At 38.8% G+C, this 485,911-nt stretch overlaps 5 protein-coding genes, 2 long non-coding RNA genes and 1 pseudogene across 14 annotated transcripts; 5 read left to right on the top strand and 3 right to left on the bottom strand.

Annotated features, from left to right (window-relative positions):
• The first annotated feature begins 44,039 nt into the window (after window positions 1-44,039).
• Window positions 44,040-246,172, top strand: SCN8A (sodium voltage-gated channel alpha subunit 8). Of its 6 annotated transcripts, XR_012476117.1 has the most exons (27): window positions 44,046-44,144; window positions 104,631-104,964; window positions 143,679-143,798; window positions 146,529-146,617; window positions 147,173-147,301; window positions 149,311-149,402; window positions 160,781-161,002; window positions 163,711-163,774; window positions 167,787-167,928; window positions 170,958-171,164; window positions 171,829-172,116; window positions 178,919-179,284; window positions 189,446-189,581; window positions 197,919-198,157; window positions 201,460-201,633; window positions 204,420-204,776; window positions 207,221-207,688; window positions 208,248-208,365; window positions 209,608-209,762; window positions 217,830-218,003; window positions 230,743-231,027; window positions 232,591-232,644; window positions 233,264-233,401; window positions 234,816-234,920; window positions 237,053-237,323; window positions 238,984-240,926; window positions 242,143-242,565. XR_012476117.1 is itself a non-coding variant. In XM_074225893.1 (26 exons), the coding sequence occupies exons 2-26, from the start codon at window positions 104,689-104,691 to the stop codon at window positions 242,721-242,723; spliced, it is 4,821 nt and encodes a 1,606-aa protein (XP_074081994.1). In that variant the 5' UTR covers window positions 44,040-44,144; window positions 104,631-104,688; the 3' UTR covers window positions 242,724-246,172. The 6 variants fall into 6 exon arrangements, 5 of the variants coding, with proteins under 5 accessions (XP_074081994.1, XP_074081995.1, XP_074081992.1 ...); XM_074225893.1 differs by lacking the exons at window positions 238,984-240,926; window positions 242,143-242,565 and adding an exon at window positions 242,572-246,172 and having other exon boundaries at window positions 44,040-44,144; XM_074225894.1 differs by lacking the exon at window positions 238,984-240,926 and having other exon boundaries at window positions 44,040-44,144.
• LOC141514801 (uncharacterized) lies at window positions 241,680-245,256 on the bottom strand. The gene is made up of 3 exons (XR_012476119.1): window positions 245,183-245,256; window positions 243,837-243,916; window positions 241,680-243,711 (listed from the first exon to the last, which is right to left on the bottom strand). It is a non-coding gene; the product is annotated as an uncharacterized LOC141514801 (long non-coding RNA).
• Window positions 246,173-246,783: 611 nt separating the features above from the next.
• On the bottom strand, window positions 246,784-248,284 carry TMDD1 (transmembrane and death domain 1). The gene is made up of 2 exons (XM_074225897.1): window positions 247,679-248,284; window positions 246,784-247,624 (listed from the first exon to the last, which is right to left on the bottom strand). Exons 1-2 carry the CDS (start codon window positions 248,258-248,260, stop codon window positions 247,310-247,312), a joined length of 897 nt encoding a protein of 298 aa, XP_074081998.1. The 5' UTR covers window positions 248,261-248,284; the 3' UTR covers window positions 246,784-247,309.
• Window positions 247,069-255,884, top strand: LOC141514800 (uncharacterized). Its single transcript, XR_012476118.1, has 3 exons — window positions 247,069-247,534; window positions 250,507-250,672; window positions 255,562-255,884. It is a non-coding gene; the product is annotated as an uncharacterized LOC141514800 (long non-coding RNA).
• A 112-nt stretch (window positions 255,885-255,996) lies between these two features.
• FIGNL2 (fidgetin like 2) lies at window positions 255,997-310,951 on the bottom strand. The gene is made up of 2 exons (XM_074225896.1): window positions 310,878-310,951; window positions 255,997-258,151 (listed from the first exon to the last, which is right to left on the bottom strand). The coding sequence occupies exon 2, from the start codon at window positions 258,138-258,140 to the stop codon at window positions 256,107-256,109; it is 2,034 nt and encodes a 677-aa protein (XP_074081997.1). The 5' UTR covers window positions 258,141-258,151; window positions 310,878-310,951; the 3' UTR covers window positions 255,997-256,106.
• On the top strand, window positions 304,155-304,513 carry LOC141512191 (small ribosomal subunit protein eS17-like; annotated as a pseudogene).
• Window positions 310,952-368,419: 57,468 nt separating the features above from the next.
• Window positions 368,420-374,672, top strand: ANKRD33 (ankyrin repeat domain 33). The gene is made up of 4 exons (XM_074221031.1): window positions 368,420-368,515; window positions 368,998-369,127; window positions 372,243-372,383; window positions 373,978-374,672. Exons 2-4 carry the CDS (start codon window positions 369,007-369,009, stop codon window positions 374,670-374,672), a joined length of 957 nt encoding a protein of 318 aa, XP_074077132.1. The 5' UTR covers window positions 368,420-368,515; window positions 368,998-369,006.
• Window positions 374,673-393,110: 18,438 nt separating this feature from the next.
• ACVRL1 (activin A receptor like type 1) lies at window positions 393,111-420,697 on the top strand. 3 transcript variants are annotated; one of them, XM_074225888.1, is made up of 10 exons: window positions 393,111-393,525; window positions 402,913-402,979; window positions 405,249-405,506; window positions 405,939-406,150; window positions 406,481-406,580; window positions 407,208-407,354; window positions 407,966-408,241; window positions 408,970-409,167; window positions 415,867-415,997; window positions 417,547-420,697. In XM_074225888.1, the coding sequence occupies exons 2-10, from the start codon at window positions 402,937-402,939 to the stop codon at window positions 417,679-417,681; spliced, it is 1,500 nt and encodes a 499-aa protein (XP_074081989.1). In that variant the 5' UTR covers window positions 393,111-393,525; window positions 402,913-402,936; the 3' UTR covers window positions 417,682-420,697. The 3 variants fall into 3 exon arrangements, with proteins under 3 accessions (XP_074081989.1, XP_074081990.1, XP_074081991.1); XM_074225889.1 differs by lacking the exon at window positions 393,111-393,525 and adding an exon at window positions 397,384-397,402; XM_074225890.1 differs by lacking the exon at window positions 393,111-393,525 and adding an exon at window positions 402,669-402,820.
• Window positions 420,698-485,911: the final 65,214 nt, after the last annotated feature.

Raw genomic sequence — 485,911 nt, 5'->3', positions numbered from 1 at the left:
AGAATTTTCTATGACTCAGATAGAATGATTTAAAAACACTTCTTCCTTTAAAAGGGGGACAGGAAGGAGACGGTAGGAGGTAGAGGATTGAATGGGGTAAATCTAATTACATTAAGAGGTACAAACGACCTATGGTAATAGAGGGGAAGAAAGGAGGAGATGAGAAACACCTGAATCTTTCTCTCATCAGACTTGGCTTAAAGTTAACTTACACACACTCAGTTAACTTAAAAAACCATCTTACCTTTCAAGTATTAAAAGGGGGAAAAGGGGAGGGGGGGAGGACAGAGATAGGGAGAGGGAGAAAAAGGGGAACTAACAGAAAGAAGGGAAGGGAAAAGGGAAAAAAAAGGAAAGGGGAAAAAGGGGAGGGGGAAAGAAAGGGGAGGGGGTGAATATATGAGGGCAAATACATTGAAGGGGGTGGTATTCAGAAGAAAAATATTGGGAAATATGGATAAAGGGGGAAAAAAGAGGAAAAATACAAACAGAGGGAAGATAACATGGAGGGCAATAAAGAGTTAGCAATTATAACTTTGAATGTGAATGAAATGAAATCTCCCTTGAAACATAAGTGAATAGCGGAGTGGATTAAAAACCAGAATCATACAATATGCTGCTTATAAGAAACTCATTTGAAGCAGAGAGAGATACATGTAATAAAGGTAAAAGGTTGGAGAAAATATATTTTGCTTCAGCTGAAGTGAAAAAAGCAGTGGTAGCAATCCTTATCTCAGACAAAACAGCTGAAAAAAATAGATAGCATTAAAAGAGATAAGGAAGGAAACTATACCCTCCTCAAGGGTACCACAGACAATAAAGTGATTTCAATACTGAATATGTATGCACCCAATGGGATAGCATCCAAATTCCTAGAGGAGAAGTTGAAAGAACTACAGGAAGACATAGACAGCAAAACTCTACTAGTGGGAGACCTCAACCTCCCGCTCTCAGGTCTAGATAAATCGAATCATAAAATAAACAAGAAGGAAGTTAAGGAGCTAAATAGATTATTAGAAAAACTAGATATGGTAGACTTATGGAGGAAATTGAATGGGGATAGAAAGGAATATATCCAAATGGATACAGGATTTAGACATAAAAAAAAATACTATAAGCAAGCTAGAAGATCAAAGACTAGTTTACCTGTCAGATCTATGGAAAGGGAAGCAGTTTATAACTACGGAAGAGATGGAGAAGATCACTAAAAACAAACTAGATGATTTTGATTACATTAAATTAAAAAGCTTTTGTACAAACAAAACCACTGTAACCAAGATCAAAAGAAATGTAGTAAACTGGGAAACAATCTTTACAACTAGCATTTCTGACAAAGGACTCATTTCTAAAATATACAAAGAACTGAGTCAAATTTAAAAAAAAGCCATTCCCCAATTGACAAATGGTCAAAGGATATGCAAAGGCAATTTACAGATGAGGAGATCAAAGTGATCCATAGTCATATGAAAAATTGCTCTAAATAATTACTTATTAGAGAAATGCAAATTAAAGTATCTCTGAGGTACCACCTCATACCTCTTGGACTAGCCAGTATGACCAGAAAGGACAATGATCACTATTGGAAGGACTGTGGGAAATCTGGGACACTAATACATTGTTGGTGGAGGTGTGAACCCATCCAACCTTTCTGGAGAACAATTTGGAACTATGCCCAAAGGGCAACAAAAATGTGCATACCCTTTGATCCAGAAATACGACTACTGGGTCTATACCCTGAAGAGATGATGAAAAAAGGGTAAAAGCATCACTTGTACAAAAATATTCATAGCAGCCTTGTTTGTGGTGGCAAAGAATTGGAAATCAAGTAAATGTCCTTCAATTGGGGAATGGCTTAGCAAACTGTGGTATATGTATGTCATGGAACACTATTATTCTATTAGAAACCAAGAGGGATGGGAATTCAGGGAAGCCTGGAGGGAAGTAAGATTAGGGGAAAAATTGTAAAAATTGTAAAATAAAATCTTAAAAAAAGATAGTGGAGCACTCTGCAGAAATATGAAAGTTTGGAGGGGGTGCAGGTTTAAGGGGGATGATGATGGATTCCATTTTGGAAATGCTGAATTTGAGTTAACAGTAGGACATACTGGAGGAGATGGCTAAAGTTGGAGATGTGGCACTGGAAATAAGAAGTCATCCTATCTCCTTCCTCCCTTATACTGCCAGGTTCCTAGGGGGAAAAAAATATCACATTTACTGCCTCCACTTGCTGTTTACTTCTTGTTTTTAGGTTTTTTTTGCTAGGCAGTGGTGTTAAGTGGTTTGCCCAAGGCCACAAAGCTAGGTAATTATTAAGTGTCTGAGACCGGATTTGAACCCAGGTACTCCTGACTCCAGGGCTGGTGCTTTATCCACTGTGCCACCTAGCTGCCCCTAATTTATTTCTTAATAATTTAAAATTTGCCTTTGGTTCCCATCATTAGACTAAAAGTACTCTCATCAAGATTGTCAGCATCTAAATTATATGATTTTTTTCTTAGACTGTCTTCTTTTTGAACTACTGTGGTTATTTTTTTTATTTTTAAAGATTTTATTTATTCTGAGTTTTACAATTTTTCCCCTAATCTTACTTCCCTCCCCCCAAACCCCCACAGAAGGCAATTTGCCAGTCTTACATTGTTTCCATGGTATGCATTGATCCAAATTAAATGTGATGAGAGAGAAATCATATCCTTAAGGAAGAAACATAGTAAAATAGATGACAAGATCAGACAATAAGATATCAGGTTTTTTTCCTAAATTAAATGTAATAGTCCTTGGTCTTTGTTCAAACTCCACAGTTCTTTCCCTGGATACAGATGGTATTCTCCATTGAAGACAGCCCCAAATTGTCCCTGATTGTTGCACTGATGGAATGAGCAAGTCCATCAAGGTTGATCATCGCCCCCTTGTTGCTGTTAGGGTGTACAATGTTTTTCTGGTTCTATTCATCTCATTCAGCATCAGTTCATGCAAATCCTTCCAGGCTTCCCTGAATTCCCATCCCTCCTGGTTTCTAATAGAACAGAATAGTGTTCCATGACATACATATACCACAGTTTGCTAAGCCATTACCCAATTAAAGGACATTTACTTGATTTCCAATTCTTTGTCACCACCAACAAGGCTGCTATGAATATTTTTGTACAAGTGATGCTTTTACCCTTTTTTCATCATCTCTTCAGGGTATAGACCCAGTAGTGGTATTTCTGGATCAAAGGGTATGCATATTTTTGTTGCCCTTTGGGTATAGTTCCAAATTGTTCTCCAGAAAGGCTGGATGGGTTCACAGCTCCACCAACAATGTATTAGTGTCCTAGATTTCCCACAATCCTTCCAACAGTGATGATTGTCCTTTCTGGTCATATTGGCCAGTCCAAGAGGTATGAGGTGGTACCTCAGAGATACTTTAATTTGCATTTCTATATTAAGTAATGATTTAGAGCAATTTTTCATATGACTATGGATTACTTTGATCTTCTTATCTGCAAATTGCCTTTGCATATCCTTTGACCATTTGTCAATTGGGGAATGGCTTTTTTTTAATTTGACTCAGTTCTCTGTATATTTTAGAAATGTGTCCTTTGTCAGAAATGCTAGTTGTAAAGATTGTTTCCTCAGTTTACTACATTTCTTTTGATCTTGGTTACAGTGGCTTTGTTTGTGCAAAAGCTTTTTAATTTAATGTAATCAAAATCATCTAGTTTGTTTTTAGTGATGTTCTCTATCTCTTCCTTAGTCATAACCTGCTTCCCTTTCCATAGATCTGACAGGCAAACTAGTCCTTGATCTTCTAGTTTGCTTATAATATTGTTTTTTATATCTAAATCCTGTTTCCATTTTGATGTTATCTTGGTATAGGGTATGAGGTGTTGGTCTAATCTAAGTTTCTTCTATACTAACTTCCAATTTTTCCCATCTGTTTTTATTGGTGAGTTTTTATCCCAATAACTGGACTCTTTGGGTTTATCAAACATCAGATTACTATAATCATTTCCTGCCAACTCTTTTGTACCTAGTCTATTCAACTGATCTACCACTCTATTTCTTAACCAATACCAGACAGTTTTGATGACTGATGCTTTATGATAGAATTTTAGATCTGGTAGTGGGTTATTTTTTTTAACAATGTTAAAAAATATATTCCTCCTGGATATTCTCTATTCCATTTACTTTCCTGAGTGTTCTTATCTAGTTATACTACAAATGAGATAATATTTTTAAGCATTTAGCATACTGGTTAATAAGACTTAAGTATAAATGAATATTTCTTTCCCCTTCACCTTTCCAACCTTTCTGACTACTCCTCAGTCTCCTTTCTTGCTTTTCTAAATGCATCTCCTATTTCTTTATAGGGTATTTCCCACGGTTTTGTCCTCAGCCCTTTAGTTTTCCTCTTACTTAGCTCTCATGGGTTCAGGTGTCATCTCTAAGTAGATGACTTCCAAATCTACATATCTAATACTAATCTCTTTCCAGAACTCTACTCATATCTTATCATCTGGCTCTTAGCTGTCCTATAGATATTTCAAACTCAAGGTTTACAACAGGACGCATTATTCCCTTTCCCCCTCCCCCCCAAAAATATCCCTAACCGAGTAATTTTCCTGATTTCTCTATTTCTTTTTAGGCAGCCACCTTAACCCTCTCTTTTTAGTCACCTTGAGGTACTGGGATATACAAGTTGTCTCTAGAAGGGATTCAGACTCAGACTATCTCAAGTGAAAGCATTTATTTTGGGGATCATGCTACTTATGAGTGGGCTGACCTCCCCAAAGAGAGACTGGCACTCAACTAAGGAGGGAGTAACTTTTTAAGGAGTCTAGGTCCAGGAAAATGAAGTGATCAGAGACATGGAAATAAGGAGTGTTAGCTCAGAGACATTCTGTATGAGAGGGCTTATCTTGGCAGAAAAACTTGTTGATAGGGGGAGCTTAGCAGGAAGTCATTATCTTGTTGATAGGGGGCTTATCCTGTTTCTTGGAGATCTACGTATATGCTGAGTTATTGCCAGGACACAAAGTCTTTCACTGAAGTGGGTTGCCTCATCACTTCCATATCTAATCAGTTGACAAGAATTGACCTCTACATTTCATAGCCTTCCTTTTTTTTTTCACTTATATAACCACTTTTGTAGTTCAGAACCTTATCAAGTCTTCCCTAAATCATTACCATAACCACCTAAATGGTCTCCCTACTTAGTTTCTCTCTTCTCCAGTCAGTCCTCCTGACTCTTCCTAAGGAATAGACATTACCCTCTTACTCAAAAATCACTCTTCCGTTTGCTTACAGGATAAAATATAAACTCCTTAGTATGGCAGTTAAGGCCCCCATTAGTCCAATTCCTTCCTAACTTTCCAGTTTTCCATTATATTCTTCATTAATAATTTTATCTTTCAACAAATTAAACCATCATCCATTCTCCACCTTAACCCTCTCTCTTCCTTCCTTCATGTATTCAGTTCATGCCAAGAAGGTATTCTCTCATCTCTCCATGTCAGATACACTTTCTGCTTTCTGTCCTCCTCAATGTCCTCCAAAAATTCTTTCCTGATCTTTCCAGAATCTCTCTCTCTCTAATTTTCCTTATATTGTGTCACATGTTGTACCTCCCCACTGCAGTATAAATTCTTTGAAATCAGGGATTGCCTTATTTTTATCTTTGTACTGAAGGGCTAGCCAGTATCTGAAACGCACAGCATATGCTTAATATAGGATTTGTTGAATTTAATTGAACAAATAGATTTCATTTAATTGAATATATAGTCCTTCGTAATTGAGCCCATGGGGGTAGATTGTATAGAAGAAACTATACAGAGGAGAAAGATCCTAGAATCAAGTCTTGGGGAGGAACATATTAGAGGGAGTAGGAAGTAAACAATGAACCAGCAAAAGAGTCTGAGAAGGACAAATCAAAAGGTGGAAGACGAATCTGAAAAAGAAGAGTGTAATGAAACCAAAGGAGAGAATATACAGAATGGGTATCATCAAAATCTGAAAAGACCAAGGAGGAGAAGAAGAACCAGGAACAATTAAGAAATGATTGGTCACCTTTTTTTTTTTAGGTTTTTGCAGGGCAAATGGGGTTAAGTGGCTTGCCCAAGGCCACACAGCTAGGTAATTATTAAGTGTCTGAACCCAGGTACTCCTGACTCCAAGGCCGGTGCTTTATCCACTACGCCACCTAGCTGCCCCTGATTGGTCACCTTTGAGGGAGCAGTTTCTGTATAATGGTGGAGTCAGCTGCCAAATTAAAAAGGAATGAAGAATGAGTGAGGTGGAGGAAGTGAAGGCAGCAGAATATAGGTTACTCTTTCTAAAGGTAAAGTACGGAAAGTGAGGAGGAATATAAGGAAATAACTAGAAAGGGTAGCAGGGTCAAGTAAGTTTATCAGGCATGAATTTTTGGGCAAGTGGCCTCTCTACTTCCTTCTCTTGATATCTTCAGCAGCATAATGTTGAAAATTACTGGGGGTTTTTTTGTCTTTCCCAGCCTTCTTCTTTTCCTGAATTAATAGGAGTACTTTACAAAAATGTGCTAAAGAAGGAGTTTTGCTTTGCTCCCTCAAGCACAAATGAACTTTTCTCAATCTGACTAATTTTTAACTATTTTCCTTCCCAATTCAAGGGTATTTGCTGACTCTCTGTGTCATCATCAGCCCTGGGGCCCTGAGTCAGTCAAAAAGGATTTTTGAGAGTGAAGAAACTGACAGGGATAAATCCAAAGGAAGCAAACTCCAGGGTAGTTCTAATAGTTTCTTAACCCAAATACCCCAAGGGTAGATGACAGATCTGTGTATTTAGGGCAAACCACATGTACCTTCCAAGATCATTATGAGGACCAAATTAAATCATTTCTATTGTGGAAAGAGTATTGGACTTGGGGTCTGAAGTCCTAAATTTGAATCCTAGTTTTGCCACTGATTAGCCTTGTGACCTTTTGCTAACCACTTTAATCTCTGTGATGACAAAGAATGCTGCATTTGGAGTTAGAAGACTTTATAGCTTGTTACCTCTGTGATCCTGGGCAAGTCATTATCTCCTCTGACCCTCTGAGCCAGCTATAAAATGAAGACCTTGGAACAGATGATCCCTAGAATCCCATATAGTTTTAGATCCTGTGATTCCCCTCTTGGCAACAAGATGAAAGTCTAGAGTCACAGAATCAGTCATGCATTCTCAAATATGTAAAAAATAGGTCGAATTATTCTGCTTTACTAAACATCTCTTCTAGGGAGGTGAATGAGTTAGTGAGTTATAGACATCCTAAAAAGCATCAATGCATAAAATGAAAAAAGACACATAGAATACAAATGGAATAATTTTACTATATCCTTGATAAATGTAATACTTATTTTATTAGAAGGCACTTTTCATGTTTCTGATGAAGAAATCAACAATTTGGGGCAGCTAGGTAGAGTACCAGCCTTGGAGTCAGGAGGACCTGAGTTCAAATCTAAATTCGGACATATAATAATTTCCTAGCTGTGTGACCTTGGGCAAGTCACTTAACCCCACTGCCTTGCAAAAACTTAAAAAAAAGAAATCAGCAATTTATAGGCATATAAAATGCTCTAAATCATTATTGATTAGAGAAATGCAAATTAAAATAACCTTAAGATATCATTTTACACCTATCAGACTGACTAATATGAAAAAAGAAGAGAGTGACAGATGTCGGAAGGGATGTGGAAAAATTGGGACACTATTGTTATTGAAATTATGAACTGATCCAACCTTCTTGGAGAGCAATATGAAATTATGCCCAAAGAATTATACCATTTGACCAATAATACCACTATTTGGACTATTTTCAAAGATAATTAGGGAAAAAAAAGAAAAGAATCTATGTTCTGAAATGTTTGTAGCAACTGTCTTTGGGGTGGCAAAGAACTAGAAATTGCAGGGATGTCAATCAATTAAGGAATGAACAAACAAGTTGTGGCATATGATTGTGACAGAATAAGAAATGATGAGCTCAGTGATTTTAGAAAACATGGAAAGACTTGCATGAAATAATGAAGAGTAAAATGAGCATAACCAAGAGAATGTTGTATATGGTAACAGCAATAGTGTTTTAAGAATGACTTTGAGGGCATAAGTTATTTTGATTACTATAACTATCCAAATTAATTATAAAGGACATAGGAAAAAAGTAATGGTAGCCATCTTTAGGGTGAAGGGGGTATGGTAGGAAGAGAAGGAAAAAAGAAATATATATGATAATTTTGTCATCCATTTGAAAGGAATAGTAAGTTGATCATAGTAGATTTGCAATTTAATGTGCAATTATCTTTTTATAGTTATACATTATGAAAATGTTTTATTCCATAAATCAAAAATAAAATAAAAAATGTTTGTTTCTCTAACACTATCCCTTTCATATTTTTAACAGTGTGATAATATTCCATTTTAATCATATTCCACAATTTGTTCAGATATTCTCTAAATGATAGACACCCTCTTAGTTTTAAGGGGATTTTTTGGGTCTTTGCAAGGATAAGTGTTAAGGGTTAAGTGACTTACCCAAGGTCACACAATTAGGTAATTATTAAGTGTCTGAGGTCAGATTTGAACTTAGGTCCTCCTGACTCTAGGGCTATTGTTCTATCCACTGTACCACCTAGCTGCCCCTAAGGTTTTTTTTACTATAATAAAAAGAGTTGCTACAAATATTTTTATACTTAAGAACTTTTTTCCTTTCTCTTAGGCCGTTTTTGGGGTATAGATATAATAATGACATCATTGGATCAAAATACCTATAAAGTTAGGGGATAGAGTGCAGGCTTAGCAGTCAAGAAGATCTCCTGGGCAAATCATTAAACTTCTATTTGCCTCATTTTTCACAACTTTAAAATGAGGGTAATAATAGCATCAACTTTGCAATCATCAGCTTTGCAAGACTGTTGTAATAATCAAATGAGATAATAATTGTAAAGTTCTTAGGACATTAAAACTGTGCATAATGGGCACTATATAAATTTTAGCTTTTATTATTACTATGTTTAGTAAATTTATGCACAAATTACTTTCCAGAATGACTGTACCAATTCACAGATCTACCAACAATGTATTAATGTTCCTCTTTTCCCATATCCCCTCTAATTAAACACTCACAACCCCTACCAAGCATTTTCCCTTTTTTGTCTGATAGATGTAAGGTAAGTGCTTTGGAGTATTTAAAAAATATTGTTGTGGATAGTTTGGATTTCTGCCACTGAAAATTTCCTGTTCATGTTCTTTCACTGTGACTCTTATTCTTATAAATTTGCCTGTGTCCCAGGCCATTATCAAAGAAAATTGCTACAATTATTTCTCCCCTGTTAACTCTCTGTCTTCTAAATTTTCCTTTTTTCATGATCACTCTGGGATATAGACCTAGCAGTGGTATTGTTGGATCAAAGTGTATACACAATTTTATTGACCTTTGGGCATAGTTCCAGATTGCTCTCCAGAATGGTTGAACCAGTTCACAACTCCACCAACAATAGTGCATTAATGTCCCAGTTTTCCCATATCCCCTCCAACATTTTTTTTGTCATATTAGTCAATTTGATGGATGTGAGCTGGCATCTCAGAATTGTTTTAAATTTTCATTTCTTTAATCAATAGTGATTTCGACTTTTTTCATATGACTTTGGTTCGTTTTGATTTCTTTGCCAGAAAACTTCAGGGTCATAAACTTTGACCATTTATCAACTGGAGAATGACAACCATCTAATAAATTTGACTCAGTTCTCTGTTCAGAATTAAGACTATTATCAGAAATATTTGCTGCAAAATTCTTCCCCTAGTTTTCCTTCTAATTTTGGTTGCATTGGTTTTGTTTATGCAAAAAATTTTAATCTTATATAATAAAAATTTACATTTCATAATATTCTCTATATCTTATTTGGATAAATTCTTCCCTTTATAAATTTGGCAGCTAAATTATTATTTCATATTCTCTTAATTTGCTTATGGTATCATCCTTTATGCATAAATCATGTACGCATTTTGACCTTATATTAGTGTAAGGTGTGAGATGTTGGTCTATACCTAGTTTCTACTATACTGTTTTCCATTTTCCCCAGCAGTTTTTGTCATATATTTTTATCCTCAAAGCTTGGATTTATCAAACACTAAATTGTGATGGTCATTTACTATAATATTATTGTGTACCTAATCTATTCCATTGATCTATCATTTTTTTAGCCAGTTCCAGATTATTATTGATAATTATCACTTTATAATACTATCTGGTATGACAAAGTCACCTTCTCTCACATTTTCATTAATTCCCTCAATATTCTTGACATCTTATTCTTCTAGATGAATTTTGCTATTTTTTCTAGCTCTATTAAATAATTTTTGGCAGTTTGGTATGGCACTAAATAAGTAAATTAAATTAGGTAGAAGTAGCATTTTTTTTTATTATATTGGCTCAGCCTACCCAAGAGCAATTATCATTTTTTTTTAGATCGGAGTTTATTTGCATGAAAAGTGTTTTGTAATTGTGTTCAATATATTTCCTGGGTTCATCTTACACCATCCTTTCCCAACACTCACCAGAGTCACCCGTTGCTACCATGAGAGGCTTAAAATGTTTCCTTCCTATCTGATCTCATAACACATTATCCTTCTCTTTGTGCTTCTCATATTCTACTTGTAACTATTTCTGCATGTATTAGGTGGTACATTGGAAAGAACATTGGGTTCAGATTAAAGAAATCTGAATCTGCTACTTATGATCTGTGTAACCTGGTACAATATACAATCCTTTAGAGGCATCATTTGTCTGTAAAATTAAGGGATTAGACCTCTAAAGTTGTTTCCAGATTAAAATTTATGGTCTTGGGGGGACAGCTAGTGCAGTGGCTAGAACACTGACCCTGGAGTCAGGAGGACCTGAGTTCAAATCTAGCCTCAGACATTTAATAATTACACAGATGTGTGACCTTAAGTCACTTAACCCCTTTGCCTTGCAAAAATAAGGACCCTGTCTTATTTATTTTTGCAACCCCAAAAATACATTACATAAAGCATTGCACAATGTAGCTACTCACAAGTTTGTTGAAAGAATGAATAAGAAATGTGGTATAGGTGGAATAATGAGACCCCCCCAGGGGTAAATTGCATTTCACACAATCATTCTGTGCCAAGGAACCTAAATTGAAAGGAAAATTCATCACACTAACTATCCTGGCTAGTGGAAAGAAGGGATCATAAAATGGAAAATATAGGAACCCACATAAATAGACTTGGCACCTGGGTCAACCTTCTATCTCGAACTGACTTGGCACATTGCTGCTGTACCTGTAAACTGATAGATTTAATGTAGCTTTAATATCATCTACAACTCAAATTAGGAACCTACAAGCCAAAGACAATTGTCCCAGTCTGTTAAAGTTTCCAAATTGACTGGGATAGGTTGGCTGACTCACATGGGTGTGGTTGAGTCTGGAACCCTGCATCAAAGAATTCTAAATCACCAGGTTACACAACCCCCTAATCTCAGAGTGAATTAGAGGTGGAAGATGGGGTTAATAGAAACATTTTGGAATTAGAGTTTTCTATGGCATTAGATCTGTAGTTAGGGTCTTCTAATTTGACAGGATAAAGAAGGGCAATTGGAAAAAGAAACCCTGAGATGGCAGAGGCTTTACTATCATCTTCATGTTCAGAAATTATCCCAATTCTAGGAGCCTGGATAGGAATCTTGACTCTGTCAGCTATTTAATGCCTGCATGACCTTGGGCAGGTCACTCCTTGAGGTTTCTTTACCTCTAAAATGAGGGGCATTAGGCTTAAAAACCATCATAGTGTGATCTGTGGGATAGTGTTCCCCACAACCCCCCTCCCACCAGTCAAAGTAGGTAAGTCTGGATCATTTATATTTTCATTTGCTGACAACTTTGTCTGAAGAATAACATATACTGAAATGTTTGTTGAATTGAGATGATTTGAATTGGAGTGGAGAGTATTTAGGAATTATGTGAGATGAAGTTGGAAAGATTCTAAAAGGTTCTAAAGGTCCTTCAGTTCAGGGTATAGGTATCCATGTTGTTGTTCATTCTTTGATTCTAAGAGGACCAATGACATTGACTTGTCAATGAATTGGCAAGGAGTTATATTTTCTTTAAGATCAAAATTTATCATAGCAATTAGTCTGAGTTCAATAGTTTTTTAGTAATGATTTCATCTGCATTTCACAGGATCATAGAATGAGAACTGGAAAGGACCTCAAAGGTCTCACCTCTTCATTTCACAAATGAGTAAATGAATTCAAGAGAAGTTAAGTGACTTCAAAGGTCATACAAATAGTAAATAGAATTTGAACCTAGGTCCTTTGACATCAAATCCATTACCCTCTTCTCTGTGCCCATTTTATAGTTGAAGCAATTGAGGCCCAAAGAGTTTAAGTGACTTGTCCAGAATCACATAGATAGTGAGTATCTGTGACAGGATTTGAACTCTGGTCCTTCAGATTCCATGTCCAGGGGTTCTTAACCTTTTTAGTGCCATATACCCTTCTGGTAGTCTGGTGAAGCCTGCAGATCCCTTCTCAGAAAATTTTTAAATGCATAAAAATAAAATACATAAAATGACAAAGGAAACATTATTTTTATATATTTATAGTAATTAATATAAAATATTATATAGAATGTTATATATTTATAGTGATCAAAACATTTTAAATAACAAAGTTGACAGACTCCATGCTAAGTACCCATACTGCCTCTTGAAGTCATGTTGATGTCCTTATAGAACTATATACACTAGATTTTCCTAGGCTAGAGTATATGGGAAATTATTGGGGCAGAGAGTAAGATTGTGAGCCAGGTACTTCACTGCTTGGGAAAGGATCCATATGAGTTGAAGGCTAGTAGATAACTGCCCCAAGGACCTGAGTAGGGTGAGATAATCTGTACAAAGAAAATCTCAGATGAGGAGAGGTGCTGAGTGTTGGTGAGAAAGGGAGGGATCTAGAAGCAACCATGAGGAACCACTTTTATTACTCCTAGGTACAGTTAGGAAGGGGTATGGAACCCTACTACTAGAGTTAAGAAGACCCAAGTTCAAATATGACCTTGGAAATTTCCTAGCTAGTGTGGACCTGATCAAGTCTGAGCAAGTCATTTAACCTCAGTCTACTTCAGTTTTCTCACACTGACAGTCATTTCAGTTGTGTCCAACTCTTCATGATGACATTTGGAATTTTCTTGTTGAAGATATTGGTTTGCTATTTCCTTCTCCAACTCTTTTTATTTCTTGACTCCAGGTCCAGTATCCACTGTGCCACCTATTTGCCCAACTGTAAAGTGCAGAAATATAATAGAACCTATCTTACAGAGTTGTAGGATTCAATGAGATATTTGTAAAATGCTTAGAATACTACTTGGCAATAGCAGGCATCTTAATTTCCCTTCCCTTCCCTTCTGGATAGTATCAATTTAAATTTTAAAATAATGAAGAGATTTTGGTCATCATTTAGTTCAACTTCTCACCAAAAATAGGAATCCTCTTCAAAGCCTCTTGAAAAATGGTTATCTAGTCTGGTTATCTTGCCATTGGATGGAACTGATTCTGATTGAATAAAATCTATACTATCAACATTCATGGTGATCACCTGTGAGTCAGGATCAGGGAGATACAGCTTTCTGCTCTCTGAGAACCACAAGGAGTTTGGTAAATCCCTAGTTCTTTAGACTCATTGGAGTGAGGTTATTCTTACGAAACAAGGTGAGTATGGGATTCACTTATCATGAATCCTACCTTAGTAGCACCACCTAGTGGTGGAACATTTTTGTTGTCATTAAGTCTTTTTTTTTGGTGGGGGTGGGGGTTCTACTCCATCGTTAAGTAAATTCAACCGCATCATTCCACGTCTGTCACATCTGGCATCCAACACCATGTTCCTCCTCTGCTCCAATCTCCCACCAGGAGGAATGAGAAGAATGTTTATTATCAGTTATCTGTTCTCAATCTTTGATTTTAACGTGGAATTCATTAGACCTTTGTGCTGTTGCCTTTTTTTAAAAAATAGTAATCATTGTATATACATTATCTCCTGGTTCTGCTTTCTTTATTCTGAATCAGCTTATATGTCTTCCTGTATTTTCATGAGTTCCTCACAGAAATAATTCTTATGGGTGAAATAATATTCCATTACCACAGTTTGTTCAACCATTCTCCAACAGATGGCCACCCACTTTCTTTTCATGAGTTATTTTTTTGATCAAAAAGAGTGCTGTTATGAATATTATATATTGGACCTTTCTTTTTATCTCCCATCCTCCACTCTCCCCTTCTTCCAATTCATCCTTTCCATTGCTGCCAGACTTATTTCCATTATACACATCTGATTTTTGTCATTCTTATGCTCAAAAGTCTTCAGTGACTACCCCACTCTCTACCAAATAAAGATGACAGGCAGACACTTAAGGTCCTTTAGGATCTAGCATCAGTCTATTTTTTCCAGTCTTTATTTCACATATCTCTCCTTCAAGTATTCTACAGGCCAATTCATATCAATTCTGAACAGCAAAAGTCTAATAGTCTATTATTCGGATGGCCCTAGGGATGCAAAAATTAAATAGGAAGTGAGTTCCTGCATTCAAGAAGCATATACTCTATGGAGCAGCTAAATGACACAACCTTGGATTCAGGAAGACTTGAGTTCAAATTTGACCTCAGGCATTTGTTACTTACTAGCTATGTGACCTTGGACAAGTCACTTAACCTCATAACCTTGCAAAAAACTAAAGAAAAAGAACTTTATATTCTATTATAAGAGATATAAAACAATATTCAATAGGAATTTCTTTTACTTCATTCTGAGACAAAACTCTTATGTTGCTATACTAGTTAGCACTCTCTTTATCCTATGGGCAAAAGGGAACAAATTAGAATACACATCATCCCCTGTATGAGGAGTTCTTAACCTGGTGTCTGTAAACTCATCTTTAAATACTCACTCACATGCGCACGTGCTCACACACACACACACACACACACACACCACTGGACTGTTTTTCATTGTTATTAGTTTCCTTTAAAATCTTATATATTTTGTTGTATTTATTACAAATGTTATAACCTATATCAGATTGCTTGCTGACTCAGGGAAGGGGAAAAGGAGGGAGGAAAATAATTTAGAACTTAAAATTGTTTTAAAAAATGAATGTTATGGCACAGCCTCCCTTTGGAAAGCCAGCCCACTCTTGGGGAGCATGATTTCCACAAATATACTCTCATTCCCCTATACCCTTCCTTATTGATGTTTATCCTTCATTTCTAAAGAAGATTATTAAAGGAAGTGATGTCATGATAAACACATGAATTGGATTTGAGTGAGTGGTCTGTTGTGCCACTAACCTCACTTTCTCCTCCAGAGTCATCTAGGTTCAGTGGCCAGATATGAATCAGGACAATTGGAGATGGTCCTAGATGTGAGGCAAACAAGGTTAAGTGACTTGCCCAAGGTCACACAGCTAGTAAGCAGCAAGTGTTTGAGGTCGGATTTGAACTCAGGGTTCTTCTGGCTTTAGGGACAGTGCTCTATTCACTGTACCACCTAGCTTCCCTACCCTTCCTTACTGTTTATACCCTGAAAATGGCTTCTCTCTCTCTCTCTCTCTCTCTCTCTCTCTCTCTCTCTCTCTCTCTCTCTCCCTTATCTTCTACTAACCACAGCAATATGCAAATAAACTTTCTTGACTCTAAAAAATGAATGTTAAAAATTGGTTTTGCATGTAATTGGGGGAAAATGAAATAGAATTAAAAATCTTATGTATTTATTTTATTGGTTGCACATGTATAATCTCTATCAGATTGCTTATTGTATCAGGTAGAGGGGAATTTGGAACATGAATTTTTAAAAAATGTTAAAAATTGCTTTAACAAATAATTGGGGGAAAATAGAATAGCACTAAAAATCTTATGTATTTTATTTTATGCATTTAAAAATATGATTCTGAGAAAATGTTCATAGGCTTCACCAAACATTGCCAAAGTAGTCCTTCCTCCCAGTCAATGGTGACTTCTTCCCTTCCTTGGGCAAGAGATTTTGCTTTCCTGGTTCTCAGTTTCCTCATCTGCAAAATAAAAGGGTCAGATTAGAAGACCTCTGAGGTCCCTTCTATCTCTAGGTCCAAGATCCTGATTTTATAGAGTGCTTGGTTTGCATTGTGCTTATACATATATGAATCAAATTTCCCTACCAGACGAGCATAGAGTATGTCTCATTTAAATATTGTATCTCCTTCAGCGCAAAACTAACACAAGACTCCAGTAGGCACATATTAAATTGGATTGAATTAAATTGACCTCATGTAGTTTTTTTTCCCCATATATTGGAGCACTATCAGTAACAATGTAACTCTACAAGCCTGGCTCAGGCCTGGGGATTGATTTCTAGATGGTCACTTTTTTGTTCTCCCTTCCCCAGTTACTCCAGGAGAATCTCCTAATATACTCAGGGTTTGCATCATATCTCATTTCCCAAAATGTATGTAAAAAGAGTTAGCTTCCAAACAAGCTCTTCTAACTATAAGACAGCTAGGTGGCACAATGGATGGAGTGGAATCAGGAAGACTTACTTAGGTAAGTTCAAATTCAGTCTTAGATACTTACTAGTTGTGTGATCCTGGGAAAGTCCACTTGATATCTGGTTACCTCAGTTTCCTCAACTGTTAAATGAGGATAACAATAATACCTATCTCACAGGTTTGAATGAGATATTTATAAAGCACTTAGCAGAGTGCCTACACATAATAGCCCTTAATAAATGTTTTTTCCTTCCTTCCCTCCTTCCCCCTTCCTTCCCTTTTCCCCTTCTTACCTCATCCCTTCCCATCTTCCTTCCTTTTCTTCTTTCCCTCCCTCCCTCCTTTCTTCTTTCCCTCCTTTATTCCTTCCTTCCCTCCCTCCTTCTTCCTTCCTTTTTCTTTTCCTCCTTCCTTCCTTCCTTCATGAGATCTGAACTCTTTGATTTAACAGTATGATTGATTAGGGAAACTAGGTAGAGCAGTTAATAAGTAGGCTTAGAATCAGGAAGACACATCTTCCTGAGTTCAAATCCAGCCTCAGACACTAGCTGTGTTACCCTGGGCAAGTAACTTAACCCTGTTTTTACCTCAGTTTCCTCCTCTGGAAAATGAGCTGGAGAAGGAAATGGCAACTCACTCCAGTATTTTTGCCAAGAAAATTCCAAATGTGGTCATGAAGAATTGAATAAAACTGAAAAACCACCAAACAATAGCATGATTGGACAGCTAAACAAGCTAACCATGTTTTTGAGGGCTTTTGGTAGCTAAAGGAATCTCAGCAGTTCCACAGTACAGTAGTGGAGTTCTTTCAGTTGATGAGTTCCAAAGCTGGAGCCAGAAATGGAAGGAAAATGAAACCCTTGAGAAGTAATACTTTGGGGTTAGAGAGGGAAAGGGAGAGAAGGGAAAAATTCTGCCCTCCCACAGACCTTCATTTCAGCAGAGAGACTGAACCAATAAGAGACAGTGCATCTATCTGAAAGCAGAGAAACATATTAATGACAGAAGGATTCCAAGGAGGGGAACAGTTTCAGAACTCATGACCCCTCATGACAGAGAGTAGAGGGAAGGAGGGAAAATCATCCTCCAGAAAGAAGTTTAGGTTCTCATATTATAGGTGTCTTGCTTAGACACATCTGATTGGTGCCTCATCTTTCTTACTTTCAACATAAAAGTTTTCACATAAGGAATATTCCAGAACAGTTTATTGACTTCTGTGACAAACATATTAGCACAATTAGGTGGCACAGAGGATAGGGTACTGGCCTGAAATTAGGAAGATCCAAGTTGACAAAATGGTCTTGGCAATAGAGAATTTGTCCAGATTGAAATGCTGTGTCCAGAAGAGAGCAAGTCCAGGAAACCCAATTGTGTGACCTGCCCAGCAGAGGCCAGAGGTGAGGATACCAAAAGAAGAAAAAGGATTCTGGGGTCCTGAAATACTAACAGTGCCCTGGTAATATATCTGTGGGGGTTCATGATCTATGAGTGCAAGTATGGTGCAGCACAGTTTACTCTACTATATAAAATATTCATTGAATAAAATTAATCTCTTCCTGAATACTGGTCACTGACCATTGTCATTAAAAAGTCAATAGTAGCAATGTTATCCCAGGAATGGTAGATCCAACATCACCCAATACTACCTCCTCTCTCATTTCTGATGGACATTCCTCTCTCCCATCCTCCCTCTGCTTTTGGCTGTTCTCAATCATTAATAAAGATTTTCCTCCAATTTTTCTCTTATTTCTACTTACATAGTCTCCAGACTGGAATTCAAAGTTATATCATCTAGCTCTGACTTCTGTGAAATCCTCCTATTTTCCTCCCTGCTTCTAATCTCTTTCTTCTCTAACCCATCCTCTGCCTAGCTGCCAAAATAATCTTTCTAAGGTCAAGTCTGACCATATCACTTTTCCACTCAAAAACCTTCATTGACTCCCCAGGTACTTTAATATAAAATATAACTCCTTAGGCAGGCATTGAAAACCTTTCATAGACTGGCTCCCATCTATCTTTTTATTCATTTTGTATTCCAGCCAAACTGAAATACCAGTTGTTCTCTAAACCCAATATTTATATCTCTTCTGCCTTCATAAACTGTCCCCCATGCCTTCATTTTTCACTTTTGCCTCACATCTCTTAAAATCTTTTTGTCTTCCTTTTATGCATAGACTTTGAGAAAACTTCTCTAATTGCCCCAATTATTAGTACTCCCTCCCTTCTCAATTTTCTTTTTTATTCTACTTATTTTATACAAGTTGTGCTTCTCTCCTGGCCCAGCAGAATACAGATTCATTGGGTACAGGAAGTATTTAATTTTTATTTCTGTATAGGCACATATAAATATTAATAATTGGTTTTGAATTGTTTTAGATGAGAAAATGTCATGGGAAGAAGAATATTTGTCTTAGAGCAAGAAAAAGAGATCAACAAAGACTGTGGACCCAGAAGACTAAAGCTTTTATACTCCCTCCTTCACTCCTTAAAGACAATACTATATCTCTCCTTCTCTCTCATTTCTGATGGATATCCCTCTCTCCCATTCTCCCTCTGTAAGCAATGATGCTTCTTTCCTCCCCACCCCTCAAGATTGAATAATAATTCCAGTACTAGTTTCTCTCCCACAAGTGTGGGAGTGAGTCCTTCTGAAGCTCCTCTGGTGGAAAAGAAAAGTTATAGAACCCTAATTCTATTAGTCAGATGAGTTGATCCCCTAGAATCCCTCTCAGTTCTTAGATTCCTTCCCCTAAACCTTCTGAAGCAATTAATTCTTTGTCCTTGTCAACTGAATTTGTATTCATTATGTCTTGTATTATTTTCACATTGTGTATTATGTAGTCAATTTGAGGGGACATTTGAATACCACTTACCTCCTTAATGTTCCTTGCTCTGAAAGCCAAAATTGCTAATTACCACTTTAATAGGATAGATTATTTGGGAGGGCTAGAGCTTCAGGGTTAGTATTCTATCCACTGGAGCTATAAAAACCAAAATGAAAGCAGTACCTTTCCTCAAGGGGCTTATTATCAACTTGTGGGCTAATATCCTTCCCTTTCTCTCTCTGTTGCTATTTGTGAGTCTCTCCTCTTATCTTCTTACAGTGTTCAATCAGATTCCTGACAACTCCTTCTCTCTCTAATAATCTGTAACCCTCCCAAATAATCTATGCTATTAGAGTGGTAATTGGCAACTTTGACTTCCAGAGAAAGCAGCATTAACTAGGGTAAGTGGCACCCAAATGACCCTCAAATTGATAGCATAATACATATATGACAATAAGGCAAGATGAAATGAATATAAATTCAATTGATAAGGAGGGAGAGGAGGAAGAAGAAGGAGAAGGAGAAAAAGAAAGAAGAGGAAGAAGAAGGAGGAGGAGAAAAGAAAGGAGGAGGAGAAGAAGAAGGAGAAGAAGAAAAAAGAAAGGAGAAGGAAGGAGGAGGAAGGAGGAGAAGAAGAAGGAGGAAGAGGAGGAGGAGGAAAGGAGGAAGAAGAAGAAGAGGAGGAAGGAGAAGGAGGAGGAGGAGGAGGAGAAGAAGAAGAAGAAGAAGAAGAAGAAGAAGAAGAAGAAGAAGAAGAAGAGAAGAAGAAGAAAGAACTTGAGAATGGGTTCTGATAGAGAACTCTTCCCCCCCCCCCACCTACCCAGTAATTTATAAGAAAAAGGCTTTATCTCTTTCCCTTTTTAGTTCAACTTCTTTTAGGAAACATCCAGTTCTTGGGCTTCCAACCAGGTGAAAGGGGGTAAGGCAAAGTTTATTTCTCCCAAATACACACCCCAAACACAATGGAGGTTTCAGTTTGGCTACATGCAGTGTTAATCAGCATGAGCCTTCCTAGATGATTGCAAATTCTTGACTGCCTTCTCCTACCTTTGTTTATCCTCCTCAGAGATGATATGTGGCCAGCAAACACTGATACTGAGGGGTGGGTGCTGGAGGTGGCAATTCATGAATGTAATAGTTCCTGAGTAGAATCAGTGCTAACTGTACAGCAGGAAAGGATTCTTGCAAGTATAGTTTCTCAGAAGTTGACTGCTAACCAACAGGATTCTTGGGTTAAGGAAACTTAAATATCATACCTGGCCAAAAGATGAGGACCTGAACTGCATGAATAGTGAAGGTCTGAGATGAAAATGGAATGTCTGACCAAAAGTCCCAGAGTCCCAGGATACTATTTTGATGATGACGAATTATTTTTTGTGCTTTAAATACTTATTGATACATGCCCAAAGTCTATTGTGTTTTAAGCCTTTCTTCTATAGCAGAAGAAATAAATTGCTATCTGATAACTATTTTGTATAGAATTATCTTTTCTTGCAGTGATTATATTAATCCCTTTTGGGGAAACTAGAGACAGGAGTCATATCTAATCTTTGTTTGAGATGAAGAGCATAATAAATCAGGAAAATAATAAAAATATGACTCTCTTCTTTAGGGTTAGACCCAAGCCCTACTCATGATAAATCCAGAGCAGGAGCCTCTTATGAAAGGGAACCCCTCAGTCCTGACTTGAATTGCTTCAAAATGTATATAGGTCATGAGAAGTCTGTAGATTACTATATGTCTTATTGTCTCTTTCAATTTTCCCTTCTAAGATCTCCTACTTATATTTTCTTTTTATGAGACATTACACGGGAAATTTCTAGGGTCAGTACAAGTCATCTATGTGTGCTCCAAGATCACTGGCTCATATGGTTTCACTGGACTCCTTATAATAATCATAAATTAATTTAGTTTAATTCAACAAATATTTAATAAGTTCCTACCATGTACCAAGCACTATGTGAGGCAACAGAAATACAAGAACCAAAAACCCCCAACAAAGTTGTCTCTTCCTTCTAGAAACTTATATTTTACTAGAGAAAAAGAATATACCCATGGATAAGTAATACAACATGTTATACAAAAAAGAGACAAAGTAATATGGAGGAAGGGATGACCATTGGTGAGGGGCAATAAGGAAAGACCTCTTAAATAGAGACTATCACTTGAGTTGAACCTTGAAAGAAGAAAGTGATTTCAAGAGGGAGAGGTCAAGAGGAGAGCATTCCAGGTGGGTGCAAAAGCATAGAGATGAAATGTCCTGGAGTAGAAATCATAAGAAGATCAATTTGGCTGGAACATAGCATGTGTGAAAGTGACTAACATAAAATAAGACAGAAAAGACAGGTTGGAGTGTGATTATAAAAGACTTTAAATGCCAGATAGAAAAATTTCTATTTTATCCTAGAGACAATCGGGAGTCACTAAAGTTTCTTGAATAGGGGAAGGGGAATAACATAGTTAGATCTGTGCTCCTGGAACATTGATTTGGCATTGGTCCAAGACTGGATTGAACAGAGGAAAAACCAGCTAAGAGGCTCCATCTGTAGTCCGTGTGAGAGGTGTTGAGGGATGGCCAAGTGAGTGGAGAGAAGGGCATAGGTGCAAGATAGATGGGCACAGTAGAATTAGAACATAGCTTTGTCTTCCTACATTCATATACCTCCCTCTCTTCACATCTTATTCTTAACCTGCTATCAATTTTCCTTTAGAAAACTTAATTGTTAATAGATCTCCTTAGAGAGTCCCTTCGTACTGGTAGAAGAATGATTTGTTATAGAATTGTTGGGGGAAAATCAGATAAAATAGAGCTTGTGAAAGTACTTTATTATATAAATGCTATATATATTTGTACCAAACTGTGCTATTTTTGTTGTTGTTGTTATAGCCATCACAGCTAATATGCTTTTAACCTGTCCTTATGTTTTTGGATAGTGAGTGGAATATTCCCAATAAAACCATTTCAGGGTTAATATTACTAGTGAAGCCCTTTCAGGGTTAAGAAATATTAAAATAAAGAACAAGCTATTATTCTTAAACTATTTCTAGAAGAAAGTCCCTTGTATTTCAAACAGGCGGCTCACTCTCCTAATTTTTGATAAGATTATATTTGCTGACTAAAATAGATAGTATACTTTTCCCATGAGAAAAACCTTAAAATTCCAAAAAAAACTCATAAGCATCTTGTTTGATGATAAGACTATTTTTGCTGACTAGGAGGATAGTAGTAGACCTTGCATACTCAGACATTACTTCAGTTAGATAGACATAGAAAGTCATTAAAAGTCTTTTTGATATTCTCACCATTTGGATGGGGAGGTAATATTTTATGAAAACCTTTCATTCTTTTCTTTGTTGCTGGGGTAGATTTTCATGAGTAGAATATGACTCTGAAGATTAACCAATGAGTCAACAGAGATAGAGGCTAAGGAGAAGGAGGGGATCATGTTGGGTCATATAATCTTGCTTGACTGTCAGTTGGGGGCAGCATATTGATCTTCACTACCTTTGTGAGAATTGGAGTGTGCCCTTCTCGAGAGAAAAGCCAAAATAGCTTTTTTTTTTCTTTTTTTCTCAGAGGAGTCTCTCAACAAGTTTTTTTTTTTTAGTTTCTTATAAGGCAGTGGGGTTAAGTGACTTGCTCAAGGTCACACAGCTAGGTAATTATTATGTGTCTGAGACTGGATTTGAACTCAGGTCCTCCTGATTCCAGAGCTGGTGCTGTATCCACTGAATCACCTAGCTGCTCTTTCAATATTTTTATTCTTTTTTAGTTTTTATTTTTATTTTTTTAGGTTTTTGCAAGGCAATGGGGTTAAGTGGCTTGCCCAAGGCCACACAACTAGGTAATTATTAAGTGTCGACGTCAGGTTTGAACTCAGGTACTCCTGACTCCAGGGCCAGTGTTCTATTCACTACGCCACCTAGCTGCCCCTCCCTTCAATATTTTTAAAGAGGATTTTTATCCTACACAGTAGGGTGAAGATAGAAATGATCCTGGGACAAGTAGCAATCTTACTATTATTCTTTTGTGTTTAATTTTCTACAAATTCTTGCACAAGTGGTTATGGTTACTGCTTTTTTGTAGTTGAATTATTGTATTTATATTAGGTTAGGGACTTTTGTTTAAAGGGCAAGATGAGGGATCATTGAGGGATCTAGCAGTTCCGCTTATACTCCAGAAATGATGTAAGAAGGGCACCAGATCAAATAATGAATAAACAATCCTAAGTAAAACATCATCCAGTTCCCCCTTTTACCAAGTCAAGGTAGCATTTTCTCTAAAATTTATAGTCCTAGAGAATTGCCTAGAAACCCGAGAAGTTAAGGGATTTTCCCAGAGTAACAGAAAACATGTTTCATCTACAGAACTTAAAATTTATGATTTGCTTATTTTGAGACCAGCTCTTTAGCCACAATGCCATAATGTCTCTGCCTTGAAGTGCATAAAAGACAATTAGAAACCATTAATAGTGGGAGAGGGCTATCTCATCAGGGAAGCCAATATCAACTCAGGTGAATATGCTAGAAACCCATAGATGTTCTGGGAGGACAGAAATCTGTAGCAGAGCCCTAGGTGGAGAAACCTGGGGGAGGATGAAAATCTGTAGTAATTCCCTGACCAGGGAAAGAAATAGGAAGGAAATTCAGAGAAGCAAAACAAGGAATGCCTTGGTGGTGGTGGGGGAACCCCCAGGGGATCCCTGTCTTGGATATCTAAAGATGACAGGAAGACAACAGTGGCACTCTGATCTGGGATTTCAGATATTTAACCAGGGACACTGATTCCTGCAAGCAGTGAATAAGGACACATCAGGTAAATAGAATTCAATGGAGTGGAGTGGAGAAAGAAAAGAAAATACTTGTCATCTTAAAACACTTTCTGACTACTCTTTCAAGAGTGTGGGAGGGAATGGAGCCTGCTTCTTTAGCAAAAAGTTTCAAATTAGGAACTGAGGCTGGATATATGATTAAACAGAAGGCACCAAAAATTTTGGATCAAGAAATGCAGGTGGTAGAGTCAAAAGATAGAGTAAGTCCACATTAAGTACAAGCAAACTTCGTAAAAATGAATAACTAAGGTATAAAGACTTAGAAGGAATGAGATCAATGATAAGAAATTAAATAAAGTTCTGGAGGAAAAATGGAAAAAGAACAAATAGCTCAGAGCAGCAGGTGGAAAACTTTACCCTAGTTGCAAATTTCCTGAAAATTAAAATAAAACTCAATGAATCCATGAGAAAATAGCATATATTAAAAGAAATCCAAAAAATTCAAATTATAGAAAAAATCTATTATCAAAAACAACTAACTCAGAAAAATGAATCAAGGGATATGTTAACAATTATTTTAATCCCTTAAACCAATGACTAAACTAAACTATATTTCAAGAAATCTTTGATGAAAACTTCCCAGATCTATTACAATAGAGTGCAAAGTGAAAACAGAAAGTATATACTGATCATCATCTGAATGATATCCTTTTAAAAATATCTCCTGACTATCACTGTCAAAATCTAGAGTTTCTGAATCAAAGAAAAATATTACAAGCAGAGAGAAACAAAGAATACGAATACAGGTGATAAAAAAAAACAGAGTAAGAATTATGCAAGACTTGACAACTCTGATGCTAAAAAAGAGAAAGTCTTGGAATATGAAATTTTGTCTATTAATACATTAAATTCAATGAAGAAACAGGAGAATATAGAAAAGAGGAATATGAAAAGGTTGAAGAGGAATAGTAGAGTTGAGGATTGAATAAACATGTAAACAAGCAAAAACAAACCAACTGTGGATGGTGGGCCAGAGTAGGTGGGAGTGGGTGGGGGGAGAAGCTTAAAAGGAAAGAAAGTATAAGATCAGGGTTTGGATGAAGGGGAAAGGGTATAGCCAATGGAAGCAAATTGGTTCAATTTCAGGTTATTAGTATTGATCATTTTCTTTCACAATTTTCTTCTTCTCTGTAAAGATAGGGACTAGATTGAGTTGGGAGGACGGGGGAAAAGAGGAAAATGTTTAGAGGATATGATGGAGGGAAATGCACAGTTAAATATCACTATTGTGAGCATGAATGATATTAATTTAGCATTGAAATGGAGTAGGAGAGCAGAATGGATTAAAAAGTAAGATTCAAGAACATCTTGCTTAAAAGAAACACTGTTGAAACAAAGATTCACATGGAGTCAAAATGAGGTAAATTAGGATTTAACTTGATTGAGAAAAACTCAAACAAGTAATGGTAACAAGACAATGAGATACAGTGAACCTACATAATCCCTAAAGGCATCAAAGATAATGGAATAAAATCCATCTTCAATATATGTGCTTCAAATAACAGCATCTAAATTCTAAAAGAAAAAAATGAGTTATAAAAAGAGACAGGAAATTTATAAATATTAGGTGAAAGCTTCAGTGTAACCCTTTCAAAATAAGACAAACAGCCAAAAAAAAGCAAAGAAGTTAAAGATCTAAATAGAGTTTTAGAAAAGTTAGATGTGCTAGCTCTCTGGTGATTAATAAATGGGAATAAAAAGGAATACACATATTTTCAGCTATGCATGTCACCTTTCTGCAAAATGACCAAGTATTAGGTATCAAACTTTTAAGCAGATACATAAAAGCAGAAATATTACACATAATATTCAATAACAAAAAATAATTATAATAAAATAGTTATAAAAACAAAAACAATTATAATTAACAAAAACAAAAAACAAACTTTAAAATAGAATAAAGACCCAGCAAGTCAAATATCAAATTTTAGAAACAATAGATAATTTCATCAAAGAAAATGACAACAATAAGATAACATTCAAAACTTTTTATATTCAACAAAGGAGACATTAGGGGAAGATTATATAATTAATTAATTAAAATTGAATTACTAACATTAATTAATATAATATAATTAATTAAAATACTATATTATTTTTCAAGAAAAGAATGGAAGAATGCATGGTCATGCAGCTAAAAATTTGTTTTAAGGTAAGAAAAATTAATCTCTTGCCAACTAAACTCAAAAATTAGAAATTATGGAAAATCAAAGAAGAAATTAGTAAAATTATATACATACAAACTCTTTTTAAATTGGCAAAGAAGCTAGGAGCTTTTTTTGGTTTGTTTTGAGGTTTTTGCAAGGCAAATGGGGTTAAGTGGCTTGCCCAAGGCCACACAGCTAGGTAATTATTAAGTGTCTGAGACCGGATTTGAACCCAGGTACTCCTGACTCCAGGACCGGTGCTTTATCCACTATGCCACCTAGCGGCCCACTAGAGCTTTTTTTTTTTAAAAAAAAGAAAGCTTTATAAAGAAGATACAGTTTCAGCTAATATGATTTTTTTAAAGGAGTGATAAACAAATTAGCAGTATATAAATGAATAAAGGAGAATTCACAGAAAATGAAGAAGGAATAAAGAAAATTATTAGAATTGATTCATGGAATTTTTTTATATAAAATGTGATTATATAATGTTATATAATGAAATGAATGTGCATTTTCAAAAGTCAAAATTCCCAGAGTAAAAGTGCATAGAAAAGAAAATCTGAATAACTCAATCTTAGAAAAAGAAATTATACAGTCCATAAAGGAACTGTCAAAGGGGAGGAAAAAAAAACTCCTTATGATAAGTTATTTTTTTTAGGGTTTTTTTTTGTGCAAGGCAATGGAGTTAAGTGGCTTGCCCAAGGCCACATGGCTAGGTAATTATTAAGTGTCTGAGACCAGATTTGAACTCAGGTAATCCTGACTCCAGGGCTGGTGCTCTATCCACTGTGCCACCTAGCCATCCAATAAGAGGTATTTATAAGTGAATAGCAGCAAACATTCAAAGGACAACTAATTTTAATATTACATAATCTTTTGACAAAAATAGAAAAAGAACAGATCTTAGCAAATTCTTTCTATGAATCAAATATGGTCTTGATACCTAAATCAGGAGAACAAAAAAGCAGAGAAAGAAAACCTATAGACTAATAGTCTTAATGAATATCAAAATGAAATGTTGAATAAAATGTTATTAAGGAGGCTTCAATAACATTGTTACCAGATTATATACTATGAAAAGGTTGGATTTTTACCAGGAGCTTGTAGTAAATTAGAAATTAGAAAAAAAATCTAAGCATAATAGATCATATTCATAAATAACAATAAAATCATATGATTCTTCTAATTGATGCATGAAAGAATTTTGACAAAATGCAATCCCCATTTCTGTTTCAAATGTTAAAAATAATAATAATAATGTCAGCCTTTCTTTAGTAAAATAAATATGATATATCTAAAGCTAAGAGCTAGTATTAGATTCAACAGAGAAACAATCAATATAGACCTTGTCAATAACATCAGGAATAGAACAAAGATATTCATTAATATAGCTATATAGTCTTCTATATTTTTATCAACAAAGTCATATGTTTGATATTGCAAACTGTAACAATGAAAGAAAAAAAGAAATTGAGAGAATAAGTATAGGCAAAAAGAAAACAAAATGATCACTTTGAGCAGCAGATATGTTGGTTTACTTAGAAAATACTAGGCATTAAATTTAAAGTAGTTGAAATAATTAGCAACTTCATTTAAGTAAGAGAATTAAAATACACACATAAAATTCATCACTTTCTATATATTATCAATAAAACCAATCAGGAAAAGATAGAGAAATTCCATTCAATATAATCCATTATATTTATAGTATAAAATATAGTATAAAATATTTATCCTATATTTGTCCACCTACCAAGGCACAAATAGGAATTATATGAATAAAAATACAGAACACTATAGAAATGAAGTCAGACCTAAATAATTGTAGAGATTAATTGCTCATAGTTTGGCCATGCCAATATAATAAAATAGATAATACTTCTTAGATTAATTTTTTATTCAATTCCATAACAACAAAATTATGATTATTTTATAGACCTAAAAATTAGATATCCTTATCAACCTTATTTCATGCTATTATCCATCACAAACTATATATATTCTAACCACAGTGGTCTTCTGATTTTACACTGGACTCAACTTTCCATCTCTTCTTACTCATGTTATATCCCTCTTCTAGAAGAAGGACCAGCTATGTGAATAGAAGAATAGAAGGAGCTGCTCCACTGCTGGTCAGTTGGGCAGTAATACAATTTGTGTTCTCTCTCTCTCTCTCTCTCTCTCTCTCTCTCTTCCCCTCGCCCTCTAGGGAATGTAAATTTGGATAGCTGAAGCATAGCAAGCTATCTAGGAGTTTAGAAGTCTCAAATCTTTCTGGCTTTCATTTATTGGACAACAAGAAATCCCAGGACAAGCCCTATTTAGTCATTAGGTTCTGACTGACTCACAGTGAATGCAAATAGAAATTGTTTTTATTTTGGCTGGAAACTTCACAAATTAATTTTTTGAAACTAGATTAAAGAGGCTACTTTCTTCATTTCTTTCTAGCCTTAATTAATAAATGATTGCTTCAGTCAAGCCAAAATGTGTGTTCAAGACCTTGATCTCTCAATGCATTCAGGGACATCATCCATATCTGGCCACTGGACCAAGATAGTTTTGGAGAAGAAAGTGAGGTTAGACTATTGACTTTGCCCACCCTCTCTCACTTAAATCCAATTCACTTGCATGTCTCCATCTCCTCCCTGATGTCATGGTTCTCTTTGAGAACAAAGGACAAGCAACAAATGTGCTATTGTAGTTTGTCCACCATGCCTGAAATGTGCTTCTTCTATACTTATACCTTTCACAATCCTTAACTTCCTTCAGGCTTTAGCTTAGGTGTCATCTCTTCTGTTAAACCTCATCTGTATACATTTTGAATTTTCCTCAGTATAGTGTATGTTCTTCAAATATGAGGTCCATTTTTTTATCTCTTGTTGATAAGAATTAGTTTTTATTAGTTCTTGTGCCTGCTGTTGGTAAGAATTCACTCAGTGTTTTGTTGAATTGTTTTGTAAACCTTAGAGAATTATCTGAGTATGAATTATTCTTCTTATGCAATAACTTATAAATAAAAATTTCTTAGATTTTTTTTTTAGTCAAGAGCTTCCATCTTGCCAAACTCATATTTTTATTTCTCTTTAACAGGAATTCAATAAAGTAAATCCACTTTTATTTTTTCCTCCTACCCATCTTTCTCCAGCTCTAATTCTATACTGATTTTTTACCTTCCTGCCACTACCTACACCAGTTTCACCTGGAAGGTGAATCCATTTCTTTCCACTGTGATCTATCCAAAAATCAAGCTCAAAATTCAATTATAGGAAGTCGAGTATTTTTCTAATTCGCTCCATTGGAATCAGTCTATCTTTATTGTACTTACTGTTTACATTTTTATGAGTGTAACCCAAGCTCCAAAGCCAATTGATGTGGTTCTCTCTCTTCATTGGTAGTGACTGATTTTTCAAGCCAACAAGAAAGGCAGGGAAGAATTGGCAAGAGGGAGAGAGAAAAGATTCAGTTTCTTCAGTCTTTTTGGGTTTTCAGTATTTTTAAGATTCATCTTTTAATTTCCACCTTTGAGAGAAAAAAGTAACCAATGCCAATCCCTCTTCAAGCCACTGAAGAAAAAAAGTCTGGAAAGCAAACAACATATAGAACTTTGACCACGTCCTTATTTTCAGCTTGCTATACTAGAGACTTCAAGGAATTTCCCTTTGAATAAGTTTTGGAAATTTTCCCCTTGATTGAACTTAATTATCTTGCTACCAATTTATGTGTTCATTATAAAACTGGTATTTGGGGGAAGGGTGTCAGGTTATGGATATTAAGTTCCTTTTCCTAGTTAAGAAATAGTAATAAGGAGTATCCTTTTAATGTAAGTATCTTCACCCTACCCTTTCTCTAAGTGAGATTTTAATTCTTGCCAGGGTAAGAAGCAGGAGATTGGGGTCAGATTCTCTTCTTACACATACTTTAACAAATATACTTATTTATCTAAGAAGAAAGCAAAATAGAAATCAGAAAAAGTATATGCATATTTTGTAAATATATATATATATATATATATATATATATATATATGATTATATACTAGATAATACAGACTGAAGGAGCTCTCTAGAGTAGGGCAGTTCAACCAAGAAAAAGATTACCAGATCTCAATCAAAAGGAAATTTAAAAACTCTATAGGCAGTGAAGTCAACAAGTTTATGTAACTTGAGCTTCAGAGTCTATTGAGATGGTATTATCTTCCCATTGGTGGAGATTATTTTCCTATTGTTGACTGGAAGGTGAGGAGAGAAGTCAAATAATAATGTATGTGGATTATGGATGCCCAGTGAATAAAATGTGAGAAACATCTTCAGCATCATACATACTGCCAGAACTTAGTACAATCTCTGGCTCATACTGGTGCTTAATAAATGCTTGCTGACTTTGCTGCATATAGAGTTTTTTAAATGGGAAAAGAGAACAGGAAGAATCAAAGTGATAAAAATTTTCCACCTGGAAAATGTTGATTCACAATAAAACAAAGTGACTTAAATCTGTTTTTCTTTTTTCCTTTAAAGGAAAGACATTTAATAAACATTTACAGAAATTTAAATCAGAAGATTAAAAAATGGTTCACATACTGTTTCATTAAGAAGTTATAGGTAAATTTGGATGAGCAAAAATTTTATTACCTATCTTAATAAAACATAACACAGAAATTGTTATAATGCTATTATAGGGAAAGTGTATATGTGCATGTGGATAGTAGAACAAAATACTTACTATACAATACTTTGTGAAAGGAGAAATTATAGAAACAGTACATTACTTCAAAGATAATGATAATACTACTATTGCATATCAAAATCTATAAGCTATAAGCAAAGCACTATTCTGAAACAAACTGATTCCATGGAATAAATATATTAATAAGAAATAAGAAAGAAACCTAATGAGTTGTGTCAACATTAAAAAAAAAAGTAATAAGGCAACAAAAACACAAAATACAAAATAATCAATAGAAGCGCTGGAACTTATAAAATTGAAAAAGATCAATCAAAATTACATTCAAAGAGTTTCTCTTTTAAAATACCAACAAATATGAGCAATTAACCAAATAAATGAATTAGCAAATACCTAAAATTAAAAAGAAATGAGAACTAATGAATGAAAATTACATCAATATCAGACAATATTATACAGGGTCCTTTCATAAAACATTAGATAACAACATCAACCACAACAAAAAAGAACATAAAAACTCATGGCTCTTTAATCTAATTAATATAGATAGACCAACCAATAATTCATCCTCGATAATTGTGTTGCATTTATTTTTGACACAGAGTTGTGATTTTATTGGGATAGGGATCTTCTAGTGAAGAAGCTAATCTAAAGGAATTCTTTTTTTTAGGTTCTTTTTTTTTTTCAAGGTAAATGGGGTTAAGTGGCTTTCCCCAGGCCACACAGCTAGGTAATTAAGTGTCTGAGGACAGATTTGAACTCAGGTATTCCTGACTCCAGGGCCTGTGCTTTATTCACTGTGCCACCTAGCTGCCCCATTAAAGGAATTCTTAAAGGAACTTGACAAGAAGTATATATTCTGAAAAATTGCTCTAAATCATTACTTATTAGAGAAATGCAAATTAAAGTTTCTCTAAGGACCACCTCACATCTCTCAGACTGGCCAATATGACCAGGAAGGACAATGATCATTGTTGGAAGGGTTGTGCGAAATCTGGGACACCATTACATTGTTGGTGGAGCTGTGAACTCATCCAACCTTTGTAAAACTCAAAATAAATAAAATCTTTAAGTACAAAAAACAAGAATTATATTCTGAGTTGTAAGGAGGTACTCCATTGATTGACAAGAACTGAAGATCCTGCCTACTGATTCAAAAGGAATCCATTAAACATAAATATCATTTCTATATCTTATTTTCTATTATGAAATCTGTTTTTCTTGAAGGAAAGTAAATTCTGAGGAAACAATGACATTTGAAAGTGATGTGAAGATTGAATAAATTATCTTTGAGTAGAATGATTTAAAAAGAAAGTGGGGAAAATCAACCAAAGTAGATTGTTGTTTTATTTTCAGGCAGCGGGAATGAGAGGTTGGGAAACACATAAAATCTTAATTTGTAACCCTTCTGGTAGAGGGTTATTCCACTTCTCTTTAATATCTCTATTGAAGGGGAGCTTGCTATCTCAAGTGGAAGTATATTCATTGTCAAAACATTATTTGTTAAAATCTCTTATGTTAAGAGAAAATATTCTTCCTTTTAAATTCCATTTGTAATTTTGTTTCTCTTTTCATTCATTTTTTCAATGGTGGGGGAGTGATGAGAGGTAGAGTTTAGTAATAGAGTAGCCCCAAAAGGAATTAAAAAGGGAGTCTTTTGAATAAAAAAAATACAAAAGACCAGAAAGAATAGTAAACAAGTAGTATCATTTTTAAAGTACATTTAAAAAAGAAAAGTAAGTTGTACAAAACAGAGATTCCTAGTTTTGTATGTACAACCTTATTTATCTATTCCATTATTTATTTGGAAGTGTTGATTTTATTCAGAATATTGAAAAATGGGGGAAAAAAAGCTCTAACTGTACTTCTGCTTTCTGGAGCAATACAAACTTAGTTTTCCTCTTTTCCTTAATATGACAACTCCTCAAATATTTGATAATCTGAAAGTACACAGAATAGTACTCATACTTTAGTGTTTTGAAGGATGTATAAATTCAACTCTGGATTTAGGGGCAGAGAGATGTGGGAAATGGCAGCAAATCATTCTGAACCTAAAACTAGAAAGACAATGCAAATTGTGCTCCAATACTTGCTGTTGCTGTAGGCAAGTTATTTAACATCTCTGAGTCATGGTTTCCTCATCTATAAATTAGTGGGGTGGTGATTTTTGTTACTATCTCACTTGTTGGTTATGTGGATCAAATAAGATTCATTTCAACAAATTACTTCAGTAGTGAGCCAGACACTCCTTAGCTGGGGGTCACAGGGACTGGCTAACTGTATCAATCGTTGCCTTGTACCTGCCCTCTCAATTTGTCTTTGCTTGATTGTTCTAGGGTTGCCTAACTTTTTAATAAGTGAAAAATTGCTGATTTGACTGTCTATAGAGAGCAGGAAGAATCAAAATGATAAAATTTTCCAACTGAAAAATGTTGACATCACAATTTTTTTTTAAAAAGTGATTGAAATCTGTTTCTCTCAAAGAGAAGTAAATTCTGAGGAAACAATGATATTTGTAAGATATATGAAGATTGAACAAATTATCTTTGAATAGAATGATTTAAAAAAGGAGAGGGGCGAATCAGCCAAAGTAAGAAAGGCGATGGTTTCCCAATTCTTCACTTCCACCCCCACCTTGTATTCACAAGAAACGTTTCTATTTTTGGTTCTTGTCAAAGAAATTTTTTTCTTCCCAGCAAGGGGGATAAGAGTGGGAAGAGGAAGTAAAATGAGGTATCCAGAGTACAAACATGAATCAGGTTTGGAAAAGGCAGTTTATTCCCACATAGAAAAGGGAACACCAAGCAATAAAGAATCATAGGATACTTAAAACTGAGTCTAATAACTTGATAGTACTAATACAATTTGTTGAACAGCTAATATTGAAACCTCATTGGGACATTTGCAGAAAATTATTTGAGAGCTACTAATTAACTATTTTTTATTTCATCTCCATTAAGTACAGCCAGATCAATGCCAAATGGATTCTAACTTTCTAGTGTGCTTCTTTCTCTTTCCCCACCCTCTTGCTTCTGCTACTGTTGCTATTCTTAGGTAGCTGAGGAAACAGCTCAGGTGCCCTAGAAGGTAGTTTTTATTGAATTTCACAAGGCCTGGTACCAAATGAAAGAAGGCAAAAATGGGGAATGATTCTATCTCAGGCACAAGGAAAGGGAAATAAGTTAGGTGACACAAAGGATAGAGTATTGGGTCTAGAGTTAGGAAGACTCATCCTTATGAGTTCAAATCCTGTCTTACACACTTACTACCTGAATGGCCCTGGGCAAGTCACTTAACCCTGTTCGTCTTAGTTCTGTAAAATGAGCTGGAGAAGGAAATGGCAAGCAACTGCAGTATCTTTTCAAAGAAAACTCCAAAACGGGGTCATAGAGAGTTGGACATAGTTAGAATGTCAGAACCACAACAAAATGTGGTAGACATTGTGCTAAATGCTTTATAAATATTTTCTCATTTGATCTGACAGATAGTATCATAATCCCTTTTATACTTGAAAAAAGTAAAACAATCAGAGACCTAATGACTTTCCCAGGGTCACATAACTAGTAATATTTGAATATTTAAACTCAAGTCTTCCTGATTCCAGGTTGTGCTCCATTCACTGAGCCACCTAGCTACCTCTAGCTTATTTAGGCTTATCTAGGAGGCTCTGAACTCATTGCAAACTCTAGACAGCTCAGATAGTTATTCTTATATTTTAAGCTTATCAGGAAGAAGAAACCTGAGGAGGAGATGATCATTTCCTTGTATATCCATGAATTTCTGGCAGAGTATCCAAAATTTAAGCTTTGTAATGAAATGTTTTTCAATTATTAAACATTTGTTTTCCTCCCTTCCCACCTTATTCCCAACCCCAATTATGCACATTTATGTCCATTTCCAAACATATGATTTTCATTCTGTATATTTAGTGGGTAGTAGTAGAAAGCATTCTTCAAGTTCCAGCATGGTTGATCATGGCATTTATCAGTGCTTTCAAGACTTTAAAAAAATTTCCTTTTTCTAATGTTGGCCTAGTATAAATGGTTCCCCTGGTTCTTTAGCTATTAATTAAAAAACTTTTTGTTACCCCACAACATGAATCCCTGAACCATCATTGATGTCAAGAAGCAGATCCCAGAAATTTCTGCTTATTATGAATTGTGTAAGGGAAGGAACCCTTCATCACGCATTCAAGGAAACAGGCACACCTCAGGTTTCTTTATGTTTCCCATGGCAGTTTCTGCAACTAAGCATGTCTTAAAGGAGTTAGGATAAGGGGTTGCTATATTTGTAAAAGAGATCATTATTTGTTCAAATCTGTTATACCCTGGCCCTGTACAACCCTATATAATGATTTCAAAGTAATGGACCAATTAGTGACTCTAAGAACATGAACCTTGAAAGAGTTGAATTGTTCTCTATTTGCTAAACTTGCACAGAAACATCCTTCCCACCTCCAGCAAATGATAAAGGAGTATCTATTTGAAATAGAAAAGCATATATGTTATCTTCAACATTGACTAAGCAGATGATTCCAGTAACAACACAAAGAATATTTATGGATTTTTAATAATGAATATTGGAAAAAAGTGTCACAGAATCCTAGCATCTCAGTGTTGGAAGTGACTTTAGTGCTCATCTTACCTGAAGTTTGATTCTCTTCTATAACAAGTTATTTAATATCTAACTGCCTGCTTTAACACAGATTCAAAGAATTCTACAAGTGAAAGGGATCTTAGGGGTGATTTAGTCCACTATGCTCATTTTAGAGATGAGGAGACATTTTTCTGTAATGGGTGGGGATTGACCAATGAGGGTCCTTTTTTCTTTTTTTCTTTTAGGTTTTTGCAAGGCAAAAGGGGTTAAGTGGCTTGCCCAAGGCCACACAGCTAGGTAATTATTTTTTTTTAGGTTTTTTTTTTTTTGCAAGGCAAACGGGGTTAAGTGGCTTGCCCAAGGCCACACAGCTAGGTAATTATTAAGTGTCTGACACTGGATTTGAACCCAGGTACTCCTGACTCCAAGGCCGGTGCTTTATCCACTATGCCACCTAGCCGCCCCAATTTTTTAGCTAGGTAATTATTAAGTGTGTGAGACTGGATTTGAACCCAGATACTCCTGACTCCAGGGCCCGTGCTTTAGCCACTACACCACCTAGCTGCCCCAGGGTCCTTTCTTTTGAGCATGATCTAAACACTATCTGGTTTCAATCTAACAGGTGAAGGTTTAATGATCCTACATCTGACCATGAGTGACTAAGAGGCTAGAGTGGTATGGAAGTAGCAAGGAATCTGTTTGTCTGAGGAGCTGGAGGAGCTAATGACTCAGGATGAACCAGAACTGATTTCATATAACTAAGGATTTTTATATCTCCTTTTGCCCTTTTCCATTAATTATTATGAGCTGCTGAATAAGACCTGCCATGAATGTATGGTACCTTTGATACTATTGTGTTTTTTTCTTTCCTGATCTTAGGTGACTGCATATCCAGCGATAGAAAACACCAGATTACAATTATCTGGACTTTGAAAGGTCAAAAGAGCCATCAGTGGTTCCCCAAGAAAGTGAAGGCAATAACAGAATTCATCAGAGGCAATAAGAGTAGCTGACAACAGAGAATGCATCTGAGTACAGAGGCAGTTTTAGGGATCTCCCAGAGACAAATGCTGGTTGTGAATTCTAGAAAGACAGCTATTCCTAGAGTCCACAGAAAGTTAAGCCTAAATTCATGAGTAATCCACAAAGAGAGAAAAAGTTTCCTTAGTTCAAGTGTTCAGAAGTAATTCTTGCTATTGTGTGTTCTCAAAATATGTTTAAATTGAATTTGATCTTCTCAGGGACTTGTATGTGTATTTCAGAATAAAGGACTCTCCTCCCCAGATTGAGGAAATAATTTTGTAGCTTCTTTTCTTGCTCTACCTTCTCAGTTCTTATCTTTTTTGTAAAAGCTAATCAATACCAGCTTATTGATATAGGGGAGCATACCAGATGGGGGCTCTTAAGCATAATACCAGAAACCCAAAGCTCTCAGAAATACCTCTAGGATGCTCAGAGGAAAGGTGGTTAACCACTTTTTGGGGTGGGAATTGGAAGGGTAAGCCCAGAAAGGATACTACATTCATTTTACAGAGAAGTTAGTTAAATAACTTGCCCACAGTACATGCTTAGTTAATAATGAAATTGGAATTAAGGCACAAATCTTCTGATTCTAAGGTAAAGCCTTTTTTCAACTTAAGCATATCGTGTCTCCAATACATAATGATACAAAACTATTGAGACCAGTTTTATGGTAGATTCTTGAGTCATTATTCATGATTTTTGAAAGATCGTGAAGAAAAAAGAGGTGCCACAGAATTGGAGAAGGGTGAATATCTGATATTTTATTTTGTTTTATTTTAAATGAGGATTAATTCAATAAAAATAGCTGACATATTTTAGGAAGAACACTGAAAATGTGAAGAATATCCAAAAGAGGATGACTATCCCATACCATATTATACCATAATAAAGATTGGTTGAAGGAACTGGGATGTGTAGGCTAGAGAAGAGAAGACAAGGGTTGGGGGCATGATAGCTATATTTAGATATTTGAGGAACTTTCCTTTGGACAAAAGATTAGAGTTAATATGTTTGGTCCTAGATGGAAGAGGTAGGAGCAAAGAATGGAAACTTCAGAGAGGTAGACTTCTTTTTAAAAAAAAATTTTTAGGGGCATCTAGGTGATGCAATGGATAGAGCACCGGCCCTGGAGTCAGGAGTAACTGAGTTCAAATCCGGCCTCAGACACTTAATAATTACCTAGCTGTGTGACCTTGGGCAAGCCATTTAACCCTATTGCCTTGCAAACACTAAAAAAAATTATATTTTATATATATTATATGTTAAGATAATTTTCAACATTCATTTTTATAAAGTTTTCTCTCTCCTATCTTTACCTCCCCCCATCCTAGGATAGCAAGTAATCTGATATAGATTATCCATATATAATTGTGTTATACACTTTTCTTCATTAGCCAAGCTGTGAAAGAAGAATAGAAGGAAAAGGGAAAAATCACATGAAAGGTACAACAAACAAGACATTTTAAAAAGTGGAAATAGTATGCTTTGATCTGTATTCAGATTTCACAGTTCTATCTCTGGATGTGTATGGCATTTTCCATACTAAGTCTCTTAGAATTGTCTTTGATCACTGTATTACTGAGAAGAGCTAAGTGTATTGTAGTTGATAATTGTACAATGTTGCTATTAAAGTTTATAATGTCCTTCTGATTATGCAAGTCTTTCCAGGTTTTTCTGAAATCTTCCTGCTCATCATTTCTTAGAGAAATTATTAAGAGCCCCCATCTGGTATGCTCCCCTATATCAATAAGTTGGTATTGATTAGCTTTTACAAAAAGATATGAACTGAGAAGGTAGAGCAAGAAAAGAAGCTACATGATTGCATTCATTTACCTCAACTTGTTCAGTTATTCCCCAATTGATAGGTATTCCCTCAATTTTCAGTTCTTTGCCACCACTAAAAAACTACTTGTTTTTTGTTTGCTTTTACATATGGGTCTTTCCACTTTTTTGTAATCTCTTTGGGAAACAAACCAAGTAGTAGTATAATTGCATCTAAGAGTATGCAGTTTTATTGTCCTTTAGGTAATAGCAGTTCCAAAGTACTCTCCAGAATGGTTAGAGCAATTCATGGCTTCATCAACAGTGCAATAGTATCCCACAAATCCCCTCCAACATTGACCATTTCCCTTTTCTATCATATTAGCTAATCTTATAGGTGTGAAGTGGTACCTCAGAGTTGTTTTAATTTGTATTTCTCTAATTAATAGTGACAGAGCATTTTTTTTCATATGACTATAGACAGCTTTAATTTCTTCATCTGAGAACTCATATCCTTTGATCATGTATCAGTTGGGAGATGACTTGTATTCTAAAAAATTTGGCTCAATTCTTTATTAGAAACACTTGCTGTAAAAATTATTTCCCAGCTTTCTGCTTTCCTTCAAATCTTGTTTGTATTGATTTTATTTGTGCAATACCTTTTTAATTTAATGTAGTCAAAATTGTCCCTTTTGCATTTCATAATGCTCTCTATCTCTTGCTTGGTTATAATTTCTTCCTCTCCATAGATCTGGCAGGTAGTATCACCATTTATGTCTAAATCCTGTACCCATTTGGACCTTATCTTGGTATAGGCTGTGAGATGTTGGTCTGTGCCTAGTTTCTGCCATTCTATTTTCCACTTTTCACAGAAGTTTTTGTCAAATAATAAATTCTTATCGTAGAAACTGTAGTATTTGGAGTTGATTATTATAATTACTTACTACTGTGTCTTGTGAATCAAACCTATTCCACTAATCTACTACTCTTTCATAGCTAGTACCAAATAGTTTTGATAACTTCTGCTTTATAATAGAGTTTTAGATATGGTATAGTTAGACACCTTCCTTTACAATTTTTTTCATTTAATTCCCTTGATATTCTTCATCTTTTGTTCTAGATAAATGTTGCTATTATTTTTTAACTCTAGAAAATAATATTTCAGTAATTTGATTGATATATACTTAATATATAGAATAATTTAGGTAGAATTGTCATTTTTATTATATTAGCTCAATTTGATAGATAAGCAACTGATATTTTTCCAGTTGTTTAGATCTGACTTGATTTGTGTGATGAGTGTTTTGTAATTGCAGTCATGTAATTCCTAGGTTTGACTTGGCAGATAGAGTCACAAATATTTTATATTCTCTAGAGTTATTTTGAATGGAATTTTTCTATCTCCTTGCTTCTGGGTTTTGTTGGTAATATATAGAATGCTGTTGATTTTATTTTATATTGTCCAACTTTGATAAAAATTAATTGTTTCAAGTAGTTTTTTAGTTGATTCTCTAGGATTCTTTAAATATACCATCACATCATCAGGAGGTAGACTTTTTAAGGGAAAAAACCTACAATTAGTTTTGGAAAGTAGAATAGGTAGTCTCAGAAAGTTATTGGGTCCCCTTTTAAAGATAATCACTCAAAATTGAAGGGATTTTGTTTGAGTAAGGGTTAGATGAAATGATCTTTGAGGTCCCTTTCAACTTTGATGTTCTGTGATTCCATAATAATATATGGTGCTGTTTTGATCAAATTATAATTTCATGTACAAAAATATTTTTGCTTTCAGTATAAATTTTTATTAATAACAATCTTTTTAGAGAAAGCAATGTGATTCAATAGCCTTCATCATTTTCCAAAAAAAAAATCTCTGTGCTCTGGAAGTTAGAGTGGATTTACAAATAATAATTATTTGTTAGTAACTTATTATTTAGTCAATTACATTAGTGTGGCTAGCCAAGTGAGGTGAATTAATTCTTAGATATTTTATATTGAAATATATACAGTCCCATAAATAATAGGTCCTAACAGTGAATACTTAAGAGTTATTCAAAAGGAATTATTTCTCTTCACTACTTACAAGGCAAAAAGCACCAAGCAAGTCTTCTTTTTCACCCAGCAGAAAGTTTTCATAATAAATAAATAAATTTCTTTCCCTCCATGATTCTGCTTAAACGATAGTATCACCTTTTATTTTCCTGTTCATGTTTAGCCATTTTTTGTTGTGTTTTGCATGAATGTGAGGTCAAGAAGATCAGTTTGACTGGTCTGTAAAACACCAGAAAGTAAAACAGATTGGGACCAGGTTGAAAGAGATTTAAATATCAAAGAACCTGAAATCTGAGCCTAGATTCAATAGGGAGATCCTGGAATTAGAGAGGGTAGGGGGAGTAGGTGATCTGACCTATATTTAAGAAAATCAGTTGGTAGTTGAAGGAGCAATGAATTGGAGTGGCGAAACTTGAGACAGGAAGACCATTTGGGAGGTGATTGTAGCAGTAGGGGCCAGAAATGCTGAATTAGATAGGTGGTTATATAAATGGAAAAATGAGAGATATGGTGTGGGGGGTAGAAAAAAATGATGGGGAAAGGCATAATGATGGGTAACTGCTTGCATCTGTGAGGTGCTGGAGAGTGAGGAATACAAGACAGCAATTAGATTAGGAACCTGCTAGGGGGTTGAGCTAGAGGGATGATGATGACCTTCACAGACATATGGAAGTTCAAAATTAGGTGGGTTTATAGTGAGAGTTTAATGAGATCTGTGTTGCAGACCCGCAACCCATCCATGGCAGCTCATTTTATGAGATTCATTCTGCAACTTCCAAAATGAAAATTAGGGAGAGGTTTATTACTTAGTCGCTAAGCCCATAGAATAGCACTTGTCATAGTTGTCATATCTTGCCATTGTTGCCAAAGCTTGCCAAAAGATAAAAGGGAAGAGACAAAGAGAATGACTAGGAGGCAGTGAGGTAGGATAGGATTTTCCCAAAGGTACCTGCACAACGGCTGCTACCAGAGGCACTAAGGTACTAAACTGAAGGGCCATTCTCTAGATAGTATCAACCTTGTTCGAGGATGGGAAGGTTTAGGGTGCTCTGTTGTCCTAGGAGTGATTGGGTTGGAAACTAGCCCCTAGACTAGCTTTTGAAGGAGTGTGGTATGCAATTTATCGATGCAATTCATCTTATGACACTCCCATTGGTTAATAGCATACTTTCTTGGGATCATGCCTTGGTCCTCCATTTATGAGAGGACTGAAACATACGGTTCTGGGAAGATAAGAAATTGGTCTTGTCTACCTTTATGCCAGGGGTTTTTTGTCCACTTGTCAAAATTTTATCTCCTCTTTAATCTGGAATTTTATTCTTTGACTTTCCAAATGTTCGGGACCACAGGGGAACTTGGCATTATGTGGCGTTTTGGTACCATTATGGAACATTTTGGTCAGTCATTTGACTTGAGAGAAGGATTCTCTTTGAGAACGAAGGATGAACAACATAACTTTTAAATAAGTCTACTAATAGAATGTAAATTTCTTGATGGCACTTGGGATTGCTTCGTTTATATTTCCACACATTTGGCTTCTAGCAAGGTGGGTGATTACTAGGTAAAAGTGCAATGAATCAACGAAAACTTTTATTTGAACTTATTCCTTGTCCGGCACTGTGCTAATAAACCCTTGAGGATACAAATACAAAGATGAGATAGTCAGTTCCTGCCCTTAAAAAGTTTATGTTCTAATTAAGACTACACTTTCTGCGTAGTGCAGAGGGCCGGGATTACACTGTCTACAAGGAGAAAAATAGCAAGGGTTTTCCTAGGTCCAGCACTTCCGCCAGGCAATGGAAATATGGAGTTAACTGTGGATGATTTCCTTAGTTGGCTCCTAACATATGCTTGTTGAAATGAATGAATGATTTAAAAGGGAAAAGAAAAAAAAATACCGCTCTTTTACTCCTTCCCCACTTAAATCAGGACGGTAAAGTTGAATATACCTCCCCTGGAAGGATGAGGTCTCTGAGTCTCCTGAGTACCATTTGATTATTCAACTTTAAATTATCCAGGTCTTGAACCCAAAACAAAACAAAACACGCTCTCAAACCCGTAGGTTTGAGTGTTGGGTGGGGCGCTGGGAATGGAGAAGAAAAAGGTTTCTGGGGGTTTTGGGGGTATTATGTGGAGTTTCCTAACCCAGATAGCTGCGAACCAGTGTATTCTGGGGTAGGGGATGGGGAGGGGAGAGAGAAAAGTTTTTTGGTTCAGGTTGGATAACTGAGAGCGAGTGAGGGGTCAGCGCGGAAAGAAAGTTTTTGTATTCTCTGGAGTTGCCTAAACTGGATAACCAAGAGCGAGTAGGTGTGTTGGGGGTGGGGGTGGAGAAGGAAAGTCTTGGTTTATGTGGGGTTCATGCCCGGATAACTGAAAGCGACTGTGCGTGTATGTGGGAATAGGGGTGGGAAGGATAGTTTGTAGATTTTCCTGCTTTGACAACCTAGAGTGAGTGTGTGGGGGATGGAGTGGGGAAGAGGAAAATTTGTGGATTCTGTGGGTTCCTGCCCAGATAACCAGGAGAGAGATTGTCTGGTGGGATCCGGCCTGGGTGGGCCTTCAGGTGGGAGGGGAGGGGAGGTGGGGAGACCGCAGGCGTGTGTCTCTCGTGCTCATTCTCTGGTTCTCTTTCTCCATGTCTCTATCAGTCTCTGTCTTTCCGACCCTAATTCTCTGTCTCCCCTCTGTCTCTGCTTCTATCTGACTATCCGTATGTCTCTCCCTTTCGGTCTCTAGCCGTCGTTTTTGTCTGACTCTCTCACCGTCTTTCTCTTGTCTCTGTCTCCCACCGTTTCCCTCCTTTGTCTCTTGTCTCAGCGTTTACCTTCATCTCTTTACCTTCATCTCTCTTTCACGGTCTCTTTGATTTTGTCTTTCATTGTCTCTCCTTGTCTTTTCTTCAATCTCTGTCTTCTCTATCTCTGTCTCTGTCTCTCCCAGTCTCTATCGCTTCTCTGTCTCCTCTCCGTTTCTCATTGTCTCTTCCTGACTCTGTCTCTGTCTCGTCTGTCTGTCTCTACCTCTGTCTCCCTTACTATTCTGTCTCTGGCTCCTCTGTCTCTCTCCCTGTCTCTCATTCTGTCTCCCCCCCCCCCCCCGCCCCCCGGCTCGCCATCTGTCCCTTATCTCTCATCGTCTCTCTCTTCTCTGTCTCTCCCTATCTCTATCATCTCTTCTGTCTCTCAGTGTCGCTAATGGTCTCTCTCTGTGTGTCTCTGTCTCTGTCTTTGTCTCGCTCTCTCTGTCTCTTTCTCTCTCTGTCTCTCTGCCTGTCTCTGTCTCTTTGTCTCTCTCTGCCTGTCTCTGTCTCTCTCTCTCCCTCTGTCTCTGTCTCTGTGTCTCTCTCTGCCTGTCTCTGTCTCTCTGTCTCTCTTTCTCTGTCTCTCTGTCTCTGTCTCTGTCTCTCTCTGTCTCTGTCTCTCTGTCTGTCTCCGTCTCTGTCTCCCCCGTGCCCCCCAGCCCGCGCTCGCTCCCGTGGGGGGGGGGGCGGTGCCGCGCGCGGCGGCCCGAGTCATCAATTATGCAAGGGCTCGGGCGGCGGCGCGGGGAGCGGCGCGGGGGGCGGGCGCGCGGAGCGCTCCAAGATGGCGCTCACCGCAGTCCCGCCCGCCGCAGCCTCGGCTCCTCCGCAGTCCGGCCGCGCCTCCCGGGCCCCGCGCTAGGGCCGCCGCAGCCTCCCTCGCAGCCGTGGCCGTAAGTGTCCCCTCGCCGGGCCCCGGGCGCCCCCCGCGCCCCCGCGCCCCCGGCCCGGCCGCCCCGTCTGGGGCTTTGCCGCAGAGTGCGCGGAGAGGCTCCGGGCCGGGCCGCCGCCGCCCCCTGCGGGGCTGCCCCGGGGGCCCCGGGACCCCCCCCCCCGCCGCCCTCCATCCCGGGGAGCCCCGGGGGCGGGCGCGGGGCTCGGGGCCCTTCGGGGCAGCCCCCTCCCGGGTGGCCCGCGCCAGCCTCCCCCCCCTCCCCTCCCGGCCCGGGGCCCCTTCTGTCCCCCTCCCCTCCCCCCGGGGCCCAGGCTCTCTCGAGGCCGGGGAGCCGGGACGGGCCTTCGGAGCCCGCCTTCCCCCGCCCGCGGGGCCCGGGCGCCCGCATCGGGGCGCACCTCAGCTCAGCGTGCCCCCGCCCGATGCAGCGCCGGCCCCGGCCCCGCCGGCCCCGGCCTCGCTGGCCCCGCCGTCCCCGGCCCCGGCCCCGCTGGCCCCGTCGGCCCGGTCCGGCTGGCCCCGCCGGCCTCGGCCCCACCGGCCCCGCCGTCCCCGCCGGCCCCGGCCCCGCCATCCTCGCCGGCCCCGGCCCCGCTGGCCCCGCCGGCCCCGCCGGCCCCGGCCCCGGCCCCGGCCCCGCCGCTGCAGCGCCGCGCGCTGTCCGGGCTCTGGGCCCTCCCCGGGGGCTTCTCCGCGCCTCCCTCCTGCACCCTTCCTCCCCGCCCCCCACTCCCGGGACTGCAAGGCCTCCGCATTCCCCCTGGAGCTCGGCCTCATCCCTCCGGCCCCGGCGCAGCCACCAGTGGAGACCTGGCGCCGAACTTTGTGGGGGCTAAGGCGAGGCTGCCAGACCCCTCCAGATGGCCTCCACTTCCAGATGGCAAGGGCATTGACGTTCAGCTTGATCCGGAGAATCCTCTCCTCCTGTCCCCATCCGGCTACCCCACCCAGCACCACCCACCTTTGGTGGTCTCTCCTCCCTCCCTCCGTCCCCTTAGCTCGCACTTGGTGGGAAGCGGGCTGGGGACACCGCACGAGCCGCGGGAGGCTCTACGGCTTGGGGCCGGTCCCCGTACAATGTGTCATCAGTTTTGTGGGGAAGGGAGGAACTTTGCAATTGTACCCGACAGATTCGGATGTGGGGAGCTGGTAGTAAGCTGCGGATTTTGTCTTAAAGTGGGAAACCGCTGCCCATCCCAGGGTGGACATCAGGAGAATCCGAGGTGGAAATGGGAAGTAGGCTTAAGGATTAAGGTCAGAAGAGAGTCCTTTTCATAAATGTTTTCTGAAATTTCAATGTTGAGGAGGTCCCCTGGAGAGGGAGCTTCAGAGGTCTTTGAGCTTCCCAAGGTAGGTTTCGGGTGTGGTGGATTTTCCAACATTTATTTAAGTACTGTACCCTAAGTATCGGCAGAAAGGGAGGATTTCTTTCCACCTCACCCTCTTAAAAAAAATTTGATGTGTAATGCAAGTGGTTGGGATGATTTGACTTCCTGGTGGGATTCCTAAAGGCAGAGAGAGGCTCAGGGAAGTGGAGCTTAGAATGCTGAGAGCTTTGTACAGTAGCACATTGTCTGTAACCTGGTTCTGGAAACACTGCAGCATTTTTTTCATGGGAACTCATGACCCATAAGGCCTGCACTTCTCGCTGAAAGAGGATTTGATTGCTAGGGGGATGGTTTGGTGTCCAGCAAGCATTTTCTGTCCTAGAAATCAAGGCTATCCTTGGAGAGGGCCTGTCCTCTGGATCTCTGATTCAGGGTATGTGCATAGAAAACTCTTTCTTAAGAGGGCCCTCTCTCTTTCTTAAGAGGGGTGGTGAAGAGGATTGGGAAGCAGACCTATGGGTTTTTGTGCAAAGACACAATGCCTGACAGACAAGTCGGTTTTTTTTTTAATTTCTGGCATGTGATCCCCAAGGTTGTTTGTTTTTTGTTTTTTGTTTTTTTTGCTGACTCTAAACAAAATTTTTGGGAGATTTTATTTTGTGATCGTAAATAGATTTAGGACCTTGAGAAGTCATAGGGTCCAATTTCCTCATTTTCACATGAGGAGATGAGTACAGAAAGGTTAAGTGGATCACATAGCTAGTTAAATGTGTGAAATCAGATTTGAACCGTGGTCTCCCCCATCTAGTATCTTATCTGTTTTGCCACAAAACCTCCTTAAGAAAGGATCATATGATCCTTGCTCTACATCTGGAAGGAACATCAGAAGCTATGTAGTTTAATCTTCTCATTTTAGAGTTGAAGTAATTGAGGTCCAGGAGGACCAGTGACTTGCCCAAGGTCATACAGGTTCTGTGTAAGTGGCAAGATTTGAACTCTTTTAATTCCAGTCAGAGTGCTTTTTATGGCCAAAGTTTTTATTCTGCTTGTTAATGCAGAATAAAGTGAAACATATTTCATCTATTCATTTTCATTCAAACATCTGCATTTTCCTACCTTTTGATACCTTGTGGGGATAATTAGACATTTTTCTTAGTGACCCAGTCTGGGACCTCAGTTCTCCAGATTTGATAGGGTTAATGCTATGGTGCTGAAAGGGACAGTTCCCTCAGAGCATAGAATGAATGAACTGAACTGTTGGAGAAAATGGTTTAGGCTTTTCTTTTCCTTTTCTTTTTTCATTTAGGTGACTTCTTTGTGGATGTTTGAGTAGTGCTTTGTTATTCTTTGAAGTTTAAAGATCATTAGACTTCTAATACCTTACTTTATTATTCCTGTGTTGTGTTTCATTTTGGTCAGCCCTCTTGGAAACAATGTTTACAAACCATTACACAGCCAGGTGGAAATTATATCGTGACATTATGCTGACTGAATAATTTCAATATGTTTTATCATTTAAAATGACTAGCAGCTCTTACATTATGAAAATTAGGTATCTGTCTACCCAGTACTGGGTATTGGGAAGTTGGTAAAGTGAACTAAACCAGAAGAGACTCAGTTGATTGATTAGAACCGTGAACCAAGAAAGGTAAAGCAGAAGTACAACAGTGATCATACCATTAATAAAACTGTCAAGAAATTTATTTTAGAATTGTAGAAACTTCGAGTGAAAACTTTGGGGGGGGCTCTGTTTTTACATTTGTAAAACTGAAGAGGTTAGATTAAAAGACCTCTAATTTTCCTTCCATCTCTGATTTATTGTCCAATATCCCAAATCATTTATAAAAATCCAACCTCACTCACTACAGGAATATCTTTTATATTATTTTTCATTACTTCTAATGGTGAAGACTTACTTGCTCACTACTTAAAAAGTTTCATTTCCACATAGCTTGAATATTTTAAAAAAGCATATGAGGATGAACTTGTAACTTATGCAAGCCTACAAAATGACATTTAACGATATATGGGTTGGGGCTATATTGATGAAAATATCCAGAAATTACCAAGTCATCCCTTACTATTCTTATGCTACTTTTTGTGAAAAGGCTGAAAAATCTTTGTTTTATAGGAATTGTAAAAAGCAATGCCTGCTTGAGAGGAGCACAAGAATAGAACCATTCCCAGTTGAAGCAAGAAAAACATTCAATGTCCTCTTTAACGTGTTAATATTATGTAACAAGTGCTGGAAGGCAAGTGCATGGATTAGTGAATAATTTCTATAGCAGTAAGTAATTCATAAATATTTTTTAAATTGAATTGTACCTGGTAAGGGAAATAAACCTACACTTTATAGAACATATTCAAAAGGTACAGAGTTTATCTAGATCAAGACATCATAGGAGAGATGGAAAGAAAGAAGAGTGACTTTTTATTAACCCCCTTTTTGAAAGATACATACAGATATAGAAATATATGTGTATGTATATTTATGGAATTGCTTTATTACAGATTAAACCTTTTTTTTTTAGATTTTGCAAGGCAATGGGGTTAAGTGGCTTGCCCAAGGCCACATGGCTAGGTAATTATTAAGTGTTTGAGGTAGGATTTGAACCCAGGTACTCCTGACTCCAAGGACAGATTAAATCTTGATAGTATTGGATGTTTTTATAGTATTGAATTCCAGGGTCAGGAAAGTCTCTTGTTTTAAATTTAATAATTTATCAAATGGAGTAAAGAAATCTTTCTTTTATCAGTTAATGAATAAGCATTTATTGAGCACCTATTATGTGAATTGCCCTACAAGTACTTTAGAAAATTTCTAATTCAAGAATTAATTTGGAAGATACTAAGATCATTCTATGTCCAGTTTCCTAGATCTTCTAATCGGTTTCATTCAATTTGATATTATCCTTAACAGGTGATATTTATTTAAATATTTATATAGTGGTAACTTAGCACCCCAAGAATGACATTTGTGGAAGAAGCAAATGCTTACTTCAGAGAAACAATAAGAGAGTGATATTCTCCAAATAAGTCCTTATAGTCATTCATTTGAGATAAAGAATACAAGCTAAACATAGAACCAGGAAATTTGAGAATGAGAGAGTATAGAGTACTTGCCACAAGTCAGTAAAATGATATTTTAGAAATATATTTTTTAAAAACCCTTGATTTAATAATACCATTAGTCACTTGGGGTCTTAATTTTTGAGTTTTCTTTCCCCTCCTCTTATACTGTCTTCCATTGCAGCTCAGCTATTTGAAATTTCTCTTTCCTTTTCTCTTCCTAGTCTTTCCTTTCTTTCCATAATAAGCTACTCAGATATATTTTCTACATGAGGTTAGAGAGAGACAATCTAGAAATACAGTGTAGAGGGTCAGTAGATTAGGTAGACTAGAGTGTTAAGGGTATCTTACATGTATCATTAGAAATAAGAAGGGGATCTAGTTGGAAAATTATTCTAGCTTGCTTTGTGTGCATGCTTTATATGGGTATGAATAATTATCTGAATTTTGTACATAAAGACACACACACACACACACACACACACACACATATATATATATATATATATATATATATATATATATATATATATATATATACTTAGTGAAATTTTGTAGACTAAAAAATAAGGAATTAGACTTAATTTTCTGTTGTAGTATATAATATTAATAGTCCAGATAACCTGATGAATATTGCTGGTTAAAAAGGGAAGGTTTTATTAAATCATTCTTTTACTGATCAATGTCAAGCTTTAGGGCCAATCTAATTACCAAGTAATCCCTTGGGGGATTCTTATTCCCCCAAAAAACATCACAGGAGAACAGTTTACCCACTGGCACTCATCAACTGGCAGGCAGGATCTGGAGGCTGTGGAGTAGTAAGTACCAAAGAATAAGGTTCACCTTAATAATTACTTGAGATAAAAGTCAGTGTTCAAAATCTGAATTGTAGTGAAAATCTATAAATACCCCAGGTTACTCTTGGATTCACCAGAATTCTTGGTATGTTTTTTTGTGTATTCTTTTAACTTTACTGTTAGAGGGGGTCTGCACAAGTGGTTAGATAACCATCTGCATGTGGCAAAGGTGTCTTAGGTGTTGAAAGTTTTGTGAATAATTTTGATCTAATCCAAAATAATTATTCTAGTTTGTTAACAGATATTTTCATGTGAAGGTGGCATTCAAGTAAGTTATAGGGTTAGATGGTAGAGGATAAAAGAAGAAGAAGGTTTTTTTAAAGGAGGGAAGTTTAAAGTTTGAGGAGGTTAAAAGGAAAAGCAGTAGTAACAAACCAGAAGGAGACAGTGGAAAAGGAATAGATTTGTTTTCCTCTCCTAGTCAGGACTGACCTCAGGTCTCTTCCATTTTAGTTTCTACCTGTACCACTTGAAATTTGTTCCTGGGATAATTAGTACATCCAAGTGTTCATGCATGACCTTGCCATAAATACAGTAGAGTGGACTATCCTTTATGACAGTCCTTTCACACACGAAGAGCTGTAAGCAGTGCAGGACCTAGTGGGAATTTGATTTCAGTTAGAAAGATTTCAGATCATCAGATCTATGTTCAGATTCTGATTCTACCACTTACTACTTTTGTGACCTTGAGTGAGTTTCTAAATCTTTCTGGACCTCAGCTTTCTGATTTGTAAAATGAAGGGACAGAATTAGATAACCTAAGGTGCTTTCTAGCTCCAAATTTACGATATACTTAAAATTCTGAGTCTATTTTCTTCTTTTTAAAAATCTGGATAATAATAGTACCCACCTCATAGCACTGTTATAGGGATCAAATGAGATCATGCAAATAAAGTGCTTTGCCAACATTTAAATGGCATATAGATGTAAATTGTTATTGTTGTGATTGTGTGAAATGTAGCCAAAACAATTTTAGGATGAGTATAAGAATCAGGGCAGGGTAGGAGTAGAATGATCAAGTACCATTGACCAATTACTATATAGTGATGTGTTGAATTGAATTGAATAGGATGTCATCACTGCAGGGAGGTTGAGTAGTGGAAGCGTCTTTGAGAGTTATAGGCTGGGGGAAAAAGAAATAATGGGCTATAGAAGGGCCACAAATGGATGAGCCTAAGTCTTTTGCCAGTTAAACTTACATGACAGGTTTCACTCAAAATTCTGCCCAGCCAGTTACTTCTAGCTAAATGACACCAGAGGTCAGGAACTCATTATCTAACTTATGATTTCTTTTTGCATTTTTACCTTATCTTTTTATTCCTCTCTGACATTATCAGATAATTAACATTTTTATTAGAAAGTGAATGGAAGTGAAATAATGAAATTAAAATTATTAATTTTAGTTTTTATAAGAACTTATTAACTAAGGGAAGTACTTCAATCACTGTATCATCTCAAATGATATATCATTTGTATTTCATTTTTAACTGACTAAATTTCACCTTGGTATCATCTTTCCCTCCTCACTCTTGTCCACCCATATAACCAACCATTTGCCAAGCCCTGTTGTTCCTACTTTTACAATATATTCCTTGGTCTCCCTCTCTCTTCTCATGCTACTCCTATTTCCTCACCAGGTAAGGCCTTCATTAATTCTCACCTGTACTGCTCAATGACTTTTTAATTGGCTTCCCCTACCTCAAGTCTCTTTTCATTCCATTCTCTTCTCCAATCTCTTCACTGCCAAAGTGATTTGCCTACAACATAATTCTGACCATTTCCTCATCCCTACCCCACCCTAACCTTTTTGGTAAATTAATATAATTCAGTTACACTTTTTTGCCTACAGTGTTAAATATAAAGTCTTCTATTTGATGAAGTTCTTCATAACCTGTCTTCTTCTTACCCTTCCAATCTTCTTATACTTTGCCCCCCCCCCAAAACTCTATGAACCTGCCTATTGTCCTCCTTGATGGTCCTTAAACATACTATTTCATCTCCTATTGTTTGCCTTTTTTCTGTCTTATAGATGAAGAAATCAAGTTTAGGAAAAGATTAAGGAATTGTTTTTAAGATCCCACAATTAATGGGTGGGACCCAGAATTCTAATTCAGGTCATCAGACTCAGCCTAACCCATGATGCTGCCTATTGGAAAGGACTGCTCAGAGTTGGAGCTCTGTCAGAGCATTGGTATCTAAAAACTGGGATGCAAGCACTTTAATGAACAAATTCCATATAAGCAATAAGCACTTAATTTTGAAAGTATGATACAACTGACTTCTTGTTTCAGGAGGAATTTGTCCTCAATTAATGCAACACTTTAGTGCTCCTTTGTTAGGAAGCTGAATTAAAACAAACCTTTAAAATGAAAACTGATTGATTCCTTGTTGTTTTAGAGGGAAGGAGAGCATATTGCAAGTGAGATTAATACAGTTTTCCCAAAAGACATAATATCCAGAAATCTCATTTTCCCTAGAACTTTGAATTGGAGCAGAGAGGTTTTAGTGATGAGGAAAGGAATGAAAATTATCTTTTAGGAAAGCTTTTTCTTCCTTATTTTATATGTACTGTTTAAGAAAATAAAAATTGAGTCTTTGAGGCTAGAGTTGTGGAAGTATACAGAAAGAACTGTGTATTTTCCTTTGATCTAAGGTGAACATTCTTTTAGGGCTGCATTTTTTTTTTCCCTTTTTACCCCCAGTGTGTAGCAGAGTACCCAACATATCACAGATGTTTAATAAGTTCTTATTGAGTAATCTTCCAGAAAGATTCTTGAAGGAGGTGAGATTAATGTAAATTTTGAAGGTTGGGGATGGCATTACTCTGGCTGATGGGACATTGTGCTAAAACTAGGGGAAAATTGTAAAAAGGCTTAGTTGGAGGATATTGGAGACAAAAGGAACTAAAAGCAGAAATGGGCATAGAGGAAGTGTGAAACAGGAAAGGAAGCACTGAGTAGGAGGGAAGAGAAGGAAAGGGAATAAACATTTAAATTCTACCAATGTACTGTTTTTTGTTTTTAAAAATATTATTTTACTTGATACTCACAACCCTGGGAGGTAAGAGCTATTATTATATAAAATGGGGATACCCATTTTACAGTTGAGGAAACTGAGACAGCGGTTAAGGAACTTCCCCAAGGTAATACAACTTCCAAGTATCTGAGGCTGGATTTCCACTCAGGTCTTCCTGTCTCTAGCCTCAACAGTATATTAATTCAACACTAGCTGCCTCTTAGTAGGGGACTGGGCTTAGATTTAAGAGGTCAGTGTGGAGTACATGAAAATTAGGATGACCCTGAGATTAGTTCTTGATTTACTATTCATCAGTTATGGAACTTTACTTTCTCTGATTCTATTTTTCTTCATTTGTAAAATGGCTAATAATGATATCTGTGAGGCACCCTGGTAGTTCTGGTTATGGGGACAGGAAGACCAGATTTAAAGTAGTGTCTCAGACACCCAGAGCTGGGTGACCCCAGATAAGTCATTTGACCTTTTTAATCCTCAGTTTCCTCATCTGTAAAATAGGTATAATAATAGTACCTACCACAGAGGATTCTTTTGAGGATCAAATAAGATAATATGTAAAGTGCTTTTGAAATTCTAAAATACTATATAAGTACTATTATCAATATTATTATTATTTTCTTTGTCTAATTATATCTGAAAAGTATTTTATAAACTGGAAAAAGCCTTATATAAATGTAGGATGATAGGGATAAGGCTTCTGTCTGTGATTTATTTCATTTGCATCTCCTCTGCTCAGTCTTGCCCACATTGTCAGGGTGCATTAAAGTTGGTATTTGAACCCCAATCCTTCTAGTTATGAGACAGCTCTCCATCAACTATCATGCTGCCACTGCAAAGAAAATATAAAGTAGTATTTTCTTTATTTTTGATATATTTTAATCTCCTTTACTAGTTTTTTGAGAGCAAGTCCTATCTCTCTTATCTTTGTGTTTCCTTTAAAGCTAGGCACACTTAATAGGTATTGAATAAATAAATGTGAGATGAATGGACAGGAAAATGATGAGCTTCATGCAGTTTTTGTAGTCAAAAGACTTTTTCCCCCAGAAGTCTTATGAAACTCAAGGGACTAGAATTCAAGTTCCACGTAGCAAATTTAAAAAATACCCTCCGAAGTCACAAATTGTAAGATTTAGCGCCAGCACCTTAGAGAACATATTAGAGGTCATTGGAAGCAATAAAGTTAAAAGATCACTCATGGAGTCATAGGACTTGGATTCAAATCCTACCTCTGACATTCCTTGTGTGATGGTGGACAAGTTGCTTAATTTTCCTGGGGTTCCCCTGGCCCTTTCATCTATAAAATGAGAGACCTAGACAAGAAAAGTTTCTTCTCTTTCACTATGATCCTCTTATCTATTTTCTCTGGGATATTCTACAAGGGAGAAAAATGGAGACCCAAAGAGGGTGAAGTCACACAGATTCCATTTCTACAGAGCTGAGATTCAAACTTCATATAGATGTCTTGAGAGCCACATTCAACCCTTTTTCACTTCCCCTTTATACATCTCCCCCCAACTTCCCAACTCAAACCCCCTACTCCCACCCTGTCTTAAAAACTTCTTGTTTCTTTTGGTTAATGATTAGCCTTAGGTTCTTAGGATGTTGCAGCTTGCATTCCATTGCTTTTTGGAATATATTACTTCATCTTACTCTACAAATTTCTCATAAATTTTTTTGCATTAAAATATGCTTATTCAAATTTCCCTTGATATTTGAAGATCTTTCTCCTGACCTTTTGCAAAATTTGTAATTTGTCACTAACATTGTTCAGTTTAACCACTATGTGTCTTAGAGTTTGAAGCACAGGTTTTGGTTTGTTTGTTTTCTGGAGTCTTTGTAGTCTATGGAGTCTTTCAAAAGCGTTTTATTGCTTGTATCCAGAAATTCCTGACAATTTATTGCATTATAATGCTCAGGTTTTCTGATATGACATATGTTCTTCTGGGAAACTGATCTTTATGTTAAATCCTTGCATCCTGTCTTTGGCTTCTGTAGAATTCGTGTGCTTTTTTGGTTTTTCCTACTAAATTTATTATTTTTGTTTTCTGAATCTGTTTGTCTCTTGATTCTTTTTTTAAGTTAAAAAAGTTTTATTGATGCCTTTTGTTTTTATATCACAAAGATTTCCAGATATGCCAACCCTTTCTTCTTCCCACCTCTTTGCTTATCTCAAAGAAAAACAATTAAGCAGAACCAAAGGACACAGCAACCACATTTGACAACTATGCAAGATTTGGCATCTTAAACCCCCATCTCACTATTGTGCATTTCCATTTTGTACAACTTGATTTGGAGGGTTGAATTTCAGATTTAGCACAGTAGTTTCAACTTTGCCCTGCGTGTTTGATTTCTCTTCTGAACTTTCTTTTGGTTTCTTCTGTTTCTGATACATTAAGCTCTTTTCTTCCTCCTTTTAAAAATCACTATCACTATCCCTTCCCAGCCCCATTTCTCAAAAGCCTTTCCCTATAATAAATAAGCATAGTAATATAATTCAGCACTCTTGTCTATCACCTCTCTTCCAAGAAATGAGAATCATCAGTTTTCTAGAGCTGGGTTTGGGTATTGTGTTTATCATAGCTTTCACAATTGTTTTCCTTTCATTGATATTGTTAAATCAATTGCTTTTTTGGTTCTGCTTACTTTATTCTTTATGTGTGTGTGTGTGTGTGTGTGTGTGTGTGTGTGTATACACAATCTTTTTAGGTTTGTCTTATTGCATGAATCCCTTTTATAATTTTGCAAGACAGTATAATATTCCACAGTGTTCATTTATGATAATTTATTTAACCATTGCCCAATTGAGTGGTCCCTATTTTATTCTAGTTATTTGTTCCAATAAAAAGTGCTACTATAATATATTGGGGACAGTTTGATTTTTATTCACTTTATTTTATTTGTGAAAGCATTTTTGCTTAATAATAATAATAATAATAATACTGGATAAAAGGTTTAATGACTTTTGGGGTGTATTCAAATGTTAGTTCCATATTGATTTCCAAAATGATTAGACAACTTTAACAGTATATTAGTGTCCCTGCCATCTTATAATCCCAACAGTTGTCATTTTTCTTTTTTTTTATCTTTGCTACTCTAATGGTTATGGGGTAGAACCTCAGTTATTTTAATTTTCATTTCCATTGTCATTGGTGATTTGGAATTTCTAAAAAAGATCTGACTATTGATAGCTTGATAACTTTCCTTTCCTTTTTCTTTTTTTGGTGAGGCAATGGGGTTAAGTGACTTGTCCAAGGTCATGTAGCTCATTGGTATCAAGTGTTTGAGGCTACAATTGAAATCAAGTCCTCCTGATTGCAGGGCCCTCATTTACTGCACTTCCTACCTGCCCCTTACCTTCCTTTTTTTTAAGAACTGCCTGATCTTGGCCTTCCTTCTCTACTCCTCACCCCTTCTCTATGACTTTTGGTAAATTTGAAATCTAACTCTATAAAGTAATCCTTTGTTACTTTGGTTGTTATGGCTAAAAACTAAAATGTCCAATAATTGAGGAATGACTAAATAAATTTTGGTATATGAATGGAATGTCAGAAGAACTGGAGAAATAAATAATTTCAAAAAAAGACATGGAAAGATTTAAATTGTACATAGTGAAGTGATCAGAAGAATAATTTAAACTATAGCATTAATATTATAAAAATTAATAATTTTGAGGACTTTTATTAATTGATGACGAACAAAATAAGTGAAACCAAGAGAACAACTTATACAATAACACAAGCATAGGGGCGGCTAGGTGGCACAGTGGATAGAGTACTGGCCCTGGAGTCAGGAGAACCTGAGTTCAAATCTGGCTTCAGACACTTAATAATTACCTAGCTGTGTGGCCTTGGGCAAGCCACTTAACCCCATTTGCCTTACAAAAAAACCCAAAATAAAACAATAACACAAGCATTGTAAAACAACTTTGAAAGGTGTACAGAGATTATTCCTGATTCCGTATGATAAAACATATTATCTATTAAAGAGATAGGACAGATTTAGAATATAGAATAGGGTATATATACACACATACATATACATATATGTATATATTTATTTGTATGCAGTTGTTGAAGGAATTTGTCTTGCTTCACTACAAATAATTGCTACAATACAATTGCTTTTCTTTTTTGTTCAGTGAAGTAGATGTGGGAAGAAGAGAAAATAGTTGGAGTTTTTTTAATAGAGAGTGAATCTGGCTATAGAAGTGAAATGTTGCATAAACTTTCAGATGAACTCACTATATTATATTTTACCTAACTGTTTTTCCATGTTGTAACAGCCTTTTCATGAAATGGAAGTAATATGTAAATGCTTATAGTGTAATATAAAAAACAGCATATCAACAAAACTTGAAAAAAAAGACTCTTGCCTATTCCTGTATATTGACATTTTGTCTGTTGGGGAATAGCTTATGCTTATGTATTTTTATCAGTTCCCTCTATTAGATATTAAACTTCCATCAGAGAAATTTGCTGTATATATATATATTATATATATATATATATATATAATATATACATATACATATATATATATATTACCAATTGACTGGCTCCCTTTGTATTGAATTGAATGAATGAATGAAATTTATTAAGCATTATTATGTACAAAAAGCACTGTGCTCAAAATTGGGGATGCAAATAGAAAAGTCAGTCTACTCACTAAGAGCTCACCTTCTAAAGAGGGAGAAAATTCTCATTTCAGTGGCCTAGTTTTTTGATTTTTATTGTTCACATCAAGTGTAGTGTGTTTGTTGAAAAAATAGTATGTGAAAAATATTTAAAATTCCATATACTACTTTCAAAACTTCCCTGCTTGTCTGTTTCTTTCTGAATTTCCTTGTACTCCAGTCTGTATATTTTCACTTAAATGCTTTAATGAGCTTTTCTTTCTTCACTTTTTTTTGGGGGGGCAGTGGGGTAGCAATATTAGCATTGAGCTTAATTACTTCTTTTCTTTTCTTTTTTCCCAATTACATGCAAAAAATAGTTTCATCATTCATCCTTTTGCAAATTTTTGAGTTCCACATTTTTCCACCATCCTCCCTTCCCTCCCCCCTTCCCATGATAGCAAGCTGATATAGGTTGTGCATATTCAATCATGTTTAACATATTTCCATATTAGTCATTTTGTGAAAGAAGAATTAGAACTAAGAGGGAAAAATCATGGAACTCTACAATTTCTAACAGTGTCACTATTTATAAGAAGGACCTGAGAAAGAGCTCTGAGATGCACAACCCCTAGAAAGTACTGGGAAGAAACTGCTGGCAGCTAGCAGAGAATTCTGTTCCCTGTTCATCATGAATATTGAGTAACCATTCCATCTTGATCCCCGTGTCTTCTTTGAGATCTTTGAGTGGCCTAACTCACACTCAGCCACCTTTGCTTAACTACTTCCTTTCTCATTTGTCTTCTTTGGTATTTGATGCTGACTTATTAGAATTGGTAGAAATTTCTTTTTAAAACATGATTTTATTGTCAGTGAAATTCTTTTGCTAAGAAAATGCAGTGCAGGAAATACTGTTTTATTACTTACTTTTGAGCTTGGCTGCTTCTGCCATTGGTGGTCAGGCACAGGTAAGTTAAGCCCTTCCTGCTGTTAGAGTACCTTTAAGTACCTGCCCTTAGGGCTCCTTTGTTTTACTTCTGGAACCCTTCATAGTCGCTCCTTTAACCTCATTTTCCAGTTTTATTGGATCTTCCTTTCTCTCCTGTACTCTGTGACCCAGACAAGCTGGCTCTTTTTCTGTTTCTCACAAGGACACTCTATCTCCTAACTCCATGACTTTGCACCTACTGTCCTGCCAGTCTAGAATGAACTGCACCTTCAGCTATGCCCTATAAGAATCCTTTTCTTCCTTCAGGACACAGGATACATGAAACCTTTCTGTATTCCTCACTGCTACTGAGTCCTTCCTTTTAAATACCTTTTTTAAAAAACTATTTGTATTTTTCCCTTTATATCTATTCTATATATTCTTAATTAGATCTTTGTTGCTTTTTTGTAAGTCAGTTCCTGGTAGATAGAAATTGTTTCATTTATTTTATTTGGATCCCCATTGTATTTGGATCTGAATTCCACATTGTTATTGTATATAAACTTGTATTTCCCATTGTTCCTCATGAAAGATATAATCAAGTTATAATTAATTGTATCAGACTTTAATACATCATTGCCCTATTTGGGCTTTTTTGGTTGGTTTGTGGGTCTTCTTAGAGGCTTAAAATAGACCTAGACTACAGCTTCCTTCCACATTCCCACCCTCTACAATTGACACAGCACTTTAAAGTTTGCAGGCACATTTGATCCTCACAATGATCTTGGGAGGCAAGAACTACAGATATCATTCCAAAATACAGTTGAAGAAACTGAGGTTCTGATTCATATTTGAACACAAGTCTTTCAGAATCCAGTTCATCATTCTCCTCTTAGTTGGCTACCACTCACACTGTACTGCCTAGATTCAGAAATCAAACAGACTCAAGAGATTATTCAAAATCTCCTTTCCCAAGTTAGGTATAATTTATTAACAGGACAGTAGTTTGGACTCTTAGTTCCAGTTTCTTTGGTTAGTTAATATCTTCTGTTTAGAGAGATTGCTTTAGATTTAGATTAAAGTGTTAATATAGTCAAAGTAAGTTGGATCCTAGGAAGTATAAAGTATACTCATTTATTTCCATAATATCTGTGTAGGAATTAATTCTCTTCTACTCTTCCACTACAGTTATTTTTTTTAAGCAAGTTTTTATTATGAACCTAATTTAACTCAATGGGGCAGCTAACAGCGGATAGAGCACCAGACCTGGAGTCAGGAAGCCTCATCTTCCTCACATACGTAGTTGTGTGAACCTGAGCAAGTCACTTAACCCTCATTACCTTAATTTCCTCATTTGTAAAATTGTCTGGAGAAGGAAATGACAAACCACTCCAGTATCTTTGCTAAGAAAACCCCAAATGGGGTTATGGATGAAGCAGATGAAATAACAACAGTTAGCATAAAACAAGATAAATATTTCCATATACAAGGAAAACAGAAAAGGGAAATTGCATTGAGAGTGATGTTCCACTTTGCATACCTTGCTTCTTCCTTCATAACAAATAAGTTATTGTCAGAGCTTCTTCACTAGCTTATGTTTCCTTCCAAGTATTCTGTTGTTATCTTCTGTTTCTAAAGAAAGTTTAAAGAATTAAGTGGAATTCTGCTTTTATTTTTCTCTTTGTTATCCCTCTGATTAGCTTCCCTCTTTCCTCTCCCCTCCTTATGTATACTCTAACAAATCAGATTTCCACATTGATCTTGTCCAAAAATATATTTTATTTCTGCACCTTGAGTTCATCTGTGTTCATGGCATGTTTCATCACTGATCCTCAGAGACTAAGTTGGTCATTGCATTGAATAAAACTCTTAAGATTTTTTTTGTTTATTTTTCTTTCCAATATTATTGTTATATAAATTTTTCTGACTTTACTTTGTATCAGTTCATGTGGGGGTTTTTAGATTTGTCTGAATTGCTCCATTGGTCATTGCTTAAGGCATAATACATTACATCCATGCACCATAATTTGTTCAGTCATTCCCTAATTGAAGGGTTCTCAGTTAATTTCCAGTTCTTTGCTACCTCAAAAAAGAACTATTATAAGCATGAGACATTTTCCTTTGATTGCATTGAGATGTAGAACTAGTAGGGAGAGCTCTGTATATCAAAGGATATGCACAGTCTTTTTGGGTCTTTTTTCAAATTACTTTCCAGAAAGACTAGACCAGTTCACAGCAATATTAGAAGTATATTAGTATTCCTGCTTTTTGGAAGTCCTTCCAACAATAGTTATTTTCCTTTGTTGTCATCGTTGTCACTCTTTTGGGTGTGAAGTGAAACAATTGTTTAGAATTGTTTTAAATTGCTTTTCTTTAATTATTAATTAATTGAAGCTTAAAATTTTTTTAATTTAATTTTTTTTAGTGTAATTGCTGGCTATGTACTTCATATCCCATGACAATTTATTGTGTAATGGCTCTAAGATGTTTGAATCAATTTCCAATATATCTTGTATATCAGAACTTTTTAAGAGAAATATGTTGTAATTCTTTTTCCCTCAGTACTTCTAAATTTTAACTGATTTTGTGCAGAAACATTTTAGATCTTCCATATATAATATAATCATATCCAAGTCTTCTCAATATATTCTTTCTAAGATCCCTGCATAATGATAGAGTTATTCATATAAGAATATTAACAATTTAATTTTGTTTAGTCTCTTATGATGTCATACTCATGTTTACCTTTTTTCCCCCCTTTTCTACCATGCTCTGAAATTCTTGTTTTTTCTTTTTTTCTTTTTTTGCAAGGCATTGGGGTTAAGTGGCTTGCCCTAGGCCACACAACTAAGTCTGTAAGGTTGGATTTGAACTCAGGTACTCCTGGCTCCAGGGCCTGTGCTCTATCCACTGCACCACCTAGCTGCCCCATGCTCTGCAATTCTTAAAAGTCCTCTATTTCATTAAAGGTCTATTTCCCCTCCACTACCTCCTTCTTTCCCCCCCCCATAGAATTATACTCAGTTTTATTAGGTGAGTTATTCTTGATTTTAATCCCAAATCTTTTGTCTTCTGGAATATCATATTCTCTTTTTCTTTATAGTTGTGACTGCTGTATTTTTTGTGATCCCAATTAGTTCGATATTATTTAAATTTTTTTCTTGCTACTTGCAGTATTTATTTCTTAGCTCTGGATTTGGGTAATAATATTTCTGAAAATTTTCATTTTAGAGTTTCTTTTAGAAAGAAACTTGTAAATTCTTTCAGTGTTTTTCTTTGCCCTGTGGCTCTAAAATATTTGACCAGCTCTTCTTTATAATATCTTGAAATATGATGCCTGGGTTCTTTTTTTGTGACTTTCAGACAGTTCAATGATTCTTTTTTTTTTAGGCCTTTGCAAGGCCAATGGGGGTTAAGTGGCTTGCCCAAAGCCATACAGCTAGGTAATTATTATTAAGTGTCTGAAACCAGATTTGAACCCAGGTACTCCTGACTCCAGGGCCAGTACTTTATCCACTACACCACCCAGCCCCCCACTGTGTCACCTAGCTGCCCCCAGTTCAGTGATTTTTAAATTATCTCTCTTTAATCTATTTTTCAGGTCAGTTGTTTTTCCAATGAGATAGTTTACATTTTCCTTGGAAAGACTTAACATGACCTGATGCTGAGTGAAGTGAGCAGAACCAGGACAACACTGTACACATTAAGAGAAACATTGTGTGATAATCAACTATGACAGACTTAACTCTTCTCAGCAATTCAATGAGCAAAGATAATTCTATATGACTTGTGATGGAGATTGCCATCCACATCCAGAGAAAACATTATTTAGTCTCAATGCAGACCAAAGTATGCTATTTTTACTTTTAAAAATAGTTTCTTCTTTTCTCATTTTTTGACTTTATCTTATTATTTTTTGATGCTTCATGGTTTAACCAACTCTAATTTTCAAGGAATTATTTTCTTCAGTGAATATCTCTTTTTTTTAACCATGCTATTAATTCTTTTCATTACTTTTTTTTTTTTTTGGCAAAGCTCTACTTTCTTTTCCCATTATTTCCTTTACCATTTTCATTTAGTTTTTAAAGTTCTGGAGTTCTTTTAAGCCTCCCCCCCCCCCCCCCCCCCAGGAATCCTTTGTTGGATTTGTGTCCAATCTGCATTTTTTCTTTGAAATTTTGCTTAGAGATGTTTTCAAGTCACTTTTTCTGAACTTTTAGCTTCTCTCTCACCAAAATAGCTTTTTGTGGTTGAGTTCTTTTTTGTTTGTTCATTCTTCTAACCTTTTTTATTTTGGAATTTATGTTAGTGCTAGGTTCTGCATGTTTTGGGTCAGCTGGAGTCCTCTTTCTTTTTTTCCTGCAGCTTTCACAGCTTAGGCAGACCTGTAAGCTTCTCAAGCCTCCACTGTGCTGTGATTTGGGGGAGGTCTTGTTCATTGTCCTCTTGGTCTGAGCTCTACAAGTTCTGTTGACTTGTGTGTGGTTTCAGTTTACTTGGTCTAGACTCATTTACTGTTAACCTTCTGGTATGTTATACTGTATTTTTTCAGAGCAGCCACTCTCCTTCCATCTGGGTCCCTTGCAGGCTAAAGGTTAGAACCAAGTCACTTCTCTGCCAGGATGCAGAGCTTCTAGCAGTTATTCATTGCACTTTATTTAAGAAGGCTCCATACTCATTCTCAGCTATTGCTCTCTGGCCTGGATCTGCAACTAGAAACTGGGAAATAGATGACAGATCTGCCAGATGGCCCTCATTGCTGCACCCTGTGCTGGTGCAGTTTCTCACAGTATCTCCTTCCACCCTTGGTACTTCCTGCCCTGATACTGTGTCTTAATCTCCTTTCAGTCTCTGGGTGCCGGAATGCTCCCTGCCTTTTGTCCTAGTGTCAAGAACCTTCTCTCCTTCCCTGAGCTGCCCTGGACTGTAAAAATGATTTACTGGGTCTTTTCTTTTTTTAGCTTTCCTGATCAGAAATTTGTTTGGCATTCTAGGTTGTGGAGAAGGTGTGCTGGGTTATTTTATACTTTTTGTAAATAGCCACCCATTCATTGTAAATATCCATTCATTTAGAGTTTCAGCTTTGTTGTATAATTAGGCTGTCATTTCTGATTAGGTTCTTTATTTTTTTTTTTTTTGCTGTGAATTCTGTCATTTGATTTTTTTTTTTACTTTTAAATCATATTTTTAATGGTTTGCATAGTTTAATAGTTGGTTTTATTTATCAATATAATGGTTACTTGTTTTCAATTTTTCTATCTCTGATTTTTCCTCAGTTTTATAGGTTTTTGCTTTAAATGAACTTGGTTATGTTTTTCTATCTTTCTTTTGTTTAGTTGCATTCCCAGTTCATTGATTTTTACTTTAATTTTTGGAAGGAAATATTTAGATGGATATAAATTTCTTCCTTGGATGTTTTGGCTTACATACCCAAAATTTTGGGAAGTTTTCTCATAATTTTCTTTGATGAAATTGTCTTCTTTAATTTGTTCTTTGACCTACCAGTTCTTTAGTATTAAATTATTTAGTCACTTTTAAACTTTGAAACCATTTTCACAGACCCATTATGGATTATAATTTTTATGGTCAGTAATAGGGTTATTTAATATTTTTTTGTTCTGCATTTTTTTTATTTTTGGTTTTTAGTTTTTGCAAGTTAAGTGATTTACTCAAGATCAGTCAGCTAGGCCAGAGTTGAACTCAAATCCTCCAGACTCCAGGGCAGGTGCTGTATATACTGCACCACCTAGCTGCCCTCTGTATTTGTTTATGAGAATTTTTTGCTTTATATATAGTCAGTTTTTATAACTGCCATGTACTACAAAGAAATATGTTTAATTCTTTCGGTTCCCATTTAATAACCATAAATATGTATATAACTTTTATAAAGTTCTACTCAGAGCCTTAACTTCTTTCTCACATATTTTTATTAGATTTATCTAGTCTGAATTGAAGTCCCCCACTATTATAGTTTTACCATAAAATTCTCCCCATAAATCATTTCCTTGCCATTTAGCTCATGTATATTAAGTATTGATATTAATTCATTCTCTTTTGTGATTTTTTTAAGTCTATTTTTTATCTTTTGTGCTTTTAAGCATGGCATAATTTTCCTGTTTATTTTTAACTATTTTTCCTATTGCTTTTTCTAAGATCATAATAGCTATTCTTGCTTTTTTTTGAGATTGCTTAAAGCAGAATAAATTTTGCTCAATCCCTTTATTTTAATATGTGTGAAATTTTTTCTTTCAAGTTTGTTTCTTGTTAACAATATATTGTTGGATTTTTCTTTCTAATTTATTTTATTCTCTTCATTTTGTGGATATATTCCTGTCATATTCGTGGTTATAGTGCTTAATTGTATATTTGTCTCTCTTATGCTCTAAAACTTTTTCCATTCTTATTTTTCTGTTCTTCATCCCCTCTAAGCCTTCTCTCCTACTTTTGTACATATGGAGTTCGAGAAAGAGAAAGAATCTGGCCAACACTAGTAACCCAAAGTTGAAGTGGTTTGTTTCTATTCTTTCAGCTAATTTTCTTCACCAAAGTCAGATCCTGATCTCTAGTTTTTATGCCATCTTTCTCTCTTTTGAATCCTTTTATGTTCTTCCTTCCAGACTTTCTGTATATAAAAGACCAGAAAATAAATGTGAAATTATTGATCTACTAGATATAACTTTCATTTTTGTGTCTGTTAAATTAAATGTTATATCAGCATTGTCTTGCTTGTCTATCTCCATCTGAACTTTGTTCGGTGTTTTTAAAAAAATACTTCATTGGTGTTCTTTACTTTACTTTTTGGCATTATTATCATTACCCTTCCCTTGATTCCACATAGCCTTTATACCCCTCCCTCTTTTCTAATTAAAAGCTTCCCTTGTGACAACAGCATAATCAAGCAAAACAAATTTCTGTATTAATGTATATGTCTGAAAATGTTTGGCTTATTTTGTACCACTCCCATGATATAATTAGACATTCTGCATTATCAGTCATTTGGAGTCATTATATGGATGAATTCCTGAAGTCTGTAGATTGTTTACCTTTACAGTTGTAGGGATTGTGTAAAATATTTTTTGCTGTTTGTTGTTCATCTTATTTAGTATTATTTCCTTCAAATATAATGTATCATAATTTGGCCATTACACTCTTGTTGAACACTTTGTTAAATTTTTTAATACAAGAAAAGAGTGGTTCCATAAATATTTTTATACAAATTAGTCCTTTTTATCACCTAATATCTTTTGTGTGTATGCCTTGTAGCACCACTGGATAAATTTTCAACATTACTTTCCAAAATGATTTGACTACTTCTCTCACTTGACCAATAGCATATTAGTGTGCCTGTCCTTCACAGCTCTTACAATAATTGTTATTTTTTTCCATTTTTGCTGATCAGGTAGATGTATCAGGGCCAAGAAATTTTTATTTCTTTAATGTTTTCCATTATATTTGGTCTTTATAAGTTCTTTATGAACTATATGAACCTATAAATATTATAAACATATATATGTGTATTTGCATATATGTGTGTAAAATTTTGCTTCTAAGATTAAGTGCATTCTTGATCTCAGGAAAGTAATAAATTAATGTTGTTTATATTGAATATATGCATATCTACATACTTATATTAAACTATATAAGCAAGTAAAGCTTTTAATCTCTTCTTAGTACCTTCATATTGTAAGTTTTCTAGCATTTATTAAACTTTACCCATGTGCTAGGTACTGAGGATACAAAGAAAGGCCAAAATTGTTCCCTGTTCTCAGACTAATGGTGTGTTAGTAGTTTATTTTCTTTTTGTCCTCCCCCCACCCCAAATCTAGGTTACCCATACCTAAACATAACATGTCCTGTGTATGACTCCACTTAAAACACCCTGATGAAACCTCTGGTTCTTCAATTAATACTATAACCCAAGGCTGTTTTCCTGATGAATGTTATATAATTGGTAAGCTAGCTGTCCTTGTCTCTTCCTTTTTACTTTTACTTGTAAAACCCATCTAACCATTTTTGCTAGTCTAACCATATTTATTCTGCTTACTCTAGTCATCATTGCCTAGCAGTTCTTTTTTTTAAGAAAGATTTTATTTTGAGTTTTACAGTTTTTCCCCCATTCTTGCTCCCCCCCTCACCCCTCACAGAAGACATTCTGTTAGTCTTTACATTGGTTCTGTGTTATACATTTATCTCAGTTGAATGTGATGACAGAGAAATCATATCCTTAAGGAAGAAAAATAAAGTATGAGATAGCAAAATTATATAATAAGATAACAGTTTTTTTTGTTTTGCTGATTTGAAGGTAATAGTCTTTGGTCTTTGTTCAAAGTCTATAATTCTTTCCCTGGATACAGATGGTATTCTCCATTGCAGATATCCCAATATTGTCTCTGATCTTTGCATTGGTGGAATGAGCAAGTCCATCAAGGTTGATCATTACCCCCAGGTTGCTGTTAGGGTGTACAGTGTTTCTCTGGTTCTGCTTATCTTGCTCAGCATCAATTCATGCAAATCCTTCCAGGCTTCCCTGAATTCCCATCCCTCCTGGTTTCTAATAGAACAATAGTGTTCCATGGCATACGTATACCATAGTTTGTTTAAACCATTCCCCAACTGAAGGACATTCACTTAATTTCCAATTTTTTGCCACCACAAACAGTTGCCTAGCAGTTCTAACCTAAGTCTCACTCCTTGCCCAATAAACCCATAGAAAGTTATCTCTTAAGTCACAGGATATAAAATAAACCCTCATAAATCCTCAACATTTCTATATATGACTAGCAAGATACAACAGAAAGAACTAGAAAGAGAAATCCCAGAGTAACTTCAGACAATATAAAATACTTGGGAGCCTACCTGCCAAGGCAGACTCAGAAACTTTTTGAAACCAATTACAAAACACTTCTCACACAAATAAAATCAGATTTAAATAACTGGTCAAATATCGACTACTCATGGATAGGCCAAGCTAATATAATAAAAATGATAATTCTACCTAAATTAAACTACTTCTTTAGTGCCCTACCAATCAAAATTCCAAAAAATTACTTTAATTAGTAAGAAAAAATTGTAACTAAATTCGTATGGAGAAATAAAAAGGCAAGAATTTCCAGGGATTTAATGAAAAAAGTGCAAAAGAAGATGTCTTAGCCCTGCCAGATCTAAAGCATCAGTCATCAAAACTGTCTGGTACTGGCTAAGAAATAGAGTGGTGGATCAGTGGAATAGACTAAATACAATAGCAGGAAATGTTTATAATAATCTGCTGTTTGATAAACCCAAAGAGTCCAGCTTTGGGGATAAAAACTCTCTTCGATAACAGCTGTTGGGAGGGGTGGCTAGGTGGTGCAGTGAATAGAGCACTGGCCCTGGAGTCAGGAGTACCTGAGTTCAAATCCGGTCTCAGACATTTAATAATTATCTGTGTGGCTTTCGGCAAGCCACTCAACCCCATTGCCTTGCAAAAACTAAAAAAAAAAAAAAAGTTGGGAAAATTGGAAGTTAGTATGGCAGAAATTTGGATTAGACCATCACCTCACATTCTATACCAAGATAAGATCAAAATCGATACAGGATTTAGACATAAAAAACAATATTATAAGCAAACTAGAAGATCAAGGACTAGTTTATCTGTCAGATCTATGGAAAGGGATGCAGTTTATGATGACCAAGGAAGAGATGGAAAACATCATTAAAAACAGGGCGGCTAGGTGGTACAGTGGATAAAGCACCGCCCCTGGAGTCAGGAGTACCTGGGTTCAAATCCAGTCTCAGACACTCAATAATTACCTAGCTGTGTGGTCTTGGGCAAGCCACTTAACCCCATTTGCCTTGCAAAAAAAAAAAAAAACCTAAAAAAAAATAAAAAAACTAGATAATTTTGATTGCATTAAATTAAAAAAAAACTTTTGCACAGACTAAACCACTTTAAACAAGATCAAAAGAAATGTAGTAAATTGGGAAACAATTTTTACAACTAGTATTTCTGACAAAGGACTTATTTCTAAAATATACAGAGAAATAAGTCAAATTTTTTTTTTAAAAAACAAGCCATTCTCCAATTGCATATCAAGGGATGTGCGAAGGCAATTTACAAAGCTATCCCTAGTCATATGAAAAATTGCTCTAAATCACTACTTATTAAAGAAATGCAAATTAAAGCTTCTCTGAGGTACTACCTCACACCTCTCAGACTGGCCAGTATGACCAGAAAGGACAATGTTCAATGTTGGACGGGTTGTGAGAAATCTGGGACACTAATACATTGTTGGTGGAACTGTGAATTCATCCAATCTTTCTGGAGAGCACTTTGGAATTAAGCCCAAAGGGCAATAAAAATGTGCATGCCTTTTGATCCAGCAATACCATTACTGGATCTATACCCTGAAGAGATTGTGAAAAAGAGTAGAAAATTTGTACAAAATTATTCATAGGAACTCCGTTTGTGGTGGCAAAGAATTGGAAATTGAATGAATGTCCATCAATTGGGGAATGGCTTAACAAACTGTGGTATATGTATGTGATAGAACACTAATGTTCTATTAGAAACCAGGAGGAATAGGAATTTAGAGAAGCCTGGAAGGATTTGCATGAACCTATGCTGAGCAAGATGAGCAGAACCAGAAGAACATTGTACACTCTATCAGCAACATGAGGTTGATAATCAACCTTAATGGACTTGCTCATTCTATCAGTCCAACAATCAGGCACAATTTTGAGGTATCTGCGATGGAGAATACCATCTGTATCCAGGGAAAGAATTGTGGAGTTTGAACAAAGACCAAAGACTATTATCTTTAATTTAAAAAAAAAGTTATCTTATTTTCTCTTAATACTTTATTTTTTCCCCTTAAGATCAATGTATTATCATGGAAATAATATAAAGACTAACAGACTGCCTTCTGTGGGTGGTGGGGGGAGGGAAGCAAGATTAGGGGAAAAATTGTAAAATTCAAAATAAATAGATAAATTAAATTAAAAGGGGGAAAAAAAGTATCTCTATAGGCCCAGATAGATGGGACCATAGTTATGGGACCTTGAGTAATTCAGGGAATATTCCACTCTCATTTTCTTATTTTCATTTTAGTAGCTCAAAGATCCCAAAGTGTACATCTATAAGCATTGAATCATAGGTACTAGATAATACTCTTTGAAACCCTTACCCCTCACTTTGAGGGAGCATCTCTCACACATGTCAGAGATGGATCTTTGTCTATGCAGAAAGGGAAAGTAGGATGCTAATTTTTGCTGTGCCATATAATCATACCAATCTAGATGAAGTCCCAAAATCTACAAGCTTTTTTAAAAAATGTAATTAATTTATTTTCCAATTACATGCAAAGGTCACTTTCAAAATTCATCCTTTTTACAAGCTTTTGATTTCCACGTTTTCTACCACCTTCCCTTCCCTCTCCCCGCCTCCACATGGCACAGAACAATCTGATATACAGGCTTTACAAATTGTATTTAATATATTTCCATATTAGTCATTCAACAAGATTTTATTAAGTCCTTATTTTAACCAATAAAAAGCATAATCTCCACCCTCAAGTAACTCATATTTTAAAGGTAAAGACAAAATGGCAGTGCCAATGTACATACAAAATACTCTTTAAGTGACTAGTGTCCTTTTTTTAAAAAAGATAGCATGTTAAATTTTTTTTCAACACTCATTTTTGTAAAATTTTTGCATTCCAAAATTTTCTCCCTCCCTCTCTTTCCTCTCCCCTCCCTTAGACTGCAAACAATCGGATATAGATTATCTGTACAGTCATGTTAACCATTATTGGTTGTGGTTAGAAGAATCAGAACAAAAGGGAAAAAACCATGAGAAAGAAAAAAGCAAAAATAAATAAAAAAAAAGTGAAAATTGTATAATTTGATCTGCAGACTATAGTTCTCTCTCTCTCTCTCTTTTTTTAGGTCTTGTTGCAAGGCAGTGGGGTTGAGTGGCTTGCCCAAGGCCACCCAGCAAAGTAATTATTAAGTGTCTGAGGCCGGATTTGAACTCAAGTACTCCTGACTCCAGGGCTGGTGCTCTATCCACTGCGCCACCTAGCCGCCCCTTATAGTTCTTTCTCTTGAGGTGAATGGCATTTTCCTGCAAAAGTCTTTTGGAATTTGAAAGATCTAAGTCTATTATAGTTAATCAAGTGTCTAGTATTTTCAAAGGGAAGTAACTAGCATAGGATACAAGATGTGAAAGGATTAGAGTTGTATTTGAATGAAGCCAGGAGCCAGAGTAAGGGGGAGTAATGGAAGGACCATTCCAGATCTGAGGAGAGTCAGGGAAGAGACTCAGAGTCAAGAGATGTAGTTTTGAAGAGATGTGAAGTTCTCATAGTAAAGTATGTGGAAGGGAGTAAAGAATGATAAGATAAAAAGGAGGTGGTGAAAGGCTTTGCATACTAAAGAGGGTGGGGTAGTGTATAGAACAGAGCCTGGAGTCAGAAAGACCCAAGAGTTCAAATCCAGTCAAATCAGTATTTTATCAGATAATAACTGATAGTAAATATCATATCAGATACTTACTAGCTGTGTGTCTCTGTTTTCCTCAGTTTTCTTCATCTGTAAAATGAACTGGAAAAGAAAATGGAAAGCCACTCTAGGATCTTTGCCAAGAAAATTCCAAATTGAATCCTGAAGAGTTTGATCTATCTGAAATGACTGAAAAACACATTTGATTCTGGGGCTAACAGGGAGCCACTGGAGTGGTTTATTGAGTAGGGAGAAACATGGTCAGCCCTGTCTTTTATCATTTCAACCTCTGGATGTAGAATGAATTGGAGTAGGGAGAGATTTGCGATGGGGAGACCACTTAGAAGTCTAGTGCAATAGTCCAGTTACTAGAGTGATGGCTGTGAGAGTGGTGAAAAACTCCTTTCTATGACAGGCATTATGGAGGAAGAAACAACACTTTAAAACAGGTTGGGTTTGTGTGATAAGTGTTGAGACACTAAGTGGCAGTGAAATGCTGAGGATGATGCTAAGGTTACCAGCCTGAATGATGACAGGATGATGGAGCCCTTGGCAGTAATAGGGAGGTTGAAAAGAATGTGGAGGAAGAGTTCTGTTTTGGATCTATCCGATTTAAGACTGACTCCTTTTTGAATATCAGCCTAGCTAAGAACAAAGAGTTTTCTTTCCAGTAGTTTGTAATTTGTTGATGAATTCTTTGGCTTTGACAACCCCCTAAACCAAAGAAATAAACAAATTAGCTCTTAATTCTGTATGGTCCCATGGCAGTGGCAGAATTGTGGACAAATCTGGAAGCAGAGACGCTACTTTTTAGACTATCTGCAATCATTAGCATTTCATGGGACATTTGCTCACTTTGCACTGGAGTGCTTATGTTAAATATTTTTAAAATGTTATTGATAGCTTTTGTTTTTACATCATTTTCAATGCCTAAAATGTCCTTCCCCATTATCCATCCAGAAACTCATCTTACTGCTATTTTGAGTCATCTTTTTTCCTTAAGAAAAGGAAGAGAAAAATAGTTTTGCAAAACTGATCAGCATGTCAATTTAGTATTGATAATATCTGCAGTATTGCATTCTTATAACCTCTCACCTTTGTGGAGAAGGGTGGGAAGTATGATTCTCAACTCTTCTCCAAAGTCAAACATGGTCATTATAATTGCCTAACATTTGTTTCAATTTTCTGTTCTTTTTTCATTTGCAGCCTTTTAGACATTGTATATTTATTTTGTTTCCCTGATCTGCATTATTTTATTCCATATAAATTCATTTGTCTTCCCATGCTTCTCCAAATTTTTCATATTTGTCATTGCTTATGGTTCAGTAATTCATTATAGTCACGTTCTTCAGTTTTTGTCATTTTCTAGTTGGTGGACATCTACTTTGTATTTATGTTTTGTTTTTGCTTTTTTGCTATCACAAAATGCTGAAATAAATATGTTGGTGTATATGAGTCTTTGTTGTTGTTGTTGTTGATTTTGATGTACTTGCTTAGCAGTGCAATCAAAGGATAGAGATATTTTAGTCACTTTTCTTTGTATGATTTCAAATGACTTTCCAGAATTGTTCAACCAATTTATAGCTCTACCAGCAGGGTATTTGTATGCTTACTTTCCTGTAACTCTTCCAGATTGACTTTCTTTTTTTGATATTTTCGCCAGTTTGCTGGTGTGAAGTATTTTGATTTAAATTTCTTTTATTTTTAGGGATAAGGAGAAGTCTTTCATATAGTTGCAGAACCTGGAGCACTTTATTTGGAGAACAGATAGTTCATATTCTTTGATTATCTACTAGAGAATGGCTTTTGATCTAAGATATTTATTAGGTTCTTATTTAGCTTGAATATCACATCCTTATCCACAATATTATATTTATTGTGAAGATTTCTTCCCAGTTGATATTTTCCTTTCTTAGTTTAGGTGCATAGATTTTGTTTGGGCAAAATCTTTTTTTGATTTCATGTTATCAAAATAATTTATTTTATCTTTCTCCGATTACCAAAATTCTTATTTGATTAAGAACTCACTTCTAAGCTTTGGTTTTGAAAGTTACCTTTTGTTTTTAATTTGGCCTTTAATTTTCACTTCAGGCCATTTTGAGTTTTTTTTTTAATAGTATATGGGTGTAAGATTTTCTAAATTTAATTTCTATCAAAGTGTTTTCTGCTTTTCTAAGCCTGTCTAGAATGGAGTCCCCCCCCACCACTTAATTGGTGATTTTGATACAAATGTAAGAATAGAGAAAGATAGCAAAAGATATGTCAAAAACTTGGTTTAGGAAAAGGAAACACTGGCAGACTGGCAGGAGACTTAAAAAAGTTATTATATTTATATTGTAATAAAAAACATTCTTAGCTAATGGGATGGAAAAAAACTAGGTGCAGACCTTAGAGTGATGATTCCTGGTCTAAACTACACAGAAATCATGTGCCTGTATATCATGAATTCTTCAGAGTTGAGAGGCCCTGGACTTGGTAAGCACCAGATAACTTAATTAAAAATGTAAATGGTTATATTTTATTTGAACAGATGGGAAACAACTAGTTACCATGTGAGTCATTTTTGAGTCAGCTGTCTATGTGCATCAGAACTGCTGGCTTATTAAAGGAAAGAAAAAGTCAATATCAAAGCAAGAAAAAAATGAAAATGTGAGAATAATAATATGCAGTGGAGGCAATTTCATTCTGATTTTATTTTTAAAAGTCTAAATTCTAAAAAAATAGGAAATGAATTTAAAAATTAGATATCAACACAAACCATTTTAAACCTCTATTTAATTAGTTAATTAATTTTTATTGACAAACTTTTTTTTCTCCCATCCACCTTTTCCCCCCTCTTAATAAAAAGAAAACCCTTCTGACAAATATTTATAAATAAGAAAAGCAAATTCTCTCTCTTTTCCAAAGATGTTTGTGTCATTCTACATCTTAAGTCCCATCGCTTTTCTGTCAGGAGGCAGGTAGTATTGCTATATTATTAGTACTCAAGAATAATGTAGTTCTTGTATATTTATCAAGGTCTTACATGTTTCAAAGTTATTTTTCTTTTCAACATTGTTGCTATTCATAAAATCCTCCCCAGGATTTCAGAAACTGTCCCTTTTATTATTTCTTGTTTCTTTGCAATAATATTCAGTTACATTCATATACTATCATTTGTTCAGCTAATTCTTCAAGTGGTGGCTGCCCACTTGACTTTCACTTCTCTGACAATGCAAATAGAAATGATATAATTTTTTCAAATATATTCTCTACTTTTTTTTTAATTTCTAAGGAATGTAAGCCTAGTGACTTTTTGGATCTTGTTCCAAATTGCTTTTCAGAATGGCTGACCAGTTCATAGCTTGACTAAACACACATTAATGTTCCCATTTTCTTTCAGTCCCTCCAACATTATCATCTTTGAATAGTAGACTTCCTTAAGAAGTTTAACTGATATCAATCACTACAAGAACACCAAAAGAACATAGAAGCTAGGTAACATTTAATTTCCTTGACAATAAAAAGAGAGAGAGAGACAGAGACAGAGACAGAGACAGAGACAGACAGACAGAGAGAGAGAGACAGAGACAGAGACAGAGACAGAGACAGAGACAGAGAAATGGCAGCTAAAAGCAACACCTACTTTAGAACAGAAACTTGTATGTGAGTTCTTGTAGCAGAAAATGGTTGACTCTGCTTTCAGAAACAATGGAAGGAAAATTAAATTTCCTGAAAATTGAATAAGAAATCTAAATAAGCAAAGTTATCTGAAAGCATTTAAAGGTTGAAATTTTGAGAGACATGATAAATAGATTTAGAATGGGAAAATGCCTAAGATCACACAGCTAATAAGTGTCAAGTGTTTGAGGCTGGATTTGAATTCAGGTCATCCTGACTCCAGGACTGACGCTCTATTCTTTGCACTACCTAGATGATCCTCTCTATCAGTTATAATAGCATTATTCCATTTGAACTCAGTGCCACATCACTGGAATGCTATATGAGGAAATAGAAATGACTGCAGAAAACATAGGTGAGAAGAGATTGCCTAGTCTAAGGATACATTAATCTATGCTGGACGCAACAAATATTGAGGGATTGATTCTCAAAGGATCAGTTTCCAAGATTTCAGCAAGAAGGGAAAAATTCTCTAGTCTTATTTTCCTCCCTGAAAAAAATTAATAACCATCAACTATCCACTTTACATGCCAACATAATTTTTATGAGAATTATCTACATGTGTATTGAGGCTATCTCTGAAGAAAACATGAGAAAGGAAGAGGCATGCTTTTGAAAATTGAAAATTACATTCAATAGCATTCAATTGCATTTAACTTTTATGGTTACTGCAAGTTAAAGAAAGGTATATAGAATACTTAGACATATCATGCTTCTATTTCTTGTCTATCAAAAATGTATTTGATTTGAAATAGTAAAACCCTTCCATAAATGTTTTCCTCCATCATGGTAGCTCCTGTACATCTGTCAAGATTTCTTGAAAGATAGGGTCGGCTAGGTGGCGTAGTGGATAAAGCACCAGCCCAGGAATCAGGAGTACCTGGGTTCAAATCCGGTCTCAGACACTTAAGAATTACCTAGCTGTGTGGCCTTGGGCAAGCCACTTAACCCCAATTGCCTTACAAAAAAAAAAGATTTCTTGAAAGGTGATAGAGATAACTTTGTTCAATGATCTTCTAATTATTACTCTTTTTTTTGTTTTTTTTTGCTAGGCAGTGGGATTAAGTGACTTGCCCAAGGTCACACAGCTAGGCAATTCTTAAGTGTCTGAGGCTGGATTTGAACTCAGGTCCTTCTGACTCCAGGGCCAGTGCTCTATCTACTGTGCCACCTAGCTGCCCATAATTATTACTCTTAAGTGATGTCTACCAAAGAAATTTGCCATCATTAGAGAGGATGTCCAGTACAAAGTTTGAATGGAACAGAGATTCCCCCAGAATGATTGGTTCTTTCAGTTTGTGTCTTTCTTTTTTTGTAAATAGTGTTTTACTTTTTCAATTACATGTAATAAAGTTTTCAACATTCATTATTAATAATATTTGAGGGACTGCTATTGCTCTTGACAATGCATCATTGATATCAATGGAGAATGAAGATTTTTAATTACACCCCCACCCCCTGGATCATCATGATTGGTTCTCCTCTTCTGGTCATCTTCCTCCCTTCTCCCCCCACCCCCCACAATATAGCAAGTAATCTGATATAGATCATAAATGCACAATCATGTTAAACACATTTCTTTCTTTTTTTTTTTAGGTTTTTGCAAGGCAAATGGGGTTAAGTGGCTTGCCCAAGGCCACACAGCTAGGTAATTATTAAGTGTCTGAGACCAGATTTGAACCCAGGTACTACTGACTCCAGGGCCGCTGCTGTATCCACTGCGCCACCTAGCTGCCCCTAAACACATTTATTAATTAGTCATGTTGTAAAAGAAGAATCAGAACAAAAGAGAAAAACTGGGAGAAAAAAAAAGTGAAAATAGTATGCTTTGGTTTGCATTTAGATTTCATAGTTCTTTCTCTATATATAGATGGCATTTTCCATCACAAGTCTTTTAGAATTGTCTTTGATCACTGTGTTTCTGAGGAGAACTAAGTCTATCATTAGTCCATGCCTTTGAACAACATTGTGTTCATCCTGCCTGGTCCTAGACTGTTGCAGTTTCCTAAATGACATCCATATTCACTCCAGAGAATTTGATATAATTATCTATGGGGCAAAAATCAAAGGTATAACTAGTGCCTGTTTTCTGAGCCATGATATATAGTTGGATGGAAAGTTCAGAGAGTTAGTACATTAATTCATATATGTTGTACAGGTACTGCACATAGATGATGTGCTGGGTTCAGGACTGAACAGGGAGAAAAGAGGGGCCTTATATGCCATTGGGAAATAGTGCAATACTTTTAAATCCCAATGTTCTCACTGAAACAAAGGCCCATTTTCAATATTAATATTCTTTTAGTGATATATATATATATATATATGTATAAAACTGCAATTTACAGAATACTACCATTTTTTGGAGAAATGAAGTTGAAGATTTCCTAAAGGACAATGGAAAAGTTCAGATTATCAGTCTGAATTCTGCAAGGCTGGAAGTGTAAGGGTTGTATCAGAGTGATGACCAGAACAGGAGGGCTTATGTTTTTGGTTTGTTTTTTTTTTTTTGGTCCTTCATTTTCCAAAATCATGACATCATGGAGGTGGTGCCATGACAAGCCCATGAATTGGATTTGAGTGAAGGGGTGCTGTGCTAAGTCACCAGTCTCACTTTCTCCTCTAGAACCATCTGAGTTCAGTGAACAGATATGAATCAGGACAACTGGAGATGGCTCTGGATGCAAGGCAGTCTGGATTAAGTGACTTGCCTAAGGTTACATAGCTAATAAGTATTTGAGGCTGGATTCAACCTCCTGTCCTCCTGACTCCAAGATCAGTACTCTATCTACTGCACCATCTAGATTCCTGCCAATCATGGTGATATTGGGTGGATGAACAGTCTTCATTCTCTATGACATGATGCAATGTCAATAACAGTAGAGGAAGCCCCTCAAGCATGTTTAGGAGAACCTCTGTGGAGGATTTATGGGAAGACAAAAATTAGCCAAAATAAGGAACCATGAATGGGGTAGGATTCTATTTCTTTAGAGAGAGTAACCTCAGTGAGAGGACAAACTCATTGGATTTGTGAAGTATTCATTGTGGGTTCAGCAGTAAAATAGTCCTTGAGGAATGTGTCCTTGAGGAATTTACAGCTTTGTTGGGAAGACAAGATGTAAAAGGGATACTGTGGGAGCTTCACGAGCCTAAGTTATCTGCAGAATTATAACTGGTCATAGCAACTGTGTCTTTGCCCCTAAATCTCTCAATGTTAGAAGATGTTGACAGTGCTTAGGGTTTTTTAGTAGTTTGTTAGCTCATTAGAGAGAATGACAAGTTGAAATGAGAAGCTACACTGTATTAATTTTTTTTAGTTTTTGCAAGGCAGTGGGGTTAAGTGACTTACCCAAGGTCACACAGCTAGGCAATTATTAAGTGTCTTAGGCCTGATTTGAATTCAGCTTCTCCTGACTCCAGGACCAGTGCTCTATCCACTGCACCACCTAGCCACCCTGGCCTTTGTTCTTGAAGAGGACCAAAATGATATCACTATGTTGGAGTTAAGTTTATCATTTGTCTGACTCTGGTTGATCAGACTAATATGTGCTCAGAAGACTCCCCCACTCGTTGGGCATTTGAACATTTGGGGTGGATTCTCTAAATGTGTGCATTTCACATTTCTTTTGAACTCTTCAAGTTTGCCTTGCTCTTATTAAATAGCACCCTCTCTGATGAGAGGCATGCCATCCATGCAGGGTGGTTCTGTGCCAGGGTCTCCTATGTCATACAAACAAACCCATAGTTCTTAAGAGAGACTTTGAGAGTGTCCTTGTATTGTTTTTTCTGACCACTATATAAGTGTTTGCCTTGTCTGGATTCTTTGTAAAATAGTCTTTTGTCATTTGAACAATGTGGCCAGCCATCAAAGTTACATGCTCTGCAATAGAATTTGAGTGTTTGGCAGTTTAGTTCAAGAACTTGGAGAGTGGAACCCTGGACTCGGAGTCAGGAATCCTGAGATTTCTCAATTTACTATTTATTAGTTGTATGACTATAGATAAATCATTTCATCTCTTTTAATATGTTTCTCCTATTAAGTGTGAATAACAATGATAATAATCCACTTTCTTTAACTTATAAATCTATTGAAGGAAAGTTTTGTAAACCTTTTAATTCCTATGTAAGATTGACATTATTATGTCAAGCCAGGAAAATTACTTTCACATTTAGAATTCTATTTGATCAAAATCTCCTTCTTTGTCAACTTTAACATTGAAGACACTGAATTGTAAAGAAATCATGCAACAGTTATCCACTTCCTTGTTTCCTATACCCACTCCCTGCTTGCTCTTTGGACATAATTGTGGATTTAGAAGAACTGAGATTAGATCCTGGCAAAGACAAAGTGATTAATATTTAATGATTTTTAGGAGAAAAAAAATGGAGCCTAACACTGATGTAGATATTTTAGCTAACAGTTTTGCCCTTCTTATCACTAATCTAGAACTGGTCAGGAGAAGCCCAATAAAGAAGATGTAGCTTTGGATAGGAAAGGAGGCAGGAGCCATGTGCTGGCTTTGTCACTAATGTGACATTTGGGGCTATTCATTTCCCTTTTTTGGGCCTGATTTTTTTCTTTATATGTAAAATAAGGATAATAATACCTGCTCTACTTACTTTAAAGAGTTGTTGTATCAAATGATGATGAATGTGAGAGTGCTTTCAAAGAGCCTTATAGCAGAGGTGTCAAAGCCACTGCCCACAAAACTCCCCAGTGCAGCCGAAATTAGATTACAACATAATAGGGAAATGATTAATGAAATAAATAAAATATAATGCAACATAGGAAATTATAATTTGTGGCTTTTGAACTCGATTTGCAGCCTCTGGGGATCCTTCAGTCAGCCAGTCAATAAACATTTATTAAGTGCCTATTATGAATGTTGCACTGATGAAAGTTTCTACCCAAAAGGAGCCTACAGTCTAATGGAGAAGACAACAAACCAAAGGGATCTGTAAGGGGAAGTCACCCAAGGTCATGCTAGAGTGTCCCAGAGTAGTTCGAACAGATGAGAAATGAGATGTTCTGAACTGATTCACCTCCTTAAATGGTGTTTGGAGTTCACAGCTCCTCCTTCCAAACTGAGGGATGGAGGATGTCAGAGTTGATGCCATCTTGCACAGGATCTGTTTTTATTTGACTTGGGCGCCACTGCCCTAGAATGCCTTAGATGGAGCTGAGCAGAATTGAAAATTTTCTTTGATCTCCCCTTTCTCTGAACTGCTTTAGCATTAGAATCTGCAAAGCAACTTGGTACTTAACAAATTTTGTCTAATACCTTTTAGGTAGATAGACGTATACATATATTGAAAGAGAAAGAGGAGTAAAACCACATTTATTATACACTTATCATGTACTCACTAAGCACTGGAATATATATATGTATACATATATATATATATAATGTTCAAAATACATGTTCAAATGAAGTTCCATGCCTGTTCTTAATGGACCTTACATTCTAAAATGGGAGGGAAGACAACACTGGAAGGGGAGCTGGAATATATGTCTAGAAAGGAGGACTAAGAAGGAAACATAAGAAGAGTATACAAACATGGTGGAACAGTTGGGGGAATAAGAAGATGAGCTTCATTCTTATTTGAACCAGACAAAGGAGAATTGAACACACATAGTCACCCATGTAAAAATACATCAAACTCAGCAGGGCAATAAATGGAGAGAGGAAGGGGACAGTAAAGAAGGGATTAAAAGGAAAGAAGCAAAAAAGAAAATTTACATAATGGGAGAACAATTTATATGATAAAGAAAACAAAATCTTAAAATTTCTAATAAAGTCATCACTAATTCCCATCTCTAGAAGACCTATGACGTAGCATGTTACCTATTTCCTAATAAAGAAGTGATCGATATAAGTGCATGAAGATGCATGAAAAAATTTTTTTGACATGGCCACTGTGTGAAATTGCTTTGCTTATGTTAATTTGTGACGAGGATTTTTGGATTAGAATGGATTAGAAGGAGAGAAAGTTATTAGTAGTTATCCCTCAGAAAAGAAAATGATTAAAACATTTTTAAATGCACAGAAGGCAACAAAAAAGTTCAAAAGAAATCAAAGATAAACAGAATAACTATATAAACTTTTCTAAAAATCAAGCAATATGAAATGGAGAATCATGGTATATATACAGCCCTTTTTTACATTGACTAAGTAGTAATTTTATTTGTTGAAAAAAGATTTTAAAAATGAAAAAATATATTTTAACTTTTAATAATTCCACTCCCATTCATCATGAAATGAAAATAATCATGGGTCTTTGAGCACTATACTAGAAGAATGTAACATCTGTCAGCTTTTGCCCAATTTGGAAGGCCTTAAACTTTGATCCCAGTAATGAGTTCATCTCTATTGTTCATGAATCAGCATCGCTAATCTAATCAGAGAGATTTATCACTCAGAGACTGGCCTTCAAATGATAGAATGCTTTTGGCTCCAGAACTCTTGAAGACTACCAGGTTTCAAGCCTTTAGTCAAGATGACCTGTTTTGCTAAAAATCTGGATTCTTGTAAATATGAAAATAATCAATACTTTACATGAATGTAAAGTAGAATCTGTATATATAGCCAAACATGGTATCTTGGAGGGTCTGCATGTTTGAAAGTTAAGACTCATTCTCATAAAGCCTTTTGCACATAAAGGCCCTACGACTAGGCTGATGATGTTTGTCCTCCATTCTTGAAGAAGTCCATGACATCAGGGGAGGTGATGCCCAGAGAAGCACATGAATTGAATTTGAGGGGGGAGGAGAGGCTGTGCTAATAACTAGTCTCACTCCTCCAGAGCCATCTGGGTCCAGTGGCCAGATATGGATCAGAATGGCTGAAGATGACCCTGGATGTGGGACAATCAGGATTAAGTGACTTGGCCAAGGTCACACAGCTAGGAAATATCAAGGATCTGAGGCCCAATTTGTATTCAGGTCCTCCTGACTCCAAGGCCAGTGCTGTGCCACTAAGCTGATGATTTTACCTTTAGGTAAATTCCATGTCAGAATTCTTAGTAATTTTTGTGGCAGGGATCAGCCTCTTTTTTAAAAGAATATATCACTTTTTAAGGTAATGAGCTCCAATTTATATTAAACAATGGTCAAAAGCTTTGAACGTTTCTCAAAAGAATAATTGCATACTATTAGTAATCATATAAAAGCATTATCCAAATCACTAATAATAAAAAATACAAATAAAAACAACTTTGAAATTATCTTTCATATCCAGCAAATTGGAAAAGATAACAACACATGGAAATAAATCAACAATGAGAGTGGTGGTAGAAAGATAGATACACTAATACACTGTTGGTGGATCAGGGAATTGGTCTGGAAAACAATTTGTAATTTGCTAAGAAAATGATTAAAATAGCCATATTCTCTGACTGAGATATCCCACATCTAAAATGTCAGTAATAAAAAAAAGACCCTTACCTGTTCCAAAATATTTATTTTTCTATTGTAACAGTTTAGAATTGGAAATAAAGCAGATACGAACTATTAGGGAACAAGTATTGGTACAGTAATGAAATATTACTGTACAGGAAGAAGTGATGACTATAGAGAAGCATGGGGAAATACAAAGTGATACAAAGTAAGTAAGCAGAGCCAAGAAAACAATATACTCAGTGATTTCAACAGTGTAAATAGAAAGAACCACAGTAAGGAAACAATTGAAACTGAATTCCAGTAAAATTTACTGACTCAGCCCAGAAAAGAGTTTTTAGAAGGTTACCATTCCCCTTCTTGCAGGGCCATGGAACACTGAATAGAATGTCAGACTTTTTTGATGTGTTGATTAGTTTTGCTGAACTGTATTTCTCCCCTGACATCACCTCCTGCCTCCTGGACACCTCAGACTATATGTCCCTCAGACATTTCAACCTCACCATGTCTCATTATCTTTCTCTCTAAACCCTTTTGTCTAATGAACTTCTTTTAATATTGATGGGACTTAACTTCTCTTACATCCTCCTGTTATCAGAACTTGAAACCCTCCTGTTATCAGAACTTGAAACTTTATGTCACCCTCATTGTATTCATGTCACTTATCCAGTTATTGCAAAGTCTTATCAGTTCTATCTTTACAACATTTCTGGTATACATTTTCTTTTCTCCTCCAGCACTGCTACAGACCCTCATCACCTCCTGCCTGGACCAACTGGCCTGTTCATTTCTGCTTTTCCCATTTTCTTGTACTTTATTCTTCTTTGTAACCCAGTAGCAGTGGTTTACTTGCTGTTCCATACACAAGACTCGTGTATTTTTTCTTTTGTCTTTAGTATTTTATTTTTCCCCAGTTACATGAAAAAACAATTTTTAGCATTCATTTTTAAAACTTTACATTACAGATTCCTTCCCTTCCTCACTTTTCACTCCATCCTCTTTAAGAAGTCTTTCAATACAAGTTATACATGTATATTCAAGCAAAACATTTTCATTATATTCATGTAAAAGAAAATAGATAAAATAAAAACATCAAGAAAAACAAAGTAAAAAAGTATATTTCAATCTGTATTCAGACACCATCAGTTCTTTGGGGATGCATAGCATTTTTCATCATTAAGTTCTTCAGAGTTGTCTTGGATCATTGTATTGCTGATCATTTTATAACATTGCTATTACTTTATATATAGTATGTTTCACTTTGCATCAGTTCATGTTAGCCTTTCCAGGTTTTTCTGAGAGCATCCTGCTTATCATTTCCCTTAGCAGAACAGAATTTCAACACAATTAGATATGATAAATTGTTCATACATTCCCCAACTGATGGGCATCCCCTCAATTTTCAACTCCTCACCAACAAGAAAAGAATTGCTATTTTTTTGAGCATATGGGTCCTTTTTCTTTTTTTTCAAATCTCTTTTGGAATACATACCTAGTAGTGGTATTGCTAGGTCAAAGGATCTGCAAACACATGCATTTTCAGTAACTGTCCCCCAGTCCTGGATTGCCTTTCCTTTTCACCTTTGCTTCCTTTAAGTGTTAGCTAACATTCCCCTATCTCAAAAAAAAAAAGCCTTTCCAGATCTTTCTTAATGCTTTCCATGGAATTTTATCTTCAATTTTATCCCCTGTGTATTTTGTTTGTGCATAGCTGTTTGTGTATTGTCTCTCCCATTAGATTGAAGAACAGGGACTATTTTCACTGTAGTTTTGTAGCCACAGGGCCTGGTCAGTGCTTGGCTGCCCATACATAGTAAGTATAATAAGTGATTACTAACAGACCAATTTTGTCTTTTTGGTGAATTGGGGGCACGTATACATATTTGAAGATGTCTGCACACACAATAAATGTTATATTTACATAGATATAGACAACTCTATTGCATGTCATGTCTCCACGGACGGAATATAAATGTCTCTGTGTCCTCGGGGTCAAGCAGACAGGAGTCAATTATATTATTATTGATTGGTTGAAAGAGGCCTTAACTTCTTGTCAGGGATTTTGAGACTCTTACTCAGAAGGCTCTTGATTTCTTATGGGTGATTTTTTCTTGATTATTTTCAGGGCACTATTACTTTAAATTCCTGTTTTTGTTTGTTTGTTTGTTTGCAAGTTTAAGTCATTCCCTCAGGGAAAAGGCATCTCTTTGGCCCTTCCTGTTTGAGTTGTGCCATCTGTCACAGGGGTCATTGTAGAGAAGCTGACACCTTCCCTGCTGAGAGCAGGTGGTCAAAACTGATCAATGCTGACAGGGTCAGATTAGGATAGCTTCCCAGAACACCCCAAAGTAATGCTTCCAGGTATGTAATTTTGCTGGACTGATAAGAACTATTACTTTTGAGGGACTTTTTCCACTTCAAAACAAAAAAGTAACTCTGATTTTTTTTTATTCAATTTAGGTAACCTAGTCACTTAAACTTCTTCATGAGAATTCCTATGTGTGCACCTCTGTTGTCGACTTTGGTTCATCCTAATTTAGCATCCCCAATACCTGAAGTAGCTGTTTACATAGGAAACTAAGATCAACCACTCAAAGTAGATTTTGACTACACACTGTAGTTAGCACCTCAGTATTTCATCTGGTAGATGGTTCTAACTGCTCTGGGTCTGGGTCTTAACTCAGAGTAAAGTGATTATGGAGTGCTGAGTCACCTCCCCAGTTTCATTCATTGATCATGTGCTTTTGCATAAGTTTTTTGGGTTTTTTTTTTTTAAGATGGGAGAGAATGACTGTTTTCAAATGTTTCTTCTAGAGATAGCATGGTTGAGAATTGAGTTGAGAGACAGGATGTAGGGGTTCTATTCTGGGACCAGCTCTGCACCTTCAACAAATTCCATTTTTTCTCTAGACCCTGAGATCAATCCATGTAGCTAAGTGGCACAGAGGATAGAGTGCCAGCCTGGAGTCAGGAAGACTTATTTCCTGTCTCAGTTTCCTTGTCTGTCAAATGAGTTGGAGAAGGTTATGGTAAAGACTCCAGTATTTTTGCCAAGAAAATTTCAAATGGGGTCATGAAGAGTTGGACATGACTGAAAAACTACTGAACAACCACAAAAAGATCAATCCCAAATGGGAAATGAAAAGAATTCAGCATTTATCAGACAGACAAGAACAGAACATATTATCATTATTAAAGGTTTTCATAATTGATGTGATAAAGACTCCAGGCTCCTTCAAAAAGAGACTCAGTAATTGAGTTTTCTGGCTGCTTCTTGCTTGGATGACTTTCTGTTGCCTTGGGCTGCAATCAGAAAAGTTTCTTTGGAGGACTCACCCATCCTCTGTGATTATAGCTCAGGTCTAGTCAACTGTGTAAAGTATATCACTGCAGCTCAAGAAAATCTTAGGGAACAGCTCTGATCCCAAAATACTCTGTGCAAAGTGCTATGAAAAGCATCATGGATGATACAAACGCAAAGGAAACAATTCCTTCTCTTAAGGAGCCCTCATGGGGAGAGAGATGAAGCACACATGATATAACAGAAAGCAGAATGGGATCAATAGAAGAAAGGTTAAAGGTCTATAAGAAATGAAAAATGGAGAGAGCGCTTGGCTGTACTAATCAAAGGAAGGCTTCAGAGAAAGTGACATTTGAGCTATGCCTTAAAGGATATTCACATACCCAAAGAGACACACACACACACACACACACACACACACACACACACACACACACACACACACACACAGAGACGTTTGGAGGTATCTATATGTATTTATACACATATTTGCTAGTGTAAGGAATTCCTAATGAGAAAATGAATTCTTTCAATTCAGATTGGTTTTTGTTTTGCAACCTGTGGTTTTAAGGGATTGTTCTGGCCCACTGAGAAGTTAAATGACTTGACCAGGGTCACACAGTCAATGTGTCAGAATTGGGACTTGAAGTCAGATCTTCCTGACTCAGAGGTCAGCTTTCTATTCATTATGGCATGGCTGTCCCTCTAGGCAAATATTTAGACATATTTAAGAAATAATAAATAATATAGTAATATGTAAAGGAAAAAGGAAGATAAGGCTAGAACAGTAGGTTAGAACCAAGGTAGGACTCTAAGGAGCTAAAGAAATTAAGATTTTTAATCGATAGGCAATAAAGGCATCATTCTCTTCCTCCTTCCCTCCTTCTACCTCTCCTTTCTCCCTTCCTCCCTCCCTTCCTTCCTCCTTTCCTTCCTCCTCCCTCCCTCCCTATATATACCCATCTTGGACCTTGTTTCTCTGATGATTTCACAACCAGTAAGGGAATGTACTATGAAATCTGCCCACCAGGTGACACTCGACTATAGCCACTGACCAAGACTGGCTCCCCCAAGGTCATTCCATGCTTCACCTAGACCTGGACTGTCCAACCTTACTTTTAAAGGTTTTATTGAAACAATAGATAATATATTTTTATTTACCATTCTAGCATTGAGAGCTTTTCGGTAGCTTGGCTTCATTTTCTAAAGCATTTAATAATCCAGAGGAGGGCTGCATAAAATTGCCCTTTGGCTGCATTTGGACAGCCCTGATCTAGACCCTTCCAAACTATTCAAAATTCAGTTTGGTGGGAAAATGAAATGAGAACTATGTGATTCTGACCCTGTGCCTTGCCTGGGAAATTTTCTTCAATGCAATTGACTGTGTAACCTAAGGGGCAGCTAGTGGATACAGTGGATAGAATGCTGGCCTTGGAGTCAGAAAGACTTATCCCCTGACCCCCCATGACCTCAGACACTTACTAACTGTGTGACCCTGGCAGAATCACTTAATTCTATTTGCCTCAGTTTCCTTTTCTGTAAAATGATCTAGAGAATGAAATGACAAAGCACTCTGCCAAGTAAACCCCAAACTTGGTCATGAAAAATTAGACACAACTAATCAAACAAAAAGTATCTATAACAGACAAGCCACATTAGGCCCACATAATACCTCATTGCACCAAGAAAACAAAGAATCTTGTTAGTAGTAACCCTATGGAACACTTTGCCTCCAGCTGATCTTCCTCATCACCCTCTCCATGCCCAGGGAAGCTGGGCATGGGAGTGCTGTATTGCCCAATATCAGAAAGTTGTGGTATAACAGGTATAACAATACAAAAAACAAGCTAAGAGAATGGAGACCAAAAAAGTCAGCCTTTAATGCCCCCTTTGAAAGGACTGAGTCGGGGATCTTTTTTTTTTTTTTAGGTTTTTTTGCAAGGCAAATGGGGTTAAGTGGCTTGCCCAAGGCCACATAGCTAGGTAATTATTAAGTGTCTGAGGCTGGATTTGAACTCAGGTATTCCTGACTCCAGGTGCTCTATCCACTGTGCCACCTAGCTGCCCCTTGAGTCGGGGATCTTAATGATCTGATCTTTGTTTATTGATTGATTGATTGGTGCCAGATCTTTTCTGTTTACATTGTGTTTCTTGATGGAAAGAAGTGACAAGAAATAGGCAGGGACTATCCAGGCTCCAGAGTAGCTGATGACACGGATCATCTAAAGTCACTAAGAATCCATTGTCCTCTTGCTTACAGCATGTCCAGGTGGCAGGGTCACACATCAGTGATGTGGTGGCCCAGTAGGTAGAATGTGGAGTTGGAGGAAGGAAGACTGACATACCTCCTGGCAGGGTGATCCTGGGCAAGCCATTTTAATTTCTGTTTGGATCAGTTTCCTCATTTGTAAAATGAAGGGATTGGACTTGAGGCTTCTAACATTGCTTCTAACTCTAAAACTAGGACTCCATGATTCTATATTCACCATGTACAATCTTCTGCTTAGGGTAATTCAGCCCACCAGTCAGAACCTCATAATTCTTGGCCCCTTTAGAGGCCTTGACTGAGGGATTTTCCCCTTTTCTCTTTGGGAGCTGAATAGATGGTTCTACCTCTCTTGTATCCCCAAAGTTAGATACTCATTAGTCCTCCAAACCCTCATTGGGAAGTTGTCCATTGACCACTTAGTATTGTACAATAATCAAAAGAATCTGTGTTCCTGCCTACCTTACCTCCAAGGTATGCCAGTGCCTGCTGCCTCTTAGGTCAGTTTTGCTCATTTTTCCCACCTGCCTTTGCCAGGCCCTGGATCCTGCCAGGGAGTGGTGTGTTGGCATTGCTGGTGATTGAATACTGCTCCTTTATACTCTGTAGATGCTACCACTGTCCCTTCTGGTATGGTGCTATCAATGTTGGGGCCTGGACCCTCTCTGAGGGGCTGCCACTGCACTCAAGGCCAGAGCCCTAACAAGGGCCACTGTTGCGCCCCCATCCTTCCTTCCCCTCCATGGAGGCAAGAACTTGCTGCGGACATAGCTGCTGCCCCCTGATGTGGGGATGCCCCTGCCCTGCAAGTCAGAGAGAGAGAGAGAGAGAGAGAGAGAGAGAGAGACAGAGAGACAGAGAGACAGAGAAGTAGAAGCCTCTAGGAAAGGTTTGGTGTGACTTCATCTGGTGGGTCTGAAAATCATTTTTATTTTTAAAAGAAATGTATGCAAATTCTGCAAATAGCAGTTGATAACATTTCTTCATGTTTCATATAGACATAGAGTACATTCTTATCCATTTCTATTTGCTCAGTGCCCATTGACAGTTTGCTCTCTAGTCCTCCTAGGGCAAGAAGGGCACTTTGGATTTGTGGCCTGTACTGGCCAGAGCACTGCCATATTTCTGAGGCCCCTTGGCTTCCCCTTGCCTCTGCCTCCCTCTTCCCAGACTTCCAGGAGCCCCTTCTGATTCACTCATATCAGGGATGCTGAATGTCGTGGGCCAGGACTGACTCAAGTCCATCTGGTCTTTCAGGTTTGAGATTGGAACAAAATGTGACACTTCAGATATCTCCCAGTTGACAAACAGAAGTTTGCTTAGCTCTAGTAGGAAACCAATAGTCAACAGAGTCAATGGTGATTTGATTGGATGGAACCTGGATTCTTCCTCTCTTTCTGGATGACCTTGTTGGTCTGCCAGCCAGGAACTTCAGGAGGTGCTTCTTCTGATTCCTTGGTCCTTGGACCTTGGGACTTAGGTCATTAGAAAACTCCTTCAAACCTGTGCCTTTTTCTCTTGAACCCGATTGCATCTCTAATTTGAATTAAGGATTACTAAAGAAAGACCAGCCTGCTCTTCTTGACCCGCCTACATTTTCCTGCCTCCCCCATGGCTTTCTGATCTTTTTTAAGCTGTTGGACTTCCAGGAGAGGGATGGAGCAACCCATATTTGTGTACAGAACTTCAAGTTAAATAGAAAGAACTGTGTTTAAATTGCCTGGAAGTCACTGCCCAAGTTTCAAAGAATTGTTGTTTCTTGGTATCTTCGGTTTTGGTGCTTGTACTTCAAACACATTTGGAATAAGGAGACCACAGACCTTTTTTTGTGTTTTCTTTTCTACCACTCCTATTCTGTATTTAGTGGGGGGAAAAAAGGGAAGGAAATGGTAACACATTTGTATACCACTTACTGTTGGTATTGTGCTAAGAGGTTTTTATAAATACTATCTTATTTGTTCCTAATAGCAGGCATGGAAGATAGAGGTACTATTATCAATCTCCATTTTACAGTTGAGAAAATTGAGGGAGATGGGTGAAGTGACTTGGCCAGGGTCACAGAGCTACCTCTTTTATTGGAAGAACTAGGGAAAATACTGATTCCTGGTTCTGGTTTCTCATTCAGATTTCAAGGATCTAATTTGGGGATATCTTGTCATTGCGTTAAGTTAATCAACAGCCAATAAAACAAATGCAGCTAAAAGTCTTTCAGATTTTATATCCATCTATATGTATAAATAGATATATAAAACTATTAACAGTGAGAACATAAACTACCTTTTATATTTTGCTAGATATAATGGTGGTATAAGAGTACTAGAAGATCTGGTTTCTTATTAATTGTATAACCTTAAGGAAGTTAATTTCTGAGTTTCTATGCAAATCCTCAACCTTATATATTAAGTCTTAGATTGATTTAAAGGAATTTCTACACACTTACCTAAAACTGGGTATATTTCACTGATGATCAGTAGATGGTTTAAATTAAATTCAGCACATGTTTTAAAAGTGTATAGAGCACTGTCGGTCAGGCCTCAAACACTCACTAGCTATCTAGACAAGTTGTTTAACCCTGTTTGCCTTTGTTTCTTCATTTGTAAAATGAGCTGGAGAAGCAACTGGCAAACCATTCCAGCATATTTGCCATGGAAATCCCAAGTGGGATCAGGAAGAGTCTGAGATGACAAAAGTAGCCAGATGGTAACACTGTTGCTAGGGGGGAAATATGAAGTTTAGATAAGACATGGCTCCTACCTTCATTCAACTTAGTCTACTCAAGGGAATGACATTTCAGAAATATCTCCATTATAAAGTAACACACAACTGCATAAGAGAGTTAAGTTCTCTGTGAGTTCTAAGTAAGTTCTGTGAGTTCTAAGAATAATATTCACTCATTGCTGAGGAATAGATGTCAACTTGAGGCAATTAGGTGAATCAGTGAATAGAGCCCTAGGCCCTGAGGTAGAAAGACTTGAGTTCAAATATGGGCAAATCACTTAACCTCTTTTTGCCTTAATCCACCGGAGAAGGAAATGGCACATTACTGTAGTATCTTTGCTAGGGAAATCCCATGGACCATATTGCAGCAATATGAAGAATTGGACACTACTGAACACCAACACATGTCAACATGTGGCAAGGAATTGAGTTGAGAACATTCAAAATATAGGGAACCACAGAAGCAAAAGATTGGAGGCAAGAAAACATGGAGCTGCAATTGAGGAAGATTAATAGTCAATTTTAGTTGGAACATAGGTAGATAACATGGGTAGATAAGGCTAGTAAATAGATTGAATAGAGCCAGAATACGTATACCCTTGACTGCTAGAGTAAGAAGTTTGAACTCTCTCGCAAGCCCTACCACTACTCAGAGACAGCTGGCATGTCTTCCCAAAGTCATCTTAACAATAAGCATCCTTGGCTTCTTCAACTGATCCTTGTACAACACAATCTCCAGCTTTCTTCCCATCCTGGACACACTCTAGCCTATCAGTATCCTTCTTGATAGGGAGTATTCAGAACTGATGACAACAATTCACATGTGGTCTGACAAGGACAGATTATTACAGCATGACTAAAACCCTCTCTTGTTCTAGATACTATACATCTGTCACTATTTTTTAATTGATATTTTATTTTTCCAATTACATGTTATGAAAGTTTTCAGCATTCATCCACATGCATATGCATATGCATATTTTTAAGTTACATAATTTCCTTCCACCCTCCCTTCCCACCCCCTTTCCCTTAGCAGTGAACAGTTAGGTGAACTGTACATACATATTTGTGTTTAACATGTTTACAGATTAGGCATTTTTGGTATGAGGAATTAGGATTAAGGAAAAAGAAAGAAAAACCATGAGATAGGAAAGAAATACATAAGAGAAATTTTTTAAAAAGTGAATGTGTTGTTCATTCAGATTCTGCACATCTGTCACTATTGCCTAAAATTACATGGTTTTTTAAGACTGTCACCACATAAGGGCAGCTAGGTTATGGGACAGCAGTGTATAGAGCAACGACCCAGGAGTCAGGAGGACCCGAGTTCAAATCCGGTCTCAGATACTTAATAATCACTTAGCCGTGTGACCTTGGGCAAATCACTTAACCCCGTTGCCTTAAATAAAATTTTTTTTAAAAAGACTGCTATTGCCCATCACTAAGCTTGAATTTACATTATATATCTTAAATTTTATCTTATTAGATTTGGCCTAACCTGGAGAGGTCTTTTGGATTCTGATTCTGTCATCCAACACATGTTAATCAGACACTTCAAGTTTGTATAATGTGTAGATCTGATATGCATGTTTTTACTTAAATTATGGGGCTTTTTTTTTGCAAGGCAACGGGGTTAAGTGGCTTGCCCAAGGCCACACGGCTAGGGAATTATTAAGTATCTGAGGCAGGATTTGAACTCGGGTACTCCTGACTCCAGGGCCAGTGCTCTATCCACTACACCACCTAACTGCCTCTTTTACCTAAATTATGGATAAAAAATATTGAATTAAAACAGGACCAGTTTATGAAAACTTATGATACTCCACTAAAGACTTCCATTTAAGTTGACACCCATCCTTTAAAATTTCCATTCTTTCAGTCATTCAGACACTTTTCCATCTCCCTCTCTTTGTCCTTAAGTATATTAAAGACTTTGTCAGTGTCATGATGAAAGTCAGTTGTCTTACGTCTGTTGATGTGTTGTCTTAATCTATTAGTTTGTTAACTAACTCTTCTGTTAATCTTGGATTACTGAACAACAGTCATCACAGATAGCAATAATATATTAATAGTTAGCATTTATATAGCATCTACATGCTAGCTAGTGTGTCAAAAAAGGAAATGAGTTTGGCTGTATATGACAGTTTTTTGATGAACTCATGCTGGTTCTTCCTGGTTATTGCTTCTTTTTGTACAAATTTACACTATTTCAGACTTCTACTCTACTGATGTAGATCACAGCCACTCTGTAATTTAGTAGATGATCTTTGCAAACTTCTATGAATGAAAAAAATTTATCACCAAATAGGCATCCTGGTGATGAGCTGTTCCACTAAGAGACATAGAGTCTCTTATGAAGTGGGTCCATATCCTAAACTATCCTCTTAATAATGCCTTCTGAAATGCTGATAGAATTCATTCCATCTCAGCAGCCTTTAGGATGAAGAGTCTTATCTTCTCTATTTTTCAGAAGATCATCCAACAATTATATACTGGTTCTTTTAGAATCCTGAGATATAGTTGGTACAAACCTGGTGACTTGAACTCATTGAGAATCTCTCAATCTTCCAACTCCTCATTTATTTTGAGTTTCATTGTCTTTGACAGAGGAAAAAAAAAACCAAAATGGGACTTTTAAACCTCTGCTTTTTCTCTGCCACTTTGGGGATGATGTTATTCTTTTTTACTTTGATCTTCCCTCCAACCCCAACTTGACTATAAAAGGCCTTTTTCTTTCTCTTGGAACTCATTGATAGCTCCAGCTTATTCTGGAAATTTAGCACTCCTGATTTAGGCTCATGCCATCCTTTTATGTTACTCCTCTACCACCTGTCCTTGCTTCTGCCTTCTCTATCAAACTTCTTAAAACTCTCCATTGGTTAATGAGTTCTCTGTGTATACACAAGATCATTAGCCATTTTTAGATGACTTCCCCTTTTCTTCTTGATGTAAATAGTTTGTTTTTGTGTTGATGAGATTTCATTTTGAGGAAATTCCCATCCCACTTGAATTCCTTTGGAGAATTTTTGTCAATATGAGTCAATGTCTTTTAACTCCTTGAAATCTAATTTTTCAAAAATTAGGGTGCACGCCTGGTTCCCCTTTTGTTAATGAATTCTAAGATGAAATAGTAATAGATGCTTGTCATTTACAACTAAGCAACCAGTTTTTCCTTGCTAGTACAGGTCTAGATTAGCAGTCCCCTTTGCCACTTCTTCAGTATTTTTTTTTTCTACCCTTAAGTCCTGTGATGACAGAGAGTGAGCTTTAGTTCTGCTTCAAGCTTTGGGGGAAAAGGAAATTGAACCTGATGTCAGTGGCTCTCCTGGTAGATAAGGTTCTGAGGGCAAGAGTTTTGTTATCTGAGTCTTCCATCCTTGGATGAGCCCTCAAGGTGAGATATTTGCTTCCTTGCCCTGCTGGGTGCTGGGCTGGGTCCAGGACAGCTTGATCCTGTGTCAGCTCAATAGTCCTTCCTGTGAGACAGGACAGAGCAGGCAGAATAGTAGATTCAAGGGCATTAGTTTGGTGGGAAAAGAGGTAGCTAGAGAAACCCCTGTGATCTGTAGCGATGTGACTCTGGTCAACCTGCCGATAATCTGTCCGGTCATTCTTCTGAGCCTCACAGTCTTCTGCTAGGTAGCCTTCTGCAAGAGCCCTTGGGTTTCAGTGGGAGCAATGCTTCAAAGGAGGTATGTGGAGATTGCCTTTATGTTCTCATATAAACAGAAAAGTAAATCTTGGATTATTGAGCAGCAGTCATCATGAACAGCAATAATATATTACTAGCTAGTATTTACATAACACCAACAAAAAAATACACTTTACAGATATCTCATTTGATCCTCACAACAACTTTGGGAGATGGGTGCTACTTTATCCTCATTTTGCAGTTGAGGAAACTGAGACAAACAGGATTAAGTGACTTGCCCAAGGTTACAGGCCCAGCGCTCCATCTACTGCACCACCTAGTTGCCATATGCAGTAGAATGATTGTGTGGTTCCACCTCCCAGATCCTTACAATGCAATATTTTATGACTTTGAAACAAAGAGGGGAAAACAGATGTTGGAGACAATCTGAGACTGGGAGCTGGTATTGTTAAAGGGTTGGGAATAAAGGGAGGGCTGAGGCTGATGCAAAGAAAGCTTAGGAATCACATCCTCTAGATGGAGAGATAAGGGTGAAGGAAGAAACAACAGACCCAGGCAATGTCTACTTGCATGCCAAAATGAAAGTCACAGGCAACAAACTTCATAGGAATACGTAAATAGGAGAGATGCATGTGGGCTGACGTTGTCATGGAATCTGTGGAGGCCGTGGGACTGGAGCCAAAGCCCGGGGGATGGCAAGATCTAGAGGAGGCAAGGGAATTCCAGTCCAGTGGGACCCTGGACAAAGGCCGGATGACTGAAATGATGATGCCATGTTCAGAATACTGGCATGATGCACCAGAGGATTCATCTGGGGGCAGTCCTGGGATACAAGTTGAGTAGTCAGATGAGGTCAGGAGGAACTTTACATGAAAGATAGTAGGAGCAGGGCAGTGATAGCATTTAAATAAATAATGATATTTAGGATGAATTAAAGTCAGGCAAGAGATTAGAACTGGAAGCCCTTCTGCAAAATCATGCAGGCGAGTTTGGAGTGGACTCTCAACTAATAAGCCTTTGTAGACTTACAAATGCCATTTCATTCATTCATCCATCCATCCATTCATTCATTCATTTATTCATGTCTTACCTTTAACTGTGAAGGCCATGAAGAATCTCTCCTGGGTTCCATCAGTCAATCAACAAGCATTTGTAAGTGCTTACTATGTCAGGGTCTGGAATAAGTGCTGGCTTCTGTTCTTTCTTTTCACTTTTTGTTTTATTGATGCCATCACATTCATTTCTGAATATATCCACCACCACTTTCTCTTGTAACAAAATTAGAAAATACGAAAAGTTCCACAAACCCAGCTTGATGCACCTACCTCTTTTGACAGCACTTGTAATATTCTTTTTGCTCTCTGTACCATCTTTCTTGATGATTTTATTAGTTCTCTTGGGTTCAGTTCCCTTCTATACAGAACACACACACACAGACACTCAGACACACACAGACACATGCATACACACACACCCTAGTCTGTCTTCTGAGATTCACACATTCTAAACAGATATCCCTTGCACATCTCAAAACAGAACACTAGACATACCTGATTATCTTTCCACTCACAACTACTCCTTTCCTTAACTTCCCTGTTTCTTATAAAGGGGATTGTCATCTTTTGACTCAGTCACAGTCATCCTCAGCTCTTTACTGCTACTCACCCTATATGTTTATTCAACATTGATTGTTGATTCTATGACCATATCATCACTCTTTCTTTATTTCCACAATCACCACCCTAAATGAGTATCTTATTGACTTTTTTTCCTAGAATATTATTATTATAGTCTCCTAATTGCTCTCTTCCCTCTCCAAAGTGCCCTCCACAAAGTTACTAAATTAGGCTTTGGAGGTATAGTTCCAAATTGATTTCCAGAATGGTTGGACAGCTTCATGATTTTATCAGCAATGCTTGAGTGTATCTGTCCTCTCATCTCTCTTCCAACAATCATCATTTCAACACTTTTATCTTTGCCAATCTGACGCTGTGTGGTAGAATATTAGATTATTTTGATTTGCTTTTTCTTTAAGGTGATCTAGAGCACCTTTTTCACACTTGTTGATTGATTGCTTTCATTCTTGTGAGAACTGTCTATTCATATCCATTTAGTTATTGGGTAATGAAATGCATTTTTATATATATTAGTATCAAATCCCTGTATATCTTGGATATCAGACATCAAAGAAACTTTTTACCAAGGATTTTTTTTCCCCTAATTCATTTTTCTCTTCCATTTCAAAAAGCACTGGGTTTTTTGGTTTGTTTTTTTGCTTTTGGGGGTTTTTGTGAAAAAGCTTTTCAATTTAATGTCATCAGAATTGTCCATTTTGTCTCCTGTGATCCTCTCTGATGCCTTGTTTTATCTTCTAGTGATTGTGAAATTTATCTCAATATCTAGTCATGTAATTTGTTTATGCTGTGGCCTTTTATATACGAGACGTAGTCCACCATTTGCAGCCTAGTAGTATGAAATGTTGGACTAAACCTAATTTCTCCCTAATTTTGTTGAATAATAAGTCCTTACCCCAGCAGGTGGAGTTATTGTATTTATCAAATGTTATGCTCCTATATTTGATTGCTTCTGGATTTTGTACTTCTAAACGATTAGACAGAGGGACTTTTTTATTTTTAATAGTGTTGATTATTGCCTCGTAGTATTATTTGAAATATGAGATCCATAGACCTCCTTTATTCTCACTCATTCTTTCCTTTGTGATTCTTGACCCTTTGATCCTTTAGATAATTCTAACATTTGTAGTTTGATAAAAAGGCATTGATTTAATTTGGTAGTATTGTCATTTGCACTATATTGACAAGGTCTCCCACTTGTCCTAGGATTAAATACCAACTCCTCTGGTTCACATTTAAGACCCATCCCAAGCTGATTCCAGTATACCATCAGGCTTGTTATATGCCCTCTTTCTTTAGGCCAAGTTGGCCTACTTGCTGCCCCCCATTCACTGTCTTTGGACCTTTGGGCTGAAATGCTTTTCTTCCTTCTCTCTGCCTCTTGGCTCTCCTAGTTCCATTCAGGGCTCACCTCAAATATTTTAGCTTACAAAAAGTCTTATGGCCAGTTGTTTAGGGCCTTTCTTTCCCAAATAGAGATTTATTTTTACTTTTTTTCTATCTTATATTTAATCATCTATGTTGTATTGGGGTTTCCCCCTCAGAATAATATCAATTTCTTGATGGTAGAGAATGTAATAAATGCTAAATACATTCTTATTGAATTACCTGAAAGCTGTGGCATTTGGTTAAAGAATATTGATTGAATAAACATTTTTTTTAGGTTTTTGCAAGGCAAATGGGCTTAAGTGGCTTGCCTAAGGCCACACAGCTAGGTAATTATTAAGTGTCTGAGACCGGATTTGAACCCAGGTACTCCTGACTCCAAGGCCGGTGCTTTATTCACTACACCACCTAGCTGCCCCTTGTATAAACATTTTTAATGCCTACTTTGTGAAAGCACTCTGCCTTGCTTTGGGTAGTCAGAAAAACAATACCAAAAGAGTCACACAAAATGTCAACCAAAAATTATGACTTCAAAATGTCTTGTGTTAGAGAAATGGGTAAAGGCATGAAAGGATTTTGGTAGTGCTTGCTGATAAAAAAAAAAATGTTTGGGAGCAGCTAGCTACTGCAGTGGATAGGGCACCGGTCCTGGAGTCAAGAGGACCTGAGTTCAAATCCAGTATCAGATACTTAATAATTATCTAGCTGTGTGACCTTGGGCAAATCACTTACCCCCCCCAAAAAAAAAAGTTTGGATTTAGAACAATCAGAATTAATACAATCTGTACCTAAAACACAAAATACAGAATCTCCTCCTCCCCCACCCCACTCCCAACAGGGAATATGTGTGGAGAAGAGATAATTCTGTTTGATGGGAGAGTACTCTATGTGAAAGGTAGTTATATGAAATAAAGATGGAAAGGGAGGATGGTTCAAATTGTGTAAGAGATTGAATATTGTTATGTATTGATTAGGGAATTTGAACCTTGGTTTTTAATACAGTAAGAAGAGTTTTGCATGGGTGAGTGTTGAGCACAACCAGATCTGCATATAGGTAAAATTAATCAGCTAATGGGATGGATAAAGTACCGATTGGAGTGGAGAGCCTGAAGATGACAAGATGACTTAGGAGGTTTTGTGAAACTCTGTGATCACAAGTGGCCAGTCTGAATCCGAAATGTGACTCATCCTTCAGGCATAATGCTGAGAGTACACGCTCAGTGGCTCTGAGCATCCCTCTCCTCTGACATAGGTTGACAGATGGTTTCCTTAGATTGGGAGTCACAAGCCTGGAGTCAAGTTCAGATTTATCCATTTATTGACTTTGTGTCCTTGCTCAGTTTGTTGAATTTCTCTTCACTTCTGTTTCCTTGTAATGTCAAATAAGTGATAATATTTGCACCACCTACCACATAGGGGTGCTTAAATGAGATAATAAATAAATGAATGTGTGTAAAGGTCTTAGTGGGGAAGCATCATGGTATAGTGGAGAGTAATGGGCCTGGAATCAGGAAGACTTGAGTTCAACTCTAGCTGCAGACACTTACTAGCTATGTGACCCTGAAGAAGTCACTTAACCATGTTTGCCTCATATCTATATGCCTTATATCTATGCCTTATCTATAAAATTATCATTAATAAGCAGCTATCTCCCAAAATAGTTATGAAGATAAAATGAGTTAAAAGATCTATAAAGATCTGAAAAACTTTAAAATTCCTGCATAAATTCTACCTTTCATTATTATTGTGGCAGTGGTGGTGGTTATCATGTACAAAGAAGCTCTAAAGCATAGTGGAGAAGGAACAGGCCTCAGAGTCAAGAAGACCTAGGTTCAGCTCCTACCCCCCAGTATTGGTATTGTCCATCCTTTGTTTTGGAAGAGGACCAGTGACATCCCAGGCGGTGTCTGGACTTGGGGGTGAATCAGATTGAAGCGAGACAGAGTTACAGAGTCTCTTTCTGAATCCTTGAAGTCTTACTCTTCTCTGATGGTATACTCCATGCATTTATAGGCTCCATTTATTTCCCATATCTGGAATTGACTCAAGAAATCAGAAAATATCAAAGTTCAAAGGGACCTTGGAGGCAAGGTCTGAAAGTTTTAAAAGCTTTTAGTAGAACTTCTGATCATATATGTGCTTAATAAATGCTTATTCCTTTCCTTATAAAGAAGAGCCCCTTTGCATTATCCCTGACTAGTAGGCACCCAGACTTTACCTGGAGGTTTCCCACATCTGTTACATGCTGGCTGGGTGACCTTGGACAGATCACAGTTTCTCAATGCTCTAGGCAATTCTCTAAGACTGGACCTGCAGAAAAGAATATGCCAACCAAATTAGAAGTCTTCTTCCTCCCAACCCAGGAGTTCCTTATTTAAATGAAATCACAAGTTCAGTCTGTGTACATATTGCATCTCTGATGGAATTATAAACTCCTTGAAGGCAAGGAATGTGTTAATTTTGTCTTTGTATCCAAACTGGCTCATAGTAGGCATTGAATAGATTGGGGTTGGTTATTTGGTTGATAGCAAGTGGTATTGATAGAGTATAAGAAGATTACCCTTTGGATAATCTCCTTAGAATATGATTAAAATATGACCAGGTTTATTTGAGCTCCTAATATATTTTTAGTATTTCTTTCCCAATTCTTTAATCACTTATGACTCTCAAATCTTTTGAAGAGAGGATGCCATAAACTAAGGACATCAGAATGAGCTCCTGGTGCAAGAAACTCAGCTCCGTAGACATACTTCATAATATCAGACTTAAAACAAAACAAAAAGATTCCCCCAAATTCCCCCAAACAAATGGAAACTCGCTACAAAAGCTCATAAGAGCACTAAGGCTCCTTTCTGTCAGTAAAATCTTCATTCATTCTTTCATTCGGACATTCATTTATCACATATCTAATCAGAATGTTCTCTAGGAAGAGCATTGTACTAAGGGCTAGAGGAGAGACAAAGATTAAGTGACACATAACTCCTTTTAAGGATATAATAGCCCAGGATGGGGTTATAATACAGAAACAACTAGAATATATCCCTAAGTAAGAGAGGTGCAAAGTCCATCAAGAAATCTAAGATGGAGGTGCCTAGGTGGTGCAGTGGATAGAGCACTGGCTCTGTGATCAGGAGGACCTGAGTTCAAATCCAGCCTCAGACACTTGATAATGATCTAGTTGTATGACCTTGGGCAAGTCACTTAATCCCATTTGCAACAACAAAAAGAAATCTAAGATGACTGTGCAGTCTGGGGAAGTTACTCAATTCCTGTGTACTGCAGTTTCCCCATCTTTAAAATTAAGAAGTTGATCTAGATCTATATCTAGGCCTATCCTAGCTATGTCTGAGAAAATCATTACTATTTGGGTTTGTATATATATTGGAGAGTTGGGGATCAAGGATGGCTTCATGGAGAAGGTGACATTTGATTTGAGCTTTTGAAGGATAGAATTTTATTAGGCAGAGTGGGGGAAAGGGAAATCCTCAGACTGTAATTTTAGTAGGGTTTTTTTCAGTATTTTATTTAACTTAATATTCTTGTTCATTGAATTTAATTTTGGAGAAATTGAATATTGTTTTTCCCCAGGATCATAGAGCTCAAACTAGAAGGAATCCCAGAGGTCTTTTTGTTTTGCAGATTAGAAGGCAGAGACCCAGGGAGATCAGGATGTGATCTCAGGTCCTGTCTTTCCAAGTTTTGTTCTTTCTTCTGTAGCATTTTTGATCTCAGACATTTATTTGTTTGTTTATTTTAGGTTTTTGCTAGGCACTGGGGTTAAGTGACTTGGCCAAGGCCACACAGCTAGGTCATTATTAAGTGTCTGAGGCCGGATTTGAACTCAGGTACTCCTGACTCCAGGGCCGGTGCTCTATCCACTAGGCCACCTAGCCGCCCCATCAGACATTTATTTTTGTAAGTAATTTAGAATCATTATGTATCCCGAATCACACACTTGATTTTTAAATGTTTAGAAATTAATGCTCCAAAATAGATTCTTTTTATGATGCTTTTTAGATGGGGATTTTGGCTTATCCATTCCTTGTCTCTTTGCCCTCTGTTCTCTTTAAGTTCTTGTTGGAGTCACTGCTAGTTACCTACCTGTGTGACCTTGGACAAATCACTTTCCTTCTCCAATGTCTCAGATTTCTCATCTGTAAATTGATTCAATTGACTTGTGTTCTAAGTTGATAAAGGTATCAGGGCATAGCAACTTGTCACTTTAAGTGTGGTGAGGTGATTGGCTCATTTAGATTCATACCCTTATATAATAATGGGAAAAACTGACATTTTTCTCAGACAGAAAACTTAGTTATGAAAGCAACTGATTCTTATTCCTTTATTACTTAAACCATTTTATGTCCTAAGGAGTTAATTTTCTTCTTTGAAGCTGGAACTTTGAAAGAGTAAAAATACAGAATTGAAAATGAATCAACTGTGGGTCAGTCTTGGATAAATTAAATGACTAGGTGAACTATAAAGTCTTCTCCATGCTGTCTATATACTATATGGAGTGTCTTTGGGGAGAATGGAATCCCAGGGAAAATTGGTGGCTTGCTCACAGTTCTACAAAGCTGGCTATCTTCCACTTTCTGGAATTTTAAATGTGCCTGCAGAGTTTAGACTGGACAGAGGTTACTTGCTGGAAACTTTTGTCCTTTCTACTTAATTCCCAGCAAAGAGTTAGTTGATTACAGAAATTAACAAATAGATCTGCGATTTCATTGGCAGAAGAAGCTTCCCTTCACCAAGACAAGTTAGCCTATTTTCTACAATTTAGAAATCTTGGAGAGCTGCCTTAGAAGTTATGTGACTTGGCAAGGGCCACCTAGCCAGTATGTTTCAGAGATAGGTCTTGAACCCAGATTTTCCTGGCTTCTAAGCCAGTTCTCTATTCACTAAAGCTGTGCTGCCTCTCAAAAAAGAAACTGTAATTCAAGAGACTGTAATTCAAGATACCTAATGATGTTGGTGATTTTTCTTTTTTCCTTTTATACACATACTTTATTGAAAATTTCTGTTAAAAAGTTCTTTTTTCTTTTACTTTTCCCCTCTTATTTGCACCTCAGAAAGTTCATTCATTCCCTACCATTTGACTTTGATGAAACTATGTGTGTTGGCCTGATGAATGTTAAATGGTTGGCAGATAGTGTCTAGATTGCATAGCCCACTCTGGGATACTTTCTTTATGAAATGCACAGAGAAGTGAGTAAGTGATTTGGAAGGGAACTGAAGTTCTTCAATCAGAATTTTCTTATTCTCTTTAGTGAGTAGTTAAGATTTCATCAAGCCCTACTCATTTCTAGCCAGCTCTCTGATTGTCCTGTGACTTAAAAGGGGAAAAGGGGGAGAGAAGGAAAAGAAAGGAATAGCATTTCTATGGCATTTGGTCCAAGTGCTTTTCTTTGTTTTATTTTTAAACAGTACCTCATTTAATCCTCACACAATCCTGAGAGGTCAGGGCTATTAGTGTTTTCATTTTACAAATGAGGAAACTGAACAAACAGATTAAATAACTTACTCAAGGTTATATAGCTAGTAATTGACTGGGGTGGATTTGAACTTAGAGCTTTGTCAACCCAGGCCCAGAGTTCTATCTCCTGGGCCACAAGCTATCTCAAAAAGAGAAAGTTTTATTGATGACCTTTGTCTCTAGATTATAAGAATTTCATTTTTATCCCACAGATGGAACAAAAGAAAAATAGCTTAGCAGATCTGATATAGTGATAAAATAATCTTTGATAACCTGTGCAATATTTTGTTCTTGTTGTCCCCTGCCTCTCTGCCATGAAGAAAGAGATATATCTCATTTTCTATTCTCTAGTTCCTTCATTGTTTTTCAGTTATGTGGAATTTAACCTCTTTTTAAAGTGATCTTTACATTTACATTATTGTAGTCATTTTGCTTTTTGTCTTTTTGGTTGTGATTTTTTCACTCTGTTCATGGAAATCTTCTTATATTTTTCCAAATCTTTCCTGATCTTCACTAAATCTAAATCCCTCATAATCTTATTGCACAGTAATATTTCATTAGATGGATATAACAGCATTCTTTTAGCCTTTCCTCAATCAATTTTTTTATTGAATTTTACAATTTTTCCTCAATCTTACTTCCCTCTCCCCACCTCCTTCAGAAGGAAGTCTGATAGTCTTTACATTGTTTTCATGCTATACATTGATCAAAATTGAATGTGTTGAGAGAAAAAACATATCCTAAAGGGAAAAGTAAAATATAAGAGAGAGCAAAATTATAATAAATTATAAATAAAATAATAAGATAACTTTTTAAAAAATAAAGGTAATAGTCTTTGGTCTTTGTTTAAACTCCACAATTCTTACAATTCTTTCTTTGGATACAGATGGTATTCTCCATCTCAGATATTGGCCCTGATTGTTGCACTGATGAAATGAGCAAGTCCATTAAGATTGATCATCACTTCCTTGTTGCTGTTAGGATGTACAATGTTCTGGTTCTGCTCATCTTGCCCAGCATCAGTTCATACATATCCTTTCAGGTGTCTCTGAATTCCCATCCCTTCTGGTTTCTAATAGAACAATAGAGTTCCATAATATACATATACCACAATTTGTTCAGCTGTTCCTCAATTGATGGACATTCACTCAATTTCCAATTCTTTGCCACCACAAACAGGGCTCTTATGAATAGTTTTGTACAAGTGATGTTTTTACCCTTTTTCATGATCTCTTCAGTAGAAGTATTGCTGGATCAAAGGGTATGCACATTTTTATTGCCCTTTAGGCATAATTCCAGATTGCTGTCCAGAAAGATTGGATCAGTTCACAGCTCCACCAACAATGCATTAGTGTCCTAGATTTCCTACATCCCTTCCAGCATTGATCATTGTCCTTTCTAGTCATAATCAATTCTTAAGCCCTTTGCTACTGCAAAGAGTGCTGTGCTTTTTGTCTATAATGTGATCATTTATAATTTGCAGTTATTATGAAAATTGTTCATAGCCTTTGACCTTTTACCTACTGCACATGGACTTTTGGTGTTGGTATTATTTACCTTGATTTTTTTCCTTAATCTATCATACACATATGATATGTGTATCATATGATACACAGGTATCATAGTTCTACACATTGCTATTAAAAGCTTTGAAGGATGGATCAAGTTCCATAGATTAGAAGGAAAGTTTCAGTCATCATGTATGTTGAATCAAATACAAGTTTATCATACATTCCTTCCATCTTTTTTGATACGTATGTATATATATATATATTATATATATATATATATATATATATATATATCATGTATAGGCATAGGTATAGGTATAGGTATAGGTATAGGTATAGGTATAGGTATAGGTATAGGTATAGGTATAGGTATAGGTATATGTGCAGAACATCCACTTGCCAAAGGACAGGAATGTAGGAATTTCTAGCTATCCATCTTAGATAAATTTTACAGTAGTTATATTCCAAAAGATCAAATTTCCTCTTGTTCTTTTTTGTTTGCCACTTGTTAAGAAAACAGAAAATAATGACACATCTTCATCATATGGATAGCTGGGGACCATGTCAAGGGTGGTAGCTGACCCAACATTTTATAACCAATACATGTAGAGTTTCAGAAATAAGACCCAAAGGTAGTATAGTGATATTGTCCCCACTGTGGTTTCAATATCTCATGCATTGGAATAAGAAATTAAATGGGAATTTGGGGGGGGGGGACGTTTTGCAGAAGTTGCAGATGACATGAAGACCAGTAGATGACACAAAAAATGTTGAGAAACTCAGAAATGTATAAATAATATATATGGTATTGTATTAGGTACTATTTACACCCCATAAAAGAAAAAGAAAAAATTCAGACTTCTTCACTGATATGAAGGGAGAACCAAAAAATTTTCCAGATTGTTGTCCAGCCCCTCCATGTGAAAGGAATAACTGTAGTTCCAGCATTATTAGGGGTTAACAATTAAAGTGTAAGTTAACATTTAAAAGCTTTGAATCATAAGCTATTCCCATAATCTTCCAGAAGTTAATGGAAGAAAAAATAAGTAATGTCACCAGGACTTAAGATACTACTTTCAGGTTGCAAAGGGTGTGGATGTAAATTGAGAATAAGATGGTTTTGTTTGGCCTCTTTTCAATTCAATGATTGATTAATGCTGTCTCTGTTCCTGTTTCTTTCTAGAGTTGATCTGTCCTGAATGCAATATAACTAACGAACAAAGCTGCTGCAGGATGAGAAGATGGCAGCTCGGCTGCTTGCACCACCAGGCCCTGATAGTTTCAAGCCTTTTACCCCTGAGTCCCTGGCGAACATTGAGAAGAGAATTGCTGAGGATAAGATCAAGAAGCCACCAAAGCAGGAAGGTAGCCACCGGGATGATGATGAGGACAGCAAGCCCAAGCCAAACAGTGACTTGGAGGCAGGAAAGAGCTTGCCTTTCATCTATGGGGATATCCCACAAGGCCTTGTTGCTGTGCCGCTGGAGGACTTTGACCCATACTATTTGACACAGAAAGTGAGTTGGAGGAAGGAAAACCTTGGATACCCATTTCTGGGTTGGTGGCAGGACAGACAGGTGTATGGGAATGGGAATAGGAAGGCATCTTAATCTCTTTGCCACAGGTTGGAAAAGATGGGAAAATATTTTCTTTCTCTATTTCTTTCTCTGTTTCTCTTGTGTATGATAGAGGCTTGGCAGACACCAAGAAAGAGATTGGCATCATGATTTCATCAAGAATAGCTCATGCCAAACCTTATTTTCTTTTTGATAAGATTACTGAACTAGAAGATAAGAGAAATTAAAGTTTATCAATGTTTTAGCAAAGTTTTTGTTATAATATGTCACATTGTTCTTGTGGAGAAAGACAACCTGTGGACTAGATGATAGATATAATTAGATGAATTTAGAATGAATTTAGAATTTTAATCAGCTAAACTGTAATGGTTGTTATGGTAATTGTCATCAGGATGGAAGGTCTTCAATAGAGGACCCCAAGGATCTGGGTTTGCTTGATATATTAAGTAACACCTCTCTACCATTTAATTTTTTTTTTTTATCAATGACTTGGATAAAGAAATAGATGGCACACATCAAATTTTCAGATGACAAGGTTGGGAGAGACAGGTAGGAGCATTGAGTTGTCTTAGTTAAATGAATTTCAATGGGGATGAATGTAAAGTCTCATTCTTGTGTTTAAGAAATCAGTTTCATAAATATAAGTGAGGGGAGATATGGCTCTCAAAAGTTTTAATAGACACCAGAAAGGAAGGTAAAGTCGAATTGTTTTAAATACCCTATAAAAGCTCCCCATATAAAGGATCTCTGTAGTAAAATGTTGTACTGCATTGGGAAGCATAGCTTTCAGAAATAGCGAGGTGCTAGTCTTACTGTATTCTGCCTTCATCACATCTAGTTAGAAAATTGTCTTTAGTTCTGATTACCACAGTGTAGTTCAAATCAATAATGAATATACCATAGTATATTGACCACATGGAAAATATACAAAGGAAGGCAATCTAGATGATCAAAACCCTTGAGTCCATGTTATAAGAATTAATTTAAGGAAGAAGGCATGATTAGCCTTTAGAAGAGAGGGCTCTGAATGTGAAAACTGGCTCAGGTATTTGAAAGGCTGACCTTTGGAAAAAGCATTTGAATTGTTCTCTTTGGATGTAGAGTGCAGAACCAGGAAAGACATGGTTTTAGATTTGAGGTGACAGGCATCCTAATAATTTGAACTGTCTAGAAGAGGACAAGCTGCCCCATAGGCAGTGGACTCACCCTCCTTGTCAGACTTCAAATAGGGATGGCATTTCTAATTTTCAGGAAGTCAATGAGATCCCTTCCAACTCCTAGATTCTTTGATTCTCACTTTCTAAAAACTTAATTTTGAATTTGTGTTATGATTATGGAAGATGCCTCTGAGCTTTCCTTCTGTGCTGTTGGATAAAGGTCATGGGACAGAAAGTTCCATGACAATAAATGTGAAGATTTTCAGTTTGATAACTTTGATTAGGTTGCTCTTTCTGTCTGTCATTTATTTAGAAGATCTGTCTTTCTCATTTACTTTGTCTTTGTCTCTGGCTCTCTCTCCTCTCTTTCTCATTTCCTCCCTCTTTTTCTTCTCTTCTCCTTTCTCCTCTCCTCTCCTCTCTCCTCCCCTCCCTTCCTCTCTCTATCTCTGTTTTCTTCTTTCTCTCTGTCTCTCTCTGTCTCTCTCTCTGTCTCTCTCTGTCTCTCTGTCTCTCTCTCTGTCTCTCTCTGTCTCTCTCTGTCTCCCCCCCCCCCCCCCACCTCCAATCCTCTTTTTCAGTTTCCAGGGGTTAAAAAGTCCTTATTCAGGTAAGCATGACCAGTTGTTTGAGTTTTTAAGACAAGGATGAGTAGAGTGATGCATCCTAATTTTTGAATGATGGTCTTCTAAATGGTTGTAATAACACCTGCCTCCCAAGGTTGTTGTGAATATCAAATAAGACAATATTTGTAAACAATGCTTAGGACAGTGTCTGGAATACAATAGGTGCTTTATAAATGTCAGGTCTATAAAACCCTTGCTCATTCATGGAAAAATATATTAAAATATTAACAGCAGGTTTCCTTTGTGAACACTGGTTTTTCAACTCTCCTAACTGCTGATTGCAGTTTTTGACACCTTAGCAGTGTGTCTGGCTGTGTAGATTGTTTAACGATACCTGAAACTTTGACCAGTTTCACTTGTCGACTGGGGGAGATCAGATGCTGGTAGAGTTGTGTTTTGGAGTGAGCTTTGTATGAAAGAATGTTTGGCTTCTACCTTCTGCCTTGTCATTCCAGTGAAAAATGCACTCCAAAGTAATGAACCCATTGTACATTCAAGACTTGGATTTTTCACTAGTTTTTTTTGTTTTGTTTTGCTTTGTTGTTGTTGTTGTTATGTTAAAAGAAATCTCTAATCTTTCTAAAATTTTAACTTCAGATTTTTATTGATCATGTGTTTCATGTCTTTCTAGCCAGGACTCCCTTTCAGTCTGTTATCTGTCTAGGAAACCAGGGAAATTATCACACCAGTCAAAGACTCCTGAGGTTTGCCAGGCCTGAGCTCTTCCCAACAGAGCCTCATCCTTCTCTTTTTCCCCTACCCTCCTAAATCTGCAGTCTCGGCTGGCTACTTGGTTGTGTGATTCTTTCAATCCAAGTTTTCCAGACTTAGTAGAATCCTTTTGTTTTCTATATTAGTCATCTTAAACTTACTTCTTCCTAGTATTGGTCTTATTTTTTTCTGTTTTATACATAATGAATATAAGTCCTCTTTAAGGTACATGGAACTTTCTGGAACATTTTTGTTCTTGGTCCCTTCAGGCTGGTGGGAGAGGGAAGAGTGGAGCTCTCTTGCACCTAGTTTCCTAAGACTTTAAAATGACCATCTTTAAGCTTGATTTTCTTGCCCCCCCACTTCCTTTTAATGATATGTCTCAAAATTTATCAGTGTATAGGCATTTCCTTCAACCTTGACTTCCACCTTGCCTTCTGATAGATTTTTTAATCTATTTGAGATTGAAGATCAGTTCCCTCCTTATCCCCAGCTTTTCTCTACCCTCTCTTGGCTAAGTGATGCCTTCTAAAAAAATGCTTTCTGGGGTGGCTAGGTGGCGCAGTGGATAGAGCACCGGCCTTGGAGTCAGGAGTACCTGGGTTCAAATCTGACCTCAGACACTTAATAGTTACTTAGCCGTGTGGCCTTGGGCAAGTCACTTAACCCCACTGCCTTGAAAAATCAAACAAACAAACAAACAAATAAATAAATAAATAAGAAATGCTTTCTAATCAACTGTGTTTTTTCTGGGGATTGATTGGATCTGCCACTTCAGATCAAAGAAAGTAACACTAAAAGTAACACTAAAATTCTATGGAATTAAAAGCTAATAATAACAGCTAATATTGACATAGTGCTTTAGGATTTGCAAAGCACTTTACAAATAATATTTCGTTTTATCTTCTTCACAACAACCTTGGAAGATGGCACTGTTGTTATCCCCATTTTACAGATGAGAAAATTGAGGCATCAAGAGATTATGTGACTTGTCTGGATTTCACACAGCTAGTAAATATCTGAAGATAAATTTTATGCAGTACTAGTATCTATTTCCTTTCTATCACAAAGCTATTGCCAGACAGAAGTGTGATATGCAAATAGTCCAAATTCCAAACAGATAAAATGGAGAGCAGTTTTATAATTCATATTATCATTAGATTTAATCCAAAGTTCCTTAAGTAAAGAACTTCTCCAGTACATTTAATTTATTTTTGTTCATAACTTTTCACTCTGTTTTGTCTTTATGTGGTTTATTATAGTGTGGTGTCTCTTTATGTCTGAGTAGCAGTCAAGTCCTGGAAACCCTCCAAAGTTGGGAGACTTCAAGCACAGTACTGCAAGTGGACTATATGTCTGTTATTCAAAGGCCAGCCTTAGTTAAGTCAGTAGAAACTCATCGCTGGATTGACTGTTAGGTGATCCATTTTCCAGCTATATCAACTCATTAAGACTAATTATTAAAGTGTCGAAAGGTTACCATCATAGTTGAGAGGAATAGGTACACATATCATAACTCTTTGAAGTATTGGAGTGTTGTTTGACAATAATTTAATTTGCAACAGGGGTTCTCAACCCATGGTCCATGGATCACCAAAGAGTCTATGGATAACTTTCAGAGGGCTATTAAAATTAGCTGGGATGGGAAAGCCATTTTTATTTTTCACTAAATGTTTTTCACTTCCTTTGTAATCTTCTGTGCATTTAAAACATTATTTTGAAATGGGGTCCTTAGACTGCCAGTGGGGTCCATTATACTCAAAAGTTGAAGAATGCTTAATTTTTGAAGGGGAAGAAACTTTTAATTACCTAAAATGAAGGATACTTGTGAATATTTATACGCATGATTAATATATAGAATGTATACATTTTTATGTGTGTATTTTTTATAAACAGTACATCATTATTATACAGACAACTCATTTCACCTGTCCCTTTCTTGGTCTCCTTTTCTTCTCTCCTCATTTTTTCTCCATTAGTTTTTATTTCTTTTAAAGCTTGTCAGGAGAATGGTCAGTGTTTTTGGTTTCTATTCCTGACTTCTGTGTGGGTCATTACTTTTTTTCTTTGAAAAAAGAAAATGGAAGAAAGGTTTTGGGCATAGCCTGAGAATATGATTGCTAGGAGAACAGCATTTAGGTTCTTGGCTGAAACATGGGCTCCCCATCAGAGCTATGTAATAACCTTGGAGCCTGGAATCAAGAATTTAGAATTGGAAGGGTTAGTAGAAGTTATCTAGCCCAATCCCCTATTTTGCAGATAAAGAAACTGGAGCCTGGAGAGTTTAAATAACTTTCTCACGTTCACATAGTAAAAAGGTTTTTATTAGGTAAAGTAAAAATATACTTGTATATAGATGTATATATATATGGATATCCACAATTTCCTCTCTTCTTTTCTTCACCCCCATTCATCCCTTTTTTCCTGCTTCCCAACCCAAGTCTTCTGACTCCAAATCTAGTACTCTTTTATACTATTCTAATCAGTCTGAATTTTACATAAAGTATGATAAAACCTAACACCTTTCTACACATAATCAACATAGACTAGTCATAAGATTTTTCTTCCCTAGATGCAAAACCTGGGACTTCCCATCTTCCTCTTCAACATTAAACAGTTTCTTGAGATGAAATTCAATTTGATCTCAAAATATGTCAGTTTTCTGCCACCTGGAAATTTAATTTTGAATAATTGATTTATTTAAGAATGAAAAGAAATAAATCTTTACAAGAACCTTGTTGGTAGTGTTGATTATAGATTGAAAAAGAATTTGAAGGGGCTAGGTGGCGCATTGGGTAGAGCACCGGCCCTGGAGTCAGGAGTACCTGGGTTCAAATCCGGTCTCAGACACTTAATAATTACCTAGCTGTGTGGCCTTGGGCAAACCACTTAACCCCATTTGCCTCGCAAAAACCTAAAAAAAAAAAAAAAAATAATTTGGTTTGATGAATTTTCTCAGCATTGAATTGACCAATTCATTGCATAGGTAGACAACACTTTAATGTTTATTGATGCTAAAGGCAGAAAAGAATTCTCTATCTAGACCTTACTCCAGTTTGATGGAAATCACTTACTACTTTTATGTGCACAGGTTATTCTTCTCTAAAGGGTGATTACATTTCTCTTGCCAGTAAAAAAGTTTAAAAAGTGCCCTATGTAGAGCTTTTTGGCTGAGAGGTTGAAGAAAATGACATATTTTCATGGTTCAGCAGTTAATGTAACTTACTTTTGATGAATATAGTATCTATTTCTTTTTTTTTTGAGTTTTTTGCTAGGCAATGGGGTTAAGTGGCTTGCCCAAGGCCACACAGCTAGGTAATTATTAAGTGTCTGAGACCGGATTTGAACCCAGGTACTCCTGACTCCAGGGCCGGTGCTCTATCCACTGTGCCACCTAGCCATCCCCTATAGTATCTATTTCAACAACCCAAGACTCATCATTATAAATGAGATACAGGTTGCAAGCCATCTTTCTTGATTTGGTGAGAGAGTGCTAAGGTTATCCTGTAGAACCCTTCCCCTTGCTTTTGTGTTGACTTTCTAAATTTATAAAGAACTTGAAATGTATTTCAAAAAGAAAAAGTTCTAGTTTCTTATAAAAAAATATTCCAATGACTTTTCTGAACATAATGACCTTGCAGAATCTATTATTACACGATCTACAACAGTTGTATGTAAGAAACACAGGTTGCAAATGGAGAGCCTGCATAAATTAATGGGATTTGGACTGTTGAAAAGGGAGTTTTACTTCCCATGGTTTGCCCAATAAACCTAGAAAGAGGGTTTTTATTTTAAAAAAAAGAAACCATTATGCTTTTCAGCAGTGATTTCTTTTAAAAAAATTAATTTAGAAGCAGCTAGATATTGTAGTGGATAAAGCCCTGACCCTGTAGTCAGGAGGATTTGAGTTCAAATATGGCCTCAGACACTTAATAATTACCTAGCTGTGTGATCTTGGGCAAGTCATTTAATCACTGCCTTGCCAAAAAAATTAATTTGAAGGAAAATTATAAGAAGAAAAAAATTAGGAAAAATACCTACTGAAAATCCTTATTTTTATATTCCATTGATCCTGAGGCTTTCCAAGGCTTTGTCAATGGGGTACAAGCTCTAAGAAAACCTACCAAACTAGAAGGACTTTGAGTACAGGCTTAGTGACAATCTCTTGTCTGAGGATATATTAAGCTCATGGCTGGCTATTAAGATGATGAGCTTTTTACCAATCATTTAAGTTATAGAGAGATTGTAATATGTGTTGCTGGAGGGAATATCCCTACTAGGGAAATTATAGATTCTCGAAGCCAGATAACCTTCTGCAAATCTTTCTCAGACCACCTGGCACCCCACCCTTCCTCCTTTCCCTCCTCAAGTGCCTTGTCTCTAGGATTATTTCCCATTTTACTCCATATATATCCTGCTTATCCTTAGTTGTTTGCATTTTGTTTCCCCCATTAAAATGTGAACTCTTGAGACCAGTTAATATATTTTTTTGCCTTTCTTTGTATCTCCGGATTGCTTTTTTTAAAAAAAATCTGGGGCAGCTAGGTGGCACAGTGGATAGAGGCCGGCCCTGGAGTCAGGAGTACCTAAGTTCAAATCCAGCCTCAGACACTTAATAATTACCTAGCTGTGTGGCCTTGGGCAAACCATTTAACTCCCATTGCCTTGCAAAAAAAAAATCTTAAGTGCCAAAATATCTATATCTATATCTATATCTATATCTATATCTATATCTATATCTATATCTATATCTATATCTATATCTATATCTATATATATATTTGAAAGCTTCAAGATTTGAATTTCCTCTAAAATCAGATGTTTATTTGGAAAAATTTTTCCCATTCCCCCTACTAAATCTTCCCAATTAGAATTTTGTATCTTATGAGGATCAAAAAGATAATACATATGAAATGCCTTTCAAGTATTAATTTTTAAACATTGGCTATTATTAGAATGATGATCTGAACAATTGATTCTAGAATTAGAAGACCTGGGTTCTAGTTGCAATTCCATTGGAAATTTACTTATGAATTAGTAATAGCAAATTGGGAAAGTTAATTTCCAAAATATCTATTTTCCCCCTCTATAAAGGGGAAATAATAACACATGTTCTACCTATCATGTCATATGGTTTAATATGTGACAGTTCTCCAAAAAATATAAAGTACTATACACATGTAAGATGGTGCAATGATTATTTATTAATAGGGGATAAGCTACATTGTTATTTCTCTCCTCTGCTCCCTTTTGGCCCAGAATTGCCCATTATGGAATTGGTAAAAAAAAAAAAACAAAAAACCAATGTGTGTGACTTCTCTGCTAATTTTTACTTACTGATAGAGATGAGAGTACTGCTAGACCTAGATAATTATTGTTCAATGTTACTAGCTTATTTCTGAGATCTTGCTTTTTTCCAACTCGATTTTTTTTCTGTTTTTGTTTGATATGTGTCTATCCATGTCAAGTGCATTTTGGATTTTGATTGCTGATTCTCTCAGTCTGTTTCCTTGTCTGTAAATTGAGAGGCTGGAATAGATGACCTCTAAAGTCTCTTCCAACTCTAAATTTATGATCCTATGATCCTTGAAAACTTTGTTTTTCTCTGAAATCTTGATTCATTTTCCTTGACTGTTCTTGCTATATAACCTTTGCATCTGAGTCCACAGTAAAAAAGAGATAGTTATTGGGAATGGAATGCATTCCTTTTTGGTTTATGTTGTGTGAAATGTGATTTATCCGACCAACAATTATAAGACAAAGCATCAGGGGAAATAGAAAGATAAATAAGTTTTGTCACTTCTCTCCCCCCCCCTTTCTCCAACCCAAGGAATAAATGAAGGATATCAGTTTAGCTGGGAAGATATGCCAAATTGTAGGAAGTAAAGCACTTCACTAAGAAATGAATACTTAAGAATGGATGTTGGATAAATATTCTTTCCATTGTTTGACAGTGAAAGGAATAGGGAATGGATGGAATCCTTATTTTAGGATGGGAAGAACAGAGCATGTTTATAGATGGAGAAGAAGAAACTAATACAGAGGTTGAGATTAAAGACTGGAGAGGAAGATGGAAGTAATTAATGATAGAACAAGGTTGGCGAAGAGTTAGGGAAGATAAGATTTAAGAGCAAAATGAAATGGTTTGCTAGAAAGGAGAAGAGACCCATTTCTTCCTCTGAGATTAAAAGAGAGATGATAGATGATGATTGAAAAGACAGAGAAATTTTGAAGTAAGGAGGGCAAATAAGGACACATATCCACAGACCTACAGCAGTGTAAATTAGAAAGTGAAGGCTCCTGATGAGTGAGGAAAGTACACTTGGAGGTAGGGCTTGTATATGGATCCAGGGAATACTATGGGAAATATAACAGGACTATATAAGAGATTGATGAAAAGTTCGAGTTAATGCAGTGAAGATCCAATTGAATCTGATAGCATGAATTTTTAGGGAATGCAATCAACAGATTTTCTCAATGTTCTCCCAGTACTTGAATGTGTTCTCTTTCTTTTTCTTTTCAGTGATTCTTCTGTCACTTACTTTCTGTCTTTCTAAAGCTAGGCTGTATATGGTTTGAGTTTGCCATCCTAAAATTTCATATTGATGCAATATGATTCCTCATTCCTCCTCTGACATGTACATATGAAACTTAATTCCAAGTGAATTGGAGACCTGGGCACCTTCATTTGGACACTGGAGACCCAAGCAGCCTTGGTATTTGATAGTCTGGGTTTTTTTGACCCACTGACTTTTTTTTCTCATTTTTTCCCTCAATTTCATGTTAAGACAATTTTTAGCATTCAATTTTCTACCTCTCTTCCTAAAATGAGAGTCAATTTTATACAGATTATTTATGTGCTAGCATGTAAAATATATTTCCATACTTAGTCATGTTTTTGAAAGAAGAAACAGATCAAAAGAGGGGAAAAATTCTGCCAAAAAAATTCAGTGAAAAAAAGTGTGCTTCCATCTATAGTCAGAGTCCATCAATTCTTTTTTTTTTTTTTTGCAAGGCAGTGGGGTTAAGTGGCTTGCCCAAGGCCACACAGCTAGGTAATTATTAAGTGTCTGAGACCGGATTTGAACCCAGGTACTCCTGACTCCAAGGCCGGTGCTTTATCCACTACGCCACCTAGCCGCCCCCCATCAATTCTTTAAGTGGAAGTGGATATGTGTTTCCTTATGAGTATTCACCTCTGATTTTCTTGCTACTTAGATACATATGTAGGAAAGAGTTTCAAGTAAGAATTAGCATTTAATTACTTAAGAAATGCAAATTTTCCAAAGGTAGATGCTATTATTATTGTATATTATTACCTTGCCTACTTTCAAAAGAATTTGCTATTAATTTCATAACTGATAAGATGAACTTAATATGAGATCAGATGAAACTGAATACTATAGAAAGCAACTGAACAGAGACCATCTAAGGAATGCAAGTAGATATTACCTGAGATGAACTGATTACTACATTAGAGCACTAAATTTGGTTAAAGGTCTGTGAGCCAAGGCAAAAAGGGAAACAATTTTCTTTCCAAAGGAAGATGTAAGAATTTCTGTAACTAAATTTAAGCAAGAATATATTGTATTATCATTCCATAAAGAACACTAGGTGAAATCTTTATGGTTTTGCTAAAAACTAAAAATGACCTTCAAATAGAAGGTTTTTCTATTGCTCATAACATAAAGGCTTGCATGTATAACTTACAAATAAAAAATCAGTAAAGGAATTTAAGGATCCAACTTAGAAATCATGGACTCAATAGTTTGTTTATTGGACTGAATCTATGAAATTACCATATTTTAAAGTCTTTGACCTTGAATAACAGAAGACTCATGATTGCCTAGAGACAGACTTTGCAGTTTAAAGTAAGTCAGACATTTTAGATGCCAGAAGACATAAAAGGGAAAAGTGAAATCAGTGCTATATTGATTGAAGAAATTTGAGCTTGAAAAAATTTAGGACAGGTATCAACAGTTACTCTCCCCAAATGACTGATTATGCTATAGAGATGAACTGTGATTCTCAGAGGTTATGCAGGTTAGAGACCAAACTGGAAAAGCTTTGCATATGGGTCCAGGGGAACTTGCAAGTCTTTCTATGGACTAGCCTAGCTAAATACAAAAGGGCTCATTACTAGGTTGACTGCAAGGAGATGGATGTTTTTGACTATAATAACTCACAAAAACCACATATTTAAGTTGTAGAAATTTGCAGTCTTCCCTGGTGGGCAGATTCGTGCCAAGAAATTAAGGATCCTTGAAAGACTGGAGAATTATTACCAACTTTGATATGACCTCTGAGAAATTTTAAGAACTGTCTCTTGATGACATTGTGGGCTGAGTTAGCTGTAACACACACCTCTAAGTAGCTGAAAAAATTGGCCTTTTGGATGAGGTTATTTGATCATTTAGATGAGGGTGAATGCTTACCAAATACAAAAACTGTAATTTTAGTATAATTAAAGTTGAGTAGTTTTTTTTTTGTTGACAAGTAACCAAGGTCCAATTGCTTCTTAAGATTTTACCTAACAAAGGACAATAAGACCATGCCATCAGCATAAAAAATCATGCCTTTTTTTGTTTGTCCTTTGCTGCATCATGAATCTAATTCACCTAATAGCTCTACCAAGTTGTTTATTTCCCTCCATGTATCTGCATTTCAGCCAAATTGCTCTATTTGCTATTCCTTGTATGAGACATTCCATCTCTTGTCCCAACCCTCAAACTGGCTGTCCCCCACATTTAGAAAGCTTTCCCTCTCCTCCCTACCCATTAAAATCCAAGGTTTCCTTCAAAACCCTTTTTGTTTCTTCAGGACTTGACTCAAGCATCCCCTTCTGAGAAGATTTTTCTGGCACTTCCAGCTACATTTACTCCATATTGTTTATATAAGTTATTGTCTCTCTCATTAGACTGTGATGTGAGCTCCATGAGAGCAGAGACTGTTTTTGTTTTAATTGCGTTTTCATCATTTGACAATAGCATTTAACACATAGGAAATGCTTAATAAATATTCCTTGACATAGATTTGATTAATGTATAGACGGTTAAGTGGTGCAGTGGATAAGTTCAAATTTGACCTCAAACAAATGTGTATAATAAGGGCACTCAGGGGGTGGCTAGGGAGCACCAGACCTGGAGTCAGGAGGACCTGAGTTCAAATCCAGTCTCAGATACATAATAATTGCCTAGCTCCATGATCTTGGGCAAATCACTTAATCCCATTGCCTTAAATAAATAAAAAAAATAAGAGCACTCAGCTGACAGAATTGTTGGGAATTTCAAATGAAATAATATTTGGAAAGTGCTTGGACATGACACCTGGCTTATATTAAAGGGTTACATAAATGCTTATTCCCTTCCTCCTTCCCTCAACTTGATTGATCAATTGACTATTTAAAGAATAATTAAGAAAGAAATACTAAGATCCTGAGATTCTTATTGCCTCTGTCAGGAGACCGCAGTAAGCTTCTGTTTTTAGCTATAAGCCCCGAAAAAGCCTATATCCCAGGAGGTATATTGAGGTGCTGCAGACATTCAGATGTTTCTTGCCTAATGAAGCAAACATGAATGTTGAAGCAGTAAACGTGGCAAATTGTCTCAAGTTGTCCTTAATAGCTTTCTTGATGAGCTAGATCAAAGTATACCTGTAACCAGGAATGGAATAATTATACCTGAATCTTGTTCGCACTTCACGTAAGACAATATTTTAGGAGATTCATTCCTGTAATTTTTTAAGACTAAAGCTGGTATAGAGTTGGAAGAAATACTTGGCAGGCTAATTGGTCTGTAATTTGGAGGCAATAAAGGATTTCCCTTTAGAAGCTGGAGTAGAATATATGATGTGCTTGTCCTGAGGGAACTACATCTGTAACATTAATTAGGATAAATAGTTTGGCATTGTCACTCAGGATAATTTCTGAATAAATTTTTTTCAGTATTATTTGAATCACCAAAAATGTGTTAATTACCTATATTATATGATAGATATTGTGGATGCAAAGATGGTGAAAACTGATTTAAGTGTTGTATTAAAGACATTTATAAATCCTGTAGAAGAGAGATACATGTATGTATCATTGTTGAATATGATTGAGTAAATAGAAATTACTGTGATGTAAGAAAGGGGATGATTTGTTTTGAGATTCGAGAAGGGGGATGATCTTTTTTAATGGGAGAGTCACAATTTCTAGAGGAGTGGTGCCTAAGCTATTCCTTGGAGGAAGAAATCTAGAGGGAGTGTTTTCAGTATGAGGACTAATGGTTGCACATGTACATAGATGGGAAAAAGTGATTAAGGTCACGGAATGATGATTAGTTTAGCTTAGCTGGAATGTAGTGGGAAGATAAGGAATAGTATGAAATAGACTTGGAAAGATACAATGAAGCCAGATTTTAGAAAATATTCTAAGGAATTGATGTTGTTCAAGAAACTTTAGGGATCTTTTGAAGAATTTTGAACTGGGCAACAATTTTGTGAGACCTGTGTATTAGTAAGACTATTTGGCAGCTCTGTTGGATTGCATATGGAAGGACTGGTATCTGGGAGATCAATTTGAAATCTTTTAGGTTTTTGCAAGGCAATGAGGTTAAGTGGCTTGCCCAGGGTCACACAGCTAGGTAATTATTAAGTGTCTGAGGCCAGATTTGAACTCAGTTATTCCTGACTCCAGGGCCAGTGCTCTATACACTGTGCCACTTAGTCACCCCTTGAAATCTGTTTTAATAGGTGAGAGGTGAAGAGGACCTAAACCAGTGAATTGGAAGTATGATTGGATGGACTTGAAAAATATGGGAAATACAAGTGATAAGATTGGGCAACTGTTGGAATATAAAGGTTGAGAAAAAAAAGACTAGTCAGAGATATCTCATGATTTCAAGATGGGTGACTGGGAGATTGATGGCACTATTAATAGAAATAAAAACTCTGGGAAAAGGAGACAACTTTGGGAACACAATCAGTTAAGTTTTGGAAATGTTGAGCTTGAGATATCCTCAAATTGTCTAGGTTTAGATATACAGCAGGCATTTGTAAATGGTGTGACTAAGAACTTGGAGGTTAGCAGAAAATACATGAATTTGGAGAGTCCAAAAGGTATGCATGGTAACATATAGTGGGAAGAAGGAGGAGGAAAAACCAATGACCAAAAAAGTGACCAAGAAGGAACACAGAAGTAGGAAGAAAATGTGAAAAGATCCAGGAAAGTGTCAAGAAGGATATGCAGCCATGTCAAAGGTTGCAGCAAGGTTAAGAAAGACAAGGAATGAGAAAGCATAAATCTCTTAAGTGGTCATTCATAACTTGGGAGAGCATCATTTCAGTGATGGGGCAGAAAGTTTGGAGGAGGCTGAGGAGGGAGTGGGTGATGAGGACTTCCAATAAGTATAGACTACTCATTCTAGAAGTCTAACAGTGAATGGTAGGAAAGAGGATGATCTATTTTTTGGTGGGAAAGGTAACGGTGTGAAAAAGAAAGCTTTTTTTGAAAATTAGAATAGTTCAGTTTATAAATTAGTTCAAGGTTTGCCAAAAAAAAAAAAGAAATGTTCCAATGCATCAGTGAAGACCTTATTAATGGTCAGCAAACTTTCTAGGAGATTCACTTAGCTTGACTTTGGGATTTTCTCCATCAGTACTTCTGGATTTGTGAATTAGAAGTAAAAAAGTGAATGGTGGAAGAATCCAAGGTCAATGAGAGATGGAAAGATGGAGCAGACCATTACATAAAAGCATAGCACATGGAAACTAGAGGAAAGATGGGACAGAAACATTTTTTGCTTGATATAATTCAATTTTATTTTATTTTTTTTTTTTTGGTTTGGAGAGGTTTTTTTTTTTTTGGAAGGCAGTGGGGTTAAGTGACTTGCCCACTTAATGGTTATACAGCTAGGTAATTTTTTTTAAGTGTCTGAGATCAGATTTGAACTCAGGTCTTCCTGACTTCAGGGCTGGTGCTCTATCCACTGCAGTACCTAGCTGCCCTTATTTTATTTTTGATTCCAAATTCTCTCCCTTCCCTCTCCAATTCCTCTACCCATTGAAAAGTTAAAAAAAAACAAAGTCCATTACAAGTATATATAGTCCTATAAAACAGATTCTTACATTAGTCATGTCAAAGAAAGAAAAGGAAGAAATGAAAGGAGGAAAGAAGGCAGAAAGAAAAAAGGAAAGTAAATATGCTTTTTTGATCTTCACTTTGATTCCATCACTTCTCCATCTGTAGATAGTATATTTCATTTTGAGGAATTTGGAATTGTGGTCATTGTATTGATTAGAGTTACTAAATATTTCCAAGTTGATTATTTTTACAATATTGCTATTACTATATGAATTGTTCTCTAAGTTTACTTACTTTAAACACTTTTCCCATTTCATATGTCTTCCATTCTTCTTTCTTATAAAAGCAGGTTTTTATAGCAAAAAGAATGCTGTATCTGAGTCAGAGGACTTGGGCTAAAATTATGCTTCTGCTACTTACTATGTGAACTTGGAAAGTTGTTTAACCTCTCTGAGTCTCAAGTATCTTCATCTGAAAGGGTTGGATGATCCATAAGGTCTCTCAATTTATGACCTTCTGAAATGGTTAACAATAGCCAATTATAAGGGAGTGAAGTGAAGCCATTCAGTGAATCACATATTTTAGAGTAGATATGATAATAGAACTCCAGCTATGGAATTTCTGGCACTGTACCAAATCAAAAGTGTTGCCAGATTATTTAGATGGGTGAGATGACTTTTCCATTCATTATTAGAAAATGGTGGCTTTATCATTCCCCTTACAAAAGCACTTCCCAGAACAGTAGTGTTCACATACCTGCCCCTACTGTCTCTTATAGCTGAATTGAGAGTCTCCTATGGGAATTGATCTTAATTCAGTTTTTTAATAGGGGATTTTTTGTATTTGTCCTCTACTTTTATGTTTCATCTTGGCTTGTATAGAGCCCTGTGTTCTCTAAAATTATGCTATCACACAAGTTTTGATAGGTCCAACCTGCAAATCTGAAAAGGCTTCAAATACATATCCAGCATTAAAAGACTTGCCCAGTTAAAATTCAGAGAAGTTTATTACTAGATGTCGAGATCCCAATTGATGGGTAACTTTATTTGATTTTCATCTGTGGTGATAGCTTAATTTTGGTAGATATTTTTATTCATTCATTTATCTATTTTTTAAAATTTTTCTGATAGCCCTTTTCAAAATAAGATACAAGATAATTACTAAATGACTGGTTTTAATCTATTTACAATTGTTATATAAGTTAGTGGGGGAAATTTCTCCCAAAAGATAAAATAGTACTATCAAATCCTCAAAACTTGAAAAGTTAAGTTTTAAATTGTATTCTACTTAATCCCTAAAATCTCATCATTCCAATATGTATATTTACAAGCTTAGCTTCAAAACAAATTTAAAAAGAAGTGGTGGGGTGGATAGGTGGTGCAATGAATAGAGCACTGGCCTTGGAGTCAGGAGTACCTGAGTTTAAATCTGGCCTCAGACACTTAATAATTACCTAGTTGTGTGGCCTTGGGCAAGCCACTTAACCCCATTGCCTTGCAAAAAACCTAAAAATAAAAAATAAAAAAAAAGGAAATGGTAAATTTTTACAGGATAATGAAAGCTCCTTAGAAGGTACAGATATTGTCCTTGAATCTCCCTAAGCACTTAACATTGCCTTCATTAAATTAGTATTTAATAAATGTTTGTTAAATTATCCAGATTTGTATTGGAGGTAAGCAAGGAGGACTAATATAGTCAATAATGTGGATTCTTAATTAGAAAAGGATATATGATTCCTCATGGACTATCCCAGAGACTTCATTTAACATTATAAGGTTGTGATAATGAGTTTGACCAAGTAATTTTCTCTTTAGTTCAAGTGGTTATTCTAGTAAAAAGAGCCCATGGAGAATTTTCCCAATCTAGATTTCTTATAAATGAATCCTCAGCAGAACCCATGCCAACTCTAGTGTTTAAATCTCCTAGAATTAGACTGGTTATCAAATAACAGTGAGAAGGGTTTCATATTGATTCTAGACATTTGAGAGATTGGTATATAAAAATAAAGGGGAAATGCAAGTAAACATAAAGTAAGAAATGCCAAATTGGTTTTAGGGAGCTTAATCAAAATTGGGAGAAAATGATTCTTAAAATATGAACTTTATCTCAGAGGCTAATCCCCTGGTGTTGCCTGAAACAAGTGACTATTTCATCTTTGACATTATCAATGATATTTTTCAAGGTAACTAAGTGGAAAAAAAGTATCTTGGTACATGAAGGAATTCATTCTCTAATAGCTAAGTCCCTTGTAGAAAGAAATGTTCCATCTATAATCAATCACTTTTGCTTCTCTATTCTATCACATTTCATGAAAAGATATATAATCACTAATATATGATTCAGGCCCTCTTCAAAGTTGTTGATCATAGTTGATCATTTTTGCTTGAATACCCCCAATAAATATCCCCTTTCCTTAAAAAAATATTTAAGCAAAACTGTCTAATGTACCAACTTTGATGGACAGCTCAGATCATAACATTTTAACATTTGGAAGACTGTAGAATTCTATTATACTTTAGAAAACTAAGATCCATAGAGATTCAAACATTTGTTCAAGCTCACACATCTAGTACATCCATTTGTTTTTTGGTACTTGGAATTACATGATACATATTGCTAATATGATTGGAATTCTGTTGGGCCAATTCCTCCTTAACCCTTTATGTACTTCCTATCCTATTCTGTTAGGAGGAGGAGAATGACTCTAAAATTGTACTCTTTTGTATAGATTGATTAGAGTATATGACTGGTGAGAATAACATTAGATGAGAGTCATCTTGTTGAAGACAAGAGTCTCATCCCACAACTAAGAAGATTTTAGATGTAGGAACAGAGTTAATGGTGGGTGGCAAAAGTGACTTTGGGTTAGGATACTCTAACAGGGTAAGATTTCTGATTGGATGAGTACTTAGGAGAGAAAAGAAGAAAGGAAACAAGGATTTAAGAAAGCAGGCACTGTGCTAAATACTTTAAAAACATTATCTCATTTGATCCTCACAACAGCCCTGGGAAGTATAATTCCCATTTTACTGTTGAGGAAACTGTCAGTGGTTGTGTGACTTATTCAGGGTCCCATAGCTAGGGAAGTCTGTGAAAAGTTTTGAACTCAGGTCTTCCTGACTCTAGGCCAGCACTCTACCCATTGCACTACTTTGTGGCTCTGAGTGACTAGGTTGAGGAAGGTTAGATAAGTTCTATAAGTTGAGCATTGTGTTTGGAAGTATCTTATCCTAACCCAAGATCCTTTCCTTCTCATTCTCAGAGGTATGTTCAGAGGAATTGGACACAAACATTTACATGAGGAGAGGGATTGTCTTGTTTGATCCCTACTGTACATATCACAGTGACTTACACAGAATGGTTGAATGAGATGAATATTGATTAAGAGAATTTCTTCAATTGGTTTCTGGTACTCATGAAGCTTATTGAAGTTCAAAGATTAGCTGCACTTACCCTCGGAACTTGGAGATTTAATAGTTCTCTCCTTGTTATCATATCCATGAGTCTGTTCAGGGGTCAATGAGCTAGTTCCATGGAATGAAAGCTTCCTCACATCAGGAGAATGTATGCAAGCTGACTTCTCCTTTGAGAGGAATGGGAGTGTTCCAGATAGTAAGAGAATCCTTTTTAAAGCCCTGATATGATAGGAGAGATTGTTTTGTCCAGACTTCTAAAAGAAACCTATATTCCTAATGATTTAAGCAATGATCACTTTCTAATGTGTCTCCTTCTTTTAGAGATTCATGACCTTCTAGTTTCTAGCTAAAAATAGATGGGAGAGAGATTACACTAACTTTCCAACTGCTTCCTTTCATGGTCCTCAGTCTGTCCTGTTGGAAGGACTGAAAGATTGTAAAAAGATTATATGAATCAGATGGGCGCTAACATGATAAGGGTATTGGATATGATAGATATGATAAAGCATCACTATTTCTGTAGATGAAGAATTTTGAGATTTTGCTTATGTTTTCTATGGAAGGCAATTCTAGAAGAACAACAATTTCAGACTTCTCATATACTCCCCGTTCTAGTCTATCCTGCACACAACTCCATAGTTATTTTTCCTAATGTGCAGGTCTGACCATATCACTCATTTATTCAAGAAATTTCAAAAGGAAAAGAACTTATATATACACAAATATTTATAGCAGCTCTTTTTGTGGTGATCAGAATTGGAAATGGAAGGGACAGCTAGGTGGCGCAGTGGGTAGAGCACCAGACCTGGAGTCAGGAGGACCTGAGTTCAAATTTAGCCTCAGACACTTAAAAATTACCTAGCTGTGTGACCTTGGGCAAGCCACTTAACCCCATTGTCTTGCAAAAACTAAAACAAAACAAAACAAAAAAAAGAATTGGAAATGGAAGAACTGACCATCAGTTGGGGAATGACTGAATAAGTTGTGGTTTCTGATTGTGACTATAAGAAATAATGAAGGGAATGGTTTCAGAAAACACTGGAAAGACTTCTATGAACTCATGCAAAGTGAAGTGAACAGAACCAAGAGACCCTTGTACATAGTAACAGCAGTATTGATGATGAAGATCAACTATGAAAGACTTAGCAACTCTGATCAGTACAGTGATTGAAGATAATACAAAGGACTCATGAGGAAAAATGCTATTCACCTCCATGAAATCTGAGTGCAGATTGAAGCATAATTTTTTCACTTTTTTTCTTGCTTTTCTTTTTTCAACATGACTAATATGAAAGTATGTTTTTCATGATTTTACATGTATAATTTTTATCACATTGCTTCCTTCTCAGTGGATAGGGCAAAGACAGAAGAAAGGGGGAGAATTTGGAACTCAAAAGAAATTTTAAAGTAAATTTCAAAAATATAAATTGGAGGACCCACTTGAAAAAAATGAGAATTTCAGGAAACTCAGTAGAGGATCATGAGGGGAAAGATGAAAAGTATTCATTTTGCTGCCATATCCTGTTAAGGATAATTTGAAGAAGGAGTTGTTGTTTGACCATGCCAATAGGAATTTGTTTTCTTCATAAATTTACTTTGAAAGCGGTAATCATCATAAGTCAATACTGAACGTAAAACAAGTATATCAGGTGTAACAGTAAAATTAATGAATATTTAGATGTCTGTATAGGATTGTAGATCTAAGGAAAGGAGTTTTGCTGCCCTTAAGAAATTTTAAAATTTAGTTCAGGTAACAAGGAAGATCAAAACACCCATAGAAGAAGATAGCAAAGTCAAAGCTGCAACTTCCAAAGCCTCCAAGAAAAATATGATTTAGTTTCAGGACATGGAAAAAATTAAAAAAGAATTTTGAAAATCAAGTAAAAAAAGTAGAAGAAAAATTGGGAGGAGAACTGAGAGTAATGTAAGAAATCATTAAAAAAGAGTCAATAGCTTGGTAAAGGAGACACAAAAAATAGTAAAGAAAACAACACCTTAAAAATAGACTGGGTCAAATGGTAAAAGAGGAATAAAAAGTCATTGGGGAGAGGATTGCCTTGCTAAGTCAAGTTAGCCAAATGGAAAACAAGGTACAAATATTCACTGAAGAAAAAAAACTTAAAAAAATAGAATTGGTCAAATGGAAAAGGAGGTACAAAAGTTCACTGAAGAAAATAAATTGCTTTAAAATCAGAATTGAACAAATGGAAGCTAATGACTTTATGAGAAATCAAGAAATAATGAAACAAAACCAAAAGTATAGAAAATTAGAAGATGGTGTGAAATATCTCATTGGAAAAACAACTGGTCTGGAAAGTAGATCTATGAGAGATTATTTAAAAATTATTGGACTGCCTGAAATCCATAATCAAAAAAGGGCCTAAACATCATCTTTCAAAACATTATCAAGGAGAACTTTCCTGATATTCTAAAATTAGAGGGTAAAGTAGAAATAGAAAGAATCCACTGCTTACTTCCTGAAAGAAATCTCAAAATGAAAACTCCCAGGAATATTATAGCCAAATTCCAGGAGAGAATATTGCAAGCAACCAGAAAGAAACATTTCAATTATGATGTAACCATATTTAGGAAAATACGAGATTTAGCAGCTTCTACATTAAAAGATCAGAGGGCATGGAATATAATATTCTTGAGGGCAAAGCAGCTATGATTACAATCAGTAATCACCATCAATAAAACTGAGTGTAATACTTTGGGGGGGGGAATAGACATTCAATGAAATAGAGGACTTTCAAGCATTTTTGAAGAAAAGATCAGAGCTAGACAGAAAAATTGACTTTCAAATACAAGACTCAGGTAGAGATAAAAGGAAAAGAAAATAAAAAGACTTAATAAGGTTAAAAACCTTTTCCATTATTAGGACAGATGGGAGGAGTATGTATAGACAGAGGACACAGTTGTGAATTGAATATGTAGAGATAATATCTAAAAAAATAAAATTAAGGAATAATAAAGGATAAAAGGAAAGGGAGAAGTAGAATGAGGGAAACAAAAGAGACAAGAAAAAACTTATGGTGAATGAAGGAAAGTACATTTAGCAATAATAACTGAAAAAACTTTTTAAAGCAATTTTCTCTGATAAAGGCCTCATTTCTTTTTATTTTTTTAAGTTTTATTTATTTAAGGCAATGGGCTTTTTAAGTGATTTGCCCAAGGTCACACAGCTAGGCAATTATTAAGTGTCTGAAGCTGGATTTGAATTTAGGTCCTCCTGATTCCAGGGCCAGTACTTTATCCACTGCGCCAACTAGTGACCCCCAAAGGCCTCATATAGAGAACTAAGTCAAACTTATAAAAATAAGAACAGTTCTCCAAATCAAAAATGATCAAAAGATATGAACAGATTTCAGATGTAATCAAGATTAACTATAAAAATATAAAAATACTTTAAATAACTATTGATTGGAGAAATGCAAATTAAAGTAATTCTGGAATGCTACCTCATACCTGTTAGATTGATTGATCAGACAGAAAAGAAAAATGACATGTTGGAGGGGGTATGGGAAAAATTAGACATTAATGCATTGTTGGTAGAGTTGTGACCTGATTCAACTATTCCTCAGAGCAATTTAGAACTATGTTCAAAAGGCTATAAAAACTATACCATTTGATCTAGCAGTATCAGTTCTAGGGGCAGGCTCATCAGTTGGGAATAACGGAATAAAGATGCTTTGTGATTGTGATAGAATGTAAATGTGCAGAATTGCTCTCAGAAAAACCTGGAAAGACTTATATGAGCTAATGAAAAGTGAAATGTTCTGTGTACAAAGTAACAGCAATAAAAAAAAATGATCATCTGGGAATGACTTAGCTATTCTTGGCAATGATCCAAGACAATTCTGAAGGACTTATGATGAAAAATGCTATCTATCCTCAGAGAAATAACTGATGATGTCTGAATACAGATTGAAGCATACTTTTTTTAACCTTATTTTTTGAGGAATTTTTTGGTCTATGTTTTCTTTCACAACATGACTAATATGGAAATATATTTTGCATAACTTGCACGTGTATAATCTATATCAAATTACTTGCCTTCTCAGTGAAGGGGGTGGAGAGGGAGGAAGGGAAATAATTTGGAACTCAAAATTTTAAAAATGAAAATTGTAAATTTTTTTTGCATGTAATTGGAGAAAAAGAAAATATTAAATCAATTTTAAAAAAAGAACAAGGTATGTCAGGCTGACCTCATTTCCTTGGGGGGGTTGTTTGTTTTTTGTGGGGCAATGGAGTTAAGTCCTTCACCCAAGGCTATACTTGTAGTAAGTATCTAGTGTCTGAGGTTGGATTTGAATGCAAGTCCTCTTGACTCCAGAGTAGGGTGCTCTTATTCACTACATCACCTAGCTGCCCCAATTCATTTTCATTTTTGACAGGATTACTGAATTAACAGATGAGGGGAATGCTTCGGATATCATTTATCTAGATTTAAACTTGATAAAGTATCTCATCCTCTTCCTGTGAAGATGGAGAGATGTGGTCTAGATTATAAGTTTAAGCTCTGTGTTGGTAGGTAGTGGCTCACAAAATTACTGGATGTGGCTTGAACAAGATTGAAATGCAACTGGGAAATGTTTAACAAGAAAAATGAAAATACAATGCAATGGATAATTTTTCCAAATCAGTCAACCAGCTGGGGACAGTTTCTGTTTGAGTTTAACATCCCCAGTCTAGATTATGGATTGTGGATTCAGAACTTGGTGAATCATGGACCTTAAAGAGCTGTTGTTAAAGAAGTATCTATATAACAGGAAGGTACCAGTGTAGTGTCCTAGGGATCTGTGTTTAACTCTGTATTGTTTTACATTTTTTGCCAGTGCTTTAATAAAGACCTAATAGATGGAATGCTCATTAGATTTGCAAATGACACATAGCTGGGAGGGATATCAAAAGCATATGACGGTCTCTATCCAAGAGATCTAGACAAATATAGAACATTTCACTAGAAAGACTCCTATAGGGATAAATATAAAGTTTTTTTTTTACTTGGGTACAAAATATAACATAGGAAAGATATGATTAGACCACAGTTGTTCTGAAGAAGATCTTGGAAGTTTTGGTAGATTGCAACACTTATTGTTGCTAACACACCTGCTAATATGATTTGACAGCCAAGAAAGAGCTACTATGGTATTTTTTCTTAATTTTTATTTCATTTTTTCCAAATTAATATAAAGATAGTTATCAGCCTTCTTTTTTTTTTTTGGTAAGATCTTGAGTTCCACATTTTTCTCCCTCTTTTTCCCCCTCCCCCTCCCCATGTAATCTGATATAGGCTATATAAGTAAGTAAGTGTTAAACTTATTTCCTTATTAGTCAAGTTGTGAAAGAGGAACCAAACAAAAAGGGGAAAAATGAGAAAGAAAAAGCATACAATAAATTTGAAAAATGTGAAAAAAGTATGCTTTGTCCAACGTTTAGGCTCCATAGTTCTTTCTCTGGATGTAGATGACATTTTCCATCAGAAGTCTTTTGGAGGGGGGAGGTGACTCGGTGGCGCAGTGGATAGAGCACCGGCCCTATAGTCAGGAGTACCTGAGTTCAAATCTGGCCTCAGACACTTAATAATTACCTGTGTGATCTTGGGCAAGCCACTTAACCCCATTGCCTTGCAAAAAAAAATATTTTGGAATTGTCTTTGATCACTGTATTGTCGAGAGTAGTCAAGTTTATCAGAGTTGAACTTCACACAATGTTCCTGTTATTGTGTACAATGGTCTGGTTCTGCTCACTTTACCCAGTATCATGTTAAGTCTTTCCAGGTTTTTCTGAAATTCACCTAGAGCTAGGCAAATGATCTTAGGCCACAATTAGAAAGTAGAGTTTTAAGGAATGGAAGGTGATAAGCTCATTATATACTGTCCTTTAAGAAGAACATTGATATATTGGAGCATGTCCTGACAAAGGCAACCAAGATGGCGATGGGCTTTCATTCCCGGAGAATTGGTATGCACAGATGCTAAGTAGTGTAGGTGAAAGTTTGTCAGTTCATTGGAATTGGCAGCAAAGTTTTCATATAGGAAGTAGACTTTATGTATCTTTGTGTTGGTAGCTTGGGCAAAGCACAGGCAGGCCTTCAACTAGATACCCCCATTCTTGGTGCACTGTCATTCTGGGCTTATTCCTACCTTTTTTTTTTTTTTAGGTTTTTTTTTAGGTTTTTGCAAGGCAAATGGGGTTAAGTGGCTTGCCCAAGGCCACACAGCTAGGTAATTATTAAGTGTCTGAGACAAGATTTGAACCCAGGTACTCCTGACTCCAGGGCCAGTGCTTTATCCACTACGCCACCTAGCCTCCCCATGTTTGTTTGTTTTTTGCAAGGCAGTGGGAGTAAGTGACTTGCCCAGGGTTACACAGCTAGGTATTTATTGTCTGAAGCCGGATTTGAACTCAGGTCCTCTTGACTCTAGGTCCAGTGCTCTATCCACTGTGCCACCTAGCTGCCTCAGTTTAATCCTGTCTTAAAATTTTTCAGAGTATAAGTGTAGGAAGATCCAAACACAAACATAATATCTAGTGGCTTTCATAAAAGATGGCAAAGTTTAGAGCTAGAGGAGTAAAGGGTGGGAACCTGGTAAAGCTGAAAAGAGAAGAAATTTTCTGTGATGACTGCACCACATTCTGAAGAAACCATCTGGGCTGCTTGCAGAGTGACAGGTGAAGGATGCTAGGAAGGCCAAAGCAAATTGATGAGGAACTTCCAAGAGTTTGAACTGTATGAGAAACATTGGAGAATCATTTAAAAAAATGAGGATGGCTCATCTAGCAGGATAATTGAAAGTCAAATACAGAGGGAAATGGGATAAAAACAGGAAGGCTTTTTCGGTAAATTGAGGGAACAATAACAAGACAAGGTAGAGGGATATAATGGTGGTGAAAGGTGACTCCACTTCAAATGACTTTGCAAAAGTAGGGTAATCCAGCCCAGGAAACTGTCCTGTTCTGTGATTTCATTAGGGATTAGGGAGCTGTTAAGGAAGAAAATTACTCAACTAATTCATCTAGGTATAGAACTTTTCTGCAATATACCATTTTAAGAGCACTGTCTGGTACATTGGAACATGTATAAAAGGACTTGTCCAGGATCAAACAGCCATTGTGAGTCAGAAATAGGACTTGGGTCCAACTCCCAGACTGGATCTCTATCTAGGAGGCCATGCTAGTTGTCATCAAATTATGTTGATTTTTTTTTTTAAAAACAATATTGGGGCGGCTAGGTGGCGTAGTGGATAAAGCACTGGCCCTGGAGTCAGGAGTACCTGGGTTCAAATCTGGTCTCAGACACTTAATAATTACCTAGCTGTGTGGCCTTGGGCAAGCCACTTAACCCCATTTGCCTTGCAAAAACAAAAAACCTAAAAAAAACAAAAACAAAAAAACCAATATTATAATGGGTTTCTAGGCTCCTGTAATCCTACTTGACTTTAAATTTATGCAGTTTCTCTATCCTCTTCTTTTTGCCCCAACCTAACTACTGAAGTGATTGACATTCCAACTATCCCTATGAAACTTTTAAGAGGTAAGAAAAAATATTATTAGTGAGATATTAAGCAATAACTGTATATCTTCTCACAAGCCTATAGTCTTTTGGGAAGTATCATGATGGACATATTTTCAACTTGTCATGATCAATGTGAATTTTGATCCTTTCCCCTTGTTCTTGTAGGCAGATCATCTAACTTGGCAATAACAGTAGATGTAGAGTATTCTTTGAACTATTCATATCATTGATGGCAGTATTAAATTAATTGGTATTTAATCTTTTAGAATTCTATTTCATATGACCCTCGAGTCATGTTGATAATAATACTTTTACTACAGATCAATTTTTGCATTGGACTTGGACTTGTGAGAACTCTTGGATATAATTGAGGAAATACCTTTTATAAAGAAGACTTTTTGTTGATATATATTCGAGCAGTTGGTGAGGGGGTGGGCAGAAAAAGAGATTGGCAAAGTAGTATTACAAATATGGAGACTTTGCAGAGCTGACAATTGCCTCTTTAGTTTATTCTCCTTATTAATTTCTCCAACTGAAATATATAAATCCTTCCACTTTTATTTTTCTCTGACTTCAAGTATGGGTGTCCTTTGTTCCAGATTTCTATAGATTTGAATCAAGTACTCAAAAGTTATGGGCTCATAAATTATCAAATTGAAGTGAACCCAGGAAAAAAGTCTCTCATTTTCCTTTCATATTCTGCTCTGGTTGACTTTTTCTCTCAAGGTATCTAATATCAAAACGTTAGGTTAGAACTAAATTAGAACTAATTTCTGTATCTACTTGCCATTAAATCTGATGGGGCTTTTCAACCTGACTAGTGCTTTTGAGCAATCCACCAGGCCCACAAGATTACTTTTTCAAGTGATAGAATTATTTTTGGCAAGATATCTCTACCCAGTGATGGCCTTGGGCCAGTGGCAGGCTTCCAGTTAGAGAATTGATTTGGCTACCCAAAGTAGTCAGTTTAGTTTTTACATTAGACTCTTGCTTTATTATTCAGTGGAATTTTTAACAATGCAGTTATTTAGTTATGTCCTAATAGCTGGCCATTTACCAAGAAGTGAATGACCAATTGATTCGGGTAGTTAGGCAAGGAGCATCCCTTATTATCCCTGCTGTTTTACAGCATTTGGCCAGAAGGTTCCTTTCTCCAAATGCCCCCCCTCAAGAATCAGTCTGCAGATCCAATATTGGCCTTCTTCCCTGGCAAGCTGGTTTTTCAGAGTGAGGAGGCCTGTGATAATCAGATCTACTCTTCAGATATGGAGAATCATTTCTCTAATATACTTGGAGAAAGGCAATAGTTTCATTGATTACAGTAGGAAGTAGAAGGTTCTTATTGATAATGAGACAGTAAGCATTAAAACTACCCACTTTCTTGTATTACCCACCTTTTTAGAGATATCATGATGGTATAGGCAGCAATGAGACAGAACTAATCTGGAGGAGACTTTTATCAATGCCTTACTCAAATCCTCTCCACTAATTCTACCCCACTCCCAACAAACACAACCTAGTCTTTTCCCTAATTGTAGACATAACTTCTTCCCTTGTGTTAATAGTAGGGTTGCTTTCTACTGTGTACTCCAAATCTGATACCAGTAATTAGAAATGAAAATCTCAGGCTTTTTCAGAAAATTCATTTTATACTGGCACAACAAATTTATTAATACTGCGTGCAATAACTTAAGTGATATTCCACAGTTCTATAATGGGCCCTGTGCTCAAACATATTCAATGGTGGTTGTTAATAAACTGATATTTTCCCTTGGGCACCAAGCCATCATCTTATTTTAATTTCCCTTTTAGCTCATTTACATCACAAAGATGTAATTTAAATCAGATTAGGTAAAATATTGTGCTTTAGAAATATTCTCACAGGGGGTGGCTAGGTGGTGCAGTGGATAGAGCACCAGCCTTGGAGTCAGGAGTACCTGGGTTCAAATCCAACCTCAGACACTTAATAATTACCTAGCCATGTGGCCTTGGGCAAGCCACTTAACCCCATTGCCTTGAAAAATCTAAAAAAAAAGAAAAAAGAAAAAAAAGAAATATTCTCACAGGAATCAAAAGCTTGATACTCCTACAATTCCTACAACCATCTGGGCTCTGACTGATCTGATATCAGAGCCCTATGCTGAGTTCCAAAGAGTAATTTTCCCCCCCCCCAGATCTATCTCAGAAGTTTCAAAGTGATTTTTGTGGGGAAGGGTGGAGGTCTCAATTTATAATCTCATTGGTATAGGGAACATTTGGTGAGGGAATCGCCTCTACCACTCTCTTAGAGAGTTCCCTGGGGCACTGTAAAAATTAAGTGACTTGCCCAGGGTCAAATTGTCAATATGTGTCAGAGATGGGACTTGATTTCATGTCTTTCTGACTCCAAGGTGGGCTTGTTTTCCATTATGGCATGATGCCTCTTGACAGTGATTTTATTAGTTAATCAAGCATGGGAACATACACACACACACACACACACACACACACACACACACACACACACACAATGCTTGTTCCTTACTACACTGAAAGTAGATAATAAGGGACAGCTAGGTGGCACAGTGGATAGAGCACTGGCCCTGGAGTCAGGAGTACCTGAGTTCAAATTCAACCTCAGACACTTAATAATTACCTAGCTATATGGCCTTGGGCAAGCCACTTAACCCTGTTTGCCTTGCAAAAAAAAAAACACCTTAAAAAAAAGTAGATAATAAAAGGTAGAACTAAAAATCCTAGATTTGATTGAGTTCAGTTTGTAATCAGAATACATGAATTCAACTTTTACTGGGTGAGTGAACTTGAAGAAGCTACTTAATCTTTGGGAGTCTCAGTTCTTTCATCTGTAAGATGGAAATAGTACTACTTGTACTATCTTCTTCCTCTACAAAAATCCCACTTTGATACCTCATTGTGGTTTGGAGGTAATTAGGTTCTTACAAGTTATGCCCATGCATAGTCTTTGAGTTAGGGCAAGCATAATACCTGGTAACTGACAACTGATACCTGACCTCCCTAAGTTAAATAGGATTCATTACCAGAAGGTTGACTATCGGATGAATGAACCAACAAGTGGGGGAGTTTGAGAGAAGAAAAAATCTGGGCCTAGTCTGGTATGAATCCTGTGTTTTGGAATATCAGAATTCAAAGGGGGAAGAGGAAAGGTAAGTATGATGCAATGGAGTAAAATGCTTCCTATTAAATTAACCCAGAAGCAATAGGAAATGTTTGAGATGAAATTCTGAAGACATAAATAATTCCAGCAAGAATGAAAAATAAGATTTGACTAAAGAGACTTATTTGGGTGTACAAGGAATTCACTAATCAGCTTAGATTTTTGAAGTAAATGTAGAGAAGCTGAAAGCAAATATGGGTAATAAGAGATGAATATTGAGAGCAGGGCAGAGTCCTGTTAAAATATGGGAAGAAGTTTATGTTCAAAGAAGAAATAGAAAATTTCAAAAATGGATAATTTTATCTGTTAAATTAAAAGACTTTCATTTAAATAAAGCTGATGCAACAAGATTAGAAGGATTATATAAATATGGGAAATTATTTTCACAACTAGTGTTTCTGATAAAGGATTCATTTCTAAATTATATAGAGAACTAAATAAGGTAGTTTTCAGATGAAGAAATAAAAACTATATACATAGAAAAATGTTCCAAATCATTATTGATTAGCAAAATTCAAATTGAAACAACTCACACCTATCAGATTGGCTAAAATGTTAAAAAAAAAAAAAAGAAAAATGATCACTGTTGGAGATGATTTGGAAAAACTAGAAAGCTAATGCACTGTTGGTGGAGTTGTGAACTGATCCAATCATTCTAGAGAGCCATTTGTAACAATGCCCAAAGGACAGTAAAACTGTACGTCCTTTTTGATCCAGCAATATCATTACTAGGTTTATATCCCAAAGAGATCATAAAAGGGGGGAGAGGGAAGACACATGTACAAAAATATTTATAGTAGTTCTTTTTGTAGTGACAAAGAATTGGAAATTGAGGTGATTCCTATCATTTGGGGAATGGCTGAACAAGCTATGCTATATGAATGTTATAAAGTGCTATTGTTCTCTAAGAAAGTATGAGAAACCTGTCTTAGAAAAGTTTGGAAGGACTTGCATGAACTGATGTTAAGTGAAGTGAGCCGAACCTAGAGAACATTGTATATACTGACAGCAACATTGTGAGATGATCAATTATGATAGAAGCAATTCCTCTCAATAGCTCAGTGATCAGGGACAATCCCAGAAAACTTGTTAAGGAAAATGATATCCATATCGGGGGGGGGACCTATGGATTCTGAATGCAGAGCAAAGTACACTATGTTCACTTAAAAATATGAATAAATTTATAAATAAATAGATAAAATAGTACCCAAAGGCTAAAGTTTAGAGTCAACTAAGCCTGCTAAGTGGAACTAAAAACAAGGGTGTTTTGTTTGTTTCTCTAGGTATATTGGGAGGAAAAGGAAACTCAGTGAAATTCTGGGAAAAAAAAGTTCTGTGTCTATACCCACAGTTAGACACCTTAGAGAAGAATACAAAGAAGGAAGAAGAGTCATTCAGAAATTGGTAGGAACCCACAGACAACAAAAAAGAGTAGTTGGTTGTTTTTATTTTTTTTGGTATATTGTGAGTAAAAGAAGAATAAAGAATCTCCCCTTTTCTTGGAGTGGATAGAAAGATGAAAACCAACAAGAGAGAAAGCAGGAATTACTTTAGTTCTTTCTCTTTTCTCTGTAAAAGAGACTGGAGCTTCATACTGAAAATGATATAACAGAACGTGATTAACAAAGAGTCGATGCTCAGAAATGTAAGGTGAGAGCTTCTTTTGGCCGTTGATAAATTCATGTCACTTGACCTAGATGAATTTCATTTTCTGTTCCTGAAAGAAATGGCAGGTGTGATTTCTGGGACACTGTCTGTGATATGTGAAAGATCTTGGGAAATGGGAGGAGTAGCACCATTTTGGAGAAGGGCAAACAATTTTCAAGGAAGGGAAGAGAAGAGAGTCTGCAAACTATGGGCCAGTTAGTTTTCCTACGGTTTCTGGGAGAATTCAAGAATGAAACATTAAAGTTGGTATACATCTAGAAAGGGAAGGGATGATTACAAAGTGCCAACAAGGCTTCATTAAGAGCAAGGTATGCCAAATTAAAACTTCATTTCCTTTTTTGATACAATTACCAAACTAGCAGATGGGGGAGTATGGAAATGCTATGAATATAATTTACCTTGATTTAAATTTGATAAAATATCTCATCATCTTCCTGTGGAGAAGATGGAGATAAGTGTTATTAGATTATAACAACTTTGTAGTTGCTAAAGTTATAAATTTTTAGTTTGTATCAATTTGGCAGGAGTTCGCCAGTGAAGTACCCCAGAGACCTGTGCTTGAAGATATTCTATTTAAATTTTTTGTCAGTAAATTTTGTTTAATAAAAGTATAGATGGTACTCTCATTGGATTTGCAGTTAACACAAAGCTATTTAGCTAATGCATTGGATGACTTTCAGGATCCAAAAAGATCTGGACAAACTAGAGCATGGGAAGAGTAAGATGAAATCCATAGGCATGAATGGGAAATCTTTTACTTGATGCAGAACAATCAACTTCATAAGAATAACATGGAAGTGGTTATCTGGACATTTGTGAAGCAGTAGTCTCAGTGAAAGTTAGCAATGCTGTGTGATCAATTTAAAAACTCATGTAATCTCTTGGACTACAGGAAGAGGGATATTAAGCTTCCAAGAGGACATGAAATTTGCCAGGGGGAATGGATGGAACTCGTAAGGAATCAGGTTTAGACTTAATATCAAGAAAAAGTTGCCCAACAATTTCAACTGTCTAAAATTGTAATAGGTTGCCTTGACATACTATGGATTCCCCTTCCTTAGAGTCTAACAAAGACTGGATGATTACTTGATGGACATGTCATTGTGGGGATTCCTTTTTTTGGTTGTTTTAAACTAGATGGCCACTCAGGTTCATTTCCAATTCTCAAATTCTGTGGGTCTATGAATTTTAGGGCTATGTAGGATTTTTATTTTTAGAGTGTTAGTGCTAGAAAAGCCTTCTACTCAAGCTCTCATTTCTTCTTTTTTTAAAGAGATTGTTGCAAACCTATTTAATTTTTAACATTGCCTAGATTCCTCATCTCAATTCTCCTTCTCAGAGATCCAATTCTTTTAGTATAATTTTTTTAAAAAAAGGAAAATAGAGGGGCGGCTAGGTGGTGCAGTGGATAGAGCACTGGCCTTGGAGTCAGGAGTACCTGAGTTCAAATCCGGCCTCAGACACTTAATAATTACCTAGCCATGTGGCCTTCGGCAAGCCATTTAACCCCATTGCCTTGCAAAAACTAAAAAAAAAAAAGAGGAAAATAGGAAGAATGTTTAAAAAAACTACAAGATCAATACAAATTTCAAAAATTTGGTATTTATACACATTGCTCCACATTGTAGAAATGCCTTCTTATTTCTTTGAGGCCAGAATTATTCTTTTTTTTATTTTATGGTGGTTGTTCTTTCCATTTACATTGTTGTAGTCATTTTTGTATTGTTTTCCAGGCTCTGCTCTCTTCACTCAACTTCACTTCACAGGTATAGCTTTCTATGCTTTTCTGTATTCATCATGTTTGTTGTTTCAGCACAATAATATTCCATTGCATTCCTACACCATAATTTGTTTATCCATTCCCTGGTCAATGGATACCCATTTTATTTCCAGTTCTTTGCTACCCCAAAACGAGCTGCTGTAAATATTTTAGCCTATAAGAAGCCTTTCTTTTTTAAGTGACTTCTTTAGGGTGATGCCTCATTTTATAGATGATGATTTTGAGATCCAAATAGATTAGGTCACTTATTGAAGATCACAGAGCTAATCAGTGACAGATTGGCAAATATTTGCCCCATTTAAGGAAAGTAGAGCATTTTCTTTTTTTAATTAATTTTTATTAAAGATATTATTTGAGTTTCACAATTTCCCCCCAATCTTACTTCCCTCCCCCCACTCCCTCATGGAAAGCAATCTGTCAGTCTTTACTTTGTTTCCATGTTGTACCTTAATCCAAATTGGGTGTGATGAGAGAGAAATCATATCCTTAGAGATAAGACAATAGATATCTGTTTTTCTAAATTGCATGGGATAGTCCTTGAACTTTGTTCAAACTCCACAGCTCCTTATCTGGATACAGATGGCACTCTCCTTTGCAGACAGCCCAAAATTGCTCCCGATTGTTGCACTGATGGAATGAGCGCGTCCTTCAAGGTTAAACATCGCCCCCATGTTGCTGTTAGGGTGTACAGTGTTTTTCTGGTTCGGCTCATCTCACTCAGCATCAGTTCATGCAAATCCCTCCAGGCTTCCCTGAAATCTCATCCCTCCTGATTTCTAATAGAACAATAGTGTTCTATGACATACATATACCACAGTTTGCTAAGCCATTCCCCAATCGAAGGACATTTACTTGCTTTCCAATTCTTTGCCACCACAAACAGGGCTGCTATAAATATTTTTGTACAAGTAATGTTTTTACCCTTTTTCATCATCTCTTCAGAATATAGACCCAATAGTGGTATTGCTGAGTCAAAGGGTATGCACATTTTTGTTGCCCTTTGGGCATAGTTCCAAATAGCTCTCCAGAAGGGTTGGATGAGTTCACAGCTCCACCAACAGTGTAATAGTGTCCCAGATTTCCCACATCCCTTCCAACAATGATCATTATCCTTTCTGGTCATACTGGCCAATCTGAGAGGTGTGAGGTGGTACCTCAGAGAAGCTTTAATTTGCATTTCTCTAATAATTAATGATTTAGAGCGTTTTTCCATATAGCTATGAATTGCTTTGATCTCCTCATCTGTAAATTGCCTTTGCATATCCTTTGACCATTTGTCAATTGGGGAATGGCTTTTTGTTTTTAAAAAAATGACTCAGTTCTCTGTATATTTTAGAAATGAGTCTTTTGTCAGAATCATTAGTTGTAAAGATTGTTTCCCAATTTACTACATTTCTTTTGATCTTGGTTACAGTGGTTTTATCTATGCAAAAGCTTTTTAATGTAATTTAAATCATCTAATTGGTTTTTGGTGATGTTCTCCAACTCTTCCTTAGTCATAAACTGCTCCCCTTTCCATAGATCTGACAGGTAAACTAATCCTTGATCTTCTGATTTGCTTATAGTATTTTTTATTATGTCTAAGTCCTGTAACCATTTGGATCTTATCTTGGTAAAGGGTGTTAGGTGTTGGTCTAATCTAAGTTTCTTCCATACTAACTTCCAATTATCCCAGCAGTTTTTATCAAAGAGGGAGTTTTTATCCCAATGGCTGGATTCTTTGGGTTTATCAAACAGCAGATTACTATAATCATCTCCTGCTTTTACACCTAGTCTATTCCACTGGTCCACCACTCTATTTCTTAGCCAATACCAAACAGTTTTGATGACTGATGCTTTATAATATAATTTTAGATCAGGTAGGGCTAAGCTACCTTCTTTTGCACTTTTTTTTTTGATTAAGCTCCTGGCAATTCTTGACTTTTTATTTCTCCGTATGAATTTACTTACAATTTTTTCTAACTCATTAAAGTAATTATTTGGAATTTTAATTGGTAGGGCACTAAACAGATAGTTTAGTTTTGGTAGAATCGTCATTTTTATTATATTAGCTCTACCTGTCCATGAGCAGTTGATATTTTCCCAGTTATTTAAATCTGATTTAATTTGTGTGAGAAGTGTTTTATAATTATTTTCAAAAAGATTCTGAGTCTGTCTTGGCAAATAGACTCTCAAGTATTTTATATTGTCTGAGGTTACTTTAAATGGGATTTCTCTTTCTAGCTCTTCCTGCTGTTTCTTGCTAGACATATATAGAAAAATTGAGGATTTATGAGGGTTTATTTTATAACCTGCAACTTTGCTAAAATTGCTAATTGTTTCCAGTAGTTTTTTGGATGATTTCTTGGGATTTTCTGGGTAGACCATCATGTCATCTGCAAAGAGTGAGAGTTTTGTCTCTTCCTTCCCAATTCTAATTTCTTCAATTTCTTTTTCTTCTCTAATTGCTGATGCTAACATTTCTAATACAATATTGAATAGTAGCATCCTTGTTTTACCCCTGATCTGCCTCTAGCCTCTCCCCATTGAATATAATGCTTGTTGATGCTTTCAGATAGATATTGCTAATTATTTTAAGGCATAGTCCATTTATTCCTACACTCTCTAGTGTTTTTAATAGGAATGGATGCTGTATTTTGTCAAAAGCTTTTTCAGCATCTATTGATATGATAGTATGATTTCTGATGGGTTTGTTGTTGATATAATTGAATATACTAACAGTTTTCCTAATATTGAACCAACCCTGCATTCCTGGAATAAATCCTACTTGATCATAATGTATTATCCTAGTGATAACTTGTAATCATTTTGCTAAGATTTTATTTAGGATTTTTGCATCTATATTCATTAGGGAAATAGGTCTATAATTTTCTTTCTCTGTTTTAACTCTTCCTGGTTTAGGTAACCACACCATATTGGTTTCGTAGAAAGAGTTAGGCAGAGTTCCGTCTTTCCCTGTTTTTCCAAAGAGTTTATATAGAATTGGAACCAATTGTTCCTTAAATGTTTGGTAGAATTCACTTGTGAATCCATCAGGTCCTGGAGATTTTTTTTAGGGAGTTCAATGAGTGCTTGTTGAATTTCTTTTTATGAGATAGGGTTGTTTAGGTATTTAATCTCTTCTTCATTTAACCTGGGCAACTTATATTTTTGTAAATATTCATCCATTTCACTTAGATTATTAAATTTATTGGCATAGAGTTGGGCAAAATAATTTCAAATTGAAAGTAGAGTATTTTCACAAACTTAAGGAACTTTTCTTACCAATATAATAATTGTATTATTATGCCTCATTTTAGGGGGGGGGTTTGGTTTTTTAGGATTTTGTAAGGCAAATGGGGTTAAGTGGCTTGCCCAAGGCCACACAGCTAGGTAATTATTAAGTGTCTGAGACCGGATTTGAACTCAGGTACTCGTGACTCCAGGGCCGGTGTTCTATCCACTGCACCACCTAGCTGCCCCTATTTTATGTTTTCTTTATAAGTTCTGTATAAATTAAGTTTATATAATTGACTTCATTTTACTTAAGATAGCTAACAAATTAGTAGAATTTTGTGGGAGTTCTTTTTGTAAAATAGAATAGCAGACTTGGGCTTGAACTGACTTGACTGTGCCTTTCTTCTGTTTTGATAAATAAGTTTTGGACAATATTATTTTAGAATTACTTTCCACCCTGACCCTATTGGTGCTGCAAAGAAATTCCAGGTCTGAGGTTTGAATTTCTTGTTTTATTGCCTTGAATGAGTTGAGGTTTTTTTTTTCTTTTTTCCCCCTAATGTGTTCCTTCAGTAAAATGAATAAAGAATATTGAGATGTAAAACTTAAAATCTAGTATGAAAAGTAAGTTTATATAATCAAAGTCTGAGCAGCCCAGATGGCAGGGGGCCTGAATTCTGTACAGATGAGGAAAATGAGATATGTCTCTAATAGTTGTGTGACCTTGGACAAGTCAGTGATTCAGTAAACATTTATTAAGTTCTTACTATATACTAGGCATCGTACTAAGCACTCGGGATATAATTATGAAGACAGTTCTTGCCCACAAGTCTAACAGGGGAAGACAACACAGAATAAAAAAAAATTGAAAATGGATGCTGGAGGAGGGATATCATGAGGAAGCCAAAGGAACACAGCCAGGTAGGGAATAAATAGGGTTTCTTACCCTTTCTGAATTCCAGTAAAATGGACTCATCAATAAGATAAAAGTGTGGAACTAAGAATGATGCCTAAAATTCCTTCCTGCCCTGGGAGTCTGAGTCTGGTAATTCCAGCTTCATCCATGCTGCACAGTAATGTCATGAGGAGAGTGAGGACTTAATAAAAATATCTGGAAGCTCCTCAGAGAGAGTTGCTATAGAAACACAAGGGGGAGTAGAATTGCTTTAAAGAGAGGATCTCGGGGAAAGTCCTGTTCTCATTGTTGTTTGAGCAGCTTCATAGCCGCTTTGGACATATGTGGATTCCAGGACAGCCATAGAGCTGACATTAACATGTAGACACATGTTATTAAGTGTCTGAGACCGGATTTGAACTCAGGTACTCCTGACTCCTCTTTCTCTGCTTCCTATCAAGACTTTAAGCTAGATATGCATTTACATATGTGTGTGCATATATATATATATATATGTATGTATGTATATATGTGAAGATGCAGAGAGAGAGGAGAAAAGAGAGAAAACAAACTGAATTCAAATCATACTACCTATATGATCTTGGACAGATTAACATTTTTGTGTTTCATTTTCCTCATCTGTAAAATGAAGTTAAAATAAACTATCTCTGGTTTTTCTTGCAGCTCTAAATCTTATGATCCAATAATTTTTTTTTCTGTAGCATACACTAGGATGGGAAATGCACTGTGGTATCTCCTGGCATTTGAAAACTTACAACAAAAATGTCCAATCCACTTGTACTGGAAGAAAGAATTTTACCAGGAAGCTGACTGTCTAGTAATGGTGGTTATTCTCTTTCTGAGTGAGAATGACATAGATCTGTCAAATTTCTATGGGAAATATGAAAGGAACACACACATCAAGAAATAGCTAATGTCTATTTATTGAATGCCTAGCTATATGCTTGATGCTTATGCTAGTCACTGTGGAATGAAGATATGAAAGAATATAGTGTGTCCCAAAAGCTTTAATAGCTTAAAACAGCACTAAGACTTTTGGGACATAAAATAGGGCACGAGATGGAAAATAAAAGGTAGCAGACAATCAAGAAGGCATTTCCACCATAGGGAGTAGGATCAATTGACAAGCATTTATTAAATGCCTAATATGTGAAATGGGAGCAATGTTAGCACCTACCTAATGGGGCTATTATAAGGATAAAATGAGATATTTGTAAAACACTTACTGTACCTGGTGTGTGTGTGTGTGTGTGTGTGTGTGTGTGTGTGTGTGTGTGTGTGTATTATAGTAGGTGCTTAATATAATAAATACTTATTTCCTCCTTCTTTCCTTCCTTTCCCCTCTTTCCTTCTTCATTTCTTCCTTTCTTCCCTTTATTCCACCCTTCCTTACTTCTTTCCTTCCTTCTCTGAGGCATTATACCAAGAGAAAAATGAAGCAATTCTGAACCCCAGGGAACTTAAATTCTCTCAAGAGAGATATAAAAATAACTATATAGTATAAACAAAGGCATAAAAGCAGGAATTATAGCATAGAAGATAATATGGAGACTGATTTGACTGGTGATGATGGTTCATGGGGCTAGATAAGACTGAAGACAGACTATGACTTTACATAAGCAAAGACTTCCTAATCATAGTGTTCTCAACAAGTAAAAAAGGTTACTGATTGGTAATGGTTCTCTCTTACTAGAGGTCTTCAAGCAAAATTTGAGTGGTCACTTTTGGGTGATATAAAGAAGAGCCTATCACACATATTGGTTGAATTATTTGGTCTCTGAAGAATGTTCTAACTCTGGGAATCCATGAAAACCAGACAGAAAAGTTTTCATTTAATATACCAGAACAGGGTTTTTTAACTATTTTGTGATGAATTCTACAGTACTCTGGTTTGTTTTATATACTCATAATGGAAAGAAATACTACATTTTAGTTAGAGGTTAGTGAAAATAATTTTTTTTCCATCCAAGTTGACATACAGGTTAAGAACCCTTTCCATGATAATTCATGATAATTCTCATCAAATGGTGCATTGCAAACAGAACTCTGGAAACAGAGCACTTTGCCAAATAAACTTTTGTTTTGTGTTCCAAGAAGACAAAGAGTTTGTTTTAGCCTGGTTCACAGGATTTATAGTTATCTTAAAAGAAAGAAATTTACCCTATAAATTGACAGAACTATTTGGCACAATATTAGAGGGAGGTTGGTATGGCAGGGTGAAGGAAAGAGGAGGAGAAGGGGCAAATGATTGTCAAATAAGACATTCTTGCCAAAGTAAGCCAGTTGAAGGGAGAAAATTGTTTTTGCTGAATCTGTATTTAGAATGGTATTATGACTTTCATGTTTATGCTTTGAGCCAATAATAATATTTTAATAATATTTCTTTCTTCTCTTTCTTCACAGACCTTTGTAGTACTAAACAGAGGGAAAACACTCTTCCGATTTAGTGCCACACCTGCCTTGTACATTTTAAGTCCTTTTAACCTGTTGAGGAGAATAGCTATTAAAATTTTGATACATTCATATCCTTTTCTGCAAATATTAAAACTGGGCAGTAATTACACTCTCACTTTAGGCCTCCCTTGATTTTCTCTTTTCTTAAAGACTGAATTTAGAGGATTTAACTTTCTGGAGAATGTGCATCCTTTGGGGCATGTGCTTGCTGTGCTTTGAACTTAAATAAATGTATAATGTCATTTGTCTCAGAAACCTTTCAAATGGGGAAAACATTTCTTATTTATCTTAAATTATTAATAAAGAAAGATCAAATACAAATATGAAAACCTAAGTAAAAAAAATAGAAACATTACATAGTTACTTTATACTTTTATTGTCATTATCACTGGCAGCAGTTTAACTAAGACTGACAAATTTGTCTAGGGTTTCCCATCAGGTACTCAGAAGATACTAATCTTGTCTCCAACAAGATGGGATGAGAGAATTAGTGACTGCTTAGTCCATTAAAACCAGAAGTTGAGGGGCAGCTAGGTGGCATAGTGGATGGAACAATGGCCTTGGAGTCAGGAGTACCTGAGTTCAAATCCGCCCTCAGACACTTAATTACCTAGCTGTGTGGCCTTGGGCAAGTCACTTAACCCCATTGCCTTGAAAAATCTAAAAAAAATAAAAATAAAATATTTGGGCGGCTAGGTGGTGCAGTGGATAAAGCACCAGCCCTGGAGTCAGGAGTACCTGGATTCAAATCTGGTCTCAGACACTTAATAATTACCTAGCTGTGTGGCCTTGGGTAAGCCACTTAACCCCATCTGCCTTGTAAAAACCTAAAAAAAAAAAACCAGAAGTTGCTGGATTTCTTTCTTTTAATAATTTTTTGGGAGATAAGCTGTAGAAATAATAAAATAGGCCGGCTAGGTGGCATAGTGGATAAAGTACCGGCCCTGGAGTCAGGAGTACCTGGGTTCAAATCCAGTCTCAGACACTTAATAATTACCTAGGCTGTGTGGCCTTGGGCAAGCCACTTAACCCCGTTTGCTTTGCAAAAAAAAAAAAAAAACCTAAAAAAAGAAATAATAAAATAATCAGTCTTTAGATTGATATTGAGGGTAGGTGACATAGTAGACAGAGTGCTAGGCCTGATGTCAGGAAAACTCATCTTTATTAGTTCAAATGTAACCTCAGATACTTACTAGTTGTGTGACCCTGGTCAAGTAACTTAATTCTGTTTGCCTCAGTTTCCTCCTCTGTAAAATGAGATAGAGAAGGAAATGGTGAGCCACTTCATTATCTTTGCCAAGAAAATCTCAAATAGAGTTAAAGAGTCAGACATAAACTGAATATCACAACACAAAAACAACTGAATATCACAACACAAAAGCAAAAACGGAGAGATAAGCCCTAGGAAAGTTTATGCTGGGAGAAAGAATTCATCATATTCTCCCTCACTAGCTGCAGAAGCAGCAAAGTGTAAGATTTTCTTTCATCTCTGGTTCCAAATAGCATTTTCATAGGATCTGGTAGATAGAGTTGGGAGGGCAATCCTAAAGGTCATCCAGACCAACCTCCTCATTTTTTGTTATGCCTTCTGGGAGAAGTAGGTTGAAAATGCATTTGATATTTTTTAGGGAAAAAAAAAATAGAGAAAGCCATTAACAGGAAAAAAAATCAGCTTGTACAAAATGGGAAATATCCATTTTCTCTGCCTGCTAAAACAACAGCTTGAATACCCTTGGCAACAATCTTGTTACTTTAAACCTGAGTTTAAATCAGAGAGAATTCAACGACAGTGTCTTTTCCTGCTAGTCTTGGGCCAGAAAAGAATAAGATGGGTTAATGTGACAACTGAAGTTATTTAATACTCCTGTGTGGCCCTGGGTGCTTCTAAAATCATCAGTATTCCTCAGTCTTAAAAGTTTCCTAATGAGGGCAGCTAGGTGGCGTAATGAATAGAGCACTGGCCCAGGAGTCAGGAGGACCTGAGTTCAAATGCAACCTCAGCAGCTAATAATTACCTAGCTGAGGGACCTTGGGTAAATCACTTAACTCAATTGCCTTAAATAAATAAAATTTTTAAAAACGTTTACTAATGTTGCAGATATTATAGGGCTTTAGCAGGTATTTCCCTACTAGGGAGCTAGAGGGATCCTTGGCACTGCTTCTTCTTCAGGCACCATTCAACCCTTCAAGACCTTAGAACTGTGCTATTTACTCACACTAAAAGTTCTTCATGTGAAGTATATTGGCAGGAAAAAAAAATATAAACAATTACCCATGCTCAGCTTCCCAAATAACCACTTACTCTGGGTGAACAACTCATTGTCAGTGGATAGTGAAGAATACAGATTTCCTTAGCCTTTGAATCTGAATACTTTCAGTAGGAAGGGCAGATTGATGAGCTGGCCCATTTTAGTAATGATTTGTCATTCAGTCTTGGAAAGCAGTTTGAATTATTGCAATATAAGGCAGTTAGTGAATTTTTTTCTTACTTTTCTAAAGTTCCCACCCAGTGTGGGGTAAAGGGCCCAAGAAAGTGGTAATTCCACTAAAAGGAAGCAAGATGACTTAAGGTCCGCTCTAAAGAAGGGAATGGCATCCCATCCCTATTTCAAACCCTGATTAGGTGTGGAATGAATTTATGATGTGATTTTCATTCCTTTGTGATCTGTAATTATACTGCCTTAGTCAAGCTACTGAGGGTTGATAGAAGCCTCTTGAATGATTTGATGTCATGATGTGTTATGGGAGTGTGTGTGAACATGGCCACTTTTATGTATTCTCCCTTGACTGCTTTCTACAGTATTTAGCATGATCATTATGTGCACTATTTTGACCAACTGTGTATTCATGACTTTTAGTAACCCTCCAGACTGGTCGAAGAATGTGGAGTAAGTAACTAATTTCTTTATTTGTCACCTATCTCAGTTTCTCCTTCAAGGACAAGAAATAACTTATCTCTTTATTGATGATTAGTAAGATATTTGCACAATGTTCTAAGTTCCTTAAAGGAAAAAAACTAAAAGGAAATAAAATCTAGCAAACTTCACTCCGACCTCCAATCATGTCCTTACCTGTGACCTGCTAGCCTCCTTTGTTTTTACCACCCATTATACTGGGTCTCCCCCAATATTCCTTCCTATAATTAGATGCCCATTTCCTTCCCCTCCCCACCCTAAAGTTCAAAGAAGCCTTGGTGTCTGCTGCCTCTGCTAGATTCAAAGAGCATGAAGGCTCTTCCTTGCATATCTCCAGCTCTTGGTTCAAACATTTCATTGTACTCTCAGAGTTCTCCTTTTGGCCTGTTATTACTCTTTTATCCTCCCCTTCATCCTTTGGGGGTCAGAGGGATTAAGATAGAACAATGTTAACTGAAATGGCCAATTATGGTTTTTTCTGTCTGTTTAAGTAAACAAATATCCTCAATTCACTTGTTTCTGTGACAGGTATACGTTCACGGGGATTTATACATTTGAATCACTTGTGAAAATTATTGCCAGAGGTTTCTGCATAGACGGCTTTACATTTTTACGGGATCCATGGAACTGGTTAGATTTCAGTGTCATTATGATGGCGTAAGTTTTTGTTTATTTTGTTGTTCTAGGAATGATTGTACCTCTTGTGCATGATTATGTTGGGTTGGGGTGTGTGTATGTATGTTGTGGATGTATTGGTTGTGGATGTATGCATATGCAGTAGCTCTGCCCAAATGAACATGGAACCTGGTCTGAATACTCCCGAATTCTTGACAGATCAAAGGAGACTCCTCACTGCCTCCCCACTCATTTTCTTTTCCTTCCTTCCTGACCTTGGTGAAGACCCAAAGTTTACATCAGTGGTGTTGGGGAGGAGGGTAGAGGGACCTGGAAAGGGGGAGTGAGGCTGAATTTCCTGAATCTGTTTTGATATATATGTTTCCAGGAAGCCTGGGAGGAGATGCTGGGGATTTTTAAAGAGGCAAGATCTTAACCCACAAATCTCAAAGCAATCACATCCTGAAGGAGGAATTTTGTTGCTGTTGTTGCCTACAGAATGAAGGAGATTAATTATTTTAGCCATGATTTAGAGTCTTAGAAGATTTCATGTTCAAGATCAATGCTGCTCCTTATTCCCGTATTACTGATGCACTTAGTGATTGTGTTACTTTATCACTGAAAATTCATTTCCTTGAAAAACTGAACTGACAGTAGAAGATATCTAATGAATTTTATTTTTTCTTTCCAGCTGTTAATTTTCCTGGGATGTTTATTGGGAGGGAGGTGGGAAAGAAGGGTGGCATATAAGGGGCATTGAGTTTTTTACTCTTGTGGGTAGATTAGTTATCTTCCCCTGCGGTGACATGAGAAAAGCAAGTGATGAATGAGGTTCATTGAACAGAGGGTTACAGAGGGCTGTTTCTGTTGTATTGAGATTACTAATGTATTTCCACTGTTGAAAATGTACATTGGTTTTTATTTCTTATTGATATCTTTACCCTCATTTTCAGCAATGCAAATTAGCCATGCTGTCATTTCCTAACAGATGGACAATGTGTGTTGAGGAAACTGGTGGTGCAGCACTGGGTCTGGAATCAGGAAGACCTGAATTCAAATTTTAGATTATGTGTGACCCTAGACAAGTCACACTGCCTCAGTATCCCCATCCATAAAATGAGGATATTAATCACTCCTGCCTCAAAGTTATTGTGAGAATCAAATGAGAATAGTTGTAAAACATTTTGCTAACCTTAAAGTGCTCTACAAATACTAAAGCTAAAATAAAAATTTTTAGATAAAGCCCAGCTGAGTGACCAAATGAGCATGTACCCTTCTACCATGATTGGGGTTTTCCTGTACATTGCTTTCATTTGTCTGTGGGCACATCCCCAGTCCCTGTGCAAAGGGTTTGCAAACATGCAGATGGGTTTACTGTTATCCACTCTGGAACTTATATTTTAGACCTGTTTTGGCAGGTCTTGCCAACTTGAATTTTGCCACCCTTTTGCTATGGTTGTTCACAAGAGATCCAGCCCCTTCTTCCTACCATCTCCCTTTTAAATTCATTTTAGAAAGAAAAGAGCAGAAAACAAAATAATTCTGATCAAGAAAATCACAGGGCTGTTGCCAGGAGAATGCTCCAGTAATTTAGCTGTTTCTGTTCCTCCAAAGTTCCAAAATTATTTCTGGACTTTTCCTTTCCTGGTCATTTCTTTTCTGATATGCCTTAACTTATATTTACATTTTAAACTCTTTCTTTTCCAAGAATGCCACAGATAAAACCCTAGTGTCAGTCCCTCTTTCTCCCTGCTCCCAATTCCTAACCCAGTGGTACCATTACAAGTCAGCTCTGGTTTGATTCTGCAGGTATATAACAGAATTTGTAAACCTAGGCAGTGTTTCAGCTTTGCACTTTTTCAGGGTACTGAGGGCTTTGAAAACTTATTTTAGTAGTCCCAAGTAAGGTGGCCTGGGGTTGGTGTTAGGTGTTGGGTTAGGGCCCTGCTGTGACATTCTGTATTTTTTGTTTTGTTGTGCTTGTTGTTTTGTTTTTTATTTTGGTGTGTGTATTTGTCATTTGTCTTTGTGTGTGACCTCCCTTACTGCAGATATGTGACAGAATTTGTGGACCTGGGCAATGTCTCAGCGCTGAGAACATTCAGGGTTCTCCGAGCTTTGAAAACTATCTCTGTAATTCCAGGTGAGAATATTTAAACATAAACTTTTTTTTCTTTTTGTTGGTCCCATTTTTTCCTTCTTCTCCATTTTCCTATCTGCTGCATCCTGAGATGGCACCTGCACATTTGATAGAATGCTTGGCAATATGCATGACTGCCAGGAGAAGGTCTCTGACTTGGCTTTCTCTGTATATCTTAGGTGTCATTCTCTCACTTTACTTGCCAGCCTTGCAGCCATTGCACCATCCAGGCTGATTGGGGAGGGCCAAGGGGGTGTTGCCAGGGTGCCCTTATAAATATTTTTACTGCTATACATGATTTTTTTTAATAAAAAAGCATGCACTTGAGAAGCCCTTAGATCTTAGAATATTTACAAAATTGCTTTAAATCTAACCCTTCTCTGGGAATAAGATATTTTCTTCCTATCCTTGTGGAATTAGATTATTTTAACATTAACCATCATTCTATCGCTCACAACTGATGGGTTTCCAGTGGCTTTGCTTATTGATTATTGCTTTGATTGTTGCCTTTGCTCATTGACTATTCACATGATCATATGTTATTATTATTATTATATTAATAGAATTGTTGAATCAAAGAGATTAACAAAGATTATCTGGTTTAGTTGACAAATTTTAGAACCTTGGAGTTGGTGAAGATGTTTAACCATGCTACCTTAATTTTAATAATCCTTACACTTTTCATTCATTTTAATATTGCTCATTTCACTGAAATAAGAGATATGGTTGATAGTCATAACCATACGTGTTTAGGGTTCACTTACAAAAAAATTCCCTTAAAAAAGGTAAAAAACGTAATATAAAAAACTCAAGGTAAGTTTTAGTAGATTCACTTCAGTACAAATGGAAAGAGAGCTAGAAGAAAGATAGGGTGAGTTTGAAGGATAGTACAAAGATAGAATGAGCAAAGACTGCTGAGGAAAAGATGGAATCCACTGGGGGTATAAGGGGAATAGAGCAGTCAGAGAAAATTCCATCAACAATTTTACCTCATTTCTTTTATATTTACTGTCTCAAGACAGTTTTGTACCTTAATTAAGCCATAAAGATGGGGAAATGAGGTAGAATTTATATTTTTTCTATTATTCTGATTCAATGAAAAAGATTTTATAATTTGGGGTGGGGGCATTGTGTAAAAGACATTCTGGATATGCCAAGTTGGGTCAGTTTTAGTTGTAGTCAGCAATTCTTTTAGAAGAACTTCAATATTAGTTGTGTTATCTATACCTGTTCAAGAAGCAGGTTGGTAAGCAGCATAGAATAGTCAAGTGCCCTGCTTGGGTTGACTTTTACCTGGGAAACCCGCTTATCATTTTCCTTTCAGTACTTTCATAGAAGATCAAACTGCACTGGAAATGGGGCAACAGAGCTGGTAGTTGTAGTGGAGGATGGTGGTGATTAGAATCTGATTAAGTCACCTGTGCCTTTTGGGACCTGATTATTTTTAGTTAAAATTGGTAGCATGAAATGGCCTATCAAGTGAAGGTGGCTGGTAGACTCTCAATGAAGGGTCTCTTACTAAGTCATTAGAAATTTGCCTGTTGTGGCAACAAGCTTGAACATTTGAGATTTAATCATCACTTTAAATTCATTTCAAATCAATCCTATGTAGACCCATCTCACCACAGCCAGATGCTTGCCTTTTAACTATTGAGTTATTCTTTATGTTAATGATACAGTGGATAGAACATTGGTCCTGGAGTCAGGAAGACTTGAATTCAAATCTAGTTTAAGACATTTATTAACTGTGTTGGACCCTAAGCAAGTCACTTATTCTCCGTTTGCTTCAATTTCCTCAATTATAAGATGGGAATAAAAATAGCACCTACCTCTGGTTTCTTCTTGTTTTTATGATCTGAAGCTTTCTTTTCTAGAACAAAACCAGAAAACTACATTTGCATGGTTAACCCAGATGGGAAGATTACAGAAACACCTTTGATACCCTTATTTTGATTCCTATGTAGTTTACCTATGTAGTTAAATTTTATTTACCTATGTAGTTAAATTTTATTTTTTTTATTGTGAACTCAACCAATAAGCACACATTTTTATATGAACCATGAAATAGCATTGTATAATATGATTGGGATTCATAGTATGAAATGTTACATTTACTTTTTTATTAAAAAAAAAACCATAGGGGCAGCTAGGTGGCGCAGTCAATAAAACACTGGCCCTGGAGTCTAGTCTCAGACACTTAATAATTACCTAGCTGTGTGGCCTTGGGCAAGCCACTTAACCCCATTTACCTTGCAAAAAAAAAAAACCTAAAAAAAATCTATACACAGTTGGGGCAGTTAGGTGGCATAGTGGAGAGAGACTGGCCCTGGAAGCAGGAGGATCTGAATTCAAATCCAGCCTTAGACATTTGACACTAACTTTGTGACCTTGGGCAAATCGCTTAACCCCATTGCCTTGCCAAAAAAAACAGAATAAGAGAATTTAAAAGAAATACATACATACACACACACACAAAACACACACAGTTTCACAATTACACAATTGCTTTATTTATGTCACTTCTGCAAACAAGAAAACCTTTTGGGGGGTTCATTAAAATATTTTACTGATGCTACATAATTGACTTTTGGCCACATAATTTTGAGTTTTATATCTTTCTTTGACCTTCAGTTGTGAAAGCCTTTGACAGTTGCCACTTCATCCTTAGTACTTTTTAACAATATAGGAAGGACTAGAATGATTATTCACATTTTTTGAATTCCAGAGACTTGTAACATCAGATTAGAGAAAGCCAGGGCACTTATTGTTTGTTTCCATCCATATGGAAACATTATCCCTCCCTGGTCATATTTCTAATTTTTCCATCTTAATTCATCCCACAGGATGGGACCCTCCTCTTCCTGTTGGGCTATATTGCTCATCTCCTTTATCTGGATAGAGCACAGTTATTAGTTGACCTGTTAGGAAATTTAAGTCCTTTTGACTTCAGCTTCACAACTGGCTCCACTGGAGAATTATTGCCTCAAGGACAGAACCTTTCACTTCTTGAATTACTTCAGATAGACTCCTGCTTTAACCTAGTTCTCTTCTGTTCATGACCCTTCACCAGAGCTGTCACAACGTATGTGGAAGGCCAGAGTCATGACAATACAATTGGAAAACTTACAAGGACCTGACAGGAATCCCCAAATCTCAGCTTCTTTATTATAGCATCCTTCTTTCTGAGACCCAGAGCATTCAATTCATCTTGAAATAGTTTGGGTTCTAATAATCACAACCGTTTTGCTTATGAAAGGTCCTCTGTTAGAGGGTTGGCTAGTCTCATGCCATTGTTTGAAGGAACTTTACTTCAATGCCTTATTCCAACTTAGTTACCAACAACTACATTTTAACCTTTTGTGTTTGCTAATTTGAAATCTGGGTATATAGAAGAAAGATACCATTCATTGTTTATCTCTGGTAGTAAGGAAGATTTGAGAGCAAAGGTTAGAAACTCAATGTTCACAAAGAGAAGATTTTTCCTGAAATTTTTGTAGTAAAAAATCTAGTGAAGGGGCAGCTAAGGTGGCGCAGTGGATAAAGCACTGGCCCTGGAGTCAGGAGTACCTAGGTTCAAATCCGGCCTCAGACACTTAATAATTACCTAGCTGTGTGGCCTTGGGCAAGGGACTTAACTCCATTTGCCTTGCAAAAACCTAAAAAAAAAAAACAAAAAAAAAAACCTAGTGAAACCTGACTCCTTCAGTTAAATATTAAAATATTCTTGACAGAAACATCACCAACTTGCTCATTGGATTAAAATTGCTTTGTCATTCTGATAAAAGATGAATTTGTTCAGCATAGATGAGATAGATGAGTTTTCTTGTATTAAATTTGATTATCCAGGAGATGTATTTCCACTTATTCCGTGGGCCTGGCCATTGTTTATTTGCCTGAAATGACTAATCATCCCTGAGTGGGGGAGAGAAGGAGAAATAGGTATGTTTTGGGTTGCAGAGGATGTTGGCAGGACTCTGGGCTTCCTTCCTTTCATCCCTGCTTTCCTCTGTGGCAGGTGATCCTTTCTTGATCACCACCAAATGTGACATGAGCTGCTCCTACCCAATCACATCTCTCTGCTTGCCTGGTGTTTGCGTTTTAAAACTAAGTGCTTACTGTCCAATTTGTGTGACAGGCAGACTTTTCTTGCATACTCTGCTGTGTGGGTGTTGTTGGAAGGAGCATTCTGGTGTATTTAGGGCAGTTACTTCTCAGACAGTATCTTGGTTCTGTATAGCATTTTGTATCATACATCATGAGAAAAAATAAAAGATTTTCTTTATGTATCCAAAACAATGACGTTCTAAATGAAGTCTTTGATTAAATTTATGAAACAGTCATTTTTTCCTATGAGCAAAGTTATAGAGATTCAAAAACAACATAGTCCCTGTCCTCATGAAGCTTATAGTCTAATTGAGAGGTGAGGCAAGTGCTCTTGTAGTCAAGGTAAGTAGCTGATATGAGGTGGAACATGGTAAAGGTAAGGAGCAAGCCAGACAGAATGCAGCAGTAGCAGATGAGGCTGATGAGATGACTTTAAGATTAGAGATCAGGAGACGTGTCATGAAGGACATGGAGCCTGAGATAGAGTTGGAAGTAGAAGAGATACTTTAGCAACCAGAACTCTTAACACCAGGGAAAACTGAAAAATTTATAGAGGCAGGGCAGGACAAAGCAAGATCAAGGAATAACTAACTGAGTCCAGTTTGGCTGAATTTAGAAAATGGATGGTATGGCTTGTGAAATAAGGTTTCAAAGCCAGATTGGCCCTTTGATGCCAAGCTGAAGTTTTTGTAATTTATTCTGGAGTTGACAGGCACTACTGGAGATTTTTTGAGCAAGGGAATGACTTAGTGAGACCTGTGTATCAGGAACATTATTTTGGCAGCTCTGAAAAAAGGAAGGATTAGAGACAGAGAAACTTGAAGCAGTGAATTCAGTTCAGATGCTATTAACATCCATGCAAGAGATAATGAAACCCTGGATTGGTGCGATAGCAACATGAATAAAGAGGACAAAACATAAAGATATAGGAACATTCTGCTTTGTAGAATCTAGAGCAGTTGATTGAATAGTCATTTGTTTATTCATTCTGTGAGGACTGATTCTCCAGGTTCATTCTAGGTGCTGGGGATTCAGTAGTAGAAAGGAAACAATCCCTGCCTTCAGGGAGTTATCTTTCTCCTGGAAGGAAATCTTGATTAGAGAATACAAAATATTTACAAAGTAGTTGAGGCCTGGAAGAGGCCTTCCAACCCCCAGAGTGATTGGGAAGGGCTTCATATAGGAAATGATTGTAGAGCTGCACCTTAAAGGAGGCAAGAGATTCTAAGAGACAAAGCTGAAGAAGAGCGAGTCCTTTCCAAGGATGGGAAACAACCCATGCAAAGATAAGAGAAGTAAGAGATGGGACATGTGGGGAATAAGTAACCTAGGTTGACTGGAATGTAGACTAGAGTCAAAGTGTAATCAGTTTTAAATCCCAGAGAAGATGGTAGCCCAGGGGCAGCAGTATAACATGTTTGGGCCTGGGCTTTAGGAATGGTCATTAGGCAACTCTGGAGTATGGATAGTTAGAGTATAGTTTGAAGCTGTTGCAATATCCTGAATGAAGGGATGAGTTTCTGAAACAGGGCAGTAACCATGGAAGTAGAGAGAAGGGGAAAAATGTGTCATGAGGTTCAGAGAGAGGAACAAGAGGATTTGGCAGTTGATTAGGCTTCTTGATGGGGTAAATGAATGTTAAGTCAAGAATGATGGAAGTTTCTAACTCAAATAATTAAAAGGATGATGGTGCCTTTAAAAGAAATAGGGAAATTAAGAAGAGTGGATAAGATACTTGGTTCAGTTTGGGATGTGTTAAATTTTGAAATGTATAATAGGTGGTGGGTCATGCAAGATTAGAATTGAGGAAAGAGACATTAATTCTGAGAGTCTTCTCCCCAAAAAAGGGGGTGAATCAATGGAAGGTTCTTTCTGAGATGTCTTCCAGCTCTGACATCCTATTAATTTGATTCCAGAGGGTTATTTCCTCAGATTAAGCACAAATTCTAATCCATTCCTAAACAAGCGTCTCTTCTGCAACACCTGAAAAGCGTTCATCCAGCCTTGACTTGAAGACAATCTGTGATGCACAATTCCCACCTGGGGCAGCATATTTCATCCCTGAAAAGTTCCTTTTGTTAAGAAATTTTCCCCTTCACTGAGCTGAAATCTGCCCCATAGCAATTTCTGCCCCTTCTGGTTTTGTCTTCTAAGTCAAAGCAAAATAAATCCACTCCCTCTTTCAAATGACAGTCCCTCAAATTCTCTGGCAGAAATTATGGTAACCCTCAAGTCTTCTTTTCTCCCATTTTAGCTTTCCTATTTCCTTAACTGATCTTGGTGTGATAAAGAGTCAAGGTTTCCAAGGTTTGAGTCTGATGTTTCCAGACTGTTTATTGAAATGAGGAAATAAGGAATATAAGACATTGGACAGAGTTGGAGAAAAAGATGAATTCAGTTTGAGTCCTATTGGATTTGCATAAAAATGATCCCTGAAATCACTGGAGTAGATAAAATCAAAGGAAAGATTTAGAGAGGGAAGCCAAGTGCTAAACTTTAAGGAGGATAGAGAATGGGAACAGTCATTCTTAAATTGTGGGAACAAATGATGAACCAGCAAAAGAGACTGAGTAGGATTGGTCAGAGTAGGAGGGAAAACCTCCAGTAAAAAACCATGTTGGTAACTCTGGAACTAACAGCACTGGAGGGTAGTCTATGGATCAATAGAAAAACAACATGTTACAGTGACCTTTCTTGAATAAATAAGAATTGAATTTGTGATTATCAGCAGATAACTGTAAAGACCATGGTCATGATGGACTATTTTGTCTTTAAAATTTCTGTGTTATTTTCATTTTAAATTATTTGAAAGCTAAAATCACTCTTACCCCAGTGATCATTTCAGGTTCAGAAGAGAACATGATGAGTGTTCATCACATTTTCATCTTTTGGTCCATTATGACAGATATCTAGTCACTGAAAGGAAATTAAATCAGTTGAAACCATTATCTTTTAGGTTTCATTCATAGTTGAGCATGATCCTAATAATGTAAGTTTTAGAATTTTCTGAAATCCCAAAAAGATTCTGCCCAAAGACATTCTAGTTCTCTTTTTTCTAGTATAGTTTTAGAAAAATAGTAGTGGAGTTAATCAAAGTATGACATTTCTTTTCCCAGAGTAATTGGTATTCAATATACTTTTCCTTGGTACTATACTGTTTTATTAATACTAATAAATAGCTCATAAGAGTCACAAGATAGAGGTATCTTGAAAGATCATCTGTTAGCATTATCTTCATAAAAAGCTCTAGGGTTAAAGACTTGTTGGTTTCCTTTGGCAGCTTATTCCAGTGTTCTGTTTTGTTTTGTTTTTTATCACCACACTGAAAGTTGAGATGAGTCGTTCCCTTTGGCTTTTGTTCACTGAATAGCCAGATAACTTTAGTATCTAGAACTGAATTAATGACCCAGTTCAAACCTGTCTTAGCCCAGCCTACTGGAATGAAGTCTTTCCTGTTCTTCAGGATCATCTCATAAAGGAGCTTCCACCATTTCAGTATTCATTCTCTTAATAACTGCTACCTTCCCATCTGTAGCAAGAGACCATATGTCATGCCTTAGGGCTCAGATACCTTTATAGGTCAGATAGTTTAGCCCCCCGTCTTCAAACAGAACCTCCCAAATTAAGGAGAATCTCTTGTATTTGATGGCTTCCACCCACTGTGTCCCATACCTTCCTTTATAGACTTTTAATCTTTCTCAATCCCTCATGCTGAAGTTTCAGTAAATCCCAGTTCTTTCTTTGGTGAAGATGAAGAAAAGATATCATAGATTCAAATAGTTCCTTTGATTAACTTTGTCTTCTTTATATATTTCCTCTTTTAAAATTGTGGACTCTTGAAGGCAAAGATTATTTTCTTTGTTTTCCTAGGGCATAGCATAATGTGTAGCACATAGTAGGTACTTAATAAATGGTTATTGATGGGTTAACTTATATTGAATAATCCCAATGTCCTTTGATCTAGAGTCAGAGGGCTTAATGCTTTCTTATGTGACTTTAAATTGCACTCCAATTTTCCTCACATTTTACTTAAATGTGTCTCTCTAGTCTGAACCCATGAATCTGAAAGGGATTCTGGGTTCCTAACGAAGCACTTGTTATTCCTTCTGTTGGTATTTTCTAAATCAAGTTTAACAACTTTTTTCTCTTGAGAAGTGATTTTTATTTTTTTTAATTTATTTATTTGTCATGATAGGTTCAGGAAAAGGGCAGTTGACCCCTCTCCTGCTGGCAGATTCAGTGACTTCTGTGGAAATAGGGAAATATGTTGTGGACTTCTCTACCCCCTACCAAGAACCAGGAGTGGCATTTACATGGCTGCCCCTGGAGCAATGTTGGAGGTCATCATCCTCCTTTCACCCTCATAGGACACTGGATTGTTAGTCATTTGATCAAGGGATTACTAAAATTCACTAAATGAGTAAAGATTTATTAACTGCCTCTTGATGTACAATACACTGTGATAAACACTGGGGAAGACACAAGTATAACTGAGACACAGTCTACCATCTTCAAGCTTTCTTGGGATAAGTAGGGTGAGGGTTAGGGGTTACATAACTTAAGGGAGTTTTCAAACTTTTCTCACCCTAAAACTCCTGATGCCAGGATTTGGAACCAGACAGAATAATTACAACCAATTCCTTATAGTTGTATAATATTTAAAATTGTTTTGATGTATTTTTGCATCTGTTATCTCATTTGATCCCAGAAACAACCCTCTGAAGCCCCTTTTTGTTTCTATTTTGCAGTTAAATTAACTGTCTCAATAAGGTTAAGTTAATTTACCAAAGTCACGTAACTAATTAGTAACAGAACTGAGATTAGACTGCTGTTATTTCTCCCAGCACAGTCCATAGAAAAGAAGTCAGACTGTAGGAGTCATAATGAAATGGTTTATTTTTTAGATCTCTAGGCAAGTCCCTGATAACTCTCTTTTCGCTTTCCTTACTCCTTTGATGACTTGACAACTGCTTAGTTTAAACTAAGCAATGCTCCAGAGGAAAGTATTTGCGATTGGATTTTTCTAGGGAGACATTTTCTAGTTTGTACCTTATTATTTATGGGAGAACAATGGAGCTTTCTCATAAATAACAAAAGTTTCTGTGTGCCCCAACATTTCCACAGTACTAGAATATAGGGCTAATCTGCCCTTCAGAATCATGTCTGTGTACAACATAGCCCTTTAGAGCACTGGATTATCTGAGGTCCTTCTCCTCTCAAATCTAACAGTGGGCCCAAATGTAAGAAAGTTGAAAACTTATATTTTGCTAAATAAGCATGTATTTAAACACTTGTTAACTTCTAAGAACTGGGAATCAAAGAAATACAAAAACACATTCCCTGTCCCCAAGGCGATCACATTCTAATAAGGGAGACTACTTATATACAGCTATATCCATTTAAATTGATCTAGTGTAAATGGTAGCAGTGTCAGAGAGTTGGGATGAAGGAGCAATGAAGGAGGGAGACTACAAAAGGTCTCTTATAAAAGATGAGACTTGAACTAGACCAGACAGATGAAGGAGAACATTCCCAACAAGGAGGGCAGCCAGTACAAAGACATGGAGACAGGAATGAGGAGAAGGCCAGTTGGGGCAACTAGGTGGCACAGTGGATAGAGCACTGGTCCTGGAGTCAAATTTGGACCTGAGTTCAAATCAGACTTCAAACACACACTTAAAAATTACTTTACTGTGTGATCTTGGGCATGACACTTAATCCCTTTGCTTTACAAAGATTAAAAAAAGAAGGCCAGTGTCATGGAATCACATTGTCTTTGAAGGAAAATAAGTATAAGAAAAATGGAAAGGTAGGAAAGGCTCAAGTTGTGAAAGATGTTCTTTAAAAAGCCAAATGGAGGGGGTGGCTAGGTGGCTCAGTGTATAGAGCACCGGCCCTGGAGTCAGGAGTACCTGAGTTCAAATCCAGCCTCAGACACTTAATAATTACCTGTGTGGCCTTGGGCAAGCCACTTAACTCCGTTGCCTTGCAAAAACCTTAAAAAAAAAAACCACCCCAAAGCAAAACCAAATGGAGACCTTAATCTTTTATCCAGAATTTACTAGGGAGCTACTGGAGTTTTGGGGGAGATAAGCAGCTGGCATAGCACACCTGTGCTTCAGGAAGATGACTTTGGTAGATGGGGTAGAGACAGTAAGGAAAAGCAAACAGAAAACTGTTGCAGTTATTATAGAAGTAAGGTAATGAGAGTCTTCCTGAGTGGAGGGAAAGAGGGGATGTATGTAGAGAATGCTGAATTAACAAGACTCAGACATAGTTTGGTTGTTTGAAGTGGATACAAATGAGGAATGAAAAATCACATTGAGATTGTAAGTCTGGGAGGATGGTGATGCCCTTGATACTAATCATTTGGGATGATGGAGAATTGGGGTAAAATATAATAAATTTAGTTTGGGTCTTAACAGTACAGGCTCTTTTGCTGAGTCTTCATATCCAGGTCTAGATGTTTTCCCAAGAAGTTGATAATGCAACTCTAGTCTAGGAGAGAGGTTAGGACTGGAGAAGCAGAGCTAGAATCATTCATAGATAAGATAATTGAACCGTAAGGGGGAAAATAGGAAAAGAACCTCTCTAATAAGTCTAATAAGGCTACCATAGCTCTAGAACTGGAAAGGACATCAGAGGCCATCTAGTCTTATCCCTTCATTTTATAGATGGAGAAACTGAAGGGCTGGGAAAATGAAAATGAAAGCTTAACATTCTCACCTCTCATGGATGAGATCTAAATACCAAATCCTTTGACTCAGAGCAAGTATTCTTTACTAGAAAGATTAAGGGTGGCCATGGCTATGACACCTCTCATATTGGACCCCAACTAGGTTGGAGAGAGAGGGAATGTTTCATTTCTGCCTCTCTCTTTATATTTGGATTTACCTTTGATATAAGCATTGATCAGAGAAAAGAGATGGAGAAGGAAATGACCAATGACTCCAGTATGTTTGCCAAGAAAACCTCGAAATGGGGTAGGACACAACTGAAAAGACTGAAGAGCAATAGAGGGAAAAAAATGTTGTTCATAATTGACATTGTACAAAAATTTTCAATATTGTTGAGTTTGAAATAAAACATCCTCTCTTGCTTATATTCCTGGGTTTGATAGTGATGCCATATTTTGAAGCATTAAAAACTCTTGTCTCCATTAATGCTATACAAAATGAGGGTAGACAAAGACTCAATACAGGAGAAGACTGAAAGGGAGGTAGGGAGGCTGGGACGGCCAGACAGTAAGTCTAATTCTGACTGTTCTCTCTCCTCAGGTCTGAAGACCATTGTAGGAGCCCTCATCCAGTCAGTCAAGAAGCTGTCTGATGTGATGATCTTAACAGTATTCTGCCTAAGTGTCTTTGCCTTGATTGGACTACAGTTGTTCATGGGCAACCTGCGGAATAAGTGTGTTGTGTGGCCCATCAATTTTAATGAGAGTTTTCTTGAAAATGGCACCAAAGGTTTTGACTGGGAAGAGTATATCAACAATAAGAGTAGGTATTCCCCTCTTTGTAGGAAGGAGACAGTCTTTTCCTGGCTTACATAAATCAGAAAATCTATACTGGACTTGGAGTATGAATGATCTAAGAAGGGAGCACCAGACTACAACAGTGTAAATTATTTTAAAAAATAGAAAGAAGTAAAATTTTAAAACCAATAAATCACATACGTGATTCCTCATAGCAAAGAAGCAGGAGACAACTGAGACAGAATTGTATGTATGTATGTATATATATTCAGCTGTATTTTCTATCAGGTGTTTTCACTTAATTGTTTACTTTGTGAAAAAGAGGATTCAATCTGAAGAGGTTGTATTTTTATATTTTTATATTGTATTTATATTGTATTTTTATTTTTATATAAAGACCAAAAGCATCAATAAAATGTTTTGTTTTGCTCTTAATTAGCAAGCACCAGAGGATAGCCTTGATAAGCTATAGGAATACCTATTCAGTAGTCTATTCATGACTATGGACCTGGAAATGTGATCCAGAACTGACCTGGAAAGGTGATCCAACTCATCTTCTTAAGAACCAAACAGTACTCAAACTATACCAGGTTTTTTTCCCCTTTGGTTTTCCCCCCAATTTAAAATATTCAAAGAATGAGGCCTTTCATTTTTCCTTGAAGAATAAGACTTTTTTCTTTAAACTCTAAACACACACACACACACACACACACACACACACACACGCCATCTATGGCAATTAATCCATTTTCTACCCATCTCCCTGGAGTGCTAGGAAGTTTTTTTTTTGGCAAGGCAGTGGGATTAAGTGACTTGCCCAAGGTCACACAGCTAAGTAATCCAGTCCAAGGTCGAATTTAAACTCAGGTCCTCCTGACTCCTGGACCAGTGCTCTATCCACTACACCACCTAGCTGCCCTGGGAAAATTTTTATAAAGAGTTTTTATGAGGGGTGGCTAGGTGGCGCAGTGAATAGAGCACTGGCCCTGGAGTCAGGAGTACCTGGGTTCAAATCCAACCTCAGACACTTAATAATTACCTAGCCGTGTGGCCTTGGGCAAGCCACTTAATCCCATTGCCTTGAAAAAAAAATCTAAAAATAAAAAGAGTTTTTATGAACTTTAAAGAACTATTTAAATGTAAGTTACTATTTTTAGAATCACAGGATTATGTTATAGGTGTTACAGATTTTATTAGCAAGGGGTCTTCAATGACCACAGAGCAAGGTAGGTGCCTTATTATGCAACAGCTAAGGAAAGAATGTGCCTTAGGAACAATCATGCTTTGAGAATGTTTTCCCAGAGAGGAGAGCTTCATAGCTCCTCCCTGAAAGGGTGGCCACTTAAGACAGACTTTCATTCAGAAAGAATTCATGTAAGAAAATTAATTAATCACACTTCTAACTCGACTTTAGACTGAAAATGCTATTTGATCATGTTAATAGTAGGACAGTACTATTGATAATTGTTTGATGTGCTGTATTCAAGAGAACTGAGAAAGCAGATTTATAAATAAAGGAAAAAGTGGGTGGAGGCAGTTGAGTAGCACAGTGAATAGAGCAGCAGGCCTGTAGTTGGTTTCAAATCTAGCCTTGCACACTTGCTGTTGTTCAAGCTTGAGCAAGACACTTATCCTCTGTTTGCTTCAGTTTCCTCATTAGTATCCTGAAGATAATAGTAGCAAGTACCTCCCAGAGCTGTTATGAAAATCAGATAAGATCATGATTATAATTCACTTCGAACAATGATTGTCACCAGTAGGTGTGTTTCCTTGTTTCCTTGTCCCCATCTTTTTGGAAGCCTAGTTAGAGTGGCATATACATAAAAAAAGTGATAGGAAGGAGACCCAAAGGAAACATTAGGAAACGAATGTCTCCTCTTCCAGAACAAGATACTGCTGTGGTTAGTAATTATAGGAGATACCTGGTACTAGAACAATGAAGAGGAAGTAGGTAATAAAGACGGAGAGACAGAAAATAATTGAATTCAGAAATATGTTTGTGGTTCGCTGTAACTGTGACCTAGATTAGGAATATTGATGGGAGGAGGGTACTGGTGATAAGAATTTACACATGTATATATATATATATATATATATGTGTGTGTGTGTGTGCATACATGTGCATGTATGTGTATGCACACACATAAATTTCAACATTCCCAAATAGAGCCCTACTGTATCAGATAATATGAATGAGGGTTCCAAGAGAAAATGTCAATTCTAGAGATATTCCTCATTCTAAAAGGATATTGTGTTAAATTATTGATCAAGATATATTTACAGAAATTCTTATCTGTCACAGTTTTTCCTATATGAAAAATAGACTTGTTTTTCTATATTGTTAAAAAAATTTCTCTAACCTCTCTTTATTCTGAATATATTGCGTATTTCCCTAAGTACCATGAACTGTCTTTTACATAGTATGTCAATATATTTCAGAACCCAAAGTTTGTTGTGCTTTGAGAAATGCTTTGTGATATCGAGAATCTTCACACAAAGACTAATAAGTGCATATCATAAGCAGGAAACTCCAAGAAGAAAATGATTATTTCATTGTTATCAGGAAAGAGTTAAACTTACATGCACTGAAAATGTTTGGGGCAAATTTTTTTTTTTTGCTTATTTAATACAAAATACTTATTTAGCTAAATATATTTTACTTAACTATTTAACTAATTAAACTATATTTAACCAAATATATCTAATGCATTTCTGTCTTTTCAAATTTTTTAGCAAATTTTTACACCATACCTGGCATGCTAGATCCTTTACTTTGTGGGAACAGTTCTGATGCTGGGTAAGTAACCCATTTGATTATTTTCTTAAAATAATCTGTTTCAGATTTGGTTGAAGATGAATAGTATCTTCACATGCTCTTTCTTTTGTGTTGCATAAGAAAATAAAAAGAACAAACCATTAGTCTCTAAATTGGAAGTCTCTGACTGGTCCTTATGTTCTACCATTTATGTTTTACCCTTTACTTACTCCTATGAGTTCATTTCCTCATTTGTAAGGTACTAAACCCTGCTCAAAGAATCAGATGAATTATAAAAGTGTTTTGTAAATTGTAAAGAACTAAACAAATGTAACTATTTAATATTTGTCCTCTTGAAATAGATTCTAGTCCCACTGTGAGGCATAATCCTTGTATGTTGGCAACTCTGAATTGTTGAAGGCTGTGCTAGCAGAGTATTTTAAGCACTGTGAGCTCCACCATGCCAGCAAAGCTTTGGGAATGGTCCTAGCATCAGGTCATCTCTGCTTGTGGAGCTACTCTATATGTATGTATAGATTAGCCATTTTGTGATGAATTTATTGGTCATGGCAGCCCATGAAAGGGGCAGCTAAATGGCTCAATGGATACAGTGGAGTCAGGAAGACCTGAATTCAAATCCAATTTCAGATACTTAACTAGGTGTGTGACCCTGGTGAATTACTTAACCCTTTTTGCCTTAGTTCCTCATCAGCAAATGAATTGAATAAGGAAATGATCACTCATTCCTATAGCTTTGCCAAGAAAACTACAAATGGGGTCACAAAGAATGGGACATGACTGAAGTGACTTAACAACTACAACAACAAAACCCATGAAATAGAGAAAAATAAAAAGTGGCCTGGTTTTTCTAGAGCATCAAATAAGACAGTAGGCAGAATTGGATTTATTGTGCATTCAAAAGGAAACCCAATTATTTCCTCCAACATTTGCAGTTTTGGGGTTTTTTTTGGTATTTAACACTAGATTACCATGAAAATAATTGCAGGTTATGTACTAATATCAATTGCAAAAGATAAGAAAATCTAGAAATTCAATTAAAAATGTGATGAGACCCTTCGATTCAAACCAGCATATATTTTAATGCTCTAAATTCTTTGCAAAGATAGAGGTAGGGAAGGATGGTGAAAAAATGTTTCAAGAATGAAAAATGAGAGATTTAACAACAGCAATAATTTTGTTCAGTGATCCTCTACTTATTAATATTAGCAAGATATAAAATGAGGAGATAGAGGCTCATCTAAGAATTTCTTCCTGGTTATAGAAGAGGTCCAGGACTAAGACCACATCTAAGAGGGATGCTGATGAATAGGGAACTCCCCTGGATGCTCCCCAGAGCTTAGCATAGTACCTGGACGATCATTAAGCATTTAATAAATGTTTGTTATCTGACTGATTATGAACATTGTATTGATTGTATCAGGCTTCAGAGATTAATAATAATAATATTAGATTAATATTTTGGCACAAGTCATCACATATTTCTCAAGTGCCTTTTATGGTCAAGGTCCTTGGACTAGGCCCTGGGAATTCAAGGAGAAAAAGGGAAAAGAATACATTCTCAGAGGTAGAGAAACAACTTATGTTTGGGTAAGTTAATATAAATAAAAACAAAATAGTCTGGACTGATGGAGGATAGCACTACCAACTGGGAGATTAATCAGCCAGCAAGTATTTATTATTTGCTTCCTATGTCCTGGCACTGTGCAAGGTACTTGAGATACAAAAATAAAAATGAAACAGTTCCTACCCTCAAGGAACTTATATTTGTCAGTATGTACACATGTGTAAAAGGCAAGCTCATTTCAAGGGGCTAGGTACTGGGGGATCAGTTAAGATCCCATGTCAGAGGTAATGCTTGAACTGATCTTTGAAGGAAACTAGGAATCCTAAGAAGCAGAAGTGAGAAGGGGGTGCATTCCAGGCAGGTATAGCCTATGTAGAGCCATGGGGATTGGACATGGTAGGTCATTCTGTGGGTGATCATAGAGCACAAAACAGGGAGGTAATGTGAAATATGTATGGAAGAATATGTTGAAACCATGTTGTTAATGTTTTAAATGCTAAGCAAGGAATTTAGTGTTTGACAGTAAATAAACAAACCTTGCAGTTTATTGAGGAGAATGAGGTAGTTAGACATATTTTAGGTGCATTGCTTTGGTAGCTGCTTGAAAAATGACATAGAAAGGGGAGAGACTAAAGATGAGGAGATGAATTAGAAGGTTTTGCAGTTGTTGGGGGAGGAGATAATGATGATTTGAACTAGAGTGATGGTTGTGTGATTAGAGAAAAGGAGAGGATGAGAAATATGGTGTGATAGTAATATAGATAAGACTTGGCTTTTTCTTTCTTTTTTTTTTTTTGCAAGGCAAATGGGGTTAAGTGGCTTGCCCAAGGCCACACAACTAGGTAATTATTAAGTGTCTGAGGCTGGATTTGAACTCATGTACTCCTGACTCCAGGGCCGGTGCTCTATCCACTGCACCACCTAGCCGCCCCAGACCCATCTTTTTAGCAGTGATAGTATTCCTCTGATGTTCTATGACTGTAGGTCATAGAATACTGTAGTCTCTGAAGAATTAAAATTGAGTGGATAAGATGGTGAAAAAGTGTGTAATAGATATGTGTAGGCTACAGAATATGACAAACAAGGAATTATGTAAAAAAGGGGTAAAAAAGTTAGTCATAGAAAATTTTATACCAGAAAAAATGAGGAACCAGTCACATGTGGAGAGTGAAAGATAAATAATGACTGAAGGACAGCATACATAATATCCACTGAAATATATCCAAATTAAAATAATTCTAGGAAAGCTCCTAGCACATTGGAGGGACCCTCTGTGATTGTTTTGAGAGAAGATAAGTACAAGAAACCCAAAGGATGATCATTCATGCATGGGCTTTCATATTCATCATTGGAAAGCTATCTGCCCAAATCCATTGCCATTAGATTTTAGACATCAGAAATGGAAAAATTATTTATTGGTTACTTCTGGTGTTTCTCCATTTTAAGCTTATATTAACAAATTTCAGTAACAGAATAATGTGTGAGTCCAGAATATGTGATTCGTGCCTTTCTTTTGTAGTCATGAGATTCTTTGTCTTTCTTAATGTGATTGATAGCAAAGAGATGGAATAAATCGCTGATTTTTCTGGAGGCTTAAAACCAAGGGAGAAACTAATATTTATAGAGGTTATTCAGAATTTACCTAAGATATATTTCTCTAGAAATCGACATTGTTAGATGACCAGCAACAAAGAGACTCCCTCTTCACACCTGCATTGCAGTAGATCTTAGAGGATCTGTCATCAAATCCTGGGGCAATGTAAATGACTGATCTGAGGCTATTAACATTTCAAGCATCCCACTGCTACAGTGAATCTTAAAGAGATAAAAGGTTATTAATAAGAATCTCTCTTCATTTTTCCTTGGTTTTTGACTCTAGCTTGCGTAATAAACAAGGATTGAAATTAGTCAAATTTCTCATTGATCTGAAGGCTGATCTAGTGAGAACTGAACCAGTGAATAACTGCTATTATGTTTTCTGCTCTTCTGAGATTTTATGCTTCTTGGTCTGAAAATATGTAAAGATCATAAGAGTATCCCCTGCACTTCAGATTACACAGCAAGTAGTCATCTGGTCTTTGTCTGAAGACCTCCAAAAAGGAGGGAGCTAACATTTGTGATTCCCAAACATCATTCCTACTTCCATCTTTTGGAGTCAATAGAAAGCCCTTGATACTTGAAGCAAGCTATCATTTCCTCCATCTCCTTCATGTTTTCTCTTCTCCAAACTAAATATGCACAATTCTTTCCATTTTCCCTCATATTTCCCTCACCATTCTGGTTGCCCTGTCCTGGGCATTCTCCAGTTTACTGATGACCTTCCCAAATCAGTTCCCAGAACTGAGTACAATTCTTCATGTGTGCTTTGAGTGGTCTTTAGTTGAATGTATTGCAAAGGGAGCATGATAATTTTTTTAACTGAATTTAATCCATCAAGTTGAAAATTTCAATCCTTTCCTATTTTTTCAGGCAATGTCCTGAAGGATACCTGTGTATGAAAGCAGGAAGGAATCCAAACTATGGCTATACCAGCTTTGATACTTTCAGCTGGGCCTTTTTGGCATTATTTCGCCTTATGACCCAGGACTATTGGGAAAACCTGTATCAGTTGGTGAGTAATATCAGTTTCTTTGATGAGAGGGTCCATATGGCAGCATGTTGGGTTGAGGCAAAGAGACATGCTCTGTGAGAGTGTGATGACAAACTCCAGGCAGGGTGAGAGGATTACATTTTCTAACCTATATGGCCTATGATGGTTTATCAAATTCAATCAGAGTTCTCTAGTTTTCACCTATTTCTTGTGAACAAGTACTGACTAAACAGTTATTATGTGCCAAATTCTGGGTATATGATATGAGCAAAAAAAAAAAAAATAGCCTCTGCCTTCAAGGCTTCTGTCCTAATAGGAGGTGGCAACACATAAAAGAGAGTTGAAAAGGGGAAGCTCCCATCCAGGGCCATGGTGAGAAAGTTCAGAGTCAGAAGCTCTTCTGGGGGGGGGGTCTATCCCCCAAATGGGGGCTCTATGAGGGAACTCACCAAAGGGAGGAGAAGGCCAGTTTCAGAATAACTAAGGGTGGCTCCAGAACAGAAAGGCAGCTGAATCAGTAGAGTCAGAAGTCCAACTGGTCAGGGAAGGAAGCCTGTCCAGACTGACCTGTCTCTAACACATGGCCAGAGAAGGAAGGGTTTCTCTCCCATTTCAACAATTTCCTTTAACCCAGGAGTCAGTTATTCTTCTCTTCTTCCTCAGGCTTTTGTGTTTGGGACTCTTGATTAATTGAAAAATGTATTGAGCATCACCATTACTAGGAAAATACCAGGCTAGGCAATGATGGAGATTTTTTTTTAAAAATATAATAAATATAGTATAACAAAGTATAATACATAGTTCATGCTCTAAAGCAGGGTTGTCTAAAATGCGGCCATAGGGCGATTTTATGCAGCCCCTTCACTAAATGCTTTAGTAAAGGGAGCTGAACTTCAGTAGAGCTCTCACTAAAATGGCAAATCAAAATGGCAAATCAAAATATATTGTCTTATTGTTTCAATAAAAACTTAAAAGTAAGGTTGGACAGCCCTGATCTAAAGGGTCTTCAGTTTGGTTACATTCAGTACTTTGGAGTCTATTTGGAAATATTCAATTTGTTGTTGAAAAAAAAAAGATAAATTTGTATTCCCTGGAACCTAGAACCTTATCACTTAGATTAGGGGCAGGACACATCCAGCCCGGTGAGGTTGGCACTGCCATGACAACCACAGCGTGACTCAAAATTTAATAAATTTAGGGGCTTTTTAGGGGTGAATTAATTAAATGTTTGACTAAATAAAGCAGGCAAATGATGTTATAAATATCCAAATGGTCCTTGTCAGACAAAAAGTTCCCCACCCATGACTTAGATGATCTCTCTGTAAAACTGGGAATGCTGGAGTCCTATGATGCTATGATTTTGTGTGACTTGGGCTGCTTTGGTTACTGTGGGAGGAGAAAGAAAAGCACCCCTCAGGAGAGAGGGGGTGCTTCTGCAATTGAAAATTCCAGATCAGCTCGAATGCATTTCTGATTTGTACCCAGGCAAGATGAGTTAGACATCCTGAGTGGGAGCAACTAAAAGAATTCCCCGGGATTTAACAGAGTATCCTAGGTAGCATGGGAAGACGTTTAATATTTGTGGTGATAAAGTGTAGACAAGAAAGAACACAATACCAGGGCATGGTCTACTCATTCCCTGTTGAGTAAAAAGGAAGAAGACCTGAACCCCCTCCTACTCTCCATGTTATTCATTGTGCCCCTCTCTCATGACCTGCTGCATGGTAGAAAGTAAGGTCACAGGTCAACTCTGATGGATCAAAGTTGGAGCTAGGAGGGTCTGCAATGGAGATCTAGGGCAAAATGAGAGATCATTTTACAGGTAAGGAAAATATTCACACTTCCTTCCCTGCTGGACTTACTTTTTTATTATCTTCTCTTCCCCAGCAGCTTTGTGCTCTAATGAGTGAATGTTCTGCCCCTTCTTTCCACCTCCATTTTCTGTTTTCTCACCCTATTAGAGTCTAAGTAAGTCACTCCTCAGAAGAGCAGGGCCTTAGGGCAAAGATGCCTAGAGTAGACAGATTACATCCAAATTATGAATGCATGACAGCTCTTTATACCTTCCTGCATCTTGGATTTTTTTTCATCCCATTTTTTTTCTTTATTTGTTTGAAATGCATAATATTAGAGCCTTTTAATTGGCTACTGCCCAAACTCTGACTTGGCCATAGAAAAGGATCATTAAACAAGCAGGCATTTATTAAGTTCTTATTATGTGGAGGGGTGGGGGGTGGCTAGGTAGTGCAGTGAATAAAGCACTGGACTCAGGAATACCTGAGTTCAAATTCAGTCTCAGACACTTAATAATTGCCTAGCTGTGTGACCTTGGACAAGTCACTCAAAAGCCCCATTGCCTTAAATAAATTTAAAAAAAAATTTTTTTAAGTTATCATGTTCCAGGAAAATAGTGCTGGGTATACAAAAACAAACACATAACAGCCCTTGCCCTCAAGGAGATTATTTTTCAACAAGAAAGAGAGGATGTACATGCATGATACAGAGCAGATGTAGTGTTTGATGGGAAAGCAGTTGATCATAGAATCACAGATTGAGGATCACAAAGGGCCCCCAAGACTTTTAAGTCCAATCCTCTCATTTAATAGATGAGGAATCTGAGACAAAAACATGTTTAATGACTTCCCTGATGTCCCAAAGGCAGGAATTTGAACCCATGACTTCTACTGTCAAATCTAGTGGGGGGGTTTTCTTGTATTGGCCTAGGAAAGTGAAATCAATTTCTGAGGAGCTTTTGTTTTGTTTTGCTTTAAGTTGAGAATTTCCCCCAGGAATAGCTTGGTTCTGATGATATTTTCATAGCATTTTAATTGATGAAATTTTTGCTTTTAAATGATGACTGGTAAACAAATGACTTTGTGTCTTAGATTTACGTATTACACTTGATTAGGAGCCATTTGGGGAAGTAAAATCTATTTCTGAGCTTTAAAAAAAATTTAAGAATTTCCCCAGGAATTGTTTGGTACTGAAAATGTTTCTCTAGTGCGTTCATTTGATACACATGACTCAGAAAATGACATTTGTCTTTGCAGACCTTACGAGCAGCAGGAAAAACCTACATGATCTTCTTTGTCCTGGTTATCTTTGTGGGTTCCTTTTATTTGGTCAATCTTATCTTGGCTGTGGTAGCCATGGCCTATGAAGAGCAGAACCAGGCGACTTTGGAGGAGGCAGAGCAAAAGGAGGCAGAGTTCAAGGCAATGCTGGAACAATTAAAAAAACAACAGGAGGAAGCCCAGGTTGGTAATGAGCCTCTGACAACAGCACATAATTGAAGATGGAGTCTCCCCGGTATAATGCATTTGGACACAAAATTGTCTATTTGCTTAAGTCAGCAGAATGATGGAAATAACTGAACCACAAATGGCTCGCCAACTTACTTTATTTTTATTAATAGCAGATTGCTTCTTATTAGAATCTATTAGTGGCTGGAGACAAAAAAGAACAAATATCCAAAGGGATTGTTTCGTGTTTTCACAATCCCTCCTTTTTTTAGATGAGCATAACCCAAGGTAATTGTTGTCTATCTTCCCTTGAAATATAACTTAACACTCATTATTAGAACTTTTCAGGAAGTTTCCTGCTGTGCTGAGAAGGCAATTGAGCTATTTACTGAGGATGCATATATGAGCATACAACCCAAAATCATTGACTTTTAAGGTCCTGTTCACATGTCCTTAGAAATAATTGCCCAAGATGCAAAGTAAACTGAAGGATTTTAACTGTGAGGCCATGATGTCATTTCCCCTGTCCAAAAGATTTGTTTTCCTTTCTTTTCTATCACTTCCTTTTTTTGCTTAAAATCTTTGGTAAAGCAGTTTCTCTAAAATTGTAGGTTCTATCTTTTGTTGCCACTACTGGCTTACCCCTGATTTGATTCAGCCCCTGTGATTATTCCCCCAGGCTGCCGCAATGGCCACTTCAGCTGGAACTGTCTCAGAAGATGCTATAGAAGAAGAAGGTGGAGGGAGGGGGTCTCGGAGCTCATCTGAAATTTCCAAACTCAGTTCAAAGAGTGCCAAAGAGAGACGTAACAGGAGGAAGAAGAGGAAGCAGAAGGAGCTCTCTGAAGGAGAAGAAAAAGGAGACAGTGAGAAGGTGTTTAAATCAGAGTCAGAAGATGGCATGAGGAGGAAGGCCTTTCGTCTACCAGACAACAGGATAGGGAGGAAATTTTCTATCATGAACCAGGTAGTGTACTTCTTTGCATGGGCCAAGAATGACCTTCTATGATTTACAGGCTCCCTGTTGGCCCCCAACTGCTAAGTCCTTCTATTCTTTCCCTTTTGCCTACATGTCCTCCAGCCTCATGCCTGAGTCCTTAGGGTTGCCATACTTCTGTTCTCCAAACCTATCCCTAAAAAGTACCTTAAAATTAGAGATAGATTGAAATGAAGTCAGTTTAAAAGAGAATGTATGTTAAATACTTATTCATGTTAAGGAGTGTCTCAGCAGATCAAGACAGGCCAGATGATCTAGACCTTTGCTTCTGGGTCCAGAATACTTTGTGTTGGGCTGGAGAGGGGGTAATGATCGTTGGATCATTTTATTTAAAGTGAAGTCAGTATCCGTAGAAGTCGGGCAGATATACCAGGTACAGTTAAAGTACCTCTTAGCAGATTGAACTAAGCCTCCATATTAGGAATACAACATACTGGTTAAGAAAGCATTCAATGATTTGCATGAACTGATGCTGAGCAAGATGAGCAGAACCAGAAAGACAGTGTACACTCTAACAGCAACAGGGGGGTGATGATCAACCTTGATGAACTTGCTCATTCCATCAGTGCAACAATCAGGGACAATTTGGGGCTGTCTGCAATGGAGAATACCATCTGTATCCAGAGAAAGAACCTGAGGAGTTTGAACTAAGTCCAAGGACTATAACCTTTAATTTAGAGGGAAAAAAACTGATATCTTATTGTCTGATCTTGCTATCTCTTTTACTTCATGTTTCTTCCTTAAGGATATGATTTCTGTCTCATCACATTCAGTCTGGATCAATGTATACCATGGTAACAATACAAAGACTGGATAATTGCCTTCTTTGGGGGGTGGGGGAGATCTGGGGATGGATAGCATTTTTCATCATAAGTCCTTCAAAATTGTCTTGGATCCTTGCATTATAGCTATGTCATTCACAGATGATCATCTTACAGTATTGCTGTTACTTCTACTTTGTATGAGCTCATACAAGTTTTTCCAGATTTTTCTGAGATCTTGCTCACCATTTCTTACAGCACAATAGCATTCTATCATAATCACATATCACAATTTGTTCAGTCATTCCCCAGTTGATGAACATTCCCTTAATTTCCAGTTCTTTGCTTCCAGAAAAGAGCTGTTATAAATATTTTTTGTACATCTAGGTTCTTTTCTTTTTTGTTTTTTTAATCTCTTTTGGGGAAAAAAAAAATCTAGTAGTGGCATTGCTTGGTCAAAGAGTGTGCAAAATTTTATTTCCCTTTGGGCACAGTTCCCAATTGCTCAGAATCAGTTGAATCAGTTCACAACTCCACCAACAATGCATTCCTGTCTCATTTTCCCTACATCCCCTCCAACATTTGTCATTATCCTTTTCTGATGTTAGGTAGTTAGGTATTGTTTTAATTTGCATATTTTCAATCAGTAGTGAGAGTTTTTTTCCATATTGTTATGGATAGCTTTGATTACTTCATCTGAAAACTCCTCATATTTTTTGATCATTTATGAATTGGAGAAAGCTTTTATTTTTATAGTTTGATTCAGTTCTTTATTTAATTTTTTTCCAATTTGAGGTATAGTTTTCAACATTGATTTTTTGTAAGATTTTGAATTCTGCATTTTTCTGCCTCCCTTCCCCCCCCATGGTAAGAAATAATTTGATATAGATTATATATGTACAGTCATCTTTAATACATTTCCCCGGGGGCAGCTAGGTGGCACAGTGGATAAAGCACCAGCCCTGTCAGGAGGACCTAAGTTCAAATCCAGCCTTAGACTTAATAATTGCCTGGCTGTGTGACCTTGGGCAAGTCACTCCTAACCAACCGCATTGCCTTAAACAAACAAACAAACAAATAAATGAATGAATGAATGAAATACATTTCCACATTAGTCATGTTGTGATAGAAGAATCAGAACAAAAAGGGGGAAAAAACCATGAGAAAAAAACATAAAACCAATTTTAAAAAGTAAAAGTAGTATGCTTGGGTCTTCATTCAGACTCTGTAATTTTTTCTCTGGATATAGATGGTATTTTCCAACCCAAGTTTTTTAGAATTGTCTTTGTTCACTGTATTACTGAGAAGAGTCTATCATAGTTGATCATCACATAGTGTTGCTGTTAATGTGTATAATGTTGTCCTGATTCTGTTCTCTTCTCTAAGCATTAGTTCATGTAAATCTTTCCAGGATTTTCTGAAATCCACCTGCACATGACTTCTTACAGAACAATAGTACTCCCATCACATTCATATATCACAATTTGTTCAACTATTCTCCAATTGATAGGCATCCCCTCAATCTCCAATTCTTTGCTACCACAAAAAAACCCTCAGTTCTTGATATGTTTGAGAAATGAGGTCTTTATAAGAGAAATTTGCTTCAAAATTTTTTTACAATATTGCTAACTGCATTTCACTCCATCCTATTTCTCTCCCTATTTATTCTCTCTCTCTCTCTCTCTCTCTCTCTCTCTCTCTCTCTCTCTCTCTCTCTCTCTCCTTGTCCTTCCTCAAAAGTGCTTCGTTAGTCACTTTTGTTATTGTGTACTAGCTAAGGAACTGATTTTCAGAAACATTCTCAGGATTGATAAAGGCCCATTGAGACTATAAGTTTTATGTGACTGTTCTTTATTTCTTCTTTCTTTCTGTAGATAGAACCATTTTGGAGACTACATTCTAGGAAAGAGGGAGAGGAGAAGGTTTTCTCCTTTTCTCTTTTTCAAATTATTTGTATGCTTGTGAAATAATATTCTATGATTTCCTATTTTCATTGTCAATAGATGATCATACTATCAGATCATACTTTCAGACTCCAAATTCTAAAGCATTAGATTTGCCCCAAATTTCCCAGGAGATAATTCCTGTCTTCTCTAAGTCAGAATTAATGCCAACTGACTCTTGTTATAAACTAGATATGACCAAATATAGAGAATAGGAACAAGTCTTATAAGTCATTAACCAAGTTTATTTGAATGTGACTTTTTTTTGATAATTGCAGACATGTACTGTTATTCTAACCACATCAAGTAAAAGTTGGAAGGGGCCTGAACAATCATCTAGTCCAACCCATACACTAAAAACCTACCCAATATCCATTCCTTATTTAAAGACCTGTAAGAGAGGGAGCCTGCCACCTCTTTGGGAAGCCCTAATTGGTACCAAGCTTTGCTTGACATCAGAAAGGCATCATTGTGCCTTTCTAACTGCCACCTGCTCCTCCCAGTTCTGCCCCTAGAGCCATATACTAAATACACCTGATCACTCTTCAAATACTTTAAAGATGCCTACTTACCTCTTCTTCTTGCCCAATTCCTTCAACTCATTAGCCTGTGATTAACCCCCAAATTCTCCATAGAACCTGAGTTGGAAGGTACTTTGAAAGCTTTCTGGTCTGATACATATCTGAGCAGAAATCCTCTTCATTGATGATCAGCACTTCCTGGGAATGTGCTCCCAAGCGTCACTGAGTCAAACACTCACTGCCCAATCCAAATTAAAATGTTATTTGGAAATATTTAACAAAATAGAAAGACTTTAGAAATATGTGGTTTTCAAAATCAAAATGTTACTGTCAGGATCCTTATGTATGTTTGACATACCTGCTCTAGTGGATGGAGGATCACTTGTCCTTGGAGTCCTGGCATTCAAGTTTTGCCAACACCAGCCATATCACTATGAATAAATCTCATACTGACCAGTCTTAGGATGGCAAATTACAGACAAATTACCATTGTTCTTCTCTGGAGGGAGTTTTGACTCTGAAACTATCCTAAACTGATAGAATTCTCCCTTTTCTCAGCACTTCCTGGGAATGTGTAACTTTTTTGGTAACTTTTTTGTCCTTATCTTGACCTTATTTCGGTCAATCAGAAAATGGAAAGGTAGATTAGGAGAGAAACTTCCAGCCTTCTTGCTACCTTCTGCTCAGCTTGATAATGCAGTGGATAGAGCACTGGCCTTGGAGTCAGGAGGCTAGGAGTTCGAATTCAACTTCAGGCACTGCTGTATGACCTGGGGCAAGTCACTTAACCCAGATTGCCTCGCATCCAGGGTTACCTCCAATCATCCCGATTCAGATCTGGCCATTGGAACCAGTTGGCTCTGGAGGAGAAAGTGAGGCTGATGACTTAGCACAGCATCCCTTCACTCAAATCCATTTCATGTGCTTGTCATGATGTCATCTTCTTGATGTTGTGGTCTTCTTCAAGAATGAAAGACAAACATTATTACATCAGATAACTGTTCTTCTTAATATCACCTCCGGATAATTGCTTGGTGCTTCTCAGAACACATACTCATCTCTCTTAAGTCTAATGGCCTTCCCTAAGCCCATGACATCTTTTTCTTGTTACAAACTGTTTTAGAGTTTGGGTGTCAGGGTGTATTATAACTTTGATCAAATATTAGGGTTTTGATCCCTTTTTTGGTCAGGAGTCATCTCTTAACTTACTTTTGTCTTCTTTTTTTCTGTTTTTTGTGAATTCCCTCATTGAGGGATCAATGAGTATGATCAAAACATTGTTATAATTAAGAGAGCCATCTTTGGATCATTTAATGGGAACCTTGGTGCTGTGAATTTATAGGGGTATCTCTAGCTTTTTGCTGCCAAAGCACTTGTGATTTGTGTGTGTGTGTATGTGTGTGTGTGTGTGTGTATGCAGAAAGATGCCCCCTAGCTCACAAAATTAAATTGGTCTTTTGACTGCATGAAAACCTTCACCATCTCTTGATTTTCTTCCATAAAAAATTGTAGATTCTTAAAGCAAAAAACTGCCTGAAATAACTTACTTTTGAAGCCCAATAAGGATATTTTTCCCTATGCTAGGACCTGTGTTTTCTTATGGTTTCTTTGAACTATCCTGGAGAGGCAACAAAGACAAATGGTCATTTCTTCTTCTGTTTTAATAATACTCAATTCTAATATTAGGCTTCTTAAAATTCCAAGCAGCATGTTTCAAAAGACTGTCAAATGACACTACCCTGAACTCTTCTAAGATGAAACACTTACTAATTTTAAATAAGAAATAAAGCTTCAGATTGAACAACCAGACGTGATTGCTTAATCCATTTTTGAATTGAACCATAGTCTCTGCCTAGCTCATGACCATCGTGGCTTATTTAGAGGAAAATTGAAAAGTACTACATATAGTGTAAGCTGCTATTTTTATCATAGATGTTATGCTCTCCCGAACTCTGAATGGACCTGAAGGGAGGCACCAATTTTTACCATGTCAGTTCCCCAGGGTAAAATAAGCAATCACTTTTCTTCAGCTTGGATTTCTTATAGCTTATTTTATATCTTAACATCCATATTTCTAAGTCCTGATTAGAACTTATATCATGCCAGATTAAATAAGTCACTAGCTTCCCTTGCCAGATTCTTTAGGATCAAGAATTGTCTGTTGTGGAACAATAATTTATCTTTAGCCTTGCCTATCCTATAAAATATATGAATAAAGGCAGTTAATATTTAATTATTTAAAATCAGTGAAAAGGAACATTAGTATAATGGAAAATCATGGGTAACTACCTCACCATAGTCATAATATTCAGAGAAAAGAAACTTTCCATGAGAAACTGGTCAGTAGTCCCAACCCAGCTTGTGAGTATAGAATACTCCTAAGGTTTTATGCTATATAATTGTCGGCATGCACAAATCAGAAGTTGACAATATATGGTCAGTTTTATGGTAAACAATTACTTCTATTTATTTATTTATCTGTCTATTCATTCATTCATTTATTGATTGATTGATTGATTGATTAGGTTTTTGCAAGGCAAATGGTGTTAAATGGCTTGCCCAAGGCCACACAGCTAGGTAATTATTAAGTGTCTGAGGCTGGATTTGAACTCAAGTACTCCTGACTCCAGGGCCAGTGCTCTATCCACTGTGCCACCTAGATGCCCCTAAACAATTACTTTTACAAAAAAGCTATCTATAATTTTGTGGTTTCTTTGTGACTCCTACTGATTTAAGTGATTAACTCATTTTAGGTCACTATAAACAGCTTAGAAAGACCTAGGTCTAGAAAGAGTAACAAAGAATTATAAATATAGAAAACACTCCAGAGAAAATGGATTAGTTTAGTAGTCAAGAGAACTGGGTAAAAATACAGTAAGAAAGAATACAAACTTTGGACATTTTTGAAGGTTCAGGAATTGACAATATTATGGGAATAGGACCAGAAGGTTGGATTATAAATAAGGCTGATTCTTATCAGTGGAGCTCCAGATTGTTCAGTGACTTCTCTGTCATATTCATTATGACACAAGATATTTATTAATGTCTCCTCTGAAGGGGGTGTCACTAACTCACAAAGACAACTGCCTCCTCCCTTACTTTATAATCTTAAGACAGATATATACTGACATGGAATGTGGGGAGAACACATAAAGGGAACAAAATAAAGACATCCAATCAGTATATGAAGAAACTAAATTATTTACTTCTTGAATCAAAGAGAGGTTCATTAAGGGGTCTAGGGGCAAGCACAAGTACCTAATAAGAGATAACTGGCAACAGTGATGGGAATTTACCATAGGGGATAGTAGAGTCATAGCTGCAAGAGGCCTAAGGGGTCATCTTTTCCAAAATCCTCATTTCATATGAGAAAACTGAAGACCAGGGAAGCTAATTAACTTGTGATGGGTCCCATCAATAGCATGGGGGAGGACCTCCCACTGGCCCGAGATGTGTGTGAGACACCCACCTGGTTCTGCTTTGGGCTTTGACACAGGAGGTCTTTGTGCCCCTTCCCTCACTCTCCTTCTCTCTTTGGTTCCCACAGTCACTGCTCAGCATTCCGGGTTCCCCATTCCTTTCTCGCCACAACAGCAAGAGCAGCATCTTCAGTTTTAAGACGCCTGGCAGGTTCCGAGATCCTGGTTCTGAGAATGAATTTGCAGATGATGAGCACAGCACCGTGGAGGAAAGTGAAGGCCGCCGAGACTCGCTCTTCATCCCTATTCGGGCCCACGAGCGGCGCAGCAGCTATAGCGGCTACAGTGGCTACAGCCAGGGCAGCCGTTCTTCTCGCATCTTTCCCAGTTTGCGACGCAGTGTGAAACGTAACAGCACAGTCGACTGCAATGGAGTGGTGTCCCTCATCGGGGGGCCCGGGCCCACCATGGGTCCGGGGCGTCTTCTGCCTGAGGTGAAAATAGATAAGGCAGCTACTGATAACAGTGTAAGGAAGTAAATGGATAGATCCAGGCTAGGCATGGCAGCCTCTCCTTTCTTCCCCCTTATTTTCTAGGCGTTCTTTCCTGGCTGACCTTGATGTCTTTCTTTTTCTGAGTACTTCTGTCTTAAAATATTTCTCTATGTTCTCCTTTCTCTGCCTTCATCTCTAATTTTTCCCTTTCCATCTTCTGCTTCTTTAACTTATTTCCCCCTGTTTTTCATCTCATCTTCCCTCTTATTCAATACTATCTCTCTGTATCTTGGTATTCTCTTTTACCCAACTCTCCTATCCCTACCTTCACTTCTGTTTTTGTTTTTCCTCTCTCTGTCTCTCTGTCTCTCTTTTTTCTCTCTGCCTCTCTCTTTCTCTCTCCATCTACCTCTTCTCTCTCCTTTTCCTTCTCCCCCTTCTCTCCCCCTCTTTCTTCTCTCTCTCTATCTCTATCTCCTCTCTCCTTTTCCCTTTCCTCCTTCTCTCTTCTCTTCTTTCTCTTCTTTTCTCTCTCTCTCTCTCTCTCTCTCTCTCTCTCTCTCTCTCTCACACACACTTGTTTCCCCCCCACCCTGTTTGTGTGCCTGTCACCTTTTAGCTCCCTCACCTGCTTTGACTGAATGCCTCTGACCCAGCTCTGATGGATGCTCTGATTGGAATGAGATTGGGTTTGTCACACCAATGACAGAATCTGAGCCAATTGAAAACTATTCTTGCCTTCTCTTCCTGAATTAATTGTTTTGGTCCTCTTAGGAAAACAGCTTGGAATTTAAAATTTCTCTTATCTAAAAACCTTCTTTTGTTACTACTTCATTCATTTTTACCAATTCTTAAGTCTTCTTCACAAGAATGAGATAAGATTTTACTCAAGGATGATTTTCATAGGGAAGGCAGAAGAGAAAAAAAACAAAAATAGAACGATCTACATTAAACATTAAAGGGTTTGAAAGAGAAAAGACCCCAGAGAAGGGAAAAATGAGAAGTTAGGGCAAGAGCTCATGATATATGGAGGAAGAAGGAAAGGAAAGCAGAAGATGAAGTATAATGGATGCCAATTACTACAAAAAGTTATATGCACTTGTGTGAAATCATCCATGACTTGAGATTTAGCATATTTGTTAAGAAGTAAGGGTACTAGCTTCCAGTTTTGTGAAAATGATCTTTTCTGTCTGGTTTTTTCAATTCCAAGCTGTTTGATTTCTTCTTTTTTTTATTTTAAATTCTTGGCACCTAATTAGTTCTAGTTCCTCCTACCTCTTGCTTCCTGACTCTCCTCACTCCTCCCTCAGTTGGTATTAAATTCCTTCAAATAGCATGTTAGCATACTTTGTTCTAATAGCTTAGTTTCTTCTAACATGGCATGGAGACACATCTCCTCTAATTAGCATGATGCATGTGTATAGGGCAACTCAACTAATATGGTTGGTTTGGTATAAAGGACAGAATTTTTATTTTAAGTGATATTGAGTATAGTTTGCAATAGGTTGGGACTCTGACTTCTCTCAGCCCTCTTTTTTTTCCTTACAAAATATAACTACTGATGTAGAAGGTTGTTGTTTTGTATGTTGACCTTGAGAAATAAATTAGATATTGCTTCAAATGCCCAGGATCTCAGAGAAAATTATCAGTTGGTTTAAAAGAAAAATACTCTTGATTGTTTTTTCAGTTCCATTTTTGTTTGGTTTTCATGAATTCTATGACTGTAGCTCAACTTTGATTTCCCAGATAAATGGGAGCAAGTTCAGGAGTTGATAATGAAGAAGAACAGGTGCTTTCAAAATTAGAAATTTCCCACATTGGGAGGAGGTGGCAGAAAAGGAATCAAGTTGAATTTTGGTGGCCAGTAGCCAGGTTAGATTTAATAACTTTCTTCTAAAAAAGAAGAGGCTAGAAAAGAAAATGGTCTCTGTTCTAAGAAGGTACTTAAATCTCTGCTTGAAGGCATAGGAGCAGGTTTCAAAGCAACATGTGCAAGGTGTGATGTGGGCATGAAATTGGGGAGTCAGTTTAGCAGACTTCTATGAAGTGTAAGTCCTGAGAGAGAGCAGGATGGGTATAGTTTTCAAGCTTTGGGTCAAGCCATTTGGCATGTTCTCTTTGTTGAATTTATGACAGTGATGTCAGCAGTCATAGGGTGTCCATTCAAATCAGAGTCAAATTCAGAACTAAACAGATCAGGACAAGGCTGCCATCTCCAAGTGCTTCCAACCCAGGTGAAAACTATTTTAGGTTAGATGTGAAAAGTTTACCTTGCAGTGAGAATAATCAAATACTAGATCTGGTCCTCTAAGGAAGTAATTAAAGATCAGAAAAACAAAATAACCATAACTTGTATGGATGAGGTATTTCTGTGTATGTGTGTGGGTGAAGGTTGGGGCTTGTACCAGATTTCATCTGGTATACTGTTTGACTAGACTTAAACATGTAGCTTCAGACCTTTTGCTATTCTTGCAACCAAAGTTTGCCATTCCTTTTCTTGACTGCATAGAATATGCTCAAAATTATATACTAGAAGTTCTCAAAGCTGAATCAGAGATTACTTGTAATCCTCAAGTTGGTCTTATGTTTTATTAATCTTTTATAATATTGTAAGAATCATATATCTCTATGACAACTGTAGTTTTTGTTTCTGGCATAAAGTAAGAATTATATTAATAAAAAGATTCCACTTCTTTGATGTTTCATTCAAAGCCATGTCATGCTTTCTATTAATTTAGATAGCAAAATCAATGAGGTTACCATCCTGAGATGGGTGGAAAAGTAGCTTTTGGGAATTGATAATATTGAGAAACTGGGAGGTTGGAGTGTAGCAGATGTGATGGAAAGAAAAACTGAGCTGAGTACTGAATTCTTAAGAAAGAGATAAAATATATCTTGGGGGTTAATATATAACTTAAAGTAGATTTTTGATTTGAGTAAATAAATTTGAATAGAGTGAACCTCAAAGGAAGAGTCATTGCTGAGTACTAGTGACAGTGGGGAGCAAGGAATATTCCTATTCCTTCAGGACTAGGTTGATTTTGGAGAGAGGAGACCATAAGAGAAAGAGTAGCCAGGTCTCTGTGAATAGGTAGAAGGAGATAAGGAAGAGGACTAAAGTGGAGAGAATTCCAAGGGACACAAGCAGCATAGAAGTGGGACATGAGAGGAGTGGGGGATGAGAGAATGAGAAATGGATCTTGGGGAAGGATTTGACTTATATTTAGGCAGCTAGCTTTCAGAGACTGAAAGAGAAAACGTTAATGCATTAGTTATAATAAGTAGTCTTGTGGGTCTGGATAGCAGGAAAGTAGATATGTTTTATGGTTGTGTTTTTGGAGGGGGTGGGGGAAGGTTCAATTTCCTTATGTGTCCCATTGCTACTGCATTTCCTGAGCTCATTCCATTTGTTGAATTATACTAGATGGTAGGAAGAAGCTTCTAAGATTAAAATGTTGCTTGGGGTAATTTGTCACATAGTTCAATCCTATACAGACAATTGACTATTAATTATAATAGTCCTGATTCTTATAGGTAACTAGGGATAGTATCTATTCTGAACTGATATATGAATAAGTTGACAGAGATGTTGTCAAACCTCATCTTACCCGAGTCTGGACCAGTAAAGACTCCCTTTTTCAAGGAATCACATGGGCAAAGCTGTCTCCTAGTGCTTTTTAGATCTGCTTTGCATGAAAAGAACCTAGGCTTATCTAATTTTGGTGACCTACTGCAGGCTTTTTTCTATAACCATTCATTATCCAGATAGAATAGACCCCCTTTCTAGTTTCTCAGAAACATAGTTTATTAAATGATTAAAACAATTTATCTTTTTTTTAAATAGCTACTTTTTGAAAAGCCATTTATGTAGTTAACTCCCAATTCTGAGGTAATAGAATTTAAAGGAATATAGATGATTAAAATCCATGGAAAATTTTTAAAACTTCACTCTGATAGTTTCACTGTTCTTTCTCACCAAACCTCTAAGGAGAAGTATTAAGGATAAAAATACTCTTCTTCAAATAGTATCCTTTCAGCTCCCTTGCCTTTTCTGCAGTGAGTTGCTAATTAAGTGGGTGGTGACTAAAAGGTAAACAGTTGTGAACCCTAAAATTGTAAGAACCTTAAAAATATAGGATTAAAATAACAACAACAAAAGATAGATTAGACATGAAGTTTTATTCTCTGGAGTTTACTGTCAAAACCTATTGGTGGGGGGGCTAGACACAGTGGATAAAGCACTGCCCCTGGAGTCAAGAGTACCTAAATTCAAATCTTGCCTCAGACACTCAATAATTACCTAGCCATGTGGCCTTGGGCAAGCCACTTAACCCCATTTTCCTTGCAAAAACTTAAAAAAAAAACCTATTGGTAATGGAGACCATCTAAGATGTTTACCCAGAAATGGAAAAGAAATTGGATTCTTATACAGTAACAAAGAATAGAGAAAATAATTAACATCCTTAGTGGCCTAACCATGGAAATTGCACAATATCTCTATTTGAAACTGATCTACAAAGATTATCAATCATTATCTGAACTCTGGCTGTCTCTTCCTGGAAGAATGGTCTCCTTTCATCCAGCTCATTGTCCTCCTAGGTTTGTGATTAACATAGGGGGAGACTTTTGGAGTCTTAATTTTTAACTAGAGAGCAACATTATGAAGCCAAACATTTTCTAAACAAAATTAATCTTCTAACACAATAGTTATGAGAAATTTTAAAGAGAAGGGAACTAATCCTTCTGTATTTATGAATAATTTGTGAGGTGGGTTTATTTGGTGGATTAAAAGATACAATTTACTTTTTTGGATGGAAGGACAGTCCACTGCCCTGAGATCATGGATGGACCTATAATCAGTGCCATGTCACTCAGATAAATAAGTTACTAACTGATCCTTATCTTTACAGTAACAGGTTCATCTCAGGTGAAACCTGAAGAACTCAATAGATTCAGAGATCTGGATTGGTAGTTGGGTGATCTATACATTATACCAATATAAGATTGTTTTAGTTCTCTCTTCCAGTCATCTGCAGAGGGTATAATAGGTTTCTTTTCTGTCTATTTCTTGGCATCAGACAAATGACTCAGATTCCATTGGCTGGGTAAATAAGGGTAGGAAGATATAATTTTGTGATTCTGTTGGTATTTTTCCCTTTTTCATAAAAAATTAGATTCATTGATTCCTGGATAAAGATAAATGTGGTCATTTAGAGTATAGGATAATTTATTCTTCAGACCTGTCCTAGTTAATTCTTGTCACCTAACCTGTCACTAAAGAGGCTTCCTCTTTATTTTTTAATTATTCTGTGTGATTGATTCAATCACACTTTTCAAATTCACACAATGTGAAACCATGAGGGCTTTTATTCCTTATGTTTCTGAATTTCAAGTTTTCCTGGCTTAATTGCCCCATTCGTGATTCTTGCCTTGCCTATCTTCACCTTAGAAGTAATAAACTATGACTTGACTACAAGTATCCTGTTGAGGGGAGAGGAAGATAGATAGATGGATGGAAGTGGATGAACATCTCAATGAACATAAATTTATTTAATACATACTGTCTAATACAAAAATGAGACAACCCCTACTCTTCAAGGAACTTATATTCTTACAGAGGAGACAAAGTACATATATACTGGTATAAACAAAATACTGATATAAGTAGAAAGTAGATATAAAGGAAACTTGAGTCAAAAGGGACAGGGGAGGAAAATGAGAGAGAAGACCTAACAAACTAGAAAATCAGAAAAGGTCTCATTTAGAAGGCCATGCTTGAACTGAGTTTTGAGGGAAACTAGTGATTCGAAGAGACAGAAGTGAAAGGGAAGAGCCCTCCAGGCATGCAAATGTATGAAAATGAGAGATGCAGATATGTAAGGAACAATATTGTGGAATCACTGGGTTCCAGGAAAATAGAGGACTATATATTTGGTCCTATAAGTAACAGGTAACACTGGAGTTTATTAAATAGGAGGATAATTTTAGAAATTCATTTTGGGGGCTTTGTAAAGGATGATTTGGAGAGAGAGAGAGAGAGAGAGAGAGAGAGAGAGAGGAATATCAAGTACGAGACTCTTGCAGCTGTCCAGGCAAGAGACAATGAGGACCTGAACTAGAGTGGGATGAATGGGAAAGATGCCAGAGATGTTGTAGCGATAGAAATAACATGAGTTGGCAATTGTTTGAATTTGTGGAGTAAGTAAAAATGAGACATCCAGAATAACACACTGAGATTATAAGCTTGGATCATGAAAATGATGGTGGTAACCTAAAAAGAAATAGGAGAATTTAGAAGAATATGTTTGGGTGTAAAGATGAGTTTTATTTCAAGCAAATTTTATTTGAAATGTCTAAATAGACAGTTGGAGACATATGACTGGAGCTCAGGACTGCATACATAGACTTGAATATTTTCTTCATAGAGGTCATAGAATTGAGAACGTGAATGGAGAAAAAGAGAGAAGTCAGACCTTGGAGGAAACCAGAGTTAGAGGGCATGGCCTAGGTAGTGATCCAGCAAAATAAAGTGAGAAAGAACATTCAGATAGCTAGGATGAGAACCAGTAGAAGTGATTTCATGAAAATTGGAGAAAAGATCCAGGCAAGGAGGATGTACAGCACTGTCAAATGCTGTGAAAAGGTTGTGAAGGATGAGGATTGAGAAGAGACTCTTAGAATTGGCAGTGAAGAGAACAGTGGCAGTAAAGAATTTGGAAAGAATAGTTTCAGTTGAGTGATGAAAACAGAAAACAGATTTCAGAGTGTTGAGAAGAAAGAATGATCAAGTGGGAATAGAGGCAAAAAAGAGAAGATAGCTTTTTTATGGAGATATGGAGAAGAGATATATAGGATGATATACATATAGATGATACATGTAGATATATAAAATGGTAACTATTAAATATGGGAAGGCCTAGTGATGATTTTTTAAGGTTGAAAAGAGACTTGATCATGTTTGTAAACAGCAGAGAAAGAAGAACTAGATAAAGGAAATTAAAAATTAGATAGGGACATTGGTACTGGGAACCAACCTGGAGAAGAGAAGAGAAGGAATCAAGGTACATGTAGAAGGTCATGAGGAGTAATGGGTTAGCAAGGAAAAAGTCACCTCTGCATCAGAGACTGGAGAAAAGGATGAGATCATTAGTAATGATGCCAAGGAGTTGATCAGTTCTTGTGAAAGGTCTGTATCTGTGGTTCATTGGTTGACTTCTGATACCTTTTATGAGATGTTATATTATACATATCAACTCTGAAGTTAAAAAAAAACAGGATGATAGATTCTGATTTACCTATTTCAGTTTGAAATCTAAATTTATTTCAAAAATAATAAGCTGAGTTTCTTCAGGGAGAGCTACTAAAATTTGGAGAACACAAATGTTTGCCATCTGCAGAACATCTTAGGAAATAAAGAGAAAACCCAGATGGTATAATAGATAGAGAGCTGGCCCAGAAAATCTGAATTCAAGTTTGATTTCTGATACAATCTGGCTATCTAAACCTGGGCAAGTAAGTCACTTAATTCTCTGTGCACTAAGCAACTCTTAAAAACTATGGGTTTCATAGAAAATGCCAACTTGCATTAGGAAAAGGAGTTCCTAATCAGAGAGTTCCCTCTAATCATAAGAACACAAGTCCAGGCCCCATCCCTGATGCTCAGGAAATAGGTCTGACAGCTTTTTATGTTTCAGGAAAACTTGCCATTTGGTATTGAGAAAATAGGAACAGGTTACTTGAAATACTACTTTTCTAGTTTTTCTCTTCTTAAAAGTCCTTTAGTAAAATCACTGAAGAATTTGAGTTCCCAGTGATTTCATTTTCTTTCTCTTTAATTTCACTTAGAAGGAGTACAGTTGCTGAGTATGGTGTAATACATGCCTGTGTATTGTAACCACCAGTTTGCAATCTTAAGCTGGGGGATTCTGAACTGCCAAAGTGAAATTCAGCATTATTTTGGGGAGCCCCTCAGAGGAAAAGGACCAGCAAGTTATAAAGAAGGACAAAATAGCTCAGGTCAAAAATGGAGCAAGTTAAATCTCCCATGCCAATTATTATAGATCTCCTGGTACTTGAGGATTAACATTGTGAACATGAATTACTGTCAATAATAGATATCTAGAAGTAACACTTTGGTAATCAGAGTTTGTTACTTTTTTTTGGCCATTTCAAATTGACTGCTATAGGGGCGGCTAGGTGGCGTAGTGGATAAAGCACTGGCCTTGGAGTCAGGAGTACCTGGGTTCAAATCCGGTCTCAGACACTTAATAATTACCTAGCTGTGTGGCCTTGGGCAAGCCACTTAACCCCATCTGCCTTGCAAAAAAAAATGACTGCTATTAAAAAGAAAGGGAAGGAAGAAGAGGCTAGTCATCAAGTTGCCCCAATTTCTATGGCACTGGAAATCTTGTGCTTCAGAACAGGTGCTTGGAATTGCTTGGAATAAAGGAGGCTTTTTTCAGGGAAATTCACTTGATAGTTATCTTTGATACTTATATGTTCCTAAGTTTATAAATATTTGAACATTAATATAGCCTGAGTTCCAAAACCAATCATTTTCCTTCATTGGAGCATATATTTAGACCAGAAAAGATCTGAGATCCTTTAGTATAATTTTATACACATGAAAGTTGAGCCTCAGAAAAATGAAGTCATCTGCCCAAAGTCACATGGGTAATAAATGACAAATCTAACATCTGCTAAAAAAAAAATCTTCCTATTGACCTCGAAACAGTAAGTCTAATGGATATGCTTACAAGAAAGATATTTTGCTTCTACATAGCTTTTATTTCCTTTCCACACAGTAAAGGCCAGTTTGACTCTACTCAGAAATATGCACCTCCAGCCCTTTACAAACATTTACCTTCTCTGTACTTTGGATGGTACTTGTTAAAGATTCTCATACTTTGCTGGACATAAGCTACAAGACCAGAAAATGTGTTATTTGACTTTTTGAACTGCCCAGGGAAGGTTTGGATACTAAAATGTCAGGGATGTAGAGAGATCACTTTCATGGAAGGTTGAGGTGCATATTTAGTCTTTTCTATCCATGACTATACTCATACTGACCACAGGATGAGCGTGGAACATGTGCTCCTGGAGAATGGATTAATGACAAATTTCTGAGAATTTTTAATTTTCTTAGTATTTGATCATTAAGCAGCTTCTTTAACATGGTTTGGATTTGGCAACAATCTCCAGAACTTTTTCTTTTCTTCTCCTAGCCACAGGGGGAAAGTAAGATAAGTGTTGCAACCTTTATTAAAAACTAGACTATTTTTTAAAATGTGTTTATTTTGTCCATCTTTCCTTATATTCCAGATTAAAGTAAATCTTAGATGAACTGACTTGATTGTAATAGTTATAGCTGGGCAGGCCTTGTTGACCAAAAATTTCCCCTTAGTTCTAGTTTTTTCATACTTAATGAAGTGAAACCAGTGATATTTGGTAAGATCAAGGGCTGAGATGGAAGCTAAGAAAAATTTGCATGATGTAAGAATTTGACATAAATCCAAGGTTAATTCATTTTGAACCAAAAATATTGAGATTGAGAAAAGGAAAGTTCATGGCATCCCTTCTGCTTGGGACTAGCCCATAGGTTAAACTAAACTGATACAGGGGCAGCAAGGTGGGCAGTGGGTAGAACAACAGTCCTGGAGTCAGGAGTACCTGAGTTCAAATCCAGCCTCGGACAATTAATAATTGCCTAGCTGTGTGACCTTTGGCAAATCACTTAACCCCATTGCCTTGCAAAAAAAAAACAAAAAAAAACCAAAACTTACTTTAAACTGGTGCAAAGTCTGATGTGATGACTCTCAAAGAAGCTAGATTGATTTACCTTCTTTCTTCCCAGAAGTTTTATTCACTATACTGTGGTGTCTGGGTAACCCATGTCCATGGGGTAGCCAGATTCCTGTCTTCATCCAAAGATAAAACAAATTTCCTAGGGACCGCCTAAACTAACTTAGTCTCCTTGATCTAAAGACTAGTGAAGACCCATTGTCAATAGAGTTAGCTCATGAAGCATATAGAGTTCTACAAACAGATTAGGAGATGAAATGAAAGGTGTAGACCCAAACTAACACTTTGGAATATCCAGCTAATGAGGCCTGCCCTCAGCATTTCAAAGATCCCACTCACCTTAACCTGATCATTTTGCAGGCAACAACTGAGGTGGAAATTAAGAAGAAAGGCCCTGGATCCCTCTTAGTCTCTATGAACCAACTGAATGCTTCATATGGACGGAAGGACAGAGTCAACAGTATCATGAGTGTTGTTACAAATACACTGGTGGAAGGTAGGTACTTTGTGATTGAAATCCAGATAGTTTTGGTAAGCACACGTGTGTATGTGTGTGTGTGTGTGTGTGTGTGTGTGTGTGTGTGTGTGTGTTGTGTATGTGTATGTGTGGAGGGAGAAGTGTTCCCCTTCATAGTATGAGTCTTAGAATTTAAGAGTTGAAATTATATATTTGGGGAGACCAAGCTAAATTCATTCCTGAGTTCCTTTAGTCATTTAGTGACTCAGCCTTCCCTGATTTGAGACCATCCATAGCCACTGACCCAGAGGGGAGGAACTGCACAGTGCATGGGTGGGGGATGTATACAAGGTTCTCATGATCATTCCCACTGCCTAGCACTTCCTAGTTACCTTGATTGATCACACATTTGCATTGTGCCTAGGGGGTTTACAAAGTGAAGCCTGCAGGTACAGATGAGGGAGCTGAAGCTCCTGAAGGCTGTGACTTACCCACTATCATCCTGCTTATTAATCATTGTCAGAGGTGGGATTTGATGCCAGGCTCAATTCTCTTCTCCTTTGCACCATCTTTCTTATGAATAAGTTAGAAAAGAGGACTAAGAGTTTGGAGGAACAGAAAGATTCAGAGCAAAGAGAATTGATGAAAGATAGACAGATGGCATCCTTCCCACTCTCCTTTTCTTCTGACTATTTATGGCCATTAGGATTTCCCATTCAGAATATACTTGAGGGGCAGTTTGGTGGCACAGTGGGTAGAGCATCAGCCCTAGAGGTGGGAGGACCTGAGTTCAAATGTGATCTCAGACACTTACTATCTATGGGACCCTGGGCAAATTATTTTACCCAATTTCCTCAAAAAAAAATGTGCTTTAATTGTATCTAAAATGGTCTCTGTTGAATTTCCCCCCCCCCAAAAAAAAGCAAGAACTCTGCTATCAGTCTAAGAATATCATGTATTAGGGAGGAAAAGCAGGGGAGGCTCCTGTGTGACGTTACCTGATTTACAAAGTGGGGCTTAGGGATTTATGCTTATGATGTAATCAGTCTTCCAGTCATATTTTTGTAAAGAATTATGAATGTAGCTTTAATACTGTTAAAATCTTGTTAATTATAGAGGGCTGCTTGCTCCTAAGATGTAAACTGACCTCTGCTAATTGTATTCTGTTTTTTTGTATTGTCTCCCTTTTCCCCTCCACTTGGCCTCAGGATGGGAAGGACCAGTTATGACACTGGGGTGACCAGAAATAACATGTTGAATTTAGATGTCACACTCCTTGGGATAGGAAGGGACCTGTACATAGCCTGCCATTGGAAGGCCATGAACATAGCCTGGCCCAAAGTGTAAGACCACTCCTCTTGCCCATCTTACCACAGAAGGGTATTTAAACAGGAAACACAGAGCCTTCTGCTCTCTTTTCCCCCTTTTTCTTCTTCCTTCTTTGACTCTAACAGATGGATTTTTCTCATGCTCTTTCTTAGGGCCATGTGGAACACCATGGGCTCCCCCCTTACCATGTGGCCAAACTAAGCCAAGATTCATGGCTCTCTGCCTTTCTCTCTCTCTCTCTCTCTCTCTCTCTCTCTCTCTCTCTCTCTCTCTCTCTCTCTCTCTCTCTCTCTCTCTTTTTCTCACACACTTTCACTCAAACTTCACCTAGTCTGTTCTTAAAATGCTTACTGCTTTTCTAAGAGTTTTAATCTGTATATTTGTAATATTTTGCCATAATAAAATCTTGAACAGTTTTAAATTCCCAGAGAGCATGTAAATTCCTTTGCCTTTCAGTGACCTTAAATCTTCTGTCTTCAATCTCTAAATCTTTAATAATCAGCAACAAGGCTACTTCCTTAGCCTTGTTTTTTCTTTTCTTTCTTTCTATTTCTTTATACATTTTTAAAAATGCTTTGGTTAAAGACATACCTACCCTGCTTAAAGACATTCCAATAAGTTAGAATGGTGGATTAAATCTTAATGTGACACAATTTAAGAGTGATCACTGGAATTTCTCGTACTTAGATTCAGAAAATGAGTTGATTAGATTAGAGGGGGCCTCTGCCAAAGGGGACTTGCATCCACCTGAGATCTTGAGCCTCAGGAAGCCAGGAGCCTTACAAGGTCTTCACTTCCAGGCCCTTAGAGATCAAGAACCGGGGTTTGCTCCATACTCAAACACTCATCTGCTCTTTGTATGTCTGTGACTCAGAGCTACCATCTGCTGAGGAGAGCATTGTTTCCCACTCACCTCCCCTCTTCACTCTGCCTTCATCAGTCTACCCATGTACTCAGTCATCTGCTGACCAGGGGCTTCCTCTCCAGCCGGACAGTCCATTTCCATTAACTGCCTCCATGCCTATCATCCTTTCCCTCCTCAGCTCCAATCCCTGGCTTCCCTTTAGGCTGCCAGTTCAAAGCCTTTCTTCTGCAAGAGGAAGCTTTTCCCAGATCTTCAGTCTGCTGTCTTCCCTCTGTGGTTTATCCTGTATACATCATGCTTATATATTGTTGTTTGCATGTTTATCTCCCTTATTGAACTGGGAGCATCTTGAGAACTGTTACTGTTTTTTTGCCTTTCATAGTTCCTGTCACCTGGCAAATATTTGTTTCCTTATTACTTTCATATTAGCAAACATCAACCTTTGTCTACTCACATGACCCCCTCCCTAAATCTTCATCATATCTTCCTTGGAAGAAAAGTCTCCTGATTGGTCTTCCTACTTTAGTTTTTTCCCTCACTCACTTATCCTCCATGCAGCCTAAATCACTTTTCTAAGGACTTGACTAATCTTTTCAAAAAACCTCCTAGAGGACTAGTTTAAAATGCAAACTCATACCTGAGGAAAATAGAAGAGATGGACAAAGTGTTGGGCCTAGAATTAAATGGGAGAAAAACTTAACCAGGTTTACAAAGATTTTGCCAAACTTTACCAGAAATTTAGGTCATTTTAAGTTCAAGAATTTGAAGAACTCTTTTATTAATGGTGTCAAACTTCTAAATTCCTTCTCTAATTATTGATTATAATGAGATTTTTGAAGGATTGAGTTAAGTAATTAATCGTCATTTATTCCCTTCAAATTGTTCAATTTTGTTCTTGGTAAAACAATGGAGAACTTTTTCCCTTCAAATATCAAATTTTCTCATTTCTCTTACAAAATAAATAAATAAACAAACAAATAAGTGAATGAATGAATGAATAAAGTGAAAACTCATTTGTTTGGCATTTAAAGCCCTTCACAGTCTGGCTTCAGTTTAACTTCCTTCTTTTCTCTCATTATTCTCCTCCTTATACATTATTCCTCTCAGCCAAACTGTAGTATTACTCAAACTTTGCATTCCATCTTAGAAAGTACTTTACTCTCTACCTATAATGTACCTGTAAAGTATCTCTACTTCTAAGAATCCTAATTTCCTTCAAGACTGGGCTTGGGTATCATTTCCATGATCCATTATTTCTCTGATCTGACCCTCCACACAGAGACACATGGACAACAGAAACACACACACACACACACACACACACACACACACACACACACCCTTTTCTGATTCTTTATGCCCTCTCTCCTTAAAAATTACTCTCTATTTTACAAAATGAAAAGGAAGAAATTGATGAAAAAGGGGGCAGAATAGGAGGTTGAAAATTTTCTTATTGCTGATGTTTTATTAGCGTATCCAGAGATAGACTGCAGTAGCTGATGTTGCTATCCTTTGTCTGAGTGGGACCTTCCTAAACCGTGGCCCTGAATGAATTGGTCAACTAATGACTATAGCCAAGGCTCTCCTTCCCTGTAGGTTTAGAGGCTGCGTCTGCCTCTGAAAATATCCAAGGCAAAGTGAGAGAATCATCTCCTTTATACATCTGCTTGCCCATTTCCTCCAAGCCAAATTCTTAGCCAACCCAAGCATATGGGGGCGAGTGACTGTTTGCAAGGTTGTGAATCATTTAATAAACCTCCCAACTCTGAAATCTCTCCCAAGTCACAGAATCCAAATGCTCTTATTGTGACAAAAGCAAGGAAACTATCCTGGGCTGCAAAAATCTCCATTCCCAATGAACATGGATAAGGGAGCTAGAGGATACCCTCTGGAATCCCCTTTATATTTCTTTATGAAAAGGGAATGCCTACTTCATGCTGAAAGGGCCAGATCCAAACTTACCATGCACTATTGCAACTCTGAAATGAAAAGTCACCACTTCAGTCTCCAATCTCCACATGCCAGCAAACATCAGACATTTAGAGATTTAAAAAAAAAAAAAGGAATGGACCCAGATTCCAAATATGTACTATACGAATTTATGGAAATAAGAACTTTTTTTCCCCTTTCTTTTTTGGGAAGAAAACTATATTTACCTTGGGAAGGGATGAGTTCTAAGGAAAGGAAGCCAAAGCAAAGTTGTTGTTTTTTTTTTTTAACAGACTTCCTTCCCCACGCAAACTCCCACATGGTGCTCACTATGGCCCTAAAAATCTGTCGAACCAAGGCAACCATTTTCCTAGCAACTAGCAGCCAATCAGAAATCCCAGTCAAAACTACTTCACTTAAAATAAAGCTATTACCATGGGTACCTCATGGTCAGAATAAAGAAAGGTTGACTTGGTTTGTTCTTGGTAAAACAATGGAGAACTTTTCCCCCTCAAATATCAAATTCTCTCATCTGCCCTGGGAAGAAGAAAGCCTATAAATTCATTCCTATAGAAATAGCATCCACGGGCGGCTAGGTGGCACAGTGGATAGAGCACTGGCCCTGGAGTCAGGAGTACCTAAGTTCAAATCCAGGCTCAGACACTTAATAATTACCTAGCTGTGTGGCCTTGGGCAAACCACTTAACCCCATTGCCTTGAAAAAAACTAAAAATTTTAATTTAATTTAATTTAAAAAAAAAGAAAAAATAGCATCCAGCTTTCAAAACTTTACTTTCTAGAGAAAACTGTCAAGTGTTTAGATCAATGTATTCAATGGCTAACTCAGTAGATTAAGGTCTAAGAAAAAGACAAAAGAAGAGGAAGAATTATTAACAATGTCTGGCAGTGGTTTGGCATTTTTAGTTTTCATAGAGCTTTCACATCAAGATTCTTCCCCGCTTCTATAGAATTTTGAAAGTGAGGATAAAGGATTAGTAGGAAAGGTACCTTAAAATTCCTTCTATCCAGTTTCCACCAATACAGAACCCTGTTCAAAATATCCCTGACAAAGGGTTATCCAGCCTTTCTCTGCCTGCACAATTCCGTTCATAGGAAGCTTGCTGCTCTTCAAAGCAGTTTGTTCAAGTCATTGGATAGTTCTGTTAAATGTTCTCCCTTATATGGAGGTAAAATCTGCATCATAGTAACTCCTACACATACTGCTAATTCTTCCCACAAAAGTCACATGGAACTTCTGTTCCTTTTATGTGTGACAACTCTTCAACCATTTTAAGACAGTCATCATGTCCTTCCCCTGCCTACACCAATTCTTCTCCAGGCTAAATATCCCCAGTTCTTTCTGCCATTTCTTATATGACGTGACCTCCAGATTTAGGAGCATAGGATTTTGAACTGGAGGAACTTAGAGATCATAATCTACTCCCTTCATTTCAACAGGCAAGGACACTCATCTATGAGTCCAAAGAGGAAGTTGGCCAAGTCAGAAATAATAAATAGCATTTAACAATTCGTGTGTAAATGTTGTTTTCAGGTTTGTAAAGCTCTTTACATATATTATCTCATTGGGTGGTCACAACAACCTTGTGAAGTACATGCTTTTATTATCATCTCCATTTTTATAGATGAGAAAACTGGGCTGAGGGAGGTTAAGTGAGGGTCACTTAGCTAGTAAGTGACTGAGGATTAGAACTCGGTTCTTCTTGTCTCCAAGTTCAGCATGCTCTGCATCACCCTTCTACTACAACTGTGTTGCCTTTTTGATCACTCTTTCTTTGACATGTTTATACACACCAGTGTTCCTCTTAAACTGGAATTCCAGAGCAGGCTTAGTTCTGGTATAGCACAGAGTAAAAAATAGAGTGAGTGTGGTTTGGTTTGGTTTTGTTTCTTGATGGGAGCATCATTCTGTCTAACACACTCTATAGTCACATTTGCTTTGAGGTGGTTGACATTTTTGCTTTTGTTTTTGTTTTTTAGCAACCATATCGCCCTGAGCTTGTGATCAATTAAAATTTCAAGTCTTTTTTCACTTAAACTGTCATCAAATTTGTATCTTTTCCAACATTCTGTACTTATATAATACTTTTTTAACCTAATGTATTTTTCCCTGTTAAGCTTCATCTTAAATTTCTAGTTTCAGTTCCTTGTTCCAGTCCATTGATATATTTTTGAATCCTTAATCTGTCACCTAGTTAATTAACTAGACAAATTACTTGAGCTTTCTGAACCTCGGTTTCATCATCTGCACATGAGGATCTCTAAGGAAACTTTCTACTGTAAATTTGTGATTTTTGTGAATTAAACCTTCCCAGTTTTATGTTATCCATATTTGACATTCTTAATTTATATTTATTCAAACTGTATAAAAAGCCTTTTAAGATAGGACCAAGGTGGGCAGCTAGGTGGCACAGTGGATAGAGCACTGACCCTAGGGTCAAGAGGACCTGAGTTCAAATTTGACCTCAGATATTTGTTACTTACTAGCTGTGTGATCTTGAACAAGTCATTTAACCCCATTGCCTTGCCTAAAAAAAAAAGATAGAACCAAAATAACCCTATGATATCTCAGTGGAAACTTGTCTTCAAGTTCACATTAATCCATTAACATTTTTTAAAATATTTGTCTTACTAAATGAAGATCTACCTCCTTACTTTCCTATCCCAATTCCACTCCCCACTCCTATTTGGGAATACATGAAAAACAAAACCCATGGAAATATATCTAGTCAAGAAAAATATTTGCAAATGACTATGTCCAAGGGGCGGCTAGGAAGCGCAGTGGATAAAGCACCAGCCCTGGAGTCAGGAGTACCTGGGTTCAAAGCTGGTCTCAGACGTTTAATAATTACCTAGCTGTGTGGCCTTGGGCAAGCCACTTAACCCCATTTGCCTTGCAAAAACCTAAAAAAAAAATGACTATGTCCAAAAATATTTCATTCTATATTCTAAATCCTTCACATCTCTATTAAGAGAAAGGTTGGTCATTGCATTGATAAGGGTCTAACATAATAATATTCCATCCCATTATGTGCTAATACTTGTTCATCCATTCCTCAGTTTGCAGACACCCCCTTAGATTCCCATTCTTTGCCATATCCAAAAGAACTATATTTTTATATATTCTTATTTCCTTATAACTTATCACTCCTTTAATCTACCTTCTCTCTTCTCCCCTTTCCCTCTTTCCCTATTTCCCTCTTGAATGAAATATATTTTGAACTCATATATATATATATATACATATATATATATGTATATTTCCCTTCTTTTGACCAGTTCAGATGAGATTTAAATATCAACCCCCATTCCTTCCTTCTTGTATGTGTATAGGTCTACTTATTATCCTGATTATGGGAGATAATTTTCTCTAATATTCCTTTCCCTTTTGTCTCTCTCATTAGACTATAAGATACTTGAAAGCAGGAACTATCTTATGCCTTCCTTGTAATCCTCAGCACTTAGCCATCGTGTCTGAAAGTTTACTCACCAAGCATTACTGTATATTTGCCAGGTATTATTTTAAGAAATGAAGATACAAAGAAAAAGGAAAAAACATTAATTACTTCCCTAAAAGAACTTATACTTTAATGAAGAAAATTATGTGAAGATACAAAAAATATGAAAGATAGATGTCAAGAGAAGGCACTATTTACTGGGGATGGATAGGAAGGGCAGGAAAGGTGAAATATGCTGAACCAGTACAAAAACATTCGTAATCACCACAATTAATGGGAATAACAGCAACCAAAAAAATACAAACTAAATGCTGTGTAATTGTCTTCCTGAGTTTAAATCTGGCCTCAGACACTAGTTTGTGTGACCCTGAGCAAGTCACTTACTCTTGCTGCCTTGGTTTCCTCATCTGTAAAATGGGTTGGGAAAGGAAATGGCAAACTCTCTAGTATCTTCGCCAAGAAAACCCCACAAAGAAGTTTGACAAGACTGAGAACAATAACAAATCATATCACAAGTGTGTCTATCTGTAACTTTTTTCTAATATTTATGACTTTTAATAGAACAAAAATTGTGTGAGGGGAGAGTTCTCTCATATATTAAAGTCTTTTTTGGGCTCTTTAAATGTAATCATTTCTTCTCATAGGGGAGCAGGGAAGCTCATGCATTGTCAATTCAGTTTTACAGTTTATGATCACCAATAATGGTTAGTAGAAAAGTGTATTTCTTTTTCTTCACAACTTGATTGAGAGGAGCACTTTGTTCTTGCCCTGATACAGAGCTAGAAGAGTCTCAGAGAAAGTGCCCTCCATGTTGGTACAAATTTGCCAACACTTTCCTCATCTGGGAATGCCATCCATACTGGATCAAGTTGAAGGAGATTGTGAACATGATTGTTATGGACCCTTTTGTGGACTTAGCCATAACCATATGCATTGTCCTGAACACCTTGTTTATGGCAATGGAGCATCATCCAATGACACCACACTTTGAACACGTCTTGGCTGTAGGAAATCTGGTAAGGCAGAGGTTGTTTACTTGTTTGTTTTTTTCTATAGGAAACCTTTTTCTAGTGTCTGCTGATGAAGGACTTGAGTTGGATAGAAAAGAAAATGATTATTAAATGGAAGATTGATATAGCTGCAGCCATTCCTAGATTTGGTGAACACTTGACTTCTTTTTCTTTATGGAGAACTTGAGAAATATACTTAAAGTTATTGGCTGCAGACCAAGCCATGATGGTAGAGTGAAAGGCACTGGGTTGGTTTCAGTAACCAAAGTTAAAGTCTCTTGGTTCTCACCCTATCTCTAAAGACAAATTTCTCTAATTTCTTCTAAATGTACCCCCAGCCCACCAAAATAATTTTTCTTCTAAGTTTAAGCAATATACTCTGTGAACCAAATGGAGCTGTGGCTTGCTTTTTCCCCCAATCAACTTTTGACTTTCCATGGGGAAAATACTAAACCTGGAGTGGTTTATTTCTGCCTTCCAGCATATAAGCCACCAGAATCTGATCCATTCCAAATTCATCACAGTAGTTATCCTGAGCCTGAGGTATAATTAGGAAAATTATGTAATGTATTCCAAAGTCAAATAGAAGTGTTTGATGATTTTGCCTCTGTTTGTCTCCATTATTAAACACATTGAATTGATGCTATTCAGATTTATTGTAAAAATTTGGCTGAAGGAAATAGATCATTTGATTTACATCATTCCTAGGGAGTATTCCTAGGAATAAACATAGGAATGTTATTTTGATATAAATGTTATTAATAAAGTAGCATTTATTGCAAAAATTTGGTTATTCTTCAAGTTGGATAATGCTCTTTAAAATATCGTTTATAATAAGGACTGACATTATCTGTTGGGAATTTAAAGAGAATGTTGTTCTATCCCTAAAAATTAGCATTACAAAAGGCTGCTGCTATTCTAAACCCATATTTCCCAAACTAATTTGATTACAGAAGATTTTAAATGTGAAATTAATCCATTCCTGCTTGTTGGGGGGTGTTTGATAGCATGAAACATCCTCAGAGATAAAGGGGAACTGAGGAATTTTAAAACTCAGTAAGTGAAATTAGATTTTTTTAATTGGAAAAAATTGGTGCATTATGTAAATATTTCATATAAAATTTTATATTGAATATTTTAGAAAGAAAATAGCTAAGTGGCACAGTGGATAGAGTGCTGGTCCTAGTGCCTCATTTCCTTGCAAAAAAAACAAACAAACAAAAAATCATTAGCATTGTAATATTCTCCAAAATCCCCTCTTAATTGTAGCTAATTGAACCCACAGCCTGATACAATCCCATTGCCTCAGTTGCTGCCCCAGCTTATAGTCTGAAAGTATAGTAAGGATGGTTTAGATCCTTACTATGATCCTACCTGTGATGAGGATTTATTACAGTCCATGTGAATTCTGATTGCTCAGGATTTAACTCTTAATATGCCTGTAGGTTGGAGACTACAGGACTCTGTTTAACTGGTTTTACATATTATTTATTAAATAAATACTTTCTGAATCTTATTTAACTGTAATACCTTAAAGATATATGATGTCACACAGAATTATGAAAAATCCATGTGAATCTGTTTTAAGTAGAGATTTTTAAATAAGATAATTTCTGTCTTTATGACCTTTGTTTTTATACTACCCAAACCTTTATTTTTCCTGATTTAAGGAAGGACATTTATTTCATCATCTATTTTCAAAGAATACATTGGTCACCGTATCTAATATGAATTCAACTATATTTGAATCTGGTTTTCCTTTACATGACAGTTATCATATGTACATCTTTCTTCACTGTGCACCAGACTAACAAAATAGTAGCCTCCTTCACTTCAGAATGCAAAATAATTTAACACCTCCCAATCTCATAACTCAGAAAAAAAAAAATCTACCCCTTGGAAGTATTATTCTCAATTTTTTAACCCAACCAAGTCATAGTCTTTCAAAAGACCTGGTTTAGAGAGCTATTCATTAGTACAGAGACAGCTAATCCATCTATTCATCCACATTAGGTCAAAATTCCCAGGTAAAAACATCTCTGGTGGCAATGGATAGAGGATTGGCCCTGGAGTCAGGAGGACTTGTTCAAATCCAGCCTCAGACACTTTATAATTACTTACTCTATAATTACTTTATAATTAGCTCTGAGACCTTGGGCAAGTCATTTTTTTTAACCCTATTGCCTTGCCAAAAAACAAAAAACAAAAAATAAAAAGAATGAATCTAGGTGATTCACAGCAACCAAATTCATAACAAATTGAGTTACAAACCAGAATGTCTACTCATTTGTCTCTCCTGGCGAGGTATACTTTTTCTTTTTTTAGTGATTAGAATCTGTACTCCCTTCTGGATATATATTATGATACCTGGGGAAATCAGCTGAGTAAGAAGAAAGTTTAGTCAGCAGAAATTAAAAGCAGAGCAGAGGAAACTGTTTCATCATAGGGGACATTTCACCCATTAGACTACAAAGGGAATTCTTCTAATGATCACAGTGCTGTCTGAGCTGTAGTTCTTAACTCATGATTCTGTATTCTTGATTTTCCTTTTTCTAGTCTCCTTGTTCTGTCAAAGCAACATCACCTTAAACATGTTATGGTTTATTCAATTACAGCTTATCTCACATTAATTTCATTATAATCTCCCTGAGGAGACAACTTGAAATTTGGACAATGTCCTAGTGTCATCAGTAACATGTTTTTTAAAAGAGTTGACTTTAATGAAAAAAATATCATTCCTCTTATCGAATAGTAGTTTTACAAGTTTCCAATCAGTCAACCACTAAATGTTTATCAAGCACCAACTAACAATCCAAATTATTTTATGCTGAAACTGATACTTTAGAAATCTCAAATCAGTCATGAATTCATAGAGAAAATCAGGCTTCTAGTAGGACGGACCCTCTCCTCCCCCTGTATTGCCACTTGAATAATGTAAAATAAGTTGATGTAAAAATTTATGATACTGAGATTATTCTCTATTGGAATATGTGTTAAGACCAACTTTCAAGGTCAAGAGATAATGATTGAAATGATAGCTTTGCCAACAAAGGAGGGGAAAATTGAGTGAAAGGAAGGCTTTAAGAGAAAAAGACAAAACTTTTTCTTCACTATATTGGGTTTTAGCTAATTCTGAGATAACAAAGTAAAGATAAGTACTCTTAGGCCAAGACAAAGATAAGATTGAACAAGGAGGCATCTTAGTTTTTCTTGGGCAAGTTTATGTTCAGGGTAAATAATTAAAACATTCTATTATAACCATTTCTATTTTTCCCTCTTGTCCTTCCTTTTTCTGTCACTGTCTCTAGGTTTTCACTGGAATTTTCACAGCAGAAATGTTTCTGAAGCTTATAGCCATGGATCCCTACTATTATTTCCAAGAAGGTTGGAACATTTTTGACGGATTTATTGTCTCCCTTAGTTTAATGGAACTCATGCTAGCAGATGTGGAGGGGCTTTCGGTGCTGAGATCTTTCCGTTTGGTATTCTAAATTTCTTCAATTTCTTTAAAGTTTCTTATCTTGTTCTTACCTTTTGTAAAAATCAATCTGATAACCACAAAATTCCTGCATTTTACTCTACCCCCAGAACCTAAGAGATGGAAAGGGCCTCCAACTTCATTCAGTCCAAATCCTTAAGCTTTTTTCCAATTTCTTTTAAGTACAAAGATCTCCCAAATATATGGTTTCCTGTCTAATATCCAATCTTTTAGTTTCTTTGTGAAATTCTTTTTTAGTGATTCCTTGAAAGAGGCATTGGTCCCTCAATAAAATTGGCAGCTAAGCTTGAGTTCTGTTCTAAGCTCACTTATTTTTTGGTGATCTTAGATATTTATTCTTGTAACTCTTAACCTTTTTTTGTACTATGGATTCATATCAGTCTGGTCCATTTACCCTTTCTCAGACTAATGTTTTTAAATATATAAAATCAGATACCTAGGATTACAAAGGAAACCAGTTATGCTGAAAATTGAAAATAAAGATGTAATTCTTTTCCCATCCAAGTTCACTGATGCCCTGAAATATATCCATGGATCCTCAAGAGGTCCATGGATCCTGGAGTAGAAATCCTTGCCCTAGGCAGTCATCCCCCTTAAATGACATAGATTGCCCTCTGCTGAAAGATAAAGTTTTATAACCTTTCTAGGTTGGTTACTTCACTTATAAAATGGGATATTTGAGATGTTGAGTTGAACATTTGTCTTGATTTCTACATCTTCAGTTAAGAATGAAACTTCTTTTTTTCCCCTTTAATAAGATAGAGGTTAAATGATGAGAATGTGTTAATGAAAGAATAACTGGTAAGTTTGCTCTGAAAAGTTATATAAAACCTAGCCAGGCAGAAATGATATCCTCAAAGAATCCCTTAAAGAGCTGAGACATGCCAAGGAAATAAAAAATTCAACTCTTATTTTCTCTGAATATCCTTAGACAATTTTTGTCACTTTACCCTAATTTGCTCTTATCCTTTGTAGAAATACCTTATCATTTGAAACTGAAGATGTTTTAGTCTTTTTAGATAGAGAGTCCAACAATTTAATGGAGAATAAGACGAGTTAGATTCATTTCTTTGATGCCTTGGTTGAGATCCAGTGTAGATCTTCCTTTGTTAATATTACCTATTATGCCTAGAAGAGTAAAAAAGAGAGGTAACCTAAGAGTTAGGGCTCTGAATGATATGTAGAACAGAAGCAGCATAAAGTCTATTTATGCTCCTCAAATTAGTTCTAAGTAGTATGTGACAAAAGGCAAAAATTATCCAGTTTGTGATGTCTCCTTCTAGTTAATTTCTTACAGCACAGCCACTTATATCTTTATCAAAATAACCCCATATAGATAGTACCATGTAAAACAGATGGTTATTATTTTTTGTGGCTCAGCTTTTCCTAGTTGTAACATAGAACAGCAACCCAAAACTGTCCAAATATCTTCCAGTAATTCATTTTGAAGGTTGCAGTCATCTGCCTTCTGAATCAACTTGACATAAATAAGACACTAACAAGACTTGGGTTCAAACCCCGCCATTGATAGTTAATAGTTGTATGTCCCTAAGCAAGTCTTTAACCTCTTGGAGTTTCATGTTTCTCACCTATAAAATGAGAATTCCTATCTTATAGCAGTGAGGCCAAAGTGAAGGCCTTATTAAACATCTAGGAACCAAATAATCATTCATTGTTATTATTCTGAACAAACACATTTTGATCTCCTACTCCTTAAGCTTAAGGATATAGATACCTAGTCACCAAGTGACTTTTTTCCTCTAAGTTGCTCTATATGTTATCATCAAAAAGATTTTAGCTTTATTTTCATTTCAGCATTTAATCTTTTGACAAGCAGGAAAAGAGTCTGTTCTTTTGTCTTTCAGTGTAAAATTAGATTTTTAAAGAATATCCTCACAATTTTTTCAGAAATATAACAATAAATGTTATCAATTTAATGTATTCAGAATAATTGTGAGACTATTATTAAGGCATACTATTAATTTTTTGTTATTCAGACCTGTGATTTCATTAGTGTAGTGGACTCCTAGTACAGAAACTGCTTCTACCAGTGTGGATTTGTACCTGTACTACAGATCTATAGTTTGAGAGTGGTGCTTGGGACACAGGAAAGTTACAGATCTTATCTAACCACATGGTTACTGAATGTTAATAGAATTGGAACTCAGTTCTAGCTGACTCCAATCCTAACACTCTACATTGTATCAAGCTGCTTCACTAGAAAAATACCAGTGAAACAAGAAATGCATAGAATAGGTAAGCTTTGTCTATGAACACTGAAAATTGACCAGTATTATTGATTTTCTCTCCTAACATTTTTTAAAGTAGGTTATCTTTTATCATGTCAGTGTCTTGACTCCCCAGATATTGCCTCATTCCTGTGACCCTCCTATTGTCTTCTCAAGCAGAGTATCCATGAGGAAAGTATTTGTTTGTCTTTAGATTTAAATGAATCAAACTCATTTTGGAACACAGTCCTCAGAGCAGGATTCCTAGATTCTCTGTCTCCCCTAGACTCATTGTGAAAGGAAATTCAATCATTTCCCAGTTCAGTGCTTCAGTTTTTCCCTTTGTACATTGGCAGGGGTGACCTACATTTTTTCTCCCAATATGTTCTATATATATAATGCTGAGAGCTCTCCAGGAGCACTCAATAAGTAATTTTTAATTCTTTTTTCAATTTTAATTCTATTTTCTTAGCTATGGTTGGTAAGAAATAAATTGAATTTAACTTGCGGTTTTTTTGGTGTTTTTTTCCCCCTTACTTAGCTTCGAGTCTTCAAACTGGCCAAATCCTGGCCCACCTTGAACATGTTGATCAAGATCATTGGGAACTCAGTGGGTGCCCTAGGAAACCTGACCCTGGTGCTGGCCATCATTGTCTTCATTTTTGCTGTGGTGGGGATGCAACTGTTTGGAAAGAGCTACAAGGAGTGTGTCTGCAAGATCAACCAGGACTGTGTGCTCCCTCGCTGGCACATGCATGATTTTTTCCATTCCTTTCTCATCGTCTTCCGTGTATTATGTGGGGAGTGGATTGAAACCATGTGGGATTGCATGGAAGTGGCAGGCCAGGCCATGTGCCTCATTGTTTTCATGATGGTTATGGTCATTGGCAACTTAGTGGTTAGTATCAATTTTTCAGTCTCTTTTCTCATTCTTGGATGTCACTTCCTACCTCTGCTCCCCAAATCCCCTGTCCTGAGCCTTCATATTGTATATCAAAATGGTGGATATTCCTGGTCTTTTGTTTCCATATGCACAGGAAACCTAACATAGAGCAAATAGACCTTTTCAGCTGAGCTATCTTGGAATTTTTTGTGGTTTTCCTGAATGGAAAATGGACTGACTCATTAGATAGTAAGTGTCCCATTACTGGAAAGAGTCAATCCAGGAGCTGTATAGAGCACAATATAAATGTTGCAGAACAGATTTGTGTATCAGAAAGGGTTGGAATAGAGGACCTTAAAATCCCTTGATAGTTCTAAGGTCCTATTATTCTAGTCCTATTATTTACCCACTCTGTCCTCAGGGCTAGGGGCATGCTCTCCTCCTGTCTAGATTCTTTTTGTTGTTGTTGTTGTTTTAGGTTTTTTGCAAAGCAATGGGGTTAAGTGACTTGCCCAAGGCCACACAGCTAGGTAATTATTAAGTGTCTGAGGTCAGATTTGAACTCAGGTCCTCCTGACTCCAGGGCCAGTGCTCTATCTACTGCACCACCTAGCTATCCCTGTCTAGATTCTTCTATAACCTCCTGGCTTTTACCTAGCTCTCCTTGATCCACTCTGTACACAGCTACAAAAATAATCTTCCTCAGACTTCTTTAAAGGAATTATATTCCCTTAGGAATGGGTCACGCTTGAATCAAGGGTCTTAGTAGTTGGCATTTAACAAGAGAAGAAGACAATATACCCAGCCCTTATCTTGAAATTTGGGACAGCTGTCTCTCCTTTTGGAGGATTTTGTGTCATCTTCTTATGGTTTTTATGTCTTCTCCCCTGCTAGCAGCTTTCATTTATTATTTTTGTCCCTGTACCTACTTGTAAAATCCCTTTCTATGTACGATGTACTAGGAAACAAGATCACTAAACTTTTTATTATGAAAGTAAGGGCCAGTGGAATTATCCTTGGGATTAAGTGCAAGAAGTTTAATGTATAGATTTTATGACTTCTATTTTGCCTTCTCAGAAGTCTATTTTGGGTACTTTCCCTTTCTCCTTCTAAACCACTTAAATTGGTGAATTTGCTAGATGGCTGGGTTCTAGATAGTTGAAATATTATTTCAGTATTTTACAAGATTTGTGATTTCATCAGTATATGTCAAAATTCATACCTAAGGTCACTAGTATTGAGGATTTTGTACTGATCAGAATCTGTCACCAAACCCCTCTCTGAAAGATTTTTAGTTTTGTAGGAGATTGTTAGGAGGTACTGTGTCCCCAGGTCATCAAGATCAATCAAGGAGCATTTTATTAAGTCCCTACTATGACCAGGCCATATACTAAGTAATCACTGATGTTACAGTCCCTGCTCTCAAGAAGTCTCTATTCTGGTCAGACTTAAGGAACACGTAAAAATAGATGCACAATTGATATATGGTGATTGTGGCACTTGTTCTGAGCCTTGAAAGAACAGGGATTTTGAGAGAACTAGAATGTGGTTGGGGCGAACAGGGGAAGGCCAGGCAAAACCACCAAAGTGGGAGATGGGCTAACCTGCAGTGTACATGGAAGGAAGCCATGTACAAAAGATTGGAAAAGTAAGTTGAGGTGGACTGTGAAGGGTTTTAAATCCAAGAAGATGATTTTACTTTTGATCCTGGAGGTAAGAAGAGCATGGAGATGATAATTAAACCTAGGAGCAATGAGAATATATATAGAGAGAGGGAAGAGGATCCAGGACAGAGTCTTGGAAAACACCCACATTTAGTATTGTGAATGATGATGTAGGAAAAGAGATAAGAAGGAATAATCAGACAAGTAGAAAGAGAACCCTTCAGAAAGCAGTGTCATGAACACTCATGAGAGCAGAGAGTATATCGGGTGCTCCAGAGAGGACAACAAGGAATAAGAAAAGGCCATTGGATTTGGTGATAGAAGGATCCTTAGTGACATCTGAAAGAATAAAATGATCATGTAAGAAACCATATTTTCGAAGGTAAAGGAAAAGGAAGTGGAAGGCAAAGAGACAAGACAGTTTTTTCAAAGATGTTGGTGAGAAAATGAAGAGATCTAAAAAAAAGAAAAGAAAGTGAAGGGATACACACAATGTCTCTCAGACACACACACACACACACACACACACACACACACACAGTTGTAGGAGTGATTTTTAAGGGGCAAACATTAAATGCCTTCCTAAGACATTGTAGAGAAAAGACAATTATAGGCTCATTAGGAAACCCCTTTTTCTTGTTCACATGCTCTGCACTGTTAGTTTTAATAAAATAATTAACTTGACTTAATCCTATGATTCCACAAATCTAGACAGATTTAGTAAATACTGTTGGAAGGACTGACCTTGACCTGCTCAGCGTCCTTAATCCTCTCTTCTTCTCCCACTCATTACAGGTGCTGAATCTGTTTCTAGCCTTGCTCCTAAGCTCCTTCAGTGCAGACAACCTGGCTGCTACAGATGATGATGGAGAAATGAACAACCTACAGATCTCTGTCATCCGAATTAAGAAGGGAGTAGCCTGGATTAAGGTGAAAGTACATGCCTTTGTTCAGACCCACTTCAAACGTGAGGCTGATGAGGTGAAGCCACTAGATGAGTTGTATGATAAAAAAGCCAACTGCATTGCCAACCACACTGGGGCTGACATCCACCGAAATGGTGACTACCAGAAGAATGGAAATGGAACTACTAGTGGTATTGGTAGCAGTGTGGAGAAGTATATCATTGATGAAGACCATATGTCCTTCATCAATAACCCCAACCTAACTGTGCGGGTCCCCATCGCTGTGGGCGAGTCTGACTTTGAAAATCTCAACACTGAGGATGTCAGCAGTGAATCGGATCCTGAAGGCAGCAAAGATGTAAGAACCAGAGGGTTGTCCTATCATGGAAATCTTGGGCTCAAGGCAAAGGAGTCTAATTTCTTCCTCCTTTATGAGCTGCTTTAGTTCAAAAAGGGTCATCCTTAGAAAGAACCTAAATTTATCCACCCCAGTCTTCTCTGGGTCTTCCAGGTCTGAGATGACTTGAGGTCATGTTGAGAGACTAGACTAAATGACCTGCAATACCCTTTCTTAATCTAGTTTTATATTATTTTAGAGTGGGACAGGCTTTTCAAAGTCTGTACCTTTCTAGCCATGAACCCCTGGGACTAAGCTGGAAGCAAATTAGCTGCAGAGAGGGGCATCATCTTTTGTCTTTTATATTGATTTGAATGTCCATCCCAACAGAGAGAAGATTAGTAAATCCTCAGATTATCAGACTAATTATGTGACTGTCATGAGTTACCAGTAATGGGTTTGGGGATTAGGAATGCATACTGGAATTATATGATACATGGTCCATGCAGTATGCTAAGTGGAGCTGACCACATGGAGTGAGGGAGTTTTTATCTGAAGTTCCTTTTTGTTGTGAAACTAGAAACTGGATGATACTAGTTCCTCTGAGGGGAGCACTATTGATATCAAACCAGAAGTGGAAGAAGTACCTGTGGAACAACCTGAGGAATACTTGGATCCAGATGCCTGCTTCACAGAGGGTGAGGAAGGGTCTCGATGGGGCTAGGTGTGGAGGATGGGGGGAGAAAGGGTCCCCTAATTAGCTCCTATCATTGGCCACACCTGGATAAAAGTTGGAGAGAGGCTGAGTGCCTCCTTCCTAAACTTTCTTTGAATAATGTAGAGATAGGAAGGATGTGGCCTGCCAAAGAATGAAAGCACAGGCTTTTGAGGGAAAATTAATACTGCTTCTCTCAAGTGATAGCTCTCAGATATCCCCTCTGTTCATTCATCACCAGCACAAGGATCATGTGGGAGAAGGTCTTGGTCCATGGAAGCCATTCTTGCTTGATGGTTGCTCCTTTTTTGTCACCCCAACTGCTTCTTCCCAATTTTGAAAAGGCTTGTTCTGTCCCACAGTGAAGCCACAGAAATGGAAGATAAATTATTGTGTGAAGAACAGCAAGACCAGTCTGGCTATACTATAGAGTATGTGAAGCCAGGTTGGGAGGGGCTTTAAATAGCAAAGAGAAGAGGAATGTGGATGTGGTCCTAGAAGTAATAGGAAGCTACTCAAAAGTATTGATCAGGGGAGAGATATAGTCAGCTCAAACCTGTGCTTCAGTAATATCATTTGAGCAGTTATGTAGAGTGGGACATTCTGATTCTGCTATTATATTCTTGGTGGTGTTATAAATGGCTCATAATTATAAATACTTAGTCCAGAGTGATTAAAATAGCTTTTATTAATAAAATTCTCTGCAGAGGGCCATTTCTCCTAGTGAGAAAAGGCAGTGGATTGTGACAATGTCCAGTTTTATATGCAATTTGAAAGACTTGTTCCTCCCCTTTATGCCAGTCATTGGTCAGGGTTACAATCTAATTAATACCATTCTCTAGTAATAGTTTTACCCACCCTGGTCATTCTACTAATGAGCACAGGAGAGTGTATAGTAATATGTCACTTGTAAAGGACAAGTACTCTAGGTCAACTCAGAACCAGATGGGGCAGGCCTGATCTAATCTCAGGTCTGATCAGTTCGAAGTCAAATATTTTTGCTTTACATTCACAGAGTTGCATGTAGGCACAACTATAGGCAGACTCCAGGCTTTGTCATAGTTATACATATTTAAACTAGAAATCTCCTCCTATATTCTGTAGAAACCAAATACCATACATTTCTCCCAGTGTTATCATCAGATATGGCCCAGGTGGAACATAGGAAGGTATGCCTGGGTCAGGCAGATTTGTCCCTCTGACCTGGTTCTCACTGTACTGTCAGGTTGTGTTCAGCGGTTTAAGTGTTGCCAGGTCAACATTGAAGATGGACTGGGTAAGTCGTGGTGGATCCTTCGGAAAACCTGCTTCCTTATCGTGGAGCACAACTGGTTTGAGACCTTCATCATCTTCATGATTCTGCTGAGCAGTGGGGCTCTGGTAAGTTGTAAAGGACTTGGAGGGTGACCTGCTACAGGGGTGAGCAGAAAATAACTCAAGGAGTGATTGTCCAGCTTTATTGAGCAAGGTTGCCATGTCCTTCTCCTAAGTCAATCATTAAGGTTTCAATTGAGTATCTTCAGAGTTGCAACACTGTACTGGTATACTGTTTGTAAAAATGCCTGGAGGGCAGATTGGAATTCACCCTTATTTTCTCATCTTGTGCAATTTTTGCCAATGTTTTCACCTAAATTCTCATAGATGATTCACCCAGGATGCCAAAAAACTCTTCTAGTTTTTTAACATCAAGCGGATACAAGTGATGGCTAACTTTTTATCCCTCATTGAATGTTCAGAAGAGGAAGGACCTCAGCAGCCATCCCATACAATCCATATTCCCAAAAGAATTCCTACTGCAAAACACCTGACAAGTCATCTTTACCAGGAGGCTTCTTTCCATTAAAACTGAAGTTTCAGGATAGCTAGGTGGCACAGTGGATAGAGCACCAGCCCTGGAGTCAGGAGGACCTGAGTTCAAATTTGGCCTCAGACACTTAATAATTGCCTAAGCTGTGTGACCTTGGGCAAATCACTTAACCCCATTACCTTAAATTAAAATTAAAAAAAAAAACCTGAAGGTCTCTTTTCAGTTACTTCCCATTGTTTCCAGTTCTGCCCTCTGGTACTGAAAGACAAAGGTTTGCCAAATGCTTTACAAATATCTCATTTGATCCTCATACTCACCATATAAGCTCGGTACTATTATTAACCCCATTTTATAGATGAAGTTGAGAGAGATTCACAATATCACATAACTAATAACTGTGCAAGGCAGGATTCAAATGCATTCACTTCTCTATCTGTTGTACCACCTAACTGCCTCTTCCATTCTGTAGTCCTTTAAGTATTTGAAGGCATGGTCCTTCAGTAGACCACCATGGTCTACTGAGCCTCTTCTACATGCTAAACATCTCTAGGCCTCTCGGATGATATCCAGATGGCATCAACTCTTGACTCTTCATCATTCTGTTGACTTCCTTTGGATTCTTTACAATTGGTCTTATTTTAAAACATGTATTCTGATTTGATCACAGCCCTCCAGTTATGGTCAAATCAAAGCAGAATACATAGGGATCTTGCTCTGTGACTGGCTCCTATCTTTCCAAAACATATATCCCATACATGATCTTAAGTGCCATTGATTTTACATCATTGGCAATATGTTCCAGCATGCTTACACCTACCAAATATCTCTGTCTTGGAATCATCTGCAGTTTTGATTCTTTATTTATTGTGGTTTTTCATGGAAAGCCACATATTGGTGGTACCTATTGGGGTGTTGAAAATGCATTTTTGTTTCATTTAGAATCTTTGGGGGTTATTGAAATTTCCCCAAAGCAATTCAGCTGTCTGTCTTCTTACTATTCAATTCTGGGCTTAGTTTACTGGCCATCTCTAATGTCTGTCCTAGACATAGGTTTTGATGGACCAGTCCAACGATTTCTCCTTACCTGAATATCATAGGAAAATGGGCATTGTTTACACACTTGCTTTTCTCCTTTGTGGACTGTTTCATTGAGATACTTTGAGTTCTTTTAGTAATTGGTATAATATCATCCACAAATCGGAGCATATTTGATTTGGACTCCCTACCAAACCTTCCTCATGTCAGTGACAAACACTGTGGGCAAGCATCACCTTCCTTGATAATGCTTTTCAGAGGATTAATCACTTTTTACCTTTGTTCTATATCTAGCAAGGAATTTTATATGTTCTTAGCCATGTGCATGGGAGATGCCTTATGTCAGGAGAACCTTCAGGGGAATATTTTGAACTTCTGAATTAAATGCTTTTTTAAAACTCAACAAACAACAAGTAGAGTGGGATCTTGTGTCCTCTCACCTTTCAGCCAAAAGTGTGACTTGAAAGAGGCTATTTTTTTTTCAAAGATGCCTTTAATCATTCTAATAAAGATTTCATAGAAATGAGAGCAGAGATACTTGAGTTTGTGACTTTTGATGATCTCTTGGTAGTAGTAAAACCATCTCTGCCTTTTTTCCCAATTCTTGCACTCTTTTAGGTAACTTGAGAATCCTTTCCTCAACACTTTCAAAATTCTTTTCTGTGTGCTTAATTTAATCTCATCCAATTGTTCTGCCTGGGCTTATCATCTATGTTCATTTCTGTTCCTTCATTTAACAAGTTAGGGATTGAGATTTTATAGTCCAAATATAATTGTTCCACTGTCATTAAGAAAATCTAAGGGACAACTAGGTGACATAGTAGATAGAGCATCAGCCAGGAGTCAGGAGGACCTGAACTCAAATTCAACCTCAGACACTTAATTATCTAACTGTGTGACATTGGGCAAGTCACGTAACCCCACTGCCTTGTCAAAAAAAAAAAAGAAAAATGAAAATATTTTGTTCATAGAAATGCTAAAATAACTATTCTGTTTTTAATCTCTTTGTTGTTGGTCAGTTTCAGAGATTATTAGTTTGAATTGTGTTTTTTTCAATCAGCAAAATCCTATTTTTCTCTCCTTCCCAACTCTTCTCCCCTTCCACTCCTCTCAAAAAACCTCCAATGTATGCATTGTTAAACAAAACAAATTCCTGCATGGTCCATGTCCAAAAAAATGTGGTTATTCTGTACTCTGAGTCTATCACTTGTCTCTTAGGAGACAGAGAGCATGCTTCATTGTTATTCCTTTGGTTGGTCATTACATTCATAGTAAGTCTTTTAATATTTCTAATTTTATTGAATGAGCCAGCCTATCTGTATATTGCAACTAACTTTCTGAAAACTTGTTCAACCCCTTCTCATTGTTTTATAAGGACATACAACTCATTAACTTCCAATGTCTTTTCCTATAAAGTCTTGTAAATGAATATACAGAGGGTCCCAAAAACTTTAGTGAAATTTTATACTTATCTTAATAAAACCAAATTACTCTAGACTGCCATGTCCCTACATGTGGCATGGAGATCACATATTTAATGACTAAGGGTGATTTCTTCTTCCTGTAGCCCTCATCCTACAATCATTTTGGGGGAATTTTATTTTTTTTTTTTTTGTAAACTAGACCTGTGCTTTTATCAGTATAGAGAACTCCCTCCACCAATGTATAATCATATCTTTTTGGTTCCTAGGAGAGTAAGTGACTTGGCTAAGATCACACGGCCAGCCTTTCTAACCTTGGGTCTCTCTAACTCTGAAGCTGGTTCTCTAGCACACTGTATCAAGCAGTTAATTTTTATTAGTTATATTTCCTTAGAAAAGATGGGTTATCAGTTGTTGGTGTCTTTTCCTTTTTCCATTTCCCAGTTCTTGGTGTCACTACCTTGTATGAATGGAGAAGATTGGATGTCTTCTGATTTACACTCCATCATCTCATCTTAATCTTTTTTTTTTCCAATTTGGAATAGGTTTTAATTTTTGTTGTAACAAATTAATGTTTTGACAGCACAGGTTCAGAAATAACTCCCACATCGAAAACTATTCATTTCTTCTATGCTAATGTGAATTATTTTCATTTTTCATGATGTTCAGTGCTTGCCATGACTACTTTAATTTCTTAATACTTGAATTGTATTTTCCCCTTTTTTCCCCCTATATTTTCCCTTTGTCCATCTTTGCATCAAAATCACTAACCAGGGGCAGCTAGGTGGCGCAGTGGATAAAGCACCGGCCCTGGAGTCAGGAGTACCTGGGTTCAAATCTGGTCTCAGACACTTAATAATTACCTAGCTGTGTGGCCTTGGGCAAGCCACTTAACCCCATTTGCCTTGCAAAAAAAAACCTAAAAAAAAATCACTAACTAGTAAAGTTACATTTGGAAGGCTTCATCAAGTTGTTTATAGAATTTCTTTTCATCCTTTGGAACAGATATCAGTACATAAACTGCCATGATTTTCATAACGGTATCTTTGTTTATTGTCATAATAAGCACCACAAAGTATAATTTGATCAAGTATCCCATGAAATAATGTTTTGTGTTTCCTTTGGACATATAATGAGATATACTTCAACATTTCCTTATTTGCCTTTCACACAGGAATCAATGAAGCAATCAGCTGAAAATTTCTTTTCATTTCTAGCAAAGATATCAATATTGACAGGTCTCAGTTGTTCTACTAATGTGGAACATGTGATACTATGGTAATTCCCTGATAGTAAGAGAAGAATGTCATATTTATAACATCAAATCTGTAGAGATATCTTAAAACAAAGTAATATTTAGTTCTCTTTGGTCCTCTTCCCACCACTTCACCACCATCACTGTAAAACTTCAGTACCCACTTTTTCCCCTGGCCAAAGAATTAATCACCTGGTAGCCCACGTACTAGAGATGAGTAGTATTAGTCACACAGCCTTTAACTAGTATTATACTTATAGATCCTTTAAGGACTATAGAAGAATATGGTCCTTGCATTTGAAAAATTTATAGGCTAGCTGAGGAGATAAGACATTCAAACCTGAAAAAAAAGAAATAATTAAAAAAGAATCTATAATTGAAGCAATATGCCTAAATGTTATTTAAGAAAATGATCACTTGGGGCGGATAGGTGGCGCATTGGATAAAGCACCAGCCCTGGAGTCAGGAGTACCTGGGTTCAAATCCAGTCTCAGACACTTAATAATAACCTAGCTGTGTGGCCTTGGGCAAGCCACTTAACCCCATTTGCCTTAAAAAACCTAAAAAAAAAAAAGTGATCACTCTTCTCCCCCTTCTTCCCTCCCACGTTCAGACCATGAAAATGATAAAATCAATACTAAATTTCCTTATTATTCACCTGACAGTATCCTGCTTTGCCCTGGTCATTTGAACAAAGGACATGAATGAAAGTTTATTAGCCTCAAGTTCTGAGGAAGACTTTGTACAGAATTGAACTTGAGTTCAGAATCTAAATGAGACAGAGAAGAATGAGAATTTGGTTATGGAAGACAATAAGGAATCCAATGTTGTGGTGATGCATGGCAGTGCATTGGATGATTTAAGAAGGATTTCTTGAAAATAATGAAAATTATGAGGAAATTTGTAGTGTCTCTTTGAACAACCAGAGGGTACTATACGTAGATCATTCCAATAGTCTTGGCTCTAGTGGTCTCCTTCAAAGGACTGGATATTGACTACTTGGTTTGGATATTTGCTACTTGTACACTTAGACTGAAGGTCTGTCTTTGGAACTGAAGAAAATCACAGATGTTCTCAACATAATCCTTCTTGCTGGGATTCTGTAGTCCCAAAAGAACATCTGAAAGTACTAAAAGAACTAGAAGATGCATCCTGAGTCATCTATGAAAGATAATGAAGATTAGGATGGTACTGCATGACTGAAGAAGGGCAAACATTCTTCATTTCCCAAAAAGGGGAGAGGAAAGATTAGACAGGCCTCTAAACATGACTTCAATTCTTAGCAAAATTCTAGAATGTGAAATTAAAGAGATGGTTAGTGAATCTCTAGAAAAGAAAGCAATAAACACAGAGAGCCATAGTGCTTTATGAAGAATCAAAAAACAAATCATACAGAAAAACCTCATTTCCTTTTTTAATAGGGTTACTAGACTTGTCAGAGAAATGATATAGATATAATTTATCTAGATTTTATTTTAGTAAAACTTTTGGTAGTTTCCCATTCTATTTTTGTAAAAAGGTTGAAGTATTAGATGGATGATAGTACAATTGAATGGCTTTGGAATAGGTTCATTGGCTAGATCTGAAGAGTAACAATGATTCAGTGACAAAAGGAATGTGTGTGTTTGTGTGTTGAATGTATGTGACTTGCCCAGAATCATACATCTAATAAATATCTGAGGCCAGAGTTAACCCAGCCCTTTCTCCACTGAGTTTCCAACTACCAATAATGGGAGTAGATGATTTGAATGTAGAGGGAAATGTAGTGTTGAACTGAAAAAGGTCAAGATTAAGTATAGGAAAGGAGAACAGTGAAGCCTGAGCAAGGCTGATGACTTGTGAGATGATGGAGGGTCGAAAGAACAGGTAGTCATGGGTTGGACAAAGCAATCAGTTAACAACTACTTGAAGCCAAAAGCAAAACCTCTCTTGTTCTTAAGTTGAGTATTTATAATGAGAAAAACCACATGGAAATGACTGAGGTGACAGGACTGGAGCTATAGGAAAGACTAAGACTGGGGAGGTAGATCAAGGAGGAAGCTGATGCACTATGGATGGATGAAACATTGCACCTGGGTTAGGAAGACTAGAACCCAGCCTCAGATAACTTCCCTGTTGGGTGACCCTGGACAAATCACTTAACCTCTATTTGCCTCATTTTCCTCAACTACAAAATGGGAGTGATAAAAATACCACCTACCTCCCAGGAGGATTATGAGGAGCAAATGAAATAATAAAAACTTGTTTCCTTCCTTCTTTCACTTTCATAAAGTTCGTAATTAAACCCATGGGAGCTGATGAGGTCTCTAAGAAAGGGATAGAGGGGCGGCTAGGTGGTGTAGTGGATAAAGCACTGGCCTTGGAGTCAGGAGTACCTGGGTTCAAATCCGGTCTCAGACACTAGCTGTGTGGCCTTGGGCAAGCCACTTAACCCCATTTGCCTTGCAAAAAACCTAAAAAAAAAGGATAGAGAAGGTAGTAAGGAGAGTAGAAAATAGGGTTCAGGCCAGAGTCTTGGTATACCCACAATTAGGGGTCATGTTATGAAAAATGATCTAATGAAAGAGACTGACAACTGCAATCAATGTGTGTGTATTTATTTTTATATATATGAAATGCACCAATTAGTAAAATTGAAGGAGAGATGAAAGTGATAGGAGATTATAATTGGATAAAGGAATTTCAGAATCTTGATCATAAAGTGAAACATTTGGGGCTGATGGTGAGATCAAAGGGGTGACTATCCCCCTTGCTGAAGTGTGGTTGAGGAATGGAGTCAGAAGTTTACTGGGAGTCCACAACAATGTGACCAGACTGCCTAGAAGGCTATTGCAGTCCTAGGCTGAATTGAAAAGGGACTGGCTAGGCCAGATGTGAAGTCTAGAGTTTTCTTTTGGAAGGACATCATTATGTATAATCAGTATCATATTGCTTGCCTTCTCAAGAGGTGGGAGAAGGGGAGGAAGGAGGAAGAGAATTTGTAATTTAAAAAAGAATTTAATGTATGTTAAATTTTTTTACATGAAATTGAGAAATATTTTTTAAAAAGATTTAAAAAATAAAAAAAGAGAACATGGTTAGCTGGTGGGTATTCAGGGTGAAAGAACTCAGGATCAGATCATAATAGGACTGGTTAAGGAGAAGTGGGGTTGTTTAGCCTAGGGGAAAAAAGACTTAAGGAAAGAATGATAGTTGCCATCAAGTTCTAGAACGACTGTCATTTAGCAGAGAAAATTAGAATGGTTCAGCTTATTCCAAAATTAGTGGTGCAAGAGGCATCACATGAAGGTTCATATGAAGAAAACTTTTCTACTCATTTGTGCTACACAAAAGTAGCATTGGCTATTTCAGGAGGCAGTGGCCTTTCCCTAAGTTTCTTCAGGCAGAGATTGGGGGTACCCTGGTTAGGTGTGTGGTAGGGTCAATTCATATCCAGTAGGACTTGGATCAGATTGTCTCCAAGGTCATTTCCAGCACTAAGATTCTTTGATTCCCCCCAGAGCTAGAGTATTTCACTAATTAAGATATAGAAGCAGAGCAGGAGCTTTCTACTTAGGGAGAGTGGGTTTATTTTTAGCCCCACTACCTCTCTTAAGCTTTGGGAACTTGCTTGATTCAGTCCTGTTATAACTGGAGAGGAAGTCTGACCTTCCTCAGTGGCAAGAGCCAACTTGGGAGCTCCCAGTCTTTCTTCCTTCATTTCAAGGAAACTTCCAGAAGGAAGTGCTACTTGCCATCTAGAATTTTTGCCAAGTGTTGTCTGGAACCTGAGACTGTTTTTCTTGTTAAGGAGGCTCCATAGCAGGAGAGAGAAAAAAGAAAGAAAATTGTGTGGCCAAGTGCAGTTGAGCAGGATAACTATTGCTGCATCTAGGTTGTCCCTTGTTTGGCGACCCCAAAGCCACAAATGTCTACTGTTTCTCTTACAGGCCTTTGAGGACATCTATATTGAGCAGAGGAAAACCATCCGCACCATCCTGGAATATGCAGACAAGGTCTTCACCTATATCTTCATCCTGGAAATGTTGCTCAAATGGACAGCCTATGGCTTTGTCAAGTTCTTCACCAATGCCTGGTGCTGGCTGGATTTCCTCATTGTGGCTGTACGTATCTCACTTACTACTTCCCACCTTTTCTAGCAAGGAATTAGAAATAGGGAAACTGGGTCACCTTAACTCTTCTTGGGAGGGTCTGTTAAGGCCAGACTAGCAAGTGGAGATTCAATGGTGGATGGAGGGGGTTGGACTTCCAAGAGACAACAGTCTCCAAAATGGTGGGTTGGAGTAGTTGTGAACTTCATAAAATTGAAAATGCTTTGGGCACAAGTCAACTAACCCTTAGCTATATTATTAATGTGTTTGGCATTAAAGGGTCTATGAAGCAGCAGTTTGGGACTGGTAATTGCAGCTATTGGTCTTAGCATTCTATGTCCAGAAAGCAATCCAATGGTGAAAATGATGGTAAACAGGATGAGAATCATCCCTAGGCTCCAAATCAGTCAGTCAGCATAAATCTCTCTCTCTCTCTCTCTCTCTCTCTCTCTCTCTCTCTCTCTCTCTCTCTCTTTCTCTCTCTCTCTGTTATTAGGAGGAAAAGAAAAAAACAAACTCCATATAGGGAGGAAGTAATGGAGAAGTGAACTCTGAGTTCTTCTCCTGACCAGGCCCATAGACCCAGGGGTATTATCCATTTACTTTGATACTCTGCACCAGGCTACTCTGAATAATGCAATACAGAAAAGATAAGATTTTTTACAAGAAAACAAAGTTAACCTATTCTTCTGAAATGAGAGTTTAAGAAATCAGTACTGATGAAGAATCCCTGTTTTCTTAATACTCAAGTTATATAAACTGAGTATTCCTTAGAAACTGGGTCTGGCCTGGCTGTTAATGTTTTAAGAAAGTTATATTGGGCAAATCTATCTCCTGCCTACTACTACCTCCTTCTTCATTGAAGACCAAACTTTAGAAGACTTTTTAATTCTGCACTTGCCACTCCCTATGCTTGGAGACCACTTTGGAGTGACATAAGCATTACCTTGAATGTTATTTTTCTAAATGTTTTCTTTCCAATTGAAGGTCACATTGCTCATACCTCTTCCTTAGCTCCCTGTTACTTATTCCTTGTTGGATTTATTAATAGGGAAACTATTTTTTTCTGAGTAATAACTGAAATCCTCTTCTTCCAGCTGAAGCGACCATTTAAAGAAAAGGGTGAATGGAGATGGCAAAAGGGCACAGTGCCAGGGCCCATGGAGAATTCATTTCCTGCTGAGTACAGAAAAATGCCAATGAAGCAAAGCTGTGCAGAGATTGGGTTGGTACAGTTAGCTTGTAGGTCTGATTGGCTACAAGATGACAGAGGTTCTGAGGAACCAATTTAGATTTATACAGAAGCCTTTAGAAATGACTTTCTTAAGAAACAAGCTCAGAAGGGAGCTAGAAATTTTTTTTTCTTCCTCCACCTCCACAGTTTTCTTGTGATTGGCTTCAGGGCTTCCTTCCCAGAAGGTTGGTGCTGTTCCATTTCAACACCGGATTCTGAAAGCCTAATTTCAGGAACTTCTTGCTAGAATTGGACTTGGTTGTAAGTGTGAAGGTTTTTTGGGATAAAGGCATAAGAATATAGAAAAAGAGATTTCAATGTTCCTTTCAAGGTTCATGCACTAGATAATGAACTAATCTGTAGCTCTGCCCTTTGGGAGCAACTCTGAAGCCGAAATAGAATGGCAATAAAATTGTGATCTGCTCTTAGTCTAGACCTAGCCACTTGTTCCAAATTTAGGGGAGCTCTGGTCCATCTCATTGCTTTATTCTAATTTATCTTAAAAAGTACCGCAGAATTCCAGTGCATAGTTTTACTCCTTAGGAGTCTAGAACCAGTTCAGGAATTCCCAAATAACTCCTTAGAATGACCTTCTTTTCTAAGAGATCCAAGAAATTATAGGTTAGAATAGGTTTATTTCCCAGTACCACATGCTCTGAATTCACTTTTCTGAATCATTTTTTATTTTTTTATTTTTTTATTTTAGGTTTTTGCAAGGCAATGGGGTAAAGTGGCTTGCCCAAGGCCACACAGCTAGGTAATTATTAAGTGTCTGAGGCCAGATTTGAACTCAGGTACTCCTGACTCCAGGGCCGGTGTTCCATCCACTGCACCACCTAGCTGTCCCTTTCTGGAACATTTTGAGGTAAACACCTCTACAGTTCAGGGATAAATGCTTAAAGACAGATGGTGTCCATTAGATGTTAGAGCTACCCATTAGATACTTTTCTGTCCTCTACCTTATTTTTTCATTCATTTGCTTGACAAATATTAGTGAAATACCTACTTTGTGCAAGGTTCTGTGAATAATATAAAGATTACCAAATATAACCAATAGATACAGCACTCAGAGGCCTCATTGGGGTGTTGTATCATCCTAGGAAGAACCCAGCAAGCTTCTCTATCTTCTTGCTGGTTAAGTCGGGTGGCATTCCCCATCTGTCCCTCAGCAATCATATATTATACACAGGCCCTATGCTGGCCAGACAAGGATGGCCCTGCCTGCTAGGAGTTTCTGTTCTGTTGGAGGAGACTGGTACATATTCAGGCACATATCCTGCAGAAATACAAAAGGAAGACAAGGAGGGAGCACTGGTGACTGGGGGTGGGGAATCGGCAGAAACTGCCTCAGAACTTGAATTAGCCAAAGTCTAGGGGATGAGGGAAGTGCTTCCCAAACCCTGGGAAAAGGATTGTTGTGTGTGAAGGTAGCCAAAAGGCCAGGCTGGCTGGACCAGCCCCAGAGGCTGAGAAGGGCAGGCACACTGGAGCCTTCCCCTTCCCGGTTGGTACTCTCTAACTACCCATCTCTGAGAGTTGAATCTCCCTTGGCACTTTTCTGCAAAACCAACAGATAAAAATTTCAGATCCTGATTGAATACACTGTCTCTCAAAGGTTCCCCCAGCTACACATGGACTGTTGCTTAGCCACTCCCTCTGCCCATTGCTTTTAACCAGGATGTTTTTATGTCTAAATCTCTTTTCCCTTGCCGTGTTCATTTTGTCTAACAGATTTCCTTTCCTCCTTGACACGCCTCCCAGGCTGTTGTACTATGAATGCCACACATCTCATTTTACCCACTTTCCTTTTTAGTGTCATGTGAAAATCCAGGTAACTTCCAAGGTTATTTTTTTTCCCTCTACAAAACAGTTGAATCTCAAGGAATCATTTTTGCTTAAATCCTTATCTACACTGGAGATACTGCATCCCATTACAGTGAGGAGTATAAGGGTGGGCTTATGTTCCCATTCTCCACAGATATCCCTGGGATAAGCCATGCTCAGGACTGGAGATCTTCATATGGTACCATTTCCTAGAATTGGTTACCGTGGAGACATTTTCCATTCAATAATGTTCTCATCAGTGTGGAAATCTCTTGGCATCCCCCTCATCATCCCTCTCATTTTCTAGCCCTACACCATCCCCCAGACTCCATGTGTTGATCTTTCATTTTAGGTTTGAACCTCCCATGTCAGCCTAAGTGGTGTTCTGCCTATTTGCATCCGGGGCTTCAGAATGGAGAGTCGGAGGATTTTAACTGTTGTGTGATCTCCCAGGCAACACTGTCATTGCCTACCACTGTATATCTTGATCATTCTCTACAAGACTGATCAGTTAAGCAACCAAATCTATCAGTAGCAACTGGAAACAGGTCATCTACTGCAGCTTCTGAATTGATCTCTGTACCTCCTCAACTCTTTCCCCCACTTTAGGTGAACCTGCTTATCCTAAGATTAACCACCCACCCTGATGAGCTGGGTTTTGTATTTTGTTTAGAAAGTCACACAAAGGAAGGTGTTAGTAGGCTTTTTATATAGATATGGCTAAACAGGACAAATATGGGTCCACTCTGATCAGATACCTTGGTAGGGACAAGACACTTTCATCAGATGAATACATTAATGTCTCTCTCAGAATTTATTGTATGAAAAATGACTGGGGCTAAGTATTATCTTCATATGGAAACCCTGGGTTAGGCAAAAATAATGGACTAGTAGACACTGAATTGCCCCTTCTGGTGATGATGGTGAAGAGGACAAAGGATTAGTTGGTGTTGCTGCTCTTCCCATTTTCCCTTTTATCTTGGGCAAGATTGACATCTGTGCCATTGGATCTTGTGCTGACCATATCTATCATGTCCTTTGTAAATCTTTCTAGTATTGATGTTTTCAGTAATATTTGGGATTTTTCTAAAACCTAACTCCTTTTTAAATGAAACTCCTTGGAGCTTACCTTGCTAAGATTCTGTCCCTGCCTGGTTTCAGAAGTCAGATTCTCTATATGCATCCTTTGGCAGATAGCCTGCAAGATGGCTTTTAACTTTCAGAAAACCTCCTGGTGTCATCCTGGAGCTCTGGGCTTAAGAAAACTGCTTCATCAAAAGTTCCATAACTTAAAAAAATGTAAATCCTTGAGTCTTTATATCCTTGGGGATCCTAATTTCCTCCTACCCTCAGGTCCCCCACCCCAGTCCTCTACTCTGTTTATTCCTTCTTTGATTTAAAAAAAGACTTCAATCAATCTAGAGGCACAGGAATTACTTATTTAAATGCTAATATAGAACACAGAAAAGGCAACAGTTAAAACTACTCTTACTTTTCCAATTCTGCCTTAAAATGTCATCTATCAAAAAACAACAAATTCAAAAGGGTCCTATATTGTATACACGAGGATTTTTTTAAGAACCAAACTAGTAAATAATAGTGAGAACAGTGACAGTAGAGTTCAGTTTCCTAGCTCAGTGAACAAAAGTCAGTCCATAAACAAACTCCAGGACCAGTGCAGTCTTAGGTGATACCTGTGTCTCTCTGTCACGCACTTATGAGTAGTTAGAGGTCTTTATTGGATGGTACCTGGTACAGGCACTTGTGTGGATCAAGGTAAGTATGATTCAACTGGAAAGATAAGGGAGGGTTTAATCTGGAAGACTATTAATCAAGGTGTTCTAGCAACCTCATTGTTTGCTTCTTCTCCATGACTAGTCAACTCTTGATTGCTCAGAGACATTTTTCTTACCTCTTGTTTCTCCTGTTGCTTGCCTTGCTGCTCATTTCATTGCTCAGTTGCACCTGAAATAACTTGTAATAACTTGGTTTGGGAGTTTCAGGGAATTGGGTTCAAGTCCTGGATCTATCACTGACTGACTTGGGGAGCTTGGACAAGTCATTTTTCTGAATGTCCATTTCTTATCTAAAATATGAAGAGATTGAATTAGAAACACTTAAGTTCTCTCACTATTTTAAACTTAAGTGTTTCTAACAGAACATAGACCTGAAAATTCCATGGCCTGGGATTCAGATTGGGAGAGTAATGGGGGAGGGAAGGAGCAATATTCATGTGATGAGTCAGCTTAATGCTGCTCCCCTTTTAAGGGTAATGGGAGAGTAAAGCTCTTGACTAGCTCCTCAGTGGTGAATTGTAGATTCAATTATACAGTTTAACTCTGCATCTTGGGGACTCTGGGGAGGAAGCAAGGATGGACAAGGTTTCTAAAAGTAGGCCAAGTCCCTCCTCATTGATTGCTCCTCTTTCTGGTCCTTGCAATTGAGAGTTTTTAGGTCTGATGTGTTGCTTCTTTGATATATTTTATTTGTTCATTTATTAACGTATCAAACTCTTAAACAAATGGTGTTTTGTCAACTATTACCATGGTCACCCTTACCACCAGGATTAAGAGAAATTATCCCTATTGGAAAACCAGTGGTGAATAAACTGAGGCGGGGACAGCTGGTGCAGTGTGTGTGTATTTATCTGTATTCTTTCTCTTAGGTACCTTTAAATTTGTCTGGCTTAATTTAATGGGAACTTCTGGGACCTGCAGAGACTTAAAAGGGCGAGGGTAAGGTTCTTGTCATCTCTTCAGGCTCTTCTCTTTCCACTGGAATTTCCTCCCTCTTGCCCTCCTCTCCCTCCCCACCCAGCCCTCTTTTTCCCTTTCTGACCCATGTGTGCCGCCTTTTCTCACTTTTCTCTCCCCTCTGTGTGTTTTTTACTTCTGCCTCTCTCAACCACCTTTCCTTCCAGGTCGTTTGAGTCAAGGTGAAGTAGGCAGCTGGTGCCACCCCCTCCCTGCACCCCGGGGGGCCCAGTCTGGTAGCAGCGCTAGGGGCTTTATTCTAACCTTCTGGAACCTCTGCTTTCTTTCTTTTTTTTTTTCCCTTTTTTTTTTCTCTTCTGTTTCTGTGTAGGTCTCTTTAGTCAGCCTTATAGCTAATGCCCTGGGCTACTCGGAACTAGGTGCCATAAAGTCCCTTAGGACCCTAAGAGCTTTGAGACCCTTAAGAGCCTTATCACGTTTTGAAGGGATGAGGGTAAGATACTCAGAGCAGCTGATCCTTCTGCATGCCAATGGAAACTGTTTAAGCATGCTAGAACTGATCACACTGGTGGAAAGATCATTTTAAAAACAAACTTGTGATACAGCTGCTGACTTGATCCTCCACTCTTTTATTTCTCCCTTGCATCCTCCCCTTAAAAAGGGGAGTTGCATTAAGCCGCCTCATCACATGGATATTGCCCCTTCCCTCCCCCCCAATACAACATGCCATTCACAAAACATGTTAACATTGGCTGTTCTCATTTGGCCTGGCTTTCCTTTAGCACTTGAGACGGCTTTCCGGGCTGTTGACTCAATAGGGAGAATCACCAGGTGCAAAGAAGGGGAATTCTAACCCAAAGAAAGACTCATTGAAAAGTCTAGGCTTCACTCAGGGAGAGAGCTGTGTAGGGAAACCCTTGGGGGTGGGTCGGTGGCCTAGAGTTTCTAACAAAGCTATGGAATGTGAGGGAGTTCCTGAGGACCTAGAACCACAATAACAGGAGTGGAATTGGGGACTGGGTGGAATTCGGCCTGAGTGGGAGAAGAGAAGGATGGTTCCCTCCCCCCCTCCTCCAATTTAATTCCTCTTATTGCACCTTGTTGTTCTCAGCCCAGTCCAGATGAGGACTGGCAGCCTTTGTCTAATAGCAAAGCTTTCCTTTTCACCCCTCCTCACTTTTCCCATGCTGTATGGACCCTTGTCCTATCACTGTCAAATTAGCAACAAAACACTATGCAAAAGGCTTGGATGGTAGCAAGTCCTCCAGGAATTTCTCAACCGCCTCCCTCCTCTTGCTTCTGGGGACTCCACTTTCAAATCTAAACAATGCAAGGTCTTGTCACTTTGCAATCTGAAAAATAAGGCTCCTTCAATTGGGGCACCTCTTTGCAGTTTGACTTTTTTTTCTTTTTTTGATTGTTACTGTTGTTGAAATAAATCATTGTCCCCTCAAAAAAAGTTTATTATTTTCTAAAACCAAAACACAACTGGGACAACTGATTTTTGTTGATAGCTGTTGTCCAATAAATATCAGAGAGGTCTGTAACCCTTCATGAGATCAAAAAACACTCATGTTTCCATTCAGATGTTGAATGCATGCAGGAGAGTAAACCAGAGGATATGTAGAGAATTTTTAGAATTTCTCAAAAAGACCATTTGGTCTTGGATTTGCCTTCTGGAATCCAAAAATGAAAATTAACCAGTTGTAATAGTCTACATGAAGCAAGTAAACTTGGGAAACTGCCAGCCCAGGGTTTCTGAATTTGCTTCCTGTCCTAGAATCACTGTCTAGTATGCCATGGACCTCCCCATAGAGGAACAAGAAGCTCAAGATTTCATTGTGTCTTTATAGAGTTTATTGTGTTTATCCTGCCAAGTATCATTTGTAACAATCTCATTTCCCTACTGTAGCACAGTCACAGTTGGGTCTCCTAAATGTGAGTTAACTTGTAATCTGCCATGGTTCTGGAGGTTCAGTTCTCCACTATCTTATTGAAATAGAATTCACTCCTGAATATCTGAATTGACACCTTGAAATTCCATGTCTTCCTCCTATAAAAGAGAGAGTTTTCAGTGTGTCTTTACTTCCGTGCTGTGATTCAGATCTAAGGAGATAACTTGTAGTGAGTGAGTAGAGCAAGGGACTAAGCCTCCAGAGCCACCTTTTCAGCTTGGCTCAGTCATGGAAAAGAAGGTTAATGATCCCCTTGTTTCTTTAGCTTATTCAAGAGATGCCAGTGCAATACAAAGACCACATTAGCAACATGATAGGTAGGCTATGGAAGTCTTTTCCCAACTCGGAGACTTCCTTAAATTCAGTATATGTCACATTCATGGACATTTGTCCACTTGAGTCACCATGCCATGGACTGGTAGACTGATTTACTCTCCTGAACTGGGTTTGTAGTACATACAGAAAGCTAAGGAAAAGGGCACAATAGACCATAGTTCTCCCACATCCCTATGCCTAGAGGCTTTTCAACTTTACGGCCATTAACAACTGGCTTATTCAGAAGTTATCTGAATGCAGAATGGGCTCTTTCATTGGCCCTGCCCCCATCTCCTACTTTCTCATTCCTCTTTCCCCTCTTCTCCAACCTGTTCCAGTCCATCCCACAACAAACATTTCCTTCCTGTTAGCTTCTAGGCAAAGTCTTGTACCCCGGAAAGCTCTGTCCCATTCAGATGAATGGTAGTGAAATTGCCTGCTCAGGTTGTCTCCCAAGATGTTGTAAGCAAGACTGGGCACTCTTCCAAAGATGGACTTTTAAATGGTATAGGTCCAGTGTAGAAATTGTTCTGTAAATGAATCTCCCAAAACATTGAGTTAGTTGGGCTCATGCTTGTAGCAAGCTCCCTTCCCGCTGCATAACCATCAGATTAATGCTTCAAACAGTGATACCTAGTGGAGAACCAGGTAGGGTATTTGTGGAAGAAAGGAAGATGGGGAGGATGGGATGGACTTGGACCTAACATGCAGTCCCTTGGCAGTCTCGAGAAAGCATCTCCATAGTCCAAGATTGAATGCAGTCAATAGAGTTCCTCTGTATTTCTCTGGAATTCTTTTCCTCTTTGGAACTTCCAAAATCAAATTTATTCAACAATTGCCTGGGGGGGTCTGTTTGTTTATTTTTTAACTTTTGCTTTTCCTTTAAACCATAATTTTTAAAAATCTCAAACCCCTTCCCCACCCCCACCCCATATCTTTAAATATGCTCATCACCTGAACACACTCACCCACCAATGGGCTCCACTGTCACTGTGCTACTTTAAATTAGGGCTCTGACCCTTCCAAAACAGCTGTGCTTCGTTTTCATTTTTGAGAGGAAATAGTTGTCCCCAACTCCATCTGGTGGAAACTGACTTCAGTCTCTCTTTCTTTCTCTTTCTCTCTCTCCTTCTTCAAGCCAAAGTCCAGAAATTTGAGATGCTTGTGCTATTGGCAAAGGAAATCTGCAATGTAGTTCTTTGCTTTTCTCTCCTTCATAGTAGTCTGCATTCTAAAGATCTTGACGTGCTACTAAATTATTGAGGACATAAAATAGTAATGCTATGATACATGCATGCACTTTTGTCAGTTGTCAATGCACAATCTGCACTGGAAAGGCATGTTCCCTCTGCCAGATGTTAAAAATTGATTGACAGATTTTATGTATTTATTGAGCATCCACAATGTACTAAGTACTAAAGAGATTACAGAAAAGTTTTTTTAGAATAGTGACCTAAGTTGGAATTTAATCTCATTGTCAGTCTATATATAATATGTACACTGTGATGTCATCAGCTAGATAAGAAGACTGCCTATATAGTTTGTATAACCTGGTTTTAGTTAATCACCATTGATAATACTACCCTTATCTAGATAAGTTTGTAAAAAATGAGAATGAAGTCTGTGTAAGACAGAGTACTTTCATTGAATCAAAGACTAGACAGCCACACAGAAGTTTAGGAAATATATTTTAGTGCTTAATTCACTGATCACAGCAGAAAAATATGAATTCATGTTTGTTGTGTCTTCACACTATTAAAAGATTCTGTGGACTAAGAAATTGGAATAAGAAATCAACATGGTTCTCTGCCCTTTAAGAGCTAACATATTAGTGCAATACAGTGAGACAGATAATATAAAAAAATCATCTCTATCTGTATTATAGTTTGGCAACTAATTCCAGAATAGAGAACAGTTAACAAATTCATGAATTCTGTTTGTATTTACTCTTCTATTCATAAACCTAATTTGAAAATAAAATAGCTTCCTTTATTTCCAGTAAATGAGAGTGCCAATCAATTTGAGTGCTAATAAATTAATAATAAGTGTTTGCATAGTACAATCATATATGAATTTTATTCATGTTCACCATATCTTTCATATCTCTGAAAATATAAGAAATATTATATAAGAAACAGCCTGGCATAGTGGGAAAAGCCCTGGATTTGGAGTCAAAGGACCTAGATTGAGTCCCAGAATCACTTTCAGTATAAACATGGGCAAGTCACTTCCCTCTGTCTCAATTTCCTCAACTCTAAATTGAGATTATTAGATTAAATGATCTTGTCTTTTCCACCCCTAAGTCCTATACAGAAGAAATAATCATCCATTAAAATATTAGCATAACTGGAAGATCAATTAATGAATCAAGCCAAAAGTTCTTCTATTCTTTGGACATGTTCAGCTGTGGCAAATACACAAGTTATTTGCCTCTATACACTTGTGTAGATTTAGACTGGGTTAAAGACAAGTCAGAGGAGTCTTCCAGAAAGTAGTTCCCTAATCTAATTTTAAAAGTCATGTATTTTGTAACCTTTTGCTTGGATGTACTTCGTACAAGCTTTCAAAGTTCTCTATCTCAGAGTGCTATGTTCTTGAACACCAGCTGCAAGGTCCTGAATTAGGTCCTGAAGCTTATTCTCATTATGGTTTAGGGGTTGATTAGTCCATTTGGGAAATATCTAGCCCCCTCACTCCTGCTCCTTTTTATGTTTCTTTCTTTGTTCATTTTCTGTTTGGTTGTTCCTCTGCCAAGGGATGAACAAGGGCAGCAGGAGGAGGTGAAACTGAAATCAGATTCATTTTATAATTTATTAGCTGTTCTTTTTAGCTATTTTTAAAGAAGAAAGGAAAAGAGGAGAATTTAATGGGGGGGTATTGAAGCTAATGGTTAAAATGAGTTTTGCATATTGTAGATTTTAATTATCTCAATTTTCTCTGGCTATATTAATTTGACAATTTTGTGTCAATGAGATTGTGACTAGTGGATCTTGGAGAAATTCTCTTGATCAGAAAATTAAGAGATATTCACCTCCCAAACTAGTCAGAGAACATAAATTGGAGACACCCAGAACTCACATTTTAATATGAAAATCAGATCCCTAGTTTGTGATAGAAGGAGGATATTCCTTCTCCCTTGGAAAGAGCAGCTTTTCATATTCTGCAATGTGACAGTATAGACTATGGAGAGAAAGTCTCTAAGTTAAGAAAAAAAAGGAAACTTCACCCAGAGGTTCAAGATAAGAGCTTAAAAATCACTGATGGTTCTTCTTCTGTTTGTTAACTGAAAACAAATCACACTTGGTTTATGTGTGCTGTAAGCAAATGGTTATATTTCCTCTAAGGGAGAACTAGGAAAAGGAATTCATTCATGATGGTGATGGTGCTGGTGCTGGTGCTGGTGCTGGTGCTGGTGCTGGTGCTGGTGATGGTGCTGGTGATGGTGATGGTGATGGTGATGGTGATTGTGATAGCTCACATTTCCATGGGACTAACAATGTGCTAAGCAGTTTCCATTTATCTCATTTGACCCTCCCAACAACTCTGGGAGGTAGATGCTATTTATATCACCATTTGCCATGAGGAAATTGAAACAAACAGAGGTGAAGTGACTTGCACAGGGTCACACAACTTGTAAGAGTTTGAGGCCAGATTTGTGTAATGTAGAGGTATTGGATAGAAACCAGAGTCTAGGTCTCCCTGAGTACCAGCAGAGTTAATTTTTCTTATTCTTTGACCTGTTTTTTAAAGTGCTTTGAATTCCTTTAGTGAAAAGTGACATAAAAAGTGGAAATAATAACCAACTACTTTGCAAATTTTAAAGTGATAGCTATTTTCATCACCTACCATTGTGAACAAAAAAAAGTTCTTAGAACCTGAAAAATAATAATTCTTTCTTCATTTCTGTTTTGGAGGCTTACAATCACTGGTCACTAACAAATGCCCCTTTTTGGTTAGCTATGAGACACCTTGGAAGGTTTTTGTGGCATTTAAAAATGAAATTAAAGAAGTGAGTCTTAGATTCAGCAAAGGAACATCAGTTTAAGACAGGGTAGGGTGTAGATGGTCCAATGAACCAAAGGTGGGTCAGAAACCATGAAGGAGAAAGAGCCTAAGTGAAAAGCACATGGTTCCAATTTCATCTGACTCTGTTCGGTAGAGGGAATATAGCTTCTTTCCTTGAGCCTGCAAAATATGCATGCTCAGCTATTGCCTGAAACAAGATAACTGGTCTTGCATAGTCACAAAAAGACTCTATGTATTGTTCACTGACTCACTATTATCTTCAAAGGGCAGTTCTCTGGTTGATCTTGAGTGATCATACCTTGTTTTACAGTGGGGGAATGTCTGTTAAAGGCAATTGGGAAGTTTGACATTGCTCCAGGATTTCCCAGATCTGGCCAGATTTTACAAAGGTTGTGGGATTGGGGAGAACAGGCTAAGCATTCTGTCAATCTAGAAAGTTGCTGCCTGGGAAAGAAGTCTTGGGCTCAAGCATTCATTGACATTGAGATTGTGGCATGTTTCATTCAAATGCTCCTGCAATACAAGTTCACAGGTCTGGGTAGTCCTCCCTGTGGAACTAAGAGAGAATGTGATGGTCTCCTGACCAGTATAAGCCACACAATATCATTCCCCTCCTGGAAATAAGGAAATGTGCTCTTGGAGCCTCCCTCCATGTCTAAGCTCTCTCCCCCTTTCCAATGCAGGTGGTGGTGAACGCCCTGGTTGGTGCCATCCCCTCCATCATGAATGTTCTCTTGGTCTGCTTGATCTTCTGGCTGATTTTTAGCATCATGGGGGTGAACCTGTTTGCAGGGAAGTACCACTACTGCTTCAATGAATCATCAGAATACCGCTTTGAGATAGAGGAGGTCAACAATAAATCAGACTGTGAAGCCCTCATGGATGGGAACTCTACCCAGATCCGGTGGAAGAATGTCAAGATCAACTTCGACAATGTTGGGGCAGGATATCTGGCTCTTCTCCAGGTGGTAAGTTCACCTGTGATGTTCCTGGCTAATCCCACCTGTTGCTGTCGCTCACATGATTCACAAGCCAAGGTCACCAGTGACTTTGGTCAAGTCAAAAGCCCAGACTAATTTTATGATTTCTAAAGCCCTCCCCAGAGCAAGCACCCTAATTCTCTGTATGGTCTAGTGGGAAGAATTCTTAAGAGACTTGGGTTCAAATCAGGCCTGGATCCTTTACTATGGTGACCATGAGCAAGTTCTGTAACCTCTCTGGCCTTCCCTTTCCTTCTCTGTAAATTGGAGGCAGCAATATTTGAAGTATTTCTCTCATGGGTTTGGTGAAAGAACCCAATGAAACAATTGTGTTTAAAGGGTTTTTGAAACCTCCACTTGCACTAGAAATGTAAATGTCAGATTGTGTTAATTCCCAAAGAAGCTTCTAACCTTTAAGATCTTATTTAAAGGAATTATTTTCTTTTAGCTCAGCAGCATTCTTCTGTTTGACAACTGTTTAAAAAAAACAGGAATAACAAAATAGTAATTTAAAGAGGGGAGTAAAAGGCTGCCCACTTTTACAGCACCAGCCAGATCCAGCAGGCATTCTAGTATACATAATCAATTGTATGAAAATCATGTATAACTTGGGCAGATCATACAAAAGCAGCATCCTTGCATATGGTAGTATTCTGGAACTGTCACTCAAAATCTGCTTCATGCTCAGCACCAGAGAAAGGTTGCTGAAACCCTAAGAAAGATTGTCTCAATGAGGAATGGATCTATATAGTACATAAACATCTGTAGGTATATGTCATATGTGAAATGTACTTAGAGATGGGTGTACATATAGATTATTTTTTCTGTTCCTCCAGAAAATTCCACAGAATTTACTACACAATTTCATTTCTATCATGCCTGGTTTTCTTCCTGTTCCCCATTATCTTAACCATGTCTCATAGCAGCTTAGATCTTGATCAGAGACCAAATAGGTAGAGTCAAGGAAGGAGGAGCCAATAGTGAGGTTTCTGAGGCCACTGCCTTAGATGAAGTGTGTTGGTGGAGGAGGACAGTAGCCAGGAGTTGTATGCTTTTAAAATGTGATCATGCATTTTTCAGATCCAAAATGTTTCTCTCTCTCTCTCTCTCTCTCTCTCTCTTTCTGTCTCTCTCCTCTCCTTCACTCTCTTCTCTCTCTGTCTCTGTTGTCTCTCTCTCTCTGTCTCCCCCAACCCATCTCTCTGTCTCTCTGAGCAAAATAACCCTTTTGTCTAGGTTTTAGACCAAATGAAACATCTATTTCTCACCCAAGTATCAATGTAGTTCTTTCCCAGTCTATCCTTGATAGTGTTTAGTGACTTGAACAAACCCTTTTGGGAACCATATTAACAAACAGTTGGGAAATGTTGTGTTCAAGCCAGAATGTACCTGGACTCCCACAGAGCAAGACTTCCCTCCTGAGTGCTCCCTGAGACTCCAGCCTATTTGGGAATTACCTAAAGCATGGCGCTTCTACTTGTCCTTCCTTCCCCATCCCGAAGCAGGCTGGGTTGCTGCCTGCATAGTCTAATGATGGCCTTTGTTTGTCAGGCAACCTTCAAAGGCTGGATGGACATCATGTATGCAGCTGTGGATTCCCGAAAGGTAAGGACCAGGTAACATAATGTATACCCTTTTGGTTTGGAAAGAAAGAAAGATTGGGGAGAAAAAGCTGAATTTAGTCTATGGAACTGTTTCTCAAGGGTTTTGGGATTAGCATCTTGGAGGCATTTATTGCATTACATGTTTATTACAGACCCTGGTCCCCACCCCCCACCCCAAAGCCCTTCACTCTCCTAGGTTAAGATCAGGTGATTAATCAAGTGGTTAATCAAGTTGTGGCCCTATGTGGCCAGGTGGGTCGCTTGCATTCAGCACATTTTCATTCCTAGAAAAGCAGTGTATCTCCCATAGATTTCCCCTTTTTTTCCACTAGAGGCTTGATCAGAATAGGTCCATTTTATCCCCAGAATTCTTGAACCCATCTAATGAGAAGCATGTTCAACAATGAGAGAGAATAGACACTGGGCAGATACCCCCATCACAATAGGGCCAGTACAGGTGTTGTGGCCCTTCATAGGTCACAATTAAATGATGTAATTTCCCCCAAAACACACACACACACACACACACACACACTCTCATAACATTTATTCAAACACACAAACACACAGATTATGAGGGGAATTTGACTTTGCAACTTTTTTCTCTTGTCTCATGGCAGCCTGAAGAACAGCCTAAATATGAAGATAATATCTACATGTACATCTACTTTGTCATTTTCATCATCTTTGGCTCCTTCTTCACCCTGAACCTGTTCATTGGTGTCATCATTGATAACTTCAATCAACAAAAGAAAAAGATAGGTCTACCCCCCCATCTTCCCTGGTGTCTCCCACCCCCAGCTCCCTTGAGCTCTCAGTGGTCAGTGTGAGCCCAGCATCAGACTGGGGATCTCATGAGTGGAGCTTCCTCTCTTGACTCCTAGAATTATAAGACCTGGCAGTTGGAAGGGAGGGAGGTCTATGATAACCTCCCCTTTTTCTATCTTCTTCAACTCCCTATTCACTGACCTCTTCATTGTTAACACTCATTTTGGTGTTTCTGGACTATGCAGCATGTGGGTCATCCAAGTTTTCTGTTTCTCCTCCCTTCTCTTGTCAGCCCTTGAGCACTTTAATTTCTTATCATCCTATTATCAGAACCAGAAATCATTCTGGTTTTTTTTAAATGAAGTTATAAAAGGAATAGAAAATAGGAATCAATCAATCAGCAAGTATTTAGTAAGCTCCTGTATTGTGTCAGACACTCTGAATTGTTGTAATAAAGTTTACAGCATTTCATTTACTCTTTTTTTAAAATTTTATTTATTTAAGGCAATGAGGTTAAGAGTGACATTGCCCAAGGTCACACATTTAGGCAATTATTAAGTGTCTGAGACCAGATTTGAACTCCTGACTCCAGAGCAGGTGCTCTGTCCACTGTGCCACCTAGCTGCCCCCCCATTTCATTTATTCTTGCTAAGTATAGATCACTTTTTTCAGACTAGTGTAGAAGACTATCATTCATTTTATAAGCCAGCTTCAACTTCAAAAATTCCTAGTAATTCTTTGATTTATTTTGTTAAAAGTGATTTTGGAGGTATTGAATATTACCTGAAATCAGTGGGCTATGGGCCATTATTTATGACTTATAACTTTAGAAAGTGTCTTGTTTTTATGGGTTTTCACTTTTTTATTTTATGTACGTCTTAGAAGGGGGTGGCATGTCCAGGATATATTTATGTGGTTAGGAAAATATTTGTACTCATTTGAAAAGTCATTCCCCTACTGTTTTTCATGACTACACATTTTGAACCTATATCAAATAACTTACTTTCTCAATAAGGGGGAGTGGGGTGAGAGGAAGGGACAAAATTCAAAACTCAGAGTTTTAAAAGTGAATGTTGAAACTTGTTTTTGCATATAACTATGTGGAAATGTTTTTTAAAAAGTGTCATCACCCTCCTGCGAGTAGGTCTTGTCAGTCTTCAGGAAGACTAGGGCAGTCCCCTAACTACTCAGGAGCCACACGATGGAATTGGGTCTTCTTTATCTTGGATATATGATAACTCAGATGAGGGAAGACCAAGCCAGACCCCAAGCTTTCCCTAAACAGGATCAGTGCCTCAGTGTTAACCTTGTCCTAACTTTGTCCTTTAGAACTATACTGGGGGAGATTCAAAGTAGAATTAGAGCACAAGTTGTAATGACTCGTCCTCTCTTTCCTTCCTTTACTTTGGAGGTCAGGACATCTTTATGACTGAAGAACAGAAAAAATACTACAATGCCATGAAGAAGCTGGGCTCGAAGAAACCCCAGAAACCCATTCCCAGGCCCCTTGTAAGTGTATTCTGAGAGCTAAGGGCAAAAAGGCCATGCAGGTTGGGAACAGGAAGTATCCTGGGCACTAGGAAGGAAGGAAAAGGGCAATTGTTATCTCTTCCATTCTCTCTTCCTCACTGAACCATGCCCTCTAGAAGATCCATGGGTGAGGAGGGTAACTTTCACCGGTGGGTTGGGGAATATGATGAAGGAGCCAAGAGTTGTCATGTTGACAGATACTTGGCAAAGAGTCTGATGAGACCAAGGCTTTAATGATCAAGACCTGGCAGGGAGAATGAATCAGAAAATGCATTTTTATTAAATTGCTGTCTTCTCAGCTTTTTTCCACCATGCAAGTTTTGATCTTTACACCTGGCTGAAATTAATGATGATTCTGTATCCAGCCATTTGGAAGAGGGAGAGGACAACAAAATGGAAAATTAGCCTAGGTCTCTACTGGTTCACTCTCCCTGTGGAGTTAAAATCAAAGATCTTAACATGATTTCATTTCTTGGATGGTATTATTAGGAAAATACATCTAAGAAGATGCACCAAGACCTTTGCTTCATTGGTAGATTGCTAAACTGAATCCAGAACAGGAGATTTGGAACTCAGAACTTAAAAAGTAAAAAGAATGTGGGAAAAGAGGGTGTCACCCAGCAGTCCCAAATTTCTTTCCTTTATTCTTTCTTATTAAAGTCACCATGGTAAATAACTACTTTCCTAGACAGCTTCTGAAACAGAAGTTCTTAACCTGGGAATCCATGAACTTGTTTGGTTTTTTTAAAAAATATTTTAAGAATGAAATATTAATAGAATTGGTAAGACAATGTGTTTTATATATTTAAAATCTTGATTCTGAAAAGTAGTCCATGGGTTTTATCAGACTACTCCAACTTGATCTAAACAATTATTTTTAGCTACTTTTCTTCCCTCCTCTCCCCTGTATTTGAAATGTTGTGAGAATTTGTGTCTTTAGGTGATAGTAGAGAATGAACCTGAACATATTTTCTTCAAGTAGATGCTTGTGTTCTTTGGAGCTAGCAGAGTTGGGAGCAGAGGGATGACTTCCCTAGGGCAGTCCAGGCCAAAAGAAGTGAGAGTCCCTCTGCCCTCTTCCTGAGAGTATGACCTCTAGAGATGTAGTGTTAGATTCTTGAGGCCACATTTTAGAAAGAATGTTAATCAAATGGAGAATGGCCAGAAGATGGTGATCAGGTTGGAGAAGAGCCTAGGGGGACAGTACTAAAGATGCCCCCTTCGAAGGGGTCTGGAGAAGAGATGACTTAGCAAGGATATGATAACCACTTTAAGTATTTGAAGGACTATTATGTGGAAAAGAGATGGGGCTTGTTTCTGCTTGGACCTTAGGATTAGCCTCGAAGGAGAGGGTAGTCATTAGAGAACCAAATTTTGACTCAATGAAAGAAAAGCTTCCTTGTCTTGAGGGGTATGGATTCTCCTATTCTAGCAGTCTTTAGGTAAAATGTGAATGACCACTTGTTAAGTGAGCCTCTTGTAATGGAATTTTTGTTCAAGGATATGCTAGACTGGATGATCTCTGAAGGTCATTCCAACTCAGATACATGAGACAGGGGGAAGCAGGATGAGAGAAGGGACCAAGAAAGTTTAACCTGGAGAAGGTACCTTAAAGAGCATATGAGAACAGTTAAACGAACTGGGAAAGTTATCATAAAGAAAATTTCGACTGTTTTACCCCAGAGGACCAAGTCAATCAGACTGGCTATCTCTGAAGATAGTGGGTTCCCCTTCACTAAAAGGCTTCGAGCCATTGCCAGACAACTCTTAGTTGGGTGTACTAGTGGGTATTCTTTTCAACTGTGGTTAGGTTAGATGATTATTGAAGTCTCTTCCAACTCTGAAGTTCTGCTTGGGATGTTAGGAAATAGGAATGGGATATTGGGAAATAGGAGTAAAGTTTTGCAGTTAAACAGTTCTATAAATTTCTATGTAAATCAGAGGAACTGCTGCTTCAAGCAGGTTGCCAGAGCAGACCAATGCAAAACAAAAGGGGGGAGTTGCTGGGTTAGATGACTGGGACTTACATTCATTAGTCAAATGCTTTCTTTGCTTAAGAAAGTCCTTCTGAATCTTTGTATTCTTCCTTCTTGCTCTACATATTTCCTCAGAACAATATCCAAGGTGTCGTCTTTGATTTTGTAACTCAACAAGCTTTTGACATTGTGATCATGATGCTCATTTGCCTCAATATGGTGACAATGATGGTGGAGACAGACACTCAGAGCAAGCAGATGGAGAACATCCTCTACTGGATCAACCTGGTCTTTGTCATCTTCTTCACATGCGAGTGTGTACTCAAGATGTTTGCCTTGCGCCACTATTACTTTACTATTGGCTGGAACATCTTTGACTTCGTGGTAGTCATCCTCTCCATTGTTGGTGAGCCAGAGGGATCAGGATGGGAGGGTTTCTGACTTTGGGGGGACAGACTAAATCACTCTCCCAGCTCAGAAACATTTATACTGCTTTCAGTCAACAGGTGATTCACAAGCATCAATTAGAGAGATGGCTGAGCTTATGTATTAGGCTTTAGGTATAAGGAAAAGATTAGACTTGGTCTTTGGTCTCCAGAGAACAACATAACAGCCTAATAAGGAAGGAAAAATAGATGTCATCATCAAAATATTAGTTTAGTCAGACATTTTTAGGTTTAAAGAATGAGGAAAATCCAGAAAAATATTCCTGAAGTAGGTGGCTTTATGCTAACATTTGAAGTATAAGGAGTTAGAATATGCAGATTAAATATATTGTCCCATCATTGGAGGTTTTCACTAGAATAATATGGGAAAGTTGTGCTGGCTCAGTTCAGATTTGACCTTGAATCCTGGTTCTCAGAGCCACTGAATTCAGAAGATATTGAGGGTTTTCTTGGTGTCGTGCTGAGAAAAGAGGGATTGACATGTGAGTTGGAACTATTTGCTATCCTTCCTTATCCCTTCCATTTTTGAGACTTTTAACCCCTGTTACTTATCCCAAGTGGGTGCCATAATTCCACATCTGCCTCCTCCAGTAACCCCAAAGCTAGCTTGCTTCTCCACTTTATGCCTCTCTCTTTCCTGAAAATAAAAATCCAATTTGAACTGACTTCTGATGACCAGACACCAAGTAAACCTCTTAGGCACCCTAGAATAGTGCAAGTTGCTCAAGGAAAAAAAAGAGTTCAGGAGAAAGCTTATATTTGAACTGTGAGCAGAGAGATTGTCCCTTGTTGGGCTTAGATCACATCCATCTTTCTTAAACATTGTGCAGAATCCTTCCCCTGGACATTCCCAAAAGAGAATATTTTCTTGTTATTAATTCCTCTAAAGGAAGAGAATTTTACACCTGACCTCATTAACACATTTTCTTGGAAGAATTGTTGTAATGTCTGATGTCCCAGGTGAAGTTTCTTCATATTTATTTGGTCCTTGGAAGAAACTTAAAAAATAATTTCTCTTTTGTGAAAAATCTCATCAGAAATTGATTTTCTCAAGAAAGTTTTATGTTTCAACTTTTTCATCATTTCTCTTCCCTTCTAAACTTCTCTATCATCACCCTTGAGTTATGTAGACCAGTATAGAACTCATCAGGGTTTTACCCAGGTTGAACATAAAGGGGGGGAAAAACCTGGCCTGTACATTTTGTCAATTCATTTGTATCTTTAAACAATAGGTGGGCATTTTTTACTTTTAACTAAGGAATCACATTGAGGCCTTAGTTAATAGAATCTAGTCTATTATAGGCTTTGTAACTCTGGGATTACCATTCCGTTCCTGTGTGTCCTTTTCTTGTCTCTCAAGGCTGTTATAAATTTGAATGAGATGGTAAACTTGACATTTGCATCAAACTGCCTGTAGAAAAGATATTTTGCATATTTTATGTAGTGATGCTATGATTTTTAACCTATGAGGAATATTTTCCCTCAGGAGACCACTGACTGATGATAAATGTGGGCTGATAAATTAGCCATGACTTCCTTGGTGCTAAAACCTGGGCAGTGAGATAGGGGCTAGATTGTGTCTGTATTCTGACTTATCTTCTTCTACCCTTTTTTCCCTAGGAATGTTCCTAGCTGATATAATAGAGAAATATTTTGTGTCCCCAACTCTATTCCGAGTCATCCGATTGGCCCGAATTGGACGCATCTTGCGTCTTATCAAAGGAGCCAAAGGCATCCGTACCCTTCTCTTTGCCTTAATGATGTCCTTGCCAGCTCTTTTCAATATTGGCCTTTTGCTTTTCTTGGTCATGTTCATCTTCTCCATCTTTGGAATGTCTAACTTTGCTTATGTCAAACACGAAGCTGGCATTGATGACATGTTCAACTTTGAGACGTTTGGCAATAGCATGATCTGCCTGTTTCAAATCACCACCTCAGCCGGCTGGGATGGTCTCCTGCTGCCTATATTGAACCGCCCACCTGACTGCAGCCTTGACAAGGAGCACCCAGGCAGTGGCTTTAAGGGAGACTGTGGGAATCCTTCAGTAGGGATCTTCTTCTTTGTTAGCTACATCATCATCTCCTTCCTAATTGTGGTAAATATGTACATTGCCATTATCTTGGAGAACTTCAGTGTGGCCACAGAGGAGAGTGCAGACCCTCTGAGTGAGGATGACTTTGAGACCTTCTATGAGATATGGGAGAAGTTTGACCCTGATGCCACCCAATTCATTGAGTATTGTAAACTGGCAGACTTTGCTGATGCTTTAGAGCACCCGCTTCGTGTCCCAAAGCCCAACACCATTGAGCTCATTGCTATGGATCTGCCAATGGTAAGTGGGGATCGCATCCACTGCCTGGACATCCTTTTTGCCTTTACCAAGAGGGTCCTTGGGGACAGTGGAGAACTGGATGTCCTTCGGCAGCAGATGGAAGAGAGATTTGTAGCATCCAATCCTTCCAAAATGTCTTATGAGCCCATCACCACCACACTGCGACGCAAGCAGGAAGACGTGTCAGCAGTGGTCCTTCAGCGCGCCTATAGGGGACATTTAGCCAGACGAGGCTTCATCAGCCGAAAGCTAACCTCCAATAAGCTGGAGAATGGGGTCACCCACCGGGAGAAGAAAGAGGGGACCCCTTCTACAGCCTCCCTTCCATCCTATGACAGTGTAACTAAGCCCGAAAAGGAAAAACAAGAGCGTGCTGAGGAAGGAAGAAGGGAAAGAGCTAAAAGACAAAAAGAGGTCAGGGAATCCAAGTGTTAGAAGAAAAGCAAAAAATTACATATTGTACAGATTTAAAACTTGAAAGTGAAAGATTGTTTACAAACTTCCTGATTATTGTCAGTGCAGAACAGCTGTGGAGAGCCTTCCCCAGAGATCTATACCAGACGTAGTCCGCTTCCCATATAACGAGGTCGCATCTTGAGCAGTGACCTGCCAGAGGCAAAGGACCCTTCTCTAAGGACACACGGATTTCCTAATGCTCGGGCAGGTGGTTACTGCATGTTTTCACATCAGTCAATGCAACTTTAGGACAAAACCAAGAGGAAACAAAACAGGACAAAGTGAATAGGCTGCCGGGACCAGCATACTTCCGTTGCAGCCAAACGGGTTTTATTTTCTCATTTTGTTGATTCTCAGAAGCAGAAAGCACCACTTTAAAAGTTTGTTTGTTCATGCAAACTATATTTGCATTCTTACATTAGTTAAGCAGCTAAAAAAAAAGAAAGAAAAGAAAACCCATTTAGCCCATGTCATTTAATTGTCAGTTTCTTTGGTATTAACCGCATCTTCTTTACATGGGCTTCATGTGGTTTGGAGATGGGTGGGGAAAAACAATCAGGTTTCTTCAGGCTGAGGAGGACTTGCTCAGGCCAATTCCAAACATTGTGCTCGTTCAATGCGTAGAAATGATTTGCATGATGGCATGCTGTGATCAGAAGTCATGCATGAGAACCATACACCACAGGACACTAATGACCTGTCCACTGCACTGGGTCATCCTTGGGACAGGACCCAGCCCTGCACCGGCCACTGTATTGGGAGAAAAAAAAAACGGTAAGATATCCACGCCCACTATAATTCCTTATAAATTCTTCTAAGTCTTTCATACACTTCCAGGTAAAAAGCAAACAAAACAAAACAAAACACAAAACCACCAAACCAACAAGCAGACCAAATCGTTTTTTTTTATTTGTATGTTAAACAGACATTTCTGACATACAGCCATTGTTGCACATTTAAAACATGAACTCCTAAATGCTGCTCTATGTCCTACTCATGGGGATTCTGATACCAAATGGCTTGTATTAAAAACATCACTGTAACACCAAATCCTAGGGCTTACAGAAACAAACAGAACCAGTTCATTTGTATCTTGCAATATATATGATGATTATTCAGCCTTTGCACTGGAGAATAGGCATTAGTTTGGTTTGAGATGTGCTATTGGAAAATAGCATGTTCTCTCTTGGTAATTTGGGGAACTTGAACCAACCTTTGGTTGGGAGTTAAGGAATGCTCACTTCAGTTTGCATCATGTCCTTCTGCATTCTTGCTTTCTCTGAAAGGAGGAGGTGGGGGGAAGGGGATTCAGATATTCTATCCTGGTCTTTTGGCTCTTCTGCAGTGGAGTAGTATAGACAGCCTGGCTCTCTGCATGACCTTTATTTGCTTCCATAACATTTTCCACCAGACAGGGGTTCTCACTGACCTTCCTGGAATGGGGTGGATAGAAGCAACAAGATTGGCCTGGGGCAGGAGGTGGAGATGGTGCCACCTTCTCACCATATTCCATTCCATCTGCAGTGCTCTTCATGAGAAAGGGATTTCATAATCATACTCTAGGAAGCTCTAATTCCTCCCAGCCCATTTGATTTCTGCCGGCCAGTTTTGTTGTTCATTTAGTTAGCCCTATAATCTTGCTGTCCATTTCTGCTGGCATGTGATTTTAGGACAGGATTACCTTGCCCATAAAATGAATTCCCCCCTCAAAAAAAAAAAAACTCTTCCATTTCCTGTTTAAGGAAAGAATGTTTCAGTCCCGTGGTTTCTCATTGTGCTGACTTTTGATTTTCAAACCAAGATGCTGCAGTCAAGCAACAGTGAAAGAAAAGAGGGAGAGAGATATTAGAGTGTGGACCAAATCAAATACAACCTTCTGGAACCAGAAAAAGGGGGAAAAATCCCCCCCAAAAAATATATACACCAACCTGCCTTGCAATAGAAGCACTTAGGTTGTCATTTCACAGTTTAACTGGCTTGTTTTGCATAGACCAACCCAAGACGAATGAGTAAGCAGAGCTCTCCATCAGACTGGACTTAGTGATGAGTGAAGAGTGAGCCAGCAAGCTCCATTCAGTTCTCCTAGGCCAATTCCAGCGGCATCAGCAGCAGAGCTGGCTGTCGGGCTAGACCAGACTCAAGAACGGGAAGTCATTTTTAATCTGCCAGTTACCCTCCCTACTGCTAGGTTGTATAGTCACATATGTACAGGCTCCATTGTAAACAGCACAAAACAAAAGCTGAGACGTGTGGTTAAACTTTTTAAGAAAATTATAAATACTGTAATATATCACCATTTTATTTTATTGGCATGCCTTTTGTAAATACAAAAAGATTAACTAAATTAAATAGGAAATGGCTTCTGGCTTATGCCATTGTCATGTTTATTTTTATTTTTTATACTTTTCTTTCTTCTTAGGTCTTAGATGCTGTCAGCCAATGTACATCCCCAAACCAGACAGACAAAAAATTTTTTTATTGCTAAGGATCTTTTCCAAAATGACAAAAAAAAGTTTATTTTTGTTCCAATGTGCAATAAATTCTAACCACTTCTATGCAAGATTTGGCTAAACTTCATAATTGTTCTTAAGTCTTGAGATAGGCAATAGAGTTGTAATATACAGCATGATGGGTACATGGAGTGCTCATGCTAATGATGTCATTCAGCTACTAGAGCATAATAATGAGATTTTTTCCTGAAATTTTATTTTTTTTCCCTTACCCAAATTCCCATCCCCACTCCAATAGGCTTCCTCCTCAGTACCACGTGGGTTTTGGTATCTGACATCTTTCCACCAGCTTCCCAGGGAATAGATCATTCCTTCTATCATTTGAAGTTTCATCTTTTTTTTCCTTGTTAAATAAAAAATAAGTAGCTCTTCTGACCCTTCTTGCCCTTACCCAATCGCCCTACTCTACACTCCTTTTGGTAGCAAATGACACCATCACCAGCAGTTTACACCCACAGAGAATGGGCACTGAACTGAGAGAATTACTACTGACATTTTTGTATGTCTTCCCTGGGCAGGTGAGTGGCAATACTTTGCCAAAAAACTAAAAATGCCAATCAGGAAAGCAGCAGCATCCACAGTACCACTGCTCGCATATATATATATATATATAGATATATAAATATAATATAAATATTTATTTTTTGTAGCCAGGTCCTTGGTGCAGTATTTATACTTGGGAATCCACCTTTAAAAGAGGACAAAAAAGCAAACAGACACACGATGCTGTCCATTTAAAAGCAAAGCCAAAGCCACGAGCAGCAGCATCAGAGGTTAGGTTGTTGTGGATTTGTACCATCCCCTCCCCCGCCTTCCCTTCTTTCCTTCCAACTATGGTCGCTCTTGAGGAATTCCAAGCAGAGGGCAAGATGGGAATTGGGGGAAGGGTAGAACACTGATCAAATCCAGATGAGCTGCGCTCAATCCTTGCTGAATGCACCCTGTTTGGCATGGGGAGTTCATGTAGGAGAATTAAGCAGAGACCCCAAGGCAGAACCCTGGGGTCACTTCACCCAAAGTCCTTTTTTTCTGCCGAAACAACTGTAAGCCTGTAAAAAGACCAATAATGAAAGATGAGTGTATTAGTGACTGCATGGAGACTGATGCTGCTCTAAGGCAGGTGTGATCAAATACATCACTATCATAAGCCAAAAGGAAACATAATAAAAATTACCCTTTTTACTGTACAAGGGAAGTTCGTCTTGGTGTGTGTCTGTTGCTTGACTGTCCCGGTTCTTGAATTCTGGTTTGGGTCTGGGAAATGAGATGTTAGCAAATTTGATTTGGGAAGGGAGGGAGAAGTCACAAAGTCTCTTAGTAGACTTTGATTTGAGGGGGAGGAGCATGTGAAGATGGGAGTGGAAAACATGACCCGGACTTAGATACCTACCCCTCCTCTCCCCACCCCCATCAATTAGATGCAGCCTCCTATGCCTGTACTGGATCTTGGCCCAGAGCCCCTGGAAAACCCAACCAGCCTCCTTGGCTGAGTTTCTCTAAGGTGTCATTAGTGTTGGTCCTGCTGGTTTGGTCTCAGCTGCTTTCCCCATTACGTAAGAAATTTCCCCCATCTTCAATGGGCACAGCTCCCAATAGCCTTCCCATCCCCTCTGCTATGCAATACCCTGACCCCTGGCCACCACTGCTTCTACAGCTGGACAAAATGGGGCTGGTTCTGAATACAAATGACTCCCATTCATTCTGTAGGCCAGATGAAGAGCACCCCTCTTATAGGTCATATCTCTGGTCCAGAAATATGCAGTAGCAAAAACAAGTGCTTTTTGTTCGGCTTTGGAAACTGCAGCTTTGGAAGGAGGTAGATGGAGGACCCTGTTCCCAAAGTCAACTTTTGCTCTCTTCTCCAATCTCCCAGCCCTCCCGGCCCCCAAGCCCTGCAATGGAGGCACATTTGCCATCAATTAGGACTATAGTCCTGAGCATCTTCAACCATGTTGCCTACTTTTTTCCCAGTGCCCAAAGTTTTTTGCAAAAAGCTTTGTCCATTTTCAGAAACCTCACCCCACTCACTGCACCTACTCACACTCCCTTAGGAATTGGCTACAACTGGCCAGCACAGTGGGGAAATCAGGTCAGGATCGGGGAGAGATCTGGTGCAAGGTTTGCAACAGAATGGAACAAATCACTTAGCACCTGGTTGCCTTGGTCTTCCTTTTCAAAAAGGTAACCAGCCAAGCTCTTCCCAAAGTCAGAACAATCTCCTGGGGCTCCCACTGCTGCTGTTGTACATAGAAGTTGTTGAGAAGCTTGGGGTGGGTGTGGGTGTGCATGTGTTGTGTGTGTGTATGTGTGTGTGTGTGTGTGTGTGTGTGTGTGTGTCTGTATAGGATGTTTATAGGTTAAAGGGGAGTGTGACCCAGTGGTTTCAGCAAAAGGACAGGACTCCTGGATTCCATCCTCAGCTCCTGCCACTGGCTTGTTCTGTGGCCTTGGGCAAGTCACTTAACCTCTCTGTGCCTCAGTTTCCCCATCTGTAAAATGGGGATAATAATACTGACCTACCTCACAGGGGTGTTGTGAGGCTTCAACTAAATGTCTGTAAAGCGCTTTGAGGTCCATGAGGCAAAGGCACTAGGGAAGAGCAAAAAGTATTATTATTACTATTCTTGAACTGAGGAAGATGAAAAAGTACCATAAATGCTGCTATTATGAGAGCCATTTTAAATTGCACTGCTCCAACCACCCCCGCTTCTCAGCATCAGAACAGCAGGTCGAGAAAATGGCTTTCTTTTCACTTGCTTCCAGAGTTGGTGATAACTAGACAGTCTATATTGTTTTCCTTGCTGTATCTCCTTCCCCCACCCCTCTTGGCTTGTTCCCTGTTCCGTTTATTCGGAGAAAGACAGGCATGCTTGAGACATGAGAATGTATAGCGGGTTGGAAGATTATAGTCTGAAATTTTGATTTTACTTTGTACTGTACATCTTTTTACTTTAGAATTTGCAATAAAGGGTTATGTCAATCTTGTTTTCAACTCTCCTCTTGGATTGGCCTGTCATTCTCTCATTGCTGTCAGACTCCATCTCCCTCAGCAGAGCCCTTTTAGCCCAGCTTTGGAGGGAGGGAAGGAGGCTCCAAACAGGGATGACTGAGAGGAGTGGGGCTCAGTCCTGCACCCACCCTGAAGTTCAAGATCTCTAGGTGAGAAACCTAGTGGGATGAGATCGGTGCAAACTAAATTGACCTTGCTCTCGTAGACTCTGAGTCAGCTCCTCATGAGACTTGGAACTCGTAGGCATTCAGCCTCATTACACACACACACACACACACACACACACACACACACACACACACACAGGAGACGTATGCTCAATAACCTATCTGGGAAAGGTCAGAAAGAGAATTCTCAGAAGGCTAAACTTAAACTCAAGAAGCTGCTTAATCTCCTAGGATTTTTGCCCAGTTTGAGGAAAAAAAACTCAACCCTCCACACATTTACCACAGTGACAGTCAAAATGTGAATCTACAGCATCAGCTGCCTTAGTATAGGAAAAGCAGAGTGAAATTTGCTGCAGAATTGCTAGATTCATGTTTTGACTGCCACTGACTTGCTATGAAACCTTAAGCAATTTAATATGCCCTTTCCTAAGCTTCAAGTTCCTTCTCTGTAAAATAAGGGGATTGATTAAATGGGTCCTGGTGTCCTTTCTATCTTCAAAATCCTATCAGAATGATTTTTCTAATTCTGAGTCACCAACTTAGCTACCTGACCATAGACACATTTGTTTCCCCTTCTGTGAAAGGGTCAAGTTCCTTCCTGACAAGGTAGTTGTGCCGAGTTTAACAAGAGATGGAAAAGTTTTAAGACCTGTGCTCAAATTCTACCACTGTTGGGGTAACAACCTGTCCAGCGTTGTTGTCAGAGATGCTGTCATTGATAGAGGGAATTCCCTTTGGCTGTGAAATTCACTATCCAAAACACCAGTCCTCAGACTTATATGTAGGTACTTCTTCCATTTGCTGCCTGCTGTCCTGTCTGCCCGGCAACTTTTTGTCGTCCCCCCCCCAAGCCCCCAGGATCCACATCACTTCTGGGTGGAGGGAGAGAAGGAAGAGTACTTTAGTTCTTCGCCCTCCTGCTCTCCCCAGCTCCTGAATCCTTCCCACCCCCAACCAGGCTACTGCTTCCTTCTCCGCTTGAACCTGAGTTTGTCCGCTACAAGAGTTTAAATTTTCAAACCTAATATGCTGAGGTGTTTGGAAATACTTTTGCCGGCATGATGGCGGCTAGTTTAAAAGATAACTGTTACTTTATGCCCGGGCACCTGAGTAAGGATAAAGAATTTTGGTGCAAATAATTCTCAGGCCGGTGATGGTTGAGAATAACGGACCTCTTGCCAGTAGGTAAGGTATCCCAGTCACCTGTGTTGTATACCCTTCTTGTAAACAAATAAACATCTTTTGCTTTATTTTTGAATGTTTATTTCCCAAACACCATCATGTGTTATTTTATTCCTCTGTGTGTGTGTGTGTGTGTGTGTGTGTGTGTGTGTGTGTGTGTGTGTGTTTTGTGATTATTTTGTATTCGTCCATCATCCGACTTCTCTCCTTTTTGCAGACTGGGAAGCAAATGCCTTCACACAGGTTACTCCTCCCTACAGATCGGGGGCAGGCTCCTCCGGCTCCGGCCTACCTAGGAGATGCCGCGGCAGTTAGAGTCTTCACTTCCCAGAGGCAGCGGGACCCGCCGGGTCTCGCGCGGGGCCGGGAGCCGAGGCTGGGGCTCTCGGGCCTGTAGTCCCTTGTGAACCACAGCATGAGGAGGATGATGAGCATCCCCAAGCCTAAGGCGCCCATGAAGCCGCTGAGGAAGCCCAGGACCAGGGCCGGGAGCCAGCCCACGGGGCTGCGCGGGTAGGGGGCCTGGGGCAGCTTCTCCAGCTCCAGCGTCTCCCACGCGTCCCAGGCGGGCGGCGGCGGAGGGAGGGCGCGGGGCCGGAGTGGCTGGGCCGCCGGGGCCGCCGGGGCCGCCGGGGCCGCCGGGGCCGCCGGGGCCGCCTGGGCCGGGGCCGCCTGGGCCGCCTGGGCCGCCGGGGCCGCCGGGGCCGCCTGGGCCGCCGCCGCTCTCCGGTAGGGCTCCGCGAATCTGCGCAGCTCCAGGGTGGCTGCCTGGTGCAGGCTTTTGGCCAGCTCCCGAGCCACGTCCGGGCGGCCGCAGCGCCGCAGCACCCGCGCCACCCGGTCCCAGGCCAGGCTCGGCGCCTCGGCCTCCAGCCACCTCGCCAGCTCCTTCCGACACACGCCCTCGGCGTCCAGCGGCCCCGGCCTCGGCTCCTCCCGCCGCCGCCGCCGCCGCCGCCGCTCCGGCCCCTCGATGGCCGGCCGCCGGCCCTCGGACAGCCGAGCCAGCTCCTGCTCCGGGTCGGGCTCGGGGGCTTCCAGGAGGGCGCGGAACAGCTGGCACTCCTCCGGGGTCAGCATCCCGGCCAGGCGGAGCATCGTGTGGGGGCCCACGGCGTCCTCGGCCGCGGCCGGCCCCACGGGCCAGCGGCACAAGCCCAAGCCCAAGCCCAGAGCCCAGAGCGGGGCCCACGCCCACCCCGGCCCCGCCAAGGTCCCAACGGGCCGGCGCTCCCACATTCGGACCCTGGAACCCAGAGGGACCGAGGGGTGGGGCGCCTCGGGCCTGGGGCTCCGCCTCGAGACACGCACACGCCTTTCCTTTTTTCTTTTACAAGCCCTGAAGTCCCCGTTTATGCTTTTTCAGCTTCAGGCCAGGGCTGCGTCTGGGACTGCCCCCCCTGAAACCCTAACACTTTAGACTTCTTAAATTTGTTTGTATTTCTACATCTTCTGTTTACCTGTCTCCCGGCCAGCCCTGAACGTTCTCCAAAAAGGAATGGAGGGGGGCAGCTAGATGGCGCAGTGCCGGCCCTGGAGTCAGGAGGACCTGAGTTCAAATTCGGCCTCGGACACTTAATAACTACCTAGCTGTGTGGCCTTGGGCAGGGCACTTAACCCCACTGCCTAGCAAAAACCTAAAACAAAAGAAAAAGAAAAGGGAAAAAAAGGGGAATGGAGAAACCCTGGAGCTTGGAAGATGATCAGTTTAGCTCCAGAAGAGACCTTGAAGGTTCCCTAGCCTCATCTCCCCATTCTTCCCCTGAGAAGACTCAAACTGTATAACACTAAGAACCCAAGTCTCCTGAATCTCCTCCCTCTTACCCTTTCCTTTCTTGCACTCATAGCCCTGGAGACCACATCCAATCAATCAATAACAGTGAAACTTAGTTGAATTCCTATTTAGAGTCCTAAAACCCTTTAAACTCAGATGGATGTTGGAGGAGAGAGAGAAAGGAACCCTTCTCCCCCTCCTGATTTTTAGTACAGGAAGGGTAGGCTCCCCCCAGAATTCTTACAGCAAAAAGTTTCCATGCAAAGACGTGGGGCAAGGCCATTTTTCCTAGTGCCTTCCTCCTGCAATCCCAAAATGCACCACCCATCCCTGCCCAGAGCCCAGCCATTTACAGCCAGGAATCAGGGTCAGTAATTATGGCAGACACAAAAGGTTTCCGTTGCCCATTGTTTTTTAGGTTTTTGCAAGGTAATGGGAATAAATGGCCACACAGCTAGGTAATTATTATTAAGTGTCCGAGGTCCGATTTGAACTCAGGTACTCCTGACTGCTCTATCCATTGCACCACCTAGCCACCCCTCCCATTGCCGTTTATTACAGGAGGTAATGCATTTCTACAGAATTGTCCTGAAGTTAATCCAGTGAAAGTAGACAGCCTGGGAATTATTATACCCATTTTAAAGACTAAGAAACTAAGGTTCCCAGGAGACACTGGTGATCCCAGCACATAAATGTCTAAGAGAGGATTTATACCTAAGACTTCTAACTTCTATTGCATTATACTATACTGCCTGTTAGGTTAAAAATCCTTGAAAGACAAAAGAATGCGCAGTGTGCCAGTCTCCCTAAGGCCATTCCTTCCATTTAAGTGAATCTCTGCTTATGGCCTCTATGATTACTCAGTGAGCCAAGGGAAGGACTCTGGGACAAAGGTTGGGTTACTTTCAGCAGGACCTTTCGCAAATCCTGTTCCCTCCCTGGATTTTCCCAGCTTTTACATAATGGGAGTGAGGGGAATTATACACATGAACAAAAATCCCTCCTCTAAAGTTCTATTAATCCTTCTTTCAGCAATATTTAGCTTTTTGAGGCTGCTGCCTTACTCTCTCAAATCCTCACCCCATGTCTTCACTGAGGAGAGATCACAGGAAGGCCTATGTTCTAGGGTAATTTTGTGAAATTGGAAACATAGTTGGGATTTGAGGTTGAAGTGGGGGATGCAGTCTTAGGCCAGGTTTCCAAAGGATTTTTGTAGAAAGTTTTTCTCCATGGAGGGAGATTGGTTCAATTAAATGTTGGGGTTCTTTCCCTAGACTCTGTGACCCTAAAATTGTCTATCATCCTCGGGCATTGGAGAAGGCCTTCCCAGAATCCTTGATACTTAGAATTTGTGTCAGGGTTTGTTAAATAAAGTTCTCTTTCCCTTCTCCCACCCTCATCCCCAGATTATGAATGTCCTCATCTCAGGTCAAATCTGGACCACTCCCCAGCCCCATCAGGGTTCAATCAAATGGTGTCCCATGGGATCTCAAAGCACTTTAAAAATTATTAGTCTCCATTTAGCTCCCCATAAGGCACACTCCCTTTCCCAAGTATTTTGGAAGGATTTGGAACAAATTATCCCTAAATGCCCTTGCAGCTGCAAATTTTGTGATGCAAGAGTTAGTATACAGCCAATCTGGGTCTTTGACCTCTGCTCTTCCTCCCTTAGTTTTCATTCTCTCCTCTTCCCAACTTCCTTTTCCCTCAGGCCCCTCTACCTCCTCTTCAGGAGTAAGCAGGTGAATGCCTTTAGAAGACAGTAAGCCTGAGAAGAAAGGAGAAAAGATGTGGCAAAGGAGGGAGACTTGGAAGACTCAGAGAAACTGGATGTTGTAGGAGGAGGGAGGGAAAGGTCTGTCTACCCAGCGCAGGAGGTGAGTCAAGAGTTGTCCCATAGTCCAACTCTAATCACTGAGATTTGAGACTATGAGTATGCAAAGACGTAAAGGCACAGGATCATCTCCTTCATAGAGATGTGCCATCACACAAATAATAAAACAGGGCAGCTAGGTGGTGTAGTGGATAAAGCATGGGCCCTGGAGTCAAGAGTACCTGAGTTCAAATCCGGTCTCAGACACTTAATAATTACCTAGCTGTGTGGCCTTGGGCAAGCCACTTAACCCCATTTGCCTTGCAAAAATCTAAACAAACAAAAAAAAACAGATAAAGGTCCAGTACTTCCAATTAAAAAGTAAAATATACTAGATGTGTATATGTATATATATATATATATATATATATTTATATATATATATATATATATATATAAAACTGGATATGCAGTTATATGCACAGATTCACAGAACTCCATTCACATGGAGAAATACTTGACCATTCAATATCTTTACAAACACACAGGACATATACATCAGGGTATTCACAAATACAAAGTAAGGATTCCTTGTGGTGTAATGGAAAGGATGATGACTGAGTGCCAGAGAAACTGGGCTTTAATCTAAGATCTGTCATCCTGGGCAAATCAAAATCTTGGAGCCTCAATTTCCTTATCAGTAATCTCCCAATTTTGACATTCTATGACTTCACATCCTCCCTCTGGGCCTGCACCTTCCACTACTTAATCTAAAAGATTTACCTCAGATCCCACCTCCTCGATGCCCTCCACAACTACTCGAGTTCTCATTGGCCTCCTCCAGAAATCAGCCCTGAATTCATAGGTTGGATTGCATAATTTAACACATTTCATTCTCTATTAGGAACCATGGGCTGAAAGAGGCCTCAGAGAGTATGAAGTTTGATCTTTCAATTTACAGCTGTAGTAAATAAAGCCCAGATAGGGAAGGAATATATCCAAGAGCAAAGAGATACTCCTGAATTATTAGTATTGCTTCCCCAATTCCAGAAGAAATGAATATAAAATGCCAGTATGTGCATATAATAGGCATTTAATAAATGCTTAACTGAAAAAAAACAAATGTTTTTTTGATAGCATCAAAGTGGCACTGCTAGGTGATTCAGTGGATAAATCATAAGACTTGGAATTGGGAGATCTGAGTTCGAATCTTGCCTGACCACTTACATGGGCAAGTCTTTTACCCAGCCCAACTATTTCCTCATCGGCAAAATCAAGATAATAGGTCTTTTATTTTGAGTTGTTGTGAGGATCAAATGGGATATTTGTAAAGCCCTTTTTAGATGCTAGCTTTTATCATTATTTAGTAGGTCCTCAAGAAATTTCATGGACTTGATCAAGGATCTGTGATTTTGACCATGCGTACTTCCTCCACTAGTATAGATCCTAGCATGTAGTCAATAGGTCTTTCAGGAGTTTCTGTGGTCAAAAAGGCATCATCCTGTGGCCAGTCTGGCTATGATCCTCTGAACTCAGCTCTTCAATGGGATCTATATGGTCTAGCTCTAGAGACACCCAACCCCAATGCCCAGAGGAGCCGTGTTAGTGATATGATTCAGTGAAGGATTTAATAACCAGACTGATCCAGGCCCACTAGTAAGCACTTACCAACTCTTTGCATAAATAAAGACCAGTTACCTATTCAGACACTACCTGTGACCATGCTCCCCAGTGCTCACTTCATCTCTCCCTTTTTTCCCACCCCAGCCCTAGGGGATTCCCCAAGAAAACCACTGGCACTCACATCATCTCTTTAATACTGTGTAATACAATTTTTTTTCTTTAAAATACAGTCTTTTCTGAGGTAGACAGACCACAACTCCAGAGCATGGGTCAGACAGGAGATAAATATGCCCACGTACAATACATTGCAAAATGAGGTAGAAATGGTTAGTTATATACCTCCTCCCCCAACAAAATCTGGAGGGAGGAAAAAAAAGGACCAGATGGTAAAAAAGGGCACCGCCCCCCCAACCCCCTTCCCCTAGATTCTTTGGTAAACCCTCCCAGACCCACTCCCAATGACCTGAAATCTTCAGCTTCATTCCCTCCACTGTCACCAGAAGATGTTTTAGCCTTTCTCCCTGCCCAATTCCCCTTGAGGTAGGTGTATCTCTGTGTCCCCATTGTATAACTGGGTAGACTGAGACATCATGAGGATTAGGGTGGGGAGGTGAGAGGGAACTTTCCCTATGTGCAAAGTGGGATATGAGGGTAAACAGTGGGAACATAAAAATATGCGTGCAGGGGGTGGGGGTGAGGGGGAGTATCCAGCAAAAGCGAGGATCCCTGCGTGAGGAGGGAGGGGTCAGCGAGGGATCTTTATACATTTCCCACCAGAGAGCCAAGTTCACAAATCAGAGGTAAATTCCCTCAATAATTATTTTTTAGGGGGAAATCTATAAAACCAATGCTACCCACCCACCTCCCTGGGACCAGGGCTCATTCTTTCCCCAACCACCAAAAAAAGTCTAAGTGGGAATCTGCAAATCTCTTCTCTTCCCTGGTCTTCCCAAGTTTTTCCTGTATGATGTGAATAATCCTGCTGTTACAGAGGAGCCAGGGGACAGGGCTAGATTTATAGTAGAGGAAAGAGAGGATAAGGGAAGGTGAAAGAGAGGATGGGTTGGATAGATTGGGAGGTGGGGAAGAGACAGCAAAAGGAAAGGAGAAACTAGAGGGCTAATTCCATCTCACTCTCCTTGGACACATTCCCTGCCAAGCCAGGTAAACATGGCCTCAATGAAGAAATAGGATGGGAAAGCCCAGAGTTTCTCTCCTGCCAACCTTACCAGGGAGTACCTCAGAGATGCCAGGGCATCCCTTCTAGAAATCTCAACTTTGGCCTAAACATAAATACCAGGCTTCTAAACTAGCCTGGGAATGCTTCTTCAGCCCTGCAGTTTGGATAGGGCCTAGTCTGGGCAGTGTGAAGCCCTATCCTTTCCCTTTCTTCCTTTTCAAGAGCAAAGTCATCCACTGGGGAGGTTTAGGTTAATTTCAGGTTGTTTGATGATTGGGTCAAGAAAGGCCACTCTTACTGGCTAGACCACCTCCTTGGGGACCTTGGGAACAGCTGGCTTAATTTAGAAGGGAGAGTCCCAGTTAGAGCATCTTTCATCCCAGCATTAACATTCAGGGAGGCTAGAGGACCCAGGATGATTGAGGGTAGATCAATGGGGGTAGTTTAGGACAGAAATGAAAAAGTAATTGAGATCCCAGCAGACAGGGAAGGGAGAGAGAGAGATGAAAGGGGTGAGGTACAGGCAGGGCAGGGGAAGTTGTCAGGAAACAAATCTGAAAGTGGGCTGTAATGACTGTCCCTACTCTTAGTTCCATAGACCAAGATACGGAAACAGCCACATGTGGGTGAGCATCTAGATGTGTGGGGAAGAGGGAAGCATCTGAATCTTAGAGTTACATTTCCCCATTATCAGATTTCCCAGTGAGATGGAGGAAAAGGGAAATGATCAGGGAGAAGAATAGTTCAAATACCTCAGAGAAGGGAAGAAGACTCTCTTATTCATTCTTGGCACTATCTAACTGTTCCCCTCCCTGAATCCCCCGCACTTTGAGACATGGATAGAAGGGTGGAAGATCCCTTGAGTTTGTGGTCAGTCTGCAGGAGAGGAGTTCCCATGACAGGAGGCAAAGCTGCCTAGGACTGTTACTGGGAGTCCCTGGCATTGGTGGGAGTAGAGTTGGGGGAGAAGGAAATAGATATTTCATTTCTTCCTTAGCTGCCCCATCTCCTCATCTGCTCTCTAATCCAAGGCCCTAAAACTGCATTTTCCTTGCTATTATAACCAGAACATCAATACTCTTCCCATTCCAACTCTGGAAAACTCAACTTTTCCTGAACCTTCTAAGGTAGCACTGACAACGATTTGCCCAGGTGTTTATGAGCCTCTATAAGCACTACCACTTCCTCCCTCTTCCCAATAACTGAAAAACAAAAATGTTTCACATTTACCTCAGCACAAATTTCCATCTGAATGAAGAATAGGGTCCTAAATCCCAGGAGGCAAGTTGAGGTAACTTTTCCAGAATCTTTCCTTCCTAGCCATCATTCATTTGGAGCCCCTGGCCTCTTGCCAAATCATGGGGACCCCTTCCTACTCCCAGCTCCAGAGATGACCAGCACACTGAGCTTCTAAATTAGGATAGGGAAGGATGCAGGACTCAGGGTAAGGGTTGAGTCTTTTTTTTTTCAGATAGCTTTTTCAAAACTCATAACTTTTCTAAAGAATCCAGGAGACAGGCAAGAGAGAAAGGGACTAGGGGATTTGAGGACATTCAAGATGGAGGGAAAAGGGGGTAGGGCACATTCCCTGCCTTAAATAACCAAACCTGGCAACTCTACCCCAAACCCCTCTACTTATGGCCTCAGTCCTGGAGAGGAAGCCCCAGAATTACATTCAGCTTCCCTTCCAGAAAAAAACAAAAACTAGGAGTTGGGAAGAGGGCCAGGGTTGAGGAATTTCTGATGCTAGTCCCATTTCCTAAGCCCTTTGGGGGGGAAGTTTGCTCTCAGTTCCAATGGGGAACATAGAGGAGCAGCTAAATTCAAAGACATTCTTTCTGGGGTTTCTTCCTGAGTCAGTAAAAAAAAAGACAGAAAACAGCAACTTCTACAAAACTTACAAAAATAATAGGGAGGTCTAGAATATTAAACACACTATGCCCCCCCACTCCAAAAAAAATCCCTCACTTGGGGTATTATTTGGCCTTTTTTTGGCTCCCCCCTGGCTAGAAAGTAGCCTGGGTAGCAGAGTAGGGGTCCCAGGAAGGGGATCAAAATAGAGTATTGAATAATGTCCCCATTCCTAGGATCTTTAAGAGCAGACAGAGGCTACAGCCCCCTTTGTCTGCAATTCATATACATTGTTCTAGCCATCTGTTAGGGACAGAAAGTCAGAGATGAAGAGACAACAAGAGAAGAGAGACAGAGAAAGAGATAAGCAAATAAGATGGGGGAAAAGAAACACGAAAAAGGTTGAAGGACATCAAAAGAGATCCAGAGGTAAAGAAGGGATGAAAGCCTGAAAGAGGCCCAGAAAGACAAGAGGAGATGGAGAATCCAGAAGAGAGAGAGGCCTGTAAGAATGGAGATGAGACAGAGGGAAGACAAAGAACAAGACAAGCATCTCCACACAAAGAAGTACAGATGGAAAGAAGCTTCCTGGGAGCCCAGGGCTGGGGTAATAAATAGTAGAGACCTGAGTACATTGAGCCTTCCCTGGGTGACCAGGCTGGGCCAGAGCAGCTTCCTTAACACAGAAGGAAGAAGCTCCTGACAATTCCCCTTCCCTCCCCACCCTCCCCATATTCTTCCCATAGACCCCCTCCCTGATATCAACCTGATTACAGAGACATCCCAAAGTAGTCATCGCTCCCTGCTAAGGAGAAGGGTGGGAGGGACATCCCACCCCCATCCATCAGTGTCCTGAGCCATACATTTTGTCCCATTCGACATATAAGTCCAGCTCCTTGGGGGAGGCTTGGGGACACACTTTGGCCAAGGCTGCCTCAAAGTCTTCATAGGAAGGGGCTGGCTGCAACCCAGGGAGGCCTCCCCCAGCTCCAGCCCCAGCTCTGGCCACTGCCTGTTGGCACAATTGTACCAATTCACCCCCTGAGTATCCTTGCGTACCCCGCACCAGAGCAGAAAGCTCTCCCTCACTTAGCACACAACCCTGCTGGGTGAGTGCTCGCTGGAGGATCTGCCCACGGGCAGATGCATCAGGGAGGGACACATAGAATCGGTGAGCAAAACGCCTGCGGGCAGCCTCATCCAATGCCCCAGGTCGGGGTGTGGTGCCCACTACAACCACCCCCTCCCCACTGGTGCCACCCCCACCATCTAGGTAAGCCAGGAGCTGGGCCTGCAGGCTTCCAGAGGCAGGGGCTTCTTCCTGAGCAGGCAGAAGGGCTTCTAGCTCACTGATCACCAGCACAGTGGGTGGGCGGCAACGGGCGGCAAAGAAGGCAGCTTGAAGGAGACGCCCACCCTCCCCTGCACCCTGGGCGGCCAGGGCAGCCCCACTCAAGCGCAACAGCATAGAGCCCATCTGGGTGGAGAGGCACCGGCCCAGAAGGGACTTTCCCACACCTCGAGGGCCAAAAAGCAGCAGAGTCCGGGGTGGGCAAGGCCCACGGGCATACGTGGTTGATCTCAGCATGGGCCACACCAGCTCCTCTTGGAGGGCAGCCTTGAGGGGGCCCTGCCCTGCGATGTCAGTCCACTGCACTGGGGGGCCACAGTCCACCATCTTGCTGGTCACTAGCTCCAGAGCCACAGGGTCCACACCCTTAGGAGGCTCTCCAGGGACAGCGAAGCCCCCCCGAGAGGTTGGGGCCAGCCCTCTCTCCACTGACACCCGTTCTGAGAACTTCTCAAAGGACTCTTGGTGTGGGGTGTAATCTGGAGAGCCCAACACCTTGAGAGGAGGGCCTCCCCCACCACCATATTTTCCTGACACTTCCTCTCTGGTACCTGGCAGCTTCCCTCGGTACCCATTGCCTCGGCATTCACCATTGTTGTTTGAAGGAGGGTAGGGGGAACCATCGGGGAGGGGAGGCTTGGTGGGCTCATAACTAAACTTGTGGTATCGATCTTCTCCACCTTCATCAAAAGCCTTGCGCTTGAGCGAAATGCCTGGCTCACTCCCTGGTGGGGCAGGCTGGAAATTGTAGGTTGCAGGAGTTGGTGGGACAGGCGCTGGTGGGGGCAAAGGGGTGGGGGTTGCCAGACCTGAGGAAAGGTAAGGGGCAGGGGGTGGGGGTGGGGGGAGGCCCCCAAATCCAGGCTGGGCTGGGTAGCCCCCTGAGGGGTAATTGTACAAGGAGCTTGAGGGGCCATAGCCAGGGGGAGGAGGTGGCTGGAGGAGCCCGGCTGAGGGTGGGGGAGGCAGAGGTGCACTCGCTTGCCCACAGTACCCAGTGGCAAGGTACCCCCCACCATATCCAGGACCATACTCTGGCCCTCCAGATGTACCCCCACAGGTATTGCCAGGATATAGAGGTTCAGGAAGATTCCCAGCTAATATGGGAGACCCTCCAAGGCCTCCAGGTCCCCCTCCTGCACCCCCACTGGCTGACTTGGTTCCTGGGAGACTCTCATGGAGGGAGGTAACTGGGTACGGTGGTTCTGTCCCAGGCGTCCCAGGCCAGGACTCCACATCTCCTTTGACTCCATTGATGGCTCCAAAGGTGGCTTCAGCATAGCCCCCCAGGGCAGGCCTGTCATAGGGAGAGGTGAGGACACCTGAGTACTTCTCAGCATAGCGCTTGAGGAGGTTGGAGGCTGTGAGGGTAGAGATGTCATCATGGGCCCAGGCATAGTGGCATCTCTGACGGCCTGCAGAGGGCAGCTCCAGCTTGTGGGCTGGGGATGGAGTGGTAGAAGAGACATCCAGGTGCTGATCTGGCCACTGGTTGAGGGGCTGGGCATGTTCTGGTGTCCAGTGCATCTTCGACAGAGCTGGAAAAATAGAAGAAAGGAGTCTGTGAAACACAAACCCAGGCCTTGCCAAGGCTGCTCAGTGCAGTGAGGGCTTCATCCAAGTTCAGACCCAGCCAGGTTTCCCAGCTGTCAAGTCTTCCCCCCAGAGCTAAAAGAGGTCTTAGAAACAGTCAGGGGTCAACTTGGCTGACCGCTGACCCATGTGACCCCAAGACATGGGTTACATCTTAGGGGCTCATCCAGGATGTGAGGGGTTAATTTATAATCAACCTCAAGGACCTCTTAAGGACTCCCACCCACCTTTGAGGCTCTTACAAGGTTTGGTTTGGTTTGGTTTGGTTTTTGTAGGAGATTCAAGCTACTTATTCTATATAATTGTTAGGTTCATAGGAAAGAGTTTCCTGAGTTCTTTAAAATCCCAATCTCTTTTTGGAGGGGAAGCTTTATCAGGCTGATTGGAATTCCCCTGACCACCTGATACATACAGATGCACAATAAACAATAGGAGCCACCAGGGTAAACCTGGGCATCCCTCTGGATAGCATTGGATGCTACATGTTGATTCTTCTATCAAAGGCTCTGATTCCTGCCTCTACCACTAGGGAGTTGTATGGCCCTAAGTAAGTCACCACACTGTTCTGAAACCTTGATTTCTTCCTTACAAAAGAAGAAAGTTGGACTAGGAAATTCCCAGGAATCATTCTAAATCCAAGGACATGAATACACAGACACATATGCACAGGTCTATAGACACATACCATCCAGAATGCATTTTCAAAGCTTCACAATGCAAGGAATTCCCATACAGGTGGGAAGAGTAAGGATTTGATATCAGAGGATTTAGATTCAAAATCATATTCTGATAATCTCATCTGAACGACTTTGGCCAAGACAGTTCCCATTTCTGTCCTTGGTTTCACAGAATTTCAGATTTCCTCTACAACTTAGGCAAAGAGTGCTCTCCCAACCTTGGCTGAAGACTTTCACTGATGAGGAACTCAGTCACAAACTTTGGAATAGCTCTCATGATTACTGTTTTTCCTCTTGTTCCTAGTACCTTGATCCTCCAAGGATGCTAGAGCAGTTCTTTCCAATTGACTTTGAATTTCTTCATTGTATTTACACCCTGGCAACAACAAACACTACAACTCAGGACTTGATTTATAGTTATTTTGATCATCTAAATTTAAGAAATTGATGGAACATGGAATGTCTCAAGATCAAAAACTTCCATGTAAATTGCATCTATTAAGATGCAACTCTAATAGACTCTGGATAGCATTTTCTAAGAGGAGGAAGGTTGGCTATAGGTCTTTTCTAATTCTAGAATTAGATCTGGCATGAAGCATATGCATTTGTATTTCAGATTAAAACATAACATGGAAATGTTTAGATCTATTAAAGGAGGGAACCTGCATAATGTTAGTATATATGCCATTAAAAAAAGATAAGCTCAAAAAAAAGTGATGGAGAAAATGTTAATAATGCAGATTCAATTTAATAGTGTACAGACAACTGGGCCTATACCCTGAAGAGATGATGAAAAAGGGTAAAAACATCACTTGTACAAAAATATTCATAGCAGCCCTGTTTGTGGTGGCAAAGAATTGGAAACCAAGTAAATGTCTTTAAATTGGGGAATGGCTTAGCAAATTGTGAGACATATGTGTGTGTGTGTGTGTGTGTGTGTGTGTGTGTGTGATGGAACACTATTGTTCTATTAGAAACCAGGAGGGATGGGAATTCAGGGAAGCCTGGAGGGATCTGAATGAACTGATGCTGAGTGAGATGAGCAGAACCAGAAAAATACTGTACATCCTAACAGCAACATGGGGGTGATGTTCAACCTTGATGGACTCTCTCGTTCCATCAGTGCAACAATCAGGGACGATTTGGGGCTGTCTGCAATGGAGAATACCATCTTTATCCAGAGAAAGAACTGTGGAGTTTGAACAAAGACCAAGGACTATTTCCTTTAATTTAGAAAAAAAAACTGATATCTTATTGTCTAATCTTATCTCTTATACCTTATGTTTCTTCCTTAAGGATATGATTTCTCTCTCATCACACTCAATTTGGATCAATGTATACCATGGAAATAATGTTAAAGACTGGCAAATTGCTTTCTGTGGGGTGTGGGGGGGGGGGAGGGAAGTAAGAGTAGAGAGAAAAATTGTAAAACTCAAAATAAATAAAATCTTTAAAAAAATTTTTTTAAATGTATACAGACAGTCATCAGTGTGCCTCTGGTTAAACAGAGTCAGTTCAATATTGCTTTCATATGGCATCTCTTTAAATCCTTGAAGGCATGCTTCCTTTGGCAAGCCATATACTAAAAGTGGAATGATATAGAGAAGATTGGCATGAACTCTGTGCAAGAGGGATAGATAGGTGCTATATCTCTAGATAGATGGATGAATGGATTGGTTGTTTGAAAAATAGATTATACAGGCAGATAAATAGATTAAATAGATACAGATAGAAAGATAGATTGATAGATCAGGCACATAGGCAAGATAGACAAAAATATTAGCCAGTTGAACCAAACAGATAGATTAGAGAGAGAGAGAGAGAGAGAGAGAGTAAGAGAGTGTGTGTGTGTATTTTTAATGCTAAGTATTATGAATCCAAAACCATGCAAAAAAGACAATCTCTACCTTCAACTTGTTTACGTTCTAATGTAAACTACATACTAACACACAAAAGGAAGTAAAAATGCAAAGCAAGAGAAGTACAAAGAGTACATCAAGCAAGGAATGGCATAAGCATGGCTAATGAAATGGTCCAGGTCCAGCTAAAGCGATAATAACTAAGGGCAGAGTGGGAAGGCTACTGGAGAAGAGATAGAGAAATTCAGAGAATGACTTGAAGCAAAGAAATCAATTGGGGGAAAAAACTGCAATAATGTACCTGAGAGGTGGTGAACTAAGCAAGTGATTGTGTGAACAGAGATTGAGACATGAGAAGAAAGATGTTGTGGACATAGAAAGGGTAAGATATACTGACTGATTTTATAAAGGGGAAAAGGAGAATGAGTAATCAAAGGTAACATCAAAATTACAAGGTGTGGGGGGCAGCTAGGTGGTGCAGTGGATAGAGCACTGGCCCTGGAGTCAGGAGTACCTGGGTTCAAATCCAGTCTCAGACACTTAATAATTACCTAGCTGTGTGGCCTTGGGCAAGCCACTTAACCCCATTTGCCTTGCAAAAACCTAAAAAAACAAAACAAAACAAAAAAAGATTACAAGGTGTGAAACTGGAAAAGAGGTCTTGCTTTTGGCAAGACAAGGAAGCTCAACAAAGGGATGGGGGGGGGGGAGAGAATGAGTTCTGTTTTTGACATGTTGAGTTTAAGATGTTTCTGGAACATGTAGTTGGAAATGTCCAGAAGAGAGACTCAGAATAGCTCAGAAGAGAGACCAAGACTGAATATATACAGATTGATGAATCATTTCCTTAGTCATCTGCATAATTAAACCCATAGGAACTGATAACAACAGAGAGAAGGGGGAGAGAAAAAGGAGGGAAAGAGGGAGAGGAGAGGATGAAGATAGAGGAGAGAGAAAGAGAAAGAGAGAGAAGAGAGACAGAGAAGTGGGGACTAAGTCTTGGGTTACACCCTGTTTAGAGATCAGGATAGCAATTAGTCAGCAAACAAGTCTGAAAAGCAACAGTCAGAGAGAAATGAGAACCTAGAGAGTAATAATCAAGAAAACCCAGAGAAGAGAGTATCTAGGAGAAGAGGGTGACCAACAGAGAGAGGTCAAGAAGGACAAAGTCTGAGAAAAGGCCATTGGATCTGGCAATTAAGAGATCACTAGTAACTTTGGAGAGAGCAGGTTCAGTTGAGTGATGAGGTCAGAGGCCAGATTTGTTGAGAAGTAAGTGAGAAGAGAGGAAATGGAGGTGACAAGTGAGAATAGCTTTTTTCCAAGAGCTCAGTAAAGAAGAAGAGGAGGAATATAGGACAATAGCTTAAGGATCTAGTGAAGATTTTTTTTTTGAGGAGGGGGAGATAAGAATGAGATAGACCTGGGCCATTTGGAGGCCACAGGAAAGGAATCAGTACATAACAGAAACATAATTAACAATGTGAACTACAACAAAATTAGCTAGCATTTATATGGGACTTTTAGCTTTACAGAGAGCTGTATATATGTTAACTTGTTTGATATAGGGAAAGAGTGAAGTTTAGCAAGAAGAGAAAGGTGATTGAGGAGAAATCCACTAGAGAAGACTGGAGGGGATAGAATCAAGGGCAGCTGGCTCCTTTGTGACCTCATCAATCTCTTTAAAATAACTCTCCCTTTCACTCCTCATAGGAATTGTTTCTCCTTTATTCTTCAGAATTTAATTTCTGAGAGTTTCCTAGTCTACCAGAGCTGACATGTGCCCCCATCGAATTGGAGTCCATGGGATCTAGTTATCTGTTCTCTTAAACTTTACTTTATCTATAAAATGAAAGGGTTGTACTAGATTATCTTGAAAGTTTCTAATTTCAAATCCCAAAACCTTCATTTAGACACAGGCATAGACAGTGAATCTTGGGTAAGTGGTTCCTGAAAGTTGGTTCCATCCCTTATTCCCAAGGTTTTCTGGTAGGCACAGAGCCTTATATCATACTCCACTCTATCAGATACAAACAACGGAAGGGATGATTTGGAGTCAAAGAATTCCCTGGGTTCCAAGGACCAGTTAACCAAGGCATAATTACTAAGTTTTCTACCTGTCACAGATTTCTGATTTTACTTTGTCTTTCCTCTCTCCAAACATACTATTCTTTAAAGACTCCAGGTCTTGTGTATATATAACCTATATCAGATTACTCACTATCTTAGGGAAAGGAGGAAGGAATGGAGGTAGAAAATTGTGGAGCTCAAAACCTTACAGAAAATAAATGTTGAAAACTATCTTTACATGTAATTGGAAGAAATAAAATTTAAATAAAAAAAAAAGTCTCCCTGTTATTAAATGGACATACAACGGTTAAAATATATCATTGCTTTTGGGTAGAAAGGGGATTAAAAAAAGGAAAAGAAAATTTGGAACTCAAAATTTTAATTTTTAAATTGAATGCTAAATATTGATTTTATATCTAGTTAGGGAAAAAAATTAAATAAATATAATTTTTAAAATTATAGGTTAGTGGAAAGAATACTAGATTTCTGAGTTGAGATTGGTTCAAATTCTGGCTTAACTACTTAATATTCATCCCTATTTTGGAAGAAGGCCAAGGGAGTACTCTAGGAATCTTTCTCTAACCCCCTGCTACTTATTTTTATCAATGACTTAAGTAAAAACATAGAGAGAATTCTTATTGTCAGATGAAGGAATGACTTTTTAAAAAAAGCATTCATTAAGTGTCTAGTATACATAAAATACTCTCTAACAGAAAAGTTTACTCATTGTAAATTCCTATTTTAATATACATGGAACATTTTAGCCATAAAATACCCTGTGGTAGCAATATCCTAATTAAAACACAACATGAAGGGCAGCTAGGTGGCGTAGTGGATAAAGCACCGGCCCTGAAGTCAGGAGTACCTGGGTTCAAATCCGGTCTCAGACACTTAATAATTACCTAGCTGTGTGGCCTTGGGCAAGCCACTTAACCCCGTTTGCTTTGCAAAAACCTAAAAAAAAAAAACACAACATGAAAGGATCAGGATTCATAAAGATCTCAACACTGGAACAAATAAGATGAAATATAAAAGGGACAATTCTGAATCCTATTGTTCCCTTCCTCTGCTTTGCTCTATAAATCAAGATAGAACTGAAGGAGAATGAATCCTGGAGAGAAACTGATCTCCTAAGCCTAATGTCAGGTATACAGAAGGAGTCTAATAAATTATTGTTTAATTGAATCTAGAAGGTACTAGAGAATTATCTGACTTTTCCCTTCTCCCTATGTTAAATCAACCAAACCATCCCATTTCTGCCTATACTCCCTTCCAAGCTGGAGAAATACATTACCAATTTCATTGACAAGTCAGTTTAAGCAAAGCTTCTTTTGAGAATGAAGGATGAAGGCAAGGAGTAACAATAATAGATAGTAATAATTAACATTTATATAGTACTGAATATGAGCCAAGTACTCTGCTAAATACCATGCTATTATTATCTCATTTGATCCTCCCAAGAACCCTAGGAAATAGTTGTTATTATTACCCCCAGTTTACAGATGTGGAAACTAAGGCAACTGGTTTGGGTGACTTACCTAGGCTCACACAACTTTTGGTTGTCTGAGACTGGATTTGAACTCAAGTCTTCTTGAAGACTACAAGTCTAGAGCTCTATTCACTATGTCACCTAGCTGCCTCAGAAAACATGCTCAGTGGAGCACAAGTAATAAAGAGTTCATTCAGGTAAGAGGATAAAAGTATGGTCTGGGGAGAGTTGCCCTTCAATATTACCAGGTAGAGAGGGCTTGACTTCTATTTTTTTGCCTTCTATTTTAAGCTTACAAATCCTACTAGACATCACCACCTGCTGATTACATATGACTATTTTTTTTAATGTAAACGTCTTCAAAGAAAACAAAACCAGTTTTCTGAGTTTTCCACCAAAACATTTTAAAGACAAAATTTTTTGAATATTAGTAAATAGCTGAAAAAACACATGCAAACTGGGGGCTGCTAGGTGGTGCAGTGGATAGAGCACCAGCCCTGGAGTCAGGAGTACCTGAGTTCAAATGTGACCTCAGACACTTAATGATTACCTAGCTGTGTGGCCTTGGGCAAGCCACTTAACCCCATTGCCTTGCAAAAACCTAAAAAAAAAAAAAACTACACACAGAAATAAGCTTGCTAATATGAGAATTAAATGTCTTGTTTTTCAAGGCCTTTTCTAATAGTGAAATGTATAAAGAAGACACATGAAGCTTTTTTCTCTCCCAGGTCCTGCTAAATATCAAGAGTATTAGCTTCCAAAAATTGACTAATCTTTTTTACCATGGTCAGGGACCAAGTCTTGCACATTTTGACATATAACTACATCCCCCAGTTTTTACATTGTTAGGCCCCCCAAGAAAATCACAAAATTTGTTGAATGAATGACTTCTAAAATCTATCACAAGAGACCTTCCAGAACTGATAAGGGCACACTTGGTCCTATCTAAGATATTCCCAGCCTACCCCACTCAAATGATACACCTGCTTTTGGCCTATTTAGGAGAGTTAGAATATAAACTATAGATGTGAAGTATATAGAAAAGTTCCTCCAACACTTGCTATGCAATGGGTTCTTACAACTGTGAGCACTTCCTTCTCAACAATGTTCAAACATGAGCTATTATAAAATATTTGATTTTTTAGATGGAAACATTTCTCAAACAAGAAGCAAAAACAACTTGTCCTAAGTCACAGAATGAATTCATGGCAAAGATTACCCTAGAAATAATCCAAAACCTCTAAAATTCTCTTTTCTACATCATGCTGTTAAATTCCTAACTTTAGTCAGTACTATATAAATGTTAATTATTATTATCTATTATCATTTTTATTATTATATATAATTATAGTTTATTATAATAAATGATTGTATTTATATGTAAATATATTATATGTATATTATCTATTAATTATTATTATTATCTATTATTGCTTTTCCTTGCCCTCTTCCTTTATTCTCAATGGAAATTTGTAATAAGTCTTTCTCCACCCTGGAAGGGAGAGTAGGCAGAAGTGGGATAGTTTGGCTAATTTAATATAAGGAGAAGGGAAAAGTCAGATAATTTTTTATTTCCTTTTGGTTTCAATTAAAACACATTTGGACCTTCCCTATAATATTATTTTCCAAGGAGAACAATTAAGTATAAACCAAGTCTGCTTTGGACTCCACCTAAGGAAGTTTAGTGACTAAGGTATACAAAGGACTGCTATTTATAGGGGAAAGGGAAGAGCACAAGTATTTATAAATATTACCTATCTCATTTAATCCTCACAACTGTGCTTTGGAAGGTAGGTCTGATTATTATCCCCATTTAACAGTTGAGAAAACTGAGTCAAACTCTGTCTTCAGTCACTTGCTCACAGTCAGCATTTGAATTCAGGTCTTCCTGACTCCAGTCCCTTGTTCTACCTACTGAATATAGAAGGTATTGTGGAACATAGGGCTCTTGACTCTGAAGTTATTCAGTGATCCTGTGGGATAAAGGGACGCCCTTTCCTCCTTTCTCCAAGAAAATTCTTCAGTTTCATCCACCTCTTGGCAGAGAAGCAAGGGACCAGCAGGGGATGCAAACAATGAGGCATTCTTTGTCCCACACAGCTGGAATTGTGAATTTGCTTTGCATGATTATGTTTATTTGTTCTAAAGGAGAGTTTTTCTTTTTTGTTTTGTTGGGGGGGAAATCGGGGTAGGTAAGCAAAACCAAAGGGTAATGGGGAAGTAATATTTTTTTAAAGGATGAAAAGAAAGAAAAGAGCTTAAACAAAACATTTTAAAATAAACAGAAGAAAATTCAGAAGAGGACACAACTAAGCAACAAGAATTGTAACTACTCTGTTACATTTTAATTTTTGAGAAAAAAAACCATAGTGAGCAGGTTAACTCGAAGTTAAAGTTCTTAGGGGTTCCCTATTTAGGATAGATTTCAGGAAGTCCATGAACATGGATGTCAAAAAATTACCTTGTTATTTTCATTTACTTCTAGTTAAAATTTAGCATTTCCTCTAATTTTTGAAAAAAGATGATATGGAGAAAGGATCCATAAATTTCACCAGATGGTCAAAGGGGTACAAGCCACGATGAGAATAAGAACTTCAGACAATGCACATCAGATATTCAAAATTTCATATATCATCAGTTATCTTTTTTCTATTACTGAAATACTCATATTTGTCGATATTAAGCTCATAATTAAAAAAAGTTATTCTATATCCTCCAAATTCCAACCCCCCCCCCCCCCAAAATCTCAGGCTGGGACAAAAGGGGCCTTGGGAGGGGAGGATCCTATTGTCCTCTGTCTCCTGATGGAAATCTCATTAATCTATTCACTTCAGCTCTGACAGGCCTTTTATGGAAGTCCTTTTGTCAAATGCTTAGAACTGGGGGGTTGGGGGGACCTGGCTCACTGGGCAGAACTGGTATGGAAGCCATTTCCCTATCCCATGTACTCTTCAAATGCCAACCCCCCTCCCCCAGTTGTTTCAAGGGGAAGAAGACATAGGGAAGGAAAAAAAGGCTCTTAAGAAGGAGAGGACATGGAGAAGAATACAACAGAGAGGGACAAGAAAAGAAGAAAGAGATGGGGAGGGAGAGAACAGGAAAGGAAGAGGTTACTTTTGCCTTTGTATCCTTGGCACTTAGGGGGCACTTGGCAAATAGTAGGCACTTAATAAAAACTTGTTGATTAATTGATTGAAAGAGAGCATGATAATAGGGAATGGGGAGAGGACTGCTAAATTAACATTGATTTCCTTTCCTCCTTCCCCCTCCCCCCATTTCCCCCTTTCCAGGTCATCTCTTGTCAACTCCACCCTTTCCCCTTGTTCCCATCTTAGAAAGTAGAGGACCCTCCTCTCTCTGCCACCAGCAGAGAAAAGCCCAAAGTCTAAAAAGACAATGACAATTATTGGAAGGGGGACAGACACACCAATGCATTGTTAGTGGAGTTGTGAATTGATCCAACCATTCAGGAAAGCAATTTGGAATCATAACCCAAAAAGTCACTAAAGGGTGCATTCCCTTTGACCCAGTAATACTCCTATCAGGCATGTATTCTCAAGGTGATCAAAGAAAAAGTGAAAGGACCTATATGCAAAAAAAATACTTATAGCAGGATTTTTTTGTCATCACAAAGAACCAAAACCAAGTGGACGTCTATCAATGAGACAATGGCTGATCAAATTATAGCATACAAATATATTATCTTACTGAACATATGAGTAATTGAAGAGAGACATGAACAGAACTAGGTGAATAATTTCTATAATGACTCTACTATTATAAAGGAAAACAACTTGAAAGTTCTAAGATCTCTGATCTATGTAATGATCAATCACCAATAACCAGAAAATTGATAGTGAATCATCAGAGAGCTCCTGGCAGAAGGGTCAGACAGGGCATAACACAACATATATTTCCAAGCATGACCAATGTGTGTGAATTACTTATTTATGAAGAGTGAAAAGTCATAATACAAAATCAGGGGAGGGGTATAGAGCTACACATACCTCAAAAAAAAAAAAGAAAAAATCAATAAAGTATTTTAAAATACACAGAAGAGAGAAAAATGAAGTTCAGAAAAGGTACAAAAACAAGGACAATGTTGGAATTATTGAGTTAAACTTAATATATGCTTTTAAAATAGCTATATATAACAGAGATATATCATATTATGATATCATATTAAAGAACCATCATGGTACCATATTTAAAAAAAAGTCAGAAGTCTGCATTACATCTATGGAATACCAAGGAAACCCATATAGATAGCGTTGGGGGAAATGCTGACTGCTTTTTAAATACTACTGCCTGATTTCTATCAAATCTCCCGCCCTACTTCCTTTATTTACCTCCTTTACTTACATTAATATATATCAGTCTATGTTAGATTCATAGACTGGTTTCTGTGAGGTTCTAATCATAAGAATCAGCACCACGTTATTTCACTTCAATATCACAACTGTACATGTCTGGAATGAAAGGAAACTTTCATTTTAGATAGTTTTCATTTTGCAGACTGAACAGGACAAGGAACCAAAGTAGTTTACTTTGTTTAACATAGCAGGTAGGGTTAAGAAATGCAATATTTGTGGCAAGGATCATATAACTAGTTCTAAGCTTTCTCTTCCCCAGGCTAACAATCCATTCAATTTGATCAGTGTGATTTCCCCACCTCCTATCCCTGCTCTGGCTACAGCTCTGGTTAGAGGAAGGATACAGAGTTGGGACTGAGGCCATCGAGAAGCCCTTACCTTAGCTGAGGACAAAATTTTGAGAAACCTAGCTTGCCTTTTTCCATCTCTTACCCCCTACCCATTACTGCTAGTTTTGCCTTCGAGGGTCAAAAACAATAAGAGATTAGACTTCTTGTATTTGACACTAAGAAGGCAAGATTAGAAACAATGGGTAGGAATTGAAGAGAGACAAATTTTGGCTCAATATCAAGAATTTCTTGGGCAGCTACATGGCACAATGGATAGAGCACTGGCCCTGAAGTCAAGAGGACCTGAGTTCAAATCTGATCTCAGACACTAAATAATTACCTAGTTGGGTGAACTTAGGCAAGTCACTTAACTCCATTGCCTTGCAAAAGAAAAAAACACATAAAGAACTTCTTAACTATTAGAATTGTCCAAAAATGAAACAAAGTTGTCTTTCCATTTAATCAGAGACCAGATGACCATGAATCAAATTTGATCCCTAAGGGATTACTACATAAGGGAGAGAAATTGGTCTAGAATCTAGACTCTAGATGGTGGGGGGGGGGGGGTGGAGTGGTTGCTTCCAATTCTAGGATCATGATTTGATGAAATAAAATTCCAATTCCAGACCCAATAGCCATTCTGGAACACTGAAGCCTTTGCCCCTAATTCAGAGGTTGTTCTTCATCCCTTTTCTATCATGATGTAGATCCACCCTAATCTGCAAGAGACTCCAGGGTCTTTGAGAACCTTTAACTAAAGAGAAAGGGGGTGTGGAGCTCAAAGGGAAGTGTGGGTGTTGAGGTTGCTGCTGAATTAGGGCTGAACTGTTCAAAGTGAGGAGTCAGCTGGTCAGTTTCTGTTCCTTGTTTTATGGGTGAATAGCTATGTACCTTTGGGCAACTTGTATAATTTCTCATTGCCCTGGTTTTACCATCTGTGAAAGTCAACTGACACCACAGGTCTTTATGGCCCCTCTGGGACCAGGAAATCATGCTATGAGGCAAATAATCCTTCCTGCCCCATGTCCATCCTGACCAGCTGAATGGGCTAAATCCATTCCCCTCTCTGGCCTCTGCTCATGCTATTTTCCCTATGGGAGATGAATTCTCTCCCTCTTTCTTAGAGTCTATAGAAATCCCAATCCAACCTTTAAAACCTAGTTCCAATCCCACCCCCTCCAGAGATCTCTTCCTCCTGAGCAGACTAAAAAATCATTAATTCCATCCTTGTCTCATCCTCATACACTCAAACTTTGGAGCTGGAAGGGATTTCAGAGTTCAAGTCCACATTGATAACTTTTCAGAAGAGGAAACTGAAGTCTAGAGAAAAAATGTATAGCTTACACAAATCCTCATATCTAGAAGGTTCCCAAAGTGATCTTCAAATTCAAGGAACCTCTCCAAATTCAGGACTCTTTCCACTGTAGCACAATGCCTCAGTTTACCTCTGTAGCTGGGAGCTGTTTAGTATACTTCTCAGTATCTTATTGACTTAGGTAAACAGAAGGAACCTAATATATATACTTATCAGTCCATTCTCTCCTTAGTTGAAAAACTCACCTGCCCCACTCTCCACCTCCTATGATTCCTGTCAGAGCAAAGAGGAATGGGGAAAGGCCAGGAAATAAGAAGAGACCAAAACCCTGAAGACACTCCCAGTAGGATACAGGAAGATGAGGATGCATCCAGGATATCCATACAGATATAGAGAAAATAAATGAATTAGGAGTAGCTTGGCATTTGGATAGGATGCTGGGCCTGAGGTCAGAAAGGCCTGAATTCAAATCTGACCTCAGAAACATTTTAGCTTGTGTAACTTTGGGCTAGAGACTTAACCTCCATCTGCCTCTATTTCTTCAACTGTAAAATGGGGATAATAGCATCTACCCCAGTGTTTGTGTGAGGATCAAATTAAGTAATGTTCTCCAAGGGCTTTGCAAACTTACCGATGCCAGTTATGACAACAATTGATAATGTTGTGAAGTGGCAGGTGAATAGCAAAGGTAACATAACCAAGGGGTCAGTAGAGGAAGATGAGCAGGTAAAGCAGAACAGGGGCATGGCTGGAGGAAAAGAGAAAAGGAAAGATATACAAATGGTGGATGTAGTACTTGAGAAGGGGAAGTGGACCACAAGAGGAGTAGAAGCTCTATTCCTAGAAGATGCCAAAACTGTACCTTTGTGTTTGTCACCTTTAGATACAAAGGGGTTTAAGGAAGGAGTTCTTGGAAAGAGAATATTTGGGATTCCAAATAAAAATGTAGATTTGATAGCACTGATATGGATGACAGACCTCCCTACCTCCTATCCATTACTGCCTCCCTCCTCGGGAGAATGAGGTAACATGTAGTAGTTAAACCTTTAAGATTTAACCAGTTCTTTTTCTTTAATTAAAAAAAAAAGATTTAACCAGTTCAGGGCAGCTAAGTGACACAGTGGATAGAGCACGGGCCCTGGAGGCAAGAGGACCTGGGTTCACATCCAACCTCAGACACTTATAATTACCAAGTGACCTTGGGCAAATCACTTAACTCCACTGCCTTGCAAAAATAAAAAAAAAAGATTTCATCAGTACTTTATATTTATCAAAAACCAAAATATAAAAGGTTTAACCAGTACTTTATATTTATGATATCATTTGATTTCATAACAATGCAATGAGACGGTGCTTTTATTGTACTCATTTTATAGATATGGAACCTGAGGCAGGATTTGAATTCAGATCTTCCTAATTCCAAGGCTGGCACTCCACCCACTATGCCACATAGCTGCCTCACTAGGCCACACCTCATTTGTGTTTTTTAGTCCATCTGCCAATTCCTTCTGCCCCCTGTTCCTCCCTTCCACCTGTTTCCCCTCCCCTCCCTGTTGCTGACAAAGAGAAGGGATGGAATTCTCATCAAAGCCCTGACCCCTACACATGGTAAAATCATCACTATGATTCTGATCCCGTTTTCTTGTGGACTTTGGGGCCACTCAGCCTGCCCTCTCTTCTCTCCCAAATCAAGGAGAGAAGCAACCCCGGCTGCTCATATGTCAAAAGCCAAAACAGCAGGAGGTCAGCATGAGAGCAGTCTGACCAAAAGACTACCTCCATCTGGACTGTATATGAGGGGGTGGTGATAAGCAATGGAGAAGTCCCTTCTCTGTCCCCTCGGTCAGGGCCACAGCTGAGCTGTGTCCATCTGTTGGCCTGTAACTGAGTAGTCTCAAGTAGAAGGGGGCACGCATGAACTGGGGAAGAGTTAAACAAAATGGTCCAAGAATGGAATGAAATATTATTGAGCTATAACAAATCACAGCAGGAAGAATATCAGAAAAGCTTCATAACCTGATGCAAAGTAAAGCTAGCAGAACCTAGGGGAAATACTCAACTATAAAGATGTAAATAAAAAAAAATAACTACAGGACAAATGAATACTAATGTGGCAAAATGACCTAGAATAAGCTTGACCCCAAAGAAGAGAGAAGAAATCTCCACATTACTCCTTTGCAGATATGGGGGGGCGGGGGTCATGATTTGCAGCAGAGGACATACAGATTTTCTTTCCATGTACTGATCAATTTTGCTGAATTTTTTTTCTTTTTATTAAAAAAGACCCTTTGTTGTAAAGAATTTCCTTCTCTGGGTGAAGGAGAGGGAATGAGTCAAGGAGAAATCTATACAGTGCAAAAATGAAATATAACACTAAAAATATTTAAAGAAGATAGAGTGAAGAGAAGGTAAAGCTCCCTTCAGGGGGAAGAGGCCGTAGGTCAAGTATTTTCAAATATTGAAGATGGTGTGGTTGGTCTCCCTAGGTTCCCCAGGCAAACTCAACACAGAGGGGTGGGATACTACTTATTCCCAACCTCAGTCCATACTATTTTCTGCCAGAAAAATTTGCTCTTCAGTTTCTGTTACTAACCCCTATAGTAAATAATCCCTCTTCCCCCAAAAAAGCAGATTTTCAAAAAAAATCATTCCTACAAAGGATGTTGCAATTATTTGAGCAATACCATGATGTGGTGAATTAACAGGTTCTAACCTTGGTTCTGAGACTTCAATTGTCATGATTCAGTGGAAAAAATGACAGGTTTGGAGTCAGAGGACATGGGTTTGAATCTTGGCTCTGTCATTTATTACTTTGAGCATATCTCTTACCCTCTGTGAGCCTTAAAAATTTCAATAATCTGGGCGGCTAGGTGGCGTAGTGGATAAAGTACTGGCCTTGGAGTCAGGAGTACCTGTGTTCAAATCCGATCTCAGACACTTAATAATTACCTAGCTGTGTGGCCTTGGGCAAGCCACTTTAACCCCATTTGCCTTGCAAAAACCTAAAAAAAAAAAAAATTCAATTATCCTCAAGATCCATTTCATTTCTAAACTTAGGACCCCCATTAGCTTTTCTGAGTCTCAGTTTCCTCATCTGTAAAAAGAAAGAATTGGACTACATGAACTTTAAGATCCTTTCCAGGTCAGAAGTTCTGTGGGTCTCTGACTCCCTTTCATTCTATATGTGATCAAGCTTTCCTTCTAAATTCCCACCTTATAGAGGAGAGAAATAGGAGAAAAATTAGACTGAACTCCACCATTTCCCCAAAACTGTCTCATCCACAATTGGGATTTTGATGGATGATCCTGACCAAATATAGTTTTAACACATCTCTAAAGATGGCTAGTCTACAGATATTCCTAATCCCCTGTACTAGCAAGTAAGCCCTTTACTGCAGTCAAAACCTACATCATCTTTTATCTTTAAACCCAATAACAGAGCCAGTGACATGCCACTGAGGTCCTTTGCCTCTACTTTAGAATCTTAGAACAGTCATCTGATTTCTTTTTTGTTTTATGAGGACTTCAGTAAAATATGGTCATGGAGGGATTTATCCTCATCCTACATCTTCACAAACACCTGCCCTCCCTCCTTCCATGCAGAGAGAAGGAGCAAGAGGTCTGGTCCATTCAAGGAACCTTGAGTGAAGCAAGATTTCGAACCAGGGACATAGGCTCAGCTGAGGATTGGCCATCTTCCTCCCTCGCCTCATCTTCCCAGCTCTCTCTAAGCTCCTTTTTCTTTCCCACCATCCCCATCCTCACTCTAGCCCAGGAACAGCAAAAGGAAGGAGAGCAACTGAGAGAAGCCTCTGATAAGAATATAGTACAGGAAGTACAGAGGACCAAGAAGGACTAGGCTGTCCAGCCCTTACGCAATTTTACAACCGCCATTCAAAAAGATCAGGTTTATCTATACATTGAGAGGATGGAGGTGGGAGGAGGGTAAGAGAAAGGATCCTGGGGCCTGGATGAAGCCTCTTTGTCTCTGCCCAGTGGCCCAGGCAGGTGGGGGGGGGGGGGAGCCGGGAGGAGGGGGCGATGAGACTAGGACAGGAACCGATGCTCCTCCAGTCTCCCCCCACCCCCAGCCTCCCAGCTGCCACCAGCCCCTGGAGCATTGTAAGGCTCTGGGCCAATCACCAACCAGCTCAGAGAAAGTCCCAAAGCCCAGCTCAGTCCCAAGGGAGGGAATTAGCACTTTTGAACCACTCAACCCACAACTAACAATACAAGAGGCGGAGGGAAAGAGGCGGGGGTGGGAGAGGGAGAAGGGAACACTTTTTTTAAATTAAAAAAAAGGGAAGGGGATTTATCCCCCTCCCCAACCTTCTCCCCCCCCCCAATAAGATAGGGGCTGAAGGTAAATAATTCTAGGGGCATTTAATTTCTAATTAAGACAATGAATAACAGAGCTTCCTGAACTAGCGGCCCATCTCTTGGGCCCTGGGTCTGGAGGGATTGGGGGTCTGTCTCCTAATCCTACCCTCCCTCCAACATCACCCAGCTAGCAAGCTCAGTAGAGAGGCTGGACCAAGAGGAACAAATGAAGGAGCTAACTCCTCCCTCCCTCCCTCCCTCCCGGCGCAGCCTACGCAGGCCCAACACTGATGCACACGCACACGCACACCCACACCCATCCATCCCCAAGTCTGGGCATCTGCCAGTGGGCAGGCAGCAAGGGTGGCTAGGGGGCGGGTAGAGAGCTGGCGCCCCGCCTCCCCCCACCCCCTCCCCTGGCAATCTGGCCTTCTTTCAGGCCCAGAGCCCCGGCACCCTTTGTTCTGCTCCCTCGCTGAGTGACAGCTCGTCTGTGGCGCCCCTGGGGCTTCCAAGCCGGCCCGGGCTCCCGGCTCCCGGCTCCAGGCTCCCGCTCCTCATTCGAACAGCTAATGGGTTTTCCAGCGGTGGTCCTTTTGCCAAACCCTCTAGCTCTCCCGCGGCTTCCCCTCCCCCTCGATGACCCTTGCTGTCCCTTCACACCATCCAGCACCTCTCTTCCCCGAAAACCCGATCCCCGTGGGCTGAACCCCACCCCGGGCCTCAGTTACAGGGATCTGATCACAACCTTTTCCTGTTCACATCTTGCCTCCAGTGGACCCTGAGCCACCGCCCCTCTGCCCCCCGCACACACACACAGGGGTCCCAGTAAACTGGCTTCACATTCTCCAATTTAGAAATGCCCCAAATAGAAAGAGAGCACTAATACAACCAGGGCCAGGAGGCCTGGATTCCTCTCTTTGGCTGTGCCTGCGGGACTGCTACAGTTATTTCCATACCTAACACCTGGGATCCTAAAAGCTCTCCTTCTTAGTAGCTAAAAGATCTTATGTCACCTAACATTTCTTCTCATCTATAAATGGGGATAATAGTCACACAGCCTCACCTAGAACTATGAAAGAAATAGGAAGGATGTTGGATTTGGCATCAAATGGCCTGGTTTTGAATCTTGATTCTTGAATGCCAACCCCACTCCCAATTTCTGAACATCCTACCCAAAAACCAATGAAGAAAGCAAAAAAAAAAAAAAAAAAAAAAAAAAAATATATATATATATATATATATACATATATAGCATCAACTTTGAAATTATCTGTGGGTTCAAATGTAAAGACTAACAGACTGCCTTCTGTTAGAAAGCAAGTAGAAAGCAAGATTGGGGGGGGAATTGTAAAATTCAAAATAAATAAATAAATTTAAAAAATAATCTGTGGGTTCAGAACAGGAGGAAAGGTAGGTGCTAAGAGAGAACTAACTTAAGGAAGTTGACCTAGGGACTCTCTCCTTCCTGTGCTATATGGCTTGGCCAAAATTCAGTATGATACTATTAGTATTCTACTCCAATACTTATACATCTTCAATTCTACATGCCCTCCTATGAGGCAGATTGCAACCCCTTCATAACTGAGTAGAAATGACTTATGCAGGCAGCTAGGTGGTACAGTGGATAGAGCACCAGTCCTGCAGTCAGGAGGACCTGAGTTCAAATCTGACCTCAGACACTAAATAATTACCTAGCTGTGTGGCCTTAAAGCAAGTCACTTAACCCATTGCCTTGCCAAAAAAAAAAAAAACCCTAAAAAGAAATGACTTCTGGGATGTACATCCCAAAGAGAATCATCCACTGTGGCCAATTCGCCAAATTTAACTAGGAGAGTCCCTGGAGTGGCTGCACTGGTCAGTATTTGTCTAGCCTGTGCCCTGATGGCCTTGGAGAACTCAGAATCACTCCCATAACCAGAATAAGACATCTGAGAAGGATTCTGTTCCTTTATAGTTTAAGTAGATCTTCTGAGTTAGCCTGGGAACCCATTTACCCCCATTAAACATAGTGTCACTTGGAAAATACAAGCAAACTTAGTAGTCTTAAGAGACAAATTTCTGAAACACTCAGAACATTTTATTGATACTTTCCATGGGGTACCAATTGGGGCAGCTAGGTGGCACAGTGGATAAAGAGTGGGGCCTTGGGGTCAAGAAGACTCATCTTCCAGAAATCAAATCTGGCCTCAGACACTTAATTAAATGTGTGAGCCTGGGCAAGTCACTTAACCCTGTTTGCCTCTGGTCTCAGACACTGACTAGCTGTGTGACCTTGGGCAAGTTTGTCTCATTTTCTTTATCTTCAAAGGATAAGGATGATATGGAAGAGGAAATGGCAAAACATTAGAGGATCTCTACCAAGAAAAGCCTAAATGGGGGGGGGGGGTCATAAAGGGTCGGCCACATCCAACAGAATAAAAAAGGAAGTATTTGGGGTTATTACATACATTTTGAAACTCTACTAGTTTCTTTGAGGGCAGGATACAGGACTATTCATATATATGTATATATACATATACATTTGTATATGTAGATAGATAGATAGTGGGAACAGACAGACCTAGAGACAGAAAGACCTGAATTCAAATCTAACCTCAGGTTGTGTGTGACCCTAGGCAAGTTACTTATCCTCTCTTTTTGCCTCAGTTTCCTCAAATATAAAGTGGGGATAATAACAGCATCTTCCTCACAAGGTTGTTGTGAGGATCAAATGAGATGTTTGTAAAGCACTTCACATACTACATACATTGCGACATACATTTTAGCTATTTTAATTATTATTCAATAAACACTTGTAATGAAAAATAATCCATCATATATCGTGGATAGCTGAAACAACTTTACTAATCCCAGTTCTCTAGGCACCAGTGACTACAATCCCTCTTCCCTCCTTCCCTATCATGTCTTCCCTCTGCTTTTCTAAACCACTTGTGACTGCAACTCAGGGTCTGCATCATGGAATATCATGAAAATGATAATCCTTATTTTACAGATAAGGAAAGTGAGGCCAAGAGAAGTGGTCTGTTCAAAGTTACAATGTGGCAGAACAAAGGTTTTCACCAAGGTTCTCTGAACCCAAACTCAGAGTTCCCTCCATCCCCTCCCAACAAATAAGTTCCTCCTCCCACCCTCCCCAACTTTTTAGCTTGGAACAGAGCAGAAGCTCAGAAGGGCCTGGAGGCAGAAGCCAGTGGGATTCCCCCTCCATTAGACTCACAGTCCCGTTTCTCATTAGGCTCTCTGATTGCTTTCACGCTAGCCTGGGGCAAAACAGACTTTCAAAGTGAAAGAGTAGGCTGGGATTAGGAGGGAGGGGCTCTGGACTGATCTTTTCCCATTTTTACTCCAAAGGTTATCTCTACAGCTTCTCAGAGAGCAGACTTTCTCAGATCCCAGCTCCTGAGGCTATAGAGTTCCAGACCTGCTCCCAAGTTCTTCCTCCATCTGGGATCCAAACATTCATGAAAAAGCTTCAGAATTACACCTTCCTGATGGTCTGAGTCTCAGTCTCTCCACTCTAGTCATCCAAACCTGCTCTCCATTCCCTGACCATTTTCTATGGCTTATGAGTAGACACAACCTACTCACTGGCTCTAATTCAACCCCTTCCCTACCTACCCTCAGCCCCAACTCATTCCTGTCCTCTTCAAGCTTTGCTTTGTCCATAAACTTCTCTCATAAATTTCCATTACTGCTCCCCCTATCATTAGTAGCCTCTCCCCCCCCCCCCCCATTGAACTCTGATCATGTAAGTCTGGAGTTTAGCGTTCTGGGTCATAGGTTAAATTCACATATAACTGCCCCACTCCCACACAAACTCCTGACCAGAATGTTACAGCACATTTACTCCCATCCACTCTTTTTTACTGGTGAGTACAGGAATCCTTGTTTAACTGCTGCTTTGTAACAGTTCTCCTGTCTGTCTGGTCTCCACATGTTTATCCTATATGTTCTCCTCATTTTCCCCATTACATTAAAACTATGAAGGAGTTGTGGTCCTCCTCCCAATTTCTTGCCACCATATCACAGAAATATAGAATATGCTGGACTGTGTGTGTGTGTGTGTGTCTATGTCTGAATAAGTGACCACCTAGAAGTCACAGATCAAAGATTTGGAATTGGAAATGATCTTTGGGGTCATCTAATCCAACCCTCTCATTTAAAAATGAGAAAGTGGGACCCCCCCAGAAGGGTCATATGACTTTCCCAAAGTCATACCCTCTTTCTGCTTCTCTCTCTCCCAAATCATCAGTGTTCTCTTAACTGCCAGAGACAATGGTCTTTTCTCAAATCTCACCCCTCTTGACCTCTCAGCAACCTCAAACAATGGATCACTCTCTTATCCTGTATACTTTCTCTTTTCTAGGTTTTCAAGGCATTTCTAGCTTTTCCTCAACTAGTTAGTCTAATTGCCTGTATACTTACTCCACAGCTCTCATCCTTGGCCTCTTCTCTTTCTACACTTTGGCTTAGTGAAATGACCTCAGCACCTCACCCATGCTTAAATTAGCATCACCTTGCAAATGACTCCTAGATTCATCTCTTTAAGCTGCATGACTATAGCCATCATTCATAAAGTAGGCTCTGTGTGAAGTGCTTTACAAATATTATTTCATCTGATACTCATAATAACATTGGGAGGTGAGTATTGTTACTATCTGCATTTTACAGATTGGGAAACTGAGGCATTAAATGACTTGCCCAGGGTCACCCAGTTGGAAAGTATCTGATACCATATCTGAACTCAGGTCTTCCTGTCTCCAGGCCTGGTTGCACCATCTAATTTTCCGACGGTGTCTCCTTGTAAGCATTTCATGTCCAAAATAGAACTTAATGTTTTGCCCCAAATTCACAAATCCTCTTTCTAATGTCCCTATTTTCTGTCAAAAGCATCACCAGTCTTTCAAATTCTTACATCAAAACCTCTGAATTATCTCAATACCTTACTATTCCACAAATTGAATCATTTAACAACTCGTGGATTTTATTTTAAATCTATGCTAGTATGTATGTAGTATACATACCATTTATATCTCTTGTATTTGTCCCATTCATTTTACTCAAATTAAGGCCTTCACTTCTTTTATTAATTATTGCAATCAATAGTCCCTTAATTAAACTTCTTGCCTAAAATCTCTCCTCTCTCCAATCTATCTCTCTGTCAACAACCACATAAAAAGCTTCCAAATCACTAATAATTAGAAAAATACAAATTAGAGCAAGTATGAGGTTCATATATATAACTATATTTATAACTATCAGATTAGCAAAGTAACAAAAAAGAAAAATGGCAATTATTAGGAGGAAAGTAGGAGGATAGGCCTTCTAAGGCAGAAGTGGTGAAGCTGAGAATTGGTTCTGTCGCTCTAGAAAGTAAATGACTCTGTAGTACCTCTGGGGGAAAAATGCAAAATATCCTGTTTAACTTTTCAAGTCTTTCACAACCTGACTACAATCTACCCTTTACAGCTTTATTAGACATTAGTCCCTTTCACACACTTGTCTGGTCAATCCACCTTCATATTATCTTCATATGCAACATTCCATCTCTGGCCTCTCTGCCTTTGCCTAGGCATTGCCTTAGAGTTGGAACGAATTCTCTTCTTACCTCTGCCTCTTAGAATTCCTAATGTCCCTCAAGGCTCAGGCTCAAATACTACCTTCTACATAAAGTCTTTCCTGATATCCCCAGTGGCGCATATGGCTTCCCCTCAAAATTACTTTGTGTCTACTTTGTCTAAACTCTATTGGATATAATGTATACCCCACACACACACTATGCTATGAAGTCCTTGGAAACAAGTACTATTTTCACTTATGTCTTTGTTTCTGGCTTAGCCCAGTTCATTGCATATAAGCAGAAGTTTAATAAATGTTGAATAATAATGGTGGTCCTTCATTCTCAAAGAAGACCGTAACATCAGGGAGGTGATGCTATAACAAGCACATAAATTGAATTTGAGTGAGCACATGCTCCACTAAGTCACCAGTCCCACTTTCTCCTCCAAAGTCATCTGGGTCCAGTGGCCAGATAGGAATCAGGACAACTGGAGATGACTCTGGATGGGAGGCAATCAGGTCACATAGCTAGTAAATATCTGAAGCTGGATTTGAACTCCTGTCCTCCTGACTCCAGGGCCAGTGCTCTATTCACTGTGCCATCTAACAGAACTCCAACCCGGCCTCAGACTCTCAACACTTAGTTATGTGACTTGGGCAAATCACTTAACCCCACTGCCTTGCAAAAAAAAAAAAAATAATAAGTGCTGAATGATTATTATGGATCCCACCTGGGTCCTCTTTATCTTTGACCTATTCCCATGTTCTTCCTTTCTCTTGTAAGGTCTACAAAACCCATTTGAGACAAATTTATTGACTTTGAGTTGTGTAGACAGCCTCTCTTCTATTAGCTGGGCAAAAACCAGAGAATTCTAAATGAAGAGAGTGAAGGAGAAAGTTGGGGATGGGCATTAAGAGGATCACTGTTCTGAGAGTTTCTGGGTTGGTAGAATTACCAGGGAGGATCCCAAGATGCTGGAAATTTATTTCTGTAGTTAGATTGTGAAAATCAGGTTGCCCAAATTCAGGGAACTGGCTTCCCAAACCACTGCCTCAGCAGAACTCGCTTTCTCCTTCCTGTCTCTTCCTTTCTTCTCTCCTCTCTTCCTATCTCCTCTTTCCCCAGTCCTTCACCCAGACTCAAGGGAATCCAGAACTTCAGAAACTCCAGTCATGAAGCCAGAATGTCTGCCTTCCCAAGACTCAGCAGTTTTACCCCCAGGGGAATACTATTTAACTAAAACCATCCCTTCAGGCCCAAGCAGATGTAGGCAGGGTGAAAAGTGGAGAGTGGGAAAGCCAGGGTGGGAAGAGAAATCACTGTTAGTCATCTCAGAATATTGCAGAATTTTTTAAGGACTTTATGGCTTCATCTGACTTTGCCTTTCCCCCACATTCAGCTTCCCATTCCTTGACCAGTAGAAAGTTCAACCTGCACCCCTTCCAACATGCCCTTTCTGCCAAAGGAGCCCTCTCCCACTCCCTAGCAGCAAATCCAGTTGCCTCATTCCCCATATAACCTCTAGTCCTCTACACTCACCCCTTACACTCAGCACTCAGATTCCCTGTGCTTTTTCACCTCCCTGCACAGTTCACTTAACCTGACAGCTTTATACTCCATTTTCTGAGTGTAAAGTCCCTAGATTAATCCATCCATTCCCTATACTAAGCTTCTCCCATCTCATACCCTTAGTCTTTCCCTCCACATCCTACTCCCCATCCCTTACATCATACTCAAATTCCCTATATCCTACAAACAATGCTCCTCAAGCTATTCCTTCTTTCCTTCCCTCCTTCCTTCTTTCCTTCTTCTCCCCCCCCCTTCTCCCTTTCCCCAAAGGAATGAGAAAAAATCCCTGCTCCCAGATGGAAAGCATCAGGGGATTTAACATACTTGGCTCAGGCATATTGCTTTGGTACTTGACCCTCCAGGCAGCTTCTGGGTCCATTAAGGGTGTGTGAAAATGGTTCATAGCTCCCCCCAAATCCTGCCCATGGTCCTAATTTGATCCCTTGCCTCACTTTCCCCCATCTTAATATTCCTTCCATGTGGATCCTGGTCTTGAAATTTTAGAAAATTTTGATAGTTACTATGCTATCTCCCATTCTCTCTCTCTCTCTCCATGACTTTTCTTCTCCAGGGTTAAACAACCCTAATTTCATCAATGACTCTTTGTATATTTGGGCTTCCAGACCCCTCCTCTGCAGGTGCTCATTGGTCTGGAAAGCCCAGAGGCTTTGAGGGGTATGTGATCCTGGAGTATGGGACTGAGTGAGCAGGACAGAAGAGTCATGATACAGCTCCATATTGGTTTAGTACATTGCCCTCTTCCTGAGGGAGTTTGATGCCAAACTGCATCATCACAGAAGAGTTTGAGTGGCTTTTCTTTCTCTCTGCTTAGAGGGCAGATTACTAGCTTGAAAATTCTACCTAAGAAAGGGTTGTTGGGAAAGGGATTAAGGTGGGGAAGAGGAAAGGAATAACTATTAAGTTATTTAGGGCAACTCTATTCTAACAACATATAAATGATCCCATTTGATCCTCACCACAACAAACAGTATATAAATAGGTACCATTATCACCTCCATTTTACAGTTCCTGAGGCAACTAAAACAGACAGAGAATAATGACTTGTCCAAGGATCACACAGCTAGAAGATATCTGATCTGAGACTACTCGGGTTTTCTTGACTTCAACTTGGTGTCATAGAAAGAGTACACTGGGTTTGAAAAAAGAATTTCTAGAGCAGTGGGTAGTATACTAGATCTAGAGTCAGAAAGACCTGAGTTCAAATTTAGCTCAGACATTTAGTAGCTTTGTGATTCTGGGTACGTCACTTAACCTTTGCCTGTCTCAGTTTCTTCAACTGTAAAATGGAAATCATGGCACTAAACCTCCAATTATGAGGGTCAAATGAGATAATATTTATAAAGTACTTGATATATATTAGATAATATATAAATGTTAGATATTACTGTTGTTTATCTTTGTTCTCAAAGAAGACTTTAACATTAGGGAGATGATGCTATGAATCATCACAGAAGAGATGCACATGAATTGTATTTGAGTGAGGGGGTGCTATGCTAAGTCACCAGCCTCACTTTCTCCTCTGGAGCCACCTGGATCCAGTAGTCAGATATGAATCAGGATGACTGGAGATGATTCTGGATATGAGGTGATTGGATTTAAGTGACTTATCCAAGGTTCCACAGCTAGTAAGTTATCAAGTACCTGTGGCTGAATTTGAACTTAGGTCTTCCTGACTCCAGGACTGGTGATCTATCTACTATACCACCCAGCTGCCAAGCTAATACTGTTCTGAATCTACTAATTACTGGATGATTCTAGGCAAATCTCCTAAAACTCTGAATCCTAGTTTCCTCCTCTGTGAAATATGTATAAAAACACTTCTATTACCAATCCCATGAAAGAGGGTTAAGGACAAAAAACTGGGGATTAGTTGGTGAAGTGAATTTAGCAATTCACTGGGGTTTCCCTGAAAGGGTTTGTGTCCTGCCCAATATAGGAATACTGACTTGTATGTCAGAGGTCCTCAATAAATCTATACATCTTCATTGAATTGAATGCTATGAAGAGGGTTTAACTGTGATGATTAAGTTCTGGGAGGAGATAACCTAAGGAGTCTGTAGAATGTCCTTTCAATGGCTTTAGTCTGGCCTTGCCTGAAAGGGGGAAGATATAAATGCCCCTAATCTGGTTCATCCCTTCAGTCTCAAGGGCCACCCTGGGCTTCCTTCTAGTCCTAAAACTAGAGGTCACATCCTCCTATTTCCCCACCTAGGGTTCTTCCCTGCTATCTTCAATCAGGACCAAGAATCCAAAAGAGGTGGTTTCCTGAGGCAGAGTATTTTCTGTTTTCATTCATCCAGCTGCCAGAGTTCTTTCATCCTTCCTATCTCATCAACCCATCAATCAATCAACATAGCACAGTTAGGCCTTGTCTGGGGAATGGAATAAAGAAATTAAATAGGTCCCACCCTCACTGAACATGCTCACTGATAAGTATGGAAAGGATATAAACAAAATAAATTTACAGTGATGTGGGGGGAGGGAGGAAGCACTAACAACTTGAAAGTCCTTTTAAGCTGGTGAGTCTTAAAGAGAAGTAGAGATTCTGAGAGTTGAAGGTGAGGTGGGAGAACATTTCAGTCCTGGGGCATGGGAATGTCATATATATGGGAAATAGCAAGTATGCCAGTTTTGCTGGAGGGTAGCATGCATGAAGAGAAGTTCTATCTGTAATCAGCCCAGAAAAAAGAGACTGGAGCCAGATTGTGATTTAAAGGTCAAATAGAAGTTTGTAATTTAATCTAAGGACAAATGGTAGCCACTCATGAAGCTTCATGAGTAAAGGATTGATATAATCAAATACATGCTTTGGTGACATTAGTTTGACAGCTATGTGGAAGGCAGATGGATTGTTATTAATAACAACAACAACGACAATAATAATAATTTCCATAGCCCTTTAAGGATTACAAAGCACTTTAAAAATATTATTTCATTTGATCCTCAAGCAACCCAGGGAAATAGGCACTATTATTACCCTCATTTTACAGATCAGGAAACTGAAGAAAAAAGAGGTTAAATGAATTGCCCAAGGTCACATAAGTAGGTGGGATTAGAGGTTGGATTAGAATTCAGATATTCCTGATTCCAAATTCAGCACTCTATCCACTGCACTGCTGGGAGACCAAAATAGCAGGTTATTGCAATAATCCAGGCAAGAGATAATGAGCATATTTGTAATGAGAGTAGTGAAGCAGATGTGATTTAAGAGAAATTTGAGGAGAAATCAATAATACTTCACTGGACACCAGGCATGAGAAAGGTTGTGAAGTGGGGTGATTGGAAGATTGATCATGTACTTGAGAGGGAGAGCATAGTTACGTAAGAAATAGATGGGAAATTTAGAAGAGGGTTGAAGCTGAGGAGTTTGAGATGCCTCTGAGACATCAAGGTGGAGAAGTGAAGTACCTCCTTCCCACACTACCTCAGGATCATTTTGTTGGCATTATGACAGAGAAATACAATGGAAACTCAGCAGCTTCTCAGGACTGAGGTCAGGAAGTCTGTCCCAGATCTAATGTGAATGAGTTAGATTGGTCAACATGACCCTTATGCACCTTTTCAGCTCTCTCAGGTATCCCGCCTGGTCTAGAAATGGGAACAAAATCCACTAATGACAGCTAATATTTTCTACAAAGCAATGTGGGGTTTGCACATTTACTCTTGCTTATCTAAGTTCAGATGGATTCTAAGAGCTGTAGTTTCTCATCTTCCTTCCCCTTGACCCTTATCCTTCCTCATCAAAATTCTTCTCAACAGATACATATCTGCCCCTTAAGGGTGAGGAGAGCAGGAAAGAAATCATTGAATGGGAGAAATTAAGGCAAGGCTTTGTGAAAATTAGTTATAAATTTGGTCTTCCTTTCTTCCCTAAACCCAACTTTCCATTTCCCAATCACTTATGCAAATTTTTCCACCTTGAGGCTCTATGGTTATCCTTCCCACTATGACCAGGTTAATTCTTCTTATACACAGCTCCAAAAATGCCACTTCCTTGGTAAAAACAAAAGAAAAGAAAACAAAAAACTAACAATTTTTAATGACTTCCCCAAGGTCCAATTTCTTTGTTTAGTATTTTAGGTTTCAAGTTACCACTCCAACATCACCTTCTTCTATTCCATCCATGATACCCATTGCTCTAACCAAACTAGATTAGTAACTCTTCCCAAACATAAAGATACTTGTCTTTCTCTGAGTACCTTTGTTCAGACTTTCTCTAGACCTGAAATAATGTTCCCTCCATTTCTGCCGTATCAAGATCTACTCTATTAAAAGCACAGTTAAAGGATTCTGCTTTCTCCATGAAATTCCCTGATCTTCCCAGCTCTGACACTTATGACCTGGATTATAATCACTTAGTCAAATTGTTTGCTCTCTGGGCTTCAGTTTCCTCATCTGTAAAATGAAAGGGCTACAGTATAATATGATCAATAAGTTCCTGCCAGCTTGAAATCCTATGATCTTATTACATCGGGGTTTATTAACCCAGGGTCCACAGAACACTAAGGAGTACATAGAAGAAATATTTCAGAGTCCTTGAATTTGGATGGGGAAAAAATACATCTTTATTTCACTGACTTTTTTTTTTTAGGTTTTCTTTGGAAGGCAAATGGGGTTAAGTGGCTTGCCCAAGGCCACACAGCTAGGTAATTATTAAGTGTCTGAGGCCAGATTTGAACTCAGGTACTCCTGACTCCAGGGCCAGAGCTCTATCCACTGTGCCACCTAGCTGCCCCTTATTTCATTGACTTTTAACTAAAATTTAGCACAGTTCTGAGAGGGGTTCGCCAGATTGCAATTTGCAAAAGCACCAGAATACAAGAACCCCAGCAGTAGAATTCCTTCAAAGTAAAAGATTATTGTTTTCCATTTTTATTCCCCCAAACTGCCTTGTATAGAGTAGGCTCTTTAGATATTATGGAAGAATGAATAAGTGACTGGCATTAATATGTGATATGACTCTGTGCTTCATTCATTAAAATAGGAACAACATCCCAACAGGCAGTTAGGAGAAATTCAATTTGCTTGCATGTCATGGCATCACCTCCCTGATGTCATAGCCTTCTTCAAGAATATGAAGGACAGGTTGGGGCGGCAGAACCAAGATGGCAAAAGGAGAGGAACGTTTCTTAGGTGCTCTCTCTCCAAACTTATAAATTAAGGACTCTAACTAAATTTTCAAGAGACAAAACCCACAGAGGGATCCAGTGAGGCAATTCTCCAGTCCAAGGTAACCTGGAAAAGAGCAGAAAGGCTCGGCTCCATGGGGTTGGAGGGGCGGCTGCCAGAGTAAAGGAACTTCAGCCTCCTGGAGGCAGCCCCAAGGCTCTGGGAGCTGCAGCTCATGGCAGTAGGGGTAGTTTCCTGATCTATACCCCAGGGAGCACCAGGCACAACTTGGGGGATAAATGGGGGGACCTCTGCCAGAGTGAGCATATGAAGCTCAGCCCACAGGGCACTCGGTGAACAACTTGGCTGCAGCAGCCCAGATCCAGGAACTGGAAGCAGGCAGAGCCAGTAAACAGGAGCCCCCAGCCATGAATGCTGAGCTAGCTAGGGGAGTGGAGAGAGACTGTCAAGGCCTGTCCTCTGTCCCTGGAACAGGACTCTGGGGTTCTGACCACATTCAGATCCTGATCACAGTCTAGGCCCCCCATAGAACAACAACCTCCCCACCTCAGCCCTGTGGCAGAGGGGTATACTTGTGGTCATTCACAGACCAGGAGGGAAGACAGAGCCTCACACACTGAGATCCTTGTGGGACGGTGTCTCAATAATATTCAAAAGCTCAGGAAGCACCCCAAAACCAGGCACAGGCTGGAGAAATGAGTAAACAGAGAAAAAAGAGGAACACCATTGAGAAATACTTTGCCTGTGATCCCAAGAAGGCTCAAAATACTCAGTCTGCATCTAAAGACTCCAAGAAAAATAGACTAAGACAGAGCTCAAAAAACACTTTGAAAATCATGTGAGGGAGATAGAACAAAAACTGGGAAAAGAAATGAGAGATGCAGGAAAAATATGAAAAAGAAGTCAGCAGCTTACTCAAGGAGATCCAAAAAAATGCTGAAGAAAATAACATGTTAAAAACCAGCATAGGCCAAATGGATAAAACAGTTCAAAAAATTATTGAGGAGAAGAATGCTTTAAAAAACAGAATTGGCCAGATGGAAAAAGAGATAAGAAAGCTCTCTGAGGAAAATAAATACTTCAGATGTAGAATGGAACTGAGGGAAGCTGCTGACTTTATGAGAAATCAAGACACAATACTTCAAAACCAAAAGAATGAAAAATTAGAAGAAAATGTGAAACATCTCATTGAAAAAAAACAACTGATATGGAAAACAGATTCAGGGAAGATAATTTAAAAATTATTGGAATACATGAAAGTCATGATCAGGAAAAGAGCCTTGACATCATTTTCAAAGAATTACTAACAGGAAAACTGCCCTGATATCCTAGAGGCAGAGGGCAAAATGGAAATTGAGAGAATCCACCAACCTCCCCGAGAAAAAGATTCCCCAAAAAACAACCCCCAGGAATATTATAGCCAAGTTCCATAATTCCCAAGTCAAAGAGAAAATATTACAAGCAGCCAGAAGGACACAATTCAAATATTGTGGAGCTACAGTAAAGATCACACAGCACTTAGCAGCAACTATATTAAAAGCTCATAGGGCTTGGAATATAATATTCTGGAAGGCAAAAGAGCTCAGAATGCAACTGAGAATCAACTGCCCAGCAAAACTGAATGTCCTCTTCCAGGGAAAAAGATGGACTTTCAATGAACCAGGGGAATTTCGAATGTTCCTGTTGGAATGGCTAGAGCTGAACAGAAAGTTTGATCTTCAAATACAGGACTCAGGTGAAGCATAGAGAGTGGAGGAGAAGAGGAAAATATGAGGGACTTAATGATGATGAACTACATGTATTCCTGCACAGAAAAATGATACTCATAATACTCATATGAACCTTCTCATGTAATAGAGCAGGTAGAAGGAGCTTTTATAGATGAAGCACAAGGAGAGAGCTGAATTTGAAGATATAAGTTTTTTTTATTACAATGAGCTATTGCAATGATATGGAAGGGGGGAAGATGAGGGGGAATGAGGGAACCTTCACTCTCAGCAGAGGTGGCTAGGAGAGGAAACAGCATATATTCTCAATGGGGTATAGACATCTAGAGTAAGAAGGAGAGAAGGGGGAAGGGGGGGGATGTGAGTGATGGAGGAGAGGATGGACCATGGGGGGAAGAGTGGTCAGATATAACACATTTTCTTTTTTACTTCTTGCAAGGGGCTGGGATTGGATGACCTGTCCAGAACCATAGGTCCAGGTGGATGCTGGGCCTAAGGGGTGATATCTGGGCTTGGGGCCTCTTGGCCTGCGGGGGATCTTTCTGCTGCACCACTCAGCTACCCTACAGAACATTTAAGAAGAGGGACAAAGTGAAAAGAGAGAGAAAATATAGTATATGGTAGTGGGGAAGTACAAGTGGAGAGAGCTGCAATCAGCAATGGCAATGGTGGAAAAAATATGGAAGTAGCTTTTGTGATGGACTTATCATAAAGAATGTGATCTACCCATGACAGAGCTGGAGGTGTTGGAACACAGACTGAAGCACATTTATTATTATTATTATTGTTATTATTGTTTTGGGGGGTTGAAGGGCAAATGGGGTTGGGTGACTTTCTTGGGGCCTCACAGCTGGATGATTGTTGGGTGTCTGAGGCTGGATTTGGACCTGGGTGCTCCTGGCTCCAGGGCCAGTGCTCTGTCCGCTGTGCCACCTGGCCACCCCTACTATTATTATTATTATTATCATTTTATTTTATTTTGGGTCTTTTTTTTTTTTTGGTTTTTGCAGGGCAATGGGGTTGGGGTGGATTGCCCAGGGTCATACAACTGGGTGATTGTTGGGTGTCTGGGGCTGGATTTGGGCTAGGGTGCTTCTGGCTCCAGGGCCAGTGCTCAATCCACTGCACCACCTGGCTGCACCTATCATTATTATTATTATTATTATTATTGAATTTTAATTTTTTTCTCTTTATCGCTCATGAGGGTTTATATTTTTGGGGGAGGGGTTATGTTTACTCTTAAACAAGAATATTTTAGTAATGTATTAAAAAACATCATTTGAACAAAAATAAGAATTAATTAATTAATTAATTGAAACAAAAAAAAAAAGAATGAAGGACAAACAACAGTAGAATGCTGAGTCAGGAAGTCCTGAGTTTAAATCCATCTTCAGACATTTACTAATGGTGTTACCCTGGGTAACTGCTCTCTGCCTCAGTTGTTTCATCTGTAAAGTGAGGATAATGATAATGATAATAATATCAACCTTATAGAGTCATTATGAATATCAAATGAGCTAACATTTGCAAAGCACAAAGGTCATTGGTTAGCACCTAATAAGTATTTAATAACTTGTTTCTTTCTCTTCTGTCTGTCTCTCAAAGATTTTCTTAAGGACTGAATGAGTTTATCACAATAGCCCACAGTTCTTTATCATCTTTGAACTTATTAAGCACTTTCTTTAAATAACCCCAGTGAAGTATTATTATCCCCATTTTAAAGATAAAAAACTGAGATTTAGAGAGGTGAAGACTTGCCCAACTTCATATGGTTAATAAGTGGCAGAGCTAGGATTCAAACCCAAGTAGGAATTTGGTGTCAAACTCCAACCCTCTTTAAATATTAAGCCTTTTAAAATGTAAAGTAGTTCTACCATCCCCACCAAAATCCAAATCCTCATTGTTTTAGCCTTGAGTTCCTACTGGTTTGTAATCTGAGGAGAGGAGCTATCTTCTACCCCTTTCATAAGAGATACTTAATAATTGTTTACTGATCATTTTCCTGATATGTTCAAATTGCTCCAGCTTCCAATCCACTCTGCACTATCATAATATATACAGTAAAGCAAAGCAATTTCTTTCATATGCATTTTTTTGCTTTTGTACAACTGAGGGATTATAGGACAGAACCAAAAATAAATTTTTTTACTTGAAAAAAAACTTAAAAAGAAAATAAATGAGTGTTAGACCAGAAATAAGAGTGGTGACAAGAAATAACTACATACAATTTCAGCCTCAGACATTTACTAGTTGAATGACCCTGGGAAAGTTAAACAACTATTTGCCTCAGTTTCCTTGTCTGTAAAATGAACTGGAGAAGGAAATGGCAAAACATTTCAGTGTATTTGCCAAGAAAACCCCAAATCGGTTCATGAAGAATCAGATACAACTGAAAATGACTAAACAACAAAGTGGAAAGGAAAAACATTTTTTACAAAACTATTCAATATTGAACAGAAAAAAGTAACAAGATCTTATTATACAAAAATAAAAGGGATCACAAATATCTGAGGTTGCATTAGCCTTTGGCAATGCCATTAACACCCAGTGAATTCAAACCCCACCTTTCTTCACAAGAAGTGAAGATGCTCTATATTTTGTTCCAAAAATGTATACTGGTTTATAATTCAACAATAGTGGTAAGTGGATTTGGATCTGTTTCAGTTTCTGGACCCAAAGAACAGACATTAAGAGGTTGGATAAACTGGTGTCACTGCAGAGATTCTATGAGAGAAGTCTCTATAAGTGTTCCAGGAACCTTTGTCCTTTTGATAATGTTATCAATAACTGAATGAAGGCAAAGATGATATGCCTGTCAAATTTGCAGAATACACAGAACTGGCAGATGTGACTGACTTAGGACACAAGAAGATCTCAACAAGCTAGAAAGCTGGAAAATCTGGGGACTATGGCCAAGGTTTCATAGACCAAGACCAGAACGCACGACTTAAGATACTCAGATTTAAAGTTGAAGAAAGATGCAGTGATCATCTAGTCCAAGGGTGGGGAAGTTTTTTCCTGCCAAAGACCATTTGGTATTTATAACATCATTCATGGATCATACAAAATTATCAACTTAAAAATCAGCCTGTTTTATTTGATCAAACTTTTAATTAATTCACCTCCAAAAAAGTCATTAAATTTATTGAATTTTGAGATTCACTATAGTTACTTTGGCAGCACCAGACCAAATAATTTCATTGTGGGTTGGACATTCCCACTCATGATCTAGTCGATGCTCCAGCCATCTTCTGCTTCCTTTATTTAAACCTTTTCCCTCCTTCAGAGTCCCAACTGAAGCTCTACTTTCTCTAAGAAGGCTGTTCTGAATCACAAGGGATCTTTTGGTTCTCTAAGCTCTTGAAGTACTAGCAGTTTGCACTATTCATTTTGTAACTAATTCTATTCTTTTCTATAAAGGAAGGAAAGTGAAAGAGGAACAAGCATTTATTAATACTATGAGCCAGGCATTGTGCAGGTAATTTATAGCTATTATCTCATTTTGTTACTATCCCACCCCTCAAATCAAGTTTCTTGAGAGCTAGATTCCTCTTTTACCTCTAATTGTCCCTTAGTCTTAGGCACACAGTAGGTCTCAATAAATGGTTTAATCAGTGAAGAAATAAAGGAGAGAATTGGGAGATACATGAATTAATGAAAAAGTTGAGAGAGATTGGGAGAGAGAAAGCTAAGCTAGGCTGTTCATATCTTGAAATACTGGGAGTGAGCAGTTGGGGGACCATGACCAAGGTTTCATAGCAAGACCAAGACCAGAACCCATGACTTTAGTTACTCAGAGCAGTGCCTTTTCCTCTCCACAACCCTGCCTCTCTAAGAGGTTTATCATAAGTCAGTCCTGAAGGTGTTCTGTGATAGAATTTTGCTGAGAAGGTGCAGAAAGGAACAGATGGAGCACTGGACAGAAAGACCCGAGTTCAGATATGACCGTTTCAGATGCTTATAAACTATGTGATCCTCAATGAATCCCTTAATCTCTGTGTCAGTTTCCTCATCCATAAAATAATAGTACCTCTTTCCCAGGGTTGTTGTGAGGCTCACTTGGGATAATATTTATAAAGCTCTTTGCAGACCTTAAAGGGCTATACGAATGTTAGGTGTCATTGTCATCATCATCATCATCATCACCATCATCACAGATAAGTCACCCACAATGATTGGTTCTACTCCCTAAGTATCACTGATTGAAGTATAGCATTAGATAGAAAACAAAACTTGCCATAACTAAGATTATCCTAATAGGCTGTGATTAGGTAATATGGGTCAAATCTACTGGTCTTTGCCTCAGTCAGTCTCATGTCTGCTTGATCATTTATTTGCTCAGAGGGAATCATTGCTTCTTTATGTGCCTAAGAGTTGAGGAAAGAAAGGGAAAAATCTAGGGGGGGTAACCCTAGATTTTAGGGTAACCCCTAAAGAATCAATGCTCCAAACCTAGTCCTACTTTGACTTTGAAACCAATCTGGTTTATAGTAGATAGACTTTGCTAATTATGTTGACACCAATCATGAATAGATAGCTATCTCTAAAAAAAAGGTCCTAAAAAAAATGCCCAGTTGTATGTTTAATTGATTTGACTAAGTGTGTTCAAAGGAAAAAGGAAGTAGTGAATAAAAAGTGGATCCTCACGTCAGGAAGGTCTGATCCCAAGATCTACTTCTGACAAATACTGGCTCTTTGACCCTTTGCAGGTCCCTCAGTGTCTCAGTGCCCCCTGGTCAAATTTCCATGATTAGAAATTTCAGGGTAATTGTTGATCTGCACTGGTAGAGGGAATTTCTGCACAAAAGTTCTAACCATTCAGAAATCACAGGTCTGAATATTTTTTAATTGTTTAGGGTTAAGTTCGTAATAATTCTTTTTTTATAGACAGGATCTAGGTTGTATTTTGGCTGATTTTCAGTCATGTCTAATTAGTTATTCATGACCTCCTTTGGGGTTTTCTTGGCAAAGATACTGGAGTGCTTTGCCATTTCCTTCTCCAGCTCATTTTACAGATAAGGAACTGAGACAAATAGGGTTAAGTGACTTTCCCAGGGTCATGCAGGTAGTCGAGTGTCTGAGGCCAGATTTGAACACATGAAGATGAATCTTCCTGATTCTAAGCCCTCTGTGGCTATCTTTCCACTGTGCCACTGCTACTCAAGATTTATATATATTATATTATAAACCATGTTAATATCTCTTGCTGCCAATATTTATATAATTTTATGTAATTATGAGTGTGTATACACATATATGCAAGTATATCTATGTATCTGTGTGTATCTTCCAATGCCTTAAGATGGTGTGGAGGTGACCCTAGATTCTTGAAGGCTTTACTAGTGTAGTCCAAGCTCCACCAGGCCCTAATGGCTAGAAGGGCTCTCTTGGCAACAAATCTACTATTTGAGACCTAGCTTGGCTGAAGATGGACAGTCTCATAGCTCTATTGGCCACTAGATGAGTGATTCTTTGGCCATGGCAACCAGTGTTTGATGTAAGTCAAATCTGTAATTTGTAATATCATCTCTGCTTATCTCAGTATGGCATGGAAAAAGGAAGGCTATAGGGCTAAGAAACCTCATCTTTCTCAAGCAAATCTCAGTTTTCTTGTCAGCAAAATGGGGGTGATGATTTTTATACCATCTATTTCACAGAATTGTGAGGAAAGTATTTTGCATACTTCATAACCACAATAGAAATGTGTGTAACATCTTGTCTCTGGTGCCAGCAGTGTGAAATCCTAGACAATTCATTTAATTTCTCAGCCTCAGTTTTCCCATCTATAAACTGAGGATGAGAGAACACATGTCATAAAGTTTTGAGAATCAAGTAGGTAATATATACCAAGTCCCTTGCAAACCTTACAGCTATTATTACTGTAACAAATCAACTACATAGCTAAACAAATTAAGCAAACTTGAGTTTTCTGAACATACCCTGAATAATGGGAATGAGAGAGAGACCTAAGAACCTTTCAGAAGATAAAAAAGGAATGAAGATAATCCTTTTTTGGGCTTTCTTTGAATATCACCATTTTGTCATAATTTGTTGCATGATTCTACATAAGCACTTCACCTCTCTGAGACTCAATCAATTTTTCTACAAAATGAGGCAGTTGGATTGGGTCATTCTTTTGATGCTCACCAGTTCTTGTCCTACACCATTCTCTGACTCAGTTACCAGATCATTGTGAAAACTCTTGCCCACATCCAACACCTTGAAGTATAACTAGCAAAGAACAGCCTTCCCCTGTGCTTTCCCTTGACTGAGGGAAAAATGTAGAGTATAAAAATCAATGAGAAATGACTTTTGATCTTTGAGGAAATCCATAGGAAAGGTGGAATAACCTCAGACATCATCTCATTCCTCTCTTTTTTTTTTTGCAAGGCAAATGGGGTTAAGTGGCTTGCCCAAGGCTACACAGCTAGGTAATTATTAAGTGTCTGAGACTGATTTGAACCCAGGTACTCCTGACTCCAGGGTCGGTGCTTTATCCACTAAGCCACCTAGCTGCCCCTCATTCCTCTCTCTTAACCACAGTATCTTTGTGATTGAAAGGTGGAGGAAAGACTATGATTATGATAGAGGAGCAATGTGATGGTAATAGAAGGCATGTTGCCCATCTGTAGGATATTTGCCTTTTCTATCCAATGTCTCATCTGATCCCTACAACAGCCCTGGGAGGTAGATGGAGCGGGGGTCTATCAATTCTCATTTTACGGAATAGAAAACTGAAATCCAGACAGGCAAAATGACTTCTCCAAGAACATCTCTTTGGTAGAAAATGGAACTTAGGACCATGGCTCCATACTCAAAGTCTTCCATAAGAGACTTACAAAAGCATCTTTCACTTCAATAACTGAGAAATTTTCTTAACTACTACTTTTATGAAATTAACTTTGAGTGCAAAACTTTTCAGTTATTTTTAAATATTAAATAAAGGGTAAAATCCCTAATTTTGCATTCCAGACTCTCCTCAATATGGATCCATATTCCTTTCCTAACTAGACTTCATAGAGTTGTACTTGGAGTCAGAAAAATCTAAGTTCAAATCTTTCCTCAGGCTCAGTTTCTTCTGTAAAATGAGGGAGCTGGACTCAGTAGCTTCTAAGGTTCTTTCCAGTTCTAAATTTATAATCTTCTCATAAATTCCAACTCCCATTCAAACAGATTGCTCCTTCCCTGTCCATCATTCTCAACCAAGTTCCCTTTTCTCAATTCCTTTGTTCACAACCATCTATCACGCCTGGAATGAACTAAAGCATTTTCTTCATCTCCTAAAGTCTCTTCCTTAACCTCAAGGCCCAGCCAATCTCATCTAGGATTCCTTCTCTGTCTCTCCCTACATGAAAGGGATCCATCCTTAAAACTTTCAGAGTATTTTATCAGATACACTACCTAGTATTTATGTTCCATTTTGCATTCTAGTTATTTACATCTATGACTTCTCTCTTTATTCAACTGTGGTAAGCTCTTTGATAGCAGGGTCTCTGTCATATATGCGTGCATATTAACAATATCACCAGCCCCTTGTACACTGAATAGAAGGAGGGAACCAGGGTCCAGAAGGATTATCTGAAAAGATAATCAAATCTAGAGGGTGCTTTGGGATTGCTAATGAACAAACAATAAGCATGTCAAATCAGCTTGACTGTACACAACACTCTCTGAATTGCATCTGAGAGTTAAAAAAAAACTTGTAAATTCCTGGCTTCTCTCCTTAATCATCATCCTTGTTAAATGACCTTGGACAAGACTCTTCTCTCTGGGAAATTCAGTTTCCTCATCTATAAAATGAAGGAGTTAGACTAGATTAGAAGTGTCAAAAACAGACATTATAAACTAACTAGATCAAAATATAATTGAAAAATACTTTAAAAAATAAATGAAAACAATTATGTGATTTTGTAAATCAATATGTCACAGGGATCCTTAGGTATTGTATAGTGGTCCCCATTTCTATTTTAATTTGATACCACTGGACTAGATATCCTTCTAAAACTTCTAAGAATGATCCAGAATTTATGATCCCTGTTGCCATTGTAATTCAGTCCATATGGGTTGACCTGCTGTTTAACAGACTAACCCTAACTGAGGTGAAAGAATAGTATTCTGGGAAAGAAAGTGCCTATCCTCCTCAGCTATGAAGTGAGAGAATATAGCTCCACCTGGAAGTCTCAGAGTACATGGTGGTAAGAGTGTATGAAGAAACTTCTTCTGTTTTGGAAAGGAGTAAGAAACACTTAAGAGTAATAATTGTGGGGTAGCTAGGTGGCCCAGTGGATGGAGCACTGGAGTCAGGAGGAACTGAGTTCAAATCCAGCCTCAGACACTTAATAATTAATTGCCTAGATATGTGACCTCAGGAAGATCATTTAATCCCATTGCCCCTTATATAAATTTTTTAAAAAATAGTAATAATCACTCAGTGATCCCAGCTTCACATTCAACAGCCTTTCATAATCTGTCTCTAACCCACTCTGAAACTTTTCTTGTTATGCCTTTTATACATTCTACTTCTCAGCCAAACTGGACCAACAAGCTCTTCCTAGATTATGCCAAACCAAAAGATTGGGGACCCATTCTCTATTTATCCCTACCTGTGGTTATTATTCTTGTCCCTCATAGAACAATTCAGGTACTTCCTCCGAAAGAAAGGCAGTCAAGAAGAAAGGACTCTTAAGAGTGGTCTGGTCTACATCTTTTCTTTAACTGACATTCATTCTGCTTTGTTTCATGCTTATTTATATACCCATCTAATTATTCTCTCTTCCCCCTGCCTTCCCTCCTAAAAGAAACATACCCCTTAGAGAAAAGTCTCTATTTTCTCCCATCTACTTTTGTTTCAGCAACAACCTCCCACAAAGCATCTATCCATAGTAGGTGCTTTAAAAATGTTTGCTGAATTTGAATGATGCTATTGGGGAAAGGAAGAGAAGAACTTTCTGGATTTTCAAAAAGCTTACATTTTATTAACCCTCTATTGGAAAATCTCATTGGATGAACCTTATTGCTGAACTCCTTAACTAGCATTTAAGGTTCTGATAATTTGGGTCCAATCTAAAGATCCAGATCTATTTCAAGTTTTCCCCATAATTGCTTTAGCTGTTCCCTGAACTCCACATTCCATTTACTGAGTCTTTGAATTCCCAGGGGCCATCTGACCATGCCTGGAATGCAGGCTTTTGGTATCTGTGCCTCTTAGAATTATCTTCCTTCAAGGCCAACAACCTTGGATCTTTTCCTAATAGCTCTCCCCTCCCCTCCCCTCCCCTCCAGTTTGGAGTGTTCTCTTTCCTCAAATCTCTTTGTGTTTTCCTATTTGTGTGCATGTTGCATTTCAAATAATAATAATTAATAACACAAAGTGGGAGATGGAAGAGTGAAAAAGGCACATGGCTATGATTATGCTGTAAAATTGAGGGAAAAGATATCTGAGAGATTTGGAAAGATTAATATGAACTGATGCTGGGTGAAATGAGCAGAACCTGGAAAACAATTTATACTACCATGTTAGTATTTTAAATACATACATATATAAATATAGTGGAAGTCACTATCATAAAAATGAATAATTTGAGACTGAAGAATTCTGATCAACCATGGCTCCAGAGGAAAGAGGAATGTTCCCAATTAATGAGTGAAAGATGACAGATCAATATACCATATAAAAGGTTCTTTTTTGAATGTGACAAATGTATAAACATGCTTTACTTAATGTGATACCATGGTTCTCTCTCTCCCTCTCTCTTTTCTCTGTTTGTCTCACCTCTCTTTGCTCTCTTTCTCCTCCTTTCCTACCTTCTTCCTTTCCTTACTTTTCTGAGGGGGGGAGGGGAATGAATGTTGGAAAATTTTTAAATACTTTTTAAAAGTTTGAGTTCAAATTTCATCTTAAATGTTTACTAACTGTATGACATCAGAGTAGGACCTCAGTTTCTTCAGGTGAAGGGCCTCTGACATCTCTTCCAGCTCTATATCTGTGAACTCCACCACCACTAGGGGAGGAAAAACTAGACCAATGTAAAGCACTCAAGTAATAGAGGTGGATTTTGAACCAGATGAAACACTTCCACCAACTTCTGATCAATTTGAAGAGGGGAGGAATTGTCTCCTTTTTATGTGTGTCTCTGTATGTGTGTTTGTGTGTCTTTGTATCCTCAGAAAGCACAAAGTAGGGGCCTTAATAAATATTTAAATGAATTTGCAGTAATGAGAGAGGGGAAAGGGTCTACAACCCACTGAGCTGAGAAAGGCAAAACTCTAGCTTGTAGTGAAAGGACCTAGATTGAGTCCCTACTCTAAAGGGGAGACCTTGGGCAAGTCATTCTTCAGTCTCATGAGCCTCATTTGTAAAATTAAGATGATTCCACCAGCCCTCTTTATTCCATAGGGTTATTTGGGAATTAAGAGTTAAAGGAAGGGGTGGCTAGGTGGCTTAGTGGATAAAGCACCTGCCCTGGAGTCAGGAGTACCTGGGTTCAAATCCAGTCTCAGACACTTAATAATTACCTAGCTGTGTGGCCTTGGGCAAGCCACTTAACCCCATTTGCATTGCCAAAAAAAAAAGAGTTAAAGGACAATAATACTTCAGGAAAGTACTAGATAACTAAGATCTAACTATAGGTTAATATGATCCCTTCCCTCTCCTACAAGTTCTGGGCCCCTTCCCCTCAGTTTCCCCTAAGAATTGCCAATTTGTTTGAATATTGGCTTAGATACAGACTACAGTCAGGAAGTTGCAGAAACAAAAAATTCTTTGGAGTATTTCAAAGTCAAAAAAAAAAAGTATTTTGAGATCAGTCCTGGTTTTGGATTATCCAGTATGTGACTCCTTGCTTTCTTGTCTTCATGTGGTTATCTCATCCCTCCTCCAAATTCCAGAATGTCCAAATTAGTTAAATTATCTTTGGCTAAAGATCCCTTCTAGCTGGAAGGTATCTGAGTTGCCAGCTCCCTCCCACACATTACATGGTTTGTCCATGCCCATCCCCATCCCCCACAGAACCATAGACTTATAGCTAGAAGGGACCTCAAAAGTCAAAACCCCATATTTTACAGATGAGTTAAGACACAAAGAGCAGTGACTGTCTTAGGGATCAAACAGTTAGAAAATGTATGAGACAAGGCTTGAACCCAGATCTCTCCTGAATCCAGTGCATCAGACCAGCATCTCCTTGTATCATTCCCACTATCTACTTTTCCACTCCTCCTCAGGTAATACTAAACACACCTGAGCTACCAAGAACCATAGGAAGTTTGTTGTCTAACCTCAACAAGATCCTCAATGCACTGAACAGTCCTTTTGCTCCTCCTATTTAATTAATTCTCTGTCCCAATACTCACAGAGACTATTATAAACTTTCTCCAGGTCTTCCTCTTCCTCAACTCTCTCAACTGTCATCTCCAATCAACCAACTCCTGATTTTTGCACTGGCCGATTTTTGCACCCCCTTGCTTGGAAGCTCTCCAGTCCCTTGATTTCCTTCAAAAATCCCAGCTACAATCCTATTTTTAAAATCTTGGTCCCTCTTAATTCTGTTACCTCCCCTATGATAATTATATCCAATTAATCTTGTATGTCTCCTTTGCAAAAAGTTGTTTGCATGTTGTTTCCCCCAATAGAATTTGAGCTCCATGACAACAGAGAACATCTTCTTAGAGCTTACTTATAGTATCAGGTCACAGTAGGCACTTTATTTCATGTCACACATTACTCATTAAATACAAATATATATCACAAGCTCCCTTTTTTCTTTTCTTTTCAAAACTCCAGGACATTATCCCTCTATCCTCCTTTACTCTGCTTTATGATAATTAGATGTATCTATAGAGACTATTTTGATGTGACTGAAACTAAACTAAGCACTTTACAAAAATAATCTCATTTGGCTTAATGATCTATTTGATATATGTGCTCATTCCCTCTTAAAATTCTCTAGGAGACTCCTCTCACAGTCATCCTCTCTCTTTAGTCAAGTCCTTCATGGTGTTTTTTTTTTTTTTAGGTTTTTGCAAGGCAAATAGGGTTAAGTGGCTTGCCCAAGGCCACACAGCTAGGTAATGATTAGGTGTCTGAGGTTGGATTTGAACTCAGGTACTCCTGACTCCAGGACTGGTGCTCTATCCACTGCGCCACCTAGCTGCCCCTACAAGTTCCTTCAATATGGCTTACAGACATACCGTCTCCCTCATCCTTAAAAAAAACTAAAAATCTTTTCCAGTTCCAACTATTCCCTCAAGCTATTTTCCTATATCACTCTTCTTTCTCAGTCACATTTCTAGAAAAAAAGTTGTCAACAGCTTCATTTCTTGCCCCAAATCCACTTCTCAACTTTGTGCAATCTGACTTCTGATCACCCATTCAAAACTTCTCTTTCCAAAGTTTTCAGTGGTCTCTCAATTGTCAAATCTAAGGGTCTTTTCTCTCAATTGTCAAATCTAAGGGTCTTTTCTCAGTTCTCATTCTACTTGACTTTGCCAATGCATTCCCCATTGTTGATCACCTTTTTCCTCCCAAATAATCTTTCTTCTCTGGCTTTTAGTGACACTACTTTCCCTTAGTTTTTTGTTTTTTTTTTGCAAGGCAAATGGGGTTAAGTGGCTTGCCCAAGGCCACACAGCTAGGTAATTATTAAGTGTCTGAGACTGGATTTGAACCCAGGTACTCCTGACTCCAAGGCCGGTGCTTTATCCACTGTGCCACCTAGCTGCCCCTTCCTTAGTTTTTCTTGAACCTATCTGATCACTCCTCAATCTCCTTTGTTGCTGATTCTTCATCCATATCATGCTGCATAACTGTGGATATACCCTAAGTATATCCTAAGACTCTGTCTTAAGCCATCATCACTTTTCTTTCTACAGTCACTCATTTGGTGACCTTAACAGATCCTATAGATTTAATTATCATCTCTGTGTAGAAGACTCACAAACCCATATCCCAAATCCAAGCTCAGCCTTTTCTGAACTCCATTTCTACTCACAATTTGCTTTTTGGTAATAATAGATATCCTCTAGTTAATTTAACATGTACAAACCAGAATTCATTATCTTTCCCTCCCTCTACCCCCAACTTACCTCTCTTCTGAACTTCCCCCTTTTCTGAAGGGTACCACTATCCTCTAACTCTCCTCTGTTGTCATATTCCATATCTTATTATGCCTTATACCACCTACATATCCAACGCAATGTCAATTCTTTTCAATTCAACTTCAACAACATCTTTCACATCTGTTCCCTTCTCACATGGCCAGGACCCAGGCCCTCAATGTGTGTCACACTGACTTAATACAAAAAAGTTTCCTAAAGATTGTCTTTTCCTCAAGACTTCCTAGTCTTTGGTCCATCTTCTACATGGTAGCCAAAGTAATTTTGCTGAATTAGAGATTTCCTTAATCAGAGATCTCAAAAAGCTCCAGTAACTTCCTATTATCTCTAGGATAAATTACCAACTCCTCTGTTTGGCTTTTAAAGTCCTTCATAGGGGCGGCTAGGTGGCACAGTGGATAAAGCACCGGCCCTGGAGTCAGGAGTACCTGGGTTCAAATCCGGTCTCAGACACTTAATAATTACCTAGCTGTGTGGCCTTGGGCAAGCCACTTAACCCCATTTGCCTTGCAAAAACCTAAAAAAAAAAGTCCTTCATAATTTGAGATCAACTTAACTTCGCAGTTTCATTATACATTTTTCCTTTTCCTAAACTCTACTGTCTAGCCAAACTTTCTTTTTTTCTCATACTCAGGATTACAGCTTTCATTTCTGTGTCTTCTTAGCTCCACCTCCTACAAAATTTCATTACAGTTCAAGAAATTCCTTTTACAAGAGGTCTTTACTAATCCCTCCAATTGCTAGTACCCTCACTTTATTGAATTTATTTTGTATTTTTTCTGGATGTACTTAATGTGTATATTTATATGGAGTTAGTTACCACGAGCTTCAACAATCTCTCCCATAGAGGCTATTACAGTTACTATTACTGTAACTTTAAGAGACTTTGGAATCTTGCTGAGTGATAAGTTTAAACTCTCATCGAGAAGTCAGTGATGAGTGAAAGTACGTGCCCATGAGATTTAACTTTGACTTAGGAGGAATCTGTGAGAAGATGAAGAGCCTGAACTGTCATCTGTAAAGACAATGAGTTTTAATCATCATCAATGAAGAGACAAAAAGATTGTCATTCTGAAGTTACCTGTATGGGACTACAGAGACTATGAGAATGGAGGAGAAAAAACTGATTCCCTGAGAGAAGTAAATTTAGTTCTTTTTTTTTGTGAGTAAAGAAGAAAGAGACTTGAGATGTAATTTTGGGAAATGATGGATGGATTGTGTTTCACAAGTGAGAAGTCAAGGGCAAAAGAGATGGCTAGAAGTGATTGTCTATGATCTTCACAGCTAAAACACTGTAAATAAGTTGTCATTACGTTGATATTCATTGCAATGTTAATAAATTGTCACTGATATTTATTTAAGCCCAGAGTAGAAGAGGTTTGAGATAGAATGAGAAGTGAGCAATTGCTTATGGAAAAAGAGATTTTTTTCTAGTTTCTTAAATGCATAATATTTGATTGGGATTGAAGCTCAGAGTTAATTAGTAAATTTGCCTGAGATCCTTTTCTCCCTAGCAGTATAGGTTAAAGTTAGTTTTTCCCTAAGAGGTGACAAAGGTTAGGACTTGATTAGCAGGGGCGGGAAGGAAGGGAAAGTTCAAGCTGTGTCTTTGAATGCAGTTTCTGGAGATTCTCTGGCTATATAGATGTGACTTCTTGGTGATGTAGGAGCATAAAAAGATGGTAATCTTCATTGGGTGGGGACTTTTTCAGACTTGATGAATATCTCGAAACCATGTCAATCACCACACCAGGCTTTGATGACATGACATGTTTTTATAAGGAGATGAAAGTGGTCTGCATCTATGTGGGCTAAGTGTTACTGTATTGCTGAATATCCTTTCTATGTTAGGACTAAGTAAACCTCATTTTATTAACTATTTAATGTCCTCATTTTGTTCCATCTTCAAACCTGAACTAATAAGGTAATGACTTGAATCAATCCTATTCTTAATAACTCTAAACTCCTTGGAGTAGTTTGTAGATCGTTAGGTAAATGTGAACCAACTTTTAAAATTTTGAATTTAATATGTAACAAAGATGGCTTATAAAGATCCAGACAAGACTTTTATCATGCACACAAATACTAGCCTGGAAGGGTTAGGAACAGTCTTGTACCAAGAATGATATCATTGGAAATCATGTTCAGAGGTAAGAAAACTAAAGAACAGAAAAGTTTCTTTCTCAGGACAAATAGCTAGTCAATGTATGAGGCAAGATTTGAACCCAGATCTTTAATCCAAATCCATTTTCTTATATACTAAGCCAATGTGCTCTTGCACTGAATCACTTAGTGACTGTTAGACTAGCTATTCTGTACATAAATTGTAATTCTTTTTTGAAGTGGACTGTCTTCCCTTCAAAAACCACCACTACCCTCCCACCTCTAGAGTCAATATGGATCAAATTCAGTCCAAGACCATGAAGAAGGCAACATGGGTCATCATAGAAAAGTACTACAACTACTTAGAGATTGTCATCATCACCAACAAGAAGCTCCACGACAAGATCGTGGGGTATGTTACTCATCTGATGAAGCAGATCCAGAGAGATAGCTCCTTCAAATTGCAGGAAAAGAAAAACAAAGGAAGGATAGCTATGGCACTAAGGTCTCAGTTTTGGATAAGGAGATCACTGAAGTGGACCCTGATATCAAAGAAATTTTGAAACTCTTGGACTTTAGAAGTTTTTCCAACTTGCAAATTACTCAGCCCACTGTAGGGATAAATTCCAAAACACCAAGAGGAGTTGATTAATTTTTACTTTTTACTTCTTTCCAACGAATTTGAAGAACCCACCACCCCTCGAAAAAAATGAAGTGAGCGTCACTGAAAAAAATCAAAGATTATGTATGTGGAGCTAAATACCAATATAGACTGATAATAATCTACTGATATATTTTTTCTAGTAGTAAGTCAGTTGCTATTCACCAGAGATTGATAGCAACAATTGGTAGCAACAAAATTTTGAATTTTGGCATATCCTACCAGCCTGGGGAAATTAATATGATGTTGTTCTATATTGAAGAATATCTGTCATAAGAGCCATACTAATTTCAAAGGAGAAAATGTAAGCTAGATGTCATACCTAGAGAGTAAGGTCACAACCAAATGGAAATATATCAGTCTGGAGCTTTTTCATGCCAGTGGCTCATGTGAGCTTTGTTTCACTAAAACCAATCCCTAATTACTTCAGTTGTCTGTAAAGAACTAAAGAAAAGATTGGATGTTTGATGAACTGTGAAAAGTTGGGAGAAGTTTAAATGATACAAAGATTGTCCATGTTACCATACATGGACAGCAGGAAGTGGTTGGTGCTATACAGAGTATTTCTTGTTATAGCCATGAGGGGAACAAGCATTTACTCAGTACCTACTATTTACCAGGCACTGTGTTAAGTTCTTTACAAATATTATTTTATTTAAAAGCTCTACACAGTAACTTTGGAGATGGGGGTCAAGAGAGAACCCAGAGTCAATAAATAACAGATTTTATTGGCTCAAGATAGCTGACTGCAAAGGAGCATAGTCATGCACCATATTTGTAGAATATAAGCATTAGCAAATCTTTGGAATTTGTCTGCACTGACATTTTATCACTGGAAGGAAAAAAGGAAAAAAACATGACAAATTTTAGTACTGACTGATCATTTCCCTGGATATGCAAAGGCATACACAACTACACACACACACACACACACACACACACACACACACACACACACACACACACAACTTCCATAGTTGCCAAAGTAATGTGAGAGAAATATCTTTCAATGAATAGATCTGCTGCGAGGATTCATTTTTGACCAAGGAAAGAAGAGTCTTTTGAAACCAAGTTATTTAAAGAAATGCTAACTTTGGCAGGTAATTGTGAATTGTATGTTGCCACCCTCCAGAAGATCCACAGCCTGAATGTTTCAACCAGATATCGATGTACATATTGAGAACATTTTGAAGTTTGAACAAAAATTTCAGTGGGGTCAATATGTATTTTTAATTCATTAGTAAACTCCATTACCATAGATTTTATAACATTTTTTTACTAATGTCTGGTCATGAATCATGTATACTTATTTACATGATTTGGAATCTCAGAAATTAAACAGATATAAAACTCACAAACAATGCATATCACAGTTGACAGAATTTGAAAGAATTTTACCAACTAGCTATAACATCAACTTAAAAGAATTCTTTCAGAAATAAACAAAGGTGCAAAGTCCAAGTTTATTTTCAAGGACTAGGACTTTACTGAGATGCCTTGGGATTCAAGGAACCTACCACAAATAGGAGATGTGGAGATGTCCAACTTTTTCAAGTTGCTAAATTGGATAACTTTCCAATGTATAGAGTAACACCAGAAATAGTTGGAATTCTATAAAATACAATTTATTTAAACCATCTAATGCCTATTTTAGAGTCAGTTGCAATTCCTGAGGACCTAGAAGAAAGTAAGGAAGAGTAATTAATTAAAAGGAGTTTGGTTGAGAAAAGATTGTGTCCCAGTTATAACTGGATTTACTGAGTTAGAAAAGAGCTCAGAAAGTATGCTTCCAGGGATGTTTCCACCAAGTCCAGAAACATAGTAACCTTGGTTTAGATTAAGGTGGTTCAGACAAAACTCAAACCCAGTTTAGACAAAAGTAGGGGAAGGGAAGACAAGCAATGACTTCCTTGTCCAAAAAAATCTCATTTATAGAACTCTAAGGTTGAGGGTGAAATCAGTGTACAAAGCTTAAATATAAGGAAAGGTAGAATATAAGTTCAGATATACCAATACAGAAAGGTAGGTTGATCACAAAAGAACCATCACTATTTGACCTCTGACTAAAGTAAACTTAATGATGTTCTAGAAATAGGAGAAATAGTCATATAGTCAGTTGTAGTTACTGTTGATAAATCATACACAGTGTTACTTTATACTTTTTATGTGTAAATACAGGGCTATGAATCTATTATTATAATAACTAACATTATTAAAATTACTAGTATATTATGTATTTAAATACAACTATTATTATTAATAATAATAATATTTCAATTGTTTTTCTCCTTATCTGAAAAAGCTTATCAAGGGGTGCCTTGCATTATATGATATTTATATCAGATATATCTGATATGAACGGGTGTTTGACATACTCAACAAATTGTTTTTTTCAGGGTACCAAAAAAGTTTGAGCTATAGGGAGAATATAACACTAGTTCCAATAATTTTACGTAATCTCCAATAATCTGTATCTTTAAAAGATTTAGGAATTTTGAAACACTTCATTCCTTGAGAAGTCAGTGATGAGTAGGTGAGTTTTTAACTTTGGAACATTAGAACTCTGTGAAGAAATGAAGAGTTTAAGTATCATCTATAAAGAGATAAAGTTTTAACTGTCATCTATAGAGAGATTAAGTTTTAACTATCATCTGTGAGGAGATACAGAATACTGAAACTACCTGTCATGCCTGAAGAAAGAATGAAAGAAGAGAGAGCAGCAACTTTTAAATTATAAAATAAATAAGAGGATTCTTCAACTACTTTGAATTTTCTTTTAGCAAAGTGGTAAGACAAAAGCAGGGGAAGGGAAGTGAAGAAGTGAAGAAAAGTCAAAAATAACAGTAATGGTTAAGAAATAACTTGAGCTTTGTTCTTCCTCAGAGCTAAGACATTGTAAATATAATGTCTTTGTGTTATTATTGGTTATATTGTTAATAAATTACATAGTTGGCAAATGATATTCATTTAAACCTAAGAGAGTAGGGTTTGAGACATATTGAGATAAGCAGTGGTTTATGAGAAAATAAGTTTCTCTAGTTTATTAAATAAAAAATGTTTGGCATTGGAACCCAGAATTGATTGCTTAATTAATGAGGCTGAAATTTTCAGAAATGATAAAGAAATATACAAACCTCCCCCCTCCACCCCAAACACACATTACCTTAGAATGCAAATTAGTGAGACTGACTATGATAACAAACAGGAGGCATAGTAATGGCCACTCTGTATAGGCTACATATGAGTGTTATTGATCTTACTCAAAAATGTACATGTTTGTCTCTTTGAAAGCAAGAAATGACTTAATTTGCATTTCCTTCACTTAGCACAGTGCCTGTAGAGTTGTTGCCTAATAATTATTTGATTGATTACTTGATTATAAGAAGAGCACTGAATATGGAGCAAGATATATAAGTTTTTAATCCTGATTCCAGCACTTGCTATCTCTGTGATTTCTGAGCTTCATTTCCCCACATGTAAAATGAGAATAATATTACTTGCATTGCTTTCCTTAGAGCTGTAAAGAAATAACTAGCAAAACTTTAAAGCATCATGTTGCAAATATGTTATTGTTATCACATGGAGTGTCACCTAGTCTAGTAATATTCCATCTCCTCATGATAATTCATGACTCACAATCCAGTCCATCAAGTCTCCCTTTACACACATTCGAGGAAAGGACACATATATCAGTAACTCCAGATCTCTCCTCCATCCCCATACCATTCCCAACTTCTATTTAATTGACCTGGAATCATGGAGATTTGATTTGTCTCATGGAGAGGAGGGTAGGGAGGTGTTTGATCTTATCCCATATATAAAATCCAGGGCAGAGCTAAATTCATTGGAAATAACAATACTGACTCCTGAGGTGTTACATATGAAGGCTGTCCCTGAGATTTCTGGGAAACACTTTTGTCATTTGAGGGGAAAGCATCATTTTTCTATCTCTCTTCTTTGGCCATTCCAGTGGGTATGGGACATTAGAGGCAGTGTAGCTCCTAAGGCCCAGGGAGTTGGGAACTTTTTGGAAGAGAGAAAGATTCTTTTCTAAGAGAATCCCTGGCCCTCCGGTTCAGGCCCTCAGTAGGGTTGGTTCGTCTCCAGTCCCTAGGGGACACCAGGAGCTTTCATTCAGAACCTCTGGCAGCTATCTTTCTCTTTCTGTTCCCTTTCCTGCCCCCAACAGTGAAATATTTCTGTAGATCCTGGCTCCAGTCACAGGAAACTGTAACTAATTGTGGCCTGAAGCTCTGGTTTTCTGGCTCCTCTCTTCCAATCCTTTCTTAACTGCAGCAAAAGTTTTGGGGGACAGGGGCAAGGAGAGAGGCAGGGTTCAGGTACAGGTATGTATCCACATCTGAGAATATTATTTTCTAGAGCTGTGAGGGAGATTTTAACAGGAGTCCTCCCTGTGATCACCAATTCACTGAGCCTCCCCGTCTCTTACAACCTCCTCCCTCTCTCCCTCCTTCCTAGCATTGGTTCTGGGATATGGCAGCCCCTCGCCTCGGACAACAGCCCCTGGCCCAGCCACAGGCCACCGGCCACAGCAAAACACAACACAAACATTCTTCCGTCCTCTATTCTCCTCCAAATTAGGTCTCTATGGAGACAGGCACAGGCAGCCTGACAGCCCCACAGCCTAATCCTGATTTAGTGACCATCCCCTGAACAGCCCACCCACCCCAGCAGCCTGGGCCCTGCTTCCCTCAGGCCCTCCCCTTCCTCTCTTCTCTTTTCTCTTCTCTCATTTCCCCAGCCTTCTCCTTTGATATGGGGGTAGAGGAGAAAGATCCTGAAAGCCCCTCAAAATGGGGTCCAGGATACAAGGCCAGGGGTACCCACAGGAGAAAAGGATTTTCTGCCCTTTGGCCAGAAGGGGGTGGGGGGTGGAGATGATGTGACCTTTCTGATCAAAACTGATCCATGTAAAATGAGGGGGTTGGACTACATGACCTCCAAGGTCCAATAATTATAGTTCCCCCTTTCATAGCACTTTACCTATATTATGTCATTTCATCCTCACAGCTGTGACATGAGTGCAATTTTGCCAATGAGGAAACTGAGTTGTCCAGGGAGCAAGTATGTGAAGTTAGTTTCAATTCAAGGTCCTTAGGACGCCAAGCATAGCTCTTTAGCTACTGTTTGCCTCCTGATTCTTTCCCTGCCCAAGAGTTTGGGGACCTGGTTTTGAAATTTGGCTCTCCTATTAGGCTTAGCAAATCACCCTTCTTTCTTTTTATAATTTATATAAAGAAAGGCTCTGGTTATTAGATGATTTCAAAGGTGCCTTCTAAACCTAGCTCTTACAATGCCTTCCATGTTCAATATTTGGTGGTTTTGAAGTAGTAATCTTCAGGGTTCAAATTTGGAGGGGGAGCCCCCAGAATGGATCTCCAGGTTTCTCCTGGCAAGTCAGAGAAACCTTAGGGATCTCAGAAAGCCTGGATCTACTATTTCCTTTAGTGGAGAAGAGAGCTGGGAGTGGGGAAAAGGATCTTCTGCCCCAATTATAAATACCCTGCTCTCTCTGGAGCCGGGAGTCAGGGCCTAGGAGGGAGGAAATGAACTGCAAAGAACCAGCAGCCTCCAAATATCCAAGGGCCACCAGGCAGGAGCCAGGAGGGGTTAGGGCGTTATTTAGGCAGTGGGGGCGGGGATGGACTGTGCCAGATAGTTCCTGCCTTATTCTCCTGTCACTTGAGGAGGGGGGTGGATTGAGGAGCTGTCCTGCTCCGACATCTTTCAGTCTACTTACTGTCCCCCCACCCACACCACACACACACACACACACACACACACACACACACACACACACACACTCACACACACACACTCACTCTCACAGGACTCTGGACAAAGACCTGACCGGGGTGGGAGGGGCCAGAGGGCCAGGGTCTCAGCTCATAGAGCCCCAGGGGCTCCTGCTGAACCTAGGACCCCAAAGATCCTAGCTGGCTTGGCGGCCCTCGACCCTTGGCAGGCAGAGCCAGTTGCAAATCAAGGGGGCAGCCGCGGAACCTACTTGGCAGGGGTAGCGGCGGGTGGCGTTCCGGCGTGGGGACTGCCTTCCTCGAAGGAGGTGGTGACCCTGGGCTCCCAAGCCCCAGCACCGGCCGCCTTTGCCCTTCCGACCCCATGGCCCTGCTCGGCAGAGCAGTCGAGCCCTTACCCCACCCGGCCCAAGCCGGCCCTCCAGCGTCCGGCTCTCGGACAATGCCTCCGGACTCCCCGCCCCGGCCGATCACCCTCTCTTCTCCAGTTGCCCCTGCCCCCTGCCCCCTGCTCCCTGTCCCCGCCTCAATCCGGTCCCGACCCCGGCCCGAAGCCCCCAACCCGGGCCCGCTCGTACCTCGGCATCCCGGCCCCAGTTCTAGGTGAGTGTGCGGGGGCCGGGGGGGCGTCCGGTACCGGGGCCGGGCCGGGGGCAGCGGCGCGGGCCAGGGACTGCGGGCCGGGCCGGGGGGGCGGCGTCAGCGGCGGCGGGCCAGACGCTGACCATCCTGGGGACGCTGCTGCCGCTGCCGCCGCCGCGGCTGGGAGCGGGACTGGGCAGTGGGGGTGGCCGGACAAGGGGCGGCCCCGGCTCCCCCAGCGGGCAGGACCCCCCCCGCCCCTCCCCTGCTACCTCGGGTCCCGCCCCTTTCCCCGCCTCCTCTCCCTTACCTTTACCCCTCCCTCCCTCCCCCCAACTCCTTCCAACCCTTCGCCCTCCTTCCTTTCCCTTTCCCCTCGGTTCCCTCCACTCCTTCCCTTCCCCCCCTTCTCTCCGCCCTCTCTGCTCCCTCCCCTAAGTCTCTTCTTCCTTTCCGAACCTCCTTTCTTCTCTCCTTTCCTAACCTCTCTCCCCCACCCCCACCTCCCCAGGGCTCTCCCACTCCCTCCCCTCTACGTCTCCCCCCCCTTCTCCTCTAAGATAAATTAGCCCCGAGGAAAGGGGGGAAAAAGGCGAGTGGCCAATGGTGCGTGGAGAGTTGTCCTGGCTTCTCTCTCCAAGAGCGCCCCAGCGGCGTCCCTTTTCCTCTCTCCCCTCCCCCTTCCCATCTGGGGCCTTAGGAACTAAAGATTGGGGAGACAAGGACAAGGAGAGTTGGGAGAAAGCTTCGGGAAGTAGGGGGGGCATTTAAATAGAAACGGACTTGGGGGAAAAGGCCAAAGAACAGCTGAAGGGGGACCCCTGCGCACAGGACTAGGAAGGAGTGGGTGGGGTGTGGCTGATCCTAAGCCCCTGGGTTTTCCCCTTGGACCTCCTGCCCAAGGCCTGCTGGGATCTGAGCAGGCTTCCTGGGGTGGGGGTGAGGGGCAAAGAGTCAGGTAATAGAATGAAAATCCGAAAACCCCAAACCATTCTACAGCACTCCCTCTGTACCTCCACACAACGTGAGCAAATGCATCTATTTCTAGGGAAAGGTTAGCTTTCTTCCCCCGACTGATATCTTTAATCATTAATATTTATTAAGTGCTAATTATGATAATAATAGCTTACATTTGTATCCTATTTTGTGGTTCCCCACTTCCCTTTTGATATATATATATATATGTATATATATATATATTTCATTTGGTTCCCAAAATTAACTGAATTTTTTTACCCTCATTTTACAGATGAAGAAACTGAGGCAAAGAACGGTCAAGTGATTTGCCTGCCTGAGGTCACGCAGCAAAGTAGGGGAGTTTTCAGATCTTATAACTTGAAATAAAATAGTAATATATGAAATATCAAGAGGCAGCCATGAGCAGAAATGGAAGTAAATGATGTGGTCTTAGGAAGGAATGACCACTTGGCTGAGATGGTCTAGGCAGGCTTCATGGAAGAGAATCCTAACCAGTCTCCTGACCCCAATAGGCTTCTAACCAGCCTTCTGCTTAAGACTTAAAAGTAAAAAAAAATTTTAAAAAGACTTAAAAGCATCTTACAGATCATCTCTAGCCCAAGGCCCTTAATTTTTTGGGGGGTGGGGGGAGTATAGGGAATAAGGGAACAGATTTTTTTCATCAGCCTTAGAATCCCTGGAATAAAAACTCTCCCCCACTGATCTGGCTGAACAGCCTATATACTTAGAGTTCTAGAAAATTCTCTTGGACAAAGAAAAGCCCATGATCATGCAATTAGTATGTTTTTCCTGACTCCTTTTGTTAAGCATAATAATTTCTCAAAACTATATACCTGATAAAAAGATTGATTTCTTTAGAAAGTACTCAACCTTTATAAGTCACCTTGCCAAACTAAGAAGAAATTAAGAATCATAAGTCACCTTGCCAAACTAAGAAGAAATTAAGAATCCTAGGTATCTTAACTCCATGTTAATTACAAACTCAGGAGGCTAATGATCAGGGTATTGATGTCTAACCTGTATTTTCTGTCATTTTATTGTAACTATAGGTTTAACACCTATCAATTACTCCATTTTGCCTCTCCTTTTACAAATGAGAAAAGAGACCCAAAGAGGTTAAGTGACTTGCTTAAGGTCACACTGCACATCTGGTCATAGTTACTCCTCTGCTTAGAAGGCAGCAAAATTTCCCTTTTGTCTCCTGGATAAAGTTCAAACCTAGTCTTTCTTTGAAGGCTCTCAGCACAACCTTACTATTTCAATAGGTGGAGTAACAGTCCATATACTCCCAAGTTCCCGTTAAACTGAACTAGGTTAAAAAAAAAACACACATGAAAATGTATCTGCACTCTGTCTAGAATGCCTAGTAAATTCTCGCCTATCCTTTAAAGCCCAATTCAAATGCCACCTCCTCCATGAAACCTGAACTGACCTTTGCTCCAGTGCTTCCAGTGCTTCCAGTATTCAACCCTTTACCTTCTATAGAATTCTATTTGTTCCTCTCTAATATACATGTGTTATGGCATATTTATTTTTATTTTATTAGTCACATCCTTCACTACGCTACAAGTTCTCCAAAGGTAAGGTTGTACATTGTCTAAACTTTGTATCCCGTTTGCAATCAAAACAGTGCCCTCATCAAGATATGTTTATTTTATTGCTGTGAAATTGTATGTCTTGTAGAGTCCATTCTGATATATCATTTGACAGAGAAGTCAGATGTCTAAAGTTTCAGGGAGCTCATAGATATATCCTATGAGATTTCAAAGTTAGAGCATCCCTGTTTCAACTATGCATTCAGTTAGGAAACAATCCTCACCCAAAAACTCAGCAGAGCTCCCCAAAACACCCTGATAACTCTTGGCTGAGAGTCTCTTTCCTCTCTCCCATTTATCTAATATTATTGTGTTGTAGACACACCCTTCTGCCTCAGAAACTAAACATTTCTATAAGAAGAACTCTGTATGTCAGGATTCTTGTTATAGGAGAAACTGAATCTAAAGGAAAAATGATCACACCTTTTAAAACTCTCTCCCATCTCCTCTGTTCTTTTAATCTGTCCCTCTCTATTCTTCACTATGTTCTTTCATTCCTCCTTCTTTTCTTCTCTTTTTTTCTCTCCAAGCTTTCTTTCTCCTTTTCACTTCCCTCTTTCTCTTCTCTCATCTCTCCCCTTCCCTGCTATTTCAAATTCCTTTTTACCCTTTATATGAACTACCTGAGCCAGGTGGATTTCATTGTATATTTTTTATGTTCACAGAAATAATCCATTTAAGTTTTCTGCATGATGAAAGATGGCACATTCACATACAGACATATACTAATATAGTCACACATAAAACTACAATTTATGTGTGCTTTAAGGTTTGACAATTACTTAACCTATGCTATCTTATTTGATCTCACTCATAAACACACAGATGCTGAAACATGAACACTGAACCAGAAATAGGCAAATGTACTCATAGTAGTGTGCTAGACTGTCTAACCTCATTTGAGCTCAATTCGGAGGCTCTCCTGGTCTGTGTGTGATATGTATGACTGCACTTGGAGAAAATGCACCTGTAATTGTAAGATGTGATCATCCTTTGGTCCATTGCTTTGGTCTTGATCTATAGGATGATCAAAAGCCTCATCATGGACTCAAAGCCTATATAAAGTATGGACCTGCTATGAGTTCTCCATACTGGTTGTTTTCCCTGGACCTCCTACCCTAGCCACCTTTGTTTCTCCAAAGTGGTCCCTTGTGATGGACAGACAGAGGCTGAGGCTAAAGCTGCCCCTGCCCCCTCCCATCAGATGATTAAGGGTCATTTGCTCTAGGATTGGGTATTTGTCAGCCAGGGAGGCTGGGATGATGTATTAACAGAGATTTAATGAGCTTGAGGCTAGAGGAGCCACACTTCATTTCCTGACTATTCAGCCAGGATGGTGCATAGTCTCTGTGTGTGTGTGTGTGTGTGTGTGTGTGTGTGTGTGTGTGTGTGCGCGCGCATACACATGCGTGCTGGGGGGGAAGAGTGAGGATTCAGATCCCCCACCCCCCCAACTACTGTAACCTTCTGCCTCAGAAACTAAACATATCTATAAGAAGAACTAATCCACTCTGCATGTCAGGATTATTGAGGCTCTGTTATTGGACTCTTGTTATAGGAGAAACTGAATCTAAAGATTTCAAGTGATCTCTCTCTTGAACTCTAAGAGCCTCAGTTTCGTCTTCTGTAAAGTGTGTGGGGGGGTTTAGGTTCCCTTCTATCTTTAACAGTCAATGAGCCTAAGAATTGACTCATCCTTCTTCCTCCAAAAGAGAACCCCACTCATCCAGCCCAGTGAAAGAGATAGCACAACCTCCCTTGATCATCCCTTACAACTGCTCCTCCCTCTTAGGTCAAACTTTCTCTGGTGACCTCATTGAAGATGGGGAGAGGCAGGTCACTTTTGGCCTTGGTGGATCAGCCTTTCATTCAGTTTAGGTCAATAGGCATTTATTAAGTGTCCACTATTTGCAAAATACTGAGCCAGGCCCTGGGAATACAAAGACTAAAAGGAAAAAAATCCTTTCCCTCAAGAAGCTTATGGACAAAGGATCTGTAGAGATAGAGCAGGAAACTACTTTAGAATTCACCTAATCCAATCCCTCCCTTTCATAGATAAAGCTAGGAAGGGCCTAAGAGGCTGACCGACAGAGGTTAAGTGACTATTTAAGCTTCACAAAAGTATACTGGGGAGCAGTAGCAGGGATACACATTTTTACAAATAATTAAAGACTAAGGTAATTTGGAGAGGGCAGGTCAGTGGATAGAGCTCTGGGTTTAGAGTCAGAAAGACCCCTCTTCCTAAATTCAAATCTGGCTTCAGATATTTCCTAGCTGTGTGACCCTGGGCAAGTTACTCAGCCCTGTTGGCCTCAGTTTCCTCATCTATAAAATGAACTGGAGAAGGAAATGGCAAATCACTCAAGAGAGTCAAACGCTACTGAAAAATGCCTGAATCTGAAATTTGGAGAAGGATAAAACAGTAACAGGAGTGGAGAGGAAGGGAACAAGGAGTCATAGATTAAAAGACAGCCTTACAGTATTGGTAGAAAGTACCCTGGATTAGAAGACAGAGGTTTAAATCTTCTCATGTTTGCTCCCTGTGTGATCCTGGACAAGTCACTTAACTTTTCTGGGTCTCATTTTCCTCATTTTTAAAATGAAGGAAGTTAGCCTAGATCAGTGGTTCTCAAACTTTTTTGGTTTTTAGGACACCTTTATAAAAATTCTTTAAAAATTTGTAAACCCCCACCCAAGAGCTTTTGTTTTTGTGAGTTTTGTCTATTAATAGTATATCAGAAATTAAAATGGAAAAATTATAAAATATTAATGCAATTTAACATAATAAAACCATTACATGTTAAAGTAACATTTTAATGGAAAATAATTTTCCAAAACAAAAAAAATCAATGAGAAGAGTAACATACTTCACATATTTTTGCAAATTTCTTTAATATCTAGCTAGATTGAAGACTATTGGATCTTCCTAGCAACTTCTGCATTCAATCTGTTATAATAGGTTGTTTTGATTGAAATATATGAAGAAAATCTGGTTTAACATATATTTACAATTAGAAAAGAGTTAGAAAAGAGAAGCAGTTTAATAGGTAGATAATATCTTAGTATTTTTTTTAAATAGTTTTGAAAAGGATCCAGAGCATGATTCCTGAAGGTTCAACTTTAAATCCTCTGATATTCCTTTACTCACACTTGGATACCTCAACGATATTAAGGGTCACAAAAGATCTGTAGGGTGACAAAGAATGCAGCTCCCCAGTGTTTTAATGATTTCATAATTTGCTGTGGATGAAAAAGACTCATTAACTAGTGGTAGATTATGGAATGATCAATGGCAACAAAGTCAGGTAGACTGGTCCTCAAGAACCCATAGATAGTTGCCTTTTCAGTTTCTTGGGAAACTTATCCTCTACTGGAATAACCTTTGGAGGCCCAGGGCCACCTATAGAGGATGGTGTTAGTAATTAAAAGCAGATATTTATATACATGTAAGGTCTGCAAAGCACTTTACATAGGTTGTCTCATTTGATCCTTATATCAAAATTGTGACACTATTGGTATTATTTTCACTTATTTTTATAGATGAGGAAATTAACACTGAGAAAGATTAAATAATTTGTCCAGGGTCATGTACCTAGTAAGCATCCGAAATAGAATTTGAACTCAGATCTTCCTGACCCAGAGTCTAGGAGAGGGTAGAAAAGGGAGGGTATCTCATTCTGCTGATGTTGTTCGTCCTTCATTCTTTCTTTTTTTAAAATATTTTTGCAAGGCAAATGGGGTTAAGTGGCTTACCCAAGGCCACACAACTAGGTAATTATTAAGTGTCTGAGATCAAATTTGAACCCAGGTACTCCTGACTCCAAGGCCAGTGCTTTATCCACTGCACCACCTAGATGCCCCCTTCCTTCATTCTCAAAGAGGACCAGGGAAAGACAGAGCTCCTTGGAAAGGGAAAGTAATCACCTAAAAGAGATTCTTCCCTAAGGGATTTTAGAAATTGGTGAAATTTAGAAAAGGGACAGGGAAGACAGGGAGAAAGAAATAAGGAACAAGTGCTAGTCCTAGTGAGGATGCTTCTTCCTATCTTCTGGTCTTTTGGCATTGTTCTAACACTTGCCTCATTATCTCTTTTCCCTATCCAATTGGGAAAAAAATACAACCAATCCATTTAGCATTTTGTAGTTTCTTTTATGTGTTATATGAGTATAAATTTGGAGGTAGCAGAGACTTTGGAGAAAATTTAATTCCAATTGCTTTATTTTTTTAAAAATCAGGGAAACTGAGATCCAGAGTAGTCACACAGGTAAAAAACAGTAGAGTCAAGATTTGAATCGAGGTCCTCTGACTCTGGATCAGAACTCTCCGAGCAATGTTCCAATTCAACTGAATAAGTACTTATATAGACCTTCCATTAATGTAAGCCTTCAGGCCCTCACTACCCCAAGCACTGCAAGGACTTTAACCAAATTATTGTTTCTCTTATAATTTTAACAACTTTGATTTTGTTTATAATTACTGGTTCCACATATGGGTGGTATGATGCTGGCTGATGGAGCACTTCTGTTTTCTTGGTGTTAATTGTTAGACCAAAATGAGCACAAGCAGCAGAGAATCGATCCATACTTTGTTGCATCTCAGCTTCAGAGGCTTCAATGAGTGCACAATCATCTGCAAAGAGATCATGCACCAACACTCCCTACACTTTGGTCTTGGCTTTTGTAGCCTTTTCAAGTTAAAGAATTTGCCATCAATGCAGTAAGCTGAACTTGAGGCCCTGTTCATCCTCACTGAAGGCACTTGATAACAAGACTGAAAACATCATGCTAAAAAAGTATGAGAGCAAGAACACATCCTTGTTTTATTTATGTGGGCTTTTGCTTTTGTTTATGTGGGTTATATATATATTGATAATTATAAATTAAAATGGATCTTTTAAATATTAATTTATTTAAAATAACAATATATCATTATATGTTTGTATAAGAACATTGCAATAAAAATTACTATTTAAAAATTATTGAGGAGAAAGGACTTATTTTACATATTTTTGTAAACGTCTTTGATGATAGCTTTAATAGTAAACAGTTGAATTCTCATATCTCCTTCTGCATTCAATCTGTTATATTATTTTGGCTGAAGTACAAAAAGAAAAGCTAGCTTCACACAAAGATATTGTTAGAAAAGGAAGGAATATTTTAATAGGCAAATAATATTTTAGTAGTATTTACTCCTGAATGAATCTTGGGAAGCCCCAGGTGTCTGAGGACCTCAGTTTGAGAACTGCTGGTATGGGGGACCACTAGATGAGAATAATCCCTCTACCAGCACAGGTTAGGGATTCTATAGGATGGATATATACATACACACACATACACACACACACACACACATATGTATGAGGCAATCTAAATAAATATTTATATGATCTGACATCCAATTTGGTGCCTTGCTAACATGGTCAATAGCCTAACTGTGTGATGAGAAGGAGGAGGCAGGCAGGATCCAGGATTTCTGAGGCTGAGCAGTCTATTCTCCAGTCTCTAAGAGGGGTATAGGGCTGTAATTAAACCTATTAGCCACTTCTCACATATACCTAATCTAAGTATGCTAGTTTAGGTTTAAATGATGTAGACTTGAACTACCTATTCAAATCCTTAACTCTATTAGGGAATGGCTTTTATCTATTTGTTTCAATTTCCTATTTAATCTTACATCAGAGACAACAGAGAAACCAGTCGTAAAATTTTTACAATTAGCTGTTTCCTTTATAATTTTAACTTAATTTTGTTTGCATAAAAACTTCCTGTTTTATATAATCAAAATTGTCCCATTTTATCTCCTATGATAATCTGTCTCTTGTTTGTTGTAGAAATCTTCCCTTAGCAATAGTTGTGAAAGGGATGTTCTTCCCTGCTTTTCTAATTTATTTAAATCTTTTATAAAGAGGCAACAAAAGATAGCAGAGAAAGGTCAGAAACAGAAAACCTGAGTTCAAATCTCTGACACATAATGGCTAAGTATTTAACTAAGGACTCAGTGTTCTAGAAGACTGTAGGATTGCAAGTGACACAGAAGGTACAACCTGCATTGGTATAAGAAATTCCCTCACCTGTCAATTCCACTCTTTTTTTTTTTTTTTTTTTTTAGTTTTTGCAAGGCAATGGGGTTAAGTGGGCTACACAGCTAGGTAATTATTTAAGAGTCTGAGGTCAGATTTGAACTCAGGTACTCCTGATTCCAGGGCTGGTGCTCTATCCACTGTACCACCTAGCTGCCCACAATTGCTATTTTATAGTATAGATTGAGATTTGGTATTTATTGCTCAGTCTTTTCCTTTTCATTCCCTGCCTCCATTATTTTCTTTGAGATTCTTAATCTTTTGTTCCTCAAGATGAATTTGTTTTTATTTTGCGTAACTCTAAAGTAACCCTTTGGTTGTTTGGTTGGTATGGTACTTTATCTGTAAATTAATTTAGATAGCATTATAATTTTTATTTTACTGGCCCAGCCTAACTGAATACATTTAATATCTACTTATTTAAATTTGAAATCTATAAAGCATTTTGTGGTTATATTGATAAATTTGTTTTGTATGTCTTTGTAGGTGTACCCTAAGACATTTTATACTTTTGTTGTTCTTTTTGAATGAAATTTCTCTTTACTAATTTTTGCTTCTGAGGGTTTTTCATTATATATTATATATATATATATATGTATATATATATATATATATTCTGTGTATTTATTCTGAAAGGTTTATGATGAATGAGTTTATTTTCTATCCTGCTACTTTACTGAAATTATTAAGTATTTCAATTATCTTTTCATTGAAGCTCTACAATTCTCTTGAGTAAACCAATCTATCATCTGCAAAACAGATAATTTTCTTTCTTCTTTGCCTATGATTTTCTCAATTTCTTTTTCTTGTTTATTTATTACACAGAGGCTCAAATTTTCTAGGAAAGAGTAGTGGGGTCAATGACTTTCTTTGGTTATCTAACCTTCCAGGAATGCTTTTATTGGAAACATACATATAATTTAATATTCCTACACTACCAAGAAAGTTAGTTCTACATGGATATTATTTAATATATCAAGGAATACTACATTTATTTCTATGCATTTTAATGTTTTTAACATAAAAGAATGTTGTATTTTTCAAGATCTTTTTTTAATTGACATAATCTCATGGTTTTTATTATTATTGTTATTATTATGGTCTATATGTTTACAGTTTTCCCAATACTGAACCAATTTTGTATCCCTGATATAAATTTAATCTGACCAAAGTATATCTTTTATATATATGTTGTTGTAATTTCTTTTCTAATATTTTATTTAAATATTTTATTACAAATATTATAAATATTTTATTTAAATTTCATATGCTTTCATATTCCTTAAAAGTGATGATCTATAGTTTTCTTACTCTGCTTTATTCTTGGTATTAGAATACCTAACTCTTAGAATTTAAAAGGATTCTTTCTTTTCCTATTTTTGCAAACAATTATTTATTATTGGAAGTAATTTTTCTTTGAATGTTTCCTAAAATTCCTTTGTAAATCCTTTGGATCTTGTAGAATTTTTTTTCTTTAAAAGTTCCTCAGTTTTGTTTTCTGAAACTAAATTATTTAAAAACTCTTTTCTTGATCTATTTTGGCATTTTCTATTTTGTAAATATCTATTCACTTCATTAATTTTGTCATTCTTGTTGATATGTAATTGGGCAAAATAGTTTCCAATGAAATTTCTTTTATTTCTTCTTTGTTGTATATTTTCCCTTTTCATTTGCTATAGAAATTTAGTTTTCTTATTTTTTATCAGATTAGCAAAAAGCTTATCAGTCAGTCAAATCATTTTCAATTTTGCTTACTTATGCAATATTCTTTTTAAATTGTAATTTTGTTTATCTCCATTTTTAGTTTTCAGAATTTCTTTTTTGTGTTTCATTGAGGTTTTTAATTTTTTTCCTAGTATTTTTTAGTTGTGTACCAAATTTATTAACCCATGCTCTTTCTTTAATCAAAGCATTTAGAGATCTGAATTTTCCCTAAGGTATTGCTTTAACTGCATTCCCAAAGTTTTGTCATTGTTGTCTCATTGTATCTCATTCATTGTTCTGTCTGGTATTCTTTTTAGGTATTTGCTGGGGTATATATAAGTGGGAAAATTTGGTTCCTCTAGGATTTTTTATGACCCAGAAGTGTCCAGTTGTCAGATCATCTTGATTCCATTACAGCAACATATTTCCTATCTATCTCACTTCACTTTACTTATAAGATTACTAATCAAATACAGGATACCATCACCTTCTCCTTGAAATATGTGCAGATACTCTAGTCTTTTCCAGTCTCTACTCCATCCTCTATATAGCAGACATAATCTTTTTTTTTAGTATACATCCAACTTTGTCACCCTCTATGTTCAGATCTTTCAGTAGCTCCTTATTGCCTCTTAATAAAAACACACCCTTATGATTAGCACCAAAAGCCTTCTACAGTCATCTCTAACCACCCTTTCCAGGTTTATTGCACATTTATTCTCCTCCCATACTTCATTTTTCAGACAAAGTGGTCTAATTGCTATTTTTATACACAGTTTTCCATTTCCCATTTCTTGATTGGTCTCTGTAGATACACAGTCTCTTTAAATCCATCTTTCATACAGTTGCCAAATTGCTGTGCCTATAATGCCCATCTGGACCCTCTTCAAGAAGCTTCGGTGGCTCCCTATTTCCTTACATTTAAAACATGCTCTTCTGTTTAATATTTAAAGTCCTTTACAAACTGACCCTGCCTATTTCCAGGTTGATTATACATTACACATTCTTCCTCTTCATGCATCCTAATCACTAATCAAATTGGCCTCATACAACATTCCATTTCCCACCTCCATGCCTTTGTCATACAGTCTGTTTCCTCCTACCTAGAGTGTTCTTCCTTTTCATTCATCTGTGCTGCAAAAGCCATCTCTTACAGGGAGCCCTTTCTGTTTCCAGTAGTTGCTCTCCCTCTTCAAATTATCCCCTTTATACCCAATGTACACACTGTAATTCCACAATATAATGAAAACTCCTTGAGGGGAGAGATGATTTTTCATTTTGTCTTTGTATCCCTGGAACCTTGAGGAGTTAACAGTTGGTGCTTAATAAATGTTCAATAGGTCATTCTTCTTAAGGAAAAAGAATAAAATCAGAATAGTAAAGCAGGAAGGAAGGGGTTGTAAAAATTGTCTATCCTCCCTCCCAATCTCATTCATTTATTCTACAAACATTTCAACAAACATTGATACCAAAAACAAACCCTCAACATTCAGGGCACTACAGGGACACAAAGATTAAGATCCAATCCTTGCACTCATGGTAGTTACAGTCTAAGAGGGAAGACAAAATATGCCTATCAATACTATAATACAGGATAGAGTGGCAAATAATACAGACTGTTTTCATTGGATATCCCCCTCTGAGCCTAAAACTAGTCCTTAGCTGACCCTTCTATTTTACAACCTCTTCCCTAGCCAGTTCTCCAAGTTTCTCTCATGTTTCAGCAGGGAAAACAAACTCAGGATTGGGAGTGGGAATAGTAAACACTTTATTAGTAAATAAGTTCCTTATCACATTTCTTATACTCATTTTACTCGTCTTCAAAATGGGGGGGGGTGAAAAATTGCCCCAGAGGTTTGCTTTAAAGATCAAATAAGGTAATAAATGTGACTCCTTGAAAAAGAGAAAAGAATACAAATACATGGGTCCTAAAATTGTAGAATGTTTGAGCTGGAATTTTACATAATAGGAAACTGAGGTCTAGAGACAGGAAATGACATAGTCTAAGGCTTTATTATTGGGTACCTTGATGGTACCATAATAGAAAGAGCAACCCTACCTGGAATCAGCAAGACTCATCTTACTAAGTTGAAATCTGACCTCAGACACTTATTAGCTATGTATAAGTGGTCCTGGGCAAATCACCTATTTTCCTCAGTTTCCTCTTCTGAAAATGAACTAGAGAACAAAATAACAAACCATTATAGTATTTTTGCCAAGAAAACCCCAAATGGGATCATGAAGAATCAGACGCAGCTGAAATGATCCAACATTATTATTGTTATTTTTACTGCTGATATTACATTCTCCCTTATTTTATTCCTTCAGCTCCTAACATCTCATCCATTGTTGATCCAAGTTGATAACCTTGCCAAACTCCACTCTGTATAAACATTCTTTCCAAATCTTCCCCTAACCATACCTGGACTAATGCCCTCATCTCTCTGGCTCCACATCCTGTAAATATTTAACTCTCCTTATTATCTGTTTATCATTCCTACATGTTCTAAGTTCACTTATTGTCATTCTGACACTTCACCTTACTTGTTCTTCTCTATTTCTGTCTGTCTGTTCATGCTGAGAACTTAGAGAGAAGGACCCTCAAAGCAGCCTCCATCCTATGTCTACTGGAGTGTCACTTTTACAATTTAGAACTAAGTCCAAAAGGTTAGTTATGTATAGATCCAGCAACACTGCATCAAAATTTGTAACCCCAAAGAGATGAAAGAAAGAAAAACGCATTTGTAGTATTAGTAGCATAGCAGCTCTTTTTCTAGTGGCAAAGGGAATAGCCATCAGTTGCATAATTGCTGAACAAATTATGACATTTAAATGTGATGGAATATTCTAATTGTAAAAGGAACAATTTTAGAGAAACCTGAGAACAGAGGACAACTAGGGTGCTGGACCTGGAGTCAGCAAAACTCAACAACCCAAGTTCAAATCTGGCCTCAGGCACTTACTGTGTGGGCAAGTCACCTAACCCTGTTTGCCTCAGTTTCCTCATCTATAAAATGAGTTGGAAAAGGAAATGGCAAATCACTTCATTATTTTTGCCAAGAAAATCTTGATGGGGTTGCAAGTCTGGATATGACTGAAATCAGTTGAACATGATAATCACATTGCAAAGACAGTCCATTTTGATAAATCTGATAACTCTATAGTTAGATCCCACATATGATATTCAGTTTTGAATCCCATAATTTAGGAAGACATGCCAATGACAGCTATCTATTGATCAGGTCTCAGGACAGGGCTGAGCTGGGGCTTTAAACTGTGACTGAAGGAACCAGGGCTATTTAATCTGGAAAGAAGAGGGGAGATAATATGGTATAACTGAAACAAGATTGGAGTTAAAAGTCAGAGGATCTGTGCTCAAATTCCATTGTGCAATTTCCTATTTGTATAACCATGAATAAATCATTTCATTTCTAAAAAACTCAATTTTCTCATCAGAAAGATAGAAAGCTTATGCCACCTTCCACTAGTTAGAATGAAAACTGTTGAGGGCACTACTTTTCTTCTTATCTTTCCAAAATTATTCTTTGGAACCATCCTTCACTCTTCCTTCTTCTCTTACCTTCCATTCCCACCTCCCCAGCCAATCTTACCTGCACAGCATCTGTTGCATCCATCCCCTATTCTCAGAGCTCATTTACCTAGTTCAGGCCCTCATCATTTCTCATCTAAACTATTGCAAAAGTCTCCTAATTGTCCTTCTGACTCCAGTCTCTCCCCTTTTCTTTCCATTTTCCACTCATCTGCCAAATTTATGCTTCTAAAGTTTAGGTGTGACCACGTGATTGTTTGGCTTAAGAACTTTCAGGGCTTCCTAGTGACTCTAGAATAAAAAACAATCTCCTCTTTGGGGGATTTAAAGAACTTCAAAGTCTGGCTTCCACGTTCATTTCTCTTTGGTGATGTTGTTTGTTTTCATTCAAGCTTTTTTCCTTTTTTTTAATAGCATTTTCAGGGGTGGCTAGGTGGCTCAGTGGATAAAGCACCAGCCCAGGAGTCAGGAATACCTGGGTTCAAATCTGATCTCAGATGCTTAATAATTACCTAGCTGTGTGGCCTTGGGCAAGCCACTTAACCCCATTTGCCTTGCAAAAACCTAAAAATAAAAATAGCATTTTCTCTTCTCACTGACTTCTCTACCTTTCACAAACAGAACAAATGACAAAAAAAAAATGGGTGTCTAATTCTGCTCCCTTAGTCCATCACCTCTGTCAGGAGGTGGACAATATTCTTTCTTATTGGTTGTCTGGAATTCTTTTAAGTCTTTCAAAACTGAAAAAGTCTTTCTGGACATAAAAGGTCTAATTTTATGAAGCTCTCATTTTTATGATTGATTTTCTACCCACCCATCTTAAGTAGAACTTTTGAATTTCAGTTTCTGACTCATTTGCCCCAACCCAGTCAGTACCTGGGAATTAGCTGATGTCCCTAAGATTAGACAGCAATTTCCTCTGCAAGTTTTCAGGCTCACAAATATCAAACCATATTTGCACAATAAAAAATAAAGCCCATTCTCTGTTGTAAAAGAGTACCTTTTATATTCTCAATGGATCCTGTTGTCTTCTTCTACCCCAAAGGAGACCTGTACAGCCTTGTTGACCTACACTACCACTTTGAGTAGGACTGCAGAAAACAAGGTCAGGGTTTACTCCTTCCCATTGTTCCCTAACTTCTTAGAGATCCCATAAAATCTGAGTTCAAATCCAGCCTCAGACACTTAATAATTACCTAGTTGTGTGGCCTTGGGCAAGCCACTTAACCCCATTGCCTTGCAAAAACCTAAAAACAAAAAAAAAAGAAAAAAAAAGAGAAAAAAATCTCAGTGTCATATTTCTTTCCAGATAATTTTTAGACTCTTCCTAAGGCAATTCAAATGGAAGGGATTCAGTTTCCTGGCATGGCACTAGTAGACTGTCCAAATTTTATAGTGTTACAATGAGGTCAGCACAATGGCTCTGTAGACCTTCAGTTTGGTAAGCAGTCTCATACCTCTTCTCTCCTATACTTTCCTTTGGAACTTTCCAAACACCGAGCTAACTCTGGCAGTGTATGTGTTAATTTTGTTATCAATGTGTACTTTTCTGGAGAGTATATTGCCAAGGTAAGTGAATTTATTTACAGCATTCATTATTCCTCTATTTTCTCTAACTGATGATTCCACATATGGGTGGTGTGATGCTGGTTTATGGAGAAACTCTGTTTTCTTGGTATTATTTGGTTTTTTTTTTTAAGATTTTTGCAAGGCAAATGGGGTTAAGTGGCTTGCCCAAGGCCACACAGCTAGGTAATTATTAAATGGCTGAGACTGGATTTGAACCCAGGTATTCCTTTCTCCAGGGCCGGTGCTTTATCCACTGTGCTACCTAGCCATCCCTCTTGGTACTATTTGTAAGGGCAAAATTAGCACAAGCAGCAGAGAATCAATCCATACTTCATCTCAACCTCAGAGGCTGCATTGAGTGTACAATTATTTTCAAATAGAAAATCATGTGCCCACTCTCCTTCCACTTCACTTTTGTCTTGTAGTCTTTACTGTCGTTATGGTAGCTGACCCTGATGCCATTTTTGTCTTTGTTCAAAATGTCTGGCAATATTGCTGGAAACATTTTGTTAAAAAATAATGGAAGCGGGGGAGGGGGGGCAGAGCCAAGATGGCGACAAGAAGGGATCAAGTCCTAGGCGCTCTCTGATAAAAGGTGAAACTAAGGACTCTAACTAAACTTTCAAGAGACAGAACCCACAAAGGGACCCAGTGAGGCAGTTCTCCTACTCAAGGTAACCTGGAAAAGAGCAGAAAGGCTCTGCTCCCTGGGGTCGGAGGGGCAGCCCACCAGAGGGGTGGCCCGCCAGAGTGAAAGAACTTCAGCCTCCCAGAGGCAGCCCCAGGGCTCTGGGAGCCCTGGCTCACAGCAGCGGGGGAGTCTCCTGAGTTGCACCCCGGGGAGCACAGGGCACAAAGTGGGGGAACAGTGGGGGATCTCTGCCAGAGCCAGCATGTGGAACCCAGCCCTCAGGGCACACAGCAAGCAGCTTGGTCTTTCCCCAGCCCTGATCCAGGAAACAGAAGCAGGCAGAGCAGGTAAGCAGGAGCCTGCAGGGCATGAGCCCATTGAGCTGAGGGAGGGGAGTGAAGAGAGAGAGACTGCAGAGCTCTGTCCTCTGCCCCTGGAACAGGACTCTGGGGTTCTGACCTCATTCAGATCCTGATTGCAGTCTAGACCCCCCCATAGAACAGCAGGGCCCCCCCCCCCACCTCAGCCCAGTGGCAGAGGGGGGTACTTATAGTCATTCACAGACCAGGAGGGAGGACAGAGCCTCACACACTGAGACCCTTGTGGGAGTGTCCCAAAAGCTCAGGAAGCACCCCAAAACCAGGCCCAGGCTGGGAAAATGAGCAAGCAGAGAAATAAGAGGAAGACTATTGAGAAATATTTTGCAAATGAGCCCAAGAAGGATCAAAATACTCAGTCTGAAGATGAGGAAGCACAAGCTCCTGCATCTAAAGACTCCAAGAAAAACAAAAATTGGGTTCAGGCTATGACAGAGCTCAAAAAAGAATGAAGGAGTTGGAAGAAAAACTGGGGAAAGAAAGGAGAGAGATGCAGGAAAAACATGAAAATGAAGTCAGCAGCTTAGTCAAGGAAATCCAAAAAAATGCTGAAGAAAATAGCATGCTACAAACCAGCTTAGGTCAAATGGATAAAACAGTTCAAAAAGTTATGGAGGAGAAGAATGCTTTAAAAAGCAAAACTGGCCAGATGGAAAAAGAGATAAGAAAACTCCCTGAGGAGAACAAATCCTTCAGACAAAGAATAGAATTCAGGGAGATTGATGAATTTACCAGAAATCAAGAATCAATACTTCAAAACCAAAAAAATGAAAAATTAGAAGAAAATATGAAATATCTCATTGATAAAACAACTGATATGGAAAACAGATTTAGGAAAGATAATTTAAAAATTATTGGAATACCTGAAAGTCATGATCAGGAAAAGAGCCTTGACATCATTTTCAAAGAATTACTACAGGAAAATTGCCCTGATATCCTAGAAGCAGAGGGCAAAACAGAAATGGAGAGAATCCACCGACCCCCCCCCCCAAGAAAGAGATCCCAAAAAACCAACCCCTAGGAATATTATAGCCAAGTTCCAGAACTCCCAAGTCAAAGAGAAAATATTACAAGCAGCCAGAAGGACACAGTTCAAATATCATGGAACTGCAGTCAGGATCACACAGGACTTAGCAGCAACTACATTGGAAGCTCATAGGGCTTGGAATATAATATACCGGAAGGCAAAAGAGCTTAGAATGCAGCCAATAATGAACTACCCAGAAAGGCTGAATGTCCTCTTCCAGGGAAAAAGATGGACTTTCAATGAACCAGGGGAATTTCAAATGTTCCTTTTGGAATGGCCAGAGCTGAACAGAAGGTTTGATCTTCAGATACAGGACTGAGGTAAAGCACGGAGATTGGAGGAGAGGGGGGAAATATGAGGGACTTGATGATGAACTGCATGTATTCCTGCATAGAAAAATGACACTGATAATACTCATATGAACCTCCTTAGTTAATAGAGCAGGTAGAGGGAGCTTTTCTAGTTGAAGCACAGGAGAAAGCTGAATTTGAAGATAAAATATGGTATAAAAATGGAGTCAATAGAAAAAAAGGGAAATGTAATGGGAGAAAGAAAAAGGAGAGGGGGAATAGGCCAAGATATTTCATATAATAAGATTTTTTTTATTATTACAATGAGCTATTGCAATGATATGGAAGGGGGGGAGGCAAGGGGGAATGAAGGAACCTTTGCTCTCATCAGAGATGGCTAGGAGAGGAAACAGCATATATACTCAATGGGGTATAGGCATTTGGAGTAAGAACGAGCGGGGAGCAGGGGGGAGGGGTGGGGATGTGAATAAAGGAGGAGAGGATGGACCATGGTGGGAGAGTGGTCATATATAACACATTTTCTTTTTTACTTCTTGCAAGAGGCTGGGATTGGAAGGCCTGTCCAGGATCATAGGGCCAGGTGGATTCTGGGCCTAAGGGGTGGTATGGGGGCTCAGGGCTTCTTGGCCCCAGGACCAGGAATCTGTCTGCTGTGCCACTCAGTGACCCTACAGCAGAGTCAGAGTGAAAGGAGAGAGAAAATATAGTACATGGTAGTGGAGAAATAAGAGAGGAGGGAGTTGCGATCAGCAATGGCAACGTTGGAAAAATATGGAAGTAACTTTTATGATGGACTTACCATAAAGAATGTGATCCACCCATGACAGAGTTGTTGGTGTTGGAACAAAGTCTGAAGCACATTTTTTATTATTATTATTTGGGGGAGGGTTCAGGGCAAATGGGGCTGGGTGGCCTGCCTGGGGCCACATAGCAGGGTGATCTTTGGGTGTCTGAGGCCAGATTTGGACCCGGGTGCTCCTGACTCAAGGGCCAATTGCTCTGTCTGCCACCCAGCCACCCCTACTATTATTACTATTTTATTTTATTTTGGGTCTTTTTTTTTCTTCTCTTAGGTTTTTGCAGGGCAGTGGAGATCGGGTGGCTTGCATGTCACATGGCTGGGCGATTGTTGGATCTACGGAGCTGGATGTGGGCTCAGATGCTTGTGGCTCCAGGGCTGGTGCTTCGTCCATTGTGCCACCTGGCCATACCTACAATTATTACTATTATTCTTTTTTTAATTTTAATTTTTTTCTCTCCCCTTTATTTTATTGCCCAAGCAAGTCTATATTCATGGGGGGAGGGGTATTTTGCTTACTCTTGAACAAGAACATTTTATTAATGTAAAAAAAATTTGTACAAAATGAGAATTAAAAAATAAAATTAAAAAAATAAAAAAATAATGGAAGCAAGCACATAGTTTTTGCTTCACTTCATTGGTGACTGGGAGAGTAGAGCATTGTTCATTTTCTAGAACCCATGTAAGTATGCTGTCATGGAACTGATTTATAATACTGATGAACTCTTCCAGGCAACCAAATTCTGCCATTATTTTTGCACAAGTCCTTATGACTGACAGTATAAAACACTTTGGTCAGATTGATGATTATTATGTACAGATCTCTGTTTTGCCCCTGGTATTTCTCCTGAAGTTTTTGGGTAGCAATCAGCCATATCAGTCTTTCCTCAATTCTTTCTATAGCTACACTGGTTTTCAGGTAGGTGAATGAAGGATCAAACTATTAAGGAATATTCTGGCAAGAATCCTTCCAGCAACTATGCCCAAAGGGCAAGAAAAATCTGCATACCCTTTGACCCAGCAATACCACTACTGAAGAGATGAGGAAAAAGGGTAAAAACATTACTTGTACAAAAATATTTATAGCAGTCCTGTTTGTGGTGGCAAAGAATTGGAAATCCAGTAAATGTCCTTCAATTGGGGAATGGTTTAGCAAACTGTGGTATATGTATGTCATGGAACACTATTGTTCTATTAGAAACCAGGAGGGACGGGATTTTAGGGAAACCTGGAGGGATTTGCATGAACTGATGCTGAGTGAGATGACCAGAACCAGAAAAACACTGTACACCCTAACAACAACATGGGAGTGATGTTCAACCTTGAAGGATTTGCTCATTCCATCAGCGCAACAATTGGGAACAATTTTTGGCTGTCTGCAAAGGAGAGTACCATCTGTATCCAGATAAGGAGCTGTGGAGTTTGAACAAAGTACAAGGACTATTCCCTTTAATTCGGGAAAAAAAAAACCCAGATGTCTTATTGTTTGATCTGGTTACCTCTGAGAATTCTGTTCTCTTTAAGGATATGATTTCTCTCTCATCACACCCAATTTGAATCAAGGTACAACATGGAAACAAAGTAAAGACTGACAGAGTGCTCTCTGTGGGGTGGGGTGGGGGGAGGGAAGCAAGATTGGGGGAAAATTGTAAAACTCAAATAATATCTTTAATAAAAATTAAGATCAAGAAAAAAAAAGAATCCTTCCAGCAATGGCTAAGAGAGAGAACAGCAAACTCTGCCCCATGATTGTCACAGAATAATATACTTCCTCTACTTTTATAGAGCTGGACATTGGAGGCATCCTTGAATTCCTGGAGTATAAGCTTCTCTTGCCAATATAACCAGTAGATTCCAGTCAGCTTTTTATTGAGCAGTGGACCCTGTCTCATAAATTTCAACTGGAGTAGAATTAGCACCTGGTGCTTTGCCACACAGGAGGAGTCTGATAGCATTCAAAACCTCTTCTTCAGTTGTGTTTGACTAGAGAAAGATTGACATAAGTCTGAGGTATGATTATAGCATTGGTTGATGACAGTCTGTTGAGAACACTATAGAAAGTATTCAGCCCATCTCTCCAGGATCATATCTTTGTCACCAATCAATATGCCTCCATCAACACTGAGTAATTGAGATGTACCATAGATCTTTGGTCCATAAATAGCCTTCAGGTCATCATAAAAGTGTTTTAGGTCATACTTTACCTTTGATGGACTTAAATGCTGCCTTCTTAGAGATGAACTATCCTGCTGGTAAAACTCTGAAATTCTCATTTTTCTCCCATCTGAATTTTCCCATAATTTTCATCAAACTAATCTTGATGTTTCTGAGTGTTCCGGCCCAGATGAGGAAATGCAGTCCTATAAACCCAATCACTGAAAGTTGCCCTCTCCTTTTCTGCTCCACTGTTGCCAACCATGTTTTGACTCAGTTTTTCCTCCAAGTTAGCAACTGAACATGCTTGTAGAAGCATTCTAATATGTTGATGTTAAGTCTTCTGGTAGTCATCTTGCCATGGGGCCACTATTTTTGTTCAATGTAAATATTTAGCTTTGGTGAGGATAAGGCTATGATTAGTACAGTATTCTGTACCACATACCACCTTCATCACTCTTACATGTTGTCTGTTTCTTCTCCTTACAATGATATGGTCTATTAAATGCCAATGTTTGTTTTGAGGAAATATCCACAAAGTTTTATTGCATTTGGGTAAATGGAAGACGGTGTTGCTGATGAGAAGGTCATGAAATATACAAGTCTTTAGTAGTGATGACTGCTGCTGTTGTTTCCAACTCCATCTCTCCCAGGGACCACCATCATGTCTGATAATCTGTGCCTACTCTGGCATTAAAATCACTGAGAATTACATGCTTGACATCTTTGATACATTGATGGGGGGGTCTCCATAAAATCTTCTTTGATCTCATCAGGTTTCTTCATGAGGCGAGTGTACTCATTGGTGATGGTGGTATGTCGGTTTCCTACAAGTGGCAATTATATGATCATGAGACTGTCATTCACTCCTTTTAGTATGCATACAAGCATGTTGATAGAATTAGTTTTGATTGTGAAACCTATGCCAGCTTCATAATTCTCCCCTTCATTGTGGTCCCTCCAGAAAAATGTATAATCAGCTCTGACTTCATTTCCCATCCTTATTTCACTCAAGGTTGCTATTTGGATGTATTATCTGCTGAGTTCTCTCACAAAAGGTCTTCATCTTTCAAGTCTACTGGATTTCATGTCATCCATAAGCATGGGCAACTAGGTGGCACAGTGGATAGAGCACTGATCTTGGAGTCAGTCGGACAGAAGTTTGAATCCAGTCTCAGACACTTGACACTTACTAAGTATGTGACCCTGGGCAAGTCATTTAATACTGATTGCCTCATATTCAGAGCCATCTTCTAGTCAATCTAATTCATTTCTGGCCACTGGACCCAGATGACTCCATGGGAGAAAGTGAGGCTGATGACTTAGCATAGTACCCCCTCACTCAAATCAAATTCATGTGCTTGTCATAACATCATCTTCCTGATGACATGGCCTTCTGTGAAGGACAAACATCATCATCACACATTCCATGTACTAATGGTGAGTGGAATCGTCTTTTAAAAAGTTTTTGTATATTTTTTTTCTATTTTGTTAGAAGGGTAGGATATTTACCTGCCAAAGTAAGCAGATCAGCATTGGGTAAAGCAGACAATATTTAGGGTACCTTTTCTGGCTTCTTTCTCACACTAGGAAGTAAACAGCCCTTAAAAAGTAAAGCACTTAAAAAGGCTGTTCAGACAGCCAGATAACTGTAAAATCCCACTGATGCTTCAACCCAATGAGAAGAAAATCTTTTGGCCTGGGCTGCCTACAGCTTCTAATATAGCTGCACCTGCTGCTTCATCATTTGCCTGTCACCATGGGACTTTGAGGTAAGCAAAAATGGTATAATGGTGTGGATGATATCTTTTTTTAGGTTTTTGCAAGACAAATGGGGTTAAGTGGCTTGCCCAAGGCCACAAAGCTAGGTAATTATTAAATGTCTGAGACCGGATTTGAACCCAGGTACTCCTGACTCCAGGGCTGGTGCTTTATCCACTGCACCACCTAGCTGCCTCCTGGATGATATCTTCTGATTTATGCATATATTGGATTTAAGTGAGACAGGATAGCACAAAGCCTCACTCTCTCTTCCAGAGTCATCGAGTTCAGTGGCAAGACAAAGTCAAAACAACTGAAGATGACTTGGGATTCAGTGGATGAGCATGATATCTTCAATGTCAGATCAAACTCTAAGTACTCCCCAGGTCCTACTTCAGTCACCTTCATAACCACTGAACAAATTGTTCTCATTCAGCTATTCTGTTGGAGGAAGTCTTCACATACTTGGGACAGACACCCCTTAACTCACCAAAGACTTTGAAACCCCTTGGTTATCCTCAGATTAATTTAATCTGTCTTCCTTAGTGGTTATCAGGGTATGGTCACTGGGCATACTGTAACTTTTAAGAAACAGATGAGAAGGGGCGGCTAGGTGGTGCAGTGGATATAGCACTAGCCCTGGAGTCAGGAATACCTGAGTTCAAATCCGGGCTCAGACACTTAATAATTACCTAGCAGTGTGGCCTTGGGCAAGCCACTTAAGCCCATTGCCTTGCAAAAACTAAAACAAACAAACAAACAAAAAGAAACAGATGAGAGTTGGGTGAATCAGGTAGACATAAAAGATGGAAAGGAACCCTAAAAGGGCTCAGCAGCTCTCATGCCAGAGGTACTAGCTTTCCTGAACACTCCCTCCATCCCAATTTCGATTAGTAAATCCATTTGAATCTTTCTTCAAATAGAAATTGTATGTGTACATTCAATATAATTTATGTATAATATGCACACATATTCATATATATATATATAAAATGTATGTATGCCTGACTTTTTGACTCTGTGTGTTTATATATTTATATCTACACATACTGATGTATACATATGGTAAAAAAAACTCCAAAATTCCTGTTCTTGATCACATACTCTTTTTTTTTTGTGTGTATATATATATATATATATATAAACATATATATGAACATGCCACATAAGTGTGTGTGTGTATATATATATATATATATATATATACATATATATATATATATATATATATGATCAAAAGGTCAGGAGGATCTTTTTTTTAAAGAAAGAATTAAGGGATTAAGGGGTGGGAATAGGATCTAAAATGCTCAGATTTGGAAGTATCCTATAGAACAGTTATCATCAAAACTCTTTCTTACCAATGTAGAAGAAAAATTATTATCCCATATTCTTTTAGCCCATAGCTGTCAGAACCAATGAATTAATAATATTGCAGTAATTATAGTAATAATATAGTAATAATAATTAATAATGCTAGTAATATTAAGAACAATAGTAATAATTTATATATACATTTGCATATATGTGTGTATTGCATAAATATGTATATATATTCTCATCGGTTGAGTTAAGATCTTATCTCACTCCCAGATGAGCTCATTCACTCGTGTGTTTGTTTGGTATATTTTTATCTGCTTCAGTTCTTTGATTTCTGTTTGCTTGTTGCTTGGATAAATGGGTTTACTCGCTATTTACTTTTTATGATGGACTTTTATGTAACTAGCATTTGAAGGGAAGGGACTCACTATCAGGGAAATAAATGGCTTTTGTTCTGAACCTCTGAACACTAGATATTTAGTTTATGATACTAGCAGTTCTTGCTTGAAGGTCAAATTTATGATCTTTGACTGGACACCCACTGGAAATATTCCTTCAATTTCACAATCACTACTTAGTCTGGCAGTCTTTTTAGACTGTTGTTGTAATAGTTGTGGGGTGAGTTGAGCTACACTGCTTCCTACTCTCCTGAAATCTTGACTGCCATACCTTTCTAGTCCTCCCAGTTTTGCTATTTAACAGAAATGCTTGAATGTCCTCAATTCTATTGAAGGAATCATTTTTCCCCTTACAAGATTGTGGTCAGTTTTATAGGATAAGTTATTGGCATTTTCCTTTTGCATTTTGTCAAAGTGTTTTATAATGGTTTTCAGGTATCCTCTTCATTCTTAACTTATGCCTCATGTCTTCTACTTTTCAAGTCTTTTGATTTTCTGTTAATATTCTTGTTTTACTATTATATCTTTTATTATATTTGTTCCATTCTTCTTCAGAGTATTTGAATGAGATTTTCTACTTTTTGTTGTAAAGGTATTTATCCTCCTTCATTTCTTCCAAACACTATAGGAAAACTTGTAGGCAGCTTATTTTTCTTTCTGAGATTCTAGTTGTAATGATAATGGAATTTTTTTCTCTTAATTTTATTCTTGGTAGTCTCTTAACCCATTAAGAATTTTTTTCAGTTTATTTATAACTTCAGCTTCTCAGCAATGGATGGCTAATAAAGGTCCTCCTCCTTGGTTTTTTTTTTTTAAATCCTCTTGACTCTACATTTTTTTGAAGTATTGTCACTCTGGTCCCTCAGTGTTGCAAGAAGCCACATTGAGGTTGCAATTCTTTCAGTCAATCAAACAATCAAGAAACAGTGCCAGACACTGTGGTAAGCACTGGGGAGTCAAAAAGAAGCAAAACAATAGTTCCTGGGGCAGCTAGGTGGCGTAGTGGATAAAGCACCGGCCCTGGAGTCAGGAGTACCTAGGTTCAAATCCGGTCTCAGACACTTAATAATTACCTAGCTGTGTGGCTTTGGGCAAGCCACTTAACCCCGTTTGCCTTACAAAACAAACAAACAAAAACCTTAAAAAAACCCAATAGTTCCTGCCCTCAAGGGGTTTATAATTTAATGGGAGAGATTACATGCAAACAAATATATACAAAGCAAACTCTAAAGAGGATATTGTTTCTTGTCTGTTAGTGAAGAAGACCAAAACAACATCACCATGTTAGAGACAAATTAAAATAAATATTAAATAGGAAATAATCAACCAAAGGAAAGAACTAGAAATAAGAGGGCTTGGGGAAGGCTTCTTGTAGAAAATGGGAACTTAATTGGAACTTACAGGAAACCAGAGAGGTCAGTTGTCTGAGAATTGGAAGGAGAGCATTCTAGGCATGGAAGATAAACGGAAAATGTCTAGAGACAAATGTTGGAATGTCTTCATCATGCAATGGCCAGGAGGCCGATATCACTGAATCAGAGTATATGTTAAGGAGAAGATGTAGGAAGACTAGAAACATAGTGGGGGCTAAGTCACAAAAAGCTTCAAATGCCAAACAGATTATTTTTATTTGCTCCTGAGGACAATAGGAAGCTAGTGGAGTTTGTTGAGTAGTGGGGTGGCATGATCTGATTTGTGCTTTGGTAGCTGAATGAAAATGGATTGAACTGAAGAGAGACTTAAGGCAGCAAACCCACCAGCAACTATTGTAGAGATTCAGATATGAGGTGAGGAGGAGAGAAAAGAGAAAATTGGGGAGATGTTGCAAAAGTAAAATTGATAAACTTTGGCAATATCTTGGATGGGGGATGGGACTGGTTTGAGAGAGGACTCCAGGATGACTCCTAGATTCCCAGGCCTAGAGAAAGTGACTGAGTAAATTTGACTAGTGATGAATTCTTTTTGTCCTGCCTCCTTCCTCCCTTTCCCCCAAGTCTTTGGATGCTGCATTGAACCAGGTTCTGCTTCTTGCCAGAGGAGCTGCAGATTGTAACTCTGAAATATGAATCCTGTTCTCAGTGTCCTGACTCCTCTAGAGGTTCTGGAAAGGGTCTTAGTGATATAGATGAGGTCTCCTTGATACTGGCACATATCTATTTTACTCCTTTCTCATATGGGGAAAGTAGTAGGTGGTAGGGTAAGGATTATCCCATTTAGCAGCCCTCTTAGTCCTCTGTTTAGCATTTAAAATCCCTCATAATTTGGCCCCTTCTTACCTTTCTAGTATTCTTATACTTTATTCTCTTCCATGTCCTCAGCTCTACTGGTCTACTGTAGGTTGATACTGCTTTCCTCCATGTCTGGAATGCCTTGTCTCCCTTCAGACTTCACCTCAAATCCCATTTTCTTCACAAAGTCTTTCTTGGTCCCCCCCTGGAGCTTCTGTTGCCTTTCCCCCCAGATTACCTGTGTAGGTGCCTTATGTGGACTCATTGCTTCCCAGCAATATTTTCTATTGCTTTTTAAGTGCTTCTAAAAGGAACTGAGTTTGGTTAGAATTTTTCATGTTTCTCTTGAGTCAAAATTCTTTCTCATTGGACATTCCATTTTCCACTCTAGACTTTGTTAGAGTGAAACAGTTTCACCCGTTCCTTCTGTCCTCATCTCCAAATGAGGAACCTCCATTCATTCAACATTTCTCACTGAATCTTGGGGTTCATAAGAGCTCCTCTGCTGAGTTCAAATTTGGCCTCAGACACTTACCAGCTATGTGGTCCTGGACAAGTCACTTATCCCTATTTACTTCAATTTCCTCACCTGTAAAATGAATAGAAGAAGGAGATGGCAAATCTCTCCAGTATCTTTTTTTTTTGCAAGGCAAATGGGGTTAAGTGGCTTGCCCAAGGCCACACAGCTAGGTAATTATTAAGTGTCTGAGGCTGGATTTGAACTTCCTGACTCCAGGGCCCGTGCTCTATCCACTGTGCCACCTAGCCACCCCTTCTCCAGTATCTTAGACAAGAAAACCCCAAATGAGGTGACATAGTCTTCTTACTGGACTTCCTATTCTCCATCTTCCTCCAAAGAGGCTGGGCCAGAATACACAGATTAACCTGAAGCTACTCTGAGAAAGTAAGAATAAAGTGGGACTAAGGTGAAAAGAAGGAATTAGCTGACAGGCTTTTCTCATCACAGATCAAGCAGGAGGATAGGATGAAACCTCTCCTTACACACTTTTCTCATTTGATCTTCATATAACCTTTGAGGGGCTGGTAATATAAGTATTAATATCCCCCTTTTACAGATGAGGAAACTGAGGCTCAGGAAGTTCACACAGGTAATAAGTGGCTGAGCATACCCTGTCCCTCATTCTTTCTGATCTCTCCATTGTTGATGTCTATTATTGTCCTGTATATCTTATAGCCTGAGTGTATTTCCCATCTCTTCATCAGATATGACAGCAATTCTGTGAGTCCTTCCCCATTCTGTCTTCAAGAGAGTGGGAGGGGGTGGTTAGTGGAGGGGGGCAAATGATGGAATTCTTTCCCAATCCCCACCCCCACAGGGAGGACCAGGGCAGTAGAGGGGAAGGGATCCTATTTAGTCTGAGACCCCTGGAGTCAATGAAGCAATGGCCATCTGTGGGTGTCACTGGAATAGATTCCCTGCCTATCCCCAGCTACTCTGTCCTCCTAAATGATTAAGAGGCTTCTAATTCGGGGCACTCCCTCTTTTCCCCCTTCCCCTGAAACCTACCTCTACCCTTCAAACAAAAGATGTCATCCTGACTCCTACTCTTATCATCTGCCCTTTTGCCTTGCCCTGCCTCCTTCCCATCCCCATCTCATTAGGTCCCGCCTCCCCCAGGTCACTAACTATTTTTAATTTATTTTACCCCTTTATACCACTATGTAAATTATATGCAAATAAAAGGCATCTTCCTGCTTCTGGACTGGTCAGAGAGAAATCCTTTGTCTGTCCAATCCAGCAGGTTGGAAACATAATCAGGGTTTCTACCATAAATCCCGGGCTGTCAGTATTAATGGCTCCTAACTAATTGCCAAGGACTTAGGATCCAGAGCTCTGGCTGGCTATTAAAATTCAATCAGGCAGAGGACCCAACTATTAAATATTCATTGGCCCAGCTTCTTCATTAGGACTGGGCTACAGCTCTGACCACTCCATCATCCTGTCCCTTCTCCCTCCCCTCCTTGGCTAAATGACTGATTCCTACCCAGCCAAGTCTGGTATTTCAGCTCCCCCCACCTCCACTCTCTGTTCCTACTCCTCCCACTCTATCCCAGTTTGACTCTATTTTCTCTAACCAAACAGGACATGTAGTCTCACAAAGGGGAATTTTTTTTTTTTGGCAAATCTTCAATAAAATGGCACATGCTGCTCTTGACATTATCATGCATGGTGACTGTTAGTGATGCCACTTTCTGAAATTGCCCAGAGGCTAGGTATCCCATCACTGATTTACTGCATGACCCTACAGCTGTGCAGAAGGTGGGAATGGACAGAGCCAGCAGGACACTCATCTCTGACTTAGCAGGAGAAACATATTTCCTTACACTCTCATTTGATCCTCATATCACTCCTATGGTTTTGGTAGTGTGTTCATATCCCCATTTTACAGATGAGTAAACTGAGGCTCAAGATCACATAGAAAACCTTTCTCCCACTTTTTCTGGTCTCCCCAACACTGATGTCCAGAGCTTGTCTTGTATATATTCTGTCCTGGGTGTGTTTCCCATCTCCCCATCAGATATGACAGGGATTCTGTGGGGTCTTCTCTTTCTGAGTCTTTCTCCTCTCCCAGCTCCCAAGAAAGGTCTTGTGCTGGGTGGGTTGGTTGAGGTAGGGATATGATGGAATTCTCTCTCAATCCCCTGAGATAGCTCTGGGAACTGAATTTAGAATCAAGGAGATCTGGGTTCTGGTCAGGCTCCATCTGGCAATACTAGCTGTGTGATCATGAGCAGCTTTTCTGTTTTCTGAACTTGTTTTCTCATCTGTAAAATGGGGCTACATTATCTTCTCATAGGACTTTAGTAAACTGCAGACATATGAACTATTATTGCTGTGGACCTCTCTGGACATGCTGTGGAATGAGGACTAAAACTTTTCTTTTGCCTGTCTAATGGAGAATAAAAAAAAAATAATGAGAAATCCTTGGGGAATATGCAACTCAAAATCTTCTAAACAATGAACGGTGAAGGGGCGGCTAGGTGGCTTAGTGGATAAAGCACTGGCCCTGGAATCAGGAGTACCTGGGTTCAAATTCGGTCTCAAACACTTAATAATTACCTAGCTGTGTGGCCTTGGGCAAGCCACTTAACCCTGTTTGCCTTGCAAAAACCTTAAAAAAAATGAGTGGTGAAAACTATTTTTACACATAATTAGAAAAAAAATAAGGAAAAATCACTAGAAAAAGAACCCATTTTCCAGACCATAAAGGTTTGTCCTTCATTCTGAAAGAAGACTGTCACATCAATGAGGTGATGCTATGACATGCACATGAATTGGATTTGAGTGAGGGAGTGATGTGCTAAGTCATAGCCTCACTTTCTCCTCTAGAGCCATCTGGGTCCAGTGGCCAGATATGAATCAGGATGACTGGAGATGACATGTGATGCAAGGCATTCAGGGTTAAGTGACTTGCCCAAAGTCACACAGGTAATAAGTGTCAAGTGTCTGAAGTCACATTTGAACTCAGGTCCTCCTGAGTCCAAGGCTAGTGCTCTATCAGTTGTACCACGTACCTCCCACTATAAAGAAAAACAATGAATTAAAGTAGGAATAAAGGAGGAATAATGTTTCCAGATCCCAAATCATATTGTAAACAATAACAACAAAAAATTGATACTGGTTAAAAAGAAAAAGGAAATTTGATGAATGAAGCAGACTAGACAAAAAGAATCAGAAAAGCCTGAACTCCATAATTCAGTGCCCACTAAGCCCCCCAAATAGAAATTATCTGTGGAAGAACTCATATCTGACATAAACTAGGAGCAGTCTGGCAGAAATTAGATTGAGAGCAACTTCTTATACTATATACCACTGTAAACTCAAAATGTATAATTGATTTAAAAATTAAAACTTATACCTCTAAAAAGAAACTCAGATCAGGTAGCATTTGTAACTATAATAGAAAGTGAATTCTTATTTTTTTAATTTATCATTTATTTTTCCAACAAAATACAAAGTTTTCAACATTCATTTTTCTTTTTCTTTTTTTCCAAGGTAATGGAGTGAAGTGACTTGCTAAAGGCTGTACAGCTAGGTAATTATTAAGTGTCCAAGGCTAAATTTGAACTCAGATCCTCCTGACTCCAGGGCCAGTGCTCCATCCACTGTGCCATCTAGCCGCCCCCAATATTCATTTTTGTGAAAGGGTTCCACAAAGGTTTTGAGTTCCACATTTTTCTCCCTCCTTCTTGTTCCTTCCACCTCCCTTTGACATAAGTAATCTGGGGTGGCTAGGACGTACAGTGAATAGAACACTGGCCTTAGAGTCAGGAGTACCTGAGTTCAAATCCGGCCTCAGACAATAATTACCTAGCTGTGTGGCCTTGGGCAAGCTACTTAACCCCATTGCCTTGCAAAAACTATAAAAGAAAAAAAAGAGAAGACATAAGAAATCTAATGTAAGTTATGCATATACAACCATGTTAAACATATTTTCATATTATTCATGTTGTGAAAAAAGAATCAAAACAAAAGAGGGGAAAACCATGAAAGGTATAAAAATAAAGAATAAAAAAATTGAAAAATTGAAAATAGTATACTTTGGACTGTATTCAGACTCCATAGTTCCTTTCTGGATATGGAAGGCATTTTCCAATGCAAGTCCTTTAGAATTGTCTTTGAGAATTGGAAATCAAGTAAATGTCCTTCAAATGGGAAATGGCTTAGCAAACTGTGGTATATGTATGTCATGGAACACTATTGTTCTATTAGAAACCAGGAGGAATGGGAATTCAGGGAAGCCTGGAGGGATTTGCATAAACTGCTGCTGAGTGAGATGAGCAGAACCAGAAAAACACTTGTACACCCTAATGGACTCGCTCGTTCCATCAGTGCAACAATCAGGGATGATTTTGGGCTGTCTGCAATGGAGAATACCATCTGTATCTAGAGAAAGAACTGTGGAGTTTGAGCAAAGTTCAAGGACTATTCCCTTTAATTTAGAAAAAAAAACCCTGATATCTTATTGTCTGATCTTGTGATCTCTTATATTTTATGTTTCTTCCTTAAGGATATGATTTCTCTCTTATCACACTCAATTTGGATCAATGTACAACATAGAAACAATGTAAAGACTAACAGACTGCCTTCTGTGGGGGGTGGGGGGAGGGAAACTAGATTAGGAGGGAAATTGCAAAATTCAAAATAAATAAAATCTTTAGTTAAAAAAAGAATTGTCTTTGATCATTATACTACTGAGAAGAGCTAAGTCATCATAGTTGATCATCAAACAATATTGCTGTTCATGTATAAAATGTTCTGTTTCTGTTCACTTAGGAAGTGAATTCTTAACTGAATAAGGGATAGAGGTAATCACAAAACATAAAAGATAATTTCTATTACATGTCACTGAAAAGCCTTTGCATTAATAAAATTAACAAGAAATTAAAGGTAATGATTGAGGAAAATTTTTTATCAGATATTTCTGATAATCAGATATTCAAAATATATAGTCAACTAACAAACAAATGAATGAATGAATGAATGATGAAAACATTTATTAAGTGATTATTAAGTGATGCATGCAAGGTACCTTGATAAGTTCTGAAGTTATACAAAAAAGTAAAACACTTCCTGCCCTTAAAGAGATTACTGTGTTTATGAGTGTATGTCAGGGGTCTTTTATAAATTCCCACATTATTCCTCATCTCTTTCCTACTCAAAAAAAATATCCCTTTGTAATGAAAACTCAGAAAGAAAGTGGAAAAAAAGTTCACAAAAGCTAACTAACATAGCAGTTAAGTCTGATTATATATGCAATATTCCATATTTCTGCAAGGAAAAGTGGGAAGTTCATTGTCTTAACTCTCCTGCAGGGCCAAGTTTGGCCATTATAATTACACAGTATAAAAACTGAGTCAGGTGGTTCTTTCTATTTTTACATTGTATTGTTTTCATTGTGTATGTTGTTTTCCTTGTCTTCTCTGCATTCTTCATATTTGTTGTTTCTTTTGGTACAATAATATTCCATTATATTAATGTACCCCAATTTGTTTAGCCATTCTCCCACTGATAAGAAGCTATTTTATTTCCTATTTCTTGCAGTCACTGAAAGTGTCCCTATGATTATCATGATTTTTGTGAGACCTTGCTTTTGTCTTGAAGAGGTCCAAGGCAAAAAAATGACAGATGATGACTAGCAGTAGGATCTCTGGGTCAAAAAAATTAGTTATACTTTTTTTTTAAGTAAAAAGTGCTTTTCAGAATGGTTGGACAAATTCATTTACCAACAGTGGATTAATGTGCCTTTTTTTCTTCAAAACATCTGAAATAAACTATTTTCACCTTTTGCCATCCTTGTCAATTTGCTGGGGGTGAGATGAAAATCATAAATAGCTTCCAGAGGAGTATAAGATTCAGAGCTAGGGGCGGCTTGCCAAAAATCTAAAAAAAGAAAAAAAAAAGTATCTTCTAGCTCTGAATCTTTTTTTTTTTTTAGGTTTTTGCAAGGCAAATGGAGTTAAGTGGCTTGTCCAAGGCCACACGGCTTGGTAATTATTAAGCGTCTGAGACCGGATTTGAACCCAGGTACTCCTGACTCCAGAGCCCGTGCTTTATCCACTGCATCATCTAGTCACCCCTAGAAGATACATTTACAAGACACCAAGTCCAATCCACTAATTTTTAAAATAAGGAAATTGAGGTCCAGGGAGGAGACCCAACTTATCCAAACTTATTCAGCTAATATGCAGCAGAACTGGGATACAAATCTAGATCCTCTGAATCCAATATTCTTCCTACCATATTAAGCCCCTTTTCCTATGCTAAAAAAAAAAAAAAAAAAGCTGGTTTTAGCAGGGCTGGTCCTTTCATCTCCAAAATCTATGAACTCCAGAGGATGAAGATGAAATACTCCTGATAACCACTATTACCCCATAAATGTGAGATCATTGCCCTTTCTCAGTCCTAAAGTTCTAAGTCTGTTGTTTGGACTTGAGTGTCTTGAGTGGGAAAAGGGAAAACAGAGTAACAGTCTCTGACAAGTTTTTCATCCATTCAAAGTGGGAAGAATGGAAGACAGTACCACCCCTGATACTACACAGATCATATTTTCAGTATAACCCTGGAGCAGATCTTCAGACAAAGAAGCCATGAATTCTGGGGATGAGAGATGGTGTTGGGAATAGCCCTTCCCTTCCCATGACACCCACCCTGCACCCCCAAAGGATATGGTCTATTCAAGCTGGTGGCCTGGAAGTCATCAAGGAAGGTTTGATGATGGGAGGGGGCTGGATTTGAGTGATCTTGGGGTTAGATTGGGAGGAATGTGAGAGGAAAGAAGATAGCCAGGGATACAAGTTGGATTTAAGGCATTAAATCCATGAGCAAAGAGGGCAGGAAGTCTGTGGAGCAAATAAAATGCCCATCTTACATTTTGGGATCATATATTGGTCAGACACTGGGCACTATAGCTAACAAGACTATGATGAGGGTTTGGTAAATATGGCAACAACCATGACTTAAGACCCCAGGGTTAGGGAGAAGAGACTTTACTCCAAGTCTAGGTCTCTTCAAGCATGGGCTCTTCAAGATGGGACAAGAGAGAAATCCTGAGGTAGCCAAAGTTATATTTTTAAAGTTTTAGGCAAACAAAATGCTTTTCTTAAAGCAATCCTCTGGGAAAGGCAGTATAGTATTGTTCTCTTCATTTTACAGATGGTTAAACCAAAGCTCAGAGAGATTGGATAGGTGACATTGTTTCTTTTTTAAAATATTTTTTACTATATAAAAATTTTGTTTTCCAATTGTATACAATAGTAGTTTCTATCTATCATTCTTGGTAAGGTTTTGAATTTTACACTTTTTCCTACACCCATCTTCCTTCCCCCTCCCCCCCAAGAAGGTAATCTGATAGTCTTTACATTGTTTCCATGCTATGCACTGATCAAAATTGAATGCGTTGAGAGAGAACATATCCTATAGGAAAAACATAAAAATATTAGAGATAGCAAAATTATGTTGTACAGAAGCCAACGTTAAAAAAAAATTGAAGGTAATAGTATTTGGTCTTTGTTTAAACCCTACAATTCTTTCTGTGGATGATATTCTCCATCACAGATACCCTAAAACTGTCCCTAATTATTGCACTAATGGAATGAGCAAGTCCATTAAGGTTGATCATCACCCCCATGTTTCTGTTAGGGTGTATAATGTTCTTCTGGTTCTGCTCATCTTGCTCATCATCAATTCATGCAAGTCTTTCCAGGTTTCTCTGAAATACCATCCCTCCTGGTTTCTAATAGAACAATAGTGTTCCATCACATACATATACCATTATTTGTTCAGCTATTTCCCAGTTGATGGACATCCCCTCAATTTTCAATTCTTTGCCTGGATAGGTGGCAATGTTTCAATCTCTGGCTAATCCAGGCAAAGCCTGACCCTCTCCATTCTCCAAATCTTTATTTCCTGTCCACCACTATCACCAGAGCCATCAGATTTGCCAGCCTTGCAGCAACGTGAACAAGGGATTGACTTGACTCCATGTCATTCAAATTCTTGCTAGATGTGTGACCTTGGCAAGTCACTTAAACACTGTATGCTTCAGTTTTCCAAAATAAGGATAATAATATGGCTTAAACAAGATAATATTTGTAAAGCATTTTGCAAATCCTAAAAAGCTGTGCTAATTATCGTTATTTTTTGTTATTATTTCTCCTTCTTCTATTACTACTTATGCATCCTTCCTAATACAATGTAATGGGAAGAACATAAGCCTTAGAGTCAGAAGATGTATCTAAGGCACATATTGACCAAATCCCCATGCTTCCCTTCTATTCAACAAAAATTGATTTAGCATCTCAACATGAAATGTCGACATAAAACAGATGCTGTGGTCTGTCGAGTGGTGGGTGGTAGGATGGAGAGGGAGAAGAATCAGGACTCGATGAGTGTGGAGGAATTAGATTTCCCTCAGGAGCAGATAGGATTTGGTCCTGTTCACCACTTATCAGCCCTTCCTTTGTTCCCTGGCAGAAGTTGTGCCTAGGGCATTTTCTGTTCCTCAAGGGTTATCTGTCAGATTGCCCTCACCCTCTCTGGGAGAGAGGTGTGTTCAGTTCTTCAGAGGCTGTTGGAACCCAGGCTTCACTGACTTGGGGAGAAAGGAGAAGGATCCAACTATGGGATGCTCCAATGGATCTGGGATCTCTTTCCCTGACGTGATGATTGTAGATCACCATCAACTGGATCTTCCCAGCTGATGCGACTCTTTCTTTTGATGTCTAAAGATGTCAGTGGAAGATTCTGCTTGGCCACTTGCCACCCCTCCTGCTCACCACTCATCAGCCCTTCCTTTGTTCCCTGGCAGAAGCTGTCTCCAGGGCATCTTCTGTTCCTCAGGGGTTATCTGGCTTAGATTGCCCTCACCCTCTCTGGGAGAGAGGTACATTCAGTTCTTCAGAGGCTGTTGGACCCCTGGTTTCACTGACTTGTAGCAACACCAGTAAAACGTTGGTCTTAAAAATATAAATTTCAGGAGGAATCATGAAAAACTTGCTGAAGGAAATACAGTTTGCTCTCTTCCTTTCATTCAAATCTGAACCCAGTTAGCTGTACCTGTCACTTGCTTGCTTGTCAGACCATCATCATATACAAAATATTATTAATATAAATGTGTGTGTACACATACACATGGTATATATTTAATACACTGATAGAAGCCATATATGGATTGTTTAAAGATAGATATATAAAATGTATGTGTGATTTAAGAAAAAAATATATGTGCATATATATATATTTACATTATACATATATATTTTGTGCTACCTTTTCCATGGGATTGCTTTTTTTAAAGCATATACTGTCCATATTTATGTATATATAATGTGCATCTTTTCTATAATATGTATACACAAAAATATGTATATATATTATATATAAAATATATTTATATTTTATATATAATATATGTAACAGGAGCAGCTGGGTGGTACCATGGATAGGGTAGAGCCCTAGGTTTGGAATCAGGACTCATTTTCCTGAGTTCAAGGCTGAACTCAGCTCTGTGACCCTAAGCAAATCAATTAGCCCTGTTTACCTCAGTTCCCTCAACTGCAAAGTGAGCTGAAGAAGGAAATGGCAAACTATTCTAGAATCCTTGCCAATAAAACCCCAAGGGGGGGGGGTCACAAAGAGTTGGGTACAATTGAAATGATTAAATAATAAAATTGACAGATACCTGTGTCTTTGTATATCTACAGACATATGTATGTGTGTATCTCCTTAACTACTGATGAGAAGTCAAAATGAAATTTGTTCAATGCTTCTTGGCAACATATAAGATATTCCTAATGAATGCCCATACCTATCCCTCATTAAAATAAGCAGGTAAGTTCAAAATGAAATCAAAGAAATTCAGACAATCCCTAAGAAGTTATTTAATTCTTTTTTCTTTTTCTTTTTTTTGCAAGGCAAATGGGGTTAAGTGGCTTGCCCAAGGCCACATAGCTAGGTAATTATTAAGTGTCTGAGGTTGCATTTGAACCCAGGTACTCCTGACTCCAGGGCCGGTGCTCTCTCCACTGCGCCACCTAGCTGCCCCCAAGAAGTTGTTTAGTTCTCAGAAAGGAATTAAGTCCTTTTTTCAGTGTTCCCAGACCATCAGACAGACCTTATCCTTTAGGGGTACATGCCATAAGAATCTCAAACAAGTTGTTTGGACTTAGGCCACAATAAAGGCAAGCAGTCTATATTTATTGAAAAGTAAAATAAAAAGTTACATGCAAGACTCCTCAAAGGATACCCAAGAAGTATTGCTATGGGGCGGCTAGGTGGCGCAGTGGATAGAGCACCGGTCCTGGAGTCAGGAGTACCTGGGTTCAAATCCGACCTCAGACATTAATAATTACCTAGCTATGTGGCCTTGGGCAAGCCACTTAACCCCATTTGCCTTGCAAAAAACTAAAAAAAAAAAGTATTGCTATAATCCCAGTGATTCACCACCCAGATAATCACAATCCAGACACAGTATTGCATCAAATATCAGCACAGAGACGTTCAACTTTGTAAAATTTTCCTCAGAGAAACTGATTTGTCATAAAGAAAACATATCAGAAAACTCATCCAAAACCTAATTATAGTCTGAAAATAAAAGAAAGAAAAACAAAAGAAAAAAGTCATTTTCCCCAGTAGATCCCTCTAATGCTTGGGATATCCATAAAATGAGAATCTCAGGAGACAATCTAGGATCTTCAATGAATTTCTGAAAATGCAGAGAATATCCTAAAATCATCCCAGACAAGTACCTCCCCCCCAAAAAAAACCCCTCATTCAGCCAATTCATGGGACAACTATCCCAAGTTCACAGTTCTCTATGAGTCCTCAGTGTTAAAATTGTAGCTCATGAATCCCTATCAATGCTTTCACCTATATTAGTCAATTAGTTGACAAAATTACTTCAAAGGAAAGGTATTTACTGCAATGGCAGAGCATGAATCTTTCCTCTTTCTATGACAACAATATAATTGGTTCTGTTTCATGATGAAAAAGGATTTAGCCCTTTATGTCAACAGCTTCATAAATATGTTCACAGGTATCCTAGGTAAAGCATGTCTCCACCCATGGTCATTGCTGTTGGGTTTTTTCTCTTTTTGCAGAGTATTCATGATTTTCCCCTTTGGAGGAGCATATTTTTTGGTCAGCCACTGGCTTGGAATGTCTTCCCCTGGAAAAGTTGTTCTGCCATAAGATGCTATTACTTATTTAAGGGGTGGGAATAGGAAGACAAATCTGGAAAAGGTACAAAGGAACACCCAAGAGCAATCAATTCCCTCTCAAGAGCTGGAGGGTTCCAAAAATGGTTTGTCTATTGAAAGAGTTCATCCTATCTCAATTGAATCCTGTGCTAGTGTTTGAAAACCATTAGAGACATGGTGGATCTTTTAAACAACCAATGTGAATTGTTTTATATATTCCATCAAGTTACACTGAGGAACTTCACATTCCCTAAAGCAATAAAGAAGAAGAAATATGTATTTGCATTTCCTGTATGCTTCCTTTACAATAATAGCAATAGCTAACATTTATATAATGCATGTGGCTTAGGTTTCTGTCCTGGAGTATTTGCATAAAATTCTCATCTCTGATGGAAAGAACAATGACTCATTATCGCTTGTATGAAGGGTGGAGTTGATTTTAATGCTTTGGAGAGGAAAGAGAATCTTTTTCATTTCTGTTTAAAGAGAGAGCACATACGACAATTCCAGACTCTTCAGGGAGAAACTCATGGAGAAAGAACAGACATAAGGGAAAGCCACCTCCTCAACATGTTCCAGATTTCTAGCTTCCTTCCCTAGAGACAGTGGGGAATTTCTTCTTGGTTGGTTAACCTGAATTAGCTTGTTCCCAGGAGAACTCATTGTCTGTGTGTATTTTCTGGTATATTCTAATCTGTATAATGTTTGCCTCTACAGGGATAAATAAGTTTTTTTATTTTATTTTTTCCAATAACTTCTAAAAATAGTTTTTGGGTAAGATTTTGAGTTTCAAATTTTTCTCCCTCCCTGACTTCCCTCCCCCTCCCCAATCAATCTGATACATGCACAATCATATCTCCACATTAGTTGTGGTGAAAGAAGAATCAAGACAAGAGGGAAGCACATAAGAAAGAAAGAAAAAATTTAAAAGGTGGAAATAATATGCTTCGATCTGCATTCAGACTTCATAACTCTTCCTCTGGATATGGATGGAATTTCCCATCACAAGTCTTTTAAAATTGTTTTTGACAATTTGATTGCTGTATTGTGGAGAAGAGCTCAGTCTATCATGGTTGATCATCTCACAATGTTGCTATTAATGTGTACAATGTCCTCCTGCTTCTGCTCACTTCACTTAGCATTAGTTCATGTTTTTCCAAATTTTTCTAAAATCCACCTGCTCATGATTTCTTTCAGAACAATGGTATTCCATCACATTCAATAAATAAGTTTTGCTTACTATTCACTCTGATTTTTTTTGCATAATTAGAACAGGATAGGAAGTAATTGAATTAACATGTCAGCTTAGGGTACTCTTCTTTAAGAGTTAATGACCAGGAAAACAATTTGAACCTAAAAACATATTTTCCCTAGACTAACAACATTTAACAGGCATATAGATTTTATTCTAGTCCAATATCGACAGGAATTAAACCTTTCTTTCTTTGTTTCTTTATTTCTTTGTTTCTTCTTTGTTTGTTTGTTTGTTTCTTTCTTTTTGCAAGGTAACGGGGCTAAGTGACTTGCCCACAGTCACACAGCTAGGTAATTATTAAGTGTCTGAGGTCACATTTGAACTCAGGTCCGGCTGACTCCAGGGCTTGTACTCTATCCACTGTGCCACCGAGCTGCCCCAAATTAAACCTTTCCTTCCTTAGTGATGGACAAGATTCCAGAGGTATTTATTCATACCTTTCCCCAAGCTGCATTTTGACAACTGATATGGACATGCACATAATCTACATGAACCATATATACACCCTATACTAATATTTATAGTGCTTAAGGTTGACATTTGGGACTCAGCTTTGGAATATGCTCAGACAACTAAAGATGGAGGGACTTAGATGAAAGATGGAAGGGATCTGCTTCTGGGGAAAATCATACTGCATTTACCATGTAGGTGAGAACAGTCTCTTTCCTACTGGTTGCATGATCGTAATGGACTGTGCCTTTAAAACTGCCAAAATGGGACAGGATCTCTCTAATCTCTTTTATTCTGTCCCATTTTGAGAGTTTTAACCCCAGGAAAACATTCCATTGTCCCACACCACAGGCACCATGAACTAAGACAGAGAATTACTTCCCCTCCCTACCTTTTTAGGCTATATGGACATTGGACTTGAAATTTTAGTCTATTTCATTTGTCCTTTTCAGTTCTAAGAGGGAGATGGGAAGTGGGGGAGGTCTCCTTTCCCCATTCAAGACCTTGATCCATGGTGACCTTGAAGCCCAGGATTACAGCCAGATGTTGGTTTACCAGCAGGAAAGCCCCAAGAAGTCAGGGTGTCAGGAGTTAGGGGTGGGGGGAGGAAAATCCTTTGAACTTTGAACTTGGTGGGACCAGGAATTGAAGTAAACTGTTAATCTAACCTTCATCTCTTCTGGAAAAACTAAGATGATAAAAGAGGGGATTATGCCCTCTGAGTGCTAGGTGTGGTAGTGGTGGGGATGTTTGCATATTTCATGAAGTTAATTTTCTTTTATAAAAGTGAATCCAACTGTTAAGTAGTTAAATGGAACTAGCATGCATAGGGACCTTTCAAAATTTGGAAACAATTAATGGGGTCTTGAGTCAATGGCAGAGATTCTTCCACCTTCTGGAGGAGTGAAATATAATATACCTAGTCTTCAAGTCTTGGGAACCAGGGAATTCACATACACATATGAATACACATATAAACACTAGCTAGTGGGGGAAGGGGAATAGACAAAGGCTTCATGAAGGAGGGAGCACATGAATTGGGTCTTGAGGGAAGGGAAGGATTTTTGCAGGCACAAATAAAGGGTATATTATGTATTTCAGGAATGGGATACTGAAAAAAAGATAGTAGGGTAACTTATTTATTTATTTATCTAGCTAGCTAGCTAGCTGGGGCAGTTAGGTGACTCAGTGGATAGAGCACTGATCTTGGGTTCAAGAGGTTGAGAGTTCAAATCCCGGGGCTCAGACACTTGCCACTTACTAGCCACATGACCTTGAGCAAGTCACTTAACCCTGATTGCCTTTCATTCAGGTCCATCTTCAAGAATAAAAGACAAACAATGTCAGTAGGGTGGCAGAAAGGATTATAAAGATCCTTTACTCTAGGGTTTAGTCCTTTTTTTGTAGGTCCTGGACTTCTTCAACAATCTAACAAAGTTAATGAACCCCTTCTCAGAATAATGTTTTTAAACACATAAAATAAAATAAAAAATACTATCTGCATACATATATATGTATATATATATATATATATATATATATATATATATACACACACACATATTTGTGCTTAATTATAGCCATGGGGAGGAAGTTTTCATGATAAATTTAATATACGTTTAAAAGGAATAGCAAGTATATAAAATAGATTTTCAGTTTCAGGTACAATCTTTTTTATTCTATGTTGTAGAACTACTTGTATTTTATAAATTAAAAATAAATAGATTTTAAAATAAAATATATAGGATTACAAGGATATCCATCTTTTACCCAACTCTCAGTTGTGGCTCCAAGAAGCTGTAGTATTACACAGGAACCACACCCCAGCAAAACCCTCTTAGCACACAGGGTAACTATTTAAATATACACACACAAATGAGATGAGACATACAGAAAAAGAGAGATAGACACAGGTCTACCACTTTCCCCTCTATTTCTTGATTATTTCTGTGAATGTTATTTTAAGTAATACTACTCTGCTATCATTCAAATGTTACTATCTTACTGATGTTACATTAATATTGGTGGACCTTGAGAAACCTTAATATGGTTAATAGAGCAAGATAAATGGTTTTAGTGGCAATATTCTAAAGAGTCAAAATTTAAGAAATTTTATTACAAGAAAATGTATAATAAAATAATGTCTTTACATAAATATATTTTAATATTTAATTATATAAATATAAAATTATAATATAAAATATAATACAATGGATAATAGGGTCAGGATCTAAAAGGATTTCAACAGATTCTCAGAGCATGGGGTTAAATCTATTAAGCTGAATTTTATAAGGATAAATATAAAATCACATCCCCAATAAATCAGCCTCACAAGGACAAGATAGATGCTTAGACAGACTTGATCTGAAAAATCTGGGGGTTTTGGCTTACATTATGTCATCAGGACCATATGGTAGCCAAGAAAGCTAACTCAAGGTTGGGTTGCAAGAAGAGATGTGTGACTTCTAGGAAGGGCATTGAAATGGAATCAGAGGACTGAGGTTCAGATCACAGCTATCCCACTTGTCACCTTGGGGAGATCATTTAATTATTCTCAATCTTTTAAGTCTCTTCATCTATAAGGCAAGAGGGTTGGATGAACTTACTTCTGAGCAACCTTCCAGCAGTAAATTTCTCATCCTGTGATCTCTGATGAGGCAGATAATAGAAATATCATCATCTCTATTCTACAGAAAAGGAAACTGAGACTCAGAAAAAGAGTAAGAAGGGAGAACTTAGTGTTAGCAGAAGGAAACAGGGAAAGAAAAAAAGGTGGAAGGAGCAGTGGGGCTTATTACAGCCCCCATCTGCCTTGGTAATAAAAACAAACATTTTAATGGAGGGGCCCTTTTAGGGAAGGAGGTTGAATTACTACCAGGTGTGGGGTCCAAGGCAAGAGAATCCCAAATTTGGACATAGACATTTCAGTTCATAGAGGCTCCTTTAAGAACCTATTAGAGGAAGAGACATGAGTTTTAGTGTAGTTTAGGGGGTGACTTCAAGGCCCCTGCCCTATGTCAGCAATTAGGAGAATGGAATGAGGAAGGCAATCAGTTTTATCATCAGGTCTAATCTCTTTATACACATTATCTTTTATGCTCACCCTGTGAAATGGGTACTTTGGGTATTTTTCTACATTTGAGGGACATCAAGGTGGTGCAGTGGATAGAGTGTAGGCCCTAGAATCAGGAAGATCTGAGTTCAGATACAGCCTCAGACACTTACTAGACTCTGGAAAAAATCACTTACCATTGTTTGCCTCAGTTTCCTCATCTGTAAAATGAGCTGTATCCCTAGTATCTCCACCAAGAAAACCTCAAGAGAGGTTCACAAAGAGTTGAACATGTCTAAAATGACTCAACAATAACATCTTTACATGCTTATAGGCATTATTATATATTCATTTTAACAATGAGGAAACAGACTCAAGAAACTGACTTGTCCATGGTCACTCAGCAAGTATTTGTAATGTGAGATTCAAACTCAGTTGTCTCTGATTCTAAGCTGAGCTTTCTTTGCTCTTTCCACTTTGCTTTCAGAGATGGCAAGACTAGGCGGCAACAGAAAGTCAACAATTCCTTCCCCATCCCCTAAAAGGAACTCTTCACTCAGGCTAGAAGGAAAGACAAGTCGTAGAAGAAGCTCCCTGGCCCCTTCCCCCATTTCCTTTCCTTCCTCCCTCATTTTTTTTTAGGTTTTTGCAAGGCAAATAGGGTTAAGTGGCTTGCAAGACCAGATTTGAACCCAGGTACTCCTGACTCCAAGGCTGGTGCTTTATCCACTATGCCACCTAGCCGCCCCCCTCCCTCATTTCTTTTAGAGAAACCAAACTTTCAATCAAGCAACTGAATATAAAGAGAAGGAAAAAGAAACTGGATCTGGAATCAAGATATGAATTCAAATCCAACCATAGATTTGTGTGTCTCTGGACAAATCACTTAAACATTGCCTGACTCAGTTTACCTATCTGTAAAATGGGAATAACAATCACACCTATCTCTCAGGATTGTTGTGAGGATCAAATGAGTTGTAAAGTTCCTAGCATGGTTTTTCCTTCTTTTTTTCCCCCTTCCTTCCCCTAATAGAAGTAAGTCTCCCTAGGGCAGCTAGGTGGCACAGTGGATAGAGCACTGGACTTGGAGTCAGAAGGACAGGAGTTTGAATCTGACCTCAGACTCTTGACTCTTACTAGCTTGGACAAGTCATTTATCCTTGAGCTCTAGTCATTCTGATTCATGTCTGGTCACTGGACCCAGATGGCTCTGGGGACAAAGTGAAGCTGGTGACTTAATATAACATCTCCCTCATTCAAATCCAGTTTTCATACTTGTCATAGTATCACCTCCCTGCCGTCATGATCTTCTTCAAAAATGAAGGAAAACATTATTATTACTATTATTATTATTATTATTATTATTAGCAAGTCTCCCTATAGTTCTCCAGTGCTATTCAAATAGGCAATATGGAATTTTGCCAAGAGCATGAGATTTAGGCTTAGAGATAATTGGATTTGAATCTTGACTGTCATTTAATAGCTATGCCAAGATTGGCAAGTTACCAAGTCTCTGTTTCATGGTCCATATGGGTACAAATGCGTCTGCTTTCTCATGTTGCAAATTTGTTGTGAAGAAAGCATTTGCTAAATACTTTTGGAAATGAGAATTATTACTTTCACACACAGGTTCTTCCAAATATCTCAGACCCACTATTGATAATGAATTTTTTATGATCTAAAGTACTTTTACAAGCTTTCCCTCAAAGTAACCCTGTACAGTAGGTAGGCAGGTTATCTTGTCTCTATTGAACAGATGAGAAAACTAAATCTCAGAGAAGTGACCTGTCCATGGTCACACAATGCCAGATCCAAAACATGGACATTCTCAATCCAAGACCATGCTCTATTACACCACACTGATCATCAAAGACCATACAGGCTGCTGCCACAGCTCCCCACCCTCAATATGGTATAATTGTGAGAGTTCTGAACCTGGATTCAGGAAGACCTGAGACTAAATTTTATTTCAGATGCCTACTATCTATATTGCTCTGGGCAAGTAACTTAGTTTTCCTCTGCCTCAATTTTCTCATCTGTAAAATGGGAATATTAAGAGCAGCAGGATCAAATGAGATATTGTAAAGTACTTTGCAAATTGTAAAATCCTATATAAATGTTATCTAAAATTACTGTTATTACAACCACCACACATATAGAGGTTCCATTACATAGTTCCATTACATAGAGGTCACTGGTTGGTCAGGATGTATTCTTTCCTTGCTCCCACCCATGCTGGGCCTATTCACCTCCCCTCCCCCAATTCAGAAACTCAGTAGTGGGGTAACAAAGGTGAACTGACCCTGACATCCCTCCCCACCTCTCTTATACAAATCTTGCATCCTCTTAGTCTCATCCTTCCCCAGGGCAAAGCGGACAATGTGCTCTTATGTGACTGAGAAGAGAGATGCCAGAGCAGAGCTCCCCTCCCCCAGCTCCCTGTCCCCCAAAATTTATAGGTTTCTTATTGTTCTGCACAAAGACCTGAGGATCTGGAGCCTGGAGGGGGAGATGAACATTAAAAAGTCAGATGCTGAGTAACAGCCTGCCACACCCACAGCTGCCATAAATCTGCCAGTGGTCTAAGCTCCTGTTCCTCCCCCTACCCGGGTGGGAAGGGGATTCTCTTCCCTGTACCCTTTGCCACCTCCCACCCTCTCCTAAGTCTCACCTTCCCTACCCAGAACCTTAATCCATCTTTAAAGGCTTTAGATTAGGAAGGGATAGAAGGTCTGACCTGACCCACTTGCTGTCCACTTCCTGGGGTTTATTTCATCTGTCTTGTTAGAATTTTAGTGTTTTTCTGATTGTTCAGAACAGAATCACAAATGTCAGCACAGAGCCTGTAAATCTAATAAAAGGAAGCTGAGAACCAGAAAGAAGTGACTTGTCCAAGGTCACACAGTAAATAGCAGAGTTGAGACTTGTACTTATTTTTTCTTACTCTAGGTCCAAGATTTTCCCCCTTATACCATGATTTCTTCCATCAGCTTTTCCTGGGAGTTCTGTGTCTTTCCAGGAGCAAATCCTGGACGTATGAAACCCCTATCCTGCTCCACACCAGATTTGGCATTTCCTAAATTGTGGTGTGCCAGTCAGGAAATTGATCATGGTAGAAAGTTAATATATCATTGGATCATAGATTTATTTTTTCCTCATTTCTTTCTTTCTTTATTTTTCCAACTACATGTAATGGTGGTTTTCAACAATCATTTTCCCCCTTCCTTCCTCCCTCCCTAACCTCCCCCCATTTTCTATAGAAAGCAATGTAATATAGGCTTTATATCTATAACCATGCTAAACATAGTGGATCATAGGTTTAGAGCTAGAAGGAATTTTAGAGAGCTTCTAGTTCACTTTCCCCCTCCCCCTTTTAAATATAATGTTTGCAAGGCAATGAGGTTAAGTGATTTTTTCAAGGTCACACATCTAAGTAAGTATTAAGTATCTGAGGTCACATTTGAATTCATGTCCTCCTGACTCCAGGCCAGTGTTCTATTCATGGTGCCACCTAGCTGCCTTCTCCCCTTTTTTTCTGCACATAAAGAAGATGAGTCTTAGAAAGGTTGTCATTTCCACAAGGTCATACAAGAAGTAAGGATCAGATATGGGATTTGAAGTCAGAATTCCCTTTCCAGGATCAACATTTTTTTCATTGTACAAAGAGAGACCTTAGAAATCATCATGACTTATAAACCCAAAGAATCTGGCCATTGGGATAAAAACTCCCTCTTTGATAAAAATTGCTGGGATAATTGGAAGTATTAGATTAGACCAACACCTCACACCCCTTACCAAGATAAGATCCAAATGGTTACAGGACATAGACATAAAAAACAATACTATAAGCAAATTAGAAGATCAAGGACTATTCTACCTGTCAGATCTATGGAAAGGGGAGCAGTTTATGACTAAGGAAGAGCTGGAGAACACTAAAAACCAATTAGATGATTTCGATTACATTAAATTAAAAAGCTTTTGCACAGATAAAACTAATGTAACCAAGATCAAAAGAAATGTAGTGAATTGGGTAACAATCTGTACAACTAATGATTCTGACAAAGGACTCATTTCTAAAATATACAGAGAACTAAGTCATATTTTTAAAACAAAAAGCCATTCCCCAATTAGTCAAAGGATATGGAAAGGCAATTTACAGATGAGGAGAAATCATCATGACTCTCAAATTTTTTTTGGCCTCAGGTTCACTTAACATAAATAACTTTTTAAAAATGTATTTAATTTTTTTTTAATTCAGAGCTGGAGGCAGCTCATACTGATTTGTAAGGGTCAAACGTTAAATTTTCAGGGTGATCATTCCTTGAAAATCAGCAAATGCTACAAATCAGGGCTTGATTTATTATTTTGTTGATTATCTAGATGAAAGAAAGTCAAGGAGAAAATGTTAATAATGAAGATTAAGTTTTAAGAAAGATTTTATTTATTTTGTCTTACAATTTTCCCCCTATTCTTGCTTCCCTTCCCCCACCCCCTACAGAAGGCAGTCTGTTAGTCTTTACATTGTTTCCATGGTATACATTGATCCAAGTTGAGTGTGATGAGAGAAATCATATTCTTAAGGAAGAAAAATAAAGTATAAGGAATAGCAAAAATAGATAATGAGATAAGTTTTTTTCCCTGAAATTGAAGGTTATAGTCTTTGTTTAAACTCCACACTTCTTTCTCTGTATACAGATGGTATTCTCCATCACAGATAGCCCAAAATTGTCCCTGATTGTCACACTGATGGAATGAGGAAGTCCATCAAAGTTGATCATCACCCCATGTTGCTGTTAGCATGTACAATGTTTTTCTGGTTCTGCTCATCTTGCTCAGCATCAGTTCATGCAAATCCTTCCCCCCAAATTCCCATACCTCCTGGTTTCTTTTTTTTTAAGGATTTTGCAAGGCAAATGGGGCTTGCAAGGGGTTTGCAAGGCAAAAGTGGCTTGCCCAAGGCCACACAGCTAGGTAATTATTAAGTGTCTGAGGCCGAATTTGAACCCAGGTACTCCTGACTCCAGGACCAGTGCTCTATCCACTGTGCCACCTAGCTGCCCCACCTCCTGGTTTCTAAACAATAGTGTTCCATGACATACATATACCACAGTTTGCTAAGCCATTTCCCCAATTGAAGGACATTCACTTAATTTCCAGTTCTTTGCCACCACAGACAGGGCTGCTATGACTATTTTTTTACAAGTGATGTTTTTACTCTTTTTCATAATCTTGAAGATTAAATTTTAAGATGTGTCACATGAACATTTTTTTCAGAGTTGTAAAATATTTGCTATATCAGAAATTAAAATGTTTCAGTATTATTATGAAAATAGAAAGGGACTCAGAGGCACACACACATACAGACACACACACACAAACACACACACACACACACACACACACACACACAGACCTACTCTTTGGGATTTCTAGGCAACATTTCTTTATTTAAGAGGCAGTTGGGGGTTAAGTGACTTGCCCAGAATCAAACATCTAATAAGGGTGAATTTGAGCTCAGGTGCTTCCTGACTCCAGGGCTGGTGCTCTATCCACAGAGACATTCGGGTGTCCTAGACAAAATTTTGAAAACTACTCTGGTCTATTCCAATTACCTCCTTTTATCTATGAAACAACTGATCCAGCATGAATAGTTGATCACATAGGTAAGTAGAGATTAGAACCCAAGTCTTATGTTCAGTCTCAATGCCTTTCCGCTGCACCACACTGAGAATGACCTTGTATAGTGCTTGGTTTAGAGAAAGAAGGGTCTGAATTCAAATCCTGCCTCAAGCTCTGGCGCTGTGTGATCCCATGCAGATCACCTCTCCTGGAATCAGTTTTCTTTTTCTTAAGGATTAGGATAGCAACAATATCTCTTTCATAGGGTTGTTGTGATATCAAAGTAAATATTTGTAAAGAGCTTAACAACCATAAAGTGCTACATATTAGCTTTTAATATTGAAACTAGAAAAGATGGATGATACTTATGTAACCATCAGGTTTCACTGAGAAGAAAAGTTTGACCTTCTCTTTGATCTTTGCCTCTACTTGTCTTTTACTGGGAGGCAAGATTTTCCTAAAGTTCCTAATTTCCAGTGACCTGAATTTGTTTACTATAGTCAGTTTAACATAAATCCAATTAATGTAACTGTTTATTTTTAGATTTTTTAGGGTTTTTTGCAAGGTAATGGGTTTAAGTGACTTGCCCAAGGTCACACTGTTAGGTAATTATTACATGTCTGAGGTCAAATTTGAACTCGGGTCTTCTTGATTCAGGGTCGGTGCTTTATCCATTGCAACACCTAGCTGCCCCATAATTGTTTCTTTGTGAGAGCTTAGAAGTTTATACATAAATGTTATAAATGAAAATTATCACTATAAACTTCTTAGACATACAGTTCTAAAGACCCAATTAGGGGAGAAACCCTACTATTTTGGATAGTGATTTATATCTCTGACTTTATTCAATTCTGTGTATATCCATAAAATCCCTGATGTTCTCCATTTATATTTTCCCATTAAAGCATAAATATGGACATGTAGCTTAAAATATAAGTGAATGACTAAGGATTTATGAGAAAATATCAATTTTGTGTGTGTGTGTGTGTGTGTGTGTGTGTGTGTGTGTGTAAAATCATAAGAAATAAGAAATGCCTGTTAACCAACAGGCAAGGGGAAGGAGATTTTGGAAGACTAAAAACTCACAGAGCCTTTCCTTCTTAAAGAGGCTTTAAAGGCTTCAGTCTGAGTTTTTGCTCCACTGAGTGGAGTCTGCTGGATGATTAGTCCTTAGTCTGAGAGTTTACATCTCAAGATGCCTACCTAGACTTCTTTCTATCAAGACTGCTGCTACTCCCACTCTCATCTCTGTGCCTTCTCTTTCCCTTCTGCTCTGACTCCTTTTCCTTTTCCACAGGCTGATTTCTTCAAAATTTCCAGGCCTCACTAAAGTCTGTCTTCTGGCTTCAAGCTTGCAATAGGATCAATCTCTTCCAGAGCTGAGGATCATACACTCTTCCTCCAGACTTCAACAACCAGGACTTCCATTCACAGGAAAATCAGTCTGAATATTTCAGTCTAAGCATACCCAAATACCTGACTAATTATAGTTAATTGGGTACTTAAGTCCAAGTTAAGTGCAGAATTAGTAAAAGAGCACCGGATAACTTTAATTAAAACTACTTTAAACTTAATTAAGTTCAGCTCTTTGGGCTCTTCAAAAGTGTACCAGGTTACTGCAAGAATTTGAAGATATAATCAAGAAGCCTCTGTCTGGGAACTTAGAGGAGTTGAGGATAATGAAGATGAGCCAAAAGAGTTGAGACAGGTAAAGATTGACCTGCTTCCCAAAGGTAGATTCAAAAGTGGATCCAAAGGTAATATTTAGGTAGAGAGGGTGCTGGACCTGAAGTTCAGAAACTTATTTGACTTGGGCCACATTATTTAACCTGTCTGGCTCAGTTTTCTCATCTGTAAAATGGGGTGATGATAATACCTGCTTCCAAAGATTGTTGGGATGATAAAATGAGATCATATTAGTAAAATGCTTTGCAAGCTTTAAAGTATTATATAATAGATGATAGATATTATTTGAATCCACAATAAGGTACATTTGACATCAATCCCTAACAAATGTTTAAAGGGTTTTCATTAAGCTTGTGGAAGAATTTGCGAAGGATTTGAGTTGTCCAAGTCTAATAGTGAACTCTACTACAGAAAAAAACCAGATAACTATTGATAAGGAATGCCATAGAGGAACTCAAAGTTTATGTTTTTATGAATCTGGTGAGATTTTGCTTTGGATAGTTTACAGGGCAAGCAGGTAGACTGATAGTTATAGGTATAGTGATTGCCTAAGTATAAAACTTGCTGAGGGTAGTGCTACTTCTGGAAGTTAATGGGAATTAGAATTCTGAGCATCAAAGTATAGATGATTTCATCTAGATTCTAGCCAGATTCTGAGCCAGACAGACCTTGAAACTACCACTGCCTTTGTTACCAAATTCTAGACAGGCTCCACTTAATTCTGCCCTCTCTAATACTCCTGCCTCCCTCCAGAAAACCTTGGTTCTAGTCTAATTATCCCTCTCTGGAAGTAAAAATTCTCTATCCAGCCTTGCCGAGGGTCACCACCTGCTGTCCTAAGCTGGTAATGTCCAATATCTTTCATGAAGTCATTTTTTTAACAAATGAAGCAATTTGGATGGGATATTAGAAGTGGCAAAGATTTCAGACACCATATTTTTTTTTAATAAAAAAACTGTTTTACTGATGCCTTCTATCTTCACCTTCCAGTCATTTCTGGGGTTGTAATGTGAGGACCCTTTTCCTCTACCTCCTGACTTCAATTTGAAGTTGTCCTTGTTACAAAGAAAATCAATGAAACAAAAAGGAATGGTGTCTGACAACATTTTCAATCTTTTCTCCCCCTGCCAAGAAGAAGAGAGTATATTTCATTTCCTGATGTCTAGGGACCATCATTCAAAGCCCTAAAGAGATAGAACTTTCCCGAGGTTAGAAGTTTCTCAAGGAGTAAGAATTAGAATTAGCACCTGCTGTCCTGATTGTCCAGCTCTCTCCCTCTATCTTATACCATGTGATCTATCCTAAGACTAGGAGAGAGACTCCAAGGTACTGGTGGGTAATGGGAATGTGATCCTGGGAGTCTCAACAGAGTCTCCCAGACCAGCAGCATGAATAGAGTGATTATATGAGTGTGGAGGTGTTCCCCAGTACCCTCAGCTGTACCACTACCAGGGTTATTATGAGGGCTTTTCTGCTCAAGAGTTGTATCCTTTAATCAGAGGACTTACTGGTCCAAATTGCTTCATTCCTCTGTTTGGTGCTTTGCCTAGAAATAAAACTCCCAACATGGTAGAAAAGAAATTGAGAGTGCTGGATCTGAAGTCAGGGGAAACTTGGGTTTGAAACATATTTATGATATTACTACAAGAGATATGCTGGAGCCAGCTCAAACCTCTTAAGAGTTGGTTGTTGGGGGGGGTGGCTAGGTGGCTCAGTGGATAGAGCACTGGCCTTGGAGTCAAGAGTACCTGAGTTCAAATCCAGCCTCAGGCACTTAATAATTACCTAGCTGTGTGGCCTTGGGCAAGCCACTTAACTCCATTTGCCTTGCAAAAAAACAAACAAACCTAAAAAAAAGAGTTGATTGTTAAATTTTCAGGATGGTCATTAGCATTTCAGTTAATGCCATAAATCAGAGCTTAGTTTATTGTTATATTGATTGTATAGATGTAAGCAAGGAATAGAGAAAGTATTAAATAATGCACATTAAACTTAAAAGTATATTATGAATTCCTCCCTTTTTTTGGAGAGCCAGCTGTTAAACCCTTACCAACACAAATCTGCTTATTACCTGTGTGATCACAGGCAAGTCATTAAACTTTTCCAAACTTCAGTTTCTTTCTTTGGACAGTGGGGATGTAAGGGTTTATCTCAGAGGGTTGTAAAAGTCTGTGAGACAATCTACCCACTTCTTTTTTTTTTAAGAAAAGTTTTATTGGGGAGGGGGCAGAGCCAAGATGGCAACAAGAGTGGATCGTGTCTTGGGCGCTCTCTCATTAAAACTTCTAAACTAAGGATTCTAACTAAACTTTCGAGAGTCAGAACCCACAGAGAGACCCAGTGAGGCAATTCTCCTACTCAAGGTAACCTGGAAAAGAGCAGAAAGGCTCTGCTCCCTGGGGTCTGAGGGGCGGCCCACCAGAAGGGTGGCCTGCCAGAGCGAAAGAACTTCAGCCTCCTGAGGCAGCCCCAGGGCACTGGGAGCCACAGCTCACAGCAGCCAAGGAGTTTCCTGAGCTACGCCCAGGGAGCACTGGGCACAAATTGGGGGAACAGCAGGGGGACCTCTGCCAGAGAGAGCATGTGAAACCCAGTCCTCAGGGCACACAGTCAGCAGGAGCCCCCAGGGCATGAGGCCATTGAACCTAGGGAGGGGAGTGAAGAGAGACTGCAGAGCTCTGTCCTCTGCCCCTGGAACAGGACTCTGGGGCTCTGAACACATTCAGATCCTGATTGCAGTCTAGGTCCCCCCTCATAGAACAGCAGGGTCACCCCACCTCAGCCCCGTGGCGGGGGGGGGGGGGGCACATATGGTCATTCACAGACCAGGAGGGAGGACAGAGCCTCACACACTGAGACCCTTGTGGGAGTGTCCCAAAAGCTCAGGAAGCACCCCAAAACCAGGCTTAGGCTGGGAAAATAAGCCAGCAGAGAAACAAGAGGAACACCATTGAGAAATATTTTGCCTGTGAGTTCAAGAAGGATCAAAACACTCAGTCTGAAGATGAGGAAGCACAAGCTCCTGCATCTAAAGACTCCAAGAAAAACAGAAATTGGGCTCAGGCTATGACAGAGCTGAAAAAAGACTTTGAAAATCAAATGAGGGAGTTAGAAGATAAACTGGGAAAAGAAATGAGAGAGATGCAGGAAAAAGATGAAAATGAAATCAGCAGCTTAGTCAACGAAATCCAAAAAAATGCTGAAGAAAATAGCATGCTAAAAACCAGTTTAGGTCAAATGGATAAAACAGTTCAAAAAGTTATTGAGGGGGCAGCTAGGTGGGATAGGGTGGCTAGGTAGCACAGTGGATAGAGCACTGGGCCTGGAGTCAGGAGTATCTGAGTTCAAATCTGGTCTCAGACACTTAATAATTACCTAGCTGTGTGGCCTTGGGCAAGCCACTTAACCCCATTGCCTTGCAAAAACTAAAAAAAAAAAAAGTTATTGAGGAGAAGAATGCTTTAAAGAAGCAATATTGGCCAGATGGAAAAAAAGATAAGAAAGCTCTCTGAGGAAAACAAATCCTTCAGATGTAGAATGGAACTAAAGTAAGCTGTTGACTTTATGAGAAATCAAGACACAATACTTCAAAACCAAAAGAATGAAAAATTAGAAGAAAATGTGAAACATCTCATTGAAAAAACAACTGATATGGAAAACAGATTTAGGAAAGATAATTGAAAAATTATTGGAATACCTGAAAGTCGTGATTAGGAAAAGAGACTTGACATCATTTTCAAAGAATTACTACAGGAAAATTGCCCTGATATCCTAGAAGCAGAGGGCAAAACAGAAATGGAGAGAATCCACTGATTCCCCCCCCCCCCCCCCCCCGAGAAAGAGATCCCAAAAAAACAACCCCCAGGAATATTATAGCCAAGTTCCAGAACTTCCAAGTCAAAGAGAAAATATTACAAGCAGCCAGAAGGACACAATTCAAATACCATGGAGCTGCGATCAGGATCTCACAGGACTTAGCAGCAACTACATTAAAAGCTTGTAGGGCTTGGAATATAATATACTGGAAGGCAAAAGAGCTTAGAATGCAACCGAGAATCAACTACCCAGCAAAATTGAATGTCCTCTTCCAGGGAAAAAGATGGACTTTCAATGAACCAGGGGAATTTCAAATGTTCCTGTTGGAATGGCCAGAGCTGAACAGAAGGTTTGATCTTCAGATACAGGACTCAGGTGAAGCATAGAGAGTGGAGGAGAAGGGGAAAATATGAGGGACTTAATGATGATGAACTGCATGTATTCCTGTATAGAAAAATGACACTGATAATACTCATATGAACCTTCTCAATTAACAGAGCAGGTAGAAGGAGATTTTATAGATGAAGCACAGGAGAAAGCTGAATTTGAAGATAAAATATGGTGTAAAAAAATGGAGTCAATAGAAAAAGGGAAATGTAATGGTAGAAAGAAAAAGGAGAGGGGGAATAGGCCAAGATATTTCATATAATAAGATTTTTCTTTATTACAATGAGCTATTGCAATGATATGGAAGGGGGGGAAGGCAAGGGGGAATGAGGGAATCCTCTGCTCTCATCAGAGGTGGTTAGGAGAGGAAACAACATATATACTCAATGGGGTATAGACATCTAGAGTAAGAAGGAGAGAAGGGGGACAGGGGGAAGGGGTGGGGATGTGAATGATGGAGGAGAGGATGGACCATGGGGGGAGTGGTCAGATATAACACATTTTCTTTTTTTACCTCTTGCAAGGGGCTGGGATTGGATGGCCTGTTGGGGACCATAGGGTCAGGTGGATGTTGGGCCTAAGGGGTGGTATGGGGGCTTGGGGCCTCTTGGCCCCAGGGCCAGGGTTCTGTCTGCTGTGCCATTCAGTTATGCTACAGCAGAGTCAGTGAAAGGAGAGAGAAAATATAGTACATGGAGAAATACGAAAGGAGGGAGTTGTGATCAGCAATGGCAATTGGAAAAATATGGAAGTAACTTTTATGATGGACTTACCATAAAGAATGTGATCCACCCATGACAGAGTTGGTGGTGTTGGAACACAGACTGAAGCACATTTATTATTATTATTATTATTATTTTGGGGGTACAGGGCAAATGGGGCTGGGTGGCCTGCCTGGGGCTGCATAGCAGGGTGATCATTGGGTGTCTGAGGCCGGATTCAGACTCGGGTGCTCCTGGCTCAAGGGCCAGTGCTCTGTATACCACCCAGCCGCCTCTACTATTTTATGTCTTCTTTTCTTTATTTTTTTTGGTTTATGCAGGGCAGTTGGTTTGGGGTGGTTTGCATGTCACACAGCTGGGTGATTGTTGGGTGCACAGGGCCGGATATGGGCTTGGGTGCTCCTGGCTCCAGGGCTGGTGCTCTGTCTACTGCGCCACCTGGCCATACCTACAATTATTACTATTATGTTTTTTAATTTTAATTTTAATTTTAATTTTTTTCTCTCCCCTTTACTTTATCGCTCAAGTGAGTCTATATTTTTGGGGGGTAGGGGGTATTTTGTTTACTCTTAAACAAGAATATTTTATTAATGTATATAAAAAATTGTACAAAATGAAATTAAATAAATATTAAATTAAAAAAAGAAAGGTTTTATTTATTTTGAGTTTTACAATTTTTTCCCCCAATCTTGCTTCCCTCCCCCCACCCCACAGAAGGCAGTTTGTTAGACTTTATGTTATTCCCATGGTATGCACTGATCTAAGTTGAATGTGATGAGAAAGAAATCATATCCTTAAGGAAGAATCTACCCACTCTTAAGTGATACAGCAATACCAGTTATTATTATAAATTATAAATAAAAGACTGAAATGCAATCCTTTACCAGTCCTTAAGGTTAGTTTTCCCCCTATCCATTTTGATATAGGTAAAGTAGGTCTGAAAAAACAAACCACAAAGCAACTTTGAAGGAAGAAGAGAAGAAGTAATTCTAGCCCTTTGCTTTGCTGGGAAGGGAAGGTTGTCTGTTTAGCTCTCTACTCAAGTTGGTTCTGGGATGACAGCAGTCACCCCATGATTCAGCCTGCTCTCTGAAGGGTGCTATGAAGTCACCCTCCTACCACCTGCCTCCCCTTTTCCCTAAGCTTCCCTCTTTCCTTTCCTTCTTTTTACCACCCTTCTTCAATTCCTCCTTTCTTCCCCTCTGCCCATCACCCTGCACCCCCTTCCCTATTTCTGTTCCCAGAATTTCCTTCTGCCCTTTCTCTCTGCCTATCCTCCTTTACCCTTTGTTATCTGGGTTCCCCTCTTTCCTCATCTCACCCTTACTTCAACCCTTGTTTCCTAGACTCCTTTCTCCACTGTCCCACCAGACTCCCATAGATGGACAGTTTGGGAGGAGGTGGGGAGTCCTCAGATTTACACAAATTCACTGGGCAATGAAAATGTAAACATTTCAAATCACCTGTGAATCTTAGGGCTGTATTTGTGGGGGAAAGGTTTGCTAGGATCATGATAGAGGTGAGTATCACCATTGCCTAACCATCCTCAGAGGGAGGACCTCTTCTGTGGGGGAAGGGGATCTGGATGCAGGGGGAATCTGTCTTTACTTCTTTCCAATGTTCAGAGAAGGACTATCTGAATGTCCTCTTCACCTTGTCCCTCCCTACCCTATTTCATCTTCACCCTCTCAATCCCTGGCTAACCCAGACTTGATCCAGCTCAGACTCTGAGGAGGTATTCTAAGGGCAAGTTCCCCTAAGCCCTGTCCATCTGCTCTGCCTGATCTATGCTTCTGATCACTAGGAGTCCAAGGAGTCAGTCTGCCAGGTAAGTATTGAGGGAATAGGGATCCCTTGGGCGCTCCTTCAGGTACTCCCAGCTAGCTTTCCTTTTGGGGACATAGAAGGGGCACTGTCATCATTTCCCTCATACCTCCACCCTTTGTGTGTATGATTGGTGATGGGGGTGGAGGGTGAAATAACACCTCTTGCCTGTGCCCACTCACACCTGGCATCCAACTGGGAGAGGGGAGTGGGAGGGATGCCTTCTGCAGCCAGAACCACCCTTCACTCTCTGAACACACAAACACACACACACTCTCTCTCTCTCTCTCTCTCTCTCTCTCTCTCTCTCTTTCAGCAGCTTTTTGTCTTTCAGATGGCTACCTGGATGAGGATGGATAAATAACAGTGTAGCCCACAACCTAAGCCTCAGACATGGAGGAGGGGCAGTCAGTGTGGGAAGGCGCAGACATGTGCAGTGAACTGTCAAAAGACTCTTTGCAGCTTCATCCTGAGGACCCCACTCCATCTGAAACCCCCACCCTCAGCAATGATCTGGGACCTCTCTACTGGGCCTGTGTGTACAATGACCCTGTCAAACTCCAAGCCACTCTTGACCGGGGGGTCAGTCCTGAGGAAGCCACCCAAGTAGACAGAAATGGGAGGGTGAGGAAGCCTTCCCTCCTTCAACACTGGCCCAGGAGGGGTTGGGCATAAATAATACAGGGACAGTCAAGAGACCACTCCACCACATACCTCCAGAGGCTAGATAGACAGGTTTTGCAAAGGGCACCCAGCAGAATGAAGAAAGGCCAGGGTTAGAGAGAACAGTATATCTGCTTTAACCCTTTAGGAAACCTATCTAGGGCATGGGGGTGGAGCAGAACCCTAAGAGGAATAGGGCAACACACTAGGTTGAAGGGGCCAGTACAGACACCAGGATAAGGACAAGACAAGTGCAGAGTCAGGGAATGCCAAAGGGGTGAGGAATGGGGCACCAAGGATGGGTGCTGCATGGGCAGGAATGGCTGGGATTAAAGGTGTAAGAAGAGGATAAGAGCATCTTGGGAAGGCATACAAGAATGGGAGTTTTGGGAAAAGAGAAATGGAAAGAGGGGAAGCTCTGCTGAGTCGTACCCTTTCCTCAGACAGGTCTCATGGTTGCCTGCTACAAGGGCTTTGACAGGATCGTGGTCCTGCTCAGTCACTGCCCCTTCCTCGATGTCAATCATCAAGACAAAGAAGGAAACACAGCCCTCATGCTGGCTGCTCAGGCAGGTGGGAGAGCAAGGGGTGGAGAAGGGAGGGATGGGATGGCAAAGGGAAATGTAGGAGGAGGGGAGCAGGGCTGAAGCACTTTCTCCATCCTGGTGTGGCTGAAGAGGGACTGGACTCTAGGGTCAGGAGATGTGGGTTCAAACTCAGACTCTCACACTTATTTGCTTATGTGGCCATGAAGGGTCCTATAGCTGCTCTAGCTCTCAATTTCTTCAACTGTTAAATCAGACTACTGATACTCACACTCCCTACCTCATTCAGTTTAATTCTATTATATAGGGTATCCCAAAAGTCAGTTTGAGCTTTAAAATTTTAAACTTTTAAAACATTAAAATTTAAAACTGCATAAAGACTTTTGGATATCCAGTTTTTCATGATGATGATGATGATAACATAGCCAAGATTTATATAATTGCTTAAAGTTATAGACACTTTACACTTACTATTTTATTTGATCCTCATAACAACCTTGGGAAGTAGATACTGTTATTATCCTTATTTTACCATTGAAGAAACTGAGGCAAACAGAAATTAAATGACTTGCCCAGGGCCACACAGCTGATAAATGTGTATGAATGGATTTGCATTTAGGTCTGCCTGACTCTGGGTCAAAGACTCTATCCACTGAACCATTTAAGTCCCACTTTCTACAGAAAGCCTTTCCTGATTCCTCTTAATTCTCATGCTGTCCTTCTGTTAATTATTTCCTATTTATCATATATATATACATATATATATATATATTTGTTTGTACGTAATGATTTGCCTGTTGTCTACCTCAATATATCGTGAGTTACTAGAGGGCAACAACTGTTTTTTTGCCTTTTTTTAATATCCTCAGAGCTTAGTCTATTAGAACAATAAATGTTTGTTGACTATTGACTTACAAGTGATAGGGATATAGAGATAAAAAAAATTTTAAAAAGGAAATAATTGCTAACCTTAAGTAACTTATTGATATAAATATATATGTATATATGAAAATTATATGTGTGGGAATGTTTACATACACATATATATCTATATCATATAGATTGGATATAAGGGAATCTTTATCATATAAAAAGGAATTGCAAACATTGTTTCTTTACCTATTTGAAAGGCAACAAGGCAGATGGGTGGAGGGCTGACTTTGCAGTCAGGAAAACCTAGGGTGTATTCTTCATATAACATCTAATACCTGTGTGCCATAAGCTAGTCACTTAACTTTTTCAGTCTTAAAGCTTCTCTTTTAGACTATATGTTACAGCTGAGTTGCAGAACATCATTGAGGAAGGCACTTTTCCATTAGGAGTTGGTCCCACAAATCCTATCCCAGTGACAACACCCAGTGGTGTATCTACCATAGAATACTTTTGCATCTTCCCCCAGCCCTCTCAGCCCTCCCTATGCTCAGCTCTCCCCCTCACCTCTATACTTAGTCACTACCCTAAATGCTTAGAGAGTCTAAAATACTCTTAGCTGAGACCTGAATGACTTCACACACAAAATATAGAACATTCCCAGCCAGAGATCATCCTCTTCACACACCTGGTCTCCTTATAACCCAGGCTCATGGTCATGCTTGTCATACCCTTTCCTCCTTCCCCCACTGTAATTCAGAGCACCTTGTAATGCTTTGTAACAGACCCACTTTTCTAGGGTTTTAAAGCAAGTGTTGATTATCCTTTTCACATCAAGAAACAGGAAATCCCAGTATTGAGAAGGGAAAATAATTTGCCAAGGTCTCAGTGTCTGAGAAATTAGATCTTCTAGGATCACTGAATTAGGGCTGGGAGAGACCTTAGAGGTCACCTAATTCAACCTTTCATTTGAGAAATGAGTCTATTGAGTGTTTGAAAAAAGTTCAAGTCACTTCTAGATGTTTCAGTGTTAGAGAAGGATCATCAAAATAAACTGAAGTGCAGGGAGGTTAATAGTCAGTCCAGGGGGCGGCTAGGAGGAGTAGTGGATAAAGCACCGGCCTTGGAGTCAGGAGTACCTGGGTTCAAATCCAGTCTCAGACACTTAATAATTACCTAGCTGTGTGGCCTTGGGCAAGCCACTTAACCCCATTTGCCTTGTAAAAACCTAAAAAAAAAAAATAGTCAGTCCAGGAGCAGCTAGGTGGCATAGTGGATAGAGCATGGGACCTGGAGTCAGGAGTACCTGAGTTCAAATCTGGCCTCAGACACTTACTAATTACCTAGCTGGGTGGCCACGGGCAAGCCACTTAACACCATTTGCCTTGCAAAAGCCTAAATAATTAACTAACTAACTAACTAAATAAATAAAAACAGTCAGTCCAAAGTCACTCAGGTTCCAAGTGACAGAGGACTCTGAGAAGGTTATGATAGAATGGAAAGACTCAAAGAACCAGAGTTTGAATCCCAGCTCACACCTAATAACTGTGTGACATTGGCCAAGTCATTTTCCTCCTCAGGACTTCAATTTCCTCATCTGTAAAGTAATAGGGTAGGGGTGGCTTGGTGGTACAGTGGATAGAGCACCGGCCCTGGAGTCAGGAGTACCTAAGTTCAAATCCAGCCTCAGACACTTAATAATTGCCTAGCTGTGTGACCTTAGGCAAGTCACTTAACCCCACTGCCTTGCAAAAACCTAATAATAATAATAATAATAGTAATAATAGGGTCTATGAACTACACAACCTTAGAATCTTTTCTAACTAAAACAAGGATTCTTAATAGTTTTCATGTCCTGGACTTTTCTGGCAATCTAGTGAAGTTTTTGGATCTTTCTTCAAAATAATACTTTTAAATGCATAAAACAAGATATATGTGATTTCAAGGAATTTCATTATACTGATATAAAATTATTTAAGTATTTTTTAAACCTAAATTCCAGACCCTGGATTACAATTCCTTCCTCTAAACCCATTTCTCTTTACAGTGTCCATCCTTATGACTATCCCCTAGAGAAAAGTTTTTCTTCGCTAGGAATGGGGGATGGTAGTAGTAGTTTGGAAATTTCATTCTTCCTCTTCTCTTTGGGAGAGATCCCTTAGGAGTAGGGAATCCAACCTTCTCCTTTCCCTCCCTCTCTTGGTTCTAAGTATGTGGTGCCTGGAAATTGCATTGAGAGTTAGGATGCCTGTTGTCTGACTTTGCTCTTCCAGGACACATCACCTTGGTGAATTACCTGCTGAACTATTATCCTGGCCTGGACCTGGATCAGAGAGACAGTGGAGGCCTGACAGCTTTGATGAAGGCTGCAGTGCAGGGCCGCTCAGACTGTGTGGCCGCCCTTCTCATGTCAGGTGAGTGCGGGGCTCAGCTTCCTCCTCAAGTTGGCCAGGTGAGAGGGTGAAGGGAGTTGGATACCCTATTCTGAGTCACCACTGGAAAGGACAAACCTATGAAGAAAGAGACAGAGAAGCACATTAACAAAGGGTAGTTCTAGCTGTTAATCCTGGGTACTGGAGAGCAATTGGAGCTCATGGAATTGAGCTTGGGAGGGCTTCCTGGGACAAGGCATTTTTGTCCTCAACACTGACAGAGGACTAAGTTTGTATGAGCGCCTAATAGAGAAATCAGATAGGTCCAATAGAGAAGACAGGGTCCCTAAGAGACTTGGGATCCCTTTAGAGAAAGAAGCCCCAAGGAACCTCAGACTAGACAACAGCAGTCAGGAAACAAAAAAGCATGGACTAGGACTTGATGGTAAGAAGCTCCAAGGCCTACATGGATGTTTCCTTAGTAGGTGCTTCCCTCTCATGGACACTCTCAGAAACATCAGCCCTTATGCATATTAACTCCTTTCTCCCTCCAAGGGAGAACATTTTGGGTCTGGTTTTGATGGTAGGTCAACAGAATCAATTTAGAGTTAGTGACAACTTATTTATAGATTGTCTCCAAGCCCTATCCCTAATTTAATCATTTGGGATCTCATGTTACTGACCCAGCAGGAGAGGAAAAGATAGGAAGAGAGCAGGGCTATTGCCACATTGAAGTGTAAGGGAACTTTAAGCCAGTTTATTCCTCTCCATAGGCTCATTTCCAAGTCCTAAACTGATCTGGAGAAGAGGTAGAGGACAAGAAGGAAGGGTCAGGGAGCTTGAGGAAGAACCTCAAAGTCCTCTTATGCCTGAAATCCTCCCTAAGGGCTCTAAAAATCACTCCAAAATGCCTTCAACTTTCCCTTCCCCCAGCCCCCCCCCCCCCAGTATAGTCCTGGATCACCTAGTGAGAGTAACCACCAGTCTAGCCAGCCTTTTCATCACTGCCTGCCACACTCTATATCTAGAGATTCCCCGCTACACTGGGATTGCTCCATCCATCTGTGCCAGAGCTTCAGGGCAGTACCTCTGCAACTCCCTCAACAGGTAGAAGCCCAGTACAATCTCATTCTTTCCCTTGCTATGACAGAGTATTGAGGGAAGGCAAGGAATGGGAGATGACCCAGGACATGAATGTGATTCCCTCCAGGTCCCAGTCTGTTTTTGGAAGTCTAATCTCACTTCCTCCTAGACCAGAGTTTTCCCTCTATCTCTATTAGAGAAGGATTCTTTACATACTAAATGAAATGTAAATGACTACAAAGTCTAAAGTCCTATTTCTGATTGGGTTTTCCCTTTTTGCCAAGGATGAGATGCTAGTGGCAGGATTTAAAGGTCTCTGGGAAGTGTATTTGTGTGTGGAGTATAAGCCAAGGCAAGTGAAAGCAGAGGGTGGGGAGGACACTCAGAACAAGAGATGCAAAACGAAAAGGTTAGGGTGGGTGACCTCCAGCATCTCTTTCAGTTCTGTATATGTATATATACTATGATCCTAAAACTTCCCAACCTCTTTAGGCTTCTGGCATGTCACTCCAATCCTTTCCACTGTTAGAGAAGCCTCCTCTCCTTTCTCCAGGTGCTGACCTGACAGCCGTGGATCCAATTCGAGGCAAGACAGCCTTGGAATGGGCAGCCCTGACAGATAGCTTTGAGACCATGGTCAGGATCCGTCAGTTGACCCGGCATCCCCGTGCTGAGCAGCTGAGTAGGCGTTATCAGCTTGAGTGGCCAGCCCTGGCTGGGCTTGTGGCCCAGGCCCAGACCAATCTCACTCCATCCTTCCTGGAGAGACTCCAGAGTGCCTTCAACTTTTCCTTCCCCCAGTCCCCCCAGGAGGGTGGTGTCCTGGATCACCTGGTGAGAGTAACCACCAGTCTAGCCAGCCCCTTCATCATCACTGCTTGCCACACTCTATGTCCAGACCTTCCCCCTGCACTGGGCTTGCTTCGTCCATCTGTGCCAGAGCTTCAGGGCACAGTACCTCTGCAACCCCAAACTCCAAGTGACTCCCAGCCTGCCTCTAACCAATGGGTCCTCGTTCCATATCAGAGGCCATCGGGAATGTTGAGCCTGTGTCCAGATTGGCTGATGGCCAGGGATAGCAGTATCCCCAAAATCCGTCTCACCAAGACCCAATCCCAATCCAGTCAGCAGAAGCAGAATTCAACACCCATAGGACATGGAGGATTGATACCTCCTTCCTGGCACTACCAGAAACTCCAAGAGAAAAGGAAAATGGCAGAAGCAAGCGGAGAGAAAGGAAATGTCTAGGGAAGATGGGGTAGGGAAGACCTAAGTTATAGGCAAGCATTTTAGGTTGTTGGAATAGGGTCCTGGTGTCTGCCTCTATATAGCCCATCTTCTCTCCCCTCCCCCACCCTGTTCTTTATGTTTTCTTTCTATCTCCTTTAGGGAAGAAACCTTTACACACTAATTGAAATGCAAATGACTACAAAGTCTAAAGTCCTATTTCTGATTGGGTTTTCACTTTTTGCCAAGGATGAGATGCTAGTGGCAGGATTTAAAGGTCTCTGGGAAGTGTATTTGTGTATAGAGTGTAAGCTAAGGCAAGTATGAACTCTTCTCTGGCCCTTTCCCTTTGTATCAGGGAAAGGGCCACTGATAATAGCTGCTCTATGGTATGCCAGCACAATGGACATCTATGCCCACCCTATGATGGGGCTGACAGGAGTGAGGTTTCTCTTTAGGGCTCTAAAATCATACCACTAGATGGCCACCTAGTCCACCTCTGAATTAGGCCATCTGAATAGGAAGCACTGCCCTTGTTCAGAAATTGGCTATCATCTTTTGCCCCAAATTAACCCCAAAGTCCTAGCCACTGCCTATCCCCAAACCAAAGGAGCCGTGAATCCTTTGGCTCCCATGCCCTCTCTCTTTACTTCATTTCTTAATACACCAAGATGGAGTCCAGACTTGGCAGGGGAACTTGTGTCAAAGTTCATCGTAGTTTGCTCCCTCATACCCCTCCAGGGGAAATCCTGGTCCCTGAGGAGAAGTAGAGGAATGGAGCACTTGCCCCACACACCCCCTCCCTACCAAACACATTGAGTGGTTTCAAACCCTTCTATCTATACCTGAAACCAGTTCCCCAAAGTCAACTCCCTGAGTTTTTCTGCTAGTATTTCTGCCATCCTTACCCCCACCCTTCTTCCTACAAAAAGCATTCTTTGACTTATCAAAGGAATAAAAACAGCCTCCCCCTGCCCATTGACCATGAGAGGACCCCCGTCCATTTCCCTTCCTTTTCCAACCACCCCACATATCCATTTGGTTTTTCCTTCTGCCTCAGTGCTTTTAATATAGGTTGAATGTTATTCTGGTGTCAATGTCTCCTTTCCCTAACTTCTGGATACCTACTACAGATGGTGAGCCCCTGGGGCAGCAACAGACTATGGTGAGACACAAGGTAATGAGATGTGACAACAGAGTGAGGAAGGCAGAGGTTCTGTCCTTTACTGTGCCTCTTTTCCTTCTGTAGCCAACCACCCTTCCATATAGCTTAGGTTGGGTTAGGCTGATCCCTGACTCTCCACCTGCTACTAACTCATTATTCTCATTTCAGGTTCTTAGGTCACTATAGGGTGTATTCTGATGTTTCCACTTGATTTTAAAATTGCACCATCTCTCTTATTAATTAATCAATTATCCTTGAGTTCAACACCCTGGTTGATTACTTTGATCAGACAAACTGGGGAAACTTTTCCAAAAACTCTAGAGGAGTTTTCATTTCTTTCTGTATATATCTACCAACACCCCCACCTCAACCTCCTACTTAAAAACACTGTAATAAACAATAAAGTGAAGACATTTATTTCTAATATTCTAACTGTAAGAAATATCAGAGCCAAAATCATCTTTAAACATCACTACAGGGGCGGCTAGGTGGCATAGTGGATAAAAGCACTGGCCCTGGAGTCAGGAGTACTTGGGCTCAAATCTGGTCTCAGACACTTAATATTTACCTAGCTGTGTGGCCTTGGGCAGGCCATTTAACCCCGTTTGCCTTGCAAAAACCTAAAAAAATACAACCCATCACTACAACTGCTAACTTTTCCATTCTGAACAGTCTTAGTTTGGTTTTCTCTGGTTAAGAATTTTTCTCTGGTTAAGAATGTTTTCCCCAAGAATTCACCTTCTATTTCTCTAAACAGTAAGAGTTGTTCTCAGATTTCTTAAGAAATAAGTTTTCTGTGCAAATGTGAAGAGATGGGAGATGGTGTCCTATACATGCAGAGTTTTTCTTTCTTTTTAAAGTTTTTGCAAGGCAGGGGATTAAGAGACTTGCCCAAGGTCACACAGCTAAGCAATTATTATGTGTCTGAGATCGAATTTGAACTCAGGTCCTCCTGACTCCAAGGCCTGTTCTCTATCCACTACACCACCTAGCTGATCCGATGGTGTCCTATGCAAAGAATGGGGGTGGGGAGTGAGGCAGGCCAGTATAGCTGCATCAAAATTTATGGAAGGGAATAAAGTCAATCAAGAAACATTTATTAAGCTCCTACTATGCCCAGCACTATGCTATACATCATATAAGGAGATTGAAAAGGTAAGAAGGGGGCCAGCTTATAAAAGCTTAAAATGTCATACAGTGGAGTTTATATTTGGTTTTGGGTATAGTAAGAAGCCCCTGGAGTTTATTGAGTAGAGGGTGACAAATTTCGGCCTGCACTTTAGGAAAATTATTTTGGAGGTTGTCCGGGGGAAAGGGTAACAAGTCTAAATTAGGGTAGTAGTTATGTGAAAGAAGAAAAGGGAACATTTATGAGAAAAGTGTTAAGATAGAAATATTAAACTTAGACAATAGGTTGGATAGATGGAAAAGAGGAGAGTAAGAGCATGGGAGTCAAGATTGTGGATCTAAATAACTGAGGGTGGTGTTGCTCTTGATAGTAATAGGAAAGTCAAGAAGGGAGGAAGAGTTTGGAGGGAAAATGATAATGAGAAATGTTGGGCCATGCTGAATATGAGATCTTTGAAGAATATCCATTTCAAGAAGTCCAAAAGGTGGTTGGTAACCTAGAACTGGAGATCAGGAGAGGAAATTCAGGATTGAATAGCTTGATCTGGGAATCATCTGCCTAGAGATGAAAATGACACCCATGGGAGCTGATGAAATCACCCAGAGAGATAACATAGATGGCAAAGAGAAGAGAGTCTGAGACAGAGCCTTAGGGGATGTCTGAGGTTTGTGGGCATGATCTGGGGAATCAGGAGAGAACAGTCTCATTGAAATAGAGTATTCAGGGAGAAAAATGACCAATAGTGCATTTTCCTGTATTATGGAAATGCTTGTTTTGTTCTATGATTTGAAGACAAAATAAATTTGTAATACAAAGAAAAAGAATGATTAGGATGTGAAAAAAAAAGAATGAGGATTGAGAAAAGGACATTATATCTGGCAATGAAGAGAGCACTGGTAACTTTGGAGAGGGTGGTTTGAACTGAATGATAAGGGCGGAAGTCAGGCTATGGAGTAGTAAGAAGAGGATGAGAGTAAAGGAAGTGGAGGCAACTTTTAAATTAAAGAATTTAGTCAAGAAGGAGAGCTTTAGCAAAATAGCTAGTAGGGAGGATCAGATAAAGTGAAAGGATTTTTGAGGTTGAAGGAGAACATGAATGTAATTATAAGTAGCAGGGATGATCAGAGGGTGATAATAAGAGCATCTGCTGGAAAAGATTGAAAGGAGAAGATCGGGTAACATGGTGAGGGGAAGGGCCATCTATTCATGTGAGATAAAGTGAGAGAAAAGATAGTTGGGAGAGATGTCTGAGTGATATGAGATGCAGAGGAAGAGAAGAAAGAAGAGTATTGGTGATTTTTAAAAAAGAATACTGAGTTTGAAATCAGAGGGCTTAGATTCAAAACCAAATTCTAACACTTACTACCTGTATAATGTTAGATAAAATTGCTTCTGGTCCTCAGTTTCCTCATTTGTAAAAGAAATGTCTCTAATATTTCCAGTACTAAATCTTGTGACTAAACTGTAGGAGGTGCATTGGCACCTCTTGGATCTCTCTCTCCCTCTCCCCTTAGTGGGTTGGACTGAATTCTGTAGCAAGGGTAGGGTTGCCTAACATGGGAAGAAGAGACCCTCACTTCTCAGCCCAGAAAACCCAGACAGCCTCTTCCCTTCCCCACAAAGCTTCAGCCTCTTCTTGATTTTCTCCCATCCCCCAATACCATCTTATATAGACTACTCCTATTCATACATTTGGGAACTTACAGACTCCTCTGGGCTGCCTTAGAAGGGGGAGGGATGGCAGGTAGTGAGTCAACCCACAGCCATGCTGGGAATTACCAGACCCAACCCTTTCTCCTTGGGGGACACTTTTCCAGCAATAATTGGAGGAAAACAGTCTATCTTGCTTGCTGGGTTTGAAGATATAATAATATTCCACATTTATATAGTATTTTATTGTGATTTTTATACCATTCTACAGTTAACAAAGCACTTTGCATATATCATCTTATTTGACTCTCAGACTATCTTATGAGGGTAGGTAAATTGCTGCCATTTTACAGAGGAGACTAAGGCTCACAGTAGTGACAATGTGACATAGTAGAAAATAGTAGAAGACCCTCAATTCAAATCTTAGTTTTTCATGTCTGAGCAGCAATTCTCTCATCTGTTTAAAAAAAAAAAGAAGTTGTAGAGATAATCTCTAAGGTATTCATCTCTAAAAAACCTTTGAGGTTAAATGACTTGATCAGGATCAAGCAACTAGAAATTAGGCATGGAAATAAACATTTATACAAACAAGGAGGAGGTAAGGGGAGCAGCTGACATTGGAGCCTCAATCTTCATCTGAATTGGTCAAAAGAAGAAAAAATAAACTAGCAATACATTTGGGTATAGAAACATATTTCCTTCAACAGGGAAAGGGAGGAGAACATTGAGAGGGTAGATTAAAGGAAGTCCAAGACAAAACAACAATATCTATTACTCTTTTTGAGGTGGTAAAGAATAGAAATCTGAGGGAATGTCCATAAGTCAAATAATGGAGGAACAAATTACAGTATATAAATGTGATAGAATTCTATTATGCTATAAGAAATAATGAAGAGAATTTCAGAAAACTAGGGAAAACTTGGATATACTCCTGCAGAATGAAGTGAACAGAATCAGGAGAACAATTTACAGCACAAGATGATAATGACAAATTAAAAGATTTAGAATTTTTAATCAGTGTAATTACTAACCAGGTTTCCATAGGGTCATTGATGAAACCTGATACCTCTTGATGAAGAAGTGAAGAACTCATTGCAGAATGAGACAAAAATTCTTTTCATCATGGGCAATGTGCTTGACAGGTTTTTTTTTTTCCATGAAATGTTTGACAAGTTTTTTTTTTTTATCATGGGCAATGTGGAAATTTATTTTGGTTGACTATACTTCTTTTAATGGGTCTCATTTTTCTTTTGTTCTCAGTTGGAGAGAGGTTGGAACAGGAGGATAGGTGGTGAAGTTTTACTAACTGAAACAAATAAAAATGTATTTAAAAAAGAAAGTGAATTTTTAAAACTTCTTGTGTTTTTTTTCTTTGTTTTTCATGTTTTTCCCCTTTAGTTCTGATTCTTCTTTCACAACATGACTAATATGGAAATATGTTCCTATATCAGATTACTTACTCTCATGGGGATGGGGAAGGGAAGGGAGGGTGGTAGAAAAATGTGGAACTCAAAAGCTTACAAGAAGTTGAATGTTGAAAACTATCCTTGTATGTAATTTAAAAAAAATGAAATAAAATAACAATTTAATGTGAAGAATCCAAGATCACTTTTCTAAGCCTTTTGATTCAAAGCCTTTTTAATTTCAACTTGAACATTTTTTCTGTGTACATTAAATCTTCTCTAGGGTTACCCTTCCCCAGAAACTCTCCCACAATACTGATTGACTTAGGATCTACCTAGCTTGGGGAATGGGGGTGGAATAGACATATTCCGTTCCTGTTCTAACTCATTTTGATTAATGTGTACCATGTAGAAGAAGGATGGGATGGAACACTTGACTGCCTCCCCCATTTCCATACTAGACCAGAGTAGCCTGGGCTAGATAAAACTGGAGATACAAAGAATGCACTCAGGAGTGGGGGAAGCCTAAACTACAGGACCTTTTTGAATCCACTACCAAGCATTCAAACTAGTGGATCTGTATAACTGAATAATTGAATAACACTGATATCCAAGAGGGGACCTTTCTAAGTCTTTTCATCTTATCATTCTTATCATACTCTCCTGTAATACACACACACACACACACACACACACAACCACCACCACCACCAATTGGGCCCTTTCTCCAGATCCTTTGACAGTGCCTGGTCACCAAAGGGAAGTATGATGATGTAAGCAGGAAGCTTCCTGGACTTGAAGTCAGGGGATCTGCTTGAGCATCTCCACATATTTTTTTTTTTTAGATTTTTGCAAGACAAATGGGGTTAAGTGGCTTGCCCAAGGCCACACAGCTAGGTAATCATTAAGTGTCTGAGACTGGATTTGAACTCAGGTACTCCTGACTCCAAGGCCGGTGCTCTATCCACTGTGCCATCTAACCGCCCCTTGAGCATCTCAACTCTGGCATTTACCAGCTGTTTGACCTTTACTTCTCATTTGTAAAATGAGGATAATAATTATTATCCCATGAAAGGCAAAACTATTAAATTCTAAGTTCATAGAGTGTCCACAATTCTATACTTATTTTTCTTCTTTTAAAGAGGAAGTTCCATTAATACCTTTTGTTTTCGTGCCATAATTAGTTCTAGATGGAGCCTGCACATACATTCACCATTGTCTCAAATTTAAAAAACAAAACAAAACAAATTTTAAAAATGGCAGATAAAATTAAATGACCCAGTGACTGAATCTGGCAATTATGTGGTCACACTGTTTCCCAACTGATGAGTACCTATTTGATTTTTGGGACAGTTTGGGGGTGTTTTCTTCTATTATACAAAATGCACCTAAGAATCTTTCTTGTAATAGTGGTTGCCTTATTTCACAGAAGAAGGAACTGATCTCTGGAGAGATGTAGTGATTTAAATTTGTTTTTGGCACCAACCAAAACCTCTCTTGGTAGCATCCTCTGAAGTACTGGGGGTTTCCCAGGGCCCCATTGGATGTCCAATCTGTATCTCTCTCAACTCTGGAGTTTTTTCACCAATTCTTCCCTATCCCCACCCTTGACCCACAGTCATTAAAACTTTTTAGCCCCAAATTCTATCTCCTTGGGAAGCTTTCTGTCAGGTTACAGCTAGCTAATCTAAGCAGGGAGTTTGTGGGAAAGGATTAAATCCAATGCCTTTTCTCCCTCCCTTACACTTTTTCCCCCTGCTCAGAAACTTGTACCTTTTCTTAGGGATTTTCTGGAAATTGTACCCTGCCATCATCTTTGATGTCTAACCCTAAAGAGTTACTAACAGTGGGACTTTCCATCTGATTATAGTAGGAGGATAAAGGAGAAGATTTGGGGGGAACCACCTGTCATTATCCATCAAACTACACCTAAGGCTATTTAGGATCATGGAAGGGATGCTGAATTTGGCATCAGAAGGATCAGGTTCAAATCCAAACTCTGATAATTACTATCTATGTGACTTTGAGCTTAAAGTTATGACACCCCTCCATAACTCAGGTTCCTTACCTGTAAAAGTAGGGGGAAAAGATTTTGCCTAGATTCAGAACACACATTCTCTCTCTCTCTTTTATTTTTTTAGTTTTTTTTTAGTTTTTGCAAGGCAATGGGGTTAAGTGGCTTGGCAAGGCCACACAGATAAGTAATTATTAAGTATGTCTGAGGTCAGATTTGAACTCAGGTACTCCTCACTGCAGGACTGGTGTTCTATCCACTGTGCCACCTAGCTGCCCTCTCTCTCTCTCTCTCTCTCTCTCTCTTTCTCTCTCTTTTCTCTTCTCTTTTCTTTTCCTCTATCTTTCCCTTTTCTCTCTCTATCTCTCTTTTACACACATCCACACATCCACACATACAATGCATACAGTCACTGATATAGGAAAAGACCTGTTGTCCTTTGCCTATGCCTTCCTCTAGCAAAATTATTTATTTTTAGCTTCCTTCTGCCTAGATTGTGCCTCCTCATTTTCCTCTTGATGCCCCACTTTACATAACAGGAAAGATCAGAGAGGCTGAGGCTACTCATCGTCTAGAAAGGGTAGAGGTTTGCAGGGAGAGAAACCCATCTAACTGGTGTCCACACTAGAGCAGAGGGAGGGGAATTAGGAATTTGTGGTTGTGTGAGAGGGGTGGTAATGGGAAGGGAGGACCTGGCAGAGGGGCTGATTTTGAATGGAATTTCCTTTCTGACTGCAAACAAAGGCAGGTTCCTGTATCCAAGTGTGCAGTCTGGACCCCACCCACTTTCTCCTCAGAGGGACTGAGAGATGTCCTGTCTGCCTCTATTCCTGCTGCTAAGTGCCAAGGTCCAACAATTTATTAATAACTGACATTTATATAAAGTGCTTTAGGGATTAAGAGCACTTTACCCACAATAGCCTGATGATGTAGGTAATGCAACTACCACAATCCCCATTTTACAGATGTAAAAACTGAGGTTTAAGTGACTTCCCCAAGGTATTGGTTGTGAGTGGCAGGAGGCCCAGTCCACTTTCTGTTTCATAGAACTCCCTGGATGCTCTTCTCTTTAGCCCTAGCTTTAATCATTTCTTGTTTTCTCTATACTCCCCAACTTTTCCTACAAACCACTCTCCTCACCTTTCTTCTTAGTCTCGGATAACCTGTTTTCCATTATATCTCTCTAAGGTTCCTTTTTAACTTCTCCTATTCCTGATAATCATTCAGATTACCCAAGGTCCCTTTTGATTCACCTTAGGGGGAATGCAAGGGTTCCTTCCCCTCCCTGAATCTGATCCTATGCCTAAACAGCACTTTGGTCTCAACCACCCCAATTCAAATCTCATTCTTGTCATTTACTAAAGTGTTTGAAATCTTATCTCCCTCCAAAAGTTAAAGCGGTACAAGTTATTCCCCTCTCCTGCCTCAGACTCAATAATAAGTGCAATAATAGATTAAATTATAAGAGTTTGCAATGATACAGTACTTCATACACACTACTCTTTTGGTTCTTCACAGTGAAGCAAGAATAAAAACTGTTATCTTTGATTTTTTCCTTTCCATCAGGCTTCATAGTAATTCAAGTCAACAAACATTTTTAAATTTAAAAATTATTTTCAAATAATATGCATTTATTTTCTCTCCTTGCCCTCCCCCTCAAAAGAAAAATAAAATTCTTGCAACAATTATACATAGTTGAGCAAAACAAATTCCCACATTGGCCATGACCATAAATAAACAAACAAACAAATAAGTAGGTAGATAGATGATAGATAGCTAGATATAACATATATATGTATATGCACATATAATGAATCTTGAGTTCAACACCTCTCCATCAGGAGGTGGTTATCACTCTTCAACAATGGTCACTCAGATTCCTTTCTGTGGGAGGGGGGAAGTAAGATTGGGAGAAAAATTGTAAAACTCAAAACTCAAATAAAATCTTTAAAAAGAAAAAAACAATGATCACTGCATTAATCAAAGTTTTTAAGTCTTTCAAGATTGTTTTTCAAAAAATCATTTATTAAGTACTTATTATGTGCTTTATTGTCCCAGGCACTAGAGATAAAGACAAAAATGGAAACATACCTTAAGAATATGTCATATCAACAATACCATGGGGCGGTTAGGTGGCGTAGTAGATAGAGCACTGGTCCTGGAGTCAGGAGTACCTGGGTTCAAATACGGTCTCAGACACTTAATAATTACCTAGCTGTGCAGCCTTGGGCAAGCCACTTAATCCCATTTGCCTTGTAAAAACCTAAAAAAACCCCCAATATCATTACTAGATGTATATCCCAAAGAGATAAAAGAAAAAGAACAAGAACCTTTATGTACAAAAATATTTATAACAGCTCTTTTTTTGGTGGCAAAGAATTGGAATTAAGAGGATGCCCATCAACTGGGGAATGGCTGAACAAGTTGTATTATATGATTGTGATAGAATACTGTTGTTATTAAAAAAGTGATGAAGGAAGTAGTTTTAGAAAATCCTGGGAAAACTTATATGAACCAATACCAAGGGAAATGAGCAGAACCAGGGAATCATTATACACATTAACAGCAATATTGTATGATGATAAACTGTGAAAAACCTTGGATACTCTGATCAAAACAATGATCCAAGACAATTCCAAAGGACTTATACTGAAAAAGGTTATTCATTTCCAGAGAGAGAAGTGATGAAATCTTTCTTTTTATTTTGCAATATTACTAATATGGAGATATATTTCACATGACTTCATATGTATAATTGATATCACATTACTTGCCTTATCAGTGGATGAGGGAAGGATAGAAGAGAGGAAGAGAATTTAGAACTCAAAATTGTTTAAAGTATGATAAAAATAATATTTTAAAAGAACATAAGTCAATACAAAATATCTATAAAGAAAATAAATGGAATTACAAGGGTGGGAAGAAAGTGTTAACAATTGGGGGAAATCAGAAAAGGCTGTGTGGAGGAGGAGATACTAGAACTGAGTCTAGAATGAAGCTAGAGGTTACAATGGAAGTGAAATCAGTTTGAAAAGAGGAGTTGTTACCATCTTCCCTTGAACCCCTAAGAGTTTTAACCCCTAGAGGAGATTGTCTCTTTTCCAATATCATCTGCTTGGGGCAGTTAGGTGGTGTAGTGGATAGAGCACCAGCCCTGGAGTCAGGAGGACCTGAGTTCAAATTTGACCTCAGACACTTAATAATATATATCAAATGGAAGAGCTTGTAGTTTATCCTAGAGAGAAATTATAGGGAGCCACTGATAGTTTTTTGAGTAGACCAGTGAGACAATGGGAATTATACTTTTTAAGAATATCAATTTGGCAGCTTTTAGAAGGATAGATTGATTAGTGGAGAAAGTAGAGTCAAGGAATCTAATTAGGAGGTTACTATAATAGTCCAGGTGAGGGCAAGAACTAAGAGTGATAACCATATAAAGGGAGAGAAGGAGGCAGATGCAAAACATATTAGGTAGATAGACCATGACTTATTGGTGTGACAATGTTCAGATGTTCTCTTATCATGTCCTATTTTTTCATGACTTTGTTTGGGATTTTCTTGGCATGTTTATCATTTCCTTCTCCAGCTCATTTTATAGATGAAGAAACTGAGGCAAACAGGTTTAAATGACTCACCCAGGGTCACACAACTAGGAAGTGTCTGAGGCCAAATTTGAATTCAGGGCTTCCTAACTAGATCTAGGCCCAGTGCTCTTTCTACTGTGGCACCTAGTTATCTGACCAGTTGGCAAGCCCTGGATTATTGGAAGGATGGCGTACTCTTGGAATAAACAGGTTAGGAAATAAGGTGATTTTTAGAAAGAAAGTGAATTTAATTTTGGACATACTGAGTTTGAGGTATCTATCAGCTATCCCATGATGTCTAGTTGGTAAGATAAAGAAAGAGCTATGGGCTGAATGTGTAGATCTGCTTGTACAGTGTTGAATTGGGCCTGTGGGAACCCATGAGATCACTAAGAAAGAAATGGGTCCAATGATCCATCAAAGGAAACTGAGGAATGTGCAGACAGCTAAGAGAAGAACCCAAATAGAGAAATGATGTGAAAAACCCATTGGTTCACAGAAGAGAAGACTAGGTGGCAGATTCCAAGAAGTCATGTAGAGTGAGAGCTGAGAAAAGGCCATTGGATTATACGATTAAGCCTTCATTGGTAAGCTTGGAGAAAGTTATTTCAGGGGAGTGGAAGGAATGAATGGGAGGTGAGGAGGGACAAATAAACAGAGATGACTCTATAGAATTTTGGCTGTGAAAGTCAGAAAATAGAATTTTTCTTCATATGTACTTTATTATTAATTTTGTATTTATAACAGTCAAAATGATTTATTCATTCAAAGTCATCATTATTACTGTATACAATGCTCCCTTGGTTCTCCTCATTTCATTCTTCATTCTGTCATGCAAGTCTTTCCATGTTTTTTCTAAGATCATTGAGTTCATTATTTTTTTATGGCACAGTAGTATTTCATCACAATATATATACTCACAACTTGTTCAGTCTTTCTCCAGTTGATGGGAATTCCTTCAATTTCCAGTTCTCTGCCACCACAAAGAGAGCTGCTATAAACATTTTTGAACACATTGGTTCTTCACCTTTTCCCTAATCATCATATCTGGGGAAAGAATTGATAAACAGAATTATGTCTAAAATGCATACTTATCACTTTATCTCCCTTCAGACTCCTTCTTTAACAGTCTTCCAAAAGTTCTACTTGCTTCTGGGCACTGACAATTCTGTTAATCTTTTACCCAGATGCCAGTATAATCTTTCTTACTGATGAGTCAAGTATCTTGCTCTTTTACTCAAGAGTATTTGGTGGCTATTATTTTTGCCTAAATTAGAGAAAGGCAACATGACATAGAAGAAAGACTTGTTTTGGAGTTAGAAAATCTGGATTCAAGTCTTATCTCCTATATTTTCTAGTTGTGACTTTGGACATATTGTTTAACTTCCCTTTATCTCATATTCTGTGTTTTAATAAAGAGGATAGTAATACTTTGACCACTTACCACACAGAGTTGTAGGAGGTAGGTGATTCACAAATCTTAATTTACATAAATATGGAAATTATTATATATAAGATATTAAGATATAGTGTGGACACTTGAGTTCACTGTACCCAAAGCTATACTGGCTACATCTATCACTTTCAGAGTTCCCTTGAACCCCTAAGAGTTTTAACCCCTAGAGGAGATTGTCTCTTTTCCAATATCATCTGCTTGGGGCAGTTAGGTGGTGTAGTGGATAGAGCACCAGCCCTGGAGTCAGGAGGACCTGAGTTCAAATTTGACCTCAGACACTTAATAATTGCCTAGTTGTGTGACCTTGGACAAGTCACTTAACCCCATTGCCTTGCAAAAACAAAACAAAACAAAAAAATTAATACCATCTGCTTGAGCCCCCACTGCTGTGTTCTCTCCTTGTTTAGGTTCAATGTTCAATGACTGGTACCCTATTCATTGTAGAGTGGATAAATTTTACAAAAAGAATGTTTACTTCAAAGGGATATTTTTCTTTAACCTCCACAGCTAACCAGTCTCCTCTTAACCATAGGTTTATCCAACTGGAACAAGTTAAGGTATTTCCACAAATGATTCCTAATCTCTCTAAGATACCTCCATTCATATCATCATGATTGTCTTAGAAGCATGATCTCCACATCTCCATGTGGGGTGAATGCCTTTTAAGTGCTTCTGCCCATGTACCAGACTCCCATTATACTGGCATTTGAGGTCCTTTACCTAAAGGTAGGTTTTTACTTATCTTTCCAAAATTATTTCATTATATTCCCCTTTAAGTCTAGTCTATTCAAATTAGATGCCTAACTATTACACTGGTCTCCTTGAGGATGGGGTATTATTTCATTTGGTCTTTGGCTTCTAAGCACCTAGCATATAGTAGATAATCAACAAATGTCCACTTTATTTTGCCTGAAACCACAGAAAGCTAACTGGAGCCTGAGTGCATATAACCCTGAGTCAGAAAGTTGTTTTTGTTTAAATGTGTCTGACTCTTCATTTAACTATTTGGTGTTTTCTTCACAAAGATTCTAGAGTAATTTGCCATTTCCTTTTTCAGCTGATTTTTCAGATGAGGAAACTGAGGCAAACAGGGCTAAATGACTTATCCAGGACCATACAGCAAGTAAGTATTTAAGTCCAGTTTTGAACTCAAGAAGATGAGTCAGAAAGACTTCAGTTGGGTCTTCTATCTTCTGCCTTTAATTACCTGAGTTTGAATCTAGGCTTAGATATTTACTAGCTATGTGATTCTTGGAAATTCACTTAATCGCTGCCTGAGTTACCTCAATTGTAAAATGGGATAAAATGGCAGGAACTTAATAAATTTTTGCTTCCTTCCTTCCACCAATACTCAGGTGTCCTGACTTCAAATTTGCTGCTCTTTTCATTATAACACAGGTTAAAAGGGGAAGAGAAAGGAGAGGGAATAGGGATAAATCTGGGAAGAATAATGGAGGACCCTGAGGTGATTGTTGGTATGTGACAATTTGTGAGAATGATAAAATGGAAAGAGAATCAGTGCTGTATTCAAGAGGCCTGGATTTGAATCCCAGATATACTAAATATCTCTGACTTTTGCTAAGCCAATTATGCCCTCGACTTGAATTTCCTCATCTCTAAAATGAGGTGGGGGGCAGGGAGGGGGTGGGTTGAATGACATAATCTCCAAGTTTTATCCCAGCTCTGTGTCATAGAGTTTCCTAAATATCTTTTGCTCTGATATCTGTTTATTTTATTATTTCCATTTCCTGTTCTATGAGTGCCTGACTTTTGACTCTATGAGCTCTCTAGGACTTGATATGAGGTAGGAGGACTGACTGGCTTCTCCTGTATAGAAACAGAGTAGGAGCTGCTAGTCACCTTTGGTTTAGGGAAACTGACTCCTGCAGAGTTGGATCTGGGTAGCCTAAGATAAAGGGTAAGCCATTAAATGGACCTCTCTGGGGACCCAAGGTCAGATTGAAGTGGGGAGAGGAAGCACCAGGGTACAATAGAAAGAAGTCAGAAAAATGTGTGAATACAAGTTCTAGGCATGAGCAAATCACTTCTTCGATCTGTAAAATGGTTATAATAATACGGTTTCTACTTATCTCACAGGGTTGTCATGGGTAAATTATGCTTTAGCTATACAAATTATGCTTTAGCTATACAAATTTGAATTATTAATCATCATAGGAGAGAAAAGACAACACAGTCAGACTCTCTTCTTGTTCACCATTTACAAAGAAGAATGATGCTTGGAGATCTGAAGATCTCTAGGAAAAGAAGAGGAAGATGACTCACTGGCCCTTTGTCTGGCATCCCCTTCTGCAGGTCTACCAGTCCCTTCCTGACCTCCTAAGACCCTTAACTTCTCCATTCTCTGCCTTTCCTCAGTGCCTTAGACATCCTATCAGCTGCAAAGAGAGGGGCTGAGACAACCAGGGTGGGCCAGCTTATCTGAGACAGATGATATCTCAGCATGTCACTTCATGTACCCTTCTGCCTCAGGCCCTGGAACCTAAATCTCCCACATTGAAGTATTTATTCTCAGTGATAAAGAATAATTCTTCTTCATATTTCAGCCTCTCTCTCAGACCCAATTTCTATCTCCCTGCCCCCAACTTTATTTCTTTCTTCTGTGATTCCCAATCTTTATGTCCTTCCCCAGTCACTCCTCACAACTCCCAAAGCTTCCATGGCCCTCTGACATTGTGGGGTCTAGGACTACACATAGGAATCTTACCTGGCCTAGAAGGGAGATTCTCCCTTATTCTAGGCTACAGTTCTGATTGGGAGATTGGGGGCAATTACAAGGTGGAGATGAGGAACTGGAGGACAAACAGTTAGTCAAAGTAAATAAATAAAGTAAAATAGCCCACTAAGATTTCCCTTGTCTTTGGTATCTGGTAGCAGGACTATAAATTCCTGCTTGGAAATCCTCATTGGACAGACTCACCTTTAGATTCTGCAAATTTGTTTATGTTATTTTTCTCCCAATAAACTTTGGGAAGGTACTATCTTCTGAGGTCAGACTACCACATATGGGTAAGATTTATGAGTGTCCCTGTGAGGTAAGGGAAAGGAATAAGCATTTATTAAACACTTACTATTTGCCAGACACTGTGCTGAAAGCTTTAAAAATATAATCTCATTCAATGATGATGTTGATGAAATATATGTAAACCTCTCTGGGTACTCACCAGTAGGTCTCTGGATGTCCAGTGGGACACCACTCAAACATTAACCTTTGGCAGCCCTAAACCTTTATTTGATTTTAATCCTTGCATAAACTTGCATATTATATTCTATAGGTACAAATACCACTGTGATAAGGAAAGTCAAACCACATTAATTCAATTCTTCTAAGAGTGTGGTCAAATTAAGTCAATTTATAGATCATTTGCAATGGATCAGGTACTATGCTCTCAGAATGCAAAGGGAAGCAAAACAGGAAGGAAGGAAGAAGAATTAATGGAAGGAAGGAAGGAAGGAAGGAAGGAAGGAAGGAAGGAAGGAAAAAAAGAAAGAAATTAAGGAAGAAAGTCCCTATTTTCATGGAACTTTCCTCCTAATGGTGAAAGACATAAAAGGAATACAAAAAAGACAGCATAAGGAAATATGAAAATTAAGTTTGGAGTGTTAGGAGAAGAACTTGGAGAGGAAGGAAGTGAATATGGCTACCAATGTGTCCTTCCTTAAAATGGAAGTTCTGGGAGGACTGACCAATCAAGGGAAGGGGCCACAGGGCCACAAGAATCTTCCAGGATGAGAAGATTTTCTGTAATCTGATGGAGAAAGAGGTCTGGAAAGTCAGAGCCTAAAAGTGGAATTAGAGTCAAAAGAATCTGGTTAAAATCCTTCTCTGTTCCCTGTTTACTCTCTTGGACTTTGGGTAAGTTACTTTTCTGTGGGCCTCATTTGTCAGATGAGGGGTTGGATGAGAAACTAGTTACTAAATGATTTTGATGACCCCTTCCAGCTCTAATAAACTGTGAAACATCCTTTGAGTCAGCACTCTGCATGACTGCGGATCATTGGATCATAGATTTAAAGCTGGACAGGGCCTCAGAGGTCATAAAGTTCCAACACCTCTTTTTATAGATGAAGAAACAGCAGCCAAGAGAGGTTGAGCGGCATGTTCTCTGGGAGTTCAAAATCTAGTTGGGGCAATTACAGAAGACAACCCATAATTAAGAGTCTTGGTTGAAAACAGGAGATGTTTGTTAAGTGTTCAGAGGAATGAGGTGGCCCTCCTCTACCTTCTGGCCGTTTAACTCCATCTTTGTTTCCCTTCCTTTCCTAATGCTGGGAGGATACTAGAAAATTTGTTATCTAATTAGTCATACAATTTTCCCCCCATTATTTTCCTCTCTCTACTCTGCCTCCATTATTCTCCAAATCTGGACTCAAGATGATAACCCCTTTCCCTCTTTAACCTAGGATCCCACTTCTTCCTCAGGCATATGAGTGTATTTCCTGGGGTTTAAGATCCCATTTCCCAACCTCCCATAGGGCCCTGCTCCCCTGTCTCCTGTCTGGCTCAATTGGGAAGTTCTTCTGCATATCTAATCTCACTATCTGCCTTTGGCCTGCTTCTTCTGTGGATATGAGGAACAGCTGTTCTCTGAGCAGTAAATCTTTGTAGACTTGGATACAAATTCTAATTCCTTTCCCCTTTCCTCAGAGGTCTGACTTTTAGCTCTTTCCCAATCCATGGGATTATCCAGGAATGAACAGAAGATTACAAACTAGGTCAGTTATGACTGATTAAAATGGAGAAACAAGCAGAGATTCTCAACATCTCTCACCTCCCTACCTCTTATCCTAACTCTCTAGCTCTTATCTTATTCTCTGCACCCCCCCCCCACACACACTTCTAATTTATACTCTTCTTTTTTTCAAAAAGCCTGACAGGAACCCTTCTTGGAAACTCTTCATCCTAGTCTTCGACCACCAGCTCCAGTGGTCTTTAGATGCTTAGCATTCTGTCATTAGTTTCTCTATCCCTTTTGTTTCTTTCCTTAATTTTTCCACTTTGATTTTTCTCTTCTTAACCCTTACTATGTCTCAAACGGGTTCTGGAAATTCATAGCCTTCACAACTGATAATAAAATGTCAACAGCGGAAATGAAATCCATCACCGAAGGAGTTGAGATAAAGCAGAAAACTCAGTCCTCACAGCTGTTGCCTAAGCAAGCTTGAGGTACCCTCTGAGCCCCAGAACCTTTTCCCCTTATTTCCCCAATCCCACCTCATCTGGGAAGCTCCATTTATTTTTTTCCCCTTTTGATGTCCTTGTGCTTCTTTGATGAACCCTTTCTCAGCAATGGTGGGGAGCAGGGATTAGAAGAGGGTCTCAGGAGGTTCAGACTAGTTCCTCCCTTTTGACTCCCCCAAATATGGATCATATTCCTTCCATTTGGTATGTTTTGGCACAGAGTTGAACAAACCCTTCCAAAATCCTTGTGATATGACTTATAATTATAGATCTGGGCTGATTTTTTCAGAAACTCACTCCCCCATTCTCTCAATCCTCTCGCTGGGGTAGGAAGGATAGAGTAGGGGCCACAGTCTTAAAGATAGAGATAAGAATAGAATCGAGGTTTTTTAAGAGCTGAAAAGAGCGTTGGAGTTACAGTATTCCCCATGCTATAGGTTAGGACAGCAAAGCTCAGAGACGTGAGTTAACCTGCCCCAGGTCACGGAGCCAGGAGGCTCATTCCTTTCGCCAGGAGGCTTCCCATGCTAGCGGGGACCCTGGACCCTCCCCAACCCCCTCCCCGCCCCACTTCACATAGAGCAACTAGTCCAGTTGAATTGAGGATGGCTTGAATGTGGTGACTCAAGCCCAAAGACGAGGGGGGGGCTACAGTATCGCCCCCCCTATCCCCATCCCCATCTCCATCCCCGTCTCGGGGCAAAGTCAGGGAGCTGGAGCTGGGGCTGGGTTGGCTGGAGGGAGCAGCGGATGTGGGAGGTTTGTGGAGGGGGCGCGGGGGAGACCGGAGGGAACGGTCAGCTGGCGAGGAAGAGGGGGGAGGCGGCCCCATCCACAGGGAGAGGGGGCGCTCCGTGGAAACGCGTTTGGCAATAGGAAACGCTATATTAGAGGGGAGGGAGTGGCGGAGCAGGGCCAGGAAGGAAGAAGCTGGAAGAAGACACTTTCCAGCTCCTGCCCCCTTCCCAGTCTGGCCCGGGTGCCGGCTGGCCCAGCGAGCGCCCCCCCGGGACCCAGCCGGCCCGGATAGAGGATCGAAAGCATCCCCACCCTCTCCCTGGGCCCCCAAGGGTCCGAGGACCCCAGCGAGCGGCCCGGCAGCCCAGCATCCGCAAGCCAAATCCAGAGGAGGAGGAGGAGGAGGAGGAGGAGGTGTTAGGGGCGGGGGAGGAGGAGAGGTGCTGGCCTGAGTCCAAACCTCCCCCACCCCCACCCCCCAGCCCAGGCCCAGGCCTCCTAGCCCTCGAGTCATAGCCCAGGGCAGCGCCGGGAGGTGAGTTGGGGTCAACCCTGGGGGAGTGGGGAGGGGGCAAGTTCGCTGGTTTCCAGGCCTGAAGCCCATATTGAGATTCCAGGAGGGATAACTCTTTTTCCAGAAAACCTCAGCCTTCTAACGGGTCTTCCCACAACTTCCACTCCGTAGGCCTAAACCTAGATCTGGTCCACAACACATGGAGGTAACTAGTGCAATGATGTTGTTTAGGTAACTCAAAGGCTTTGGAATTCCCAAGATTATCTTCCCATCTCTCCATCAGACTTGACACTACACTAATTAGATCCCCATCCCCTGCATCAAGATGTTGATTTGCGGAATTAAAGGGGTGGATGAGGCCTCTTATCTTCTAGTCTGGTCCCAGGACTGAGCCCCTCGGGCTGATCTTGTTAGTTCCTGGAATCTCCCCCCAACTCTGCTTTCTCCAGATTGGTGCCACCAATCGTCCTCTCTATGTCTGTTCTCTTCATGACCCCATTCCCTCACTTTTTTTCAGTACTTAAGGTCACTTGTCCTAGTTCTAGAGTGTATAGCGCCTTTTCTGAATTAATTTAGTTCAATTTAACAATCTTTTAAGACCTATTCTAGGGGGCGGCTAGGTGGCCTAGCAGATAAAGCACCGGCCTTGGAGTCAGGAGTGCCTGGGTTCAAATCCGGACTCAGACACTTAATAATGCCCTAGCTGTGTGGCCTTGGGCAAGCCTTGCAAAAACCTAAAAAACAAAAAAGGAAAAAAGAGACCTATTCTGTTACAAAGTCCTGAGGGTACAAAGATAAGATAGAATCCTGCTCTTAAGGAGTTTGATATCTGAATGGCAGAGCGTGGAAATAAGAGGATGTGAGATAAATGCAAAGTAGAGATTCAGGTAAGATGTGATGAGACTCTTAGGGAGGGGGAAAAAAATCACTGGAGGCTGGGGTGGGAGTGGGGACTCAAGAGTGATTTTTTGGAGGAAGTGTGAAAAGAAATGGGGATTAGAAAGCTGATGATAGGGGTAGTGGGATCCTTTTCAGGAATGTGATATGATGAAGAGTGAAGGGGGAGGGGACAGTTAAGGTGGCACAGGATAGAGTAGTGACCCTAGAGGACTTGAATTCAAATTTGCTCTCAGACACTTGATACTTACTAGCCGTGTGATCCTGGGCCAAGTCACTTAACTCCATTGACTCACCCAAACCAACCAACTAAACAAAAAAAACCAGGAATGAAGAGATGTAGGTCAGAGCCATACATCTTTAGATGCTTAGCATTCTGTCATTGTTTCTCTCTCCTGTTTGTTTCTTTCCTTAATTTTTCCACTTTGATTTTTCTTTTCTTAACCCTTACTATGTCTCAAACAGGATTTGGAAATTCATAGCCTTCACAACTGATAATAAAATGTCAACAGTGGAATTCAATAAAGGTATTTGGTACTGTTTTAGGCAAAGGTGCCTATTTTATAGGAACCAGATTAAAATGCAATTGGGAAATGTTTAACAAAGTACAAGTGCTATATTATATAGATAATGTTAATTTGTGGTTTTCTAAGTCAATATGTCATCAACAAGGAGCCATATGTGTGATTTAGTAGTCCCACTTTCTATGAGAGTTTGACAGTACTTTGCAGAGGACTTTGAATGCCAGGCTCAGAGTTTGCATTTTATTTGGTAGATGGTGGGAGTTACTGAAAGTTTTGGAGTAGAAGCATGAGCAAAATCAACTATTTTTAGATTGATAACTTCCTAAGGGCCTCAAGGAAGGCTGCAGAATTTCACCAGGAGTTCCTTTTTGTTCCCTTGGATCCAGAGATGTTTTTGAAATATAAAATCCCATGTGTGTAGGAAGAATCCAGTTGGTCTCTACCACAAGTGATGACCCTTTCCTGGCCTGAGAGTTCTGGTCTCTCCTTGACCTTTGCTTCAATTATGTCTTAGCCAGATTTCAGGGCCCTGGAGTGATTGTAACCACAACCTGACCCCATAACTCTAACCTCAAAGACACAACTCTTTTATTGCCAAAGGGAATAAAATGCCTGATAGTCAAATCCTGACTTTGATACTAACTTAACTGTGTGACTTGTGCTTGGACCTGATGATCTCAAAGGTCCCTCCAAATTTAAAGGTTTAGTCTTCCTGAAGGGTGAATTGGGATTGGATCTATGTCTTCCATAGTCTCCCCAGTCCAATGTACTTTTAGCCACTCTGAAAAAGGAAATAGTGGAAATTCTACTGGAATTTCAGTCAGAAGGTTAGGATCTTAAAAGGATTCTATAAAGCATAGATTTTCTGGTAATGTTTAACAAGAACTGAGAGTGTGTGTATGTGTGTGTGTGTGTGTGTGTGTGTGTGTGTGTGTGTGTGTGTGTGTGTGTTTGTGTGTGAGTGTGTGTTGGAGGGAACAAATGTATCCAGATATACTTTTTTTCTTAGATTTTATTTATTTTGAGTTTTACAGTTTCCCCCCAATCTTGTTTCCCTCCCCACCCCTAGAAGACAGTCTGTTAGTATTTACATTGTTTCCATGGTATATATAATGATCCAGATATATTTTAAATTTGATTTTCATTATTAAATTTTCTCCATCATTTTCTTAAAGCCTGAATATCAACAAAACAATAAATCAAGTTTTGATTTGTAGCATTTGCCAATTTTTGAGGTATAGATGCTCACATTGAAAATTTAACAATGGACAAGGGAGTACCAACTAGTTTGGCTTAAGTCCTATTTATTTTTTAAATTTATTTTTATTAAAGATATTATTTGAGTTTTACAATTTTCCCCCCAATCTTGCTTCCCTCACCCCCCCCACAGAAAGCACTCTGTCAGCTTAAGTCCTATTTCTTACAGAAAACCTTTCCTGAGCACCCTATTTAGTGTACTTCCCACCCCCAAATTGTTTTGTACTGACTTATCTGTGTATATTTTGCACTCAAAGTGTCTTTCACTTATTAAGTGGTTAACGCATTTGATTTGAGGATGATTTTGCAGGAAAGAACTTTAGAGAATTTATCTAGTTTTACTTACTCCTTTTAGGATTCCTACCCACCGAAAGTTCCCAATCTGACCAAGGGAGAAAGGACAGGCAAGAGACTAGGCAACCTCAAGACTTAGAACTCAATGAAATTGAGGGAAGTTACAATCCTTGTCTGATCTGATCCTTACAGCAACAAACAGTTGAAGTGGCTTATCTCCATTTTTACAGAGAAGAAACCTGAGGCTCAGAAAGATTCTGCTACTTACCTACAGTGTTAAGTATTCTGGCCTTGTGACTGGAGGTCTTTCCACTATTGTCCAGTGCTTCTTATAGTGACAAAAAGCACAAAAGGATTGGGGAGACTAGGAGAGATGCTCATGAAAGACCTGGATCAAGTTCCCATTCACTCTTTCAGGCAGACTAAACCTAAAGATGGACTTTTCATTATTAGAAGTATGAAGCAATATTTAAAAATATCTCAGTTCTCAAATTCTAAAGTCGAAGTCCCAGGGGTGGGAAGAAGAGGGGTCTGGAATGTGGTTGTTATAAAAGGATTAGACACTCAGGCCCAGCCTTGTCTGGTCCATTTCAATTATGTAGTCTCTGAAATAAAGCCTTTCCTGTTTTGTTTTTGGCATAAGACCAATCTGAGCTTGGTCCCCTTCTTTTGAGAACTACATCAAATTCCCTTGACCAAGTCAACTATCCCCAGAATCATAATATCTGCCCCCTCTCCCTACCTATTATGAAGCTCAAATAATATAATAGACATAAAACATTTTGCAAACCTTTTAAATGCTATGTAAATACAAGGTATTGTTGTTATTATATTATCCTTAGCCTCAAGTTTGGTGACGATTTTTTTTCTCTGCGATTTGTAATACACTCCTGCTGAACTCTACTTGTTTATAGAGAAATACAAAGGTGTGCTAATAAATATTTAACAACCAGGCTAAGCAGGGGGGAGGGGGAAGCAATGGGAGAATAGTACTGTTTAGACTTATAAAACTTTTCTCACTACAACACTAAGATATGAATAGTGCAAATATGGATATTATCATTTTACAGTTTAGAACACTAAACTTTGGAAAATGAAAATGATTTGCCAAGATTCATGTGACAAATAGTTGTTAAAGTCAGCAGTGCAACCTAGGGCTTCTGACTCCAAGTCCAGTATTTTTTCCACTGAGAACATCTAAGAACATCCACCCCCCCTGGGAAATTTTGCTAGACAGTTTTAGCAGCTTCTCCCCATAGATATACAAATACATACACATACATCTATATACATGTGAACCAGCTAGGTAAATATTAAGTGTCTGAGGTTGGATTTGAACTCAGGCCCTCCTGACTTCTGGCACAGAGATACACCTACAATCCTAACCATCCTTACATGTCCACACACACACACCCTGATACCAATATCAGACCACAATTCTACTAACATGTCCACCTCCATTCACTAATCTTTCCTTGAAGCTTTTGACTTGCCCACCTGCTGAGTGCTCTGTATTTACTAGCTAGGGGCTGTAAGCAGTGACTTCCCTTATCTAATTTTGTATAACTAATTCCCTGGTAAACAAGGGAACTCGGATATTTGATATATGACTCCTAACTCTAGCAATCTATAACTGTCTTCACCCAGATTCCCCTCCTCCTCCAGCTGGCCCTATAGAAAAGCACCAGGCCTGGCCAACAGTACCCTCCCGCATAAATGATGGCCCTTCACTTTTACGTGAGAGTCCTTTGATCTCATCCTCCTGCCCACCTGAAAGCTGTCCCTGATAGGAAAAGGGAGGTCTAGGAGGCACAATAGAAAATTAAGATACAGCTCTAGGTTCCATTTCCTCCTTTAGCTGCTAGCCTAAGGTGGGGGTGGGGTGAAGTCCAGAGGAAACAGGCCCCCAGCCCAACCAGGAAGGCTGGAACTGCCCCCAGTGGGAGAAGTGCCTGCTGTATTCAGGGTTATCCTGCTTCACTCCATTCTTCCTGCAGGAGGACCCTTCTTTTTCCTACAAAAGATTTCCTCTCCTATTGCTTGGGACCTCTGGGTTGTTTTCCAGGACACACCTGGATCTACCTCAAGGAAAATCATTCTCCTTGTCAAAGCTCCATCCCTCTTACTGTAGTCTCAGTCCATAATTATAATTCATCATGTATCACTTTAGATAGTTTTCCTTTCTTTTTTTGGTAAGATAATTGGGTTAAGTGATTTGCTCACATAGCTAGGTAAACATTAAGTGTCAGAGGTCACATTTGAACTCAGGTCCTCCTGACTCCAGGGCTGGTGCTCTAGCCACTGCACCACCTAGCTGCCCCTGATAGTTTTCAATAAGATCTCATTAGTCTATAGCTAAGAGATATTGTGGTATACTGGTTTTGGAGATAGAGAATCTGAGATCAAACCCTAGTTCTGCTTCTTACTGTTACATCCCTTTCCCACTCTGGGACTAAGTTTCTTCATCTGTAAATTATTGGGATTAGGATAAGTAGTTGCTAAGGTCCTTTCCAGATCTAAATCCTATGATTTAACAATTAGAGTATTATCTCCATTTTAACAGATAACTCTAGACCCAGAAATAATGGCAAAATTGATCAGGCAGTCAACAATCATTAAACATTAAGGAGCTTTTATATGCTAGATGCTGTACTAAGTGCTTGGGATACAAAAATAGATTTAAAAAAATAGTCCCTGCCCTAAAGGAATTTACAATCTAAAGAGAGAGATAACAAATAAGTATAAACAAAGGGAGCTATATAAAGGATAAAAAGGAAATAATTAACCTAAGGGAAAGCACTGGAATTGAGTTGGGGAAGAGTTCTTGTAAAAAGATGGGATTTTAGTTGAGACTTAAAGAAAACAAACATTTATTAAGGGCCCACTATGTACTAGGGTTATTGAATGACCTATCCAGGGTAAGAATCTTGCTCTCCACTGCTGCATTTTGCTGTTAATGTAGTTTGGTTTCAGTCCCATCTGCCTTGTGTGATCTCTTTTGAGGTTTTCTTGGGCAGTGATATTGGAGTGGCTTGTCATTTCCTTCTCCATTTCATTTTACAGATGAGGAAACTGAGGCAAAACAGGTTAAATGACTTAGCCCAAGGTTAAGCTAGTAAGTGGCTAAGGATAGATTTTTAACTCGGGTTTTTCTGCCTTCAGGTTTGAAGCTCTATCCACTGTGCCACTTAGTTACACCGTGCTGCCTTCCATTTATGTATTCTTGTCCTAGGGATTTTATTGTATTTTTATTCTGAACTTAACACTAAATAATTTGGGTGTTTTCATATACATAGTGGAATAGAGTAAGAGGATCATAAATGAAACTATAGGTCTCTAATATATACAGCTTGTCTTTCTTTTTTAAGTATAAATTCAACCATAGCTTTTAAGGCTATCCTGCTTGCGTTCATTTCTGACCTTTTGTTCTCTCATTTTAAAAAGATCTCTCTCTTTCTTCCTTTTTTCTCTCTTTCTTTCTTCCTTCTTTCCTTCCTTTCAATACTCTATCAATATCTCCCCTCAACCCTCCACCCATTCTTCATTTAAAGAGAAAAAAAAAACCCTTATGAAAAAATGTATTTCAAGCAAAAGCGATTCCTTCTTTGTCAGTGTTTGAAAATCTGTGTCTTATTCTACACCATGACCATCACCTCTCTGTCAAGAGGAGGGTAGCATGTTTCATCATTAATTCTCTAGGGTCATAGTTGATTATTGCATTGTTCAGAGTTCTTGAGTATGGCAAAGTTGTTTTGCTTTGCAATCTTGTTATTGTGAAAATTAATTTTCTGGTTCTATGTATTTCATTTTGCATCAGTTCATGCAGATCTTTCCAGACTTCTAGGACTAGTCTTCCTAGTCTTCTCTAAAATGATCTATTTCATCATCTCTTACAATGCAACATTTCATTACATTTTGTCGGCTCTTCAGTCCTGTCCATTTTGTTTGATTCTTCATTTTCCCATTGGTATTTTCCTGGCAAAGATATTGGAGTGGTTTGCCATTTCCTTCTCTAGCTCATTTTATAGATGAAGAAACCGAGGCAACTAGAGTTAAGTGACTTTCCTAGGTTCACTGAGGAAGTTGAGCCTTCCTCTAGACCCAGGGTTTTCTTTATCCACTAAACCACTTAACTGCCCATTGATTATATTAATATACCATGAATATTATTTAATCATTTCCCAACATTTATCAATTTCCATTTATTGAAGGCAACAGGGTTAAGTGACTTGCCAAGGTCATACAGTCAGGCAATTATTATGTGACTGAGGAGAGATTTGAACTCAGGTCCTCCTGAATCCAGGGCTGGTGCTCTATCCACTGCACCACCAAGCTGCCCCTATCTTCATTAATTTGTTGCTGTAAAAGGGTGACTATGAACAATTTTGTTGTTGAGTTCTTTTCCTTTTTCTTTTATTTTCTTGGGGCATAAACCTCATATCCTAGAACCTAATGGATCAAAAGGTAGTGATCAATTAGTGACTTTTTGGAAACTATTCCAACTTGCTTTTCAAATTGGTTAAACCAACTCATAGTTGCACCAAGAATATATAGGGGTCCAATTTGCTTTTCTTTTGTTGTTTGTCACCTAACTGGGTCCTTGTTTTCCCATAGCCCCTCCAACATTTGCCATTTTCATTTTTTTTTATCTTTGACAATCTGATTAGAGTAAGGTAGAACATCTGAGTTCCTTTCATTTCATTATATTAGATTTCAAATATTGGAACATTTTGTCATATTGTTGTTGATTGCTTGAACTTCTTCCTTTGTAAAATATTCATTCATATCCTTGGACCAGTTTTCTACAGGAGAATGACTTTCAACATTGAATCTTTGACAAGTAAGGAGTGGGAGGGAATAGTGAGTTAGAGTTGGGCTGGGAACTTCAGATTATAGCATGCTCCATCATTCTTGTTCCCTTCAACCCCCAGTCAGCTGGGGTCACAGGGTTTCACTTCTCTCTCCCATTGCAAGGTCCCCCTTCCTCCACATTTCTTCCCAGGAGAAATAAAGAGGTTGTTACTAAAGATACACTAAGGAGAATGGAGGGCATTCAGAGAATGTACTACACTTTTACTCTCAGCAGCCAGGGGGCTGAGCTGGGTTAGGAGTGGGACTAGATATGGTTTCCTTCCAAGACTCATCCTTCAGATGTTGTTGGCAAATCACAAAAACTGCCTAAGGTCCTTCAATTGTAAAATGAAAAAAGACCCTAAGGTCCATTTCCAGATTTAGGATCTTATAACTTGGAGGGTTCCCAAAGGGTCCCCAGCCTCTTGTTTCTCATCCTAATTCATAGCATAATATGACTGAAAGCTGAAAAAGACTTTATCAGTCATCTATCTAGACCAACATCCTCTTTTTTTTCCACATAAGGAAATGGTAGCCTTTCTCAAGATCACCCAGGTAGTAAATAGCAGTCTGAGATTTAAATCTAAGTCCTTTGCTGTTTCCATTGCATATAAAAAAGAATTGAATGGGATGTCAGAAGATATTATTATGTGACTTTGGTCAAGTCACAGCCCCTCTTCTCTTCAGTTTCCTTATCAGAAAGAGTAGACTAGATGATTTCTAAGTTTTTTCTCATCCTAATATTCTCTGATGATAAGTAGGAATGGAAATAGATAAGCCTAGGCCTACCTTGCTTTTGGACTACAGTGACTTGGTCCATCCTAGGAATGTGGCTACAGTGGCTTCCCCCACCCCCAAGTGCTTTCGTGACTCCTCTGTGCTCTATCCAGACCCCAATCTAAACAATCTTGATTCCTGTTCCCAGCCTGGCGGGACGGTGAATGGCAGGAAGTGGAGACAGTCGCCTGTTTATGCTTTAGGCCGCCAGGGCTGGGAGGGGCAAGGAAGAAAGTGGTATTGGGGCAGGGGAGAGTTAGGGTAGATGACCAAGCAAGGGACAAGGGAAAAGGGTCAAAAGGGATGCTTGAAAAGTAGCAAGAATGTCAGATAGGATAAACATAGGATGAAGTCAGGACAAGAGAATAGTAGTGGGCCAAGAACTAGGAAACTACTTTTGTATGCCTCAAACTGCCCTGGTGACCAGTCTTACCACTCTGCTCTAAACTCAGTGGCCGGCATAAGAGGATCGGGTGCTTTCATAACCTCTGAGTCACTCATACTCCATCTCCTCTCCTCCTTCCCCTTCCCCCTCTGCACACCCTTTACTCCTCCCAGTTGGTTTCCACTGGGGAAGTTGGCCCGGACTTCCCTTGCAAAGCCACTCCCCAGAGTGAGCTGCATGGGAAGGGAGGAGGACACCCCCCCCAACCCCTGCAAAAAAAAAAAAGCCCAACAAAACATCACTCATCACTCACAACTCTCAAGGATTCTGGGTGGGAAGGGCATTTTGGGGGACTTCATGAAGGACTGGATGTAGGGTCAGGGTCTGAGATCTCACTACCTTTCTTCACTACTCCCTCTCTAGGAGGAGGCCCTCAGTCCCCCTGGGATGGATCTGCTTATGCTGCTGCTGGCTCTGGGCCTGGCTAATGGTAAGTTTTTAATGAGGTGGGGGAGTAGGACCTTGAAACTCATCTAGGCTCAGGGCAAATGGGATGACTAGAGAAAGGATTCTAAATAGGAACTAGGGATGCTGCTCCAGCTTTGTCTTGGCATCTGAGCTGGATTTGGGGGATTAAGGGCAGGAAGAGAGAACCTCTTGTAGGACTTCTGAAATGGTAGCCAAAGGCAATGGGTTGATAGAAGGGGAGTATTTAGGTAATTGAGAGAGGAGAGATAGTGGATGAAGGCTAAAGCAGAGGGGAAAGAATGCAGACTGATATAAAGAAATGCCTGAGAAAGAAAATGAGATACTCTTCATAACTGAACCCCAGACCACTTTTTTCCATTTGATCCAGTGAAATTCATAATCGCTCTTTCCCTGACTCTTTCTCTGTCTCTCTGTCTCTGTCTCTCTCTCTCTCTCTCTCATATTTGCCAGCAGCCCCATTATAATAAATAGTATTAATAATCTTTGTAAACAGAATTCAAGGCAGAAGGGACATAAAGATAATCCAGTTAGAATCACAGAATTTTAGGTCTCAAAGCAACTAGATAGTTAAGTCTCTCATTTTATAGGTAATAACAACAGCTCATATGAGAGACAGAAAAAGCTGGGTTCAAGTTCCACTTATAATAATATACTTACTGTGTGACCCTGGGCATCTCATGAAATCTCTGGGTACCCTCAGACAACTCTCTAAACTTCCAAACCTGAAGAAGAGGTATAGATCTGTATTGATAGAAGCAGTTTCTTTACTGGATTGCCTCTTGTCAATAAAATCAGGGCTCTCATTCACCAAAAACAACTCACATCTTTCTGGACTTTAAGGTCGAAAAAACACTTTCCTCCCAATGCAAATATACCTCTTTGAAGTACTTAGTGCAAATAATATTTATCTAATTTTGCAGATTAAGAGAAATCACACAGAGGCAGGATTAGAACCTAATTAGAACCTGTCTCCTGAGTCTCTATTCCCTTCACCATTTTATTGCTTGTCTGAATTTGTAGCTTTTTTTTTCTTTAATTTCTTCACTTTGATTTTTTTCTCTTAACTCTTGCTGTATCACAATCAGAGTCTGAGAGGAAGCATTTTTATTCCTTGCGGGATCAGAGAAGCCTTTGAGTAATTGTGAACACCTGTGTCCAGAGAAGGGAAAGAATCAATTATCAGTGAATGGGGGAAGGTGGGACTCGGCTGCAAGTCTATTAGAGAAGCCAGGGTTTAGTTGTGAGTAAAGGACCTCGTTCTTTGTAGGTCCATCTTTATGGTTAGAAATGAAGCAGGTGGGAAAGGTGGTGGTTTCTCTTTCAGAAACCTGACCAAATATTTGAGAGATGGAGTAGAAGAAAGGGGTGATAGGAGAGGAGACTTGGGATAGAACAAATGAGGGAATGGAATGGAGTGAACATGGAGGAATGGCTGAATTTGAGGAGATAATGTAAGAAAGAAGTAAGAGTAAGGTTATAGCCCAGCTCTCTTAGGAGTCCTCATCCTTTTCTGCTTGAGGCTTGATCTAAACTTAGTCCCATTGAGGGGAATTGGAGTGGAAAGGTTATTTGGTTTAACTGTTGGGAATAGCTTTAACCATGGCCCTTGGTCTCTTGTATGGATTTTTGGGGAAAGAGAGCCAAGAGGGAGAGCCAAGCTATGAGAGCCCTTGAAGGTCTGGGTGGGACCAGCAGAATTTGGTGGTGGTAGTGATGAAGGAGAAGGGTGTCATTCTTTCCTTTCTCTGCTCTCCCTCCCCCATCTCTAAGATTGTGCTGGGAAGATTGAGCTAAATGTAATGGAGCTGGTTGGTAAATGGGGGTAGGAGAAACCCTTAAAGGTCTAAGGTAGGAGTTGGATTCCTAAACCCAGAGTGAGACTCAGAACAGTGATTGACTATGCCTCCTAGACTTGAAGGTAGCCATGATTATAATGGGAAGAATGTGGGAGCTGGAATTAGATCTGGATTCAAATTCTAACTTAGTTACTCTGTTCATGTGGTTGTATAAATATTGCCTCCATTATCCTTTCTTTCAATGCATGAATCTATGAAAAGGCCTATCTTGGGGTTACAAGCTAAGGATATAAGGCAATAGTGATAGAAATGCATTGCAGTAGGGCAAATCCTGTTGTAGTTGTTGGCTCTGAGCTCCTCTTCTATGGGATCCTGGGGTCCAATTTCAGGGTGTAAGTATGTGTTGGAGTTTCCCATATTGGGATTCAGGATTTCAAGTCCCTGAGTAATTCCTTCTGTCCTTCTGTCTGTCAGGTGGTTCTGCCCTGTCCTCACCCAACTCTCTCTTGACCTGTGCCTGTGAGAACCTCAACTGCAAGGGATCTTCAACCTGCCGGGGGTCTTGGTGTACTGTGTGGCTGGTAAAAGAGCCAGGGGAACAACCCCAGATGTCCCGGGGCTGTGGTAACCATCATTACCAAGAGATGTGCCTGGGACTGCCCACTGAGGTCTATGCCTATCACTGCTGCTACCAGCCTCTCTGCAACCTCAACATCACCTTGAAGCTAGCAAGTGCGGGTCTCTTCTGCCCACAGCCCTTCTCACCTAGCTAGGATCTCTGCTTCCCCTGACCTGCTTTCCCCTATATATACCACATTCTGTTCATCCTTCTAGCTCAATCTTGAGTTTCTAGTCAATTGAGTCCTGATCCACCAGTCCAAAAAGCTCTCACCATCACTGATTTTTAAGGGTCCCCTGGGAGTGGGAAGGTTTAGGCTACCCACCCTATTTCTCTCTCCATCTTGGACTTGGGACTAGGTGTATTCTCCCCCCTGCGCCCAGAGATAAAATAAAGATTACAATCCATGTTTATCTGTACCCAATTTGGGCTTCCCAGAGCCCAGTGAGAGAGGATTATTAGAATGGAATAGGGTCTTGACTGGTTCCCTGGGGAATGAGTTTCTTACAGAAAGTGGATCTCAATTGCTTCTCCACTTTCACCAGCCACATCAACCCCACCAGAGGAACCCCATCGAACTAACCATCTGCCACTGATCTTGGGCCCTGGGCTGGCTCTGCTGGTCCTCCTGGGACTGGGGGCCCTGGGCCTGTGGCGTCTCAGTCGGAGGCGTGAGAAACAGAGAGCCTTGCACAGTGACCTGGGAGAATCCAGCCTCATCCTGAAGGCATCGGAGCTGGGGGACAGCACACTGGGGGTGAGGGCCTCAGAGTTTCGGGGACACTTAAAGAAGGGGAGAAGATGTCAGTGAAAGAGATGGCAAGATAGAATGAAGCAGAGAAAGAAATGGTTGGAAATATTAATGAAGCAAGGAAGAGATAGATGGACACAGAGATGGAGAAAGAAAGGGAGAGGGTAACATAAGGATCACATTAAGACAGAGAAAGGGAAAAAGAGAGATTGCTTTCCAGTCCATCATGAGTCCCAACATGGCTGGAGACTCCCAGAAGAGAGAGAGAGAGAGAGAGAGAGAGAGAGAGGAAGAGAAGGAAACTGTCTTCTTATACTTTTTCCTCGATAACTCCAGGACCTTCTGGACAGTGACTGCACTACAGGCAGTGGTTCAGGCCTCCCCTTCCTAGTCCAGCGGACAGTGGCTCGGCAAATTGCTCTGGTGGAGTGTGTGGGTGAGATGGGGAGTGGGGCGGGAGTTAAACAAGAGTTACCTTATGTGCATGGGGGAAGGTTTATGATAAGGGAAGGGTTGCCTTGTATGTTGGAGGTGAGAGAGAAAGAGAGGTGAGAGAGGAGCTATCCTATGGAGAGTAAAAAAGGGGTCACCCCGTGTGGGACTAGGAAGGAATGAGGTTAAGAGAGGTTCTATTCTGTGGTGAGGGAGTTGGGGAAGGAGGCAAGATAGGTCATCCTCTGGGGAGAGGGGACAAGTCATAAGGGAAATAGGATAAGGTCTGTCCAATGGGGAGGAGGGAGACAAAAGAGGTATAATCCTGTGATTAGGAGGATAGGGGGGAGTAAAGGAGGGAGTCTTCCTTTGGGAAGAAGGGGAAGTGAGAGACCATACTGTATGTTGTGGGGCAGAAAGAATACAAGTGAGGGTTTGTTCTGTGGGTGTTGGAGGGAAATGGGATGAGGAGATTAAGAGACTAGGGTCATACTGACATTGGTTGGTTTAAGGTCTGAAATATGGCCAGGGTTGGGTCATGTAGCTAGAGTTGAGGTACAGTATGAGGGTCTGTTCAAGAGTGGGGCTGCCTGATGCATGATCCTCTCCCGTTCTCTCACCACTCCCACAGGGAAGGGCCGCTATGGTGAAGTGTGGAGGGGCCTATGGCATGGTGAGAGTGTGGCAGTGAAAATCTTCTCCTCCCGGGACGAGCAATCTTGGTTCCGAGAGACTGAAATATACAACACAGTGCTCCTCAGACACGATAATGTTCTTGGTGAGCAGACTGGACCAGCCCCAGCCCCACCTCCTCAACACACACAAACACACATACCACAAAGACACATTCACACACACACACACACACACACATCTATAATGGAGCAGAAAAGAGCACTACTTGATCTGGGAAGAGCTGAGTTCTCACCTCAGCTATTTGTTGTTATTCAGTTGTTTTTCAGTCATGATGACTCTTCATGACCCCATTTGGAGTTTTCTGGGTAAAAATACAGGAGCAATTTGCCATTTTATTCTCTAGGTCATTTTACAGATGAGGAAACTGAGACAAACAGGGATAAGGGACTTGGGCAGGATCATAAAGCTCCTAAGGGTTGAGGTCAGATTTGAACTTCTGACTCCAGGCCTGGTGCCACCTAATTTGTCCTTAGCTGTTTGTAACCCTGGATAAAATACCTCACTCTCTAGACTAGATCTAGTTTTATCATCTAGATAGATCCTTCATTGCCCACCTGAAAGGGCTGTTGTGAGGATGTTGCTTTGGAAATCTTGAAAACTATAAAGATGCAAGTGATTAGGAACCTCATGGTAGAAGGTGCTGCTTCTGAAGCCTAATCCTGTTCTGGTCCCCTCTACTTCCCCCTGCCCCAGGTTTCATTGCTTCTGATATGACTTCCAGAAACTCCAGTACCCAGCTGTGGCTGATCACCCATTACCACGAGCATGGCTCCTTGTATGACTTCCTGCAGCGGCAGCCGCTGGACCGAGGACTGGCCCTGAGACTGGCCCACTCCATTGCCTGTGGCCTAGCTCACCTTCACGTGGAGATCTTTGGAACCCAGGGCAAGCCAGCCATTGCCCATCGGGATCTGAAAAGTCGAAATGTTCTGGTCAAGAGCAACCTACAGTGCTGTATAGCAGATCTGGGTGAGGAGTCAGTAGAATGGGGCCAGCCTGCCAATGGGTCAGTGAAGGAGCTGACCTGGCCAGATCCTGGAAGGGAAGGCTGGTCCTGTAATTTGGGTCTAGGTTCTCCTGTAGGAAGGGAGCCAGGGAGGTGTGTGTGTGTGGGGGGGGGGGGGATCTCTCTGCTTCCTTTTCTGTTTTTCTCTGCCTCTTTTGTGATTCAGACTCTGTAGGTCTCTCTACCTTTCTGGGGCTGCAGAGGCAGTCAGCCTGGCTAAGATCCTCAGAGACCTGGATTTTAGTGCCCACTTTTGGTATGTCCTGGTGATACACTTTGGAGCAAGTTGCTTTACTGCTCTTCCTTTGCAAAGTCTTAAGTTCTATAGGAAACTGAGGGGTTACTATACAGGCAATGAGCCAGGTGAAAAAGCAAGGCAAGAAGCTGTTATTACCTCATGGGATTCTGTGGAAACATCTCAATTAAAGTCTCTTGGAAAAGTTATAAAAATGAGATGTTATAATTCTCCCTTCTCTTCATGTGTGTCTGTGTTTAAGTGTGGATTTTTATGATTCTATCTTCATTTCCCAGTCTTCATCTCTCTGACCTTCCCTCTTCTTCCCTGTCTTCTTCCTGGTTTTCTCTTCTGGGTCCTAGACCTTGGGGAATACCCTGAGAAGGAGAAACTCTGGGTGGTACATTGAGGTCATGGGACCCAGAGCCTCAGATGATGAAGCAATGGTACCCACAGGCCTGGCAGTAATGCATTCCCAGGGCAGTGACTCCCTGGACATCGGCAACAACCCTCGGGTGGGCACAAAGAGGTACATGGCACCAGAAGTATTAGATGAGCAACTTCGCACTGACTGCTTTGAATCCTACAAGTGGACAGACATCTGGGCCTTTGGTCTGGTGCTATGGGAGATAGCTCGTCGGACCATAGTGAATGGTGAGTGATACTGTTTTACCTTGACCAAGTTATCCTTCTCCCTGGATTACTGATGGCCTAATGAGCCGACTCCCTAGTATCCAGACTAGTTATCAGTGACAGAGGAAGGTGGGATTGGCAGATGGGGTAGAGATTCAGTGGAATGGTGTCTATGTTGGGTATCTGTGCTTTGTAAAGAGTGCTGGTTCTTGGCAGAAAAAGAGAGTAGATTATAGATTACACATGGTCAATGCATTGATTTGGTTTTCATTTCTTTGTTACAAGGGTGACAGCTATTTTAAAAAAAGAATCAAAGGAACATTTTCTTAAAGTGAATTTAGACTTATGCAGTCAGAAGATTTGGGTTGAATCCAGGTTAAGTGTAGGTGATTACTACTGGGGTGGTTTTGCTAAATTATGGAATCATTTCCACCTTCAGTTTCTTTAACCTTTAAATGACTTTTATAATGCTATTGTCTGCCACAAGGGGTCTTGTGAAGAAATCAATTTGTAAATTTTTAAGGTGTTTTAGAAATGTGGGCTATTATTATTCCTATCATTTTCATTTCCTTTTTTATGGGATTCAGATAGAAATAGTCCTGAGACTCTTGCTATCCTACTTTATAATTAATGTTCTACATGGTATATTGCTCAAGGGAGCTGTCTGGAGTTGAGTAGAAGTATTCAGAGATTAGCTTATTCTATGTAAGCTCATGGAAAGCATAGACAGGATACTTCCAGTAGCAGAGAAGATTGTGATGCATGTACATGATGTTCTCTCCACTGCTAGACCTCTGTAGTTATTCCTTCCACATAATAATTTTCCCCATCATGGTTTCGATGTATCACAGGTTAGCATCATATAGTATTTTTACTTAACATTGATCTACACATAACTTATAACCAAATATTTAACCTACTTTTTACTTTAAGGAACTGTAAGCACTGCATAAAAGAAAAAAAAAATCAGACCTTTCTCTGGTATGGAGAGCCATAAAATTTTACTCTGATTTTTCAGATTGGGGAGTGCTGTACCCATAACCTCTGTGATGTGGAAGGAATGACTGGATATTGTAAAAGCTTTTAATTTAGGGAATCTTGGAGAGCTGGGATAAAAATATCTAGTAGAATGTCTTCTTTAGTTTTTTTTTGTTTGTTTTTTTTTTTGTCGATCAATGTTATGTCCAGGCAATTGTGGGCAATAGTTTGGTTTGTGGTAATGGTCCATGATTGGTCCAATTTCTTAGTTGAATTCTCCAGAATATATTGGGAATTGTATTTATAGAATATGAATTCATCATCTGAAAATCCATTAAAAACATCTAGTTGTTGTATAATTCTAGCCACCGAGTTGTCTTGCTAAGTATTCAATAGGTGCTAAATTGTTATGGCCTGCAGTGATTTGTTGCATAGTTTCTACTATTTCCTTAAATGAAATTAGTATTAGTAAGAGACATCATGGCATAGCATACTGAATAGAGAGTTTCTTCTTGAGGATAGAAGACCTGGGTTAAGGTGCTGTCTCAGGTGTGTGTGTGTGTGTGTGTGTGTATACACACACACACACACACACACACAAAAGCTGTCTGTCCCTGGACAAGTTATTTCACATTCATCTTTACAAATTATGGAAAGGTGATGGCCTTCATTGATAGGAATATTCCCTATACCAATGAAATCACAGGTTTAATCTTCTCATTATTATTATGACTTTTTTTTTGAGGCAACTGGGGCTAAGTGTCCTGCCCAGGGTCACACAGGTAGCATCTAGGTCAGATTTGAACTGAGGTTCTCTTGTCTCCTGAGTCAATGCTTTAAGACGGTGTCACCTAGCCACCCCATATTGTGATATCTTAACAGATACTCAAAATTGTTTGCTAATGGATTTTGGCACCTGATTGGATCTACCTTGGCCATGGGACATTGATGGCTATTGCTCTCTGAATTCATGAAAACATACATCCATGATAGACACTCAAGAGACAACTAAATAGTAACAATAACAATATTGATCATAATGCCTCATATTCCTGTAGTTTTTCAAGTTTTACAAAGTAATTTTCTCATAATCATTTTATCCTCATAATCAACCTGGGAATGCTTTATTATCCTCATTTTAAAATGAGGAAACTGAGTCAAATAGAGGTTAAATGACCTGCCCAGAGTCAGAAAGTATTTGTGACTGAATTTGAACTCAATTCTTCCTAACTCAAAGGCCATTATTCTCTTCACTATGCCACTGACATTTTTGTGGATGATAAAGTTACTGTAGACAATTACTAATCTAAAGTAACACAGCTATTAAATGTCAGAACCTGGATTCAACTGAATTATTGTAGATGATAAAGCTACTGTAGACAATAACTTGTTAGTGACTGAAATCTCTCTCTTAGGGGAAGCAGGAGGACTTATGAGACCATAGTATTTAGAACTGAAAGCAAATATAACCCTCTATTTTACAAATAAGGAAATTGAAACCCAGGGAGGTTAAAGACTTGACCAGGCCAAACCCACATCCTCTGATTCCATTTCCAATGTTTTTGCTACCACTCTGGTTTGCCTCTTCCGAGTCCTAACCCCCAAGGATTCATTTGGGATGACTAAAGAGTCTTCCAGGTTAGTGGAAGGGTTGGAGCCATCTGGAATCAGGTGAGACTCCCTTCCCCAACCTAGAAGCAGGTGAGGGCCTACAATCCTCACCCAACCCAGAAGCAGACGAGCCCAGTTGTTCCTCAGGGCAAGGCAAGGCAAGCTCATTCAGCTTCACACAGACAGTGTTCATTATAAACACTGTAATCTGTTGTCAGTCCTGGCTCTGATTAAAGGCCCATTAGACATGCTTAGGCCTCAATGCAGAGCTGATTAGGACGTGTAAGTCCGGAGGGGCCTGGTTGGAAGGCAGCCACCTCCAGCACAGCTGGAGCATGGCCCTAATGGGGATGTGGCCTGTGTGGTCTTGGTCTGGCTCAGTGCCTATGATCCACGAGTTTGGAGGATAGGGTAGGAAGACTGGCTATCTCTAGGCCTTGAGGTCTTTCCAGTTTGAACAAAGATTTCCTAAAAGCCTTCTGTGACTCCATAGGAAGCATCTTTTATTTTTTAAAGCATGTATTTTATAAATGCTTTTTGTTTTTAAGATCACAATTTTTCTTAATGTAACCCTGGACACTCCTACCCCCGCTGAATTGAACCTTGTAACATAACCTTGTATGAACACCTATCCACATCCTCCCCCCCAAAAAAAATCAAACAGGAGACTCACAAACATAGCAATAGCATTGTATAGAGTGTGCACCACTCCACATCTATAGTTCTCCACCTCTCTTCAGAGAGGAGGAAATTATATTTCATCATCTGTTCTTAAATTAGTCAGACTTAGTGTTGAAGTCATTATGTATATAATGTTCCTAATTCTGCTTACTTCATCCTACATCAGGGTTTCATTTTCAAATGACTCCAGTCCTTAGGCTATGGAATATTTGCATCAGAGGAAATTCCTTTCTTATATCAACAAGTATATATCCAATACTTTTTATGTGTCAGATACTATGCTAAGCACTGGCATTAAGGTTCTCCTCAGGGAGCTTACAGTCTAATGGGAAGAGCATCATGTAAATACAGAGGAGAGGGGAAGGCTCCAGTGGCTGGGGTAGGAGGGACCCCAAAGGTCATATAGCTCCTCAGGAGATAGCACTTGAGCTGAGTTTTGACAGAAATCAAAGAAAAGCAGAGATAAAGAAGGAAAGCATTCCAGGCAAGGGGAGCCATCAGTGAATGCCAAGGCCCAGAGATAGAGTAGCATTCCAGAAGGTGAAATGAACCCTCTCAGGTTATCTTCCCTTCTGCTCTTGTACATATGGACTTATTTATTTTCAGGAGACCAGGGATTGTTTTTTGTGCTTTTCCTTTGTTTCTATAGGGTCTCCCACTGCATCCAGAGACATCTCTAGTTATTCTAATTCATATATAGCCCCTGGACCCAGTTGGCTCCAGAGGAGAAAATGAGGCTGATGACTTAGCACAGCACCTCCTCATTTAAATCCAATTCATATGCTTGTCATGACATCATCTTCCCTGATGTTATGGCCTTCTTTGAGAATGGACAAAGAACAGCAACAACAAAACAATGCCAACAAATAGTAAGCAATTAATGTATCCTTATTGATTGATTTCTTAAAAAGTGAGTTTTTTAAAAATATACACTAACAAAGATAAAATTAAAGCAATTATAAGAAGTAATAATTTTGCCTAATTATATGCTAATAAATCAAACAATTTAAATGAGATAGAAGAATATTTACAAAAATATAAGTTGTCTAAATTAGCAGAAGAGGAAATAGAATTTCTAAAATGAAATTGAATAGGCCATAAATGAGCTTTCTAAGAGAAAAGCACCAGGACTAGATAGATTTATGAGTGAATTCTATTAAGTACTTAAAGATTAATGAATTCTTTTTTTTTACTTTTTTTTTTTTGCAAGGCAATGGGGTTAAGTGGCTTGCCCAAGGCCACACAGCTAGGTAATTATCAAGTGTCTGAGACTGGATTTGAATCCAGGTACTCCTGACTCCAGGGCCGGTGCTCTATCCACTGTACCACCTAGCCACCCCAAAAACATAGATTTCTTTTAAAAAGTGGCTTTTCCCTAATTCTATATTATCACTAGACCAAACAAGTACAAAGAAGTTAGTAAATGGTGAAAAGACTGGAATGTAAGGAAGGGGCCGGGTTGTGAAGAACATTTGAGCTCAAACAGTTTTACATTGATTCCAAAGTTAATAGGGAATCACTGAAGTATATTGAGTAGGGCAGTGATTTGGTCAGACCTTATGCAAATCATCTTTAGCAGCTGCTTGGAGGGTGGCTGAGAGTACTGGGGTCATTGTTGTTGTAGTACAGTCATGTCCAACTCTTTGTGACCCCATTTAGAGTTTTATTGGCAAATATACTGGAGTGATTTGCCATTACCTTTTCCAGCTCATTCTACAGAAGAAGAAACTGAGGCAAACAGGATTAAGTGATTTATCCAAGGTCACATAGCTTGTGTCTGAAGCCAGATTTGAATTTAGGAAGATGAATGTTCCTGCCTTTAAGCTAGCACTTTAACCACTGCTACACCTAGTTGCCCTAGAATACAGGGTAGTAGAAACTAAACTGAACCTGGTAGTCTGATCTGAATCATTATAGCATAATACAATGAGCATTAGATTTAGAATCAATGGACCTGAGCTTTAGTTCTGTCTCTACCTTTACTATTTGTGAGACCTTGAAGCAGTCTTCTTTCCTTCCCCAAGTCTGTTTCCTTAACAGTAAAATAACAATAACAATAGCTAGCATTTACATTGTGCTTTAAAGGTTGCAAAGAACTTTTCAAATATGATCTTATTTAATCTATATAACAACTCTGGAGAGCAGGTTATTATCATCTCCCCTTTACAGATGAGGAAACTGAGGCAGGAAGAAGCTAAATGACTTGCCAGGGATCATATAGTTAGTAAGTTAGTAAGATCAAATCTGAGCTGAAGTCCTCTGTCCAGGCTCTGAACTCTCATCACCATCTACTGCTAGAATGCACATAACATATTTTGCCTACCTCACAAGATTATTGTGGGGAAAGCTCTTTGAACAAGTACAAAATATGTGTGTGTGTGTAGTATATATAGTTTATTTTTTTTGTTTTTTATTTAAGTGTAATGAATATAAAATCCCATTGTACTTATTTTTTATATTGATTACAAAACAAAAGCATTTGACCAAGTAGAACAAAATTCATGCTCAAAAATTCTGCTATTCAACACTCACTTATTAAGCTGCCAGTCTAAGACACTGACAAAAAACGTAGTGATCCTGTCCTCAAGGATCTTCCATTCTCTAGAATGTGAGGAGGAATGAGGAAGGTACAATGTCCACAGAAATAATTATATAAGTTACAAGGATGAGGCGGCTAGGTGGCATAGTGGATAAAGCACCGGCCTTGGAGTCAGGAGTCCCTGGGTTCAAATCCAGTCTCAGACACTTGATAATTACCTAGCTGTGTGGCCTTGGGCAAGCCACTTAACCCCATTTGCCTTGCAAAAACCTAAAAAAAAAATAAGTTACAAGGAAAATTGAGGAGGGAGAGAAGATTGACAACTTGAGAAAACATTATGTCAGCCTTGGACAGAGTGGTTCTGTGAGGAGGAGATGGGGAAAAGTCCATCTTAGGCATGAGCAATGACTTGTTCAAATGCACAGAGTCAGGAGAAGGCATTCTAGGGAAATGAGGAGGGAGAGGTTACCGGGAGAAGCCCTTAAGGAATCGGAGGGAATGTGAGCAGGGAGAAAGTTGACTTGGCCAAAAGAAGAAAGGTTTTTCTTAAATGTGAACTGAAGGAAGAGAGGGGATTCCTGGGTAATGGCTTCTATTGTTTCAGTAATATAAGACACAATGAAAAGAGAACTGGGTTTGGAATCTTGGCTCTGGCACCTTCTGCCTATGTGACCTTGTAAGAGTCACTTAACATCTGTGGACCTCATCATAAAATGAAGGAATTCCCTTCTGGCTCTAAATTGACAATCTACTGATCCTATGTTCACACAGTAGTAAGAAACAGAACCAGGATGTGAAATGAAGACCTTTTATTCTAAAAACAATGACCCATATTGGGGTCCTTCCCATCCTGTACCCCGTCTCCCACCTGGGGCATGGTGTCATCATGGTGTCTCTGTTCTGTTCCCCAGGCATTGTGGAGGACTATAGACCGCCCTTCTTTGACATGGTCCCTAACGATCCCAGTTTTGAGGAAATGAAAAAGGTGGTTTGTGTTGACCAGCAGACCCCCAACATTCCAAACCGGTTGGCTGCAGATCAGGTGAGTTGGCACCTACAAGAAGAGACAGAGAGGGGAGAATGGGGAGAGGAGGAGTTCTCAACTCTAAATACTTGCAGATCCATTTTATCACAGACAAGCTCCAGGGTATAGGTGGGAAGTGGACTAGGGATGAAACAATGCTCAGAAAATGGGGCCAGGGGACACCATCTTAGAGAAACTGAATTAATCAATCAGTCAGTAAGTATTTATTAACCCCATATTATGTGCCAAGATATACCTACATATATATATATATATATATATATATATATATATATATATATATATATATATATAGGACATGAGTACATATGGATACATGGATACATATCTCCTGTCTCCTATGGAGAGTTGTAATTTGTCTAAGCTTCTCAGAGCCCTTCATTCTCTGGAGAAAGGTCAGGGAAGATTCCTCCATGCAAAAGCTTTAGGATCTCAGTTTTAGGAGGAATCTCAAACATCATCTAGTTCAACTGACATCTGCCTGGTAATCCAATGGTCACATAGGCTTAGCTTGATGACTTATAGGGAACCCACTAATAATTAACAGCTAGCATTTCTATAATGCTTCTTATGTGCCAGACACTGTTTTAAGTGCTTTATGATTATTATCTCATCTTATCCTTACAACAACTCTATTATTATCCTTATTTTACAGATGAGGTGACTGAGTCAAATAGAGGTGAAAAGACTTGCCCAAGGTCACACAGCTAGTGTCTGAGTTCAGATTGGAGATCAGATTGATTCTAGGCCTGGATTCTTTCACTCTGGGATAGCTCTACATACACACACACACACACACACCCACACACACACACACACACACACACACACACACACACACACACACTGCTAATCTCCCTCCCACCCCCCACAGCTCTGGGTAGATATTTGGAATTAAGAATTTTTACTAAGATAAGAAAGTCTACCTGACCCTGAAGTCATGAGCTGAATGGCCATACTGCCCTCCTCTGGAACCCTTGCCCTAATATGTTTTCCTAAACATATGTTGTCCTCTGCCCATCCCACCTCTTCATAGACCAAGATCTATGGTGCTGAGGGAAGGACTAGGCTACATCTGCCCAGCCTTTTGGTGAACGCTGCCCCCTGCTTTCCCTCCAAAATATCTTTGCCTGTAAGAGTCACCTTGGAAAGACTGGAGTCCCCAAGGATAAGAATTGCAATGGGGAATTTTGGAGGGAACTACAAAGGGAGTTGTTAATAGGGACAAGAACCAAATAGCATGTAGAGACAAAATAATGTTTCTCCTATTGTCTCTCTATTTCTTTCCTCCTCTTTCACCCTTTCTTTCCTCTCTCTCTCTCTCTCTCTCTCTCTCTCTCTCTCTCTCTCTCTCTCTCTCTCTCTCTCTCTCTCTCTCTCTTCAACCTGCGTCCTTCCCTTTTTACTTCCTTCATTTTTCTTCCTCTCTACTTCTCTCTCTCCTTTCTACACGTCCTCTCTCTCCCTACCTTACTCTCTATTATTTTCATTTCACATGCTTCCTATTTCCATTTCCCAATCCCTCTTCTCTCTTTATGCCATCCAGTTCCTTTCAGGTCTGGCACAAACAATGCGAGAATGCTGGTATCCCAACCCTTCAGCCCGCCTTACAGCCCTGCGGATCAAGAAGACCCTACAGAAACTTTGTGCAAATGTAGAGAAACCCAAAGTGATTCACTAGTCGTCTGGTGCCCATCCCCTCATACCCTGGGGAAGGCTGTATGGAGCTGTCTGGATTGGACCTTGTACAACTACAGAGTCTGCTTTCCTTATTATCCAGGAACTCAGGAGGAGAGGAATGGGGAGGGGAAGGTGGTCCCCTGAGAGGGCAGCTACGGCTGCTGGACTCCACGCCTCCAGCCCCCAGGTCTCCCAGCCAAAAATATTGCTGGGTCTGTAATCTGATGCCAGGGCATCTAGCCCAGTCTGAAGGAACAGTCTCCCTGACGCCTGGCTTTCCCCCACCTCCAACACACCCACACTGACCCCTCCTTCCCCAGGAAGCCTAGATCCCAGCTGGCCCCAGCTGTAGGAGATCACTGCCCTAAGATGGAATCATAGAGAAACCACCAACACCTAACTGGGGTGAGGGGGAGGGAATACCCATTCACTCTGCCACATAATTCCCCTGATTTACACCCGCACCAAGACAGACAGAAACCCCATTCTGCTCCATCTCACCTACTGCATATGCCCTTTGCCATGCCCAATCCCAGCTTCCCAGATCAGCAGAGGGGGGGGAAAGTCCCAAACCCTCATAGATGGCACCTTCCAGGGTAAGCCTCCTTGTGAGCAGGGCCATATCGTATGCCCCCTGGTGCCATGCGGACCTGGCCCTAAGCACAGCATGTCTATCTGCTAGCCAGATAACTGTATCAAGGACTGGGGCAGAGTCAGCACACCTCTGCCCAAGGAGCCCTGAGGAACGGGCTCAAATCTGAAGGTGCCCCCTGGGTCCTTGCTCTCTCCAAGATGTCATCATTAGATATGGAATATCAATTATGTGGGAAACTGCCTAGGGTCACTGAATCCTGCCCAAGTCAAATATCCTTGAACAAGTGCCCCCTCTACCCAAAACCACTTAACCTGGAATTAAATCTCAAATTTTCAAGCCTCTCCCAGGCCAGTACTGAGCAAGAGTGAGACTGATACATTGTTAGCAAGTAGAAGAAAGGTAGTCATGGTATGGAAAGATCAGAAAAGGCTAGGGCCCAGTCTGATGGGTTTCCAAAATAAATAGAATGCTATACTTGGAGTTTTCTGAACCTAAGTCTAAAATTCCACCCATCCCCAATACAGATTCATCTCCTTCCCTCATCTCTTGCCAACATACCCCACTAATAGCTAGTAGCAGATTTTATCTGAGTCTGGGAGAGGATTTAAAAAAAAAAAGAGCCTGCCTATTTTTAATAGTCCCTGTGCTAGGGCTAACCAAGCATTTATTTCCTTTATTTATTATCAGCATTTGTCATTGGGGTACCATCCTGGGACCTTTAAGTCCACAAGTTTGCTACTGTATTTAATGCCAATAATATCCTGATTGTAGCCCCTCCCATTGGGGAAAGTGGCTGCCTACTCCACTTACTGAATGTATAAAATGAAGAGGATTAAACTAGATCATCACTGGGGTCCTGTTCATTTCAAGAAGTCCATGATAAGTCCCTAACCTTGAGAAGTCTCCAGCTTTGAGTTAATAGCCACATTCTTGACAAGCAAGGCCCCAAGTTTTTGACTCTTCTTAACTTAAAGGAAGCACGAAATCAGACACAAAAGTCAGAAGGGCCTTCAGGGTCATCTAGTCCAAGTCCCTTATTTTACCTATCATGAAATATTGGCTCAATAGCCCCTGATGCCCTTAGCACCATAGGATGGAGTGCTAAGACCTGGAAATCTGACTAGGCTGATGGACTGATATGTGTCTGCTAGAACCTGGGGGGTATGGGATCAGGGGAGGATGTGGCAGAGTAGTTGGAAAGTCCAGGACAAACCCAGGTTCAGAGTCCAGGGTACATTGGCAAATGTTTCCTGTGTCCTTGGAAGATTTCCTGACTCCTTGAAAAGCTGCATCCTTCTCTCATAGTATTGAGAGATCTAAAAGCTGAAAGAGAACATGACAATTCTCATGTTCCTTAAGGAAACTCAAAGGGAAGGGAAGGTATATCGATCCATCAACTGACATTTATTGAGCTTATACTATGTTCCAGGTACTATGCTAGTCACTGGGAATACAAATACAATTAATGAACTCTTTTCTATTCGCAAGTAACCTGCATTCTAATGGAGAAAAGAAGTATATGTATGCAGAATAAATATTTTAAAAATAAATACAAATAATAGTGGAATTTACGTAGTGATTTACATTTTGTGAGTGCTTCACACATATATTATCTTGTTTGATCCTTTCATCAACCCTGGGAGATAATTATCCCCATTTTACAGATGAAGAAACTGAGGCAACTAAAAGCCAAATGACATGTCTATGATCATACAGTAAGTTGTTGAGACAGGATTCAAGCTCATATATTCCTGAGTCCAAAAATCTATCCACAGTGTCACCTATTAGTTTCAGATGGAGGACACTATCCATTGAATAGATGAAGAAAAGGTTTTGGGAGGAAGTTGGGTGGCACAGTAGATAGAACATCAGCCCTGGAGTCAGGAGGCCCTGAGTTCGATCCTGGTCTCAGACACTTGATACTTACTAGCTGTGTGATCTTCACCCAATTAGCGAAGAAAGAAAAAGAAAAAAGGGCTTCAGGTAGAAGGTAGTATATCCTGAAGGAAGAGAAGGATTTTATAAGAGGTGAAAAGAGAATGCATCCCAGGAATAATGAGGCATAGTCATGGCAGAGACAAGAGATAGAAGATCATGTGTGTGAGGTGTAGAGAGAAGGCTAGTTTGTCTGGATCACTGAAGGTAAGAAAAAGAGTAATGTTAAATGAATAGGACTGGAAAATAGACCAGGTAAGGTGTTGAAAGAATTTTAAAAGCTAAACAGAAGAACTTCTATTTAATCTTAGAAATGATATGGACCCAGTGGAATTATTGAGTAGGAAAGTGATTTGACAAGATCCACACATAATGGGGATGACTTTGGCAGTTGTGGATCTGCCTGGGGTCACACAGCTAGAAAGTAACTGAGATGGAAGTCTAACCCCATTTGATTAGGCTCCCTGTTTCAACTCCCTTAAATAAGATGGCTCCCTCCGGCTAGGGAATGCTTCCAGTCTCTCTCTATTGGGTTTGGGTATTGTTCCCTATTCTAGAAGAGACCACATTCTAAGCTAAGCAGTAAGTCGTCTTGGAGCAGGGTCAAGAATACCAGAGCAGAAGTTAGGAGAGCCTGGCTCACATTCTGTCCTTAGGTAGGTCATTTGTCTCAACTCCATTGTCTTCATCTATAAAATGAGTGGGCTGGATCTGGAGACTTTTAAAGTCCATTCCAGCTCTGGTTTTATGATCCTATAAGAGATTCTAATTTCCCAGATTATGAAGGAAATAAACACTTATTAAGTACTCACAGATGCTTTACAAAAAGGATTTCATCTGATTTCCACAATAATTGGTGTTACAGAGGCTATTTTCATAACCCTTTTACAATTAAGGAAACTGAGGCAGAGAGCCAATGGTTAAATCTGAAGCTAGGGTTGAACTATCCACTGTAACCCCTAGCTACCTCTATTTATATTTAAGGTTACCCAAAGCAGGTATTTTGTAGGCTTAGGTAATGCCTGGAACTAGTAAGCCTGTGGTCAAAAGGTTTCAGAGATAAGAATATCCATCCTTGTCTCCCAGTAAAAGAAGCTGTTTCCTCAGCAAATCCTTGAAGGACTCAAGACTCACTTCTGCTGAAGGTAAGCCCTGAGAAAGTTAATTCTCAGAAATCTTGCCTAAATCTCATAAGACTTACATCAGAAATAAGGAAAAAGAAAAGAAAAGGAGAGAGAGAGAGAGACAGACAAAGAGAGAGAGACAGAGACAGAGAGAAACAGAGAGAGAGACAGAGCACAAAAGAAAAAGGAAAGAGAGAAGAAAGCAGAGTAAGAACACTCTAAAGAGTGAAGGATAAGTACTTCCTATTTCCCTGTCTTACTCCTCCTATTCCTTAAAAAAAAGTCTCTTTATAGTAAAATGAGATTTTCTTCTCTTCCTCTTCCTTTCTCTTCCTGCTCTAAATCTGTGATCCTATTATACTATGATACGTTTTTTAAAAAAAAATTTTTTTTAGGTTTTCACAAGGCAGTGGGGTTAAGTGGCTTGCCCAAGGCCACACAGCTAGGTAATCATTGTCTGAGGTCAGATTTGAACTCAGGTACTCCTGACTCCAGGGCCAGTGCTCTATCCACTATACCACCTAGTTGCCCCTTATGATTCTTTATTAAAGAGGAATGTGCAACCAAGAAGCAGCATTCCAGCTATCAGAACTACTGCTCCCATCCCAAAGAGTCTCTGGACCATCCTGGAGCCCTCAAATTTTCCAGTGATCTTCATGGAACCCCTCAACTTATCCTTTTCCATGTCTGAAGTTCACAGGAGCCTTGACCTCACTAGAGGAAGACACAGAGGAATTAGGAGAGCTAGAGAAACATTCTTTAGTCTAGTTTTGATTAAGAAAGCAGGAGATGAGGGACAGCTAGGGGCATGGGGTGGCTAGGTGGCACAGTGGATAGAGCACTAGCTCTGAAGTCAGGAGTACCTGAGTTCGAATCCGACCTCAGACAATGATTACCTAGTTGTGTGGCCTTGGGCAAGCCACTTAACCCCATTACCTTGCAAAAAAATCTTTTTTTTTCAAAAAAAAACCCTTAAAAAAAAAAAGAAAGTAGGAGATGATGGATTCAGGAAGATATAGGGCTCAAAGGAATCTCAGGGGATTGTTTTGTCTTAACCCTTGCATTATATCTCTCAGGACTAGAGGAAGAGGAGAATCCGAACCAGAACCATTAACCTTCTTTGTTGGTTCAGACCATCCAAATTTTTGGAATAGGGAAAGTGAATAAGGATGTATGACTGTATTCAAATTTTGTCCCTGTAAATCAGGACTTTAGCCCTCTGTTTCCTGTCTCAATTAGAATATAAACTCCTTGAGGGTAGAGATCCAAAGATCTTCCTTTTTCTTTGTTTTTCTTCCTCAATCTCTCTCTCTCTCTCTCTCTCTCTCTCTCTCTCTCTCTCCCCCTCTTATCTACATAGCTGGCACTTTATAAATACTTTTTGTATCAAACTGAATCTAAACAAAGGGAAGAAAAATTTCTGGGCCAAGGATGTGACATACCTCGGAGATATTCAGTTCCAGATCACTGCAATAAAACAAATAATACAATTCTTTTGTTTCAATGCATATAAAAGTCATGCTTACATTATACTGTGGTCTATTCTGTGCAATAGTATTATGACCAAAAAAAACCCCAATGCATATATATATATACCTTAATTTAAAAATATTGCAAAAAATGCTAACCATTATCTGAGCCTTTAGCAAGTTGTAATTTCTTTTGCTGGTGGAGGGTCTTCTTGATGTTGATGGCTGTTTATTTTTTTTAATTTTAAAAAAATTTATTTAATTTTGAATTTTACAATTTTCCCCTAATCTCACTTCCCTCCCCACCACCACAGAAGGCAGTCTGTTAGTCTTTATATTGTTTCCATGGTATACATTGATCTAAGTTGAATGTGATGAGAGAGGAATCATATCCTTAAGGGAAAAAAATAAAGTATAATGGATAGCAAAATTACATAGCAAGATAACAAATTTTTTTTAAAGGTAATAGTCTTTGGTCTTTGTTCAAACTCCACAATTCTTTCTCTGGATACAAATGGTATTCTCCAATGCAGATAGCCCAAAATTGTGCCTGCTTGTTTCACTGATGGAATGAGCTAGTCCATTAAGGTTGACCATCACCCCCATGTTGCTGTTAGGGTGTACAATGTTCTTCTGGTTCTGCTCATCTCGATCAGCATCAGTTCATGCAAATACTTCCAGGCTTCCCTGGATTCCCATCCCTCCTGGTTTCTAATAGAACAATAGTATTCCATCCCAAGCATATAACACAGTTTATTAAGTCATCCCCCATTTGATGGATATTCACACAATTTCCAATTCTTTGCCACCACAAATAGGGCTGCTATGAATAATTTGTACAAATGATTTTTTTGGGGGGGGTCTTTTTAAAAATTAATTTTTATTAAAGATATTATTTGAGTTTTACAATTTTCCCCCCAATCTTGCTTCCATCCCCCCACCACCCCCACGGAAAGCACTCTGTCAGTCTTTACTTTGTTTCCATGTTGTACCTTGATCTAAATTGGGTGTGATGAGAGAGAAATCATATCCTTAAAGAAGAGACAAGAAGTCTAAGAGGTAACAAGATTGATGGCTGTTTATTGATGAGAGTGATTCCTGAAGTCTAGGTTGACTGTGACAGTTTTTAAGCTAATACAACAGCCTTATTGACTGACTCTTACTTTCACTTGGATATTCAGAAACCATTGTAAGGGGATTAATTGGCTTAATTTCAATTGTATCTCAGGGAAGAGGGTGGCCTGAGGAGAGGGAGAGAAATAGAGGAATCTCCAGTCAGTGGAACAGTTAGAACACACACATTTATCAATTAAGTTTGTCATCTTTTATGAGTATAGTACTTGGTGTCCCAAAATAATTACAATTAGTAAAATCAAAGATCACTGATCACCATAAAAGAAATAACAATGATGAAAAAGTCTGAAATATTGTTATGAATTACTGAAATGTGACACAGAGACATGCTGTTGGAAAAATGACACTGATATAGTAGCTTGATATAGGGTTGCCACAAATATTCAATTTGTAAAAAATGCAGTATCTTCAAAACACAATACAATGGGGGGTGGCTAGGTGGCTCAGTGGATAAAGCACCGGCCCTGGAGTCAGGAGTACCTGGGTTCAAATCCGGTCTCAGACACTTAATCATTACCTAGCCGTGTGGCCTTAGGCAAGCCACTTAACCCCGTTTGCCTTACAAAAAAAAAAACACAATACAACAAAGTATGTCAGGATATAATTGTCCAAATCCAACCTAGGGTAGAAATAAATTGCCATACAACATTGAGCTTCTCTTTATTCCCTGGACTATTCAGAGACTATCAGAGCTGAAAGTATGCTACCCCATCCCAGAGAAAGTTCCCCATGTGTGATGGTAACATCACAGATCATAGTTTATAGGTTTTTGCAAGGCAAACGGGGTTAAGTGACTTGCCCAAGGCCACACGGCTAGGTAATGATTAAGTGTCTGAGACCAGATTTGAACTCAGGTACTCCTGACTGCAGCACTGGTACTCTATCCACTGCACCACCTAGCCGCCCCACAGATCATACTTTAGATGGAACAGTTGACTGACACAAGATGCCAGTTGTTGTCCTCTAGGAATTGTTGCTGTGTTCTAGGGATATAAAGACACAGAAGGAAACAATCCTTACTCACAAGATGGTTACTATATTTGAATGAGGAAGACAACAAAGTTATAACTAAATACCTAAAGAAAAACATAAAGGAATATGACTATTCTCAGGCTCAAAGATACTTTATGTATATGCACTACCAAAACAATAACCCAAGAGCCCCGACTGATTCATTTATCTTTAATATTCAATCAGTAGACACAGATCAAAGCAAAATCTTTAACTGAGATTGTAAAGTAAAACCAGTAGCCACAAAACATTCTCCACTACAAACCTGAGTACATATTTTTCACAAATATACACAGAGCAAAGAGTGGGAAGATAGAGCACACGGACAATGAGGCACATTTTTGGAAACTTGATAAAAACAATAAGTAGTTATTGAACTTAGGAAAGACTAGGGCTGAATACAAGGGTGTACAGGATCCAGCTCTAACCAGCTTTAAAAGACTTAGGGAGTTAACTGCACACTGGAGTTCAAGTGACTGTAGACTAACAATTACAACAATGACAATAATAAAAATATTTGGCATTTATGTAGTCCTTTTAGGTTAGCAAAGTGCTTTATCTCATTTGAGTCTCTTAATATCCCTAGATGGATATATAGATATGGGAATAATTTGAAAAAAGATGGACATTGAACCCTTAGAAACTAATCAGATAAACAAGAGAAGTTATAGAGAAAGAATAAAAGGGAACCCAGAACAGTTAGGGTACACCCACAGTTAGAGAGTAAGGCATGAATAATGACCCATCAAACCAGACAAATATGATAAGACCCAGGAGAGAGCAGAGTCACAGAAGACTAGAGAGGAGTAAGTAGCCAGGAGAAGAGGGTGGAAATCATTATTGTATGCTGAAGAAATTTCAAGAAGAATGAAGGCTAAGAAATTGGACTTGACAAATCACTGGTAACTTTGGAATGAGCAGTTTTAGCTGAATGATGAGGTTGGAATCTCTGACCCCAATTTATTGTCTATCCATAATGCTTTCCGAGTTACTAATAATGGGCTTCCTGTTAAACTGCTTGTCAAAATCTGGACAATCTATGCTCTTTTTCCACTTTATTTTTCCTCTGTGGACATTATTACTACATCAGCAGAGTGCAACTTCTGGTATCTATTATTTCATTTGTTCATTAGTTGATTCATTGGTTGGTGAAAGAGTTGAACTGGATGATGAAAGAATTTTTATCCCTTCACTGGAAAGATTCTGAGAATGGTCCCATTGACAGTCTATGTCTGCTCTCCAAAGACTTGCCTGGCTAAGTGTGAAGAGGCTTATCACCACTAGGTGATGAATTTTTTTTTGGTCATAGTGATCCATGGATAAAAATACAAATGGTCATCAATCCTGCTCTTTCTACTTCAATGTGACAATAATAGAACGGAAGAAAGAGGAACAGAGGTTTCATAATTTTTAGAATGTGTTTTGTTTTATTTTGTTCAGTTGTTTTTAGTCATATCCAACTCTTTGTGACCCCATTTGGAGTTCAGAATGCCTACAAACCTCTTTTAAACTGCTGCTAAATTAAATGTGTATTCTTTTTTCTTTAAAAAATTTTAAATATTTATTTCCCAATCATATGTAAAAACAATGTTAATATTCTTTTTTTCAAATTTTGACTTCCAAATTTTCTCTCTCCCTTCCCCTTCCCCATTAAGAAGGCAAGTTATTTGATATAGGATATATAGTCATGCAAAACACATTTCCATGTAAATCATGCTACCAAAGAAAACAGTAAAAAAAAAAAAGTCAAGAAAAATCAAGAAAATGTCTTGGATCTGTATTCAGGCTCTACCAGTTCTTTTTCTGGAGATGTACAGCAATGTTCAACATAAGTCCTTTAGAATTGTTTAATGACAGTTTATGTTACAAACAAAAAAACAAGCAAAAACAGAATTTTTAGTTGACTTTAAGCTTAATTTGAACTTAATAATGTGACTCTCAAATATTTTATCTGATAAACAGACACACATCCCTTATAAAATATATGCAGCATAAAAATATTATGTCAAGAATAACTTGCCTTCTTAATGGCAAAGGGGAAGGGGGAGAGAAAATTTGGAACTCAAAATTTGAATAATCTTTTTTTCACCCAAGTTATTAATAAAAATGTAAATCAATTAAATCTCTAATAATAAGTGAAATGCTAATTTTAAAATCTCTGAGATTTCATCTCACCCTATACAAACTGACTCACAAAGATGGGAACAGTAAATGTTTGAGGGAGTGGAAGGAGAATGGCATGCTGATGTACTATCACTGAAGCTGTCCAACCTTTTAGAACTTAAATTTGCAATTTTACAAGAAAAGTTACTAAATTTTCTATTCCCATTTGCCAGGCAATCTATTACTGAGCATTTCTGCAAGGAAGTCAAAGCCAGAAACAAAGATCCAATAGATCAAAAACATTTATACCATCATTCTTTGTAGCAGCAGAGAACTGGAAAAAGTGATGCCCATTGATTAGGAAATGTCTGAAAAATTCATGGGCTGTGAATGCAATGGACTGTTATTGTACAACCAGAAATGATAAGAGATAATGCAGATTGAAATAAGAACAATATAGGTGATGACTACAATAATGTTAGTGAAAAGAAAAAGAAATTGAACTGTGAATAATGGAAAAATCTATGAAGGTCTTCAAGAAGTGAGAGCAAAATATTTCTCTCCTCCCTCACAACAGAGAGGTGGAGGATACTAAAAATATTCTACAATGTCCGTCAAAGTTTATATATCAGATGTTTGTGCTTAATCTATTTTCTATTCAGTAGAAAATAGAAAAGAGGACCCAATGGTGGTAGGTGGGAAATTTAGGAAATTATTGTAATATAAAGATAAAATATATCAATAAAATGTTAAAATAATAAAAAATAAAAAAATTAGAACAGAACAAATCTGAGTACTGAGACTTGTAGCACAACCATTAGAGACATAATTTGACGTAAGTCTCTTATATAATTCTAGATGAGAATTTGGTCAGCTACCTACTAATTCACTTAATTATACTAGAATTCATCCCATATTTCTGCATCTTGTTCACCAAAATATTAGGAAAGATTTGGTCAAGTGCCTTGTTGAAAGCTAGATATGGTTTGTTAGACTGTAGAGCATTTTTGTAATTTGTTTGACTAAGTAATTATTTTAAAATAAATCTCATAATTATTTAGCACTTTAAGGTTTACAAAGAGCCTTTCTTACAACAAATTAGATTTGAGTCATCGTGATCTTAATCTCAAAAATCTTAAAGCAATCCTTTTTGAAGTGTTCACAAACCAGTTTTTGTTGTTTTGTTTATTGGTAAATGTTTCACGTAGAAAGCTATCTCAAATACAGCATGTCCAGAACAGAACTTTCCCCCCCTCAAATATTGCCCTCTTCCCAATTTACCTATTACTCAAGTAATAGGTCAAGTCAAAGGACACTATCTCCCTCCCAGTCACCCAGGCTTGTAATTTCAGTATCATTCACATCTCTCTGCTCATATTCAACCTCACAAAGCCAATTCTAGCCTTCTGGTTGGTCTCCTTGCTCCAAGTATCTTACCCACTATAGACTTTCTTCCACCTAGTTGCTAATATGATCTTCCTAAAGTGAAGATCTGAACATGCCACTTCACTCCCTTCTCAAGAAACTCAAGTCTCTCCATCACTTTCAGGTTTAAAACCCTTCATAACCTGGTCTCTTCTTATCTTTCTAGTCTTCTTCCACCTTATTCCCTTCTACATACTGTGTGATCTGATGAAACCAAACCTCTTTCTGGTCCTTACGGGAGGCACTACATCTCTTGACTGGGAACATTTCCACTGGTTCCATGCCTGGAATATTCTACCTTTGGCTTCCCTTCCCTCCTTCAAGACTCAACTCAAATCCCATCAATGATGGAGGTCTTTTCTAGTCCTCTTCCAGCCCCAACCCCTCCCCACCTACTGCTAGAAACTTTCATATCTTGTAAGTCCAAAGCATACTCTCTTGGAAGGGGAGCACTCTATTTTAATCTTTCTTTGTATCCTCAATAGTTAGTGACTAGAACACAGGGAAGCATTCATAGCATGTATCTTTATTTTTATTTTTTTGTTATTCTTTTTAGGTTTTTGCAAGGCAAATGGGGTTAAGTAGCTTGCCCAAGCATGTATCTTTAAATACTTGAAACAATTCTCTTTGGTTCTATACTGCTGAAAGTCATTATTTGTATTTCTTTGGTCAAGTTATCTTCACCTTTCTGAGTCTAGTTTTTTCATCTACAAAGTGACCATAATATTTTAAAATAAATTATTCACTTTTCCAATTTGTTCTGATTTTTCTCTCATAATATGACTAATATGGAAATATGCTTAACATGATTGTGCATATATAACCCATATCAGATTACTTGCTGTCTTGGGGAGGAGGGAGGGAGGGAGAGGGAGGAAGAAAAATGTGGAACTCAAAATTTTACAAAAATGAATGTGGAAAACTAACTTTAAATGTATTTGAAAAAAATACTATTAAGATAAAAATATTACCCTCTTTACAGAGGTTATTATGAGAAGGTAGACAGCACTCTTGCTAGAGAATGACTAGAGAGTTGGTCTCAGAACCAGGCAGACCTGAATTTGAATCCTGTCTCCAACACATACTGACTGAGTGACCCTCAGCAATGCTTGAAGCAAATTTGCTCTGTCAGAAGGAGTTTCCTTGTCTATGAATTCCTCATCACAGCTTCAGTCCTGATCTTCTGACCCTACTATAAGAAGCACAAATTTGTCAATAAAAACACACAGAAAAGGTGAGTGGGCTACACCTTGAGAAGCCAGAAGCTTGCATCCCTACCAAGCCCTGGGAGAAGACAGTAGAGACTGGGCAGAAAGTTGGCAACATGGTAACTAGGCACTGGACCAAATTGCTTCCAGCAGTCTTAGTTCAGCAAGATCCAGGAGGAGGGCCACTGACAATCGAAGGTATTCTTTTTCTTTAAGGGAAGACAAGTCCCCAGCTTTCTTGGAGCTCATACCAGCTCTTTTTCCTGGTCCTAGTTCCTGAGGGGGATTGCTTCTCCTCCAGATCTCTTATTAGATTTAGGGCAAGGAAACGACCATCACATCATCTGGAAGTCTGGGGACATAAATGGAAGCCATTTCTTTGAACTCACAGTTCCACTCAGATTTTTCTGGAGGGGCAGCATCTAGCTGCTTGAAATAGAGCCGGAAGGCCTCTTGATTTTGCATATAATTTGCATAATGTCATAGACATGCAGTCTATTTTCAGGCAGTTTTCAGGTTAAAATGTTGTCACTGCTGCCCTGTAGGGTGTCGTGCCGAGATTCACTTCTCTGTTCTTTCTCACCCACCCACTCAGCCTGACCTAGATCTCCAACAGTAGATGTGAATAGGAAGGAGGGTGAAGCAAGAAGGACAGGCAAATGCATAGAGCCAGGAGAAAATGAAAAACGATCTGTAGAGACCCAACCCCCCCCCCCCCCCCAAATCAACCAACAGAGCCCAGCTGTCTTGTTAAAACATATGGGAGGAGAAGAAAAGAAGACAAGCTCCTTTCCCTGTGGAATCTCCACCATATCCTTCCCCACACCCATAGAAGTGGTGGCCAGTAAAAGAGTACAATCATCATGAAAGGGGCTGAACTCCAGACCTCCCTTATTTGGGAAAAAGTTGTCTAGGCTTAATGGTGCTGTGGAAATAATAGTGGTAAGAAGACATGAATCTGAATCCTGGTGTTGACATTTATTAGCTAGGGGTTATAGATTAAGGTTCAAAACTTCTATAAGTTTCATTTCTCCATCTGTAAAGTGAGAACAATCATATTTTAAGATTTACTTTTCAGGATTATTGTGAGCAAAATGCTTTGTAACCTTATATAAATTTTACCTATTATTACTAAGTAACACTCATTTCTCTTCCTCAAGAAATTTTGCTTCTTTCCCCATCACCCAGTTTTCCCTAGGCATCATTAGCACCAGGGTTTGATGCTCCAGTCATCTGTTTATTTCTCTCGCTGGACATGGTAGTGTATGGTTGTTATCCTGGGGCCCCGGGATCTGAAGTCAGATAGTACATCAAGATTCATCATAATTGTGATTATTAAGAAGACTTCATTATCCACATTAAGCTCTTGCAGACAATGACCTACTCTTTGTATGCTTCATAGTACTATAGTCACATTAACCTGCATATATATGATGTTCAAGCAATGTTTCTAGAATTAATGACCGCCTCTATATTGACCTGGGTCCATTGAAACAGGCATTGATTTTTAGGATATTGTTGTCTATGGTAGAAGCAATGTATATAAACACTAGAAAATCTAGTTAGGCTAGTTATTCTCTATAAAACTAATCTTAAAAAACAATGAAACCATCCTTGAGACTTAACTGGTCCAGAGGATTAAGGGTTAAACCACTTGTCTAGACTCTGGATGCCTGAAGGGTTCATTCTCCTGAGTTTTTTCTATCTGAAACCATATTACATCCTTGTTGGATATCCTGCCTATGCCATTGTTACGCAAACTTCCTTTTGAAAAATGTTACATAGTCTAAGAATGTCTCATTTTGCATCAGTTCTATTCCTGAACCACTGGACTGGACCGGCTTGACCTAGTATATTTGGCATAATAGGAGGGATTGGATAGGATTGACCTCATGACTAAAGCTGGGGAAAGAAGAGAGTCCCAGGTGATCAAATACTTAATATGGGAATCTTAGACCCTGTACATGACTGTATACCTCTCTGAGACAGGTAAGAGGACCCCACTTGATTTGGTCGGATTTGAAGTCAAAATGTCCCCATGCATTAAGTAATCAATGATATGAATGTATATTGGTTCTTTAAGAACAATATCCTAAAGATTATAAATTCTGTAAGATGCTAATGACTAAATTTGAGTAAATTTGTATTGGGAAAGTTTGTGATACCCAAACTATGAAATGATGCATTTAAGTTACCATGGGTAACACTGGGTCATCCCTTGGATCTCCCAGAATGTCAAAGGGACAAGTGTGAGGGAGAAAGGGCTATGTCTGTATTGAAAAAACAAACAAACTAAAACCAGTTTCCGCTCTTGCTCTACAATATGTGGTTTGATTTTTATCTCTCTGGGATGTCTCTCCCTTACCCAACCAGAAATAGTTACTGTTTACACATGGTTACTAGGAGAGTACAGATACTGACTGTAAGAAGCCTTAGACCAAACTTCAACTTTCCAACTGCCTCTTAATCTTTGTGGCAACTTTCCTGAGCCCAGATGAATGAAAAACAAACCCAATGTCTTAGTGGTAGTCTCATGAGTTCAAGATATTAGGAGTTCCTGAATCTGTCAGATAGTATGATGAAAGCATCCTCAAGACTTAAATGGTCCAGAGGATAAATGACCAGACTGTTAAATTAGGCAAAGTAGTCAGGGTTCCTCAGGGTTGAGGAGGCAGGAGCCTCCTCATACCCATGTGAATCAGCATTCTCCTGTTCAGGCCATCTACAAGACTGTCTTTGCTGGATATTTTCCCCAAGATCTTATTCTGTTCTTTTTTATTAAATATTATATGGCCTATGAGTATTTTATTTTGTTCTAATCCTAAACTTAAACTAGTCTCAGACTGAGCCTAGAAAGACTTGGCCCAGAACAAAGTCCAGTCTCTCATTTTATAAGTGACGATTAACCTAAGATCATGCAGCTAGTAAGAAGTTGAACTAATATTTTAGTCAGGTTCTCTGACTATAAATTCAGGGATCTTTTCCTTATTCCATACTGTTCCTTCATTCCTCTCACTCTCTGGGGTGTGTTCACAGTCTGAGGTCCACTGATTAAAAGAGATGTACTTCCAACCACCAGGGTGAGCTCAAGAGTGAGTTCAGACATTGGCAGCATCATTTTGTTGTTATGGTAGGTAGCATTACTGTGGGTTGTTCAGTTTCACTCAGTCATCCAGGTACCTCTCTGGAACATACTTTTTTTTTTTTGTATTTAGTCTGTCTTATATTCCTTTTTCTGTCTATTCTTCCTCCCTTTCCTGATACTGACAAAGAGAATGGCTAAAATTCCCATTGAGACTGATACCAAACATGGTAAAGATTCAAGAAAATCTGCTAGGGAAAAATTAGAAAATAGTCTGGCAGAAAATAGGTTTAGGCCAACACCTCACACCACAGGTATATTATATATTGGTTTAAAGAAAAGTCTCAAATGGATATATGACTAGATTTAAAAGGTCATATCATAAATAAATTATAGAAACATGGAAGTTTTTTACTAAAGTAGTAGAAGAATTCTTGATTCAACAAGAGAAAGAATCACATAAGAGAAAATATTCAATTGTGATTGCATAAAATTTATATTTCTGCTAAACATAACTACTGTAGTTAGAATTATAAGGGAAACACTGAGCTAGGAAAACTCTTTCCAGCATACTTCTTTAATTAAGGACTAGTGTCTATGACATATAATAAATTGATGCAAATGTAAAAGGACAAGAGTTATTACTTCAATAGATCAATAGTCAAAGAGTATGAACAAGTAATTTTCAAAGGGAAAAAAATCCAAACTATAAACAATCATATTAAAAATGCTCCAAATCACCAATAATAAGAGAATCACATTACAACAACTCCATGGTTCCATTTCATACCCCTTATGTCAGCAAAAATGATGAATGAAAAAATTACAGATGTTGTAGGGGCTTTGGGAGGAGACACACACTAATTCACTGTTGACGGTACTATGAATTGATCCGACCAATTAGAAAGCAAACTAAAACTATACCCAGCCAAATAACTAAATTGCACATTCTTTTAACATAATGCTACTATCACTAGATTTATGTGTTAATGTGATCAAAGTCATAAGGAAAGGACTCATATGTACAAAAATATTTATAGCATAGAATCCTAGGAAGATTCATATGCATAAGATAAAGAACAAAATGAGTGGAACCAGAAGAATAATTTATATGTGACTATAACACAAGAAAGAAAAAAACTATAAGAGACTTAAGAACTCTGATCATGTACAATCACAACTGCAGAAGATTTATGATGACCAGAAAGGTAATAGTCCAGAGGTACATAATCAAATTTATGGCAATGTATGGATTTGATTTATTAAGTTTTTTATTTAATTTATTTTTTAAGTTGAAAGATTTTTTATTGGGCAAACATAGATTCCCATGTGAACAAGTATGGGAAAATGATAGTTATACCTTTCTACTCCTCCCCAAAAGAGGGAAAGAACATCAATAAAACATTTTTTAAATCTACAAAAAATAAACTAAAATATGCAGAGAAGGATGGTTCATGGAATAAAAACAGATAAGCAGGATAATATTGGAGTTAGCATATAAAATTTATTATCTACTTAAAAATAAAAGCAAATTGTACACAATAGAGATTCATGACTTCATATACATTACTTTTTTTCCTTTTCCTCTTTGTAGATATAGAAATGATCTTGTGATGAAATGATCATGGAATCTTGGGTTTATCTTTAAAGGGACCTTGAGATCATTAAGTTCAACCCCTTCAACTGAGATTGAAAGCTGTTAAGTGACCTGTCCATGGTCACAGTACTAGTAAAAGGTGGGATTTGGACTTCAGGTCTTCTGAACTCCAGGCCCAGCATTCAAGCTATTGTACTCTGAATTGTGTGTTTTGGTATAAGATTCAAAATTTAAAAAAAATTTTTTAATAAATCATTCATCTGGATAATTGAAGTCTCCCAGTATAATTATAGCATGTAGCTTTACCAAATTTGTGGTCCTTTCCCTGAATTCATTTAATTCTTCCTATCTGAATTACTATCATCAACTTGAATTTTGCCTTCTGTGAACTTCTTATCTGCATTTTTCTTTCTTTATACTCTCTCTATTCTTTTTCTAGTAGCTCAGCATGGGAAGTTTTCTCCTTATCAGATCTTTTAAAGTTATTATTATTTTAAAGCACTTTTTATTAGATTTGTATAAGTCAAATACATAATTACCAGTAGATGAACTTCATTCCTGGTCAGGAACCTGCCACCTTCACAATTTAAACCATAGTCCCCCATTCAAATTTCATTCTTACAGTCTTACCTTGATCAAACAATGAACTCTTGCCTTTAATAGGAAGTAGTGAGGAAAAGAAACCTGGTCCTCTATGGGCTTCAGTTTTTTGCCCAGGACTTTTTCTTTTCTTGTTTGAAAACTCCTTTTCCATCTTCTTTTCTAGATTAACTCCCAAATATAGCATAGCCTCTAGGGCTACTATTCCAAACCTCCATCCTCACTGGCAGGCTGGGTCCTCCTAGAGGTCAGTTGGATACTTATCTCCTAGGTATAATAGGAAGTGAACCCTCAGGGTGGCTACGTGGCTCAAGCACTGACTCTGGAGTCAGGAGGACCTGAGTTCAAATCCAGCCTCAGACACTTAATAATTACCTAGCTGTGTGAACTTGGGCAAGTCACTTAACCCCATTACCTTGCAAAAAAAAAGGAATTCCTTTAGGAAGTGAATCCTCATTGCTGTACTTCCCCCATTGATTATTGGTTGATATTAAACAACCAGATATTACTAACTTTTAGTTAATGAGTATTTGTCAAGGAGAAACAGTAAGGGCAATTGTATGAAACATCTTCCTAGAAATTGATGGCAAACTGTCCCATCTTTGGGGCAGCTAGGTGGTGAAGTGGATAAAGCACTGGCCCTGGAGTCAGGAGCACCTGGGTTCAAATCCAGTCTCAGACACTTAATGATTACCTAGCTGTGTGGCCTTGGGCAAGTCACTTAACCCCATGCAAAAAAACAACAACAAAAAAACCTATCTCAACTGGTCCTACAAAGTCCAGAGGAAAATGACATCAAACTTAAAACCTCTGTGGCAAAGGGGATAACTTACAGTCCCCCTGGCTGTCTTTCAAAATTCACATGGTCACCTCTAGTCAAAGGAATAGATTCCAAATTCCTTTACTCTTTTACATAAAGCCAAAGGATGTGACTGAATCTCATCAACTAATCCTAATATATTTCCTGTACAGTTCATTTCATTTCATCTAATGACTTTCATTCTTTCCAAAATTTTTAACCACATTGTAGACACTAAGTTTAGTATCATTGATTGACTGATTCCATAGAAGTGTATAGGCTTTATTCACTGTTAATTCTTATGAATTGAGACATTGGGAATTTTTGAAGTAATGATAATATAAATGTACTTATATATAGTGCTTTAAAGTTTGCAAAGAATTTTACTATGTTATCTCAATTGATCCTCAACCCTGTGTGGTAGGTGCTATTATCAGTCCCACTTTATGGATGAAGGAACTGAGGCGAAAATTTGGAATACTTCTATTATTCTTCCCTTAACTGTGGGTATTCCCCAAGATTCTGTCTTAAGCCCTTTATTTTTCACACTCATAGCTCCCATGGTTTTAACTATCATGGCTAAGCAAATCTCACAGATCTATATATTCCCAGTCCTCTTCTTTGCCTTAAACATCAGTCCCCTGACACCAGCTGCATATCGGATGCTTCAGACAAGGTGTCCCAGAGATAACTCAAACTCTACACATCCAGGATAGAATTCATTCTCTTTCCCTCAAATCCCACCCATCTTCCAAACTTTTCTATTTCTGTCAAATCCTTTCAGTTCCCCAGATTCATAGGTTCGTCCTCAACTCCTCTGTTTCCCTCATCTTAGATATCTAATTGATTGCCAAATCCTATTTCTATCTCCACAACATACCTTGCTTCCAGTTTCCTTTCTCTACTCAGATTGATAAAACCTTAGTTCAGATCCTCATCACCTCTTATCCAGGTAAATCCAACATTCTCCTAATAGGTCTCCTTGTATCAAGCCTCTCTTCACCCCTATAGACCCTCCACCCAGCTGCCAAAATATAGTTCTGACCATGTCACTCTCCTACTCAATCAACTCTGGAGGTAACTAACCTATTGCCTGAAAGATCAAATAGACACTCTTCTCCATAGCTTGTAAAGTCCTTTACAGCCTGGTCCAATGTATCTTTCTTAACTTCCCAGTCTTCCAGTTAAACTAATCTCCCTGTTCTTCATTCCATTCAACACTATCTCTCATCTCTCTGCTTTAGAACTAGCCATCCCCCATACCAGGAATGTACTCCCTCCTCAACTTCATCTAATAGAATCCCTCTAAGCCAGGGACTGGGAACTGCTGACCCTGGGACCATTTGGTCTGGTGGTGCTACTGTAACAGCAGAAGAGGACTTGAAATTCAATGAATCCAGGAACTTTTAGGAGTGAATTAATTAAATGTTTGACCAAATTAACTGGCTAATTTTTAAGTTGATGATTTTGTATGGCCCCCAAATGATGTTATAAATATCCAAATGGCCCCTGGCAGAAAAAAGGTTCCCCACACCAAAGCCCTCAAAATGCAATTCAAACACTATCTTCCATATCCACTTTTCCTGGGCCCCCAACTTTCAGTGCCTTCTCTCCCAAAGTATCTTGTATTAACTACTTTATTTACATACTCTCTTTATGCTCATTCTGTTTAAACATAGTGGTACTTATTGCCTTCCTCAATAACATGTAAACAGATTTAAAGAGTCCAGTTCCTTTGGAGGTACAGAGCCAAAAAGGAAGACTAGAGAGAAAGTGTGGCTTGGAAAGAAGAGTTGGAAACTAAGTGGTATTATGAAGGGGCAGGGCTGCAAATGAGGATGGGTAGTGTGGCAGAGAATGAGGGTCTAGTTCTCCTCTGGAGTCTTACACTGCTTACCTTCAAAGATGATACAGCCTAAAGTCTTCAATCCTCCTACTCTTCTTTTCTTCCTTTGAATCGGATGGGGGGTGATCTTTCACCTCATCCTTTTTGTGCCTCTACTTTTCTGTTCTTTTGAGAAAAAGCAGCTGCTTCCTTCTCAGAGCATCCACCTCCCTTCTCTTCAGGAAGAATCCCAAATCATTATTATTTTTTAGTTTCAAAGACACAGTCATCCTTTTCTTTCTCTTCCTCTTCCATGTAATTTTCTTCTACACTTTAGTCTCTTGTTCAAGACTCCAGTCTCCTGTTCAAGTGTCAGGTTTTCCCTCTGCTGCTCTGGATCCTCCCCACAACCAGTCTCTATACATTGAAGTCCTTTCCCACTTCTCTCCCCACTGAAGTTCTCTCTCCCTCCTTCCATTCCCTCCCCATTAAGTCCTCTCCCACTCTTTTCCCCACTGAAGTTTTCTCCCTTCTTCCATTCCTGCCCCATTAAAGTCCTCTCCCATTGCCCCATTCCCTCCCTATTCAAGTCCTGTTCATGAAGGATCATCCCATTTGGGTCTGAGGAAGAAGAGAAGAGTAGGAGATGGTTAATAACTGACTCTAGGCTCAGAAGTATCAAGGTAGCTACTTGTTAAACTGATCTTATGGCTCATTTTCATGATCATATTCTTTTCAGAAACACTTTATTGTTCTTTTCAATCTGCAGAGTGGAAGAGCATTCATCCAGTCCCTTTACTTTCTCTTCTAGGAGGCTGACCAGTCATGGGGCTGTATCTAACAAAGAAATTCAGTAAGGACAAATATAGAATATCAAATTGCGTGGTAATGCTTATTGAAATTTAAAGGCAGGATTGGTTGCAAAGAGCTTAAAAATCCAAGGTGGGGAGATTCCATTTGATTCTAGAGTTAATAGGGAGTCATGGGAGTTAATAGAGTAAGAGACTCTGGTGGGAATTATGCTTTTGGCAGTTGGGTGGAGGCTGGACTGGAGTGAGGAGTGGTTTGAGGCAGGGAGACCAATTAGACCACATTTGTTCTGAAAAAGACCTAGTGAATTGTAAGCATCAGAGGATGCCAAGGTATGTTGTAGCAGCCCCCCCCAAACCATTACAAACTTGAGCTGCCTTCAGAGAAGATAAGTTTCTAGGAATAAGGGGCTAATGGTCTCATTGTACCCTTTGCTCACCCAACCTCATCTGGAACAACACATTCAGATCTGGCTGCTGTTATTTAAAGAACAGTGATGATTTGAAAAGTGACCAGAGGAGGGCATGTCACATGAGGATTTATTGAAAGAAATGGGGATGTTTAACCTTGAGATGAGAATACATGAGGGACATGATAACTTTCTTCAGATGTTGGAAGGGCTGTTAAATGGGGGAGGGATTAGACTTGTACTATATGGAACACAATGGCAGAACTAGGGGCAATGAGTGGAATTTGTAAAGAGTCAAATTTAGGCTTGATGTCAGGAAAGACCTAACAATGTTCAAAAATTTAATGGGCTGCCTCAAGAGATAATGGGCTCCCTTTCTTTGGAGGTCTTCAACCAGAGGCTAGAACCAATCAATCAATCAATAAACTTTTATTAAGAATGAACTATGTTCTGGGCACTGTGTTGAGTGCAGAAGATATAAAAAATAAACAGTTCTTTGCCCTCACGGACCTTACAGTCAAATGAGGAAGACAGTATGCAAACAAATACACACCAAGCAAATTATGCACAGGCTAAACAGGAAATAATCAAAAGAGGGAAGGCAGTGTTGACTTAAGAGAGTTTTGGGATGACTTCTTGTAAAAAGGTAGAATTTTAGTTGGGACTTAAAAGTGAAGTCAGAGAGGTAAATAGTTGAAGGAGAGCATTCCAGGCATAGGGAAAATGTGGAGAACCAAGAGATGGAATATCTTATTCGTGGAACAGCCAGGAGGTCAGTATCACTGGAAAGGTAGGAGAGGACTAGTTTCTGAAGGGCTATGAATGTCAAATAGTTTTTCTTTTTTTGTATTTGCTTCTGGAGGCATTAGGGAAGCATTGAAATTTTTGCTTGCTTATATGCATGCAATGCGTGTGTGTGTGTGTGTGTGTGTGTGTGTGTGTGTGTGTGTGTATGTTTGGGGGGAGGGTGGTGACATAGGACTTGCCTTTTAGGAAAATAACTATAGTGAATGAATGGGAGATAGTTTGAAGTGAGAGAAACTTAAGGCAGATCATGCCAATGGTATCCATATGGTCTGTATTTCATCTTTCTCAGTTTCTGATTATTGCCACTCCATGGCCTCTACACTGCACTAACAGAATGAATGTAACCCCCTCCACAGCTCTCACTTTTTGTGTCATGAACTTCTAACCTTTGAGCAAAAGCCACTGACTTGTTCTCTTGCTGTTATAACCCTTGCTGGACCATGGATGGAGTTCCAAGGACTGGTGGTTGAGTCTTGATGCTCTCCCTCAAAAACCATTGCTCTTTTTTTGTTCATGGACATCCAATCCACAGAGTAATGGAAAAAGCAAGTCTTGCCTAGGACAATTATTATTTCTACGTCTCTTCTAGCTCTCAAGTTCTATGAGTCTACATACATTATCATTCCTAAGGGAAATATAAGAACAAAAATGATTCTCTGCATTTTGTAGTTAGGGAAACTGAAGTTCAGAGATGCTCACTGGCTTATATACTGGACCACAAAATAAGCCAGAAGGGAGTCCCAATGTGTCTCAGTATGAGATCTAATCCTCTCTTTTCTGGAACTCATTCCATAGACTTCTAGGCATGCTGTCTTTTTGTATGCATCCCAGGGATTTACTGCCCAAGTCAAGCCAGACTGAGAATCCTTTACAAAGAGCCCCATAAGCTGCCCTGTCCTGGAATTACACAAACAACTCAGTTCGAGCTGGCTGTGAACTCTGTACTACCCAGCACTTGGTGCTTCTTAGCCTCCAATCTTCCTGGATCGGCCAGATCTTTGAGGCAGGAGTTTCCTGCTGATAACAGGGCAAAGTCACAAACACAGATAGAGAGATGAAAGAGGAAATAGGTGGGCTCGGGTTTAAAGGGTATTTTTCTAACCCCTCCCCACACACAAACAGATAAATTCCCTGACTTCTATGGTTACTGTTTTCTACTTTCCTGGATAATGGCAGGTTTTTAAAGCCTTTGGAAGGGAGACTGAGGATAGGGGAGAGAGCCCAGCATCTGCTTCAGTTGGTGCAGGGGGGGGAAGGGATAGAGGACTGGGGAGGGCAAATGGTCAGGAAGCTTCGGGTGCCATGGGATCACCAAGTCTAGGGAAAATGTCAGGAACAGCAAAAGGAAGGAAAGACAGGTCAGCTTAGGTCTGGCTCTGTGGTTCTCCCCCCACCCACCATCATCCTCCACTCTGATTAGCTATCGCTTTTTCCCAGAGGCCCAGAGCCAAATTGTGAATGAGTAGCCATATGTTTTCTAATTAGTAGGTTTCCTATAAGAAGTTTAGACGTTGGATCATTTTGACTTCCATGCCATTACAGAAAAATCTCATTAATTTATACTCAATCAGAATTTGTGATACATCAAAAACAACTATTAAGTTAAAGGTTGTTATATATTGCACCTCATCTGTGTTGATTCCTCCCTGTATTCACACTAAAAGTTTGGAATCCCTAGAAGGCAGCTACCATTCCCCTTAGGGTTTTAAAGTAACCATTAGGGAGTGGGGTCTCCAATATTCTTGATTTTGAGTTCTCATAGGTATGCTCCCATTATCAATCAGCTTCTCTATTAGCTTTTAGAAAAGGGATTTACTAAGAAAGTACTGAAAAAATAAGTTAAGCACAATGGCAATGAGGAGCACATTAAGAGAATACATCCCACACAGGGGTACTTCTTGAGTTTTGACCCTGGAAATCTTTTTCTCCATTCATGGAGAGAAAGTTTATTGTGGAACATGGTATCAATGGTGGATGATTCTATCTTCTGCTATTGCTAGTATTCTCTCTCTACTTCTCAAGTATCAGGGAAGGAAAAATGCTGGCTATCACCTTCCAGTCCAGATCATGAAATGCTCAAAAAGCCTTTGTCCAGGTTGCTGCTTGGTCACCTCCCAGCTCCTTTGGCTGCTACTATTGGTTCAAGCAGGGTGTGGTAAGGCCCAGTTGATTCCACCAGTATTATATCTCCTTCACCTTCAAAGGTTTCTGAGGAACACCAGCTGTCACTTTCATTCCACAGCATCGGGTAGCTGGAATTCTTATGGTGGAGAAAGGAGCCTCTTGGGAAATCCCACTGGATACTTGTGGTTTGAGAGCCTTCAATTGGTGAAGCTTGGAGAATGAGAGGTTTTAAGCAATCAGAAGATGTGGATACTAAGGAAAATTGATCACCAATGTACTCAGACTAGGCAGCTGCTAAAATCTACACCTTAAAAGAAAGTGGAAGGCTAGGGCGACCCACAGGATCATAGATTTAGAGATGGAAAGAATTTTCACTATCATCCAATCCAAAACCCTCATTTTCCAGATGAGGAAATGGAGAGGGGTGTCGAATGGCTAAGTATGTCCCCCAAAGTCACATAGGTCATCAGTGGTAAAGCCATCATTTGAACACAGGAGCTCAACTTCCAAATTCAGCACACTTTCTTCTGAGTCCCAATAGATTGGATGCTTGGACCCTCCTATATAAATCAATACTAGTATTCTGCTAATAGTATTCTAGAACATTATTACTATGGCTAATAATATTTCTATGGAAATTTTGTCTGTTGTTTATCAGTCATGTGTAACACTTCATGATTCCACTTGTTTTTTTTAATTTTTTTAATTTTAGTTTTTGCAAGGCAATGGGGTTAAGTGGCTTGCCCAAGGCCACACAGCTAGGTAATTATTAAGTGTCTGAGACCGGATTTGAACCCAGGTACTCCTGACTCCAGGACCGGTGCTTTATCCACTATGCCACCTAGCCGCCCCTTGGGTTTTCTTGTGAATGATTTTGAAGTGGTTTGTCATTTCCTTCTCCAGCTTATTTTTCAGATGAGGAAACTGAGGTAAACAGGGTTAAATGACTTGCCCAGGGTCACACAGTTAGTATCTGAGGCCAGGTTTGAAATTAGGAAAATGAGTCTTCCTCCAAGCCTGGCGCACTATCCACTGTGCCACCTAAATGCCCCTATGAAAAATACAAAGTTTCAATAGCACTATAATTCTCCTAGCTCTTCCCTAGCTCTTGGTCCATGGTGTTAATTCTAAGGCCTGGAATAGCAGTTTTAGCAAAGAGTAATTGAAGGGGAATGAGCTGCTAACACTCCCTAGCTAAGGGACAGGGACTCTAGCATGAGGAACTGGTTTCTCTAACTTACATTTTGAAATATTCCAGTGGATCTGTAACTTCATTGATGTGGGTATTTCCTACCGACATGTAGATTGGAAACCCATCTATCCCTGTCTATTCTATTAGACCCTTGTCTGTGTCCTCCTACAAATTTGCTCTTTTGGCAACTCAAAATGTTGGGATAAAGGCTAAAGGGGATGCTCACTTTCTTTTAGTGTCACCACAATCCCATTGTAGTACATGATCTCTCTATTGGTTGTCCTTCATTTTCACTGAGATCAAGTCATCTTTTGCTCACATCTTTCTTTGATGACAATTTTAACTTTAGTTTTCCTTCAAAGTCTTTGTGTATGATTATTTTGCAGCCTGCTTAAAACCACTGTGCATATCTCCAAATAACTTCCTCACATTCTACTTTTTTTTTAATTAGATTCTGTAGGTGTTAATAGGATCTTAGAAATCGACAAAGGTCTTGAGGGTTTTGCAGTGAAAAACAGGAAAAAGTTCCTGGAGGATGGTAGGGTGGGTAAAGAAATGGACCCAGGCCTGGGAATGGAACAATGCTAAAAAGGAAACAATTGCTAGGATTGGGAATGGGATAATGAAGCAGAAACCTCTGGGGAGTTACTTTTTCATTATTCCTTTATAAATATTGTTATAATTAATCCTGCAATCTTTTATCGTAGCCTAGATTACAATTCTGGCAAAATAAAAAGCAGAAATAGTATGTGGGAAGAGGAGGGGGGAGAAGGCACCATATACCATCAAAGGTAGGGCTGATACAAGCAGATGATTTAGGCAAATCCTCAGGTAGAAGAAATATAGCAAAATCTATAGTAGGCAGAAAGCAAACATAAACCGAAGAGCCAGGCTGGGTTAGTCCCAATAATATCTGCAGAGTATCAAAAATCCAAGGACCTGAGAGCAATGGAAAAACCAGTTGCAAGAGCTCAGTTGTCAAGGCTCAGACCTATGAATCCATATTAGATCAGGAAGTAAACTATAGAGACTGCTGGGAGCTGACTGTCCAGCTCATCCAGTTTTCCTAATGCAATAGTCCTTTTGTAGAAGCTGCTGGTGTTCCTCTCTCCACATCACACCGATACATTAATGTGGTCTGCCACACCCCTACCTGATTCACCTGAGTTCCTCAAAACTTTGGGTTTATGCAAGGGAGCAATTCTAGGTAGTAAGAAGCAAGCCAAAGAGGAAGGGGAGGACAAAGGGCAAAGAAATCCTAGGTGTTGTCAATAAGGAGGGAAGGGCAATTCCAGTGACCATGGGGTTAAATTAAATATCTCTTCTGGGATGACTATTTGTATGTAAGGGATATATATCTATATATATATATATATATATATATATATATATATATATATATATATATATGAATAATATTTAGGTTTACTCTGAAAATGCAGCACAAAGTTCATCAGTATAAAGGTAGATGGAACTTGTGTGTATAGATGGAGGTAGAAGCAGTGGTCCTGCAGATGAGACCTAAGCTTTTGTCCTGCTGTAGCTATATTTCCATACTTATCAGGAAGGATTTTAGAAGTTTTGTAATCCCAACATTTGCTTTAGTCCAGCTCCCATAGAGAATTTTAAAGTAGAGTCCTTGCCAAGTATTTAAAGGATTCAAACTCAGAATGAAGATTTAATTCTCAAAAGGCAGATGAGGATGGCTAGGTGGCGCAGTGGATAAAGCACCGGCCCTGGAGTCAGGAGTACCTGGGTTCAAATCTGATCTCAGACACTTAATAATTACCTATCTGTGTGGCCTTGGGCAAGCCACTTAACCCCATTTGCCTTGCAAAAAAAAAAAACTTAAAATAAAAAAAAGGCAGATGAGTTATGATACTGTGATAGTTGGTAGTCACTAGGGGGAGAAAAGGTAAAAAAAAATAGACTTTAATCTTAGCCTATAAAATTTTCCTAGGTTTTGTTGGTTTCCTTAATGAGTGTGATGACCCTTAGACCTCAACTATTCATGTAAAACATTATAGATTTACCTGCCAAGGAGAGGCTTTCTAAGCACTGCAACATAGTAGAACATAGCAGACAATAAAAGATGATCCTGAAGAAATTCAGTATGGAGGAAGAGGCTCATTAACTAAAGCCTGCAGATTGTGGTAAAGAACAGCTCAAAATCAGCAGAAATGTTGCAAAGAACAAAAACTTGGAGAAGAAAAGAATATTGTTGCCAGAGAACTCTCTTAGCTTTGTAGCATATGACAAATGCCCTTGTAGCCTGTGTCCCTATGGGTTCCTGGCAAGTGCCCCTTCATTCATGTCTCTGGTTCTCCTGTGTCTGCAGAACATGTGGTTTTTCCATTTGGTGATAATGTATAGAAGATTATACTTTATAGGCTCATGGAGTCAGACTGGGGATGGGGTGGGGGAGGAAGGGTAGGATGACAATTCCTTTTTGTCATTTTATTTGCCATGTTGTTTGATCAAACATCTTTTACTCTCAACTAATATGTCTCATGTTTGGTTAATAAAACACATTAGTAAGGACTCAAAACCATACTTTGAAGTGAGTGCTAACCCATAGAGTGCCTGATATATGGAGCTGCTTTTCTAGGAGCTGAAGTGTGAGCAGGTCCCAGGGTTCCAAAAATAAGTTAGGAACTGATCAAACTTCAAATCCAAAAGCCCTTCCTTAGGACTATTGAGGAACCAGGCTACAAGGGAGCTGGGCATCAAAAGCCCTTGCCTATGTGCTTCCTGAAGGGAGAGAAGCCCCACTGCCTACTTAAATCTCATCAAAGGGCAGGCATGAGTTTGCCTTTTTTCCCCTTTGTTCTGTCAGCAGTGAACTGTTCTTTCTCACTTCCCTGCTTTCCCCAGTTTCAGCTTGTGTGAGAAAAAAAAAGCCAACTTCTGCTCCTATCTTTCTACCTCTCTAGTCACACAATCTCTGTCCCCAAAGGAAGAGATTAGTTACATTGAAGTGTGACACTGCTGGTGTTAATGAAACCATTGGATCTCTCCCTACCCTTTACTCTCTTTTTATCTATTGGTTTTTATTTTCCTATATTTATTTTTTAATAAGGATTAGGTTGTTTTTTATTTGTTTTTGTTGTTGGTGTCTTCTGCTTTTTATCACAGTCATTTACAAATATATCATATTCCTTCCTCTCCTTGAAGCCTGTCTTATAATAAACAAAGTTAAGTAATGGAGTAGTTATGTCTGGCAGTGCAAGTAACACATGGCCTTGTAGTCTGAGATCTGGCTGCTGAGAAGAGGGAGTTATGTTTCATTATCTATTCTCTGCGACCAAGACTGATTATTATGATTGTCTTTCTTCCCATTCTTCCCTTCCTCCATCAAAAGATGGTTTCTTAGTCTTTCCCAACTCCTCCCAAGCTCAGCTACTCTTCTGATCAATGCTTCAGTCTGATGGCCTGTGAAGGGAAATTTACGGTACACAGTTGCCTTAGCAACCGTCAAGCACAATCAGATACATCTGCTTTCTGATGCAAAAGACCTTCCTGGAGAATTTGCTCCATATTACAAAATCTCAGTTAATACCAGACTGTCTTCTAGAAAGACCAATATCGCTTCCAGGAAGAAAAAAAAATTAAAAAATTAAAACAACATTTATGTAGAACTTAACAGGGTTTTGAAACAGTGGTGCAAAGTCATTTCAGCAGATGAGGGAGAATGTTTAAAATTCTTGAGAAACTATTTTTAAACACTCTCAAGTGCTTTCCTAGAACACTCATTTACACTCAAACAATTTATATGCTAATTACAAATAATTCTCTTTATCATTTAAAGTAGGGTCCCTTGATTAGGGTGGTGCCTGGCTCTATTTGAAAGGGACAGTTTGGGCACAAATCAGAGAGGTGTCTTTTGTGTGCTTTTGTTATATTCACCCCATCTGCCTGCTTTTTTGCTGTCACAATAACTTGGAAAGAATATGTCTGGTAGGGTGTGGGCTACAGTGGGAACCCACAAGAGGAGAGAGGATCCCTCCCTTCTCCACTAGTGGTACATCTACTCCATCTCAGGCTTTCTAAAATGAAGTGGAAGGAATGGAGGGGACCAGAGGGGTTTGGAAGAGGGGATGCTTCCCACCTGCTAAGATAGGGCTCAGAAAGGAACCTGATCAGACAGCCTTTGCTCTCTCTGAGCTTTTCTAGATCTTTTGTGAAAAGTCCCATTTCTATGGTACTTTAAAGCTTAGAAAATGCTTCTCTCACCACAATCATGTGAGGGTAGGACAAGATTTCTTATTACTATGGTTGTGATTTCCTTAGGAGGAGAAATGAATTGCAAAGAGTCACTCCTCCAAGTGCTGGAGCTGGGAAGACAATCCAGCACAATTGATTACTATTTCATATCTATTATCACCTTTGACCCTCTTAACATCCCTGAAGGCTGGCATTATAGGCAAGAGTAGCCACCTTTGAGATCAAACCTGTGGTTTCATTAGTTTAGGGAACTAACAGGTGAGAAAATGCTATCAGTGTAGGTTAGTACCTATTCTACAACTTGAGAATTATAAAAATCTATCTGGAGGCACTAAAAAGTTAAGTGACTTGCCCAGGATCACAGAGCTAGTAAATCAGTAGCTGAACCTGAACCCAGGTCTTCCTGGCTTTGAAGCTAGCTCCCTGTTTACCACATCACATTGCCTCTCAGAATAATACCCACTTTTCATGTCAAGATGACTCTAAATTCACTCTCAGAGCAATGATAGTTATATCTTCCCCCTTGGGGTTTTGGGGTATTTCTGAAGATTAGAAGTATCTCTCAGGGGTGGCTAGGTGGTGCAGTGAATAAAGAACCAGCCCTAGAGTCAGGAGTACCTGAGTTCAAATCCAGTCTCAGACACTTAATAATTACCTAGCTGTGTGGCCTTGGGCAAGCCACTTAACCCCATGTGCCTTGCAAAAAAAAAAAACAAAACAAAAAAAGTATCTCTCCCTAATGCTAGTAGTTTGAACCCCATTCCTGTGTTTTTCTCTTACTACCTGCTAACAGTACACTTGCTTCCATTTAACCTATTAACATCACTTAGGTCTTTTTTAAAGTAATTTTTAAATTTTCTTTAATTTATTTACATATTAATAAAATATTCTTGTTTGAGTAAATATAATACCCCTCCCCCACAAAAAATATAAAACCTCATGAGAAGTAAAGTGAAAGAAAGAGGAAAATAAATGTGTTTCAATCTGTGTTCTGATACCATCAGCTCTGTCTTGGGTGGATCACATTCTTTTTCATAAGTCCATCATAGGAGTTACTTCCATATTTTTCCATAGTTGCTGTTGCTGATCGTAATTCCCTCCATCCATTCTTCCCCACTACCATCTTTTATATTTTCTCTCTCCTTTCACTCTGTCCCTCTTCAAAAATGTTCTGTGGGGCAGCCAAGTGGCATAGTGGACAGAGCACTAGCCCTGGGCCAAGAAGCTCCAAGCCTACATCCCACCCCAGAGACCCAGCAACCACCCAGCCCCATGGTCCTGGACAAGCCACCCAATCCTACTACCCTGCAAAAAGTAAAAAAGAAAATGTTTTATATCTGACTATCATCTCCTATGATCTATCCTTTCCTCTATCATCCACTTCACCCCTCCCCCCCCCTCCCCCTTCTCTCCTTTTTCTTCTGGATGTCTATACCCTATTAAGTATGTATGCTGTTTCCTCTCTCAGCCATTTCTGCTGAGAAAGAAGGCTCCCTCATTCCCCCTCACCTCCCCCCTTCTATGCCATTGCAAAAGCTACATGAAATATCTTTTACATGAAATATCTTAGCCTATTCTACCTCTCCTTTCTCTTACTCCTAGTACATTTCCCTTTCACCCATTGACTCCACTTTTACAATATATTATATCTTCAAATTCAGCTCTCTCTTGTGCCTCATCTATAAAAGCTCCCTCTACCTACTCTATTAAATGAAAAAGTTCATATGGGCATTATCAGCATCATCTTTCCAAGCAGGAATACATGTAGTTTATCATTAAGTCCCTCATAATTTTCCCTTCTTGTCCACTCTCTCTATGCTTCACCTGAGTCCTGTACTTGAAGATCAAACTTTCTGTTCAGCTCTGGTTGTTTCAACAGGAACATTTGAAATTCCCTCATCTCACTGAAAGTTCATCTTTTCCCCTGGAAGAGAATGTTCAGTTTTGCTGGGTAGTTGATTCTCAGTTGCATTCCAAGTTCTCTTGTCTTCCAAAATATTATATTCAAAGACCTATAAGCCCTAATGTAGATGGTGCTAAATCCTGGATAATCCTGACTCCACAATATTTGAATTATCTCCTTCTGGCTGCTTGTAATATTTTCTCTTTGACTTGGGAGTTCTGGAACTTGGCTATAATATTCCTGGGGGTTGTTTTTTTTTAATCTCTTTCAGTAGGAGATCAGTAGATTCTCTCAATTTCTATTTTACCCTTTGCTTCTAGGATATCAGGGCAATTTTCCTGTAGAGGTCAAGGCTCTTTTCCTGATCATGACTTTCAGGTAGCCCAATAATTTTTAAACTATCTTTTTGGATCTGTTTTTCCAGATCAGTTGTTTTTTCAATGAGATATTTCACATTTTCTTCATTTTTAATTCTTTTGGTGTTGAATTATTGTATCTTGATTTCTCATAAGGTCATCAGCTTCCCTTAAGCTCCATTCTACAACTGAAGGATTTGTTTTCCTCAGAGAGCTTTCTTATCTCCTTTTCCACCTGGCCAATTTGCTTTTTAAAGCATTCTTCTCCTCAATAATTTGACCAAAACTAGTTTTTAATGTTATTTTAATGTTATTTTCTTCAGCATTTTTTGGATCCCCTTGACTAAGTTGCTGCCTTCGTTTTCACATTTTTCCTGCATCTTGTTTCTTTTCTCAATTTTTCTTCTACCTCCCTTGCTTGATTTTCAAAATCTTTTTTTGAGCTCTGTCATGGCCTGAGCCCAATATTTATATTTCTTGGAGTCTTTAGATGCAGAAGCTTGGACTTTCTTGTCCTTAGATTGTGTATTTTGGTCCTCCTTGGGACCAAAGTAATTGTCTATGGTCAAGTTCATTTTTTTTCCTGTTTCCCCAGCCCGTGCCTGGTTTTGGGGTACTTCCTGAGCTTTTGAGTATTATTGGGACACCCCCACAAAGACCTCAGTATGTGAGGCTCTAACTGCTCCCTGGTCTGTTGAATGGCCACAGGATCACCCCCTGAGGTCCCAGACTGCGACCAAGGTCTGAATATGGTCAAAGTCCCAGAGTCCTGTCCCAGGGATGGGGACAGACCTCGGCAGTCTCCCTCCACTCCCTTACCTTCCATGCATTGAGCACTCAGGGAGCAGCTGCCAGGAGGCTCCTGCTGGGTGGGTCCATAGGCCTGCTTCTGTTTCCTGGCATCTGGGCTGCACTGAGGGCCATGGTTTCACTGAGGAGGGCCATGCTGAGGAGGGCCACGCTGAGAGCCTGAGCTTCATGCTTACTCTGGCAGAGGTCTCCCTGCTGATCTTCCAAGTTGTGCTTGGTGCTACCTGAGGTGCAGGTCAGGAAACTGCTTCTGCAACTGGGAGCTGGCACTCCCAGGTACCCAGGGGCTGTTTCCAGAAGGCTGAAGCTCCTTTGCTCTGGTGAGCTGCTTCCCCTCTGACCCTGTGGAACAGAGCCTTCCTATTATTTTCCAAGTTACCTTCTGCTGAAGAATTACCTCACTGGATCTTTCTGTGGGTTCTGGCTCCCTAAAATTTAGTTAGAGTTGTAATTTTAAGGTTTTTGAAATATTTTGGAGAGAGTACCTATGAGAAGCTGTTCTCCTGCCACCATCTTGGCTCTACCCCCATCACTTAAGTCTTATAAAAGGATATTTACTTCAGGGATATAGGAAGAATAAAATTATAAATATTTCTCTGCAGCACCTGGGGGTGTTCTTTTCCTTTTAGCACACTCAGATTTAATGCTCTTTCTACAAAGCATCCAACCCACCAAGCTTTTATTCAAATGCAACCTAGCTACTGGGTTGAGCTAGAGTCTTAGCTACTACTAGTTGGATTGCTAAGGTCTTTCCTAAGGACTTAATGTTGGAGAAGCTGGCTGCAAAACCTGACAGCCAGTTCTATGGAGGTCTGGGAGAACAATTCATGCCAGGCTAAGGCCATTTTACAGATGTGAAAATGGAGGCAAACAGAGCTAAGTGATTCACCTATGGTCGTATTAGCTAGTAAATGTCTGAATATTTGAACTCCTGACTTCAGGCCTAGTACTGTATGACTGCTCCATCTAGCTACCCCTTCACAATTTCATAGCCATTTCCAATCTCTTTTACCTAAAATCAGAAAGTATAAATGCAAAGAGACAAAGAACTGAAGTCTGTATTCATGGATTACATGTGGGTCTTGGCTGGAGAGGGTCAATGGTCTCTGGTCTTGTTTCACTGTCTCACTCAATGTGAGGAACAGCTAAGCAGGGAAAAAAGTCAGACTAAAAGCAAGCATCTGGCTGACTGGTTTCTGTTAAATGCACCCCAGTTCTAGCTACATCTTCATTCTGTGGTTGGCAGACCAGAGCAGCTGCTCATGTTTCACCTTGGGAAGTAAGGCATGCCCATTCTGCCTATGTAGAAACAGACTCTCCAACCTCTTCCATGCAAGGGAAATTCATCAGCCTCTTCCTGCCCTTCCCCACTTATACACAAATGAGGAAACCAAGGCTTAAAGAGGCAGTGATCTAACTATGGTCACAAAGGAGAATCAGATTTAGAATTTGAACACAGGTCTTCCTGATTCTACTAAACCTAATAAGGTTAAGAGTTTGGAAGGCACCATATAAATATGAGTATTGTTATTTGTATTTAAACTATAAAAATCTTTTTCTTCTTTATGAATTTCATTCATTCAAATTCTCTTCAACAATTGGTGACATCTGTGAAATTTGCCATTTCTATCATACTCTACTTTTGTTTTACAAGGGAAGAAACTGAGAAAGGAAGTGAATTCCCCTTGAATACAGCTAGTAAAATGACAGTCAAAATTCAAACTAAATTGGGTTTTCTTATTAAGAGTTTGTGTCTGGTACTAGAAAGTTGATAGAGGTACTCACCTGTAACAGACACAAAGGGAGAGACTCATATGTGTTAAATTTAATAGAGTCTGTAAAGAAAGGAGAAGCACATGTAAGGTCAGCTGTGTAATATAGATTCCTTCTTTTCCCTTTTGCTTCAAAGACTTATTTTTACTAGGTCCAAAAGTCAATTTACATTTATGTTAATAATCTTATTTTGCTTATTTCTTTCCTATGTATGGAAGCCAATGCTGACTTGAGGTACTGAGTGCCTTCATTACATTTGTTGATTTCTGGATGGTATCATTCTCTGTTCCTTCTTTCAGCCACTCCAGGCTGAGGCTAGGATGTTTCTCTCTCTACCCAGATACCCAAAGCCATATCTTTCCCCAAATCTCAATCTTTCTAAGAATTTGGGACTACCTGGAATGTTTGTCTGTCTTCTTATTTGTACACACACAGAATATATTATATATATACATACATACAAGAAAATATATGTATATATAATGCATTGTAAACAGATATATATATATCTCATGTTAACATTTATGGGTTACTCCTCTGTTGTCACTTGGTTGATTCCCATACTAAATTTTTTCATCTTGAAATCTAGGGTATTCTAGGAATATGTTTATATGTTTGTTTTTCATCACTGTTAGCATCTCTTTCTCAATAATTAATCAGTTGGCTTGATCCCCTACCCAAATTTATTAAATATCATTTATTAATTTCTCTCCCTAAAGTAATTATTCATGTATAATTTATTGAAAAATGAATGAAATCAATAATAAAACAAAGGTATAAGTACTTATTTATAATTTTTTGGCTATGGAAAAGAGTACAGTGTTATCTCAAATTCATACCATAATAGTCAATGACTTCAGTTTCAAAAATGCAGTTTCAACTATTCTGTTCACTTCAGCTATGGATTAAAGTCCATCAAGAATCCTCTCCATATTTCTCCAAATAGTTAAATTTAGTCTCTTTAAAGAATAAGTTGGGCTAATCCATTTACTTGATTTTGCTTAGTTCTCCTTGACTTAAATCCAATTTACTTGCATGTTATGGCATCATCTCCCTGATGTCATGGCCTTTTTCAAGAAGGAGCAACAATAAACAACAACAACCAACTTCAGCCATCTGCAGCAAATAGTCTGTCCTGAATTTGTTGTAAACTGCCAGATCCTCACAGATTATTCACAGAATTCTTTACAATGTTTCCTTATATATTATGAGTCAGTATGATGGAGCAGAGAGAGTGAGAGAGCTGGCCATGGACTCAGGAAGAAAGGAGTCTTCTGCCTCTCACACATACTGACTGTGGAAACTCTTACCAAGTCTCTTAACTTTTAGTTTCTCTAGCCAATTCTTTTTTTTTAATTTTTATTTATTTATGGCAATGGGGTTAGGAGTAACTTTCCCAAGGTCACACAGCTAGGCAATTATTAAGTGTCTGAGGTCATATTTGAACTCAGGTCCCTCCTAACTCCAGGGCTAGTGCTCTATCCACTGTGCCACCTAGCTGTCCCTTCTAGCCAATTCTTTAAGACAGTGTAAAGAGAAGATATCAATCAGAATTGATAAGAGGGAGTTCACACATGCAGGAGTTCCCCATACTAATGAAATAGCAGATTGAATCCTTCTCCCTCATAAAATAGATGGTTCTAACAAAAATGGAGTTTCTTCTCATCTTTGTCTTTTCCACAGATTCCTCATAGATTCTTGTAACTTATACATACCCTTCTTGAATCCCATAAGAAGTGTTTCATGGCAAGACACTTTCAACTGTACTCCTGGCATCACAAATTGATTTTTCCAAAAAAGAAAAGTTAATTTATCAGTAGCTATGGTCTCTAAGAATCAACAAAAATAGGCCTTTCCTTTCCTTTTTCTTTTCCTTTCCTTTTTCCTTTCCTTTCCTCTTTCCTTTCCTTTCCTCTTTCCTTTCTTTTCCTTTCCTTTCCTTTCCTTTCCTTTCCTTTCCTTTCCTTTCCTTTCCTTTCCTTTCCTTTCCTTTCCTTCTTCTCTTCTCTTCTCTTCCTTTCTTTTCCTTTCCTTTCCTTTCCTTTCCTTTCCTTTCCTTTCCTTTCCTTTCCTTTCCTTTCCTTTCCTTTCCTTTCCTTTCCCCTTTCCTTTCCCCTTTCCTTTCCCCTTTCCTTTCCCCTTCCCTTCCCTTTCCTTCCTTCCCCTCCCCTTCTCTTTCCCCCTTTCCTTGCTCTTTCTTTCTCTTCCTTTCTTTCATTTTTCTTTCTTCTTTCTATCTTCTTTTCTATCCATTTAATCGAATGGTCTATCCATCTGTTTCAATACATATAAATACATATAGGTACATATGTACATGTGAAAGAAGAATACAGCAAAGAGTAGGGGGTTAAAAAGTATTCTTGAATAAGAATCAGAGTATCAGAATCAAAATCCTTTTCTTTGTGCTAAACTATTTTCCAAAAGGAAGAGAAATCCACCAGTTTAATAGAAATACATGCATTGCCTTTTTAAATAGGTAGATGATGGCAATGTAGTTTACACTAGTCATTTTCTAGCTAAGGTCCTCTTAGCTTCCTACAATCATGTGCACATTGGTTTTTGAACAGGGAAAGGTGCTCTTTGCTTCTTAACAAAAAAACATCTATGGTCATTGTATGAAGTGTAAGGCCTAAAAGAAAGCAGCCAGTACTGAGATCAGAGTGCTCCTTCCTTTCTCTCTCTGCATGGTGGGTAAAGTCAAGAATGGTTGCTCACTGCAACTTCCAGTTTCTTCTTCTCTAAAACCCTACAGAAAATCACACACAATTCCAGAAATCCAAGTTCCAAATATGTTACCAACTGGTGAACTCTGGGATAGCATCTGCTTGAATCTCATTTCCATTGCAATTCAGACACTCCACTTTGATGAAACTATGACAACAACAGGCATCTAAAACAGGAGACTGAGGGCCCAGTAGCCCAAAGCAGGACTTATAAATCATATAGAGGGTATCTCAAAAGTCTACACACTTTTTATTGCTCAGGATCCTGCAGGAAACTTAGACCAGTGCTATCTATGCATATACTAAGTATTAATAAAATATCTGTTTGTTGACTGAATGGAGCTGCCAAGCATTAAGAATATCCTTGGTCTTAAGATGCTGTCTTCCATGCATTGATTTATCACCTGCAGTCAGGCAGAAGCAAATAAGCAACATCTGAGATGTCAGAAATGTTTAGAATTTGGACATTGGCACAGGAAAAAGAAAATTCTTGAACAGATCTTCAAGAACAGCAGAACTTACAAAAGCTTTAAAGGAAAAACAGATTCTTACTACAACAAAGCATTGGAGAAACTAATACAGAAAAAAAGACAAAAAAAAGGTCTAAGAGTGTTGCCAATTCCAGCAGCAGTAACAGTGGGAGTTCAGGCAATAATTCTTCATCAGAGAATGAAGACTCTTCCTATCATGATAGTGATACTGAGGAAAGTTCTTTGATATCATCACCACCCTCCTCAACTAGTTCTTCCTCCTCTTCTGAATCTGAATCAGATCCAACTTCTCCTAAAGCACAAGCTCAGGCATAAATTACATTTTTGATGAAGCCATCAAAGAAGAGGGGAAAAAATGCTTTAAGCACCTCTGACCATTTAAGACTGATGAATTGACAAATGTTAATGTGTTTCTCACAAGAGAAGTTGGAATATGTTTTGGCCAAACGGATTAACTGGCCAAAATTTCGGTCATTCAGAAGCTTTCACATTTTAAGAGCCTAAAAGTTATTAATAACAAAGTGTGTGTAAAAAGTGTTTTATTTTAAGAAGACTTTTGTTTCTTTTTTTAAATCTTAAAATCATATCTTTAAAATTTAATCAAAGATGAAATCTAGTAAATCTGGTATTTATATGATGAAATGTGTAAGCTTTTCCTCTTTGTGAATGCCATACATTCATTGTGTATATATATATATATGTATGTATGTATATATATGTATAGCTATAGCTATAGATATAGATGATATAGATAATATATGTAGCTATAGATATGTAGATAGATATATAGATATAGATATAGATATAGATATAGATATAGATATAGATATAGATATAGATATAGATATAGATATAGATATTGTATATGCTAATAATGGTTTCACTTGTTTTTAGGATAATCCTGTAAAATAACTTGGAACAATGAATTTATAATCAGGATTGAATACATTGTTACACTATGAAGGTGTCATCCCATAGTTAAAATGTGTCATTTTTTCAAGCTTATCCTTAGGGGCTTGCTATTTCTGTGTTCTTTGTAAACTTATATCAGAAATGAAATGTAATGATATCTGTACTAATCTAGTAGATATTTTTATTTATGGGCAACAATTTTCAACTTGCTAGGGTTTCTTTCAATTTTATTTATTTTTGGTTCCCTAAATGCTTGGAGTCATATTATTTTGGAGATAGAATGGCTGCTTGGAATCATATTACTTTGGCAATAGAATGGCTGATAGGAAAATAATCATCTTGAGTAAGCTAAAGGGAAAAGCAAAAAAAGCCCCTGAAATTTCTTAGTTCAATCTTGGCGCTTTTTGATAATAATAAATGATAATAGAAGCAAGTGACTGTTTGAAAGGGTGAACTAAATATTTTATTTGGGCACTTAAATGAATATATATATATGTATATATATATATACAGTTATAAAATCTGAACATATTCATTAGATGAATATATATGTATGTGTGTATGAAATCTGAAATAAGATACTAAAAAAGTTACCATCCAGAAGAATGGTAAATAAGGGTGGGGAATGAAATAGAGGATTTTTTTTTTACAAAGCTGAGACAAAATAAGTTGCCTTTTAATTTCAAAATACATAAAAGGAGGATTCTTTTCCTTTACTATTTTTGCAGTTACTGTGTTGCACAATTCCCTTGAAAGTGGCATTGTAATGAAGAGTATATGTTGGATACATTCTCTATGTTGACATAGACAGAATGTCCATATTAGTTGAAATTGATCATGAAAGATGCAGGTTAAAATTAAATATTATAGATTTATACTTCTTAGTAGATAACCATTTGTTATGGTAATTTTAATCAGTTGATAGTTATTTTAATACGGTGATGTATTTTTTTTACTTAATTATTGATGGTATTCCCTTGGGGGGAGGGTACAATATTTGTGGGAAAGGTTTCAAATATCCTAATTTTTGCTTTAATTTTGGATATTAAATGATTTTTATATTTTTCTGAAAAAATGGTGGGATATATATAAATATAAATATAAATAAATAAATGTGATTTATTTAAAAGATTGAAAAATAGGTATCTTAGTGTCAACTAGGTGGCACAGTGGACTCTGGAGTCAGGTGGAACTGAGTTCAAATCCAGCCTCAAAAACTTGCTACTTACTAGTTGTGTGACCTTGGGCAAGTCACTTAATCCTGTAGCCTTTCCAAAACCAAAAAAAAAGTAGCTATAATTTTTGTATATTTTACAGAATCATTAGGAAATATTGTAAATAAATTACAAGAACATTATTTAAAGGCTCATGTTGGGGGTGGTTAGGTGGTGCAGTGGATAGAGTACCAGTCCTGCAGTCAGGAGTACCTGAGTTCAAATCCAGCCTCAGACACTTAATAATTACCTAGCCGTGTGGCCTTGGACAAGCCGCTTAACTCCGTTTGCCTTGCAAAAACTTTAAAGAAAAAAGGCTCATGTTAAAGAATATACTATTTAAAAGAGAAACAAGTTCTCAAACAAGTACAATTTATTAAGCTAATAAAAAAGGATATCCTTGACAATTTTTTCTAGATGTTTCTCTGTCTCTCTCCATCTGGGACAAATTTTACATTGTTCTGATTTTATCTAAACTATCATCTAATCTAAACTATCATCCTTGGCCTCCTGGGTGTTCTAAGAGATCTAACTCACTAAATTACCTTGTCTCCTTGACTATCATATCTCAGTGTCTGGTTCCCAATGTCTATTTTCTACCTCCCCCCCCCATATTTCTATGCATTCCAGAAAACAAACCTGGATTTTCCAGGGTTTATTTACAAACTATAGAAACAATGTGTTACTTTCCTTGTCTGTAAAATTAGTATACTTAATGTCATTAGGGCTATTGTGAGGCACAGATGAGGTAAAAAATGTGTGTGTGTGTGTGTGTATACACACATGTGTATCCATTCATATATACATATTATATGTATATATGTGCACATTTATGAAAATGTGTGTCTATACATATTATATATACACAATTAGGCAGCTAAGTGGAGCAGTGGATGGGGTGCTTAGTTTGGAGTTAGAAAGGCTTCTTAGTTCAAATCTGACTTCAGATACTTGACTTGCTGTGTGACCCTGGACAAGTCACTTAACCCTGTTTGCCTCAGTTTCTTCATCCTTAAATGATCTGGAGAAGAAAATGGCAAACCACTCCAGTATCTTTGCCAAGAAATCTCCAAATTGGATCACAAAAGGTTGTACACAAATGAAAAATGACTGAGCAACAACATACACACAAATGTGTGTAAATTATCAGTATATTTATGCATAGGCAAGTATATATATATATGTATAAACACATTCATACACAGTGATTTTGGGCATTAAATAAAGTGATCTTTTTTTTTTTGCAAGGCAAACGGGATTAAGTGGCTTGCCTAAGGCCACACGGCTAGGTAATTATTAAGTGTCTGAGATCAAATTTGAACCCAGGTACTCCTAACTCCAGAGCCGGTGCTTTATCCACTATACCACCTAGCCGCCCCCAAATAAAGTGATCTTAACCAACTCACCTTAGGAAAGTCACCTCATTTCTCTTGGACTACTCTCTCTTTAAAAAAGGTTTATATGTAATAATGTCATTGTAGTTATGAGCATAATAGATATGTAGGTATGTCTATATGTGTACAATAAATGTATAAAGTTATATGCAAAGGTGTGGATATGTATACATGTGCATATATAAATGCACCTTTATTATACCATGTAATCAAACACATATACATATATATATATATATATATATATGCACACATGCCTTTTGGTATATATGTATATGTAATACCTAAAGTATGCATCAATTATCAGCTACCATTACAAATGACACGACATTATTATAGTTAAACCTCTCCTTTTCACACAGGTAGAAATTGATTGAGTCAGATTTTAAACCCAGATCCCATGACTCCAGATTCAGTGGTTTTAAACCCAAATCCCATGACTCTTTCTCAACCCAGTCCCACACTAGTTTTTATTTATTCATTTATTATTTTAGGGAGAAGGGGTGGTACATTTTGTTTGGACACAACAGACATTTCCCTACCAACACCCAAACAACCACCCACCTCATCACCCACACAAACAGTGATGTCTAAACTTTTCAACTTAATTTTTAACTAAAAATTTTCCAGGATGAGACTGGGTCAATAACAACCTTATCTAGGATCTGAGCATGATGCCCCTATGTCTCCTGTAACCTCAGAAGATGATTATACCTCCTCCCCACTATACTAACCCCAAATCCACTCAAACACATTTTTGGAATCATCTGTTTGATGGATCAAGATCATTTTTCTATTTTACAATTCCAGACTCATTCTAAGATAATCAGAAAATCTCTTGATTTTAATAATAAGGTTTGGGTGCTCCACCACACTTCAATAATTTCAGTCTCACCCCTTTGCAAACCATCCCCCAATACCTAGCAAAATGATATTCCTATAACATAGATCTGGACATGCCACTTTTTTTCAAAATTTTTCAGCGGCTTTCAATATATAATGAAATTTTAAAAAATCTTCATCCTGGAATTTCAAACTTGCCATAACTAGTACTTGTCTTTGCAGTCTTGTTTTATATTATAGCCCATAATACCCACTCTGTTACTGTTTAATTGACCCATTTGTGGTTCCACATATATAGCAATCTGTTTCCTACTTCCTTTCCTTTGTATAATCCATCCCCCAATGTCTGGAACATGGTTTTTCTTCACTGCTTCCTCTTAGAATTTGCAACTTTCTTCAAAACACAACTTGGGAGGTCTACCTGACCCCACCTCCAGTTGTTAGCCCCTTTCCTGAAATGACTGAATCATTTTCAAATGTTTTTTATTTTACTTTTCTGGGAATATGTTAGATTCTTGAAGGTGGGGACTTTTTGCTTTTTTTAAATATCTTTTAGCATCTAGTACTAGATATTTCATAATAGTAGGTCCTTAATAAGTATTTGTTGAATGGAATGGAAAGAAGCAAGTATTTATTAGACAATTATTACGTACTAGTCACTTTTTACAAATATTTCATATGATCCTCAAAGCAACTCTGTGAGGGAGGTATAATTATTATCCCCATTTTACAACTGAGGAAAGAGTCACACAGTCACGTAGTTCCCTTAAATGGATGATCCACACTTTCATCCTCATGTCATGTCCCTCCACAAATAGACTGGGCAGCTAGGGTGCGCCACATTGTAGAGTGTAGCAAGTTCAAAATTATCCTCAAACATTAATTCTGTAACTCTGAGCAAAGAAAGTCATACAGAAGAAGCAACACCTGAGAGACACTTTGAAAGTTGATAAAGATAGGAATAATTCAACCAGACTCAGAGGTGACCCTCAAAATTCACAAAAGACAACCTCTTTCCTTACAGAAGGAAGAGAAAAGTTGTATGTATGGCAAAAACCCAACCAGGATTGTAGGACTAGGGTTAAAAGCTCTTAGAGATCATCTAATCCTAATTCCTCATTTACACAAATGGAGAGCCTAAAAGTCACCATGATAAAGAGATTTGTCCAAGGTCACACAAAGAAGAAATTAGAGAGGCAAAATTCAAATCAGTTCCTCCAATTTTAGTGGCTGCTTTCAGAATGGTATCTCTTTCTCACTGAACCATGAAACCTAGTAGCAAAAAGACTGGTTCAAGAATCCCCTCCTGTGGAAAGGGGCTCAGCTGGCCCTGAGATATCCCTGGTCTTGAAGCAATTGAATGGGTCCTGAGGACTTCATTGTTTAGGGACAGGGTTATCCTATGATGGGCAAATTGGAATGCTGGGCATGCTAGGGATTAAGGAGATTGACCCAAACCTGAGCAATGGAATTCTTAGGACTGAGAATGACTTGGGTACAGGCTGGTTTTTGGACAGCTATCAATAAGAAAAAAAAAAGTTACAAGATGGTATAGATTTGATTACTTGGCACTGGCTGCCTAATATTCAGTGATCCAGGAACATTAAGAAAGTAATAGAGGGTGCAAGTCTCTCTGGAAAGCAATATGGAATTGTGCATTTAAAGTGGCTAAAGTGAAAATTCCTTTTGATCAAGAGATTTCACTGCTTGCCATATAGCCTGGTCAAGTTACTTAACTCCTCTCAGCTTCAGTTTCTTCATCTGCAAAAAAGAAGGGTTTGAGGGTGGCTAGGTGGTGCATTTGGGGTGGCTAGGTGGTGCAATGGATAGAGTACCAGTCCTGCAGTCAGGAGTACCTGAGTTCAAATCCAACCTCAGACACTTCGTAATTACCTAGCTGTGTGGCCTTGGGCAAGCCACTTAATCCTATTGCCTTGAAAAAAACCTTAAAAAAAAAAAGAGGGGTTTGGATTCAATGGTCTCTAAGGTCGTTCCTAGGTCTAAATCTAAGGAGGTCATTGGTAAAAAGATTCCATATATTGCAAAATATTTATAGTGACACTTTGTAGTATCAAAGAATTGGAAACCAATTAAATGTTCATATTGATTGGAGAACAGCCAAACCAGATGTGGCCCCTAGACATAATGGAATATTATGGTGCCATAAGAAAAAAATGGAAATGATAAATTCAGAGAAAGATGGAATTGATGCAAAGTGAAATAAAATGTGTCTGGAAAACAATGCTGTAAATGGAAAGAATAACCACAAACAAGTGACTGTTACAAAATGGCAAAGGACAATTTGAATTCCAAAGAAGAGACACGAGAAGACATTTTTCTTTCTCCACTTCTTTGCACAGTTGGGTAGGGATGTGAGGTGCTCCTCTGACGGTGGAACATTCCATTGCAGACAATTCTTACTTTACATAAGCAAACCATTCTGGCAGATCTTTATGGAAAGCCATTTTTAAATCATGAAGATTTGCCCCTACCTACCCACTTCACTTAACCTATATAACTAAGGCATACACAAAATAATACCTTTATTCAAGTCATAAAATGTACCAAAATGCAGGCATATTAAATGCTATACCATCATAATAAACAGAAATATGAAATTAATGATAAAGTAGGTGCAGTACTGTATGATAAAGTTAACATCCATGTATACTATATTCCCCACCCAGTCTTTATTACAAGTGATTGGTTTTACAACTTCTTTTATGAAGCTATCAAAAGATGTTTTATACAGTGGTTCTTTTTTTTTTCCTTATATATCTGACAATAGCAAGCAACATTATCTTTCAGAATTAATTACATGAAGGTAAATTTATGGAATATGAATTTATGTAAAACAAGAACTGTGTAATAGATTTTTAATGTATTATTCAGTTTTATTAAATTTGGTATTATTTTTGTCCTTTTTTTTTTCCTTTTAAAAATCTTTGTTATAAGGGCCAACTTCATCAGGAGGACCAGTGGGAGAGGGAATCTAGAAGATAGAAAAGATATTTTAAAATAATCTTTTTTTTCCAGTGAAAGTTTTTTTTTTAAAGAAGGTGAATGTCCCAGGGACAAAGGCAAATTTTCCTTGGATGATTTCCAAGTGAAGAGGCTCCAGAACACTGGAAGAGTTCAGAGAAGCCTAACATCCAGGGTTGGATCCCTCACCCATTCCCCTCTCACCTTCCTAACTTTTGTCAACCTCTTCCCCAGGTCAACCTTCCCCACTGCTGGTCTCTCTCCATATCCATTCTTATCCCTGATCTTCTCTTTTAAACATCTGACAACCCATTTAGTACAATGTCTGTGATATAGGAGGTGCTTAATAAATGTCTATCCACTGGCTGATTTATTGACTATAGCATACTCAGTTTGTCTCCTCTTGCTCTACCTTTGAAGATTCATCTGCCTGGTCACTCTACTCTTCTCTTTAAACCCTCCCTTAATCTCACGGTCCCTTTCAATCCTTGGACTTTCACAGTCTCTTCCACTGTCCATTTCTTTCATTCCTTCCCTATTCTTAGTATGTCCTGCTTATGACCTCTCATTGCTTCCACTTTGCTTCCTCTGGTTCCTCAAATATCCTTCTGACTACCCTGTGTAACCTCTGTAGGACTTGGGCTGGCAAAGGGAGAAAAGGCATTATAGAAAGGGGAATAATAGACTATTTATAATGCCTTTCCTCTCTTTGTCAACCTAAGTCCTGAATTTCCTCTAAGGACCACTTCTTCCAAGAAATCCTAACCTTGCAAAAGGAACCATAAGTTTTCAGTAAGTGTTTGTTATTGTTGTTGTTCATGGTGATAGTGATGAACTCATTTCAAGAACCTTTAAAAGTCCCTTAGGACTTATATAGGTATCCTGTAGAGGCAAGAGTACTAGATTTAAAGTCAGTTGACCTGAGTTCAAATCTATTATCTATTAACTATTAATAATTTAAGCTATTAAATTATTATTATTATATTTGTTATAAATCTATTAGGGACAGCTAGGTGGCAGAGAAGAGAGCTCCAGCCCTGGACTCAAGAGGACCTGAGTTCAAATCCGAACTCAGACACTTAATAATTACCTAGCTGTGTGACCTTGGGCAAGTCACTTAACCCCATTGCCTTAATATAAAATAAAAAAATATAAATCTATTTTAGGCTTGTCACTTCTCTCTGAACCTTAATTTCCTCACCCTGTGATTTCATCACAATGGGAAAATCCTGATTTGGAAACAATCTCCATCAATGAATATAAATTCCTCTTTAATTTATAATTCTAGAGAGTTGCTTTGCGCATTGAATAGTTAAATGAAGTTATCACAAGTCAGAAACGTGATTAATCTCAGGTCTTCCTGACTTGACAGTAAAGCCAACCATACAGAGTTCCATACTATCTCCTTTCCTCATTCATAAAGTGGAGGAAAAATAACTGGTCATCTATCCCCCCAAATTGTTGCTAGAAAAGTATTTTTATTTATTTATTTATTTTTTGAATTTTACAATTTACCCCTAATCTCGCTTCTCTTCCCCCACCCCCCACAGAAGGCAGTCTGTTAGTCTTTACATTGTTTCCATAGTATACATTGATCTAAACTGAATCTGATGAGACATAAATCATATTCTTAAGGGGAAAAAATAAAGTATAAGAGATAGCAAAATTACCTAATACAATAACTTTTTTTTAAAAAATAAAGTTAATGGGGGCAGCTAGATGGTGCAGTGGATAAAGCACCAGCCCTGGAATCAGGAGTACCTGGGTTCAAATCCAGCCTCAGACACTTAATAATTACCTAGCTGTGTGGCCTTGGGCAAGCCACTTAACACCATTTGCCTTGCCAAAAAACCTAAAAAAAAAATAATAAAGGTAATGGTGTCTGGTCTTTGTTTAAACTCTACAATTCTTTCTCTGGATACAGATGGCATTCTCCATCACAGAAACAACAAAATTGTGCCTGATTGTTATACTGATGGAATGAGCAAGTCCATTAAGGTTGATAATCATCCCCATGTTCTGGTTCTGCTCCTTGCTCAGAATCAGTTCATGCAAATCCTTCCAGGCTTGCCTGAATTCCCATCCCTCCTGGTTTGTAGAAAAGTATTTTGCAAACCTGAAAGTGATAACAAAATATGACCTGTCATTAATACTTCCCAGTGGATTTGGTTGTGAAGGTCATATATTCACAGCTGTATGTATGGTTGTCCCTTTGGGAGAGGGGTGGCAAGGATGGCAGCTTCTACTTCTTTTGTAGCCTCCTCCCCCCAGCATGAAGCCTATAGTTCTAACATTTAAATAAAGCCTTGTTGAATGAATGGAGACTTAGGGTTGAATTTTCTTTGTTCAAGAGGAAAGGAGATAACTTCATTCACCTCCTCACCTCCCAGGAGAGAAGCCCATGGAATGTCCTCTATATTAGCTATGGGAACCAGCCTTAACTCTCTATTCCCACCCCCATTCTATATTATATCCTTTAGCTCCCTCTTTGCTTTCTGCTCCCATACTCATAGGGACATGGCAGCAATACTACCATTCCCCCCCACCTTTTTTTCTGAAAATAGAGAAACAGAAGGCAGAAGAGGATGTCTTGGAGATAAGAATCATCTCTTCACTGAGTCAGTCAGGATTGCCCAGAAAGGTGGCCCAGGACTAATGGTCATTCTCTAGTTCAGTGTATCCTAGCCCAGTATTTGAGTTGATTTAAGCAAGGAGTAAATCAAAGGCCAGAGAACAGGTATAGAGTAGAAGCAGAGATTACAAGAAAATTCCTCCAATTTCTTCTTCCCCTTCCTCATATCAGTCGTGTGTGTGTGTGTGTGTGTGTGTGTGTGTGTGTGTGTGTATGTGTATGTGTGTGTGTGTTTCTGCTGTCTGGGTACTTAATATGTAGGATGGGGGAAGGGGGCAGGGGAGATGCCTAAGGGAGTGGGGTGTGTCTAGCCTGGCTGGCTCTAATCCAGTCCCCCTCTCAGGTGGCCCCTGTGGTTTCCCAAGGCAACTCTGCCTGGGAAGGGCCAGCAGGGAGAAATAGAGCTTTTACTGTCAGGAGAACTTGGTCCCAAGCCAAAGGCAGTGAAAGACAGAACAGAGGACCTGACTAGGTCAGGAGTGGGGTGGAGCATGGAAGAAGCCACAGAAGTAGAAGGGGAAATGAGTAAGGGGCCAGATGAACCAAACATGCAGATGCAAATGAACCCAAGTGATGGGGCTTACTAAGAGAAGTTATAACTGTCTGGCTATGTGAAAAGAAGGGGAAGGAGAGAGAGGAGAGAGAGAGAGAGAGAGAGAGAGAGAGAGAGAGAGAGAGAGAGAGAGATTGTGTGTGTGTGTGTGTGTGTGTGTGTGTCTAGCTAGTTTCTTATTCTCTTGGGTTAATGTTTCCATCATGGATTTTTCCCTTGGCCAAATTCTTAAATTGCCTAGAAGAAGGATGGAGAACGTCCAACCTGTGGCTGTATAAGATCCACAAAATCATTTGGTCTGGGACTGCCAGATGAGACTCAAAATTCAATAAATCTAGGAGTTTTTTAGTAGGCTAATTTTTAAGTTGATGATTTTGTATGGATTGAGAATGATGTTATAAATATACAAATCCAATCCTTGGCAGAAAAAAAAGGTTCCTCAATCCCCCCCCCCCCGAAGTCAACTAGTAGAGGTCACCCTCCCTGTTTAACAAGAGACATCTTATACCCACTCTGGTTACACTCAACTTTTATATGTCTATCCATTCAATTACCCTCTTTCTTGGGGAGAGCTGAGCCAGGGCCTCTCATCATTGCAACTAGGGCTCCCTGAAGAGAAAGGATGTCTAATAGCTAACGTTTGCTCCCTCCTGAGAGAAGAGGGAGACATGAGTCAATGGAAATTCTTCATCAGGAGAATTTGCCCAGTTTGCTTTCTTAGATTCTCCTCTGTTGTCCATATCCCTCAGGAACTAGATTCTGGGATGAGCCAGGCATCATAGTCCTTTGGTCTCTTTACTAGTATTTCTTGTTCTTCCTAAGTTTATTTTCTAATTAGTTACTTATGAGACTTTAGATTACTTTTCTTTTTAAGTCAGTGACCTAGTAAAGAAAAATAAAGTCTGTTAGCACTGCTATGTCACAATAATGATCATTCCTTGATTTTATACTTATATGTATAAATGTTTTATCTCATAAGCAGAATTGGTAGAATAGAAAACCCTTGAGGCCAGGGCCCATTCCGACCCCCGCCCCATTCATTTTGTCTTTGACACAAGGGTTGTATGGGGTAGCATCATTATATCTTCAGAGTCTGGAACAGTGCCCTGCACGTAACTGGCACTTGATAAATGCTTCTTGAATTGGATTTTTTTTTTAAAGAGAAAATTATTGGCAAAGAGCACAGACCTACAGCATGCACACCCCACCTACACACTCCTCACAGACACCCTGTAGGAGAGCAGTTGCCAGGAGACAATTATAGGGAGCACTCAGGCCTCTTTCCCAAAGTGAGAATGATGAGAGAGGCAAAGGGAGTGGATGATTCTGTTGACTCTCCTCCAAGATGGTAGGCTAGGATAGTGGTGGCCCAGGAAGCAAAAGACTCTACCATTTCTGCTCACCTCTAGCCAATCAGTTGGAACCGAAAGGTCCCACACATCCTTTTTTCTTTCAGGGAAGGATCTTTCTAAGTCCCTTCAGGACCCTTACTATGAAACATGATTTCAGTGGGACTAAATGTTTCAGCCTCTTCCAGCCAGCCTACTAATACCATCCATCCCAGTCTAATTAGCATAAGCCATGTTTCTTTCTGGAAAGTGATTTAGAATTCGATTTCACCTATCTTTTTTCTACCTAATGATTTTTTCAGTCCTAAAATAATTGATCTGGGACCTTTTCTTAAGGAATACCCCCCCCATACACAGATTCCAAAGAATAAGTGAGAAGAGGGGAAAATAAACAGTTGGTCAATTGAATAAAAGAGGTACAGCAAGAAAATGGGAGCTGCGAAGTGGGGTTGATGCCACCTCTCCTTTTGAAGGTAATTTCCAAGGACATGAGGATCAGGTTATAGGATGTTAGAGCTTGTCATTTTTCAGGTGAAGATTCAAAAAACAGAATGATTTACCCAAGGTTATCACATTTGTAGTAGGTAGCAGGTAGCAGGGCCTGGATTTGAGCCTCAGCCTCCCCTCTAAATCCATCATTCTTCCCATTATGTCCCCATTCCCCTTCCACTGTAATCCTGTCCCTCCTCCATTGTGTCATTCAGGTCCCCTGACCCATGGACCATGCACACTATGGGAACTCAATAAATGCCTGTTTGAAATAATGGCAATCACGATGAGATTACAACGTTGTACTTTGTCTGCAAAGTCCAGACTTTTGTCTCTACCTCCCCCTGGGAATTTCATAAATAAATCACTGGAGCTGTTCCAGCAAGAATTTAAGGGCTTATGTGTATGCGTGTGTGTTTGTTTCCAGAAACACAAACGATTTCTACATGATGCCTGTGCCTGCAAATGCCTAAGCAACGCTCAGAGTGAAAGGGTCTGGGGCTGGAACGGAGGCCGAGACAGACGTTGAGCAGTTTGTATTGGCACCAGGCAAGGAGAGAACCCTTCGGCTGAGTGCAGGTGACATGAACTCCAAAGACAGCTTCTCCCCAGCAGGTTGCTGGGACTTCACCTCCCCCCAATCCTCTTTTTTGTTACTCTGCTCTCCCAGATGTTTTGTTAAATGCTGGGGTCTGAGAAGAACTCACAGGCCTGTACACACAGGCTCACAAACACACCCAGTTCCCTAAGGCTTTTCTGTGCAGGTAGACGCTGATGAAAACCATGGTAGGACATAGGGGAAGAAAAATGGGGGGGGGGGTAACCTCATGGCTCTGCAGGCAGGAGATTGGAGTTTGAACCTGGGTTTGTATAGATTTAGAGCAGAAAATGACTTTGTAAGTAATTGAGTCCAACTTCTTTACTTTTTAAAATAAAATTTCTTTTTTATTTACAATTAACAAGTATTCATTTTCTCTCTTTTCTACCCCACATAAGAAGGAAGGAAGGAAGGAAGGAAGGAAGGAAGGAAGGAAGGAAGGAAGGAAGGAAGGAAGGAAGGAAGGAAAAGAAAGAAAGAGAAAGATGAAAGAAAGACAGAAAGAAAGAAAGAAAGAAAGAAAGAAAAGAAGGAAGGAAAACAAAGAAAGCCCCTTGTAACAAGTGAACCTAGTCAAGCAAAACAAATTCGTATTTGATCATGTCCAAAGACATTGGTTTTGTTCTGCATCTTGAATTTATCACCTCTCTTTCAGGATCTGAGAAGAATAATTACCTCTGGAAGTATGGCTGGTTCTTATATTGATCACAGTTCTTAAGACTTTCAAAGTTGTTTGTCTTTATTACGTTCCTGTCATTGTATAAATTGTTTTCCTGGTTCAGCTCACTTGACTCTGCATCAATTCAGACAAGTCTTTGCACAATCCTCTCATTTACAGATAAAGCCTTGACTTGCCCAAGGTCATCCAGCTAGTAAGTGTCTTAGGCAAGTGATTCAGGCCCAGGATTTCCTGGATTCTAGCCCAGTGTTCTGTCCGCTACCCCATGCCTCAGATATCCACTTGGACGTTGCATGATTATAGTCAAGTCACTTTTTGTCTCTGCAGCTGTTCTCTCAGCTGCAAAATGAGCATAATAAAACTTGACCTAAGTTGTGGTAAGAAGCAATTTGTAAACTTCAAACTGCTAGAGAAAGAGGGATATATGAATGCTTCTTGTTACAGACAACACCTCAGATTAACTGATTGAGTGATCTCTTGGTTCAGAAGTATCACCCCTTCAACAGGGAGTTAGCTGTTTGTGGCCGAGGACTGGAGGAAGAAGGAAGTCCCAAAAGGGAGTCATTATTTTCTGAGTGTGTCCAATGTCTGTGATAGGAGGGGTGACTGGGTAGTGAAGTGGGGTGAAGTATCTAACTTCATGAAGGTCTGGTGCCCTTTATTGGCATGAAATTAATAGAAACTTTATTGATAGTGTTAGGAGACTTTTTTCTTTTGAACAACCAAGCCTTGAAAGGGACCAGAGAATAAAAAGAATAAGAATTAGCTTGTGCTAATTTGTTTTACATATACTAGTCCCATTCTAAGCCCTAGGGAGGGTATAAGAGAAAGGTGAGACATGATGTTTGCCCTCAGAGAATGGAATGATTTATGAACAATGAAAAGGAAAACTTGTGCAAAGAACCCATCCACCAAAGTCCTACTCTGATGCCTCACTGGGATCCTCCCCATTTCTCCCACCTTTCTTTTTTTTTTTTATTAAAGATATTATTTGAGTTTTACAATTTTTCCCCCAATCTTACTTCCCTCCCCTCCCCCACGGAAAGCAATCTGTCAGTCTTTACTTTGTTTCCATGTTGTACATTGATCCAAAATGAGTGTGATGAGAGAGAAATCATATCCTTAAGGAAGAGACAAAAAGTCTAAGAGATAACAAGATCAGACAATAAGATATCTGTTTTTTTTTCTAAATTAAAAGGAACAGTCCTTGAACTTTGTTCAAACTCCATGGCTCTTTATCTGGATACAGATGGCACCCTCCATTGCAGACAGCCCAAAATTGTCCCTGATTGTTTCACTGATGGAATGAGTGAGTCCATCAAGGTTGATCATCACTCCCATGTTGCTGTTAGGGTGTACAATGTTTTTCTGGTTCTGCTCATCTCACTCAGCATCAGTTCATGCAGATCCCTCCAGGCTTCCCTGAATTCCCATCCCTCCTGGTTTCTAATAGAACAATAGTGTTCCATGACATACATATACCAGTTTGCTAAGCCATTCCCCAATTGAAGGACATTTACTTGATTTACAATTCTTTGCCACCACAAACAGAGCTGCTATGAATATTTTTGTACAAGTGATGTTTTTACCCTTTTTCATCATCTCTTCAGGGTATAGACCCAGTAGTGTGGTATTGCTGGGTCAAAGGGTACACACATTTTTGTTGCCCTTTGGGCATAATTCCAAATAGCTCTCCAGAAAGGTTGGATGAGTTCACAGCTCCACCAACAGTGTAATAGTGTCCCAGATTTCCCACAACCCTTCCAACAATGATCATTATCCTTTCTGGTCATATTGGCCAGTCTGAGAGGTGTGAGGTGGTACCTCAGAGAAGCTTTAATTTGCATTTATCTAATTAATGATTTAGAGCAATTTTTCATATGGCTATGGATTGCTTTGATCTCCTCATCTGTAAATTGCCTTTGTATATTCTGCCACCTTTCACCAAGAGAATATGTAGACACCAAAGAGTAAATGGAAAGAAGTGATGCACATCTCCCTGTCTTGAAGATGGTAAGTGAGTAGACTTGGCATCATGGAGAAGGTAGGAACTGATAGATGGTATAGAAAATAGGTGTGTATGTGTGTGTGTGTGTGGGGGGGGTGTCTTACCACACTCCAAAGCAGTAGCAGTTTTTTTTTTTTTGGTTTTTGCAAGGCAGTTGGGTTAAATGACTTCACCAAGATCACAAAGCTAGATGATTATTAAGTGTCTGAGATTAGATTTGAACTCAAGTCCTCCCAACTCCAGGGCCAGTGCTCTTTCTACTGTGCCACCTAGCTGCCCCAAAAGCAAGAATTCTTAACCTCTATCATGTCATGTTTTCCTTTGATTCTCTCTCTATATATAGATCTTGTTTCAGACTCAAGTTTTTTAAAAACGCAACTTAAAATACAAAGAAATTCAAAGGTGAGTCAAAATAAAGATTAGAAATTTTAAGTTCATGAACCAATCAAAATCTTTCCACAAACTCTGAGGATTGTCCTGATTATCCAGGTGCCATAGCTTAAGAACTCTTGCTCTAGAAGCTTCAAGGGAGAGGGTAGTCACAAGGAAGGTATCTCTTGGTAGTACAGTAGCATAACTGGTGTTTCTTTTTCTTTTTTTTCCTTTTCTTTTTTTTAATTTATTTTTATTAAAGATATTATTTGAGTTTTACATTTTCCCCCCAATCTTGCTTCCCTCCCCCCTCCCCCCCACAGAAAGCACTCTGTCAGTCTTTACTTTGTTTCCATGTTGTACCTTGTTCCAAATTGGGTGTGATGAGAGAGAAATCATATCCTTAAAGAGAAGTCTAAGAGGTAACAAGATCAGACAATAAGATATCTGTTTTTTTTTTTTCTAAATTAAAGGGAATAGTCCTTGCACTTTGTTCAAACTCCACAGCTCCTTATCTGGATACAGAAGGTACTTTCCTTTGCAGACAGCCCAAAATTGTCCCTGATTGTTGCACTGATGGAATGAGTGAGTCCTTCAAGGTTGAACATCACTCCCATGTTGCTGTTAGGGTGTACAGTGTTTTTCTGGTTCTGCTCATCTCACTCAGCATCAATAACTGGTGTTTCTTTGTGTGTTTGTGTTCCTGGCATATGTGTCCATAGGGAAGTTTTATGAGCTTCTGCACATAAAAGTCTGAACTCTTTAAGTTTCCCAAGACCTTGGGCACAGAGAATCTTGAAGGACTGGTATCACAAGGCCTGGCTCAGTTAAGTCTTTAATGATAGCTTCTGAGATCATCTCTGGTCTCTCAGAAGTACCCATGCCAAAGGTTATAGGACCCTCATAGTCAGAAGTCCTAGGACCAGATCCAGGAAGCTATCACTCTATACCCAAAGAAAGCAAAGAAAGAAGAGAAGGACCCAGATTACAAAAATGTTTATAACAGCTCTTTTGGTAGTGGTAAAGAACTGGAAACTAAGAGAATGCCCATTAATTACAGAAAGGCTAAACAAATCATGGTATGTGGATGGAATAGACTACTGTACTGGAAGAAATGTTGAGGAAGATGGTTTCAGTGAAGCCTGGAAGGATCTATATGAACTAATATAGAGAGAAGTAAGGAGGAATCCATACTCTAATATCAACTTTTAATTACAATTTTTAAAACATTTAAGAAATGTTATCAACCAATATTCCAGAGGATCTATGATGAAGAATGCTACCTACCCATTGACAGAGAGATGATAGACTAATATATAGGATATGCCACATATTTTTGGACATAACCAATGTGGAAATTTGCTTTGTTTGATTATGCTTATTGGTACAAGAGTTCTGTATTCTTGAGTGGGGGAAGGGGAGGGGAGGGAGCAGATGAGAAGAAGAAAAAAATTCAGTGCTTGAGAATTTTATTAAAAGGAATTTATTTTTAAAAGTAAGACATAGACCCTTGTTTCCCTGTTACATTGGCTGGCTATATAATCATCACCATCATCATCATCATCACCATCATCATCACTGACATGTATATAATAGTATTAGATAGAAAGGACCTTGATTTCCACCCAGTACACACTATCTATCACATTGCTTCTTCAGATTGTATCTTAGTGGTTAGAGTCCTTGATGAAAAGGGGAAGCAAAGATTATGGTTAATTGCCTAACAGGGGATGCTTCAATTTTAATAGTGACCTTAATCAATAAAAAACTTTAATTGTTTATAATGTGCTAGGTTCTGGATACAAAGACACCAGTAAAATAGTCTGCTTTGTCAAAAAGCTTATGGTCTAAACATTTAAGAATATACATAAAGTTGTTCCATCTATGGAGTTCCATTTTGGTTTAGGAAGAGTTGAGTTTGGTGGAAACTTCCCCAAGAAAGATTAAAAGAGGAGTTCCAAGTGACAGGGATTGGGTGAGTGAGGGGAGATATGCCCTCCACATTGACTGACATGCTTCCATCCAATTTCAAGAATTTTTGTAAGATCAAGATAAAGGAACTCAGGTACCAGAGGAGCTACAGTAGGTACCAATGAATAGGATGAGAGAACCTTGAGATCCTTCAGTTAGGTGTTAGTGGGTGATGGGTGGGACCTTGGAGTTGATCATACTGGATTTCAAGTGTAGTACTCCCAGTCATCTAGGATGGCAGGCCAGGGGCTGGGACAATTGAAAGGAGCCCTGGGGACGTTGGGAAAAAAGTAAAGCTAGGCTAACAGAGGTGAGCCAGAGCTGTATGCAGTAGTCCTGGGTATGGACACTGATGTGTCTTTAAGGCTTTGGTATTATATTTCTCTCACTGGCTCTTGAAAAGCCTTCCTACCACTGTGTTCACAAGAATCCTAATCTAAGTCAACTGGTTGGAGAGGCATGTCTCCTAGATTTTGGGGGAGTTGGTGGAGGATGAAACATTAAAGGAAGTTCTCTCGATAAAGGGAATTCCATCAAGGTTGGGGGTTGTGTCAGGATTCAAATGATTTGATTTAAAATTTACATGTAAAGAGACCTTCAAGAGGCATAAAATGGGTTGTGTTTTTTTTTTAGACATGCAACATACATCTTTTTTTTGGTGTTTTTTTTTAACATTAAAAATTTTTTTTTTGCAAGGCCTATGGGGTTAAGTGACTTGCCTAAGGTCACATAGCTAGGTAATTATTAAGCATCTGAATTGAGATTTGAACTCAGGTCCTCCTGATTCCAGGGCCAGTGCTCTATCCACTGCACCACCTAGCTGCCCCTGGGATTCTTTTTTTTGTCCAGTTTGAGCCCTCTCATTTTGTACAGCATTGAACCCTGGATCTTGTTTATTATTGTCTCCTGACCAGATATTGTGTTGTCTTAAAAGCTGCAGCTTCATAATCTTTTTTTATTTTTTAGATTTTTCAAGGCAATGGGTTTAAGTGGTTTGCCCAAGGCCACACGGCTAGGTAATTATTAAGTGTCTGAGGTCAGATTTGAACCCAGGTACTTCTGACTCCAAGGCCAGTGCTCTATTCACTGCACCACCTAGCAGCCCCCCATAATCTTTTTCTAAATAAATTTTTACTGATAACTTTTTTTAACTCACCCAAATTTTCCTCAGTATCCTTCCCCTTCTCCTTTCAGAGAGATATTAGATTTAACAAACCACATTTTTAAAGACAAAAAAGAATCAGTAAAATGTCTATAATATGTCACATTTGTGTACCTGTACTAAGGAGTGGAGGTGAGATGTCTTTTCATAGTCTTCAATGTTTATTCTTTTTATGTCTTCAATATTTACTCTTGAGGATGTGGTTGCATAGGTAGTTGTTCTTTTCATATACATTGTTGCTCATTACATATGTATTTTTCTTGACTGTTCACTTTACATCAGTTCATTTAAGTTTTTCCATGTTTCTCTGTATTTATCACATTTATCATTTCATACAACATAATAATGCTGTATTATATCTATGAGCCATGATTTTTTTAGCTGTTCCCCAGTTAATCAACATCTATTATGTTTCTAATTCTTTTGCTCTCACAAAGAGTGCTAACTTAAATATTATGGAGTATATGTGAACTTTGTCCTTATCAATGACTTTCCTGGGGTATATGCCTTGAAATAGAATCTTTGGATTAAAGGATATGGACATTTCAGTCACTTTATTTATACAATTCCTAATGCTTTCCCAGTAGTTGTATTAATTCACAATGCCACCAGTGATATGCCAGAGTGCTCTTCTTCCCATAATCCCTCCAACATTGACTATTATCATCTTTTGTCATCTTTGCCATTTTTCAAAGTATGAAATAAAACCTTGGTACCATTTTGTTTTAAATTTCTCTTATTATTAGTGATTCAGAACATTCTTTCCTATGGTTGTTAATAGTTTGTAAGTCCTTTGAGAATTGTTTGTTCATATCCTTTGTCCATTTATCCACTGAAAAATGGCTTTTAGTTTTAAAAACACACACACACACACACGCACATACATTAATTATTTATATTTCATAGATCTCCCCAGCTTCTTAACTTGTTTACCCAATTCTTAAAGCTGGCCTATTTGCATAGTGTTACTGACCATGTAAGAGCTTTTGCATGTAAGATCCTACCTATAAGAACTTCTTAATTCTCCCCTTTTCCCTACACCCAAATCAGAGAGTGTGATTAACACCTAGGGCCTCATTTGGTCTTGTCAGAGGTGTCCTGAGATCAGATATTACTGTCTAGTATGTTCTTGGCTATAAACAAGATGGAATGAATGGCTTTGAGTCACAGGGGCTGGGAAAGACCTCTAAGGGATTTTTCTAAGTTTAGGCCCTTCTTCAGATGGAGAGACCACAGAAAGAAAAGATATGAGAGTCCGCTTTTCTATCTTAAAAAAAACAAAAACTAAAGATATAATCGGAACAGAGGAAGTAATTAGAGTAGTCCTTGGTTCAGTTGAGCCTCTTAGAATGACAGGAAGACAACCAAAAGAAAAGGCCTTATACTGGATGAGGGCACATTGAGACAAAATCATGATGGTATTTATAAAGGATAAATATAGGGGCAATCTCTTAGAGGAAAGAAGACCAGGTTCAGTTCAGTAAGGAGGAAGAAATATTTGCAAGTCCTTGCCACTTGACCCAAACTTCTACTCACAGACACTCCAGATGGGTGAGCGAACAGGACTTAAAGGGGAAATACTGTTCAGGATATGCTAGAGTTAGGTAGAACTTGCAAGAAATGATCATTAAAATTTCAGTTCAGCAAACAACTACAAATCAGGGTTTTGTGTATTGGTTGTTTTATTAATTGTCCAGAAAATGTTAACAATTTAGATTAAATTTATTTATTTATTTGCAAGGCAATGGAGTTAAGTGGCTTGCCCAAGGCCACACAGCTAGGTAATTATTAAGTGTTTGAGGCCTAGTTTGAACTCAGGCACTCCTGACTCCAGGACGAGTGCTCTATCCACTGTGCCAGATTAAATTTATTTTATATATATACATATATATGTATATATATATTTTTAAGGTTTTGCAAGGCAAATGGGGTTAAGTGGCTTACAGCTAGGTAATTATTAAGTATCTGAGATTGGATTTGAACCCAGGTACTCCTGACTCCAGGGCTGGTGCTTTATCCACTGAACCACCTAGGTGCCCCCAGATTAAATTTAAAAGTATACTCTGCATACTTTTTTTTTGAGAGATAGTTTTTAAACTTTTTACCAGACTGCCTATGACAGTGTAACCTCAATGAAGAAATTGGAGGAGTTGAGTTATGAGGAAGGAATTTAGCAATTTAAGGAGGAAAATCACCTTCCTTCTACTTTGAGGCTGTTTAAAAGCAACAAGTAAAACCAGAGAGAACCAAACCTCAGTTTAGTCCATGATATCAGCCTTGCAGAGCTGTGTGGCAGAAGCAGGGAGAGTCAGAGAATCAGGGAGTTTCCACACAAAGCCCTGTGGCTTTAGGACTCTGCTATAACAGTGTAGCCCTAGATACCTGTACACCTCTGGAGTATATAAGCCACTATGGAGGTTTTATGTACTAGTCTTTCCTGCAAGTTGCCCAATGATTTTGGGTCATAGAGAATAACTAAGAACAAAAGGCTGATGACTCTGGTTGCCTCTTTGACAATACTTTCCTAGTTTTTCCATGTTCTCTTTGATGTACTAGTGCCAAAAGTTGTGGAATCCTGGTAGCAAAAGCTTCTGGGGGAAATTTTTTTTTTTTTAAATAAGAAACAGGGGCAGCCAGGTGGCATAGTGAATAGAGTATCTGCCCAGGAGTCAGAAGACCTGAATTCAAATTTGACCTCAGACACTTAATAATTACCTAGCTGTGTGACCTTAGGTAAGTCAACTTAACCCCGTCATCTTTCAAATACTTAAAAAAAATTTTTAAAAAAAATTTTAAAAAATAAAATTTAATTAAAAAAATTTTTAAAAAGGTTATTGGATTCTCAGAGTCCATTTCAATAAATACTATAAACAGGGGCACCTAGGTGGGGTAGTGGATAAAGCACGGGCCCTGGAGTCAGGAGTACCTGGGTTCAAATCCAATCTCAGACACTTAATAATTACCTAGCTGTGTGGCCTTGGGCAAGCCACTTAACCCTGTTTGCCCTGCAAAAAACCTAAAAAATAAATGAATGATGAATGAATGAATGAATAATAAATACTATAAACAAATAATAATATGGTGTTGTACCAAGGAAGTGGCAATTAGTATTTAAGTACCTACTGGATAGTGAGATAGTATAGTAGGTAGGGTGCCTGCATAGGAAGATTCATCTTTTTGAGTTCAAAGCTGATTACAGACATTTACTAACTGGGTGATCCTAGGCAAGTCACTTCACCCTGTTAGCCTCAGTTTCCTCAACTGTAAAATGAGTTGGAGAAGGAAATGGCCTCTAGGAAATGCCCAAGAAGTTAGATGTAACTGAAAAAAGACTGAACAACAAAAAGTACCTACTGTAATAGCCAGATATTGTGCTAGGTTCTAGGTGTACAAAGACAATATTTAAACAATCTCTGCTCTCAAAGAGCTTATAGTCTATCAGAGTGAGATGATATATAAGTAAATATATAAGTATATGTATGATAAATACAAGGCAATTTTTATAGGGCAAGCACTGACATATGGCAAGGTAGAGAGATAACAGGAAAAAACTTCATGTAGAAAGTTTTGTTTGAACTAGATTCTGAGAGAGCAAAAGAACTAGAGGTGAGACAAAGTACACTCCAGGTATGGGAGAAACCAGTGCTCTCTCTCCAGACCCCTTTCAGAGTCCCTAGTGGTTTTTTTGGTTGTTGTTGTTTGTTTGTTTAGGTTTTTGCAAGGCAAACAGAGTTAAGTGGCTTGCCCAAGGCCACACAGCTAGGTAATTATTAAGTGTTTGAGATCGAATTTGAACCCAGGTACTCCTGACTCCACTGCGCCACCTAGCCGCCCCCCTAGTGTTTTAAAATCTCTAAAGCGACACCTGTAAGAGGATTTACTTGGAAATCAGTTACTAAATCCTCAACTTTTGGATTAAACAAAATGAAGTCCATCATAGGGAAAACAGGGTGGACAATACAATATGCAACAGTACTACAAGGCAGATAGACAGTGATCCGGTACCAACAGAGACATGGATTCAGCCTGTGGATTGTATCAATCAAACAATAGAACCAAAAGGGACCATCTATTTTTTTTTAGGGTTTTTTTTTTTGCAAGGCAAACGGGGTTAAGTGGCTTGCCCAAGGCCACACAGCTAGGTAATTATTAAGTGTCTGAGACCGGATTTGAATCCAGGTATTCCTGACTCCAAGGCCAGTGCTCTATCCACTGAGCCACCTAGCCACCCCTAGGGACCATCTATTGACAGTGATAATTATTTATTTTCACACAGAATTTAAGACTTGGGAGGTTAGGCCAGTACATGAAAGGAATATTCTTTGTAACACATCCAACAAGTTGTCATTCAGTCTCTCATGAAAACTTCCATGAAGGAGGATCTCACTATCTGTAGAAATGGCCTGTTAGACAGGGCAATTCTTATCATTAGGAAAGTTGTTTTTTGTTTTTTTTTACATTGACCTGAAATTTGTTTCTTTCTTACATCTAATCATTGTTCCTACTTCTGATTCTTGGATCAAACAAGACAGGTCTAAAACATTTCTCACATGACAACCCTTTAAATTGTTAGCATTTCTCTTCTCTTAGTTTTTTTCTTTTCCAAGTTAAGCATCCCCAGTTTCCTCAACCTATCCTCATATGATATGGACATTAGACTCTTCATCACTTTTCTTTGCCTCCTCTAGGTGCTCTTCAGATTATCAACATCCTTTAATCTCATTTTAAACTGTAGTGTAAAGAACTGAATACAATATTCCAGATGAAGTGTGATAAGGAAAGGTTAAATGCTTATTTAACATCACCTCTTTAGTCCTAAAAACTGTATTTTTCTTAATGCAGTTCAAGATTACAGTATTTTTTTATTTGGCTACTACACCAAACTGTTAACTCATAATTGAGTTTATAGTCCACTAAATCCCCTAAACCTTTTTCAGATGAACAGCTATTTAACCATGGAGACCCCACCCTATCCTATAATGAAACTGATATTCTGAATCCAAGTATATAAGGTTTTGCATTTATATATTCATCCTTAGTTTCTTTTTTGAGTTCTACTCTGGAATTTTCCACCAAATCACACCTTCTTCAAACTTCTTTATCATTGTTTTGTTTTGTTTTTTGTAGGTTTTCGCGAGGCAAATGGGGTTAAGTGGCTTGCCCAAGGCCACACAGCTGGGTAATTATTAAGTGTCTGAGACCAGATTTGAACCCAGGTACTCCTGACTCCAGGGCTGGTGCTTTATCCACTGTGCCACCTAGTCGCCTCCCTTTTTTGTTTTATTTTGTTTTGTTTTTTCTTCCTTATCATTGTTGAGGTTACCATCATCTTCCCATTCATGCAGGCTTGCAATCACAGAATCATCCTAGACTCCTCCCTCTCCCAGATCCCACATATACAATCCCTTGCAAAACCTTATAATTTTATATTCACGTCTCCTTAATATAGCTCCTTTTCTCTCTCTGTGTTACTTGTTCGTCTATTTCTCCATCTCATATATAGGCATAGCGCTGGTTTGGGTCCTCATTGCCTCTCATCTGAACTACTGCAATAGTTTTTTAGTTTTTTGAGTTGTGTTTTTTTTTTGTGTGTGTGAGGCAATGGGGTTAAGTGGCTTGCCCAAGGCCACACAGCTAGGTAATTATTAAGTGTCTGAGGCCAAATTTGAACCCAGGTACTCCTGACTGCAGGGCCGGTGCTCTATCCACTGCGCCACCTAGCCATCCCTGCAATAGTCTTTTAACTAGTTACCCTGCCATAAGTCTCTCCCCACTCCAATCTATCCTCCACTCAAATATATAAGTTCACAGCTCTTCATAATCTGACTTCTTTCTACCTTTCAAACCTTCTCATACAACTCTCTTCCACATACTCTACAATTCATCTACACAGGCCTACTCACTATTCCTCCAAATGCCTTTTCACTGGCTATCCATCCTGCCTATAATATTTTGCCTCCTCACCTCTGCCTCTCAGTTTCTTTGGCTTTTTTCATGTTTCAATTAAATCCTACCTCCTGAAGAAAGTCTTTCTTTGTCCCTGTAGCTGTTTATGTTCCCCACAAACACACACACACACACACATACTGACTCTACATGCAATCTTGTAAATACTTAATTAGATGCATGATTAGAATGTAGACTCCTGAAGAACAGATACTGTTTTTTGCATTTACTTGTTCAGGTTATAGAAAGTGTTTAATAAAGTGTTGACTGACAAACTTCATTTAAAAAATACTTAACACAAGAAACTCATAAATCTTTGCTGACAAAGATAAACAGAAGTAAGTTTTTACACTATGATTATGCTATTCCAAGAAGTTGAAATTTAAATGTCAAAATATGAAACAGGCTTAAGAGACAGCTGATTCAGCAATTCACAGTTTACCTCTGCTCTATATTATCCAAACAGTTCTATCTAGGAACATGTGTTTGGGCTAGCCAGACCAAAAGTTGGGCTCATCCTCCCATTGTGGTCATCTTCTCTGAGAAAAAATATAGTTATAGAACACTTCTCTTAATTCAGTTCTGACAGATGGCTCTGGATGCTCCAAAACCCTGGACCTCACAAACTTGTCTCCACAGCTGGATATTTCCACTGTGGATTTGTTATTCAGTGAAACTCTATTCAGTGGACACAAAACAGAAAAGGCAGTGAGGAACCCAAAGTCCAGGTCATTGCTTATAAATACATGCTCTTGGGGCGGCTAGGTGGCGCAGTGGATAGAGCACCGGCCCTGCAGTCAGGAGTACCTGGGTTCAAATCTGGCCTCAGACACTTAATAATTACCTAGCTGTGTGGCCTTGGGCAAGCCACTTAACCCCATTTGCCTTGCAAAAAAACTAAAATAAAATAAAATAAGTACATGCTCTTTATCCGCCATGTGGTTACAACCTCTGCGTTGCTGGAGTAGAGGAAGGGCATCACCCCACCCTATATGTGGATGTACCGAGCGAAAGACTCTACTTGTCATATTTTTTTTCTCTTAAGTTTTTGCAAGGCAAATGAAATTAAGTGGCCTGCCCAAGGCCACACAGTTAGGTAATTATTAAGTGTCTGAGGTCAGATTTGAACTCAGGTACTCCTGATTTCAGGGCCGGTGCTCTATCCACTGTGCCACCTAGCCACCACCCCTTGCCATATTTTCCAAAGAGATCAGATATCTCTCCTTTCTAACTGATGCAAAATTCTAATACCTTCTACATCCATTGGGTTTTCTGTGTAACTCCAAAGTGCTAATCCATTCATCACTGAACCAATGTCTAATAAGTGATAGCCAAAGGGGAGTACCAGGAATGATATAAGGGATGGCCCAATTGCATGCATGTTCTATGTTTTATGATAAATAAAGGAAAAAAATTAGCAAAACTAACTGATGCAGCAATCTTTTTTGACAGCATAAATTGTTCTTTATCTGTAGTCTCTACTATGGATAGAAGGTATCTTTCCTCATACAGTCTTCAGGATTAAGACTACCCATATGATGTTTTTGGAGTCTGTTTGCTTTTTAGTGTTATTGACATTTATATCATTGTAGTTTTTATATGTATTATACATATTATATGTAATATGTATTAGTTCTGTTTCTTTTACTGTGTATCACTTTATATAATAATATATAATTATATAATAGTATTAACAGTTAATATTTCAATAAAATTTACTATGTCCCAAGTACTGTGCAAGAATTTTGCATATATTATCTCATTTGATCCTTATAGCAACCCTGGAAGGTTACAGATTAAGAAACTGAGGCAAACAGAGGTTAGGTGACTTGCCCATGGTCACACAGCTGATGAGTATCTAAGGTCAAATTTGAACTCAGTTCTTCCAATTCTAAACCAGGCACTTTGTTCCCTGTATCACCTGGCTGCTACAGTTGGGAGATAAATTTTAAACAGAAAGTATATGGATGTATGTGTGTTTATGTGGGGGTGTGTGTGTGTGTGTGTGTGTGTGTGTGTGTGTGTTTGAGATATCCCAGTGAAACTTTAGCAAAAACTGCAAGTCTGTAGAGGCTAAAAGATAGAGATATTGAAAGGTACAGAAGAAACCTTAAGATACAAAATAAAGATTTCCAACGCTAGAAAGGCTTAAATACCTTAATTGCCTAAGAAGAGACCAGCAAGACAATGAAAACATGAGGCATAACATGAGAGAGGAGGGAAAAAAAGACTGATTATCATAAGGGATTATGGAATAACTTAGTCCAGTAAAGGACTTCTGAGTGAGGAAGAATTTGTTAAAAGGAGAGAAAAACATCTTCAATCTTCTGCTTTTAGGAAACAAAACTCAGAGCTAAGACTGAGGAGGCCCAGGGAAGAAGCTTTTGCATATCCTAAGGTCCTTCATTATCCTACTAGAAAGTTTTTGCAGCACTCTACCTGAAAAGATCACATTAACACTGAGAAGAGCATAATGCTTTCCAAGTCCAACCAGTGAGGTGAGAGGTTATTGCAGGTGCCCATCAAAGAATGAACCCTATAGATCATAAGACTGACCCATCCAGCAGAAATGCCACAACCTAAGAAGAGAGCAGAGGCAAAGTGATCTTCCCTGCCCAGGCTAGCACACAACTGTCCAGCAACAGAGCTACCTGCTCCAGTTTAGGAGTCATACTCACTGGCAAAGTACCAGTGTGATCCCAACCATGTAGTAGCTACTTGTAGTGTAATTACTTGTCTGATGGTTTTATCCATCTTATGAGATTAAGCTCCTTGATGCCATGTTATAATGGTTAAGACCCTGAAACTGGAAGAAATTCTATCTCTCTAACACCTGATAGCACTGTGATCATGGAAATCACATAGCCTCTTAAACCTTAGTTTCCTCATCTGTAAAATGAAGCTAGACTAGATGGTTTCTAAAGTCTCTTCTAAACATAAAAGTAATCATTCATAATGTGAATAATTCCCTGAACCATGCCTAATTCACTTTTATGCGTACCACCCCCTACACATAGACATACACACAGTATACAATGCTTTGTACACAATAAATGAATGAATGAAAAGCATTTATTAAGTTAATGATGTCACCTACTTCCCAGGTTGTTGTAAGGAAAAATAAGATAATGCTTATATAGTACTTAAAGAACTATATAAATGTAAGCTATTATTTAAAAGGTGGGGGACTAATTATTGAGGCCTTGAAGGACAGGCAAATAAGCTTGGACTTGAAGAGGGCCTATTGTTATCAGTACTGGCTTCTTTTTTGTAATGTTTAATGAAAATTCTTAAGACATAAGAAACATAAGTGGAAATAGATAGCAACAAGAAAAAAGGCTCTAGTCAGGGGGGAAATGGATCTGGATTCAACGGGAAAGATGCTTTTGGATGGATGGCACTAAACAAAATGAACTGGGGAATTGTTTCTGATACTCCTTTACCACTCTCATTAGTTGTCTCTTCTGTGCTGTCCTTCACTTAATCTGCCTCTCCTCTCATCCTCTATACATGCCAGTGACTGGTTCATATTCTTAGCTAATAATGAGTCAATCTCTGATAAGGTATTAATAAAGATGTCAAACAAGGAGTATTCCTAGAGTACATTTTCATTTTTGAAGGGTATGATGAGAGCCCCAAAGATAAGACTGAACTAGTAGTGGACATTAGCAAGTCCACTATAGATTCTTGAGCAGGGCAGTCTCATGAAGATGGTGGCTCAGAATGACATACTGGCAATGGTCTGGACTGGGGTTAAGGAAGACTGCAGAAAGCTCAGTTAGATGTTGAAAAAGTCAAGTCAATACGACAGTATTATAAGCCAGGCATTATACTAAGTGATGGGGATATAAAGAAAGATAAAAAAATAATCTCTGCTCTCAAAGTGACAGGAGTCTAAAAAAATAATCTCTGCTCTCAGAGTGACAGGAGTCTAATGGGAGAAGAAAACATACACTCAAGTAGGTACAAGCAAGAGACAGACAATAAATTAGAGCCAACTCAGAGGGAAAGCCTTAAAGTTAAAGGGGATCAGGAATGGCTTCTTGCTGAAGGTTGGATTTTAGCTGAAACTTGAATGAAACCTGGAAAATCAGGAGTTAAAGATGGGGGGGGGGAAGAGACAGCATCCGACCCATGAGAAGTATCTAAATGCTTTATCCATCTCTCTCTCTATCTCTATTTCTCTTTGTCTCTGTCTGAGATGAAAAAGCCCACTTTTAGGTGAAGATTCCAGTTAAGATCCAGTAGGTGACAGCAGTGAGTAGAGCCAAGTAGGGTACAGGGAGCGACAGAATGCATTACCCAGTGGGGAGCAGGCCAAGCAGAGAGCCGCACCCAGAGAGGAACCAGCTCAACAAGAGAACACAGTGATGTCATCAGGAAACATAGGACATTGAGGCACCAAAGCCACGCCTGGCCCCTACACACCTGGGCCCTAATTTTGTCCCCTCTTTCCACAGACAGTATATTTGTGAGAGAATGTGTCCCAAATTTATGGGGAAATATGGAAATTTTCTTTTCTGTCTTTTCCCCTCCCTCTTTTCCCCTTCTTTCATTTCCCCACTTATTGCTATCTCAGTTATTTCTCTATACCCCCAACTTCCACCAACTGAGTTGTCCGTAGTAACAAAGAATAAGTTACAGTATTGTTTTTTTTACAAAGTGATTTCATTAAAGACCTTTACTTAGAGCTATGTCCTCTGAGTGACTAGGAATAGTAAATACATCAGTGGGGGCTCATGAACTACCGTTTTAAGCAGATGCAGAACCATAGCACCCTTGGAGATTTGAATAGTCATTGCAGAGGGAATGGGGGGTAGACCTATATGTTACAAAGATAATAATACATACATGGCCTGCTTTCATTGTTGTGTGAGAACAGGTGGGAGGGTTAGAAAAAGGATGTAATCACTGAAAAGCCTCAGTCTTACCTTCTCTGCTCTTGGGCTTGGGTGAGCAGATTGTGGTACATCTTGGTCATCAGGTCTTGCATTTAAGTTTTCCAGATTATGGGAGTGGAATATGGCCCCTGTCTTTCAGATCAGCATGGAAGGACAATTACCCTAACCTTTATTTATTAATTTTTTTTTAGATTTTTGCAAGGCAGTGGGGTTAAGTGGCTTGCCCAAGGCCACAAGCTAGGTAATCATTAAGTGTCTGAGGACAGATTTGAACTCAGGTACTCCTGACTCTAGGGCCTGTGCTCTATCCACTGTGCTACCTAGCTGCCCCCCTAACCTCTTCTAAAAGAAAAAAAAAGCCCTTTTTACAAAAAAGTGAGATCTTCTCCCTTTCCCTAGAGAGTAGGATACCTAGCTAATCTACCTCTTAGAATCTTTAGAATACTTCAGAGGTTGGTTTCCATCTATCCTTTCCTGTTTCTTTACTATTCTGCCCCCTGCCCCCAGTCAGTTATTGGTGCTTTCTTCCTCCTCCTTATCTTGTATCATAGACAAATGATTGATAGACTGCCAGACAGACAGATAGATAAATAAATAAATGGATGGATGGATAGACAGAAAGATGATAGAAAAAGATAAAAAGAGATAGAAATATTTATTAAACACTGAGGTAAATACTTCTGGTAAAAAGACAATT

This window comes from Macrotis lagotis, chromosome 2, assembly GCF_037893015.1.
Source record: "Macrotis lagotis isolate mMagLag1 chromosome 2, bilby.v1.9.chrom.fasta, whole genome shotgun sequence".
Lineage (NCBI taxonomy): Eukaryota > Metazoa > Chordata > Mammalia > Peramelemorphia > Peramelidae > Macrotis > Macrotis lagotis.
This window is presented reverse-complemented; position numbering and strand designations above follow the sequence as displayed.

Coding starts and splice junctions, on each gene's coding strand:
- SCN8A (XM_074225895.1), top strand. CDS start 104,689: ATGGCAGCTCGGCTGCTTGCACCACCAGGCCCTGATAGTTTCAAGCCT. Junction 104,965..143,678: donor CATACTATTTGACACAGAAA/GTGAGTTGGAGG, acceptor CTTTCTTCACAG/ACCTTTGTAGTACTAAACAG. Junction 189,582..197,918: donor TACAAATACACTGGTGGAAG/GTAGGTACTTTG, acceptor GCCCTGATACAG/AGCTAGAAGAGTCTCAGAGA.
- TMDD1 (XM_074225897.1), bottom strand. CDS start 248,260: ATGTGGGAGCGCCGGCCCGTTGGGACCTTGGCGGGGCCGGGGTGGGCG. Junction 247,625..247,678: donor CCCAGGCGGCCCCGGCCCAG/GCGGCCCCGGCG, acceptor CCGGCGGCCCAG/CCACTCCGGCCCCGCGCCCT.
- FIGNL2 (XM_074225896.1), bottom strand. CDS start 258,140: ATGCACTGGACACCAGAACATGCCCAGCCCCTCAACCAGTGGCCAGAT.
- ANKRD33 (XM_074221031.1), top strand. CDS start 369,007: ATGGTTGCCTGCTACAAGGGCTTTGACAGGATCGTGGTCCTGCTCAGT. Junction 369,128..372,242: donor CATGCTGGCTGCTCAGGCAG/GTGGGAGAGCAA, acceptor TTGCTCTTCCAG/GACACATCACCTTGGTGAAT. Junction 372,384..373,977: donor GGCCGCCCTTCTCATGTCAG/GTGAGTGCGGGG, acceptor TCCTTTCTCCAG/GTGCTGACCTGACAGCCGTG.
- ACVRL1 (XM_074225888.1), top strand. CDS start 402,937: ATGGATCTGCTTATGCTGCTGCTGGCTCTGGGCCTGGCTAATG. Junction 405,507..405,938: donor CATCACCTTGAAGCTAGCAA/GTGCGGGTCTCT, acceptor CACTTTCACCAG/CCACATCAACCCCACCAGAG. Junction 406,581..407,207: donor TGCTCTGGTGGAGTGTGTGG/GTGAGATGGGGA, acceptor CCACTCCCACAG/GGAAGGGCCGCTATGGTGAA.